Source organism: Carcharodon carcharias, chromosome 3 (genome assembly GCF_017639515.1).
Source record: "Carcharodon carcharias isolate sCarCar2 chromosome 3, sCarCar2.pri, whole genome shotgun sequence".
NCBI lineage: Eukaryota > Metazoa > Chordata > Chondrichthyes > Lamniformes > Lamnidae > Carcharodon > Carcharodon carcharias.
The window spans coordinates 84,460,148-85,036,863 of NC_054469.1; the positions used below are offsets into that span (position 1 = coordinate 84,460,148).

At 44.1% G+C, this 576,716-nt stretch overlaps 1 protein-coding gene across 4 annotated transcripts; it reads right to left on the reverse strand.

Moving 5' to 3' along the window:
• Positions 1-6,023: 6,023 nt before the first annotated feature.
• On the reverse strand, positions 6,024-365,448 carry egfra (epidermal growth factor receptor a (erythroblastic leukemia viral (v-erb-b) oncogene homolog, avian)). Of its 4 annotated transcripts, none has more exons than XM_041183261.1 (29): positions 365,133-365,448; positions 166,734-166,885; positions 162,409-162,595; positions 156,210-156,338; positions 151,028-151,096; positions 144,984-145,102; positions 134,434-134,575; positions 133,295-133,411; positions 121,249-121,375; positions 120,176-120,249; positions 112,814-112,904; positions 112,288-112,487; positions 100,915-101,047; positions 93,979-94,069; positions 87,500-87,657; positions 82,093-82,131; positions 65,196-65,337; positions 56,159-56,281; positions 53,752-53,850; positions 46,425-46,610; positions 29,076-29,231; positions 28,004-28,079; positions 24,870-25,016; positions 22,922-23,019; positions 21,784-21,951; positions 19,498-19,542; positions 11,359-11,467; positions 10,642-10,934; positions 6,024-8,928 (listed from the first exon to the last, which is right to left on the reverse strand). In XM_041183261.1, the coding sequence occupies exons 1-29, from the start codon at positions 365,218-365,220 to the stop codon at positions 8,911-8,913; spliced, it is 3,576 nt and encodes a 1,191-aa protein (XP_041039195.1). In that variant the 5' UTR covers positions 365,221-365,448; the 3' UTR covers positions 6,024-8,910. The 4 variants fall into 4 exon arrangements, with proteins under 4 accessions (XP_041039195.1, XP_041039197.1, XP_041039196.1 ...); XM_041183263.1 differs by lacking the exon at positions 6,024-8,928 and adding an exon at positions 217,691-217,868 and having other exon boundaries at positions 9,657-10,934; positions 365,133-365,245; XM_041183262.1 differs by lacking the exons at positions 6,024-8,928; positions 365,133-365,448 and adding exons at positions 217,691-217,868; positions 221,906-222,018 and having other exon boundaries at positions 9,657-10,934.
• Positions 365,449-576,716: the final 211,268 nt, after the last annotated feature.

A 576,716-nucleotide genomic window follows, 5' to 3' on the forward strand; every position in this document is an offset into this window, starting at 1 on the left:
CCAAAGCGATAGTCCTGTTTCATGCTCACTGGACACATTACTGATGCCTGCACCTCAATGGTGCTTGACATTGCTACCAGAATGTTGTGGGCAGGCGCCACAGAGTTCAGTCATTCTCTCTGTGTGCTCTCAACACCTTTAAGGTGGGGCTGACCCCCATCACTTCAGCCTCTGTGACCAGTGACACTGTGCTCCTGAAGGGCTCAGGTGCTGAAGGCTGACAAAGATCAGATGCTTTTAAAATTTCATGGCTGTGTCTCCATGAAATGACCCTGATTGAAGAGTGCAAGTGAGCTACCATAGGCCAGACAGGAGTCAGACATTCTCAGAGGCAATGTGAAGTTCTATGGAGTGTCCTCACTGCATGACCTCATCATCCTCCTGCAATCGAGTGACTATTAGGGCTTCCACTGTGTTTCCATGACTGGAGCATTATCACAGAGGGTATGTACACTGCCATAAGCCAGTCTGAAGTCAAACTTCACAGATGCAATGTGAGGATCTATGGGGTCACCTCACTGCAAGTCGTCATCATTCTTCACAAATCTAGCAGTTATGAGGGCCTCCCGAGTGCAACAGTCTCATCTGGCCAGTGCGAGGGCCTTATCACCATTGTCGCCTTCGAGGACCTCCTCATCCTCATCACCGTCGACGCCCTCCTCATTGGAGGAGACCTCCAGCTCCTGCATCTCCTCCTTTCCCCATTGCAGCGCCAGGTTGTAAACGGCGCAGCAGACAACGCCGACGATGCATGACATCCTCTATGGACTAAGACACCTGTTGTGGACTGTATTGCGGGGCTCCACCAGACCGGTCCAGGCTCCAGAACCTCATTTTCAGCATCCCGATGGTTTGCTCCACCAAATTGCGAGTTTCAGCATGAGCCTCATTATACCTTCACTCTGCTGCAGTCTGAGGCCGCCACACGAGTGTCATCAACCACGTCCTGTGCGGGCAGCCCTTGTCTCCAAGGAGCCAATCCTGCGGCCGTTGTGGATCATGGAAGGTGTCAGGGATCTGTGACTGACTGAGAATGTAGGAGTCATGGATACTCCCTGGAAACTTTGTGCAGACCTGCAGGATGTGTTTGTGGTGGTTGCATACCAGTTGCACATTGAGCGAACTTGCTGTTGACATAGTTGATCACGTATTGCGATGGAGATCTGAGCACCATGTTAGTGCAGTCAATCACACCCTGCACCTGTGAGAAGCCTGAGATCTCGGCAAATCCAATCGCTCTTGCTTCTTGGCTGTTCTGGTCCCGGGCGAAATGCATAAAGTTGTGTGCCCTCGCAAAGGTGCTATCTGTGACCTCATGGATGCTTTTGGGGGTGGAGACTTGTGAGATCCCACAGAGGTCACCTGTGGAGCCCAGAAAGGCGCCACTGGCGTAAAAATTGAGCACCGTGGTCACTTTCACAGCCACTGGCAGTGGATGACTCCATGTCCCCTTGGTGCCAAATCCTGCAGCAAGTGGCAGATGTGACCGACCAGTTCCCTAGACATATCAGTCTTCAGCAACACTGGTTCCACGTCATCTGCAGGAATGAAAGGCGGCTTTTATAGACCCTGGGTCCAGCCAGACGCCGACCAGCAATGGCTCACCGTGGCTCTTCAGTGGCAATGTATGAGAGGCCTAGCCACCCCTTCTTCCAGAGGGTGTACCTCCTCCTTCTGTGCAGCCAGGTGCCTCTGCTGCTCTCTTCTCCATCATCTCCTCTCGCTATACACCATGTGGCATACAGCCAGTTCACCAGGCTCCATACTCCTGATGTACTCCTCCTGCAGAATGAAAGATGAGAATGCGTGGGTTAGTTTGGGTATACTAAGAACCTCTCTTGGTTAAGTCTGAAGGCCCCTTAATGCATCTTGGACATTGCTGGCCACCAATTGGCTGCCTGAAGTCCCACCTTCCTTCACCCCAGTCCACCTGACTGATTGGCGGCAGCCTTGCCCAATGGACTGCATGCTGTGCTCTCAGCTCAGGTGCAGGCTGCACTATTAGCTTGAACCATGGGGACATTGGTCCAAACTGGGACGATGACTTTGCAAGGGACTGTGAGCACCTCCAGCAGTGACTGCTCCATGGCCAGCTTTAGCAAGGAGATTGTACAATGTTCCCAGTCGCCTAACTGATCTGCAGTCGACTAAAACGCTCATTAGTTTGCAGTCTGTGCCCGAGGGGTGAACAGCTGTGGAGTACTTGGTGGTACTTTCATACCTCTATGTTGCTTGAGCAGACAGATAAGCTACAGGCCCGACTCCAAGCATGTCAATGTGGCTGCATCTGAACTGTCTCAACTGTGGCAGAGTAGTCACTTTATATAAGGTTTCCCTAATGCGTGGCTACTTCCCTCCCCCCATACCCAGCACCTGCTTGTGCTCTATGTTCAACCACAGGGCAGCCCTTGCCCCCGACACCTGCAATACCTCTCAACCTTGAAGTTCAACAGGCAACCCGGATGAGCGCTGTGCAACGTCACTGTGTACTTACCTCCGAGTTCCCCTCGGAGTGCAGCCTGCCAAGGGCACACCTTATATATGCTGTTGTGAAACACGTTGGCTGGGCGGTTGATCCAGTGGGTGGGGGGGGGGGGGGGGGGGGGGGGGGGGTGCTAATGGGAGGGGGTGCGGGAGATGATTTCCGGCAGGCTGGCCTTATAATGATATGCTGATTTATTACAATAAGGTTCTCGACGTCCGATGGTGGGAAACACGGCCTGCCATTGACGGGCTGAGTGGACGATCGCAAACTGGTTTCACAACGTCGTGAAACTGATTTTTGGCCTTCTTGCCGCTCATGCTGCTGAGCACGCCTGACGCCAGAGGGCACGGACGATTCTGCCCTTTGTCTTTTCCAAATCTATCCCACAGATTAACACAATTTAAAAAATTACAGTGGATTAAAAGAAAATATTCTCAAGATTTATATTCCACTGACTAAAGGCTAATTGAATATAAAAGTAAAAAAATGCTTCAAATGAGCATTGGGTTAATCATGTTTATGGCAGGTTTATGGTGTTACAGTTTTCACTGGCATTGATTTTAGAATTTAGTCACAAGCAGTGTTTTTTCTTGGGTGGAGTTTAGTTAGCAGGGGAACTCAGTGCTGGTGAATTGTGCTGGTTTCAAAGCAGATGCAATTCTGAAGCGGTATCTGCAGCTTAACTTAAGCATTTCATTACCATATACAACTATTTGGTGCCACCCAGTGGTTATCTTTTAATTACTTCCAAAAGATACGCCCACAGTGACTGCTTGGGCTGGATTTTCTTTTTTAAGGAAATTCTGGGGATTTTAAATTATAAAATGGCGTGGAAGACCTACCAACTGAAATCTGCCAAGGAAATTTCCTCAAAAGTGCTGCCAGCCCCTTCAATACCAGTTTAGAGATTAAAATAGGGTCAGGTGGCATGGTCCAACATCCACTCCATATCCCCAAACTGACCCTAATTAATACCACCAGGAAATAAAATATAGTATGTGCAGTGCAGCAGTAAAGTGTGATCTAAAGAGGTGAGTGGTTTCCAGTCAACTAGCACTGTTGCTTTCCAGAGCTCCTGTGAATGTTTGAGCTGTAATAACTTAGAATTCACCAACTCTTCAGGTGGACAGACACTAAGGACCAATTAGCAACTCCATAGGAAAGATAGTGGATGATAGAACCTGATGGAATCCATCTAAATAGATAACAAATCTAAACCATAAGCAGACAGAACTTCACTGCTGGGAATGCTCGATTCTCCGAAACCTCCTAAATGGTGTAAAATTCCACCAATCAAACAAAATACTGGGAGCAGGAAGGAAAATGGGTCATTAATTCTCCTATTTTCCTAAAGGGCAGCACAGCCAGAAATAGATTTAAAGGAACATCAGGGAACAACTCAGACTAATCAATTTAGGAAGTGTTGTTGAATAACAATTCAGTGGTCGGCAATGAGAATATTTTAAAACTATGATGCTGATAATGCAAGATAAATATGTTTCCAAAACCAGCGACCTCTTATCAAACATGACCCTAAATAGATTAACAAAATAAGCCTGAGGAAAAGCAGTCCCTCTGCCCAGCGTTTTTCAGTTGGCATGTGGGGGCAGGCCTGACATACCAGTGCATAAAATGACGCGCGATGACATCGGGCGTGCATCCCAACCTCATAGCGCTATCTCGTGATGTTTTGTTCAGTTGGCACATGCCAGAGTCGGCGGTGCGCCCACTGATAACTGATAGACCTATTAAGGCCATTAATGGATTAATTAATGTCAAGTTAACGCTGCCCATCCAACCTTACAGTTGGCGGGCAGGTGAAAAGGCCAAGCGGCCTTTACATTTTTTTTAGAAAACCTCATCCACGAGTGGGATGAGGCTTCCTAAAGCTCTTACGAATGAAATGAGAAGTTTTCCTGAAAAATAAAAACATGTCCCATCTCATGTGACACATTCACATGAGAGGACACATTTCATTAAATTTTTATTGACTTTATTTTCAAAAGCGCTTCAACCTCCCTGAGGCATCTGTGACCCTCAGCGAGATTGAAGCGCATGTGCACGAAAGAGCGTTGGCCCCGACTCTCCCTCCTCCCCACCCCCGTACAGGTAGCACGTTACCGCTCGTGTAGTATGCTGGGTGTGCCTTCAGTGGCCCGCCTGCGTAAAATGGCGGTGCACACCCAATCGCCCACGGCAGTCGGGTTCCTGACTGCCCCCACCCGCTCCCGCTAAGCCCACCTGACGTGGGAAAAATTCTGCCCGATAAATCTTAGAGAGAGCAGGGAGAAGGATCACACCGAGGTGAACACGTGAAAATGCAGAAACATGTTAAAAGGGTGATCAGAAGGCCAAAGAGAAACCTGGAAAAAAACTCACAGAATATAAACTATCAGCTGAGATTAAGTATAACCATAATTTCCCTGTAATATCTGAAAGGTAGGAGGGCAGTCAGTGGAGGGATGAAAATCATAATAGTTGCAAATGGCTTTGAAACTGAGGATTAACATAAGCAAAAATTCTGAATGAATATTTGTTCCAGTGATTTGTAGGGGAAGGCATGGACAAAACTGCCCTTGTCAAACAAAGATATCCCATGTAAAGTAGTTAAATGACATGGAAATCCTGGACAAGCTAGATGGGCTCAAAACAAATAAATTCCCAATGATATATGATATTTATCCCAAAGTACCAATTCATGAGGGGCAAATTGGTGAGGCACTGACAGTCATCTGAGAGAGTAAATGGATACTGGGTAGGTCACCATAGATAGGAAATAGGCTAATGTGATGCCCGTATCCAAAAAAAGGATGATCAGACAGATGACAACAAGCACACGCCCACTTATTCCATTTCCAAAACAATATTTCTTAAAACTCAGAATTTTTAGGTCGGTGTGTGGGCGCATTGGCGGGTCCAGGATAGGCCGGGGAACGGACCGCAGACCACGTTTGGCCCCGGACCGATTAACGGCTAGCCAGTGTGAAGTGGGCGTTGAAATGCTCGGCGCTGCCAGGGTGGGGGTGGAAGGAGGGCGCCGACAGGATGCTAACATAAGTGCGGGCGAGCGCTGAATGAAAGCAGAGAGCTGCCTCAGGGAGCTGAAGACTTGAAAACAATTAAATAAAGTTTTTAAATTCAGGAGAAAAATGTCCAAGTATCGATAAAAATGCTGTTCATAGATTTTTATTTTTTTTAATTTAATATCAGAAACCTCATCCTGCTCTTGAATGAGGTTTCATGAAAAATACAATGTCTGCCTGGCTGATTCGCCTGTCCACCAATTGTAAGGTTGGACGGACCATGAAAAATCAGAGACAATTACAACTTTAATACACTAATTGGCCGACCTAAAGATTCTGCCCATCGTTTTTGCACACTTTTCACCTTAACCTGTCTGTTCCAGTATTAACTGCCCTAGCTTTTTGTTTCAATTATTGCGGTTGACATTAAAAAATAGCTTGAACTGCAGGCAAGAAAAGTGTTACAAAATCAAATAGTAACGAAAAAATCAAATCAAGCCAAGCTGAGTCCATGATGTTTCACAACCCTTTTATTTCATGAGCTAGTGGTTTCATATTTCTGTGGAAAAGAAATAAATCTGGTAAAATATATACATGCAAAAATGAAATTGTCCTGTAAATACAGCATGTAATTGGTTTTTATGCTAAGAGCTTGTATAATGGTAAATACAGGTGATATTGGATTGGCAGTGATCCATGGTGATGCTCACCTACAGAAAGACCAGAATAACCTATTGCTTTAAGTAACTGTGATGAGATTTCTGTTAATTCAAACAGAACCTCAAAGTTAATGTGCTTAAAATCGTAAATGTCTGTCTTGTCTCAAAGAAGCAATCAAAATATTTGACAAGTGATTAAAAATGTTTACACAGTGGCATGCATTTCATTTTTCTTTTGGAGCACAATATACATATAAGCATATAATGTTTTCTATTATCAATACATCATATAAAAAGACGGGATTTTACTTTTATACAAATAGTGCATCACATCAACAATTCTTTTTTTAAATTACTAAATCTCAGCAACATTTGTCTGCAAAAATGTACATAATTTAAAAAAGGTACATATCCATATTGTTAAAACACATTTTTAGTTACCCTCATTTCTATTATCCTTCATCCATATAACTCAGCCGTCTTCCATACTTCAGAAGCAATACCCTATCTTAATCAAATTTATTAACACGTAGAAGTGGTGCATTAATGCATCATTTTAAATTAGTTAGGAATAGCTGAAGATAGAACTGGAAATTAGGAAGGTCACAAAAGAAAGTTCAGCTCTGGGTACTGCATTGGGAATGTTCAACACAGCACCATGGATCAGCGGAAGATAAAGCATTGGACGGGTAGTGGAGGCAGGGGAAATCAGAAGAAAGGGCAGGGACTGGCTCTCAGCAGGCCGCCCTTTTCTCACAATCAGACACAGTGTGCCTGACAATGAGGGACCCTATCTGGGAGTCCATAAGCAAACATGACGGGGTTTGCTTTTTGGTCTCCCAAGTGGCACTACAACACCCACCACAGGCTGGATACCAGCAGTGGTGAGATGCAGCCCTTAAGTGGGCATTAATTGAATCCTTAAAGGCCTCAATTGACGTCAAGGTGGTAAGCCTTGCCTTCCCGCCCCAGATATAATCAGGATGGAGGTGGGAAGGAGGTGGGGTCCCCACCTGACATCCTCCCACCCAATTAAATGGCCCTCTGCCTCCAAACTCGCCTCAGGGGAGCTCAGTAAATTCCACCCATTGATCCCATTCTGCTCAATTCCAACTTGAGCCATGTGACACCCTGCAGCCACAACTGAGAGGTCTGTGGCACTTCCAAGCAGCTGGTTATAAGAAATAGAGGCAGTCGTCTGCATGCTTGCCTTCTCAGCGGCAATGTGATGGAAAATGACCAAGAAAAGTCATTTACAGAGAAGAAAATAAATTTCAGCTTTGAAGTAAACTTGCCGAAATTGGTAAACACAGAGGCTGGATGGGAATTAAGTTTTCTTTACCCATGACCAGAATGTCTTCTGTTGAGATGAAAAAGATTATTTGAAGGATAATGTAGAATGGAGTTGAGGTTTCAGTTAAAGTATAGAGTTTGATGAAGAGAGTATAGGGAAATTTAGATCTGGGAGACAAAATGAATGGGAGGATGTAGATTATTTGTGGGAAAAATGAAAATTAGTGCAGGTTGCTGTGGAACTTGGTAAAAGGAAGAGGCTCCTGAAGGGGTAGATTATTGTGGGAACATGGGGGGAAAAGCTTATTGAGGCCCAAAATTTTGAATTGTTCACATATAAATGTTAAATTTTGACAATTTCCATCCTGGCACTATTATTTGAATATTCTGATGTTATTGAAGATGGGAAGATCATTAGTCTCACTGTTCACAAAGTCATGGAATGATACAGCACAGAAGGAGACCATTTAGCTCATCATGCATGTACCTGTTACTAAGAATCATTTAGCAAGTGCCCATAATTAAAGGAGAATTCCTGCTGCTCATATCAACAAATGCATTTAAAATGGTCTCTTATTTGTCTCCAAGCAACATTCTGCAACAACTGCAGAGTGTTGATATCAGGTGCACAAATCACCTAGATTGGAATGTTTATCTGAGAAGTTAGAGGGCAAAAAAGAGGACGTACATAATTATTGCAATTAGCAACTGGTGCACTTCTGACCTAGGGGGAGAAATGTTCAATTCTGCTCTGCCCCATTCTGTCATTTTGAGCATCCCTGTTTCAGGTGTGTGTCATTTTCATAGGGAAAAACTGCTACATAATCTAGTGATGATAAATACATTGTCTTTAAAAGTTACAGATTTTAAGAAAATGGTACCAGTTAAGTTTGGACCCTCTGTCTCACCAGTGACAGGCCTTAATTCTGGCACTAATGCTAGCCTGTGGTAACAAAGTGGATATGGAATCTTGTCCTTTATTTTAAGTTTTTTGAGGGAAGGTGATCAACAAAGATACTCAAATATGAGGTTGAGAAGGAATGTATCATTGAATTAATGGTAAAATAAATAATGAGTTAGCTTAAAAATAGTTGAAATTTAAACTCTTTACGTTTAGTTCCAATCTAATTTACATCTTACAGATTTGTCGTATTATATTGTAAAAAGGGATACTTATGAAAAAAAGCAGAACACAGCGGAAGTACTCAATAGGACAGGCAGCATCTGTGGAGAGAAGAGGGAAGGAGATAGAGGTTCTGATGAAAGGTCACGAGGTCTGTGAGGTTGGTTAATATTATCTTCCTCTCTACAGATATTGACTGACCTGCAGAATGTTTCCAGCATTTTCTGTTTTTATTTCAGATTTTCAGCAACTGCAGTATTTTGCTTGTTCTGTATGAATAAAATTTGGTTTCATCTCAATGATGATTAACTGCTACATTTCAGAACTTTATCCCCAATCATGACTCTGCAATGTGAAATGGAATATTGGGTTAAGCTAGTGCAGGCTACAAGGATAGTTGTTTTTATTTCTTTCCGAGAGAGAGGAAGGGTGGAGGGGACATACCAAATGAGCGGTAAAACAGGAGAAGATTAATATTGCACTTAATCACAGCTATAGCTAAGATTTGGGTAAAGCAAATTGAATCATTAATAAAATTAAGTTCACCCCATGTTTGATTGAAGGATAAGTAAGAGGGCAAGTAAATTGAAACATTGTAAGGTTTAGGCCAGAATTTTCCTGTCGGCAATTTGGGGGTGGGGCCCGCTTGCCGACGGGAAAATGACACGGGATGGTGTCGGGAGGAACCCCCGACATCACCCCGGTCCATTTAAATTTTTAGGAAGGCGGGTGGACAGCGAAATCAGCTGTTCGCCCGCCAACCTGTCAATGGCCAATTGAGGCCACTGACAGGATCATTAAAAGCTCATTGAAAGACCTGCCTGTCCAACCTTAAGGCTGGCGGGCAGGCCAGGAGCCCCAACGGGCTTCTGAAAACGGATAAAACCTCATCCATTGGCAGGATGAGTTTTTAAAAAGTTTATTAAAGTTTCACTCATATTTATTAACATGTCCCATCTCGTGTGACATTGTCACATGAGGCGGACATGTTCATAGTGTTTTTCTTTTTCTATTTTTAAAGTTTTTTAAACATTCAGCGCTCTCCCCGAGACAGCACTTAGCCTCAGGGAGCAGCGCGCTCTTTCATGTGCATGTGTGAAAGAGCGCACTTTGACAGATGGGGAATCCCACTCCCACCCGCACAGGCAGGCCGCTGGGCAGACCTTAATTGGCCAGCCCACATAAAATGGCAGCCGGCCTCGTTTTGGCAGCAGAGTTTGGCTGCCCACCTGCCCACCAAGGTCAAAATTCTGGCCTTAGTTTCAGTCTGAAGATACAGTCTAAGCAAATCAACAGGAGGAATTACTTATGTAACATTCTGGGAAACACATCACTGGTACTTTGCTCATCTTGCACTTTGACCATCTTTGTTACTTCTCCAAATGATAGCCATTTTACCTGGATATTAAGATTTATATCACATAACCATACATATTGCTTGGTTACTATATTTAATGCTTTCTTTGTCTAAGAAAACAGTTTTTAGAAGCTTTTTTAAATCAGTTTTGAAAAGCCTAAATTACTTATATGTTATAAATATGCAGGTGTTGTGATGAGAAGAATATGTTCAGCTACATGGAGGGGGACATTATGAAACAAAACCTGACAGAATGCGTCAGTATCTGAAATTTGAGCCAAGACTGATTCCACCTAAAATTATACACATTATCTGCACATATCAAAAGTGTAATTTAGTGATAGAAAACAAAACTGGAATGCTACTGAAGAAAAACTACAATCTATTTCATTTCTAGGTTGCTTAAACCTAATTTAAATTGTCAGAGTAAAGTTCCATCACCAGTACTATCTTAATGACTTGCTTTAGTTAGGAGGAAATATTCACATTGTCTCTTCTTCCCAGACCGCTCCATGGAAATATTTGTAACTGTACTTTAGCATAGTTGCACCTAAGAGTCACCATGCAATTGGGTCATCAGCTGGTGTGGAATAGTCTGCCGGCCCATGTCATACTACAGAACTTTTTTGACCTGTGGGTGGCACTGCAACACCAAGGTACTCTGGATTCTCAGCTGCAGTATTAATAATGTGACCATTCACCTTCGTGTGTTTCGGAAAAACGTTCTGCTGGTATTCAGGATTGTCCAGGTTCACATTGTGGGTTATATTCCCGTCCCAGTGATTCAGATGCTCAAGCCCCACTTTGCTACTGGGTTCAGAGGCATTCACATACTCTGGGTTCTTCCCTGCATCAGGGAATGAGTTCAAATAATGAGAATCAGTAGCAGGACTGAGAGGCATAAGAAGGTCTTGGTAGCCTGGGTTTTCCATATCAGAGACTGGGTTTCTCAAGTTATTAGGAAGTGGGTTTCTTTTAATTTGGTTGATGTATTCTATAAAACAAAAAGGAAAACATGTTAACAAAATAAGCCACTGAAAATAACATTCATTTCTTCTTGTTACATAAATGTGAGCAGGTGAGAGGAACATGTCAAATTTTGGGCAGGTTTTCTGATGAATTTTATATCCTATAAACAAGAGACAACAGCTTAAAAACCTACATTGACAAACATATAATTTTTAATAAGATCACATTTTATCCTGATGAATTGTTCAGTTGAGGTGTTTTTATCCTGGTGAGCAACTGTATGAATAGCCTTGATCAAAAATCTAATTGCAGAGTACATCTGGCCACTGCATTTTCCCCAATGTATAAAACGATGGTATGAAACTAGTATAAGTCACAAATTTATTCATTGCTTATAATTTAGTTCAAGCGTCAAAAGAGAACAATATCATAGTATTAGTTGCACAGACCTGGGGCTGGTTGGAAACATCCATTAATATCAACATCATCAAGGGGTATTGTTGGATCAGAACTATAGCGTAAAATTTCACTGTCTTCTCTCTTAGGCATTCCTTGATGCTGCATATTTAACAATAAAAAGGGAAGAAAACATAATGGAATTGTTGATTTGCCTTTCACAACTGAGAATTTTAAATTTCTGGCAGACACTAAGCCATGTTAGAATGAATTGCCACATCACATTTTCAGCTTCTCTTAAGAACAAATGAACGTACAAATTAGGAGCAGGAATAGACCACTCGGCCTGCTCCACCATTCAATAGGATCATGGCTGATCTGATTGTAACCTCAGCTCCACATTCCCGCCTACTCTCAATAATCTCATCCTTTTGCTGAACAAAGATCTATCTATCTGCCTTAAAAGTATTCAAAGGCTCTGTTTCCATCACCTTTTGAGGAAGAGGGTTCATGACCCTCAGAGAAAAAACTTTTCCTCATCTCTGATTTAAATGGAGTTCTAGATTCTCCCACATGAAGAAACATCCTCTCCACACATCCACCCTGTCAAAAGACCCATCAGATCTTATATGTTTCAATCAAGTCATCTCTTCTATATTCCAGTGGATACAAGCCTAGCCTGTCCAGCCTTTCCTCATAAGATAATCCACTCATTCCAGGTATTAGTGTAGTAAACCTTCTCTGAACTGCTTCCAACGCATTTACATGCTTCCTTAAATAAGGAGACCAATACTGTACACAATACTCCAAATGTGGTCTCACCAATAACTGAAGTATAACCTCTCTAATTTTGTACTCAATTCTCCTCGCAATAAATGATAACATTCTATTAGCTTTCCTAACTACTTGCTGTGTCTGCAGACTAACCTTTTGCGCTTCATGCCCTAGGACACCCAGATCCCTCTGCATCTCAGAGCTCTCCAATTTCTTGCCATTTAGATAATGCGTTTTTTATTCTTTCTGCAAAATGGACAATTTCACATTTGCCCACATTGTGCTCCATTCGCTGGATTTTTGCCCACTCACTTAACCTATCTTTATCCCTTTGTAGCCTCCTTTTGTCCGCTTCACAGCTTACTTTCCTACCTATCTTTGTATCATCAGCAAATTTAGCAACCATACCTTCGGTCCCTTCATCCAAGTCATTTACACAAACTGTAAAAAGTTGAGGCCCCATGCTGACTCTGCCTGATTACCTTGAATTTTTCTAAGTGTCCTGCTATAATGTCTTCAATAATAACTTCTAACATTTTCCCTATGACAGATGCATGATACAGCACATCTGATATTAATTTGTACTCAGTTTCAAACAAATTTATTTTCTTTGCTAAGGCGAACAGGTTCTGTATAGCTTTATCTTTAGTCAATAAAATTATTTAGTGTAGTTCAATTATGAACTATATTATTTACTTCTCTTTAAGCACGCACTGCAGTAAAAATGGAAACCTGACTGAGCTGCTCAGAGTCCATTCAAAGGTTTAATTCAGTTTCAAAGCTGTAAAAAATTAATTGGTGGGACTTTCCTTGGTGATTCTCAATCGATGGAAACCTCAGAATAGACATGACAAAAGGTCTGTGCCGATCTGCTGTCGAAGGTAAAGCAGTTGATCAGGAGAACCCTTGAGGTAATTCCTAACGACTGGACCCATGACAAATACTGCAAGTATTTTCTCCAGTAATATTCTCCCTTCCTTTCCTGAAGGCACTGCTTTCGGATGAGGTACAGTCCCACAGTTGTGAGCAGTTTTCCTAGGCACCTCACCCAAATGGTCATTCTTCTTGTACTGTGAATGGTGACAGTCTAATCAATTGTAGCAGGCATGACAGTGCAGCCAGATATCCAGATGTGAGCAGTTTCCAGCTGGGGTAATTGGATTGTGACTGTAAATCAGAGCATTATGCTGGGTCTCTGGATTACTAGTCCAGCGACAATACCACTACGCCATTGCTTCCCCTTAATGTTATGAACAGTATAATTGATTAGCTTCCCTTTGATAAAACTTCATTAATATAGCAACTCAAATATCATAGAAATAGTAACATTGCAGCTCCAAAGTAATAGAGAGTCAGTTTGGATGAGTAACAAATGCTTTGACCAGTTAAATGTTGGAACTAGAAAGGGTTGCTCTTACTTTCCAAAGCTAATTTATAAAAGTTCAAGAACAATGATTTGTAAAAGTCTACCAGTTTGTATTTCATTAAAATAGAAACAAATTAATTCAACACACCTGCAGCACAGAGAAAAAAATACATTTCTGCATTTTTCCCAAAGAGATGCGCCAAGTGTTACAAACTGCTGGATCCTCCATTAATCAGGGAATGAAAGAAATAAGTGGTGTAGTGGTGCTATTTACTTGACGCTAATTAATGTTTCTTTGAAAATTCATTCTAATTTTCTCTGCTTCATTTCTGACTCCATCTTTTCTCTGGCAGCTGAGACATAACCTTGGCCTTGAGATGAACTTCTGACCATACTTTCACACCAGTCCTAACATCATTTCTTTCAGCGGCCACAGTTCCTCTGCTGCCGAAACCCTCATTCATATCTTAGCTACCTCTAGACGTGACTATTCCATTGCACCCCTGAAGGCTCTCGCACATTCCACCCTCCATAAACTGAAGATCATCCAAAACTGTGCCGTCTGTGATCTTACACTCATCAAATCCCCTGCACTCATAACCTCTGTTCTCTCTGACCTACACTGGCTCCTACTTAAGGAATGATTTTAAAATTCTCATCCTTGTTTGCAAATCCCTCCATGGCCTCACCCCTCTCCATTTCTGTAATTTCCCCCAGTCCCACAATCCTCTGAAATATCTGCACTCCTTTAATCTTGGCTTCTTGAACATCCCTATTTTAATTGCTCCACCATTGCTGAATGCGCCTTCAACCGCCAAGGCTCTAATCTGTAGAATTCCCTTCCAAGAACTCGCCGTCTCTCTTTCCTTCTTTAAGACATTCCTTAAAACCTAACTCTTTGACCAATTTTGGCCATCTGCCCTAATATCACCATATATGGCTCAGTATCAAATGTTACTTAGTGAAAGCTCCTGTAAAGTACCCTGGGAACATTTTATTACATTGAAGAGGCCATATAAATAAAAATTGTTGTTGTTGCTGGTGAAAGTCAATGATTTATGATGAGACTATGGATCTGTCTTGGGCACTGCAACCATTGTCATTCTCCTCTCCTCTCTTACTGCCAACAAACCAAACCCCAATGCACAACTTGGACTATCATCTTTCTTGAAACAGAATTAATGTTTCAGATTGATGACCTTTCATCAGGACAGCTTTCTCTCTTCACAGAGACCTGCTGAGCATTTTCTGTTTTTATTTCAGGTTTTCAGCATCTGCAGTATTTTGCTTTTGCCACCACCTTTCTTAGCTAACTTGCCCCACCCTCACTCAAGTTATAACTCATGCAACACCCTGGCTCTTATCCACACAAAGGGTTGAATTTTCCCCGTGGGTGTTGGACACCACCGTTGGGACCAAATGGGGGTCCTGAGCCCACTCAGTGCATCGGCTGGAACAACATTCAACGGCTTACTAACTGGCTGCCTTCGCATTCACTGTCCTTAGGGTCAGGGAAGTGGGAGGCCCAGTAGTAGGGCTTGCAGGAGTGTCTGGGAGTAGACTGATCAAGAGAGGTCCTCTCTCTTCATTGGTGAGAAAGATGGCAAAGTACTGTAAGAAACCCCAGGATGGAGAGCTGACCCTCCAGAAGAGTGCCTACAGTCATTCCTGAGAACTGCGACTGCAGAGAGCTGCCAATTAATTCGAAACTCATAGCCGGCCGACCTTCCAGTGAGTGGCACTTCTGCATCGTTGTCGGTCTTCGAACACACCGGAGGCCTGTGTGACACTGGGAAAGTTGAGGCATTGGATTGGTGCCTTAATTGGCTTCAGTGCCTGCCTGTCTCCATGGAGTGGGCTGCCAATTTCTGTGGTAGCCCGGCCCTGGAAAATCAGCATTGAGGCGGGACAGCGTCGGCCACCAAACTGATGAGTTTTTCTGCTACTTTTCTGGCATTCCCGGCTCCAAACCCATATCCAAGGGAAGGAAATATTCAGCACAAAGTTTTGCATGTTCAACATCTTCATTATCTGCCAGCTTCAATAGGTTCCTCACCACCATAAACTGACTTCAAAATCCTTGTACTAGCTTTCATATTTGTCCATAGTCTAACTCCGCCCTACCTCCTCCTGTCTTAGGTCCCTTGACTTCTCTCCAGTGTTATGACGGGTTCCTGGACGAGGTCCCCTAATTTGCTATGACCCTGAATGAGGTAGCCCATGTTGTTATGCTCCCAGTTAAGGAGGGATGAACTGGCTCTCCTTCTTTATTCAAGCCCCTCGGTTGGTCGCAACAAGGTTAGTTTAAAAAGGATCCATTCCCTTGTGGATACCTCTGATCCCCTACACCACCCCACCCCCCCCCGACCTCTGATACTCCTGACCTCCGACACCCTGCGACATCCAACACCCCCTGACCGCTGACTCTCCCCACCCACACCGAGACCCCGGACCCACACACCCCCATGGACATCTGACCTCCCCGCCCCGATCCTGGCCTTGGAACCCACAAACTGCCCCAGAATTCTGACACCCCGAGCCTCCAACTCCTACCCATCAGGCCCCTGACCCTCCAACTGCCACCCACCAGCCCTCCCGACCCTCAGAAACCACCCCCATAACCCTCCCCCGGACCTCAGACACCCCTGCCTATGAAGCCCCAGACCTTGGACACCCCCTGCTCCCATGACACCTCAGGCCTTGAACCCCCCCCGCCCCCCATGGCGTCCCCAGACCTTGGACTACCTCTCCCCCCTTGACCCTTCTCCCACGACCCCCCTGGAACTGACCTGTCAATCTCCCTGCCACTTTAAATTTATCTGCTTTATGGCAGCAAGTGCTGTAAAAAAGGGGGCGTGGTCTCCTGGAGTCCACTGGAACTAGGCTTTGCTGGGGCCTGCGAGGAGACTTTTGATGCCGACCCAAGCATCTCCAGCGAACAGAAGTGTCAGTGTAAGTTTCAAAGGCAGGTAGGGATGTAGTTATTTCTTCTAATTCCTGCAGGCCAGCACTTTCCAACACTAGTCGGAAGTTATGGCCCAGACACACAGATTAGAAATCAGAAGTGAGTCCAGAAATAAAGGTTAAGAAAAAACTATATGAATCATTCTTTTGGCTTGGCAAAATGCTGCAGCCATTAAGTTAGATGATTCCGGTAGAGCTAACTTTGACAGTTGAGCCGTGGATTTGGAGATTCTTGGCTCTGTAGGTTAGCTGAAAAGAGTTGTCCTGTTTCCTTTTCAACTGTGGAGCTTGTCTAGTTATAGACTGTGTTACCACACAGCCAGGTAAAACGCCAGGCACTTTCTCCCGCAGCTATTCTGTCTCCCTGACCTCAGTGTACTTCTCTGAGACCACTGGGGGTACTATCACCTTTGTTCCTGCAGGTCATTGCCAAAGAGCAGGTTGACTTAGTTCTCAGGCAAACTGGGGACGACGCCCATTGTCACTGGTCCTGATACAAGGTCACACTCCAGATGCACCCAGTATAAGGGAATGGGCATGTACCCTCCTTCAATCCCCTTTACCAACACCTTAGCATTTACTACACTCTAGTGGGGTGGTCATGCCTTTTCCCAGCAGTAGAGTTTGGCTGGCCCCTGTATCCCTCAGTATCACTACAGGCTTACTAGCCTCACCCTGGGGAAATGTGGCCACCCTTCCTGAGGGTAGAAAATCATTGTAAGCCTCAGGAATTTGGTTAACCTCATCCGACACTCAGGAGTGCCTCTATAGGGATTCACAGCCACAGTCAGAGCCATATTCTGGTCTGCTATGCTCTCTGACTGACTCCCATTCTCTGCACTGGGTGTATGTGCCCTGATAAATCCCACTGGTTTGTCCTGTAGCCTCCAGCAATCGACCCAGAGGTGCCCCATCTTTCAGCAGTTAAAACACACAGACTTCTCGGCCTCACTTTTCATCTCAGCACCACCCTTTCTGTCCTGAGGAGGACCCCCAGCATTTCCCTCTCTCCCATGGGTGCTCAGTTTCCTATTGCCCTCTCCACCTCTATGCTTTCCAGTTGACTGGGGGGGGGGGGAAGAAGGATGTCTTCTGGAACAAGGGTTTGTGGATCAGTCCATAATCATCAGCCAGTGTGGCTGCCTGCCTGGTCCCTGTTACCCTCTGTTCCTCTAGGGGCGTTCTTATTGGGAAGTGTATGGAGTTTTTAAACTCCCCAAAGAGAATTATTTCATGGAAGCTTTCATAAGTGGCTTCTGTATTAAGTGCCTGTGCCCACTGGTCAAAAGCCCCTGATGTCGAGCTGTTTTAGCTTAAACTCCATTTCCCAATCTCTGTCCTGAAATTCTCTCTTTTCTCTCCCCTGCCCTTTCCTGTCTTTCCTCTCTCTTGTTCCTGAAATTCTAATTTCCACTGCTCCAATTTTAATCTCTCTACCGCTACTCTATCCGTTTCATCATCCTCAATTTCCACTTGTAGACCGTTGACACCCTTTTTAAGATTTCAGACGAAATTCTAATCCTAAGTGCCTCACTAAATCTTTTAACTGTTTGAGGGACCTAATTCTCCTAGAAAAGCACTGGTGTCAAATGTGGACATTTCTACACTTTAGCAGTACAGACTCAAGAAAGCCTTTTTGCAGTTTTTAAAAATTGGCTTCAAAAGAAGAGTTTGCTTTCCCCACTCTAATTCTTTCATTTCGTCTTTGGCAACAATTCCAGCACCGGTCCGCCAATGTGTTACGACAGGTCCCTGGGTGAGGTTCCTCCAATTTGTTATAATCCTGGATGAGATCCCCCAAATTGTTATGCTCTCAACTGAGGGGGGATGAACTGGCTACCATTTTTTATTCAACCCCCTCGGTTGGTCGCAACAATGTTAGTTTAAAAAGGATCCCTTCCCTCGTGAATACCTTTTCCCAGTCCAAATGTATTTATGTTTTAAAAGGAGCTAATTTAACCAAGCTTTCTTGAGTAAAAAAAAGTGATTTTATTAGTTACTATAATGCGAGAAAAAATAATAAAATAATAATAAATAATAAAAACACACCACACATACACAGAGATAAGCGGTGAGAAGTGAGCGCAGAAATAAAGGTCTTAAAAAAATGCTATATGAATCAGCCTTTTGGCTTGTCTGTGAGGAGTAGGTGGTGAAATGTTGTTTTAACGTTGTGTCCATTAAGTTAGATGATTCCGGTAGAGTTGACTTTGAGAGTTGAGCCATGGATTTGGAGATTCTTAGTTCTGCAGGTTAACTGAAAGGAGTTGTCATGTTTCCTCTTAAACTGTGGCTTTGCTGGCTTGTGACTTGCTTCCAGCAGTTAGGGAGAAAGGAACCAAGGTTTAAATTTCTGGAATCAAGAGGTCGTACAAATACCTAGGGTTGCTCTCCAAATGAAACAGAGCAAACAAAAATGCAGGGCTTTCTGTCAGATTAGGGGCATTGTTTGCTGATTTGGATTCCAAATTGTATCCCTCAAATTTACTATGTGAATTTCAGCAATCTGAGTAGCTTGTTGAGTTAGAAAATTGATACCTGCATCTCAAAGTCTAAATAATCTACATTAATTGATAGGAAGAATATAACTGCCCTGAAATATAAATTTCTCCTCCTACTCTAGAGACTTGAAGGCAAATTAATTAACATGTAAGTTTATCACTTTCCCCCTCACCTTATCCATTAGACTTTATAAACAAAAATCAGTTATTTTTGATGACATTTTTATATTTTATCTCCCCTCATTTTCAATAACTTAAATAGTCCTATAATAAATGATCTTGCATTGAAAGGTTCACAATAAATGACCTTGTAAGATTTGTAAGAATAGAAGTGCTCATCCACTTGCTGATCGAGAAAATAGATTTTCTCATATCTTAAATCTTGTCTGAATTAACTGATTAGGTTGGTGGAGTACAGAAAGCTTGGTTAAGTACTGAATGTTGCTAAACTAATGAAGTCTTGTGTGTGGCTAAATTTTCTATTGATTGAACAAAATGCAACTACTGCTTAACGTGGTTTCCTTATCTACACTGACAATTAATGCAGACATAAGAAATTTGAGGCATGATTTTGCTTTTCTACTTACGCCATTTCTGCTAATTAATGTTGATGAGTTGTTGCTCGTCATACTCTGTTGGCAAAAGTCACAAGTAGAAGATAAGCAAAGGGTAGAAACATTGAAGAAACAGAAATGAAACATACCGTTCGAAGTTCTCATGGCAAGATTCTTTCAATTACTAGATTTTGCTAAATTAGAAAAGGCTTTCTTTTTCATCTCGTGTAAGGTGATGTGATAAAACAGTGATACAGCACTCCGTGATGTGCAGGGCTATCAATATCAGTTTTTTATAGCATAGACCAAGAAACTGAAAGACAATTATATGAACTCACGGGACTGTAATCCATGTTCAGAATTTATTGTCATGAATGAGAATCTCCTAAAGCCAATCTAAGTCACGCTTATCAAATTCTGGCATCAAATGGGCTCATTCTTAGAGCTGAATGTGCCAAGGTTCTAAAGCATAAAAATAAAATATTATTGCCCAAATTGTCACTCCCCTTTTCACATGAAACAAATTACTAGATATCATGGTATTGAGAAGATAATGTCAAGCTGGAAACAGAATCACCCATTCGCATCAGCCTGGAATGGTCTGTTGAGAAAAGAAGAGTAATACAAATATGGCAATAATATGTAAGTATTGTAGCCATAGTATTAAGCCACTGAACCATAAACTTTAAGAAAGGATCCATCACCTGCCAGAATTTCAAGCTGCAACTTGACAATTTAGGCTGGGAACTTACAACAGCTCAACAGGGGATCAAGTTCCAAGTGACAATACATGGATTTTGGCCCAGCTTTTGTGGTAAAAATAACTACAAAGCGATCAGTGCTCACTATTATTAAAGAGTAAACTGGACAGCAACTTCTGACGTCCTCACATGTGCAGTTAAATGCAGAAGTTGCTGTGCTAGCTGCTCTAAGGTTTACTGTACTAATGCCAAGGTAACATGCCAGAAATGTTAGGCTTGTCTATTCAAGTCTAAGTGAGCTTTGAGTGCCATAATAAGTTTTAATTAATGCCAAACTACCTCCTTGGTGCTGAAAATTAACTTTTACAAGTGTGGGAGAGTAATTTCTTCACATTTTAATTATAGTTGGAGATTTTTTAAAAAATAGAAAATTATTTATTTTTACTTTTTTTATTTCTCATATCTCTGACTTAATGTCCGGTTTCTTTCCCTCTTTTTAGTTCCCTTTCCTAACGCACCCTCCCTGTTTAAGAGTACACGGCTCAGTAATGTTCTTCAATCTGATTGGTTAAGGAGATACACCATTGCTTGCCCTACTTACATAGGTCCCAGTTCTCTTGTGCTCAACACAACCCAGGATCAGCACTGTTTTATCTCTACCTTTTAACCTATTTCGATCCCCCCCCCACAACTCCACCCCCACTAGGGCTATCTGTACCTTGCTAGTCCTGCTTTCTACCCTTAATGTCACCTATTAGCACATTTCTGAGCTAATATCACCACCGTCAACACCTCTTTGTCCTTTTGTCTATGACATCTTTTGGCAATCTCCACCTATCACTGGCCCTCTATCCAGCTCTACCTGTGCCACCCCTCTTTAAACCAGCTTATATTTCACCTCTCCTCTATTTTTCCTTGGTTCTGTTGAAGAGTCATACAGACTCGAAATGTTAACTGTCATGACCTGCTGAGTTTTTCCAGGTATTTTTATTTTTGTTTTTGTTCTGGATTTCCAGCACCTGCAGTTTTTTGCTTTTGTCTTAGAGAACGCTGTGTTGTTTTGAAGTTCTAATAGTGGCAAGTTCTATTGCTAAAGCTCATAGTAAGTGTGTGGAACAGTGTAATTATAATGAATGACTGGTGGCGTTTGTTAGTCGCTGACTGCAAAATCAGGGCAATTAACAGCTTTTTATTATATGGAATTGGACAAAGCATCTGCATATTTTTCCCAACAGTTTAGACTAAACCATGAGACTCGAACATGGAAAAGTAGAGATAGTGAAACACAGATTAAGTAAATTGTGACTGGAATTGTCTTTTGTTTCAAAATTGCATGGAATTAAGTTTTAAAAATTTGCAATTAGCATAGAAAATTAATTTACACTTGCTTTAAGAAACAATTAACAGGACTGTAGTGGTTCAAGAAGGCGGCTCAGCACCACCTTTTCAAAGTTAATTAGGGATGAGCAACAAATGTTGGCCTTGCCAGCAATGCTCACATCCCATGAAAGGATAATAAAAAAGAAACAGTTCCTGGCCTTGGCATTAGATTATATGAAATTGTGATATACATGCAAAAAGGATGTTGTGAAATTGATCCACAAATTGAGAAACTCACCATTGATGTACATAAGGGTGTCCTTGACGTGGAAGGACTATTGAAGAATCCTGGATGAGGAACAAGGTATTCGTCGGCATCCACAATATCTTCCATTTCTTCTTCCTCCATTATGGTGCGATAAAATCTCGAGTCAGTTGGACTTGGTAGATGCATACGATCATCACCCTAGCAGAACAATCAGCCTATTAAAACTTCCTTCCTGACCTTTGTGATGCTGTTCCAACCTCAGTATAGTTTGTAAAATAAAAAATAACACTTAATAATCTATGCTATAACAATAATTACTCTTGGAATATTCGCTCTAGAAAACAGCCCAAATAATTATAGATGATGGGCCTGAACTTCCGCAGACTGGCAATCAGAGTCAGATTGCCACTCTGCTCCTAGTTTCTTACTTCAAAATTTGATCCTTTCTCGCCCAACCTTCCAACACAGGCCGGGCGAGGCCTTCTGTCGAGGGCTGCAGAGTCAGAGTCAGCCTTTTTTATGACACTAGCTGCTGGAGATCAGGTAAGTTTAAAGATCCATCCACTTTCAAGCCAGAGAGAGGGTAGGTTTGTGAGCTAAGTGGGTAGGATTTGGGAGGGGGGTGGGGTACAGTTGGGTGGGGGGGGGGCGCTGCAGTTCGCATCTTTGGGTATTCCTAGATATACTGCCCTAGACCCCAGAAGTTACATGCTAATATTTCAAATGATTTCTCTATCTTGTTAGCATGGTCAGGCAATTCACAATTTGTAATCTCAGATTTATAAGGTTCAAGAAATACCTTTGTTTCATTTGGAACATTTTAGAAAGTTTAAAGGGTGCATTATTATTTTACTGGTGCAACTGGCAAATTCTATCCAAGCTATCAAGATATAAAACAGCTTTCCCCGAATACTCTACCTGAAGTGTTTACATATCAAAGCCATCATAAAGAAGCTCCTATACAGAGACCATATGAAGGTTTCCAATGGAATACAAAATGATGGTCAGAACCCACTTGTCACTTTGGTAGCACGTGCACACAGCTCTCACTCTGTTAAACTGTTGTTTGCCACTGGAAATCCGGAAGAAGAATTTGCCTTCAAGGCAACAAGACAATCAATAGTTTTCTCTCATATTGTCAGTGATCTCTGATTTAAAAGTGCCTTACCTGAATTACAAGGTAGCGTGATGGATCTCGGGCCATTCGGGAGAATTCGGAAGTCAGCTCACGGAATCTAGGCCGACTTTCTGCATCAATCATCCAGCCTAACTCACAAAGTTAACAAAGGAGGCATTTCACTCCGACATTACTGATGGAAATGTATAATCTCAAATTTCACTGGATAAAACTCCAAATCAGCAGACAATACTTGTATAATCCCAATTCCAGTAGAACATGCTTAATTATTCACTGCTCAGCACAACAAACCCAGTATTGCAGCACAGGCCAATCTCTTTCCACTAACTATCTACTTGTAAAGAACTAAAACTTACATAATGATTGAGCTTCTTCATTTAGATCCAGCACTTACATGAGTGATTGAAAGCATGAAGGTGCATTGGTGAAAAGCCAAATCCACTTACTTTGACATTAAATTTATTGCATGAATTCACCATTGAACATAAGCACATTGATTCTTGAATGATAATTGTTCGTTTATCAGAATTTATAGTGTACAGATACACAAGGGGATAAAATTTTTCTGGTGAATGTATTTGTATTTTGAATTATTCATTATGTTGAGAAAGGCAGCAGCTGTTTGACTCAAACATCATTAAACCAAAGCTAATTAAATCAAACAATGTAATATAGTTTGCTTTTGTGAGTGTCTGATCATAAACCACATATTTACAGGAACAGATTGTTAAGTTTTTGAATATCATTGTAAATAGCCAAATATACATGGAATAAAAACAGGATTTGTTTTTATATTATTCTTCTCCCCAATTTCCCCTGCTCCTCCTGGACAATGTTTGGCAAAATTCAATTCATGCTGGGGCATGGTTTCTGCCTGCACTGTCACTTCAGCATCCTACTGAAGTAGCGATTCTTCATGTGTGAACTTAGAAAGGGGGTGTCAGCAGATTATCTGGCATTGGAATACATCATTCCTGCACAAATTCACTAGTTAACTGTTGGGAACAAGAATCTTGTGGTACTGAGACTAATTATAGTAACCTTAGCATCACCTCTTAAGATCAGCTAATTCATGGAGCAGAATTTTGTCCTCGGTGGGTGTGCGGGCCCCACTGGCTCGGCGGCAGGCGGACAGCCAACCCCCGCCACCAAAACGGGGCCCGCTGCCATTTTGAGTGGGTGGGCTAATTAAGGCCCACCCAGCGGCCTGCCTGACAGGAAATGCTATGCGCTTCCTGTGGTGGTGGTGGTGGTGGTGGTGGTGGTGGGGTGGGGGGGGGGGGGTGGATTCCCCATCTGTCAAAGTGCGCTCTTTCGCCTGCTGCTCCCTGATGCAAAGTCCTGTCTCAGGGAGATTCGTGACAGGTAAGTAAAGTTTAAAAATAGATACATATTGAAATTATTAATATGTCCCCTTCAAGTGACAATGTCACACAAGATGGGACATGTTAATAATAAACATAAAATTTATTCAACGTTTAAAAAATGGACATGAAACTTCATCTCTCCAGTGGATGAAGTTTCATGAATAATCTGGAGCCCGCTGGGGCTCCTGGTCTGCCCGCCAGCCTTAAGCTTGGACGGGCAGGGTCTATAATTATCTTGATTACTCTGTCAATGGCCTCAATTGGCCATTGACAGGTCAGCGGGCGGACAGCTGATTTTGGTGTCTGCCTGCTTTTCTAAAAATTTAAAGGGACTGGGATGATGTCGGGGGTTCCTCCCGACATCATCCTGCGTCATTTTCCCGTCGGCGAGCGGGCCCTGCCCCCAAATCGCCAACGGTAAAATTCAGGCCATTGAATATCAGGGATAAATTGTGAGACTTCTTGGCCTGTAGGGTATGTTTTCAGAATAGATGGTGCATTTACAAAAGCACCCTTGGGAAACAAAGATTTCTTAACTGTTATATCTGCCTTCTCCCCGACTCCCAAAAAATAGGTTAGATATAACTAAAATATTCCTATAACCGACTTACATTTCACCATGATCATATACACGTCAATTGTACAGATTGGAGGTTGTGGTAACCGTTCGCCCTTCTCCAAGATAGATGGAATTTCACAGGCAGGAATTCCATCATAAGGCTTAGACCCAAATGTCATTAGTTCCCAAACGGTCACACCTAAAGAAAACACATAATGTAGTTCTAAATATGTAATGCTTAATCACTCCAGGATCTCTGGACAGTGAACAGACTAATTGATTTCTTTATCTTCTCAGCTCAGGGACACTGAAAGCAACAATGCATCTCTAACTTCAGTGAAATAGCCAACCATGCAACTAACCATTAGTCCTTCAATTATGGTATAGCACTCTATAGTGATTAAGTGAGGTATCTACCATATCCTTTGGTCTTCTCCAATCAGCCTACCAGCCCGTTATGTTCATGCTAATACACAGTTTTGGCAGGATCAGGTCACCAACTCACAAGTCCTGGAGTCTGCTAATTGGATCAACATACACTAATTTCTAAACAATGAGATCTGCTCTAGCTTGGTGATACATTGGGTATCATCCATCTGAAGAACTTTTGTACATGGCCTGGCCACATGGTTATGCCCTGCTGGGTTCCATACCTCTGCTACAAGGATACCTGAAAGTGAGATATGGGGCAGAATTTTCCTCCTGTTGGGGGGTTGTGCGGGAGTGGGTGCAACCCAATTGGCGCCCCTGATCGGGTCCGCGCTGCCACTTTACGTGGGCGGGCCAATTAAGGGTGACGCGCAGCTGGAAGCACTGAGTGCTCCCTGGGCGGGTGGGGTAATTCCTTGAGAGGGAGATTAGTTTAAGTTTTAAACAGCTAAATAAAAAAATTAAAAACTTTTAAAACATGCCCCCTCATGTGACAGTATCACATGAGCTGGGATGTGTCAATGAATTTTTAAAAAAAATTTTATTGAATTTTTAAACACTTCATGAAACCTTATCCCACCCGTGAATGAGCTTCCATGAAAAATGTGAAGGCTGCCTGGGTTCTTCGCCTGCTCGCTAACCTTAAGCTTTATTTTATTAGTTCAATTAGTTTTTAACAGGCCTTAATAGGTCTTTGACAGTTTGGCGGGCGTGCAGCCAACTCGGCTGTGCGCCCGCTGAACTGAAAATCTAAGTGACGTGCAGTGGCGTTGGGACACCTGCCCGACGTCACCACGTGTCATTTTACGTGTCAGCAAGTGGGCCCTGCCCCTGCTCGCCGACCTGGAAATTCTTCCCATGAAGATGGCGGACATTGACACTGACAATTGGGAGATAGTCGCTGATGGCTGTCACCTCTGGAGGCTGACTATTTGGAAGAGCATTGGAAGAGGTGAGCAGAAACAGCAAATCAGTTGGCTGAGAAGAGGGCCCAGAGAAAAGAGAAGCCAGTGAATCCAGCATCTTCTCAGCCTACTGACTTCCTGTGCAGCAGAGGCTGCCATGCCAGAGTGGTGCTCCTGTGCCGCACCAAGTGACGTTTAACAAAGAGTTGACCACCATTGCACAAACTATTGTCTCACAAGATGGAAGGCTGTCACTCAGAGAGGCACCGCAAGTTTGTACATAAAAGCTTTAAGATACAGTCAGTCCAAACAAGGTTATTATATTATCTTTAGAATGGATTTCTTATGGAGTCAGATAATGTTTCCAGGAAGTAGCCTATTCTAGATGGGCAAAGTAATTCTGATGTCAACCTCACAATTCAACTTTACTAAAAGAATTGAGATAACTGTTATAAATTAGCACTCCGGACACAGAATCTTGTTTGAAAGGAGGACAAATTGGACAATTGTGTGTGGAGGTCAACACCCTAATTAGTGGCCCACCTAATGAAAGTGAAGCTCCATGCTAAGAAAACCAATTTAAGATTTAATTCACTGAGAAAGATATTCAGTGTGTACTTCAGATTGATGGTTTCTGAAAAAAAAACTGTCAATCAAATTCAGAGACACAGGAGGTTTAAGCTTTGGAGAATAATTTGACAAACATATTCCTGGTTTTGCATATCTAAAAAAAAACAAATGTTTAATTTCATTAATATCAAGAATAAAGAGATTCTTGGTTATTTTTAAGACTAGGACATCTTTGATCATATTGTCTCTCACCGCTCACATCCATACCCTTCCAACTCTGATCCTTAAGCGTTAACCCCTCGATTAAACTCTTCCCCAAGTCACAAATGGACTTCTAAACTTCCAATGGCCTAATTTTATTTGCCCTCCATTTACTAAAATATTTCTGCAGCTGTTGGTCTGCTGACCTCCCCCCCGCCACCTCCCCCATCTGTTCCAATATTCACCACCACATTTGATGCCCTTGTTCTCATGAAGACTTTTACTTTTCCCCATTCTGCTCAATCCCTCTGTACAGCCTTTATAATATGTACATTTATCACTAATTTTCTCTTTTCATAACCTCAGGACGTCTCAATCAAGTACCATTGAAATTGAGTCACTGTTGTAATGCAAGGAAACGTAACAGCCAAAATCTAACATCAATGAGATAATTAATCAGACTATGTGTTATAAGGGGCTGGTTAGCTCTGTTAGCTAGATGGTTAGTGTGTAGTCAGAGTAATGCCAGCAGCAAGGGTTCTTTTCCTGTTCTGGCTAAGGCAGAATTGGGGCCTGCCTAGTAATAAATGGAAGGCATTGGCAAACCACCACTGAAAAAAAAACAGCCAAGAAAACAGCTCAGGATGAAGCATCAGCAGACAATGAACTATGGACATGATTTCAGGCAGAGAACATCTCATCATTATTAATCTGTTGTAGCAGTGATGATTGAGGAAGGATTGGTTGGCTAGGACATTGAGAGAAGACCAGGAGGACTCCATTGTTCTCATGGGATTTTTAACCTGAGGGGCTGGACAGGGCATTGCTTTGCTGCATCACCTAAAGGGATATTTCAATGTTGCACTGTGATATCAGCACAGAATTTGTACTCACTTGAGTCAGTTGAGTAGGGCTTGAATCCATAAATTTCTGACTTATAGTCAAATGCTCTCACTGAGGCAAGATTTAAACCTTGGTGAGGATCATAAGCCTCAAAATCAAGAACACTACCATTGAGCCAATGTTGAGAGGTAATGGGATATTTCTTACATTTTAAAAAGTGAGAACTACTATGTCTTACCATAACTCCAGATGTCACTCTGATGGGTAAATGTCCTTTGAAGGATTGATTCTAGTGCCATCCATTTGATGGGTAACTACAGAGATGAGGAAGATTTTTTTTTAATATTCAACAGCAACAATTAAATAGTTAACTTGCAGATCCAATTGTTAAAGGAATTCATAGGTAGATTGAAACTATTTCTCCCAATGAGAGTCCAGAATTAGGGGGCAAACCTTCAAGTTAGACCTAGGCCATTCAGGAGTGAACTTGGGAAACATTTCTTAACACAAAAGGTAGTGTAAAGTTCTCCCCCAAAAAACTGTTAGGTTAAGTCAATTGAAAATTTAAAAACTGAGATTAACAGGTTTTTGCTCAGCAAGGATATTAAGGAACATTGGACTAAGACGTATAAATGGAGTTGAGATATAGATCAGCCTGGAGCTAAATGAAAGGTAGAACAGGCTTTAAGGGCTAAAGACCAAATCATGTTCTTCAAAATTCTTTTAATTTATGGAAACATTTCAAGATCATTATACCATTAATTCAAGGTAGTTTAGGATGAATATTCCACATTATTGAACTGTGATCGTCTATTCAGCTTCAATGCAATTTTAAGCTTGTGGAAGATGCAAGTCAGAAGCACCCCTTACATTGTCAGTTGTGTTTAAGTGTTAAAAATACAACATAGACAAACAGCATATGCCAATAGTGAATTAACTGTAATTGTATTTAATAGTTTGATTTATGGAAAGGGTTCTGATATGAAGCTTCTTTTATTGGCATCGTGGCAAAAGCCATCTATTTTTACAGTCTAAACAAGCTGTACTTTCTGGCTGCGACCAGTGCTCTGCTACTTTGTTCTCCTCCTATTCCTTTGCTAATTTTATGCTGCAAGATTACCCATTCAATTACAAGAGTTTGTGGGACAGATGGTCAACAGCCACATCTTATTTCTAAGTGAATCTGCTACCAATGTTAAATTATTGTAGTGTCTAATTACAGTGGAACACATTGTATCACTATCCATCAATAATTAATCATGACACCTGTGTTCCATTCTAGTCTGTTATTTAGAGATATCAGCTCTTACTTTGCCACCATCTTCATGGTATTCTTTTTCGTCCACATCCAGGAGCCTGGCAAGTCCAAAGTCAGTAATTTTTATGTGATGCGGTGTCTTTACCAGAACATTCCGTGCTGCCAAGTCCCGATGTACCAACCTTCGCTCTTCCAAATAGCTCATTCCCTGTAAAAAGAAATACATGTCTGTAAAATGTTATAAGTTAATTTGAGTTGTTTCCATTAATTCCCCAAACCAAGAAAGATAAAAGAACCCATCATTCCCGCTATTTTTCCTATATTGTCTTCAGACCTACATAGCTTCTGCAGGCAAAATGAAAAGAGACACAACATGATTTTGGAAAGGCTCCTAAACAAATACCGCTCAATGACTGGTAATGACTCCTCCTCTGAATGTTCCTTTCCCCTCTACTCCCACCAAAAAAGGAAGCAGAGCAGATCTGCCGCCCCACAGCAACGAGGCTGAGCGCTAACTCAACATAGCAGGAGGACTGAACCTGCATCCCTTCATTCCATGGCACTGGGTATGGACCAAACAATCCACTGTAGTGTATCAGTAAAGCATTTCTTCCTTATTTTTATAAAATTAACAATTCTAAAATGAATTTAATAGATGCTTGTTTGATACCTAGGGCCTGATTTTCCTTCCATGATCGGGAGCTCTATGTTAGGACCGTTTCTGGATTCGATCCTCCCCCGGGTTTGGGGGAAAGCAGGGGGAAGCAGTTAGGGCCGTCAATTTTCACGGTGACAGACAGCTAATTGGCTGGAGGGTGTGTTGGGTGGCTTATTAGTGGCCATGGGAGTGGGAATAAAGACAGACTGTGCAAGTGCGGGCCCAATTTAAGCATGGCACAGCATTATTCTGGCAGGAATGGATGCAGCAGTGATAGGAGAGGAAAGGCAAAGAGCTGGCAGGTTGGACAGGGCTGCTTGTTGCTTTGCAGAGGCTACCCTGGATGTCCTCTATGACTAAGTGAGGGAGAGGAGGGAGGTCCTCTTTCTAAAGGGCGGCAGGAGAAAGCCACCCTTCCAAACCAAGCAGTCATGGGCCGAGGCTGCTGAGAACATCAGTTGGCTAGGTATCATCAGGAGGAACTGCATCCAATGCCAGTAAATATTCAATGATGTTATTCACTCTGGCAATGTAAGTTCATTGTTAGATCCTCATGACAGGCCTCTGGGTATTCAACCCCCAGCAGAAATTCTAGCTGAGGAGCCTGAAAATTGGAGGAGTGTGTGCCCAGGGTGCTAACTGACCCCTCAAGCAAGTCTCAGAGGCCTAATTCTGTCGAAGACTTACCAGAATGGATACATGTAGCTTCCTTTTTCAATGTGCTGCTGGCATTGGTCACAGAGGCCAGCAAAAGACTGTCTTATCTCTTTCTCTCTTTTGTCCTTGAAAGAGAAAGGGGCTCTTAACACCCGCAAAAGGGCACTTACAGGAGGAGGGGTGCCCCACCTCCATATTGTCACTGCCGTGAGGGAGGGAATGATGGGGATCGCCAGGGTGGCATCCTTGAAGCAAGTCCAGAAAAGCGAGGTGGGTGTTCCTGGTGGAGAAGATGAAAATATATTGCTATCTGTACATCAGCGGTTACTGCTCTCCAAGGCTAGTTCTCATGATCTCTTTATGTATCCCCCACAGGTTCTGATGTCGAGAGGGAAGGACAGAGTTCTGTGCCTGCACCACGGCAAGCGTTTAGAAACACCCCTCCACCAGCTCAGACAGTCAACTTGATGGGTCCTCATGCGTAATTAAATAGGGTGACACTGGGTGATAAGCATGCCATGAGTGAGCAGGAGGAGGTGACAGAGGCAGCAGTGGACAGTCCTGCTCAGAGAATGGAGGGCAGACACAGCCTTGTTCAGCTGGGCTCAGATGCAGGGCCGCAGGAACTACAGGAAAGGAGGTTGTACTTAGGCCAGCAGCAACAGGTGTGTCCCCACATGTTAGAGCTCCCTGGGGCAGAGTAGGGTCATAGGCTGAAGATGGAGGCGTCCAATCAGTTCATGTGCTTGGCCTTGGCTCATGGCTTTCAGTGCAGGGGCTCCTCCATGGAGACAATGGCCAATCTCATGGAGAGCCTTATGCTGGAGCAATTGGAGTGGATGCTGATGATGCAATGGCTCCCCTCCAGCTATCTGGAGCACAAGCCCATGGCTGAGGCAGTCACTATAAAGGGTGCCACCCTTCAAGGGACACTACCATTATCGGCCTCATTGGCCCCTCTGATTGAAGGATCATCAATGCAGTAGGGCCCAGAGCCGGAGGCTGCCCCTGCATTGATGCGAGTGCAGCAGCCTCTGCAGTATGATAAGGCCGACTGCCATTTACATCTCTCTGCAAGCTGAGACAAGCGAGCAGGCTTCCTCCACCTCAACTGAGGCCACAAGGGGAGCACTGTGTAGAAGTGGCCAAGAGTGGATGCCACCAGGGAACTGAGTGGTTCCCTGGGGTTTATTTCGTCCATAACTGCACTTTTTCTCTGATACAACATAATGTAAATGTTGACACATGACTCCAATGGAAGTGTTCTCACAGACAGCTCAAAGTGAGTTCCAGATCATGCCATCCTCCTGGGTTAAGAGTGCTCAGCTAAAACGAGACTGAATCAGGTGATCCTTGATGTTGAGAGCATCCTGACAAGACCCTTGAGTCCTGCACTTGCCCCAGCCACCTCCCTGCACAGCAGAGCCTGCTCTGGGTTCTGCATATTCCTTCTTCTCCTCTTCCATGGGCCGCTCCTCCTCTTGCTCTGATGAGCTGTATCATTCCAGGGTCTTACCCTCTTCAAGGCCTGGGGGGCACAGGGGACTTCCACAAGGACTGCATGGTGCCACCTGAAGTTCCGGGTACCAGAACCGCATCTTCAGAAACCCGTTGGCCTACCGGATGTTGATTCTATTGAATAGATGGCCCTATCTTGGGGTCTTGTTAAGGAGTGAGTAGCCATCTCTTCAAGGGATATCCCTTGGTCTCTAGAATCCATCCACATAATTTGGGGACAGAGGGGGCTACAGCATCCTGGACTGTAGGATGATCAAGGAGTCATGGCAGTTGCCAGGAAAGTGAGTGCACACAACGCAGGAAGCTCTTATTGTTGTCACAGAACAGTTGACGGTAGAGGGAGTGGAAGACCTTCCTGTTGTTGAATCTCACTGGCTGGTCAGTTGATACCTTGATGGCCACATGGGTACAATGAATAATGCCCTGCACCTGGGGGATTCCAACAATGGGAGCGAAACCCACTTCCCTTTGTGCATACGAGACCTGTCTGTCTGGAATTGAATGTACTGTGCAACTGTGCAGGGTACCAGTAACCTGCAAGATGCAATGGCATGCAGACCCTTGCAAGACAGCACCAAGGTCTGCAGTTGATCCTTGGAATGAGCCAGAGGCAAAGAAGTTCAAGGTCACAGTTAATTTAATGGCTACTGGCAGGGCATATCAAGCAGTGCTGCACCGTGTAAGGTCTTCTACAATGAGGGCATAAATCTCTCTATCTGTGTGGAGAGTCACATTCTCCTGCAGCACTGGTTCTCCTTAGCAAGGTATTTGACAAGGTCCCACATAGCAGATTGGTCAGGAAAGTAAAAGCCCATGGTATTCAGGGTGATATGGCAAACTGGATAAAAGGTTGACTTTGTAACAGGAAACAAAGGCTAATGGTTGATGGATGCCCCTGCAAATGGAAAGTTGTCTTAAGTGGTGTTCCACAGGGCTCGGTGTTGGGACCCTTGCTGTTTGTGTTATATATTAATGATCTGGACATGAATGTGGGGGGCATGATTGGGAAATTTGCAGATGACACGAAGATTGGCCGAGTAGTGGATAGTGTAGCGGATAGCCATAATCTCCAAAATGATATAGATGGATTGGAGGAGTGGGCGGTAAAGTGGCAGATGGATTTTAACATAGAGAGGTGTGAGGTCATACATTTAGGGAGGTCAAACAGTTACAGGGATTACAAAATAAATGGGAAATACTAAGAGATGAAGTGAGAGATCTTGGCATACAAGTACACAGGTCCCTGAATGCAGCAGTTCAAGTAGACAAGGTTGTAAAGAAGGCATATGGAATGCTCTCCTTCATTGGCAGAGGTATAGAATATAGAAGTAAGGATATAATGTTGAAATTGTATAAAACACTTGTGAGGCTACAACTGGAGTATTGTGTGCACTTCTGGTCACCACATTACAGGAAGGACGTAATAGCTCTGGAGAGAGTGCAGAGGAAGTTTACAAGAATGTTGCCAGGGTTAGAAAAGTGTAGCTACAAGGAGAGATTGGACATTGGGGTTATTTTCCTTAGAACAAAGAAGACTGAGAGGTGACTTGATTGAGGTGTACAAAATTATGAGGGGAATAGATAGAGTGGACAGGATAAAATTGTTTCCATTGATGGAGAATTCTAGAACCAGAGGACATAGATTCAAGATAAGTGGCAGAAGGTGTAGGTGGGACATGAGGAAGAACTTTTTTACGCAAAGGATAGTGGGTGTCTGGAATTCACTGCCCAAGTTGGTGGTAGAGGCAGAAACTTTAAACTCTTTTAAAAAGTACCTGGATCTGTACCTAAAATGCTGTAAGCTGCAGGGCTATGAGCCGGATGCAGGAAGGTGGGATTAGAAAGGGCACCTGGGTGTCCTCGGGCTGGCATGGACAAAATGGGCCGAATGGCCTCCTTCTGTGCTGTAACTTTTCTATGGTTCTATGTCCAGGTAGTTCCATTTTTGGCAGCAGAAGCTATGCTGTTGGTATGGCCTCCGTTGCCTTCATGCCCCTTGTCCCTCTCTGTTGCCCTCCTCATGGCTGGATTTCTGCCCTTCCTGTGAAGGATGTTGCTTCTACTCGTAACTAGACCCAAAATCTGACAGTCACGCTCCCACTGCCATCTGCTGCCTTACTTGTACTCAGCTGGACTCCCAATAATATCTTGAAGAGTTACCCCCTTCTCTTATGCCCCTGCGATGCCAGGAGTGTGACGACCCCAAGCAAGTACAGATCACTCTCTCTGCAACCCGTGCACACGATGGCATCTGAGTGCCAATACTGAATGTGCCCCCGAACTGTGCTCCCTTTAATTGGCCCACATAACTTGATGGTCCAGCTTGGCTCTTTGCTCAGTCGCCGCCCCCATGCACCTCACCTGGCCCTGACTCAGTGTGACACCTATGTTCGCCACCCCACCCCTCATCCTCTACCCCCCACCAAAATCACAAACTTATCCCCAACGAGCTCTATTAATTAGTTTAATTGGCCTTATTGGTGAATTGGGCAGGCTTCCAGGGCCAGCCTTCCCGTTTGGATGAAACCTGCCTGTGGCGGGAATGGTGACAGGAAGCCACTCGCCTCTGTTCCCACCTGTGCTGTGTCTTAAAAATCCTGTCCCTAGTCTCAGATGACTTCTTCCAGCTAAACATTAAAAGCCTGAAGCCATCATCTTTGGACCCCACCCACAAACTCCATACTCTCATCATGACTCTATATCCTTCCACAGCCACCTCCTTGGGCTAACCCACAGTCATATGATATACTGTAGAAAGCTGAATGTTGATAATGTTCTGTGTTCAAAGACTTCTGAAGTATGCTCAGTTGCTTCGAGTTCATTCATACGATGTGGGTGAAGTCCCATTTCCCAATTGATCTATGCCTGAATGGAGTGCCTTCAATCACATTAAGTTTAATTTCAAAAAGTAATTGTACACCTGAGTGTCAGAAATAGTTTTAAAAACATTATAAATTATCAATAGAATAGACTTTTCTTAAATATAGATGTGTATTAATAGGGATACCACTGTTGATGCATTATCTATTAAAAATTAGAAAGGTGCAATAAATATTTCAGCAAATTTTTAGAAGCAAGTATATTTAAGTAGCCTATTGTAAAAGTATAAATTGTTCATCAGAAGTAATTATAGGACTGGGGCAAGACACAAAAGGCTGACTAGGTTAGACATAGTGGCCAGGGTTTTTGCTCTCAAGTCGGGGGCGCAGAGTTGGAATGTTTCCGAGTGCCGCAAAACTGACCCAGGAGAAAGTGGCCTAGAAGGTTGGATATTCATTCCAGGGTGGATCGGTTCTATGGGATTTGGGCCGAGCAACCAATGCAATGGATGCCAGGTGTAGAGGCGGGCTGAGCAGAAGGCCTGTCACTGTATCGAAGTTTTTTAAAAAAACAAAAATAAACAAAACAGACCTCCAGCCCTCGCTCCTCACAGTCCCAATGCAACCATCTATGTCACCTCATGCCCCCACTCAGCTCCCAATGGTCCCTCATACTTTCCATGCCAATCTATGCTCCATTTACCCCCCCCATGGCCCCTCATGCCCTCCATGCCAACCCATGCCCCTCTGCCCACCTCCATACTCCTTTACAGCCTATATCCCAGTCTAGTGCCAATTCATGCCAATGCATGCCCCACGCACCACACGTTGCCCTTACATCTACCATGCTAACTCACATAGTAACCACTATTCAGCAGACCCATGCTGAGATAAAATAAAGCTCCCAAAATAAAACTCCAATTATCTATTGCAGGCTTATTTTTTTTAAAAAAACCCTCATTCATAAAAACCATTTACTACATTTATATTCCTTCAGTTACATTATCCTGTATAACAACAAACATTTCATTCATAATCCCTTATATAAAACAAGCATTGGAATTCACAGTCCAACCACTTGGAGCTGTCAATCAAACTGTGAAATGGTAGCATTAATCCAATAATGGTAGCCCTAAGGCTGATGTCAACAGATAGAGTGAAATAACAAGCAATCCTTTTTTAAAAACGTTTTTTTCAGAGTTAAAGGGCAGGAGTTTTAAATGCCTTGACAGCTTAACAGCTCTGTTTGGCAGCTCCTCATGGCACTCTTGACAGTTGGTTTTGACAGTTCTTCTTGATAGCTCATTTTGACACTTTTGGCACTTGTTTTTGATAGTTCCAATGAACTTCACATTCCAATGAGTTTATGCACTTTTTAATGCACATTCATGCCCACTTTTAGAATACTAAACGGCATCTTACTTCTCCCAAAAGACACCTGACTCCCCCAAACGGGATACAGGGACCATATCCAAAGGTCTACCTTATCTCTCCAAAAAGGGTACACTGGCTAAAAGTTCAGACCTGCTCCTACCAGGTCTCATCTGCACACGTCAGGTTCCAGGCACCTCTCACACCAAAGTCACATGAGTGGAGGCAGCTGCTGACTTCTATGGGCAGCTGCCACTACGAAACGTGCGTGCATGAAACACAACCCAACCCCATTCCTGCCCCCATGAAAATTGCTGCGTTTGGGGGCAGCACATCTGGGAACTTTTAATCTTAGAGCTGTCTTTCACAGTGAGGTTTTTTTCTCCCCTAGAGATTGTTTCTCTAGCGCAAGCACAGCAAATCTTCCAGCCTTGTTTTAACTCATGAATTTGGTCTTTTCAATCCAAGCCTGATTACCCAGCCGCATTTTTGTATGGTGAACCACAGCATCTTGCTGCCCTCCCCCTCTCCCAGATCCTAGAAGACTAATCTTGAGCTTTTAGAGGTATCTTCAGAAACCCTGTAACCCAATATCACAATGCCTTCCACTGTACCCTTCCCATCTGAAAGCCCATCCCCATGGCGATGTGAATCACATGGACGTTGTATCCAGGTAGAAATGCTGATTTACTATTCTTTACACCCCATCTCTACTCTATCGTGAAATTAAATGAACAGTTTAGAGCACAACTGTTTACAACCTAACATTCTGAACCCATTTTTGGGATTTTGGACACTCTCAGTTTATCTACTGTTGGCACTCAGGCTGCTGCCATTGTCTCCAAGTGTAAACACCTTCCACCTTCTTCCTAGTTAAAACAATGTGGGCCCCCTTTAATCTCTAACCATCAAATCACCCAGTCTTGCAGTCAGGCAGACTTCAGGACGATAAGACCATAAGACATAGGAGCAGAAATTAGGCCATTCGGCCAATCGAGTCTGCTCCGCCATTCAATCATGGCTGATAAGTTTCTCAACCCCATTCTCCCACCTTCTCCCCATAACCTTTGATCCCCTTGCCAATCAAGAACCTATCTAACTCGGTCTTAAATACACTCAATGACCTAGCCTCCACAGCCTTCTGTGGCAATGAATTAAAAACACAGTTCCAAAACATAACCATCTTATAAACCTCATAATTGTAACATTATAATTATACTGAAACAAGCTGACTGTAATAAAACTCACGTTCAAATACCCAACAGCAATGACTGTCTGGATGTCATTTTCAAATTAACCTTTGAAATTAACCTTTATTCTAGATACTATAAAATCAGTTAACAGCAATACTGTATAAATTGTTAGTGTATTGTAGATGAAACCCGCATTTTCTTGCTGCTCGATTTGCCCTGAGGGAAAAAATAATTTGCTTGGACAATCGAGGCTGATGAGGGCAACAAGTTTGAACACGATCACAGCTGAGTTAGGAGAGTTTCAGTTTAGATTTGAAAAGTAAAATTTATACTGACAAAGGGGATACTTGTAGAGGCAGTGTATCAGCAAACATTAGGAGAATATTTCTTGCGCTCCCAACAAAAGGTAAAATATTTGTTCCATACTAGCAGAGAACCACAAAATATCTGCAGTCAAATTAGCTTCTTTATTGCCACAGTGGCCAGGATTTTTCAGTCGACATGTGGGGGCAGGCCCGACACGCCAATGCGTAAAATGATGCGCGATAATGTCAGGCATGCGTCCCGATGTCATCGTGCTGTCTCGTAATGTTTCATTCGGCAGGCGCTCACCGGAGTCAGCTGTGCACCCACCAATAATTACAAAGCCTATTAAGGAATTAATTAATTTCAAATTTACGCTGCCCATCCAACCTAATTGTTGGGAGGCAAGCGAAAAGACCTAACAGCTTTTACATTTTTTAGGGAACCTCATCCACGAGCGGGATAAGGTTTCCTAAAGCTTTAACAAACTGAATGAAAAAGTTTCCTGAAATATAAAAATATGTCCGATCTCATGTGACATGGTCACTTGAGGGGACATTTCATTAAATTTGAATTCCACTTATTTATTTCAAAAGTGCTTTAATCTCCCTGAGGTAGCGCGAAAGAGTGCTGGCCCCGACTCTCCCTCCTCCCACTGCCCACACAGGTAATGCTGAGCGCCACCGCTCGCGTATTATGCTGGGCGGGCCTTAATTGGCCTGCCCATGTAAAATGGTGGTGCGGAGCTGATCGCGGGCAGTGGTCAGCTCCGCAACCACTCCCGCCTGCTCCTGCCGAGCCTGCCTGACGTGGGAAAAATTCAGGCCCAGTATTTCTTTAAATACAGAATTTTGAATTATTCTTTCACCAAATACTTTAACACAGTCAAAACCTCTCACTCTGGAAAAGGCTGCATAAAGCTGTCCATGTATAAAAACAGGCCTAAGAGTATGAAGAGGCTGGCCTTGTAACTTGTGACAGAAATTCTAACTTAATATTATTTGAGGAATAAACACCCTATTTCCGAGAAATCTGCCATTTTTTTAGCATCTATCATCAAAGAAAACAGCATCCAACTACCAATCTTGCTCCATGACCAAGTCCTTGATTAGGATTCAAGCTTCATAGCAACATTATAACTGTTTCTTCCTCGAGTCCAATTGTATGCATTGGCATACCCATTGGAGTCAGACTGTGTTTTTCATTTGTTCATGAGATGTGGGTGTTGCTGGCTAGGTTAGCATATATTGCCCATCACTAATTGCCCTTGAGAAGGGGGCGGTGAGCTGCCTTCTTGAACCTCTGCAGTCCATATGTTATAGGAACACCCACAATGCTGTTAGGGAAGGAGTTTCAGGATTTTGACCCAGAAACAGAGAAGTAGCAGTGAAATTGTTCCAAGTCAAGATGGTGTGTGATTTGGAGGGGAACTTGCAGGCCCTGGTGTTCCCATGCATCTGTTGCCCTTGTCCTTCTCAGTGGTAAAGGTTGTGAGTTTGGAAGGTGCTGTTGAAGGAGCTTGGTGAGTTGCTGCAGTGCATCTTGTACATGGTACAGTGTAGAAAGTCTCGTGCATATAGACTGTTATTACCTTCTTCGTCTATAGAATCAATGCTGATATATTCTTGTAATTCACTTGACGAGTTTTCCTCAAAGCTTTTCATCCAAATCTAGGGATACCTCCTTTTAGCATGAAGAAGAACTTTTGAATAAGAAGTTGTATCAAATAATTGTCCCTGCCATTTTTCCACACTTAATGAATTCCATCATCGCTTCTATCCCTCCCATACCACCCCTCCCATGCTGTCTCCATCCCATTTCTTCCATTTCCCACATGTCAACCCCACCCTGTTTTTGCCATCACCATCCCTCCCATCAATCCCATCCCATCCCTCAGGGAAACAATCTGCCCTGCCAGGGTAACTTTGATGTTGGGTTTCCTTTACCTTCTGCTATTTTTGTTCTCCACCACCCTCCCATCCTGCTCCCACCACCGTCACCAACTATTGGCAGCTGCAAATGCATCACACACTTTGGTCCTATGCGCACTCCACTTACCTCCACATGCGCCAGGCACCACCCCCAAATAAACCAACCGAGGTGTCCCGTAAACTGACCAATTAAAACAGTCTGAACAGACAAAACCGAATATTGTTATAGATTTTGGAAAAATGTATCGTTACTAACAATTTGCTTTTGCTCCATCATCACATTTCTTAAATCTGTTTCTATTATAAAACATAATTGAATTTCACTTATACTAATGAAGTGTACTCTCCAATTAATAATGTGAATTGTATTATGAACAAAATAAAGAACTGTCAAGATAGCTAAGCATCATTATAATCAACTGCACCGATGAGGTATAAGTTGAAATGAATCGTTGCCTGTAATTTAAATGTCCTGAACACCATGTAGATTTACTGGCTGTACCATTTGTAGTGCACAGATTACCTGAATTTTCAAGCAATTTCATGAATATAAGTGTACTGAGTTGCTTGAAACCTATTTATGTTGAAGCTCAATGATTACCGCAGGCTGCCAAAACCTCCTGTCCTCCAAAGTGAGTACTGAAGTCTTATATTAGACTTTTCTCTTTGGATCCCTTTAGAGACAGTGTGGGATAACAGGCTGTATTCAGAATGGGCCCATCCTAAACTTGGTTTCTTCATCCCTTTTGATGCTTCAGGTTGCCCTTATGTGCAATATTCCCTCTAAGCTACACAAATGCGTGGCCAAGCAGCAGCCTAACAGGTACCGTGCAGGCCTTGTTCTTTGGTAAATAATGTGCGTGCATGGTCACACAGACAGTTTTAAGGGACTTCACAGTGAACAAAAATGGGCTACGCATAGCAACTAAACGTTAAAGGCAACATTGCTCATGTGGACTGCAATTTGAAAGCTAATTGCAAAACTATTGCACAGCGCCTACCTTAGAGAGTCCAAGTCGTCTATGAAGCAATACTGATGAATGCCTTTTTGCATGTTGTTAGTAGGATAGCCTGTAACATGCTACAAAAATACCCCTTAATCACAGTATTGGGCCAATTTACCTCTGTCCTTTTCCCAAATACCTTCTGAAAATTAGATGCAAGACAGAGGTAAATTGAACTAATCTTGTGCTCCCATTTTGCTTCTCTATAGCACTGAACATAAACTTCCTTTGTAGCTTTTCTGATGTCTATGCCTGAAGGGGACTTAGCAATGTAATTTTCTTCCAAGTGAATTATAGGGAGCTTTGCATTTAAATGCCCTTTTTCAGAGCTCCTACAGTTCAGCGACAAACTGTTCATAGAAAAACCTGGTACTGCTGAATTCAGAGTTTGTGGACACAACCCTTGTACCATGATATCAAAAATAATAAGATCAGCCTCACACTCAAACCAGTGGTGGTGGTATGTTATAGTTCGTTCAGGGAGTCCAAGTTGCTGTGGCAACATGCACATTTTACATGCATGTTGTCGTCTGGATTTATAAATAATGATGTAAGAGGCTCCAACTTTTTTTCCATCACCAGGAATCTCACCCGCTCTTACTGCCTGCCACTGGTGTGTGTTGGAAGGATTTGCAGGCTCATACTCAACTTGTTTGGCTGTGTTATGAACGCAACTTCTGCAGCCATCAAGCCCTGGGGTGGGAGTCAAACTCAGAGATGCTGGTTCAGAGGCAGGGATGCTAATCACTATACCCCAGACCTCCCTATTCAAACTAGTACCCTCCTCCTATTCTGCTTGCGAAGGCATTCCAATTCATTCCATAGTGGGAGAGAAACTTCAGCTAGTAAGTACAGTACAGTAGTCAACTCCTCACTTAGGGCCTCTCTCTACAACATTATCTAAACACGTACTCCTTGCTTTAAACACTCTGTATGATAACAGTCAATGAAAGACCATATAAAAATACTGCACTTTGGCTGAACCTGATGAGTAAATGTATCCAAAAACTTATGCTTTATAGATACTTCAATGAAAAAATGGCAAAGTTTGAAGAGAAAAGGAAGGAATATTTTAAGCGCAAATACTTGAACAAAGTAATAAAGGATCCAGTTAGAGCTAAATTCTTTCCTGACATGCTATTTTATTTGTCAAGAAATGTGAGCACCTTTCTTAGACAAAACTTTTCAACTATACATAAACAAATTTTAAAACTTAGGAGCAGTTTATTCTTCAGGCAGTAAGAGGTTATTAAATGACCATTTTAAAGTAGTTTAAAAATGCTAAGATAGAGGAGCTGAACTATCAATTTTTATGCATGATATGTCTTGAGGGAAGCAGTGACTATTCACGGAAAGAATATTTGATTCCAATTAAATGATCCTGATTTAGCAGACCTGTTCAGTCCTTTTTACTGATCTAACCCCTAAAAAATGTTAACGGAATAGTTTATTACATGCTATTGCTTTTAACAGTTGAGATTTATTAGTACAGTAACTAATATCAATAGCCAATAGCCATGCTAAAACAAGAAAAATCTGGAAACACTCAGCAGTCTCTCAGCATTTGCGGAGAGAATAAATAAGCTCTTTTAGATTATTAGCATCTGCAGTTTATTTTTGCTTTTTGTCCGTCATGCTAAAAATTTGTTATATGCAGATATATCTTTGATGCAGAGTTGATAACATAACCGGATGATAAAACTTTTATCTCCTCTGAAGCTCATGTATCTGCAGACACAGGGCTAGAAAATCAGCTTCGTAATGACTGGGATTTTGGTGCTACAGATTTTATATCCAAAACGGCGTCTATGTCACACATGTACAATGCTGGTATGGGACAAACATGATGCCACTTTGGTAAAGGCCAAATAACCAGCATCCTTTACCCATGTCAGAAGCAGGTGATAGACCATTAATGTGGATAATAAGGAGCTTAATGCCTGTTTCTGCTCCTGCTTGCAACTTTAGTTTACCTCTTGGAAAAGCAGCATTGAGTAGTATGGAGTGGAAAAAAGGCTAGTGATCACCAAAATCACTGCTGCTTCCAACTTCTTACCTCCTTGCCAACTCTGACCTCCTTGCCACACAACCACCGCTGCCCCCCACCCCACCACCACAACCCCCCCCCCCCCCCCCCCCCCCCCCCCCCCCCCCAGCCTCAATTGTATTCCGAGGCCCTCTAACAATACTGCAAACCTCGGTGGTGTTCTTTTCCAACTTAAGTTCCACCCTCCCATCACATTCTGTGGCTCAACCATCAATGTTACAGACCACTATGATCTTACCCAATCACCTACCTGAATGTGGGCACACAAACTTGTGAGGGCTCCCGTTGCTGATATTGAGGTCTGGGGCCCAAAATCCCAGGCTCCTTAGACCTTCCCATTTGAGTACAGGCCGTTAGCACTCTGCAGGTGAGGAGCCCAAAAAGGGATGCTGTCAAATTTCTAGGTTCTAACTTATAAATGCATAATTGTTGTGAATATGAATGTTAAAAGTGAGAAATACAATACCGTTAAACTGTACGCTTTATTCACTTTAGCGATCAGTAAGGCTTTTGGGTGACATTTTCGAAGACTTTCAAATTATCAAACTAAACACCACTTCGTCCCAACAAACCTCCATGTTTTTGGGATAACCAACAGAATGGTTGATGTGAAATTCTTGCCCACTGAATGAAGCTTGATTGTGAACTAGGTTGAACTAAAATTAAACTGAAACTGAACAGCTTATTAAGCATCTTTAAGCCAAAATAAGTTTCTCAAGCTGATGCATTAATGTTGCGTCATTATCTTCCTCTCAAATATGTTCCAAGGTGTCAGCCATTGACGATAATATCCTATTCCAACACACCTTTTTTTGACTATCTTACTTGCCCAGTTTTAACAGCCTTGGCTCGAATAGGGAAGCCCGAAAAGCCCCAAAGTTTGGGCGTCTGTCCTCATCATAATGTAGACGCTCTGGTAGAACCCTGCCCAGGCAAGTGATTGTGTTGGATCATGAGGAGAAGAGTGGGCCTCAGAGTCTGTGCTCTGAGTTCAATGGGGGATTAGGTAGAAAGGTCACAGGCCTCAGGAGTACTGATGGGGGCTTGGGAGTGATGTCGAGATGGAGAGGAAGGGCTTAGGAGTTTGATGGTGGGAGAGGGAGGAGATGGGGCTGGGGGTAGGCGGGGGTGGGGTGGGGGTGGGTGGTTGCTGGAGTTTGGAGATTCCTGGGCCCCTGGGCCAGAAGCAGCGGTGATTATATTGAGTACTTTCATTATCTTAGGTGGTGTTTCGCATTGTTTTTCCCAGAGACAATCAACACTGGAACTGCTTCAGAGCAAATCAAATTTGTAGCAGGAACCAAATGTAGGTCTTCTGTCCCTTATTTTCACTTGTAAATGGACTAATGCCTGTTTCAGATGTGGATAATGGAAGCCCTGTTAATCATTTACCAAGATGGCATCTTGCATGATACCCAGTAGACATGTGTGTGTGTGTCAGGCACCATTTTGTTTCCCAAATGGCACCTGTAGCGCACAGACAATGGACACTATTGAAATAAGAACAGAAAATGCTGGAAAAACTCAGCAGATCTGGCAGCACCTCTGGTAAGAAAACAGAATTAACATTTCGAGTCTGTATAACTTCTTCAGAGCTGAAGAGAGGGAGAAATGTGATGGATTTTATACTGTTGATTTCTCTGCTACCCTATGTAATTTCTCTGACGCCCTACATCATTTCAACAATTTCCAGTTTACTAACCACCTCCTCTTCACTATGGATGTCCAATCCCTCTAATTGCCACGACCCCCCACCCCCCCAGGATGCTCTGAGGGCCCTCCGCTTCACACTTGAATAAAGGTCTGAATAATTCTCATCTACGACCACTTTCCACCATCTGGCTGAACTTGTTCTCTCACTGAACAATTTCTCCTTAAACCTGTCTCAGTTCCTCCAAATAAAAGGTGTGGCTATGGGTACCTGCATGGGCCCCAGTTATGGCTGTCTCTTTATGGGGTGTGTGGAACATTCCTTGTTCCAGTCCTACTCAGACCCCTCCCACAACTCTTTCTGCTGTGCATCGATGGCTGCTTCGGTGCCGCTTCATGCTCTCATCTGGACCTGGGAAAATTTATCGAATGTTCTTCCAATTTCCACTCCTCTCTCACCTTCATATGGTCCATCTCCGACACTTCTCTTTCCTTCCTTGATGCCTCTGCCTCCATTTCTGGTGATAGACTGTCCACCAATATTCATTACAAGCCGACCGGCTCCCAGAGCTACCTCGACTACAGCTTCTCACACCCAGCTTCCTTTAAGAACTCCATCCCATTCTCCCAGTAGTTCTGCTTCGATTGCAACTGTTCCAATGATGCTACCTTCCAAAACAATGCTCCTGACGTGTCTTTCTTTTTCCTGAGTCAAGGTTAACCCCCCCCCACTGTGGTTGACAGGGCCCTCAACCGTGTCCGACCCATCTCCCGCACTTCTGCCCTCACCTTTTCCCCTCCTTCCCAGAACAATCACAGGGTTCCCCTAGGCCTCACTTTTCATCCCATCTCCCTAAGCATTCATATGATCATCCTCTGCCATTTCCACCAACTCCAGCATGATGCCACCAACAAATACATCTTCCCCTCACCTCGTCTGTCAGCATTCCATAGGGATTGTTCCCTCTGTGACACCCTGGTTCACTACTCCATCACCCCTAACTCCTCATCCCCTTCCCACGGCACCAGGGTTTCTTGGGGTCAGGGACATGGGTTACTTGACTGCATAGCTTGTTGTGCCTGAAGGAAACACTGCTGCTTCTCCTGGACCATATGCAATGCTGTAATGAAACTTACCTTATGGGTTCAGCCTGTCTAGCCTCTTTTCACCTGCTAGGTTTTCCAAGACCAGTGAAATCTGGTTAACAGTAGTTAAAATTAATAACCTTGTTAAGGCACAGGCACTCCTTGAAAATATTTCAACAACTGCTCTATCACCTGAGAGCATATTTGTCACCTGCCCCTCAACTCACCTCTATTAAAACCGGAAGTGGGTGAGTTTGAGGCAGGTTGGAGTCATGTCTGAAATTTCTGACATTTGCAATTCCCACCTGAACCTAACCCACCTGTCACTTTAAAATGACCACCGATGAATTTAAGTGTCTTCTCACAGTCTATGAACATGCATTGATTAGCATTTGAAAGAAACATTGTCTAACCACAAACCAAGCTATTGCTTGAATAATTTCTGAATATAGAAAGTTCCATTAACTACAAAGGTCTCTGCTCAAAACTATAGACATTGCTGAACAACTATTATGGATCATTCTCCTGATGTAGACACAAAGATACTCCTCAGGTACAGTCAGGTGAAACCACTTCTAAATCACATTCAGCATCTTCATTTAAAATACCATAATGAAAAATCACACACACATTTTCTTACTTGATGCTTAGTTTGTCAACACCTTGGACAACTCCAAAGCCCTTGACAGAGTTGGACACTTTGCACCTCTAAATAAGTTACCAAAACGTAGTATATAATAAAAGCTATGTTCATGGGTATTTATTTTCCACTCAAATCACTGCATCTAGGCTGTAGTTCATGGCTTTAATTTTGCTGTTGGCATTGATGTTCATCACAATCTGCCTATTCTTCCCCAAAACCTTAAAACTGTGGGACTCCGTATGTACCCCTAAAACCCAAGGTATCAAGTTGGTACAGTATAATATGTTCTATGCATATGAAGGTGTAGGGAATTGCATTCATCTGATACCTTAAAGTGCTTTAAAATTACTCACTGAAGTGAATAGGAGTGAATATTTTTGTAAAATCTCAATTCAGTTATATTACCAACTTGTTCTCCAGTGTTACAATTGGATTTAGCATAGTTAATTCATAAACACTTTAAATTTTACGCTGATATGTTGATTCCATAGAGAAAAGGAAGAGCTGCTATATAAAACTACCTTTGCTATCTGCACACACCAGTTGAGGAGAAATTGGGAACCAATATGCTCTTTGTTTTCCCGCATATAGTCTAACAGACAGCCATAGGGCATCAGCTGCGTGACGAGTTGTACAGTTGAAGTGAGACAGATTCCCAGAAGTCGGCAAACATGGGGATGGTCGACGCTGGCCATCACATATGCTTCCTGAAAATAAAAAGCAAACAAAAATTGATAACATGGTCTTTGACACATATCCTTGAATTAATTAACCAAGGCTAAGCCATTAAACACTAGAAATAAAATGATGTGGCTTCCAAAACAGTTCAGAGGGTTAAAGGTATATGCAAGATTCCAATTATTTTTTTAAAACCTGGGATTGTCATCTGTATGCTGCTCCTTGGTGACATCATCCAACATACGGATGGCACACAACTCATCTCCCAACCTCTCCACTGTCTCTAAATTGTCAGAATACTCATCTGACATCTGGCGCTGGATGAGCAGAAATTTGATCCAAAATTGGGAACACTGAAGCCATTCTTGGTCCTGAGCTACCCACTCCCTGACATCTAGGTGAAGCTGAACCAGATTTTTTGCAATCTTAAACCCGGATTTTCACGGAGGTGGAAGGGCTCAGAACCATTTAGAAACGACAGGCTGGACAGGATTCTAGGATTCCCTTTCCATTCTTAGCACCCTCAACTTTCACTGACGTGGGATACAAGCCTGCACCCTGTGCACTTGACCTGGCCGGCTCCACCCCACAATTTTCATGGAGTTGGGCCAGCTTCTCCATGACTCATGGTTCACAAATCTCAGAGGAGGTGTGAACCATAGGCTGGATTCAGGAACCTTCTGAAAGCTAAGTTCAAAAGATCTTACACATGCCCCCTCCTATGGTCCCTTATCGTCCCAACATCAACTCATATCATCCCATCCACCCCCAATGGCCACTTATAGCCTCCATGTCAACTCACAGCCCTTCTATTCACCCAGTATATACTATGTGCAGAACAAATGAACGCTACCGTTACAATGGCATATGTGAAACTGCTTACAAAAAAGCCATGCATAATTGAGAAAAAAACTGGCACTCCTACAAGTTTATAAATGTGTCAATTATACAGGCCACTAAAATATCAATAACAGAAGCTGTAAGCACTTCACACCTCTTAATCTTGTGCAAATAAACATTGAGACGTTGACAAAAGGGATCATAGAAAAATATAAATTATAACCACATAAAGGTATCAATCAAGCAAAGTCAACATTTTTCTCCAGTGTGTAAACAACCTCCCATTCTAATAATCTTTTTATGAGTTTTGGCTCTCAGCCAAGCATGCATTATGACATTAAGCTGGCAGGGGGGCATGGAGGTAGTATGTGGGAGTGGCAGGCTGTGAGAGGTGAGGGCTAGAGGGCTTAAAATATAACCAAACAACAAGGACAAAGTCCTAGAACACTGAGACGGGCCTTCTAACCACCTGTGACAGCCTCCAATCTGTTCCTGGGGGGTGGCAGCCTCCATTCCATCTCACGTCCGACCTCGTACCAAAGCGAAGGTCCCATCAATTGGATGCCATTTCAAACTGAAGCAGGTACAGCAAGCTGGGAAAAAGTGGCATTTTTGACCCTGAGCTTCCAACAAACACAAAGAACACTTACTTCCACCTCTGTAACATCGCCCAACTTCACCTCTGCCTCAGCTCGCTATTACTGAAATCTTCATCATGATTTTATTATCTCTGGACATGATTATTCCAAAGCACGTGTCCATGCTCCCACTTTTTGTCTCCACAAGCTTAAACTCATTCACAACTGCTCTCTGTATCCTAATTTGCACCTAGTTCCATTTACCCATCGCCCCTGTGCTTCATGCCCTACAGTGGATGTCAGGTGAACAACGCCTCAGTCTTAAAATTCTTATCTTTGTTTTCAATCCCTCTATGGCCTGGCCCTTCCCTATAAATGCAAGCTCCTCCAACCCTACAATCCTCCAAGGTATCTGAGCTACTCCAATTCTGGCCTTTTGCACATCCCCAATTTTAATCAATTATTGGTGGCTATGCAACAAAAACTAAAATTGCTGGAAAAATTCAGCAAGTCTGACAGCATCTGTGGAGAGAAAGACATTGGTGGCTATACCTTCAGCAGCCGTGGCACCTGAGCTCTAGGATTCCCTCCCTACACTTCCCTGCCTTGCTACTTCACTTCCTCTTTTATTACACTCTGCTTTGGCCAAGCTCTTGGTCACCTGCCCTAATATCTCCTTATGTGACTGGGTACCTGATTGTATTTAGATATGATTTGTCCAGAGTGGACTGGGAGCAGCTACTTTTAGGTAAATCTGCATCAGAGCAGTGGGACTCATTCAAGAAAGAAATAGGGAGAGTACAAGGCCAACATATTCCAGTAAAGGCAAAAGATGGGACCAACAAATCCAGGGAACCTGGGGTGTCGAAGGATATATGGGATTGGATAAAAAGAAAAAGGGAGGCTTAAGGCAGATACCGAGGGCTCAAAACAGCAGAAGCCCTAGGGGAGTATAGAAGGTGCAGGGGGGAACTTAAAAAGGAAATTAGAAGAGCAAAAAGGGGGCATGAAAAAACATTGGCAGGTAAAATGAAGGAAAATCCAAAGTTATTTTACAAGTACATTAAGAGTAAGAGGATAACTATGGAAAGAGTAGGGCTCATTAAGGACCATAGTGGTAATTTGTGTGTGGAGCCAGAAGGCGTAGTTTGGGTTCTAAATGAATACTTTGTGTCAATGTTCACAAGTGAGAGGGATGACATGGATATGGAAATCAGGCAGAAGAACTGTGATATAATTAAGAGAGTAAATAGTCAGAAGCTTTTTCCCAGGGTGGAAGAGTCAATTACTAGGGGACATAGATTTAAGGTGAAAGGAGAAAACTATAGAAGAGATGTGCGGGGCAAATTTTTTACGCAGAGGGTGGTGAGTGTCTGGAATTCGCAGCCAGAGGAGGTGGTGGAAGCAGGTACGATGGTGGTGTTTAAGAGGCAGCTTGACAAATACATGAATAGGATGGGAATAGAGGGATACGGACTCCGGAAGTGCAAAACGTTTTAGTCGATGGGCAATATGATCGGTGCAGGCTTGGGGGGCCGAAGGGCCTGTTCCTGTGCTGTACTTTTCTTTGTTCTTTGTTCTAAAGAAGTTAGCATAGAAAGAGAGGAGGTTCTAAGTGGTCCGGCAGGCTTAAAAGTAGATAAATCTCCAGGCCTGGTGAAACGTATCCCAGGCTGTTGAGTGAAACAAGGGAGGAGATAGCAGGGGCGCTGGCAATAATTTTCAATGCCTCTCTGGCCACTGGAGAGGTGCCAGAGGACTGGAGAACAGCCAATCTAGTACCGTTACTCAAGAAAGGAGGAAGGGATAAACCAGGGAACTACAGGCCAGTGAGTCTATCGACAGTGGTGGGGAAACTATTGGAAGCAATTCTGAGGGACAGAATTAATCTAAACTTGGAGCGGCATGGATTAATCAAGGGCAGTCAGCATGGTTTTGTTCAGGGGAGGTCATGTCTGACCAATTTGATTGAATTTTTCGAAGAAGTGATCAGGTGTGTGGGCAATGCATTTGACGTAGTCTACTTGGACTTCAGCAAGGCTTTTGATAAGGTCCTGTATGGGAGACTGATAACGAAGATAAGAGCCCATGGATCCAAGGCAATTTGGCAAATTGGATCCAGAATTGGTTGAGCGGCAGGGAGCAGAGGGTGATGGTCGAGGGGTGTTTTTGTGACTGGATGCCTATGTCCAGTGAGGTTCCACAGAGAGCAGAGTTGGGTCCCTTGCTGTTTGTGGTATATATAAACGATTTAGGCTTGAATGTAGGAGGGTTGATCATAACTTCGAGGATGACACAAAAATTGGTGGGGTGGTAAATAGTGAGGAAGATAGCCTTAGATTACAGGAGGATATAGATGGGCTGATCAGTGGCAAATGGAATTTAACCCAGATAAGTGTGAGGTGATGCATTTGGGCGAGACAAACGAGGCACGGGAATACACAATGAATGGAAGGACCCTGGGAAGAACCGAGGATCAGAGGGACCTTGGTGTGCATGTCCACCGGTCCCTTAAGGTAGCGGGACAGGTAGATAAGGTGGTTAGGAAAGAATATGGAGTACTTGCCTTTATTAGCCATGGCACAGAATATAAGAGCAGGGACATTATGCTGGAACTGTATAAAAAGCTAGTTAGGCCACAGCTAGAGTATTGCATGCAGTTCTGGAATCCGCATTATAGAAAGGATGTGATTGCACTGGACAGAGTGCTGAGGAGATTTACCAAGATGTTGCCTGGGCTGGAGAGTTTTAGTTATGAGGAGAGATTGGATAGACTTGGGTTATTTTCCCTGGAGCAGAGGAGATTGAGCGGGGACATGATTGAGGTGTATAAAATTGTGAGGGGCATAGATAGAGTAGACAGGAAGGAACTTTTTCCCTTGGTGGAGGGATCAATTACCAGGGAGCATAGATGGGCCGAAGGGCCTTTTTCTGTGCTGTAGACCTCTATGACTCTATAACTCTATTTGCTAATTCTCCAGAAGCGGCTCGGAGTTTTACCATGTTAAAAGCACTATATTAATACAAATTGTTGTTGCGATATATGGGATGTTAACAATTTTTAGCCACAGTCTCAGCATTTCTAAACTGAGGAAAAAAAATCATATAGGTTTCCTGCTCCTGATCATTATTCATAAAGACAGAACTGGGCTAGGCTGTGATACTTGGCCCTCATCATTAAGGCTTACATATGCTTAACTGAGGAAGCAGGGAGCCATCTGTGTTTCTGGAGGCAAACTCTAGCATGGCTATTTAATCATGTTATAAAAGATTTGGACAAAGAGTTAAAATATTAGCTCACCATCTTTCCTTAACAAATGCAACATTTTGCCACAATATGTTAAATGAAGCTTAAATGCTTGAGGTTTTTCACAAATCAATAGATGTTCTAGTCCATGTCAAGCACATAAAGATTGATTAATGTTCCGTTAAATTCTTATTGCTGCCTTTGATAAATCTTTTGTGCTTCTTCTGAAGGTCTCCTCAAATGCTGCTTTCAGGCTATCATTCTGTGCTCATATTTGCTTATCCTGCAATCAGTGCACAATGACCTTGCTGAATTATGCCTGACATTCCTAGAAGCTCTTTTGGGATTTGCTTTGTAGTAATTAATTTTTGGACAAGTCACTGGCAGCAACATGAAGATTACGAGAATGGTTCTGTCTCTTCATCATGATAATACACTTCTCTGCACAGAATTGAATATTAATAACCCAAATAGGTCTCAACCATGGTGTTTCTGATAAATTACTCCTCTTCCGTACCAGCATTTTTACAACATTTCTCCCTATCAGAACTGAAAATGATGAACTTTATAAAATGGCAGCATTGATCTCAAGCAGTGCCATGATTATAATTTCTTGTATAACTCCACATGGGAACATTGTGCACACTGGCCTCCGTGTCCTAATTAATACTAGCACTGTCCTTGTGGATGTTCCTACGTCTTCTATTCTATACCCATGAACCATATCATGCAGGATGGATTAGTTACAATAGATTTTTCTATGTGAAGCTATTTAGGAAAACTACACAATCCAATAGCACTACAAAATAGTGCATAATAGGTTTCATGAGTCAATATGAACCTTCTCCTTTATGGAAGTTAGGGTACTGGATTTTTACCAATTCCTTTTTATTGTGTGTTACTACTATTTTTAATAAAGGTATCGAACATACAGTTTTTCAAATATAGTTAAATCACAATGTAGAATCAATGGATAGAATCACAGAACCACAGTGCAGAAGAGGCCCTTCAGCTCATCTTATCAATGAGTTAACAGTTAGTACCTAACATTCATGTTACAGAATGATAGGGGGGATTTTTAACCAGAGCAGGCAGGAGAAGGGTTAACTCATTAAAAATGCGAACTGCAACACCAACCTGCTACATATGTGGCTACATCTGTATATAAACAGAACGGGTTTGGGTTGAGTAACCCGTTCTGGAGAGGTGAATCAGTGATCATAATACATTAATAAGGCTCTGTTCCTCAGATTTTGGGAACGATTTGAATTTAATGTCTGTGACTTCGGAAACAAGCAGCCAAAGGGAGGCAAGAGCTGCCAGCACCAGCCAGGACTGCTTGTGGGCCAGGTCGAGCAGGAGTGCAGCCCACCTAGCCTGTTTTTTTTGCCATAATCTGTCCCTCCCTCCTCACTGATGCCCTCCATGTCCTCTCACCATGCCCCAATTTTACCACTGGCTTTCCTGCTCAACAGCCAGCCACTCTGGCAAGTATCAGAATGAAAAAAAAGGGTCAATTAGATCCTGCTGTTGAATTCGGCAGGATCTCTGCATTCCTGGAATTGCCCAGTTGCAAAATATGTACCCACCCCCTTTCCTTTCCATAAATATTGGGCACATAGAATTAACATTTGCCATCTCTACTGCTCTTTGATTGGAGCTGTCAGTTCTAATCCAATTTCCTTGCCCATTACTAATCTTTTATATTTCTTCTCTTATATAAACAGTTATCCAATTCCAATTTCTGACTTCAACTGCCAACTGTGATGAAGTATCCCATACTGTGATAAGCAGCTGAAGGTATTGATTCTCATGCTCCCTTTCATTCTCCTCACAACGATCTTGAGTCTATGTCTCTTGTTACTCATTCAATCACCTTCAATAGTAATGCTCTCAACCCTCCTGTTGTACTTTGTAAATTTACAAATGGTGTTTCTAAATGCTGATGTCTCTAATAATCTGAGGCAGTTCAGAGCAATGAATACTGGAGGTTGCCCCATGACAAAAGCTAGAAAACTTTTCATACAATTACCTTACAATTCTTGTGCGCCTGTCTGTGTGGATGTATGAATGAATGGAGAGATAATTCCTCTCAAAAAAACAAAAAAGAAATGCAGGATTTAACAATGAGCATCTGCATACAGTGAAGTGTGCTTATATCTGTCAACTCGAGTCAAAACCACAATCAGACCTATTTGGGATGGTCAACCAGTAAAACTGGTAAGAATAGATGATGCATCCAAGCTTGAAACATAATCAAACAGAACCAAAGCTGAACTTGGGCCCTGGAAAAGAGTGTGCAATAGGAAGATACAGAAATTGGATTTTTCTTATGCAATATGTTACAGGGAGGGAGAACTGTCATTTAATCAGTTTGGATTTAACTGGCAGCAGTAGACTTCTACTCATTTTCCCATATTAAGTACAAGTTGATGAACAAATCCTACTGTTAAAATATAGCATAGATAGCTTGTATTAAAACCAACAACCACAATATCCACTTACATCAAGAATTTCTTTATTAGCTTTCGGGGAGGTTGCTTCTCTTAATACTTTGATGGCAACTGGGATTTTGACATTTTCCCCCTCTGGGTTCCACAAGCCCTGCAGAGGTATTGAAATTTTTTAAAAAAATCAAAAATCTCTTGACTTATTCAAGCATTGTGATTAAGTTTTTCAAGCATACACTGAGCTCAAAATTAAACTGAATTTATTTCTTCTACTGACCATGTAGGTTTGACCAAACCATAAAAAGCAGCTTTTGTGGTAAACGAATTGTGAAAATTTCAATAAGCCTCAAAGCAGTAAAACATGATAAAAATGCATGTATATTTTTTGTCAGTGATTAGATGAAAAGACATTACCCTCAGAGGTATCAAAACAAGTTAAGAATTTAGCGGGCCTTTTAAACTATTTGAACATTGGTCTATTTGGGTTCTGTTTCTATAAATGAAATAAGCAACAAAAATGAAGTGGACAGAAAATATTTCAAATGGATCAGGTTTAGAAATAAAAATCACCGAGTGTTTAAAACTTCAGTTAAATCCATTTGACATCTTTCAAACATGCACTAGAAAGAAGGTCAGACTGTAAAAGCAACTTCACTTGGTGGGAATATCAATTGGGAATTCAGTGCAGGGTCAAGAGGACCTCACAAGATTTTTCAGTACTAAAAATGGATAGAACATCTTGCAGGGCTCACTGATCTCTGCATCAAATGTTTGATGTGTCCTCCAATGGGAAAAGTTATATGCCAGGAGCACGAATCTGCAAAATTTTCCCTGATCTCAAAGTGTATCAGTAGCTTCTATGAAACAGCAGATCATTTCTTTACAGTTTTGAGAAACTGTTTTAGAAATTAATAGTGGACTGTCGAAGGAGATACTGGGTCCTGTTTACATCATAGGAAAATTACAGATGAGGGACACCATCTTACTTCATTCATCCAGAAGGATCCTATAGTTCTTCCCACACTGTCACTCCAATGTGCATTTTTATCTTGAGTGATTCTGGAGTTTTACCATACTACTTTATCAGAAGCAGTGTTCCCTCATCTCACTCCTGCAATTTACTTTGTTTTATTCATTAATGGGATGTGGATATTTCTGGCAATGCCAGCATATGTTATCCATCCCAATTTGCACTTGAGGAGGTGCTGGTGAGCTGCATTCTTCAACTGCTGTACTCCTTGCGCTATAGGTACCCCACGGTGCTGTAAGGTAGGAGTTTTAAGTATTATTCTGGACTTATCTACTTCATATCCTTAACTATCTTGTATACCTCTATTCCTCCTCTTCTCTTCTCATTCACCTTGCTCCAGTCTTTGCCTTGATCCTTGATTACTTTGCTTTTACTCATTCCATCTGTCTGTCACCAGTCCCATCAGTGCTGAGTTTCACCCCCCTGCTCCCTCATCACCCTAGCTACCCAACTCTGAATATTAAACACTCTCTTCTTAACTAATATTCATCATGAATGGCTCCCTATGCCCGAAACTCCATTCCTAAAAAATCTCACTTCATAACAATCTTTCCTCTCCGAGGTCCATAAATGAATTTTGCCACCGAGCTCTGTGCTCATCTCTCATGAGATTCCCACTTTAAATCCCTAGTTTCCACCCTGTCCACAATTGAGACTTCCCTACAGAAAGGTCATTGGTGATATTCTGTGTGATGCAATTTCTTGAAAGTTCGGTTCACCAATGTCCCAAACCTCTTGCACCTTGTCAAAAATGTTGTTACTAGTTGCCTGTCCTGCAGTAAGTCCCATTTGCCCAGTGCCCCCTTCCACACCAACCTGCACTGGCTCCCAATCTCTCAAAAGGCCAAATTTTAGATCACTGTCCTCATTTACAAATTCTTCCATGACCTCACTCCACCCTACAGCTGTAATCTCCTTCGGCTCTATGTCCTAGCTTGTCCCCTACACCCCTCCAACCTTATCTCTCCTATGTCTCTCACTTTGTGGTGCTCCTCCCTCATGGTGCAGCTTTCATTTATACTACTGTCACTAAATTTCTTCACCTTACTATTCCCCCATCTGTTGTCAAGAATCCCCTCAAATTTGCCTTTTCAAATGTACTTTCAGTTAATTCAACTCTTCTTCTACAGCTCTCCCAGGTGAAACTGTTTTGGATGTTTTATCCTGTTAAGCATTCTATACAAATGCAGGCTGTTGGTGGTCTAACCAGAATTAGCTTTCCACCAGTCCGTTCCAACATGATAATTGATAAAAATAATCCATTGCACGCTCTCCCTTTAAAAATGACACGATCAATTGCTCTGCATTCCCAACTACAGTAGAAATTAACAATGATTTTTGTTAGACATCTGGAAAATGTAACATTTGAGTTTTTCTACTATCAACATGATTTTTTTCTTTGTTATACTATTATGTCTGAGAGATAGCTTACCTTGTACACAGTGCCAAATGCTCCAGAGCCAAGCACTTTAATTTTCTTGAATTCCGTCTCTTTAAGGATCCTTAGAAGGGCCTGATTGGGAGCAGCTCCACTAGGGGTTAGAGGCTCAACCAGCTGTGTCAGGAACAAATCCACAGTCAGGAGGGACAAAATATACTCACTCCCTCAAATTTACAAGTCACACTGTGAATTTATTAACCTTTTTACTCACCGTGGGGGAAGAACTGCTCTGAAAGCTATGTATAGTGACTTTATAAACTGTTTGTGTTCTGCAGTCCAGATTGTGGGAGAATGAGTTAAAATGCACAGCTCTCCCATGTTTGATTGTGTGCAGTGTGTTTGGTATTCCTGTTAACTCACTACACTCGAGTTTGAAATTCCATGAACATAAAGACTGGGCTTGAGTTTTCAGTCAGTGTATGCATGACATTATGATGTTACGAATACACACTGCTGCTGCATCAGCAAGTCCTAGGAAAATCATCAGATATGCGGAAAACATTAAAAAAATACTAGTCCACCAGTGCACTGACATGAAAAAAACAATTCACAAATACACCTCTATATTGCTGCTGATTGCACCAGATTCTTTGGGAATCAGAAGCTGAAGAATGATTTAAAAGCAGCTATATATACAGCTACAAGAACAAGTTTATAATGTTAGCAGACAAATCAACATTGATGCTGTGCACACTGCCGTTGCCCATGGAGATTTCTGCGACATGACCCTTTTGCAATTTTTTAGCTAGAACTTCCAATCCCGGCTGAAGGATCGATGGGTCAGTGCAGACATCCATGGGGAAGACCGTTCAGCACAAGAGAAAATGGATGACAACAGGGCATGCCGTATTCAGGTAAGTTTTTAAAGGTCCCAATAGTTCCAGTGAGTAAGTGGGTTAGTGAATGGATAAGTGAGTGAGTGAATGGACGAGTGGGTGAGTAGGTCAGTGGGTGAATAGATGAGTGGATGAATGGGTGAGTGGGTGAATGTGTGAGTGGGTAATTGTGTGAGCGGATGAGTGGGTGAGCGGATGAGTGGGTGAATGGGTGAATGTGTGAGTAGGTGAGTGATCAATGGATGAGTGGATGAATGGATGAGCAGGTGAATGGGTGAGTGGATGAATGGATGAGCGGGTGAATGGACTGAATCAGGTGGAGATGGGAAGGCAGTGGAGTCCCACCCTGAGCTCTCCTGCCTGATTAATGCTCCCTGCCTTCAAATTTGCCCCAGGGGTGCAAAAAATTTCACCCAACAGGTGGGAAAGAGTTTGAGGGGTGGGTGGGAGGGGGATGGAGGGTGACACCCTCCTGTCTGTTGTACATGTACATGTATAAAACTTGGTTCGTCCTCAACACCAAGATGGCACTGGTTCTCTTGGCTTCATGCAATTTTAACCTGACATAACACAGACAATCCTAATGACTGCCCCTCTCCAATTTAATGCCGGGAGCAACATTAATTGCTTTAAATGGGCAAATATGCAAAAGCCCAATCCAATCAGCCATGAATGCACCAATTTCCACTTTAACTGAAGTTGGTCGAGGGGCATCTGAGTAACCCACTCTGGAGAGGTTGGTTCTGATTATAATATGTTAATGAAGTTCCATTCCACAGACTTTGGCTGTCATTTAAAGTTACCACTGGCCAGCCAGATTTCCTCGGTTTTGGAAACTTGCCAGTCAAAGTGAGGCAGGAGAATCCAGATTCAGCAGGTAAGGGCTCTTTACTGCGCTGCTTGTGGGCTAGGAGAAGCAGGAGTGCTTCCCCTGGCCCATCAATCAAATCTTTGCCAGTAATTGCCTCATCAACCCCGCCATCCCTACTAGACTCACACAGCAGGATTTTGGGCTTTGTGTTGGAACCAGGACAGGGCTGGATTTTACAGGGCACCATGATTCCCTCTCGCCCTGGCTAAAATGTCAGTGGGGAGCCTGCCCACAATCTTAATGACTGCCCCTCTGCAATTTAATGCTGGGAGCAGCTTTAATTGCTTTAAGGCGGAACTTCCGCCCATATTTCGGGAGGAAGTCCCATCTTAGACAGCTGCCAATTGAGTGGCTGACAGCTCTGTCGTCCCAGCAGTGCCGAGTTGGGAGCAGTGGCCACTGCTGGGATTACAGGCAGTCCAACCCCACCGAGGAGCCAAAGTAAGTTTGGGGCGGGCTGCCTCAGCAAGAGGGGTAGGGGACAGGGTTCAAGAGGTTTGTGGGGGGGGAGGGTGGTTAAAGGGGAGGTGAACTTTGTGGGAGGAGAGGTCCGATGGGCTCAGGGACCCAAAAAATAGGACCCTCCACTTTCCCGACACCAGCCCATACAGCTAAAGCTGTCAGACTTCCCACATGGTGTGGGCCTCCCCCCCACTGTGGGTAAAATATTGGTGGGGGCAGGATGAGGCCCTTAAGTGGCCATTAATTGGCCAATTAAGGATCGCAAAAGACCCAAGGGTGGGTGGGCCATCCGGTGCCTCCACTGCCCCACGTCAAAATTCAGATAGGTCAGGGGTGGGCAGGTATGCAACAGGAAGGCCACCCACTGTATCTTATGTGCTCCGCCCACCTTCAAACTCAATAGTGAGTGGGAAAAATCCAGCATGCTGTGTGAGAAACTGTCACCCAGCAGTAATTCTCCCTGAATTGACAAATTAGTGACTCTAAATGTTGGAAAGCCAATAGGAGGCCCTCTAGCTCAGAATGAATAGCAGTTTGCTGTTGCAGGTAAGTTGGTAAGCCTCTCAATCTGACTGGCTATCAGACAGGAAAGAGAGTTTTAAAAATATTTTAATGTTGACTGACATTTCTTCTGAGGAATCATTCCCTCAGCCATCACAATAATTCCTCTCATGATATGATTGAATTAAGTTGCACTGTGGTAACTTTTATTTCTACGGTAAGAGTGGTCCTTGTACCAAATGTTGTCAGCAAGTTACCCTACAGCAGATAGTTTAATTCTGGGAAGGAAAGGCAGCAAAAAATCATTTCCTTTGATATCTAAGGATCTATAAACCAAGATCCTGCGGTAGAGATAGGCATTTCTTTCTCTGCAGTTCTTATTCTCCCATCAACTTGTCTTTCTCATCTAAATCATGCAGCACTATCAGATTACTCCAAAGGAATTTTTACACTTAACAGATTTAAAAAAAATATTCATTCACGGGACATGGGCGTTACTGGTTAGGGCAACATTTTTTATTGCCCATCCCAAACTGCCCATGATGGTGGTGGTGAGCTGCCTTCTTGAACCGCTGCAGGTCATATGGTGTAGTTACACCCACAGTGCTGTAAAGGAGGGAGTTCCAGGATTTTCACCCAGCGACTGCAAAGCAATGGCGATATATTTCCAAGTCAGGATGGTCTGTGGCTTCGAGGGGATCTTGCAGGTGGTGGTGTTCCTATGTGTCTGCTGACCTTGGCCTTCTAAGTGGTAGAGATCATGGGTTTGGAAGGTGCTGTTGAAGGAGCCTTGGTGAATTGCTGCAGTGCATCTTGTAGTTGGTACATACTGCTGCCACTGTGGATTGGCAGTGGAGTGAGTGGATGTTCAAGTTGGTGAATGGGGTGCCAATCACGCATGCTGCTTTGTCCTGGATGGTGTCAAGTTTCTTGAGTATTGTTGGAGCTGCACTCATCCAGACAAGTGGAGAGTATTCCATCACACTCCTGACTTGTGCCTTGTAGATGGTGGAGAGACATTGGAGAGTCAGGAGGTGAGTTACTTTTGCAGAATGCCCAGCCTCTGACCAGTTCTTGTAGCCAAAGTATTTATATGGTTAGTCCAGTTCAGTTTCTGGCTGATGGTAACCCCCAGGATGTTGATAGTGGGGGATTCAGCGATGATAATGCCATTGAATGTCAAGGGATGATGGTTAGATTCTGTCTTGGAGATGGTCATTGCCTGGCACTTGTGTGCCACGAATATTACTTGCTACTTATCAGCCCAAGCCTGAATGTGGCCCTGATCTTGCTGCATTTGGACATGGACTGCTTCAGTATCTGAGTTGGTGTGAATGGTGCTGAACATTGTGCAATCATCAGTAAATGTTCCCACTTCTGACCTTATGATTGGGGGGGAAGGTCATTGATGAAGCAGCTGAAGATGGTTGGGCCTAGGAATTCCTGCACTGATGTCCTGGAACTGAGATGATTGACCTTGAACAACCACAGCCATCTTCCTTTGTGCTAGGTATGACTTGAACTGTGTAGATTTTTCTCCCTAATTCCCATTGACTCCAGTTTTGCTAGGGCTCCTTGATGCCACACTCTGTCAAATGCTGGCTTGATGTCAAGCGCAGTCACTCTCACCTCACCTCTTGAGTTCAGCTCTTTTGTCCCTGTTTGGAATATGGTTGTAATGAAGTCAAGAGCTGAGTGGCCCTGGCGGAACCCAAACTGAAAATTAGTGAGCAGGTTATTGCTGACTAAATACCACTTGATGGCACTGTCCACGACCCCTTCCATCACTTTGCTGATGATCGAGAGTAGACTGATGGAGCGGTAATTGGCTGGGTTGGATTTGTCCTGCTTTTTGTGGACAATCCTGGGATATACCTGGGCAATTTTCCACATTGCCAGGTAGATGCTAGTGTTGTAGCTGTACTGGAACAGCTTGGCTAAGAGCATAGCTAGTTATGGAGCACAGGTTTTCAGTACTATTGCTGAAATGTGGTCAGGGGCCATAGCATTTGCAGTCTCCAATGCTTTCAGCTATCTCTTGATATCATGTGGAGTAAATCAAATTAGCTGTAGATTGGCTTGTGATGCTGGGGACCTCTGGAGGAGGTCGAGTTGGATTAACCACTTGGCACATCTGGCTGAAGATTGTTGCAAAGCTTCAGCCTTGTCTTTTGCACTGATGTGCTGGGCTCCTCTGTCATTGAGGATGGGGATATATATGGAGCCTCCTCCTCCAGTGAATTGTTTAATTGTCCACCATCATTCACAACTGGATGTGGCAGGACTGCAAGATTTAGATCTGATCCGTTGGTTGTGGGATTACTAAGCTCTATCTATCATTTGCAGCTTTCGCTGTTTGGCACACAAGTAGTATTCTGTTGTAGCTTCACTAGGTTGTTATTCTTAGTTATACCTGCTGCTGCTTCTGGCTCCTGATTGTGTAAGGTCGATCCCCTGGCTTGATGGTAATGGTAGGATGGGGGATATGCCAGACCATGAGGTTACAGATTGTGCTTGTATACAATTCTGTTGCTGCTGATGACCTGCAGCATCTCTTGGATGCCCAATTTTGAGCAGCTATATCTGTTCAAGTCTGTTCCCATTTAGCATGGTGGTAGCACCATGCAACGTGATGGAGGGTATCCTGAATGTGAAGATGGGATTTCATCGCCACAAGGACTGTGTGGTGGTCATTCCTACTGATACTGTCATGGACAGATGCATCTGCGGCAGGCAGGCTGGTGAGGATGAGATCAAGTAGGTTTTTTCCTCTTGCTGGTTCCCTCACCACCTGCCATATACCCAGTCTAGCAGCTATGTCCTTTAGGACTTGACCAGCTCGGTCAGTAGTGGTGCTGCTGATCCAGCTTTGGTGATGAACATTCAAGTTCCCCAACTAGGGTACATTCTGTGCCCTTACCACCCTCAGTGCTTCCTACAAGTGGTGTTCAACATGTAGGAGTACTGATTCGTCAGCTGACGAGGGCGGGGTTGCTGTAAGTGGCAATCAGCAAGAAGTTTCCTTGCCCATACTTGACCTGATGCCACAAGACTTCATGGGGTCCAGATTTGATATTGAGAACTCCCAGGGCAACTCCCTTCCGACTGTAAAGCACTGTGCCACCAACTCTGGTCGGTCTGTCCTGTCGATGAGATAGGACATGTCCAGGGATGGTGATGATGGTGTCTGGGTCATTCTCTGTAAAGTATAATTCTGTGAGTGTGACTATGTCAAACTATTGCTTGACTAATCTGTGGGACAGCTCTCCTAATTTTGGCACAAGCCCCCAGGCATTAATAAGGGGGATGTTTCAGGGTTGACAGGGCTGTGCTTGCCATTGTTGTTTCCACTTACCACATCAAATGATACTATTTAAATGAAAGCAACAGCCAAGGTAAGCTGATTTGCTAGTTATACCACTGGAAAACTGCAGTAAAGGGCAACTGCAAGGCAAAAAGGAAAAATCAAATACTATAATTCAAACTGATGCCCCTTTGAGATGTTTGCATGAGGAGAGTAGGACACAGGAATTCCAATGTGCCACTGTGGGCAAAACCTCACCCAAAGTCACAAGATATGAAATGGAAGCTCACTTTAGCAATTATGGAAAGATTGATGAGGCTTGTTACATGCATGTTGTCTGGTGTCATTTTGCTCCTAAAGTCTAGGTTGCAAAATGTAGTGCACAGCAAATGAAGTAGGTGAAGTCATGCAGAGTTTATATGCTTCACCCACCATTCCACAGCACATCCCAAAATCAGCTCTTAAAGTCAACCCAATGGGACTGAGAAATCTTTGCTACCTAGCTCAATAGCTGTTTTCACTCTACCAACCAGTGCATCAGTGTTAATGAAATCATTGATGTTATTTTCACTGATGTGGATAATTTCATACCTTAACCCTTATCTTTCTATCCGAGCTGACGTGACATTTTTGTGCATAGCTGTCATTTTGCTGTTTCTTGTAAACAGTATGCCTGTCACAATTGGCATTTTGATCAAGTTGAAGTTGTCTGCACAAGATTAATCTCTGTTTATTGAATTCCCCTCAAATTAGCTGATCTGTGCTCTATTTGACTGTGATTTCCCCGATTCTTGTTCCACTTGTTCAAGGGCTCCCTGAGCTCTGTCCTCTCTGTCACTGACCTCCCACACTGTTTTATTGATGGTTCCACTTTGTATTCATCAGCTTCCTTCAATTCTCACAGTGTTCACAAACTCATAGCTAAAACACTAACTCTTAATTTCCCTGATTCTTTGATGGGGCACTGAAAATCTTTTTCTTATTCCATCATTCAACGTTCTCAGCCTCACTATTTTTTCAGCCCTCAAATGGAATCCCCACATCATCACTACGGTGATTAAAGTGGGGTAAATGGTGGAATATATATCTTTGATGAAGGATTCATTCATTACATCTAATTCAGATTGCTGTCAGTATGAGGATGTCAGTAGATTTGTCCATGATAAGTCATAGGGGACTTTTTAAAAATTTGTAGGTAACACAGAAAATGGAGCATTTATTGCCCCTCGATTGGAGTATCATCCTCAAATGTGATTGTCTTCAGGAATTTGTCATCATCCTCTACCTACTCCATGATGACAGGCAAGCCATGATCCCCACCAATGGAATCATGACAAACCCTATCTCAGTGAAGACTGGGGTCAAACAAGGTTGTCTCATTGAACAAACTCTCTTCTCCATTTCCTTCGCTGCAATACCACCCCTCACCTCCAACAAATTACCCACAGGTCTGGAGATAATCTACACACCATAAGGGAAACTGTTCAATGTACATCGCCTTCAATCCAAAACTAAAATCACTCCAACCTCAGTCATAGGGCTTCAGTATGCAAATGATAGTTGTGTGTGCACTCACTCAGAAATTGAGCCTAGGTCATTGTTGGCTCCTTCTCTAAAACATACGAGAAAATGAGCCTTTCACAAAACGTCGGGAAAACTAAGGTCCTCTTCCGACCAGCTCCCACAGCAAAACACCTGCCCCATTGATTAAGATTGATGGTGAGATTCTGGAAAATGTGGACCATTTTTTGTACCTTGGGAGCCTCCTCTTGACAAAGGCAGACATAGATGGTTAAATTAATCATTGCCTTTCATGTTATAGCTCTGCCTTTGGCAGATTGAAGAAAAGAATATTTGAGGGCCAGGATCTCAAATCTGAGATTAATGTTATGGTTTACTGGGCAGCAGTAATTCTTGTCCTCCTAAAAACTGTGGACACTTGAACAACCTATAGCAGGCACCTCAAAGCACCGGAGAAATACCATCAGTTGTGCCCTTGCAAGATCCTCCAAGGCTGCTGGCCAAGAAAGACAATCCAATAGCTGTACCCTCTTCCAAGACAACAAGGTGCTAATCACTCAAAATGAGCTCCGTTGGGGGGGGACATGTTGTTCATATGCCTGACACTAGATTCCTGAAGCAAATATTCTACTTGGAACTCAGTTGCAGCAAGAGACAGCCAGAAGGACAGAGGAAATGTTTTAGGGGTGTCCTCAAAGCATCCCTGAAGAGATTAAACATCCCTGCTGACTGCTGAAATCCTTGGCTTGTGGCTGACCAAAATGGTGAATGTTCAATTGGGAAGGCACTGAACACATCAAGAGTCTCTGTCAGGAACACACAAACACAAAGTTGAGGCATTGGAGAGGATGCTAAACCTTCAAACACCTCATCGGCTTAAACACCACCTGCCCCACAGGTGGCAAAGTATTCAGATCGCACATTGGACTTAGCAGTCACCTCAGAAGCAATGAAATGGAGTGGAAGCAAGTCATCCTCATTCTTGAGGGACTAACTAAGAGAAGATATATTGCCTCTCCTTTGGTTGTAAGGACATTAAGAGTCCACCATATAGTGTGGAACTGGACATATAGACAAGATCAGGTGGGGTGGTAGGGTCCAATTCCTGAAGAATCCAGGAATTCTGACTCGAAAGGTGTCAAGGAGTATGGGGAGAGCGCAGGAGTACGGTGTTGAGTTAGAAGATCAGCCATGATCATATTGAATGGTGGAGCAGGCTGGAAAGGCTGATTGACCTGCTCCTATTTTCTATGTTTCTATAATTTGGCAGCTTTCAGTGTCATTTTCTGATGTTAATACACAAATGAGCAGGTATTTTTTTAATTACCATTTTGCAACTTGCCATGTTGGAATTTGGTCTGAGTTGCTAGACTGGTACCATAACCAGTAGACCTCCATAACCCCTAACAAACACTAAGGTTTGTTTAACAGTTTTAAAGGATGAAACCTAAAACTAGCTTTTACTTATGAATCCACTAAATCACTATCTCTTTAGGCTTCAGCTTTATGGTAAACAATTTTATAGTTGGTTACCTCCCGCTCCTGCAACAAACGTCGTAACGTACGCTTCTTTCTGACATGTCTTCTCCTCATGCATATTGCAATCAATAGAGCCACCATGACTACACCGAGAAGGCCACCGACAATTCCAGCAGCAATGGATGGGATGCGAGAACTGGAGAAGAAAGAGGATCTGTGAGAAAACTATTTCCATCCAATGTTTTGCAATATTTTGAGTTTTCAACATCTTGTACTCTTATGTCGCCCATTTCAAACATAATTAAATTGAGAAATAATGCAGCCAGTTTCATAGTTAATTGTATACGTGCACTTTAATTAATCACAAAATCTAGTTTATTCCATTTACATGGTTTCTAATTAAAAGTAGAATAATGTAAATAAATTTCTGTCTTTAATATTAGATCGGATTAAGTCATTATTTAACTTGAAGAACTCAATACAAAGCATAGAGTTTTCTTGTAATCTGAAGGGCCTGTTTACCTACTGTGAATAGTTGTCAACTGAGTGGACTCTGAGCAAACAGAAACAGATATGACACAAATTTATCTGCAGATTACTAAAAATGCTGAATATGCATGCATTTCCTATTGTCATAAATTTTTGTAGCAAATTTTTGAGAGATTTATAATGATCAAATGGTGGGTGAACATTTATATTTGCCAAGAAATGATTGCTTGTCACAATGTAGTTGTAGGCTTTAGTCACTCAGTGGCATGCAATTCCCAGCCGCTCCTGCAACAGTTGGTTTATCTTTTCTCCTTTGCTGGGTGTTTGCCTCTATTATTCAAGAGTTTAAAATCCATTTTTTGGATCTGACAGCCAACAGACAGGGTACTTGGGGACCTCTTACCTGATCTCAGGCCTCTCTGATCATCAGCTGCCTGATTACTCCCACTGTCAGGTGCTTTATGCTTATCTATTGATTGCTTCAATCTTAATTTGTGCGTGCTTGAATTTCTTAAGGTTGTGGTGCCCATTTTTTAATAATTTAGTTGTTGTGTACTCACAACTCCAATAATTTATTCATTTTTGGAGTGCCTACCCTTCTATGAACTTATTCACGCACTGGTGCCCACTGCTCGTTGATTTAAATTGTTGCTTCGAAGGAACAAGACATAAAATCAGTTTGGGTGGAAATAAGAAGAGGCAAAGGAAAGAAGTCACTGGTGGGAGTACAAAGAAGAATAAAGAACAAAGAAAAGTACAGCACAGGAACAGGCCCTTCGGTCCTCCAAGCCTGCGCCGATCATATTGCCTGTCAAATAAAACATTTTGCAATTCTGGGGTCCATATCCCTCTATTCCCATCCTATTCATGTATTTATCAAGCTGCCTCTTAAACCACCCTGTCGTACCTGCTTCCACCACCTCCTCTGGCAGCAAATTCCAGACACTCACTACCCTTTGTGTAAAAAACTTGCCCCGCACATCATCTCTATAGTTGTCTCCTCTCACCTTAAATCTATGTCCCCTAGTAATTGACTCTTCCACCCTGGGAAAAAGCTTCTATCTACTCTGTCCATGCCACTCATAATTTTATAAGCTTCTATCAAGTTGCCCCTCAATCTCCGTCACTCTAGTGAGAACAATTCGAGTTTCTCCAACCTCTCCTCATAGTTAATAACCTCCAGACCAGGCAGCATCCTGGTAAACCTCCTCTGCACCCTCTCCAACGCCTCCATATCCTTCTGGTAATGTGGTGATCAGATTGCACGCAATATTTCAAGTGTGGCCTAACCAAAGTTCGAAACAGCTGCAGCATGACTTCCCAGCTTTTATACTCAATACCCCTGCCAATGAAGGCAAGCATGCCATATGCCTTCCTGACTACCTTATCCACTTGCGTTGCCATTTTCAGTGACCTGTGGACCTGTATACCCAGATCCCTCTGCCCGTCGATGCACTTAAGTGTTCTGCCGTTTACTGTATAATTCCTGCCTGTATTAGACCTTCCAAAAGTTTATAAACCCCTGCCAATAGCTCCACTGTAGGACAGAGTTTAAATCAAGAAATAACGGGGGCTTGTGGGAAAGGTATTGCAATAATTGTGAGAGATTTTAATCTTCATATAGATTGGACAAATCAAATTGGCAAAGGTAGGGTGGAGGGTGAGTTCATTTGAGTGTGTTCGGCACAGTTTCTTAGAACAATATGTTCTGAACCAACCAGGGAACAATTTATTTTAGACCTGTGTTATGAATGCAAGGTTTTGTAAGATGATTATTCGTTTCGGGACTGTCTCTTTAATTTTAGGTAAAATGGAATAGTGAAGACATGTGATCTGTTTGACAATAAGCCTGGATGGCTTTGTTACTATGGGGACTCAAAAGCCTCAGGTGAAGCCTACTGGGAACAAAATGTAAAATGTTCACATCTGAAAACTAAGGCAAGAGTAGATGTGCTGACTGTGGAAAGACTTTCAAACTCCAAGATTTCAAATGGAAAGAGAAAGAGAGGAAGAGGGAGGTCTCGCAGAAAGACAAGGGACTGCAGATGGTGTGGTCAGTAAAGAGAATAAGGCTGCGTAGTTTCTGTGAACTACCAAGCAGAAATGCAGGAGAAATGACGGTCTCTAGTCAAAGATGCACGTCCCGTGTTAATCTAATGCATTCAGAACATTCCTCCTGTCATGGCCTGGTGGGGGGAAAGAATCACTGGAGTGGGCCTTGCTATTTATTTGATTCAGATACTCTCTGAAAACTGAGAAAAGTGACTTCTGATGATCAGTCGAGATTACAGCTCGGTGACACGGAGAGGAGAAAATGCTTTAGAAACTGGGAGTGATGTTGAACTGGTTCTTGTGAAAACTGTTATTTTGCAGAGTTCGGGAATAAAGTATACCTGGTGGTGTGGGGTTTTTGGTCATGTTAAAAAGTTAAAGGGGGCATATCTTTTCTGTAGTTTAAAGCATTAGTTTCCTATTAAATAGTTTTTGGTTGATGCTGCTTTTAGTTTGTTTTTTAAATTCATTTATGGGATGTGGGCATTGTTGGCTAGGCCACAATTTATTGCCCATCTTTAATTGCCCTTGAGAAGGTGGTGTTGAGCTGCTTTTTTGGACTGCTGTAGTCCCTACAAATGAACACAAATTAGAAGCAGGAGTAGGCCACTGGGCCTCTCGAGCTTGCTCTGCCATTCAATAAGATCACAGCTGATCTAATTGTAACCTCAACCCCACATTCCTGCCTACCCCCGATAACCTTTCACTCCCTTGTTAACCACGAATCTGTCTAGCTCTGCCTTAAAAATATTCAAAGATCTGCTTCCACCGCCTTTTGAGAAAGAGAGTTCCAAAGACAACCCTCAGAGAAAAGAATTTCTCCTCTCTGTCTTAAATGAGCGACCCCTTATTTTTAAACAGTGACCCCTAGTTCTAGATTCTCCCACAAGAGAAAACATTCTCTCCACATCCACCATGTCAAGCCCCTCAGGATCTTAAAGGTTTCAGTTAAGTCACCTCTTACTCTCCTAAATTCCAGTGGGTACAGGCCTAATCTGTCCAGCCTTTCCTCATAAGACAACACATCCATTCCTGGTATTATTCTAGTAAACCTTAATTGAACTGCTTCTAATGCATTTACGTATTCCGTTAAAAAGGAGACCAGTACTGTACACAATATGCCAGATGTGGTCTCACCAACGCCCTGTAGAACTGAAGCATAATCTCCCTACTTTTGTAATCAATTCCCCGCACAATAAACAGTTACATTCTATTAGCTTTCCTAATTAATTGCTGTACCTGCATTCTAGCCATTTGCGATTTATGCACTGGGACATCCAGATCTGTTTGAATCTCAGAGCTCTGCAAACTCTCACCATTTATATAATATACTTCTTCTTTATTCCTCCTGCCAAAATGGACAATTTTACATTTGCCCACATTATACTCCATTTGCCAGATCTTTGTCCACTCACTTAACCTATCTGTGTCACTTTGCAGCCTCCTTACATCCTTTGAATAATTTACTTTCCTACCTATCTTGGTGTCATCAGCAAATTTTGCCACCATTCCTTCGGTCCCTTCATCCAAGTCATTTATATAAATTGTAAAAAGTTGAGGCCCCAGCACTGATCCCTGTGGCACACCACTTATCACATCCTGCCAACCAGAAAAAGATCCATTTATGCCAGCTCTCTGCTTTCCGTTAGTTAGCCAATTTTCTACCCATGCCAATATGTTAACCCTACACCATGAGCTTTTATTTTCTTCAATGACCTTTGATGTGAAATTATAAAATGCCTTCTGGAAATCTAAGTACAGTACATCCACCAGATCCCCTTTATCTACAACACATGTGAATCCTTCAAAGAACTCCAGTAAATTGGTTAAACATGATTTCCCTTTTACATGTTGGCTCTGCTTGATTGTCTGGAATTTTTCTAAGTGCCCTGCTATAACATCTTTAATCATAGCTTCTAACATTTTCCCCATGACAGATGTTAGACTAATTGGCCAGTAGTTTCCTGCTTTCTGTCTCCCTCCCTGTCTGAATAAAGGAGTTATATTTGCTATTTTCCAATCTAATGGAAATTTGCCTGAATCTAGAATTTTTTGGAAAATTAAAACTAGTGCACCAACTATCTCACTAGCCACATCTTTCAAGACCTTATGGTAAAGTCCATCCAGACCTGGGGATTTGTCAGCCCGCAGCCCCAACAATTTGCTCAATACCTCTTCCCTGGTGGTTGTAATTTTCCCGAGTTCCTCCCTTCCATTTCCTGATTTACAGCTATATCTGGGATATTACTTGTGTTCTTTATAGTGAAGACAGAAGCAAAATGCCTGTTTAATTCACCCACCATCTCCCTTCTTCCCATTATCAAATCCCCAGACGCACTCTCTATAGGACCAATGTTCACTTTGTTAACTCTTTTCTAATGATCCCATTTTATATTACTAGTTAGCTTTCTTTCATACTCTAATTTTTCCTTCCTTATTAATATTTTTGTCATTCTTTGCTGTTCTTTATATTCTTTCCAATCTTCTGACCTGCTTGTGTCTTTGTGTAATTATGGCCAGAAATTTCCCCCATCGGGGGGTTGTGTGGGGATGGGCACGAGCCCGATTGGTGCCACCGATCAGGTCTGCGCCGCCATTTTACGTGAGCGGGCCGATTAAGGCCCGACCATTGAGATGCACGCCTGGAAGCGCTGAGTGCTCCCTGTGCGGGAGATTCCAAATGGTTCCCTGCGTCCTTTTGTGCATGTGCGGAAGAGCGCAGAGATCTCCCTAAGGCACGGAGATGCCTCAGGGAGATTTTTTTCAGTGTTAAACTTTTAAATAAAGGATTTTTAAACTTTTAAAACATGTCCCCTCATGTGACAGTTCGGTGAGGTTTCATGAAAAATGCAAAGGCCGCCTGGGCTCTTCGCTTGCTCGCCAACCTTAAGGTTGTACAGACAGCTCATTAAATTGAGTTAATTAGATTTTAAATGCCTTAATAGGCCTTTGACAGTTTGGTGGCACACCACCCATTTGCTGACGGGAAAATGCTGCCCTATATGTTTTTTCTTTAAGTTTGATACTGTCTTTAACTTTCTTAGTTAACCAAGGATGGTGGGCCCTCCCTTTGGAATTTTTCTTTCTCATTGGAATGTATTTATTCTGCGTATTCTGAAATATCCCTTTAAATGTTTGCCACTGAACTCCTATTGACATATCCCTCAACCTTATTTGCCAGTTCACTTTAGCTAGCTCTGCTTTCATGCCCTCATAATTGCCCATATTTAAGTTTAAAATACTAGTCTTGGAAGCACTCATTTCTCCCTCCAAATTAATGTAAAATTCAATTATATTGTGAGTGCTGCTACCTAGGGATGCCTTCACTAGGAGGTTAACTTCTATTCCTATCTCGTTGCTCAATACCAGGTTGAGTATAGCCTGCTCTCTGGTTGGCTCCAGAACATGCTGTTCTAAGAAACTATATTGAAAATATTCTATCAACTCCTTGTCTATGCTATCCTATCCCATCTGATTTTTCCAGTTTATATGTAGATTAAAATCCCCAATGATTATTGCTGTACCTTTCTGACAAGCTTCCATTATCTATTTTATACTCTGTCCTACTGTGTAGTTACAATTAGGGGGCTTGTACATCACTTCCACAAGTGACTTCTTGCCTTCATCATTCCTCAACTCAACCCAAACTGCTTCTACATCCTAGTTTCCTGAACTTAGGTCATCCCTCTCTAATGTGCTGAACCATCGTGAATTAACAGAGACACTGTCTACCTTTTCCTTTCTTCCCGTCCTTCCTAAATGTCACGTACCCTTCAATATTCAGGTCCCAATCTATGTTATCCTATAGCCATGTCTCTGTAATAGCCATCAGATCGTAGTTATTTGTTTTTATTTGCGCTGTCAGTTCATCTGTTTTGTTTCGAATGCTACATGCGTTTAGATACCGAGCCTTTAGTTTTGTCTTTTTATTATTTTTGTAGCATCCCTCTGGTGTAGATACACCCACTGTGCTGTTAGGGATGGAGTTCCAGGATTTTGACCCAGCAACAGTGAAGGAACGTGATATAGTTCCATGTCAGGATGGTGAGCTCCAGGTGATGATATTCCCATGTATCTGCTGCCCTTGTCCTTCTAGATGATAGTGGTCGTGGGTTTGGAAGGTGCTGCCTAAGGAGCCTTGGTGAGTTTCTGCAGTGCATCTTGTAGATGGTGCACACTGCTGCCACTATTTGTTGGTGATGGAGGGAATGAATGTTTGTGGAAGGGGTGCCAATCAAGCAGGCTGTTTTGTCCTGGACAGTGTCAAGCTTCTTGAGTATTGTTGGAGCTGCACTTATCCAGGCAAGTGGAGAGTATTCCATCACACTCCTGACTTGTGCCTTGTCAATGGTGGACAGGTTTTGGGGAGTCAGGAGGTGAGTTGCTCACTGCAGGATTCCCAGCCTCTGACCTGCCCTTGTAGCCACAGTATTTATGTGGCTGGTCCAGCTCAGTTTCTGGTCAATGGTAAACCCCAGGATGTTGATAGTTGGGGATTCAGCAATGGTAATGCCATTGAATGTCAAGGGACGATGGTTAGATTCTCTCATGTTAGAGATGGTCATTGCCTGGCACAAATGTTACTTGCCATTTGTCAGCCCAAGCCTGGAAATTGCCCAGGTGTTGCTGCATTTGCACATGGACTGCTTCAGTGTCTGAGGAGTCACGAATGGTTCAATCTTTTATCTTAAATTCATTCATGGGATGTGGCATTGCCGGCTAGGCCAGCCCATCCCTAATTTCCCTTGTTCAGAGAGCATTTAAGAGTCAACCATATTGCTGTGGGTCTGGAGTCACATGTAGGCCAGACCAGGTAATGATGGCAGATTTCCTTCCCTAAAGAACATTAGTGAACAGATGGTGTCAAGTTTTTACAACAATTGACAATGGTTTCATGGTCTTAGATTTTCAATTCCAAACTTTTACTGAATTCAAATTCCACTATCTGCTGTGACAGGATTCAAACCTGGGTCCCCAGAGTCTCTGGATAACTAGTCCAATGACAATACCACTATGTCATCACCTCCCCCTGAGCATCCCAACTCTGACCTTATGATGGAAGGAAGGTCAGTGATGAAACAGCTGAAGATGTATGGGCCTAGTACACTATTTTGAGGAATTCCTGCAGTGATGTCCTGGAGCTGAGACTGACCTCCAACAACCACAACCATCTTGGCCACCTCCACAGGCCCCCCAAAATCACAAGCGCTGGCCTTCAGCTGATTCAATTCACTCCATATCATGATATCAAGAAACAGCTGAAGGCAGTGGATATCGCAAAGCCTATTGGCTCTGACAATATTCTGGCAATAGTACTGAAGACTTGTGCTCCAGAACTTGCCATGCCTCTAGCCAAACTGTTCCAGTACAGCTACAACACAAGCATCTAACCGGGAATGTGGAAAATTGCCCAGTTATGTCCTGTACACAAAAAACAGGACAAATCCAACCCAGCCAATTACCACCCCATCAGTCTACTCTCCATCATCAGTAAAGTGATGAAAGGGGTCATCAACAGTGCTACCAAGCTGCACTTGCTTAGCCGTGACCTGCTTACTGTCGCTCAGTTTGTGATCCACCAGGGTCACTCGGCTTCTGACCTCATTACAGCCTCCAGCTTCAAACATGGATAAAAGAGCTGAACTCCAGAGGTGAGGTGAGAGTGACTGCCCTTGACATCAAGGCCACATTTGACCGAGTGTGACATCAAGGAGCTCTAGCAAAACTGGAATCAATGGTAATCCTCTGTGGCGGTAGCAGTCATATCCAACACAAAGGAAGATGGTTTCAACTTTTAATTCCAGATTTTTATTGAATTCAAATTCCACCATCTGCCATGCCAGGATTCAAACCTGGGTCTCCAGAGCATTACCCTGGGTCTCTGGATTACCAGTCCAGTGACATTAACACTACGCTTCCGCCTCCCCAATACAGTAAAAGTCTTAAAACTTGAAATCTTCTTGTGCATTCCTTTCAGTTGGTCATTGTGAATTCAGCTCTCTTGTGTAAAGTTTTTGGTTTCTATGGGGATTGTAACACATGGTAATGTGTAATGAAATAGGATTAAATAATGGCCTCATAGTGAAGGATCCTCTAGCTAAGCGTGACATAACATGATAGAATTTCACATTCAGTTTGAGGCTGAGAAATATGGTTCTGAGCTAGAGCTTTAAATTTCAGTAAAGACAATTTCAAGGTTATGAAGACCGAGTTGACTAAAGTAGACTGGGAAAATAGACGTAAGTTTTGAGTTTGGGAGTCACAGCTCACCCAAAATAGGTGGTTGATAGCTCATAAGTGATTTTAAGTTTATTAAGTTGATCAAGAAGCAACAGTTTAGATACAGTATGTTGCAGAAACTAAATAGATAGATAAAGTATATCATCCGTTACAGGTGAGAGCAGTTTGCTGATCCCATTGTACAAATAGGTGGATAGCACAGAGGGAGTGTTGATCTCTGTAGCTTGTGGCAGCAGTCTCCTGCCCTCCAGCCGAAGTATTAGGAAACTCTTCCCCCCCTTCTTCCTCCACCTTCCCTGGTCTTCCTCCACCTGCAGGAGGAAGACTATCTCCTGCCTCTGACTGCCCATAAACATACTTTATTCCTAAGGAATTTTTTATCCTATGTCAATTATTTGTTTGAATACCTATGGCAATGACCTCAGGACAGGTATCCAAGGTGTTGGGGGAGTCATCCCCCTCTTGTCTATCACTTTAGATCGAGGTCATCTTTGGGAGCCATTTGTTTGCCTTTACTTGATACTTTTATAGATAAGAGGGTACAGGACAGTGTCCTTTTGACTCTAGAATGTCAACATGGAAGCTTGAAACAGCAGTCCTCAACATTTCTAGGGATTGTTTATGTGTTTTTCCAGGAAGAGAAGATAAATAACTTTTCTGCCAGATGTCCTGCTGCAGTGGCTACTAGCTCCATCAGAATTCTATAATATTCTAAAAAAATACCATGGCCAGGATGTTATGGTCCCGCCGCAGTGTGTCTCCCTCTGGTGGATGCGGCAAGCCAATTAAATCTCCATTCAGTTCGGCGGGACTGTAATATCGCACTGGGCGGGAGGGGCCATGAAATTCTGACCTATTCCTTGCATAGGTTGAAAAGTAAAATGGTAGAGAGACAGTGGCGGATATTTAAGATATTTCATAACTCTTAACAAAGATATATTACATTGAGAAAGAAAGACTCTATGAGAAGGATGTACCTCCCATGGCTAACTAATGAAGCTAAGGATGGTATTGAATTGAAAGAAAAGACATACAATGCTGCAAAGATTACTGGTAGCATGGAAGATTGGGAAAACTTTAGAAACCAGAAAAGGACCACCAAAAATAATAAACAGGGAGAAATTAAATATGAGAGAAAACTAACAAGAAATATAAGAACAGGTAGTAAAAGCTTCCACATGTATATAAAAAAAAGTGTAGCTAAAGTGAGCATTGGCACCTTCGAGGACGAGACTGTGGAGTTAACAATAGGAAACAATGAAATGACAGAATCTTTGAACAAGCATTTTGTATCTGTTTTCACATTAGAAGATGCAAAAAACATCCCAAAGGTAGTGGAAAATTAAGAGGTAAAAGAGAGGGAGTAAATTAAAAATCATGATCATGAGAGAAAAAGAACTGGGAGAACCAACTAAAGGCTGACAAGTCCTCTGGGCCTGCTGGGCTGCATTCTAGTATTTAAAAAGAGGTGGCTGCAGAGATAGTGGATGCATTGATTGTAATCTTGCAAAATTCACTGGATTCTGATAAATTGTTAGTGGACTGGAAAAACACAAATGTAACACCACTATTCAAGAAAGGAGGGAGTCAGGAAAGTAAGAGACTATTGGCCAGTTAGCCTAACACCTGTAATTGGGAAAATGCAGGAGTCGATTATTAAGGAAGCAATAGCAGGGCATAATACAATCAGGCATAGTCAACATGTTTTTAAGAAAGGGAAACCATGTTTGAAAAATTTGTTAGAGTTCCTTCAGGATGTAACAAGCAGGGGGGTATAAAGGAGAATCAGTAGATGGAGTGCATTTGGATTTCCAAAAGGCATTCAATAAAGTGCCACATAAAAGGTTACTGCGCATAGGCAGGAAGAGTGACAAGGTCCTGCAGCAGGAGTTCAGGGAGTTAGGGAGAAAGTTAAAAAACAGGACCTCTAGGGTTGTAATCTCAGGATTACTCCCTGTGCCACGTGCCAGTGAGGCCAGAAATAGGAAGATAGTGCAGCTGAACACGTGGCTGAACAGATGGTGTAGGAAGGAGGGTTTCCGATATCTGGATCAGTGGGATCTCTTCCGGAGCAGGTGGGACCTGTACAGGAAGGACAGGTTGCATCTAAACTGGAGGGGCACCAATATCCTGGCTGCGAGGTTTGCTAGTGTCACTCAGGAGGGTTTAAACTAGTATGGCAGGGGGGTGCGAACCAGAGCAATAGGTCAGCAGGTGAAATAAATGACTGGGAACCAGTGAATATGGCCAGTAGGACTAAGAGGAAGGCAGGCAGGGAGAAATTACTGAACACAGTGGGACTGGGGGTCTGAAATGCATTTGTTTCAATGCAAGAAGTATAACAGGCAAGGCAGATGAGCTTAGAGCTTGGATTAGTACTTGGGACTATGATGTTACTGCTATTATAGAGACTTGGTTGAAGGATGGACAGGATTGGCAGATAAACGTTCCAGGATTCAGATGTTTTAGGCAGGATAGAGTGGGATGTAGAAGAGGTGGGGGAGTTGCACTGCTGGTTAAGGGGAATATCACAGCTGTACGACAGGAGGACACCTTGGTGGGCTCACGCAGCAAGGCAATAAGGGTAGAACTCTGAAATAGGAAGGGTGCAGTCACAATGTTGGGGGTTTATTATAGGCCGCCCAATTGCTGGCGGAAACATTTATGTAGGCAGATTTTGGAAAGATGAAAAAGCAATAGGGTTGTTGTGGTGGATGATTTTAACTTTCCCTATATTGACTGGGAATCACTTAGTGCTAGGGGTTTGGATGGTGCAGAATTTATAAGGTGCATCCAGGAGGGCTTCCTGAGACAATATGTAGATAGTCCAACTAGAGAAGGGGCAATACTGGATCTGGTATTAGGGAATGAACCCGGCCAGGTGGTCAAAGTTTCAGTAGCGGAGCATTTCGGGAAAAGTGACCATAATTCAGTAAGTTTCAAGGTACTGATGGATAAGGATAACAGGAGTCCCTGGGTTAAGGTGCTTAATTGGGGGATGGCTAATTATAACAATATTAGGCAGGAACTGAGGAATCTAGACTGGAGGCGGATGTTTGAGGGCAAATCAACAACTGACAAGTGGGGGGGCTTTCAAACGTCAGTTGGTAAAGAATTCAGGGCCAGCATGTTCCTGCTAGGATGAAGGATAAGTATGGCAAGTTTCAGGAACCTTGGATAACGAAGGGTATTGCGAGATTAGTCAAAGAGAAAAGGGAAGCATTCGTAAGGGCTAGAAGGCTGGGAACAGATGAAGCCCGTGGAGAATATAAAGAAAGTAGGAATAAACTTAAGCAAGAAGTCAGGAGGGCTAAAAGGGGTCATGAAGAGTCACTGGTAACCAGGATTAAGGAAACTCCCAAGGCCTTTTATACATATGTAAAAAGCAAGAGGGTAGCCAGGGAAAGGGTAGGCCCACTCAGGGACAGAGGTGTGAATCTGTGTGTGGAGCCGGAATAAATGGGAGAGATACTAAATGAATACTTCTTATCAGTATTCACCAAAGAGAAGGGCTTAGCGGTCAATTTGTCTAGGAAAGAATGTGTAGATAGCCTGGATCATGTTGAAATCAAAAAAGAGGTGTTAGGTGTCTTGAAGAATATTAAGGTGGATAAGTCCCCAGGGCCAGATGGGGTCTACCTCAGAGTACTGAGGGAGGCAAGGGAGGAGATCGCTGGGGCCTTGACAGAAATCTTTGTATGCTCACTGGATACGGGTGAGGTCCCAGAGGACTGGAGAATGGCCAATGTTGTTCCATTGTTTAAGAAAGGTAGCAGGGATAATCCAGGAAATTATAGGCCGGTGAGCCTTACGTCAGTGGTAGGGAAATTATTGGATAAGATTCTTTGTGACAGGATTTACTACCATTTGGAAGCAAATGGGCGTTTTGTGAAGGGGAGGTCGTGTCTCACTAACTTGATCGAGTTTTTCGAGGAAGTGACAAAGAGGATTGACGATGGTAGGGCAGTGGATGTTATATACATGGATTTCAGTAAAGTCTTTGACAAGGTCCCTCATGGCAGACTGGTACAGAAGGTAAAGTTGCACAGGATCAGAGGTGAGCTGGCAAGATGGATGCAGAATTGGCTCGGTCATAGAAGACAGAGGGTAGCAGTAGAAGGGTGTTTTTCTGAATGGAGAGCTGTGACTAGTGGAGTTCCACAGGGATCAGTGCTGGGGCCTTTGCTGTTTGTAGTATACATAAATGATTTGGAGGAAAATGTAACTGGGCTAATTAGTAAGTTGGCAGAGGACACCAAGGTTGGAGGAGTTGCAGATAGTGAAGAGGATTGTCAAAGGATACAACGGGATATAGATCGGTTGGAGACTTGGGCGGAGAAATAGCAGATGGAGTTTAATCCGAACAAATGCAAGGTAATGCATTTTGGAAGGTCTAATACAGGCAGGAATTATACAGTAAATGGCAGAACACTTAAGTGCATCGATGGGCAGAGAGATCTGGGTGTATAGGTCCACAGGTCACAAAGTGGCAACGCAGCTGGATAAGGTAGTCAGAAAGGCATATGGCATGCTTGCCTTCATTGGCAGGGGTATTGAGTATAAAAGCTGGGAAGTCATGCTGCAGCTGTATGGAACCTTGGTTAGGCCACACTTGGAATATTGCGTGCAATGCTGGTTGCCACATTACCAGAAGGATATGGAAGCATTGGAGAGGATGCAGAGGAGGTTTACCAGGATGCTGCCTGGTCTGGAGGTTATTAGCTATGAGTAGAGGTTGGAGAAACCCGGATAGTTCTCACTAGAGTGACGGAGATTGAGGGGCGACTTGATAGAAGTTTACAAAATTATGAGTGGCATGGACAGAGTAGATAGTCAGAAGCTTTTTCCCAGGGTGGAAGAGTCAATTACTGGGGGACATAGATTTAAGGTGAGAGGAGAAAACTATAGAGGAGATGTATGGGGCAAGTTTTTTTATGCAGAGGGTAGTGAGTGTCTGGAATTTGCTGCCAGAGGTGGTGGTGGAAGCAGGTACGGTAGTGGTGTTTAAGAGGCAGCTTGACAAATACATGAATAGGATGGGAATAGAGGGATATGGACCCCGGAAGTGCAAAATGTTTTAGTTGACGGGCAATATGATCGGCACAGGCTTGGAGGGCCGAAGGGCCTGTTCCTGCGCTGTACCTTTCTTTGTTCTTCGTATCTAGATATCTACTAGATCAGAGCTCATGGCCTTTAGGTGATATATTAGCATGGATAGAGGATTGCTAACCAACAGGAAACAGAGTCAGGATAAATTGGTCATTTTCAGATTGACAAACTGCAACTAGTGGTGTCACAGGGATCAGTGGAGGGTCTCAACTATTTACAATCTATATTAATCACTTGGATGAAGGGACTGATTGTATTGTTGCCAAATTTGATGACGATACAAAGATAGGTAGGAAAACAATATGTGAGGAGAATACAAAGAGTGTGCAAAGCGATATGGATAGGTTAAGTGAATTGGCAAAAAATTGGCAGATGGAGTATAATGTGGGAAAATGTGAGGCAAGAAGAATAGAAAAGAAATATTATTTACATGGTGTGAAACTGCAGAATGCTGCAGTATAGAGGGATCTGGGTGTCCATGTATATGTAACCCAGTAAGTAAGCATGAAGGTACAGCAAGTAATTAGGAAGGCAAATGGAAAGTTGACCTTTATTACAAGGGGGATGGACCATAGAAAGTCTTGCGACAACTGTACAGTGCATTGGTGAGACTGTGCCTGGAGTACCATGTGCATTTTTGCTCTTCTTACTTGAGGAGGGATATATTTGCATTGGAAACAGTTCAGAGGATGTTCACCAGGCTGATTCCTGGGATAAAAGGGTGTTTTATGAGAAAAGGTTGAGCAGCTCAGGCCTATACTCATTAGTGTTTAGAAGAATGAGAAGTGATCTTATTGAAGCATATATGATTCTGAGGGGACTTGATAGGGTAAATGCTGGGGGATCTTTCTCCTCATGGGAAAATCTAGAACTGGGGGGACAGTTTAAAATAAATAAGGGGTCTCCCATTTAAAGCAGCGATAAGGAGGAGTTTTTTTCTCTCGGAGGGTCATTAGTCATTGGAATTCTCTTACACAAAGAGCAGTAGAGGACAGGTCATTGCCTAACTCAGCCTTAAATAAATTCAGATGCTTTTAAATCTACAATGGAGTCAGGGGTTATGGGGGCAGACTGGAAGGTGGAATGGAGGGCAGGCAGCAAAGTGGAGTTAAAGCCACAATCATGCCACCATGATTTTAGTGAATGATGGAGCAGGCTCTTTGGGCCAAATGGCCTACTCCTGCTCCTATTTCTTATGATCCTATGATCTAATTTCCCGGTCAATAAATGTATTAATTCTCTGCAACCCACTTCTGTATTTAATTCCCTTATGCTTGTTGCTCTATAAATTTAAGGAAAGATCTTGCAATTATGTAGAGTCTTTCATGAACTTAGAACACTTTAGAGTGTTTTATAGCCAATCACTGTTTGTAGTGTCGTCATTGCTGAAAATAGGAAACACAGCACTCTATATTGAAAAAGCAAGGACGCACAAACAGCATTGAGGTAATGTGCAGATAATGGCCAGAATTTTCCCGTTGGCGATTTGGGGGTGGGGCCCACTTGCCGACTGGAAAATGACACTGGATGACATCAGGAGGAACCCCCGACGTCATCCTGGTCCCTTTAAATTTTCAGCAAGGCAGGCGGACAGCGAAATCAGCTGTCCGCCCGCCGACCTGTCAATAGCCAATTGAGGCCATTGACAGGGTACTTAAAGTAATTAAAGGCCCTACCTGTCCAACCTTAAGACTGGTGGGCAGGCCAGGAGCCCCAATGGGCTTCTGATAATACATGAAACCTCATCCACTGGCAGGATGAGGTTTCATGTTCCTTTTTAAAAACTTCAGTAAATGTAATGATATTTATTAACATGTCCCATCTCGTGTGACATTGTCACACAAGGGGGACATGCTAATAATATTTTTATTTTTCTATTTTTTAAGTTTTGTACACTGTCACTAATTTCTCTGAGACAGCACTTCGTCTCAGGGAGCAGTGCGCTCTTTCGCATGCATGCACGAAAGAGTGCACTTTGACAGCTGGGGATTCCCCCCATCCCCCGGTCCATCCCGCACAGGAAGTGCATAGTGCTTCCTGTCAGGCAGGCCTTAATTGGCCTGCCCACTCAAAATGGCGGTGGGCCCCATTTCTGCGGCGGGTGTTGGCTGTCCGCCCGCCGCCGAGCTGGTGGGGCTCGCACACCCACCAAGGGCAAAATTCTGCCCAATCTGTTTTAGTAATGTTGGTGAGGGATAAACATTGAACAATAGGGAGGATTTCCCTGCTCATCTTCAAAATAGGGCCAAACATTTATGTTACGTCCACCTGAGAAGGTAGATGTGGTCTCAGTGTAATGACTCATTTGAAGGATGGGTTTATTGTTTTAGTGGTGCTGACAGTGTCATAAATTTATTAATTCACTGGTATCTACTTAACTGCACTGTAATATTTATCAGTGTCATCTTGTTGTCAGTGAGCAGAATGTATTTGGTTTAGGATGGTTTGTATTGGTTTTTGTGAGCTTATTTAACCAGCTGTGATTGCATGGTGTAAGGAGCAAACACTTTAATTGTCCAGCTTATTCCAGTATGTTTAAATCTCCGACTGCAGTTGGCACCATTTCTGTTAGCAACTATTATTTTGTGAATTGTTATTACATTCTTTTGAGGATGTGGAGATAAGACTACTCAGCACAATACAGGTCTCAATTCCCAATGTGCAACATCACATATGATCAACTGGTAGAATCATATGTTTAAATACATGGCATTTATCCAATGAATGAAATACAGCTGAAATTTGACTTTCAAAGTGAGGGGCTTAACAGCAGATCTCTGGAACAGCATGACAACTTCTGATCCAAATATGTGGGTTACATCATTATTATACTTGAGAAGAATAGACCACAGAAGTACATCTGCTCTATCACCTAGTGTTAGTACAACCCCTAGAAACAACATCACAGACTGCTCTTATCAGCTGTTTCTTGTCTGAATTGTTGCTGTGCTGATTTTTAAAATGCTAAATTGTGACAATTATAAACTGATGTCAAGCACTAGCAATGATCAACAGAATTAAATAATGTTATTGAAATTATGAATTTGTTGGAATACTTTACCTAGTAGGTTCACAATCTTCAAGCCTCGGTCCTTTACACCTGTTTTGCAATAAACATTGAATTAAACGTAAATAAAAATAAATAAGTATTCAATTACTTAGATCAATTTCAGAGTTTACTACAATTGAATGATTTGATTAATTTTATCTTTAGTAAGACAAACAAAATCAAAATCAATCAAGAACAGGCTCTTGTAGCAATAGCGCTGCATAAAATCCTAAGAACAAGAAAGGCAATTGCTTCAACTAGCTCATTGTGTTATCCACACCCAAGATGTTTTATAGAAACACAGCATTCACAAAATTTAATAAGAAAAATAATTAGAGTCTCTGCATTTGAGAAAAAGGGCTGCAAAGAGTCTAGTTTTTCTGAATAGATGACAGCTGTGGACATATTTTACCTAATGGAGAAGCTACATATATTTAATAGAAAGCGGTCTTTTTTCCAGGTAGTTTAGAGAATCCTTGTCTTCTGTGTAGGTCCAAGAACTGCTACATGGACCAGGTCTGCTCTAGTTGAAGGTTTTATCACCAGATCAGATGCATCCAAAGACATTGAAGGAAGTAAGGGTGTAAATTGTGGAGGCACTGGCCATAATTTTCCAACCTTCCTTGGATATAGGAGTGGTGCCTGAGAACTGGAGAATTGCAAATATTACACTCTACTTCGAAAAAAGGGCTTAAGGAAGTGGTGGGAAAGCTTTTAGAAACAATAATTCAGGACAAAATTAACAGTCACTTGGACAAATGTGGATTAATTAAGGAAAGACAGCATTGATTTGTTACGGACAAATTGTATTTAACTAAGTTGATTGAGTTTTTTTGATGAGTTAAAATGAGAATTTACATTCAGTGAGATGTACTAGATATAACCGACAACAGTTTTGTGTGTGCAGGACATAGGCATGTAATATCAAAGCCTGTAAGCCTCCAACTGTCTCCAACGATCCAAAGTGAAAGGAACCTCATTTTGGATTTTTAAGGTGAAAATGCTTTGCTTGGTGTCTGCTGAAAGTCTATGAGTTGCTGTTGTCTTAATGGAGACTAGTCTGGGAATTTGTTAAAAGTTATGATAGTAATAATTTGTAGCCATATGTATATACTTAACTTGTGTACATTAATAAATGTCTCATGTATTTTGATATAAAACCTCTCAAGAACTGGTGGTCTGATTCCTGAATTTAGAGCTCAAACATACCACTTAAAATATAGGTTATGACAGTTGTTTAAATTTTCCTCCTGGCATTTTTAAAAATAACTCAGCTTTACCAATTGCTGGGTCATAACAGACATCACCACCCATTCTCACACACACACCCTCACATGTCCATCTGGCATCATCTCCTCTGGACACTGCCTCCTCAGTCCTCACCATCTTGAGGCTGCTTGCACAGATCAACATGTGCCCCCACATACATCCTGGACATCCTCCTTCCCCAGTGCAGCTCTCGTCCTGTAGTCTCTTCCCTTGCCTGAGGCCACTTCTCCCTCTTCTCCAAGCAAGGCTTTGCCCTGCAGCATTTCAAAAGCCACCCACATATGACATATCTGGTAGGTAGAGGCCGACCCATGAGCCCCACTAAAAGTAATGTGGTGCTGTCTGTGAAGCCTAGCGCTGATGACTGTGAGTACTGATTGAAGCAAGGTAGGCAAACAAACCACAAAGTCCTGAGTGAAGTGCAGCCTGCCAGGTGCACGTCACTTATGTGCTGTTGTGAAACACATCGGCGTGTTTTCCTGCTGATGTGAGTGGACGATCCAGTGGTTGGGCAGGAGGGGTGGTGGGGGGATGAGTCCGGTGGCCGGTCTTATAATGGTATGCAGATGTAGTCCAATGAGGTTCCCGACACCCGATGGCGGGAAACGTGGCCTGCCAACAGCAGGCTAAACAGACTATCACAAACTGGTTTCACACCATCGTGAACCCGATTGTGTATATTGTCCGCTCACCACCGAGCACACCCAATGCTGGTGGGCATGGAAAATCCCTGCCAATACAAAATAAAGGGTAAAATTTTAAAGGGGTACAGGAGCAGAGGAACCTGGGAGCTATATGTGCACAAGATCATTGACGGTGGCAGGGCTGGTTGAGAAAGTGGCTGATAAAGCATATGGGAAAGTGGGCTTTATAAATAGGAACATACAGTATCAAAGCAAGGAAGTTATGATAACTTATACTGATTCAACCTCAATTGGAGTATTGTGTCCGGTTCTGGAAACCACACTTTAGGAAGGATGTGAAGGTATTAGAGGGTGGAGAAAAGGTTCACATGAATGCTTCTAGGGGTGAGAAACTTGGTAGATAGATTGGAGAAACTGCAGCTGTTCTCCTTGGAGAAGATAAGATTAAGAGGAGATTTTCTAGAATTGTTCAAAACCATGTTTTTTTTTCATAGAATAGACAGGGGGAAAACTGTTTCCATTGGTGGATCAAGAACCAGAGAACACCTATTTAAGGTGGATTAGCAAAAGAAGCAATGGCAACATGAAGAGAAACCTTTTTTAGGCTGTGGGTGGTTAGGATCTGGAATGCACTGCCTGCAAATGCGGTGGAGACAGATTCAACTGTGGCTTTCAAAAAGAGTTGGATAATTATAAGAAGAAAAACATTTTGCATGGCTGCAGGAAAAATACAGGACACTAGGTAAGCAGTTATTGCAGAGTGCTGGCATGGACGCGATGACCTGCATGCCCTCCTTCAGTGCTGCAACTATTGTATGATTCTATCTACTCAGCTGGTGGCCAGGTGTCATACTATGTTGTGACACTCTACACAGAGGGAGTATGCAGAGCCAGGACTCTTTATAGATTGCATTTCGATTCCAGGCTGAGATTTACAGGGATATGATGTCTAGAGGCTAAGTACTTCCATGCCAGGAGAGAATCTTTTTGGATTAAAGAGTTGCTTGGTAGTACAGAACTTGAATATTGCTAAAAGAGAGACATGTTGCTGAAGCTTTTTCTCCTGCACTCATCAGAACAAACACAAGAACGCCAGGTTTCAAATAGTAACAACAATTAATACTACAAGAGGTAAGGGTGCTGTTTGGTTGGCGAGTTGACTGATGGGCTGAGATGTTACCATGGAGAAAGCAACGGTAAACTATAGGCTCTCCAAGTTCCTGGGTAATTCAAAAAAGACACAAGGCTTGAACATATAGTTTTCATTTGCAGAGAACAGGTCTCTGTGTGAGAATATATGTTGCTTCCAACAAGCATAAATGAGCTTGACTGATTATCTTAAATTAGTTGTTAGTGTAGTTATTAGCACACTCAGGATTGTTCAGCAAGTGCTGTCTAATCCACAAAGGTAGATCTAACAGTGGATGCTTTGATTTATGATTTGTAAGTCTATGCTGATTGAGTACGGCCTGGTCTCTGCCTACTACAAATAACTGAAGGAACATATTGTTTGATTCGATCAGCCAATCACTGGGACGCATGGTCTATGTGCCTGGCATTGCACCAGCACTGAAATTCATACACGATGCTGTTCAATTGTGTGGTGGGAAGAACATCTTTTTGGGTTGTAAGTGGAAAATACCACCCCCACAGTCACAGCATAGTAGCAGCATGAAAAATAGATGGTGTAACCATTGGATCCCCAAAGTCCAGCTAACATTTTTGTTGATTTCCAGGAAAAACTCATTTTGATGGAATGAGCCTGACCCTCCTACCACATGCATATTTCCGATACGTAGATGATACATTTGCGATCTTTGAATCTGCAGCCATGGGTAAAGATTTCCTTAATGCTCTACATCCCATGCCCAAATTCAATTTTGAGATGGAGCGGTATAACTCACTCCCTTTCCTCAGCATGCTAGTTGAGAAATCTGCTCATGGGTTCTCCACTACTGCCTACTACAAGCCTACCTTCATCTGTCAATATACATGTTGGGATTCACATAGGTCTTGGGCTTATCAGCAATCTTGTAAATAGGGCCCTAGTTATTTGCTCACTTTGCAAGCTTGGTGCAGAAATAGAGTGTATCAAAGTTATCTTGCGGATCGATGGCTATTCCAATGAGATCATTGTTCATTGTGTATCACACAAACTCACAAATGGGGACCAAAGACTGCTACTTTTAGACCTTAAAAGGTCTACCTCAAATTACCCTGGAAAGGGCAAAGTATCTCAAAAATTTGAACAACAGGTTAATCAAGCTGTTTCATGTTGTCACCATGCAGTGGCTACATGAGTGTATTTTCCACAAAAGGATACTGCCATCAGTGAAAAAAGAAGTTCTGCCTACCACACAACTGAGCAATGTTATGTATGAATGTCAGTGCCAGTGCGATGCCAGGCACATAGGCCTGTACATCCCAGCGATCGAATCAAGCTGTATATTCCTTCAGTTTCTCGCAAAAGGCAGAGCACAGACTGTGCTCACCCAGCCCGAACTTACAAAACCCAAAACGAAACTTTTGCTGTTAGATATGATTCTGTGATTGGACATCAATTGCTGAATAACTCTGACTGCGCTAATAGCGACACTAACACAAATTTAACATAATGAGTCAAGCTCATGATGCAGCTCATGTATGCTTGCCAGAAGTGATATACATTCATACACAGGGTCCTGTTCTCTACCAATCAAAAGGAATATGTTTAAGCCTTGTGCCTTTTTTAAACTACCCAGGAGCTTGGGGAGTCTATAGTTCCCTGTTGCTTTCTTCATGGCAACCCCTCAGCCACTCAGACTCAATTTTCCAACCAATCAGCATCCTTTTCTACTGTAACATAAATTGTTGTGATCATTTGAAATGTGGTATTCTTGCATTTGTCCTGATGAGTGAAAGACAAAAAGCTTCAGCAGCATATTTCTTTTTAGTAATGTTTTTAAGATTTGCATATAAGTCTAAAATGCTTTGAATAATAATCTCATAGGAGAGATTTTCCTGGGTCTGTGCTTGGGGCTTAGTGAACAGCAGAGAATTGAGCAATTTGCCTGATTTTACATTTAAATGGAGAAAAATCATTCGAGTCCCCCTTATGGGCCCGGTGGACCTGGCTCTGTAATATTTTCTCCACCCGGGCAATCCAGAATTATCTGAATGCAGAATCAGGTAAATCTCTCTTTATATTTCCTCAGGAGAAAGGTGTTCCTTTTGCAGAGCCAATGTACATATAAACATAAAAATATGTCAAATGGGCAATCGAGCCTGTCCCATACAATGGTGATGCCTCATCACAATACAGACACTCCCTGTCAACTTGTGGCTATGTAACACTGCTGGGACTGGAAAGAAAGGTAAAAAACCTAAGAACAATGAAGGGGAAAAAATATCCAGAAAATTTCCTTTCAACTCATTTAGGCATTCAAAATTAGTCCTTAAGCTAATTAAGTACTTCAGCATCAATGTAAATAAATGTATAATATTACATAGAACCAAACATTACTTACTGTTGGGTGCAATTTGGGTGACATAGCTGACAATGCTTATCCTCATCAGGATATTTCCAGACCAAAGTATTATTTTCTCCTGAGATTCCAGAGGGACAGCTGCTTACACACCGTGGGCCATCTTTAACATTAGCACATTCTTTACAGTTTTCATTGCTCTAGTTAATGAAATGAACAAATGCAGACAAGTGTTACAGGAGAGAGAAGCAGTATATCATTGCCCAAGAAATCCTGAACATAACTTGTAAGAGGTAAATTGGACATAACTATTCAACAGATTAACAGTGACTTCATAAAAGCAAACAGCACCTTTCACATTATGAATCAAGATTTAGTTTTGTCCTGCACAGGGTTAAATCCATGGTGTTGCAACATGAATGTATCCATTACTTGCTTAGTAAGAACAATGAAAGTAATTTTGCTTAATTTTATTCAATGCTCTGGACTTTACCACAGAGCCTGGTATATCGCCTAGACTCGAAGCTGAAACCAGACTCCCAACTCAATAGACTTTTAATCAAAAAGATGTTAGCCTTATGTGACTGATTTGGTCATGAGTGTTTTAAATCCTTCAGTTTAGTACTGCCCTTCACTTTTCATATACCACCATACCAGAAGAAAAATAAAGAAGTATGAAGTATAGACAAATCATGGTGGGAATTTCACACTTGGTGTGTGCACCAAGTCGGCGGGCCTGGAAACAGATGTACAATCCAGGCGGGATTGCCTTGCCAATGCGATTTCACGCTGGGTGGCCAAGCGTGAAATGTGTTTGCTCAATGGTCGAAAGGGTGGGAGATTTAAAAGCAGCAGAGGCAGCTTCCTGAAGGCTGCCAGGGGAAACTTTGTAGCTTTGGAGTTGTTTGACGAAACATTTTTTTTGAGCTGCAATAGCATCCGCGCCTGCTGGGCATGCCTTGCGGGAGGGCAAGTCCTGTGGACATTCAACAGCCCTGTTCTCAGATGGGTGCCTGGGAATCCTTTGGAGGAGGTCAGTGCCAGGAGGGACATCCTCATCTCCAGGGATGGCAAGAGGAGGCCTCCGCACCTGACCAAGAGAGCATGGACAGGGGTGGCAGCCCAGGTCAGCGGCCATGATGCTGTGCAGTGCACTTGGGTGCCGCAAAAGGTTCAACGATCTGCTGCACCTGTCAAGGGTGCATACCGAGTTGGCATGGATCTGTGTGGAGAAGTGTTATCGGCTGGCTGTCCCCCTGTGGTGCTCAGGGGTGTAAGAGTCTGAGTGCCAACTGTCACTGACACTGGATCTGGCCAATGCGGCGAGCTTTGGCTGCTGGTCTGATTGCTTTGTGGGTTGACGGCCACGACTCAGATGCAAGGTGTTCCTCAGTTGGGGGTTGGCCAGGCTGCAATGGCGCTGCAGGTAGAGGGTGGACTAATCAATGCTCTTCTGTCCTTTCAGAAGAGAAGCCAGAACAACATCGAGAGGTCAAGGACAAGCGGAGGCCCACCAAACTTGCTCATATTGACGAGGTATGAGATGGATGCCTTAGATGTGGCGTGCCGATGCACAGCTGGTTCCATCAGTCGTGAACAAGCAGGTGTTTCTGACAAAGGTAAGATTGCAGTGTACAGATGCGAGTGTCGGGGTGTGTAAACATTGTTGTGTTGTTTCATCTGTATTGGAAAACTCAAACCTAGAGTACCCATTGTTCATTGAAAGATGATGGCACCATGATGCAGATCTCCATTGTCTCACCAGCCCGCCTAGCCTGCAGTGATGGTGTGATGACTAATACTACTGACATGTCGTTTTCCTCCCCTAGAATCGCCATCCAGCCAACAAGTGTAGGACCCCGATAAACTACCCTTGATGCAGAGGATCAGTGGCCGTCAGATGCACTTGCATCACACCCCGTCTCTGCACCAGGCACCAGTGCAAATAAAAACACTTCGGTGGGCATTAGATTATCAGCTGTAATGTCGGTGCACACAGGGAGGGCATGGCACACTCACACAATGAGGAGCAGGTGGAAGCAGAGTGCCCAGGGCATGGACAGTCAGAGGACTGCTGGAGACCAGGACCATGCTGAGTCCGAGGTAGATGATAGGCCTCTGGAGTTGTCTACTAGGCAGCAGATGCTGAATCGCCAGCGGGATGACCAGGAGGATCTGGTGGAGATTCCTGAGGATTTGTGTGCCATGGTCTATGTCATGGAGTCATCCATGCAGACTATGAGCACTGCATTGGCCCTCATGGCCAAGTGCACTGCCTCCTCCATTAAGAGAGTGGCGATTCTCTTGGAGAGTCAGCTCCAGGGACAGAATCAAGGGTTTCTGGGTTGCACTCGGACCTGTAAGCCCTCACACTGGCATTGACTTTAGGAGATCTCTGACAATATGAGAGATGGTGAGGCACCCAGTATCTCTGTTAAGTTCCCGTCCATCAATGGTGAGCAGGGAGGTCCGGACAAACTTCACATTGGTGTACGAGCTGCTTGTTGTCTCTGGGGGTTCCTCTCAGGGCACTCTGTATGATGGTAGCAGCTCCTCTGACCCTCTGCCAGTGACCGTGGCATCTAATGATGGCGTGAGGATTGAGAAGCACCCAGCTTTGGCGCTGGACTCTCCCTACCAGGCGGGGCCAGCACAGGGTCCAGAGGACGACCAACAAGGTCATCAAGGACAACAGGACAGCAAAATCAACAGGCTGTCTCCAATGCCACCAAGACACATCACTCATAAACATAAGTTTAAGGCACCGTGAGAACAAGAGGGACTTTTCACGGGTGATTTTCTGTTCTGTCATGTTGTGTTAATTGTTTACTGGTGTGACCATTAACACCTTATATTGTTATGTTCATTTTTTGTGAGTGTCAACATTATATTAATTTTGCTTTTGTGTTAATGGCCTGAGTGTGCTTTACTTGTTGTGTAGGTGCAGGGCACACCAGTATCTCATGCTGGACGTTTGTGGCTCTAAACGTTACTGCACAGGTACTGAGTGGACTTTGGGTTCAATGGAATGGGTCATTTCAAACATCTGGTAAGGACGCGGCAGCCCTGGCATGAATTGAAAGCAGTGCCTTGGCAGCCTAGCTGAAGGAGCGTTGAATCAAGGCCTCCCTGGTGTCCCTGTCTACCTGAAGGTTCCAGAGGTCTGCCTCCGCATCCTCACTGTGTCCTTTCCCGGGTTCCTCTTCTGATCCACCACTGGCTTGTGCAGCTGCCTCAAGATCTTATTTCTCCAGTGAGTACCCCCTAGCCAGTGCCAGATTGTGGAGAGCACAGCACGCAACTGTTATCAGTAACACCGCTTTGGAGGGTGTTGTAGTGCTCCCCCTGAACGGTCCAGGAACCTTGAACCTCATCTTCAGCAGAACTATGGTCCTCTCAATCACTGCCGTTTTGGAGGCATGACTCCTTGTATACCTCTACTTTGGTTCTGTTCTTGGGTGCTGGAGAGGTGCCTTAAGCCACCTTTTCAATGGGTGGCTATTGTCACTCAGCAGACATCCATCCAGTCAGGCTGGAGCACTGAAGAGCCTTGGCACCTGGGCATGTCTCAGGATGTAGGCATCGTGGGAGCTGCCTGGGTACCTTGTACAGATGTGCAGAATCTGCACCTTGTGGTCACACACTCTCTGCACGTTCATGGAGTGGAAACCCTTCCTGTTGACAAAGGCACCCGGCTCACCCGCTGGTGCCTTGATGGCTACATGTGTACAGTCAATGGCACCCTGGATGCAGGGGAACCAACAATTGCAGAAAAGCCTCTGGCTCACTCAGCCTGGCTGGCCTCGTCCATCGGGAAATGAATAAATGTCATGACTTGCCTGAACAGAACGTCAGTGACCAGCTTTATGCAACTGTGGACAGCTGATTGGGAGACTCCACACAGATCCCCCAATGACCCCTGGAAAGAACCAGAGGCATAGAAGTTGGGGGCTACTGTGACCTTCAGAGCCACGGGCATGTGGTGTCCACCCACACAGCCGGAGCTGACCTCAGGTCCAATCATCTGACAAATGGAGGTCACTGTCTCCTTGGAGAAGCGGCGCCTCCTTCGACATCGCACCTCGGACATATTGAGATAGCTGCATTGCTGCCTGTAAATCTTGGCAGCAGATTAGTGGCGTCTTCTGTGGCCCCTTCCGCCTTGGACCCCCTGCTGGCCCTGCACCCCTGTGCTTGCGCCTTTCCTCCCATAGGTCACTCCCTTGGATGCTGCTCGTGGACACATGGCCTCCTCTCCCTTCTGCCCCTCCCTTCCTCCTCAGAGGAGCTGCAAACAGCGGGGTTCTCAATCCCCAGAGAAACAGAAGGCTGTCTGGTACCTGGAAGGGTCCACATGGTATAAATCATCCAGGGGCCTTGGAGACACTAATGAGTCCAGAAATGAAGACCAGCAATGCAAAGACTGAAGCTCAAAACAGAGACGAAGCTGTCAAGTTTCACTAAGCAACCAGCAGCAAGCTATCCCCTAAGCTCCTCACTACTTATAATGGAAATGCTCCAGACCCTTTTTATCCCACCCTTGAATGATAATTGTTAAAAACGGACTGTCTGCCAGCCCGTTTTGCCCGTGCAATGAGTGCTAAATTGCACAGGCAACATAAGATCATGGACAATAGGCTTTTTAATGGCCTTAATTGGCCCTTTAATTGTCAGCAGGCTTGGTTCCGACTCCGTGTGCCCGCTGACCTGAATATTACTCGCGTGCGCGATGATGTCAGGACGCAGGCCTGGCGTCATTTTGCGCAATTTCACGTGCGGTTGGTGCCTGCTCGATCGACGTAAAATTCTGGCCACAAGGAAACAAAATAATTCTACCTTTGAAACCTCCAGCAGGAATTTGCAATTCAATTTTAGTTCCAAAACTTTATAATTATCAAATCCTAGAGACAAAATAACTCTTGCCATTACGTTTTAAAATTAGTTGTGATAGTAGAAGTCTTTCCAGAAATTGATTTCTGAAGCTGATTAAACATGCTGCCCAATGAACTAAAGGGGCCTTCAATACACATTAATAATTTTAGGGTAGCAGACTGGCACAGCATATCGGAATACCAGCCGATGGCGTTGTAGACTGATGGGAAACAAGTTTGAATCCTAATACAATAAAAAGCAGCCCTGACAGATTGTCTCTCCTCTGGAAAATAAATATACTGGTTAAATTAGTGAGGTTCTGAAAGGAATTGGTGGGAGCCTGGGAATAGTTCAGCCAGAATAGTTCTGTGGTCAATGAAACTAGGGAAAGTAGAGAAAAATAATTTTGGGGGCAAAAAAGTAGCCTCTCAAGAATAGAACCTGTTACATAGCAATTCTGTCCCTTCTTTCTCAGATGACTTTCTGAGGAGAATTCAATACCGCTATCAACATTCAAGGGCCGGATTTTTAAAGCAGGGTTGGGAACCTGACACTTGGAAGGAATCTGGGGTGCGACCCCTTATCCGAGCTGCATCACCTGGGTGACCTGATTTTTAAATGCAAATTGCCTCTTGGCCAGGGGGTGAGTTCGGTGCTCAATTAGAGGTGCTCTGAACTGAACCGCAACTGATATGAAATATGAACACAGGCGTGCAAATGGGGCCTATTTGTTAGAACAATGCAGATTATGGAATGATATGATACAAGTGTTTTGAATTATGAAAAAACGGATTGTTGGAAGCAAAGTACTGTGGGGTCAAGAACAAAGCCATACAACAAGATTAAATGCAAGATATTTGGAACAGAGAAGAGAAGAATCTTTTTTTTTAAAACAGAGAAAAAAACTGGATCCTGATGCCTGTTTATCAGGTGCAGAAGAGAGGCAAAATGTACCAATTTCCTGGTGCGGTCTTGCATGTCTCAAGGGCACCTGAAATATATCCAACGCGATAGTGGGTTGAATGATATTTAGGCATCCATGTTAGAGTAGGCTGGATATGAGAATTCCTTGCCAACCACCACCACCCACCCCCCACCAACAACCCGCCCCCCCCGCCCTCCTCCCCTCCCCCCCGCCCCCCTCACCGGCCCCCAAAATTATTTTTCTCTACTTTCCCCGGTTTCATTGACCACAGAACAATTATGGCTGAACTATTCCCAGGCTCCCACCAATACCTTTCAGAACTTCACTAATTTAACCAGTATATTTATTTTCCAGAGGAGAGACAATCTGTCAGGGCTGCTTTTTATTGTATACAGTCTACAATGCCATCGGCTGGTATTCCGATATGGTATTCTGATATGCTGTGCCAGTCTGCTACCCTAAAATTATTAATGCATATTGAAGGCCCCTTAAAACCCACATCCCCTTCTTAGTGGGTGTTCATACTGATTTCTCACCATCTTAATAGCAACTTGACCCTTAACTTTGTTTTTTGTTTTGAGATGTGGATACAGCATTCCAGTAATTTGAGCTGCTGTTGCATGCAATATTTTAACCTTCAATAGCTAATAGTTTTGTTTTCTCTCATCATGTATTTGAATACTATGTTATTTTTCAATTTTACTGATTCCTAATTTTGACTTACAGGACCAGTGCAGGTTTCGGACCCATTCTGTGGTTTACATTCTGTGTCGCATCGAATGCATTTGGTTTGATCCACGTACTCTCTTAACTCCCTTTGCAGAAAGGAAAAAAACAACAAATTCACAGTTTAAAAGTTAAAATCTGAAGAAATGTGTTAAAAATTGACAATTGAAAAATTTAAAAATAAGCATTTTTACACTGATAACTCCAAAAAAAAAAATCCAATGTAGCACTGGTTAAATATAATGCATTGTGAATCTCCCACCAGTTTAGTCTGGGAATGTGCATATGCCTCTAACTTATCCAAATGACCAGCCTACAGTGAGGATGGATTTTATGTAGGGAAAACCCATCCCCTGTTTACTGCATCCAGAGGTGTTGATCAGCTAGATAAGTAATTCTGGAAGAGTCTGAACACAAAGCAACAAGAAAGTGATGTATTTCTCAATGGTGCCCCATTTGTATGCAGAAATGGGGTGTAAATGCCTGTAAAATAAAGCGTATGCTAGACCCACCCATGTCCTGGCGCTTTTTGCCTGTTGTCTGATTTTCAGGAGTACATGAATTCTGGAGGCTACAACTCCCATATGAAACAAGCAGTGGCCATTATTATTTGCAAACAAGGGTCACATTACGTCATTTATTTCACCCATGCCTCCAGGCTATTGTCACTTCCTGCTCCTACAAAACAAAAACCCTGGGTGGCCATTAATGGAATATTAAAATAGATCCACAGTTGCTCTTGAAAGATGTCTCGAGCTTTTAGAAACATTTTTCTCACATTAGATTCCAAGTGCGTTCACCTTAAAAGATATGAAAGTGCTTTTAGTTGCTTTTTTTAATTCATTCACCGGGTGTGGGCTTCGCTGGTTGGGCCAGCATTTATTGCCCATCCCTAATTGCCCTTGGGAAGGTGATGGTGAGCTGCCTTCTTGAACCGCTGCAGTCCATGTGGTGTAGGTACACCCACACTGCTGTTAGGGAGGGAGTTCCAGGATTTTGACCCAGCGACAGTGAAGGAACAGCAATATATTTCCAAGTCAAGATGGTGAGTGGTTTGGAAGGGACCTTCCAGGTGGTGGTGCTCCCATGTGCCCTTGTCCTTCTAGGTGATAGTGGTCATGGGTTTGGAAGGTGCTGCCTAAGGAGCTTTGGTGAATTCCTGCAGTGCATCTTGTAGATGGTATACACTGCTGCCACTCTGCGTCGGTGGTGGAGGGATTGAATGTTTGTGGATGTGGTGCCAATCAAGGGGGCTGCTTTGTCCTGGATGTTTCATAGTGTTGTGGGAGCTCCACTCATCTAGTCAAATGGGGAGGATTCCATCACACTCCTGACTTAGGCCTTTTCGATGGTGGACAGGCTTTGCAGTGTCAGGAGGTGAGTTACTTGCCGCAGAATTCCTAGCCTCTGACCTGCTCTTGTAGCCACAGTATTTATTTGGCTAGTCCAGCTCAGTTTTCTGGTCAATGATAACCCCCAGGATGTTGATAGTGGGGGATTCAGTGATGTCAATGCCATTGAACATCAAGGGGCGATGGTTAGATTCTGTCATGTTGGAGGTGGTCATTGCCTGGCACAGTGTGGCACCAATGTTACTTGCCACTTGTCACCCCAAGCCTGGATATTGTCCAGGTCTTGCTGCATTTGGGTATAGACTGCTTCTGTAGGTTCTTAAATTAGGTTGGCTGCTGCTTTACATTGCTGCATCATTCTGTTGCATTAAGTTATTGCAGGCCCCTTGAAGAGCATCTACACAATCTGAATCGGCAAGATGACTGTTGCTGACATTTCTCAGCTCGCCCAGGCTACTCTGTATTAATGATGGGTGACCCGCAAAAAATGTATGGATTATCACTCCTCGAAGCGGTTACAATGTTTTCTCCATTACCCAACCCCCATCTCCCTCCTCAACCACCATTACCTCCCCACCATTTACATGTGGAAATCACCTCTCAAAGATACAGAAGAGCATGAAGAGAAAGGAAAATAAACATCAAAAATAAGGTCCAACTTGCTCAGCAAGGTTTAATTTCCCTATTAAGATATTAAAGACAACAGATTTGAGAGAATTATATCTATTATTTGATGTTAGTAACTGGGTGTCTGCAATATGCTATTTTCAGAATATAGCTGGCCATTGGAACAAATCAGCTGCTAGGCCAAAGTGAGAAATATTCTTGCTTTACCATGATATTTTTGCAAGTGGAAAAAGAAAATTAAAAGCAGGTTTAGTGTAGGCTACTCAACCCAACTTAAATCCAAGACATTTTTTTCCACTAATAACTTATTCAATCATCGTAGTTTCAAGAATCAGAGGTTACAGCCGATTTTTCATCTTTCCTTCATCGGCGATTGCAATGGGATGACAACAATTTACACTTTAGTCATAAGGATTTCTTGTTTTCTTCGCTTTACCAAATATTTACAATTTAAAAAATAAACAGCTGTCTATCGCTGTAAACAGTCTGATTCCACTGGCAGAAATATCACAAAAAAGTTTTTACTGCAGGGCATCTTCTTGTCTTATAGCAAAGACATTCACTTTGTTAAAATAGATGAATATCAGACTCCTAAGGGGAGTACATTATTGTCAAACCGACACATGAAAGGAAAGATATCACTTAGGGTTGGTATTCGCACAAGAGCGCAACATAGTTAGTGCATCTACATTTAATTCAAAAGTTATTTAATTCAAGTTCTCACACAATTCAAATTTTTGTCTGAAGTTACTATTTTTCTTTTTTAGTTATATTGTTAAGTTGTATTATGGTATCAAATAAATTTCAGGAGATTGTACCTAATCCAATATCTAGGTTCTCAACTAAAAGAATAGTCCAGCTGGTTATAGGTTCTGCCAGTTGAAGGTGTAGGAAAGGGTTACAAGACATAGGCATGCATCAATGAATCTTTTCAAATTGTCGTACTCAGCCAAGGCATACGTAATGACAATAGCACCTCCCCCCCCCATCCTCATGCTCTATAAGGTTATTTTTAATGGACAGAGGAAGGAAAAAGGGCAAAGTTACAGACTTTGCAGCAAAAGGTACATGTAGCATAGTACTACGTTCCTGGAGTAGTAATCCAGAGACCTGCATTGAAATCTCACCACTGCAACTAGGCACTTTAAATTCAGTTATTTAAATAAATCTGGAATAAAAACCTAGCTTTAGTAATGGTGACCTTGAAATATGACTCCATGAATTCTCATGGCATCAGATGGAGACTGGGCAAGGAAATCCCCTGCGCATTACCACCTACCACCCTCCTTCAGCTGATGATCAGTGCTTCTCCATGTTGAACACCACAAGGAAGAAGCACTGAGGGTAGCAAGAGCACAGAATGTACTCTGAGTGGGGGTATCATTTCCCATCTCCAAGTGTGATAACACAACTACTGACTGAGCTGACTAAGTCCTAAAGGACATTCCTGCCATACTGGGCCTGCAGCCAAGTGGCGAGAGAACCAACTAAAGGGGGACACCAACTTGGTCTTGTCCTCATTAATCTACCTGTTACAGATGAATCTATGACAGTATTTGGTAGAAGTGACCACTGCACAGTGTGTATAAATATACAGTTCTATCTTCACACTGAGGAGACCGTACACTGTGTTATGCGGCACTACCAGTATGTTAAATGGGATAGATACAGAAAAGATCCAGCAGCTCAAAACTGGGCATCCATAAGGTGCTGTGGGCCATCAGTAACAGAAAAATTATATTCAACCACTCTGTAACCTCATAGCCCAGCATATTTTCACTCTACCATTACCATTAAGCCAATGTACCGACCCTGATTCAGTGGAGTGTAGAAGAGCATGCCAGAAGCAGCACCAAGGGAAGAATTTTCCCCCCAATGGGGGGAAGTGCAGGAGCGGGTGTGGGTAGGCACACCTCCGATCAGCGCCTCTGATCGGGGGCACGCTGCCATTTTACGTGGGCGGACCAATTAAGGCCCACCCAGCATGATGTCTGCCAGGAAGCGCTATGCGCTCCCTGTGAGAGTGGGGGGTGGGGGCGGATTCCCTAAGCAGAGAGTGCACTGTTTTGTGCAAAAGAGCGCACTCATCTCCCTGAGGCTGAGTGCTGCCTCGGGGAGATTGGCTCCAAATATAAAAATGGCAAAGGTGCACAAACAAAATTTCCTTGCCGTATCCCCTCATGTGACATTGTCACATGAGTTGGGACATGTCCATCACTTTAAATCAAACATTTATTAAATTTTTAAAAACCCTCATAAAACATCATCCTGCCCATGGATGAGGTTTCATGCTTTTTCTGAAGCCCGCCAGGGCTCCTGGCCTGCCTGCCAACCTTAAGGTTGGACGGGCAGGTCCATTAATGAGGTTAATGACTTTGTCAGTAGCTGATTCGGCTGCGCCCCTGCCAGCCTGAAAATTGAAATGACGCAGGTTAATGTCGGGAGCTCTGCCCGATGTCATCCCACGTCATTTTACGCTCTGGCGAGCGGGCCCCACTGCCCTCTCGCCGACCTCAAGATCCTGTCCCAAGTGTACCTGAAAATGCCAAGCTGGTAAAGCTAAACGCATGACCATGTGCAAGACATGTGCAAGATAAACAATGGAAGCAGCATGCTACAGACAGCTAAGCGATCCCACAATCAATTGATCAGGTCAAAGCTCTACAATTCTGTTGCATCCGTTTGTGCATAGCGTTGGACAATTAAACAACTAAGGGAAGGAAGATGATGGGAGAGCCCAGCACATTAGTCTAAAGGACAAGATTGAAGTGTTTGCAACCATCTTTAGCAAGAAGTGCTGAGCAGATGATCCCCCATCTTGGCCTCCTCCTGAGATACCCACCATTTCAGATTCACTCCATGTGATATCAAGAAATGGCTGATCGCACTGGTACAAGGCTATGGGCTATGATAAAATCTTGACTTGCTCCAGAATTATCAAGCTGTTCCAGTGCACTGGAATCTACCCGACAATGTGGAAAATTGCCCAGGTATGTCATGCATAGAAAAAGGAGGACAAATTCAATCCAGCCAATTATTGCCCAATCTATTCTCAATCATCAGCAGACTAACGGAAGATGTCGTCAATGGTGCTATCAAACGGCACTCACAAATAGCCTGCTAATTGATGTCAGCTTGGGATCCACCAGAGCACTCGGCTCCAGACTACATTACAACCTTGGTCCAAACATGAATAAAATAACTGAATTCAAGAGGTGAGGTGAGTGTGATTGCCCTTGACATAAAGGTGGCATTTGACTGAGAGATCCTTGATGCCATACTAGGAAAAGTGAAGTCAATGGGAATCAGGGGGAAGAATCTCCACTGGTTGGAGTCATACCTAGCACAAAGGAAGATGGTTGTGGTTGTTGAAGGCCAATCATCTCAGTTCCAGGACATCACTACAAGGGCAGTGTCTTAAGTGAAACAATCTTCAGCTACTTCATCAATGACCTTACCTCCTTCATAAGGTGTGAAGTGGGGATGTTTGCTGACGATTATAGTGTTCAGTTTTATTCACAACTTGTCAGATAATGAAGCAGTCCATGCTCCATACAGCAAGACCTGGACAACATTCAGGCTTGGGCTGGTAAGTAGCAAGTAACATTTGTGCCACACAGTTGCCAGACAATCACCATCTCTAATAAAAGAGAGCCTGGCCACCTCCCATTGATATTTTACAGGATTAACATCATTGAAACCCCCACCATCAACATCCTGGGGTTTATTATAACCAGAAACTGAACTGCATGAGTCATATAAATACTATGGCTGCAAGAGCAGGTCAGAGGCTGGGAATTCTGTGGCAAGTGTCTCACTTGTTAAAGCCTTTCTACCATCTACAAGGGACAAGCTCCAACAACATTCAAGAAGCCCATCATTTTCCAGAATAAAGCAGCTCACTTGATTTGACACTTCATCCACTAAATTATATAATAATTTCCGCCACTAGAACAGTGGTAGCAGTGTGTACCATCTACAAGGCGCACTGTAGCAACTTGCTAAGCCTCCTCTGACAGCACTTTCCAAACCCACGATCTCTAACACCTAGAAAGGCAAGGGCAGCAGTCATATTGGAAAATCACCACCTGGCAAGTTCCCTTCCAAGTCACACACCATCCTGGCTTCCAACTATATTGTTGTTTCTTCTTTGGCACTGGATCAAAATCTTGGAACTCCCTCCCCAATAGCACAGTGGGTTTACCTATACCACAAAGACTGCAGCAGTTTCAGAAGGTGTGTTATTATCATCTTCTCAAGGGCAATTAGGGATGGACAATAAATAGTTTTTTGCCAGTGACAACCATGTCACATGAACAAATAAAAAAAAACAGAAAATATATTTTGAGTATCCAAGTACAGTAATGGGCCATTCGGCATTTGAATAGTATATGAATTTGCCAGATAAGATGTTGACCAGAACACTGTGAGAACTCCCCTGCTTATCCTTGAATTGTGTCATTGGATCTTTTGAGTGCATCTCAGAGGATGCCTTGCCTTAACATCCCATCTGATAGTGCAGCACTCCCTCAGTACTGCCCTGAAGAAGCAGCCTGGATTATGTACTTAAGTCTCTGGAGATCAGCACCTCCTGGATATTCGTATTAGCATATAGAATCATAGCATCTTAAACACAGGAACAGGCCATTCGGCCTATCCTCCATATGCCAGTTCTCTGAAAGAGCAACTGATTAGGTCTACTCTTCTGCTCTTTCTACATTGACTTATAAATTTTTCCTCTTCCAAGTATTTATTAAATGCCCTTTTGAAAGTTATGATTGAATTTGCTTCCATCGCTCTTTTGCAACAAATTTGGAAGCTTCCACTGGGGTTGTGACTGGCTGCTGGAAACTTAACACTTTGGGGGCCTGTAATCCCCCAAACCAATGCAAAAGCACCTTTTGAAGTAACTATGGCCTCGTCAATCATTCCAATAAGTCGTATATTGTACTTACCCCTCATAAATGTTACACATCTCAACACACTCTCTTTCACGGACATAATGACGACAGGAGAAGCATTGTGAGGGTCCAGGGCCCCAGCAGCCATTGTCAGAACACAGCCGGTGGCAGACTTTTTTTTCAGCAGCTAGGTAGGTAGAAACAAGAAAGAATTTCCAGATTTGAAACAATGTTACAATTAGATGGTATGCAAGAAATGCATCTTAACTATACAAATGTGACTTGTCATGACTGATAATAAACAAGCTGACTAACTTAAGGTTTCACAACATGAGCAGAAACTGCTGCTAATTGCTGTAATTGTATCCGGGAGATGAGCTTCCCCCAAGATACCAATATATTTTTTAAAAAGAACAAAAATCTGAAATAAACACAGCCAGCATTGTTAATAATAGTTAGAGTAGAAAATTAACACTTGAAAGGAAATATCAATGAAGTGAGAAAAAAGGAGGGGAATAAGATTAGAATAGATAGACCCCACTGGGGGAGTTGGCACCTGAATGGGCACAAAACAGACAAACGTGTGCCTTCTGTATCAGACTTTCTAAAATTCTGAGGAAGTACAGAACTAAGATTATTGATTTAGTCTTTACATCTGACAGAAGGGAGTCATCAAATAATCAAATCCGCCAAAAACTGGCAGAATTTCTGCACAGTTAAATGCTATCCGCTTTGACCAGAAGCACTGGTATTTGAGCTGCTGTGTGAGATACAGCAGCGTGTTTTCCATCTCTTTTTGAGGGATGAAGGGGAGGAAATGGAAATAGCTGGAGAAATATGCTGCAAACCTGGAAGCTACTCCAAGCTGTTACCCTGCCAATTAACAGTCTCACCCGACTAGTGCAGATTGCTGTAGGAAGTTCCATGACATTTTATGCTAGCTTTAAGTATCGGTGTTCCAACTGAACCTAAGAGAAATTCAGTGCACTGTTTAGGGTGGAGGGGAAATGCATGTTTGCATTAAACTTATCAGGTAAAACAATATGTCATTTATCATAGAATTATAGAAACTTACAATACAGGAGGCCATTCAGTCGATTGTACCTGTGCTGGCTCACTGAAAGAGCATCTGTACTTAGACCTACATCTCTGTTTTTTGTCCATAGCCCTGCAAGTACCTCATCCTCAAGTATCTGTCTGAATCTCTTTTATAATGGTCATGAAGTTGGCTTCCACCACCATTCCTGGTTCACTGTTCCAAATCCTGAAAACTCAGTGATAAGTTTCTCCTCATCTCCTTCTCTAGATCTCGTTCTAGTGATTTTAACTCCATGATCTCTAGTTGTTGACCCATTCACCAGATAGAATAGACAGAATTTTTAGGTTGGCAGGCAGGTGCGATTGGTGGGTCCGGGATTGGCCGTGGAAAGGACCGACAACCCTTGATCAGCCCCTGACCGCGATTTCACGAGTGTTGGTCATTAATTGGCCAGCCAGCGTGAAGCACGTGTTGAGATGCTCAGCGCTGCTGGGGTGGGGGTGGAAGGAAGGCGGGCGCTGACAGAAATAAAAACAAAAAAACTGCAGATGCTGGAAATCCAAAACAAAAACAAAAACAGAATTACCTGGAAAAACTCAGCAGGTCTGGCAGCATCGGCGGAGAAGAAAAGAGTTGACGTTTCGAGTCCTCATGACCCTTCGACAGAACTTGAGTTCGAGTCCAAGACAGAGTTGAAATATAAGCTGGTTTAAGGTGTGTGTGTGGGGGGGCGGAGAGAGAGAGAGAGAGAGAGAAGTGGAGTGGGGGTGTGGTTGTAGGGACAAACAAGCAGTGATAGAAGCAGATCATCAAAAGATGTCAACAACAATAATACAAAAGAACACATAGGTGTTAAAGTTAAAGTTGGTGATATTATCTAAACGAATGTGCTAATTAAGAATGGATGGTAGGGCACTCAAGGTATAGCTCTAGTGGGGGTGGGGAGAGCATAAAAGATGTAAAAAAATAAATAAATATTTTTTTTTTCTTTTTCTCTTTTTATAATGGAAATAGGTGGGAAAAGGAAAATCTATATAATTTATTGGAAAAAAAAGAAAAGGAAGGGGGAAACAGAAAGGGGGTGGGGATGGGGGAGGGAGCTCATGACCTAAAGTTGTTGAATTCAATATTCAGTCCGGATGGCTGTAAAGTGCCTAGTCGGAAGATGAGGTGTTGTTCCTCCAATTTGCGTTGTGCTTCACTGGAACAATGCAGCAAGCCAAGGACAGACATGTGGGCAAGAGAGCAGGGTGGAGTGTTAAAATGGCAAGCGACAGGGAGGTTTGGGTCATTCTTGCGGACAGACCGCAGGTGTTCTGCAAAGCGGTCGCCCCAGTTTACGTTTGGTCTCTCCAGTGTAGAGGAGACCACATTGGGAGCAACGAATGCAGTAGACTAAGTTGGGGGAAATGCAAGTGAAATGCTGCTTCACTTGAAAGGAGTGTTTGGGTCCTTGGACGGTGAGGAGAGAGGAAGTGAAGGGGCAGGTATTGCATCTTTTGCGTGGGCATGGGGTGGTGCCATAGGAGGGGGTTGAGGAGTAGGGGGTGATGGAGGAGTGGACCAGGGTGTCCCGGAGGGAGAGATCCCTACGGAATGCCGATAGGGGGGGTGAAGGGAAGATGTGTTTGGTGGTGGCATCATGCTGGAGTTGGCGGAAATGGCGGAGGATGATCCTTTGAATGCGGAGGCTGGTGGGGTGATAAGTGAGGACAAGGGGGATCCTATCATGTTTCTGGGAGGGAGGAGAAGGCATGAGGGCAGATGCGCGGGAGATGGGCCGGACAGGGTTGAGGGCCCTGTCAACGACCGTGGGTGGAAAACCTCGGTTAAGGAAGAAGGAGGACATGTCAGAGGAACTGTTTTTGAAGGTAGCATCATCGGAACAGATGCGATGGAGGCGAAGGAACTGAGAGAATGGGATGGAGTCCTTACAGGAAGCGGGGTGTGAGGAGCTGTAGTCGAGATAGCTGTGGGAGTCAGTGGGTTTGTAATGGATATTGGTGGACAGTCTATCACCAGAGATTGAGACAGAGAGGTCAAGGAAGGGAAGGGAAGTGTCAGAGATGGACCACGTGATAATGATGGAGGGGTGGAGATTGGAAGCAAAATTAATAAATTTTTCCAAGTCCCGACGAGAGCATGAAGCGGCACCGAAGTAATCATCGATGTACCGGAGAAAGAGTTGTGGAAGGGGGCCAGAGTAGGACTGGAACAAGGAATGTTCCACATACCCCATAAAGACACAGGCATAGCTGGGGCCCATGAGGGTACCCATAGCCACACCTTTTATTTGGAGGAAGCGAGAGGAGTTGAAGGAGAAATTGTTCAGCGTGAGAACAAGTTCAGCTAGACGGAGGAGAGTAGTGGTGGATGGGGATTGTTCGGGCCTCTGTTCGAGGAAGAAGCTAAGGGCCCTCAGACCATCCTGGTGGGGGATGGAGGTGTAGAGGGATTGGACGTCCATGGTGAAGAGGAACCGGTTGGGGCCAGGGAACTGGAAATTGTTGAAGTGACGTAAGGTGTCAAAGGAATCACGGATGTAGGTGGGAAGGGACTGGACAAGGGGAGAGAGAAGGGAGTCAAGATAACGAGAAATGAGTTCTGTGGGGCAGGAGCAAGCTGACACGATCGGTCTACCGGGGCAGTTCTGTTTGTGGATTTTGGGTAGGAGATAGAAGCGGGCCGTCCGAGGTTGGGCGGCTATCAGGTTGGAAGCTGTGGGAGGGAGATCCCCAGAGGAGATGAGGTCAGTGACAGTCCTGGAAACAATGGCTTGATGTTCAGTGGTGGGGTCATGGTCCAGGGAGAGGTAGGAGGAAGTGTCTGCGAGTTGACGCTCAGCCTCCGCGAGGTAGAGGTCAGTGCGCCAGACAACAACAGCACCACCCTTGTCAGCGGGTTTGATGACAATGTCAGGGTTGGACCTGAGAGAATGGAGTGCAGTAATTTCAGAGAGAGACAGGTTAGAATGGGTGAGAGGAGCAGAGAAATTGAGACGACTAATGTCGCACCGACAGTTCTCAATGAAAAGATCAAGAGAAAGCAGAAAGCTCCTTGAAGGCAGACTCTGGGAGCTGAAGACTTGAAAACAGTTAAGTAAGGTTTATAAAATCAGGAAAAAAATCCAAGCATCACAGTCACCTGAACAAGTACATGATAAAAATGCTGTCCATAGACTTTTCTTTTTCTTTCATTTGGTAACTGAAACTTTGCCCCGCACTTAGATGAAAGGTTTCATGAAAAATGCAAAGTCCGCCTGGTCGAGTCCCCCGTCCACCAAGATTGGACGGACCAAGAAAAATCAGTGAAAATTGCATCTTTAATAACCTTGATTGGCCTCTAATTGTCAGCAGGTGTGCTTCCGAGTTTAGCACGTGCCCGTCGACCAAAGCTCACCCAATGTCATCTCACGCGATTTTGCGTCCAATCAGGTAGGGCGTGTGCCCGCCCGATCAGCGTAAAATTCTGCCCAATATTTCTTTCCCAATCTACTCCATCAAAACTCTCATTAGCTTGAAAATCTCTATTAGGTCACCTCTTAACCTTCCCTCTCCCAAGGAAAATAGTTCTAACTTCTCTAACCTCTCCTCAGAGTTGAGGTCCCTCATCCCTGGTATCATCTTGTTAAGTCTCCTCTGTACCCTTTCTAATGCTTTTACATCTTTACTGAAACACAGTGCCCAGAATTGCCCATCATACTTCAGCTGAGGCCTAACCAGTAATTTATGTAGTTCCAGTATGATCTCTCTGCTTTTATATTCTATTCATTAACTCAAGTGACCAATTTTCTTGTTTAACTACCTTATCAACTTGCTCTGTGAACACTTCGGATTTCTGTATAAGAACACAAAGGTCTCCCTGCTTATCTTTATTGTACAAAAAAATACCTGCTATAATATACTGTTGTTTCATGTTAGTCCTCCCAAAAAGTTAATCACTTCATTCTTCTCCACACTGAATTCTATTTGCAATGCTTCTATCAACATCATCCTGCATATGTGGAGACAAAGTCCCGTCTTCACACTGAGGATACCCTCCATCGTGTTGTGTGGCACTACCACCATTCTAAATGGGATAGATTGCTAACAGATCTAGCTACTCAAGACTGGATGATTGTGAGGCACTGCGGGACATCAGCAGCAGCAGAATTGTACTCAAACATAATCTGTAACCTCATGGCCCGGCATATGCCCCACTCTACCATTATCACCAAAACAGGGGATCAACCCTGATTCAATGAAGAGTGCAGGAGGGCATATCAGGAAAAGCACCAGGCACACCTAAAAATGAGGTGTCAACCTGATGAAGCTATAACACAAGGCTACTTGTGTGTCAAACAGCAGAAGCTGCAAGTGATAGACAGGGCTAAGCGATTCCACAACCAGCGGGTCAGATCTAAGCTCTATAGTCCTGCCACATCCAGCTGTGAATGGTGCTGGACAATTAAACAACTCACTGGAGGAGGAGGCTCTACAAATAACCTCATCCTCAATGATGGGGGAGCCCAGCAGATCAGTGTGATAAGTAAGGCTGAAGTATTTGCAACAATCTTCAGCCAGAAGTGCCGAGTAGATGATCCATCTCGGCCTTCTCCAGAGGTCCCCAGCATCACAGATGCCAGTTGTCTGCCAATTCAATTCACTCCACATGACATCAAGAAATGGCTGAAGGCATTGAATACTGCAAATGCTATGGGCCCTGTCTATATTCCACAATAGTACTGAAAACTTGTGGTCCAGAAGTTGCCGCGCCTCTAGCCAAACTGTTCCAGTACAGCTACAACACTGGCATCAACCCGACAATGTGGAAAATTGCCCAAGGATGTCCTTTACACAAAAAGCAGCACAAATCCAGCCAGACCAATAATCGCCCCATCAGTCTACTCTCGATTATCTAGGAAGATGGTTGTGGTTGTTGGAGGTCAATCACCTTGATGCCATGGAACTTTGTCCCGTTTAAAATAAAAGCAGAAAGACCCTCCAGCCCTCATGACCCCTCACCCCCAAACACTCCCCATGCCCTATCATTGGCAGAATAGTCTGTGCCCAATGGCATCAGGCGTGATCAGTGGCATGAGTGGACAAAATGGTGTGACGGCATGAAACCAATTCGCGATCATCCACTCAGCCTGACAATGATGGGCCGCGTTTCCAGGCATCGGACATCAGGAACCTCATTGTCATAAATCAGCACATCATTATCAGGTCAGGCCGCCGAATCATTCCGCTGCCCTGCTGGGTTGTCCGTCCACGTTGGCGGAAAAGCATGCTGACATGTTTCACAACAGCACATAAGCAATGTGCACTTGGCGACCTTCACTTTGAGGGGAACTCGGAGGTAAGTACGCAATTACATTGTACAGCGCTCGTCAGGGTCGCCCGTTGGGCTCAAGCTTGAAAGGCACTGGGGGGTTGGGTTAAGCTCAGCCCTGCCGTTGAGGCGACTTGTGCGGGGGGGTGGGCCAAGGGCCTGCTGTTGAACATAGAGCCCAAGCATTCGGGGTGGAGGGGTAGGGTGGGTGTGGGATGTGGTCGCACATTAGGGAAACCTGTATAAAGTCACTATTCCTCTGCAACTCAGACAGATCAGGTGCAGCCACATTGATATGGTTTGAGTCGGGCTTCGAGTTTATCTGCTCATTAAAGCAATGCAGATGCATCAAAGTGCCACAAAGTGCTCAAAAACTTTTCACCTCCCTCCCCTGCCACCCTGGCACAGATTGCAAAGTCATGAGCATTTTAGTCATGGGCAGAACAGTTGGGTGACTGGGCACATTGTACAATCTCCCCGCTAAATCTGGCCATGGAGCAGTCACTGCTGGAGGTGCTCACAGCCCTTTGCAATGTCATCATCCCAGTTTGGACCAGCCTCCCCCATGTTTCAAGCTAACAGTGCAGACTTTCAGCGCAGGTTAGGGGAATGCCTGCGCCTGAACTGAGAGCACAGCATGCAGCCCAATGGGCAAAGCTGCCGCCAATCGCATGTCTAGGGAACTGGTTGGGCACAACTGCTAGCTACAGAAGGATTTAGCACCACGGCATGGATGGCATCCACTGCTAGTGGCTGTGAAAGTGATAGCAGTGCTCAATTTCTACTGCTCCTTTTAGGACTCCACAGGTGACCTCTGCGGGATCCAACTATAAATGCATCCCTGAGGTCACGGATGCCATCTTTGCGAGGGCACACAACTTTCTGCATTTCGCCCAGGACCAGGACAGCCAAGATGCAAGAACGATTGGATTCATGCAGATCTCAGATTTCCCACAGGTTCAGGATGTGATTGACTGCACTCATGTGGCACTCAGATCTCTGTTGCTACACACGGTGGACTACATCAACTGCTGAATGTGCAGTTGGTGTGCGACCACCAGAAACACATCCTGCAGGTGTGCGCACAGTTTCTAGGGAGTGCGCACTATGCCTACCTCCTCAGTCGGTCACTGATCTCTGGAGTCTTCCAGTTCCACAGAAGCTGCAGGGTTGGCTCCTCAGGGACAAGTGCTACCCACAGAGGGCGTGGCTGAAGACACTCGTGCAGCAGCCTCAGGCTGCAGCAGAGCGACACTATAATGAGGTTCATGCTGCAGCTTGCAGCTTGGTGGAGTTAGCCATCGGGATGCTGTAGATGAGGTTCCAGTGCCTGGACAGGTCTGGTGGAGCCCTGCAATACAGTCCACAGAGTGTGTCAAGCATCATCGTTGCCTCCAATGAGGAGGGTGCCGACAGGGGGCTGAGGACATCCTTGGAGGTGAAGATGGCGGGGTTGGGCCTCTCACACTAGCCAGATAAGGCAGGCGCATTCAGCGGGACCTCACAGCTGCTAGATTTGTGGAGGATGATGGCGACATGCAGTGAGGAGACCCCATAGATCCTCACATTGCATCTGTGAACGTTTGACTCCAGTCTGGCTTATGGTGAATACCCTCTGTGATAATGCTCATGTCATGGAGGTGCAATGGAGGCCCTCATAGTCGCTCGACTGCACGAGGATGGTGATGACATGCAGTGAGGACACTCCATAGATCTCCACATAGCTAGACAGGAGTCAATCATTCTCAGAGGCTTAGGGCAGCTTGCTTGTGCTCTGTGATCAGGGTCATATCATAGAGACGCAGCCATGAAACTTTAGAAAGATCTGATCCTTTGTCTGCCTTCAGCACCTGAGCCTTTCAGGAGCTGGAGCACAACATCAGTGGTCACAGATGCTGAAGAGATGGGGCCAGCCCCACCTTAAAGGTGCTGAGAGCATATAGGAAATGAGAGAACTCTGTGACGCCTGCCCATGACATCTGGCAGCAATGACAAGCACTGCTGCAGTGCAGGCATCAGTAATGTGTCCAGGGAGTGTGAGGACGGACCATCACTTTGGACCGAAGGCTGCACAAAGCACAGGGAAGAGGCCCTGGACTGAGACACCTGCCTTTATCTTGTGCAGAAAAGTTTCACATCTGAGTGACAAAAACACTATTCATCAGATCAATGAGCCATAGACAGGGAGACATTCTTGGGAGTTTATTGACAATAGTGAACAGCCTGTAGAAGCGAGTAACGCCTGTACCCAGGCCATGCAACTAATTCTCCTTAACATTCCTAACTCTGCTGCTGGGTCTTGGTGCTCCCCGGACATCCATAGTGGAAGTAGAGGCAGCCTGCTGACCGTGACGCCCCGTCTGTGGTGACTTTGATGGGCGTCCTTTGGAGGGCCAAGACTTGGAGGGCCCCGGCCTGCTTCCGGGGTCCTGCTGCGTGGCACTAGCACCCTACTTGGCCTGTGGAGCTGAAGCTGCTGAGGTCACAGGTAGAGGGGAGTCGGATGTGCTGGGCACTCTCGGAGTCACCTGGATGGATGGGACCGGAGTGTGCACCTGTTGATCCTCCTCCCTATGGGTGCCCAGGGGCCCCAGGCTGACTCCTTGAGGAGCAGGGGTAGCTGGAGTGAGATCGAGCTGCCTGGCACCCCTCTCGCATACACACTTTTGGAAGCCAACAATTGCAGCAGCGATGGAGTTGAGCCCGTGCAGCAGTGCAGGAGTAAAGCCCTGGACAAGGTCTCCATGGCGGCCGCCATCCTACCAGTGTTGACCTCGGTGCGTTGGCATGTCGGTTCTATCACCTTAGAGTGAAGGCAGATGGAGTTCTCTGCCGTGCCTTGCAATCTGAAGACAGCAGCAAGCATTCCTTCCTGATGTTCCCGAGCTTGCCTTTGCAGCTCTAGCAACTGTGGCATGATCTAGTCCAGATGCTCGTCATCTGGCTTGGACTCAGCAAATTTCTGGCCTCCAGCAATCCTCCGAGTGCCAGACGCTAGGGTGGTCCATGCCTCCATCTATGGATCAGACAGTGCAATGTGCTCACCAGGTCGTGATGCCGAGAGTATTCTAAACCTAGGTCCCATCGAGGTGTGTGTCTCTATGCTGGTGGAGGGAGAGGTGAGCGCTGTGATGGGACTACAAGGGGGGTGCCTCCAGATTCCTTTTCAGAGGTTTCTTCGGGGCTTGATTGGAGGCCACTGGTCATGGACTCCATCAGCTGTTTCCCAGATGTGCCTGTGGAAGCAAGCAGAGATAATTAGTGCATGGCAGTGACCTGTGAAACAGGACACATCACTCACAGCATGGTTGTCTGATAGATGTTGCACCGCTGGACCTTCACTTAGTGGAGCACTGCCAATCTCATCGTCAGTACAGAAATGGTCCAGATCCTTGCTGGCAAGCTGGATGGCTCTGTTTTCAAAGTCCGTGAGGACTTGATTTCAGGCATTCTGCCACTGGTCTGTGACCTCTTCCTCTTGTTGTGTGCCAGCTTGTCTTTCATGAATAGAGATGGAGAAAGTGTTATCAGGATGCCTGCCAGGCCAGATGATCAGTATACCTGGCCTGTGTGGGTGGAGAGTGGTCCCATAGACAGAATAAGGACAATGACGGTGAGTGTGAGAGAGTGAATGGTGACGTCCCTTGAGCTGTGGATATTGATGGGTTTGTGAGTGTGTGAGTTGAAAGTGATGAGAAGAGTAACTTAACCTGGTGGAATGGAGCAGATCATTCATCCTCTTGTGGCACTGGGTGGTTGTCCTCTTTTGAAGGACACTACTGCCACCACATCCCAAGCTGGGTTTATGCTGTTGCTGCCCATCCTGTGGCCAGTGCGGGGGTAGAGGGCATTCCGGTGGGCCTCCTTGGCATCCAAAAGGTACTCGAGGAACGCGTTGCTGAACCTGGGGGCTGCAGTCTTCTTCAGTTTGAGGGCCATGTCTTCCGTGCAGAAGTGGTGGTCTGGAAGCACTGAGATGTGTACTTGTGGCTGGACTTTAAATATAGCGCCCGGCATGATGCAGCGGTGGGGTGATGGTGGGCGGGCGAATGAGAGCCCGTCTGGCATGGAAATGGCATGTCTCCTGGGAATGCATAAATAATGTGGCGGGTTTGGGAAGATACGGCTTGAAAACCCACCACCGCGGCCAATGGGTAAAACGTTGGTTTATCTGCCCGCTACCAAACTTAGTGCAAATCTGGGAAAATTCTGCACCATGTCTCCTCATGCCCCCCACCCATCCTCTATGGCCCCTCTTGGGCCCATGCCAATGTATATCCTCCAGACATCTATGGCCTCTCATGCCCCCCCATGTCAAGCTTTGCCCCTCCACCTAACCCCGCATGGCCTCTTCCCCACTTGCTAAGCTATGCAAATCCACTGCCCCCCATGGACCATTCTCCTTATGCCAAGCTATGGCATTTCCATGCCCATTGAACCACCATACACAGTATAGAACCACTGAACTCTATAGTGACAGCAGGGTGTGTAAAAAAATCTTAGTCATTCATTCAGTCATTCACATTATGATAAAATAAACTCCTTTTTAATACAGGAAAATAAAAGTGTCAATCATCCAGACCCTTTAAAGTATGAATAGCAGAAACTTCAAGCACTTGAAACCTCTTAACCTTGTGTAAATAAACACTGCACAATTAACAGCAGAAATCAGCGAGCCAGAGCTATCAATCAAGCCATGTTTTCTCTAGGGTTCAAGGTGGAATTCAATAATTGTTATATTACTAAAGCATTACAATGAGTGAAAACATACGCACACCTGGAATACCCATTTTTTGAAATATTGGTCATCATTCCTCCAAGAAAAGAGTAAAATCTGTGTCTAGTTTTTGTTCAAAAATATATTGGTATATTTAAATTATTGAGAAAAGCTTAGTGTTGTCAAACAAATGGCATCAAGCTTTAGGTTTGAAAAAATATAGAGCAATGCTTTTGACATATTCAAACAAATCAAAACCAGAGTAGTTTCCAGAACTCCAGTGCCAAATAAGATTTGAACGACTTCTAATTGACCACTCAAATATCCCATATAAAAAATTCAAAAGTTATTCACTTACTGCATTCTTTCTTGGGTTTATTTTGTGTTAGTTTCGATGACTGCCTGCTCGATTTGAAAAGCTGCTCCCAGTTTATGGTGTCAGCGTAGCAAAGTTTGAAATTATTGACGATGCTTACTTGGCCGTCACTAATCTCCTTGAGTGAACGCAATCCCAGAGAAGTAATGTTCAGCTTCACCAAAGCGAATGATATACTACTACTAAATATGTACAAAAATAGAAAGACATTAGGTAAAGAAAATTACACCTATATTAACCAGATGGTTGTTTAGGCCCAAGCTCAATGACAATTTATATTCATTGACACAAATGAAATGAATAATCACACATTTTAAAAGTAAATTCATTCCTGAGTGAAGTGCTGCATTCACTGTCTGTGTGTTCTTAGTTCATTGCACTTCCAGTTTTGCAAATCAAAATCAAAATACAATTCAAACTTTGTATTTACAACACAATTAACTTAATAAACGACTTCTCACCATTAATAAATAGTTCCTATTAAACTACAGCTATATAAGCCACTTACCGATGTTGTGTCCGGCCTCGTATAATTTCAAGATTTTCAAAAACCTGAAGATTTTCATAATGGTCTGGCCAACTTTGAATGAACAAATACCCTTATAAAACAGAAGTATGTTAATAAGGAATTACAAAAGGTTTGTGAAACATCATATCGCTAATAGATATTGAAGAAACTCAAGAAATAATGGGCTGCAACTTCCTCGGAGTGACGATCAGAACCAGCCAGTGGAGCTTTCTCCCAAGTCCAGGGTCACATTCCTGCACCAGCAAGTTGAAGGTGGACACGCTGCCTTTTTTACGGCACTAGCTGCTGTAAAGCAGGAAAGTGTAAATGTCTGACAGACCAGGGAGAGGAGAAGCGGATAGGATTTGGCGGAGGGGTTGGCAGTGTTCGGAGGATGGTTGGGATGGGGAGAAGGTTTCAGGCATTCGGAAGAGGGTGGGGATGTCAGACATCAGGAGGGGGTTAGGGGGTGATTGGAATTTTGGGCGGGGTCAGACATTTGGCATGGTGGGGGAGATTGGAATTCCAGGGGGTCGGGGGTGGGGAGTCGGACATGTGGGTGGATGGGGAGTTGGGGTGGTCGGACATAAGAGGATGTGTGTCTGGTTGGACCCCAAGGGTGGGATGGTCTGTTCGGGTTGGAGAAACGAGAATCGAGTCTGTTGAGGTGGGGGATGATTAGGTGAGGAGTCCCATGTAGCTCTGGGGAATCTCCATGGCAGATTGGCCGGTGGGTGGGGAATACTGTGGGGGGGTGTGGTTAGTCAGGGTTGTGGGAGCCCCGGGGGGTGCGGTGTGGTCAGGGATATTGGGGGAGTCCCGTGTGGGGATCGGTCTGGGTCTTTACAATTGTTACCCAGAATTTAGAAGAGGTTTTAATTTTTCTAACTTTTTCTGGGTAACTATTGGTGTGACCCATCCATTGGTCGGAACTATCTGAAGCTTGCATTTTAAATTGCATTTTCGGATGGTTCCCAGGTTGCACAATTGCCCAGAGGAAATGTGCACTTCTGGGCAATTGCCTTTTAAGTGCTTACCCGTGAAGTTCCGAGATGGATTCCCCAGCGCATCTTTTGGGGGGTACTCTGAACCGCCCAAATGCGATGCTGGGGAACGCAGAAGCTATGGCCTATCACTGCACAGATTTAAAGTTTATCACTAATCTATGCTCTTCAGTTGGATCCCCTCCTATCCACATTAGATTGAATTAATAATAAATCAAATGTAGTTATCTTAAAATGAATCAATCAGTAAAGTGGTTCTGTATTCCTAATTTTCAGAGAAATCCAATATGTAACAATGTACTCTAAGAACATAGGAAGAGTGGTTATAATCAAAGCTGATCATCATGGAAGAGGAAACTAGTAGGGTGGGGCCATTGCTATTCCTGCACAGGAGTTACTTGGAAATGGGGAAAGAAACAAATCGCTTCAAGTTTTCAGCTGACACCAAACAGGGATACTGAACAGTCTTGAACAAAAGGTAAACAGTCAATTTAAGTAATGAAGTTGATGGAGGACCTGGCTTGACTGATGAATTGGACTAATGAATGGCATATATTAGTATAGGTTGACAAACGCAAAGTCACAAGATTGGGAAAGGATAATATAAAGTGGCGATATAAACTAATTGATATGGTTGTGAGGAATTAATACAGGAAAGAAATTAAGGGATACATTTTTATACATTATTGAAGCCATCAGCAGAAACGTGGGTGGCAATGAAAACAGCACATGGAATCTTACACTGTTTAGCCACAGTGCAGAACGTAAATCTCCGGGTGTGATTTGAGTTTATAAGGTGTGCTGGGACAGCTGACATTTTTGGTCACTTTGCTAAAGAAAGATTTCTAGGCATTGAAGACAGGACAACATGAGACACTGGTTGAATGGGATTAGGCATCTGATTAGGAGCAGGGCCAAAGCTGAATGTTCAAAGGAAATTTTAAAGAAATACTCAACAATTACAGGTAATACAACATCAAAGTATTTAGAATAGTCACAGATTCTACAAGAGAACATAGTTGAAAAGAAGATAAGGAACAGGAGAAGGAGTAAGTACGCTTGGCCCTTGAGCCTGCTCTGCCATTCAATGAGATCATGTCTCAGCTCCACATTCCCATGATATCCCCATATCCCTCGACTCCTCTAGAATTTAAAAAATTATTGACTTCTGCATTGAATATGCTGCACTAAATGACTGAACATCCATTGCCTCCTAGGTTAGTGAATTCCAAAGATTCACAACCTCAAGTGAAGAAATTTCTCCTAATTTTGGACCTAAAAGGCTGAGACTGTGACTACTGATTATAGATTCCACAGGCACAGGAAATGGCCTCTCAGCATCTTCTCTGTTAAAAATGTTATCTGTTTCAACATGGTCATCTTTCACTCTTCTAAACTCTAGGGAATATAGGCAGAGTCTTCTCGAGGGAATATAGGTCTATTTTCCTAGGCCTCATGCCAATCATCAGTCTAGTGAAATTTTGCTGCACTCCCTCTAGGGCAAATAAGTAAGGAGACCAAAGCTGTACATAGTAGTCCAGGTGTGGTCTCCTCAAAGCCCTATATAACTGCAGTGAGCCTTCTGTACTCATATAATCTAATCCCTTTGTAGTAATAGCTAACATATCATTTGCTTTCCTAATTGCTTGCTGTACTTGCAAGTTAGTTTTTTCTGATTCACAAGGACATCCAAATACCGCTGAATACCAACACTTTCTAGTCACTCACCTTTTTCAAAAAATCTGCTTTTCAATTCTTCTTACCAAATTTGACAATTCTGCACACTATGCTCCAACTGCTACCTTCCTGCCTAGTTATTTAACCGATCTATATCCCTTTGCAGCTTCTCTACATCCTACTCATTCGCACTTTGCTTTGTATTTGTCAGCAAACTAGGATGCATTACACTCGGTCCCCTCACCTAAGACATTAATATAGATTTCCAACAGGTGAGGGTCAACACACAGATCCTTGTATTACCCGACTAGCTAAAGACTGCCACTCCAAAAATGACCCGTTTATTCTTACTCTGTTTTCTGTCCATAACCAAATAACCAATCCAAAATCCATGGTAAAAACAGAAATAGAAATACCTGGAAAAACTCAGCAGGTCTGGCAGCATCGGCGGAGGAGAGCACAGTTGACGTTTCAAGTCCTCATGACCCTTCAACAGAACTAAGTAAAAATAGGAAAGGGGTGAAATATAAGCTGGTTTAAGGGATGAGGGGCAGGGGGGTGTTGTTGGGACAAGCAGCCAGTGATAGGTGGAGATAACCAAAAGCTGTCACAGACAAAAAAACAAAGAGGTGTTGAAGGTGGTGATATTATCTAAAGGAATGTGCTAATTAAGGGTAGAAGACAGGACAGATAAGGTACAGGTAGCTCTAGTGGGGATGGGGGAACACTAAAAGATAGAAATAAACAATAGGTGGAAATACATTTAAAAATAATTGAAATAGGTGGGAAAAGAAAAATCTATATAAATTATTGGAAAAAACAAAAAGGAGAGGGAAGAAACGGGAAGGGGGTGGGGATGGAGGAGAGAGTTCAAGATCTAAAATTGTTGAACTCAATCTTCAGTCCGGAAGGCTATAAAGTGCCTAGTCAGAAGATGAGGTGCTGTTCCTCCAGTTTGCGTTGAGCTTCACTGGAACAATGCAGCAAGCCAAGGACAGACATCTGGGCAAGAGAGCAGGATGGAGTGTTGAAATGGCAAGCGACAGGGAGATCTGGGTCATTCTTACGGACAGACCGAAGGTGTTCTGCAAAGCGGTCACCAAGTCTGCGTTTGGTCTCCCCAATGTAGAGGAAATCGCATTGGGAGCAACGAATGCAGTAGACTAAGTTAAGGGAAGTGCAAGTGAAAAGCTGCTTCGCTTGAAAGGAGTGTTTGGGCCCCTTGATGGTGAGGAGAGAGGAAGTGAAGGGGCAGGTGTTGCATCTTCTGCGGTCGCATGGGAGGATGCCGTGGGAGGGGGTTGAGGAGTAGGGGGTGATGGAGGAGTGGACCAGGGTGTCATGGAGGGAATGATCCCTACGGAATGCCGCCGGGGGGGTGAAGGGAAGATGTGTCTGGTGGTGGCTCATGCTGGAGTTGGCAGAAATGGCGGAGGATGTTCCTTTGAATGCGGAGGCTGGTGGAGTGATAAGTGAGGACAAGGGGGACCCTATCATGTTTCTGGGAGGGAGGAGAAGGCGTGAGGGCAGATGCGTGGGAGATGGGCCAGACACAGTTGAGGGCCCTGTCAACTACCGTGGGTGGAAAAGCTCAAGAACGGAGGTGGTTGACAGGGCCCTCAACCGTGTCTGGCCCATCTCCCTCGCATCCACCATTACGCCTTCTCCTGCCTCCCAGAAACATGATAGGGTCCCCCTTATCCTCACTTATCACTCCACCAGCCTCCGCATTCAAAGGATCATCTTCTGCCATTTCCGCCAACTCCAGCATGATGCCACCACCAAACACATCTTCCCTTCCTCCACCCCCACCCCCCGCGGCATTCCGTAGGGATCGTTCCCTCCGTGACACCCTGGTCCACTCCTCCATCACCCCCTACTCCTCAACCCCCTCCCACGGCACCCTCCCATGCAACCGCAGAAGTTGCAACACCTGCCCCTTCACTTCCTCTCTCCTCACCGTCAAAGGGCCCAAACACTCCTTTCAAGTGAAGCAGCATTTCACTTGCACTTCCCTCAACTTATTCTACTGCATTCGTTGCTCCCAATGCGGTTTCCTCTACATTGGAGAGACCAAACGCAGACGGGGTGACTGCTTTGCAGAACACCTTCGGTCTGTCCGCAAGTATGACCCAGACCTCCCTGTCGCTTGCCATTTCAACACTCCACCCTGCTCTCTTGCCCACATGTCTATCCTTGGCTTGCTGCATTGTTCCAGTGAAGCTCAATGCAAACTGGAGGAACAGCACCTCATCTTCCGACTAGGCACTTTACAGCCTTCCGGACTGAATATTGAGTTCAACAATTTTAGATCTTGAACTCTCTCCTCCATCCCCACCCCCTTCCCGTTTCTTCGCCCTCCTTTTTGTTTTTTTCCAATAATTTATATAGATTTTTCTTTTCCCACCTATTTCCATTATTTTTAAATGTACTTCCACCTATTGTTTATTTCTACCTTTTAGTATTCCCCTCCCACCACTAGGGCTATCTGTACCTTATCTGTCTTGTCTTCTACCCTTAATTAGCACATTCCTTTAGATAATACCACCACCTTCAACACCTCTTTGCTCTTTTGTCTGTGACGGCTTTTGGTTATCTCTACCTATCACTGGCTGCTTGTCCCAACAACCCCTCCCCCCCGCCCCACCCCTTAAACCAGCTTATATTTCACCCCTTTCCTACTTTTACTTAGTTCTGTTGAAGGGTCATGAGGACTCGAAACGTCAACTGTGCTCTCCTCCGCCGATGCTGCCAGACCTGCTGAGATTTTCCAGGTATTTCTGTTTCTGTTTTTGTTTTGGATTTCCAGCATCCGCAATTTTTTGCTTTTATCCCACAATCCATGGTAATATGTTACTCGCAATTCTATGAGCCCTATTTTGGGCTGCATCTTATCGTTGTCTTCTGAAAACTCCAAATACAGTCAATACACTGGTTCTTCTTTATCCACTCTGCTAATCACAAACTCAAAGAATTTTTAACAGATTTGTTAAACACTATTTTTCTTTAATAAATCAATTTCTGCCCAATCATATTATCATCATTTAACTGCCCTGTTATCATGTTCTTATTAATAGCTTCAAGCTTAGCAGAGGAGGGTGAAAGGAAAGATTAAAATTAACTACTTTACGTAGAGGGTGATGAATATATAGAATGGACTAGTAATGAAGACATGTGAGCTGCTTGCATCTGCAAACAGAGATTTGGATAAGTCTCTGAAGAAAAATGTTAGTGGGATCTAATAGTTATTATGGGACATGTTCACAGGACAGTTAAACTGAACCATTTTTTTTGTATTCCTCTTGTGTACATTCCTTTGTTCCTAAAGCACTTAAACAACTGTCTGCTAGTAATTCCAACATAAAAATCATCAGAAATGGCGGTCTCACATTTCATGCCCTATATCCTTTTTCCACAGTGATTCAGTAACTTTCATATGGGAAATTGCAAAACCTCCTATTTATATCACATTTTTAACTTCGAAAAGTGACCTGAGGCTTTTTTGTAAGGGTGTACGAAATAAACAAGCATGCTGCAACATTCTGAAGGTCAAGTACATTTCATCACTACTCTGATCCAAATTAGAGCCTTGGTTCCTTTTGCAGACTAATGATTATAAAATATAAATGATTATAAAAAAGAGTAATGATTAAAATGTATTTTTTCACAGCTTTAATATGTTTTCCAAAATCAAGCATTGTCTTCTTTGAAGAACTTCAAATTTGTTTTGCTTGAGCTGAAAGTCTCAAAATGTTACAGTGAAATACCAAACAAGACTGCAGTGATGTAACAATTAATCGCATATAGAAGAAACATGGGGCAGGATTTTATGGAGTCCTGCATCCTGTCTCACCCCGCCACCCTAAGCCCTGGCTGAAATGTCGATCCTGGCAGATGCCTTGTTGCAATTTAATACCATGATCAGTACTAATTGCTTTAAGGCAAGACTTCTGTCCCTCCATTAGGAGGAAGTCCTGCCTTAGAGAGCTGCTGACCAATCAAATGACAGACAGTAGTCCCAGCTGTACCAGGTGGGAGCAGTGGCAACTGCTGGGACTACAGGTAGTCCCAACAAAGAGGAACCTGGACTCAAAGTCCGGGGTATGGCTGGGGCCAGATTGTCAAGTCCTGGTAAGCGAGGTTGGGGGCTGGGTTTGAGAGGCCAGAGGGAGGATAAATGGGGAAGTATGACCTGCACGAAGGAGTGCCTCTGATGGCCCAGGGGACCCACAAAGGAGGATTCCACCACACCCTCCCCCAATTCCCTTTGCCAGGCAGCAACCAACCCAGCTAAAGCTGCTGGGTTTCCTTACATGGACTGCCCCCAACTGTGGATATAATACCAGTGAAGGCTGGATGAGGCCCTCAAGTGGCCATTAATTGGCCACTTAAGAGCCTAGCTAGGCTCATGGTTGAGCATACCATCCGATACCTCCCCCGCACCCCACCATAAAATTTCAGAGAGGTCAGGGGCAGGTGAGTAAGTGGTGGTAAGGCCACTACTGGATTTTATGTGCTCCCCAGCCTTCAAACCTGCCCATGGGGGAGGATAAACTCCAGCCCATAGTGTTGAGAAAGTGATATATTACATCCTGGATCTCTCCACTAACATAACTTTACAAATAAATTGCATTTTATTTTAACATGGATGGACCTGGAAGCAGTTTTTGAATGAACCAACCTGTTATTTCTTTCACAGTTCTGAAGACTTCTAGTTTCTCTAAAGACAGAGCAGTTGTATTTGTGAAGGGATCACTAGAATAGGAAAGCATGAATTACCATTAATAAAACATTATACACGTACAGGGCAGGAATTTCTGTTAGAGCGTGCTGGTTCTTCTGGCAAAATTTGCCTGAAACCAGTAAAAAAAAGTTGAGAGTTGAAATTACGTCCAGTGCAAATAGAGTATCTGCAATTTTTGCAATAGCTTTTTTCTTTAAAATTCACATCAGGGTGGGGGTTTTGCTGGGAAAGTCAGCATTCATTTTGCATCCCTAGATGCTCTCAAGAAGGTAGTTTTTATCCAATAGTAAGTGGGTCATCTTTAAACTAACGGTTCTGATTGATACAAATTAAAGGAATACCATGCAATAAGATCCACAATTAGGTGTCTCCTCCTTTACAATTTGAGGAAAGAGTCAGAAGGCACATTTTTCAGACAAATAGTCAAAGACAAGACCATTGTAAGATCTTCTCTGGGAAAAGAAAGCTTTAACAAATACTAGATAATTGTTGGCGAATGAACATATGCATTGGGATAGCATCACTCAAACAAGTCGAACTTGCAGTGTGGTAACTTATTATTGATGTTGTACATGTGGGTTTGTAAAATATCTGTTATGGCTTGGGAGGAGATGATTTTTGCTGATAGTCTTGGAATACAACAAAAAATATAATTTATTAGTTATTAAAAATGAACAAGGCAGAAACTAAAATTATAAAGTCAACAAAACTACAAAACAATCACACATAAAATCAACTTCTTGCAGACCAAGTTTTTATGCCTCAGTGAATAGATGGATGGGTAGACAGATGACTGGTTTATTGAAAAATCATGACAGCAGCAGGTACCGAATTATGAGGATGACACAAAATTTACAGATTTAACAAATTTAATGCCGGGTTAACTGATTTCAGAGGGTATGTCACAAGTAATCTTTAGTTCCATCCCTTAAACCAGCAAAGGATCTGCTTGATCATTCACCAGGCATGATGCACGATTAGAACATTATAAGAAAAGAGAAATAATTTACCCTCTGAAAGCCAATTCCATAATGATTACGTTTCCATTAATTTTGGTGCAGTTTTTAAAAGAATCAATGTTTGAAGAATTGATTGACATTGTATTCTTGAATGGTGGTACTCCTAATCCATTGCAATCTGAGAAAAAAAGGATATAAAGACATTATAAACAAGCAAATAGTAAAAAGGTGGCATGTGTATTTTTAAATCAAGAAAGACTTGCACTTATATAATGCTGCTCATGACCACTGGATGTCCCAAAGCTCTTTACCGCTAATACTGTACTTCTGAAGTGTAGTCTCTGTCCTAATATAGGAAACATGGCAGCCAATTTGTGCACAGCATGGTCCTACAGAGAGTAATGAAAAATGACCAGGTAATCAGCTTTAGTAATGGGGCCTGAGGGATAAATATTAACCAGGACATCAGGAAGAACGTCACTGCCCTACTTAAAAATGGTGCCATGGGACCTTTTACATCCATATGAGATGAGATATAATAACTCAACCAAAAGGCAGCACCTACAACAATGCAGCACTCCCTCCATTTTGCACTGGAGTGTCAACTTAAGTCTCTGGAGAGGAGTTTGAACCACTTGTTGTTATGATTTGGAATGTGTTACCTGAAGGGATGGTGGAAGCAGATTCAATCATATCTTTCAAAAGAGTATTTGATAAATATTTGAAGGGCAATAGGAAAGACCAGGAAAGTGGAATAATTGGATAGCCCTTGCAAGGGACTGACATAGGGCTGATGAGATGAATGACTTCCTTCTGTGCTGTATCATTCTATAATTCTAAACACAACCTTCTGACTTGGGTGAGATTGCTACCACTGAGCTACAGCAGACACCATGAATGCCTTATCCCTAAGGAGATAATAATTTACAAGAATGATGGTGTGTAATAGGTTTCTGAGAAATCAATGGGATCTGATTTGATCACATTTGCCATTTAATGAGCAATATGATGTGTTTAGCTACAATTTGCAAGTTCTTTTATATTTACCTCATGTTAATTCTGAATGTTAGAGTATAAGATAGATATTGTAAATTGCTTTACTTTTCTGACTTTGTATAGCAAAGTTTATTTTGTTTATTTAAAAACATTGAACCTTGTGGCTTCATTCTCTTAGTGGGTATCTAGGATTTCAAACTTAGTCTACATTAAACAAACAATTACTGGTCCTTTACAGGATTGTAACACTCTCCTGAATTTTAAGTTACCTCTTGTTAATTCGAAAAGTATACAGCAATTTGGGGAGAAGAGGTATATAGTTGCTTGGAACATCGGATAAGGAGCTGGGAGATTGAGATGCTACAGTGCCACCAGTGGCTGAAGAGTGTAAGCAGAGAGCAACATGTTTATGTAGGCAGTTTCCACTATAAAGGTGGACATTGGAATTCATAATAGCAAATGTTGACACATAAATTTGGTTACTGAAGTAAGGTTTTATAGACAATAAGATTTTTGATATAATGGACCATAACTTCCAAGCTCCAGGGCATGATGTTGTGGTGGAGGGCGGATACCCCAAAGACGCATTGGGGAACCCCCCAAGAAAGCTTTCAGGTAAGGTTTGCATGGCAATTGCCCGGGAAGTGCAAACATCTGATGGACAATTGCCTGTACTGCGAACCATCCAAAAATGTGATTTAAATCACAAGCTTTGGGTGGTTCCGATTGTGTTACAACAATGTTAGAAGAATTAAAATTTCTTCTAGTGTCTGGGTGACTATTGCAGAGACCCATGCCAACCCCCCCCCAAACCCCAGAAGCCCCAAAAGCTCCCCCACCCCTTGAACCCCCAAGGGACTCCCCCCAAACCTGGTCACTCCCCCCCATCATGGGAATCCCCCATCACCCTGACCACCCTTCCAATGGGACTACCCCCAGCCTCAAGGGACTACACCCCCTGAAGGAACTCCCCAATTCATAGGATATCCCCCACCCGCATGGGGACTCTTCCCTCTCCGCGAGACCTCACTCCCACACCCCCGCCATGACAGGCGACATGCCCACTCCCGCTGCAAGGTGGCTGGACCCCACACCCTCCCCAAGGCCTGACCTGGCCCCCTGCCTCCCAATCCTACACACTTACCTTATACGCCTATCTTGTCAAAGCTCTTTAAACCAAGCTGGATCTTTAAACTTAACTGTGTTATGGCAGCTAGTGCTGTAAAAGAAGTGGGGATGGGGCGGGGGGTTGCAGGGTTTATTACTAGCGACTCTACAGCCTTTTGACACTAGGCCCTCTGGATGAGTGCTGCATTACCCAGGTCTCGCCCGGCCTGAGTCGGAAGGTTGGGGGAAGTAGGATCACCTGGGTTTCCAGGTAGGAACTTTCAAGCAGAGGGGCAATCCGACTCAATTGCCACTAAATCGGAAGCAATGGCCCCTTGTCTTTGCTATATGAGGGGATTGACATATGAGGAGAGATTGAGAAAAATAGGTCAACATTCATGATCGTTTATAAGAATGAGAGGTGATCTAATGCTAATGGAAACATAAAAAACTCTTAAAGGGTTTGACAGGATAGATGCTGAGAAAATTATTCTCCTGGTTAGGGATATAGTGACAGTCACAGACTCGGACTACAAGTCAGCCATTTAAGCCTGAAGTGAGGAGAAATTTCTTCACTCAAAGGGTTCTGAACCTTTGGAACTCTCCCGCCCAGATGCCCAATTTCTGGGTACATTCAAGGCAGAGGTTGATCATATGCCTTTTTAATGACCTTCTCAAGCTGCCCTGCCACCTTCAACAATTTGTGCACATATATCCCCAGGTCTCTGTGCCCCTGCATCTCCCTTTAGGATTGGACCCTTTATTTTATACTGCCTCTCCTCATTCTTCCTACCAAAAAGTATTACTTCATACTTCTTTATAGTAAGTTTCATCTGCATGTCTCCAGCCACACCGTGTCTTCTTGAGAGCTATCACTATGTTCCTCGCAGTTCACAAAACTTCCAAATCTTGTTTCAGCTCCAAATTTTGAAATTGTGCCCTGTCACACAAGTCTAGGTCATTAACGTTAACCAAGAGCAGCAGTGGTCTGAATACTGATCCCCAGGGAACCCTACTATATACCTACTCCAACCTCAAAAATAAACGTTCACCACTACCTCTGTTTCCTGTCGCTCAGCCAACTTTGTATCAATGCTGCCACTGTCCTGTTTAAGATCATAAGATCGTAAGAAATAGGAGCAGGAATAAACCATTCAGTCACTCGAGTCTGCTCTGTCATTCAATAAGATCATGGCTGAGGCCTTCTGTGACCAGTGGGTGACGCAGGGGCTGGAGTGCATCATCAGCCCTGGTAGAACCATAGAACCATAGAAAAGTTACAGCACAAAAGGAGGCCATTCGCCCCATCTTGTCCATGCCAGCCCGAGGGCACCCAGGTGCCCTTTCTAATCCCACCTTCCTGCACGCGGCCCACACCCTGCAGCTTACAGCATTTTAGGTGCAGATCCAGGTACTTTTTAAAAGAGTTTGGAGTTTCTGCCTCTACTACCAACTTGGGCAGCGAATTCCAGATACCCACTACCCTCTGCATTAAAAAGTTCTTCCTCATGTTCCCCCTACACCTTCTGCCACATATCTTGAATCGATGTCCTCTGGTTCTAGAATTCTCCATCAAGGGAAACAATTGTATCTTGTCCACTCTATCCAATCCCCTCATTTTAATAATATCTTAATTTCATAAGTTTTCGTCAAAGATTTTGTTTGAAGTTACAGTACCCCTTTGAAGGGGTTGATCATTAGTTAATTTGTTTATTGGGCGTCAAAAGTATATAAGGACAGACTTAAGTGAAAGTACCCCTTTTCAAAGGGTTGATGATTTGATCATTTCATTTGTTTGTTTTGTTTTCAAAACGGTACAAAGAGAGGCTTCCTGGGCAAGGTGGCCATTAACAGGTGCAGGCAGTGGGCTGTTGAGGGGGTCACCCATCTTGACTTCCTGCCTCATTTCTATGGTTACGTCCACACCAGGTGTCCCTGGAGAGGGAGCATGCGATATCCACTGGTGTGCTTGGGCCTTCCATGGCCAGTGGGCACCACAAGGAAGTGACGGGCAGGGGGTGTGATGGAGTGCACAATCACTCCTGGGAATTTAATTTTAATTTGATAAATTTCCTTTGACTTTATTTATGTTACAATAACATTACAATGCCCCTGCCAAAGGGGTTGATTATTTGTTTATTTTCAAAAGAGTACAAAGAGAGACTTGGGGTGGTCTTGTGGCGCAGTGGGTAACAATCCTACCTCTGAGCCAAAAGCTCCAGATTCGAGTCTTACCTCACATATGATGGCCAAGGAAGGTGTGGTCATAACGCAGCCAAAATGGTTGATTATCAATCTGCAGATCCTTCCAACACACACCAATGGTAGGCAGTAAGAGTGGGAGAGATTCTTGGTCAGCCATCTGATAGCAAGAAAGTTGGATCCTCTGGCATCACTATCCTCAGCTCCAGGCTACAACATGCATGTAAAAGTGCACGTTTCCACAGCAATTCGGACTCTGAGTGAACTCTAACACACCACCTGTCACAGTGGGAACATTCTTGTTTCTCTGTGACGCAATCAGTTAGCATGTTTGGCTGTTGGTGGTCTGAGACTACCCAGGGATGAAGAAATTCATTCATTTAATGGGTATCGGTTCACTCAATTGTCTCGAGGACTAGCATGTGGTTCAGCATAACACCAGCAGCATGGGTTTGACTCCCATTCTGTTTGAGGTAGACTTGGGATCTGCCTCCTTGCCTTGTCCCTGAGAGTGGAAGGCAATGGCAAACCACCAATGACAAAAGAAAACTGCCAAGAAAAACAGCTGAGGATGCAGCATCAGCAGACAATGAGCCAAGGACTGACCTTCATGCAGAGCACACATGAATGAGCTCCTAACTCTACAACCCTCCACCAGTGTCCTTAAGTGTCTCTTTAGGGCTGACCATTTATAATAATATCCATCTGGTCTGGGACCCGATCCAGCTTTCCCAGGGGCTTGTCTGTTGGCCATATTCCTTGCCCTTGATCAGGAGAAGACTTGTGATGAGGTAGATCACACGTGGTTATTTGGGATTCTGCAGGCATTCAGGCTCAGGACGCATTTCGTTATCTGGATCAAGCTTCTGTATGCCACTTTGGAGTGTCTAAGGTTTACGTGTCCTTGGTGGCACCCGTCCACTTTGGGAAAGGAATGCCTGTTGTGGAGGTGGTTGATGGGAGTTGCTCTGTGTGAACTGCACTTGGAGCTTGTTCCCCTCAGCTTATGTTCAAGGATCCTGTCAGCCTGCGGAGGATCTGACTGTCAGCAAGTCTATGCCTTGGCATCCTCTGCCAGGATCAACGGGTCAAATGTACTCCTATTTGGTCAGTGGCGGCCAGACTCCCTGCTGGAGAAGCTCAGGTCTTTTGCCTGGAGCACCACCCACCTTCTCTATTTGGGAGTCCATCTTTATCCAGCTGAGGGATCCTAGTTGGCAAACTGGCAAGAGCTGGAGGCCAAAGTCACCACTCACCAAGGGCGCTGCACAGGTCTGCTCCGAGTGCTATCCTACAGGGATCTACTGTTGGTCATAGACAAATAATGGCTGTCATATTGTGGTAGCAGTTGTTTACTTTGGTCCCTCCAGCTGAATTTATAACGAAGTTACAGAAGAAGCTCATTGATGACTTCTGGGACAAAAGGGTATGCTGGGCCGCTGCAGCAGTGCTCAAGTTTCCCACTAAAGGAGGCTGGTCAGGCACTGTTATGCCTGAGCACCCAGGTAGAAGCATTCCACCTTTAGAACCTGCAGAGATACCCTTATGTTGAGCCTCTTCTCAGATGGTGTGCGCTGGCGACATTTTTTCCATCATGTGCACGGCCTCAATTACGATATGCAGCTCCTGTTCACTGACCTGGGAAGTCTCCATGCCTCCTGGCGGGAGCTGCCTGCCTTTTACTAGGGCACTACTCAGGATCCGGAACATGGAGAAGAATTTTCCGGGCCTGCCTGAAGCATGATGAAAGGTGGGAGGAGGGCCTTCATGACGCGGGAAACCAAAATTCAGATTTCTGATGGCGAGTTAAACTTTTGGTATTAATATAGAAGGACGTTTCAGGTGGGTCCATGTTCCCAATGTTGACGGTCAGGAAGCTCTTTTGCATTTATTGGTATGTCTTTAAACCCCAGCCCACTGGGATCACATTCACAGATGCAATCTTGTTAATAATGAGTGAGAAAAATGTGTCTTCAGAAGCCCGATTGCACAAGTGAGATAAACTTCTTCCTGCGAGCTCCAGTGAGTACACGTTACTCCATGCTTCTTATACAGGCTTCTTCATTGCCAGGCAATTATTCAGAACGGGTGGTGCCAGGCCGTTGTTGCACTGAATAAGTTGCCGTCCAAGAGAGGCAGCCTGTCCAGGGCATGGAGCCTCCCCAAGGGAGGCCGGCTCATGGCTGGATCGCTGTCCGGGGCAGGCAGGCAGGGTGCAATGTGAGCCTCAGTGGTGAAGTTAAACATGGGACAGTTAGGGGTATCAGGCAGGGATGGAATGAAAGGGCGTGTTCGGTTGGGTCGGCAGAAGGGTCCCTGGTATCAAACACAGACAACTGGGGAGCCAAGAGGACAATTACAGTGACAGGGGAAAGGGGAACAAACAAGGGTGGGAGTTGAGATCCAGAGTAAGGGTGAATGGGTCCAGAGTGACTGGGGGTGGGGGAGGGTCAAAGGATGACAGAGGGCAGGGTAAAAGAAAATATAAGAACATCTATGGTGATGAGGGAAGTTGGAACGTCACATGGAGAGGATTGAGAGTGAAAGAATCAGAAAAGAAAGTAAGGCGCACCTCTTCAACTCTTCACTATGCAGTCCCTCACTGATACTTTGTAGTAGAGATGGGAGAGGCCTCAGGTCTGGTTCCACAAGTTCCTGGACTACTCACATTTCCAAATGAATGCAAAGCGAAACAGAAACCAGTAAAAGGAAGTGCACTTGCACTCAGTTGGATAATGAACACTGAAATAATGTGCTCGGGACAGCACAAATGTTCCCATGCTCTCATGACATCAAAATCTCAACCAGGTCGGGTGATACATTGAAGTCTGTGCTGAAGGGCAACTTTTACTTTGCAATGGTAGCTGGGCGGTGGGTGGTGGGCCAGACAGAGTTGACAGGGTTGTGATCATTTGCTGTGCCTTTCACAACCTAGCTGAGTGACAGGGTGAGAGACAGATGGGCGAGCCACATGTACCTCAGATGAGGAGGAAGGGGAGGATGACAGAAATGCTGAGGGAGGCGATGGTGATGATGCTGCTGAAGAAGCCAGGACAGTTGTGACACTGGCAGGCAGGCCCATGAGAACCTAAGAGCGTCTAGATTTGAGGCTGAATGAGTTTCCACAAGTGTTTGTGGTCACTCAGAGCTATGAGCCCACAATGGCTGAGAGGCCTTCCTGCCCTTAAGGGAATTGCTAATTTCTAGCTGCATCTCATACTTGTTTAGTCTTTTTCTTTTGGCTTCAATACAAGTAATATTTTTACCCTATCACCAATAGCCTTCTGCTTCTGTTTCTTGGCCAAAGGAACATTCGGGAGCTATACAAGAGTACATGGGGGTAGCACATATATAATTGAATTGTCAAGAGAGATATAAAGAGTGACTTGAGGGGGTCATTGGTCTGACTGCCTGCTACTCTTCCATGCATACATCTGTGTCTGGGTATTCCCTGGAGAGGGAGCATGAGATGTCCACCAGCATGCTGGAAGCCTTTTGCGGCTGCTGGGCACTGGTGATGGGTTGGGGGGGGGGGGGGGTGGGGGGGCGGTGGTGCAGAGGGGTGAGGGGGGTGCTACGATGCATTATCCTTTAAAGATTTTATTTCCGTTACAATGCCCCTTCCACATGGTCCACTCAATTGGTTATTGGTGCCAAAATGAGGTATAAAGAGAGAATTTGAGGACACTGAGGTTTGGTTAGGGAGGAGGCAGACATTTGTAATGTTGCACTGAAATGAGTCTTTGCACCTAGATGAAAATTCAGCCCATTCAGCTCCTGGAATATTTAGTACCCAATCCTTCTCTTTTTGGAGCCAGGTGTTTGTTATCACCACAACATCATATTCCTATAACGCTACTTGCACCTACAGCTCACCCAGTTTATTTACTGTGCTTAGTGCATTTGCATACGTGCACAGTTACCTTACCTTAAACCTTATTGCATTGCCTATTAGTCTGACCCCAACTCATGCCTTACTTTTTCTAACTCTAGTGCAATCTCTCTCACCCCAATTCTTTGTGAACTTTGCTTATCATTTCTAATGTTATATTCTGGTGCCCAGCCCCCTGTTATATTAGTTTAACTTCTCCTCAACAAAACCAACAAACTGCTCCGTGAGGACATTGATGCTGGTGGTGTTGAGGTATAACCTGTCTGGCATGTGTAGGTCTCATCTCCCCCAGAATCAGTCCCAATGTTCCAGGAATCTAAAGCCCTCCTTCCTGAACTTCTTTCCAGCTATGCAGTCATAGCTCAATCCTCCTATTTGTATACTAATCCATGCATAGCACCAGAAGTAATATAGAGATTATAGCTTTGAGGTCCTCCTTGTTAGTCTCCTTCCTATCTCAAATATTATTCCTGATTACAATACAATTCAGTACACAGCTTATATAGAATTTCCATGGAGAAAGAGAATATTCCTTGCTTGTTTTTCAGCATTTGGAGCAAATGTTCTCCATTTTACACATTAAATATTATAATATCATTGTAATATACCTTCGGATTATAGCTCTCTATCCTTACCAGAGCCTGACCTGCTTCTACATGAATCATTAAATATCTGGTAGACCAGAGCAGATTCAAAATAGCTGATCTTGGGGATGTCTTTCTGTACAAGAGAAATGCAACAGAAATGGGAGTAGTTGTTGATCAGCACAAAATTATTTTTCAGATTGTTGGCTTCAACCACTTCTTTGAGGAACTTTTTAAGTTGCTGCAGATGATGACCTTCCAATTGCCCATCCTAATCTAAAAGCCACTAAGTGCCACAGTGTTATTTTGTTTGAAATTTCTTTCTAAGGCTTCTTTGTTAAAGGAATAAAGCTGCTGATAAAAATTGAGCATAGATTGAGAGTAATTTGCTTTATAGATGCTCCAATGCAATATGCATGTATTATTTACAAGTCCAAAAATGGCAAAGTTTGATTACAATAGGGTATAATTCTGCAAGATAACAAAGCCCCTTTTTACGAAGGCCATCGCGTTGCTGTGATCTGCTAGAGTTCCTGTTCTTCCCTCTTCCACAAACAAGTTTATTTTTAGAGAGATCAAAGAAGGAATCAAGGGCCAAAGGAAATCCCTTTCCCACCAAAAATATTTATAAACCAGTGCCTTTTGGACTAAAACAGTCTATGAAAAACAGCACTTGCTTCCTACTCAATGCATTAACATTCACCGGCAAGGACCTACATATGATCCCCATGACAACATTCATCTAGCTCGGTTATCCACTTCTCCAGAGTAAATGGAGATTCTTCTCCATTAATATGCTAACGGGATGTATTGCTTGATAAAGTAATGTGTCTGATTCAATCCTTTGTATTTCTTTTATCAAATCTGGCAAAGTGAACTTCATGTAGAAAGTAGAGCCTGAGGTTTACCCTGAATACCCGGAAGATACTGAATGCTTAATTAAATTGTGCATCTCTTAATTCTCCATATGGAGAGAGAGAAAGTAAACTATTCTTATAGTTAGATAAGGCAAACAAATATCTAAATTGCTGAAGTCTCAGTGATGACTTTTTAGCCTGGTGTCTATTTTTAAATATCAGTCATTACCCATTTTCTACATATTGCCCCCTAAAGAGCATGTTCAAAATACATATGGGTGAGTGAAAAGGAAATTTTTATTTGCCCACTTTTCACTGGGTTGCAATCATATAAGATCCTCACCCTTCTTTGACCCTAATTACACATTCCAATCAGCATTTAATGGCACTCAGAATCTCAGAGATTTCCATCAGCTAGGAATTTCCTCTGCCTTACAAACCCTTGTAGAGCAGTCTATACAAAGTATTCTCTTCTTCCCTTGGATACAGGCTCACACAAAGTCGAAGAAGACATCAGGAAAATCACAAAGTGCCACATGGAAGATTACTGGAGAAGATTAAGGGGTATAGAATTAGGAAGAGAATGGCGAACTAGATTAAAATTATTTAGAAGGGAAAAAATAAAGATTGGGAGTTAAGGACAGTTTTTCAGAATGGTTGGATGTGGATAGCGGTGTCCCATACGGTTGAGTCCTGGTACCACTCCTGTTCACTGTGTTGTGACAAATCCAAAAAGGAAAAGAAAGTAACTTACCTTATCTTGAATCAGAGATTGGGCCTCAGAATTTGGGAACTACAGTTCCCAGAAGGCCCGGCAGTCTCTGTGCATGTGCTGGCCAGAGAATGGCTGCACAGGAGCAGTTTGTGCAGATTCTGGTCTCCAGGCTGATAAACAGCCCTGCCCTGCACACATGCACAGTTCTTTGTTTTTATATATTTAGATGGAAACGGTTCCTGCATGCCCATGCAGAAGGGAAGGTAGAGGAAGAAAGTGAAACAGCATGAGAAGGAGGTCAGGTGACCTCCTGATCGCCACAGAGGAACACCAATCTGCAAAAAATGCTAGCAGAAGCAGGACACAGGAGCTGCAGGGAGCAGGTCCAAAAACAAAGAAAGGTCTCAGAACCAGGTAGGAGGAAAGAAAGGAGGCCCAGAGAGACAGTCAAGTCAAGGGACAAGAACAGGAATCTGAATCAGGTCCTGTTAAGTGGAATTGAAATTAAGGAGCAGAAGAAAAGACTCTGAATTAAAGCGACAGAACTTCAGGGAGCAGACTTAAAGCAAAGTGGGCTTGAGAGAAGCCAGAATATTTGAGAAGGCAGCTGAAGGTTGGTGACTCCTTTACTACAGGCTTTTGGAGCAGTGGTGTTTTGGCTGGCACAGCTGATTATCAGAGAGAGTGCACGTGGAAGGTGAAGCTTGAATGTACGTAGAGAGCCAGGGGAAAGGAACATCGGAAAGAGAGGCTGAAACCCTGGAGGTAGATCCTTGTTGGAGATGTCCAAGAGAAACCGTCATTTGGGAGAGAATTCCAAAACGAATTCTTTGAACTTGGAGATTGGAAACCCTCGTGAGACAGACAGTCTGACCAATTGGCTCATGGCGTGATAAGCGTCTGGGGGGTGGAGTTGATGAGAAATCCATGGAAACTTGGTTTTGGAGTGTGGTGTGTCTGACCACAGTTCGCCAATTAATTTACATAGACTGTGTACCGACTGTGCACACTAGAGTATAAGATGGATTTTGTAACTTATATTACCTTTATGAATTCGTATATATTTGTAAGGTATAGTTGGGATGAAGGAGTAGTGAAATATAATTCATCTTTTCACTAGCCAAGTTCCACTCTGGGATCTGACTTGCCCAGCATTAATATCGCTGGGATCGTAACAGAGAATATCAATGAGTTAGATTTAGGCTTCAAGGAAGTGGTACCATAACTAATAATAGGCAGGGTTAATTCTTTAGAAGTCTGAAGGAAGTTGTGAGGGAAACTGACAAGATAGAGAAATCAGTTAAAAGTGGCAGATGGAGTTCAATAATAATAATAATAATAAAACAGAAAATGCTGGTAAAACTCAGCAGGTCTGGTAGCATCTGTGGAGAGAGAAACAGAGTTAACGTTTTGAGTCCATATGACTCTTCTTCAGAGTTAAAGTCTTAAGGTGGTTTAAATTTCAAACAATGCTTGGCAGTTAACTGTCAGTCACCATGAACTGGTACATTTTCCATGGTAACGCCTCTACCCATCAGAGTCTACTTTCCAACCAATCAGCACTCTCTCCTCATACAGTATAAAGTTGTTGCTTCCCCTGACATTGGTATTCTTGTGATTGTCCTGATGAGTGTAAGATGAAAAGCTTCGACAAAGTATCTTTTTTCAGTCATACACAACATAATTGTTGATCTGCTCCAAGTCATAGTTCGTGTTAAGTAAAGGACAGTTCAGAGATATCTACCTTTTGGACAAGGTCCTTCACATTTTTTACACCTTCTGAGGGTCCCTTCATCTACCTCATATGTGCCAGGGCTGCAGGTTCGTACACAGGAGCCAAGGTCTGTTACCACAAAGTTATCTAAAATATGAAGAATGGAAGTCATCACAATATTCAAAAGAAGATTTAAAATTCAATTAATATTGTTCTGCAAAATTTAACAGGAAAACATTTAATTTCATAGTCAGAGGAATAAATTTTGAGTCAAGTATAAAGCTGCTCAGGTGAAAATAAATGATGTTAATTTTCATACTTAAGTTAATTATATTGGGTGACATAGCGGTGCAGTGGTTAGCGCTGCTGCCTCACAGCTCCAGGGGCCCAGGTTTGATCCTGACCTCGGGTGTCTGTCTGTGTGGAGTTTGCACGTGTTTGTGTGGGCTTCCACTGGGTGCTCCTGCCCAAAGATGTGCTGGTTAGGTGGATTGGCAACAGTAAATTGTCCCCCAGTGTATGTGGGTGTTTGTTCTCTGTGATGGATTAGCATCCCTTCCTAAGTGTACCCTGCCTAGTGCCCATTGCCTGTCAGGATAGGCTCTGACTCCCATGACTCTGAATTGGATGAAGTGGCTCTAGGAAAATGAGTGAGTGAGTTAACTATATCTTTGGGAGAGACAGTGATGTAGTGGTCATATCACTGGGCTAGTAATCTAGAGACCTAGGCACACTCTGATAATGAACCTTGCATAAACATCAGTACTGATCTCAGATACTCTCAATGATGGGCCCATTTTTGTATAATATCCTCCATCAGATATTTTCACCTCAGGATTCTTGGAACCCTGACCCCCTAGAGATCCTGGAACCAGACAGCTCCTACAATTTGGCTTCTCATGCTGCTTGACAGGCAACAAGTAATTCATACAGAGGGGCATACAGAGACTGATAATTTAAACTGTGATTTACATAATAGTTTCAACATAAATTAAAGACAAGTACTGGCAGTATTATCTGCCCCTCACATCTTCCAAAGTGAACCATTACTTGGTTAATTGATGAGACAATGAACATTCAGTATGAGTCTACAGTTAGCCTGCTAGAGAAATCCCTATTAATTTCAGCTACTAATGAAAATGAATATTTCCAGAACTTATACAACATACGAGGACACTTCTTTACACAGGTTCCACCATAACTGTATTTTCCATCTGGATTTGGTATCATTTGAAATTTGCTTGTATCGTAGATTTCCAATCGAGGACATGACTCTTTACAGGTGTTTCCATCACTGAACCTCTGACATGCCTGAGAAAAGAAATAATATTCAGCACATTTAATATACTTGCTTTCTTATCTCACTCTGCTCAATATATCTGGTGCTGACAGTAACATATGCTTTTATTATTACAGTCAGTGCAATAGCATGAAAAGGTGTAAATCCTACTAACATTCCAGGGCAGTTTTGACAGAAAACAAAACTGAGAATTTCATTTCACTTTAGACCCACAGAACCAGCAGACAGAACAAAAGTACAACTACTTGTCTATAATCCATAATGAAACTGGTCACTTAGATCATTATTTTGATTATTGACCTCTGTAAGCCCCACTGTAAAAATTATTTGTTATTGTTGCCTGTCAAGACAGCAAGCAATATGCTTCCTACTGTGGCACCCATGCTTCTTTCTGAGAAAAAAATTAACATGATGAAGCAAGGAAATTATGATGAACCTTTATAAAACACCAGAGCATTGTGTCCAATTCTGCGCACCACACTTTAGGAAGGAATGGAGGCATTGGAGAGGGTGCAGAAAAGACTTACGAGAATAGTTCAGAGGATGAAAGACTTCTTTTACATGGAAGGGTAGGCAAAACTAGAATTGTTCTCCTTACAGAAGAGAAGGTTGAGAGGAGATTTGATAGCGGTGTTCAAAATCATGAGGGGTCTGGGCAGAGTAGACAGGGAGAAACTATTCCCATGGGAGAGACAGTGATGTAGTGGTAATATCACTGGGTTAGTAATCTGGAGACCAAAGCTAACGCTTTGGGGACAGGGTTCAAATCCCATCACAGCAGCTGGTGGAATTTAAATTCAATTCACAAAAAAAAACTAGAATTGAAAGCTAGTCTCGGTAATGGCCACCATGATAACTATCATCAATTGTCGTAAAAACCCATCTGGTTCACTAATGCCTTTTAGGGAAGGAAATCTGCTGTCCTTACCTGGTCTGGTCTACATGTGAGTCCAGACCCACAGTGATGTTATTGACTCTTAAACTCTGAAATGGTTTAGTAAGCCACTCCATTCAAGGACAATTAGGGATGGGCAACAAATCCTGGCCTTGTCAGCGACACTCATATCCCATCAAGGCACACTCTGATAATGAACCTAGCATAAACATCAGTACTGATCTCAGGTACTCTCAGTGATGGGCTCATTTTTGTATAATATCCTCCATCAGGTATTTTCACCTCAGGATCCTTGGCCCCCCGACCCCCAAAACTCCTGGAACCAGACAGAGGATACCGACTTAAAGTGATTGATTCAGGGCGACAAGAGGAAAAAAAAATTTATGCAGTGAATAATTAGACTGTGAAGTGCTGTAGGAGTATGATGGAGGGTCATAAGATCATAAGAAATAGGAGCAGGAGTAGGCCATTTGGCCCCTGGGCCTATTTGGCCATTCAATAATATCGTGGCTCATCTGATTGTGTCTCAACTCCACTTTCCTGCCTGCACCCCCCCCCCAGAACCCGTGGGCTCCCTTGTAGACCAAAAATCTGTCTAAGGCAGGTTCAATTGTGGCTTTCAAAAGGGAATTGCATAATGATGTGAACAGAAAAGAATTACATGGCTATGGGGAAAAGTTGGTGGAGTTGCTCTTGTGGAGAGTCAGCAGGGACGTGGAGAGTCAAATTGCCTCCTTCTCTGCTGTAACTATTCTATGATTCCATGATTCTACAACTGACCTTCCTTGGCTCAGCATACAGGGAGCAAAGGAAAGTCCTCAGATGAAGCTGATATTTGCTATCAAGAAAGAACTGGCAGGCTAGAAGGAGGAGAATGAGCTTGATATCTTCCACGACTCTTCGGCAGGACACAGGGATCAGAGCATCTTATCTCATGTTACTTATGCCAACATTATGGGTTTAGTTAGGAAGATTCTCTATACTTTTCACAGAAACATTAAATGCTTACAGTACAGAAGGAGACCATGCGGCTCATTGTGTCTATGCTGGTTCTCTGCAAGAGCAATTCACCTCGTGCTACTCACCTCCATTTTCCCCAAGCTTTGCAGGCTTTTCTTCCTCAGATAATAATCTAATTCTCTTCTGATCAAATCTGCCTCCACCACACTCTCAGGAAGTGCATTCCAGATCCTAATCACTCATTGCGTAAAGTTTTTTCTCATGTCACCATTGCTTCTTTTGCCAATCACCTCAAATCTGTGCCCTCAGGTTCTAGATCCTTCCATCAATGGGAACAGCTTTTCCCTATCTACTCTGTCCAGAACCCTTCTGATTTTGATCACCTCTATTATATATCCTCTTAAGCTTCTCTTCTCAAAGGAGAACAGACCCAACTTGAACAATTTGCCTACACAACTGATGTTTCTCATTCCTGGAACCATTCTCATGACTCTTTCCTGCACCCTGTCTAACGCCTTCACATTTTTCCTAAAGTGTGGCATCCAGAACTGGACGCAATACTCCAGCTGAGGCCGAACCAGTGTTTTATACAGATTTAACATAATTTCCTTTCTTTTGTATTCTATGCCCCTATTTATAAAGCCCAGGATCTTATTGTTTTATTAAACATGCTCTCCGCCAGTCCTGCTGCCTTCAGTGATTTGTGCACATAGATCCCCAGATCTTTCTGCTCTTGCACTTCTAGAGGGTGTATGGAATCTGGAACAAACTTCCTGAGAGGATGGTGGACGCTTGTCCTATCGCGGTACTGAAAAGGGAATTGGATTGCTACCTGAAAAGAGTGAATGTGCAAGATTACATAGGAAAGGGACTAGGTGGAATGCTTTTTCACAAACTAGTGTAGACTTAACGGGCCGAATGGCCTCCTTCCATACTGTGGGATTATGTGAGTTCAACAGTTGGATGCTGTATTGCAACTTAGATGTATTTTTAATGCAGTGATTGGCTATAGGGCTCTGTCTTGGAAAGGTAAGTTGATCATTACATTGATCAGTATTGTGTCAGTGTTGAGATGTGTTAGAATACTTTTCCCATGGGAAATGCACTCTTATGCATTAAGAACTGAAGTAAACATTGTTTGGGATTGCTAGTGTAATAAGCTGAAGTGATTTAAATGCCCACAGCCCTTTCAAAACATTCAGGAAATGTTTGTTAGACAGAAAAAAAAACAGACACCTTATGCTGGAGTGCATTGTTTTGCATGTCATTTAGTGTTATTTAGGACACATTTAGTCATCTGTTTTTGCAATTTCAATAGACTCCATTGTCTGTGAACTGGAAAGGTTTGTATTAACAGCTAAGCCCATTATGACTGCTTGGCTCAGTTTCAAAAGGTTCAGAACCACTTATCCCAGCAGGAGGCTGTGTCGACATTTTGATTGACAGTTGTAAGAGGTTATTAAAGGATTAGCTGTCTTTGATGTGATTAGTGAAATAGGTTTGTGTTTTTACAGCAGTTTGACCACTAGAGTGGATATAATTTTTTTTGGAATGGCCTTCCTTTTGTAGGAGAGTCTTTTTTTCAGTACGGTGCATTTGAATGCGATTGGATTGTTAGCAGTTTTTTTAATGTTCATTTCGAAGACATCCTGAAGTCTGCCCACAGTGGATGTTGTCTATAGCAGATAGATGGGAAGTATGGGGGTGATAGGGTATATGAGGGGTCATGGAGTATGTGGGAGAAATGGGGGGGGATATGAGGGAGTATGAGGGGGCATGGGGCATAGGGCATATGAGGGGGCATGGGGCATATGAGGGGACATGGGGGGAATTTTAACCCCATATAATGTCTCAACTGCTATCCATTTCACTATGACTTGGGCAGCATCTTCCAAATGCAAAGTACTCATTTGGTACATCAGTCATGCATCCTACCTCCACATGTAAATTCCCTTTTGAGTCCATAATCAGCCCAGTTTCTCCTTTTACAACTTGTTTACTATTTATATGGTTACATAAGACTTTTGGATTCCCTTTTATTTTAGCTGCCTATCTCTTCTCATGCTCTGTGTTTCTCTTATTTGTTTTTTCCCAATACCCTTCTAGAAGGGTCACTTCTATTTTGAATCTGATTATCAATTTTATTTTCTACCACATGTGTCTTCAACAACCTTTTTCTGCTTTATCTTACTCTTTATCTCGTTCATCATTCAGGGAGCTCTGGATTTATTTGCCCTACCTCCCCACTTTGTGGGAATGTACTTTGACTGTACCTGAACTATTCCCTTTTTAAAGGCTGCCCACTGTTCAGTACCAGTTTTGCTTGACAATCTTTGATTCCAATTTATCTGGGCCAGATCCATTCTCATGCCTTTGCAATTTGCTCTCCCCCAGTTAATTATTCGTAGTCCAGGCTGTTCACCGTCCTTTTCTATAGCTAACTTAAACCTTATAAATACAATAATACTGTCGCTTAAATATTCCCCCAATAACACTTGATCCACTTAACCTATTTCATTGTCAAGTACTAGGGTCAGCAATGCCTCCTTTCTCATCGGACTGGTGACATATTGATGTAGAAAATTCTTCTGAACAAACTCTAGGAATTGCCTCTCTGCCCTTTACACTATTATCCTAGTCTTTTTTGGATAAGTAAAGTTCCCCATTATAAAGCCTCTATAATCATTGCACTTCTCTGTAATTTCCTTGCAAATGTGTTCCTCTATATCTTTCCCACAAGTTGGTGACCTATAGACAACACTGAACAATGTAGCGGTACCTTTATTGATTCTTAGCTCTAGCTAAATAGATTCTGTCCTTGAACCTGATCTCTCCAGCACTGTAATATTCTCCTTAATCAAAACTGCTGCCCCTCCTCCTTTCTTTCCTGAAAACCTTTCATCTAGGAATATTTAGCCTTCTTTGAGCCACAACATTATACTTCCATGTGGCTATTTGCACTTGCAGCTTACCAACCTTATTTATTACACTCTATGCATTCACATACATACACAGTAACTCTAATTTAGACTTTATTACATTTTCTCTTACTCTGACTCTAGCTAATAACATTAGAGTAAGTAATAGTATGATATCTGTCTCTCCTAATTCTCTGTGCACCTTGGTGTTCCTCTCTAATATTATTTCCTGGTTCCCACATGACTGCCAAATTGGTTTAGACCCTCCTCAATAGCACTAACAAATTGTTCCACAAGGAAATTGTTCCCAACTCTGTTAGCTATAATCTGCCTGACCTGTACAGTTCCCATCTCCAGGTCCCAGTGTCCCACGAAATTAAAGTCCCCCTTTCCTGCACCATCTCTCCTGCCACTCACTAATCTGCTCTATCCTCACTTGTGTGTAGTACTGGGAGTAATCTGGCGATTACTGCCCTTGAGGTCCTGTTTGCCAGTTTCTTTCCTAGCTCCCTAAACTTTATATGTAGGACCACAACCCTTTCTGTTGTTGGTACGGTTGTGGACTACAACTGTTGACTGTTTACCCTCCCTACTCAAGAGTGTTCTGCAGCCACTTAATGACATCCACGACCCTGGCACCATGGAGGCTACATATCATCTTGGGTTCAGGTCTGCAGCCACAGAACCACATGTCTGTTCCTCTAACTATGCCAACTCCTATCACAATTGTTCTTCCAATCTTCTTTGTGCTCCCTGTACAGTACAGCTGAACCAGATGTGATGCCATTGACTTAGAATATCTGGGGAGTGCAGCCAGAACCATCACTCTCACCAGTATTCAGGACTGAAGCAGAATAGGAGAAGGAGAGAGAGTCCTTTGATGTGAGGCTGAGTTGATTGGGTCTCTACTCCGTGGGGTTTAGAAGAATGAGAGGCAATCCCTTTGAAAACATAGAAGATTCTGAAGGAGTTTGATAGGCTGGACCCTGAGGGGTTATTTCCACTGGTCAGGGAATCTAAAACACAGGGGCACAGTCTCAGGATAAGGGGCCGACCACTTAGGACTGAGATGAGGAGAAATTACTTCACTTAAGGGGCTGTGATTCTTTGGAATTCTCTGTCCCAGAGGGTTGTGGATGCTCCATTGTTGAATAAATATAAGGCTGGTATAGACAGATTTTTGGTCTCCAGGGAATCAAGGGATATGAGGAGTGGGTAGGAAAGTGGAGTTGAGGCCCAAGATCAGCCATGATCATACTCGAGAGGCCATATGGTCTGCCCCTGCTCTTATTTCTTCTGTTCTTCTGTGTTCTTGGAGAGGAAGAAAAAGACTAGCAGCTCTGAGTTGGAGCCATGGCCAGAAGGTGCAGGCCAGAGGTCGAGGTGGAAGCACTAGATATTGTGGCTGGATATAATGAGCATACCAGTGCACCAGGGGCAACTGCTAGGAGGTAGCACATGCCATGTCATGCCAAGGGACCAGTAGGGAGCAAGACACATGGCAGCCAGGACTGCTGCCCACATAAGAATACCTAACGCTATGTGACAGACATATATTACAATCTTGGCAACAGCTACAGATGTAACTGATGCTGCAGGTAAAAGTTAGCACTTTTAAAATATATTTTCCCATTCACAAAGACTAATATCAGAGTTTTCAATGCATTTTGAGACGTTGGGTGGAATCGTCCCAGATTTGCACTAAGTGCGGTAGCGAGTGGAAAAAAACGACGTTTTACCTACCGGCCACAATGGCAGCTTTTCACGCTGTATCATTCCAAACCCACTGCATTAATCGTGCATTCCCAGCAAATACACTGTTCAAAGGCAGGCAGGCTCTCATTTGCCCACCATACCATCACCTCGCTGCTTCATCACGCCAGGTGCCATATTTAAAGGCCAGCTGTACGCACACATCTCAGTGCTTCCAGCCCAGCCCTGCATGGAAGACATGACCCCGAAAGACAAGAAGGCTGCAGCCCCCCACTTTAATGATGCATCCCTTGAGCACCTTTTGGATGCCATGGAGGCTCGCCGTGATGGCCTCTTCCTCTGCTCTGGCTGCGGGATGGGCAGCAACATCACCGATCCGGTTTGGGAGGCAGTGGCAGAGGTGGTCAGCACCAACACCCTGCAAAAGAGGACAGTCACCCAGTGCAGCAAGACAATGAATGATCTCCTCCGTTCTGACAGGGTCAGTCATTCTTCTCATCACTCTCAACTCACACTCACAAACCCATCACACATCCACAGGGATCTCACACCTCAAGGGACAATAGCACTACCTCTCACAGATACCTTCACATCTTCCTCAGACTCATATCCTCTGGAACTTGCATCCCCATCCTATCCATGTCCCTGGTCACCACACAAACATTCCCTGCAGTGCCATGTGTCCTGCTCACTCTCTCCATCTCTTTTCATGCAGGAGAAGCTGGCTCACATCATCAGGGAGAGGTTCCAGCCAGGGGGTGGAGTGGCCCACGTTAGGCCCCTCATTCACTCTTGGGAGCGTGCCATCGTGCTGACTAGTGAAGGTGTGGAGCGTGCCTGCGGTGATGGTGAGGTCGGCGGTGAACACCCTCGTGAGAATCCTGCATCCCATCATCCATCTCTCAACGCAAATGTGAGCACTCTCTCCCCTGCTTTTGACTCTGCTGCCATACACAATTAACTCTGCTTTGGTTCACATGGAGCTCTTACAAGCAGCCAACACCCTCAGCCAGTCAGTCCCTCAGCTCCATCCACATCCTCACCTCCAGTCAAGAGGACCCATCCTCCATTGAAGAGCTGGAAATAAGCAGCCTGGAAAACTTGTCACAGCGCTTACCCACACCCTGCAACAGCGCAGGGACACACACTTGGGTGGCACCTAGATCTAGAGCAGGCTTGGGTTCACAATCTGGTGGTCATCGCACGGACACGTGTCTGCAATAGGAGGACGCAGGTTCAGCCCAGCTGCTCAGTACTTGGAGGCTGCTGGGGAACAAACATCTGTGAGGTCAAGTCAGATGATGAACCGCTGAAGGAGCACCTTGACGTCCTCCCAGGTGCTCCTTCCCCTCAAGGAATCAGGCTGGGCCCCCAAGGTACCCGAAGGAAGGAGGAGCGGCAGCTGGACACCCCTGGGTTATCCACTCAGGAATTTCAGAGGCTGTCCTTTCCCTCCAAGTCTACTTTGCCTGTGACCCCCTCAACCTCATCCTCTGTCACCACAGAGGGAGCAGCTGGTCCAGAGCTGGGACCCCCAAGGCCTCAGATCTCCAGAGGACCAAAGCCAAAGTCGTCAGAGGCAACAGGGCCAATCATTACACAGGCTGTCTCCACCCTTGCTGCAGATGTCAGGGCAGCAACTAGAAGTCTAAGATATTCAAATGTTAAGAAATTCTGATTACAGTTGGATGCATTTGTGAACACATTTTGCCACTTTACAATCTGGCAATATATTCACTTTCACTGAATAACATGTAATGGTGTCTTTCAGCCTTTGTGTGTACTCCAGTGCATCCACCCCCACTAGCATTCAGCTGCACGCAGCCAACCTATGAGGGATTCTGGAGGGAGGCGTGTGTGTGTGTGTGTGTGTGTGTGTGTGTGTGTGTTTTCCTTCCCATGTCACAGTCATCTTAATGCCCTGATCATTTTCAATGCTGCTTGCTGGGGTTTGCTTTCAGTTGTCCATCTGAGCTGCCCTGCATCTCCACCCACCCACTGATCACACTCCCATGCAGCACGTGGTCTCGCCCATCACGACCCTTGTTTCACTTTCAAATTAGCCAGCATGGTGGTAATACAGTTTTTCTTTCACTCCCCTGTCCTTTCCCCTCCCCCAGTCACCCATTTCCTTTCTCCCACCACCTGCATCACCTTCCACTTCCCCTCTGTGACCTACCAGCCACAACCCTTTTCTTTCAGGGATGTCCAAGTGAATGTGCACGTTTGCTTCCTTCCTGAAGGTCCCAACCCCATCCACATTAAACTCCCCTACCTCCTCCCTCCCACCCCCAGCATCTGTATCTGTCTCCCAATCCCCACCAACCACCCTCGTTGTCCCTTCTAATGATACTGTCAACCCTCACCCTCTCATCTTACCAGCTCACTCTACCCTCAGTCATTCTCGCCATTTCCTTGCACCATGCCCATCATCAGTTAGCTCCCCAGGAAGCAGTCATGGACTCATCAAAGCCCGACCCCGCACATTCGTCTGGACATCACCCCTCTGGACTCTGTGTCCCCCTTGGAACTCTTTCCTCCCCCCGGACTGCCCCCACCTTAGCCCTTCCCTCACCCTTATTTCTTCCTCCACACTTAATCCCTCCTCTCTCCACACTCCTTCCTCCCCTCTTACTTCTTCCTCCACCCTCATTCTTCACCTCTCCACACTCCTCCCTCCCCCCGGACTCCCACCTCTCTCTGCACTCCTTCCTCCCACCGGACTCCTTCCTCCCCCTGGACTCCTTCCCCTCTCCGCACACCATCCCCCCTCCAAAGTCTTTTCTTTACACTTTCCACCCCCCCTTACATCCACCTGCTAGTTGCCTTCTCCCCTTTACCCCCCTCCCCATAGTCCCTCCCCCCACAATGTCCCCACCCGACACCTTCATTCCCCTTCCCAACCTCACCCCCCCGACACCCTCCTCCGACAGCTTTGTTCTCCCCCCCCTTAACCTCAGCCCTCCACACCTGATACCTCTGCCTCTCCCAGTCGATCCTAGACCTTGCTCTCCCAGCCCCCGGTACATCTTCCTCTCCCAAATACAGCTGGACCTTCCTCTCCACCCCCGCGACAATTATCCATTGTGAGAAGACCCTCAACAGTGACTTTCCACATTCCATGAGCTGCTTTGCGGCAGAGCCATGCCCATGAGAATCCAACCAGCCTGCCATGGACGTACCTACAGGGTCCCGTTGCTGTCGGGCTCCAGCATCTTCTGCTACTCAGATGTCTGCGATGTGAGCAAGGCCCTGGCGATAGGTCCTGACTTCTTGACATCACAGTTGTCAAGACGTGTTCTCCGCCGGCGTGTTTTCCCGCTGACTTTGGTGGACGATCCAATGGGGCAGGCGGAGGTGGTGGTGGGGGGGGCGGGGTGGCGCTGCGGTGGGGATGATTCTGGTGGGCTGGCCTTATATGCAGATGCATTACAATGAGGTTCCCGACATCGGATGGCGGGAAACACAGTCTGCCATCGACGGGCTAAGAGGACGATAGCAAACTGTTTTCACGATTTCGTGAAACAGATTTTTGGCCTTCTCGCCATATTGTCTGCTCACACCACCAAACCCACCCAATGCCAGCGGGCGTGGAGAATTCTCCCCAGTTTGTTGTGACCAACTCAATATTCTAATATATAACGGACATATATCATGAAATATCCTGGTTTACATTTTCTTCTTTTGAAACAGCAGTAAACAGTATTACATTTTTATACTTCAAGAGAAGTTGGACTTAATAACATTGATACAGATCATTTAAATCCCGCAACAGATAACAAACAACATCATGATTGATAACAGCAGTTAGCTAGTTCTTTGATACACCCATGACATCTTAAATCATCTCAGTCACCCAGGAAGGAGGGAAATAAGAAAACACACTTTCCTCAAATCTATAAATTAATGGTGACAAATCGTTAACTTTCTTACCAGACAATCATATTCTCTAGGTCCAGTGCATCCAGAAGCACACTGATTGTGGCAGCAGTCACTGGGGTTCGGACCTCTACATCGACCTGAACACTGCTGAGCGCAGATTTTCTTTGTAACTGAAAATGTGGCAGAGATTGGTAAAATCATTTTCATTACTTCTGATGGATTAATATAATTCTTATATAAGCCCTTGAAGCTGATGTCCTAACAACCATTGCTGCCATTGGTGACTTCCAGATGGTGCGCTAACTGTTTAACAGCTGCATTCAACAACATTTCTATGCCTTGCATTTATACAGTAGCAGTTCAAGGTTGAATAATGAAAATATGAAAATAAGTGATAATTTTAGAATTATTTTCCCAATACCTTTTGAGAGGTACATTATGCTGAATTTACACTCAGTTGATTTGAATGTGTGAGGTACAGTCCGTGACAGAGTCAATTATATTTCGGGATGTGATGGAAGATGGAGATGAAGGCCGAAAGGGATTTGCTCATTCATATATTATTTATTTATATAATTCCCAGTTAGCATTATTAATAACTTGTACAAGTGCATTTCCTTATTTTAAATTTCATATTTAAGCTATAGATATCTGTTTATTATTACATCTAAATGCTTAGACGGATGAAAATGCTGCAACGTTTATATATCCAGAAAACTGGTTCCGACATACAAAACTAAGATTAGTTATCTAACAGAAAAGCTATTTGCAGCTATTTCAGAGTGTGTTGATTTTATAATTTCCATTAAAACAACAAAAGATCAATCATTTACCCCTTGAAGTTAAGAGCCCTCACACACTATGGGCTGTATATTCAGGATACCCTTGAAGGCAAAAATGGAGCTGGGGTGGGGGCCCCCGAAAATACCAGTGCCAGGCAGCATGTCAATTTCAAAATGTCAGTTCTAATACTGGCAATAATTACTAGCGTGGGGGGGAAGGTGGGACTAGAATCCTGCTCTACTCCTATGTAAAGTGTTAATTATAACACCGTTGAAAAGCTTATTAAGAGCTTGTCAAGGCTGGAACTTTAAAGATACTCATAGTTGCCCCAAGGCATCTCCCCAGCTCCAAAAAGGGGGAATGGACTTTGGTAAGGGAGTACCCTGAACACTGCAGAGGTGCTAGGGGGAGTGGACACTCAGCACCCGTGCACTGGACAGAGTCAGCAACTTGCTGACTAGCTGAAATGAACTGGGATGCTAGGCTAGGGGATGGATTAATAGAGAAGCAGGAGCAGACATTTAAGGGGATATTTTAGAATACTCAGAATAAGTATATTCCCACTATAAAGAAAAATTCTAAGCAGAGGACCCACCATCCATGGTTAGCTGAAGAAGTTAAGGAAATCATCAGCCTTAAGGAAAAACCATACAAATCTGCAAAGAAGAGTGGCAGGATAGATGATTGATCAGAATATAAAGCGAATGACTAAAAGGTTAGTCAGGAGAAAGAAATTAGAGTATGAGAGGAAGCTAGCTAGAAATGTAAAAACAGATAGCAAGAGTTTCTACAGGTATTTAAACAGGAAAAGAGTAAGTAAGGTAAATGTTGGTCCTCTAGAGAGTGACAATGGGGAGTTAATAATAGATAATAAAGAAATGGCAGATGAAATGTATAAATATTTTACTTCTGTCTTCAATACAGGGGATACAAAAAAACATTCCAGTTAAGAGCTATAAATCAGAAGGTGAAAGAGAGGGGAACTTGGTGAAATTACAATAACAAGGGAAATGGTATTGAGCAAACTGATGGAGCTGTGGGCTGACAAGTCTCCCGATCCTGATGGATTTCATCCTAGGGTCTTAAAAGAGGAGGCTAATGAGGTAGTAGATGCGCTGGTGTTAATTTCCCAGGAAAGATTCCATTAGGCTGGAAAGTAGTAAATATAATCCCTCTATTCGAGAAAGGGAGGGAGGAAAAAAACAGGAAACTATAGACCAGTTAGCTTGACATCTGTCATGGGGAAGTTGTCAGAATCGATCATCAAGGCAGTGACTGCTGTGCACTTAGAGAAACACAGGGAAGAATTTTCTCCCTGTCGGGCGGGCGGTTCAGGAGTGGGTGCAGAGCCAATCACGGCGTGCCACCATTTTTTGTTGGTGGGCCAATTAAGGCCCGCCCAGCGTGAAGTGCACCTGGAAGCACTCAACGCTACCTGTGCGGGCTGGGGTGAGGAGGGAGAGCGGGGGCCTGCGCTCTTTCGTACATGTACGTGAAAGAATGTAAAAATCTCCTTGAGAAACTCGGAGCTGCCTCAGGGAGATTAATTTCAGCTCAAAACATGTTTAAAATAAAATAATAAAATTATGCAGACATGTCCCCCCATGTGACAGTGTCACATGAGCTGGGACATGTTTATGAATTTTAATTAAAATTTATATTTAATTAATAAAACCCTTCATGAAACCTCATCCCGCCCGTGGATGAGGTTTCATGAGAAATGTGAAGGCCACCTGGGTTCTTCATCTGCCTGCCAACCTTAAGGTTGGAAGGGCAGCCCAGACAATCAGTTTAATTAGCTACTTAATGGCCTTAACATGCCTTTGAAAGTTCGGCGGATGCGCAGCCGACTCTGGTGCGTACCCATCGAACTGAAGATCAGAATGGCGCGCACTGAGGTTGGGATGCATGCCGACGTCACCGCACGTCATTTTACGCATTGGCATGTGGGGCCCACCCTCGTAAAGCGACCGGAAGATTCTGGCCACAAGGTAATTGGGAAGAGTTAGCATAGTTTTCTGAAAAATCATGTTTAATCAATTTATTGGAGTTCTTTGAAGGAGTAAGATGTGCTGTGGATAAAGGGGAGCCTGTAGATGTGCTGTACTTGGATTTCCAGAAGCTATTTGATAAGGTGCCACATCGAAGTTTCTTGTGGAAAATAAAAGCTCTTGGTGTAGGGGTAACACATTAGCATGGATAGAAGATTGGCTGGGTGGCAGAAAACAGAGAGTATGCATAAATGGGTCCTTTTCTGATTGGCAGGATGTGCCAAGCAGATTCCTGCAGGTGCTGAAGCCTCGAATCTTTACAATTTTTATCAATGACTTAGATGAGGAGAGTGAAGGCATGGTAGCTAAATTTGCAAACAACACAAATATAGGTAGGAAAGTATGTTGTGAAGAGGACGTAAGATGATTGCAGACAGATATTGATAGGTTGAGTGAATGGGAAAAAATCTGGCAGATGGAGTATAACGTAAGAAAATGTGACGTTGTTCATTTTGGCTGGAAGATTAAAAAAGCAGAGTACTACTTAAACTGAGAACGGCTGCAGAATTCTAAGGTGATTAGTGTGCAGGTGCAGCAAATAGTTATGAAAGCGAATGGAATGGTATACTTTATTATAAGAGGAATTGATCATAAAAGTAAGGATGTTATGCTTCAGTTATACAAGGCATTGGTAAGACCACATTTCAAATATTGTGGGCAGTTTTCATCTCCTTATTTAAGGAAGGATGTAAATGTGTTGGAGGCAGTTCAGAGGCAGTTTACTAGATTGATACCTGGAACGAGTGAGTTGTCTTGTGAGGAAAGGTTGGACAGACTGGGCTTGTTTCTACTGGAGTGTAGAAGAGTGAGGGGTGACTTGATTGAAGTATATTAGATCCTGAACGGTATTGACAAGGTGGATGAGGAAAGGATGTTTCCTCTTTTAGGTGAGTCCAGGACTACGAGGCTCTGTTTTAAAATGAAGGGTCGGCCTTTTAGGACAGAGATGAAAAGAATTTTTTTCCCTTAGAGGATTGTGCGACTTTGGAACACTCTGCCTCAGAAGGCGGTGGAGGCAGAGTCACTGAATATTTTTAAGACAGAGGTAGATAGATTCTTGTTAGGCAAGGGAACAGAAGGTTATCGGAGGTAGATGGGGAATGTGGAATTCGAAACACGACAGATCAGCTATGATCTTACTGGATGCAGGCTGGAAGGGCCTACTTCTGCTCCAATTTCATGTGTCTGTATGACATCAAGTGGGCAGAAGAGCACATTCATTTAATGACAGGCACGGGGTCACAAGGACATTGGATTTAGCCACCATTCTGGATTGCTCCCATTGCAGGGACCCATGTAACCATCAAGCCCGGCCAGTGCAAATCAACAGCAGGCTATCCCACTGGTCTGCAATCACAACAAGAGCTTCCTCCCTGCGTGCACCCACTTTCCTGCAGTGACTACTTTATCCTCTAACACTACAGGCTGCCCCAGTTCTTCACTCTAACCCCAAAGTGCATGGATGGATCCCACAGTACAACGGATATCTGTTGACCAGCTGGTTATCTACCCGTCTGCAGGAGCTACGAGACAGAGGCAGCACTACCAATGCCGCCTATTCAACAGGCTATTTTGCTTTACAAGATGTTATTCTGGTGCCTGGACCAGTCTGGTGCTGCCTCCAATACCCTCTTGCAAGGGTCTCAGTCATTGTGGGGGTCCGCTGCGCTCTCCATAAAATGGCACCCCAGAGAGATATGAACCTTGAGGATGGTGAGACTCTGGAAGGAGGAAGCTCGTCTATGGAGGAGCAGGAGATAAGAGAGGAGGAGGAAAGTGAGGCGGAGGGAGATGACACCGAACAGAGAGGTACCCTGCATAACATGGTGGCCTCCTACCACTCTCCGTAACACGACCTCCCTCCTTCCCCTCACATCTTCCAGCTTTAGATTCCGGTTTGTATCGATGAAGCGAGGGTCTGCCCTACCCTGGTTGTCAGGCCCATGGCCCCCCTGTGACATCTCATTTCCGTCTGGTGCAGTGGAAGGTTTTGGCACAAGCTGCAGATCTCTCCTTCAGGACAACCAACAGCCTTAGTGATGGCTGCCATGGGATATATACATGAGTCTCAAACTTCATCTGAGCCAGATAATCAGCTGCATCTCACTGAAGATTTTTTTTTGTGAATTAAGGAACTCAGAAACCTCCAATCTCGCTTTGAGCAAGATGCCCATTCAGCTATTCATTGAAAGAGTTGATCGCAGAGCTTCCAAACTGTGGAAATACTTGCCTCAATCTTTTCCTCCAGTTACAAATCTTCAAGCTTTTAGAACCCAACATCAGTATTAATTAATTTTTGATTACCTTGTCTTCTTTACTTTTTTCAAACTTGGTGGCATTCTGCAATAAGACTCTGTTTGGCCTTTTATCTTGGTTTTACAAAAACTAAACTGAAGTGATATTTCCAGTTAAATTTAAGATAAAGGTGTTTAGTAGTACATTACCCATTCAACATTTTAAAACTAGGATCACATTCCCGGCAAATCTCCTTTCCTCCTCATAACTCAAGCGGCCTAAACCACAACACTGTCTATGTTATCCTTAGTTTTAACCTGGACAAGGCAGCAAGACATCTCAGACTTGAAATAATAGCAGAAAACAAAGTTCTCAGTTTTGCCTCCAATAGAAGCTTCATCCCTCTCCATTATAAGGAATCAATAGTTGTAACATTTTTTATGGAATTTTGCAGTAATCTCTAATTCTCTGTGCTTCATGTTTGTCACATTGACAACTACGAAATATCAGACAGAAATTTATTGGATGACAACTGCCTTAATTATCACAAATAATGACTAAACTCTTCCATTGAAGCTATTTTGCAGCCCAAATCATTGGAGATTTTAGATTACATTTCTGGTACCATTTGAAGTTTTGGTTTAAGCAAAATTGTTTAAAAAGTTACAAATGCATTGGGATCTTGCTAAGAAGATTGCTAGCATGACATGGCAAGATATCCTTCAAAATAGCAAAATCTTGACATAAGAAAGTTTTGATTTCTCAACTGCCTTAGAGCAGATATCTTGTACAATTTTAAGAAATAGCTGACCACTAAAATTGGGGCCTTAGTTTCATTTTTCGAGGGTGAAGGCAGATTATAGAAAGGTCTTGCACGAGTGTCTAAACAGATTAGTGTTTAACAGCTACTAGTTGCATACCCATTGATTCAAGAACAATCTTGTGATAAACCACAGCTTGAATGGTCTAATTTTTAAACATGACATTGCAAACCATCACTTTAGCAGCTGAAAAGTTAACACTTACATTTCTGACAGTTCTCTAAACCTTCACCCCAGCACGCTTCATTTTGACAGTGTGTGTGACATTTTGAACCTGTAAACCAAAGAAATAATGATAAAAGAACTCAACTACAAAACAAAATTAGTCCAAAAGATCAAGAGTAAAATAATCAATTTAAAATAGGTGATTAAAACTTTAATCATTTTGCTCCCAAAATGTTGAATCAGAGTATATGTATTATAATTGAAGATGAAGGAAAAACATTAGATTTAATTATTTTCTGGAAGCGTTTAAGAGGAAAGAAAACAATAGATTTAATATCCTAAAGAATTGCGATCTTCAGGGATTGTTGTCCCCTGAATGTGTTAAAAATTGTGTGAAATTGTTGCAAGCAATAATTTAAACCTTTATATTTAAAAATATACATTTTTAAAATTAATTTTATGGGATGTGGGCGTCGCCAGCCAGGCCAGCATTTATTGCCCATCTCTAATTGCCCATGAGGTGGTGGTGGTGAGCTGCCCTCTTGAACTGCTGCAGTCCCTGCAGTATAGGTACACCCACAGTGCTGTTAGTGAGGAGGGTTCCAGGGTTCTGACCTAGCGACAGTGAAGAAACGGTGATATATTTCCAAGTCAGGAGAGTGAGTGACTTGAAGGGGAGCTTCCAGGTGGTGGTGTTCCCATCTATCTGCAGCCCTTGTCTTTCTAGATGGTAACATTCGTGGGTTTGGAAGATGCTGCCTAAGGAGCTGGTGAGTTTCTGCAGTGCATCTTGTAGATGATACACCTGCTGCTACTGTTTGTCGGTGATGGAGGGAGTGAATGTTTGTGGAACTGGTGCTAACCAAGTGGGCTGCTTTGTCCTGGATGGTGTCAAGCTTCTCGGGTGTTGTGGGAGCTGCACACATCCAGGCAAGTGGGGAGTATTCCGTCACACTCCTGACTTGTGCCTTGTCGATGATGAACAGGTTTTGGGGAGTCAGGAAGTGAGTTATCTACTGCAGGATTCCGAGCCTCTGACCTGCTCTTGTAGCCACAGTATTTATATGGCTAGTTAAGTTCAGTTTCTGGTTAATGGTAATTCCCAGGATGCTGGTAGTGGGGGATTCAGGGATGGTAATGCCATCGAATGTCAAGGGGTGATGGTTAGATTTTCTGCTGTTGGAGATGGTCATTGCCTGGCACTTGTTTGGCGCGAATGTTACTTGCCACTTGCCAGCACAAGCCTGGAAATCATCCAGTTCTTGCTGCATTTGGATATGGACTGCTTCAGTATCTGAGGAGTTGTGAATGCTCAAAATCCCTTTGTCTCTGCCACCAGGCTCTCCCTCCTCAGTATTTCCATTTTGTCGTCTTCCTCCCATTATTCAGAAGCTTCCTATGGATTCAGCTGCTTGGGCGAGATTTTCCAGCCCCACCCAGCACCGGGAGCATCTGGTCCTGCTGAAAGTCAATGGACTTTTGGCTGGGCCACTGAATCTCTCGTGGCGGGTCTCACCAAGACGGGACAGGGATTTTCTGGCCCTTAGTTTTGCCTTCACCCTTTTTTACCAACTGAGAACTCATTGCCAGTGTGGGTCAGCTGGTAGGACTCTTGTCTCTGAGTCACAACATAAGAAAATAAGGATAGGAGCAGGAGTAGGCCATTCGGCCCCTTGACCTGCTCCGCCATTCAATAAGATCATGGCTGATCTAACCTTGGCTTCAATTCCACTTTTCTGCTTGTTCCCCAAAACCCTTGATTCCCCTATAGTTCAAATATTTGTCCAAATCAGCCTTCAATATATTCAACAACTCAGGGCTGAATTTTCACAAAGTCAGGATGACTTGGGAGTCCTTTACAAATGTTGGCAAGTCACAATTACTGGACAGCTGGCCCCATTCCAAGGGCTTCTGATTTTCAGGAGTGCCTTTTAAAAATGCGGGCTGGTTCGGGTCATGAGCCCGCACCTTGCCCGACCAACCTGGCCGGCTCCACTGCAGGGATAGGCATGTCCTGGTCCTCTGCGATTTTCATGTAGTTTAGTCACTTTTTCAGAGTCGTGGTTCACAGCACCTCAGAGCCTACATGAGGCTCAAACCATAGCCAGCACGAGGGAACCTTTTGACAGGCAAGTTCAATGCCCTCCATCCCAAGGAATGGCACTTCCATTCCCATTCACCCATTATACATTGTATTGAGACGATGGGGAGAATTTTCTCCCTGTTGGAGGGGAGGTTGTGCAGCGTCGGGCGCAGGCTGACGCCCCCGACTGGCTGGGCACTGCCATTTTACGTGCGCGGGCCTTAATTGGTCCACCCAGTGTGACGCATGCCCAGAAGTGCTGTGTGCTCCCTGTTTGGGCAGCGGGGTTTGCCTGAGTCGGGGAGTGCGCTCTTTCGCGCATGCACACGAAAGAGTGCAGAAATCTCCCTGAGGCACACAGGTTACTTTCACTTATAAAACATTGAATAAAGGTAAAAAAATATTTTAAGGATGCGTTCCTTCATGTGAAACTGTCACATGAGCTGGGACATGTCCATTAATTTTATTAAAAATTTTTCAAACACTTTAAAAACATTCATGAAACCTCATCCCAACCCTGGATGAGGTGCATGAAAAATGCGAAGGCCGCCTGGGCTCTTCACCTGTCCGCCAACCTTAAGGTTGGACGGGCAGCTCAGCTTATTGCTTTATTGGCTTTTTAAATTGCCTTAATAGGCCTTTGGCTGTTCAGCGGGCATGCAGCCGAGTCGGCTGCATGCCCGCCAAACTGAAAATCTAAATGACGTGCAGTGGCGTTGGGACACACGCCCGATCTCACCGTGCGTCATTTTACGTTTCAGCAAGCGGGCCCCGCTCCCGCTCGCCAAGCTGAAGATTCTGCCCAATGAGCCCAATAATGATAATAGGATGTCTAAAAAAAAACTTTAAAAAAACATTAATTGATAACTTTGCACTTTCTTTAAAAAATTTCCTTTTTACGACAACCCAATAAATGTGTCAACCATACCCTTTAATTTATCAATGGCAGTTGAAACCTCCATCTTGTGAAAATAAATTGTCTGCAATTGATAGCATAGATCAGAGAGACAAAACAATCAATCAAGTAATGTTTTCTCTGGGGGTCAGGCGTTTCAACAAGCTAATGGATTTCTGGGCATTCAGCCGAGCCTCAGCAGTATTCTTGGATGAGATCCCAGGCATCCATTGGAGTACTAATATAGCTCAACCTTCACCACTGATTCGATTGGAAGAATCAGACCAATGTTTTTATGGGAATGGAGAAAGGGAATGCTTTTTAACCTGCATCATCCTGTTTCTGCCCTGTCTCAGCCCAACTGAGGCCATGATTGCCAGAAAATCCTATTTCATGGCAGCCTGGCAATGCAGCCGGATTGTGACAGTGAGATTAGTCCTGTCTCCAGATTCCTGCCTCCGAGATGAAAATACTGCTCAAAACATTTGTTTAAAGTCTCTGCTATTTCCAATATCTCTCAGCCTGTAAGGGACCAACATTTCTTTAGCTGCTCTCTTCTAAAAGTATATAAAAAAGAAGCTTTAACTATCTTTTTTTATATTTCTTCTTTGTTAGTGTCACTCTATTTTCTCCCTCTTTTTTGTTAGTCATCCCAGCTGATTTCTATAATTTTCCCAATCTTCTGGCCTTACCTTTCCTGGTATTGTACATCTTTTATTTCTATTTGATACCAACTATTTTGCTTAGTTAACCATGGATGATACATCCTTCTCTTCAGAGACTTTCTTTCTGAATGGAATATATCTTTGTAGAGAATATGCTGACAGTTGTCTACCATCTACCTGTAAGGTTTTAATCTCTTTCCCCGTTGACTATAGCCAGTTCTAGCCTCATATCTTTATAATTGCCTTTATTTAAGTTTAAGACATTAGTTTCAGACCAAAGTTTCTCACACTTCAACTGAATATGAAATTCTATCATACTACGATGACTCTCACAGAGGATCCTTTATTATGAAGTCATTAATCCTGCATCATTACATATTAGCAGATCTAAAATAGCCTGTCCCTGGTTGGTTCCACAATGTATTGTTCTAAGAAACTGTCCCAGATACAAACTCGTCCTCAAGGCTAGTTTTGCGAATTTGTTTTGTACAATCTGCATGAAGATTAAAGTCACCTGTGATTATTGAAAACTTTTCTTGCAGGCCCCCACTATTTCTTGAGTTATACTCTGTCCTAGAGTGTAGCTACTGTTAGGGGGCCTATTGATTAATCCTGCCATTGATTTCATTCCCCTGTTATTTCTTACTTCCAGCCAAGACAATTCTCCACCTTAATCTTCCAAAGCAAAATAATTTCTCACTACTGTATTGATTTCATGCTTTAACAACAGAGCTAGCCCATCCTCTTTTCCTTTTTGCCTATACTTTCAAAATGTCGAGTATCCCTGAAATATCAGTTCCCAGCTTTGGTCACCTTGCAATCATGTCTCCGTAACCAGGACTTGAGCACTCAAATCAGAGCTGACACTCCAGTATCAGAAGTCCTATCTTTTGGATAAAGCGTTAAGTTCAGGTGCTATATGCCCTCTCAGGTAGCTGTAAAAAATCCTATGACACTATTTCAAAGAGAAACAGGGCCCTTAACCACAGTGTCCTGGACAATATTTATCTCTCAGCCAACTCCATCAAGCAGATTATCTGTTTATCACACTGCTGTTTGTAGAAGCTTCCTGTGCTCAAATTGGCTGCCTTGTTTCCTACTTTACAACAGTGACTACACTATTAATGTACTTAACTGGCTGTAAAGCGCAATGAGACATCCGATGGTCTTTTAAAACATTTTCCCCCCTCCTGCACAATCTCCAGAAGCCTTGCAAAGCACTGAACACAAGGAGCACCAAAAAAATATAAATAACTGTTCCCTGTAATTCTGCAATCCTCCATGAAGAGAAAAGGCTAGTAGACAGAATTTTGAGCAGTCATAAACAATTACAGATGGTTACACAAATGTAATTCATTTCCATATGCAAGACAAAGATATAAACTGAAATTAGTTTAGAAAAGTAAAATATGTCTTTAGTTTGCTCACTGTTGCTCAAGAGGTAATATTATATGTAGCATGGATACAGATTACAAGATGAAATGAAAATGTCACCAAAACAATGAACGATCAGTTTCTTTTCTATTTCAAACTAATTCTCAGTTGCAGAAAAGTAGATGAAAATTAACATTTTGCTTACAATTCCTTGCAGTGAAGCCTACTGACAATTCAGCCATCTGGCTCGTTTCCAAAATGTCATCCCAGTGAATGGATTGCAAGTGACAGAGCTCCGGGTTGGAGGCGATTTTCACAGTGCCTGATAAAATTTCTTAAAGATAAAAATAAACAAGTTATCCAAAGCCACAGGAGCACCCGAAATCACACACAGTTTTCAATCCTCTTCCATCCTCTCGTTTGGTCCTTTTTAACCTGCCCCTCTTCTTTAGTTTAAAGGTAAATCCATACTTAGCCTGTGAATGTTCCTGGCAGAGTTACATTTATTCTCCACCCATGGTTGCCCTGAGGTTTTGGTGGCAGGCACTCTCATTGAGCTTCAGCAAATCAGCTTGATGGAACTGGGTAGCTTGCTAGGCCAATTAAGAGGACAGTTAAGAGCCAACCATGTTAATGTGGGACATAATGTCAGTCACATACGAGCCAGACTGGGCAAGGATAACAAATTTCCTTTCCAAAAGGGCATTAGTGAACCAGTTGCAGTTTTACAACAACTGATTAAACTTCATTGTCACTTCCATTGGCACCAGCTTTTTATTTCCAGATTTTTAAAAACTGAAGTCAATTTCTCAAACTGCCATGGTGATATTCGAACTCTCGTTCTCTTGATTATTAGCCCATTAGTAGCATTACTACTGTACTACCACACTCCCAAATGAAGCATAGTAACTGTCATCCTCTGCTTCCTCTCCCAACGGCTATCCTTTATGTGTAAGCCTGGATAGTAAGTTTTAGAAGGCTAAGTGATTGTGGGGCAACATACCAAAACCTGATTCTATCAAGATATACCATTCCCACATTTTGAGGCTTTACTGGGTAGCATTCAGAAGCAGGAATTTTGGACAATTTTCCTTCCTTTCTTCAGTTCTGAAGAAGAGTCATACGGACTTCAAACATTAACTCTCTATTCCTCTCCACAGATGCTGTCAGACCTGCTGAGCTTTTCCAGGAATTTTTTGCTTTTGTTTCAGGTTTCCAGCATCCGCAGTATTTTGCTTTTATTTTTCCTTCCTGTAACTCAGGAATATTGAGGCCAATCCTGCATCTTTACACATTACTAGATCTAAATTGGCTAATTCTAGTTAATTTAGCAAAGACATGATCAAACTTGTAAACCTCCTGAAATATCCAACTAAGCTACTCAATGGCATAACCGAATAAGCCTCCCTTTCAGAATTCAAGATGCATGGGGACGGTGGGCGAATTTGCCCTCAAAAGCCTGAAAAATTCAATGACGGGGACAACAAATGAGAGTAAGTCGTCCTCTGATATGGGAGAGATAGAATCTGTGAGGAGCTGCTCCTCCAATCACAGGTTTTGTCAAAGACTTTGTCTTTGCTGGCTACTCCAGCTCTTCCAATCATAAGTTCCCTTCTTCACGACCTTGCTGATCCTCAAGAGACAAAATCTATGATTGGAGGAGCAGGAGGAGGGAGGGAGCCTATAATTGGAGGAATTGGATAAATTATTCTGGCTGGTCCCGCTGCTGCTATGGAGGAGACTTTTGGCTGCACTATCAGCAATCGTTGGACATCATCCAGGAGGCCAGGGGACGAATTAGAAAATTAAAGGAAGTGGAAGTCTCCGCTGGTAAAGAGGCCTCAACAGGCCTGGTGGAGCCATCACAGCCTTGAGTGAGGTGAGTGCCCATTTGGGGGGGGGGGGGCATATCTTGGCTGAGGGTGGATTGGTGGGGTTGAATCATGACAGCGATGATGAGTGCCGGGCCTGTGTCTCGGCTGGGGTGGGGGTGGAGGTGGGGGGCTGCACTGTGCATCCCAAATTTTGGCTGCTCAGAGGTGCAGAATGGTTTAAAAGAGGGGCATGAGTGTTACTGATAGGGGAGAGGGGCTGATTACAATATGTGCGTGTGTGTGTGTCTGTGTGCGTGTGTGTGTGTTTGATGGAGGTGGGTGGGAAGAGGGGCTTCACTGAATCTTCCGTCGCTCGGGAATCAGGGAATATGGCTGAAATCTACAAATGTATGAAATAACAATGGGCTGAATAAAACACCGTGGTGGTGCGGGGGGGTGGTGGGGGTGCTGGGCGGATAGCTCGTCCCACACCCCGCCTGCCCCCCACCTCCCCACCCCGGAAACAGTCAGCTCCATGCTGGCCCACCCCAAAACCATAATGTGCTGCTGGCGGGCTTGACAAGGGCTAAGTGGGACTTCTGCCTCCTCATTGGGGAGGACGTCCCATCGCTCTGGAGCTGCTGGCCAACCTGATTGGCCGGCAGCTCCATCAGCCCCGCAGCATCAAGAGCACATTAATGGCCACTGCTGGGACTGCAAGAAGTGTAAGTAGGCCCTGGGAACCGGGAAGTACAGGGTTTTGGGTAGGAAGGGTTTCGGCAGGTCACGGAGGGACAGGGTTAGTGGGAGGGGTTCGGTTTAAGGCTGCAGGGGTTTCGGAAGAAAAGGGGGGTTGGTTTGACCTTGGAGGGGTCACCCGCCGATCTGCAAAGGGCAGCCCCTGAAGATCGAAACCGACCCTCTCCTCCCTTCCCGCTCGTTGAAGGTTTCATTGAAAAAATTGGGCTGACTCCCTCCCGTCTGACTGCCCAAACCAAATGTTTTATGGCATGAGCAGCATTTTATCAGCTCTTTTGAGTACAAACCCATTTCCATCTGTTTCAGATGAAGTTACATTGTTTCATAGTTTGCCATTGTGAGATTTGAACTCTTGATCATGGGGTTACAAACCCAGTACCATAACCACTTGGCTATTTAGGCCAAGCTCAAAACACATTTCCATCTGTTTCAGATGAAGTTACATTGTTTCATAGTTTGCCATTGTGAGAGTTGAACTCTTGATCTTGGGGTTACAAACCCACTACCATAACCACTTGGCTATTTAGGCCAAGCCAAATACTAACCAGGCCTGAGTCTGCTTAGCTTCCGAGATCAGACGAGATCGGGCGTTTTCAGACTAGTATGGCCGTAGGCCAGCATTTTATCAGTGCCAACTGGCTTGGTAACAAGCCTAATTGACCCTGGATTACCTATTTGAATATAGCGGGCGGGCTGCTGATTTGGAGCCTGCCAGCTCCCTCTAATATGTGGGTGAGCTCGGGGATGGGTGGGAGATGGTGGGGTGGGCACCTGCCTTATTTTACATGCCTCATCCCACCCCCACCAGAAACACACCCAGCAGGGGCACATAAAATGCAACCCAATATTTTTACGAAGAACCTCGAAAGCATAGATTTTCTTATTTACCGGCAAAGGGTAGCTTTATGCTATCTTGGAACTATGTTCTATGAGTTCTTTTTGTTTACGATTTCATTAAATATTTATTCTCCCTAACCAGTTCCACTAAGAATAAAACACATGTCTTTTATTTTTAATATGGACATAAAGAACCATAATTAATGTTCCTTTCATTAATCCAATCTATGCATCATTAAAGTGAGGATGATCAAGTGAGAAGATGCATTAGTTTGGAAAAATTACTGAAATGTGAATTAAACCACTCATTATCTGATGGTTGGCTTGGCGTTGCAGAATTAATTTGTGTCTACTCCCCTTGTTGCACAGTTTGACCTTTGGAAGTCAGTATCCTGATGTGTTCGTCAGCATTTTAAATTGGAGTATTGAGGGGAAAGAAACTAACAGAATAAAATCAAAGACTGCTGGAAAGTGTTAATACTTGCAATTAATTTTTAAAAGGTGCTGCAAAACTTGTCTTGTGCCAAGCAGTTCAAATTTTAATTTGGAAACAGAGTACAGGAGATTTATTTATAATAAATGAACAAAACCATCTTATTTTGCATTTATGATATCTTACCTATCCAAAGATGAAAACACTAAAAAAAATTCAACACATACAGAAGGCAATGATATTATGTTACTGCAGCACCTAATAAAGGAATTAGTGAGAATGAAAAAGAAGCCCCTGAAAACTGAGAAGTGGACCCAATTATCAAAAAGTAGCCCTCGAGAAAATCTCACATGGAGCCCTTAAAAAGAAAAAAATGAGCCCTGCTCTCTCTTTCTCATCTAACTCCAGCAGAGGGGCAAAGGCCACTTAGCCTTCTAAAACTTACTGTCCAGGCTTGCTCGTGAAAGATAGTCATTGGGAGAGGAAGCAGAGCATGACTGTTGCTATGCATCATTTGGGAGTGTGGTAATATGGTGATAATGGTACTAACACCATACCTGGACCTGGATTAATAATCTAGAGAATGTGAGTTTGAAACCCACCATGACAGTTTGAGAAGGTAGCAAGGTGGGCAGTTGCAGCTAGTGTTCCTGTTTGTACCATTTTCCTATATTTCTCTGCACCATGCCTTCTATCTTTGAAAGGTTAATTTGCAAGGCAAATTTCAGCAGTAGTGTTCCATATTTAGTAGATGTAAATCATCTAACAAGAATCATTATATACAGGAAGTATATAACGTTTTTCCTAACTCAAAGCTGAAATCAGAAACATGCTATATTGTTCCAAGTTACTCTTTTTGTTTCAGATCCCATGTCTGTGCATGAATCAAAGGTAAATTTGGTATGGAGAACAGCTGGAGCTGAAAGTTACCTGGCAGAAGAATGGGTACAGCTAAACATTTTAGATAAACTGCTGATTCAGGTTTCTTTTAAATACAGCAAGCCAGCTGCCTGTATAAAGTTTCTGTTTCAGGAAACACAGGCTATAACTCCCCTTGACTATCTGGCTGGCAATTCTGTCATGAAGTGATGCCAAACAAAGGGGAGCTACATTCCTGAGTTTGGCAGCAAAGTAAATTTGAACCACCACTGTGCACTTCATAGTAGCTAATAAAAAAGGAGCACTGATTAATATCAGTGAGCAGGTTTGCCGTCTGTACTCTGGCCGAGCTAAACTTGTGTGGCAAGCTGCACACACCGGGAAACTTAAAAGATGAAACTCATTTAAAGGATTGGTAACTATTTGATGTTTAGGAATTGTTTTTGACATATCTTTCCTAATCTCCAATTTTACTTGCAAGATACCATCTCAGAAATAAAACATCTTAACCATCAACAAAAAAAGCAAAGTGCTGCAGATGCTGGAAATCTAAGTAGTGCTGGAAATGCTGAACAGGTCAGGCTCCGGTAAGGAGTTCTGATGAAAGATCATGGAGCTGAAATGTTAAGTCTGTTTCTCTCCACTGCCTAACCCACTGAATTTTTCCAGCATTTTTTGTTTTTATCCAACAACACTGGGCAGGTGAGTTCAAGGTAATACTACAAACATAAGGATAAATGTAATAGTCTACAGGGACTCCAGTAAGTCCCTAAGAAAAACTTATCTTGTTGATTTTATATGTACATCACATAAAAAGCCAATCACTACAATATCTCCTTTTCTTTACTTGGATTCATACATCTTCCCATCACTTGGTTCATTTAGAGCCAAGCCAATATCAGGACTCCACAACAGATCAGCTTTGTGCTCCACAACCGTTTAGACAACGTTATTTTACAGTGATGGTTTATGGTTCTCCAGTATTAGTTGAAAATCCATTTAAATGTTTCTGGAGTATCTTGTGAGATCACTAAATGTACATTCGATGACAAACAAGTTACTGTAGCATGCTATAATTGATCTAAAAATAAAAACATCACACAATCTAAATGATGTGCTACTGCAATGTATATGTCACAACATAGATAACTTAGAGATTATTTTTCTTCCTTCCCACCGGAGTCGCTGCTTGTCAAACATCATTGGTTGGTGGTAGGATGAAGACCTGTTCCCAATGCAGCACAGTAGCCAACTGCTTAGGCGACTGAATTTCCATTTTCCCTTAACCCTTCTTCCCTCTAATCAGTGCTCCCCCTGAATCAGAGCAGAGATCTAGAATTTACCATGTGGATAACTGTAGGTGCAAGCTCGTATTTTTCCAGGTGATAGTAAAAACCTGCCATTTCTACCATCTAGAAGAGCAAGGACCTCATGTGAACACTGCCAGTTGCAGATTCCTTTCCAAGTCACACATCATTCTGACTTGGAATATATCACCCTACCTTCATCAAAACCCTGGAATTCCCAACCTAACAGCACTGTGGCTGTATCTACACTGCATTGATTCAAAAAGGCCATTCACCACCTTCTCAATGGCAATTAGGGGTGGGTAATAATACACATTATGCTTGATTTAAAATGCACTCTGATCATTTTGCATTGATAATACACATCAAACTAACCTGTAAGATTTCTTAAAGGTAACTCATTAAGCCCGATTCTTTCTTCCTGCTTATAGTTTAACAAAATAACAAGAGCAAATTTGTCTTCGTAAAGCTGGTGACCCCGGATGATCCTAAGATTCTCCAGCGGGATCCTTGAAATTTCGTTGAGCCCTATGAGGACGTAACCTGAAACTTCCTGAATACTCTGTAAATCAATAGAAAGCATATAATGTATTATATGCTGGAAAATCATTTATCAGAAGGATCCGGTGATATTGAAGTACCACTGACAATACGAAAGCTACAAACAGCTACAAGAGATATACAAATTATAAACATGGAACGGTCATACACGCATGCAGTTGTCAATTTCTCTCTTTTAATTTCCTGCTCTGTTTTCCTGCAGACAAAGATTCCTTGTGCAGGTACAACACAGTAGGCATCAACACCCTTCAGTACCTCACTTAAGTTCCCAAGATTTTCTTTGTCTTTACTGAAGGCAATGCAGAACGCATCACACGACAAGAGTACAGACTGTAATGTGAAGTTGATAAATGTAGAATGGGATCAAAGGAAAAGCAAACTTGTGGAGCCTCCTCCTCCTGTTAGTTGTTTAATTGTCCAACACCATTTACAACTGGATGTGGCAGGACAGAAGAGCTTGGTCTGATCTGTTAGTTGTGGGGTCGCTTAGCTCTGTCTATCGCATGCTGCTTCCACTGTTTGGCATGCGAGTAGTCCTGTGCTGTAGCTTCACCAGGTTGACACTTCATTTTTAGGTATGCCTGGTGCTGCTCCTGGCATGCCCTCCTGCACCCTTCATTAAACCAAGGTTGATCCTCCGGTTTAATGGTAATGGTAGAGTGAGGAATATGCCAGGTCATGAAGTTACAGATTGTGGTTGTAAACAATTCTGCCGGTGCTGATGGCTCACTAATACTGATACTAGATCATTTCAAGAGGTGACCATCAAAATCAGTCACATCTTCCACACCATATTTAGGGAATTTTTCTACATAGAAATATCACCAAGGTTTGGAGAGCAGCTAGCCTTCCACCAGTTTATAAAGAGGGGCATTACAAAACAGTAAGCTTGACATGAGTTATTAGAGGGCATCCTGAAGCAAAGATTTGATGAAATAAACCTACATGGCTATCGTATGGCATTGCATGAATTTATGGAAGGGAGGCTCTGCTGACAAATTTACTGGAACTGTTTGAAGAAATGATTGACCTTGCAGACAAGGAATGTTCCAAGGATGTGATATATTTAGATTTCACAAAGACTTTTGATGTGTACTCAACCAAATAGGATGGTGTAGAATAGGAGACAAGCTACAGATATGGGCTGAAATTTCAATGTTTGAAATCAAAGCAGCATTTACATGGCAAAAAATCACTAGTGAGGTACGACAGAAATTGCTGCCAACACCACTATTATTTACTTATTTAGATTTAGATCATTTGGTGCTTTAAATTATCCTGTCAAAATTTGCCAATCACCAAATTTAGCAGAAGGGGTTCAAAGAATTGAGGCAAACCAAATAAAATATGCTGAGTGCCCCTGGGAGTTAGGTCAATGAATAGAAAATGTTATTTACTTTGGATAAATGCAATGCCAAGTGAAGGAATTAATTAATAAGAAAATAACTGAAACAGTTCTGTGTTCCAGGATGCAACATGTGAGAAAGATCCAAGGGGTATCATATTTCAGAATTTCTGCCTATTTTCCATAGTAACATTTTGGAGTATTTATTCTAAAATGATATTAAGTTAACTTGGAGGTTAAATCCACTGCACTCAACTATCAGGAAATGTAGATTAAAACAAGACAAGAAAGCTGACAAAGTAATGTCTTCCAAATACAACTTCACTCTGAGATGGTGGAAGTTTATTTAGCCATTCCACACCTAGGATAGAACTGCTAGTGTCTGGAACAGTCCATGGGAGCTACTACGAATGCCAAATCTCAGCAGTGAAAGATTTCATTTAAGTTCAGGTCTAACCAGTTGCAGTCAATTCTCTAGTCTGAAGATTGCATTTTAGTCTGCCAACAGGTACAGGGTAGGATAATTCTTATTTTCTACATTACAGTGCATGTTACAGAACTAAGTTGAAGTGAGGTGAAATTTGCTGTAAGCATTATTCTATTTCTTTATGTATTGTTTGTAGTTAAAGCAATGTGATAAATTATCTTGGCCTCATCCTGCTAAAGTATTAAATAGTACACCTTTAAGAAGACTGGAAAGATACATGTGAGGTGCAAGCTTATTATACCCAGTTACAGAGTTTAATTGTTACAGGAACCAGGTCCTGTAATTGCATGAACAGATATTAGGGAGTAAGGATTAAACCTGAGGATAAAGCAAAAGATGCAGAGATGACAGGTGATGGAGAGTGATGACACAATTTTGGCAGAATATTTCATGCAGAAGGAAGAATGCATGTATATTTATTTAATGTCCTTCACAGCCACAGGTCTCTCAAAAGTTCTTTACAGCCAAGGTAGCACTTTTTGAAGTTCAGTCACTGTTGCAATGTAAGGAACATGGCAGCCAATTTTCACATTCTTTTTCTTTAGTCATGATGGATGAGTGATAGATATTCACCAGGGAATTGGGAGGAATCTCCCCTTTATCAAATAGTGCCAAAGGATCTTTTATGTCCATTTGACAGGACAGAAGAGGTTTCCATTTAAGGACTCATCCAAAAGATGACACCTCTGACATTGCAGCACTTCCTTAGTACTGCACGGAAGTGACTGCCTGGATTGCATGCTCCAGTCTTAAGTGGAGCTCGAACCCACAATCTTCTGACTAAACATGTGAGCGCAGCCACTGAACCAAAATGGCTTTTGAGATTACACACATGGGTTGGAATTTTACAGCCAATTCGCGGTGGGGACAGGATCGTAAAATGCAGCGAGCCATTCTAAACTCTATCGACTTCAACAGGACCGTAAAATTCTGCTGGCGTGAAATTCTATCCATGAGGTAATAATGAGTCTTTGAAAATGAAATAAATAGACCTTTTTTTTACCGGACTACAAGGGACAAATGTACATAGTTTCCAATGTTAACAAATAACACTGGGTTAACTTATCACTTCATAATTTCACTTAATGATTCCTATAAATATTGGTTATATTATGATACCAATTACTTGTTTTGATGATTCAGAACATGGCAGTGAACAGATATCCTCTTGATGAAAACATTCATTTAAAAATAACATCTTTTCAAGCTCTGATTAATTCAACAGACATTCTTCAGGGTTTACATTGATGAACAGGTGGCTGTCACTGGTTTCCTCTTCCCATTGTATTCAGTGTAGCCAACGATGTGCAATTATACAAACAGGCATTGAAAACATACTCTATTTAATAGAAATGTTTATTTAAATTTATAGAAGTTGTTTTAATTTGTTTTTCTATTTGTCTATATATAGATATATAAAAATCAGGGGTTTAAGCTCCACTTCAGAGACTTCAGCAAGTAATTCAGGCTAATACTTCAGTGCAGTGCTGAGGCAGTGCTACATTGATGAAGGTGCCATTTTTCAGATGACACTAGACTCCATTTGTCCTCACAAATAAAAAAGATCCCATGGCACTATAAAAACAGAGCAGAGAAATTCTCCTGCCGTTCAGCCAATATTTATCCTCAACAATTGCTAAAACAGTTTATCTGATCATTAATGTCATTGCAGCTTGTGGCATCTTGTTGTGCACAAATTGGTTGCTGCGTTTCCCTATATTAGGTGACCTCAAAAGTACTTAATTTTTAATAAAATAAAATACTTTGCCTGAATGCTCAGCTTTAGCATAGTTTAGCAACAAGATCTAGTTTTTCTTCAACTTTATATGTATCTGTTTCCACACAATGCCAGTGAGGTGGTGGCATTAAGGCTACATGTTTGAATGTGGTTCATCTTGAGTTTATAAACTACGCTACATAATTTCTAGAGCTTTCCTGCTTTATTTTAACTGAGAATTGACGAAAACGTGGTAAGTGAGTTGTTCATAACTGTAATCATAAATGTAAGGATTTAGGTCCAATAACTCCTATTCCTTTTCTGGAGGGCGCAGCCCAAGCAATACTATACACATTTTTGAAAAGGCTGCACGGTGACTTTAACAGGGCCAATTAAGGGACAATGAGGGAGAAAGAGAAAAGGAGAGAGAGAGAGAAAACAAAGAGATAGAAAAATATATGTATTATGGAACAAGCAAAACCCCAAGGTAACATGACAGGCATTTACACCACTTCTGATGCTGAATTACATGACTGCTCTTAGCCTTGGATGTGAAAAACGTAAATAAAACATAAATATAAAAACATTACCTTAAGGAAGGACACATCATGGTATGGTTGCATGAAGGTTATCTCTAGATTGCCCATCACTACCTCACAGGCACTGTAAGTTCTGCGAAGAATATTGTAATGTTCATCCACAGTTGACAATAAACTTAGTTTGTTTTCAGTGCCCGAACAAACTGCAATAATAAGAGAAAAAAAGTAAGGAAACACATACGTATGCATTTGAACAATTATTAAGCTAAAACAAATTTATTGCTATCCATGCCAATCCATCATAAATTAATCTGGAAAAAGCAACTTACTTCAAGTCATTTGACTTTACTGAAAACAGTTCTTATTTGAGCCCAAATTGTATATAAGTATATGGAAAATAGCACGATATATGAGTGGGTGATTACTGAGTGTGAAATTATTTAGTTATAATATTGACTTTTCAAACCCAGGACCACCAGAAGGACAAGGGCAGCAGATAGATGGGAACACCACCATCTGGAAGTTCCCCTCCAAGTCACTCACCATCCTGACTTGGAAATATATCGCTGTTCCTTCACTGTCGCTGGGTCAAAATCCTGGAACTCCCTCACTAACAGCACTGTGGGTATACCAACATCACATGGGCTGCAGCAGTTCAAGAAGGCAGCTCACCACCACCTTCTCAAAGGCAACTTAGGATGGGCAATAAATGCTGGCCTAGCCAGCAAAGCCCACTTCCCATGTATGAATAAAATAAAGTCTTGCAAACCACACTCAAATATATAGCCTTAATGCCACCACCTCACTGGTATTGTGTGGAAACAGATACTTATAAAGTTGGAGAAAAACTACATCCTGTTGCTATAACTATGCTAAAGCTGAGCATTCAGGCAAAGTATTTTATTTTATAAAAAAATTTAGATTCAACATAATACATGCAATTGTTTAAACAATACAATCCTTAACAGCAAAAACAGGAGAATTAAAACATTATTTAGATCAGTGAACTTTAGATCAGTGGCAACATACGGAATAAAGAAGGTACCACATATTGACTGAAGTACAAAGTCAGAGTTTTTTGACTTTTTAATGGAGAAGGATGCCAAACTGGAATTTTTAGTACACCATTTAGACAATTCCATGGATGCAGCATGGCACATATGTGGTCTAGGAGCAAGGTGGTTGTGCTTTGCGAGACACCACGATTATAACAGAAATATTGGGCAAATCCAGTGACAGCTGAGGCCTGACACCAGAACAAACTGGACCAAGAACCCATGGAGCAGGGTGTTCCACTTCACTTTATAGTCAGTTCAGGTCTTCATACTTGATTAACACTCCAGGTTTAAATAACAGCAACAACAAATTACGTTTATGTAGCACCTTTAATGTAATAAAATATCCAAAGATGCTTCACAGGTGTATGACACTGGGGCACATAAGGCGCTATCAGGTTAGAAAAGCCTGGTCAAAGAGGTAGCTTTTAAGGAGCGTCTTAATGGAGGAGAGCGAGGTGGAAAGGTCAAGAGGTGTAGAGAGGAAATCCCAGAGCTTAGGTCCTAGGCAACTGAAGGCTTGGCCGCCAATGGTGCAACAATCAGAATAACAGGAGGGCAACACAATTTCAGGTTTGCATTAGACTAAATATAGAAAGAGCAAATGCAGCAAGTGGACGCATTTACAATGCAACTAAAGTTCTCAAACCAGTAGCTGCGGTTTGAGTTAGAGCCAAGGAGAACAGCTCCTGCCTATGCTAGAGCTTTTAAGTGCCCTTTAGAAATTTTTGGACATGCCTGTATACGTGCATGCCTGCACATAGATATCTCCTAAAAGTTAGAGACTGAATTTTTTCTTTAGAGAAAAGCGAGGGGTGAATTGTCTTCTCTCTAAAGAACGTCCAACAGCTTTGCAAACCAGGTTTGGTACTGTAGTGCATGTGGTATCAGCTGGAAGTGGTACAAGAGAACCCCGTCCAGGAAATTTCATGCTGCTCAGATGTGGACTCACTTCATGCCAATCTTAAACTGGCAAAGCATCCTAATGTTCAATTACAGCAATTCCTATGCAACACCTTTTTAAAGTCCCTTTCCAGTTTGGAATAGAATAGTGCTGTAACCACCAACTCTTCAGTCTGCAGTTTACTTTGCACTTGCACTTAGGTACACCAGTAATCAAGCCGCAGAGAAACAACCCACCTCAAAATTCTGGAAATTTGCGCGTTATGCACTTAACTACATCTGTCCGTCAAACCTTCAATCTGCACAAATCTCTGCCCATAAAACTGGCCATGCCTCTGACTCTCAATAACTTCCAATTGTGCTTGTTTAGGGGGTTTCAAAATCACAACCAGATTTTCAGGTGTGGCAGGAAATAAAGTCATTCTTCGGGTGTTTTTGTGCAACTTCTGGAACATTTAAAAAAAACAATTCTCCCAAACCTGATTTATAACTTTTGTTTATGGCATATATATAAGGCACATTAAAACATAGTAAAGCTTCCTGGATTGCAGTTTCTTAAACATGCTGTGCCTTATGTGCAGGAATGATGGTTAAATAAATTGTAACTTAACTTTTAAGACTTAAAAGAAGAAATATATTAAATGTGGATTTGATGCTCCATTGTGCACTGTTTGTTTTTGCTGATTTATGCTAACTCTAGGCCTGGGTCTATTCTAAAGAGGTTAGGAGGATATTTGACACTAGAGGCAAAATTGGCAGCACTTTAGTGTGTAACATGGGCAGGCTTTCATCTTTACAACTACACATGCGGACTGCAAAGAATAGGGAACTAAAGCTAACTTAATCACGATATTTTGATGCTAAGTATTTGCAAGTTTAAATTTATAAATATAAAGACTGGAAATCTGAAACAAAAACAAAAAATGCTGAAAGAGCTCAGCAGGTCTGACTGCACCTGTGGAGAGAAAGGCAGAGCTAATGTTTCGAGTCCATATGAGTACGATATACGGACATGAGACGTTAACTCTGCCTTTCTCTCCACAGAAGCTGTCAGACCTGCTGAGTTTCTCCAGCATTTTTGTTTTAGATTTATAAATGTTTGATAAGAAGCCAGTACTGAATAATTATGATTACTTTCTCACAAGGGGCGGAATCGTCCTAGATTTGCACTAATTGCAGTTGTAGGTGGGAGAAACTACTTTTCACCTGCTGGCTGCAAGGGGGGACTTTCACAACGTATTGTCCCAATCCCGCCGCATTAATTATGCATTACTGGGAAACATTCTGTCTTGATGGCAGGCGGACTCTCATACACCGGCCATGCCAACTCCTTGCTGCTCCCACAGGGCGGGTGCCATATTTAAAGTGCAGCCACACGCACACCTCTCAATAACAGGAATGCTGCAAAGATGACATGGCCCTGGAAGGCAAAAAGACTGCAGCCCCCAGGTTCAATAACACATCCCTCAAGCATCTTTTGGATGCCTCAGGCCCGCCGTGATGTCCTTTACCCTCGCTCTGGCCACAGGATGGGCAGCAACATCACCAGTCTGGCTTGGGAGGCAGTGGTGGTCAGCGCCAACACCCTGCAAAAGAGGACAGCCACCCAGTGCCACAAGAGGATGAATGATCTCCTCCGTTCTGCCAGAATAAGACATTATTCTCATCCCTCTCCACTCACACTCACAAACCCATCACACATCCAAAGGGCCCTCACTCTCTGCCAGTTCAAGGGACATCATCATTCACTCTCACACACACACCTTCACACTGGCATCTCCTCCAAGGCCATAAGCATTATGAACCCGTTCGTGAATGAAATTTTGGAGTGCATTGCAGGCGAGGCTTCCTGCCTGGCTCATTACAACAAGCGCAGCACCATCAGTTCGTAGGAGATCCAGACCTCCGTGCGCCTGCTGCTGCCTGGGGAACTGGCCAAGGATGCCATGTCAGAAAGGATACAGGTGGTGATCAAGTACACCAGCTCCAAGTAAAACCAGACAATGGGCTGAAAAACACATTCTATGATATAACCCTGATCACAGAGTGCAAGCAAGCTGCTCTCGGCCAGACAGGAGTCAGACATTCTCAGGGGCTATGTGTGGAACTGTGGAATGTCCTCACTGAATATCATCATCATTCTCCTGGAGTAGAGCGACTATTAAGGCCTCCACTATATCTCCATGACAGGAGCCTTATCACAGAGTGTATGTGCGCTGGCATAAGCCAGACTGGAGTCAAACAGTCGTAGGTGCAATGTGAGGATCTATGGTGTCACCTCACTACATGTTGTCGTCATCCTCCACGAATCCAGCAGATATGACGGCCTCCCGAGTGCGCCTGCCTCATCTGGCCAGTGCGAGGGCCTCATTGCCGTCATTCTTGCCTTTAAGGACCTCCTCACCCTCATCCCCGTCAACCCCCCTCCCTATAGGAGGAGATCTCCAGCTCCTCCACCTCCTCCTCAGCCAGCTTCTTTCCTCCTTGCAGCGCCAGTTTGTAAAGCATGCAGTAGACGACGATGATGTGTGACACCTCCTGTGGACTGTATTGCAGGGCTCCACCAGACCGGTCCAGGCATTGTAAGCTCATTTTCAGAATCCTGACGGTTTTCTCCATCAAGTTGCAAGCTGCAGTATGAGCCTCATTATACCTTTGATCCGCTGCAGACTGAGTATGCCTCACGGGTGTAATCAGCCACGTTCTCTGCGGGTGGCCCTTGTCTGCGAGAAGCCAACCCTGCAGCCTCTGTGGACTCTGGAATTCGTCAGGAATCTGGGACCGACTAAGAATGTAAGCGTTGTGAACACTCCCTGGGAACCATGCGCAGACATGCAGGATGCGCTTGTGGCAGTCACACACCACATGCACATTCAGCAAATGGAATCCATTACGGTTGACATAGTTGACCACTTGTTGCAATAGAGATCTGAGCACCACATGAGTGCAGTCGATGGCACCCTGCACCTATGGGAAACCCGAGATCTGGGTAAATCCAATCGTTCTTGCATCCCAGCTTTCCTGGTCCCGGATGAAATGCATAAAATTGTGTGCCCTCGCAAGAGTGGTGTCCGTGACCTCATGGATGCATTTGTGGATGGAGGCTTGTGATATCCCACAGAGATCACCTGTGGAGACCTGAAAAGGAGCTACTGGCGTAAAATTTGAGCACCACGGTCACTTTCACAGTCACTGACAGTGGATGCTCTCCATGTCCACGTGGCGCCAAATCCTGCAGGGGCAGCTGTGACCGACCAGATCCCTAGACATGCACAGTCTTTGGCGACACTGGTTCTTGGCCATCTGCAGGAATGATAGATGGCTTCTATAGGTCTAGCTAGGCGCCGACCAGAGACTGCTCACTGTGGCTCTACAGCAACATGTGCGGGAACCCCAGCTGCCACTTCTTCCTGAGGTTGCTGCTGCTCCTTATGTGCAGCCAGGCACCTGCGTTGCTCACTTCTCCATCCTTTTCAGTCTCTGTAAGCCACGAGGCATACAGTCTCCATGTTCCTGATGCACTCCTGCAGGATGAAAGAGAGAGATGCGTGGGTTAGCATGGGTGTACTAAGAACTTCTCTTGATTAAGTCTGAAGGCCCCTTATCACATCCTAGAGTGCTGGCCACCACTTGGATGGCTAGAGTTTAGTGCATTTCCCAAAACCCCACTCCACCTGACCAACTGGCAACAGCTTCACCCACCGGACTGCATACTGTGCTCTCAGCTCAGGCACAGGCATTCTCCTAACCCACACTGCAAGTCTGCCCTGTTAACTTGAACCATGGGGGAGACTGGTCCAAACCAGGATGATGATATTGCAAAGGGCTGTGAGCGCCTCCAACAGTGATTGCGCCATGGCCAGCTTTAGCAAGGAGATTGTACAACGTGTCCAGTAGACTAACTGTTCTGCAGTTCATTAAAACGCTCATTAGTTTACAACCTGTGTCCAAGGGGTGAAAAGCTCTTGAGCATTTGGTGACACTTTCATGCCTCTGTATTGCTCTAGTGGGCAGATAAGCTAGAGGCCGGACTCCAAGCATGTCAATGTGGCTGCATCTGAACTCTCTCAGCTGTGAAGGAATGGCCACTTTATACAAGGCATCCCTAATGCGTGGAGGCTTCCCACCCCCGCCACTCTGCATGTGGTTGTGCACTTCCTTCAACCGCAGGGCAGCCCTTGACCCCCACAAACCCCCCCAACCCTGCCCAAGTCGCCTCAACCGGAGGGCAGCCCTTGTCCTCCCCCCAGCACAGACACGCCTCAAACTTGAAGTCCAACAGGCATCCCTTGCGAGCACTGCCCATTACTGTGCACTCACCTCTGAGTTCCATTCAAAGTGCAGCCTGCCAAGTACACATCTTTTATATGCTATTGTGAAACACGTTGGCGTGATTGGGCGGACGATCCAGCAGGCTTGGGGAGTGGGGGGTGGGGGGGATGATTCTGGCAGGCTGGCCTTATAACGATATGCTGATGTGTTACAATGAGGTTCCTGACATCTGATGGTGGGAAACGCAGCCCACCATTGATGAGCTGAGCGGACAATCACGAACTGGTTTCACAATGTTGTGAAACTGAATTTTGGCCTTCTCGCCACATTGTCTGCCCACGCCACTGAACATGCCCGACGTCGGTGGACACTGAAAATTCTGCCCAAAGAATAATTTATTCACAATGAGTCCAGTTATTTTGCAGGCTGGCTTCAGCGCAGTACATCGAATTTTACTATTCAGATGTCAAACCTCCATTAAATTTGAAGAGGGTTTTCCAATTGCCCTCACTGCTGTTAGGGAGAGGAGAGATTGGGAGGAGGGTGAAAAATCAGCCACGGGTCCTGTTCCTGGTTGTTATCTACGAAAGAAATGTATATGAACATCATGTGAAGACAGGATCAGATTCAGCTATGATACACCTGACAGATGACTATTGTTGACACAATATCCATCTGAGCCAATATGATTTGCCCCTGGCTTGAGGTATCCAAGGACTACCAGTGCCTGCGGAACCATTCACCAGTATCGGTCATTAACTTCAGGAAATGGGAGAAGCCGAAAGATAAAGGAAAGGTTCTAAGGTTACCTGCTGTATCACTTTTAAAATTTCTAAAAATTCCTGATACCAATGTTTTATAGCTGGGACATTATGAAATTTTGTCTGAGGGTTACACAAGCTTCACCCACAGCTATTCTTAATATATCACCAGTCTCCCTGGGCAATTTTCCAACAAAACCATATCTGAAAGAGTAGCTATTATTTTTTTTCCAAAAGTACACACTAGATGTCAATCTCCAACAAATTAAACATCTTGTAGCAATTGAAGGGATGCAACAAACACACGCACTGTACTATGTTATTAAATGGGTGTCACACCTTCACATTATCAGGTTTGTAAGCTGAGGAGTGCATAATAGCAGCTTTTCAAGTAATTATATTTGTTCCTTTTAAGTAAAATAAGATTGGTATCTTAGTAGGTATTAGGTTATAGATAGTTCAAAATGAGTCTTATTTGTTCTTACTCCCATTCATAACAATTCTATTCCCAATTTTCTTGAATTTAGAGTGTGGCCTGAGGACTGGAGCATTCCAGTGAGGATTACATACAGACACACATACATCTCCCATAAAAGTGGCTCAATGGATGTCCCCTCCACCACAAGGTCACTATTGTTATGAACAGGGTTAGGAGGGGTGAAATGATTCCTTGCTTTGTTCCAGTCCTGGGGTGATTATAATAGTGTTAATTTAAAAAGGTGATAGTGCCAATTTAATAAATATACTTACTGTGCATAGCTCAAGGTAAGAATTAAGCCTGCCAGGCTCCTTAAGTTAACAAGTAAAGAGTTCATTTTATTGCTAAAACTCACTTAGGCAAATATGCAGAAATTATTAGCAAAAGTTTTAAATTGTGCAAATATGTCCAACTACCCACTAATGCAAAAACAACACACAGAAAACCCTCCCTTCCCCACCCCAAACAAGCATAAAAGAAATAAAACTCTGCAGTGTATCAAATCTTAAAACTTGATCAAGTAAAAATTAAAGTTAGAAAATAATATATTCGTAGATTGTCCAGATGCTTGTTTCCGGCTGAAGGGTCACTTTCCACAGTAGCTGCTGCTACTTGGTTTTCTCACTGGAACAGTTATGGCAGGTTCATTCTCTTTACACTTGGAGACAGTGGTGTTGATTCAGAATCCTTTAAGAACTCTCGGTTTACAGCAATGAGGTTTTCTGGTGGGTTTTCAAATCACAAACAGCTCAGCTTTTAGGAGAAAGTTTTCAAAGAAAGAGTGTGGGGGTAAGACTGTTGTCCCTTCTATCCCTATGGCAGCCTATCTCTGCCTTTTAGTACAAATCCAGTATATTTTATACCTAAGGACTGGGTCATGTGACCTCTCTCTGGTTGCAATCTGACTTATCTTAGCCACTGTCTTTGAGAACTCTGTAGACTCTGTTCCCATAAAGCAGCTTGTGTACTTTGCAAACGCAACATAGCAGCTGCTAAGGCATATATGAATAATCTAATAATTTATATGATTCCTTATGTCTTGTAACAAATTAATCTGACTGGTAGAATAACATATTGCAATTAATCCATTCATGGTGGTGTCACCATTTTCTGGCTCTTACTCCTTGATCAGACTTGGTTGTTATTGGAAGCCAATTTATCCTTGTGGGAAATAAAACATAGCATGAGCTGAGTTCTTAAAGCATTCCCTCCCAGGAATTTAGATTAACAAACCTCCAATACGTTGACCACATGTCCTTTAACATGTAGTTCTGCTTTCATTATAGGCAGTCCTTACGTTTTAAAAGGTTTCACATTGAACTAAGCATTAGCATTGCATAGGGAAGTTTCCAATGGGATAAATGGAATACCCAGTTCCAAAGCCTCTAATTTTTCCACTTTTAACAATTGAAAAGAAAAAAATCACAGTCATGCATGATCAATTACCTCATCATCGTATACACGCCTTTGACATATTTGGTATGGCAGCTGTAAGCTGTCAGGTGACAATGACTTATGAAACAGCTTGTGTCATTTACAATTAATAAATTGGTTTTGAAAATCTGTTAAGTGTACGTAACAGTTCCAGGTAAATAAAAGTGTTTCTACTGGGCTTTTGGTTTAGTGTAATGGTGGGCGTGCGAAACAGTTGCACTCTGCCCTCTTGAAATGTAATCCAACATCCAGTCCTTTCTAACTTTATGCCTGGAGAGACCATTTTGCATTAAAGTACTGCTTGTTCCCGGTGGTAAAGATGGGAAAAATTTGATATGATCTCTAAGAGTATTGCACAATCAACAAATCATGCAGCTTTAAAGCGTATTGGTTGAGGTCCATTTCGTTCTATTTCATACCAAATAGCACCATTCTAAAATCCTGTCAGGTACATTTTTAGCTTATTTTTATATACATCACTCAATTTCTCCAACAAGGTCCCTTTACTAATTAATATGCATCTCAGAGGAGCAATGTCAAACCAGCCAATGTGTACCATCCCATCCAAGTTAATACCATTTGGTTCCTGTCTCCATGTAGACAGACTTCAGAATCAGCAACCCCGTTATTCAATGCATATATGTGGAATCTCATGATGTATACAACTGGTAGATTTGGGGGTTTGATGTTGAGCTGATCCAGTCATTTTGCAGAGGCTTTTATTCTAAGGCAATGACCTTTCCTTTCCAGCTCTCAGTCTGTTGCTGTCCTCCTTTTGGTTCCCATTTTCCAGTTGAACTGGAGGGCAATGAACTGCAGGTGTGGAACAATCAGTGCATGTACAGTGTTCCAGAAACCATTGTGGCTTCCCCATTAATGGAATTTAATGCACAGACTGACCTATCTGTTTAAATCCACCACTTCACATCAACACAGACGGAAACAAAAGTGAGAAACTTGCACTTGACAGACCAAACTCACTCAGCTCCAGATCTCATTACAGCCTTGGTTCAAACATGGACAAAAGAGCTGAACTCAAGAGGTGAGGTGAGAGTGACTGCCCTTGACATCAAGGCAGCATTTAGCCAAGTGTGGCATCAAGGAGCCCTAACAAAACTGTAGCCAATACGGATCAGGGGAAAATTCTCCATTAGTTGGAGTCATATCTAGCACAAAAGAAGATTGTTGTGATTGTTGGAGGTCAATCATCTCAGTTCCAGGACATCACTGCAGGAGTTCCTCAGGGTAGTATCCTAGGCCCAACCATCTTCAGCTGCTTCAACCAAAACCTTCCTTCCATCATAAAGAAGAAGTGGGGATGATCGCACAACGTTCAGCACCATTCACAACTCCTCAGATACTGAAAGCAGTCCATTTCCAAATGCAGCAAGACCTGGACAATATCCAGGTCTGGGCTGACAAGTGGCAAGTGCCAGGCAATGACCAGCTCCAACAAGAGAGAATCTAATAATCGCCCCTTGACATTCAATGGCATTACCATCGCGGGGTTACCATTGACCAGGAACTGAACTGGACTAGCCGTATAAATACTGTGGCTACAAGAGCAGATCAGAGGCTAGGAATCCTGCAGGGAATAACTCACCCCCTGACTCCCCAAAGCCTGTCCACTATCTAAAAGGCACAAGTCAGGAGTGTGATGGAATACTGTCCACTCACCTGGATGAGTGCAACTCCAGCTACATTCAAGAGGCTTGACACCATCCAGGACAAAACAGCCATTTGATTGGCTCCCCATCCACAAATATTCACTCCCTCTACCACCGACGCACAGTGGCAGCAGTGTGTACCATCTACAAGATGCACTGCAGGAACTCACTAGAGCTCCTTAGACAACAACTTCCAAATCCATGACCACTACAATCTAGAAGGACTAGAGCAGCAGATGCATGGGAACATCACCACTGGCAAGTTCCTCTCCAAGACACACATCATCCTGACTTGGAAATATATCGCCGTTCCTTCACTGTCACTGGGTCAAAATCCTGGAACTCCCTCCCTAACAGCACTGTGGGTGTACCTACACCACATGGACTGCAGTGGTTCAAGAAGGCAGCTCACCACCAGCTTCTCAAGGGAAATTAGCGATGGGCAATAAATTCTGGGCTAGCCAGTGACGCCAATGTCCCATGAATGAATTAAAAAAAGACAGGTGTGCAGAACTGAGCCAGAAGTAGTACTAATCACCATATTGGCACATGCACAACTTACCTCCCTCTTACTTTCACTCAACAGTGACACAATTTTCTTGATTTATGCAGTGCTAAAATTGTGACAAGAAGAAAGAGGAATAAACAAGAATATCCGTAAATCTATCAGAAATTGTGCAGGTTACGAGAATCAGGTCAAAAAGCAATTTTACTCTATACATATTCACAATTAAGTTTTTACTTTTACAGTCAATGTAGAGAAAGATATTAAAGCTACATACTCAAAAGTGGTTTCTTGGTTTTCCTGTGAGCAGTATTTGAAATTTCGATATAATTAAAAAACTACTTTAATGATGTAAAAAAGAAGTGTACAGGCTAACCTGACTAGCAGTAAGCACAATGGTTGGTGATTCAATTTACACATCAAAGCAATAGGTGCTTTTATTTTAGAACTAAGGGATTATTTCTGGATTATATACCTCTAAATACAAGTTTCACATTTGGTACTAAACCACAAACTTTAGTTGCAGCTATTGACTGTAAATTAAATTTCGAAAGGAAAACAGTGGAAATAAAGCATCTGATTAACTGAACATGTAACTTGGCAAATACCCGTATAGTCAGATTACACTCACTCCAAGTGACCAATTATTGCAACTTATAAAAGCCACAAAAAGTTACTTCATAATCTTTTTGAGAATTGTAACCGTGCAGGAAAAACATTGCTACAGAAATTCAAACTAAAGTATGTTGACCACTAGGCTTTAAATTGACTGCAATTCTGATAAACATTAATAACCATGATGTATAGGTTTCGTACAGTGGATTGCCAAACGGAACCAAATACTGGGAAAGAGCAGTAACAAAAATAACTCATGATATTCCACACCATTTGCTTTTACAGGGTTTCTTGCACGTGCATTCTGTTTCAATGAATCAAATAAATTAGGACTTCTCATTGAGAGAAACATTACAGCATTTCATGGTGAAAACATATGTTTGTCAAGTTGCAGTTAGCTGTTTTCATTGATCGCTTTGGTTCAATTTTTTAATTCTATGGATTTCAGTGACAACCTCCTGTGGACTATTCAGATACAGAGAAAAAATGAGTTGTACATTGCATGTGTTAGACAGTCATTTCTATTTGTTGGACAGAATAATTTGACTCCTGTAAAAAAAAAAATCAACAAGCTATTTCAGACACAGTCATCAATGTTTAATGAAGAGCTTGTGTAACAAAACATTACACAAATTGGATGAACAGCTTAAACAATGCTAGGTTCAGTTTTAAAAGGTCTGACAGCATTATTTTTACAAGATTAATTGTAGACTTATTAATCAAATTTTGCCAACCAAATTCTCAATTACAGCTTTGAAAAAATATTTCATAAATTGCACCATGAGTAATGGGTATACATTGCTTTTACTAAATCAAAGCCAGTGTACCAAATAAAATTTCCTGAAATATTGCAGTAAAACTTTGTGCGTTTTTCAAATTCAAGTATAAGCCCTATCATTGACATGTATAGGATAGCAAATCAGAAGATTATTCTGTTGAAACAAACATTCAACTTTTAAATCAAACTGCTCCTGCTTAATCAAAATCACACAAAATGGATTAAGATTGATTTTCATTTATATGCTGCCATGCAATTCAACACATCAAATGGTTAAATTTGCCCAGTAAAAGCAAAACCACTTGGAGGAATTCTCAAGGTAGTGCAGTTTTGTAATTTTCTCACCATTTAACCTGTTGCTCAGGTTGACTACAGATACTACTATGAGCTTCATGGAATCATTGAATTTTGAATGGTTACAGCATGGAGGGACACAATTTGACCTGTCAGGTTGGATTTTCAGAGTCAAGATGTCTTGGGAGCCCTTTAAAAGGCCACCCAGCACCTGATTTCGGGATTTTCAACCCCATTCCCAGGGCTTCCAATTTTCAGGAGTGCCTTTTAAGGGTGCAAGCAAAGTCTAATCAAAACTCTGCACCCTCGATCTAGCAGGCTTCATTGTGGGAATAGGCATGTCCCAGACCTCTGCAGTTTTAATGGGGTCGAGTCAGACTTTTTTCAAAGAGTTATGGTTCACGGCGCCTCAAAGGTGTGTGAACCATAGTCTGCATGAGGGACCTTTTGAAAGGTAAGTTCAAAAGGTCTTCCTCATGACCCCATGCCAACCTGTGCCCCCCAAACAACCCCTATGGCCCTTCATGCTCCCCCATTCCAAAATATTCCGGCCAGACAACTCCTATGGCTCTTAACAACCCCCATGCCAAGCCATGCCACCCAAACAACTTCAATGCCCCTCAAGCTCCCCGTGCCAAGTTATACTCCCACGAACCTCCTATGGTCTCCTATATCCCCCATGCCAAGTTATGCCCTCACCAACCTCCAATAGCCCCCCCCACCATGCCAAGCTATGCTCCCCGACCATTCCCTATGGCCCCTCATGCCTCAGTCATTTATTAATAACTTTCCACTATCTTTAAAAAGACTCCTTTTTACTTCAGCCCAATAAAAATGTCAATCATCCAGACCCTTTAAAGTATCAATAGTAGAAATTGCAATCAGTGAAACCTCTTTATATTGAGTAAATAAACATTGTGAAATTGACAGCACAGAGAGAGCCACAGCTGTCAATCAAGCAATGTTTTCTCTGGGGCTCAGATGTTTCAATAGGCTAAAGGATCTTTGGGCTCTCAGCCAAGCTTCATTATGAAAGGAGAAAGGTATCAATAAATGACTTTTTAAAAGTTTTTTTTTAAACACACCCTACCTTCAACATTGGGTTCATTGCTTCTATACAGTGTATAGTGCATGAATGGGCATGGAAGTGCCATAGCTTGGCATGGGGGTATAAGGAGCCCTAGGAGATGTTTGGGGGGTCATAGCTTGGCTTGGGGGATATGAAGGGACATGGGAGGTGGGTGAGTGGTATAAGGTGATACAGATGAGCACGGGGAGTGTGTGTGGGGGTGGAAGGTGGTGAGGGCTGGAGGGCCTCCCTGTTTTTTGTTTTAACTGGGACAAAGTCCCACAGCACTGAGGCAGGCCTTTTAAATAACTTACCTTGGCACCTGGCACCCAGCTATCTCTGTGGCTGCCTCTGAACTTTTTCTCAGGTTGGCTGGTCCAACTCCAGCCTGCACCCACCCCCTGGGAATGGAAATCCTGTCCTTTGCGGGCACTTTCTCCCGAGGTAGGCGGGCTGAACTGGAAATTATCCCAACTGCCTCTGCCCACCTCAAGGGTGAAAATCCAGCCCATCTTGGCTCTTCTGGTTCTCTCTAAGAACAAATCAGCCAGCCCCACTCTCCCACCTTTTCCCCAAAGCCCTACAATTTTGCTTTCTTCACAAGCTAAAATTATTACAAACAAATCCCACATGTTTCCTAGTTAAAATACACTACACTATAGAGAGATCAACTTTTTTTGTCTTTGTAGATCATATAATGTTTACAGTCATGGGTTGCTCAATCCTACTAAATCCTGTTTGAGCTGTAGTCACAACAACACCAAAAACCTGGATTCCAAATCTTCAGGCACAGTAAATTCAAACTATACAGATTGGAAGAGATAAAACATAAGTGGATTAATATTGAGTAACCTGCGCTACCAGATTCGTTGGGAGAAATTTGCAGTTCATGCACTGTAAGTTGGACACCCTTGACTGATACTATCCACTGTTCTATAGAAAAATAAAATATGTCTATAGGAATGAAAATAAAATTCATTATAATTCACTTGAGTGTTACCATGTTTTTTTTCAAAAAGAAAGTGGAAAGTAAATGGAGTATAATGCCATTTAAATGAAAAAAAAATGGTGAAAGAAGGATACTGCACATCCCAAATGGTTGTTGATGAATGCACTGCCAAGAACGATACTCAAACATATTCACCAAGGTGGCCTAGATGGGATTGCTATTCTGTGTTGAATTAGCTAATCTAATTGTACTATTGTTCTCAACATTTTGTGTTTGGGGAAGGAAAAAACTCAGCTAGGATTTCTTATTCCTACCCACTACCTAGAAACATCTGTTGAAAGACAAGATTAGGCTCAGCTATGATATTCCTCCCATTTCATAACAAATCAAATTGGCTGCCAAAACTTATGTTTATACATGGAAACTGGCTACTTGTGTGAGACAGAGAGCAGAACCATTAGCATCATGAGGCAGCAATTTTACGTGTACTAGGGAGAAAACTGGAAATTAAGGGGTGAAATTATGGAATGTTATGAGATAGAAGTAGGCATTCAGTCCAACTATTGATTTTCTTCATATGAGCTACTTCATCTAATCTCATTCACTCATATCCTTTTTTTTAAAGCAGAAAATTTCCTTTGAAAGGAATATAAGAACTCTGCTTCAACTGGTGACTGAGAATTCCATATTCAAATCATCTCCTGTGTAAAGGACTTTTTCAATCTCCCGTTGAATACCTTTTCTGATTATATTAAAATTGTGCCATTTTATCATCTCACCAACCAGTGCAAACAATTAATACACATTAAAAATCTTTTAGACTGAAAAGGAAAATTGCAAAGCATTGTATTTAATCCCTTTTCCATACAGTTTCTACAGTGAGTGACAACACTGTTCATGATCATATCATAACCACAGGATTGTCAGGGACTACAACTGTGGTTAATGGTTCATGCTGACAATGGATGATTAAGCTGAATACATTAGTTAGCTACAGAATTCTATACTTTTAGGTCTACAGGCTGAAGACTATATGATTTTTTATTTGTAAGTAGCTGATGGAACCTTTCATGCCTGTAAAGTACTTCTTGAAATAACCACTGTTGACAAAAACCGAATCATAGCAGCCAGCAAAAGAAAATTAGTAGAAAGCAACTAAGTGACATTTATATAATTAAGCTGTGAATAATTGCAAAATGAAAATTCTTACAGTGCTTACAGTATTATTTTCCCTGTGAATTCATTACAACTGTAACTTAGGAGGGATTTTCTGGCCCCTTGGCAGCAGCAAGCTATTCAAGCATCCACTGACTTCGACACGACTGCTAGTTCAGTTATATTTTCTGACGGCAGAATGCAGGCAACAGTAGGGTGGAACTGTTCTTTTGTCTGGTGTTCATTATACAACAATTCGCAAAGTCAATCGCCAACTACATTTCCCAGAATAATTACTGCTATTGTAGGTGTGCCATCTGCTTTTCTTTCTTTCATAAATGTGATTTAATTTATTAAATGGAATTTTATAATAAATGAAGTAAATTATTTGAGAGATGAATTAAGCTCAAGGACAAAAGCTAGGAACTAATCAAATTCATTACTCTGAAGAAAAGAAACAGGATAGGCCTTGCAAATTATATTTCAACGTTCTATTGAGAATGAATATTTGCTGCACAATAGGGAGTGGCCAATGTAATAATAGCTAATTTCAAGAGAGAAAGAATTAACCTGGCTAATTATAGGCCTGAAGTAGGGAAAATTTGGAGATCTTCTGATGAACTTATGAAATATCTACATGAAGAGAAAATAATTAGAAGCAGCCATTAAAAACAAAATTGTGCTTGATAAATCTTATACCGTTCTTTGATGAGGTGATAGCTATGAAGGATGGAGGACTATGTTGTATTCTTAACTTACTGTGTGTAACGTAATAGGAAATCGATGATTAGCAATAACTATATGGTAATCTGTGAAATTTGATGGTCAGTCAGTAATGCTGTTCCTGACATGCAAGGAACTTTGCTACCTATAAGCTAGACTGAGAACACTGAGGAGACCAAACACAGACTGTGTGACCAATTGCAGAACACCTCTGTTCAGTCCGCAAACATAACCTTGAGTTTCCTTTTGCTTGCCATTTTAATTCTCCACCTTGCTCCCACTCAGACATTTCTATCCACAGCCTGATACAATGTTCCAATGAAGCTCAATGAAAATTCAAGTCTCAGCACTCTGCAACCTTCTGGATGCAATACTGAGTTCAACAACTTTATATCATAACCTCTGCCACTATCTTGTTGTATGCTTTTAAAAAAAATGTATTTCTGCTGGCTTCTTTCTTTCTTTATCCCTTCATGTTGCATTCAGATAGCTGTTATATAGCTATTCACATCTCATCTGGACACAATCTTTATTTCTTTACTATAAGGGGAGACAGTGGTCTGGTGGTATTGTCAGTAGACTAGTAATCCAGAGACCCAGCATAATGCTCTGGGGGCCTAGGTTCAATCCCACCACGTGAATTCAATAAAGTTCCTATTAAATCTGGAACTAAAAGGCTAATGATAACCATGAAACCAAATTTTGTCTTAAAATCTCATCTGGTTCACTAGTGGCCTTGAGAGAAGAAAATCTCTTGTCCTTACCTGGTCTGGCCTACATGTGACTCCAAATCCACAGCAATGTGGTTGACTCTTAACCGCCTTCTGAAGTGGCCCAGCAAGCCATGCAGTTCTCAAGGGCAATTAGGAATGGGCAATAAATGCTGGCCTAGCCAATAACGCCCCTATCCCATGAACGAATAAAACAAAATTACCACTCTCTTGAGTTTTTGCACCATGAAATCTTCTGTTAGTTAATGTCTTTTGCCCTTCACCCTATCACCGAGCTTCCCTTTTGTTCTTCCTGCCCCTTACCCCCCTTCTAACGGCTTAAAAGCTCTTACATTTCTGTCTTTCTTCAGTTCTGATGAAAGTTCATCGACCTGAAACATTAACTCTGTTTCTCTCCACAGCTGCTGCCTGACCACCTGAGTATTTCAGCACTCTTGTTTTTTCTGTCAATAATGATGGCTAGGAAAGCTTTTTCTTTACAGGCACTTTTCTACGGAATTACAAGTTTCAAGTTTACTTAGGTAACACTGATCTGACTTAACAATCTTTACAAATGTAATACAAAATCTATTCCTTTATACTGTTAAAAATGCTCTGCATTACCATAGTAAAACTTTCAACTTCACATCACTAGTTTATCCATTCCAAGTCTAAAGTTTTACTGGCATAGCATCTGAGCCACATAATGCTGCAAGATACCGGGATGCAATAACTCAAAAAACCTGACTATATCATTGGGCATCCAAAATTAATTTGCTTAATTACGCACTAGCACATAGCAACAAAATCTGTTTGTGGAAATATTTTGTTCCAAGCATAATGCTATAACAACAAACATTTATCAGGAACACAGGCACCTGCATTCATAGCCCTGGATTTTCATCCAAGAGGTGGGTAGCAGGAGATGGGAAAATTCATGGCTCAGCCCGCCTGCCTCGGGAGAAAGTGCCAGCAAGAATGGGACTTTTATTGTTGGGTGGGGGGGCGGTGGTACCTGCTGGAGTTGGGCCAGCCAACTTGGGAAAAAGTTTAGAGGCAGCCACAGGAGCTGTTGAATGTGGAGGTGGGCTGTTTAAAAGTCCCGCCTTGGTGCTGTGGAACTTCATTCCAGTTAAAGTAAAAATAGAACAGTCCTCCCAGCCTTCATGTCTCACACCCCCTCACCTCCACCCCACTCACTCCCCATGCCCCCCAACCAGCCCTCATGGTCCAGCATGACCCCCATGTCACTTCATGCCCTCCCACCCACCCCCTATTGCTTCTCATAACCCCCCCCCTTGCCAAGTTATAGCACTTCCATGCCCATTCACCATTATACATGTTCCTGGAACCAATGAACCCACAGTGATAGTAGGATGTGTAAAACAAAATAAGCTGTAGAAATGCCCATTCATTGATAACTTCCCAATTTCTAAAAAAAACTCATTTTTACTACAGCCCAACAAAAGTATCAATCATTCAGAGGAGTTTTTTTTAAGAAAGTGGAAAATTATCAATGAATGACTGTTTTCTAAAGCATTTTTTCCACATTCTACTGTCATTATAGCATCCATTGCTTCTACACAGTGTATAGTGGATAAATGGACATAGAAGTGCCATTGCTTGGCATGGGGGGAATGAGAAGCCATAGAGTCCTGGTGGTGGTGGGGGGAGGGTGCATTCCTTGGCATCGAGGGCATTAGAAGGACCTTCTGAACTTACCTTTTAAAAGATCCCCTTATGCCGACTATGGTCCACGAAACCTCTGAGTTGCCATGACCTACGGCTCCTTGAAAAGCTGGCCCGACTTCATGAAAATTGCAGAGGACTAGGACACACCTATTCCTGCAATGGATCTGGCCAGATCAGGAACACAGGTTGCAGGCTCACAACATGAACCAGCATGCATCTGAAAAGGTACTCCCGAAAATCAGGAACCCCAGGAATGGGTTTGGGAATCCTAGAATTGGATTCTGGCTACCATTTTTAAAGGGTTCCCATGTCATCGTGACTCAGTGAAAATCCAGGCCATAATGGGGATCAGCATCACTGCCCTCTGCTCCAATGCCCAGGAACAAATATAGCAATCCATTTAGCTTCAAAATAACTTCATTTTCAAAAATAATTTCCTTAGTTTGCACCTCAACATTCTAGCATGTTGTCGTCTAGTTTAACTAGGCTATGGCCAGGATTTTGGGGAGGGCGGGCGGGGGAGAACACACTGGCATGTAAAATGACGCTTGCTGCACGCTTGTCGATAATTGAAAGACCTATTAAAGCCATTAACAAAGTAATTAGCTTCAAGTTTACGCTGCCCGTACAACTTTCGGTTGGCGGGCAGGCGAAAAGGCCAAACGGCCTTTATGTTTTTTAGGAAGCCTCATCCACAAGTTTAATGAGGTTTCCTAAAGCTTTTACAACTTAAATAAAAACAGTTTCTGAAAAATAAAAACATGTCCCATCTCATGTGACATAGTAACATGAGGGGATATGTTTCAATCAACTTTTATTGCATGTATTTATTTTTTCAAAAGCACTTCAAACTCCTTGAGGCAGCTCCATGCCTCAGAGAGGTTGAAGCTCTATGTTGTGCGCATGCGCACGATAGAGCGCTGGGCCTGACTCTCCCCCTTCCCTCCGCCTGCACAGGTAGCGCTCAGCGCTACCGCTCACTTATTATGCTGAGCAGGCCTTAATTGGCCCACCCCTGTAAAATGGCGCTGCCGAGCCGATCGTGGGCAGTGGTCAGCTCCGCCCCCACTCCGCCCCCTCCCACTGAGCCCACCCAACATGGGAAAAATTCAGGCCCATGAATTTCTGTTGCCGGAAATATAACAGAAAAAACGTCTCGCTGTTTCTTTTAACTGTAATTGAAGCATTAATTTTGAGCACTGAAGGTATTTGAAGCTTTTCATAATGGAACAGCAACAGCTATTCTGTATATTGTTAATGTGGATTGGTGAAATATTAAATTAAATAGATCGCACATTTTGATTCAAAGATATACAATAAAGTCCTTATAGCTTTTAAAATAGAAATTGTTTTTAAAAAGTAGCAGTGGTAACAGTTTGCAGTAACAACCTTTTCTTGTGGTTTTGCAGGAAAGCAAAACAAAATAAGGATGTTCAAAGGGGCAGAGAGAGAGAGAAAGGAGAGGAGAGCCATGAAGACAATGTGAGGAAAATCAATAATGTGAGTCATGCTTAAAAGTACCATTCACTGACACATCTGTAATAGTTGAAGTTAGAATGAAATATGCATAAATTGAACTAACTTGGTGGCCAGGAAGGCCGGCTAGTCGGTCACCCACCCATTTAAGAGAATGGCGTCAAGTAGCAAGTGGGACTTATGGACAGAATAAGCTGAGAGAAGGGCTAAAGAAAATGGCAGGGAAGCTAGAGAGAAAAATACAGGTTTGGTACACTTCAGACAAATGTATACATTCTGTATTATTGCTTTTATGGTGTTGATCACAGAATGGTATATATTGGAAGATCACAAGAACTAATGATGAACAGAAATATTCATCCAACAACCTTAGAAACTAGTTTAGCAAGACAATCCAGTAGGGAGGCTCCTCCAAAGACATTTGATATGGCACCAAATGCACTGTCTGTTTATTACTGCCATTTAGTGTTTGTATAATTTCTTTTGCAAGATATAAAACACAAAAGCGTCTTTCATACAAGTCGACAATTTATTTTGAACCTATTTGGTTAATTAACATTTATCTCAGAAATATTAATTATACTTTCAATTGTTCAAATTTATAAAATCAGCAGAAAGACATCTCAAAATGATCACGGACGGAAGCGTCCCAGATTTGCACCAAGTGTGCTAGCAGGAAGGAAAAAAGTCGTTTTACCTGCCGACCACAATGTGGGGTTTTTGTGCCATATCATCCCCTTCCCTCCTCATTAATTATGTAGCCACAGAAACACACCATCTCGCTGGTGGATGGCTTCTGATTTGCCAGCCATGCCGTTACCTCAGCACTTCCTCATACAAGGCACTATATTTAAACTGCAGCGGCGTACACACTTCTCAATGTTTGCAGTCCAGGACTGCTCCGGTGAAGACATGGCCCCAAAAGCCAAGAAGAGTGCAGAAGGGATGCCTTCTGGGTGCCATGGGGGCCCATCATGATGTCCTCTACCCTCACCCCCAGGAGATCCATCAGTCTCACCACTCCAGCTTGGGAGGCAGTGACAGAGGTGGTCAATGTCAATGCTGCACACAAGAGGTCAGCCACCCAGAGCAAAAAATGGATGAATGATCTAATCTATTCCATCAGGGTAAAACAACCATCTTAACACTCTAAACTCACACACTCTCAAGGCTATCACACATTCACTGGTACCTCACTCATTGCCAGCTCTAGGGACATCACCACTCACTCTCTCACACACTCCCTCACATCTCCATCTAGCCTCATCTCCTCTGGAGACTGCCTTCTCAGCCCACCATCTTGAGGCCGCTTGCACAGATCAACATGTGCCCCCACACACACACCCTGGGATACCCCTGTTGCCTCACCCTGCAGCCTCTTCCCTTGCCAAAGGCCACTTCTCCCCCTTCCCCAAGCAAGTCCTAGCCCTGCAGCCATTGAAAAGCCACCACCGCCTTACAGCTGTTCTGGTAGGTAGAGACCTGCCCGTGAGCCCCCTAAAAGTGATGTGATGCCGTCTCCGAAGCCTGGTGATGATGACCGTGAGTGCTGCCCAAAGCAAAGTAGGAGAACAAAGCTCAAAGTCCCAAGCAAAGTGCAGCTCGCCAAGTGCACATGTACAGTTGTGAACATGCGCGGATGATCCAGCATGAGGGGATGATTGCGGCGTGCAGGGCTTATAATGAGATGTTAAAGTGTTGAAATTAGGGCCCTGATGAGAAACGCGGCATGCCATTGACGAGTGGAGTGGACAATTGCAACTGGTTTCACAATGGCATGAAACTGATTTTTGGCCTTCTCGCCATATTGTCCCCCCCAGTTCGCCATGGTGCCCAATGCCAACGTGGTTGGAAAATTCTGGCCCACATCTTTTTGATAAAATGGGATGTGCAAGTTAAGGGGAAGAGGCTGTACAGATACAACGGGCCTAATGGCCTGCTTCTGTGCTGTAACCTTTCTGTGAAAGTTTAGTAATGCACAACCTAATCAGGATATTCAACATATGCACTTAATCATCTATACATGGACACAAGCTAATCAATTAAATAGTTTCCCTTAAGGTGTGAGCATTGGTAGATAAAGCGATTAAAAGTTTGAGGAGGGAAGGAGGACTTGCATTTTTTAGCTCATTTTACGACTAACAGATGCTTCAGAGTGCTTTATGGCCAATGAAGCACTGCTCGAAGAACTGGCATCATGTAGGAAGCATGGCTGCCATTATGTGCTCAGTGAACAATCACAAACAGCAATGATTAGGGATAAATATTGGCAAGGATACCAGGGATAACTCCTTTGCTCTTCTTAGTGCCATGGGATCTTTTACATCCACCCGAGCAGATAGATAAGGACTTGGTTTGACATCTCATCTGAAAAAAGCACCTCCGACGGTGCATTGCTCTCTCAGCACTGCACTCGAGCGTCAGCCTTTTTTTAATTTGAGAGACTTGACAATATGGGGCTAATTCCACTGCAGCACAGGAGACTACGAGAAAAATTAATAGAATTGTTTAAAATTATGAAGGGTTTTAATAAAGTGAAAAGGAAAATACATACTTGAAACAGACCCAAGTGGATGGAGCAGACCAGGGTGGGTTGTGCTGGATGGCTCTGGCAATCATAAAGGTCAGACGAAACAGAGTAAATGTCTGCCATCTGTCTTATAGATGTCATCAGTTCCATAGTGAACCTTGTTATGCAAGTTTTGAATTTGCAATTTATAGTTTTACAGACACAGCTATTGAGAGTTCCTTCAGAAATAGCATATTTTTCACAACTTACTAAAATTTGTTCCAATCCTCCATTTTCTCCTCCATTCCCCATTCATTTTAATCATGCAGCTTACAAATTCTCTCTAGCTTGAAATGTAGGTTGAAGAAAGATTGGAACCATCATATTTCTGCTTGCTTTTTGTTGCTGCAATCCACAGCTAACCCCTCAACCTCATTCGCCCCTCAAAACCCTGCATCCTCCATTCTTTCAACCATTTATCTTCCATGAAAAGTAATGGTGCCTGCCTAACCACATCATGTGGAAAAGTATCCCAGACACCCTGAATGAACATATTTCTACATACCCGCCTCCTCACTTTCACTGAGCCTGTATTACGCTCTCACGGTATAACTTCAGCACAGAGTGACAAGCATCCACCCACTTCCCTCCAGCTATCCATACAATCTCTCGAGAAAGCCAAAAAAAACACAGCAAATCTTTGGTCAACTTAAGAGTGCTGGAAAATTCCCCATTCATTTAACTAATGTCAACCAAGTTTCAGGAAATCTCAGTAACTAAGTAATGTGCCCTCCAGTCACCCACCTAACATCCACATAGATTAAGGCAAAAATACTGCAAATGCTGGAAATCTGAAACAAAAACATAAAATGCTGAAAAAACTCGGTAGTTCTGACAGCATCTGTGGAGAGAAAGACTATATGCTTAAATCTCTAGAGTGGTGCTTGAATGAGCTCACATTCAGCTCTCTTTTGAATACTTGCAACAAAGCCATGTTCACTACACGTGATAGCAATTTTTTCCAGAGGTCAATGACCTATGGAAATAATTATCTTCTAGCCTAACTAATTCAATGATTTTGTAATTTAACTCCCCTGATCCTCTCTAACCTACCTAACTCAAACAATGTAAACGCTTAAAACAAGTCATTATTTCAAAGGCCAAAAGCAGATCTCTTTCAGCTTAATGATTTTCTAATTAAATAGGTTATTTCTTTGATAACCTAGCTTGCCACCTTCACTTAACTAATGGTCTTTTCCTGTTCACTATTTTTGTAACAAAAACAAAAACAGAATTACCTGGAAAAACTCAGCAGGTCTGGCAGCAACGGCGGAGAAGAAAATGTTCATCTGTTCACCTATAAATCAGAAGGTCCTTTGTTCAAGCCCCATTGAGGCTGACAATTGAGTGCATTTTCGGATAGCGATACACTGTAAAAGGACCAATCTTAAGGAAGCAATGTTAAACTGAGGAGCAATGTGCCTGTTCAGGTGGTCTTGAAAAATCCCGTGGCACTATTCAAAGCAAAACTGGGAATCCTTGTTGACATTCTTCTCTCAACCAACCTCACCAAGAAACAAGTATTAATTGACCACACATCTTATTGACCTTTTTCCAATCTCACCCCTTCAGGCGTAAACCTTGTTGGGGTGGCCGGTTTTCTTGGGCAGCAGCACAGCCTGGGTGCTGGGCAGGACCCCACCCTGGGCTATGGTGACTCCTCCCAGCAGCTTGTTGAGCTCCTTGTCATTGTGAATGGCGAGCTGCAGGTGGCGGGGGATGATGCGGGTCTTCTTGTTGTCCCGGGCCACGTTGCTGGCCAGCTCAAGGATCTCGGCCGTCAGATACTCGAGGGCGGCAGCCAGCTAGACCTGTGTGCAGCAGTTGGAGGATATGGCCAACAGAGAACTGGAGACCGGCTCTGGAGGAGCGAGTCTTGGCCTTGGCGCGCCCTTTGCCTCCGGTTTTACCGCGACCAGGCATTCTGTTCTCACCCCTATTGAAAGTCTTCACCAATGTTGGATCGTACTGAGGATTTGGTGAGTCAAATGTCAGCTGACTTCATTTAAAGGACATCAACAAACTGACAAAGTAATTCTGACTTGTACATGAAGTACTTTTGTAGTTCTGAGGGACATAGTACGGCATAATGTAAATGCTATTTGGTTTGTTATTCCTTTAAAGATGAGCACAACATAGCACTTTTGCAGAAGAGCAGTACTTACACCACAAGTTTCCCAAATCTAAGTTGGTAGGCCTTGTGAGAATTAATCTTCCAATTCATGACTGCAAATTATTGCTAGGCCATTGCATTCCTGAATCTCCATTTGAAATGTTTTCCTTCCCAATTGCCCACTTCTCCCTCACAATTGAAACAAGTTTTCTCTGCTCAGTGTTCCTCCCCCCGACCCATCTGGGATTGAAACTTCATGATGTGAAGGGAAAGAGAGGCTCCATCTGGCCTCTTCACTGCAAATTTAGCCTGTTTAGATAGTGATGCACTGCTCTGCACCACACTAGCTTATTCAATCTGTTCAGCTTTATGTAGCAGCGTTTTCTCAAGATTGACTACATATATGGACACACTACATCTAAATCGGATGCTTTCAGTAAAAGCCTTTATAGGGTGATCTATTATACCAGCTGGGTGATCTCTTTGGGCAAACTTTTCCCAACATTAACCCTGGCCCAGGTCTTCCGGTCTCTGGGTTGTCGGACTCCGGATGTATGATTCAAGGTGCATGCCAGGATCCCGGGGAAGTCCCGATGTGCTAACCTCCATGAGAATTGCCCAGGAAGGTTGAACATCTGACAAGCAATTCCTCGGGAGCCTCCACAAAAGTCTCTGACTCTGAGCTAGAGACAGAGGCTTTGGACAGTTCTGTGGTACTTACTAAGTAGTTACCCAGGAAATGTTAGACAGAAGGATACTCATCTAACCCCTGGGTAGCTACCCCTCACCTCCCCAAATCTCTCACACTGACTCTCCTGACAACCTCCTCAAAATCCCAGCTACCGCCCCCGAACTCCCCTTTACTCCTGACTACCTCCGACCCCCTAACCAACCCCCCGACCATGCTAACCCCCAGCCATTAGACTACCTGCCCTGACCATCTCCAACGAATCCCCTGACCCGACCCGACTACCCCTACCAACCACTCTACCCCCCACCCCCCCGACTGCCTGACTACTCCCTGACCAGGCCTGATTAGCCCCCAACCTGACCTGACTACCCCCACCACCCAATTGCCCCCACCAACCCGACCTGACTAGTTCCCGACCTGGTCCGGCTATCATCTGCCACCCTACTACCTGTCCGGCCCACCTGATTATCCCTCCCGATATGACACAACTACCCATCTTACATCCAACCTGTCTGCCACCTCATTCCCCCTTCTACCCCACCCGGAAACCAACCTACCCACCTACCACCTCACCCACTCACCACTATACCACTTACCTCACCTACCTAGCCCGTAACCCACTTACCTCGCCCACCTACCCACCCTACCACCCTGCCCATTCATTCATTCATCCATTCACACATTCATTAAATTTCATCCATTCACTAACATTTATGCTGGACATTTAAACTTACTTTACAGCAGCTAGTTTGTATAAAGGGACCGTTACTTTTTTTACCCCTCCCCCCCACATTACAGCCAGCACAGTGATGGGAGTTCTTTGGATAGTTTACCAATGTCAGTCACACAGGTTGCCTTTTGTGACTCTGATAAGAGCTACTTCAGTGTTATATTTAAAAAGTATTTAAAAAGATATTTGAACTTACAGGTTATACCTGAAAAAATGGCACTTCAACATTTCATGTTTGAAAACATTTACTGTAATAAATGACTAACAGGGCTATTGACTAAACACTATTTTCTTTTTATAGGCAACTTATACTTGAAACTAAAGAGAGGAGCATTTCTTTTTTATACTTATCACATATCACTCTTTCCATGGAAGTACAGTTCGTACAGCAAGCAGTTCACAGTTGCTCTAAGCTTCCAATGGGTTCCTGTATCCTTGTTTTACCAATTACTAACTTTGAATGGCCCTCTTTCCTCAGTTTTTGAAGAGTTTCTTAAATCCAGCACCAGCAGTAAAGCTTGTTCCAATGATTCCTCTTCCCCCTTGCCATGCCAGGACTAATCTCTCAGAATCCTTAGATGGCTTCAATTATAGACCTTTGCCCTCACACATCCAGCTGTGTGGTTTGCATAGTCAAGCAGCCTTCTCTCTCTGTTGACCATATGGAACCTCTGCTGTCTGTCTGTGATATTCACTGATTTATAGGGAAGCCTGTAACCTAATCTCAAAAATAGCTTCCTCTGCCCTGTTCCGCATGATAATGTGAAACACATTAGCCTTGTAACCAGGTAGAAATGCTAATTAGTTATTCTTGATCTCAACTCCCTTTCACATTAGAAATAAATGGACAGTTTAAAGGACAAATGTTCACATCCCATCACTCTTAACACTCTTCAAGGACTTTGGAAGCTCTCAGTCTACTCATTGCAAACCCTGAGACTGCTGCCATTATCTCTACAAGTAAATACCTTGCACCCTCTTCTTCTCAGTAAAGTGACCTTTAACAATCAAACCACCCAGACTTATAGTCAGGCAGACTGCAGAACAGCTCACATAACCACCTTCATTTAAGCTAGAGCTCCACAATTTAAAAACCCTTTAAGCCTCAATTGCAACATTTGGCAGAGGTCAAAACCTAATTGGAGGGACTCAAACATGGGAGTTCTGGGAAAGTTGAGCATGGATTTCAGGTATTCAACATACTTATGGACTTTTGAAATAAAGGGTTGGAGCTAGGGTGATCATTTACAATGACGGTGGTTTTTTGAGAAGGGAGTGACGACAACAGATTTAAAGGAAACCGAGAAAGACCGCATCTGAAGAGAGGGAGCCATTCACAACATCAGCTATCATTAGGCCATGCAAGGAAATTGGATGGTCAACATGGGAACCGGGAGGGTTAAAAACTCAGTTACTCTTGATTGAACAAGGCTTAAGTCTTTCATTAGTCTTTAGTGGGTAATTAGTTAAAGTTCATGACGTAACAGTGAATTATATGAAAATTCTGTCAGTGAAGAGTACAACAGTGCCCCTAGTGGAGGAGTGGACTACCTCTCACAGCAACTTTTAGATTTCTGATGCAGACCCCAGAAATTGCTATCAGTTTTATCCAGTAATCATGGAGAACAGTGACAGCTTTATTAGTACAGCAGAACCTACACAAATGTTTCAAACTGCAACATACATGAAAACATTATCTAGTGAATTATTTCCCAAAGAATTTAAATTAGTTGTGGTTGATCCTGTTTATCTCAGTTTAATTATTGTCATTTCTTTCTAAAACAATGGAATATTTATTTATGGAGTTGTACTGTGCGATATATCAGACAATGTTCATACAAGCACTCAGTTACTTGCCAATACAGAACTTGAATGTTTTTGAAAAGAGACATATGTCGAAGCTTTTCATCTTGCACTCATCAGGACAAACATTAGAGTGCCAAATTTCAACTGATCGCAACAATTTATACTACAGGAGAAAAGCGGTGCTGATTGGTTGGCATGTTGACTCTGGTTGGCCGATTCATTGCCATGGAGAAAGCAACAGGGAAATATAGAATCCTCATGCTCCCAGGTAATTCAGAAAAGGCACAAGGCTTGATCATATTCTTTTCCTTTGCAAAGAATGGGTCCTTGCCTATGACTGTGTGTCGCTTCTATCAAGCGTACATGAGTAATGTTAGGAGCTCGACTGATTATCTTAAATCGGTTGTTTGTGTAGTTACTGGTGCACGCAGGATTGTCCAGCAAGTGCTGTCCAATCATGGAATCACATCTAACAGTGGTTGTTTTGTTTTAGATTTGGCTGATTGGTTGAATATGGCTTGTAGTCTGCCTGTAAACGCATTCATAAGGCCCTGTTGTGTAAAACCCTGTTATTAATTCATAAAAGGAGAACTGTCAAAATAATACAGTTGTACGCTTTACCCCACACCCACAGCCTCAGAGATGCTATGATAAACAATCCAACAGTCTGTAAAGGAGCTCACGTACAGGAATGCAGCTTGAGATGCATAATACGTTGTGATCTTTAATTTTGAACTTCCTTTCCATAAAATATTCAAGAATATAGCAAACCTAACATTGACTGGTTTATAAATATAGTGCAACAGTTCGTGAGAAGGTAGTGTATATGTAACATTTGAAAAAAGAAATGCATGTCATATTGTAACTATGTAAGCCCTTTGGTCTGTCTGGAACATTCAGGTCAACACTTCAGTAGAGATGCAGAAGAGCAAATTTCTTATTTAAAAGTAGAAATGATGCATGATCTTTAAACTCATACTACCAGATGAACTGTACAAACATCCTTAGTTTATTATGAAGAGAATGTTATAAAAGTTGGAAGAGCAGAACTTGGAAATTATATACAACTCATTAATTAAAGTACATTTTGACCCATCAGTTCAACTCAGGTTCACAACAAACATATTTTAAACACACATAACCTTAAACAATCTGCAAGAGCCTGATTTCCATTAAAAGTCGCATTGAAACAACAAGGAATTAAAAAGCAATATTTGAAATGTTGCACTAAAGATTATTAGAGTGGATTACAAAAACAAAAAGACTGCTTTTATGGGAAAACGCCACCATAACGGACACTGCAATTGATGTGATTTTTTTTTAAATAGGGGGATAATGACTGGATACAACCAGTACCATTTGCCAAAGTTATCTCCTGCTAATTATTGAGAACACTGTGGGATCTTGAGAAATTGTGCTGGCACAAATTCTGTATGTGGAGTTAAGAAGGCTGGAAATGACTGTTACAAAACAACTATCAAACTGATGGTGATTCTTTAAGGATTTTTAAAATTCTAATTTAGATTATGTCAGCAATACAATTATGTGCAAAAACATTTCAGACTGTGCTTTTAATGTTAATAGAAATGTGTAGGCCTAACGAAAGAAAAGCAATATTAGAGAAAATAAAACAATAGAAATGCTTTGGAAATTTGTAATAGCTGGACAAAATTTAATAAAGGAGAGAAAAAGTACAAACTTATAATTATATGGTATCTTTAATGACCTCAGGATGTTTCAAAGTGCTTCAGAGTACTTTTGACTTGTCACTGTTGTAATGCATATAAATGCATTTACCAATTTGCATAGAGCAAATCCATAACAGCAGTAAAATAATGATCATAATATGTTTTAGTGATGTTGGTTGAGGGATAAATAACTATCAGACCTCCAGCAGAATTTACCTGCTCTTCTTCAACTGGAGCTAGAGGATTGTTTACATCCAACCGAAGGGACAGACAGTTTAAATGTTCCATTTGAAAAATGGCACTACCAACCGTGCCAGACTCCCTTAGCTCTCAGCACTCAAGTCTTAGCCTAGATTACATGCTCAAGTCTCTGGAGTAGGGCTCAAATCCACAATTTTCAGACTTAAAGGCTATCACAGAGGCTGACATCTCCTAACGCATTAAAAACTTTCCAGTTTTATTAGGAAAATATTTCCAAGGTGGAAAATTTGAATACATATTTAATTCAACAGAAGTTCACCATGTATTGAAAAGGGAAAAATAACTGAGTGATTCAGGACTAGAACACTTCACCACTTGTATCTGGTTTCAAACTTACCCAGAGAAATGGAATGAAAATCTCTACGTTGGTCATAAAGGATATATTTTGAAATGAATTCAGCTCAAATCTGCAAAAGTGACACAAAATAGTTAGATCTGCCGAGTTTTTCTAGTTATTTTTGTTTTTGTTTCAAAATAGTTAGTCTCACTGAGAGCGACTGTTAAAAAAAATGGCTGATGTCAGAAATAGAAAAATTGAGATCAGTGCGGGTTCAGATGCTCTCCTGAGCTGGGGTTGGAGAGGAGAATAGATTAGAAAAAGGAGCATTCAAAGGGTAAAACTTTATGTTATGCTATTGTGTAATATTGGATTTGGGACCAAATTATATCAAAAATGTTCCTTTTTCTAGTACCCATGTCTTTTACTTTGAGGAAGGCAAAAACCCAACCATCTACAGTTCATAATTCAGAACATATTTATAGTGAAGTACTTTATTCTAGGTTAAGAGTGTCAACTCCCACAAATGCTTCTGTGAAGAGTGTGACTCAGCTGCTGTCTCACACACAAGTTCTTCCAATAATCAAGACTGACCAAAGTTGTGCATAATATACCAAATGATACTTCATTGATGATCTAATAATCTTCTAATGAGTGGAAAAAGTTTGCTTCATCTTACAGATGTCCTTGACATGCTTCCTAATATTTAGCAACTTTGTTAATGTAATATAAAAAAAATACTGTCTGGATATAAAAAACCTCTGAAGGAATTACAGAAACTTTCCTGCCTTTAAACAAATAGATGGACTCATGTCTGCCCCAAGTCTAACTAATCAGAAACAAAGGGAGTGAACTGGTGAAATATTAATTAGGGTGAGATTTCCATTAAAACAAGAAACACAAGAATGTAGGTTTTTCCTTAAGCTAAATCCTTTGATAGAGTAAATAAGGAGAAACTGATTCCACTGACAGGACAGTGACCAGAGGGCATAGGCTCAAGGTAATTGGGAAAATGAGATTTTTCTCCCCCCGTAGTAAGTTATGATGGTCTTGAACGCACTGCATGCAAGGGTGGACGCAGATTCAATAGCAACCTTCAATTTGAATACATGACTGGAAAACGAATAATTGCAGGCCTATGAGGAAAAAGCAAGGAAATGTGACTAATCGGATAGCTCTACCAAAGAACTGGCAGAGTCAAGCCTGATTCTATCCTCACCTGACATTCACAGATGTAGTTTTGAGAAAGGTTCACGGAATAGAGATTAAGGGCAGAATTTTTAGCTTGATGTGCGGGTGTGCGCCTGACACGATCGGCTGTGAAATTGCATGATACTTTGGTCGCCGGGTGCGCACAAACGTTGGAAGCAAGCCCGCCAACAATTAAGAGGCCAATTGAGATAATTAAAGGCGCAAATGTCTCCAATTTTCCATGGTCCGTCCAACCTTATGGTTGACGATGGATGAATTGGCCAAGCGGACTTTGCATTTTTCATGAAACCTCATCCAGGGGCAGGATCAGGAGCAGAATCTTCTGCCTGTTGGGCGGGTGGAGCAGGAACAGCCGCGGGCGGGCGCAGACCCGATCGGTGCCCGCGATCAGGTCCGCACCACCATTTTGCACGGGTGGGCCAATTAAGGCCCGCCCAGTGCATTTCCGACTCCTGTGAATAGTGGGGGTGTGCGGGGGCTGCAGCGGGCGTGCACAGACCACCGGGTCCAATGGCGACCTGGCAGTCTGTCTAAAGGAAAGCCTGGCAGCCTTTTGTAGGCTGCTCACAATGGCCACATCGAGGTCACACCGCAGGGGGTCTGCTGGAGGGAAGGGCAGAGGAGCAGGGCAGGCTGCAGGGTCTGCCACAGGAGCAGGACAGGCTGCAGTGTAGGCCAGCGGGGGGCCAATTTTGCCTTCAATATCCCCGGCTCCAGAGGAAATAAACCCACTTTATGCTATCTCTCCTCATAACTCCAACTCTCCAGCCCAGCCAGCATCCTGGTCAATCACCTCTGCACTCTCTCCACTCCAATCACATCCCTCCCGTGAAGCGCATATCACAACTGCACACAGAACTATAGCTATAGCCTAGGCAGCATTTTCTGCACTTGCAACCTGACCTTTCTGTTCCTATATTCTATTCTTGGCTAATAAAGGCAAGTATGGCATTTACCTTCTTAAATGCCTTATGTACCTGTCCCGCTACCTTAACGGGCATGTTGACATGCCCTCTGATCCTCCTTACTTTTCACGGTCCTTCCGTTCCTCATGTATTCCCGTACCTTGTTTCTCCTGCCCAAGTGCATCACCTCAGACTTATCCACAAAACATTCCATTTGGCATTCCTTAGGCCATCTGACCAGCCCGTTTGTATCCGCCTGCAATTATTTGCCACACCGCCATATTTGTCTCCATAGGTTCTGGAAGGTTGAGCGCATAATGAGCCAGGGGGAAAGGGGTGAAGCGTGTCACTGTGTGTACGCTAACTGATCCACTGTCCTTGTTGTTCATTTCAGCATCATCAGAGCCTGTCCACCAGGAGCAATTCCAGATGCCCCCTCTCACACTTGAGGGCTCTCAACTGTCACCTGCATCACACCATTTCTGCGAGGCAGGCACCAGCGCAGATACTAGCACCTCGGTGGGCATTGCAACATCGGCTAGTGTCCTGGGGTACAGTGGAGAGGGCACTGGAGGAGCTGGCAGAGACAGAGAGTGTCCATGGCGCCAGCAGTCAGAGGACTGCAGGGGACCAGGCACATTCTCAGTTGGTACCTGATGATGTGCCTCTGGTCTCGTCAGCAATGCAGCAGCTGCAGGAAATGCGGCCAGGTGTGCGGGAGCATCTGGGAATGTTGCATGAGACTATACTTCGCTTGGTGTCCGTGGTGGAGGAGTCCACGCGGAGCATCAGTGATGCAATGAGCCTTATGGCAGAGCATCATGCTTCCTTCATGGACAGAGTGGCAACTCTCGTGGAGAGGGGCTTCCAGGAGAACAAGCAGCTTCTTCTGGGGTTACGCTCGGACCTGCAAGCCCTCACAGCGCCAGTGGCCACAGCTGGTCATTGCTAATGTGGGAGATGGTGTGGGCTTTAAGCTTCCCAGCTCATTGCCCATCCATCGACGGTGAGCAGGGAGTCCGGGACGACTTCACGTCGACGGAGCAGCTGCCTGTCACATCTGCGGGTTCCTCTCACGGGACTCCGGATGAGGGCACCAGCTACTCCACCCCTCTCCCAGTAACCGCTTCATTGGGTGAGGCTGCAGCAACTGGGGAGATGCCAGCTATGGACCTGGCAGATCCCTCCCAGGCGGGGCCAGTACAGGCTTCACGGGCCAGAGGACGGCTGCTGAGGTCATTGAGGTGAACAGGACAGCAGAGTTAACAGGCTGTCTTACAAGCCACTCCGAGCGATGGGGCGGCACCAAGATGTAGCACCCAGAAACGAAAGCATAAGGCACCTTAGGCACACCACGGGTTTCTCACTGGTCCTTTTGTGTTGGATTAGGGAATTACTATTTGTTTATGCTTGAAAAACATTTTGTTTTGACTTTGTGTGATCTTATGATGGTGAAAATTAAAACCAGATGTGTTACCATGGCTGAGGGTGGCTCCTTTGTTCTGCATTTGTATGTTTTACATACATAACATGAGTGTTTGAGGGGACATTGAAGTTTATGTCCAAGGCCCTTAGTTGCAGCTGATGAAGTGGCAGCTTTAGCACTTAAGTGCCGAGTATGGAAGTGCCAGGCAAGGCTGGTCGTCCTGATCCATTTGTGAGAAGCTAGCTGAAGGTCTATTGGATTAAAGTCTCCCGGATGTCCCTGCCTTCTTGGTGTAATCCCGGGTCAGCATTTAGCCCCTCAGCATTCCTGTGCTTCCCCATCCACAGAATCAGTGCTGGACTCATCACGTGCAACTGCATCCACTGCCCTAAGGGTAGGGCCCTAGGTCTGACCTTATTTCACTCCCTGTAGGGGTGCTGTGGTCATGTTATTCATGCATACTGCTACTTAGCTGAGATTAGCTGAATCAGCACAGCTCATTAAATTAAATCCTGCTGGTCTCTATGGTTCAGTGATACACTGTCATTGTTGTCAGCAGTGGTGGTTGTCCCTCGATTTGAGGATATCTATTCAGGATCGCGAGTTTCTGCCATGGGTCTTCATGCGACTAAACAGGCCAATTTTCAACCCAGATATCTTTGGGCACATAGAGCAGGACATCCCATGAGGTAGTGGAATCCGAGTGCAGGATTTGTTTCCTTTTCTGCCGCTGCTTTGCCTCATTGTTAAGACATTGTGACTGAAAATGTAATACAGCTTGATGGACAAGTTGTAGCCACTCTGAACAAATAGCAAGCTCCTCCTACTCAGTAAATGTCACCGCTGCCTTGCTTCAAGGACAGCTTCAGGGTGTCTTTGAAGCATTTTCTTTATCCTCCCCTGGAATGCTGGCCAGCTGAGAGTTGAGAAAACAAAACCTGCCTAGGAAGTGGTTTTCGGCCATCCAGACATAGCACCTAGTTCGTTGAAGTTGATTTTGCGGGGGTTTTGCCTGCATGTTTGTGGAGCTAGTTTCAAGAAGGACGCGAGCGTTTGCCCGCAGGATGCGATGGAAACATTGCTGATGGAATTTCTCAAGGCTATTTAGGACTGAGATGAGGAGAAACTTTTTCACTCAGAGGGTGGTGAACCTGTAGAATTCTCTACCTCAGATGGCCATGGAGGCTAATTCACTGAATATATTTAAGGAGGAAACAGATAGATGTCTGCACTCTAAAGGCGTCAAAGCGTATGGGGAGAGTGGGAGTATGGCACTGAGATAGAGGATCAGCCATGATCATACTGAAAGGCAGAGCAGGCTCGTAGGGCCGAATGACCTGCTCCTATTTCTATTTTCTACATTTGGCGCTCTTATGTGCTGCTAATAAACTTCATTACAATCCTGCAATTGATTCATAATGACATAATGGCAACTGTCTTGAGTGGGAGATCTGAAACAGACACCTTAATCTGGACCGAGGTTAAGCAAGTTTGTGTGATAGCCTCCATACTATTTAAAATCTACTTGACAATGGCAATTCACCTCATCAAAGATCAACTGCTCTCTGGTATCAGTATTAAATCCAATCTAGATGGAAAACTCTAACCTCAGTCACCTCCATGCCAAAACTAAACTGACCACTATAGATATACATGATCTACAGTTTGTGGATGACTCACTCTGCACCAGGTTTGCAAGCCATTCTTGATCTCTTCAATTTTACATCTATGAAACTTGTCCTATCCTTGAATGTTGCAAAAACAAAACTCATTGATCAACCCACACCTGGTCAGTCAAATATCCTGCTCCCCATATATGCAGGCCGGTAAGCCGGAGGGACAGGGAGCAACTCTGCCTTGGCTATTTCTGGAGCCCTGACTTGATTCTGTGCCCATCAGGCAATTAACTGCCTGGCACGAGCCTCCTGTCCCTTTAAGGGCTGAGATCCCAACTCCAAGTGCTGCTGGCCAATCAAAGTGCCAATAGGTCTTCAATCCCAGCAGCATCACCAGGAGCAGTGACACAGATTAATTTAGATTAAAAGGATTACTGCTGGGATTGCACCCATCCAGTGCAGTATCATGAGCTCCGTCCTGGAACCAGGTGAGTGGGGTCGGGCTTGCTGAGAGGCGGAGGGCTGTGGTTGATGGGTGAGAGTTGCTGCTGGGGGAGACCCTAAGTGGGCCCAATCAGGAGGATGCCACCCCCATGTCTGGAAAGAGGCTGCCAGCTTTTGCAGGGGTCTCCTTACAATGGGAAAGGGCACCCCTTGCACTGTCAGAATACCAGCAGCAGCAAGAGGCCTTTAAGTGTCCCTTAACAGGCCTCTTGAAGGCCTCAATTGATCTTTGGGCAGGAAGGCCAACCTTGACTTTTCCCCTTTTCCCGCCCTTGATTTAAATTGGGGGCTAGTCAGGAAGGCAACAAACTTGCCACTGCCTGCCTTTCCTCCCAATTATATGCCTCACAACCTTCTCCTGTGGGCCACAGTCCAGTGATAGTGATGAACTTAAAGAAATTAGTATGAGTAAAAAAATGGTCGTGAAGAAATTAATGAGGCTAAAAGCCAGCAAATCCCCTAGACCTGATGGTCAACATCCTAGAATTTTTAAAGAGGTGGCTACAGATATAGTGGATGCATTGATTCTGATCTTCCAGAATTCACTAGGTTTTAGAATGGTCTCCATGGATTAGTACCACACTGTTCAAGAAAGGAGGGGGAGAGAAACAGGGAACTATAGGCCAGTTAGCCTGACATCAGCAGCAGGGAAAAAGCTGGAATCTATTAGGGACATGGTATCAGGGCACATTGAAAATTAAAATATGTTTAAGTAGAGTCTACATAGATTTATGAAAGTTACCTCAATTAGAACAATCTGTAAGAGCTTCCTGAGATTGTCATTAGATAGGATAGGTAAGGGGAAACCAGTCGTTATAGCGTATTTGGATTTTCAAAAGGGTATCAATGAGCTGACATGCAAGAGGTTATTACAGAAACTCAGGGTTCATTGGATTGAAGGTAAAACATCAGCAAGGATTGAGGGTTGGTTAACGACTGAAGACTGAAGAGAGTAGGAATAAATAATTTATTGTCAGGTTGGCAGGCTGGAACTAGTGGGGTAATGCAAGAATCAGTGCTTAAATCTCAGCTATTTACAATCAGTATCAATGATTTTGATGAAGCGACTAAGTTTAATATATCCAAGTTTGCTGACTATTCAGAGCTAGATTAAAATAATGAGATGTCAGGAGGATAGAAAGATGTTGCAAAGAGATATGGACAGGTTAAGTGAGCAAGCACGAATGTGGCAGATGGAATGTAATGTGGAGAAATGTTAAGTTATCTACTTTGGTAATAAAAATAGAAAAGCAGAATATTTTTAAATGGTAGGAGACTGGGAAATGTTGATATTCAGTGGGATCTGGGTGTCCTTGTGCACTAGTCATAGGATGTTAACACACAGGTATGGCAATTAATTAGGAAAGCAAATGTTATGTTAGCTTTTAATATGAAAGGATTGGAGTATAAGATTACAGAAGTCTTACTGCAGTTACATCAGGACTTAATGGACCATACCTGGAGCACTGTGTACAATTTTGATTTCCTTACCTCTGAAAGAATAGCTGTCTTACAGGGAGTGCAACAGAGGTTCAGCAGATTGACCTCTGGAATGAGGAGTTTGTCCTCTGAGGAACGATTGAATAGGCCTATATTCTCTGGAGTTCTGAAGATCGGGAGATGGTTTCATTGCTGCTGCTAGTAGCTACTCCTGCCAGGAGATCTGCTATCATGGTATGTCACACTCATCTGTCTTGCGCCATCCTCACACATCCACTATAGCTCATAGCTCTGTGAGGTTTGTCATCCAACTACGTCTAGGTCGACCCCTCTTTCTGCTGTCCTCCACTTTGCCCTCTAGAAGAGATCCCTGTAGCTTTTCAGTTCTGATCAAATGGCCGAAATACTGACATTTTCTTTTCTGGATGTCAATTCATAAGAGGCTTGAGAGGGTAGATCCTTGGAGGATATTTCAGCTGGTTGAGTAGTCTAGATCAAATGGTCACCGTCTCAGAATAACAGGTTGGCCATTCAGAACTGTGATGAAGAAATGTTTCTTCACTCAAAAGTTGTGAAGTTTTGGAATTACCTACATTAGAGAGATGTGGATGCTTAGTTGATGAGTATATCCATGACAGAGATCAACAGATTTTTGGGAAGGAAATAAAGGGAAATGGGTATAGTGCGGGAAGGTGGAGTTGACGCAGAAGATCAGCCATGATCTTCTTGAATAACGGAGCAGGCTCGAAGTGCCAAATGGCCTACTCCTGCTCCTAATTCTTACATTCTTATTACACAAAAAGTGTTCCCTTGACCACTTTCATTGAAAAGTACTTCTGAATTATTGAACAGATATGTTTTAAACATTAATGGCTTACTGACTTACATTAATGTTCTAAACTTATTTTGCACAAACATCTCTGAGGCAATAATCTCCTCATAATTTAGTACCACATTTAATTCCTGCTTTACCAATATGAGTTGTGGTTGCAATGATGTGCTGTACCTAAATTATTTTTGGGTGAAACATCTGCAATAATTTTTGATCCAAAAATACATTGTAGAAGTACAATATATTATTTCTTAAAATATGAGTGAAGATGTTTACATTTGACAAAGGTGCATCTCCAAAAAAATCTTAATTCCTCTGTATGCAGTTTGTTTCGGAGGGTTTGAAATTGTTTGTTTACCAACAGATAGAATAAGTCTCTCAATTTTGCACTTGACACAGAATAATCCAGAAAAAAATCATAGTTAAAGCACAGGAGGTTATTCATGCCAGTTCTCTGCAAGAACAACTCAGCTACTCCCACTACCCCACCCTTTTCCCCATAGCCCTGCAAATTCTCTCTCCTCAGGTGCTTGTTCAATTCTGTTTTCAAAGCCACGAATGAATGTGCCTCCACCACAGCCTCAGGCAGAGCATTCCAGATCTTAACCACTTGCTATGTAAAAAGGTTTTTCCTCATCGCCCCATTGATTCTTTTTTGGCAATCACCTTAAATTGGTGTCCTCCAGTTCTTGACTCTTCCACCAGTGGGAACAGTTTTTCTCTATCTCCTCTGCCTAAACCCCTCATGATTTTGAACAATTCTACCAAATCTCCTCACACCTTCTCTTCCATAAGGACAGCAGCCCCAGCTTTCTTTCTATCTAGGCAACTCATCATTGGAGAGGATGTCATATTTGACTCAAAACATTAACTCTGTTCCTCACTCCACAGGCGCTGCCAGACCTGCTGAGTTTTTACAGCACATTTTGTTTTTATTTTCACTCATTCCTGGAATCATTTTTGTAAGTCTTTTCTGCACCCCTCTATAAAGCTTTCACATCTTCTTAATGTTTGGTACCCAGGATTTGAGGTAATAGTCCAGTTGAGGCTCAACCAGGGTTTTATGAAGGTTCATCATAACTTCCTCATTTTTGTACCCCATGCCTCTATTTATAAAGTCTAGGATCCTGCTTGCTTTTTTAACCACTTTCTCAACCTGCCCTGCCAACTTTAATGATTTGTGCACATATACCCAGATCTCTCTGTTCCTTTAGAATTGCATCATTTATTTCCTATTGCCTCTCCTCATTCTGCTGATCAGTTCACACCCTATTAAATTTCATCTGTCTACCCATTCCACCAGCCCGTATCCTCTTGAAGTCTATCACCATCCTTATCAAAGTTCACTGTATTGTTTTGTGTCATCTGGATATGTAAGCTTAGATCGTTAACACACATCAGGAAAAAGAGTGCTCCGAGTACCGACCCTTGGTAAAACTCATTATGTACCTTCCTGCAGTGCAAAAACACAAACCTTCACCACTCTGTGTCCTGTCACTCAGCCAATTTTGCATCCATGCTGCCACTCTCTCTTTCATTTCAAGCCATTATGTGGCACTTCATTGAATGCTTTTTTGGAGGGTCTTAAACATCATACTCAACTATATTACTTTCATCAATCCTCTCTGTTATCTCATCGGAAAATTCATTCAAGTTAGTTAAACACAATTTGCCTTCGGCAAATATGTGCTGGCTTTCCTTAATTAATCCACAGTTGTTCAAGTGGCTGTTTGTTTTGTCCCATGGAAACATAGAAAATAGGAGCAGGAGTAGGCCATTCGGCCCTTCGAGCCTGCTCAGCCATTCATGATGAGCATGGCTGATCAAGCAACTCAATAGCCTGCTCCTGCTTTTTCCCCATATCCTTTGATCCTCTTCACCCGAAGAGCTATATCTAACTCCTTCTTGAAAACATACAATGTTTTGGTCTCAACTACTTCCTGTGGTAGCGAATTCCACAGGCTCACCACTCTCTGGGTGAAGAAATTTCTCCTCATCTCAGTCTTAAATGGTCTACCCTGTATCCTCAGACTTTCTGAATAAAATTAAACCATATTTGCACAGACCATAGCTGCAGTCACCATCAAGAACTTTACCGTAGAAATTACTGAAGTTTGTCTACTAAAAAAAAGGCTCATTTGAGTAGCCAGTCAATTCAACTGAAGAACATTATGGGAGATAACCAATTGCAAACATGTAAAAAATGAAACCTTTGGGGAAAAAAACTTCAGTAAACATTATTGGATCTATTGTAGTGAATGTGTAATGTTCTTGTATATCTGTAACCAGTGTGCTGTACATTCAATATATAAAAGCTGATTTATGGGAAGAGAATAAGTTGTAATTATGTTGATCTAGACAGTCAGCACTAATTTCCTGTACACACAAAATCACAAAAATCAAATATATCTTAAAAATTCTCACAGGAAGAACTCAGGCTAAATTAAAACTGCAGGCTGTTAAGAAGGGTGCTTTATAATAGTGTACACAAGGTTAATTGGATTTGTTTCCATTTTGTAGTCACAATAGAGTACATAACAGTGATCTTGGGCTTTGCTGCTCATGCCACACCAAATGTGAGATGAAGATAAAACTTCATTAACATAGCAAATCAGGAGCTGCTGAATTGGCTCATCAAATGTTGATCAACATGCTAAAATCTTCGACATACTAATTGGTTCAGTGCTCAAAACATCTTCTCTTTCATAAAATTGCTTTCCAGTAATAAATGTTAAGAAATATATTAACAGCTGGCTAATATTGAAACCTCTCGCAAATAGCATGGATCAAACCTGACGCGCACCAGCGTGAAGCTGAGCTATTCTCTTGTCATGATGCAATTGGAAATGTAAGGCCTTCCTGAGCTACAGGAATGTTAATTAAAATGTGTCCTGTAACAGCTATTGTACAGACCTTCCTGATAGCACAGGGGTTGAAGGCTTGTTCTTCAGAATGTGCTGCATTAGCTGATTTATAGGATGTATGGCCCCTGTGAAGGGGTGGTTTTTGGCTGGGTGGGAAAGAGATCAGCTAGGGTTCTTGCCTTTGATAATTATCCAGTAACCTCTGTTGAAAAGGAGGATGTTGGAAAAGGACAGGATAGCAATCAAGTTGATGCCCTCACAGTCAAATGACCTTATTAACCAGCTCCACCAAGAAAAACTCACGTGGACAAAACTCTGGAGAGCTTCCATTCCCCTTTTACCCCTGTGCTCATTGATATTCATTGGCATCTGGTCAAGCAGCATCTTGATTTTGACGTTCTCAGTCTTGTATTCAATTCCCTACACGGCCTTGCCCCTTCTTAACTCTGTAATCTCCTCCAGCCCTGAGATATCTGTGCTCCTCTAATCCGGGCCTCTTGTGCATTCCCAATCATAAATGCTCTGCCACTGGTGACAGTGCCTTCAGTTGCCTAGGCCCCAAGCTCTGGAATTCTCTCCCTACAGCTCTCCACCTTTCATGCTTTCCTCCAAGACACACCTTAAACCTACCCCTTGGACCAAGCTTTTGGTCATCTAACCTAGTACCTCGGTGTCATACTCTGCCTTATAGTGCCCTGTGAAGAATCTTGGGATGTTCCATTACATTAAAGGCACTTTATGAACATAAGTTGTTGTTGTTAGTGCCTGTGGAGTCCGTATGCCATCATGATCAACCACCTTCAGGTTAGAAATACTATTTCTGAAATACTTCTTCATATCCTCCGTTTAAGAACTTGTAATTTCTATTGAATAGCTATAGAATTATGAAATACGTGAGAGTAGGAATAAGCAATGTTCTAGTGAGTGAAGGCTGCCAAAATAACATTCACACATATGGCTAGAGGGTGAGGCACTGTAAAGTCATAACAATGCATTGAACAGGATTACTGGACTTCAATCCAAATTATTTTGACTTCTGAATGGAGTGACAGCATTCCCTACAAGTTATATCATTTACAACTGCAGTTTGTTCCAAAGAAAAAAAATAATCTGGCATTCTTACGTATTTCATACCAAACAATGAAAAACAACTCACAACCACAATGGCTGGGAACAGCACAAATTGGTTGCGTTACTGAAACCAAATCATTATTTTAGCTGGGGTGCTCATATAACCAGACAGATTGAATTTTACTTTTCGTTAATAATTAACTCACTTTTATTCCAGGATTCAACAGAAAGCTTGTAAGAAGCAGCTAAATTTCACTCGTGCTCACTTTTATTGAATGAAACTTCAGCTGAAATTCAGGACTTTTGCAGAACTGTTTTACAGTTAAACACAGAGACCAACGCATGGGATGTATTAATTGTTGGCCTGCACCAGCATTAGAGCTATGTGGAACATGCAGTATATTGCTGACTGGTTAATTCTAAATTGCTCAACACTTCATATTTCTACAGCTTTATCTACATAGGAAGTGACTAATACAAATTCAGCCAAACCGTAAAAGCCACAGTTTTGCCATCATAGTAATCAAAAGAACCAAAGTGTAAAATGAGTCACTTCTACAAGTACTGATTTAACGTTTCTTCCATTTTCAGAAGTGCTTAAACAGCTAGTCCTAATGGTTATCTTTGCATAATGCTAACAAAAGAATTACACTAATACTGCCAATTGTTCTTAGCTGCAAGTTAATTTGAAAGCTCCTGCATCTATTATGGCATTCTGCTCTTTTTCATCATGGTAAAAGGAACCAGACAGTGATTTTAAAAGTGATCGATTTGGTGAATTGAAGTTAATACAGTTTAAATATACTAATCTGCCTCCTTCATGAATTTAAATGTTTTGTCCATTTATTTGGTCACAGGGTCAGAAATCTCTTCTCCCAGACAGCAATTCTGATGAGATCTTTTGCTTTCTTTGGAGGCCAACATTTCTGCAGTATAAGGTCCATTGCATTTTAAATTTTTCATAAACACTATGTAAGTATTGAGATTTTTCAAAATTGCGCTTACTTTTAATTATTGCACTAGAAGTTATCCTGTTACACTCTGTAATCTTGCTTTTCACACTTCTAAGAAAGAAGCCCACCTCTGCAGATAGCCTCGGCAGAGATTAAAAATTTGGACTTTAATCAGAGGGATGTTTAGGTGCATTGGTACAGTGATTAAACTGCTGGAATAGTAATCCAGAGACCTGGACTAATAATTCAGAGAATGAGTTCCACCAGGGTCACTCAGCTCCTGACCTCATTGCAGCCTTGGTTCAAACATGGACAAACAGCTGAACTCCTGAGGTGAGGTGAGAGTGACTGCCCTTGACATCAAGGCAGAATTTGACCGAATGTGGCATCAAGGAACCCTTGCAAAACTGGAGTCAATGGGAATCAGGGGGAGAACTCTCCACTGGTTGGAGTCATACCTAGCACAAAGGAAGATGGTTGTGGTTGTTGGAGGTCAGTCATCTCAGCTCTCAGGACATCACTGCAGGGGTTCCTCAGGGTAGTGTCCTAGGCCCAACCATCTTCAGCTGCTTCATCAATGACCTTCCTTCCATCATAAGGTCAGAAGTGGGGATGTTCGCTGATGATTGCACAATGTTCAGCACCATTCACGACTCCTCAGATACTGAAGCAGTCCATGTCCAAAACAAGACCTGGACAATTCTCAGGCTTGGGTTGACAAGTGGCAAGTAACATTTGTGCCACACAAGTGTCAGACAATGACCATCTCCAACAAGGGAGAATCTAACCATTGCCCCTTTACTTTCAATGGCATTACCATCGCTGAATCCCCCACTATCATCATCCTGGGAGTTACCATTGACCAGGAATTGAACTGGACTAGCCATATAAATACTGTGGCTACAATAAAAGGTCAGAGGATAGAAATCGTGCGATGAGTAACTCACCTTCTGACTCCTCAAAGCCTATGCACCATTTACAGTCAGGAGTGTGATGGAATATTCTCCAATTGCCTGGGTGAGTCCAGCTCCAACAACACTTGAGAAGCTTGACACCATCCAGGGCAAAGCAGCCCACTTGATGGGCACCCTATCCACAAACATTCACTCCCTCCACCACTGATGAACAGTAGCAGCAATGTGTACCATCTACAGGATGTACTGCAGTAGCTCATCAAGGTTTGTTAGGTACCACCTTCCAAACCCATGACCACTACCATCTAGAAGGACAAGGGCAGCAGATACATGGAAACACTGCCACCTGGAAGTTCCCCTCCAAGTCACTCACCATCCTGATTTGGAAATGTATTGCCGTTCCTTCACTGTCATTGGGTCAAAATCCTGGATCTTGCTCCCTAACAGCACTGTGGTTGCACCTACATCACATGGACTGCAGCGGTTGAAGAAGACAGCTCACCTTCTCAAGGGCAATTATCAATGGGCAATAAATGCCGTAAATTAATAAAAAACACCATTGCAGTTTGAGAATTTGAATTCAGCTTAAATCAGGAAAAGTGACCAATCTGGTTCACTAATACCCATTTAAGGAACAAAACCCAGCTTATCTGTGACCAATGTGGTTGACTCTCAACTGCCCTCTGAAATGGTCTAGCAAATCACTGTACAAGGACAACTAGGGACAGATAATAAATGCCAGCCCTGCGAGCCATGCCTACGTCCAGAGAATGAATTAAAATAAGCATCTTACACTCAGCCAATATCTAACAATGTACCACGCCCAGAGGTCAAACAAAAACCTTCATTACAGTACCAATGTATTCAGCTCACTGCTTATGTCATGAGCTCTCTTGTGAACTCCTGGACTTTGGAAAAAAGAACAAATGGAATTCAATATGCGTCTTTCAAAAGCTGAATAACACTCCTATCATACTTGTAATCAAAGACTCCGGAACATATCAGTTTCAGGTCCTATTCCCTGGAATGGTAGCATTGCCCTCCTAATATGAATTGGAGACAAATCCAGTTCTCATTTTATTACAAACACCAACTTGATTAAATTAGCTATCCACAACAAGCAGATAAACAAGGCTTCAACTAACACTTTGGGTTATCAGCATCTTCCTGACCAGAGAGACAGCTCTTTCCTGCGAGTTCCCTAGTGCTGTTACATATTTGGTAGACGTTAGAACTCCTTGATAGCCTCCCTATTGAATATGAGATTGTGAAAGCAGGACCCTTCAGGCATGATTAAGAAATTGTGCCTGATTAATTTATTTTTTCGCAGGATGTGGTCGATGCTGGCAAGCACTGTTGCCCCTCCCTAATGGCCATCCCTAAGCCATTTCAGAGGGCAGTTAACAGTCAACCACATTGCTATGGATCTGGGGTCACATGTAAGTCAGCCCGGTAATGATGGCAGATTTCCTTCCCTAAAAGACATCAGTAAACCACTGAGTTTTTAATGACAATCAATGATAGCTTTCTAGTCACCATTCCAGATTTTATTAATTGAATTTAAATTCCATCAGTTGCCATGGTGGGATTTGAACCCATGACCTTAGAACATTAGCCTGGGTCTCTGGATTGAATAATGTCCAGTGACATTGCCACTACGCCACTATCTCCTGTTGGAGAATAGTTCAGGACTGAAGCAGGTAGGCTATGCTGGAGGATGGAAGTGCCTTCTTCCTTTTTCCTCTTCATTCCTCCTCCTGCTCCCTCTCTGAATTCAGGCAGGCATTAGCAGGCCCAGTGGAATAACCAGAAGCAGTGTTCTTGCAACCAAGGTTGGCAAACAGCAACTGTAAAACTGATGTTGCTGGATGTGAACACTAAAACTGTTCTGACTTGCAAAGAAAAGAAACAACCAGAAGAAAAAATTACAGCAAAATAAAACCAATGATAGAACATCTTTACCACAGCAACTCCCAAGCGGGAAGAAAAATCCAGCTTGATCAAACATATCCGGCAGTCTTAGCTTTGAGAATCACCAATCTATTCTGAACATCATGGATTTCACCCAGCAAACTTTAAACAGTTCTCAGCAATGAATGGCAGCAGACCACAGGAGGTTTGCTTGGGCTCAGTATGCCCAAACCTTTAGCCTGGATTGGTCAGTGATATAGGGTGGAATCGTCCCGCGTTTGCACAAAGTGCGTCATGGGTGGGAAAGAGTTTATTTTATCCGCCAGGCGCAATGGCGGGTTTTTGTGTCATGTCATCCCATTACTGCCAGATTAACCATGCTGTCCCACTGGCGAGCGGTCTCCGATTTGCCCACCACGCCATTACCTCGCCACTTCCTCACACGGATGCCATTTTCAAACTGCAGCTGCTCGCACACTTCTCAATGCTTGCAGCCCAGGACATGGCCCCAAAAGTCAAAAAGAGTGCAGCCTCTCCAATTCAGTGACATATCCCTGGGACACCTTGACGCTGTGGAGGCCCACTGTGGTGTCCTGTACCCCCTCTCTGGCCCCAGGAGGCCCAGCAGTCTCACCACTCTGGCTTGGGAGGTCATGGCAGAGGTAGTCAGTGCCAATGCTGCACAGACGAGGTCAGTCATCCAGTGCAGTAAATTAAACCATAGGAAAGTTACGGAACAGAAGGAGGCCATTCAGCCCATTGAGTCTGCACCGGCCGAATGATTTCATCCGTGCCACTAGGGTAAGGCAACCATCTCATCATTCTAAACTTACACACTCACAAGCACATCACACATTCATTGGCATCTCGTTCACTGCCAGCTCAAGGGATATCACCATTCACTCTCTCACGCATACCCTCACATGCCCATCTGGCCTCATCTCCTCTGGAGACTGCTTCCTCAGCCCTCACCATCTTGAGGCCACTTGCACAGACCAACATGTGCCCCCACACACACCCTAGGATACCCCCCTTCCCCAGTACAGCCCTCGCCCTGCAGCCTTGCCTGAGGCCACTTCTCCCCCTTTCCCATGTAAGCACTGGCCCTGCAGCCATTGAAAAGCCTTACGGCTGGTCTGGTAGGTAGAGACCTGCCTATGAGCCCCCCATAAAAGTGATGTGGTGCTGCCTGCGAAGCCTGGCGCTGATAATGCGAGTGCTGCCCGAAGCCAGGTAGACAAACAAACCTTGAAGTCCTGAGTGAAGTGCAACTCGCCAGATGCACGTCACTTACGTACAGTTGTGAAACACATTGGCGTGACGTGCCTGGATGATCCAGCATTGCGGGGGGCTGATTCCGGCAAGCAAGACTTATAATGAGATGCTAAAGTATTGAAATTAGGTTCTCAATGTGCAGCAGTGGGAAACACTGCACACCCGACGCCAACTGGGCCAAAAATTCCGGCCATAAGCACAAGTGCCATTATAAGTGAGCACATAATCTAGGCTAACATGTTAGTAAAAGGAGTGCAAATTACTTCTTGAAGTCTAATTTCCAGCTCCTGATCAGTTCTTTTTTAAACTTACACTCTCAAATGTAGTTTGAAACATCTTACTTCCTGTACCATGAAATAATAAATATAGCTTAAAAAACGTATGAAAATATTCCAGCCATTTAGACTGATTTCATAGTTTTTTGGGTATATTTAGTATTTCACAGTTTTTGTTAACAAAATTTAATTAACAAATTCTAACTAACTGTTTAGCCTATATTTAGTATTTCATAATTAATCAAAATTTTGTTACTTAAATGCCATTTCTAAAACCACTATTATGCACTGTCTATTGACCCTGAGCTGGAGCATTCACACCCACAGCTGGATGACTAACACATAAGGCAGTGATGGGAAGGGGTCATCTCTATGCAGAACAAACCTTAACCAGTGTTGTACCATGTGCACCCAATCCCTATGATGTTTGGGAGCCTGTGAACAAAATAGTACTCCATTCATGAGATGATGGGGAAAAAATTGTTTGCCACTTGGTGCCGCTTAAAGCATTGGTATCATTGAAGAAACCGGTGTGGGCCATGAAGGTCTTAACCAGCACTGCTGTGTGTCCGCAGGGGGGAGAAACATAGTCTGCATAGAGCTGCTAGAAGCAAAGCTATGTGAACAAATTTCTCCCCATTGTCTTAAGGCATTTGCATTTCTGCCCAAGTATGCTGCAGAGGTCTAAGGACTATAGATAACCAAATAGTTCAAAATGAGTGCTGCTGGATATCTGACAACTTTTTCATCATTACCCATCCAAATGTGCCAGTTGCTTTCCTTCCCTCTGCTCAAGCATTAGAGTACAATAAACTTTATTATATTATTGTTAAATTTAAAAAAATATATAAAACATTTCTATCGAATTATTTCTAGTTTAACATTAAGCACCCGATTTTGGCTACTGAGGTGAGGAGCTCGAGTAGGGAAATTTCCTGACTCAACGAACCCGCCACAGTAAGAAGTGCTTCAAAATGCCATTTTCACTTTGGGGGTAGAGATGCAGGACAGAGTCAGACCTGATGACTCCTGAAGCAAATCATAGAAAGCCACAGGGGGTAGGCAAATGCAGAAGCAGGCAAGTTAGTAGACCATCCTCAGTTTTCTGGAACTTTGTCCCAGTTATGTTAGAAGTTGTAAGGACTTTAGCCCTCATCTCTCAAACTCCCTTACCCACCATTCCATGGCCCCTCATACTCTCCATGCCACCTCCATAGACAATCACCCAGTATCTAGCATGGACAGGCCGCAGGAGCCATGTTAAATAAAAAAAAAACTTCCAACAACCTAATATAGCTCTCACTCCTATACACTTGATGGTGAACAATTGATAGTCATAAAACCCATTCAAAGCTTTTAAATCTCAAGTGGTTAATCTCATATAAAAGCAAACAAACTTCTATACAGACCCTACATCTGAGATACCTAATCTATTAATAGACTTTTTAAACTTTAATAGGTTCTCTAAACCGCCTATCAAACTGTGAATGCCCTGCGAGATAGTCGCAAACTTTGAAACTCAGCCAAGCATTCACAATGAGAACTCTTGGGAAAATGTCAACGAACTCTACTGAAACTGCATACTACTGTTTTTTTTCTAAGCAGATAGTCAGTCAATCAAAGCAATTCAGTAGTGTTTTCTTAATTCTCACAGACAGCTGCAGCCTGTTTCTATTTTAAAGTTTAAAGAACAGATTATGGCCCTTGCAGCAACCAAAATGGGAACTGAGCATGGTGTTCAAATAGCCCTGCTAAATTCAGATTTCTCTCATGTATGTATCATGCCCCTTCCTTTTCTCCTACTGGCAAAAATTAGATCATTTGAACTTATGCATCCAAATCCTGCCTGCCATTTTTAAAGGTTAATGGAGTCTTCCCAACTCTGTGAAAATCCAGCCATAATTGTCTTGCTTATATCATGACAACATCAGAACTTTTAGCCAAGGCTACTATATTTATTGGTCTTAAGCACAATATGTTTCAGTTTAACTGGAAGGACTCAGAACAGCACCTTAAACCAATCAAAACAATACCATTTGTGCTGTGTTGCAGGTGAAATCTTCACAGTTATTTGGGAGGGACTACACTTAATCTAGTTGTTAAAATTAATGGTTGCCAAAATAACAGAATCTAATAAAGCTGTTATTTTGGAACTAGGTACTGGTTTCTTATCATTGTAAATATTGCATGTCAAATGTTTGCACTGTCACAGAGGAGGTTAATTATGTGGAACTTTAGTGTGTTGCAATATGGCCTACTATAATTTCTATATCTTTGCTGTGATTAAAAAAAAAGGTGCATTTGTCATGTTCAACAACAACAACAACTTATTTATACAGCATCTTTAACATAATGAAACATCCCAAGGTTCCCAGGAGCATTGCAAATCAAAGTATGACACTAAGCCACATAAAGAGATATTAGGTCAAATGATCAAAAGCTTGTTCAAAGAAGTAGGTTTTAAGGGTGTCTTAAAGAAAGAAAATAAGTTGGGGTGGTGTAGAGGTATAGGGGCTGTATTTCAGAGCTTGGAGCCTCAGCAACTGAAGGCATGTCCATCAATAGTGCAGCAATTTAAATAGGCCAAAATTAGAGGGGTGATGATCTCTCAGAGGATTGTGGGGCTGGGGGAGATTACTGAGATAGGAAAGGATGTAGCCATGGAGGGTTTTGAAAACAAGGGTGAGGATTTAAAAATCAAGTAGTTGCTTGATTGGGAGCCAGTGTAGATCAGCGGGCACAGGGTGATAGGGGAACGGAACTTGCTGCGGGTTAAGATAGAGACAGATGGATGATCTCAAGTTTACAGAGGGTAGAATGTGAGAGACCAGACAGGAGTGCATTGGAATAATTGAGTCTTGAGGTAGTGGAGGCATGAAAGAGGGTTGCAGCAGCAAATGACTCGAGAAAGGACAAAATCAAGTGATGTTACAGTATGGAGATGGCGGTCTTAGTTGCATGAGATCAGAAGTTTATCAGAGTCATGTGTGATAGCAAAGTTGCAAACAGACTGGCTTAATCTTAGCCAATTGTTGAGGGAGGAATGGAATTGGTAGCGATAGGAAACAGAGTTTGGAACAGGGATAGAAAGCAATGGCTTTAATCTTCCAGTGTTTAATTGGAGGACATTTCTGCTCACCCGGTATCACATGTTGGATAAGCAGTCTGAAAAGTTAGCAACAGTCGAGGAGTCGAGAGAGGTGGGGTAGAGCTGGGTGTCGTCAGCAGCGTACATGTGTAAACAAATGCTGTGCCTTTGGACGATGTCACAAAACGTTTAGCTAACTAGCTGTGGCGTCAAGGTCAATCTTTTGCTTCTGCAGGGATATTCAGTGGGAATAACTTTAATTACAGATTGTGAAAATACTTATCAATTTTGGAATGCTTTATAACTTCTGCAACACATTTGACGATGAAAGTGACATCAATATATTAAATAAAAATATTACAAAAGAATTTGTGTTAAAAAAACAATGATGTGCGAGTTTGAAATTTCCCAATAGGACATTGCAACCCTTCATCCTTGTGTGACTACATTTGTGTATAGGCCACAGCAGTAGATATGAACACAAGATAACTTCTGACCACGCATACATAGATTCACCAAAAACTGAGTAACATTTCATTTTAAATTTAAATGTACATTATAAACAATCATTGCCAACTTGGAGTAATCAAACAATTTAATCAAATCTCTAATTTCCAACAGCTACTATCCTGGTACTCAGGTCTTGCTTTTAGATTAGGAAGCTATTCTTAATTAAATTAATGACCGAAAATTTGCATCTTGCAGGGTGCAAGATTGGTTAGACCTTTTTCCCAGCTTTCAGCTTGATAAATATTTGCACCACAAATTGCTGGAAGTGGGAGTAGATAACAGCGAGGTCAATTGGACATCTGGAGCCGGACTGAATGACGGGACCAAAACACTAAGTCCTTAATTAAAGATTGGAGGATTGAGAAAAAACAGGAGCAATGGAAAAGAAATCTCCACTTCTGTAGGGATTTCTGGACAATTTATACACCAGTAATAATATGCATTAAATGTGCTGTTGTTTTCCAGCAAATTCTGGCCCACCTTTTTTCCCAAATACTTCATATTGTATCCTTAAACAAAAAAAAATTGGTGATTTGAAGATTCAATAGCAATAAATCAACTGCAGTTTTAACTAACAGCCTGAATAACACACATAAACCATAGCTTGTCTAACATGCTGCATACTATTGTAGTCAAACGAGTCAATCCTGAAAATTTGGTATAGCACTTTTGGTGCCAACCAGACTTGTGCCAAATCAACTGAACAAGTCCTGAACTTGCTTTGTTTCTTTTTCATGATAAATGTCACTTTAATTAGCAAATCTATTTTGCGGTCTCGTGAAACACTTAGGCTTCAGGCAAGGTATATGATACAAAATGATCACCTCTTATCAGGACTTCTCCAGCTTGCATCCCATAACAATAGGTGTATCTGAATTAATTTCACTCACTGAAATACTTCTGTTGGAGAGGTTTACATTGATCATATTTGTTGCAGTCTAAGAAATAACTTTAATTTTAGTCTTGTCCCTTTTCTGAAATTGTAGTTTTAGTCCTCCTCAAGAAATCTAGACTTAATTTAGGTTTAACTATTTGAAAGCAATAAATAAATTTACTGAGTTGATGTTTTCTTCTCAACCTTGGCTAAGTGGTAGCATTCACACCTATGAGTCAGAAGGTTGTGGGTTCAATTCCTGCTCAAGGGGCTTGGGACAAAGGAATAATCTAGACAGACAATTCAGTGCAGTACTGACGGATGACACAAATTTTTGGGCCTGAAAATCCTCGAAGTGGCAATCAGCATTGGATTGCCACTCCACTCTTAGTCTTTTAACTGAATTTTTTTCCACCCACCTCACCCAACTTTCCGACTCCAGCCGAGCAAGAGCCAGACAGTGCAGTGTGTCCCCAGGGCCTAGTATCAAGTACAGCTCTGCCAAATGGAAGGAAGACACACCTCTTTTTATATGGTACTAGCCACCGTGAACCAAGTAAGTTTAAAGATCCTTGACAGGCCAGGGAGAATGTAAGTGACTAACAAGTTGGTAGGATTTGAGGAGGGCGGGGTGGGGGAGGGGTCGTGTTGGGTGGTGGTGGATTTTGGTTGGAGGAGCCTGGGGGATTGTCGGGTCGCGTTGGGGGTGGGGGTTGTTGAGTCTTGGGGGCCAGTGGGTGGGTGGGGAGGGGGGGTGGTGGAGGAGTGCCAAGGCAGGGAGGATGTCTGACCAAGTTTGGTTGTTGGGAGGGGGGTTGGGCCAGGCCTTGGGTGTTGTCAGGCTGGGCTGGCTGGGCCCCGAGGCATTGGATCGGTCAGGCCTCAGGGGTTTGGGTCAGTGTGGGTCAGTTAGGCCTCGGTGGGACGGGGGGAGGTCAGGTCAGGTGAAGTCGGCCTTGATGGGAGGAGGGGGTCAGGTTAACTCAGGGGGTGGGGATTATATCTGGTCGAGTTGGGCCTCAGGGGAGAGAGGATTCAGGTCAGGTCGAGCTGTGCCTTGGGTGGGGGTGGGGTGTCGAGTCTGGCCTTGGGGGTGGGGGGGCGGGGCGGGAATCAGGTTGGGCCTTGGGAAGGGCATGGGGATGAGAGGTGTGGGGCAGAGGAAGAGAGCCCTGTGGGGGTGGGGAAATCCCATGGGTTGGGGAGTTCCCATCATGGAGTGTAGGCCCTTGGGGATGGGGAGAGTACCAAGCAGGGAGCGGGGTGGGGGGGGAAGTAGTCATGGCAGGGGTCCCCGATGAATCACCTCCCTGGGCAAGGGGTGAATTCTCCTTGGAGGGATAGTCGTGGGGTGGGGGGAGTCCCCTGCAGGTTCAGGGGGGGCGGGGTGTGGTGAGAGTCCCAGGGGGTTCAGTGTGGTTTATGCAATAATTACCCATAAGTCAGAAATGGTTTTAATTCTACCCTTTTCTGGATAACTATTGGTGTAACCCAGTCAGAACCGTCCGAAGTTTGCGATTTAAATCACATTTTTGGGTAGTTTCCAATGCAGGGCAATTGCCGCAGGGAAGTTTGCACTTCTGGAAATTGCTGTGCAAACCTTACCTGTAAACCTGAGAGGTGCTCCCCAGCGCAGCTTTGGGATCTCCTCCCCCCCCCCCCCCACCCCCCCCCCCCCCCCCCCAATATGATGCACTGTAACTTGGAAGTTACAGCATAATGATATTATAAACGCAGGTGGATGTAAGAGATCTTACGGCACTATTTCCAAGAACAGGGGAAGAAATGGTTGGTATCCTGGCTAATATTTAACCAACATCATTGAACAGATTCTTTGGTCATGATCTCATTGCCGATTATGGTACCCTGCTGTGTGTTGTTTGCTGCCAGATCTCCTACTTTACAACAGTGGCAACATTTCAAACAATGCATAATTGCAAGTAAAGCACTTTGGGGCTGACCCAAGGTCGTGAAGGTGGTATTTAAATGTGAGTCTTTCTTTCTGCATTTTAATCAGCACAAAAGAAAACACTGCTATTCATATCAGCGTATGCAAGATTGAGAGAGTACAAAATGCGGCAAAGGCACAAACCCAATCCCAGCGCAGTGAGCTGCTGTGCTTATGTTATTTGCTTTTGGTATTACAGCTGAAGAGATACGAAAGAAGCAAAGTTCACTATTTTCAAAAGTAAACTTTCTCTAGCTGGTCCAAGAACACAATGTTTCTCTCAAATTACTGAGTCTTTGCTTCTGTTATAGTGATGATACATCAAAAATACTTCACTGGCTGTGAAACACTTTGGAACATTCCAGTTCTACATAAACGCCTGTCCTTCTTTCACTTGAACATTTTGCTCAAATTCCTGTTCAATTGCAATTGGTGTTCTGTGTGCAGAACTTTACGAAGTAAATATCTATCCAAATATTTAATTACTGCCTTTGGTGAAGTTTATTCAAGGCAATCATTTTGTTTTTAACTCTTCCACTGGGCAATGCTATTAATTAACCGGGTGACAGATGTACTGCAATTAAGGTGTTAGCCATGGTACCAGTGCTTACTGGAAGGGATTTCAGCTCGTTCTTCACAAATAATCACTAATTAAAATGTAACCAGACCGAGTGATGAAGGTTGCTTTTTAAAAAAACACAAATGGATTGTAAATCCATCCGTGGGAAAATCGCTTTGGTTCAAACTGACCAGGACTCCGTATCTGTTCTTATTTCAGGTAAGTGAATTGAAACCAACTACAAGAACCAACTACAAGTGACAGTATAAAAGTTATAGCCTTATCTATTCAGACCAGACTCAGCAATTAGACACAAATTACAAGACAGATGATCGAAGACAGTTCTCAGAACAGTGAGTACACATGCATGCATACCTGTTTATCTGGGAGGTGTACGCAACCGGCCAATAGCTTTAAGTATCACTGCAGTACTTGGATTATTTTTTGTTCCTGAGCGTATTTGGTTCTGCCACAGAGTCTAGTTCAGGATTACAACTGGAGCGCACAATCTAAAATCTCTCATTCAGTAAGGTATGACTCATTGGCTCTTCTTCCAAAGTGCAAAGCCTCAGGCCTTGCACCATGGGTGTTTTTATACCTTTAACTTTGGATCTCACATGATTAATTCCTGGCTTTACCTGCAAACCTTACTGTAAAATTCCAACTAATCACAGGAATTTCTTGTGGGGCTTCTACTGATTACATCCTCAAAAAGGATAAAGTTTTGAAGATTGAGTGATAATTTAACATAAAAATATCATAAAGTCTGCTTGCCATCTGTCATTCAGATTTATTTGGCTTAGAAAATCATTCAGGATAAACCATAATTTATTTTAAAAAACAGAAAATAACTACAATTTTAAAATATCTTTTTCTGTATAATTACGTGGTAAAATTCAACCTGAAATGTTTTCTGTTTTATGTTGAATTCTTGGAAAAATATGCACACTGCATGAGGAAAGCATACTGGCTAATTAGATATTCATTTTTGTAGGACACACTTTTTATTGGGCGGAAAATAATAACATTTTATTTAAGTTTACTGTTAACTACCTTGAAGTAAATTTTGTATGCTAATTGTCTAAGGTTTCTATCAGAATATTTTTATAAGTTATAATTTTCTATCAGTATATATCAATTATGTCTTAAATGCAATTTACTGAATTCATAACAAGTTGGTATGAAAATACTTAGGCCTAAATACAGTTGGGACATTTCCAGGCTCTGCAGACACTATCCCAGAGAAAGTGGCCCAGAAATTTGGATTTTTGTTCCGGAATGACAGAGCTCTCTGGGAGTCCACCAGGCGACCCCGGGTGCAGAGATGGGCTGGACAGTAGGCCCACCTCAGTGCTCCAGCAATGTGTTGAAGATTAAAAATAAACAATAAAACATATCACGGCCATAAACCCCCTCCCCACTCCCCATCATCATCCCCCCACACACTCCCCATGCTCCATCCATGTCAACCCACCCATGGCCACTCATACCCTCCATGCCAATAATGCTCATCTGCCCAACCCCAGGGCCCTTTTAGCTCCTATGCCAATTTAGACCCAACCCATGCCTCCCACCCACTGCCCTTTGCCCTTACACCTACCCTGCCAACTGATCCGCTAACCATCATGGGCAAACCTCAGGAGCCATGCTGAGATGAAATAAAATGAAATTCTAAGTGTCCATTGCTGACATTTTTAAGAAAACACTCGTTTATAAAAAGCCATTTACATTCTTTCAACTATATAATTCCGTATAAGAACAAACATTTTATTCAAATGCAAAATCACTTATGAAAACAAGCACTGGAATTCATAGTCCCCATCAAAAGTCAATAATCATTCAGAACTGTCAATCAAACTATGAAATGGCAGGCACCCTACTGTGATAATGAAAGGTTGTGAAATCCAGTAATGATAACCCTCAGGCTTATGTAAACAGACAGAATTAAATAACAAACAATGATTTTTTTAAATACACCTGACATTTTGCTTCAAAGATTTAAAGAGCAGGAGTTTTAAGTGCCTTGACAATTTGACAGTTGCCTTTGACATTTCATTTTCACATTTCTGACATTTTCAATGAGCTTGAAAGTTAATGAGTTAATGCACTTTTTTTTTTACACACATTCATCTCTAATTTTATAAATCATGAGGGGCACCGGACCTGCCCCAATTGGCACAAGATCTCCCTCAAAACTATTCCAGGAACACACAACCCTACATCTCCAAAGTGGTACCCTACCTCTCAAAAGGACTCCACAAAGTTCAGACTTGCACCTCCTAGGTCTAACCTTTGCAGTGTCTCACAGACCTAGGTCACCAAAATTTGACATGAGTAGAGGCAGCTGTTGATCTATATGGGCAGCTACCTCTATGAAACAAACATGCACCAAATACAATCCGCCATCATTCTAGCTTCTGTGAAAATGGCAGGTGCAGTGTTCAGGGTGGGATTTCTGATTTTCGGCTTCTTCTGCCATTTTCACAACGTGAAGATCCAGGTCTTAGCATTTCAGATAGGTCAGAACCACACTGAAAATCAGGGCTTCAATTTCTAGCTGCAAGCACTGGTAGAATTTGCTTGGCTGCTTTTGCTGACCAAGTACTCCGAGTGCTTACCTCTTCTGGATGACAGGTTACATGTTTTATCTCAAAAGTGGAAAGGAAACCAGGCTTAATCCTTGCTCTATAGAACAGCATTTTGTGGCAGTAATTCAAGATGCAGAATTCTTATCCAATGGATAATGAAAGCAGCTTCACAACATTGCAACAATTTAAATAAAAAGTTAACATTGCTCACTCAGACAAATTACAAAATACAGTAGTTAATTTCCTGTATGGTGAAGTATCTCAACAGATGCTGACCAACGATGGAGTGGCTCTTGAATTTTTTTCAAAAATAGTTAGAGCTATGTTGTTTGGAATATTCCATCACATTCATGATTGCGGCAATTTAAATGCCTCAATTTTTCTGGACAGACAACTGGAAAGTCTCATCAACTTATATTCTCCTTACCTGTATGGGAGCATTTGCTTAATGCACAAGCATTCTTTGTTTGTTCCAGACATTTAGGACCACATGTTTCAGTTTAATCTAAAGGGAAAATCTACAAGGAAGCCATTTATTTAAAGTCTACTAAAGTTATTTTTTCAATAGCTTAGTTTACATAGCAATTATTATTCCATTGGCTATATCTACACAATACATCTTAACCAGTGATTCAAGCAAGTTATCATTTACTTTCATCTTAATATCATCTCATTAGTTCTGCATTATCTTATTCCACTTAATCTAAAAGTAATGAAACTTAAATGATCTTATTTGAAGCAGTTTTCATTCTAAATAGAGCTGATAAAAATGAATTCTGTATTAGAGCCCATTTAAGCAGGAAAAACAATTATGGGCTTAGGCAAAACCTTTGTGATTCATGAAATTCCTCTGGATATAAAGAAAATTCCAAGTTATATATTAAGAAAATTAATACTAGGCAACACAGCAGGAGGCCACTAAAGTGCAGTAATAAAATAGTGGGGGCACAAATTCAATCTACAGCACTGCTCAAGTTGTCAGTTCCAACCTTACAGCTGTGGATGAGGATATTCTGCATCTTATTGTCTATCTATCTCTTCACTCCACCCTCTGACACACACCAATTGCCACTTCAATCCTGTCCTGAATACTCAATTACCTCTCCTTGGACCAAAGCTGGGTGCCTGCTCACTTGACCAAACATTGTCCTTTCCCTTCAATATTGTTGTCAGTATCCTCTTCCTTAAAAACATCCATCCCAACAAGTCTATCCTCTCCAACTATTATTTCACTTCCTATCTAAGGGCCCTCAAATGTTTTATGATCACCCAAATTTGCATATCAGTATATTTGAGCCATTTCAGTTTGGCTTTTATCCTGCCCACAGCACCAAAATTAGTGTACAGGAACATACCAATGATATCATCTGTATCAATATTGTAACCATAAAATGTAAAATGAAAAATTCTGAGTCAAGATAAACAAGACTTTACATGTCTGTGGTTAAGACATTTTTTTTCAGAGACGAGCTAAGAAATGAAGTAATTGGCATCACTAAGATATCAGAATAGTTATTAACTAGTATTTTCCCAACAAGGCTGAAGTCATAACTTTTACATGAAGGATATTGTGATAAGTTACATGTGGAACATTTCTTAACCATATACCAGAGGATAAAGTCTGATGTGACTGACTAATAAAGAAGTGTTTTTCTTGGCATGGGCACAACATCACTAAAGATCCAAAAGAAAGAACCCCCCAGCTAATCCCATCCCATCAGATTATTTACAGTTTTTATCTTTTTATATTTTCTCCCGTCTCAAACGTTCACTTGATCACAAATGTTGGATACTGACCACAGAAGGAGAACAAAGGTAAATCAGAATGATCTGAATTGGAGGAGTTGCAGGGAAGGAATGTCAACGCAGCCAAGCCAGATGCCTGTTGGTGGCTTAATAAGCAACAAGGGGAACCTGCTAAGGTTGTTCTCGAGTCCAAGCAAACGGAATTGTTTGTTTAAAAATATCAATATCTATCTGCTAGCTATATCATTTAAGCAAGAGAAACTACTTGCACCGAAGAGAGTAAAAAAAAAGTTAAAGTTTAAAGGACAGATTATAACAACTTTATACAGCATAGTAAAAATGCCCAGAGGTGCTTCAGAAGAGGATTATCAAACAAAATTTGAACTCAAGCCACATAAGGAGAAACTGAGACAGGTAACCAAAAGCTTGGTCAATGTGGTAGGTTTTAAGGAGTAACTAAAAGGAGGAGAGTGGTATAAAGAAGTGGGGATGTTTACAGAATTCAGGATCTTAGAATTGAGGCAGCTGCAAAGACAGCCACCAATAAAGATGTAGAATTCTGTAGTTGGATAAGAAACTTACACAACATACACAGCTGGACATTATATCTAAATTATACTGGGGAAGAACTGCTCTGTTCATTACATGTAGTGACAGCATATCTATTCTCAAAAACAATGTGCTTACATTATTATTACATCGAGCAACTGGAACAGTTCAAGGCTGACACCTTAAATTAAACAAAATTGATAAATTACTGAAATATTCTTTCATGATTTCTCTAACTTTTATATTTCATTTGTGTGATTTGTAATTTCCACTTTTTTTTCTCTTGGATCTTATTCTGGAAGAATAGATGAGCAAGAAACTGGTTGGGATCTGGAACCAGGGAACACAGTCTCAGAATAAGAGGTAGGCCGTTTAGGACTGAGATGAGAAGGAGTTTCTTCAGTCAGAAGGTGGTGAATCTTTGGAATTCTCTACCCCGGAGAGCTGTGGAGACTCAGTCAAGTCTGAATTTTTCGCTCATCTGGCTTGTGTGATTGGCAGGCCCAGGAGTGGATGGGAAATGAGCCCCTGACCGCGATTTCACGCTGACTGGCCAATTAACAGCCAGCCAGTGTGAAACGGGCACTGGGAAAGGCTCAGCACTGCCGGTGGGGGCGGGGAGAGGGCGGGTGCTGACGTCACCAAGGGTGCTGAGCGCTTCCAGTGAACTCTCTGAAGGCAGACAGGGTGGTGGACAGAATATAATTACAATGTAAACAACATACTGAACACCTACTTCACCACAGGGAGCATGGTATGCATGTGCAAAACATTTTAAGCCTTCTCTGCCTGTGTGTAGTACCATGCAGTGTGGAACCCTAAAGTGAGCCTTTCAGATTCTGTGTGCATTGCAAGGGTCTATTTTTTTTAATTCATTTACGGGATGTGGGTCTTGCTGACTAGGCCAGCATTTATTGCCCATCCCTAATTGCCCTGGAAAAAGTGGCGGTGAGCTGCCTTCTTGAACCGCTGCAGATCATGTGGTATAGGTACACCCACAGTGCTGTTAGGAAGGGAGTTCCAGGATTTTGACCCAGCGACAGTGAAGGAACTGCGATATATTTCCAAGTCAGGATGGTGAATAGTTTGGAGGGGAACTTCCAAGTGATGATGTTCCCATATGTTTGCTGCCTTTGTCCTTCTAGATCGTAGTGGTCATGGGTTTGGGTGCTGCCTAAAGCACCTTGGTGAGTTTCTGCAATGCATCTTGTAGATGCTACACATTGCTGCCACTGTTCGCCGGTGGTGGATGGAGTAAATGTTGTGGAAGGGGTGCTAATCAAGTGGGCTGCTTTAGCTTGGATGGTGTCAACCTTCTTGAGTGTTGTTGGAGCTTCACTCATCCAGGCAAGTGGAGAGTATTCCATCACACTCCTGACTTGTGTCTTGATGGTGGACAGGCTTTGGGGAGGCAGGAGGTGAGCTGTTTGTCACAGGATTCCTAGGCTTTGACCTGCTCTTGTAGCCACAGTATTTATATCAGTTTCTGGTCAATGGTAACCCTCAGGATGATGAACATGTGGGATTCAGCAATGGTATTGCCATTGAATGTCAAGGGGCAATGGTTAGACTCTCTCTTGTTGGAGATGGTCATTGTCTGGCACTTGTGTGGCACGAATGTTACATGCCATTTGTAAACCCAAGCCTGGATATCATCCAGGTCTTGCTGCATTTGCACGTAGACTGCTTCAGTATCTGAGGAGTTGTGAATGGTGCTGAACGTTGTGCAATCATCAGCGAACATCCCCACTTCTGACCTTATGATGGAAGGAAGGTCATTAATGAAGCAGCTTGTTTGACCTTGAGATCTGCTGCTAGGGATATTTGTTTTCTACTTATATATTCACTGAATGCTGTTCATAATAAATTTGCTTTACTCTAAAGTGCGTTACATAAACTGCACTGCATTGAAAAATACTTAAAATTCTTTGCAGCATTCTGAATAATAGTTTTCCGTTTCCTCCATAAACTTCCACTTAGATCCCCACCCACATTTCCAGGGTTTCATTTACTCATTGGTCAATTACCGAACTTTGAATGAAAATTCTCTTTGGGTATTTTATTACAGGCCAAGAAGCCAAGTGCAGAGCATTTGGAGAATGTATTGTTTGCAACTTGACTTTTGGCATACACAGTTCTTTAAAGCCATATTTTTATTTATAAAATGGAAATTATTGTATGCCACATGTGGGTCAGCAATATAGGAGAAGTAAATGCTTTACCCTGACAGTACATCTTTATGACTGCAAGGTTTGCAATATGCCTATACAAATCAAGACTAACTTTACTTTCTCCCAAGTCCCCCTCCACCATGCCAGCCAAAAAATACAGGGTTTTTTTTTTGTTTATGAAATGATCACAAACACTTTCCTGTGATGTAACTGATATACATCCTGGTGATGTTGCTGGACCACCCTACCTGTGTCCCAACAGGCATCCCACCATTGAGAACTGGCACCAGACCATTTTCCCACAGGAATACAACATTCATTCCTTTTCAAAAAAACATCTGCATTCAGCCCACACTGCTGAAAGAAATGCATTTAATGATAAAAAATGAAATCTGCAAAAAAATTCATGGGGGCTGTTTGGCTTGATATCTGATTTTTGGCAGTTATGTTTATTTAATATATTACCTCAATGAACCTTAACTCAAAATGCAAATCTCTACATCTGTTAAAATAAGATGTGCCACTTTTGGTCACTGGATTTCACGTCTGAATGCCACAATGTGAGGAGTTAATGGTGAGGGTTGATGCTTCTCAGTCTAGTATAAGATGATCTTTAAGACTGTTCCTTCCAGCAGAAATAATGGCCCAACTGTAATTCTACAGAAATATACAACAGTGACCAACATCCGGGCATTCATTAATTTTTAAAAATTCACTGATCTGGTTCTGAACTGTGACCAAATTCATGTTTTAATCTTCACCTGAAGTTTTTATATTTAAAGATATTTTTAAATTGTAGCTTTGTATTCATCTGCCAAAATATAATCAGATGCAATGCTATTAATTTTACAGGCAAAACAATTAAGAATATTTTGCAAAGCTTTAATTTTCTTCAAATTATTTTTAAAGGTAATTTGCTTCTGTTCAATTAGACATTAATCTTGAAAAAACATAATGATATCATTGCAGTCGTAATTATTTGTCTCACTTACAACAGATTGAGTTCATTACCTTGCATGTTAGCAACTTGTTACGTTGCTGTTTGAAGTAGGTTTTCTGATTTTAGAATATAATTTTCTGTTTCCTATACTTAAAATAGTATGAAGAATCATGAACTTGCCCCTGAAGAAAAAACTTGTTTGGAGAAGACTCCACAATGTCACACAATATGTCCCATGTTTATGCAGCATCTGTTTTAGATATATATTTGGGTCAGCTCATACTGACCTAATTAAATTTTACCAGAACCAAAACAAAACTCTTTCAACAGAATCGCATACTTGAATTTTTGTTTCCTCGGACAATTAAACAATATTCCTTTCAGGATGCATTAAGATCACCACCCAACTTGGAATGGTACCTCTCCCAGTGCCTTTCAAAATAAGTTACACAAAAAGAAAGGTACTGCAGTAAGGCAGCAAAAGTACAGTGTGAAGCAAAACAAATCTCTAAACATAATATGCTAAACCCATTGGATCATCCTGCCAGCAAGGATGCTAAAAACATTGGGTCATCCTGCCATTGATTTAGAAGGGGTCTGTCATACAACAGAGTTGATCACCATTCCAATACAGATTGCTATTTAACATGGGGGGTGGTGTGGGAAGCAACAAATGCTGAAGACATTGGGGAATCTAAAATTAAAACAGAAAATGTTGAAAACATTCAAGACAGGTAGCATCAATGGAAAGAGAAATGTAGGGTGAATATTGGGGGTCAAAGAGCTTGTATTCAAACTTCACTCAAAGTGATTGCAATAAACTTGAATATAAAATAATTAAATATAAACTAATGTTCCAGATAATTTACCACTGCTAATGATCATTAATGTCCTCATCATTCAGTCTGTTGGATGGTTTAAGTCATTTTTTTTAGCTTGAAGCTAATTCACGCTACTTTATTAATGAATAAGATTAATTAGTCTTGGTCACAGGGAATGCATAATTCTTAGTAGATATTTTGAAGGTTGTCCTGCAAAACTGGTACCACAGGAAGTAGTTGAGGCAAACAGCTTAGATGCTTTTAAAAGGAAACAAGACATGTACATGAAAATAAACAGAACATATATGCTGAAAGACTATAAAGTATATAAAATGGAAGAGTGTCTTTAAAGTAATTGTTAGTCCCTTAGAGGATAAGGCTGGTGAATTAATAATAGGAAACTATGGCAGAGAATGTGAACAAGTATTTTGTATCTGCCTTCATGGTAGAAAACACTAAAAGCATCTAATAATAGTTGAAAATCAAGGCACAAAAGGGAGGAAAGAACTTCAAACAAATCATTTGAGAAAAAGTGCAGGAAATCTCAGGGGACTAAAGGCTGAGAAGTCCCTGGGACATGATGGCCTGCAACCTCAGATCTTAAAAGAAATGGCTGCAGAGATAGTGAAAGTATTGGTTGTAATCTTCCAAAATTCCCTAGATTTGGGAAGGTCCCAGTGGATTGGAAAACTGCAATGTAACACCCCAATTCAAGAAAGCAGGGAGCCAGAAATGAAGGAACTATACCTAACATCTGTCATCGGGAAAATGCTGGCATTCACTATTAAGAAAATATTAGGACTTATAGAAAATCATAATAAAATCAAGCAGAGTCAAAATGGTTTTATGGAAGGGAAAGAGTGTTTGACAAATTTATCAGAGTCCTTTGAGGATGTAATAAGCTTTGTGAATAAAAGGGTATTAATAGATATGGTGTATTTAGATTTCCAAAAGGTATTTGTAAGGTGCTTAACATAAAAGTTTATAAGTGGATCATTTTCAGGTTGGTAAAGATGCATCACAGGTACTCACCAAGCCTCCTTAGACAGTACTTTTCAAACCCATGACCACTACCATCTAGAAGGACAAGGGAACACCACCTGGAAGTTCCCCTCCAAACCACTCACCATCCTGACTTGGAAACACATCGCCATTCCTTCACTGTCGCTGAGTCAAAATCCTGGAACTCCCTCCCTAAATCATACACCACATGGACAGCAGCAGTTCAAGATGGCAGCTCACCACCACCTATGCAAGGGCAATTAAGGGTGGGCAATAAATGCTGGCCCAGCCAGTGATGCCACATCCCATGAATGAATTTTAAAAAACAAAAAAACAAACTAGTGAAGTGCCACAAGGATCAGAACTGGGGCCTGAGCTATTTACAATTTACATTAATGACTTGGATGAAGGGGCTGAGAATATTGTAGGCAAATTTGCTGACAACAAATAGGTGGGAAAGCAAGTTGTGAGGAGGACACAGAATTTTCTAGGCCCCAATCGGGGTCAAACAGAGGAAGGTCACTAAAAAAAAGGCTGCAACATCACTCAGCAGGAACTCCCGACTCCACTTTCACCATATTTGATATTTCCCTGATACAGGACATTGGTGAGACTGCATCCTGAATACTGCATGTAGTTTTGGTCTCCTCATTTAAGGGAGGATGTAAATGCTTTGGAGGTGGTTCAGGGAAGATTTACTAGATTGATACCTGGAATGAGTGGGCTGTCTTATGAGGTCAAGTTGGACAGACTGGGCTTATTTCCACTGGGATTTAGAAGAGTGAGGGGTGACTTGTTGAAGTACATAAAATCCTGAATGGTCTTGACAAGGTGGACGTGGAAAGGATGTTTCCTCTTTTGGGCAAGTCCAGAACTAGGGGGCACTGTTTTAAAATTAGAGGTCGCACTTATAGGACAGAGATGAGGAGAATTTTTTTCTCTCAGGAGGTTGTGCGACTTTGAAACTGTCTGCCTCAGAAGGCAATGGAAGTGGTCACTGAATATTTTTAAGGCTGAGGTAGATCGATTCCCTTGCCTAACAAGAATCTAAAGTTAGCAGGGGTAGATGTAAATATAGAACTCAGACATGATCTTATTGAATGCGGAGCAGGCTCAAGGGGCTGAATGGCCTACTTCTGCTTCCATTTTGTATGTTCGTATGTTCCCAAGAGCATGGGAAAACTCTAGCCTTGGAACAGACCTGCACCAATTAAGTCAGCAAGTAACATCATTGAGGGTGCTTTAAAAGCCTGTCTCATAAGTTTTTGAATTTTCCCACAGAGGGCCTGATATTAGCAGCTATATGAATCAGACCAGCTACATGGAAGCAAGAATCATGGGTGAGTTCACAGTGTTCCACTGTCCCTGCCCCCTGATGCCCCCCACCCCCCACCTACCGCCACACCCCACCACCGACCCCCCCCCCCCCCCCCCCCCCCCCAGCTAAAAAGTCAGGGGGGCAGCCCACTAACAACCCAGATAATTGCCCTGCAGCCTTTTGACACAGGGTGCAGTGATAATCAAATGGAGTTAGGACTTCTACCCCTCTCTCATGAGGAAATTCTGCCTTAGAGAGCTGCCAGCCATCTGGATGGCCAGCATCTCTGTAGTCCCAGCAGTGCTAATGGGAGTGGTGGCCACTGTTGGTAATATAAGCAGTTCCACTACACAGATAGAGCCAGGACTGGCAAGTAAGACTGGGGTCTCACTTGGATCAAGTTGACAAGCCCCAGAGAGAGGGTGAGGGCAGTTGTGATATTGCTTTATGAGAGAGTATGCTAATGAGTAAATAGCCAGGTGACTAGTAGACATTGTTCAGAGGAGCTTTCATTTTAGCTAGCAGCATGTGGTGTGAAGAAATTGCAGCTGGACTTTCCTGTTAACATTAACTATTCAACCTTTACTATAAATCTGTCTGCGGAGCAATCCTATACTACATTTTCAAATAAACCAAACCTACATTTAGTTTACCAGTCCTGTGTGAGATTGGTAAGTTTGTATTAAGCAAATGTAGAACTACAACAAGGGGTGGGGGACTAGGAGGGCTGGTAAAGGGGATTCACCCTTGGGGGATGACTCCAATGGAGCCGCAAAGTATGTCCCCTTCCCTTGCCTGGCACCAGCTTGAGTAACTATAAGCTGCCAGACATCCTGACTGGTGTAGACCTCCCCTTGCCATGGGTATAATATTGGCAGTGGTGGGATGAGGCCCTAAAGTGGTTATTAATTAGCCACTAAGGGCTGCAATAGGCCCAGGGATGGGCAAAGGCCTCCCAATGGCTCCCCCATTCCTCGTTTATTTGCGGTGATGGCAGGGGAAGATGAGTAACTGGCGAGCACAGTGCCCGCTGGATTTTGCTTGGCTCTGCACTTTCAAAACTGCCAGTGGGGAGAGCCTATAATCCAACCCCAAGTCTGGGGCAAGTCATAGAGGCAGGAAAAGTTTAGAAATGGGAATAAAAATACTTTATAAAGTTTAAAAGACCTACCCCTTTGAAATTGAAGCCGCAGCTGTCCATTATGGTTCAGAGGAAGAGCCAACATTAAAAACTTTGCCAGTTCTTTGGCTCATCTGGCTCCTTGAACCACATGAGCATCGGAGCATTGGGCATGACTGTTTGGTCTCCACCAGAAAGGCTGCATCCTCAGAAATAGAGGCCATTGGCGATGAAGAACACCAGCCTGCAGAGGAAGGATAGAGCGCCGGGCATAAGGAGGCCAGAAAATGTGCAAAGGGCATGAATGAGGAGACACTACCCTAAGTACAGGATCCACAGGCAGAGGCAAAGAGACCTGAGATGGCTGAGAACCAGTGCCAAAGGAAACTGCAACTCTCTAGGCAGCCGGCCATAGACATTTGTGCCCTCATCAGTGTCGGCGTCTGTGGCATCTCATAGGTGGCTGCACACTAGTGCACCACCCAGGGGACAAATGCCCTCTTTACTGATGTTGGACAACAAACCTGGATCACAACTGATGGGGCATCGCAGACTTAGAAGCCACCTGGTCCAGTGCCTGGTGCAGTGGGTGGTGTGCAGCAGTGATTGTGGTGCCCCTGCTGACAAAGTGACTTCCTCCTGTCACCCTCTGGAAAGAGGGTTTCCCTCCTCTATCGCAAGGTCACCAGACCTCCAACTCCCGTGACATCTCACTTCCCCGTCGTGCAGTGGCAGGCTTTGGCACCAGCTCTCTCCCTAGGAGCAACCAGCAGCCTCCGTGATGGCTGCCTTGGGATCTGAAACCTGCCCCCATTCCTGCTCCCACTAGTGTTAATTGGACAGGAAACCCATCTCCCATATCAATTAAGGGCTCATTCCTGAGAAAATCCAAAACTCAAGTCTGTTTCCCACCAGAGGTACATGTGTGACACAAAAACAGATCCGGCTCCCGTTTCCAGTCTCCACGGGGAAAATCAGACCCAAAGAGGTAAAGGGATATAGATAGGTTAAGTGAGTTGGCAAATATTTGGCAGATGAAGTATAATGTGAGAAAATATGAGATTATCCACTTTGGCAGGAAGAACAGAAAAGCAGAATATTATATAAATAGAGAAATTATGAAATGCTAAAGGATCTGGGTGTCCTTGTATGTGACTCACAAAAAGTCAGCATGCAGGTACAGCAAGTAATTAGGAAGGCAGATGGGATGTTGGGCTTTATTGCAAGAGGGATGGAGTATAAAAGTCTTTTTACAACTGTACAGGATATTGGTGAGACCGCACCTGGAGTATTGTGTACAGTTTTGGTCTGCTTAAGCAGAACTTGTATTGGAGGCAGCTCAGAGAAGGTTCACTAAGCTGATTCCTGGGATGAAGGGGTTGTGTCTAGGAAAGATTGAGCAGGTTGGGCCTATACTCACAAGAGTTTAGAAGAATGAGAGGTGATATTATTGAAACATAAAATTCTGAAGGGGCTTGACAGGGTGGATGCTGAGAGGATGTTTCTTTTTGTGGGGAAGATTAGAACGAGCGGACACAGTTTAAAAATAAAGGGTGTCCCATCTAATATGAAGGTAAGGAAGAATTTTTTTCTCTCAGGGAGTCGTGAATCTTTGGAATTCTTCACCCAGAGAGCAGTCGAGGCTCGGTCATTGATTATATTCAAGACTGAGTTAGACACATGATCGACATGGGCGTTATGGTTATGAGGAGCTGGCAGGAAAGTGGAGCTGAGGCCACGATCAGGTCGGCCATGATCTTATTAAATGGCAGAGCAGGACCGAGGAGCTAAATGGCCTACTCCTGCTCCTATTTCCTATGTTCTGCTGAGGCAGACGGGATGGGAAGAGATAAAAGCAAAAAACTGCAGATGCTGGAAATCCAAAAAAACAAAAATACCTGGAAAACTCAGCAGGTCTGACAGCATCTGCAGAGAGGAATATAGTTAACGTTTTGAGTCCATATGACTCTTCAACAGAACAGGGATGGAAGGACACTTGTGTGGATATAAACACCAGTAGGACTAGCGGCCTGTTTCTCCGCTGTATAATCTATGTAAAAATGAGTCGACTGAGAAGGCCTTCTCTGAGTATATCACTTAATTCCTTAGTTGCAGTTAAGCAAGACATGTGGCCTTACTCCCAGGCGATTGCTCTGATTCCTTTAAAAAGTATTTACCAACTGGTTGTAATTTTAGTTTTGGGAAATGTAGCTTTAAAAATAATCCTGTGTTGTAAAATCACATGATCTGTGTAAACCAGTGTGTAAACAGCACAGGGAACCTCTACTGAGGGAGGAGTTCGATAGTTATGGAGTTTGACACATATGTGTAATTGCTGCTGTCTTGAAAATAAAGTTAAATGTTTTCACTAAGAAAAATTGTCTGAAGATCAACTCTATAAAACCAACTCTACGCAAGAAGAGCAGGATTTTTCTCAGTTGTGGTCCCTCAGCATAATTCCCATGACTGTACCACAGTCGACAGCCTGATGAATCACAATAGGAGATTAGTTACTCAGAGTTCATCCTTATTCTGCAAACCTCCATCAATCAATTAATCTGGCGGTAGGTCATTTTGTTCATACTCCTTGCTTTGGAACAATTGTCAGGCCAACAGGTTAGCTCAGTTGCTGGTCTGTGAACCCTTTTAAATTCTTCTGTGACCCATCTGAGGAACATTTTTTGGTTTTATTATATAAGGAGATAAGTATTAAAAGAAACTCAATAAGTTAATTAAATAATTATCGGCTACATATAAACACTAATTAGGAGGAAGACAACTGATTTCACTGTATCATACATAAACACTGAGGTTAATAGTTTTGTAAAGCTTTAAAAATATAAAATTCCTGTCTCTCACTCGCCTTCTTGCACAACATTCATGGTTAAAAGGGTGAACACGCGACCAACTCTCAAGCTTGTCATTGTTGTGCTATAATAGGGTACTGGTAGTTTCAAAACTTATGTATAGGTTTAGGCTTGGGTGTGGGGAAATATACCTAGAGTCAGTTCACCATTTCCTCCCGATGGCAGAACTAAGGCGGGACCACTCTCTATGGGAGTTCACAAGTGTGAACTGGCATTCTACCACTCAAAAGAAACACTGAGCAGAAATTTTGGTTTGCATTAGAGGTGTGACCAGAGGCATAAGGGCTGGGAAATTCACCTTGGAAAATGGCAGACTGGTTTGCCTGCGTGCTTTGGGCTCTGGGCTGTTTTAAAAATGGATGGCTGGGGGAGGTGGGTGAGAGCTAACCGCCCACAAGCAATAGGTAGACAATTAAGACCCTTAAAGGGCCTATTAGAGGTACCAGAGAGATGCCAACTAGAATTTTGCCCTTGAGCTGAAACATGATGGAGGTTGGGGCCCCCCACCCTCTGCACTCACCAGGACCTTTGAGCTACAGGTGCTGAAACACAGTCAGTGGAGTGGTTGTCCCTCCAAGATAACGACCTGACTGTGGCCTTTTTAACCCTGCAACTTCCTTACCTTCACTTCTGAGAGTCACTCCATTATGAGTGCCTTTCTCTCTCTCTCTCTCTCTCACATGCATACTTTGGTAGCTCCCATATAAACACCGATTTGTCCTTCAGCCTCCAGAGTCCACCACCATGCTTAATTAGACTGTGGATGCACTCCCTGGCCACTAATTGACCATCATTACAAAGACCATGTTGGGCATCTGACGCTGACATGAGGCTGAGACCCAGGAGTTGACGTCAATTTCCTGACCCCAAGACAAAAATGCAGCCCAGCCCAGGTTTGAAAGGTAATTATCAACATTTATTCTTGAAACCAGTGAAAATCATGCTAAACAATTAGGAGTAATTTATTACATCCTTATATTTTAAACTTTAGCTACAACCATCAATTAATATCCATATAGAAAATCTTCTAACTTTATCACACACGGTCATACTGGTAAAAGAGTCACAAGATTTACAGATAGCAATTCTGGTCCGTTATTCCTCTGAATTTAAGTCATTTTAAATAAACTGTAAAAAGGCTAGAAAGCTGAACTCTTTAAGCAAAAGTGCACCAGTTTTGTAAGTTTATTGTATCAGATTTGGCAGGACTTTTCAGATACACACCACTCTGTATGGTAATCAAAAATATGAACAATGGAGCTCTCTCATATTAACAAAAACATTGTCTGGATATGAAATCATGCACATATGCTTCTGTTATTTTTATTTAGCATTCCACCAGTCTTCAATGCTTTCATCACAACTACATTAAAAAAATAAATGGTGTGTGCAATGATTCAGAAAGGAACTAACTAATTTGGGAAGGCAGTCTGATACTCTGATGAGCCCTTAGGGTGGCTCTTTAGATACCGTGCACAGGAAATATTTCCTGTTCATTTTCTTGAGTAATAATACATTGCCAACAATCTAAACGCTGGATTTCCTGAGACTTAGTCCAGCTGCTGTTAATATTACCACTGGGAAGATGATTCGAAGAACATTGTGTTATTAATGTCAGAAAAGTGGAAATGTTTCACTGCTCATGGAACCCAAAACTGATACTGGAAGCCAAATAATAGTAATGACACTCTACATATTATTATAGTCACCTTTTATCTATAGGATTGACAAGTTATTATAGAGCAATAAAATTCTGAGGAGGTAGCTCACTTTACAAATGAGGCTGCAAAATATACCACTTTATGTAAGTTTTGTGAAAAAATAAAATTCATTTGTACTTTAAGCAAAACTGTGGTCAATGCCAGGATCTCTTACAACTATAGTTGGGCTCTATCAAGGCTTACAATATATGTTTGGCTTTAACCGAGTAAGCATCCCCACATGCTTCACAAAGGAAGCAGGAAATAGGAGAGGACAAGAAACAGGCAAAACCAATGTGAGCAAGAGTCAGGACAGAGTGGGAGGCGGTATTAAAGATATGACTGAAAAGTCAGGTTTTGAGGAGATTTCTAAAGTAAGGAGATTTAATACAAAGAGAGGGCTGGGGGGGAGAAGAGCCAGTGATTTCTACGTTTTCTCCTTGGATGGGTGTATAACACGTGCAGTAGTAAAATACTTCTTGTCTTTTATTTTTATGTTTACAAGGGTCCTGGCATACTAAAAACTTTTGTTACTTGTGTGGCATCCTGTTGCAACAGAATGATTGACATATGATTGTATGACGGAAAGATTAAGATGGACTTACTAGCCACTGTACAGATGTAGTGAAATTTCTGAGCAAATAAAGTACAATAAAAATAAGGTGGTGAATATCAAGCTAAACAGCTGCTATGAAAGTGATCTGTAGGGGGGATTCTGGTTTTCAAAAAGATATGATCCGTATGTTCACGATCATCAGAAAATTAGCTGATTGAGCACTTACCTTAGAACTGAATCTGAAATGTGACTGAGTGGATATTGAGTTACTTGTGCAACGTAATAAATCTCACAAGTAACAAGCCAATTTGAGCAATCCTACTATCAATACATTGGCAGATTTTTGGACGAACTAGGCATCATGTTTAAAACTGAATCCTATGATATACTGTCTAGCCAGACTAAACAGTGATTCAATTTAAAAGGAACAGGAAATACTGTTATCCTATCCCAGGAAGCCTCCTGCCTACTCGGCAGCTCTGCAGGCAGTCTGAATGTTCCTCCAGTTACCGGCTAACTAAACATTGGAAGAACAGTAAAGCAAATTTAGGAGATCAACAGCACTCAGACTGCCAAATGTGTCTCAAGGCTGGCAAAGTGCTCTAGCTCTGTTTGTTCAATATTTCTATGACGTTGTTCATGAATTGTACTGAACTGTTATATATAACATTAGAAAGTTTTATTACTTGGCAGAAGGGATAAGATAACACTATTTCCTGCTCCATTCATATGAATCAATCAATTTTTTCCTTATAAATGACAGAAACAAGGCATTATAGTACAACTTTCCAAATTTTTCAGTCTGCTTAACTATTGGAAAATTAAATGCTGCGTAATATATCCCAATATCACGCGATCAGGGCCGGACCGTGATTTCATGCTCAGCGCTCTCTGTGTGCTTGGGGGGAGGGGGGAGTGAAGGGGGAGGAGGGCGAGTGCGAACTTCGCGGATGCGCTGTGTGCATTTGAAAATCTCCCTGAGGCACAGTTTTCAGAATAAAAAATAAAATTCTAAAAAATGTTATGAAACATTTCCGCTCATGTGATTCTGCCACATGAGCAGAGGCACGTTATTAAATGAAGTTTAGATTTTTTATTTTATTTTTATTTGATGTTGGAAATAGCAACCCGCCCGTGGGTGAGGTTTTCAAAAAAATGCAAAGTCCGCTTGGCCTTTTTGCCTGCCCGCCAACTGTAAGGTTGGATGGGCAGCGAAAAATTAATTTTAATTACCTCGTTAATAGCCTTAATAGGCCTTTTAATTGTCGGCAGGCTCACTGCTGAAGCCCGCCATTGGGATGCTTGCCTGATGTCATTGCGCGTCATTTTACGCTCGCTTGGGTTGGGCACGCGCCGGCCGGCTGAGCTAAAACTCAGCCCCATGTCATGTTTGTAACATGGGGTATGAGCTGGCTAGGCCAGGCATTTCTTGTCCATCCCTGCTTGCCCTTGAGAAGGCGGTGGTAAGCCACCTTCTTGAACTGCTGCAGTTCGTGTGGTGTAGGTACACCTGGAGCGTTAGCAGGGAGGGAGTTCCAGGTTTTTGACCTAGTGACACTGAAGGATTGGCAGGGTTATTTCAAGTCTGGTATATGACTTGGAAGGGAAAGTGCAGGTGGAGATGTTCCCATGCATCTGCTGACTTTGTCATTCTAGATGGTTGAGGTGGTGGATTTGGAAGGTACTAGTCTTGGCACAAACTGACCTAAAATACCGATTACACTGCATTTGATAGTGGGATGAAATCTGAAAGCTGCAATCTAATTTTGGCATTCAGATTAAAGTTAAAGTGTAACATAAAATAGTCTACACAGAGCAAATACTTCAGCTGGGGTGAAAATAAAGGTTACAAGTACTGAGGGTGGATAACCATTTCTGTCTGATCATCGTACTAAATTTTTAGTGAATTAACATAAAACACACAAGGGGCAGAATTTCCCACCCCGTTGGGGGGGAAGTTGATGGGCGGGCGCGTGTGGGCATACTTCCGATCGGCACCACCGATCGGAGGCATGGCGCCATTTGACGTGCATGGGCCAATTAAGGCCCGCCCAGCGTGACTTCCACCGGGAAGCACTATGCGCTCCCTGTGCGGGTGGGGGGGAATCCCTAAACCTGAGAGTGCGCTCTTTCACACATGAGCACGAAAGCGCGCACTCATCAGCTCTACCTTCTACTTATATTAATAGAAAAATAAATCCCCTTACATGTCCCCTCATGTGACAATGTCACATGAGTTGGGGCATGTTCATAATTTCCATAACAACTTCATTGAAATTTTTAAAACCTTACATGAAACCTCATCCCGCCAGTGGATGAGGTTTCATGGTTTTTCTAGTTGCCGTCGGGACTCCTGGCCTGTCCGCCAGCTTTAAGGTTGGACGGGCAGGTTCACTAATTACTTTAATTGATCTGTCATTGGCCTCAATTGGCCATTGACAGGTCGGCGGGCACACAGCTGATTTTGCTGCGCCTCCGCCTTCCTGAAAATTTAAATGGGGCGCGGTGACGACGGGAGTTCCGCCTGACGTCACCACGCGTCATTTTATGCGTTGGCGAGCAGGCCCCACCTCTGCTCACCGACGGTAAAATCCTGCCCAAGGTATATCATAAAATATCATTGTAAGCTGCCAGGTAAAATTGGTGGAACAGTGGGGACTAGGTAATGCAATGGCCAAGGCCTAACACTGAATGCAACTAATTGATGCAATGGAAATCACTCTGCCCACTAGTAATAGTAGACTTATGTGAAATGACTCACTTTTTCTGATGAAAGACAATCGGCCTGAAATGTTTGGCTGAATCTTTCCAGCCCTGTGGAGATGAGGTAGGAGAAGGCATAGGCTGGGAAAATAGGGAGAGGCACATTAGAATGGCTCCACGACACATTCTGGTCTCTGGGAGTCTTACCCGAGGCAGCCTGGGAACCAAGTTGACTACCTGGTTGCACAAAGGCCAATTATTCCAATTAAAGCCCACTTAGGGGCTATTTTGCAACAGTGATGATATTTTACCGATGTCAGACCGGTTCACCGCCTTTGTGCAGGACGCCAGCTTGGTCAAGACAGGCTCCTGGTGACAAGCCGGAGGGCCATCGGAGCTGGTGCTGTGGGTGAAAGGCCACAGACCCATCGGTAAAAGTCTGCAGAGGGGTTTTCCTCCAACCCAATGGCCCAACTGACTTCATGCCTCTTTAATTAAGCACTTCATTTTTGGTGAAGACTGTGCCAGTGGAACTCGGTTGTCTAAAATAAAAAAAGGACCAACTTGTATCAGACCTCTCATCTAATTTTAAACATCTGTGATCAGTGCCAACCAGTTGTAGTGATTGAAAACATAATTTGTCCACTCAAAAAATTACAATATAGAGAAAAGACATTGTCATTAACTCAATAATCTATTTGGCTTTACCCATATTGTCTGAATCATTTTATTTAGTTTATAATATCTCTGTAATGTTCAATACATTTTGTATCAAGATGAAGTCCATTAGAATGCAATCCAGAAAGCTGCCATAGTAACTTGGGGCAGGATCTTACGGTTGGCGTGGGGGGGGGCGGGCCCGACACGCCAACGTGTAAAATGACACATGATGACATTGGGCGGGCATCATGACATTATCATGCGCCATCGTGAGATTTCATTCGGCGGGTACGCACCAGAGTTGGCTGCATGCTGCCAAAATGTTAAGGGCCTATTATGGCCATTTAAAAATTAAAGTATTTAGGAATGCTGCCTGTCCAACCTTAAGGTTGGCGGGCAAGCAAAAAGCCCAAGCGGCCTTTGCATTTTTCAGGGGTGGGATGAGGTTTCCTGAAGCTTTTATGAAACAAATAAATACATTTTCCCAACGTAACAAACATGTCCCAACTAATGTGACACTGTCACATGAGGGGACATGTTTAAATAAATTTTTACATAACTTATTAATCTATTTTATTATCCACTCAATCTCCCCGAGGCAGCTCCGTGCCTCAGGGAGATTGCTGCTCTCTTTTACACGCATACGCAAAAGAGCGCAGGCCCCCACTCTCCCTCCTCCCTCTGCCCGCAGAGCTACCAGCCATGAATGATGCTGGGCGGGCCTTAATTGGCCCGCCCGTATTAAATGGCAGCGCTGAGCCGATTGCGGGCGATGATCGGCTCTGCGCCCGCCCCTGCCCGCTCCCGCCCAGCCCTCCTGCCATAGGAAAATTCGTGGCCTTGGTGTTGAGTAGCTATTCAGGGAAAGTCTCAGCTGAGGCAGTACTGGCTTCCATATTGTTTATTTAAGAAAATTCCTATAGCTCTGAAATAATAGGAGGAGTTAACAAAGATCATTCTCATTTAATGTTGATAGGCTGTCATTATAGTTTAATTAAACGGATAGCTTAATATTTACCCACAGTTCTAAGGATAAGCTAATTTGAGCCATAAATGATTGACAAATTGGCAGGTAGAACTCACCTGACTCAAAATACAAGATAACTCTCTCACATACACACACAGGCAGTGCACAAGAGAACCCTACCATCCATTATCAGAAAGCCTAGGCCATCCAGCTATGGAATAGCTCAGCTTGATAGCGTGCCTACCATTTTACACAGTCAGTAAGGATATGTCTTTATTATTTTTTTCATATCCGAGATCTTTCCGTTCCTCCAATTCAGGCCTCTTGTGCATCCTTGCATTTTAAACACTCCAACACTGGAACCTAGGTCTTCAACTGCCTGGGCCTCAAGCTCTGGAACTCCCTTCCGGAACCTCCCCTCCTCTCCTTTAAGGCACTGTTAAAAATCTTTCTCTTTGGTCAAGCTTTATTTGCCCTAATATCTCTGTCTGTGGCTCAGTATCAAATTCTTTTTGATAACACTCCTGTGAAGTGCTTCATTATGTCAAAGAATATGTATAAATTCACACTGCTGTTAACCATGGGAAATTTACTATGCACGTGGAAATATTACATTTGTTTCATTCAGGAAAAAGTAATTTTTTCCAGGAGGGATGCATCACATTTAAACCATCTGGGAGCTGAGACGTTGGCTCAGAACATTGAGAAGCAACATAGAGGGATTTCAACTATTGGAACTGTGTTCACTCTGGTTAACTTGAGTGTAAGCCATTCAGGATAAAGAGCATGAGTAAAGATGTTACTGATTATTAGATCTAAGTTGGAATAAACCACATGAATCAGGGATAAAAAGTCAAGGGGAGTTCACAAGGAGCAAGTAGGCAAAATCATGAACAGGCTTTATGTTAAATGACTTTAGAATAAATAGTTTAGCAATATATATGCAGTTATAGAAGAACTAGTGTTGTCGAAACATGGTTAGAGTGCTTTCTGTGAAAGGATAGGATAATGCAAATTGCAGCAAGTGAAATATTTGCCAAAGGTTCTCCATTACGATCCAGAGACCATAACTCTGTTCATTTAGATATTGGAAAACAAGTGGTGCATTTGCAATCATAGAGAAAGCAAGATCGATTTACAGGCATGAGGAGTAACACTGAGCCAGAGAGAATGTCTTGAGCAAAACCTGAAAATTGTGGAAAATATAAACAAATGGATGTAACTAAACAAGCACAAGTTACTAAAAAAAAATCCAATATACAATTCTGTGTTATCAGAGAACATGGTCAATAAGAACAAGGTCACGCATGTAACCTTGAGGAATTCTAAAGCACCAAACATTTGCTAGAAATATAGATATCAGCATGGATTATTGGGCATCATGGTGCTGTGTTTAACTGAATTAACCGTGGTTAGCGACTCTCATGCCTCCATTATCCAAGGCTGAAACTTATTCAAGGCATAAGAATAAAATTGTGGCAACTTTAATCAATAAGTCAGGTTTTACCAATTGGGAAAAGGGCAATCATCAATTTTTTTTTCATTTTTGAAGTTGTTGGTATAGTTGAACTTACCTTTGAACCAGTTTGAAGTCTGCCAATGGTACTAAGCTTCTACCTTATTATTTTAATATGGTGTCACTGTTTAACTCCAAAACCAGGGGTAGCAGAATTTTGGATATAGGGTTTTTAAAAAAAGCACACAAGTGTACTTGTAAAATTGTTTCTTAAGATTTTCATCAATACAACTGCAGTCTACTGACAATTCAATGCCATTTTTGTACTGAAGTATTTGAATTATCCAATCATTTGAATTCAGCAATGCAATAACGCAGCAAACTGAGAATCTAGTGCAAACAATGTTGAAGTGAGACAAGGAAATCATTTTTATTGCTTAATGGCAGGTAGAGGAAGCTGAAGCACAGAAAAATAAACTGCAATCTAGTTAGATCATAACCAAATTTGCACTTCCAGGCATTCCAGTTTCTATGTAGGTAAAATAATTAAAATTGTTCTTTATTGCAAACTTCTCCATTCATCCTTTCTAACATTCTCAGCCAGAGTTCACAGTACAAGGGTCATATTTATTTCCACATTCTACAGCATAGGGAGTGCTTGCAACTGACACCATGGACAGGACTCTGGGTGTTGGGTTGGGACCTGGATGCCAGGATCAAATATGGGCTTTCACACCTCCACTCCAATTAAGTTTGTGATGGGAAGCCCGTAGATGGCATTCCTGCCCTGCTGCCAGTTGAGGCCTTTAGGTGGGCAATTAATGCCCACTTAAGAGCCTCATCCCACTGCCACTGGTATTAATCCAGCGATGGGTGGGCACAGGGTGACCAACTGTCCTGTATTTTAAGAGATTGATCCTTATTTTGCCTGCTTGTCCTGTGTCCCTTCAGGGTCACCATTTTCCCCTTATTTCTAGGATAGTCTGCGGGAGACTGAATCTGAGAGTCTCCAGGGTGAGTTTGAGTGATTCAAGCAGGACTGCAAATGAGTGAGTTGGCCGGCAGAGGAAGGATAATTTTGTGACTCAACAAGATAAGTTGTAAGTTTTAGTTTATTTTAACCCCCGCCACTCCCCTGTCAGCCTGATCTCATGGTCACCAGCAATCACCTGCAACAGCCCTAACTATCCCTCCCCACCACCCCCACCCCATCCCACCTGGTCGAAGTGTCCCTTATTTTATTTCATAGGAGTTGGGCACCCTGAACAAGCAAACTGGTGTGGCTTTGCTTGCATACTCATGGGGGAAATCGCTTATTCAAAGGCACTCAGTGCCTGGGGGATTACAGTTAATCTCCCCTCCCATCTGTAGCACCTTGGATTGGTGCTTTCTCAGCATGGTACAGCCAAGGTGGGTAATCTCCGGTGTGAATCTGCATCTGCCATTCCACCTCACTGCAGTCAGTGTTTGAATAACCCTTTCCTTACATCAGATTGACACTACAAGTTTGTCTCTGATGGCAAGCGCACCATCAACAACCCAACGGTGCAGACAAGGTGCACCTAACAGTGGTCCACTATTTTGAGTCTGTACCTGAGGAGGTAGAGCACTCTGATCAACCTGGTTTATGATGTGGCCATATTGTATGGACCTCCTCCCAGAATCGAAGATGACCTTGGCCAAATTGCCAAAACTCAGAAAAGGTCATTGCATAATAACTGCAGGTTTAGTACTTGCACAGCTACTTTCAAAGTCACATTATAAAGTCCTCAGCGATAGTGCATATGCAGCTTTCCCTTTTGCTGCTGACTCCTTCCCAGCAGGAATGCCAATTGCCACCAGCTCAGTTTTCAAACCATTTCCTTTAGAAATGCCTCAACAGTGTAAAGACTGATGACATTAACTTGTGTTCAATTACCTTGAATGCACAGGCCTGAATCTTACGTCCGGTGGGCGGGCGCGCGCCCAACCCGATCAGGTGTAAAATTGCATGAGAAGATGTCGGGCAAAGCATCTCGATGTCGCTGCGCATCACGCGATGTTTCGCTTGGCGGGCACACTTAAAAGTCGAAAGCTTGCCCGCCAACAATGGGCAATTAAGCCCATTAGCGGCACAATTGTTTCTGATTTTTCGTGGCCTGTCCAACCTTACGACTGGCGAACGGACGAATCGGCCAGATGGGCCTTTACATTTTTCATCAAATCTCATCCAAGGACGAGATGAAATTTCCATTATGAAATAAAATAAAAACAGATATCTGTGGGCAGCATTTTTATCAGCTTTTTTTTCAGGCGCTTGATTGTGACGCATGGATTTTTTTTGCAGCTTTTTAAACCTTTATTTGTTCATTTTCAGGTCTGCTGCTCCGAGGCAGTTGCCTGCCTTCAGAGAGTTTTCTCGCAGCACTTGCTATGCCCACAGAAGCGTCATCACCCGCCCCCTTCCCGCCCCCATCCTGGCAGCGCTGAGCTTTACAGTGTGTGTTTCATGCTGGCTGGCTGCTAATTGGTGAAATCGTGGTCAGGGGCCCGTCTCCCGACTGCTCCCGGGCCCGCTGATCGCGTGCACCCACAAAAGGTGAAGTTCAGGCCATAGAGTCTGCATACAGAATACAGAAAACATGTCAATAAATCCTCAGTAGAGCATGTCCATCACTACAACTTTTGATAGCACTCAGATTATTTTCTAGTGAAGGATTAATTAACTTGTTTCAATATTTCAATCTTCCTAAGGTGACGTAATATCCTAAACAGTGTCCACTGATCAGTGCAATAGGATGAAACACTTGTACTTGCTGAGCGCATATCAACATAGTGAGCTTCCACATCACTCAATTGATAGCATTCTAACAAATCAACCTGACTTTTAAAACAAGAGCAGGTCTGCCTCGATGCTTAGAAGGCCCATTCATTCTTGTAGGATTCACTACAAAGTAAATGTAATTGGTAAAAAGTCAAAACGCATTTTGAGTTACCTTGTAAGACTAGTTATATTGGTTATGGGTCTCAGACTTTTTGTGCCAATATCAAAATCACTGTCCATATGAACAATTGTCTATGTACACATCCAGAATTTTAGTCCTCAATGCTACAGGAGTGCCTACAAAGAAAACTTGAACCTGTGTTTCTAAAATATGGCTAAAGTTACACTGCACCTAGTTTCCATTGAAAAAAATAGGCCAGAATGACTCAGGTTAGGATCAGACTCAACTACCATAAGGAAAGCTCCTCACATACAGACAAGTGTTTCAAATGCTTTACAATAAAGGAGGAAAACAGATGTAATTAACATTGCATATGGTCGACAGGGCTCGAATAGAGAACTGAAAGTACAGTCAAAGAAGAGGGCTTTGAAAGGATTTTTGGAAACATGAAGAGTAATAGCAATGTGGAGAGAAATAGATGGAGAATTGCAGAGACAGGAGCATGGTGGCTGAACAAATGGTCATTGACTGTGGAGTAGATGGATGCAAAGCAGCAAATTATTGCTAAAGTAGGAGGAAGGTGAAGTCAAGGCATGATTAAGGAACAAGGAGAAGGATTTTGAATTTAACATGTGGGGACATAAAAATCAGTTTGCCCTGTTCTTCAGACTGGGGATTGTGATCTGCAATCTGTCCACGCTGGTTTCATTGGTGGTGGCCAGCACATAAATTCGAAGCTTCCATCTCATTGTCAAGATTATAGTGTCTCCTCTCTTAGTTGGCTCTTGGTACTGCTAGCTGCCTTTGTGCTTAGCAGGGTCTGGTCAGCGTTGTGCTCAAGAGGTGCTGCAGCCTGGAGAATACACCAGTGATGGAGACAGATAACTGCCAAGCATTGTTTGAAATTTAAACCATTGTTTAAAATTCAAGCTTGACCCTGATTGGTTAAGGCATTGCCCTGAGGAATGAGTCAGCGAATGACTATCATTTATTTTGTGTAGCTGAAACAGACATAATGGGCAGAATTTTACCCTTCATGTGCGGGCTTGGCGGGGGCAAGCAGGGGGTGGTCGATAAGCCAACCGCTGCCTGCATTCGGCAGCACACCACGATTTTATGCACGCAGACTAATTAGGGCCTGCCCAGCGTGAGACACAGCCTTTCAATGAGCGCGAAGGGGCAGGCAGGGGCTTAATGTCGGCCAATTCAAAGTCGGCCTCGGCCACCCCTGGAAGGCTGCCACCGAAGGACGTGGATGTCGACAGCATGGATGCCGCAGCGGGTGGATGTGGCAGGTGGGAGGGCAGGTCAGCGAGGCAGTCCGCTTCGCGTTTCTCAGATGAGTGCCTTGCTGCCCTCCTGGAGGAGTTGTCAGCCAGCAGAAAAACACTTATCCCCAGGGGCAGGAGGAGAAGCCCACCCCCACCCCTCACCAAAAAGGCCTGGGAGGAGGTGGCATCCAGGGTCAGCAGCCACAATGTGGTGAGGCCCACATGGGTCCAGTGCCGAAAGCGCTTCAATGATCTCCTGCGATCGGGAAGGGTGAGTACTGTGTCGGCATGGGTCACTTTGCAGAACAAGTAAGAGCTGCCCATCCCCCTGTGGACCTCAGAGGTGTTACAGTGGCAAATGTCAATGAGGCAGGACCAGGCCAAGGGGGTGAACCCTGGCTGCTTGGACTGAGTGCCTTGTGGCTCCAGGGTCACAAATGGCCTAAGCCCTGTGAGGTGTTCCTCAGGCGGGATTGGCCCGGCTGCAATGGTGCTGCAGGTAGAGAGTGGACTAATCAGTGCTCCTCTACCCTTCCAGGAGGAAGCATCCCATAATAATGCAGAGAGGTCGCGGACTGGCGTGGGACCCCAACACCTCATCATCCAGTAGATATGAGCAGGAGGTCCTGGAACTGGAGAGGCACCCTGCACATGGTCAAGCGATTGTGGTGAGGTTGGGTGCCAGAGGGAGGTAAGAGTGCAGTGCACTGAGGTGAGAATGTGGCTTTTTGCAATCATTGCAGTGTAGTCTCTATATTGATGTGAGCCTCGAACCTGGAATCTCCTCCATTGATAATGGAAAGACGAGGGCACCATGATGCAGATCTCTGTCTTATCAGGGTGTCAGGCATGCAGTGACAGTATAATGACTTCAACTAATGACATGTCCTCCTTTTCCCTTTTAGGGTCACCAGCAGCCCCTTGTTGTGAGGAGCCTGAAGGCCCACCCCTGACCCCTGAGGACTAACATGCTGAGCACGCAACAGCATCACACACTCTCTGTCAAGCAGGCACCAGCACAGATACCAGCACCTTGGTGGGCATAAGATTGTCTAGTATCTCGGTGCACATTGGTGAGGGCACTTCACACTCGCTGGAGGTGCAGGCAGAGGCAGGGAGTGCCCAGGGCGCCGGCAGTCATAGGACTGCTGGGGACCAGGAATGTGCTCAGTCGATGGCTGATGATGGACCTCCAGAGTCGTCTCTAAGGAAGCAGCTGCTGGATATCCAGCGGGATATGTGGGACGATTTGATGGAGATACATGAGTGAATGTGTGCCATAGTGTCCACTGTGGAGGAGTCCATACAGAGCATAAGCACTGTGTTGACCCTCACGGCTGAGTGCAATGCCTCCTCCATGGAAAGAATGGCGACTCTCATGGAGAGGCTCCTCCAGGCACTCAAATCAGAGGTTCCTGGAGATGTGCTCGGACCTGCAAGCCCTCATACCGGCAATGACATCAGCTAGTCAGTGTTAGTGTGAGAGATGGATTGGGCACCCAGTATCCCAGTTAAGTACCCATCCATCAATGGTGAGCAGGGAGGTCCAGAGCGACCTGATGTTTGATCAAAGCTTCCCAGGTGTCCCTGCCTCCCTGGAGGTTGCCCAGGCCTGCGTTTATCCCCTCAGCGTTCTCCTGTGTGTGCTCAAACTCGGACTCAAGACTGGACTCATTGTCTGCAGCCAGAGCATCTGCGTCTACATCTTCTTCCTCCACTGCATCCCCCCTTTCCAGTGCCAGATTGTGGAGAGTGCAGCATGCAACCACTATCAGTGACACACGATCTGAGGGGTATTAGAGTGCACCACTGAATGGCCCAGGCATTGAAAGCACATCTTGAGAAGACTGATGGTTCTTTCCACCACAGCCCTTGTGGAGGTATGGCTCCTATCGTACCACTGCTCAGCCTCTGTTCTTGGGTGGCAGAGAGGTGTCATGAGCCACCATTTGAGTGGATAGCCCTTGTCACCCAGCAGCCACCCATCAAGCCGAGCCGGAGCACTGAACAGCCTCAGCACCTGGGAGTGTCTCAGGATGTATGCATCATGGGAGCTGCCAGAGTACCTTACACAGACTTGCAGAATCTGTAGCTTGTGATCACACACTACCTGCACGTTCAAGGAATGGAATCCCTTCCTACTGACGAAGGCACTGGGCTCACCCGCTGGCGCCTTGATGGCCATATGTGTGCAGTCTATTGCACCCTGGATGCGGGGGAAGTCAGCAATCAGTATGAAATCTCTGGCTCACTCTGCCTAGCTGGCCTTGTCCTTAAGGTAATGAATGAAAGTCAATGCACGCCTGAACAGACCATCTGTCACCAGCTTGACACAACCATGGACAGCTGATTGGGAGACTCCGCTCAGAACCCCCAATGAGCCCTGGAAAGAGCCGGAAGCATAGATGTTGAGGGCCACTGTGACATTCAGAGCCACTGGCATGGGGTGCCCACCCACACTGCTGGAGCTGATCAGGGCCGATCCTCCGGCAGATGGAGGTCACTGTCTCCCTTGAGAGACAGAGCCTCCTTCGGCATTGCACCTCAGACATATTGACGTAGCTGCATTGCCGTCTATAAACCCTGGCAGCAGGATAGTAGTGTCTTCTGTGGCCCCTTTCATCTTGGCCATCTGTTGGCCCTGAGCTCTTTGTGCCTGTGCCTCTCCACCCACTGGTTGCTCCCCTGGAAGCTGAATAGGGACACCTGGCCTCCTCCTCCTTCTGACCCTTTCTTCCTCCTCAAGAGGAGGTGCCTCAAGTGGAGACCACAATCCCCAGTACCAGGGTAAGGGAAGGCTGTCTGATACCTGGAAGGCCCCACACGGTGTGAATCCTCAAGGGGCCTGAAAAACAACAGAGTCCCGAACTGAAGCTTCTAAATGATCTGAATGCAGCGCCGAAGCGAAATGAAGCTGTCCTGTTCACAGAAGCAAATGATACCAAAACTACTCACTATTCGTTTTGTGAAGCCCACATTCTTATCCCACCCGTGGATGAGGTTTTGCAAATTGTGGCCTGCCCACCTGCACTTTTTGCCTGTGCGACAGCCTGAAAATTACATGGGCTTCTTAAACTCGGAGTCAATTGGTCTCTCAAGGGCCTTAACTGGCCGCTTAATTAATGGTGGGCACGCCTCCATCTTCATCGCCTGCCTGCCTAGAAATATGTTGCGAGAGTGCGTGTTGACGTCTGGACACTCTTCTGAAGTCAACACGCTTTATTTCATGCACGGGCATGTCGGGCATGCACCCGCATGCTAAGGGTAAAATGTGTATGTGTTCTTTCTGTCTGCATTAATATATGTAGCTTCCTGCATACACAAAAACATCAGACTGCAAGCCCGAGTGACAATATTAAATTGGTTGTCAGCATAATTCTTAGCACACTGAGGATTATTTAGCAAATGTTGTCCAATCACAGAGTCACATCAAGTGTTGGACACTGTGTTTGGAATTTTGCAAGCATGGGCTGGTTGGGTACAGCCTGTACATTGCCTGTTGCAAACAGTGGCTGGGACATGCTGTTTGATACAATTCACCACTCTTTGGGATGTATAGCCTACATACCTATCATCACTCTGGCACTGAAATTCATATACCACATTTCTCGTTTGGATGATAGGCAGAACACCTTTCTGGCTTGACGGCAGCATCCTGTTAGTTTTTTTGAGATATCTTGCCCTTCCAGGATAATCTGGAGTAGACTGGGCACTTTTCAAAGCCGAAGGTGACGGCCTTTGGCCCATTCGTGAGTTTGCATGATATGCAGCATGAAATGATCTGATCAGAGTAGCCATTATTCGCAGAATATCTTTGATGCGCCCTATTTCAGCGTATGATGAGCAAATGGCTCAGGCCTGATTTACAAGGTTGCCAATGAGACCAATTTTATAGCATGTGGAACTGTAAGAATCCCAACGTGTATACTGACCAGTGAAGGTAGGCTTGTGGTAGACCATGCTAGAGAATCCCCTGGCAGATTTCTCAACTAGTATGTCAAGTAAGGAGCGTTCATTTGACTGCTTCATTCCAAAGGTGAGTTTGAGCACAGGATGGAGCCCATTAAGACATGCAAAGAAATTATTACATACAGCTGCAGATTTAAATATAGTGAATGTATCATCCACATATCGGAAATATGTGAGGGTAGGAGGTTAGGTCTCATTCCATCAAAGCCATGTTTCTCATGAAACCCGATAAAGATGTTTGTAAGAGCTGGACCTAGAGGGGATCCCATGGCAACACCATCTATTTGGGTATACATAGTGTCATTAAAACTGAACTCAACTGCACGAGTTGCCAAGTTCATAAGTTCAATTAATACTGATTCACATAATGGTGGCGGGTCTAGATCACCATGATATAGTGCTGCAACGCAAATATCTATGGCTTCCTTAAGTGGAACATTGGTGAACAGGCTGGCAAATGACCACATGGACACAGCATTGCTATCGATGTGCAAGTCCTGTACGGCCTTTGCAAATGTGAAGGAATCCTTCACCATGTATGTGGAAAACTTGGTCAAAACTGGTTGTAACTATTCACCCAACTATTTGGCCAATTCATGTTGTGTAGAACTGGTCAGAGATAAGATAGGGCGTAAATGGACATCACTTTTTTGTGTCTTGGGCAGCCCATGAATACGTGAACACAGCGAGCCAAGGGGACAAACACTGTAATATATGTCACGCGGCAGCTCATCACTCTTACACAAGTTCAGCATGTGTTTTTAATCTTCCTCCGAGCAAGGCTGTCCAGTCATGTTGAGTGGCAGGTCCAATGGATGTGAATTTGGACCCATCATTATGGAGCAGACTCGAGGGGCCGAATGGTCTACTTCTACTCCTTGTTCATATGTTCATCATTAGGAATGGCATGCATTTTGTTGATATAGTCACACTTGTTAAGGATGACTATTCCCGTCCCTTTGTCAGGTTTATTGATGTGTTTGTCTGGGTTGGTCTTAAGGCTTGCAATGCTGTAAGACATTCGCGTTGCAAGTGAAAGTCAGACAGGTTGTTCGGAATCCGCAATGTGCGTGCGCTGAATCAGCCAGGTCCGCTTTCAAGGATTCAGTGCCTCCAGTGGACACTGGTTGGTTTCTCAGCACTGGTCTGTGAAACAATCAATGACCCTTGCACTACTTTTCAGGCAGACTTGAGGAAAACTTGCAGACAGTTGATTTCAGAATGTACATCGACTTTGGAGCAAATTCCATTCACAGTCTGCTTTGGGCTGGGTCTGCAGCTCCAGGAGCTGTGGTGTTCTTTACCCAAGCAGTTGATCTTCCTTTCCGCCCCTCCAAACAAAAACAAAACCAGCTTTTAAACTCAGTTTTCTAGGTATGGTTTTTTTTCAAAGCCATAACCACCATGTAAACAATCCACCGGGGAAAAGAGGTTTCCAGCTTCTTTAAAACTGCTTAATTACCTTTTCTTGTAAAATGCTATCTTTTCCAGGAACAGCAACAACCAGAGTCCTTGCATTAACCCTTTAAGGGCTAGTATCTAGGAAAAAGCACAAATTCTTCCAGAATGTTCTTCATCCTTGAAGTTGAACCATTTTCTGTGATTAAAGCTTTTATGACGTTATTTATGCACAAGCTTTAAGCAATGACACAAGCATCATGTACAAAACTACAATGATCAGATTAATGTACTTACTTTTTAATTTCAAGGCTCACAGCTGGTTATCAGTTAAACATTTTCAGTAATATTATTCAGCAATCAAATCCATATATTAGTTCAGAACAAATACATTTGTAAGGCGGCATTATGATTGATTCCAAATCTCAGTTCAGCATTTTCATTAGGGACATTGGTAGAACTCATTATATAATGCTCTGAAAGAGACTTTTTGGCATCATGAGGCTCTGGTTAACTTCCAGACAAAGGTTTTCCCACTTGCTTATTTGAGTGCAAAACCAGCAGTATGAGGAAGGAAATACTATTCCAACATCCGTTCAAGTCTTTGATAAAGAGAAAAAAATGCATGTTTCCTTAACCCATGCCATGCATTTTCCCTCAAAAGAAGCAACATTTATTGATCTTACATGAGGCTATTTACCTAAATACCTTTTGTGTACAGATTAACCTTTTCACTTGTCAAAGCTCTTATTACAAATACAACATTGAAACAGAGTAAAGTGCCATTTACCCCGCTGATGCCAAATTTTCTTAGCTGCATTTATTGCTTCTTGCTCAGTTTAATTATTCCTCTGGGAACTTACCTAATCAAAAAGCTTCATTCACCACTATAAGGGCTAACACAAGACACTCAAAGCTTGGTATAAAAAGTGAATAAAGCAGCATGTTCCACTATATTTGGAAAATGCAGTCTCATGTCCCCAAAGCAAAGCAATTTAACAAGGCTTCAAAAGCAAAAGCTTTACAGCTACAAGATGTGAAAAATTGGAATTGAAAATAAACTTTTATTTTCGGAGTACTTAAGAAGATGTGGAAGGGTTAAGATATGATTTTAGTGACAGAATAGGAGGACAAAATAATATAGGATTTAGAAGATTATTTTGGAACTTCGTATCATTTACTTTTGAGGTAAGAAGGCAGAGGAAACAAAAACTGAACTTTTCATCCGGAAAATGCTCTATGCTCCAAGTTTGTGCTCCTAAACATGTCCACTTTCCATCAGAAGAAAAGCCCCTTGTTGATCTTTGACCATTGAGACTGGAATGGAGAAACATTCCACTGAACGCTACATCAACATAAATTCTGAACTACGAGGTAATCTTGGTGCACTCCTCACCAACCACTAGCTGCATGGCAGAAAGACCTATCAGTTAAAAGCGTGCAGTACTGTAGAATTTTAACGTGTAAAGAGAACCAGCAACTTGACGAAGATTCAAGAGAATGAACCATTATATGCTAACTTTAGAAACCACACATTATTCCACATCCATTCAGGCTACAGTGTTAGGTAAGTAGTAGACTCAGTGTATTGCAGTAAGAATTTATATCTGACAAAGATTATTGGCTATTATATCTAACCTCTAATTCATTAGTAGCAAATTCAAGTAAACTAATCTTTATTCATTAACAACGTTAGTTGACGCAAAGTACTTATGCCTGTAACTGGGTATGTCTGGTTAGTGTCTACATTTTCTGGATTAATTCTGGATTGTATAGTGGCCAAATTATAAACGCAGCTGACTGAAGGAGAAAGAACAATAACTTTTATAAACACGTACAGGCTTCAAGGATAATCATTGAAGATGTAGGCCCACTTCAAGACAAAGGTGTTACTTCGGAAGTAAAGACTGATACTTAACTTTGTAATTTACAGAGGAAAGTGAAAATTGGACTGGAAAGAGTACCTGAAAAGAATGTGGAAATAGCTCATACTGGAAGTAAATATTTAAAAGTAAACTCTAAAAAGTGTCTGAAAATAGAAAATTCCAGATGGCATACATCCCACAATATTGAAGGAGATAGCAGGAACATTAACCATAATATTTGAGCACCTGAGATATGCCAAGGGTTTAGAGGGTATTAAATGTTAAATTGTGCTCAAGAAAAAGGAAAGCCTCAAGGTAGTAAGGTTTGGATTAATTCATTGTGGATAAACTTTTATAATATGGATTGAAATGAGTGAACTTGCAGAATGATATGGACTAATCAACATAGATTTGTAAAAACCGGATTGTGTTCTAATTTAATTGAATCGTTTCAAGGAAATCAGTGTGCACACATAAACCTTGTGCAGTGGATGCTGTATATGTCAAATTTCTAAAGTCAGAAGACATAAGAACTTATTGCAAAGGAGGCATTGGTATGAAAGGAAATTTAGCTCATTGTCAAAGGCATGGCTAAATGATGGAAAGAGAGATAATTCACCTTTTTCAGGTTGTGGAGGATGGGAATGGAATGTAAAAATCAGAGGGACAGTCAAGTGACTAGCTGTTCTGAACCTCCACATATCCCCTGGCACAGTAGAATTGGGAGAGTACTGTCCAGCTGAACAATAAAGGGCAAGTTTGCATAGGAAGAGGAATAGAACATGATCCTAAAGAAAGGAGGATAAAAGATGAGAAAAATATTTAAGTTGAAGCTTTGGCTTGGTTCGTAACTCCAGAAGGATTGTCCAATGCATGTACAAATTATCACAAATTAGGATTGCACTATACATCCCAGTGATTTTACTTCAGATAAAAATTCCCTAACTTAGGCTGCACAATTTTACCACTTCATCCTTAGCAATGGAAAATTCTTGTCATGCCTGCATGGAAAAATTATCAATTTTAAAACTGCTGTACATAAAACTAACTTACAATATACGCTTTGAAAACCATTTTCTTTATGTTTAGATTTGACAATAAACCATGGATGGCATGTTCATTATATCTGTTTATCAACTTCTTTCTCCCAAAATAGTCAATAGTTTATTGGCATGTTTATGACACTAAGTAATGGTAATTTGCTTGTACTTAAACTGGTCTATGGTTTAAATTTTTATTCAGCATGTAAGCCACATAAAATAAAATAAGTTATTTTTTATTGGTGTTGGATGTTTAGCCTTTCGTGCCTAAATTTGGATGAGAACCAACAGGAAGAGTTACTTTTAGATCTAAAAATACTGGAAGTTTCTATAGCCTAAGCAAACTCTGACTATTAGATAATCACATCATTATTGCGCTGTAGGATTTCCTGAATAACTTGGAACAACACTGAATGCTGCTATTCACTGATGTAGACAACAAAATATTAAAAGGAGCTAAAGAAGTGAGTGGCAGACAGACCTTTAACACATTAGTGGTGTTTCTAGTTGTCCTCCTCAGTCAGGACAAAATTGATTGTGGCTGAACATCCACCTGTTTTACACATCGTCCCAACAAAAGAAATCAAATGCACATGAAATCATTGTGCTGTACTGTATCCTGCATTCCTAACCGTCTCAAATTAAATCCCTAGCAATGCTACGATGCAAAACAAGATTAAACCACAAAGAAATCTGACACTTTGGGAATGAGGAGATTTGCCCAACAAAATACAAGCATTGGATTAGGTTTTGTATTGCAATGGTTTATAGTAACAGCATAGCTATCAAATTTTCCTATAGGAGCAAGCCAATGTTTTCTTTGAACTTGAGAAATTGTTTTTTTTTAAAAAATCACTTAAAATTTGAATGATAATTGCAAAAATATTATTCTGCAGGTTCTCTGCCTGAATATAGTCACTAAAGCTGAAATCCTCCCCAACTGTTATTCTACTGATTGAGACAAAACGAGAACACTGTCAGATTATGAATGGATTTTTGGGTAACAACAGCACAGGGCATTTTGGGTAACAACAGCAGACAGTCAGGACTCATTCAGTTGACCAAAGTGGTTGAACCTATTTTCGACACCTTTCTGCTGAGTTGGGGTTGCCTGGTATGATCATCCCTAATTATTTTACCACAGTTACCACAGGAGTCCAGCTAGACTTCAATGTACCAAGATGTGTTGTACTGTTGTAAAACACAGGTTAATAGCTGCAATCCCATATGGGATTAATTTACCAATCTCAGTTTGACCAGTGTTTTTTGGGGGGAGGTGATGTGGAGAAATGTAGCAGAGAGAGTGCTGGGGTTAATGGGAAATTCTACCCATCAAGAAGGCAGTGGATTAAAAACTGGAATTTGCAGAGTTCTCCCAGGATTATAGAGCTGAAGAACGTTACTGATAAAAGGGCTGGACTGTGAAGAAATTTAAATATGAAAATTATAGATTGGGAACAAAGGGAAACCAGGATCCAATGTACTGGATGATAAGCCATGATCGTATTGAATGGCAGAGCAGGCTCGACGAGCTAAATGGCCTGCTCCTGCTCCTACGTTCCTATGTCCCAATGTAGCTTAAGGGCATAGGAGAGATGAGTGATCAGGACTTGATGCTAGTTATGATTACAGCAATAGAGTTTAGGATGAGCTGAAGTTTATGCGAGTCAGAAGGATGGGATGCCAAACAATTTGATACTCGAGTCTGCGAGATGCAAAATGCACATGAAGGTGCAGATAGGAGTTCAAAAGCTCCCTTCAAGGTCCATTAGGACAGCAAGATTGCAAAGGGTCAGCTTCGACCTGAGACAGAATCTGAGGAGAGGAATAGAATTAGAATTGAGGGAGCCAAAGACAATGGCTTCACTCTTCCCAATGTTTAACAGGAGGAAATTGTGACTCATCCAGATTGGCTGAGTGTTGGACAAATTGCTAACAACAGAGCTCCACTACCATGTGACTCCTGAGTGTTGCCAATTTACATATGAAACAGGGTGCCATAGTTTTGATTTCAAATCTCCCTCTCTAAAATAAATTAGATGGGGTAGCGGGACAGTTAAAATAATACAAATCACCTAAATACCTCCATTCTCACTTCCTTCCCAACATGTCCTGGGATTTACCTATTCTTTTGAGCATGCGAGGAGGATACCTACACGAAATAAGCACGGAGCTACTTTAAATATGCAGATGGAGGCCAATGATGCAATAAGAATCCAATCTACAATTTCAACCTGAAGCCTGAGCTGGTTTGTGTTGGCTCCTCTGTCAGGCAAACCCTGCCCTGAACCTAGCCCCAAAAATACCCAGAAGATAAGTTCTGAAGTTATATTTGGGTTTCCATATGGGCCAGGAGAGGCAAGGGATCTCCACTGCACTATACAAGAAGGCTTCAAACCTCCCTTGTGTAAAGCTATCCTCCCACCCACCTTGTCTACACCCTTCTCCCTTCCCCAATTGCAGCCAGTCGCTCCCACTCTGAGGTTGGTGTTACAAAGAAGAAGAAGCCAAAGATAAATCCTTGTTGGCTCTAGAGGCAGAGGTGTGTTTTTTTTTGGGTGGGGGGGGGGGAAGTGGCAGAGGAAACTATTGCCTCACCCCATCTTAATTCTGTAATATCCTCCAACCCTACAGCCATCCCAAATAGCTGCACTCTCCTAATCTGGCCTCTTGAGCCAATTAAGAGTTTTAATCGCCCCACCAATGGTAGACATGCCTTCAATTACCCAGGCCCCAAGCTCTGGAATTCCCTCCCTAAATTTCTCTGTCTCTCTACTTTCCTTTCCTCCTTTTAAGATATTCCTTAAAACCTACCTCTTTGACTTGCTTTTGGGCATCTCATCCAATATCTATATGTGGTTTGGTGTCATATTTTGTTTAATAATGCTCCCCTGTAGCATCTTTGAATGTTTTATTACATTGAAGATGTTAGATAAATATAGGCTGTTTTTGTTGAGATGCTCTGGCTGGAATGATAAGAATGCAACTAAGAAGGTAGGTCTGTCATCTGCACAATAGGGGAGAGGAGTTGCAGGAGGATGATATGGTCGTTCATGACCATAGTGCACCATAGTCAGAGTGGCATATGATGCTGTGTGGGCTATCACTGTGTGTGACAGGACACAGATTGTAGAGAACCCCTGAGATTTGTGCGCTCCTCCAATTCAGGCCTCTTAAGCATTCCTGATTTTAGTCACTGTATCACAGGTTGCTAAGGCCCTGAGCTCTGGAATTCCTTCCTTAAGCTTTCTGCCCTCCATGAAGATGGTCCTTTAAACCTAACTCTTAGGTCAATTCAGGAAAACTTTGGCCAAATATCTCCTTATGTGACTCAGTGCAAATTTTGTTTCATAAATGCTCATGTGAAGTGCCTTAGGACATTTCACTATCTTAAAGGGGCTATACAAATATAGTTGTTGTTGGATTCAGTATACCAGGAAAGGAGTGAAAATCAATAGGAGTGAAGTCAAAGGCTAACTACCAGTAGATGTTACATTGACAGTCTGAAGCTATGCTCTGATAAACATATTTATTTCAATTTTAAAACTTTCATATCACACAGGGAATTAATCTAATTATGTACTTTCCTTGTAGGAATTCTGCTATTATGAAGACCAGACCACATAGCCCATCTCTGAGCTGGAGTACTTCTGGAATTCCCAAGTTTACCTTAAGTTAAAGGAGATATTTTAAAATGTATAAGAGTGCCTCTTGTGCAATTGCTTTTTGCTGACATTTTGTATTAAATTTGAGGAATGTTACTGAATCTGAGTTTATATTATGACTTTATATTATTCAACATCATATTCTGTACTTAAAAAGGTTTTACATTGCTTTATTGCCTATGAAAAATAGGTTTAGAAGCAGTTTTGTTTAAACTTTTCTAACTTTTTTAAATGAATTATTCAAATTCTTGAAAAAGCACTTACATTCTTGCACTGGATTATGGGATTAAAAGAGAAGAATGAATCTGCTGTATTACCCAGTTTATACTTAAACAGATCGGCAGCTAAAGTAAATCTCCTGTGAATTTAAACAAACGCAAATCAGTGTAGATGTCAAGCAGGTAAATATATTTCCCATACGCAAACTGGCAAAGCAGATTTCACTGCAAAGTCTCAACATGAATGCAGCTTTAAATTAGACAAAAGTATAAATGGAACTTCAGGATAGCACTGTTTCAATGCAATGTTAAGTGGCTGTTAACTACAGAAGCTAAGGAGTAATTTTTTACACTCCAATAAGCAATCAGAGCTCAATTGCCCTGCCACTATACTTTATGAATTAGTTTCCTTCTATTAAATTCTAACTTCAACACTGATAGATGAAGTGACTTAAGTACGTACCTTATTAATATTCAAATTAAAATGCTGTATGCGAATACTACATAGAAATATCTTTCAGGAGCCTCATTCTGGATGGCTTTTAAAAAACCCAATAGCAAATTGCAGATTACCATTTTATATAGAAATTCAGATATTTAAACAAAACTGTTTGTGACTTTTGGAAATTTGCCACAGACAGTTCAAGGCATGCAGTGTAATGACAGCAATCCACTTCGGAAGTCTGGATTAATATCTAACCAGACATTTTTGACATTACTAACTTAAGAGACATGTTTGCAGACATAACTTCCAGTTCAAGTTAAAGGGACTGGAGTTTGTTTGTGAAAGAAAATGCCCAAGTTGTTCTCAATGGAGAGTAAGGGCAGAGTTCCTCCTCTCAACAACATCTCTATGCAAAGCACCAGAAAACAGCTGCCGACCTGAAAGGCCACCCTCACATGCTTGTTTTGCATTAATTCCATGCAGCACTAACAGAGTAGTAGCAACAGCATTAGCAGGTATTGATTCCAGGTAAAGTGTGCTGGCCTGTGAGAAAGGAGAGGTGAAACAGCAGGAAAAAGTAAGCTTTCATTAAACAACTCCAATTGTTTGGACACTTAGAAAGCATCAATTCACTAAATGGAAAAGTCATATTTATAATTCACCACACAAAGACGGGTAAAAGAAACTTATCTATGTCTAGCCCATAAACAATCATCTTAGCAACATAATGACAGATCAGCTTGAGACAGAAAATTAATGTTTATATGGATAGTTTGTTGAAGGAAAAATGTTTAAGATGATATGGAAACAGGATGGGTAATTTTTTTTATATTCGTTCATGAGGTGAGGACATCACTGGCTAGGCCAGCATTTATTGCCCATCCCCTAATTGCCCTTGAGAAGGTGGTTGGGAGCTGCCTTCTTGAACCACTGCAGTCCATGGGAACTAAATTAGTAATAGCAAAGATACAGTTTTTGAGAGGATACAAAACAGAATGATTCTTTTTGTACTTTAATTTGAAGATGTTTGCCAACACTTGAAATTTTAATGCTAAGCAAAGTAAATATTGTTACAAATGCTGGACAACACAAGGAGGTTATATTTTAAAATGTCTCCTTTAACTTAAGGGAAACTTGGGAATTTCAGAGGTACTCCAGCTCAGAGACAGGCCTATGTGGTCTGGTTGCCATGGGGGTGAAACTCAAATACAAACCTATTGAAATCCAGTGACAATTTTCACACCTTTCCACAATGACTCACAGTAAAGGCACAGCTGACTTGTCAGACACAGGGACAGACAGGTTGTAACATGTCTCGACTGCATTAGTAAGGTAAAAGTGCCTTTTTCTTAGTTTGGTTGCCTGTTAATGAATATTTGTTCTTTGTTAATTTTAGTTTATAAAAACCTTCATGGAACCTTTTCCTCTTGTTATTTCCATTGGCTGTTTGGGAAATTCATCTGTTTCAAGGCAGATACTGCTGTGTAAAAGCAGGATGCTTGTAAAGAATTTGTTTTCTGCTCGAGAAGAAGGTAACAGAACAGGTGCGACTTTGAAGATTTAAGGGATGAGGAGTTGCCGAGATGGGTCTTGCTGGTGCAAGTTTGATCTGGGAGACTCCATCTGAGTGGAAGGACTTTTGAAGGACACTAGAAATTGCAACCTGGCGTGCCAGGGAGAAGTGAGCATATAAGGAGAGCTGAGGGCAACACTGGACTTGTCCTTGTAATGCTAGATATCTGCCAGCGAAAGGTTGTAACATGTCTCGACTGCATTAGTTAGTAATGTAAAAGTGCCTTTTTCTTAGTTTGTTTGCCTGTTAATGAATATTTGTTCTATGTGAATTTTAGTTTGTAAAAACCTTCATGGAACCTTTTCCTCTTGTTATTTCCATTGGTTGTTTGGGAAATTCATCTGTTTCAAAAAATTATCAGTCTCTACGGGGATCATAACAATATTTTTACTGCTAATATGCTTGTGGTATGCAGTAACATCCAACTCAGTGGGCAGACAGGGCCTCAGTTTAAAATCTCATATGAAAGATAACACCTCCGACACTCTATTAGTATTGCACTGTAATGTCTGTCTAGAGTATTTACTCAAATCTCTGGATTAGGGTTTGGATCCAGGACCTCTTGACTCTGAGGCAATTGCTACCACTATGATAAAGTGACCCAAGGTGTGTTAGTAGAAAACGAAATAACTTTAATCTTTAATCACAGCTTGACAGAAAAAGGTACTAAAAAATTACGAAAATGGAAAAATAACTAAAAAGACTAAGCTCATGATAGAACTCCTTTACCATGCTGCTTCCCTTAGGTGAACCCAGCATAATCCCATCTGACGCAGAAATAGAATCAGACAGCTCTATTTAAATACAGCTCTGACTCATTTTCAGGTAAATTATACTAAAAGATTAAATTTATTATTAAAATTATGAAAATACCAAACATATGAAACTTAACAGAATTTCTGAACCCCTAACATTTCCTAACTTCCCTAACTTCTCCTGTACTGTCAACCATAGTATCTGGAATAAATACCTTACAGTGTCTTGTATGAATGTTCTATGCCAATGCAACCTAGTAGGGAATATTTCTATTGTGTCATGTGCTTACAGGAGCACCCACTAATCAGGAAGAAGATTAAAATGTTATTTATTCCCAATTCGAGCATGATTGTGGGTTTAATGGGAAAAGCAGTTCGTTGCCTTTTATCTTTCAAGTGGTTGGCTTGGTGGCTAATCGACTAGATAATATTGTTGAAATAATGTCCAAAGGACAAAGCTAACCTAATGGTTTTAGCTCTTAGGTTAAGATGCTCTGGCAAGCTTGTGATTCAAGCAAAGGAAAATCCCAGCTGTTTTTCAATCTTTAGAATGCATTCTTCTAGCAGAAAAGCTATCCTTAGGGCAAACTGAAAGCTCACTGCTATGGTTGAGTTTTGAAATGATTCCAGCTGGGTGTTCTCCAGCTTTACCAGGACTCCCAATTGAACAGCGAGAACAGTAAAGTTTTCTGATTCACGTAGAAAATCAAAATTTCTCCTCCTCATTCTAGGAATAAAGATAAATAGTTGCCACATGTCTCTGCTCTTTAGTGAGCAATGTGCTTTGTGCTCTGTCCATGCTTCGTGTGCATTACCCCAAATACTTGCCGATTCCTGAATACTTTAGTTCATAACAAAGCCCTACACCTTACTTTTTTTTACATTTGTGATGTTTTAGCCTGTGCACAGAAGATAGAACAGTGGAACATGTTAGCTAGTCAGCAAACTGGCTGCTCTGCTTCCCTATATTACAACAGTGAAGACACTTCAAAAGTAATTAATTGGCTATGACCTGCTTTGGGGTTTCATGTAGTCATCAAAGGCACTGTATAAATGAAAAAAAAATCTTTCTGTAATTTCTTTGATGATCACACACTTTGAACTACCTATAGGCATTAAAAGTTCAACTTACAGCCCAATACCAAGTAGGATCCAAAGGATTTTTATAAATACTCGACAGTTTGATAAATTGAAGCCTTTCTTTTGCAAAGTAAATTTTTACACATATACATTGATTCACTGCCCATTTTGAAACCATCTTGCTTCTCTATCACCTATTCATTTGATATGATCAAAAGAAATGCACCTAAAGGTAGCCTGTGCTTTTTAGCTATCGTATCTAATGGTATGATTAATGATGTGACACCATGAATAGAGTGTGTTTGAAATGCAACTGAATAAAGCTAGTTTTCATAAAACATTTCAAATCAAGTGCAAATTAATATTTTCATTGCAGGAGAGTTTCCACCTGTTATGAAATTAATTCCATTGAACTCAAATTACTGAGACAGAAGATAAATGTAATGAAACTTCTGAGGGAATGCAAACTGCAAGAGTTTGATGACAGGTAATGCATCATTGATCCCCTCCAATTACCCTGTCTTAGACTGAAAATAGATGCACAATTTTCAACAGAATAGAGTTCTTATAAGCATCTGCACACAGGACACACAAGACATGCACACACATGCGCACATATCTCTCTCTCACCACATTTGGAACTAGGTTTTGTGATTTCTGCAACAACATAATAGAAAATATTTCCTAGCATCCCTAGGAAATGCCAGATAAAAAAAATAAATTCAAAATTTGCTATGGATAAAAAACAATAGATAAATGAACTGGCCCAGGTACAAAACTAAATCAAAAACAAAAATACCTGGAAAAACTCAGCAGGTCTGGCAGCATCTGTGGCAAGGAGCACAGTTAATGTTTCGAGTCCGCACGACTCTTCAACAGAACTAAGGAAAAATAGAAAAGGGGTGAAATATAAGCTGGTTTAAGGGAGGGGTGGGACAAGAAGAGCTGAATAGAGGGCCAGTGATAGGTGGAGATACCAAAAGATGTCACAGACAAAAGGACAAAGAGGTGTTGAAGGTGGTGATATTATCCCAAGGAATGTGCTAATTAAGGGTAGAAAGCAGGACCAGCAAGGTACAGATAGCCCTAGTGGGGGTGGGGTGGGGTGAAGGAATCGAAAAAAGGCTAAAAGGTAGAGATAAAACAATGGATGGAATACATTTAAAAATAATGGAAATAGGTGGGAAAAGGAAAATCTATATAAATTATTGGAAAAGACAAAAAGGAGCGGGAAAATCAGAAAGGGGTGGGGATGGAGGAGAGAGTTCATGATTTAAAATTGTTGAACTCAATATTCAGTCCGGAAGGCTGTAAAGTGCCTAGTCGGAAGATGAGGTGCTGTTCCTCCAGTTTGCGTTGAGCTTCACTGGAACAATGCAGCAAGCCAAGGATGGACATGTGGGCATGAGAGCAGGGTGGAGTGTTGAAATGACAAGCGACAGGGAGGTCTGGGTAATGCTTGTGGACAGACCGAAGGTGTTCTGCAAAGTGCTCACCCAGTCTGCGATTGGTCTCGCCAATGTAGAGGAAACCACATTGGGAGCAACAAATGCAGTAGACTAAGTTGAGGGAAGTGCAAGTGAAATGCTGCTTCACTTGCAAGGAGTGTTTGGCCCTTGGACGGTGAGGAGAGGGGAAGTAAAGGAGCAGGTGTTGCATCTTCTGCAGTTGCATGGGAAGGTGCCTTGAGAGGGGGGTTGAGGTTTAGGGTGTGATGGAGGAGTGGACCAAGGTGTCCCGAAGGCAACGATCCCTACGGAATGCCGCCGGGAGGGGTGAAGGGAAGATGTGTTTGGTGGTGGCATCATGCTGGAGTTGGCGGAATTGGCGGAGGATGATCCTTTGAATGCGGAGGCTGGTAGGGTGATAAGTGAGGACAAGGGGGACCCTATCATGGTTCTGGGAGGGAGAGGAAGGTGTGAGGGCAGATGCGCGGGAGATGGGTCGGACACGGTTGAGGGCCTTGTCAACAACCGTGGGTGAAAAACCTCGGTTAAGGTAGAAGGCGAACATGTCAGAGGAACTGTTTTTGAAAGTGGCATCATCAGAACAGATGCGACGGAGGCGAAGGAATTGAGAGAATGGGATGGAGTCCTTACAGGAAGCGGGGTGTGAGGAGCTGTAGTTGAGGTAGCTGTGGGAGTTGGTAGGCTTGTAATGGATATTGGTGGACAGTCTATCACCAGAAATTGAGACAGAGAGGTCAAGGAAGGGAAGGGAAGTGTCAGAGATGGACCATGTGAAAATGATGGAGGGGTGGAAATTGGAAGCAAAATTAATAAATTTTTCCAGGTCCAGACAAGAGCATGAAGCAGCACGGAGTAATCATCGATGTACTGGAGAAAGAGTTGTGGGATGGGGCTGGAGTAGGACTGAAACAAGGAATGTTCCACATACCCCATAAAGGGACAGACATAGCTGGGGCCCATGCAGGTACCCATAGCCACACCTTTTATTTGGAGGAAGTGAGAGGAGTTTAAGGAGAAATTGTTCAGTGTGAGATCAAGTTCAGCCAGATGGAGGAGAGTAGTGGTGGATGGGGATGGGGATTTTTGCTTTTACAAAACTAAACTAGACCCAGCACACTTTAAAATTAGATTACCCAGTAAATTCACCTTTTGACAAGCCACAGGTAACTTTTGCAGTTAAACAGCAGTTTAAAAAATTCAATGAATGTGGCAAAAAATGGTAAAAGGTAACTTATTAAAAGGCAGCCTTGGGAGTGTGCGTTGTGCAGCATCTGCAGTTTCTGGTTCCCTAATGTCATGTAGGGAAGGAAATCTGCCATTCTTACCTGGTCTGGCCTACATGTGACTCCAGACTCATAGCAATGTGGTTGACTCTCAGGTGCCCTCTGATAAAGGGGGCAGTTGGGGTTGGGAATAAATGCTGGCCTAGCCAGTGACGCCCACATCCCCAGGAATGAATTTTTTTTAAAAATTGAACCGAGTAAAAATCAATTTGAAAATCTATTTGACAGGATATCAAAATATATCTAAAACAGTGTGGAACTAATTCACACCGGTCATTATTAAGAGGATATATTACACGATTAAATATTTGTCTTTTTAGGAACAGAGGTAACTCCGGGTTTTAAGTAAGATCATAAGAAATTGGAGGAGTAGGTCATTCAGCTCATCAAGCCTGCATCACCATTCAATAACTTTTTTTATTCCTTGATGGGATGTGGGCATTGATGGCATGGCCAGCATTTGCTGCCCATTCCTAATTGTCCTTGAACTTGCTTAGTCATTTCAGATGGCAGTTAAGAGTCAATCACATTGCTGTAAATTTAGAGTCACATGTAGGCCAGGTAAGGACGGCAGATTTCCTTTCCTCAAAGTAGCAGATGGGCTTTTATGACAATCAGTCATAGTTTCATGGTGGGCAGTACTGAAACTAGCTTTAAATTCCAAATTTTTTAAAATTTAAATTCCATCAGCTGCCATGGTGAGATTTGAACACATGCCACCAGAGCATTAGCACTAAGGTTACTAGTCCAGTGACATTACCACTACCCCACCATCTTCCTTGAATGGCTGATCTGATTGTCACTTTAACTTCACTTTTCTCCCTTGGCTCCCTTGTTAATTAAAATATCTGTTTAACTCAGCCTTGAATATCTTCAATGACGCAGCCTCCACAGCTCTCTGTGGAAGAGAATTCCATGAGATCTTTGCCTGTGCAGTAACCTTTTATGTGGCAGCTTAACAAATAACTTTTGGAAATCCAAATACACTACATCTATTTGTTCCCCTTTATCCACTCTGCTCGTTACACCCTCAAGGAACTCTAATAAATTTGTCAAACACAATTTCTCTTTCAAAAAACTATGCTGACCCTGACATAGTATTGTCAGTTTCTAAATGTTCTGCTACTGCCTCCTTAACAATGGATTCTAGCATTTTCTCAATGGCAGATATTAAAACTGGCCTTTGGTTTCCTGTTTTCTATCCCCTTACTTTGTAGGCTCTGTCTCTTCCTGTCACGCTGGTTATCATTACCCACATTGTTACCTTGCACTATTGCCTTGTCCTTTCTCTTTAACTTTTCAAATCTCCCCTAGTTGAACCCAGCCCCCCACTCCCCCACTGTTTATTTTGAAGCCCTCTCTATAGCCCGAGTAAAGGTCACCAAATAAATTTAGTATGGAACAAAAATCAGAATTTTTACATGCAGACTCCAATCATACAAATAATTTGTTTTACATTATTTGCTAGGCTTAGAATGCGGAATAATGTTAAAAGACAAAGTTAAGGGCACTCCACCTGAATGCATGCAGAATTCGCAACAAATTTGATGATTTAAAGGCACAAGTAGAGGTAAATGGGTACGATCTAATCACCATTAAGGAAACATGTTTATAGGGTAACCAAGACTGGGGACTGAACATCCAAGGACATTCGACATTTAGGAAGAACAGGCAAAAAGGAAAAGAAGGCGGTGTTGCGCTGATAATAAGGGATGGGATCAGTACGTGAGAAAGGGACAATCTCAGATCAGAAGAACAAAATGTGAAGAGCTATGAAACAGCAAGAGGCAGCAAACATTGGTATGAGTTGTTTATAGCCACCAAACAGCAGTGGTGGTGTGAAGGCATGGTATTAATCAGAAGATTAGAGAAGCATGTAGTATGGGTAATACAGTAACCATGGGTGACTTCAAGCTGCAAATAGACTGGGTAAATCTAATGAGCACAAATGCAATGGAAGACAAGTTTCTGCAGCGTGTTAGGGACGGTTTTCTAGAGCTGTATGTTGAGGAACTGACTAGAGAACCGGCTATTTTACATCTAGTATTATGTAACGAGAAAGAGCGAATTAATAACCTTGTAAAATAACCTTTAGGGAAAAGTGACCATAATATGATAGGATTTTACATTATGTTCGAAAGTGAGGAAGTTCAATCTGAAGCCAGGGTGTTAAATTTGATCAACGGAAATTATGAAGGTATGGGGGGCAAATTGGTTGAGAAGTATTAGGAAAATCATTAAAAGATCTGACCGTACAAAGGCAAAGGGTAGCCTTTAAAGAATTATTACACACTTTACAGCAATTATACATTCCTTCAAGGCACAAAAACTCAAAAAGAAAAGTCAGTCAACCGTGGCTAACAAAGAAAGCTAAGATTGTATATGATTAAAAGAAAAGGCCTATGAAGGTGCCAGAAATAGTGGTAAACCTGAGGATTGGGAGCAGTTTAGCATACAGCAAAGGAGGGCCATGAAACTGATAAAGAAAGGGAGAATAGAACATGAATGTAAACTAGCAAAAGGGGCAACATTTTTCTCCCATTGGGGGGATGTGCGGGAGTGGGCGTGGGTGGGCAGGTTCCTGATCGGCGCCCCCCAATGGGGGGCACACCACCATTTTACATGGGCGGGCCAATTAAGGCCCGCCCAGTGTGACGTTCACCAGGGAGTGCTGCGCTCCCTGTTCGGGGCAAAGTGCTGCCTCAGGGAGATTGGCTCAAAAGTAAAAAGCTGTTTAAACAACAGAAAAAATGTCACTGCCATGTCCCCTGACAGTATCCCATGAGTTGGGGCATGTCCATAACTTTTATTTTAAAATATTCAGAAATTTTTAAATCCCTCATGAAACCTCATCCCACCTGTGGATGAGGTTTCATGTTTTTTCAGAAGTCTGCCAGGGCTCCCGGCCTGTCAGCCAACCTTAAGGTTGGACGGGCAGGTCCATTAATGATTTTAATTGCTTTTTATTGGCCTTAATGGGCCATTGACAAGTTGGCCGGTGCCCGATGTCAACCCGCGTTGTTTTACACGTCGGCGAGCAGGTCCCGCCCCCACTCACCAACTGGAAGATGCAGCCCATAAAAACAGACAATAAAAACTCCTATAGGTATGTAAGAAGGAAATGTTTGGCTAAGACAAATGTGGGTCCATTACAGGCAGAGTCAAGAGAATTTGTAATGGTTAATAGAGAAAGGCAGAGAAGCTAAATGATTACTTTATGCCTGCCTTCACTGGGGAAGGTACAAGAAATCTCCCAGAATTAGAGATTCGAGAGACTACGGAGAATGTGGTGTTGAAAGAAATTAGTATTAGTAAGAAGGTTATTTTGGAGAAATTCATGGGACTGAAGGTTGGTAAGTCCCCGAGTCCTGATATTCTATAACCCAGAGTGTTGAAAGAAGTAACTATGGAGATAGTGGATGCATTGGTGATCATCTTCCAAAATTCTATAGATTCTGGAACAGTTCCTGCAGATTGGAAGGCAGCAAATGTCACCCTATTTAAGAAGGGTGGGAGAGAGAAAACAGAACTACAGGTCTGTTTGCCTTACATAAGTAGTAAGGAAGAATGTGATAAATGAGCACTTAGATAATAATGATCTGATTTGGCATAGTCAACATGGATTTATGAATGGGAAACTGTATTTGATGAACCTGTTGGAGTATTTTGAGGATGTCACTTACAGAATTGATAAAGGAGAGTCAGTGGACGTGGTGTGCTTGGAGTTTAAGAAGGCTTTTGATAAAGTCCCTCACAGGAGGTTGGTTAACAAAATTAAAGCAGATGGGATAGGAGGCAATATACTGGTATGGATTAAGGATTGGTTAACAGGCAGAAAACAGAGAGAAGGAATAAATGGGTCATTCTCGTGTTATCAGGCTGTGATTAGTGGGGTACTGCAAGGATCAGTACTTGGCCCCAGCTGTTCACAACATATATTAATGATTTGGATTTGGGGACCAAATGTAATATTTCCAAGTTCATGGATGACACAAAGCTCGGTGGGAATGTGTGTTGTGAAGCAAATGCAAAAAGCCTTCAAGGGATTTGGATAGGCTTAGTGGGCTGAATTTTGCCATCAGTGAGCAGGGGGCGGGGCCCGCTCACCAACACGTAAAATGACCCGACATCATCCCGCCCCATTTAAATTTTCAGGAAGGCGGGGGCACAGCCAAATCAGCTGTGGGCCTACCGACCTGTCAATGACCAATTGAGGCCATTGACAGGATCATTGAATCAATTAAAGGACCTGCCCGTCCAACCTTAAGGTTGGTGGACAGACCAGGAGCCCCGGCAGGAAATAGATAAAACATGAAACCTCATCCAGCGGCGGGATGAGGTTTCATGTAGGGATTTAAAAAGTTTAATAGAGTTTTAGTTTAATGAATGAACATGTCCCATCTCATGTGACATTGTCACATGAGGGGGACATGTTAAGGATTTTTTTTTCCTATCTTTAACGTTTTTAAAAGTGTCAGCGATCTCCCTGAGGCATGCACGAAAGAGCACAGTCTTGCTTTTGGGGAAGCCCCCCCATGCCCACACAGGAAGCGCATAGTGCTTCCCGGCGGACATCACGCTGGGCGGGCTTTAATTGGCTCGCCCAGGTAAAATGGCGGCTTCTCCGGCAGGGATTGGCTCCCCGCCCACCAGAGATTGGGTCAAGCCCACTCACCCAACAGGCAGAAAATTCTGCCCAATGATTGGGCAAGATCATGGCAGATGGAATATAACATGGAAAAATGAGAGATTATCCACTTTGGTAGGAGGAACAGATGTGCAGAGTATTTCTTAAATGGTGAGAGATTAGAAAGTGAAGATATACAAAGGGACCTGGGTGTCGTCGTCAATAAGTCACTGAAAGCTAACATGCAGGTACAGCAAGCAATTAGGAAGGCTAATGGTATATTAGCCTTTATCTCAAGAGGATTTGAGCACAGGAGTAGAGAAGTCTTGCTTCAAATTTTAGAAACTTGGTTAGACAGCATCTGGAGTCCTGTGTGCAGTTTTGGTTCCCTTACCTTAGGAAGGATATTTTTGCCATGGAGGGAGTGCAACAAAGGTTCATCAGACTTGTTCCTGGGATGGCAGGACTGAACTATGAAGTGAGATTGGGGAAACTGGGCCTGTATTCTCGAGAGTTTCGAAGAATGAGAGACATTCTCATTGAAACCTACAAAATACTTAAAGGGATAGACAGGGTAGATGCAGCTAAGATGTTTCCCCTGGCTGGGAGTCTAGAACCAAGGGACATAATTTCAAAATAAGGGGGAAGCCAATTAGGACTGAGATAAGGAGAATTTTTTTTACTCAGAGGGTTGTGGATCTTTGGAACTCTCTACCCCAGAAGGCTGTGGAAGCTCAGTCATTGAGTATGTTTAAAGTAGAGATTGACAGATTTCTAACTACCAGTGACATAAAGGGATATGGGGATATGGGGAAAAAGGCACTGAAATGGATGATCAGCCATGATCTTATTGAATGGCAGAGCAGGCTTGATGGGCTGAATGGCCTACTTCTGCTCTTTTGTTCCTATTATGGTCGGAATTTTGTGCTTATCGGGCGCATGCAATCAGCGGGCCCGAGATCAGACGGGAAACCGGCCCCCGGCTGCGATTTCACACTGACTGGTCAATTAACAGCCAGCCAGTGTGAAACATGCCCTGGGAAAGGCTCAGCATTGCCGGTGGGGTGGGAGGAGGGCAGGACCTCCGACGTCATGGTGGGTGCTGGTGAGCGCTTCCACTGGACTCCCTGGAGGCAGACAGCTGCCTCAGGGAACTGCAGACCTCCAAATAATAAAGCCCAAAAACACTGCAAAAAAATGTCCATGCAGCACAATCAAGCACCTGAAAGCATACCTCAGAAAAAAAAGTCCCCAGGTATTTATTTTTAACTTATATACTAACGGAGATTTTATCCTGCCCTTGGACGAGGTTTCATCAAAAATGTAAAGGCCGCCTGGCTGATTGGCCCGTCCGCCAACCATAAGCTTGGATGGGCCACGAAAAATCCCTTACAATTGTGCCATTAATGAGCTTAATTGCCCGCGGGCGCTCTTTTGGCTGCCGCCCATGCTGCCGAGCCTAATATCGCGCGAGTGCACAAAGACATCAGGACACTCGCCCGATGTCATCTCGTGCGATTTTATGCCGATCAGGTTGGGCGGCACCCGGCTGCGGAATGTAAACTCTTACCCTATGATATTTTCTACAGGTTGCTGGTAACAAAATGTCACATTATTTTGAAACAGAAAATTTGTATAAATGTTCCAATCACAAGTTAAACCAAACAATATAAAAAATTTCCAATCCACATACCTGTGGATCCAGCTTGCATCACTTGAATGATCAGCCTCATTAAGACTGGGAAGTGGCACTCCTTGTGGTCATGCTTATGGGTAAGGAGTGCCTGGGGATAACATCATTCCGTTGAAGAATGAAACAAGAAAAAAAATGCAACAACAGAAAAGAGGCAAAACAAGAAGAGAAACTGTACTATTTAGGACTTTTCAGGCATAATTTTCAAACAGCCAATTGTACTTTACTATAAGTCTTCTACATTATAAATTAGATCTTATGATCTAATTTATGGTCTCCAACACTATGCGCTTTATATACAAGGGTGCTGAAGAACAAAACATTTTGAAAATGTGTAAATAATCGAATACTATAGATAGCACCTTTAAATGTAGAAAACAGCCTACAAATTAAAGCAAAATAAACAAGGAATGGATGCTGAGGTATCGTAGGAGCATTTCAGGAGGCGATTGAAAAGTTAGGTTTTTGACATTTTGTTTAGAAAAGCCAGAGCAAGAAATGGCAAGGCAGAAGGACAAGGATTTATAAGTGAATTATAGGTCCACCCTTGAACGGGCAGGGTTGCAGTGGGTCAGGGGAAGGGGGGGAAGGCGGTGACGGTGGCAGTGATAGAGCGGGGTGCCTAAAATGCCAGAGTTGGTCAGTCAAAAGCAATATAAAGCTGGAGATTGTCATGGTGATAGGATGGGACAAGGCCAAAGTGTGACTTAAAGATGGGGATGAATAATTTAAAGCTAGTTGCAACTGTGGAAAACATATACCTGTACCTATACCACAAAATAAAATAAATCAGACACTAGTGTGGCAGTAGCGGACTACTCCCAATTCTAGGGCAAAATGCTGCATCTAGGGATTTTCCATGATTTTATAAATATAGCTGGAATTCTTTTCTATATAAATCAGCTGCTGCAAGATTAGCACACAATTCCATTCAGTGTCATGCCACATCTTTTTGCACTACTTTTAAGGAAGAAAATCACTGAACTAGGTCAATAGATTCAATTAAGGAATTTGAATACAAGTTAACCAAACAGAAAGATTAAATATTTAGAAAGACATGCAGGATTGCCAAAACAAAACTCTAGGTAGAGTGCAAAATTTCACAATTAGTCACATTCCAACAGAATGAAATCACTGGAATTATCAGACTGCCTCACCTCCTTGCTGCTTATCAGCAGGTCTGTATAGGCCTGAACACACTTTCCTGCAGATATCTACCTTTTATGCTAAAACTCCACTTAGCAGCTGACTCTCAATCTTGTACATGGGCCATTTTAATTAAACTGTTGCTTGGTTTTGCAAACTATTGACTCAGCTGACACTGTTTTCTTGAGTAAAAACATATCCTGCATTCTGTACATTGGAGTTTCAGGGACCACACACTGCATTTTAGGACAAGCAATTGCAAATCCATTTCCTCCCTCCTCAAGGTATCCAGCCAATGCCAACAGATTGTCCTTACTGGGTAAGGATGATAGATCAGAAACACCGTTCCTGTCCTTCATCTTTCATATGCCCAACACAGAAGCAGGAAATACTATAGATTGTAAACATTATTCATTAGTGTTAATTAGACTTAAAAATAAAGCTGGTGACCTCCAACTTCTTCCATGGGTAGAATTTTTTGTTCCGCGGGCGGGCATGCACCTGACCCAAACGGGAGTGAAATAGTGCGCGATGACGTTGTGGGTGTCCCGACGTCATCGTGCACTCGTGACCTTTCAGTCGGCAGGCGAGCACGTGAGGCGGCATTCTGCCCGTTGACAATTAAGAGGCCTATTAAGGCCCTTAATCAATTAATTAAGTTGCATTTTTTGCTGCCCACTCAACCGTTCGGTTGGTGGGAAGATGAATAAGCCAGGCAGCCTTTGTATTTTTAATATAACCTCATCAACGGGCAGGATGAGGTTTCCAATGCTCACTAAAAAGCAATCAAAAAATTTTAATGTCCTTTTTTACATGACCCTCTTCATGTGGCTGTGTCACATGTAGGGACATGTTTATATCATATGTAAAAAGTTTATTTTTAATTTTAAAATCCTTCAGCTATCTGCGGCAGCTCTATGGCTTCAGGGAGCTGTCAGTGCGTGCTCCCCCCGCATGCACACACTTTGGTGCTCATGTTCCTCTCGCCACCGCCCCCCACCCCCCCCACCACCCCAGCCCATCAGTGCTGGGGCTCTTAGCGCACCTTTCACAATGGCTGGCCATTAACTGGCCAGCTGGCATGAAATCGCGGTCATAGCCCGATCATGGGCGACGGTCAATTTCGTAGTTGTTCCTGGGCTCGCCCACTGTGCCCAACTGACAAGGGGAAAATCCTCCACCATGGATTTTATTCCCATGTCACTTTGTGGTTGAGTACAATTCTGATGCTGTTGATTGCCCACAGTGCTCTTAATCTATTCCACTTAGCATGGTGGTAATGCCACACAACACATTGGAGAATGTCCTCAGTTTGAAGATAGGACTTGGTCTCCACAAACGTTGTGTGTGATTCATACCAATACTATCTGCAACAGGTAGACTGGTGAATCCTCTAGTGTTGGTTCTCTCACCACCTCCTACAGGTGCAACATGGTGATAATGCCCTTCAGGACGCTGCTAGTTTGATCAGTGAAGGTGTTACTTGTGATGGACTTTCAAGCCCCCCACTCAGAATATAATGCAAGCCCTTTCTAACCTCAGTTTTCTTCCAAGTGGAGTTCTAAACGGAGGAGTATTGATTTAGCTGAGGGAGGGCAGTTGGTGGGAATGAGGAAGAGGATTCCTTGTCCATGTTTAAGCAGAAGCCACAAAGCTTTATGGGGATCTGAATCAATAATGAAGACTCCCAGGCTGGGAATTTCTGGTCCTGCACACCACAGGACCAGAAACTCCCACCCGAGGTCAATGGACCTTTGGCTGGTCCAACAAATTTTCTGGAAAATCCTGGCACCAGGGACTATTCTCACTTCTCATCAGGCTCCAGGAGGACAAACCTCTCATCAGTCTGTCCTGCTGGAGGGACAAATCATAACCAGAGATGACAAGAAGTGGTAATGCTCAGAATAGAGTGCCAAAGAATGCCTGTTGGAGAACAATGCCTATTAGTCAGCACAACAAAAAGTCGACAGTATTCATTAAGGTCACAAGGAGACAAGTGTTCTATCACCAGGAATGCTTTCTTTCAACTTGATGATTAACAAAAAACTATCAACACAACTTTGCAAACAAAATAAAGTATACAGTGAAGAATTAAATCATGGACTAATCATGTACGTATACACCTGAAGGTATATTTATTTATAAGATGACTGATCTTGTGGCTAAGCAACATCTTTCACACTAAGTACATTACTTTCGGCAATGAACATTGCTGACGCATAATAATGCTGGTTGGGAATTTATAAGGTTACAAGTTACAGCATCAATAAACCCACATAGTACCTTTGAAAAAATGTGACCTGCTTACAGAATATTATTTTTTGAGGGCCACTCTCTTGGCTGTTTCTATTCACTTTCGTGGTCTTCCAATGCCATGAACCTCCTGTGGTAAAAGTGGCTACCCAATTCTCAGACCTTCTACCACATGGCAGCATCTCAGTAAATGCAGGAAAGTCAACAGCAAGTTTTCTTTCTTCCTCACCTCCCCCTCAATATGGTGCTATCAATTGCAACACACTGTGCATTCATAACTACTTCATAAAATTCAGATACTGCACTACCACATACTATAGAGGCATTGGACCAGAATTGTTCCTCAAAGATTTAATTTTGCAAAACAAATCATTTGATTAGCAAAATGAAAGGAGCAATCCCACATGAACAGGATTACAAAGAAAACAAGCAACATATTTAGATTCTAAGAATATATTTTTTGCTGCTGACTTTTGGTGTCTTTTCTCTCTGAAGTGCATGAAAAATTTTGAGTTCGGCGTTCGGGCACGTCAGCAGGCCCGGGAGAGGCTGGGAAACGGCCCGCGGCCTCGATTTCACACTGGCTGGCCAATTAACGGCCAAGTTTAGTTGTTTTCTGAAAATCAATCTAGGTGAATAGGAGCGGCTGAAACACTGCCGACTCTCACGTGTGCCAGCCGACCAAAATGCCACGGGAGTGCACAATGACGTTGGGATGCTCGTCCAACGTAATCACGTGCTATTTCGGGCTTGAGAGGGTCGGGCAGGTGCCCGCATGCAGAGTGAAAAATTCTGCCCTGGGTATTAACTCACCTTCCACTCGGACACAGGAAACTTTGACTCTTTTCCTGCCACATCACCTGCAAAATGCCATTATTTGGAGAGAGACTGCAGAATGCTGCGGTACAGAGGGACCCGAGTAATCTTGTACGTGAATCAGAAAAAGCTAACATACAGGTACAGCAAGTAATTTGGAATGCAAATTGAATGTTGACCTTTATTACAAGGGGGAATGAGTATAAAAGTAGTGATGTCTTACTACAACTGTACAGGGCATTGGTGGGACCACACCTAGAGTACTAGGTACAGTTTTGGTCTCCTTATTTAAAGCAGGTATACACTTGCATTGAAAGCAGTTCAGAGAAGGTTCAACAGGTTAATTGCTGGGATGAAGAGTTTGTCTCATGAGGAAAAGTTGAGTAGGTTGTTTAGTTTATGTTTAGTTCTAAAGGATGAGTGGTGATCTCATTCTGAGGAAGCTTGACAGGGTAAATTCTGGAGGATGTTTCCTCTCCTTGGGGAATCTAGAATTAGAGGGCACAGTCTTAAAATAAGGGGTCTCCAATTTCAGATAGAGATGAAGAGGAACTTCTTCTTTCAGGGAGTCGCTAATCTTCAGAATTATCTTCCCCATGGAGCAGTGCAGGCTGGGTCATTGAATTATATTCAAGGCTGAGTTAGACAGAGTTTGAACAAATAAGGAGTCAAGGATTATGGTGGGCAGGCAGGAAAGTGGAGTTAAGGCCCAATCAGATTGGCCACGATATCATTAAATGGTGAAGCAGGCTCGAAGGGCTGAATGGACTACTCCTGTTCCTATTTTTTATGATCTTATGATCAATTCTTTTCACTTTACAAGTAAAACCAAGAAAAATGCTTAGATTAATACACGTTTTTAAAGAGACGCTATAGGCTTCCCTTGTGGCTCAGCAGATTTTCAAAGTGAGAAGGAATCTCTCTTGGTCTATTCCAGTTCTGTTGCACGTTAACAAATCTCAGCCAGAAACTGGCCTCAGCAACACAGGTCAGATTGGAGAGAAAGAAAAGTAATAAAGCCAGAAAAAATGTAGTATGGTGTCCCAGTTCCGCTTCCATCCAGCAGCCCTTGTGGATCCTGAATATTCATGGAAATTATGCAAGGGCCAGACTCAGGCCAACTGACCACAAGGCAAGGGAGATTAACAGTTTACCAATACTATAATTGTCCATTACAGTAGTAATAGGAGGGCTCCCCCCAATCTGTGAAACTGCACCCCAAAAAAGTAACAATGCCTTCAAGAGAGGAGGGGAGATAATTGATGGAGAGAGCAGATGAGACAACAATCAAGTACTAGACTCAAAGATGTTATTGTTTCGAAAAGAAAACTGCAGTCCCTAAATTGGTGACTGTTTAAATATGCAATAGTTAGGACAATAAAATGCTGCCAGCTGATTATAACATGATTAACTAATATAAATGTTGAGATTCAATCAGCAAACAGCTTCCACCCAAATAATTACAAGTCACAAACAGAAAATGGTCATGTCAATGCCTCAAAATAAATGGATTATTGCATTTGGTGTTACCAAAGGCTTGACCAAAAACACTGTTCCAGGCTTATGAAGTAAAAAACAAACTGTTATTTCCTTCCATGACAATAGCCAAACTCCAAACAAAACTTCTGGGTGACTAATTAAGTATTCAGGATTATGCCTAGGAGAGTTCAACTGTTATAATTGCTGTGAATTTTTAATTGGTGGGAGGGGTGATAAAAAATGTTTAATAAAGTCATCTCACTGAATTTAGCTTTTTCAAATGCATACAGTTTTGGCAATTATATGCCTTAAAAGGCATTGTACACTTCAGTGTCGCACAATGCCAGGTGTCCATTAGAACATAATAGCATAAGAAATAAGAGCAGACGACTATTCGGCCCATCAAGCCTGCTCCATCATTCAATACAATCATGGCTGATATTGGACTTCAACTCCATTCTCCTGCACACTCCCCATATCTCTCGATTCCCTGAGATACCAAAAATCTGTCTATCGCAATCCCTTAAACATGTTCAATGATGGTGCAACAATAAACAGCAGGGGTAGAGAACTCTAAAGATTCACAAAGCTTTTGTATGTCAAATCTTAATCTGAAATGTTTGTTGGAAGTGTGAATTTTCAAACAAATTCAAGCACATTTGTCACAGAATGAGTTTGCTTACTTCACTCTACTTCAACAAAGTGTCAGTCAGCAATGTTTGTCCAGTCAACAAATCTGTGCTAGCTACCGTAAACCATTAAGAATAGTAACACGGCATAAAAATATTAATTTGCATAACTCTTGTACTATAACGTCATAGTGATAAAGGAATGGTAGCTAACTAGAAAGGAGAACATTTTTAAACTATTTCCTTTAGATTAGTTTGATAACTTAGACCACATCTGGACTGGAAAAATGCAACTATAAGATCAGTGAGGGTGTAGTAATTAGGGTTTTATCTGATGTGTAATATAACTTTAAGAAGAATGTTATAAAGGAAGATCACATGATCCTAAGATCCAATATGAGAGTAGTGTGGGCTACCTCAGTGCTCTATAGTTAGCAGTGAGCAGTGATAGAGATAGAGTTCGAAGTGAAAGCACATGTTTAGTTGCTGCTGAGTACTTTTGTAAATAAACTAAGAGTTTCCATCCATGAAGGTCTCTGCTGATCAACTCTATTAATTGTACCAACTAGGCCACCACTCACAACAAGTGTGCGAAGATGATCCACAGGATCCAACAGAGTGCATAGCTTAAATGCTTTAAATAGTACATCTTTCTATTAGAAAATAACAAAAGGCAACAGCAGGAAGTCTATAGCCATGTCAACAGAATATGATCAGCTATTTAAAATATATGTATGGACATAAGGTGAAGCCAACATTGGGTTTAACAACGGTGATCCTCAATATCAACTAGCCCGGTAGCACTGAATATCGTAATTCACACAACAGAAACATTGACTGATGAGAAATACTAGAAGGAAGGGAAGAGAAAAACCCAGCATGATAGAAATCTAATCATTTTATTCAAAAGCTTAAACTATTTTTGTTGAAAAATAAAAAATAATAATAGTTTCCGAAATAGTTCTATTGCACAAATGAACAATTAAACTGGTAAACAAGATGGAACTATCTGTGTCCTCAGGCCGGGATTTTCCGTGCCCGATTGGCGTGTTTGGTGACAAGATTGGAGAATCTTGCGGGAAGGCCCTAAGCACGTTTCCCAGCGATGTGAATCCAGGAAGTCATTGTCCTCTCCCCCCATCAATGGCGGGCTGCACTTCCTGCTTTTGAAATTCAGCAACTTAATTTGAATGCATTTGCATTTAATTATTGTGGCCAGACACTGGAATCATTCCCCCCACACCAAATTTAAAGCTCACATCAACGTGATTTTTCGATGACGTGATTTACAACTGCTTTTAAAAGGCGTGCACCTGGCGAACTGAACTTCGAGGGGAACTTGGGGGTGAGTGCACATAACTTTGTGTAGGGCTCGCAATGATCCCAATGCAAGGAAGAGGTTCTGCAGTTCAGAGTTCAGTTGGGGGGGGGGGGGGGAGGGGGGGGGGGGGGGGGGGCATGGGTGGGGGTTGCAGTTCAAAGGCAAGTGGCTTCTTCATGGCTGGACTTGTGGTGCCGGGGCAAGGGTGACAGTGCGGGTGGGGTGGGAGGGGGGCGCAGAGGGGGAAAAGGGAACCTCAGGGCAAGGGCAACAGTTCCAGGGATAAGGGAACCTTGGGGTAAGGGCTATAATGCAAGGGGAATCCATGGCAGCACAGACTGAAGTGTGAATACAAGTATATGTCGGAGGGGGAAGAAAAAAAAGTCAGGCAAATGCCAAAACATGTCAAAGCCACAACTGAGAGCATGTAGCTTGATCTCAATTGACATGCTTGGAGTCAGGCCAGTCAAGTAAATGTGCCCACTCAAGCAGCACTAATTCCTCACAGTGCCAGTGATTTCTCCTCTACTGTTAACTCCTCGCACACACACTACAAACTCGAATGAGTGCTATGGTGCTTCAGAACCATTGGGTGACTGGGCAAACTTGAGGATCCTGTTGGAAAGGTGGCCATCGAACACTGACGGAGGGGTGCAAACCTAGTCCCTTGCATTATGTTTAAGTTGACATTGAAAAGTCATCCTCATGGTCCAAGAAGACCACGAAGCCTTGGAATGCAGAGCTGCAGTTAGGGCAATACCTGCACCTGAGATGAGTGTTCAGGATACAGTCAAGTGGTCGAAGCTGTGGCCACTTGGTCATGTGGTGTGGGGAGGTGCTGGGTGTAGGCATGGTGAACCTTCATGTGCACTAAACACTGGGCACCCATGTGGTGGCCTGGACTCTCCGGCATGCAATAAGGAGCCTTGAGAGACAGCGGCAGGCGATGACTTGAACAACAGTGGTCCTTAGGAGACAATTGTTGACCCTTGCGTCAGTGAGGAGACTATCAGGAAGATGGAGCCTGGTGATCATGCTGTCTTCCTCATTGCTTATTGGCAGGAGAGAAGAAGGAGAAGAATAGAATGGAGGTGCCTGGCTCTTCAAAGAGAGGAGCAGAACCCTGAAGACCAAGGGGCGGTACAGCCTCCTCCACACACAGAGGATGAACCCCACAGAGCCGTCGTTTGTAGGCGCGTCGCTAGACGGTGCTACCTCCAGATGGGCGAGAATCAGTGTCGCTGATGCCTGAACATGTCAAGGGAACTGGTCATGCACATATGCCAGGTTCTGCAGGATTTGGCAGCACGGGGACTCGGAGGACATCCGCTGACGGTGACACTTATAGTTACCGCCGCACTCAATTTCTACGGCAGTGGCTCCTCCCAGGGCTCTACTGGGGACCTTTGCAGGATCTTGCAAATGTATCCAGGAGATCACGGATGCCTTTTTTGCCAAAACTCACACCTTTGTCAACTTAGACAGGGATCAGGCAAATCAGGAAGCAAGAGCCCTGGGATTTACTCAGATTTCTGGATCCTCACAGGTACAGGGTATCATTGACTGCACCCACGTGGCTCTTAAATCTCCCTGGCAACAAGCAGTCCAGCATTTGAACCACAAAGGCTTCCACTCTCTCAATGTTTAGCTGGTCTGAGACCATAACAAATGGATCATGCAGGGTGTGCATGACTCATAAATCCTCAGCAGGTCTCAGATCCTTGACATCCTCCAGGGATCACACAGGATGCAGTGTTGGCTCATCAGAGAAGGGCTACCCACAAAGGATATGGCTGATGAGGCCCATGCGACGGCCTCCTTGAGAGGAAGGGGTTGGCGGAGTGAGCTTAAGATACCCCTCCCTCCCCCCCCCCTCGCATTGACACTGATGGATGCCAACAAGTGCCTCAGCGATGGAATGCAACTCCTACAGCAGTGCAGGACCGATATCCTGGACCAAGGTCTCCATGGCAGCTACCTAGTGTTGAGGTCGGTCCACTGGCAAGTTGGCGCTATCACCTCAGACTGATGGTAGGCAGACTGCTCCATCAAGCCCTGAAATCTGAGGAGAGCAGCGGATATTGCTTCTCGATGTTCCTGCACTTGCCATTGCAACTCCAGCAACTGAGATATGACTGAGTCCAGAGGCTCGTTTTATGACTCAGACCCAGTGGATTTCTGGCCTCCAGCTGTCCGTCGAGTGCTGGAAACCTTGCCTCCGCCTACTGTGGATCAGACAGTGCAATTCGCTCACCAGATTGTGATCCTGAGGCTACTCTAGAACTAGGTCCCACCGAGGTGTGTGCCTCTGCGCTGGTGAAGGGTGTGAGTGAGCGCTGTGACAGGCCTTCAACTTCAGTGTCTGTGGATTCCTATTCCGTGGTGTCCTCGGGGCTGGAGTTGAGGTCCTGCCTCGTGGTCTTCAGAGAAGAGTCATAAGGACTTGAAATGTTAACTCTGTTTTTCTCTCCACAGATGCTGTTAGACCTGCTGAGTGTTTCCAGCATTTTCTGTTTTGGTTTCAGATTTTCAGCATCCACAGTATTTTACTTTTATCTTGGTGATGTCCCTTGAACTGGCAGTGGGTGAGATCCCTGTGGATGTGTGATTGATTTGCAAGTGTGAGAGTTGAGAATGACGAGAAGAGTGACTTACTTTGGCGGGACAGAAGAGATCATTTATCCTCTTTTGGCACTGGGTGGCTTTCCTATTTGAGAGTGTTGGCACTGACCCCCAACGCTTCCCATTTTGGATTTGTCACCTTGGATGAGGTTCTTCACCCAGAGTGGGGGTAGAGGACATCGCAGTGGTCTTCCACTCCGTCCATTAGGCGCTTGAAGGAGGCATCTCTAAATTTGGGGGCGCAAGTTTCCTGCATTTGGCAGCCATCGGTTCCCAGCAGCTCCCTATCCCTTGGAGAATGCTAGCTCTGTGCAGGGGTGGCCTTTGAATATGGCGCCCGGCTTACTGAAGGCCTGAGGCGACGGCATGGCAGGGGAATCAGAGGCCACCCTGCAAGCGATCCGGTGTGAAACCCGTGCCTCTCAATTTTTCAAACAAATTGGCGCACAATAGAGCAGAAAAAGCCACCATTGCTATCAGTAGATTGCACGCCAATTTCCCTGCCTGATGTCAGACCAATTTTGGGATGATTCTGCCCTCAGTTTTCCCTCAGGGAAACAATGCTTTATTTTCTGAAGCAGACCATATGTAACCTTTCATGATCATGCTTTAAATAGTGTTTGTAGCACAAACTGAATCTTTTCTTTACTCTTTCATGGGATGTGGGTATCACCAGAAAGGCCAGCATTTTTGCCCATCCCTAATTATCCTTGAACTTGCTGGCTTGATAGGCCATTGCAGTGGGCAACTAAGAATCAACCACATTGCTGTGGGGTCTGAAGTCACATGTAGGCCAGACGAGGTAAGGAACCAGATGGGTTTTTATAACAATTGATAATAGGCAATCATGGTCACTGTTCCTGAGGCTAGCTACTATTTCAGATTTATTAATTGAATGAACCCAAACTCCAGAGTATTAGCTTGGGCCTCTGGATCACTAGTCCAGTGATATTACCACTACACCATCATCTCCCCGTGAGGTGCCATGTGATATAGCAAACATTCACATCTTCAGCTAACATTAACTTCTAAGGTTAACTAATTTAATAGCTGGCTCTTAGAACAATGACTTTACTTTTGCAACAAAATCACAGACATGTCAATCCAATAAGAATGGAATTTCGGAGCACAGAATCAAATGCCTTCTGCAAGTCCAAAATGTTGCAATGCACTAATGGAATGCTGGAAATGAGTATGAACTAGACAAAGAGCACTCCTTCAACAAGGCAATTCTAACTGCATCAAAGCCAATGTTGCTAATTACTCAAAGTTAATTCACCAAAAGAGTCAACTTGTAAAATATTGGCTGTATTCAATAGCCGGTTATGTAAGGCGGCCAAATACATTGGCCAGGATTTTACAGCCCCTCCTGCCCGTGGGATATTATGGTCCCACTGAACTGAATGGAGATTTAAATGGCTCACGGCATCCACTGGGGAAGACAGGCCATGGCAGGGCCGTAAAATCCTGGCCATTTGGTACTATGTCAGGATGACGTAAAACATTAGGGATGGCTACTGATGAAACATTTTTCTATATAGAAGTTATCTGTTTGCCTCAGACTGGTCATACTTTGAGCATATATACTTATATGCTTTATAAAACCCTGCAAACCTCACTTCACTGTCTTGTTTTGAGTGGTTGTGATTAATTAGTCATTTGGGTTCACAATACTCCCCCTGGGTGGGAGTCTACCAGATTGGGTTATTGGTCAACACAAAAACTGGTGGAGGAAGGGGAGAGAGCAACGCAAATTGAGGGGAGTGGGGACTGGGTAAGCGAGTTCATGTCAGCCTGCAATGCCTGCTGTTGGATAATATATTTTTTCTGGGAATCAGGCAGCTTTGATGCTTCTCCCCAGGCCTGAGTCTCATCTTCCTGTGGCTGGCCCTCAGCAGAGGAATGTATAAGTTGATAAACTGAATTAGGTTTAGTTTCAATTTCAGTTCAATTTACTGGTATAACTTGCTGTCTGGTATAAAAAGTCATAACTATAGTTAGAAGTTACTTAGATCGATGATGTTTTTATTGAATCAGTGGTGCTTCTCACTGTGGTCGATAGTGTGGAAATATCACAGAAGTTGTTTTAATTTAAACATGACTTATTCTTAAATCTTTCTATTCTTTTATGTTCTTTGATTTTATAAATTATTATTTTTTATAGTGAGATGAATAACAAAGTACTATCTTTGGGGGTTGTTGTTATTGAGGCATTTAATTAAGGTGATTTAAAATTGGGCGATTGTTATGCGATCAAATTTCATGTGATTAAGCATCACAAGCGGTGTCATGTGATCAAATGCCACTTGACCAACTGTCACATGATCAAATCTCCAAGACAATTTCAAATTAGAGATGGCAGACCTATTGGTCACAATGATTTTTGTGTGGTTTTTAAATGTTAATATGCTTCTATTAAATTAAATTTAATTCATCATGGATTAAAATCAACAGAGCAGCCAGGTGGTGGAGAATGCAAATTCAATCTAGGTGAAATGGCTAGAGGCATGGTGCTCCCCCTGCTATCACTTCAACTTGAGATGATAAAAATTTATTAAAAATATCCCAGCAAACATTTACACAAGAAAAGTTGGAATCGACCAACTGTTTAAGTTCAGCAACGGTCAGTTTTTAGAAACCATCATGTAGGCAGGTGGTAGCAGGTTTGATGGCAGTTTAGCTGGTCAATTCTTAGGCTCAAATTGCTGGGACAGGATCAGAGATCAAGTGCTTGGTTTCCTGCCTTGGTTTCCTGCCAAGCTATGCACAAAAGAAGCAAACAGCTCAATTTGGAAGATTGAGTAAAAGAGACAAATGGAGTGTGAATGTTCCCTTTAAGCTTCAGACTCAGGAAAATTGCTGGTTAGAAAAGTTATATATTGCCTACTAACAGGAACCAAGTGGTCTGTGTTGTTATTTATGTTGTGAAATAAGCTATCATTCATTGTAATTATAGCTCTGATAGCATTAGAGAAAAACAAATTAGCTTGTTGGTTTATATTTGGCCACGTCTCACTAAAATGCTCATTACACTTTTTTTTCATATAAAAGATGGTAGAAGCAATGTGATGCAGCATGTGGGATTACAGTACCCAGTCACAGAACAAATACTTTAGCATCATAGCTTCTAGCTCATGCTATTCCAGGGCATAGATATTAGCTGTAAAGGTGTACCCCTGTTTTTAAGGGGCACAAGATTTCCTTACAAAAGAGAAAACACTGACACTGAATTAGATGTTTCCTTGGGTTCAGACATCAAAAGATTTGAAATTTCAAAATGATAGGCTGATGATGGCAATGGCAAGAATTATATGCAGATTTTGTATGGTGAAAATCTTGACTGTTGGAATACAAATACTGTGTAATAAGAAAAAAATGTAGCCTGTTGTTTCTGATACCAGACAAATTGCTGTACTCTTGAACTGTTGACAATTAAAAAAAAATCTTTAGTAAAACACATACTTTGCCTTGAAACTTCTTGCCATACCATCTATCTGCTAACATCTTAAATAAGATTTTCCAAAGTACATTTCAAACCCTTAACAGCCATAGATTAGGGTCATTATTATTGAGTCTGTCCCAAGACCTCTAAAAATATTGCCAAGAGGACAAAAAGGTACAGGCTGACCCAAGGTAACTCATCAATTGCCCCCCTATCTTTTGGGAGGCACTACCGCAATTTCTTTCATTGACACCACTTTGATTGGGAGTGGATGCCACACAAAGGATCACAGGCATAAACCAAGGCACCATTGGATTTGATATAAAACAAGTTGATGGTCCAGAAGAGAGATTCAAATCTAAAGGACACTGAGCAATTATTAAGTTAGCTGAAATGTTTACATCCACCATCTAAAATCTTTCTCCAATTATATACCGCTGATTAAAACATTAAAAAAACCTAATCCATTTATTTGGAATGTTCAGTATAAATAAATCATGCACCAGCTAGGCTTTAGCAAACATGAAGAGTAGATATTGCCCCACTATGTCAACATCAGCTAAACTAAATTTCCTACCATCTCTATGAAAGGTCTACAGCAGATTGGCAACTGAAATGGTTTGAAGAATTTGGGGAAAGTGCACTCAGAATTGTAAATATCGCTACTTAAATGGCCACATTTTTGTCCAAATCAACTTCCTTTCAGCAACATAAACATGCTCCTCATGTCCAAAGCTTCACCCCATTTGTTCAAATATTCCTTAGTCTAATTTAGTTTATACCCGTACTAGATTTTTTGGATGGGAAGCGGTCTCCAAGAACATCACCAAAAGTCATCATCTGTCATTACAGTGCAGGATTCAACAATAGGCCATCAAGATGTACCCATTCTCTAATATCCCATAAACATTTCATTCGTTGTTCAAAAATCTGGCAGCCAATCTTTCTTGTTCCTGGCTACATGGGTTCAGAAAACTGTCAATAGGTATGCAAGAGGTAGCTGCTGTAAATTAAACAACAGTTTTCCATCCTTGAAAAACTACTGGTCCAATAATTATTGGCAATTCACCATATCCATCAGCTGCAAGCTAAGTTTCAACATGGAAATAACAACAAACAAAATATGCCTCCTCTGAACAGGTCAAGACTGTATGCTTTCCAGAATCCAAATTCCAGAGTAGTAATTATGGTTTTGTTTTGAGTGTAATGTACCTTTAAGAGTAAGATTTGTTAAGAAAGATCACATGAACTGTAGTAACCAAAATGAGTGTAGCGCCTCTGTAGTTAGTATGTAGTAATCAGCAGCCATAAAGAAATGCAGTTGAAGTTGAGTATATTGTTAATAAACTTAATGTTTCCACCCAAAAAGTGTCTGCGGATCAACTATCTATAGTAACAACTCGGCCACAACTTACAACAAATAGGCATTAAGGATCCGCGGCATCCAACACATAGCACATTACATTAGTAAGAATTGTAGTGGGAACTTTTGTGATTAAGTAGATTAGACAATAGCCATTCGTTTACATGGCTGGAGTCAAATACATCCCAGATGAAACAGCAAAGAGAGGAGATCATAATCTATTTTCCCAACTATAACTTCAAGATATTGCTTCAGTGTTAGAACCATATAAAAGTACTGAAAATAAGACCAAGATAATGGCATTTGTTAGCTCATATTTTTGCTAAGTCAGATAGTCAACAGATGGCACCTAGTTTTGCAAGATGTTAACATGAATCTACTGCGATGCAAGTACAGCTCTGTTATTTTTCTGTCTCTGTCTTAAAATTGACTGTGAATAGATATAATTTAAAAAGAATCCTTTGGGTTTCATTAGGAAGGCAATCTATAACTGTCAAGAGTCCAGATTGGTGTCAGGGATAAGGGGGAGCCAGACAACTGGTATAAGGCATTTCTATTGATGGCCTATATTACAAATCAAGTTTCAAAATCATTTTTTTTCACCTTTTTAATCTAAGTGTTTGAAAAACTTGCAGATGACTTAAATCAACTAGAGTTGCTCTCAAAACTAAGCGATTAGTATGCAAGTCAAGTGTCAAAAGTAAAATGAAGTCAACAGACAAAACGAGGGACTGCTCTTTTCATTCCTTAACTGGAAAGTTCAAATTGATTAGTAACATAATTTCCTTTCTAATGGGAATTTCTTTGCTCTTGTCTATTCCAAACAAAACAGAAAGATTTCTGAGTATTTGTTCTGGTCTCAATGCATTCTTTAGTTTTTGTAAGAGTAGCTATTAGCTTTATCCTGAGCAATATGGTCTGACAATGTGGCACTTTTGGTCTTTTGCAGTAGACATATGGTGAGTAACTTCAATACCATCGTTACTCCTATGGCAAGTTACTTCCTTTGCGGCACAAAATATTACCAGTTTCAGATCACAAGAGATGCAGGTGCGCTAATGGAAACTTCTCTTTTGCCGTGATCCCAAGTAAAGTCTTGGGGAAACATCTGACTTGTTTGTGATATTGGTTGAAGGATAAATATTGGCGAGTGCACAGGAAGCACTCCCTGCTCTACTTTGAATAATACCATGTCCATCTGGAGGCTTAACGTCTCATCAAAAATGCACCTTGGACAGTGCAGCACCCCCTGGAGTTGCACTGGAGTCTCAGCCTAGATTTTGTGCTCAAGTCTCCCCCAAATCTTGGAATTGGGACTTGAACACACAACTGACTCAGAGGTTTGTGTACTACCAACTGAACTATGGCTGACACCTAAGCTGCACAGTTATCTTTCTTACCCTGCACACACAAATGTAATTAAATTGCACCAGGTTTAATTTTGTATAAACTGAATCATCTACTTTAAACTGACAATACAGAAGATTAGAATGTATTCATTTTATATTTCATCATTAGTTTGGCAATCAAACTAAGAGACAAGTGTACACCAGCACATCAATTTAAATTAGCACAAATCTGCCCAGTTCTATTAAAAGGCAGGACTACACCTGGGCTTTGGTCATCAAGATGAAATGCTGTTCCATCATTTTGTCAAGGACCCCAACTCAACAGCCCCCAAAACACTTGGGGGAGAATTTTCTCCTCATTGGCAGGGTTGTGCGGGGGCAGGCACGCAGGCGATTGGCGCCCTTGATTGTCTGGGTGCCGCCATTTTATGTGGGTGGGCCAATTAAGGCCCATCCAGCGTGACGTGTGCCCCTGTGCAGGCGGCGTTGGGGGGGGGGTGGTGGGGGGTGGGGAGTTGGCTGAGTCAGGGAATCGGAAGCACAAAAGAGTGTAGAAATCACCTTGAGATACAGAGCTGCCTCAGGGAGATTAGTTTCACATATAAAACATTGAATAAAGGGAGAAAAAACTTTTAACGACATGTCCCCTCATGTGAAACTGTCACATGAGCTGGGACATGCCCATTAATGTTAATGAAAATTTTCAAACACTAAAACGTTCATGAAACCTCATCCCACCTGTGGATGAGGCTCCACGAAAAATACGAAGGCTGCCTGGGCTCTTCGCCTGCCCACCAACCTTAAGGTTGGACGGGCAGCTCAGGTCAATGATTTAATTGATTGTTAAATGGCCTTAATAGGCCTTTGACAGTTCAGCAGGCGCTCATAGCCACACTGAAAGTCTGAATGATGTGCGGTGACATTGGGACGTATGCCCGATGTCACCTCACATCATTTTACACTTCGGCAAGTGGGCCCCGTTCCCCGCTCACTGAGCCGAAGATTTTACCCTTGGAGCTAAACCAATTTTCACCTGTATGATGGTTTTGACTACCTTGAATATTATTATAATTTCAACTAGCTGTGGTTGAACTAATTTAGAGACCAGCAGCGATCTTCATGCCGTAAAAGGTATATTTGCATTTCAAACAACAGATTAAGATCTCATACCACAAATCATGTGAAAATTATGCAATCACACTCCCATTTGCACCACAAATATCAATTTGGAAGACACAAATAGTCTTCTGTCTACACCACAGCTATAAACCTGGGTTGGATCTCAATTATTCCAGTCAAAGGTCACTGAATTATCTAATATACTAAATCAACAAAAATTTCAGTCGACAAGTCTATCCATATACAGCATTTACTGGTAGTGCATTGACTCTTTGCCTTTACAAGGAATCTTGAAAATGACAAGCAGCTCTTACTTGCTCAGTCACGTTGGGAGCACCATTTTGCCTGGAGTCACTGTACAGCTCCTTGTGCTCCACCCAACTTAAGTTTTCATGAGTCAAGCAATAGGAATTAATTTCCAATCACAGCATATTGTACATCAGTCCATTTGAGTAAACTTACAAAGAGAAAAAGCATGATATCAAAAGGAATAAGGACATCCAGGCTCTCCAGCTTTTTAATACAAAGGTCATTATTCAACTTAAACAGTGTTGATATTGTGGTTTCTTCAATTTATAATTATATTCTCAAGTTTTATTGTTTAAGGGTTTGTTGAGAACAGCTCAAACACAATTTTATTAATCCCTTTCATATGTGGGATTACATAAATAGGATATACGGCACAGAAATAGGCCATTTGGTCCAACCATTCCATGCCGGTGTTTATGTTCCACTCGGTTTCCTCCCACGTTTCCACATCTAAATATATCATCTTAGCCCTTTATTTCCTTCTCCCTGGTATGCTTGTCTAGATTCCCTTAAATGCAATCAAACTATTCGCTTCAGCCACTCCCTGTGGTAGGGAGTTACACATTCTCATCACACTTTTTTGGGGAAGAAGTTTCTTCTGAATTCTTTATTGGATTTCTTGGTAACTATTTTATATTGATGGATCTAGTTGTATTGTTCTCCACAAAAGGAAACATTCTCTCTGAATCCACTCTATCAAAACCTTTCCCAAATTTAAAGATCTCAATTTGTTCACTCTTCAGCCATTTTTCAAGAGAGACCTAGCCTGTCAATCCTTTCCTGATATGTATACCCATGCATTTCTGATATCATCCTCGTAAATCTTCTCTGCACTCTCTCCAGTACCTCTATATCCTTTTTTTATAATATAGTGACCAGAATTACACACAAGTTTGGATAGAAGTTTAGCATAACTTCCCTACTTTTCAATTTTGTCCCTCCAGAAATAAAGCCTGGTTCATTTTCTTATTTTTTAAAATTCAATAATTTTCCATAATTTATGAGAATAGATAAGTTCATTTGCATATGCCAACAGTATGTCAGTTTGGTATCACTGTCACTAGAGCCAGAAGGTTGGAAGTTCAGACCCCATCACCAACTGGAACACACAATTTAGTTTTCGAACAGGGGTTACGAGGTAACAGAGGTTAAACATTCTGAAGGCTTCACTTAGGAGTTTTGATATTGACTTCAAGTCCTGGGAGAAGCTCATCCAGAATAGTTGCAACCAAATAAAAAACAATGTGGCCTTCTTGGAAAGCAAGTGCACATCAAGGCTGAGGGAAAATGCAAGAGAGTAAATCCCAGGCTAGCAATTCATTCAAAACTCAATAATCTGCAGTATCCTGTTCTATTTGCAGCAGAACCTCTGGGCACAGATTGGCCTTAGCAGTCACCTATGTACTCACCGGGACCCTACCAAATGCCCCAGGTGAAGAACATTGTCATCTTTGCCTTATAGGATGAACAAGAGCAAGATGTATGAAATTAAACAGTATGTGTTTGATTCAGCAAATATGTAAGATTAGTCATGAAGTTGCTTAAAACCAACAGAGTAGCGTACAATGTACACTCCAATTGTTTTCTGTAGTATTCAGCTGATTTGTTTAAGTACGTAGGCCTTTTAAGTTTAACGGACCAACTTGTACGTGTCGTATGTGTGGGAACTTTCGACTTGCTCTGTGGCTGCAAGGTTCAGAGGTAACATTGGTGCTGTACTGTATGTAGTTCATACATAAAGGCAGCAGTAATTCTGGGACATCTGTGTCAGTGGGTGGGAGTGACCTCTCAAATGTTGACTTTAGAGAAAGTGAATAAAATAGGGAGCAAGCACTTTTAGAGATTATACACTCGACTCATTTCCAAATGATTTCAAGTTCAAATGCCAGCTTTAAACTTAGGCACACTTTTTTGAACAAAGCATTATGTACGCAGAGGTAATTAATGGATTAAGGGCAATTAGGGATGGGCAATAAATGCTGGCCTAGCCAGCAATGCCCACATCCCATGAATAAATAAAGATAGGTCTCAGCCTTGGAGAGATTTCTCTAGGATGTGGAAGGTTACAAAAGAGCAGCACGTACACAAATCCTAGATTCCATTAACCAGGTTTATATTTCTTGGAGTATAGAAAGTTGGGGGGGTGATTTGTTAGCAGTTTTCAGCAGTTTGAAAGGTATTAATAGGGTGGATGCAGCCAAAGCTTTTGTGGTGGGGGAATCCAGGGCAAGGCCATTCAGGAAAGTGGTTAGGAAAATCTCCTTCATGCAAAGGGTAAAAGTGTTGAAATCTTTCCAATAAAAAGCAATAGATCCCAGCTCAATTAATAATTTTTATTCTGGAATTGATAGGTTTTTGTTTGGCAAGGGTACAGAGCAGAAGCATGCAGATGTAGTTAAGATACAGAGCAGCCACAGTCTCATTAAATGGAAGAACAACCTTAAGGGACTCTATGGGCGGAAACGTCCCGGATTTGCACAAATTGCAGTAGTGGGTGGGAAAAAAGTCATTTTACATATTGACCGCAATGGCGGGTTTTCATGCTGCATCGTCTCATTTCTGCTTCAGTAATTATGCAGCCACCGCAAACATGCTGTCTCACTGGCGGGCAGCCTCCAATTTGTCCGTCACACCATTACCTCACCACTTTCCCAAGCAGGGTGCCATATTTAAACTGCAGCCGTGCACATACTTTCAATGCTTTCAGCCCAGGACTGCTCTGGTGAAGACATGGCCCCCAAAAACCAGGAAGAGTGCAGCCCCCTGATTCAGTGACACATCCCCAGGACATCTTCTGGATGCCATGAAGGCTCGCCGCAATGTCCTCCACCACCGCCCCTCCCCCGCTCTGGCTGCAGGAGGCCCATCAGTCTCACCACTTCAGTTTGGGAGGCGGTGGCAGAGCTGCTCAGTACCAATGCCGCACAGAAGAAGTCGGCCATCCAGTGCAGAAAATGGATGAATGATCTCACCCATGCCGCCGAGTAAGGCAACCATCTTATCATCTAAACTCACACTCTCAAAGCTATCACACATTCACTGGCATCTCACTCATTGCCAGCTCTAGGGACATCACCACTCCCTCTCTCACACACTGCCTCACATCTCCACCTGGCCTCATCTCTTCTGGAGACTGCCTCTTCAGCCCTCACCATCTAGAGGCCACTTGCACAGATCAACATGTGTCCCCACACACACCCTGGGATACACCCCTTCCCTAGTAGAGACCTCACCCTGCAGCCTCTTCCCTTGCCTGAGGCCACTTCTTCTCCCCTTCCCCAAGCAAGTCCTAGCCCTGCAGCCACTGAAAAGCCACCACTGCCTTACGGTTGGTCTGGTGGGTAGGGACCTGCCCATGAGCCCCCCTAAAAGTGATGTGATGCTGTCTGTGAAGCTTGGCGCTGATGACTGTGAGTGCTGCCCGAAGCAAGGTAGGCAAACAAACCTCGACGTCTCAAGCGATGTGCAGCTCACCAGGTGCACGTCGCTTATGTCAGCTGTGAAACATATCGGCGTGCAATCATGCTGATGTGCCCAGATGATCCAGCGTCGAGGGGATGGCTCTGGAGAGCAAGGCTTATAATGAGATGCTAAAATATTGAAATTAGGTCCCCAACATGTGGTGATGGGAAACGCCATTGACAGGTGGAGCAATCGCCAACTGGTTTCACGATGGTGTGAAACCAATTTTTGGCCTTCCCGCCATATTGTCCCCACCGCCTGCCATGACACCCACGGGGCCAGAAAATTCCATCCTATGTCTTACTTCTATTCTTATATTCTGCTAGTCAGAATATATGGAGAAGTCAGCAATCTAGCCAATCTCCTAAGCCCAACAGAAGGTTATTACAGATCAGAACATGCAATGAAAAGTTAATATAAACAATAGTTGTCAAGCAACACTTCATAAGCAAATCAAAATTAGCAAAGGAAATTGTGTGTCATTAAATGAGGAGCTTTCTGGAGTACATTCAAAACTTCACACCTGGTGACAAGAAGTTACTGCCAAGACTGCTACAATGGAAACAATACTGACAAATGGGCGTGTTAATGCAAACCGGCAACTGGCTGGCTGACTTCTGTTGTTCACTGGAACACAGATCTAACGAAAACTTTGATAAGGTTAAAGCACTGAGGCATCTTATAGTTCATTTGAATATTGACGTAAATAAATGATTTAATACTCTGTTGTATGCCAACAAACTGATAGGATCATTGGTTTATTAAGATAGCCAACTGAAGCTCTACATTCTCCGTGCTTTGGCCAACTAATCACAATCATATGAAATTTCCTTTGAACGATTACATGAGGAGCACTTCTTAACCAGGTTCCAATTAAACTTCTGTAAGAAAACATATGCTGCAGTAGTTAATCAGCATTGCTACAGGCAAACTCCAAACCTTTGGCATGATTGTATGATAACTGTTAAAGCACTAATTTTAGAAATTACAAATGATCAAGTTATTAAGAAAGAAATAAATAATGCCTGGTGCAAGAAAAAAACAAAACAAAAGGACTTTAATGTCTGGTCTAAATGCTAATATTTTGCCTGATTTCTGCAGAGTAATCAGCTAATGAAGCAACTGGCAAAAAAGATTTCAGAAAGCTTATACTGAATGAGATTATTTCTCTTTCCCCAATAAAATGCTTAAATGTCAAATTGAAAATTCTTGCAAAATTAAGACATTATTATCAGAATAAATTTTTAAACTAAACAGTCTAAATGAAGGGACAGGTGATTCCTGTTTACCATAGATTGCGGCATACAAGTCAATCCGGCATTTAAGTTGATCCCATTTTTTCAGTGCCAAAATGTATGTTTAAGTCTATACTCAGCATATAACTCAACCCCCATTCTTCAGCTAATAAATGCATGCTTGGGCCGATACTTGTATTAGGAGTTGGTTTCAATTTTTCAGCTCAGAGATACGTTGAGAGTTTACACCTTATAAATTGGCACATGGGATCAAGCAGGCAATATGGGCCAGGTTGTCAAGAAGCTGCGCAGGAGTTTAAGACAAGCTCACACAGAGCAGACCACGCATGGTGATCGACAGACAGAAATGGGTCCTCCTGCACCAACACCAGCAGTTCACATTTTATACTCAGTGTAAAAGTCATTCCCATTTAAAAAACAGATTCTTAGAGGAAACATCAGCTGCATCAAGGCATCTAAAATTGGAATACTATGCATTTCTAAAACAAAACTCATGGAAGTTCACACAAATTACTTTATACAATTACAGCCTTCTATGAATCAGTAAGCTCCCAAAGGATCCCCTGAATTCAGCAGCACTGTAAGAGTTCAGTGACAGAGATTGCCTCTATAAATTCCTTAGATTACAATAGTGACTGCATTTCAAAAGTGACTGTACAGCATTTTGTTCTGGAATCATGAAAGGAGCTATATAAGTGAAGTATTTATTTTTTCTCTTAAAAATGAAGTAATTTGATCTTTTAGATCTTTTAGCATCTATTTGTCACTGTACTATAACTGTAGCACTTCACTTTTACATAGAGATTACATGAAGATTAAAAACATTCTGTAGTGATATTTCATTTCTGCCTATACAAGCTAACCAATTTGTACTTGTGTTTTCTTCAAAAAAAAGGGAAAGCACTTATATCTAAATAGAAGCCATTATCTATGCTTCATTTTCAAGTACTTTACTCCAAGTTATGATAGAAAACTAATGCAAGCGTATTAATTCAAATATAAACAGTGTTTAAATGTTTTTTTATTCGTTCATGGGATGTAGGTGTCACTAGCATTTATTGCCCATCCCTAAATACCCTTGAGAAGGTGGTGGTGAGCTGCCTCCTTCAACTGCTCCAGTCCATGTGGTGTAGGTACATCCACAGTGTTGTTAGGGAGGAGTTCCAGGATTTTGACCCAGCAACAATGAAGGAACAGTGGTATATTTACAAGTCAGGATGGTGAGTGGCTTGGAGGGGAACTTCCAGGTTGTGGTGTTCCCATCTGTCTGCTGGCTTGTCCTTCTAAATGGTAATGGTCATGGGTTTGTAAGGTGCTAAGGAAGCTAAGCAGTGCATCTTGTAGATGGAACACACTGCTGCCATTGTGCATCCGTGGTGGGGGGTGTGAATGTTTGTGGATGTGGTACCAATCAAGTGGGCTGCCTTGTTTTGGACAGTATCAAACTTCTTGAGTGTTGTGGGAGCTGTGCTCATCCAGGCAAGTGGAGAGTATTCCATCACACTCCTGGCTTGTGCCTTGTAAATGGTGGACAGGCTTTGGAGAGTCAGGAGGTGAGTTATTCATCACAGGATTCCTAGCCTCTGACCTGCTCTTGTAGCCACAGTATTTATATGGCTAGTTCAGTTTAGCTTCTGGTCAATGGTAACCCCCAGGATGTTGATAGTGGGGGATTCAGCGATAGTAATGTCATTGGATGTCCAGGGACGATGTTAGATTGTCTCTTGTTGAAGATGGTCATTGCCTGGAACTTGTGTGGCATGAATGTTACTTGCCACTTGTCAGCCCAAGCCTGGATATTGTCCAGGTCTTGCTGCATTTGGACATGGACTGCTTCAGTATCTGAGGAGTCATGAAAAGCTCTGAACATTGTGCAATCATCAGCGAACATCCCCACTTCTGACCTTATGATGGAAGGAAGGTCATTGATGAAACAACTGAAGATAGTTGAGCCGAGGACACTACCCTGAGGAACTCCTGCAGTGACGTCCTGGAACTGAGATGACTGACCTCCAATAACTACAGCCATCTGTCTTTGTGCTAGGTATCACTCCGACCAGTGGAGAATTTTCCCCCTGGTTCCCACTGACCCCAATTTTGCTAGGGCTCCTTGATGCCACATTCGCTCAAATGCTGCCTTGATGTCGAGGGCAGTCACTCTCACCTCATCTCTGGAGTTCAGTTGCTTTAAACCAAGGCTGTAATGAGATCAGGAGCTGAGTGGCCTTGGCAGAACCCAGACTTAGTATCAGTGAGCAGTTTATTGCTAAGCAAATGCAGCTTAATAACACTGTTGATGACCCTTTCCATCACATTATTGATGATCGAGAGTGTACTGATGGGGTGGTGATTAGCCAAGTTGGATTTGACCTTTTTGTGTACAGCACATACCTGGGAAATTTTCCATATTGCCCGGATAGATGCCAGTATTGTAGCGTATAGGAACAGCTTGGCTAGGGATGCAGCAAGTTCTGGAGCACACAACTTCAGTACTGTTACTGAAATATTATCAGGGCCCATGACTTTTCAGTCTCCAGTGCCTTTTGCTGTTTCTTGATCTCATGTGGAGTGAATCGAATTAGCTAAATACCTCTGGAGGAGGCCGAGATGGATCATCCACTTGGCACTTCTGGCAGAAGATTCTTGCAAATGCTTCAGCTTTATCTTTTGCTCTGATGTGCTGGGCTCCCCCATCATTGAGGATGGGGATATTTTTGTGCAGCCTCCTCCTTCAGTGTGTTGTTTAATTGTCCAACGCTATTCATGACTGTATGTGGCAGGACCGCAGAGCTTGGATCTGACCTATTGGTTGTGGAATTGCTTAGCTCTGCCTATCGCTTGTTGCTTAGGACTAATTGTGTGCCAAACAGCATGTGTTGTAGCTTCACCAGGTTGACACCTCATTTATAGGTATGCCTGGTGCTGCTCCCGGCATACCCTCCTGCACTCTTCACTGAACCAGGGTTGATATCCTGGCTTGGTGGTAATGGTAGAGTTTGGGCTATGCCAAGCCATGAGGTTACAGATTGTGGTTGAGTACAATTCTGCTGCTGCTGATGGCCCACAGCACCTCATGGATGTCTTGAGTCTTGAGTTTCTAGATTGGTTCGAAATCTATCCCATTTAGCACGGTGGTAGTGCCACACAACACAATGGTGTGTATCCCGAACATTAACACACCAAAATAGTTTTGCAACAGCAATGTAATTGATACTTCAGCTCTAGGGCATTTTCTAACTTCTATGAATGTTCTGTTAAATTGTAGTAAATAAAGAATTATTGATTTCACTGCAGCACTAAACAACTAGCTGTTATTGTTTAATCAATACTGGAAAATAACAAACTGGACATTGTTATCATGGACTTCACAGATCAAAGTACTCCAGAACTATCGTCCCCAGTTGATTTGCACCATGGAGCCCATTGCCCATTAAAATGCACCAGTCACCATCCCAACTGTTATTGCCATAACTGGATAAGGATTACTTAGTGTAGCCATTGATTTTATGCAGATTTAGAACTAATAACATTTAACCAAAAGCACAAAGTCTAAGGTTCCATCTTCTGCAAAGCCTTGTGTACAATTTACAATGTAAGTTTCTGGTTTCAATGATCTGCAGAACTAGGGCACAACTCAGTAGGATTTCATTCCAGACATTTATAGTATGCCAAGTGCAACCTTTGTATCCGCGTGACTATATACAAGGTTTTAAATGTATTTATATATGAAATTACTATCAGATTAGTTAAGTGTCAGCTTTGTTCCATTAATAATACCCTTACTTCTGACTCAGGAGGTCATGAATTTAAACTCCACTCCAAAACATGAACTCCAACCTAGACTGACATTTCAATGTAGTAACAAGGGAATGCTGCATTATTGGCTAGAAAAGACATTAAGCTGAGATTAAGTCTACATGTTCAGGTGGATGTTAAAGATCCATGCCATCACTTGAAGAGAAGGGAGTGTCCTGACCAACACACCCCCCTCAGCTAACACCACCAAATGATCAATCATCATGCTGTTTATGGAGCCTTGCAAAATGGCTTCTGTATTTATCCAAATAACAAGAGTAATTGCACTATGTAATTATTTGACTTTTAGGTGCATCAGAACATTTCAAAGGCATAATGGATATTACAGAAATCCAAATCACTTAATTTAAATTAACAAGTGGGATATATATATATAGAACTTTTGAGGTAGATAAACAGACCAAAACACTCCAAAGAAGCATAATTAGGCAGAAATCAGCACCAAGCAAAAGGAGAATATTTTAGGAAGAGCAAATGAAAGCTTCATCAGAGGTTGGTTTTAAAGTGGATCTTAAAAGGAAGAGATGGAGGTGGGGTTAGAATGATTTAAGGAGGGATTCCAGAACACAGGGACTAGATGGCTGAAAGCATAGCTGCCAATAGTGTGGCCAAGGAATGGAGGATGCATATAAAAACTGGAGGAGCACAGAGCTCTGAGGATTGTAGGACTGGTGAACATTAAAGAGAAAGGGAAGGGGAGGCCATTAAGCAACTGAAATGCATGGATAACAATTTTAAATTTGAATCAGAGGGGCACAAAGAGCCAATGGTAGTGAGCACAGGGATGATGGTTGAATGGGACTTGGTATGGGATGGGAGATGGGCAGCAGAGTTTGGGACGAACTGCATTTTATGGAGTGTGGAAGGTGGGAGGTCAGCCAACAGAGCATCGGAATGATCGAATCTGGAGGTGACCAAGACATGATTGATGGTTTCAGCACATGGGATCAGGCAGGGGCAAGAGGCAGGTGATATAGAAATAAAGTAGATTTTTTTTTCGATGAAGAAGAGTCTCAGCTTGCAATCAAATTGGACACAAGATTGAAAACAGTCAGTTTCAATGTAACGCAGTGGCTGGAGAGGGAGTGGGAGGAAGAGGTGATATTCAGAGTTTGAGACAGTGGCCGAAGACAATGAAGAAAATTTTTGCAGAATCTGGATTGAATGTTGAACGAGTAAACTGACAAAACAGAAGTAGTAGAGAAAGCTAGTGGAGGGGTAGAGATGGATGCCATTAACATACATGCCAGTCTTTGGACAATGTTGCTAGGGGCAGCATATAGATGAGAAAGAGTAGGGGCCAATAGTAGATTTACAGAAGACTGAAAGTGAAAGAGCGGGAAGGGAGCCCAGAGGAAGCCTCATCTCAATATCTGTCCTCAGTTCCATTCTATTCGTGCTAATGTCATGTGGCAGCATCATGATTAATTAGTGCTCCTTTGTTCTTCTGGTGAGAGTAGGGGGGATTGAGATCACAGACTCTAACATGAGTAAAATGTCAAACTGCCAACTACCTTAGCATTCCACATACTGGAATGCACACACTTTTCCCTCAGCTGTAGGGTCTAGAGCTGTTGCACTTTCCATTAATGTTCCCTTTCTTTTTCCTAATTTGAGAACTAGATAGCAAAAGGAGGATTTGGGGACTGATATTCATTGTCCAGCCACCCAGGGAACGAAGTAAACCCGAGGGAATGAATGAAGCAGGGAATTGAACAAAGGCATTTGCAGCCCTTTAAATAATTTAGTAGTTAAGAAATAAAATACACTTAAATGACATGTCTGACTGCATGTCATTTTTTTAAATATAAGGAACGGAATGACTTGCTACATCCTGAAAACTTAGCGTGCCTTATTGGTCTCCTTATTAAGACATACTATTGAATTCTCTAATTAAAAAGCCGAACAACAATGCATTTTCTTTTCTTCAAAATCCTAGACATAGGCTGGAATCTTCTGCCCCCACAGAAGGCAAGGAAAGAGGCGGGAAGGCCGGGAATTTGGCAGGTTGGTGTTAGGAATGATACCCGACACCTTCCTGCCACCACTGGAAGTAACTCTTTCGAGTACAAACACGTTTCCATCTGTTCCTATTCAGATGAAGTTACATTGTTTCATAGTTTGCCATTGTGAGATTTGAACTCTTGATCTTGGGGTTACAAGCCCAGTACCATAACCACTTGGCTATTTAGGCCAAGCCCACCACTGGAAGTAAATGCAGGATGGAAAGGCTCATTGATGGCCTTCCTGCCCTGCCTCCACAAATCCCTTAGGTGGTCAATTAATTAACACTTAAAGGCCTCTTTCCACCTCCGCTGCAATCTTCCCAGCCCCAGGTGAGCCTGCTGACACGCAGCCAGCACGACTAGTTAAACTGTGCGGGCTGTGTCTCTGCTGGGGCGGTGGGGCGGTGGGGTGGGGGGTGGGTGGGAGTGGGGGCCCCTCAACCTGCACTAATTTGTGATCAAGGGCATGGACATGGGGCACGTGGTTGCTTCGCCCTTGTTGCTGATCCCCATGGCCCCCTCGCCTCTCAACTCTCACACCCCCACCCCGTGAGACCCTGTGAGAACCCTCCCACCCCAAGAGAACTTACCTTTATCCTGAGTTGCTTTGCAACCCTGGAACCCCGGGGGTTGTTATTCCGGCAGCAGCCACAGCCTCCTCCGTGGCACTGCTGAATGCAAGAGTTGCCAGCCTCTGATTGGCCAACAGCTCTTGGTGGGCAGGAAGTGGTTTTCCAGGGTCCTCAGTCTGGAGGAAGGCCTGCCACTGTCCATTTAACTGCCTGAAAGGCTGAAAATACGGCGGGCCTTCCTCCTCAGGGTCAGCACAGGTGTCTTGCTGCTTTTTCAGGCAGTGTGTGAGACACCTGCCAAGAACGGAAGATTCTGCTCATAAACACCACTTGTTTTTGGAATCTGCTTTGCTTTCTGTAAAGCTAGTTACAAATTGCTATGTACCAGGTAGTAGAACGTAATAGCTGCATGCATAATGTGATATGTAAAAAATGGAGAACACAGGCCTGTTGCAATAATTCAAAACAGTTGCTCACACATGGGCAGAATCTTCAGTTTTCAGCAGGTTTCGTATGCTGCCTGAAGAAGCGACAAGACACCTGCATTCACTCTTAGAAGGAAGGCCCACTATATCTTCTGCCCATCAAGTATTTAAGAGGACAGCAGCAGGCCTTCTTCCCGACTGAGGACTCTGGGAGATGATGTCCCACCCACCTAGAGCTGCCAGCCTCTGAACCCATCAGCGCCACAGGGGAGGCCCTGGCTGCTGTCGGAATAACACCTCTCGGATTCCCAGGATCGCAAAGCGACCCAGGAAAATGGTAAATGCTGTTGGAGGAGGGGGGAGGTCTCACGGGGCATGGGTCACAGGTAGAGGGGGGGTCACAGGGGTCAGCAGCAAGGACAGTGGGGTGGTTGTCAGCAGCCACACTACCCAACCCCGCACCTCCCCCACCCCAACTGCCCCATGTCATACCCTCAATCATGCACAGTTTACTGTAGATTGAGGGACCCACTCTTCCAGCTGACATGTAACCGCACAGTTTTACCAGTTGTGCAGGCCACATGTTGACAGGCTCACGTGGAGCTGTGAAAATTGCGGTGGAGGCGGGAAGAGAACTTTCAGTGGCCAATTAACAACCGTTTAAAAGGTCTCATGTGGATGCAAGGCGTGAAGGTCAACCATGGGCCTTCCTGCCCAGAGCTTACTACTGGTGGAAGCGGGAAGGCATTGGGTATTGGTCCTGGAGACAACCCACCAAATTTAAGCCCACTCAACTCCTTCCTCGCCACTTGGTCGGGGGCAGAAGATTCCACTCATTATGCCCAAGTTATTACATGTCATATGGATAAAGGTTTGCTTTTATCCATATGTCCCATGTTTCCACATGAACATGTCCCCTACATTAATTTGTTCTCACATTGTCAACACAGCAGAAATAACAGTAGATGTGAAAGAAAGTTAATGATTTCCAAATGCATTGTTCTAAAATAAGCAAATAACCGAGGGCATAGGAGACGATAGCTTTCCACAACTACCGAGTCAATTTTAATTAAATAAAACTACTCACACAGTCCTGCATTAATGAGTTTGGTCTCATACACTAACTCCTTTGTTGTTTTAAAGCATTCGTAAAAGGTTGTTACAGAATGAACTGTGGTGGCCACTTGCCTTAATGCAATCAATTAAACAAAATCCTGGCATTTCACAGCACAGCAGGAGTGGATGCAACACTGCCAATATCATAATGCCAGGTCGTTCACTCTTCCATCGCAAAGAAAGATAAAAGAAAAGTGAATGTGCTACTTAAATTACTGGCTGATGTAAATTCCCAGTCAATGCTGGCTTTCCCTGAATTCACAAATCATTATTCAGACAATTCAATTACACCCTGCACAGCCAAAAAAAACAGTCAAAGTTGTTAATGTATGTGGAATAGATCTGCTCTATGGCACTCTATGGGAAGTCATCAGAGTGCACTAAACAAATAAAAACAAAAAACTGCGGATCCTGGAAATCCAAAACAAAAACAGAATTACATGGAAAAACTCAGCAGGTCTGGCAGCATCGGCGGAGAAGAAAAGAGTTGACGTTTCGAGTCCTCATGACCCTTCAACAGAACTAAGTGAATCCAAGGAGGGGGATGAAATATAAGCTGGTTTAAGGTGGGGGTGGGGGCGTTGGGTGGGGGGAGAGAAGTGGGGGGGTGTGGTTGTAAGGACAAGCAAGCAGTGATAGGAGCAGATAATCAAAAGATGTCACAGACAAAAGAACAAAAGAACACAGTGATCTTGAAGTTGGTGATATTATCTAAATGAATGTGCTAATTAAGAATGGATGGTAGGGCACTCAAGCTATAGCTCTAGTGGGGGCGGGAGGGCATAAAAGATTTAAAAATAATGGAAATAGGTGGGAAAAGAAAAATCTATATAAGTTATTGGAAAAATCAAAAGGAAGGGGGAAGAAACAGAAAGGGGGTGGGGATGGAGAAGGGAGTTCAAGACATAAAGTTGTTGAATTCAATATTCAGTCCGGAAGGCTGTAAAGTGCCTAGTCGGAAGATGAGGTGCTGTTCCTCCAGTTTGCGTTGGGCTTCACTGGAACAATGCAGCAAGCCAAGGGCAGACATGTGGGCAAGAGAGCAGGATGGAGGGTTGAAATGGCAAGCGACAGGGAGGTTTGGGTCATTCTTGCGAACAGACCGCAGGTATTCTGCAAAGCGGTCGCCCAGTTTACGTTTGGTCTCTCCAATGTAGAGGAGACCGCATTGGGAGCAGCGAATGCAGTAGACTAAGTTGGGGGAAATGCAAGTGAAATGCTGCTTCACTTGAAAGGAGTGTTTGGGCCCTTGGACGGTGAGGAGAGAGGAAGTGAAGGGGCAGGTGTTACATCTTTTGCATGGGCATGGGGAGGTGCCATAGCTGGGGGTTGAGGAGTAGGGGGTGATGGAGGAGTGGATCAGGGTGTCCTGGAGGGAACGATCCCTACGGAATGCCGTTGGGGGGGGGGGGGTGAAGGGAAGATGTGTTTGCTGGTAGCATCATGCTGGAGTTGGCGGAAAATGCGGAGGATGATCCTTTGAATGCGGAGGCTGGTGGGGTAATGAGTGAGGACAAGGGGGACCCTATCATGTTTCTGGGAGGGAGGAGAAGGCGTGAGGGCGGATGCGCGGGAGATGGGCTGGACACGGTTGAGGGCCCTGTCAACGACTGTGGGTGGAAAACCTTGGTTAAGGAAGAAGGAGGACATGTCAGAGGAACTGTTTTTGAAGGTAGCATCATCAGAACAGATGCGACGGAGGCGAAGGAACTGAGAGAATGGGATGGAGTCCTTACAGGAAGCGGGGTGTGAGGAGCTGTAGTCGAGGTAGCTGTGGGAGTCGGTAGGCTAGATATTGATGGACAGTCTATCACCAGAGATTGAGACAGAGAGGTCAAGGAAGGGAAAGGAAGTGTCAGAGATGGACCATGTGAAAATGATGGAGAGGTGGAGAATGGAAGCAAAATTAATAAATTTTTTCAAGTCCCGACGAGAGCATGAAGCAGCACCGAAGTAATTATCGATGGACCGGAGAAAGAGTTGTGGAAGGGGGCCGGAGTAGGACTGGAACAAGGAATGTTCCACATACCCCATAAAGAGACAGGCATAGCTGGGGCCCATGCGGGTACCCATAACCACACCTTTTATTTGGAAGAAGTGAGAGGAGTTGAAGGAGAAGTTGTTCAGTGTGAGAACAAGTTCAGCCAGACAGAGGAGAGTAGTGGTGGATGGGGATTGTTCGGGCCTCTGTTCGCGGAAGAAGCTAAGGGCCCTCAGATGATCCTGGTGGGGGATGGAGGTGTAGAGGGATTGGACGTCCATGGTGAAGAGGAAGCAGTTGGGGCCAGGGAACTGGAAATTGTTGATGTGACGTAAGGTGTCAGAGGAATCACGGATGTAGGTGGGAAGGGACTGGACAATGGGAGAGAGAAGGGAGTTAAGATAACGAGAAATGAGTTCTGTGGGGCAGGAGCAAGCTGACACGATCGGTCTACCGGGACAGTTCTGTTTGTGGATTTTGGGTAGGAGGTAGAAGCGGGCCGTCCGAGTTGGGTGACTGTCAGGTTGGAAGCTGTGGGAGGAAGATCCCCAGAGGAGATGAGGTCAGTGACAGTCCTGGAAACAATGGCTTGATGTTCAGTGGTGGGGTCATGGTCCAGGGAGAGGTAGGAGGAAGTGTCTGTGAGTTTTCTTCTCTGCCGATGCTGCCAGACCTGCTGAGTTTTTCCAGGTAATTCTGTTTTTGTTTTTGTTTTTGCACTAAACAAATGGTGGGTTACTGAAACGGTGCTCTTGATTGGTCCACAAGTGACAAAGCAGCTGTAAACATCATACATGTGCGAACAGCAATTATAACACAATTAAGCGAATCATCCTGATGATTGAAATCCAATGAGAGCGTTGTCTACATGCCAATCATAATATCCAGTTTGAAGGCTGTCATATAGTTTATGGGAGAAGTAGTTGTTGAAATACTTACACTGAATTTGGATTATTTGTATTGAATTTGTTGTTGTTTACAGCTACATGTAGTTTGACTTAAAATAAGTAACATTCGCACCACACAAGTGCCAGGCAATGATTATCACCAACAAGAGAGAACCTAACCATTGCCCGTTGACATTCAACATTCACTATCAACATCCTGGGTGTTACCATTGACCAGAAACTGAACTGGACTAGCCATATAAATACTGTGGCTACAAGAGCAGGTCAGAGGCTAGGAATCCTGCTGTGAGTAACTTACCTCCTAACTCCCCAAAGCCTACAAGGTACAAGTCAGGATTGTGATGGAATACTCGCCATTCGCCTGGATGAGTGAAGCTCCAACAACACTCAGGAAGCTTGACACCATCCAGGACAAAGCAGCCCACTTCGATCAGCACCTCATCCACAAACATCCACTCCCTCCAATGCACAGTAGCAATAGTGTGTACCATCTTCAAGATGCACTGCAGTAACTCACTAACGTTCCTTAGACAGCACCTTGCAAACCCACGACCACTACTATCTAGAAGGACAAGGGCAGCAGAAACATGGGAAAACCACCACTTGGAAGCTCCCCTCCAAGCCACTAACCATCCTGATTTGGAAATATACCATCGTTCCTTCATTGTCGCCAGGTCAAAATCCTGGAACTCCCTCGCTAACAGCACTCTGGCTGTACTTGCACCACAGGGACTGCAGCGGTTCAAGAAGGTGGCTCACCACCACCTTCTCAAGGGCAATTAGGGATGCACAATAAATTCTGGCCTAGCGAGCAACACCCAGATCCTATTAGTAAATAAAAAAACAGTTTTAACCATGCTGAGGTTGTCAGTTTAGTTGAGTTGGTAATACTCTTGCCCTTGAGTCAAAAAAAGGTTAAGGTTTCAAACCCCATTCCGTAGTATCACTTAAGATGACGCTTCAGTGCAGGAGCTGCATTGTTGAATATCTAGGGCAGAATTTTCTGCCTACCGGGCGAGCAGGCCCGACCCAATCTCTGGCAGCGGGGAGCCGATCCCCGCCAGAGAAGCGGGCCCCGTTGCCATTTTAGGTGAGCGGATCAATTAAGGCCCGCCCAGCGTGACGCCCTGCGGGAAGCACTATGCACTTCCTGTGCAGGTGGGCGGGGGACAAGATTCCCCAAATGCGAGAGTGCTGCCTCAGGAAGATCACTGACAGCTGTATAAACTTTAAAAATAGAAAAATAAAAAAATCCTTACTATGTCCCCCTCATGTGACAATGTCACACGGGATGGGACACATTAATAAATTTCACTGAAATTTTAATAAACTTTTTTAAACCCTACATGAAACTTCATCCTGCCGGTGGATGAGGTTTCATGTTTTTTCAGAAGCCCACCGGGGCTCCTGGCCTGCCCACCAACCTTAAGGTTGGACGGGCAGGGCCTTTAATTGTTTTAATTATCATGTCAATGGCCTCAATTGGCCATTGACAGGTTGGTGGACAGACAGCTGATTTTGTTGTGCCTTCCTGAATATTTAAACGGGGTGGGATGACGTTGGGGGTTCCCCCCGATGTCATTCCGCATCAGTTTGCGTGTCAGCGAGCGGGCCCCGCCCCCTGCTTGCTGATGGCAAAATCCAGCCCTTAGTCTTTCAGGTATTAATCAACAAGGAAAGTAAAAGGAAATTTAGATCTTTTTAAAAGCTCCCACAGTACTACTTGAAGAAAAAGCTGAAGATTTTTTCAATGTTTTGTTCAATATTCCTCCCTCAACCAACACCAGTAAAAATAGATTAACTAATCATTAATCTTACTTCCTATTTGTGAAATCTTACTGAGTACTAAACTGACTGCCACAAATCTCTGCAGCACTTCAAATGAATGCATCTTATCCACGTGAAGATCTCTGGGACATCCTGAGGATGTAATAAAGCATTGTGGAAATGCAGCTCCTTCAATTGAATACCAATTTAATTAATTTACACTTTCAGTTGACATAAATGTCAATTGTTGAATTAAATGGCTGTAGGTGTGTTGCAATGATCATTTACAATAAGAACTTACTGTAAAGCATCTTGAGCGCAAAGATCAAGCACCACACTATTTCACTACAAACTGATTAAATCAATTGTAATGTAAGATTATAAAGTGCAAACCTAAAATGATTTAATTATTTTACAGGCGATCAGAAGTACAGTTTTAATAAAGGCTATGAACTTTCACTTGTTAAACCTACACTATTCAAACCTTTTCTAAAAGCACTGACTTATTTCAATGAACTGAAAAATTAAGAAAGTCCTGGACTAAGATGTTATGTGAATCAACTGTAAAAAGGTAAAGGTGAAACCTAACTGAAGATAAATATGCTTTTGCCAATACCAATGTCAAAACCATTCACAATAAAACTTTATTTTCTTCAAGGTCTGCCTGAACATCAAATACAAAAATAATTCTTCCATAAGAAAGCATGCAGGCCTGTTCCCAAATCTCTGCTGCCTTGCGATGTAAAAGCAGAACTGAGACAACCCAAGTTTCGATTTTCCTTCTTCCTCATTTAGGAAAGTTAATCTGCTCAGCAGTTCCCAAAAAGATCTGAATTGGAGAGACGGAGAACAAGGAAACCAAGGGACAAAGGGAGAGCTCAAAGTAAATCATTGCCGGACAGGCAACTCACAGAATCCCCAAACTAATGAGTATGTGCAATTGGCTATGAGCCTTCTAAGTTGTGCAACAAAAGCAGTCTCTGCATATACTGGCAGCACAACTCCCAAATTTCCCACTCAACTCACTGTATGTGTTAATGTTGATTGTTCAGCAAACACTAAAAACTGATTTTGTGAAAATTATTTTTTCAAAATTCGGAAGTGCAGAAATCTAATGCTCTGGTCCAAGCATTACATACAAAATAAATGGCTTAAATCTTATTTAATGACAAAACCTTCAACATGAGAAGCACAAGTCTTCTGACTTTCTTCAGTATTTTAAATCATCACTCACCAATGGTTTACTCTTTTACTCTTTTTAACTTTGCTGGTGTTGTGCACTATGGGCCTTAGACCTTCACCTTGTTATTTCAACAAACAAAAAAAGCTGTAATAAGTAACATTTAACAAAGCTTACAAATTATTCTTTGTAACTGAGGTCATGGGGGAGTGCGACTAGTTGTGCTACTTTTGCAGAGAGCTGGGACAGGCGTGCAGGCCAAATGGCCTCCTTCTGTGATTAAACCATCCAGTGATTCTATGACGATTCCCATCACAGTCATCAACCAAGAGGGCCAGGTTTTGCACTTTAAGTTGAAGTTATCTAATCATTCTTCAGTTTCTCAAGATCCGGAGGACCCGAAATTTAAACAATCCAATAAAAATGCAACTCGAGCTTTAAATCCCAGGGAACTGTTTTCAGGGCAGACATTGTATATATGCATCTTCGAATCATAACCAGGAGTCTCTATCATTGTGATGGCCTATTCTGAACTATATGCCAACTGTTCCCTCCGAATCATCGCTGTGACCCCAGATTTTCTTCTGGGTTGAGGTGGCTGGATAACGACTTCAGTAAAAAAAAGAAACAGCTAACCACAGAACTCAAGGGTTTGCTTTTTAATGAAAGTATTGGGAGAGATTTGCACAAGGTGAATAATAGCGTTTAACATTCTTCTGTAAGAAAACCGTTGTGCTGGATACTAATCCCCTTGCCCATTCATACCAATTATAATCATGAAATGTTTAACTTCCAAAATTAAAAGCAACTCATTGTGATTAATTTTCCACATCCATTCAGAGGAGCTTTGTTTATTTAATTCAACCTACCCTGACCTTCACAGATCTCCAGTCAGGTCCAGCAGCAAATCTATACCCGTCCCCGTAACTCCAGCAAAAGTTGGATTAAGTGGCAAGGAAGCAGGACATCCTGCAGCAGCTCTCCAGTCTGGGATAATTCTAAGGGACGGCACTTTGTAAAATGATAGCTGGAGCAGGCCAAGAACTGCTGGTGCTTAAGACAGAACTCCACATTAACATCAGGAACAGCAGAGCTGCTACAGTTGCACATTGATACTGGCCTGGATTTTGCAGTTAAGATAATAGCAAGGCTCTCAGTGTTCACTGTTATGAAGAAATAAATCAGACAGTCACTTCAGGTGACTGCACTTGTGCAGGTTAAGTGTGGAAATCAGGAAATCACTGTTTAAAGGTGCCTTGCTTCTCCATCAGCTTCACAATAACAGTACCTTATCAAAATGCTTGGAATTCAAATATGTGGAGGGGCATGAATTTGGTATGTTGATAGATACTGACTAAACAGCAGAAAAGGTTGTCTGTTCAGTGGAAGTGAATCTTTAATGGCCAAATAATTCTTAATTCCGGCCAACAGCTCCTATGGCACTGATAATTTACTTTGATAAGTGTAACGTGTCATTCCTTCAGGTTTTATTTTTGTTAGAGATTTGAAAGAATGAACAACTTGACCTCAGAAAGTTACTTTTTCAATCTCTCGTTCTTTCTTCTCTCTTTCTCTCTGCCTCTCTCTCAATCCTATCTTTCATTCCCTCTCTTTATTTTGGTTTCTGTACACGATTTGGCATTGAATTATCTAATCTAACTTACACTTCCTAGTTGAGACCCTGCAGCCTTGATATTTAGTGAGGCGGCTTATATAGGCCTGAGAGATGTTGGTGGTGGGGTGGGGGGGGGGGGTGTAGCATTTTAGATAGGAAACCTACAAGTCTGGGTTTCCCCACATGCAATGTGTGTCTTTTGACTGTGAAAGGTTTTTCACCCTCCCGATGGACATGGAGCACTCCAGGGCAGGCTGCAGGACTGGGTAGGCCTGATCCCTGACTGCAAGATTTTTGTACGAAAGAGGAGGGGTCAATTGATTTCCACGGAGAGCTTAATGGAATGGTGGGGAGGTCACTCCTGCTTTTCCTGACCCATAAGTATTGCTGTTAAGTCACTCATCTTCTCCCTGAAGCTGTCCTCATTGGTTCAAATGCAAGGTCTCCTGAGGCTTGGGAAACCTGGCCACCTATAGTAAATCCAAGGCTGCCAACTTGCTGATTTAATTCTTGCTTGTATCCAATCCTGCATGCACCATCATGCACAAATTCCCCAGTGTGTGTGTTAATGAAAGTTCTTTAATCTGCTCAGTTAAAGAGGCACACGGTTGTCCACACAGGTTGCAAATTCCCTGTAGATGGAGCCACACAATTCTGGATTTCTAAAATAAATTTCTGCACAATTGTAAATTCACCACTGACTGCAAAATTAGGGCCAAACTGTAATAACCCAAAGACTTCACACAGAATATACATATCAAAGTTGTATGTACAACTCTCCAGCCTGTGGAACTTTGCCAAACTCTACTTCACACACACACAAACTCAAGCATAGAATTAACTCTCATGTGTAGAACACGGTTAATTAATTTCTATTAGTTCATGGGAAATTTGTGCAATACCCATTGATCGCCGGTCCTAAAGTATTTAAGTTTATAGCAAACTACCAGGTTAAATTTAGGAGACCTATTCTGGCTAGTTGGCTCTAACTGTACTTGGTTAAAAAAAGCATTTGTTGAATTTTAAAGCACATTCTTTGAGCAATGAGGGTATAATTTAATTGCAAATAATAGATTAACCAGATTACTTGTAAATTTTTGCAGGTTTATATACTATAAGTTCTCAGCTTTATATAGTCTTACAAAGTAGAGCCAAATGGTTTCTATAGGTGTATTTCTTTCATCTAAAATGATAGCAAATGTGTGTCAATGGCTATATTCTGCCTCTCTCCTACCCCCCCACCAAACTTCAGCCTGAGAATATCACCCTGCAGACAATGATCCCTCTAACTTCTGTTTGCTGCTCGCAGCAGGCTTGTTGCATTTCATGGTCCCTTTAAGATTGATGTGCAGCTGCATATACGCAGATCTTAAAGGGACTGGTGCTTGAGTGCAGCCTGGCCATTTCCTGCGTGACACATTTCGGATTGTTGCGCAGCCGCGCGCCTACAAAGCTAAGAGTAAATATTGCTTGTAAATCATTTCTAAACATTTACTACTCACAAATATTCCTTTTTATTTTTATGGAATGTCCCGGATGTAAAAAAAACTGTGAAGGCTGTGTAACATTGCTACTGAAGAACATGCTTATATTGCATCCCACTCTAATTGCCAGTACTTTGAACCAATTTGTCAAAAGTTAGTTATATAAACTGCAAACCTCACAAATAAAAAGCTGCTATAATCGCAATCATTGAAAATATTTTCATGCAACTTCAGCAATTTTCAAACATCATTTCAGACCAGAATTTAGGTTGTATGCTTGAATTTACATTAAAATTCAATATATGTAGAATTAACTAGCTAAACAAATTCCTTATTTTGCTCCCCACATTCACAATATCTACAGCTGCCCAAGTGAGAGGACAATTGGATTTAGTCATAAACTGGTAGAAGCAGAACAACTTGAGATTCAAAAACACCAAATTGTATTCAGAACAGTTTTCTGGAGCAATATGTTCTTGAGCTATCTGCTATTGAGAACAAGCCATCTTAGATTAGTAATGAATAATGAACCTGAATTAATCAACAGTCTAACAGTAATGAAACATTTAGCTAATAGTGACCATAATATGATAGAATTTAATGTTAGGTTTGAGAGGGAGAAGGATGAGCTACAAGGTTTTAAATTTAGCAAAGGACAGCATGGAGGGATGAAGCAGGAGTTTACCACAATAGACTGGGCTGAAGTATCAATGGATAAAGCCACAGATGAACAGTGGGAGGTATTCAAACAAGTATTTATTAGAATGCAAGCTCCTTACATACATTTTAAAGGGTAAGAGTTCTACATGTGTAACTAAAAAATATTGGTGAACATGGAAAGTGAGAGGTACATGAAATGAAAAGAAAGGGCTGACACAAAGGCAAAGAGCAGAAGAAACCTCAGACTTGGAGAGATATGGAGAACAGCAAGAATATACAATGAAAGTGGAAGGAGCTACATAAAAGAAAATACAAGAAAAGACTTGCAAAGGATATCAAAGACAACATTAAAGGTTTTATAGACATATTAAGAGAAAGACGTGGACTAAGAGTATGTGGGCCCTTTAATGACAGACACAGCTGATCCTGCAGTTGGAAATTATGAAATGGCAGCCTTATTAAATTATTGCTTTTGTATCAGTCTTCATAGTAGAGAATGTAGATAAAATACCAGTGATGGGAGGAAAACTATAAATAAATCAAGGGAGGAACTAACTAGATTCAATATAAGTAATAAAAAGAGTGATGGAGCAATTAATGAAATTATAGACAGAGGCTTAAGATCTGATGGTTTCCACCCCAGGTTGTTAAAAGAAGTTGATGAGGAAACTGTTGATGCTTCAGTCATGATTGGTCAAAACTGTCAGAAATTGTCCTCAACGTTTGGAATATGTCACTTCATTGCTTAGGAAAAGTAAGAGAGATAAACTAGGAGATTATAGGCCTATTAGTCTACTATCAGTTGTGCAGAATTTAATAGAATCTGTTACTAGGGACAAAATGACAGGACATTTGGACAAATGAGCTGATCAGAGAGAGCAGTAAAGAATTCGTAAAGGGTAAGTCACATCTAAAGAACATTGCTGAAATTTTTTTGAGCAGATAACTAACATGGTAGAGTCTCTGTATATTAACTGTATGAACATCCAGAAAGCATTCAGCAAGGGTCCACATAAAAAAAACTATTAACAGAAATGAGAGCTGCAGCTTTTCACTATGTTTATAAATGATTTGGATAAAGGAACTAGAGAGCTATATGGCTAGTTTTTTTGACAACGCTCGGTTTGATGGCATAATAAGTACTGTGGATAAGAACCGAAAGTTGAAAAGGGACATCGAAAGATTGAGTAGACAAAACTATGTTGGATGGAGTTCACTGTTGGAAAGCTTAAGGTTATTCACTTTGGACCCAAGGAAGATAGATCAGAACATTTTCTAAATTATGAGAAACTGGGAATTTTGGATGAGCAGCGAGAATTCGGCCCAGATTTTTGCCTCTGAGTCGGCTGCACAATCAGGAGATTTCCTGGCTCTGTGAACGCAACCGTTAAAAATGTCCACCCACAGGTTGGATTTTCAGCTGGGGATGGAGTGGAGCGAGGGGTGTGAGAAATAGGAATTGGGGTGGGCAACCCTGGAACAAGTGTGGAGGCTGCCAGGTGCAGAGGCGGGTTTGGTGGAAGGCCTGCATCTGTGCATCAGCACTGTGTTAACTAAAGATTAAAACAAAAAACAGCCCTTCAGCCCTCATCCCTCACCACCCCCTCACAAACTCCCTATGCCCGATCCATGTCAACCTATGCCAAATAACTCATCCACGACCCCCACCCACCACCCTTTGCTCATACCCCCCTCCATATCAACTCACTTAGTATTCTTGGAAACTTCCTTGACAGCTTTGACATTTCCCTAACAATTCTTTGACATCTGGACAGTTCCTCGGCAGCTGGACAGTTCCTCGGCAGCTGGACAGTTTTGTTTTGACAGCTCGAGAGCTCCCATGAGTTTGTGCATAAAAAAGTGCATAATCATATTTAATTTTAACAGTCCCAAAGGGTGCCTTACCTCACCCAAAAGTTTCCCGGGACCAGATCCAAAGGGGTACCTTATCTTTCCAAAGGGTTGCCCTGGCTATCCAAACAAATCCCACCAACTTCAGACATCCCCTTACCTGGTCTAACCTGCACACTCCAGGTTTCACACTCCTGGCCTTCCAAAATTCCACTTCAGTGGAGGGAGCTTGTGATTTAAATGGCCAGCTGTCTCTGCAAATCGCGTATGCCTGAACCGAAGGCTGACTCCAGTCCCACTCTGCGAAGATGTGAAATTCCATGTTCGGGGGTGGGACTTAGAATTTTCGGCCATTTTTGGGATTTTTGCCACGATGGAGAGCCTCTCCGCCATGGCGGAAATCTGGGCTTTAGGGTTTCAAGCACAGAAATCACTAAACACTGGTCAACAAGACAAAATATTCTCATCACGGCTGGAATACTGAGAGGTGGAAATTTTGTCACAGATGCATAGAACTCTGGTTGGACTCCATATGGAGTACTACATTCAGTTTGGGCACCACACTTCAGGAAAGCTATACTGACCTTGGAGTGGGTGCAGGGTAGGTTCACAAGAATGTTACAAGGCTAAAGGCTTTAAGTCATGAGAACAAGTTGCAAATAAATGAGGCTTGTAATTCCTTGAATACAAATAAAAGGGTGATCTAATGCAGGTGTCTAAGATGGTAAAGCGATTTGATAGGCTAAATAAAGAGAAACTTTTTCCTTTGATGGGAAAGTCTAGAATAAAGGGGCATAACTTTAGAATTAGAACTAGGTAGTTCAGGGGTGATGTTAAGCAGCATTTCTTCATAGAAAGGGTAGTAGAAATCTAGAATTCTCTCCCTCCAAAACGTTGATGAAGCTAGATCAATTAAAATTTCAAAACTGGAATTGATAAGATTTTTGTTAGGCAAGTGTATGAAGGATTATTAAACAAAGATTGATGGATGGAGTTGAGACGAAGATCAGCCATGACTTAATCAAATGTCAGAACAGGCCCACGAGGCCTCCTTCGGTTGCCATGTTCTTAGTTCAGTACTTAATAATGAATTACAGGACAGAGCCAATAGAAGATCAACACTTTATAGCTATTTGTAAAGCAGAGAAACAAAACTAGTGCAAACGTTTCTAAGACTAAACAAGAAGTGGTCATTTGATGTTGGATGTAATGCAAATCATCCCACATCAGTCCAAAGTGAAGCCCATCTTTCTGATGACAGATTTACTTTCCACAAGTTGACACAGAGGCAAAGCTGCAACAGCCTGACATAAATCAGTATGAAATGTAAAGATAACTCTGAAGCTAGGTGAAGTGGCACTTCTTCCTCCATAAAGCCTTGCTCTGCTTCAGTCCAGTATGAGGTCAATCCACAAAGCGAATTTAAATTACATTTACAGCATAAATATGTTGGTGCAAAGCAAAGTCACTTCATGCCAACAATGCAGTTGAAGTGTAAATGCACCCGATTTTGTCTACTCCAATTCTTTAGATAGAAATAAATAATAACAAATAGAGGGCTGCGGGTGTTTTTTATATGTGCATATATTGTTGAAGGTGCCAGGACAGGTTGAGTAAATGATTCAAGAGACATGCAAGATCCTTATAAATGGAGACACAAGGCTAGATTTTCACATCGAGAATCAGGATGGAACAGAGGTGGTTCAGGAGGAAAATGGCCATGACACTGCGTTGGTAGTGCCGCTCTGTTTCTGCCCTCCTCCATTTTCCCGAGGGTCGGGGAGGGAATAGGCCTCGAATCCAACCTGCTCATTTTGGCAAGGCATTTAAGATCATTGTGGGCTCATTAAGAGCCCGTCTCTGTGGTGTACCTACACCACATGGACTGCAGCAGATCAAGAAGGTAGCTCACCACCACCTTTTCAAGGGCAAGGAGGAATGGGCAATAAATGTTGGCCTAGCCAACAACATCCACATCCCATGGGCAGAATTTTATGTCCCACAGGCGGGCATGGACCTGAAAATAGTGTGCAATGACATCGGGTGAGCATCCACCAACAATCAAGAGGCCTATTAAGGCCATTAACCATAGTTATTGGCTGGAATTTTTGCTGCCTGTCCAATGTTACGGTCAGTGGGTGGGTAATTGGCCGGGCGGCCTTTGAATTTTTGAGGAAATCTCATCTAAAAGCAGGATGAAGTTTCCGATATTAATTAAAAAGGAAATTAAAATGTTTGGGCAGAAGTTTTATCATTAATATGTTTAGGTGCATGATTCTTATGGGTGGAAATTTTTTTTGGAATTTCAAATCTTTGGCTTTAAAATTCTTCAGCTCCCTGAGGCAGCTCTCTGCCTTCAGGGGTCTGTCGTTGTTTATTCCCCCCGTGCCCGCACTGACTTCAGCGCTCGCCCTCCTCCCGCCCCCGCCCCAGCAGCACTGAGCCTTTCCGTGCACGTTTCATGCTGACCAGCCATTAATTGGCCAACTAGTGTGAAATTGTGTTCGGGGGCTGATCGCAGGCGGCTGCCCGTTTCCCAGCTGCTCCCGGGCCTGCCCACCATGCCTGCCGGACAACCTGGAAATCCTGCCTCACGAGTGAATAAAAAAAAGTTTTCCAATTTTCAGCAAGGTGGCCGGAGTTCAGCTTTTGTCAGAAATCAGACCAGCTCAATGGAGTCAGCGACAGGGTCAGCTGTAAGCTTACGTGAGAAGTTGCAGTTCAAAGTGGTACTGAAGAAGCTGAGCATGGCAGAGGGGTCTTGCCCCATTATATAAAAATTCACTAATCTTTAAAGCGCATCGCCAGCCTACAACATCCTGGGCTCCATGATTCCTGTTGCACTCTGAAATATGGGGAATTTGAACTTTGGCAGATTTTCTCTTAAACATTAATGTGCAAATGGCAGCCACAGCAATGGCTGCCCATTCAGGCCAGAATGTGGCCTACTTCCCAAGTGGCCCACCCCATTCCCACCTCCTGCAGCCTCTAATTGGGCGGCAGAATTGTGCCTCAGATCTTTAAGACCCCATCCCCATGAAAATCCTGCCTCCCGGTAGATGGCAACGGAGGTGTGAATACCATTTGAGATCAGTCCTGCCTCTCGATTCCTGCCTTAGAGTACAAAAGTAAGGAAGTTATAAAACACCGGTTTAGCCTCAACTGGAGTACTCTGTCCAATTCTAGACATGACACTTCAGGAAGGATGTGAAGATTTCAGAGAGGAGGTAGAAGTGATTTCACGAATGGGTGAAGGGCTGAGAGACTTCAGATGTGTGGTAGATTGGAGAAGCTATGAATGTTCTCCTTAGGGAAGAGACAGTTAAGAGGAGATTTGATATAAGAATCATGAGGGGTCTGAGCAGAGTAGGTAGAGAGAAACTGTTCTCACTGGTATGGTCAAAAACCAATGGACACCAGTTAAGGAGATTGGCAAAAGAACCAATAGTGAGCTAAGGAAAAACCTTTTTGTTCAGCAGTTAGGATCTGGTATGCACTGCCTGAGAGCATAGCAGAGGTAATCGTGACTTTCAAAAGAGAATTGGATAAGCACCCGAAGAAAAAAAGTTACAAAGTTATGGAAAAGGAGCAGGAGAGTGGTACTACCTAAACTACTCTTGCAGAGAGCCGGCACAGACATGATGGGCTGAATGGGCTTCTTCTGTGCTGTATCCATTCTATGATTTTTCAAAATTATGTCACTTTTTGTTCCATCTCAACTGCTAACTTTTGCCAGCTTTCTTTCAGTGATTTCCCTCCTCATTTTCCAGTCCTGTTATAAGTTCAGTAACACATCTGCTTCTGGTGCTTCTAGTATTTTTGTTTGGAAAGGAAACTATATATCTTTTTCTCCTAGAAGCAATCACAAATTAGAAACATGACAACAAATGATGACAAATCTCAACCACTAACATAAATTACAATGGAGGAGGGTAATAAACAACCCTGATGGCTCAGAGAATAAGTGCACCACTCAGACCAAGGCGGCCTCAGGTTAATTCTTTGGTTTAGATCAGTTAGCCGATTCAAGCCAGGGTGGCAATTACAGCTGGCCTCGGCATCCCTGCCTGAGGTTAACAAAAATACCAGCAGAGTTCTTCTATTGATCACTATCCAGAAACTTACTGGAAACAAACATGTGTGGGCAGGTTTGGTTCCACTATGAAATTCTTCGTAGAGGAGCTGGGCTAGTGAGCATTGGAGACTTGCTCGACTTTGAGGAATAGCTCACTGGGTGTGAGAGGGCCAGCGCGGGCAGTGGAACCAATCACTGCATTCAGGAGTTCAAGTGGAGCAGCAAACAAAATAAGCTGGAAAGCAGCAACATGGAACTTATTTTATGTGACTGGCATTATGCTACCAAGTAATATATACATAATATGATTCGCCTCAAACTACTGCCTATGTAACAGCATGAATCATCATTTATTAATTATTGGCATCACGGTTGCTGTTGTATGCAGCTTTATTGCAGATCCTGGCATATTCTCAAAATTATAATGATGTGTAACGTGCAAACACATAGGTTCCAATATTTACAGGGAAGTGGGGACAAGCACAGCTGCAGAGATTCCAGGAATGCAGAGGTCCCACTGGATATTACAGCAGGACCACGTCATTTTTGAAAAAACAATTATGTTTTCTGCCCAACAGCCAGAGAGGTTGGCCGGGAAAAACCACAGCCGAGAACTATTGGGAAATCCAGCTGGCATCCCTACAAGACCTGGTGGTGGTGGTGGTGGTGGGGTGTCAAAACACAGTAATCAGGAGGGAGAGAGACAAAAGATCTGGGCATTGTTGTAGGGAGGAGGAATACAGGAACAGCAATCAGGAGGGATGAGAAGATGCAAACATTAGGTCATGTGGAGTAGAGCTGCAGGGATCATAGGTAGTTTAGTGCATCAAGAAGAGGTCGCGACTAGGGGATGCTTTGCCTAAGAGGCATTCCTGCTCCTCCCGGCCCAGAAGAAGCATTGCTCTAGAAAGTACTTGCCTGCTTGATCTCCATTTAGTCAAGCCATCAGAAACCTGGCAGCCTGTGGGAGCCTGATTTAAATACTATAATAAACGCTAAAGGCATCTGGGGGTATGTGTGCACAAATTATTGAAGTTGGCAAGACAGGTTGAGAGAGCAGTTAATAAGGCACACGGGATTCTGGGCTTTATAAATAGGGGCATAGAGCGCAAAAGCAAGGAAGTTATGATAAAGCTGTAAAAAACACGGGTTCGGCCTCAACTGGAGTTGCGCCTGGTTGCCACGTTTTAGGAAGGACCTGAAGGCATTAGAGAGAGTATAGAAAAGATTTACAAGAATGGTTTCAGGGATGAGGAACTTCAGTTACGTAGATAGATTGGAGAAGTTGGGACTGTTCTCCTTGGAGAAGTTTGAGAGGAGATAGATATTCAACATTTTGAGGGGTCTGGACAAAGTAGATAGGGAGAAACTCTGCCCATTGGTGGAAAGATCGAGAATCAGAGGACACCGATTTAAGGTTATTGGCAAAAAAAAATGGCGACATGAGGAAAAACTTTTTTTTTTATACACACAGTGAATGGTTAGGATTTGGAATGCACAGCCTGAGAATGTGGTGGAGGCAGGTTCAACCAACACTTTCAAAGAGAATTTGATCATGATCTGAAGAGGAAAAATATGTAGGGCCACAGGGAAAAGGTGGAGAAATAGAACTGATGAATTGCTCTTTCAGAGAAACAGTAAGATTCAACGGGCCAAATGCTTCCTTCTGTGCTCAGCCATTCTATGATTCTATGACTCCAAGTGTCCCACCTCTCCAGAGAGGAATACAGACAGGGTTTGCAATCAGCCACTGTAAAAATGGCTGCAGTCTCGTACTCTGCTGATTGGGATCATATTTTGCAGCTTTGAATTTTTAACATTCCCTGGCCCAACCCACCTCCACCCAAAAAAGAGGTGGTGTGTGGGGTGGGGGTGGGGGGTGCTAATATGAACCCCATCCAAAACATCATTAAAAATCACAAGATGTTTCAGTAAACTCCCATTAGCTAACCAGTACCATTATATACTGCTACTGTCAAACAAATGACATAAATAAGGCTGCCTAACACCTCAGGCAAAGAGGAGATAAAAAGCATTGACAGGTTTACTGCAAAAATATGTAGGCATGCACAGACAGAACTCAACTGGTGTTGTTCTTTCAGATCAACAATTAGGCAGTCAGTACGAAACTTCAGTCAAAAAGAGGGAGACAAAAGCACATTTTATCCTAACTCCTCAGAGAAGTACAGGTTTTAAAACATTCACAGTTCTTCATTTCATGAAAGCTTTAAATAGTCATTATTATTACAATCCTTGTTACTGTTTTAACCTGAATAAAAATCATTGTCCAATCATGAACATCTCTGAAATGTCATCTTAAAAATGAGATCACCACTGCTGGCAAACAGTAATGAGCAGAATTGGAGTTGCTTTTATTGAACTTAACCCTACAAGAGCATGAATGGCTGAGCAAGCTCAAGGGGCTGAATGGCCTACTCCTGAAATTCGCATGTATGTGTGTATATTAAAAATACCTTCAGTTTAGAAAAATATATTTAATAATTATGGTTAATAAATTTGGTAACTGTTTTTCTATATTGTTTTCCTTAAATATCAAAAGGTCAACAAATGGAGAAATGAGCTTCTATTTTTTGAAAGTATAAACAAAAAGAAATTTAATCTAATATACTTCAGTCTTCGCTTGAACAGAGGCCAACTTCTTAGGACTATCTATGCTCTATTCAAACATTAGTCAGAAAAAACACATGAACTTCCTTTTTTTAAATTAGCCTGAATTCAGGCTGAATTGTTTGGACTATAGCTATAAGTTCTTTGGTTTTACATTTTTTGTTGAAATACACAATTTGTAGTATCCATGTTTGATATACATTCCCTGTACATTACTTACAAACCATTTTGTTTTGGACTGCTTACATATTGCTTTGTAATAAAGTTCACCATGCTCTGGAACTCTCACACAGGAAGGTAAACTAAAAGAAAAGCTGCTAATAACTAAATAATTAGTTTATATATGATCATGAAGGCAAATTAAATCATTCACTTCCACAAGTGAATTATAGGACCAATGTAAGTTTAAATTAAGCTTTGGATAATAGTTTCAAATGTAGATGCTGTATATGTTAACATTCTCACTATCGTATCTTGACTAAAGATACCTTTTGTTATTATGACCTTATAGGCAGTTTTGAACAAACTGCTTCAAGATAACACATAACTAATGTTGCATTTAGCTTCCTACCTTTATGTGTACACTCAATACATTTTCACATTAAGTAACATTGAAATAAAGAACTTAAAACAAATAGAAGTGTATTTATGCTTCAAATATGTTTTTATAAAGACCATTAAAGCAAAATTGAATTTAAACCAGAGCCAAGAGTGACATGGACCTGTTCAGTAAACACGAGAATATCTCTGAAAGTTGATGCCTGGGTACCCGAACAAATTGAGTAAAATGAATCCAGTATAATGAAATGCTGAATGGCCTAATTTAGTAATCATATGGAATAATCTACAGTAAATTCTCATCCATGTAAAGCGAAAACAGATTCTGCTCATACATAAAAGAGAGATCTATAAATAAATCATGCCAACACAATAATTAGTTTCTTGGTGGTCATTGCTGAACATGAAGCATTTCTACACTGTTCTGTGGGTATATTCACACGCCACAGACATTATATCAACTTAGAGATTTAACCAACAGCTCTACCAAATTAAAAAACAAACCTAAATACAGTAAAACTCTCAAGGAATTCATTTAGTATGAATGAAGGATAAAGCAGTTCATTGAAGGGATATTTCTAATACAGGGTAAACCTTGGGAAAAAATGGATAAGTTTTCACTGGGAAATATTTAAACCAAACTAATTTCTGACCTGAGGCAACCTGTCATCTTGAGTCCTTAGATTCAGTGAGCCAATCAGCTGATATCAGCCAGTGACTCTGTAAACAAGGAGCTTGTAAAGGCAAGTGTTAATCAGTAGTATCCTTTGTTTTCCCAGAAGTCAAATTGGGCAGTGTCCAAGACAGGAAATCAGCACAGGTGAGTATACTATGTGAAGTGATGTTTCCCAGCTCAGACTGCATTCAAATCAACACTGGAATAGACACAAACATCATGGGCTGAATTTTCTGGCTTATGGGGGGTGGGGGAGAGGGCAGAGTGGGAGCGGGCGCAGACCCGATCGCCACCCAATTAAGGCCCGTCTAGCATGAATCGCGGCTCCCGAGGACAGCGGGAGTGGGCAGGCGGCAGCAGGTTTGCAATGACCGCTGGGTCCAATGGCGATCCGGCGGCCTGTTTTATAAAGTTGCTGCTGCCTTTCCAAGGCTGTGAATCATGGCCAGTGGATGGGCTCCCCACAGCACTGCTGGTGAGCAGGCCAGGCAGGAGGGTAGGGCAGGGGAGCGCTGTGCCCCTCATTTTTCCGATGATTGCCTTGCTGCCCTCCTCGAGGAGGTGGCAGCACGGTGGGAGGTCCTGGTGCCCCAGGACAGGAGGAGGAGAAGGCGCCCCCCACATAACCAAACGTTCCTGGGAGGAGGTGGTGGAGGTGGTGAGCTCCCGCAACATGGTGCGGTGCACCTGGATCCAGTGTCACAAGCGCTTCAACGACCTGTTGCGCTCAGGAAGGGAGAGTGCCGTGTTGGCATTGGTCACTTAACCCAGCAGGTAGGCTTTCCGCCCTGGTTCTCCCCCCCCCCCCCCCCCCCCCCCCCCCCAAAAAACACCAAAGTCTGAGTGTGGCGGCTGCATTGAATCATTGATGGCATATGTCCTTTGCTGGGTGGGCCAGCAGATAATGCCCATGCCAAGGTCACCTGAGTGGTTGATTAAGAGATGGGCTCTGCCCCCACAGCATATGGTACACTGAGACCCACATTACTGTTTTGGGGGCAACCTGGAGGAGCTGCACCTAGGCACAGTGCTGGAACTCCAAGACGTGTCAAAGTCAGGGTGATGACATGCTCAGAAGGGAGTTTCAAGGTGGCGTGGCACCGATCGATCTGCTGTCCTCTGCACTCCACGTGCTTGCGCCTCCTTGCTATGGAAGGTTAGACATGTGGTGCCTAGTATGATGTAGGCAGCATTTGACCAAGGGGGTTGCGGGGGTGGGGACAGGCCTAGCATCTTTGTGCGAGTGCTCAGCAGCAGCGGGGTGAGGAGACACTGGAGCCCTGGTTGGGGTGGGCCGTCCGCGAAGAGAGTCCATGTACAATTAGCACTAATCAATGCTCCTCTCTCCTTCTCAGGAGAAGAATGCACATGATGCTGCCGAGCGGGTGAGGACTGGCGGCGAGCTGGTACAGTTAGTGATTCCCAGCCGCTTCGAGCAGGAGGCCCTAGATTTGGAGAGGCGCCACGTGCCCAGGTACACCGGGGACGGTGAGGCTCAGGTGTCATGGGCAGGTATGTTTGCCCAGCAGTGAGGTCATCATTGTTCTCCCAACAGCCATGGCAGCACTGAATGTGCAGTAATTGAAGTTTGCAACATGGCTTGACCATTGCTGATGGAAGGATGAGCGCATAATGATGTGAGGATCAGGGATATACATTGACATTGTCTCCATGTTAACTGATCCAATGTCTTTGTTCTTCCTTTTAGCACCAGTGGAGCAGGGCCGGGAGGAGGAGCAGCAGAGGCCCCCTCTCACACCTGAGGGCCGTGAAGTCTCACCAGCGTCACACCATCTCTGCCAGGCAGGCACCAGCGCAGGTACTAGTACCGCGGTGGAATTAGAACATCGGCTGGCATCCTGGGGGCACAGCAGTGAGGGCACTTCACAGTCACTGGAGGAGCTGGCAGAGACAGAGTGCCCATGGTGCCAGCATGCTCAGTCGGTGCCTGATGATGTGCCTCTGGAGTCATCTGCAACGCAGCAAGCGCAGGAAATGCGACCGGGTATGCGGGAGCATCTGGGGGAGATACATGAGGCTATGCTTGGCTTGGTGTCCGTGGTGGAGGAGTCTACGTGACTATCGCCGAAGCAATGAACCACATGTCTGAGCGCCATGCGTTCTCCACAGAGAGAGTGGCGACTCTCGTGGAGAGGCTCCTCCAGGAGATCTATCAAGGTTTCCTGGGGAAGCGCTCGGACCAGCAAGCCCTCACATCGGCATTGACCTCAGCTGGTCAGTGCCAGTGTGAGAGATGGTCTGGGCACCAAGTTTCCCAGCTCGGTGTCCATCCATCCACGGTGAGCAGGGAGGTCCGAAGCAACCTTACGTCAGCACAGCAGCTGCCTGTCGTCTCTGTGGGCTCCTCTCAGGGTGCTCCGGATGAGGGTGGCAGCTCCTCCGCCCCTCTCCCAGTGACCATTGCATCCGATGAGGCTGTGATGATTGGGGAGATGCCAGCTGTGGAACTGGCAGCTCCCTCCCAGGTGGGGTCAGCACAGGCTCCACGGGCCAGAGGACGACAGCCAAGGTCATCGAGGCCAACAGGACAGCAGAGTCAGCAGGCTGGCTCAGATGCCCCTCCCAGCGAGAGCACCCGAAAACGTAAACATAAGGCACCTTAGGCACACCATGGGTTTATCATTGGTGTTTTTGTGTTGGCCTGCAATGAGGTCCTTATGAGTTGGCATGATTTTTAACACCTTTTTCATTTTGCTTCATTAAGTTTCTTTGGTTGCAATATTAAATTCAGACATGTCACCTTGAAAAGGTTGCCTCTTTTGCTCTGCAGGTGGATGGTTTCCAATAATGTAATGAGTACTTTGTGGGACATTCAGCTTTATTAACGAGGACCTTAGTTAATGTTCCTAACCAGGCAGATTTTGCACTTAGGTCTCGAATATGGAATATACAGCCCAGGTTTGTCCTGGTGGTCCATATGTGGTGTGCTAGCTGAAGGTTCATTGGATTAAAGTCTCCCGGGTGTCCCTGCCTCCCTGGAGTATGCCTGGGTCAGCATCTACCCCCTCAGCATTTCACTGTGCATGTTCATCCTCGGACTCACTGCTGGACTCATCGTGTGCAGCCGCAGCCAATGCGTCTACATCTTCATCTTCCACTGCATCTCCTGTTTCCAGTGCCAGATTGTGGAAGGCGCAGCATGCAACCACTATCACCGAGACACGATCTAGGTGGTGCTGGAGTGCACCCCCTGAATGGTCCAGGCATTGGAAGAACATCTTGAAAAGACTGATGACTCTCTCCACCACAGCCCTTGTGGAGGCGTGGCTCCTATTGTACCGCTGCTCAGCTTCTGTTCTTGGATGGCGGAGAGGCGCCATGAGCCACCTTCTGAGGGGATAGCCCTTGTCATTCAGCAGCCAACCATCAAGCTGGGCCAGAGCACTGAAGAGCCCCGGCAGCTGGGAGTGTCTGAGGATGTAGGCATCGTGAGAGCTGCCTGGGTACCTTGCACAGACTTGCAGAATCTGCATCCTGTGATCACACACTATCTGCACGTTCATGGAGTGGAAGCCCTTCCTGTTGATGAAGGCAATGGGCTCACCTGCTGGTGCCTTGATGGCCACATGTGTACAGTCTATTGCACCCTGGACATGGGGGAAGCCAGCAATGGCTGCGAAGCCTCTGGCTCACTGTGTCTGGCTTGCCTGGTCCCAAAGGTAGAGGATGGAGTTCAATGCACACCTGAATAGAGCATCTATCACCTGCTTGACACAAGTGTGGACAGCTGATTGGGAGACACTGCAAAGATCACCCACTGAGCCCTGGAAGGAGCCAGAGGCATAGAAGTTGAGGGCAGTTGACCTTTAGAACTACTGGCATGGGGTGCCCACCCACACAGCTAGCGGAGATCCCAGGCCCAATCATCTGACAGATGGAGGTGACTATCTCCCTTGAGAGACGGAGCCTTCTTCAGCACTGCACCTCAGTCATGTTGAGGTAGCTGCTTCGCCACCTGTATACCCTCTTAGCAGGATAGCGGCGTCTTCTGCAGCTCCTTCCACCTTGGACTCCCTCTTGGCCCTGCACCCCTTGTGCCTGCGCCTGACCTCGCAATGGTGGTTCCCCTGGAGGCTGAATGTGCACTCCTGGTCTCCCCCAACTTCTAGCCCTCCCTTCCTCCTCAGAGGAGGTGCCTCCAGTGGCGAGTTCAGCTCCCATTCACAGGCTAAGGGAAGGCTTCCTGAAACATGCAGGCCCAAAAAAGATTCCTCACTGCAGAGTGCTGACCTGGAGGTTGTGAGCCCAGATAAAGCAGCTGGTACTGCTTTGAAGTATTGCAGATCACACAGGCAAGTGTCAGTAACTTTGAAACATCAATATTTAACAGAGCACACTCGTGACCCCAGTGTGCCCTCTTATCCCATCCATGGCTAACGTTTATACAAATGTGTCCTACCTGCCTGCCCTTTGTGCCTGTGCGCCAACCCGAGGATTGCACGGGCACTGAAAAATCGCGGACGATTGGCGCCTCAAGGGCCTTAAGTGTCTCGTTAAGTAATGGCGTGCACGCATCGGAAACCATCACGCGCCCGCCCAACAAAATATGGCGATGGTGCACGGTGACTTCAGCACACTTGCCTGACGCCACCACGCGTCATTTTACGCGCGTACATGCAGGCCCGCTCCCGCACACTAATGGGAAAATTCTGCCCCATGTCATTATTTCTGTACTAGATACCGGCAGAGCAGTTTATAGCAGTGAAGGAAAAGGATTAATGCCACAGGTCACAGATTGAGAACAAATCTAGTAAACAATAGGTGAAAGCAGTGTGACAGACACTCTGGCTTCACACTTACGTCTCCTATACATCTGTTTTAAAGTTATGCATGTGGAGGGCAGAACAAGTACACAACTTGAAATAACTTTCTCCACACAATATTTATTCCCAGCAATAAAGAACATGTTTCTCTTTCTCCATCTTTTTAATTTTCTAAATACTCAAATTATTAATTTTTCACTTATATATGGCCACTGGCACCAGGCAGCCTTAGGAAGCATGCACATGTAACCATTCTTAACATATGAGCTTTACCAGCAAGTATTGAAAATCTGTTCAACTGCAGGAGCATCACAGGTGAGCGTGATCCTGTTCTCACTGAACATACATGTATTTTCAGCAGAAGTCACCAGATAATGATCATGCATGTCAATGCTTACTGGTCACCTCTTATCTCACAAACATGCACAGAATCAGCATACTGTGATCACATACTATCTGCACGTTCATGGAGTGGAAGCCCTTCCTGTTGACAAAGGCACTGGGCTCACCTGCCTTGATGGCCACGTGTGCAGTCCATAGCACCCTGGACACGGGGTAAGCCAGCAATTGCTGCAAAACCACTGGCTCACTCAGCCTGGTTGGCCTTGTCTGTACAGAAATGAATAAATGTCATTACCCGCCTGAACAGAGCTTTTGTCACCAGCTTGATGCAACTGTGGACAACTGATTGAGACACTCCACAAAGATCCCCCACTGATCCTGGAAAGAGCTGAAGGCATAGAAGTTGAGGGCCACTGTGACCTTCAGAGCTACTGGCATAGGGTTCCCCCCACACAGTTGGAGGTCAATTCAGGCCCAGTAATCTAACAAATGGAGGTCACTATCTCCCTGGAGAGACGGACCCTCCTTCAGCAATGGACCGCGGACATACTGAGGTAGCTGCATCGCTGCCTGTAAACCCTGGCAGCAGGATAATGGCATCTTCTGCGGCCCTCTATGCCTTGGACTATCTGCTGGCCCTGCGCCCCTTGTGCCTGTGCCTCTCCTCCCACAGGTCGCTCCCCTGGAAGCTGCATTGGGACACATGGCCTCCTCTCCCTTCTGCCCCTCCCTTCCTCCTCAGAGGTGGTGTCTCCAGTGGAGAGCACAATCTCCATTACCACGGTTACAGAAGGCTGTCTTATTCCTGGAAAGATCCACATGGTCAGAATCCTCCGGGGGCCTTGGAGACATCAATGAGTCCCAAAATGAAGCCTGGAAATGCTAAGAATGAAGCTCAGAATGGAGATGAAGTAGTCAAGTTCAAATAAGCAACCAGCAGCAAACTATCTCCTAAACTCCGCACTACTCACACTGGCAATGCTGCTGACCCTTTTTTCCCGCTCTTGGATGAGGTTTTGCAAAATGTGGGCTGCCCGCCTGCCTGTTTTGCCTGTGCGATCGTGAAATTGCACGGGCAACGTAAAATCGGCTTCAGTTGGGTTTTTAAATGGCCTTAGTGGCCTCATAATTGATGGCGGGCGCAGCTCCAACTCCTGCGTGCACCCACCAACTCGAAGATTGAGCACGTGCGGGATGACATCGGGACACTCACCCGACGTCTTCTCGTGCCACTTCACTCCTAATCAGGTCGGGCGCACGCCCACCCACGAGGCATAAAATTCTGCTCCAGGTGAACTGAGCATCAGCATCATGCTGAATTATGATTGTAGTCAACTATTTCACTTCTTCATACTCTCCATTCCCTCCAACAGATTTTCATATCTCCAACAATGAACATATATTCAAATTGGGGAATTAAGAGGGAGCTCCAGACAGTTTCTTTTATGAATATCATATCGTTTTTAAGAGCTGTAGATAATAAATCACTATCAGCCTTAGTTGATTGATAGCTCACATTCCAAAGGTAGAGGTCATGAGTTTAAGCACCAGTCCAGAGACTTGAGCACATCATCCAGGTAGACACTGCAGTGCAGTGCTGAAGGAGTACTGCACTGTTGCAGGAGCCACCTTTTGCTAAGACATTAAACAGAAGCTTTGTCTGTCCTTGGGTGGATCTAAAAGATCCCATGACATTTTTTCAAAAATAAAGAAAAGTGTGCCCTCACCAACAATTCATTTTAATCAACACTTTGAAAACATAATATCTGGCCATTTATCTCATTGCTGTTCATGGGACCTTGCTGTGCGCAAATTGGCCATGACAATTGTCTACATTACACTAGTAAATACACTTCAAAACAATTCATTGGCTACAAAGTACTTTGGGACACCCTATAGAATGTGAAAAGTACCATATAAATGTAAGTTATTTTTCTTAAAATCTATGGTGGCTTTTCCCTGCAGTAGTGAAGTAGTACTGCATGGTCACTAATACAGGTCAGGTACAAAGCCCCATCTCAGTGGAAACTAAAAATCGTGCTGTGCTACTTGAAGAACAACAGGTAGTTCCTGTATCCTGAATACTTCTCTCTCCACTAATACCAATATTGTGGACAGGCATGAGAGAGAACTGAAACCACTGTTCCCATTCCTTACTGTCTGAAACCAATATGTGTTTTGAAAAGGAAGAGATGTGTGTTTTTTAACAATTTGAATAACCAGCAGCAAGGTTAGGTTTTCGTAGGTTTAAATAAAGATTATTATTTATTTTCACATTCACCCTGGAAATTTAACACTCACTGATCTACTCTCACTCAGTCACACACACACCCACATGCACTCTTTCCCAGAAAATATAATTAAAGTGAATTATGCACTATTACAAGTTATAAACAAAAAAATTTGTAATTTATGTTACTGGCTCATCTTGGAAAACATATGGTGCCGGCCTGGTGAAGAGGTTTTTCACTGCTGAAGTGTAGCTAACGTCGAATACCGGCGACATTGCAGGATTCTCTTGAAGAGATGGGCTTTTTGCAAGTCACGAAGTTAGTTACTTGTAGTCTTGCTACCAGGACTTGTTACCAGTTTGCTGTATTGGTGGATTTGAAAAGGAACAGGCTTGGAGATCTTATGATGTTGCAGCCCCACGTCTTAAGGCATAGATGTTGCTGCTCTCTCTGCAAATGCTCTTTTTGCAGATGTTGTCGTTGTGTCATGCAGGCTGAGTTAAAGATTAAAAGGGAGTCCAACATGGCTGCCTTACAGTCTCCTTTTCCAAATATGGTGTTGTGCTTCAGTGGATTAACCACAACCTGGGCTAATATTTGCAGACGTTCACTCTCGCGGGGTCTGGAGATTTGAGACAATTGTTGTCTTAGTTTCAGAGTGACCCATTGAGATCAGGAAACACCTTTTGGATGGTTTCAGAGGATGAGTAGCAACAGTTCTTATTCTGGAATATGTCTTTTCATCCTAGTGTAAGATAGTTAATTTTTCTTGTTTAATAAATGCTTTATTCTTTGTGTTAAAAGTATACTAGCAGACTTTTGTGAATGTGTTCAGTAACTGCCCCCCCGCCCTGGTTTCTTAAAAAAACAAAGTTAGGAACTACCAAGCCAGGTTTCACTTGTCCAACATTAACATTGCCTGGAATCATAACAATAGGAATACAACAATCATTAACAGCTTACAGCAGGAGCTTTTTTTTATTAATAAAGGCTCCAGAAACATTCAGTCACCATAATTTTAGCCTTCTAGACCCATCTTTAGTCTTTGGAGAGACTGTAAAATGGCTCCTATTCCAGGAAAACCAATTGGATTAGTCAAGCCTTAATAGTGCATATGCAGTCCCACTTTCCCTTATCCAATCTCTTCAATACAGCAATGTTGCATTGCAAACAAGTACAACGGGAACCTACCAACTCAACTCATTCAATATTGATTTAAACTGAAGCACTTTCTTTGCCATAGGCAATGCGAGTACAAACCTGAGACATGCGATCATTGTGCATTTACTAGAATTAAAAGAGATTAAATATGCAGTATCTTATATTCTTTTATATACAAAATACCATTAATAAAGGTGGACAAGACAATGTAGGTCTCTCTGCACACAGTTCTTCAATGAGATCTAAGCTGTTACGTGTCAGAAGCCTATATAAATCGTTTGTGATTTGTTCATATTATTAAAAATCACAATCAAGTTAATCACAGCGCTGGTTGGCATAAAAGTCAGCATAGATGCAGCTATAGAAAGCCATAGTGAGGGCACACCTAGATCACATGTTCAGTTCTGGGCACAATACCTTAGAGAAGGATTAGCTACACCCTTGCCTTGGAGGGAGTGCAGCATAGATTTGCAAGAATCATATCTGAACTCCAAGGATTAAATTTTGAGGACAGATTACATAAACTAGCATTGTATTCCTTGGAATTTAGAAGTTTAAAGGGTGATTTGATCAAAGTTTTCAGGACAACTAGGACTACAGGACACAAAATTAGAGCCTGATCTTTTAGAAGTGAAGTTAGGAACATTTCTACATATAAAGGGTGTTGGAAACTTGGAACTCTCTTCGACAAAAGGCTGTGGATGGTGGGTCAATTGTTCATTTTAAAACTGAGACTGATAGATCTTTGTTACCCAGAAGTATTAAAGGCATATGGGGCAAGGGCGGGTATAAGGAGCTCAGTCACGAATTTGCCATGAATGGCGGAACAGGTTTAAGGGACTAAATGGCCTGGCCCTATTCCTAAAGATCTGAGAAGATAAACGCAGTTAGAAAATTTCTAAATTATTATTTTGTAAAATGTAGTTCCCTCAATATGGAAGCTATATACTCCAAGTTCAGACGATGTGGCATAGGAAAAACAATGTTCTAATATAACAAAAGGTCATTAAGGTGAACAATCCTTCCCCCATTTTCTGCCTGATCTTAGCCTTACTGTGCACTTTCTCCTTCAAAAACGTTTTTGCTGAAACGATATCGACATTGTGAAGTTCTTGGGAAAAAACAGAAATATTCAGCAGGATTCAGTAAGGAGCATTCAGAATCAGAACGTGCTGTTAAAACATGCTGGATTTCATGCTTGGCTTGTGCGCAAAGTCGTGGGCCCGGAAGCGGATGTAGAATCAGCTCCTGGGCGAGATCATTTTATCAACACAATTTCACGCTGGGAGGCCAATTAAGGCCCACCCAGTGTGAAATGCCTCTTTTCACTGGCTGGACAACCCGGTGGGGGATTCAAAAGCAGAAGAGGTAGATCCCTGAATGCTGCCTGGGGACACAGAGGGAGCTGTCGAGCTCGAGGAATAATGTTTTGTGAGGAATCGCAATGGCATCTGTACCTGCTGGGCACACCAGGGGGAGGGCAAGTCTGGTGGGCATGTGTCCCCCCAGTTCTCGGATGAGGACCTGGGAATCCTTGTGGAGGAGGTCAGTGCCAGGTGGGACATCTTGATACCCAGGGATGGGTATCACCAAGAAGGCATGGGCAGAGATGGCAGCCTAGGTCAGCGGCTATGATGTTGTGCGGCACACATGGGTGCAGTGCCGTAAAAGGTTCAATGATCTGTGTTCAGCAAAGGTGAGTAGCAAGTTGGCATGGATCTGTGTGGAGAAGTGTTAATGATGGCCATCCCCCCGTGACGTTCAGGGGTGCAAGAGTCCGAGTGCCAACTGTCACTGACATCAGCGCCAGCCAAGGCCTCTGGCTGCTTGGCCTGATTGCTTTGCAGGTTGAGGGCCATGACTCGGATGTGTCATGCAAAGTGTTCCTCAGGCGGGGCTGGTCAGGCTGCAATGATGCTGCAGGTAGAAAGTGGATTAATCAATGCTCCTCGATCCTTTCAGGGGAAGAGAAGCTATAACACCACGAGTGTTCAAGGACAGCTGGTGGCCCCCACCCCCCCGAAACCTGATGATTCTGACAAGGTACGAGGTGGCTGCCCTGAAGATGGAGTGCCGACACCCAGCTTGGTCCACTGGGCGTGGAGAGACAGTGGTCTCTGACGAAGGTAAGTGTGCAGTGCACAGATGCGAGGGTGTTGGAGTGTATAAACATTGTTGGATTGTCTCATCTGTAATAAAAACCTCAAACCTGGAGTCTCCATTGTTCATTGAAAGACAATGGCACTGTGATGCAGATCTCCATTGTCTCATCAGCCTGCCTAGCATGCACAGTGAGGGTGTGATGACTAGTACTAATGTTTTTCTCCCCTAGAATTGCCATCCAGCAAACAATTGCAGGACTCTGTGGAGTCACCCTTGACCCCGGAGGACCCGTGCCTGTCAGATGAACCTGCATCATGCCCCCTCTCTGCACCTTGGTGGGCATTAGATCATCGGCTACAATGTCAGTGCACAGTGGGGAGGGCATGGCACACTCACATGAGGAGCTGGGGGAGGCAGAGAGTGCCCAGAACGCGGGCAGTCAGAGGACTGATGGAGAACAGGACAATGCTGAGTCCGAGGCAGATGATGAGCCTCTGGAGTCATCTATTAGGCGGCAGATTTTTATTTTTTATTGGTACATGGGATGTGGGTATTGCTGGCTAGGCCAGCATTCATTGCACAACTCTAACTGCCCTTGTTCAGAGGGCATGTAAGAGTCAATCACATTGCTGTGGATCTGGAGTCACATGTAGGCCAGACCAGGTAAGGACAACAGATTTCCTTCCCTTAAGGACATTAGTGAACCTGATGGGTTTTTATGACAATTGGCAATGGCTTCATGGTCGTCCTCAGACGTTGACTTCCAGGTTTTTATCGAATTCAAATTCTATCATCTGCCCGGATGGGATTCAAACCCGGATCCCCAGAAAATTACCTTGGGTCTCTGGAATACTAGTCAGTGACAATACAACTATGCCATTGCCTCCCCTGTGGGATGTGCAGTAGGATGTGGCAGAGATTCCTGAGGGTTTGCCTGCCATGGTCCCTGTCACAGAGAAGTCCATGCAAAGCATGAGCACTGCATTGACCCTGAGCACCGAGCGCACTGCCTCCTCCATTGAGGGAGCAGCGACTCTTCTGGAGAGGCAGTTCCAGCAACAGAGTCAGGGGTCTCTGGGGTTGCACTCGGACCTGCAAGCCCTCACACAGGCAATCACCTCAGGAGGTCACTGCCAGTGTGAGAGATGGTAAGGCACTATCTCTGCTAGGTGCCCGTCCATCAATGGCCAGCAGAGAGGTCCAGAGCGACCTTACAATGGCAGATGTGCTTCGTGCTGTCTCTACGGGCTCCTCTCAGGTCGCTTTGGATGGTGACAGCAGCTCCTCTGCCCCTCTGCCAGTGACTGTACCATCTGATGAGGTTGTGACGACTGAGAAATGCCCAGCCATTGTGCTGGATACACCCTCAGGCATGGACACGGCTGTGACTGGGAATCTGCTGTTATTGTCAGTGACAACATGAAGGTGTTTGTCAGCGTGCAAACCTGCAAAGTCAACTCTAATTTCAATCCATGGCCCTGAGAGGTAGTTCAGATATCTTGAGCCATATCTTCTCCATAGTGACCTTTATATGCTTTATTTCTACAACACATTCACTCAATGAATGCAGACTGACAATACAGTTGTTGTGTAGCACAAGGTCATACGTGGTTGTAACAGATAGCTCATTTCAAACACTGTGAAGACCTTGTATGTGAGGGATTTCATTTGTAAACGCTCTCTCGATCACGTCTTTCCAGTTTCATGATTCCATAGCCGTCACACATAGTTGCAACATCTCATTTTGTTTTGTTGCCACTTTGATGTCAGCTAGTTTTAGGAACTTCAGCACTGCCTTTAGGATTATGTAGTTTACATGTTGTTTGGGAACCTTTTCTTCACGACTAGCAGGACTGATTTGTCAGCAAAGAATGTCATGAAAGATAGTCCGCTGGGTTGAGTTTACCTGCCTAATACTCAACATGGAACCTGTACTCATGTATTCAATGCTCTATTCAAGTCACTGGTTTGCAATGTGGATTGTTGATCAAGATGACTTATGGTCTATGATTGGTTATTACTTCAAACTCACTTCCATACAATTAGAGGTGGAAGTGTAAGATACCCCATGTGACTGAGAGTGCTTCTACGGGCATTGGCAATCTGCTTGTCATCACAATGATTGATGGGTTAACTGTTTTGTATTTCTACACAAGAACTGCACCAAAGCCAACCGGGCTTGCATCCAGAACTAGTTGGGTGGTTTTCTCAGGGTCAAAATAGACATTTGTACAACTTGCCGAGAACCGTTGTTTGATCTAGTGTGCAGCTGTTTATGTGACTTTGTCCATTCCCAATTGGTGGTCTCTTTTGTCAGATCATGCACGGAGGCAGATAACATAGCGAGGTCAGGATGAAGTGACTACAGTACGTAGTCCTAGCAGATTCTGGACTTCCTGCACATTTGTTGGAAGTGCAGACTGAATCATGCTCACATACCTCAGCTATTGAATTGACTCCAAAGTCGAGCCTCTTGAATTGAAAAAGTCTGATGTGAGTGGAGAATACGGCAAGAAACTTTGAGTATTCTGCAAGCTCAGTTTGATGGTAGCCTGCATTGAGATCAAGTTGAGCAAAGTGTTTAACACCATTCATTTTCTCTACAATATCATCAATTGTCAGTGTCAGCTGTCTTTCTTGGTTCTGTTGAAGAGTCATACGGACTCGAAACGTTAACTGTGCTCCTCTCCACAGATGCTGCCAGCCCGGCTGAGTTTTTCCAGGTGTTTTTGTTTTGGATTTCCAGCATCCGCAGTTTTCTGCTTTTGTCTTTCTTGGTGTATGGCTTGGTTTGGTGACTGCATATCAACCAGATTCTAATCTGGTTCTTGCTCCTGGGTTTCTTGATTACTTGCATGGATGAGATTAAAGGGGTAGGGTCATCCCCAACTTTCTCAACAATGTCAAGGCCAAGTAAGTGCTGGAATTCCTTTCTCTGCCTACTCTCTAGCCTCTGGTATGAAATAATATTCATCAGCATTGATGCATGACTTGGGGTACATTAGGGTCTACATGCAGCTTGCATGTAACATCTTTTAGTTTGCCGATACCAGTGAAGGAGACATCAAGCAAATGGGAATGTTGTTGTTCTGCATAGGAATTGCATATGTGATAGAATCATGTGAAGACTGTTGTTATGTGGAAACTGATAAGTATCACATTCTCCAGATACCTGGTGTCTTTGAAAGAGACTGGCCTTTCGAAACTCCAGAGAGCTATCAGTGGTTTGTCACTGATCTAAGGGAAAATTTTTGTATTCCTGGTTTGGGGAGAATGGGGCAACCCTGAAGTTTGTTGAATGTTTTGTCTCCCATAACATTGATTGATTCTCCTGTATTGACAAAAGCCAATGGTCACTGTCACACATGGCTGGTTGCTGTCTCTGAAAGAGAGCACAAAAGTATATTCAGAGTCACCTGCCTTGGCACTGGCTATATTCTCTCACCCTTTTGCTGTGATGCATATGCACGGCATCCTTCAGGTAGTATTGGTCTTGGTAGTTGATTTTGCTGTTGAGCGACAAACACAAGCAAAATGGTTGAGCTTTCCAGAGGCTTTTACATTGCTCATCAGAAGTGGGACACTACTGCATAAGCATCGCTACAGCGGAAACATTATTTGGACAAGTCACAACTCTGAGTCTGCTATTGTTGCTTTGCAGGTGGCTTCCTGGAGATGAATGCATTTTATAGGAGTTGAAGTTGGAGTGTGATAGTTACTTTTGGCAGCCTCAGCTTCATTAGCTCTGGACTCTGAAAGTGATCTTGCTAACTCTAGCAGCTCTGATAGATTTCTGTCTATCTTTCTCAAGTGCTTTTCAGCACAGTTGACTGGAGAGACAACCTTTGATTATTTGTGTTTTGATTTCTGTTTCAACATATTCTACATTACCAAAGTCACATTTGGTTGTGAGTTGCCTCAAATGCATTCAACATTGATCAATTGTCTCGTTTGCTTCTTGCTTAATACATCAGATGACAATTGTTTCATAAATTATATTGTTCTTGGATGTGACATAGGTTGTTAGAGCATTTTTTGCTAAGTCGAAGTTGTTTTCATCTTGCGTAGGCGGAAGTGTCTCAAAAAAAAATCTTCCAATTCTTTACCCCCGTAATAGAGAAGTAAGGCCCTTTTTCTTTTGTTACCTGTGATTGTAAAACCTGTCATTGCGCCTTTAAAACATCGCAGCCACTTTTGCCAACATGGGAATACAGATGATGGCTCCAAGGGCAAATCGAAATATGGTGATTGGGCATTGATGATGCTCTTTTGATCAGCAGCACAGCGACAGTGCTTGACCAAGGATCAAGAATTGCGTTTCTTTCAAAGAAAAACTTTCTGTAATGATCCGAGATTATTTTTTTCCTACAGATGGTTATTTTGGTAGGATCAGTGTGTCTGTGTACACTGTGCAGGCTTCCGCATTGCTAATCCCAAAGTGGAGTGTCTCTTTTGTGTCTAACAACAGATTACAGCCTCAATCTCCAACTTAAAATGTAGTCTGTGGAAAGTAGACAAAGACATTCCAAAAGTTTCATGCCTGAAAACAATGTTTCCTATTTCTCACTATTTCCGTCATCAGTTTAAATGTGTTGTGAGGAAAAATTTTTCACCCAGAGGGTGGATGGAGACTGGAACGAACTTCCTGAACGGGTGGTGAAGGCATGTTCAGTCGAGATATTTAAAAGGTAATTGGATTGCTACATGAAAAGAAATAATGTGTAAGATTATGGGGATAAGGTAGGGGAGTGGGACTAGGTGGAATGATCTTTCAGAGAGCCAGTGCAGACTCGATGGGGGGGCTGGGGGGCGGCGGGCAGACTCTTGCCTGACCATTTCAAGAGTCGGCTAGTAGCCAATGAATGGAAAAAATGCCAAACCCCACAGCCATAACATGCTGCATGCAGGCTAAACAGGCCAAGAGTGGGATTCTGCGCCTCACTGGGAGGAAGTCTTGCCCTTGACAGCTTTTGGCCAATCTGATTGGCTGGCAGCTCTAGCAGCCCCAACAATCCCAAAACGTACATGCTGCTGGGACTGCAAGCATGGCGTCTAGGTCCAGGTAAGTCAGGGGTCTTGGATGGGGAGGGATCAGGCACCCCAGGGAAGGATGTTGTGGCAGGGGGGGGCGGGTGGCGACTGTTGTTGGGGGGGGATGAGAGAGCATGTTTTGGACGTCAGGTTGGGTCTGGTGAGGAGGAATAAAGGGTGAGGGGAATAACATCTTGGGGGGGTGCACCCAATGTGCAAAGGACACCCCCCCAAAATGATGTGATGTCCTTTCCTTCCTAACTTTACAAATTTTTTAAAAACACCTGCCCACTCTCCTGCCAACCGTGGCATGGGCAGCATAGTAAATGGGTCAATTTGCTTGTATGCAAGCTCAATTGACCCTTAATTATTTATTTAAAAATGGCAGGCAAACTGCCAATTTCAGCGCCTGTTCACCTACTGTATTTTGGGCGACAGCTCGGGGTAGACGGGAAGGTGCTGGGCTTGCCACCCCTCATATTTATATGCACCCCCCCCCCCCCCCGAAAACACACCCAGTGGGGAGCCATAAAATCCAGCCCCTGAATTCCTTTACTCTCCTTCTCGACACCCTCTGCTGTTATATGTGTATGGTAGCCGTATGGTAGCCTTAAGTGGGCAAAGTGCACAAATGCTCAATACAAACCACAGTCAGCTCCTGAATCTCCTGACTACTACCCTGTTCAATATAATTCCACAGTAGGTTATTTTATATCACCAGGGAAAGTCATTAGGGCAAACATTATTTAACATTCAGAAAAGATGAACAACAAAACTGAAAGTTATAGACTTACTAATCAAACAGGCTATTATACCAGATGCTATCAATATTTATCTGAATACCACAGAAATGAAAAAAGCAGCCAGTATGGGTTCAGCTCACCAAGGTATAAATCAGTCTCTGCAAAGTGGATATGTTGGTTAGTTAGTTATAAAAGTCAGCTGGATGAACATCTGGTTGGAAAAAGATTGAAAGCTACAGGCATGAACATAGGTGAATATCATCAGTCATGATGGTTCCTGTGTAACTACAGACAGTGGCATGGACAAATCATCAACAGAAATAAAGTGACCAACAGTAAAGAATGAGGATTGAGTGTTGAAGTAATGATTGGGACGTTGTTTTTCAAACAGGCAGTATGGGTTAAATGGCTCCCTTCTGTACTGTAAGATTCTACGGGGAGAATTTTCTCCCTGTCAGGCGGGCAGTCCGGGAGCGGGCTTGGAGCTGATCGACTGCAAGCTGCCATTTTGCGGGCTCAGCGCTACCTGTGCGGGCAGGGGGAGGAGGAAGAGTCGGGGCCTGCGCTCTTTCACGCACGCGCGCGAAAGAGTGCAGAAATCCCCCTGAGGCAGCTCCGTGCCTCAGGGAGATTAATTTAAGAACCAAACATTGTAAAAAAGAGAGAAAAAACATTACTCAGACATGTCCCCTGTTGGGACATGTTTAAGTATTTTAATAAAAATTTTTATTTAATTTATAAACTCTTCACGAAAGCTCATCCCGCCCGTGCATGAGGTTTCGTGAGAAATGCGATGGCTGCTTGGGCTCTTCGCCTGCCCACCAACATTAAGGTTGGATGGGCAGCCCAGACAATCAGTTTAATGAGGTGATCATTGGCTTTAAACAGGCCTTTGACAGTTCGGCGGCTGTGCAGCCGACTCCGGTGTACGCCTGCCGAACTGAAGATTGGAATGATGCGTGGTGGCATCAGGACGCACGCCCGATGTCACCACGCATCGTTTTATGTGTCGGCAAGCAAGGCCCGCCCCTGCAGGCCGACCAGAAGATTCAGGCCTATCATTTTATACATGGTCTGTTAAAGAAATTAACTGGATAGGCATACGCCTTTTTTGTTCTACATTTTAAAATATTTTAATCAAAAAATTCATACAGTCTGCAACATGTTTATGAAGCCTGACTTGAGGACACAAGTGAAACTGCCTGTATGCAGTTGATTCAGTTTTGCTGACAGGGCTATGGTGATTGCATAAAACTGCATCTGTTGACTTCAATGAAGTTTGAAGAACCAATGTGCATGTACATACAAATACGACCAGTAGAACTTTAATTTGGCCACATAAATGATGCACCAGTAGGTAGGTATTAACAAAAGGGAGAGGTTGCACTCACAGCAACAGTGTAAAATGTTGAAACTATGATCCAGACAAGAACTAACTGGCTAAAATCAAGATGCAGCATAGGAAACCAGTTTGGAGGGAGGGACAAAAAGGTTAGGATAAGATGACTGAATTGATGGGCTGTGATGATTGGTGTCCCCTTACACTCATTGCAAATGCTCCAGCTTTTCACATTTTCTATATAAGTGGCCCAGATTTAGAAACAGAAGAAAATATACACATTTTCAGATGATACTAAGCTAGGAAGGTAGGAAATTATACAGGAGGGCATAGAAAATTACAAATGAACAGAGAAAAATTATACAAGTGGACAGAAAGATAGTAGGTGCAATTTAATACAATACATTTAATGTGAGACAGTATGTATTTGATGTAAGCATGTTCAATCTAAATGGGGAGTCATGGAGAGATATTTGAATAAAGAAACTCAGGAGTTCAGGTACAGATGTTATCAAATGCAAAAATATGGACAAAATGTTAATTGAATTATGAACTTCATTGTAAGATATACAGAATATAAAGGCATGGAATTGCTGCTGCAATTATGCAGAGCACTAGTTAGACATCAATCTGAGTACTGTATTCAGTTCTGGGCAATCTGCTTGAGAAGGATAAAAGTGCCCCTTGAAAATATCCCATGGGGATTTACCAGAATGACAACAGACTGGTAAACTTGGGCTAAAGTCCCTGCAGAAAAGGTTACCATTTTATCAGGTGTTTAAAATAATAAAGAGAAGGAACAGTTCTATTTCTAATGCTGTATAACAGATCAGGTACTTTGGTCAAAAGTGAGTCAAGGCAAATGGTCTTCACCCAAAAGATTGGGAATGCATTGCCTCTGATGGCTGTAGATGCAGAATCAATTGAGGTATTTAAAAAGGAGATAGGTACTGACTTGGGGAGTCAGGGTATAGAATTTGGGATACAAAGACAGAGCTGCCAATGGCTAACAGATGGGCAGAGCAAGCTCAGTAAACTAAGTGACCTGCTTCTGTTCCTATGTTTGCATGGTCATTTGTGGAATGTTGCATAGCAGAGTTAAGGTGAAGCCAACACAGTTTTGTTCTACAGTTGGCTGCAGGAGTAAATTTAATCAATATAGACTTACTTTGATTAGAGAAGCTCTTTAAGTTGATTTTTTAGTTACACGTACAATTCTGAGAACATGCTAATGATACAAAAATGCCAACATAATGGGGAATTAAATGCAAATATCCAAAAACAGGCAGGGCTTAAAAGTGTATTATAGTGCTCTCACAGCTGCTCAGGAGGTTTACCTAGTGAGTAACTGAGCCATGCAGACGAGGAATTTCCCAAGTCTGATTTTCGTTATGTGCTAAATTAGATCTCAACCAGGCTATCAGTATTGCTACCACAATTTGTTGCATGATACCTGATTGGGGTGGGTGACAAAGCCAGCCTGCAAGCCAACCACTGTAACCCAATGACTTGTGCTGCAAGTGTTAGTTTGTAGCTATCAGATAAAGATAGGAGCAGGCTTGGGGGTGATGCTCACAGCAGTGGACCAGTATGCTGATACTCATTATCCTGACTCATACAAGAATGGTCACTTTGACGAGGTACCTAGCAATTGTAGACTATACCCAAATAAAGAGACAATGTCTTCAGAAGAGGAGGAGAGAAGATGATTGGTGAGAGAAAGAAAATGCTCAATAAATTGATGCACTTAAGACTTTAGCAAAATACCCTTTATCTCTCTTCAGTGGGATTTGTAAACATCTCAAAACAGATCTACTACAATATATGATTATCAGAAACACATGTATTACAGGGAACTAGAAAAGATTAAATTCTCCTGCATTGCCATCTGCCACTTGTATTTATTAGATATTCAAAGTAGATGTGCTAAGTGTAATATTGGAGGTTACAGTATAGTAAGCCTGAACATATTAATTGTCAAATAGTTTATCCCTAGTTTTACAAAGCACTTGCATATTAAACATACTAGACATTGTAGTGATCACTTCCAAGCACCAGCAGGCATGACCAGAGTTTGACAGAGAGCATGGAAAATTGGAACACTTGCACAATACTTAATCATGTGGATATTTTGGGCTTCTAAAATAACCAAGGGGGTTAAAAAAAATTTTAAGTACTATGTTTACACTGAGGTGACAAGTCAATAGGAAAGTAGGAGTGCCATTCCTTTAGGCGCCCTTTAGGACACTGCTTGGCCCAAAGAGCTCTTTCACAATGAAACACCTGAGATAAATGACTCAACAAGCAACTTGTTGCTTTTTTCATCTGTCAGTGCTTAAGGAAACATTTGTCTGCCAAGAAACACCTTTATCAGCTGCATAATCTTACACTGCAATATAAGCATTTTGAAAAATATTTTATTCCACTTCAAACTTCACATAATCTAATTTTGGATTTACGGAACAAGTGTATTCATTATATCATCTTATCATGAACACATTTAAAAGCTGAACAATGCCTATCACAATTCCTCAGACTGTTTACACTACAGATGACTGTCATCTAGGGCATTAAAAAATTCTAGCCCTTGCCAATTAATGTCCACACAAAACAGACAACTGCAAAACAAATGGTACTCAATACCCAATTACAAAAATAAGCAAACAACACAAGTCACATTTGACTCAAAACCTTACTGCTTTTCCCTCCACAGATTCTGCCAGGTGTGCTGAGTATTTCCAGCACTTTCTGTTTTTATAACACAAGTGCTAGTCCTGACCCATGGCATTAGAATGCCTCATTTTCTGTGGAGATTAAAAAGGAGCAAAGTGTCCTCTAAGTTTTATTGTCAGTAAGACAATGTAGGAATTTCTCCTGTACTAGTTTCCTGGTATGGATGTATGATTCTAATGCTCTACATTTTGCTGGTAATTAATGTGTTGTCATAATGACCTTGAAAAAGGGTCATCTGCTTTCTGTCATCTTTTTGGTAGTAGGGTCAGGTAAAATACCTGACTGGTTATTTTACCCAAGTGCCGAAAATACGTTCTACCCAATTGTTTTTGGTGCAGTTTATTATTATAGTTAATGGTAATGGAAACATTGTACACTGACACGTATGCTTGGGACTGTTATCAGACCTTTCTTACTACCTAAAAGAGATGAGCGCAAAATGATCTGGGGGAGTAGTATGCAAATTGACATTGTCTACACTGTAACTAATCAAATGTCCTTTTTCTTCCTTTCAGCATCACCAGAGCATGGCCAGGAGGAGGAGGCAGAGGGACCATGTCTCACACCTGAGGGCCCAGAGGAAATCCACTCACCAGCGTCACACCATCTCTGCCAGGCAGGCACCAGCGCAGATATTTGCACCTCGGTGGGAATTAGATATTCAGCTGGTGTCCCGGGGCATGGCGGTGAAGGCACTTCACAATCACTTGAGGTGCGGGCAGAGGCAGAGTGCTCAGGGCACCGGCAGTCGGAGGACTGCTGGGGACAAGCACATGCTCGGTCAGTGGCTGGTGATGTACCTCTGGAGTCGTCCATGAGGCAGCAAATGCTGGGAGGGTATGCAGGAGGATCTGGTGGGGATACGTGAGACAATGCGTGGCATGGTGCCCCTGCTGGAGAGGTCCACGCAGAGCATCACCGATTCAATAAGCCTCATTGCCGAGCGCTATGTTTCCTCCATGAAGAGGGTGGCAAATCTCGTGGAGAGGCTCCTCCAGGAGAACAATCAGGGCCTCTTGGGATTGCGCTCGGATCTGCAACGCCTCACAGCGGCATTGAGCTCAGCTGGTTTGGGCACCAAGTATCCCAGCTCGGTGCCCATCCATCTTGGGCGAACAGGGAGTTCTGAAGCAACCTCATGTTGGCACAGCAGCTACTGTCATCTCTGTGGGCTCCTCTCAGGGTACTCCGGATGAGGGAGGCAGCTTCTCCGCCCCTCTGCCAGTGACCATGACATTCAATGAGGCTGTGGCGACTGGGGAGAAGCCAGTTGTGGAACTGGCTGCTCCCTCCCAGGCAGGGCCATCAAAGGCTCCACAGGTCAGAGGATGACCGCCAAGGTCATTGAGGTCAACAAGACAGCAGAGTAAGCAGGCTGTCTCAGATTCCAGTGCCAACAAGGGGACAGCACCTAGACGTAGCACCCGTAAGTGTGAATTTAAGGCTCCTTAGGCACACCACAGGTTTCTCACTGGTGCTTTTATGTCAGCCCATAGTAGTTTATTGAAATAAAAGCAAAATACTGTGGATGCTGGAAATCTGAAACAAAAAACAAAAATTGCTGGAAAAACTCAGCAGGTCTGACAGCATCTATGGAGAGGAAAACAGAGTTAACATTTCGAGTCCGTATGACTCTTCATTAGAACGTTTATTGTTTAGTTTATTGAAGACTTGGTGTGATGTGCAACAACTTTTTTTTTGGTTTCTGAAGTTATGTTCGTTATCTCATTAAATTGTGATATGTAAGCATGTCTCAGGGTGATTCCTTACTTCTGCAGGTGGATGGGAACCCATGATGTTGTGAGTGAGTTGTTTGACATTGAGCTTTATTGACAAGGGCCTTAGTCAATGTTACTATCCAGGCAGATTTAGCACTCAGGTATCGGGTATGGAACCTGCAACCCTGGCGTGTGTTGGAGGTCCATCTGTGGTGGGCTAGCTGAAAAGTCTTTGGTTTAAAGCCTCTCGGGTGTCCCTGTTTCCCTGGAGGTTTCCTGGGTCATCATTTACCCTCTCAGCATTTCACTGTGCATGCTCATCCTTGGACTCACTGCTGGACTCATCATGTGCAGCCGGAGCAACTACGTCTACGTCTTCCTCATCCACTGTGTCGCCCCTTTCCAGTGCCAGATTGTCGAGAGTGCAGCATGCAACTACTATTAGCGACACACAATCCAGGGGGTTTTGGAGTGCATCCCCTGAACAGTCCAGGCATTGGAAGCGCATTTTGAAAAGACCGATGGCTCTCTCCACCACAGCCCTTGTGGAGGCATGGCTCCTATTATACTGCTGCTCAGCTTCTGTTCTTAGATGATGGAGAGGCATCATGAGCCACCTACTGAGGGCATAGCCCCTGTTACCCAGCAGTCATCCATCCAGCCAGGCTGGGGCACTGAAGAGTCCCGGCACCTGGGAGTGTCTGGGGATGTAGGCATCATAGGAGCTGCCTGGGTACCTTGCACAGACTTGTAGAATCCGCATCCTGTGATCACACGTTCTGCACGTTCATGGAGTGGAATCCCTTCCTGTTGACAAAGGCACCGGGCTCACTCGTTGGCGCCTTGATGGCCACATGTGTGCAGTCGATTGCACCCTGGACGGGGGGGAAGCCAACAATCGCTGTGAAGCCTCTGGCTCGCTCAGCCTGGCTGGCCTCGTCCCAGCGGTAGTGGATGAAAGTCAATGCACACCTGTTACCTGCTTGGTACAAGCGTGGACAGCTGACTGGGAGACTCCTGGAAAGAGCATAGAAGTTGAAGGCAGCTGTGACCTTTAGCGCCATTGGCATGTGGTGCCCACCCACACAGATAGCGGAGATCTCAGAGCCTATCATCTGACAGATTGAGGTGACAGTCTCCCTTGAGGGACGGAATTTCCTTTGGCACTGCACCTCAGGCATGTTGACGTAGCTGCTTCCCCGCTTGTATACCCTGGCAGCAGGATAGTGGCATCTTCTGCAGCCCCTTCCGCCTTGGACATCCTGTTGGCCCTGTGCCCCATGTGCCTGCACCTCTCCTCCCAAAGGTGGCTCCCCTGGAGGCTGAATGTGGACTCCTGGCTGCCTTCCCCTTTTGGCCTCAGAGAAGGAGCCTCCAGTGGAGAGCACAATCCCCATTCCCAGGCTAAGGGAAGGCTCCCTGAAAGCTGTAGGCCCCAAAAATGATCTTTACTGTAGAATCCTGAACCTGAAGGCTTTTACTCCTGTCCAAGCAGCTGATATGAGTTTTGAAGTATTCCTGCTCACACAGGCAAGTAGCAGTAACTTTCACAATTAAATATCAGACAGATAACACATGCGATCCCACTCACCCCTCTTATCCCGCCCGTGGATGAGATTTATACGAGTATTTCCTACCCACCTGCCCATTGTACCCATGCAACATCATGAAGATCGCATGGGCCCCAAAAAATTGCAGTCAATCGCTGCCTCATGGGCCTTAACTACATGATTAATTAATGGCGGGCATGCATCGGTGAACATCATGTGCCCGCCCACCTAAATATCTCTCACCTGATGTCACCGCGCGTCATTTTATGCGTCGGCATGCGGGGCCCGCCCCTGCACACCAACGGGAAAATTCTGACCCATGTGTGGAAAACTATGATCAGCAGCATTCTATGGTGTACAAACAAGCCATAGAATATAACACAACTACCATTCTAACATTATAAGACTACTTATGGTGGTAACTATCAATCTAGAAACAATGCTAAGACTTTAGTAGTAATGGGGTGGTAGACTGGGTAACACTGCCCAATGCTACCAGGAGAAATATTGTCTTAATGTTTGGGAAGCAAATATTGAACAGAGGAAGAAAGATACACTTGTGAGAAGACAATCTTCATATCCACATTCTGTTCTCCCTCCCAGTTCACTCAAAGAAATTCTGGAGTGGAACTAATTTAGCACAAATGTTAAATGAGCAACACAGTCACTATGCTACTATGTCATCTCATAATACTGCAATTAAAACCACTGTCCCAAAATACAGTAGTAAGCCAACTCTGGAATAGTGACGTTGTGCATCATCATTTGTGCTATGTCCACTTTTACCAGAAGCAGCACTGAAGAAATGCTCTTAAAAAGAAGAGTGGGAGGCCAAGCATAATTGAACAATTTGTTCTGGGCAATATAACCACAGCCATAAAAAGTTTCTCTTGTCAGAACAGTTAAGGCAAAATTTCTCACTTCACCAGTGACTAGTGATAAATTAATTTTGTAAATGTTGTACTTAATGTCTAGGGATGATTTAACCGTACTTGTAAACTGAAAAGGTTTGTGAGTCATCTACACTGTTAGCACAAGCTGACTGAGGAAGCAGAATAAAATGTGAATGTTGGCCGTGGCTTGTCAGAGATTTAAACTCTTAACGATCATTTTGCACATTTTTGTTACACCTTGGAAGTTTCTCTTCTAGAATGAAACACCAAGTGAAATTCCTAAACTGATTGAAAATGCAACAATTTAAAAAAAAATCCCTCTAACAGTCTCTACAGGCCCTGGTTTTGTTAAACTCTAATTATTAGTTCAACTGCAGGTTTGATGGTTTGAAGTTTGCAGTTTACTCAAAGTAACAATATGTAATTGGTGAATCAGATAGTTCTATTCCCTGTTGCGCAATGGTAGAATATTTAGTGAAAGCTGAATGTACATTGAAACTGTGCGCTGCTTGAATAAATAGGCCTGCTGATACCTGCAAGGTTGTCTTTGTACAATACCTGGAAAAAGGAAAATCTCATTCTTTCATGTAACTTTGGCCTACACAGTGCATGTGTTTTTATGTGTTTGCTGGCAGTTCACCATTACTCAACATTGTTTTCTCAAGGAGGCTTGTCTTCTTCCAGCTCCAATAAATTAATCTCCAAATCTACACCAAATAGGCTTCAGTAAAGTTCCAGTTATGCTCACTTTGGAGTTCATAAATACACAAGACAGTACAAAATGCCGCAGGTGGTGCTACAAATGCCTTAACTTCTGTGCTTCTCAATATTTATCTTTGATCAAAGATTTTTGATTAGAAGATAAGGGATTAACACATGTCACTTCTCTCCTAAAAGACAAAACCATTTACACATCCATAGAACTTTCTGTTAACTGAAAATTTAAATGCTAAACCTTTAATGACTAAAAGATGCCGATTATGCACACACTTTACAATTATAATCAGTGATGTTGCTTTGCAGAGAAATTCATGCTTGTATGAAGGGATGTTACATGCACAAAAATAATTTTCCATCAGTTTTAAAGGAATCCAGTCTTAATTACATAGGACCTCCCAAAATAGTAACCGTAAACACCTACAAGGGCAGCAATTTCGATGGAGTAAACAACATCTCCAAGCCATACACTATCCTGACTTGGATATATCGCATCATTCCTTCATTGTCATTTGGTCAAGTTCCTGGCAGTTCCTATCTAACAGGATTGTAGAAGCAGCTTCACCAAAGGGTCTGCAGTGGTCCAAGAAGGTGGCACATTATCATCCGTCAGGGGAACCAAGGATTGGCAATATATTCAGGCCTTGCTAGTGACGTCCACAAATAAAATAAAAATGATAACACAAGCCATTAAGTTTGCCTGTCCCCAAGCCAATTCTAAAAAATTTCAAATATAGTTCACACCCAGAACCTCACACTATATGCATAATGTAGATCACAAAAATTAGCATAAATAAAATTAATTATCAGAGACATGAGGCAGAGAAAAGTATAGGTTCATTTTTTTAAAAAATTGACATTTAATGTCCTCTTAAACCCTCAACTTACTTCTTTTGCCAATAAAAAAATATCACTGACACAGTGGCATCATAGTGAATGTTTGTAAAATCACAGGTCAGCGAAGCAGTTAAATATAAACTGTTGGCTCACACTCCTTTTCTGTGACTTCTGTGTCAAGCAGTTTTTTGAGGTACGGTTGATTTATGCACCTTTTCAATCTTGAAATCCTCATTAAGCTCTCCTAAGTTTTCTTTCCTCTAATGTCAACATTTCAACTTCCTTCAGATGCATGGGAACACCACCACCTGGAAGTTTCCCTCCAAGTCACACACCATTCTGACTTAGAAATATATCATGGTTCCTTCACTGTCACTGGGTCAAAAATCCTGGAATTGCCTCCCTAAAACCACATGGATTGCAGCGGTTCAATGAGGCAGCTCAGATGCCCAATTCCTGGTCTAGCTTTTATTGCCCACATCTGCATCCTCTCCAAAATCCAATATGTCCCCACAGTAACAGTTACCAGAACTGAACAGAATACTCAAATTGCAGCCAAAGCAATAGCTTTAGAACCTCACAATTAATTGATTTCTGTTCTTGATTTTGTTGAATGCTCTGACCATGTTTTTTTTTTTAAATAATATGAAGCTGACAGCGTCAAAGGAAAAGCATTCATTTTCTCTGTTATCAAACAGCCAACGATGGTTCTAATCCCACCTTTGTGTTCTTACACAAATGTTATTTGAACATTTTTGTACCTCCTATTTAACACAATTGCTGGATTTATTAATGTCATTAGAAAACTCAAGTCTCTGAAAGCAGCCTGGAGCAAGATTCCCAATGACTTTCTGACTGAAATTTCTCAGCTTGAAGATCCTCAAATATCAGTCTTGTTGATATATTATTTAACCCACAATGTTTAAAAAAGTCAAAGGCAGGAGTTCCAATTTCAATAAAAAATTAATGAATCCACAGCATGTAAACGTAATGTATAAATGTTTGAAAGCATGAATTAGTAACCAAATAGGGTTAACAGCAGTTAGTTATCCAACTTTTTTCTCTACTAAAATGCTGATAACTGAGCTTTACAGCATGAGTGCCAAAATATTAGAAAAATGTACAAAATTTTGTCCATACGTAAAGTAACAAGATTTAGACTTGGGCATATTCCATTAATCTTAATCTGTTACTTAAAATTTAAATCAAAATCTACCAGTATGTTATGAGATATGATGATATCTGCAAAGTTTTTTGTGGTACAACTGAACTGCATAATGATTGGTAAGAAAGTAGAATCAGGAATTTCTGTTCTTTAACGGTATCTTCCTACAATATTCAGCTCTATTTGATTTAATAAGCAATATAGTTCTCTTTTCCGTTCTGACAGACTTGAGCTAATCACATAGAAATTAGGGGGAGAATTTTCTCCCCGCCAGGTGGACTGGTCGGGAGCGGGTGCAGGCGGGCGCAGAGCCAATCACCTCCCGCGATCGCCTGCGCACCACAATTTTACGTCGGCAGGCCAATGAAGGCCCACCCAGCATGACCAGTGCAGGCAGGGGGAGGAGGGAGAGTCAGGACCTGCGCTCTTTCATGGGCTTGCGCGCGAAAGAGTGCAGAAATCTCCTCAAGGCATGAAGCTGCCTTGGGGAGATTAACTTCAGTTTCAAGGTTGGGGAAAAAAAATGTTATTTAGACATGTCCCCCCATGTGACAGTGTCACATGAGCTGGGAAATGTTTATGAATTTTCATAAAATTTTTAATTTAATTAATAGAGCCTTTATGAAAGCTCATCCCGCCATGGATGAGGTTTCATGAAAAATGCGAAGGCCGCCTGGGCTCTTCGCCTGCCCGCCAACCTTAAGGTTGGATGGGCAGCTTTCTCAATTGGGTTAATTGTTTTATTAATGGCCTTAACAGTTTGGCGTGTGCCCACCGAATAGAAGATCAGAATGACGCGCAGTGATGTCGAGACACATGCCCAACGTCACCACGCATCATTTTACGTGTCAGCGTGGGGGAAGGGGGGTGGGGGGGTGAGCCCCACACGCCGAACAGAAGATTCTGGCCTAGTATTCAGTTATAAATAATAATTTAGCATTATAAACTGAAAATATCACTTTAAGGGCATTGTAAAATTTATTAAAGTCACATTGATGCTCAGATTTTCATTCTTGCCCTTTTCAGGATAGTATTTGCTGACAGCTTGCCTCCCCAGCAGTCCTACACTGAGTTTCCAGCAATCACCGACGGGGTGAAAAATCTTTCACATGAGTAAATGTTAATCCTAATTCAGAATGAATCCACCTTAATCTGTTTTCAATAAAAATCTAAATCTACACATACAGTCAGTGTAATGAATATTGCCTAAAATAAATGGTATCTCAATGCCTCATCAATACCAATCATTTTCAGCACATCAACTCGTCATTATCAGTTCAGGCACATTAACAAATAATATTGGTGGGGTGTGTTGGGGGTGGGGGGGGGGGGGGGGGGGGGGGGGGGGGGGGGTGCAGGGTTGGCAGACAGGTCACCCTCACTCACAAGCACTGTCAGCGTGAAGCATGACTACATGCCCTGCAGCCATAAAGTGCCGCAGGTAAGCTAAACAAGGGGCCAAGTGGGACTTCCACCCCTCACTGATGGAGGAAGCCCGCCCTCTGGAACGGCCAGCCAATCTGATTGGCCCGAAATTCCATTACTCCGGTAGTGCCAAGAGCACATCAGTGACCACTGCCAGGACTGCAGGCGAAGAAGGAAGGCAGCCCATGGATCCCTGGAGCAGGTAAGTCCTGGGTCCTGGCAAGAAGGAGTTGAGTAGGCCAAGGAGGGGGATGGTGGAAAGGAGATGGGTTTAAGGCAGCAGGCGGGTAGGAAGGAAGGCAGCCCCTGATTGGCAAAGGGAGTTCCCCACCCCCGAAGATTGAACACTCCCCCCCAGCCCCGCTTCCTTGCCACCCTTTGAAGAACTTTGGTTGAAAAAAAATCAGGCTGCCCCTATTTTATGTGTCCCCCACCCAAAATATGCTTGGTAGGCCACATAAAATACAGCCCCATATCTTGCATTTATATAGTATCTTTATTATAGTAAATCATGGCAATGGTTCAGTAAAGAAAATCAAGATATACAAGAGGCTAGAATTAGAAGAATGAAGAGATCTCGGAGGGTTGTGGTGCTGGAGGAGATAACAGAAACAGGGAAGGATGAGGCCCTTTGGAGGGATTTGAAAACAAGGGTTAGGATTTTAAAATAAGAGTGCTGCTGTGACCTATGCAGGCCAGCGAGCACAATGTGAAAGATGAATGGGGTTTTCACCACTGACAGTTAAAACACATCTGTAATGCAGGCTGATGATCAAAGTAATGGAAAAACAAAAAATAAAGTTTAAAATCTTATACAATTTGCACATCAACTCAGTCATGTGTGTTGCCTGCTTGGGTATTACTGAGGCTGAGTTCAATTCTTGGAACAATCCAATGCCAAATCCAGTCTGCTGCAGCGATCAAGTATCACTCAGTTTAAACATTCTTTTCTGAAAAGAGTTTTTTTTTTGTTATTACAAACTCCACAGCAAATGATTGGAGGTCACTGTTCATGAACACTAAAATATCAATGTCCACAAACTTAACAGGCTGTTGTAATTCAACTACCCAGACAGCTCTCCTTGAAGAGTAATCACAACCTCTCCCTGTGCACTATCCATCTGAGAAACTGATAAAACAATCTGTCCCTCCACTGTTCCCTGCTTCATTGTACTCTCTTCAATTTAACTACACACTTCACCAACTTATCTTCACTGCACAGATGTGTTCCACAAGCTGTGATCATTTAATCTTGCTTGAAATCATTACTGCAATGTTAAAAAAATCAACACATTCTTAAATACCTACTGCAGTAAATCTATTTACCTATTTGATGCATTACATTATATATCTTGATGAATCTGATTTGAATTACCTAAAAATCTGATTCTATCATCGATTACACATATGTCCGTCATTTTGTACCCATTTATTGTACAGACAAAATTACCATAACTGAACAGCTAATCGCCATGGAAATTGTAAAAATGATTCATGTACAGAGGAGCTAGAGTGGTAAACTCCAGATGCTATGGCAGAAATTAATGACCACATTTCAGTCAAGAAGCCTCATGGGCATTCAACCACTCAATCTATATCACACATTTCTTTTCTGGCGCTATAGGTTGGACATCCCACCGTTATTCTCTATTTTACATGTAGCTTTCAACTAGAACTTGAAACATTTCACAAGAGTAGATAGCAATGTCACTTGGAAGAAATCTGACAAGAATGTATAAACTTGAATTATTCTTCTACCATAAGTCATATTTTAAAATTTGTTCATGAGATGTGGGTATCACTGGCTGGGCCAGCATTTATTGCCAATCCCTTGTTCAGAGGGCATTTTAAGAGTCAACCACATTGCTGTGGGTCTGGAGTCACATATAGGCCAGACCAGGTGAGGACAGCAGATTTCCTTCCCTAAAGGACATTAGTGAACCAGATGGGGTTTTTTTTTGCAACAATCAGCAATTGTTTCATGGTCATCATCAGACTTTTAATTCCAGATTTTTATGCTGGTCTGCACTCATTAATTGGTAGATATAAAAGTCCAGATTTTGATTTTAGTAGGGAAGGAACTGCATTCACTATTCGCTTTACTGATAAACTCTAGGGAAACTTTGTAGTCTTTTGAACATCAAATTCGTCATCAGGCATCTGAGCCAGCACAGTACCCTCTATGCATGGCATCAGTGACATCCGTGAACAGGTCAAGCCTCACGCTCTTCAATTAATCAGTTTGAAGAATCCTCACTGACAGGTGGTTTTTGAACGAGTTAAAATCAGGCCTGCAGAATCTATATTAGGAAGCATAAAGCAGGAATTATAAATTAGATCTCAATTATACATAGAAAATGATACAAAGTTGGGAAATAAAGATGGAATTAGAGAGAGAGGGAGATAAACGAAACAGGCAGAAGAAACAAAATAGAACTTTTAAAAAATAATCTCCACCACTAGTTAAATCTTGAAGGAATAAGCCTTCACATTTGTGAATTCAAATTTTCCAAGTCAGAGAGGCTGTTTGACTATAATTTTGACTGATCATGCCATTACAAATTCTTATACACCTCAATGCACCAGTCTTAAGCTTTACTGGCATTTTTAGTGGGTAATGAGTGAGTTAAATACAGTAACTTCATGCCCTTTCATTGCTTTAGATGGTGTGTCTATCGGTAAGGTACAACACAACTGTGGAGGAGCAAAGTAATTCAGAATGCAACTTCCAGATTTCCACATGTAAGATGATAATTATTTATCTTCTTTAAAAGTAAAATGAGACAGCAGGCTACAGATAATTAGGAATGCCAAGGCATGCACAAAATGGTCTAAATTTGCTGAATATCCTTAGAGTGCATGTTGTTTCAAAATGGTGAATCAAATTTTTACTGTTTTGCACTCCAGTCCAATTGGCAATTTTTATTTTTCCAAATTCCTCTTAAACCATGTCCTAGTAATGACCTTGTTTGAGAAGCAACCAGAATTAAAATTAGAGTGTTTTTCTCGAAATGGAACCAAAGTCACCAGTGCTAACGTGCACCTTTCCACCAAACTGGTGCAGGTCTGCTGCTATCCAAATACTATGGTTTAGGAAGCAGGTCATGAAGCATTGTTTACACCATTTAAATCTGTTTGGTTTCTAGCCAGTTAAAAAGCATCCATGTTGAGAGGTGGGTAGCATTAGCATAAACAAATCTGCTTCATTCCAATGGTATGTTTTTTTTATTTAGAACAGCTGTAGATTGGGAATAAATCTGGTCTTGCAGCTGCTCTGTCAGTTCAGTACCCATGGAGGTCCAATACTCTGAGGGGCTGACTTGCAGCTATCTGCCTGTGGTGTTGCCATCAGTTTTGAACTGATCTTTTGATATGTAAACTTTAGTTCCTGTGTTTGTGAGACCTGAATCCAACATTTCTTCATAAGTAAACCAAATGAATGTTGCCTATTAACACATTCTTGTAAAGTAAGCCCAAGGAATGCTACGCAATAGTTACACTGTCATACTTCGATAAAATGTTCAAGTTTTAGTAAATGGAAATGGGTAAAAAGCAATGTTCCCTCTAAAATGCACGGGTGCACTGCCAACCAGCAATCCAGAATGTGCCACACAGGGACAAACAGCCCATACACAAGCAGCGGCCCCTTTAAGATGTGTGTATGCACTGCCAAGCAGTAATCTTAAAGGGACAATACAATGCAATGAATAGGCCATGCACAGCGAAGGGAAATTAAGGGGAACATTTGTAAAAGGATGACAAGTTTTTGTCTGCATGAGGGTCCTGTCATCTACATAATTTTAAGCTCATTATCAGGATCAGAAAAATGTTTTGTAGCTTAAATAACCTGTTCTACTTTAATCATTTACTTTTCTGAAAAAGAACTGTTTTAAATATTGAAACCATAACACTGTAGAGAATAATGAAGTATCATATAAATTCTAAACCTCTTTATTGCACAGGTCAGGTGTGTTTGGTTGATGTGTCATACCAATATGGTCCTTTTGAACCTCCATTGTGTACCCTGCAAGATTTAAGGTATCCTTTTATCTTAAAAGAAGCTGAAAATCTGAAATTAAAACAGAGTGCTGGAAGTACTCAGCAAGTCTAGCAGCATCTGTGGAGAGAGAAACAGAGTTAATGTCTCGGGTTGAATATGACTCTTCTTCTATGAGCCTTTATCTAACATTGGTTAAAGTGGCTAAAAGTTGGAGCCAGCTGAAAAAAGAATCCTGTTGTTCCATGTTCACTCTTACTGAAAACCCTTGGCATCCGTGCATACGCAGCTGGACATACCAACCAGACAGGCTCCCCCGAAAGGGTGCAAGAGCTTTTGGTTTCTCATGGGAAAAGGAGGACTCAGTAATACAGCTTTATGGAACCATTCTATGGGAGGGGCAGCAGGTTTGGAGCAGAAATTATGGAATTCTCAAATGACCAGTCTACCCAATACCAACAAACACCCAACAGATCTGTTGTATGCACGAGGAGGCCAATTTATCACAGTAAGAACCTTTACAGAAACGTAACAATAGCTTCCAAGGCACTGAGAACATAAGTATGGTCAACTGGCAAAGGCCATTCGACTCAAGGTTTTCCCACCATTCTATCACAGCTTCTAATAGTATTTTTAATAATCTCAATGTTCTTCTCTCCATTTTATTGTTGAGTAAATTATTCTAAACATTTATCATTCTTTGGGTACAGAAGCTTTTCCTAACATCGGTTCTAAATTTACTAATTTCCACTTATATATTCTAGTCCTATTAAACATTGAAGCATCTTACATAAAAATAATCAAAAAAGCTTTTAAATACAATATTAATTACAGAAAACACACAATCTCATGCAATAAAGCAAGTGGGCATAGATAAAAATGTATTTATTTATTTATTTTTGTCAGATATGGTTTACCTGAAGACAGTCGATTTAGAATTCTTTAGCCTATGTGAGAAAGAACATCTAAGAAGTGGGGCATGGAGAAAAGTAAAAAAAGGTACTTATTTTTTAAATGGAAGAAAATACCATTCATTTATTTTGATGTTAACTTTATTATCAGCACATTGACCCTCAAGTAGGATCACCCTCCCTGCTGGGCCATTCCAGCGACATCACTCCAGTGACATGGATTGTCTTGGATTGGTAACTTTAAATTAGCCTGAGTTCTCCGACAAACTGCATGGCCTTGGGAAACTGTGCTACTGGTAAGCTTTTTATACTTGTAACATTTATCCTGGAGACTTATGCACCTGAATGTGCTGCATATAAAGAAGGAAAACAACTGTTTGTATTAGTCCGTTACTAGTACCACTTTTGAGGCACACACCCATCATGTCCTATTTATCTTTTTAATAAAGATTGCAAATGTGAACTGAAATAAGAATACAACCAAAGTGCATGCATGTGTTTTAACATTCTTGCTTTTACTTAATCTTTATTATTTTAATTCACCAACATTAAAACTTTCTCAATCTGATTAATGAACCAAGGAGTGGAACTAAAAGAAACATCCTTTTTGCCATTGCTGTCAAGAGCTTTGTTGGCAGCTCAATTATTGGGTTAGCTTGTAGCTTTTTTCTACCCCTATATCATACAATGCATTGATGGGCTGGTTTTCCAATGGCAAGTTTTATTGTAGTTCACATGCATCAGCACAACAGGATCATTTCAGAGAACTGTTGTTTGTGCTGCCCTGGCTGAATGTGCAGTATTCCCATAGTAGTTGCCACCGCCTCACAGAATCAGTAAATCTTTCGTTACTAATAAAAGAACAAATGTCAAACAATAATGTATTTATTGATTGGTTTGATTAAGAAAAGCCTTTCCTGTAGCTACTTAAAGCTTATTGGGTGTCTATCAAAAATGTAAAGAAAGGTGGCACAAACTTAAATTTATTGAACACATACACCATCAAATACCATTACAGTTCTGATTTAAGGCAAGATCCAGCTTTTATTTTAACAACATTTGAATGAAAAGGCTTCAACCTTTTCACAATTGTATAGAGCATATAGCACATTAACAAGCCATTCAGCCCAACATGGAACGTGACTACAAGAACAGGTCAGAGGCTGGGAATCCTGCAGTGGGTAACTCATCTCCTGACTCCCAAGGCCTATCCACCATTTAGAAGGCACAACTCAGGAATGCAATTGAATGCTCTCCACTTGCCTGGATGAGCGCAGCTCCAACAACACTCAAGATGTTCGACCATTCAGGGCAAAGTAGTCCACTTCGTTGGCACCCCATCCACCAACTTAAACATTTACTCTTTTCAACATCCTCACACAATGGCAGCAGTGTGCACCGTACACAAGATGCACTGCAGCAACTCACCAAGGCTCCTTCGACAACACTGTCCAAACCTGCAACCTCTATCAGAAAGACAAGGGCAGCAGATACATTGGGCACTGCCACCCTCAAGCTCCCCTCCAAGCCACACACCATCCTGATTTGAAATTATATCGCCCTTCCCTCACTGTCACTGGGTAAAAATCCTGGAACGCCCTCCCTAACATCATTATGGATATACCTACACCACATGGACTGCAGCAGTTTAAGGCGGCGGCTCACCACCACCTTCTCAAGGGCAATTAAAAATGGGCAATAAATGCTGGCCTAGCCAGCAACGCCCACATCCCATGAATGAATAAATTAAAAAAGAGATCAATATAAATTAATAATCATCTTCAAGCTAAAAAAAATCATCAAATCTCAGATAAACCTACCAGCGTGCTGAACAATGTGGATATTAAGAATAATTATAAGTGGTAAATTGTCTGGAACGTGGATTTATATTTAGTAGTTTTACATTAAAATTGCCTGCATTCTCATTGAATGTACTTTGAGTGAAAGGTCATCAACCTGAAATATTAACCCTACGTTTCTCTCTCCGCAGATGCTGCTCGATCTGCTGTGTTTCCCCACCATTTTTGGCTTTTAATTTTAGATTCACAACATCTTTAGCATTTGCCCTTCTCTCTCTTCCCTCCCCCTACCATTACATTAAGTGGCTATTAGCCTAATGCACATAATTAAAGTACAGATGCACAAGCCTTCAGTAATATTCCACCAATCGTACTGAAGACCTGTGCTTCAGAACTTGCCGAGCCACTGGCCAAGCTGTTCCAGTACAGCCACAACACAGGTATCTACCCGGCTATGTGGAAAATTGCCCAGGTATGTCCTGCACGCAAAAAGCAGGACAAATCCAACTCGGCCAATTACCACCCCATCAGGCTACTCTCTATCTTCAGTAAAGTAATGGAAGGGGGTGATCAACAGTGCTATCAAGCAGTACTTGCTTAGCAATAACCTGCTCACTGACGCTCAATTTGGGTTCCGCCAGAGTTACTCAGCTTCTGACCCTCATTACAGCCTTGGTTCAAACATGGACAAAAGAGCTGAACTCCAAAGGCGAGATGAAAGTGAGTGCCCTTGACACCAAGGCAGCATTTGACCGAGTGTGGCATCAAGGAGCCCTAGCAAAACTGGAGTCAATGGGTATCAGGGGGGACGCTCTGCTGGTTGGAGTCATACCTAGAACAAAGGAAGATGATTATGATTGTTGGAGGTCAATCATCACAGTGCCATGATGTCACTGCAGGAAATCCTCAGGGTAGTCTCCTAGGCCCAACCATCTTTAGCTGCTTCATCAATGGCCTTCTTTCTATCATAAGGTCAGAAGTGGGGATGTTCACTGATGATTGTGCAATGTTCAGCATCAATTCGCAACTCCTCTGATGCTGAAGCAGTCCACGCCCAAATGCAGCAAGACCTGGAGAATATCCAGACTTGGGCTGACAAGTGGCAAGTAAAATTCACACCATAAAGTGTCAGGCAAAAACTATCTCCAACAAGAGAGAATCCCCTTGATATTTAATGGCATTACCATTGCTGAATCTCCCCCTATCAATATCCTGGGTATTACCAGAAATTGAACTGGACTAGCCATATAAATACTGTGGCTACAAAAGCAGGTCAAAGTCTAGGAATCCTGCAGCAAGTAACTCACCTCCTGTCTCCCCAAAGACTGTTCACCATCTACAAGGCAGAAGCCATGACTGTGAAGGAGTGCTCTATGCTTGCCTGGATGAGTGCAGCTCCCAAAACACTTAAGAAGCTTGATACCATCCAGGACAAAGCAGCTCTCTTGATTGGCACCACATCCACAAACATTCATTCTCTCCACCACCGGCACACTGTGGCAGCAGTGTGTACCATCCACAAGATGCATTGCAGAAACTCACCAAGGCTCCTTAGGCAGCACCTTCCAAACCCATGACTGTTACCATCTATAAGGACAAGAGCACCTGTTACATGGGAAGACCATCACCTGGAATTCCCCTCCAAGCCACTCACCACCCTGACTTGGAAATATATCGCTGCTCCTTCACTGTCACTGGGTCAAAATCCTGGAACTCCCTCCCTTACAGCACTGTGGGTGTGCCTACACCACATGGACTGTAGCAATTCAGGAAGGCAGTTCACAACCATCTTCCCAAGGGCAATTTAGGATGGGCAATAAATGCTAGTCTAGCCAGCAAAGCCCACATCCCGTAATAGAATTTAAAAAACGCAAACTTGCATATATTACTGATATAGCTAAGAGTACCACAAAGTTAAAAAGACATATGCTGAGCACATAACCTGCTTCAAAACTCTCTCAATGTGTGAACAGAGTGATTTCAATAAAGCTTATTTCTAACTAACTCGTTTTGCTAAAAGCTAGCCGTTGTAGTTAAAGAGCAATTAACAGTTTGACCAAGCACTAATTTGTACTTCTTGATTCAGTCTGGTGATGCAGCATTCCAGGTACACGTACCTATAAACCTTGCAGTTTTTATTTACTGTTAGAAAGTCAACTGCTTCCTGAGAAATATCAGATAACCCTCAGATCCCCTAACATAACTGCAATTTGCTGCAGGTTCTGTTACAACGTTCTATGGAAATTGCATTGAAACGATATGGGACCCATTAATGTGTAGAAATAGCATGTGATAAAACTGAAACCTATACCAGAGCGTAGAGATTAAGTGTTTCAATAGATTTGCTGAACAGAGAAAATATGCACATGACTTTAAACAGAATTTGTATCTGAAGCAATTGTGAAGAAAAATGTATTTTTATGGATGATATAACTGGATAGTTCAAACATTAGAAATTCTTCTCTATCACTGTTTGCTTAAGACACCTTGCAGATAATCTCTGTTGTTAATGTGTACAATGCATATGAATGTAAATATGCCACAAATACTGTTGTAAAGTAAGTCACCCTTTGAGATTAAATTTATGAAGAAAGGAGAATTAACAAAAACTGCTCAGTTTGATTGCATTTTATCTTTGAAATGAAACGAAATTAAAGTCCCCGTAGTCCCAGAGGACCATAGGCTGCTCTCTCATTTGAGAGATGACTGGTGGGCAGTTAAACCTGAGAGTCACCGCACCTCAGGTGAGGTTGGGGAGGTGGGACATTCATGGATGACCTCGGCCGGTATGGGAATTCAACGTCACTCTGCATCACAAACCAGCTGGCCAGCCAACTGAGCTAACGGATTCCCAATTTATCCGTAAGGTTCTTCTAAAGTGATGAAGTTAATCATCTACTGCCACACATGACCTTTCCAATGTCTAAACTTATCACCCTTCTGTCAATGTCACACCAAGCTGAATCAAAAATACAAATGTAAAGACAATTCTGTTTCTCTTCTGGGAAGAAAAACACACAAATGAAGGAAAATTAGATGTGTGCACTTGTTAGTTCATTTCACAAACATACATTTATCCAGGAGGAAAAAATTAATGCAGTATTATACTAAACTTAATTTGTCTGACTTTGGATAGAAATTTTAATGCACACAAAATGCTAACCAAACACTGATACTAATTAGTAACATATATTGATGCTAAATTGGTGGTGCACTATTCTTTTCTCTCTGAGTTAGGTTTAATCCAGACCAGGCTGATGTGATGAAAGACTTTTGCTGGCAGTAATGTTCCTACTTTCAATGCACCACCCAGCCAGTTTTACAATGCAATGGTGCAGTACAAAATTAGCATAATTCAGCATTTGAAATATTAAACTCACAATATAATTCAGGGAGGCACAGCTACAAAATGACACAGTGGTAATAGGCAATGATCTCTTGGGCTCATCAATGGAATAGATCATGTTAGTGATTTTACCTATATCCTATGTGAATGTCTGGAAAGATCAAAACAAAAGCACAAGTGATGACTGTGGCAAAGAGAACATATGAACATGAGGACATTCAGTTCCTCCAGCCTGTTCTGCTGTTCGGTGAGATAATTGTTGATCTACATCTTAATCCTTCGTTCTGTCACCCTTAACATTCTTGCTGAACAAAAATCTATGAATTTCCATTTTGGAATTTTCAATTGACCTAGTCTCAGGGGCAAAAAATTCCAGATGTTCACCACCCTTTATGTGAAGAAGTGTTTCCTGACATCATTCCTGAACAGCTTGAATCTAATATAAGTTTAATGCCCACTTATCCTTTTGTTTCCCCAACCAGAAGAAAGTTTCTGTCTATCTACCCTATCAAGTCATTCAGTCATTGTTAACACCTTCATTAGATTACCCTTTAATCTTCTATCCTCAAAGAAATACAAGACTAATCTACACAACCTGCCCTCTTAATTTAATCGCTTCAACCCTGGCATAATTCTGAGGAGAGAGAAGGAAATAGGTTGGAAGTATATAGAAGTTGTCTGTAATTATTTGAGTTATTTTTCAGACACCAAATTACCTGCAAGCTTTCAATGGATTTGAACACTAAATCCTCAAGTAAAATTAATTTAACTGTAAATGTGAACAATCACAATGTTTTCCTTTGTGCCCATTGCAACCCAAATACAGTCCTTACACCTCCATTTTGAAGTAATTTGCTACGAGATTACTGGGACAGACTAGTGGTTTCCATTTTGTATCTAACCTGAACTAGGTGTTTGACATCAACATAGTGTCATGAATGAAAAGTATTTAAACTTTCTAGCGCTATTATTTCCCTCATTCTGATCAGCACAGAAAATAAAAAATAGCTCATTTGCAAATATCTGATTCACTGTATGGGGTAACTCACAAAGTTATCACCTCATTCTTATATTTCCATGGAAATGACACTCCTTTCAACACTGAATAAAAGACGGTTATGTCAATCACACCAGTAAGGAACAGCTATAATCAAAACAGTAAATGCTGGAAATACTCAGCAGGTCAGACAGCATCTGTGGAGAAGGTTAACATTTCATCAACCTCTACATGTTACCTGACCTGCTGAGCATTTCCAGCATTTTCTTTTTTAGTTTCAGACTTCCAGCACCCACAGTATTTTATTTTATTATAAAGAACTCCTTCTTTCAACCAATTTAAAATAGACAATTCAACCTTTTAAACTAACTGGAAGAACAAGTATCCTACAGAGAATGTCACTCAGCAATCAGATATGATTGACAGGTCTTGAAACAAAATCTCAGTACAATGTGATAAAGTATTTGCTCTTGAAGCAGGCTACTCACAACTTCACTACTTCTGGCTTTTATAGTCAACTGCAACTGCAAGGAATATTCATCATGCCGATGAGATACCAATGGACATTTGGGTTGCGTTTAACAGAACTCAGCATTACGAAGCTGCTACCGCAGATGTTACATGTCTAATTCCAAGGGCATTCAGAACTTCAGGTAACTTTTTAAAAAAGTGCAGACTGCTTCACTGAGTGCAACAACTTCGCTTCTTCAGTAGAATGCTAAAGCCTGTGGAACATGGAGCAAGATGATACTGTTGTGCATGATCACAACTGTTGACGGATTATCAAATAAAGACAAAACAATTCACACATTCTGGTGCAGCTAACCAAAAAGGGATCCACAGTATGATTTCATTACAGCCTCTTTACCTGCTGTAATCTACAGTTAGACCTTGAGACCCTTCACGTCTCAGAACACACGTTATCTGCTTCTTATTTTGGAACTGTGCACGCAATTATAAATTGAGATAAGAAAACGAGGAAGGAAATGTCTACGGTCAGCAATGTGGAAGAATATGTGCTTGCTTAGAGAAAAGCGAACTTTCTAACCCTCTCCTGGCAGCAGAAACATCCCACTCCTTAGAGAGTTTCTTACAGGTTAAAGTCCTTGGGCAAAAGAAAAGAAAAGAAGCACTAGAGGGTAATTCAGCGTGAGTTTATTTGCTTCGATTGTCAAAACATTCAAAAGAAACCACCCCAGCTCTCCCGATGAGACAGAAGGGGGGTGACAGCCCAGAGGAACTGACTGTAAGTCCCGGGAACACATTCCCAGACACCGGCTGAGAAAGCAAAGAGACCGAGTGCATTCTTGTATTCGGGAACCTCGCCCCTCCCCTCCTGCAGTCTTTTCCTTCAGACCCTTTGCCCTGAAAGGTTCTTCCAAGGAGGTGTCTCGGAAGCAGGGGGGCGGGAGCAGCAACCACTGCTTTGAAAGTTTCTCTCTCCCTGTGATTCTTACCTTCCCTGGACAGGGACACGCTGTCCACACTCAGGAGGATCAGGAGGTGGACGCAGCCGGGCAGCAGGGAACACAACGAGCCGCTCATGATTCAACTGCTTCACTCTTGACGATATCCCCTGTTGAGTACAGAGCAGAACAGGCAGTAGTGGCGCTGAGTTCGGCTAGCCCAGCCCTGTGTCTGAGAATCTGCGCCTCCCTCCCGATGTCAGCCTGAAACTAGCACTCAGTCTGACGTCAATTCACTGGGAGGAGAGAGAGATATACAGGTGAGACTGACACTCACTGGGTCCTACACTCCCCATACGCAAATGAAACCTCCCCAGATTACTGTTAGCACACTAATCTCGGTGATAGCTCATCAACAGGACGAGACCTGACATAGCAGCTGGGCATCTGTGCACACATATCCTATTAACCCTTCCAGTATCTGATGAGGCTGAGAAGTTAGGACAGCAGAGATAGGACTCACAGAATGCACACTTCTGTGCATGCTGTGATTCCCATGGGGCAGCATAGTGGTATTGTCACTGGACTGGTTTTCCAGAGACCCAGGGTAGTGTTCTGGGGACCTGGGGGCCCGGGTTCAAAATTGAATTCAGAATTTAATATAAATCTGGAATTAAAAGATGATGACCACGAAACATTGCCGATTGTTGTAAAAAACCCATCTGGTTCACTAATGTCCTTTAGGGAAGAAAATCTGCCATCCTTACCTGGTCTGGCCTATATGTGACTCCGGACCCATGGCAATGTGGTTGACTCTTAATTGCTTGCTGAACAAAGGTAATTATGGATGGTCAATAAATGCTGGCTTAGCCAGTGGCGCCCACATCCCAGGAACGAATAAAAAAAATCTCATTCCTCTCTCCTTTCTATGGTTGTTCTTCCAGAACAGACAGCTCTGAAGATGAGAGATGATTCTGACAATGTGCATATAACTGTATATACAAGATGTCAAAATGCTATTAATGGCAGCATTTTGGAGCTAGAGAGGAGGTATATGGCAGAGCTGTATTTGCTTAGACCAATACCCCTCCAAATGGTATCAGTGACAATGGGTGGGAAGGTAAAAACTTATCAAGGCTTCAGCTACCATATGTGAATATGTCCACAAGTACACAGCTAACCTTTCCAGCACTATTAGTGACCTCACCCTTATTCAGAGAAGGGCGTGCAGAGCAAGAAAACATATTCTGGTGAGATTACTCACTGACTCCTAAAGTTCATAAACAATTTAAGCAATGCAAGTGTAAAGCTTCTCTCAACTGGGAAGAAGAATGAAAGAGGTCAAGACAGCCAGCACAAACAGTGACTCAAGGTGTACACTATTAACTCTGTGAGCACTCATTAAACCTTTTCAGCTTTCAAACAAGGTGAATATTTTCTCTAATGCAGAATTGCCAAAAATGATTGTGCATATTTCTAGAGTTAACTATTATGAAGTAGAATTGGAATAATGTGTTGGGGAATAGAAAATACCCTGTCTCAAACTAAAATAACTGAAAGAAATGCAGCTTTTGATTTAGTTATAAAATAAAACTTTAGTCTTTATAAAGAGGAATATGAAGCATTACATATATCTATACCTCAACAGCATCAAAACATTGTTTCAGCTTGTTGTGAAGGGGTAATTTCTGTCATAATATCAGGACACTATAGAAATGCTGATTCATTGCTTTTTGTATGCGATTTTATTTGTTCACGGGATGTGAGCATCACTGGCTAGGCCAGCATTTATTGCCCATCCCTAATTGTCCTTGAGAAGGTGGTGCTGAGTCACCTTCTTGAACCGCAGCAGTCCATGTGGCGTATTTACACCCACAATGCTGTTAGGGAGGGAGTTCCAGGATTTTGGCCCAGTAATATGCCCAAAAATGTTTATTCTTAGTAAAAAAAAAACAAAGCTACACCAGCCACAAATGCATGTGATACTTTTGAATATTTCTAATCATAAAGCTTCATTTCTCTGTATTTGGTTTGAACACATGGCACAATGAGAATCAGCATCATTTTAAAATGACTGCACTTTAGATTTTAGATATCTTTTAGATATAAACTTTCAAATGTCTGAAAAGGTATACTTTTCCACAAGATAATTTGAAGAGAAAAAGCGCTTAGTGTAGAATATAAGAATATGAGACTTAGTTATTCAATTAATCTAAGAGGGCGTGCCTAATGATTTTTGAATATAGTAGGCAATGGTTTGTGGCTACTCTGTTGACAAGGAAAATGCAAATATACCAAACAGAGAAAGAAAGGACATGAAGGATAATCTTACATTTTTTTATACTAATAAAAGGAGCATTTAGTATAAAAAATATATATTGTCAAATACATGAAGCTGTGGAAAATAATGCCCATTAATGCCATTACTGCAGCATAGCTCCTACTGGAAGGTAGACATGACAGTAAGCTCAAAATATACAGGTGTCTAGAAAAAAATCGATTTAGAAAGCAGAGGACTGATATTAACATGCTTCAACAATGTGGATATAAAACAGGAGAGTAGACAGCAAAAGCAATTGGGTATAGATTAGTAATATTAAATTTTATTAAGCGCTCCAAAAGTGAATAAATATATAATCACGAGTTTTTTTATAGTGCTTTTAACGTAAGGAAATGTCCCAAGGCACTTCATAGAGACATGATAATAGAAAATGTGATAGCGAAGCACATAAGGAGTTACTAATGTCAAAGAGGTAGGTTTTTAAGGAGTGTCTTAAAGGAGGAAAGTGAGGTAGAGAGACAGAGGGGTTCAAGGAGGGAATTCTAGAGTTTAGTGCCTCGGCATCTGAAGGCACAGACACCAATGGTGAAATGAATAAAATTGGGGATGCTCAAGAGGCCATAATTAGAGGAGCTCAGATACTTTGGAAGGTTGGAGGGCTGCAAAAGGTTACGGAGATAGGGAATGACCAAGCCATTGAGAGATTTATAAACAAGAATGAGAACTTTAAAATCAAGGTAACCGGAGCCAGTATAAGTCAGTGAGCAGAGGAGTGATAGGTGAATGGGATTTGACATGAGTTAGGACACGGGAGAAAGTTTTGTATAGCCTCAAGTTTATGGAAGGTAGAATGTAGGCTGCCATCCAAGAATGCATTAGAATAGTAACAAAAGCATGAATAAGTGTTTCAGCAGGAGATCAGCTGAGGTAGGAGTCGAGTCGAGCGATGTTACGGAAGTGGAAGTAGGCGGTCTTAATGATGGTGCAGGTACTGCATAAAGCTGTAAACACATCTCAGGGAGCAATATGACACTGAGGTTGAAAACAATTGTCAGGGAGCAGAATAGATTCAGTGGCAAGAAATTAAAGTTAATGGCAGTGGCTGAAACTATGGCTTCAGTCTTCCAAATATTTAATTGGAGGAAATTTCTGCTCATCCAACTGGCATGTCAGATAAGCAGTCTGATAGTTTAGAAACAATGGAGGTGCTGGTAAGGCAAAGCTAAGCAAGTAAGAGGATCACAGGGAATGATGTGATGATCCTTAAGTTTTCAATATCACAGCGCTTAAGGTATATCCACAAAGGAAAGATTTTTAAAAAATCAAGGATTGAATATTTCTTAACTTTGAATGCAAAACAAATGCTACAGCAGGTGCTACATTAGAGTTATAAATTAATAGTCTGCAAAGACTGATTAGTAACTCAGAAATAAGTAAACATTAAAGCTGGGTTTTAACCTAAAATTAGCGATTGGGAAACTATTACCATGTTCCTGCTATGATTGCTTCTGCTGCCATTGGTGCAACAGCATTTTTTGTCAGGGGTGAGCCCCTACCACCACTGCCTGCCCTCAGGCCTTTTGCTGTTTTAGCACCCTCAGAAACCTTTCTCTCATTACCTTTGGTGCTATCATTGTTTGTTTCTTCTGCAAGGAGAAATTATTAGGAAAAAAAAAATGGCAGTGGTTTCAGCAGCCTCTCAGAAGCCACCAGTTGTGATGTTTTGCTTGTAGAAGGCTATACTTAGCATAAAGGATCTATCTGAAGAGAAATGCTTCAGGAGGCTATACTTCTCCAGGAAGACAACCACAGACTTCTGCTGTCTCATGCAATAGGATCTGATGCCTACTGCACCAGGATGCCATGCTTTTGCCAATAGTTCACTACAACCCCTAGCATTTTTGCCGATGGCTCCTTCCAATCTTTTACAGGGAATTTCACCTTTACCTCCCAGTTTGGAGCACACAGCAGTTTTAACGAGGTCACCAATGCTCCTTGCCAGGCCAGACCAGTACATTACCTTGCCCGTTAGCCATAACAACAGATTAGCTATAGTAGCCAGCTTCCTCACTATCCAGGGCATCATTAACTGCACACAAATTGACATCAGGGCATCAAAATATCAGTCAGCAATATTCATTGATAGAAAATAATGTTACTTAAAGCATAGCTAGTATCATCAGAGATCATAGAAACATGATTATGTAAAAGCAATGTACCCAAGCATCTATCATAATGGACTTATCCTGGAATATCTTAATATTTGAGCCTCTCAAAACATGACAGGGTGGCTGCAGTGTTGTTGCCCCAAACAATACATATATAATCAAAGCCATATAAATCCCAGGATGATTATTGAACACATCATAGGAATACTGAAGCAGGGGTTCAGGTGTCTCGACAAGTTTGGGAACTTCTTACTACATGCCCTGTGAAGAGTCTGCCACATAGCAGTTGTATATTGAACACTACATAACCCCAGCCTATGGCGTGATCTCTCTTGGGCTGACCATTCCACCAGTACATATTGTTGTCTCCTCGCATTTCTATCTCTCCACATGGCCATCCCTCCATCTGGGAGTGCCAATATCTGAGCTGGGTGCCTGAGAGGTTTTGAGCACTTGCAGATGCATCATCAGGAGGGTGTATGCTCTCTAAATTTACTGGAGGGGGAAGGTTTGCTGCTGTTAAAACCTAGTGGCAAGAGAAAAGTGACAAGAATTTAGACAGAAGATAAAGGATGGACAGAAGCATTTTGCAGCCCTAAGAATGTGTCTTAATGCAGTGAAGCTTACTGCATATTTGTTGAAGTGACTGAGGGTTACAAGTAATGTGCAGGCACCCTACTCTGGAATGTTGCCAGCCTCACCTTTCCAATGCTTATGGTTCTGTCTGGGCCACTGCTCTCCAAGGTGTGCTGCTCTGCTTTGACAATGGCAGTGATGCTTAGAACAAGCCCCCTTTCTTGTTCCTTCTCGCCTTTGCACTATGGATTGTTTCATCCTGCAGAAAGAGGTGAAAGCTAGTGAGTATTGCACAGGGAAGTGGGAACGTGCAAGGATTGTGCACATCAAGGACGTGTTGAGAAGTGGAGAATTATATAAAAGCACGTGGTTCAAATAAGCTAAACTCTAAAACCTCCATAGAATGAGGATGAGCAAGTGATGTGTGTAAAGGAAAGTGTGTATGATGTGATATGGAAAACAAGTAGTGGGAGAGGTTATGGTGGTTGTGCAAGTGGTTTCATTTGAGAAGAGAATGTTGTTAATCTGTGTTAGAAAGAGTGCAAAGGAGGAGTGCGTGTGTCTGTAGTGAGAGAGAGAAATGTGTTGCAGTGACCCTGGCAACAGGGACTTCAAGGGCAGAATTTTACACCTGTGGGATTTTACGGTCCCACCAAAGTCAATGGACTTTTGACCGGCCTGCCGCATTTTACAGCTCCACCCCTGCTGTGACGGGGCCATAAAATTCCACCCCAAGGATTTTTTAAATTCATTCATGGGATGTGGGCATTGCTGATTAGGCCAGCATTTATTGTCCATCACTAGTTGCCCTTGGGAAGGTGGTGGTAAGTTGCCTTCTTGAACTGCTGCAGTCCATGTGGTGTAGGTACACCCACAGTGCTGTTAGGAACGGATTTCCAAGATTTTGACCCAGTAACAGTGAAGGAACTGCGATATATTTCCAAGTCATCATGGAGAGTAGCTTGGAGGGGAACTTCCAGGTAGTGGTGTTCCCGTCTATCTGCTGCCCTTGTTCTTCTAGGTGGGAGTGACCGTGGATTTGGAAGGTGCTGTCTAAGGAGCCTTGGTGAATTCCTGCAGTGCATCTTGTAGATGATGCAAACTGCTGCTACTGTGCGTCGGTGGTGGAGGGAGGAATGTTTGTGGATGTGGTGCCAATCAAGTGGGCTACTTTGAGCTGGGTGATGTCAAGCTTCTTGAGTGTTATTGGAGCTGCACTCATCCAGGCCAATGGAGAGTATTCCATTCCACTTCTGACTTGTGCCTTGTAGATGATGGACAGGCTTTGGGGAGTCAGGAGGTAAGTTACTCACAGCACGATTCCTAGGCCTGAATTTTCTGGTTGCATTGCAGGGGCCCTGCTTGTTGACGTGAAAAATGACACTCGGTGACGTGGGGGTGGGGGGGGGTGACTTTGGTAGGAAGAATGGAGTCATAGACTATTTTCTAAATGGGGAGAGAATTCAGAAATCTGGAGTGCAAAGGGACTTGGGAGTCCTAGTCCAGGCTTCTCTTAAGGTTAACTTGCAGGTTGAGTCGGTAGTTAGGAAGGCAAATGCAATGTTGGCATTTATTTCGAGAGGACTAGAATATAAAAGCAGGGATGTGCTGCTGAGGCTTTATAAGGCTCTGGTCAGACCACATTTAGAATATTGTGAGCAATTTTGGACCCCGTATCTCAGGAAGGATGAAAGGGTCCAGAGGAGGTTCACAAGAACGATCCCAGGAATGAAAGGCATAACATATGAGGAACTATACTGGGTCTATACTCGATGGAGTTTAGAAGGATGAGGAGGGACCTGATTGAAACTTACAGAATACTGAAAGGCCTGGATAGAGTGGACGTGGGGAAGATGTTTCCATTAGTAGGAGAGACTATGACCTGAGGGCACAACCTCAGAGTAAAGGGAAGACCTTTTAGAACACAGATGAGGAGAAACTTCTTTAGCCAGAGAGTGGTGACTCTATGGAATTCACTGCCACAGAAGGCTGTGGAGGCCAGGTCACTGAATGTATTTAAGATCGAGATAGATAGGTTCTTGATTGGTAAGGGGATCAAAGGTTACGGGGAGAAGGTGAGAGAATGGGGTTGAGAAACTTATTAGCCATGATTGAATGGCGGACAGACTCAATGAGCTGAATGGCCTAATTTCTGCTCCTGTGTCTTATGGTCTTTTGGGGGTGTCCTGATATCACCGCGCATCATTCAGGGCCTCAGGGAAATTTCTGCGCTTTTTTGCGTGCATGTGTGCTCCCAGGTGCCCTTCATGCTGGGCGGACCTTAATTGGCCCGCCCACGTAAAATGGCTGTGTGCCCACCCACGCTGGCTCAGCCTCCCCAACAGGGAGAAAATTCTCCCCCTAGCCCCTGACCTGCTCTTCAACCACAGTATTTATATGGCTAGTCCAGTTCAATTTCTGGTCAATTGTAACCTCCAGGATGTTAATAGTAGGGGGATTCAGCGATGGCAATGCCATTGAACATCAAGGTGTGTGATTGAAGGGAGAGAAATGGCAAGAATAATGGGATGAAAGGAGTGCTGTGATGTCTGCTGAGAGAGATGAAGAGATGCATTGAGCTTTGCTGCTCTCGTGAAGTCATGGAACTTCTTCTGAGGATGATACTTCCCACCTGCCCAGTACCCCACCCACCCTGAATACACCCCCAGTTAAAATTTGGGCTTGAATTCCAATGATCAAAGTAATATTAGGTTTGATATTATGATAAAGGTAAGAGAAAAAAAATGCAAAATTTTAGAAAAAAATGGAGTTAAGGGAGGAGCTCTAGAGGAGTAAGTGAAATTAAATGATTACACTATATTCAACACCAGAGAACAAGTATATTCCATGAATTTAGAGAAAAAATATTGTGAAACATATTGACCTCAGTAGTTGAATAAAGTCAAAAAAGATACTGGTAATGTTCAAATACATTAAATCGCACATGATAACAAAAAAGTAGTGAGATCTGAGAGATGCGTAAAATTTGAGTCAGGGTAACCAATATAGATATTAGAAAAGGTTACCAGATCTCATCAAAACTGAAGAATGTGGACAGTCTTCTGGATCCGCTCATTTTAGCTCAGCGATTTATTGCAAAAGTTGAGGTCAGTAAACCAAATTCTGTGAAGAAACTTTAAGCATTTTACAGAAGCACCTGGTTCAAATGGGTTAAACTCTAAAATCCTGAAGGAATTTGGCAACTTCTGGTTAATGTTTCAGGGAGTCCAAATATACAATATCTGTACCTAATGAGTGGAGGAAAATAAATGTATTGATATTCAGCAAAGGAGGGGGAGCATGAAACTGGAAATTATAGCCCAGCCAACTATATGGTGTTTAAGTGCTGACATCATTTTATGGGTTGCAATAATGTTTCTCTAAAATACACAGAAGCCATAAGCAATGGCTGCCATAGATTTAGAGGCAACAGATCATACATCACAAATCTATCTTAATTCTTTGACTAAGTAACTAAATTACTAAATGAGTTGCTTGTAACATAATTTATTCACATTTTGAAAGGCATTTGATAATGTTATACAGAAGATGTTTTCAAGGGAGGTCATAGAATTAGGAACATAAAAACAGGACTAGGTCATTCAGCCATCGAGCCTGCTCCACCATCAATGCAAACATGGCTGAACATCCACTCCAATACCCTTTTCCCACATTATCCCCATATCCCTTTATCTCATTGGTATTTAGAAATTAACAGCAAATTAGCTAGGTAGGTTAAAAACTGATAGCTAGAGGGAGCAGAGCTAATGATTAATGGAAAAGGTTGTGTCTTAAGGACAGTGACTGATGACATTTTTGTTGAGGTTTCTTCAGAATCACCTCCTGTTCAAACTTCATAAACATAAACATATGCCTTGTAACACACTTCACTGATAATACTTAGCTATGTGGCTGGGTGTTGAATATAATGGAGATAAGTATCATTCAGAGGTTTCCAATTAATCTGAAGGTATTATAAGAGAGACCACTAGTATTAGGATACAGCTTGAAGGCATTTGACAATAAATTGAAAAGATTTGTTCCAGCTTTGCCTAGATTGTTGTTCAAGTCATCTTTACATTATTATGCACAGTTGTTAGTATCATTGAAAAGGAAGTCGATGTTTTGGAAAGTGTTAAAAAAGACCATAGGAATGATTCATGAAGTGACTTACAGAGATGAGTGTATTTTCATTTCATTGAGAAAGATTAAGTAAAGACATGAACTAAGTGACCAAAATGCTGAGAGGTATACATAACATCCCCATGATCTGACAGTTTAATTTGGACAAGAGCTGAAAAACTGAAAGATATAAATATAAAATGAACAAGCCTAAAGTGCAGATTGTTGGCTATATGAAATATATGAAATGAAACTCTTGATTAACCACTTTAAAAATGATTCACCAATGTCTCAATTAGGTAAATATTCTAGAGCTTTACTTGATTTGCTTTGGGAGAACAGGCAAGGTTTTTCCCTCAGGATATTGTATGGGTGGGTTACTGTTAATAAGGTAGACTAGGTGGTCTCTGAAAAGCTAAATAACTTATTGTTCCATATTTTTTTATAATGCAAGAGTGCTCACTTAAGCTCCATTGTTTCTGAAGGTTGCTTTCTGTACATTTCTTCTAAATGTATTTTGTTTGATTTTATTTCTGACATTATTTGTTAAACATTTCAAAAATGGGCTAATTTTGAAACGTTGCATCATAATATACCATTTGACACTAATAAATATCTGATATAAATTAATTAAAAGATCTTACAGATAAAGATACTAACTTAAATTTGTGCTATTGAGCAGGGCTGGGATTCTCTTTTCTGAACAAGAGAAGACTGTTAGGAGACCTTGTAGAAGCTTTTCAAATTATGAAGGTGCCCAGTAGGGTAGATGTGGAGAAACTATTTCAATTTATGGATGAGACCAGAACAATGAATCATAAGTATATGATAACCATTAACAGGTCATATAAAGAATTTAGGAGGAATGAATTTGCACAGGGAGTGGTGGAAATGTGGAAGAGGTTGAAGCAGGTAGAATGGATGACTTTAAAGTGAAGCCTGTTGCATACAAGAGATAAGGAAACAGATGGAGAAGTGGGGCAGAACATAAAAAATAGGAGCAGAGGTAGGCTATGCCATCCCTCGAGCTGCTCCAGTAATCAATAAGATCATGGCTGAACTTCCACATTAACTTCACTTTCCTGCTCTATCTCCATCTCGAAGCAGTAATTAGAATGGGAGAATGATTGTGCGGAGTAAAAACACTGGTATAGACCAGTTGGACTGAATGACCTATTTTTGTGCTGTAGATTCTATGGCCAGGATTTTACATTCGGTGTGCAGGCTTGGCGAGAGTGGGTGCAGGCGGTCGGGAAGCCGACTGCTGCCCGCGATCGGCTACTCACCGCCTTTTTACGTGGGCAGGCCAATTAAGAGCCACCCAGCATAAGACGTGACAGCGGCAACAGGGAGAAGGGGTGGGAGCTCAATGTCTGTCAGGTCCAATGGTGACCCGGCAGCCATGCGATGGCTGCCAGTGAATCAGAGGAACCTCGGCATGGAGCACTTAAGTGCTGAACACGGCAGACGGGAGGGCAGGTTGGCGGGGCAGTCGGCCCTATGGTTTTCCGATGAGAGTCTCGCTGCCCTCCTGGAGGAGGCGGTAGCATGCAGAGATATGCTTGTCCCCAGGGATGGGAGGAGGAGGCCCCCCTCCTCACCAAAAATGCCAGGGAGGAGGTGGCATCCAGGGTCAGCTCCATGATGTGGTGAGGTGCAGATGGGTGCAGTGCTACAAGCGCTTCAATGATCTCCTGTGATCAGGAAGGGTGAGTACTGTGTTGGCATGGGTCACTTAGCACAGCAGCAGTTAGGAATGCCCCCTTCACCACCAACCCCCAGCCCTCAGAGTTCTTAGAATGTGAGTGGCAAATGTCAATGAGGCAGGATCCGGCCAAGGGGGTGATCCCTGGCTGCTTGGACTGAGTGCCTTGTGGTTCCAGGGTCACGAATGGGCTGAGCCCTGCGAGGTGGTCCTCAGGTGGGGTTGGCCAGGCGGCAATGGCAATGCAGGTACAGGGCGGACTAATCAATGCTCCTCTGCCCCGTCAGGAGATGACACCCTATAACAGTGCAGGGAGGTTGCAGACTGGTGGAGAACTGCCCAACTTTCTAATCCTGAGTAGATATAAGCAGGAGACACTGGAGTTGGAGAGGCACCATGCACCTAGGTCAACCGGCCGTGGTGAGGTTGGAGCGACACAAGGAGGTAAGAGTGCAGTGCACTGAGATCAGAATGTCTGTCATAGCAACCATTCTACTGTTGTCTCTATATTGATGTGAGCCTCAAACATGGAATCCCCGTTGATAATGGAAAGACAAGGGCACCCTGATCCAGGTGCCAGGCCTGCACAGCAACAGTGTAATGACTTCAACTAATGACATGTCCTTGTTGTTCCTTTCAGGCTCACCAGAAGCCCATCGGGGTGAGGAACCTGAAGGCCCACCACTGACCCCAGTGGACACCAACCATGGAAAAGTGCCTGTTTCACACCCTCTCTGCCAGGCAGGCACCAGTGCAGATACCAGCACCTCGGTGGGCATTAGATCAGCGGATTGTATCTCAGTGCACAGCGGTGAGGGCACTTCACACTTGCTTGAGGTGCAGGTGGAGGTAGAGAGTGCTCAGGGCACCGGCAGTCAGAGGACTGTTGGGGACCAGGAACATGCTCAGTCGGTGGCAGATGATGGGCCTCTGGCGTCGTCCCTGAGGCAGCAGATGCTGGAAGTCCAGCAGGGTGTGTGGGCGTATCTGAAGGAGATACGTGAGGGAGTGCTTGCCAGGCCTACATTGTGGAAGAGTCAATGTGGTAATGCAATGAGTAATGCAATAATCCACATGGCCAAGCGCACTGCCTCCTCCATGGAGACAGCAGCGACTCTCATGGAGAGGCTCCTCCAGGAGCTGAATCAGGGGTTACTGGGGATGCGTTTGGGCCTGCAAGCCCTCACACCGGCAATGACCTCAGGTGGTCACTGTCAGTGTGGGAGAATGGATTGGGCACCCAGTATCCCAGCTAGATGCCCATCCATCAATGGAGAGCAGGGAGATCCAAAGCGACCTCACGTTGGCACAGCAGCTGCCTGTCGTCTCTGTGAGCTTCTCTCAGGGTGCTCCGGATGATGGCAGCAGGTCCTCCGCCCCCCCTACCAGTGACAGTGGCATCTGATGAGGCTGCGGCTACTGGGGAGATGGCAGCCATGACACTAGCTGCTCCCTCCCAGGCAGGACCAGCACAGGCTCCACAGCCCAGAGGATGCCCACCAAAATCATCAAGGCCAACAGAACAGCAGAGTGAGCGGGCTGTCTCCAATGCCAGTGCCAGCTGGGGGGGGGGGTGGGGGGGAGCACCTAGACACACAAACGAAAACTTAAAGCACCTTAAGCACAAGACGAGCTTATTACTGGTGACACTTTTATCCCCCACTTTTACACTAATTATTATGAGGTCTGATGGATAACACCTTTCAATTTAATTTGTATTATGTATGCTAGACAACACAGCATTAAAAGCGTTTGTGTTCAACAAGCCTCTGGGTGCTCTATTAGTTCTGCAGGTGCAGGGTAACCCATGATGTCATGAGTGACTTGTTTGTCATTGAGCTTTATTGAAATGGTACATAGTGAATGTTATTCACCAAGCAAATGTTCCTGTCAGGTATTGAGTATGGAGCCTGCAGCCCTGGCATGTAGTGGTAGTTCTTTGGTAGGCTAGCTGAAGAAGTGTTGGAGCAAAGCCTACTGGGGTCCCTGCCTCCCTGGAGGTTGCTCAGATCAGCATCTATCCCTTCAGCGTTCTCCTGACCATGCTCGTCAGACTCACTATTGGGCTCATCGTCTGCTGCCAGAGCATCATCTGCTTCCTCCACTGGGTCCCCCCTTTCCAGTGCCAGATTGTGGAGAGCGCAGCCTGCAAACACTATCAGTGACAAATGATCTGGGGGGCACTGGAGTGCGCCCCTGAACAGTCCAGGCATTGGAACCGCATCTTGAAAAGACCTATGGCTCTCTCTACCACAGCCCTTGTGGGTGTGTGGCTCCTTTTGAATCACTGCTCAGCTTCTGTTCTTGGATGGCAGAGAGGCGTCACAAATTACCTTTTGAGGAGATAGCCCTCGTCGCCCAGCAGCCATCTATCCAGCTGGGCTGGAGCACTGAAGAGCCCCGGCACCTGGAAGTGTTTGAGGATGTAAACGTCATTGGAGCTGCCTGGGTACCTTGCAGAATCTGCATTCTATGGTCACACACTATCTGCACGTTCATGGAGTGGAAGCCCTTCCTGTTGACAAAGGCACCGGGCTCACCTGCTGGCACCTTGATGGCCACATGTGTGCAGTCGATTGCACCCTGGATGCGGGGGAAGCCAGCAATGGCGGCAAAGCCTCTGGCTCGCTGTGCCTGAACGGCCTTGTCCTTGCGGTAGTGAATGAAAGTCAGTGCATGCCTGAACACAATATCTGTCACCAGCTTGACACAACTGTGGACAGCTGATTGGGATTCTCCACACAGATCACTCACCGACCCCTGAAAAGAGCCGGAGGCATAGAAGTTGAGGGACACTGTGACCTTCAGCGCCACTGGCATAGGGTGTCCACCCACAGAGTCAGAGCTGATCTCAGGGCCAATCATATGATGTAGGTCACTGTCTCCCTTGAGAGACAGAGCTTCCTTCGGCATTGCACCTCGGACATATTGAGGTAGCTGCCTTGCTGCCTGTAAACCCTGGCAGCAGGATAGTGGCATCTTCTGCAGCCCCTTCCGCCTTGGCCTTCCTGTTGGCCCTGTGCCCCTTGTGCCTGTGCCTCTCCTTCCACAGTTTGCTCCCCTGGAGGCTGAAAAAGGACACCTGGCCTCCTCCCTCTTCTGGCCCTCTCTTCCTCCTCAGAGGAGGTGCCTCCAGCGGAGACTATAATCCCCATTCCCAGGGTAAGGGAAGGCTGTCTGATACCTGGAAGCCCCCCAAGTGTTATGATTCCTCCGGAGTCCTGAACTGAGGCTTCTTATTTCTGTCAAAGCAGCTCTGAAGGGAAATGAAGTTTTCCTGTTCACACGAGCAAGCAGCAGTAAGTTATAAGCTAAAATACAAACAATTCGCATTAGCGAGCCCACTCACTCTTCTTATCCCATCCGTGGATGAGGTTTTTGAAAATGTGGCCTGCCTGTTGCGCCCGTGCGATGCCCTGAAAATCACACGGGCTTCGTAAAATCACAGACAATTGGTGCCTCAAGGGCCTTAACTGGCCTGTTTATTAATCTTGGGCATGCCTCTGTCCTCACCACACGCCCACCTAGCAAAATATTACGACAATGCATGTGACGTTGGGATGCACACCTGACATCATTGTACGTTCTGGTGTGTCGGGCACACGCCCGTAAGCCGAATGTAAAATTCTGGCCTATGTAATTCTATATGTGATTTTATGTAGTTTGCTAAACAAAAAAACTGATGCAAATATGCCTTGAAAATGACATCAAAATATGAAAATGAATAGAAATATTAATATTTCACACATTTCTAATAATTGTACAAAAACCCACTATTAAAGCATAAGTGACAACTGATTTATATATATAGAATACATACAAATATCGACTACATTTGAGAGCTATTGTAATATTGCATTTTCCAGATGATAACAGAAGTGACAGAGTGTGTTTTAAACCCTGAAGTGTTTGACTTTGAGCAGTATAACTGAAGATGCCTCCATATACCAAAACCAGAATAGTCCATTGCGTGTCTTATCTTAAAAGGCAATCAATACTGTGGTTTGATTTATTGTCCTGTAATGTTTATGCATGCACATAATTCATGTGTGAGCAAGGACGATTAGAGTTCAGGAAAACTAAAATGCCTACAACAAAATTTGGTACCACAGTTTTGACAGATGTATGGAAAGGTAGATTAGGTTCCCTGTTTCTACTTACATATGTAAACAATTATCAATCTTATCACAGGAGTCGTAGGTAATTGAAGACAACAATTTTTGATACTAATCACTGGTTTTAAGCAGGGTTAACATTGACTGTAGAGGAATTTTGAAGGTCATCAACAAGGCTGAATAGAGATTTTTTTTAACATTCAAATTATAGCTCAGTCAGATAGATTTGGACCTGAAGTTCAATGTCAGCACTCATTGCTCATTATTTCACTTGTGTGTAATTGATTAAAATTCAAGAAAACTGTCATCCATCTCTGTGTGCTTAGAAGGAGAAGCTGGATGAATACATGGAAATCCTTTGAGGAAAATAATATGGTGTAGAGACTGAGGGGTAGTTAAGAAAACTGAGACAGCAAGATAACCAATCTTGCTTATCAACTTCTTTACTAACCAAATTTAATAAGATTAATAGAGACATACATACAAACTCATTAACCAGCTGCCCTGGTGCACAAAAACTCATAGGCATAAGCTTGGTACAACAATTTTGGAAGGATGAGTGACTTTTAAATTTCCATTTGCATCTTTGCATTACCCTTTAATTATAGATTAAAATTGTGGTACATGTGGGAAGTGCACGTTTTGGGCACTATGCCCTTGCCCATGATCTTCATGGTACAGCAGATATCACGTCGAGTCATTGGGGTCATTTGTACCTTCACCTTTTGAACAGAATGCTTGTGGAATGGATTGCCTATCTGTTACAGAACTCACCTGAGTTTCATTGAAAACCAGTTAAGTTCTATAACTGGGAGCAGTCCATGTTTCTGGAAATGTCAACTCTTTTCTTTTCCACAGATGCTGCCAGACCTGCTGAGTTTTTCCAGGTAATTCTGTTTTTGTTTTGGATTTCCAGCATCCGCAGTTTTTTGTTTTTATTTCTGGTCTCCTACCTCAGCAGAGAATGGGAAAATTATCCGCAAGTATACCTGAGCTCATTTGAGTAGAGCTAACAATTTAAACTAAGTAGCATTACAGTAGATTATTAATTATAGAAAGCGTAATGTTGTTCAATGTAAGAACACTAATATTTGTGAACCAATTAATCTTATGAGGGAACACCCTCAATTGCACCATAAAGCCAATTCCTGATGTAAATAGGAAATAGGCTTTGCCTTCACGGTAGAGAGAAGTAAATACAGATTTCCTGTGATACTTACTTCAAAATGGGTATAAATTTATACCCAGAATTTTAAGCACACAGGGGGTCATAGTTGCTTTACCCTGACAGAAATCAAGAGCTCCAGAAAGTATTCAAGCATTCTCATGCTGTGCATTCTCACATTCATTTCCCAGTTTGCTTTTATTACATACTGTTCTGTTGGCATTACTACTCCTTGCTGTTACAATGGAAGAAGAAGAGAAGGATGAGAAGTAGAAATAGAAGGCCCAGAGAGGAAAGTAGCATGAGGAAAGATGCCAGCCATACCTAAGTATCCGCCCCGATAGTGCAAAGGCTGAGATTGTCATATGAGGAAATGTTGAAGTGGTTGAGTGTCCAACAGCTGTAATTTACTAAGGAAACCATTGGGCCAACTCTACAACTTGCTCTGCAATGCTCCCCAGCTCCCCAGCTGTACATCCTGAGCTGTGGGATTGGAGGTGTGGGGTATTATGTATATGAATGAGGCATTGCTTTGAGAAGGCATGGTGATCAGAAGACAGGATATGAGGGAGATCTTCACTGACTGAGCAAGATACGAATGTGAGAGTCACATTTAAGTGTAAGTTTGAGTACAACTGTTTTATCATAACTTTAGAATATTTAACAATTATTTACAACTTCACTTCTTAAAAATTACTGGGCACTGCATCAAAGTTTAAAACAGTTGCTTGGTAGTACAGAACTTGAATATTAATGAAAAGAGATGTGTTGTATCTTTTCATCTTGCACTCGTCAGGACAAATGCAAGAATACCAAATTTCAAACAATGACTGAGCTATGTGACTCAGATACGCTTGCTAGAAGTGACATACATTCATAAGCAGGTACCCATTCTCTGCAAATAAATAAGTATGGTCAAGTCTTGCACCCTTTTTGAATTACTTGGGAGCTTGGGGAGCCTACAGTTCCCAGTTGCTTTATGTATGACAATGCCTCAGACAATTAGAGTTGGCTTGCCAACCAATTGGCACCCTTTTCTCCTATAGTTTAAATTGTTGTGATTGTTGAAAATTTGCCATTCGTGCATTTGTCCTGATGTGTGCAAGACAAAAAGCTTCAGCAAAAAGCCTCTATTTTCAGCAATATTCGTATCAAAGTTAATTTTAAAGATTGCCAAAAATAAAACATTTTCTGTTGACGCCCATAGCAGTTTGAAGGCTGCAATAGTATTTTTGTAATAATCTGTAATTTTATAACCAAAGCAAATGGCATCATTGCAGAAAATAGATAAGAAGAGGTAATTATTTGACGACATGACTCATGTGTGGTCAGTATCCTAGTTAAAAAAAACATCTACTTCTATACTGGTTTGGTTAATATTGATCCTGGAGGTTGTAATATCTAAGTCCAGAAAAAAAAACACAAAAATGAGAGGTGAATAGTGAACATCAGAGATCTCATAGTTCCATCCGTTCAAAGGGGAAAATGCATGAGAATATGTTTTCAGGCAGTACCTATTTGGGCTGTGGTGCTCCTCCTACTGGTTGCTTTGCAGAATAGGATTAAGTGCAAATCTTACCGCAAATGATCTTGGTTTAAGTTACCTTTATATTGGTGTTCACCCCAATCACAGCGAGGTTGTGTAAGGTGGTGTCTTCCAGCACTGATCTGGTTGTAACAGGGTCAGTGGGACGGCATCTCATTTACATTGGATTGGAAAGAAGATGTCAGGATAAGGCTGAATTTTACCAAACAAACCGTCCCAATGCCAAGGTCATTTGCAGTGATGAGTGGGAGCGAGTGCTGGCTGATAGTTTGATGGCACCATGGGCAAAGGTCAGTCTGCAGTTTTCAGGCATTGAGGACAGAGGACGGGGTGCAGTAGAGAGAACTTGTGGAACAATGGCTGCTGTGAGAGTTGGGTGACCACATGTTTCAGTAATGCCTTCCTGGAGTTGTTCCTGCAGGTGGAAAGGCTCTTTTCCCAGTGGACGGAAGAAAGAGGCCAGCAAGCCTGAAGAAGAAGGCATGGCTGGAGGTGGCTGAGGAATCAGCAACCACTTGGTGATCTCAAGAATATGGGTGCAGTGCTTTTTTTTTAATTCATTCACGGGATGTGGGCATTGCTGGCTGGGCCAGCATTTATTGCTCATCCCTAATTCAGAGGGCATTTAAGAGCCAACCACATTGCTGTGGGTCTGCAGTCAAATAAAGGCCAGACCAGGTAAGGATGGCAGATTTCTTTCCCTAAAGGACATTAGTGAACCAGATGGGTTTTTACAACAATCAACAATGGTTTTGTGGTTATCATTAGATTTTTAATTCCAGATTTTTATTGAATTCAAATTCCACCATTTGCCATGGCAGAATTTAAACCCGGGTCCCCAGGGCATTACCCTGGGACTCTGCATTACTAGTCCAGCGACAATACTACCATGCCATTGCCTCCCCCCTGCTGGAAGAGATTAAATTACCTTGTGGGATCTGGAAGGTGAGTGGCATGCATGATGCCAAGATGGCAGCACCCCTGAGATGTGAGGCAATGTAGCTGACCCATGCACAGCGAACGGCTAAGGACCACTGTGCACAGTGAGCTGCAGAATTGCCTCAGTAAGGCGGACCATGGTCAGGTCAATGTGCTTGCTGCAGTGACAAGGGTGGATAGCCGAGTGTAGCTGGCCTCTGAGTGGTGAAATGGCAGACATTTAAAGTGGCACAGTTTAGCAATAACAGCTGGGCCATGAGACAAGTGTGATACTGTGTATTTCTATTGTTGCAGGAGAAGCAAGATCCTTATGCCAAGAAGCAGAGATGCATGAGAGGTGCTGTGCCCTTCGTTGCTGTAGTCACAGAAATGGAGGTGGAAAGAATGCAAATTGGATGGCTGCAGCAGACCAGCCTGTTTCAAAGAGTGAGGCGTGTGAGCAGCCCATTGATAATGAGAGAAGTGATGGTAGCAGGCACCAAACCGCCTGATGAATATTGAGAGAGTGGTGTCCTTCATGAAAAGCCTTTTGCAGCAGATCACTAAGTGGGGTTAGGAGCTATGCACTGACATCCACAATATGGTCTCATTCAGGTAAGCAGGGGAATGCATGTGGGCTTGAAACACTTGGGAACAGACATCTGAAGCCTATGGGGTTCTCATTAAGGCAGTCCTTGCGTTGAAAGTGGATCCTCGGCCCCTTTGATGATGATATAAATGCTGCTTGCAACTCTGAGGACAGAGGCTGTCCCAGCACGGATGCAGGTGGCACAGCCTGTCAGGGGGCCTTCTAGGGCTTTGCAACCCAGAGGCCTTCAGCACAGGCATCTCACGCACTGGAGTAGCAATGCCAGCAACCTGCTTTCACATCAGCTACTGTCACTGGGAGAGCACAAAGTAGCAGCACCAGAGGCTTTCATGTAAAGGCACTTGGAGCATTGCTGGGGATATTCATTTGCTGAATGCCACTGAGTTATTGCTTTGTACACCTTAAAATTTTGTTAAATGCATACATAAAAGGGTTTTCTATTTATATCTTCCCCAGTAGGTCATGATAAGATGTTGAGGCTTTGAGATAGAGAGCATGAAATGGTGTAAGCTGAGTGTAGGTTGATGGTGAGTGTTGGACTTCAAATGGTCTCATGATGGGGTCAGTGACATGATTAGGGTAGGCCACCATGGCTACCACAGAGAGATGCCTAAACCATGTTCACTGGCATGGGAATCTCAAGAGAATGATGTACAGATAAGGGAGACATATGTCTCCCTTACATGCAGGTCAATGGCTGTGGCCGTCAACCCCGCAGGTGCATAGTTATTGGTAACCAAGTCTCAGTGTGTATCCCCCTCATCCTTCTCCTCAGAGAAGGTGATGTGTTCAGTGTCATTGTGTATCTCCAATGCTACTCCACTCTGGTAATCTAGAGTGTGCAGAACACAGCAGACCATCACAATTCGGGAGATCCTTGATGGGACATAATACAGAGCTCCCCAGATCTGTCGAAACATCAGAACCAGATTTTCAGAAGCCCAATTGCCTGCTCAAATGGTCGTCCTGTTTATAATTCATTCATGGGACCTGGGTGTTACTGGCTAGGCCAGCATTTATTACCCATTCCTAATTACCCTTGAGAAGGTGGTGGTGAGCTAGCTTCTTGAACTACTTCAGCCCATGTGCTAGGAACACCCACAGTGCTGTTAGGGAGGGAGTTCCAGGATTTTGACCCAGTGACAGCGAATATAGTTCCAAGTCAGGATGGTGTGTGGCTTGGAGGGGAACTTGCAGGTGGTGGTCTTCCCATGCATCTGCTGCCCTTGTCCTTCTTGGTGGCAGTGGTCACTTGTTTGGAAAGTGCTGTTGAAGGAGAGCTTGGTGAGTTCCTGCAGTGCATCTTGTAGATGATACACACTGCTGCAAATGTGCGCTGGTGGTGGAGGGAGTGAATGTTTGTGGATGGGGTGCCAATTATGCAGACTGCTTTGTCTTGGATGGTGTCAAGCTTCTTGAGTGTTGTGGGAGCTGCACTCATCCAGGCAAGTGGAGAGTATTCCATCACATCCCTGACTTGTAGATGTTGGACAGGCTTTGGGGAGTCAGGAGGTGAGTTACTCAATGCAGGATCCCTAGCCTCTGACCTGCTCTTGTAGCCGCAGTATTTATATGGCCAGACAAGTTCAGTTTCTGGTCAATGATAACCCCCAGGATGTCGATACAGATGTTCCATACAACTGTAGGCAGCCATGTCTTTAGTGCATACATATTATCACCTAAGTATCCATCCATGACGGCATTCAGATATGAGGGATTGTCTCTGGATGCACAAGTCCTGGCAACCTCCTGATAACCTTACATACATTTGGAGGATTCTTGGCCAGTGGTCGCGGACTAACTGAACATTGAATGTGTAAAATCTCTTCCTGTTTGCACCCAGCTGCTCTGAGGCCACATAAAGCTTATAAACAACTCAAGCTGAGGAAATACTGTCATGGTGTAAATCAGATCGCCCTTTAGGCTGACTGGACTGACTGGTGCCAAACCTGATGTATTCCTCAGTCTCCGGAATGAGACATCTGTCACCAATTTGATGCAGTGATGAGCCGCTGACTGAGAGATTCCACAAATGTTTCCAAATAATTCTGGGAATGAGCCTAATGTGAAAAAGCTGAACACCACAATGCCCATTACCACAGGCAATGGGTGTCCTCAACGTCCCAATGGCCACAACTCCTCCTCCAACATTTTCATAAGTCAGTGATCACCTGCCTTGACCGACACAGTCTTCAGAGAAATTGTTTCTCCGACATCTCCAGGAAGCTAAGCCTTTGTTTGTATACCTTTTCAGCTGGTTAAAGCTTTCTTTGAACATTAGTCTGCCTTATTTATTGATGTGCCCCCCTCATCTGCATCCCATTGTAGCCTCACGCCATTGATTCTCTCCAGTTACTGATACATCTCACTCTCTCCCCCACCCCACTCTCCTCCTCACCAGAGGAACCAAACTCCAAGAACAGGGCACCCATTTAGCTTTGGAACCTTCCTGGCACAATGGCTCTAGATCCCACTTTGCATTGCCAGCACTTGCTGCAGCAAGACCTGAGAGATACCCTTCCACTAACAGCCCTCTGCTTTGGCCTTACATTGTCTAAACCATCTAATGGTTCCAACCTTCAATTTTCTGAATTGTGCCTATCTGGTTTAAATGCAATAAACTCTATGGCTGCTACTTTCAGCCAATACTCACCCGCCTTTGAGTTTGCGCCTCCTGTCAGCAGATGAGCTACTGATGCACCATGAAATCTGTGCATCCCATTGAAAATGGTAAAAACTCCATGCAATTGTGATCAATTGAGTGCTTAGCAGGTTCAACTGCCGGTGCCCTGTTGGCCAGCACGGCTCCAATCAGCTACCCGACCACCTCTGGGAAATATAGCTGGTGGCAGGAAGATGTCGGGGGATCTGCTCCAACATGTTCCACCACCTTTTTACCAGCCTCACCACCACGGAGCTGGTAAAATTCCACACATCATCTCAGCCTCATCTCAGTGTCCAGCTGTCTTCTGTGTATCTCTCCAAGGGAAGAGAATTGCTTAAGTTCCCTCCCTCCATTTCTGCCATGGTCCCCTCCTCTCCCTCAGCAAGTGGCCAACCTGAAAACAACGCATTCAAATAATATATTGTTTCTTAGGAGCACAATCTCTTTGCCTTTCTTGGGTCTCACTGGTGACTCCACACAATAGGCACACTGGCATTTACTGATACAATGCATCAGAGACGTAGGAACTTACAGTATTGCGAATCCCCATCTCCTTGCCTATCACTTGCTTTTTAAGGGATGGATCAAGCACTGCTTCTTATAAGGCAGCCAGAAAGCTCACAGAAACTTTCTCCTCAATCCCCACCCCCTTTCCGATCCCCCTTTTTCCAATAATTTATGATTTAAAAAAAATATATTTTTCTTTTCCCACCTACTTCTATTGTTTTTAAATTTATTTCCATCCATTGTTTTATCTCCAACTTTTAGCCCATTTCGATCCCTTCCCCCTACCCCACCCCCACTAGGGCCATCTGTCACTTGCTCGTCCTGCTTTCTACTCTTAATGTCACCATTAGCACATTCCTTGGCTAATATCACCACTGTCAACACCCCTTTGTCCTTTTGTCTATGACTTCTTTGGCAATCTCTTCTTTGCCTCCACATATCACTGGCCCTCTATCCAGCTCTACCTGTCCCACCCTCCTTAAACAGCTTATATTTCACCTCATTTCTATTTTTCTTTAGTTCTGATGAAGAATCATACGGACTCGAAATGTTAACTGTATTCCTCTCTGCAGATGATGTCAGACCTGCTGAGTTTTTCAGCTATTTTTGTTTTTTTTCAGATTTCCAGCATCCACAGTATTTTGCTTTTATTTTGCTTTTAAGCTCACAGAAATATTGGAGACTGGGCTCAATTGGGGTATAATCAGTTTTGTGGGGAATTTGAGGAGGATGAAAAGGAAAAAAAAAGGACCTACATTTAGATAGCACCTTTGACAACCTCAGCAGGTCCCAAAGGGCTTAACAGCCAACCAAGGTCTTTTGAAATGTAGTCACTACTGTAAAGTAGGAAATGCAGCAGCCAATCTGCACACATCAAATACCCACAAGCAGCAATATGATGATGACAGGATAATCTGTTTTTGTGATGTTGATTGAAGGATGAATATTGGTCAGGAAACAAAGAATAACTCCCCTGATCCTCTTCAAAACTGCCTACAGCATCTTTACCTCTAACTGAGAGAGTAAACTGGGCCTCAGTTTAGCACCTCATCCCCCAGTACTGCACTAGAGTGTCAGTTTAGATTGTGGTGTTCAAGACTCTGGAGGGGAACGTGGATCCATAACTTTCCTGATACAAAAACAAAAGTGCTACCTACTGAACCGTGGCTGAGACAACTTATAATGATGACATTTGTTTGTTTTATTCATTCATGGGATGTGGGCTTCACTGGCTGGGACAGCATTTATTGCCCATCCCGAGTCACCCTTGAGAAGCTGATGGTGAGCTGCCTTCTTGAACCACTGCAGTCCATGTGGTGTAGGTATACCCACGGTGCTGTTAGGGAGGGAGTTCTAGGATTTTGACTAGTCTGTGAGACAGCTCTCCCAATTTTGTCACTAGCCCACTCATGGCCCAGCATATCCCCCACTCTACAATTACCATCAACCCTGGATCAATGAAGAGTGCAGGAGGGCATGCCAGCAGCAGCATCAGGCATACCCCTGGTGAAGCTATAACGCTACTTGCATGACAAACAGCAAGTGATAGATAGAGCTAAGCGATCCCACAGCCAACGGATCAGATCTAAGCTCTGCAGTCCTGCCACATCCAGCTGTGAATGGTGGTGGACAATTAAACAACTCACTGGAGGAGGAGACTATTTAGTAAAGAGGACTTTGCAGATTCGGCAGGGCTGAGATTATTATTGTCATTTCCAATGCCTAGGTCAATGCCAGGTGGTCTATCCAGTATCATTCCTTTGTTGTAGTGGTTTGTTACAACTGAGTGACTTGCTAGGGCATTTCAGAGTCAACCACATTGCTGTGGTTTTGGAGTCACATGCAGGCCAGGCCAGGTAAGGATGACAGATTTCCTTCCCTCAAGGGCATTAGTGAACCAGATGGGTTTTTACAATAATCAACAATGGTTTCACGGTCATCATTAGACTTTTAATTCCAGATGTTTATTGGATTCAAATTCCATCATCTGCCATGGTGGGATTTGAACCTATATTCCCATCGCATTACCCTGGGTTTCTGGATCACTAGTCCAGTGACAATACCACTAAGCCATCACCTCCCTCACAGACTAATTTGAAAGTCAGTGCACTTGTGTGGGCAATGTCTACAACATGATCTGCTGTTCTAGGTAGGTCTGGCAAAAAAGGGATGTGTCCTCCTCAAAAATAGAATATTTTCAATCTCAAGGTATGCTGTTTTCTATTGTGAAACTGGTCTGTAGACCACTCAAGAAATGACAAGCCTTTAGGTCATGTGGACTAAATTAAAATCTACAGATTTGCAAAATGCAGAGTGATTGATGCTATCCATCTATGTTTTAGGTCCACGCCTGGAGAAACTGAACATCATCCTCCTGATCAGACTGTTTAGTTGCCCAGGAATTACCATTTGTTTTAGATATCCTGAAATGTCTTACTGATACTTTGAGGTTTCTCTGAAATCAACTGGCTGATGAATGAAATTGATTCAAAAGGTACAATCAACAACATAGGATAAGACTATAGATCTAGGCAGAACCAAAGACAATATTACTATAAATTTCATCAATACCAATTAATTTTCCAGAGTTAAAGATGCAAAACTGCAGGTGTCAAGGTCTGAGATCTCAATTATTGTGGTGCTGCGACTCTTTTCATATATCAATGGAAGACATCAGTATTTTTAGCACTGGCTGTAATTCCAGTATTATTTGAGGAACCATCAGTGCCAGTGCTGGATGGTTGATACCAATCGATTTCTTTGAGCCAATGGATAGCCAAATGCTCCTATTCATTTTCAATTAATTGATTTACAGGGCTAAATATAGTTATCATAGTAAATTCTGTAAACGGTATGTTCCACCATTATTCTTTAGTCAAATAGTCTTCATGATGTATCTGTGCACTGAATAAACTCAATCTACAATGTAAAGCTTCTGATCAGTGAGATTTGGATTCCAATTAAATAAGTTAATACCTAAGTCAACATAGAAATGAGATAAATGTAATGCTTTAAGATCTTATACATGGCTTTGCCAAACAGAAAAAATTAAGAATACAACTAATGTATATTAAAAAATTATAATTTGATTCAAAATGATGGTTTCAACCAAGATAGTCTCAACTGTACTTTTTATGTTCCTGAAAATTGATATAGATTAAATGATAATGGCAAACACATTTAATTCATTTAAATTGCATAGCAGCTTATTTGCACCCCATTCAGCAAAAAGATTGTTGATAGCTTCATTGTGAAGTGCAATGTGCTAGTCATGAAAGTTAGAAGCTATTACTTCATTATTTTGGAAATGCTTCTGAAACCAGTTGATACATGACCTGCTACAATCATGAATAATTGTATTCCAACCAAGTTTTAAAAGGCTATATGTTGAATTTTATGTAAGTGACCATAATTCATATTGTTTCTTTTCAGTTGAGAAGAACAAGTAAAACATTCAGCATGAGTGTTATGCCTTGCAAGTAGGTCTCATACAATTTTTTATTCAAGGAAAATTAGTTTTATACTTTTTAAATACTGAATAAAAGATGCTTTTTTTATTCGTAAAATCACTTATTTGAATCCATAAAGACTAGTAACAGAAACACAGATTTTACAAGATACTATCTGGAATGCTCCAACACAACAATAATGCTTATCAATTTGGATCAGTAGTGGCCCTTTGACTTTTCAGGGTTCAAGATGTGCTCCAGATCTTGAGCTCATAATCTGAACTTTCACTCATACAGTTCTGAGGGAATGCGTCATTGTGAGATTGTCAGATGAGATGTTAAACTGAGACCCCATTTGCCTGTTTGAGTGGATATAAAAGATTCCATGGCACTATTCGAAAAAGAGGAGGAGTGACCCCTGAATGTCCTGGCGAGCATTTGTCCTTCAACCAACCAACAACACCAAAAACAGATTAATTGATCATTATCACAATGTTGTTTATGGCACATTGGCTGTCATTTATGTCACCGCAACAATGATGGCACTTCAGTAGTAACTAATTGGCTGCAAAGTGCTTTAGAAAGCCCCAAAGGATGCGAAAAACACAGCAGAAATGCATTTTCCTTCTTTTTAAACTTAGCAGCATACATTCAGTCCCATCACCTGTTATTCAATCATGGTCAGCATTTATTAAGTGACAAGTCATAATAAAAGGATTCCTTATCAGAAAGTTATTTACTAACATAATCAGACTCAGGCTAACCGCTAAACACCAAAGGAAGAAATAGTGCGCTTAATCTCATCACCCTGGTGGGTACAGAGCAGGATGGGTACCATGCCCATCCAGTAGCAACAGGAAGGGTAGACAATTTTAATGGCTGCACCACATTAGCGTGCGACCTGTTGCCTTTTCAATCAAAAGGTTTATGATATCAAAAAGTAAAGAAAGACTTGCAGCTAAACAGCAGCTTTTACAATGACTGGATGTCCCAAAGCACTTTTACAGCCAATTAAGTACTTTTGAAGTGTAGCCATGGTATTAATATGGAACATAGCAGCCAATTTGCACACAGAAAGCTCCCTTAAAAAATAAATGAGCTGCTAATTTAATTTTGTGATATGGATTGAGGAATAACTCCACTGCTTTTCTTCTAAATAGTACCACGGGATCTTTTACAGCTACTTGAGAGGGCACACAGGGTCTTGCTTTAATGTCTCATCCAAAAGACAATGCCTCTAAAAGCAAAGCATTAAAATATCAGCCTTCAGTTTTGTGCTCAGGTACTGGATGAGACTTAAACATAGAACCTTCTGATTCAGAGGCACAACTGCTAGAAATTGCACCACAGCTGACACATACTGAGAGCGAGCTGCCCAGTTGTTAAAATCTCATTGCTCAAACTCTGTAGCAGAAGGTAAGTGGTTGCAAGGGCTTGGGGAAGGGAATATGAAACTGCAGTTGGTCAGTCAGGGCAGAGGCAGTTTGAGCAAATCTCTTGCCCTGTTTTAACTGCCTCCCCACTTGGTTTCCTCCAGGCTGTGAGGCTAAAATCCCCCTCAGACTTTTATCTCAGTGTACTCCTGAGCAGGGGTGTAGTGCCAAATTTTGAGGCTCAGGAGCTCTAAGAAAATGCATTTGTCATTTCATTTCTAAATCTACTATTACGTTGTTTTCCTATGTATTAATCATTTGAGTCTCCAACCATCAATGAAACAATATATTTTATTTTGAACCATGTTGTATTTTGAATCATTAGTCTTTAGCATGGCTAGAATTTCATTATGCAACAGTTTAATTATTTAATTCAAGTCTATTAAAAACATGAATTACAGGAGTCTTTATTTACTTCTGACTGGGAGATGGTATATGACGGGGGGGTCACTGCTTTTTTTGATTTATATTAATAACCTAGGCCTGGGGGTACAGGTCACAATTTCAAAAACTGAAGATGATGCAAGACTCAGAAGTTTTGTGAACTTTGAGGAGGATAGTAATAGACTTCAAAAGGATATAGACAGGCTGTTGGAATGGGCAGACATGTGGCAGATTAAACTTAATGTAGAGAAGTGTGAAGTGCTAAATTTTGGTTAGAAGAAGGAGGAGAGGTGACAATAAAGGGTACAACTCTGAAGGAAATGCAGGAGCAGAGAGACCTGGGTGTATGTCTGTATAAATCATTGAAGATGGCAGGACAGGTTGAGAAAGCAGTTAATACGTTATACTGAATCCTGGGTATTGTAAATAGGGGTATAGAGTACAAAAGCAAATAAGTTATGAACCTCCATTCAATACTGGTTCAGTATCAATGGGAAGGATGTGAAGGTTTTAGAAAGGGTGCAGAAAAGATTTGCAAGAATGGTTCCGAGGATGAGAGACTTACGCTATGTGGATAGATTGCTGAAGCTGGGGCTGTTCTTCTTGGAGAAGAGAATGTTGAGAGGAGATTTGTTAGACTTATTCAAAATCATGAGGGATCTGGCTAGAGTAAATCGGGAGAAACCGTTTCTATCGGCAGAAGGTCAAGGACCCTAAGGTGATTAACAAAAGAACCAGAGGCAACATGAGGAGAAACTTCTTTATGCAGCACATGGTTTGGATCTGGAATGCACTGCCTGAGCCTCTGGTGGAGACAGATTCAATTGCGGTTTTCAAAAGGGAACTGGATAATTATCTGAAGAAGGGTGGGAGGAGTCTTGTGTGGAACATTAACACCAACATAGATGAGGTGGGCCAAATGGCCTGTTTCTGTACTGTAAATTCCATGTAAAGCTGCAAGCAGGGAATACAAGTAGTGTTTCACATCCTCAGGTCATCACAGCCAAGGAATTAATTTTCAGTAGGCAAACACAGCAGGGTGTTTGAGGATATTGATGCTGCTTCAGATCCTGGGAACTTTGTGCATCAAAGACTCAGAAATGCCTGTTTATGAGAAAGCTGTGTTCAGGAAGTTGTAAGGTCTGTTTTTTTTTACAGTCAGGGAGCTGTACATGAGGGTTACTACTGTTGTTGCTGCAGCACATCGCTTTATAGAGACATTCAGCAGCAGCAGCATGAAGCCTGGGACCCCGAGCCCAACATTCCCTCCACCACCACTTAACCTCCCCAGACTCCAGATACACAGACACACTGCAAACTCAGGACATTCCAGTCAACTCTTACCATCTGGCCTGAACTCAAACTTGCCCTTATGCCCCACAAAATAACACAGGTAGAAATCACTCGATATCGTCCCCACGTCAGTGGTGTGCTCCAGCAGCGCTACACTCCTGTTCCCATGTGCTTAATTATAAGACATAATTGTAAGACATCCTGGGGAATGGTTGCTGGGGCAGAAGACCTACAAAAACTGAAATAAAACAAGTTCAAAGGTGGGAAATGTATTTCCTTGAAGTCTGTCTACTGTCAGTATGCATCATCTGGATCCCATATAGTTATATGCATAAAATGCATGATCTACGCACACACTGTAAATGTCACGGCCTGCTGTAGAATGGTACTCTGGTGCAAAGATTGTCATTATCTCTGACCAGGAACAAAGAAGTTGATCAATGAAACTCACTGCATATGGAACTTAATTATCAGTCATAAACATAGCTTGAATCAAAAGCTTCAGGAGTATCAATGTGGCTGTGCAGTAAGCTGCATCACTTTGCCATTTTTAATACCCACATTTCACAATGTTTTGGTGCAGAATAAGCAGCTTTATATTCTTTGCGCATCCATAAACTTGCTCTTTCCACAAGATATCCTCAGGGGCTACAAAAGTGATTCCTTGAACATTTGCATCTCTTGGCTATTCATAACATGCAGCATTATGGAAATACTATGCTATTATTGTTGAGATTTTGCTGACTACTGACATTGCATATGTTAATGGAGACTATGCTGAATACTGATGCCAAAAGAATGGTCATGCTGTGAGGTTTTCAATTTATTGACCACAACTTACAAGAAGTAAAAATGTAAACCCTTATACGAGAGAAACTTAATTCATTCATTGATTTCCATTGGGTAAAGTCAAATCTTATCAATAGGTGAATATTTTTAAAGCTATAAAATACATTTTTTTTCATTATTAATTCACAGGATGTGCGTGTTGCTGGCTAGGTCAGCATTTATTGCCCATCCCTAATTGCCCTTGAGAAAGTGGTGGTGAGCTGCCTTCTTGAGCCACTGCAGTCCCTGTGGTGTAGGTACACGCACAGTGCTGATAGGGAGAGAGTTCCAGGATTTTTACCCAGCGACAGTGAAGGGACGGTGATATATTTCCAAGTCAGGATGGTGAGTGGCTTGGAGAGGAACTTCCAGGTGGTGGTGTTTGCATCTATCTTTGTCTTTGTCCTTCTCAGTGCTAGAGGTTGTGGGTTGGAAGGTGTTGTCGAAGGAGGCTGAGTGAGTTCCTGCAATGCATCTTGTAGATGGCACACACTGCTGTCACTGTGCATTGCTGGTGGAAGGAATGAATGTATGTGGATGGGGTGCCAAGCAAGTGGGCTGCTTTGTCCTGGATGGTGTCAAGCATCTTCAGTGTTGTTGGAGCTGCATTCATCCAGGCAAGTGGAGAGTATTCCATCACACTCCAGCCTTGTGCCTTGTTAATAGTGGACAGGCTTTGGGGAGCCAGGAGGTGAGTCACTTGCTGCAGGATTCCTAGCCTTTGACTTGCTTTTGTAGCTATAGCATTTATGACTAGTTCAGTTCAGTTTCTGGTGAATGGTGACCCCCAGAATGCTGACAGTGGGAGATTCAGCGATGATAATGCCATTGAATGTCTAGGGCAGTCACTCTCACCTCACCTCTGGAGCTCAGTTCTTTTGTCCATGTTGAACCAAGGCTATAATGAGATCAGCAGTTGAGTGGCCCTGGTAGAACCCAAACTGAGCATCAGTGAGCAGGTTATTGCTAAGCAAATACCACTTGATTGTACTATTGATGACCCCTTCCATCACTTTACTAATGATCAAGAGTAGACTGATGGGGCAGTAATTGGCCATGTTGGATTTGTCCTGCTTTTTGTGTATAGGACGTAACTGGGCAAATTTCCACATTGCTGGGTAGATGCCAGTGTTGTAGCTGTACAACAGTTTGAACAGCTTGACTAGGGGTGCAGTAAGGTCTGCAGCACAAGTCTTCTATAATATTGCCGGAATGTTGTCAGGGCCTGTAGCCTTTGCAGTCTCTAGTGCCTTCAGCAATTTCTTGATATCATGCGCAGTGAATCGAATTAGCTGAATACTGGCATCTGTGATGCTGGGGACATCTGGAAGACGCCGAGATGGACCATCCAGTTGGTACTTCTGGCTGAAGATTCTTGCAAATGTTTCAGCTTTATCTTCTACAATGATATACTGGGCTCCCCTGTTATTGAGGATGGGGATATTTGTGGAGCCTCATCCTCCAGTTAGTTGTTCAATTGTCCACACCATTCACGACTGGATATGGCAGGACTGCAGAGCTTAGATCTGATCCATTGGTTGTGGAATTGCTTAACTCTATCACTTGCTTGGCACACAAGATATCCTGTGTTTTAGCTTCACTAGGTTTACACCAAAAGGTTCATTTCCAAAAGGTTAAAGAATTTTGCAGCAACTGTTGCAATGGAAAGTTAATAATTAGTGTGAAATATATTGTTTGTTTCCATGTTAGAACAATCCATTGGTCTTAACCAGATATTGTGAGTGTGCTTCAGCTTGCAAGAGTGTCAACCTAGCTCAGTGATCATAACCCTTGCCTTCATTTAAGCCCCATTCCAAGACTTCAGTGTATATCCCAGGCTGACACTTGGAATGCAGTACTGAGGGAGTGCTATATTGCCAGTTTTCAGATAAATAGTTAAACTGAATATCCATCGTTCTGTTCAGGTGGATGTAAAAGTTTACATGGCACTTTTCTTTTACACAGTGAGTTGTGATGACCCGGACAGAACTTCCTGAATGGGTGGTGGAAGCAGGTTAAACAGCAGCTTCCAAAGGGAATTGTTTGTAAACTTGAAAAGTAGATAATTACAGAGCTATTATCAAAGAACTGGCACAAATTCAATGGCCAGGATTTCCCAGTTGGCGAGTGCTGGGTGGGGGGGCGCTTGCCGACGCGTAAAATGACGCGAGATGATGTTAGGTGGAAATCAATTTTCAGGTCGGTGGGAGCTCAGCCAAATCAGCTGTGCGCACCTCCGACCTGTCAATGGCCTCAAAGTAATTAGTAATTAAAAGTGATGGACATGTCCCAACTCATGTGACAGAGTCACATAAGGGAACATGTCAGGGAAATTTTTCTTTTCTGTTTTTAAGATTTTTTATTGTGGAGCTGATCTCCCTGAGGCAGCACTTAGCCTTAGGGAGATGATTGCGCTCTTTCATGCACATACATGAAAGAGCGTACTCTTGGCTCAGGGAATCCCCCTCCACCCGCACAGGGATTGTGTAGCACTTCCATGCTGGGCGGGCCTTAATTGGCCCGTCCATGTAAAATGGCGGCGCGCCCCCAATTGGGGGCGCCAATCGGAGGCGCACCCGCTGCTGAACTTCCCCCCCCAACAGGGGGAAATTCTACTCAATGGGTTAATTGTCCTACTCCAGTGCTGTATGATTTAATGATTCTAAGAGCAGAGCACCATGTCTTTCCCATATTCACCAAAGCAGATTAACATTTGCTGTTTCATTTGCTTCATTTGCTGTTTGTAGTACTAACTTGTGATCACTGTGCCATTGCTTATATAATGACCGTCATTACACTTTATTCATTGGCTGAGAAATGTATGTGACATCCTGTGGATGTGAAAAACATTGTGTAAGTGCAAGTTATGTCTTTAGAATAAAAGAAAATAGAAAATTTCATCATTTCAATTTTTTTTTGTATTTTTCACCCTTGTGGGCAAAGGTAGAAGAAAATTATCAAAAGAACATAGAAAAGTAGAAAGCTTTGATCACAGACATTGACATAAGGGGAATAATTAATCTTCCATCTATAGCCTGGTCTTTGACACAAATAGCAATCACTGCAGTGTTATCTATTGCTGGTAGCATTATTTTAAGGATCCTAGAATAGCAACATAAAAGTAAGAATTTAATTTCAGTACCTGGCTTTTTAACAACTATGAGGCAGTCAACCTGTACAATATAAGAACTTCATTTTGGAATTGAAAACATTAATGTTTAATGAACACAGTCACTCAATGCTAATTGTGTGGTCAACAGTGAGGCTTCTAGCTTCCTGGGATATTCATATTGCTCATCTGTTTTGGCTAACATCTTGATTTGGAGGTTTTCCATATAAGAGGACAAAGTTGTGGTTAGTGGGTGAGTATCAGTCTTCTTTCTTTTTATAACGTGTGAGATAGAAAGAATTACTTAGTTTTCCTTTCACATTTGGGAATTGGGTTTAAAATCCTGCTCACACTGATGATATAACATCACTTTCTGCTGACCATAAGAGAAATACATTTGGATGGTGTCAACATGCTTCCTGTTGGATGAAGGTCCAGAACTCTAAAAGATTCACAAGTTAATATTAGCTTGCATTCAGTTTGCCATCTCATTCAGATAGCTGACAGAGGACACAGAGGAAAAAATGAACACGCAGGTAGCATGCTATTGTCTTCTGCAGTTTACATTAAAGAACATTTGACACAAAAAGTGCAGAAAGCTTGATTCAGCTTGATAGTCATTCTAAATTTGACCTGTGGCTCCACTCATGGCTCACATGATAAATTCATCGCCCTGTGTGATAATGCTAAAACAACCGATCCCTACAAGGGTTGCAAATGCAGAAAGCTAGCTAACCACATGAGGGTGAAAGGAATTAATGTATGCTGATAAGAGTTAGTTGAAGTAGGGTGGGAGAAGATTCATGCGGACCATAAATATTGACATAGGCCAGTTGGATAGAATAGCTTAATATTATGCTATAAATTTTGTGAAAGTAGTCACAAAAATTAACTTTATCATCAGAGAGAAGAGCAAAATTAACCAGGATTTCCACTACTGATTGCCATCCAGTGAGTTCTGTTGTAAAGTGAGTGTTCATGATGCCTCGTGATAAACTTGTATAGTGACTAGGATCTAACATGATAAATGAGCACTTGGGTGAAATATCAGAAGGTAGACTTGCACCCTGGTGTAAGTCAACACCTTCTGAGTAGGACAGGAGAAAATCCAAGGGATTTTCCAAGAACTAAAGTTGATCTGTGAATGCTTCATATTTACAAAGGTTTTACAGCAAGATTGACAGTGTAAAAATGGTGGTTTTCATCATTTCACTGTTCAGCTATTGCATTCTAGAGGAAACCTTAACAGTGCACCCTCTTGAGCAGCTTAGACTCACTGACAGCGACTTCTGAATTTCTGTATTCTTTTGCTCATGTGTGGACTCCCAAAGTTACTGTTAATTTCAATGGAGTATAGCCAGCAAATGCTGACGGTTTCACCATCATTACCACCTCAGGATGATATTTAATTCCCGAGCAACAACTTACATTTATATAGCACCTTTAATGTAATGAAATGTCCCAAGGCACTTCACAGGAGCATTCCATAAACAAAGTATGACACCAAGCCACATAATGAGTTATTAGGTCAGATAACCAAAAGTTTGGTTAAAAAAAGTCAAAGGAGTGTTTTAAAGCAGAGAAGTGAGGAGTGGTGTAGGGAGGGAATTCCAGAGCTTGAGGCTGAGGCAATGTAAGGCACGGCCACCAATGGTGGAGCAATTATACTTGGGAATGCATAAGAGGCTAGAATTAGAGGAGTGCAGATTTCTCGGAGGGTTGTAGGGCTGGAGGAGATTATAGTGATAGGGACAGGTGAGAATATGGCGGGATTTGAAAATAGGGATGAGAATTTTAAAGCATTGGTATACATTAATGAGAACAAGAAAGCAAAAAATATACATGAAAGAAAGAGGAAATAGTAGATTCCACAGTTAGCCAACAGTCAGTGCAGATTCATATAGAGAATGATTGAAGGAAAAAATGCCTGTTATTATCAGTTTCTTTTGCTTGCAGAGAAGACACTGGAAACCTTACTTGCTTGTGTTTTTTTTTCTATTTGGACTTCATTTTCTACAGAGCTTGTATTGGAGTGCTAAATAGGAATTTTCTTTCTCCCAAAATTATCTTTATTCCTTTATACAAGGAATTTACACTCTCAGCCCATGGCTTGATACAGTGACATATTAGTTTACAAACCTTACACTACTTCCAGATACAGACATCAAGAGTCATATATAATTACACAAGAGGGGTTGTCAATGCTGAGTCGAAAGTGATCTTTTAGAGAGGGGAACTGGTGGTTCACAGAGGGAGTGTGAAGAGTTTCATTAGACTTTTGGCTGGGACAACAATCCATTCCAGTGGAAGTTGGCAAGTCACTGAGGGGTGTCTCTTCAACAATTAATTTGGGGGTGAATCCAATTTTGGGCACAGATGGGTGATAGGTCTACAGAAATGCTCCAAAAACTCTTGACGCTACTGGTCACTGCACTCATGGCCAGTGTATTACTTGCTCTGATTGCCAAATTTCCCTCTTGTTTACATATTTGTTGTAGGCATGTGCAGCTATACCACTGCAGAGAAAACATCTTCTTACTGCCAAGAATGAGATCTGCTCAAGCCCATGACAGATGAGATTCCATACCCTGCTAGAAGAAGACAGAATATATATGTTATGAGGATGACTACTTCAGCTGTAGCTTTAATGATCCCTGGGAGTTTCATGCTGAAAGTCTGGATCCAATCTAAAGTGTATTATTTTGCCTGCACTTCCACCAGCACTCATCAGGCAAACTATTTTATTTTTGTTCAGGGTGGGGTTTTCTGAGATGATCAGCTTTCATTAAACTGTTGGTTAAGGTCATCAGGGCTAGTTTCAGGGTCTTCATCCAGCTGTCCTGTGAAAATGGGTGATTCACTTCATGAAGTCAAGCACCAGAGAAGTTTTCTCAATGGTCTGGTGTAAAGATAGATGCTACTGAGTAGAGATCTAAGAGATGTTAAACACAGCCAATTCTAATGGGGTGAATTTGCATTTTAGATTAAAAATATGACAGAATCTTGCAGCAATTGCCAGGTACAACAGCAATATTTTGAGGGTGTGGGGACTGAGGTGGAAATATGCCTTCATTATGATAGAAAGAATATGGAGGTCAGAAACATAACTCAGAGCAGATCAGGATGGTGAGCTTGAGAACAACCTGGTTGAACTAAGACGATGATTGTGAAAGAGGATGGAGGTGATGGCGAGCGTTTGGAGATTTTTCTGGCAGTTAAAGATTAAAGCTTCATGCTCCCCAGTGTTTAGCTGGAGGAAATTACAACTGATGTGCATAACACCCCAATCCCTTCACTCTATCTTCTTAAACCTAATCCAGCACATTCCTCACACCAGTTTACCTTACAGGTGCAGCAATCCCTCTCTGTCTATCCTTTACTCAAGTCCCCATCTAACCACCCCCACTTACAATCATCCTGATGAAATGTCATGCCTATCCCTCATAGTCACTCAACTTTCCCATGAACACACCCCATGGCCAAGTCTGCCACTGCACATGTGCAGGTGGAGCGGGTCTTAGCATGACCCTCCTTGGCTCCAAAACGCAGAGGACAAAGTCAAATAGCAACTCAGCAGTCAGAGCAAGAATCTGAGCAGCCTGTCTCTAGCTCTCCTGAAGCCACAGGGATCAAGTTTTTTTTTAATTCATTCATGGGATGTGGGCTTTGCTGGCTGGGCCAACATTTATTGCCAATCCCTAGTTGCTCTTGAGAGGTAGTGGTGAGTTGCCTTCTTGAACTGCTGCAGTCCATGTGGTGTAGGTACACCCACAATGCTGTTGGGAAGGGAGTTCCAGGATTTTGACCCAGCAACAGTGAAGGAACGGTGATATATTTCCAAGTCAGGATGGTGAGTGACTTGGAGTGCAACTTCCAGGTGGTGGTGTTTCCATCTATCTGCTGTCCTTGTCCTTCTATGTAGAACTGCTGGGAAAATGAAGAGTAACGATTTGTCTTTGCACAAAAGTATGCACATGGGTATGTGACACATTGTTAGATTCTTAAGTTTCTATTATCTATTTGAAACACATAATTATTTTTTGCACCATGTTCCTGTCTTATCCATTCTTGGTTGCTGTTGACAAGTGACTTTTTCAATTGATGATGAATGGGAAGACGTGAATTAATGCTGAGCATTAGGGGGCTGTAAGAGATGGCTTTGTTGTTTGCAGGACTGCCTTTCTATTAGTGACATTGGGTGGGTTGGGGTAGGTATGTGCATGGTGCAGTGGGCAAATAAGCTTTTGCATATGTTTGGTAGATGGGTGCATTGATAGAACCTAAGTGAACTTCACAGTAATGAGGGCATCCTGGTTAGTAATGTGCAGAGCTGGTGGCGCATTGCCAGCAGCACCTCCCTCCTCCTCCTCTTTCTCCTCCTCACCTTCTTCATTTTTTTTTCTCTTTCCTTTCATGGGATGTTGGCATCATTGACAAGGCCAGCATTTGTTTCCCATCCCTGTTTGCCCTTGAATTGAGTGGCTTGCCATACCTTTCAAAGGGCAGTTAAGAGTCAACCACATTGTCCCACCTCCTCCTCGGAATTTGCTGAAGAGTTCTTGTGTTCTGGGCCTTGTTCCTCTTGCAGGTCCAAAGTTTGCTGTTGTGCAGAGTGCAGAAAATCACAGCCATTCTGGAAACCCTGGCTGTTGCATACTGAAGGGTGCCTCCAGACCTGCCTGGGCACCTGAAGCACATCCTTTGCGTGTGGATGGCTTGTTGGCACACACATCAGGCAGTCATATGGCATTTGGTATAGCATCGCTGGCTTCATTCCTCAGGTTCATGAGAGGTGTCATCAGCCATGTTTTAAGTAGGTACCTCTTGTTGCCAAACAGTCAGTCAGTATCTCTCCTTTCAGGTCCAAAGAGATCAGGGAGGTTGGATTGCCGCAGGACAACAGCATCGTGGCAGCTGCCTGGGAATCTTACACACGCCTACATAAAGATCTTTTTGTGGTTACACAGCAGTTGCACATCGACGGTGTAGAAGCCCTTGTGGTTGATGAATGGTCCTGGGTGACCTGGGGGTGTTTAATTGCCATATGTCTCTAGTCGATAATGCCCTGAACCTATGGAGGTCAGAGCCTTAAACTTGAGCGCCTGCTCATTTTACCTGGTTTCATCCCATGAAAAGTGCAAAGTACCTGCCCAGTAAGACAAGGCAACAGTTACCTGTCTTATGCATTAATGGACCATGACTGCAGCATCCTGCAAATGTCTCCGGCAGAGCACTGGAAGGATCCAGAGGCAAAGCAGCTAAAAGCAGTGGTGACCTTGACAGCCACTGGTTAAGGGTGGTCACCAGGTTCACTTGGTGGAAGGTTTTGTTTCAGCAGGCGGCAAATGTCTGAGACCAACTAAAGTGACACTGTGAACCGCCTGATACACTGATGTTCCAGCATTTCCAGAAAGCTAATTCTTTGCCTGTAGATCCTGTGTGCCGGTACAGCCTCTGGGGAACTGCACTTCACTGCTGATCTCCTCCCTTCTATAGAGATGCAGGTCTATAAGTAGCAGGCTTTTGCGGATGCTGGTTTGAAGCTGTTGTTACTGCTGGAGGTGTTTCTGCTGGTTACCTGGATCCTCCTCTAAAGTCGAACAGCAGAATCAGCATATCTATGCTGATCTAATAGATTATAGCTACTCAAAGAGACTTTCAAAGCACCAAAGTTGTGAAATACTTTTCAAATTTTAAACTTTAACTGCTAAAGTATGTCAAGTTATCTTGCAACATAAGTATTGGGAACAAACTTTTTCATACAAGCAGATAACAAAGCAGCTGAGTACAGAGTTGTTATTGACACTTCTCTATTATGGGTTCAGCTTCTTCAATTGCCACTGTCTCCTCTTCCTTACTATCACCGGTGAGTTCTAGGAAGACTGGGTAATCTGTGAATTCACAATTAATGTGTAAAACCCATGTCAATATGTCTCTAATTGATCAATTAACATTGGTCGATTGACAACCCTCTTCTCCCAATGCGCATTCAGCTGAATGCACTGGAATGAGATGTAGAAGTTAAAAAGTTGGAGCCAGCTTCACAATGCAGTTGTATTTTTGCCAGATATAACTTCCCACCCACTCCCAACACCCAATACTGCTCCAGTTTAAAATCCACCCCCAGCCCCATGTCTCTGCTACAATGCTGATTTTTTGTTCATATTGTTTTAGTGCAATTCAACAGAATCTGTGCTACAGATATGCACAAAATTAAAATAAAACATTGTGAAAACATCTGCCAAATGCTGAGCAGAATTAAATTGTGCTGAAGAACATGCACAACCTTGATGTCTGTAATAAGGTTCAGTGCTACAGTCACACTTTAGTGTTCTTCCAATGTTAACTGACCCTTTGTGCAGGAGAGCAATTACACTTCCTGCAGTGCTGCCGTGTAGGCGAGGTATTTCCTGAATTCAGATAACATCATATTGAACACCAATAGTGAAACTCCCTTCAGAATGGACAATGAGATTCAGCTGCATTGCTGATCATTAGTTTCATTTTATATTCTAATGATAATGCAGCTTTTTTTTCTGACATTGTGGCAGGAAGAAATAGATTCAAGGTCATCTAATGTGATTTGGTCAGTAGACTGGAGTAGACATTCAGCTGGCCAGAGGCCCCGGCTGGCATCAAAGGAAAGGCTTGCTGGCAAGCAGGTAAATCACAAAATGGAATTTCGGGAAGTTCTCACGGGAAAGAAGGGTGGAGTCCATGCCAGGAATGGCTGCAACTTTTCTTTTGAGGGCCAGAGGAAGCCTACAAAAACAAAATTTTAAACTTACCTTGGCCAGCTTCTTTGTCCTCCCGACAGTGATGGGAAAACCCCTAGCGACACCAAGCTGAGGCCTAGGTCGAAATGCAAACAGGGGTTGATTGGTATTATGTGACCCCCGATTTGAATGAACTCATGAGGTCCCTATTTGAATCTGCCAGGGAACTCATCAACCACCAAACCAAAGCTTTCAAAATCTAAAATTGGTGGGTGTGGGTGTGGGGGTGGCTGCTCCATTTTCACTTTTCACCCATCCACCACCCTCCCCCAGCAATGGACCCAAAACTCTGTGTAATGAGGTGCTCTAGGTTTGTCCTGAAGTGCCCCAAGTTATGGCAACTGACGTTTTATAAAGCAGAAGCTACCATAATTTTGTGGGGCAGCTCATTCACATTTCCGTTGGCGAATCCAGTGGCATGTAAAATGGAGTTAAAGTGTGGGGCTGCTTGTGAATGACGGTGTAGCCTTTAAAGATACAAGGGTTATGAATTCCCTCGGAGCTGCTGTTATTCCAGTACTGCAACTTCGTCCAGCTCTCAGAGGAGTTGCAGCCACAGTGTGAGAATTGGTGCCCTGAGAAACCCACATACAACCATTAAATTTAAACCACAGCCTGATTAAAATATTTTAATGAGGAACCTGCCTTTGCAAAGTGGGCTGCCCTCCACCCCGTGTTTGCCTACATTAAAACAGAAAGTGAGTGCATTGGAAGCAATGGCAAGAGTTTCCGATTTTTGAATTTTTAACCCCACTCCTGCCCCTCTCCCACCTATCTTGGGGTTTAAAATTCCCTTCATAGAGTGTACATGCTATAGAGGATACAAGTCAATAAAAGTAATGACACAGGTCAATAAAACCATTAAAAATAGCAAATCAAGCATTAGGGTTCTTTTTAAAGGGATAGAATTCAAAAGCAGGGAAGTCATGCTGAACTTGTATAGAGCCTTGATTTGACTACACTTGGAATATGGCTGACTTCCCACAGGTACAGTGGATCATTGAATGTATATATGTAGCAATTTGGCACACCCAAATCACCAAGGAGTATTCATCACCTGCAAGGGCTTCCGCTCTGTCAATCTGCAGCTGGTGTAGAAACACACGAAAATATTTCTGCACACGTGCAAGAGATTTCCAGGGAGCTGCCATGATGCTTTCATCCTGTGGAAATCCAAACTCCCTGACATTTTCAGACCTGAAGAACACTTAAAGGGTAACTGCTAGGAGACCAGGGATATCCAGTTCAAACTTGTCTGATAACACCCAGCAGAAATTCCAACACCGAATTCAAAAAGCCCCACAATGAATGTCATGCCTGATGTGTGACGGAGCAAACCATTGGCATGCTGAAGTTGGACTTCAGGTGCCTGGACAGATCTGGATGTTTGCTTCAGCCAGGATGTCCAGGATAGCCATGGTTTGCTGTGCAGAAGCAAGATTTTGATCTGCAGGAAGAACAAAGTGAAGAGCATCGATCCTTCTTGTACAATTCAGAGGGGGAGGAGGAGGAAGATGGGAAAGAGAAATATGATGAAGGCAATGTACCTTCAGCTACTCACATTGCTGTTCAGTATGCCAGCAATGCCTTTATTAATGTAAGGTTCACTTAGGTTGCATCAGTGAACCTATGTCATTAGCAGATGCAAATGTTGCTCTTCCTGCCCAGCTCCCCCAGTGACTTTGACACAAAGCAATCTTGCAAACAACCAACTCTGGAACATCCCCTCATTGGTCTCCATCAATTCATTTCATCAAACAAGTTAACAAGCAACTTGCCACCCAGCACCCAAGAATGGACAAGGCAGGAGAAGGTGCAAACGAATAATATGCATGTGACCTAGCTAAACAACAGAAAAGTGACAACGCAAAATTTTCTCATACACCCAATGTTCATAACCTTGTGAACTACTAAGCTAACTGTTCATTTTCCTACAACTTCTACGTGGTGCAACAACTGTGAGTTGAGCAAAGGTGGACACAGGCTGCTCTGATATCTACTTTGGCTGCTGAGATGCTCTTGAGGCACATCCTGTGGGTTTTGGAGCCCTGCATGATGACTGCTCCACCTGTACCTGTGCAGGGACAGATGGCCATTGGAAGATGAGAGTTACTGACTGGGAGTGCAGTCAATAGGAAAGAAATGAAGGCACCTTGAGTGGAGTCCCTGCTTCCATGTCCCCTTTCTCCATTAGCACTCTCATGGCCCAGTTGTGTTTCACTGAGACCACTCTGTTGGAGAATTCTTTATTCTCATCAGTACCATGCTATAACACCAAGGCTGAGGTATCTATAATTCTAATTAAGGTGGCAAATGTATTGGCATTTAGAGTCTGCATGGCCATAATCAAGTGTGCATGGACTCAGTTGATTGGAGCATAAGATTGCCAATGGCACTAGCTAATCTATCCATGGAAAAAAAGCATCAGCCAGATGTTTGTGGAATTAGGCCGAGTCAGGAGTCTTTTAAAAATGGTGGGCAGGACCCAATTCTGGAATTCTCATCCCCGTTCCTGCAATTTTTGTTAGTGCAGGATAAGGGTATGGGTAGCGAGCCTTCATGCAGCACTCCCGCCCTTGCCAGCTTCATTTTTGGAATGGGCGTCTCATTTCCTGGCAGCTTCGATGGTGTCAGGTCCGTTCTGTTGTGAAACATGGTTTGCAACTTCTCAGAGGAATGGTGAACCATAGGGTGTCCTAGTCCTGAGTAGGGAACCCAAGAAAAACAGCCATTCAACATTACCATTGAAATACATTGCCCCTTTATCTGCTCATAAAGCTGTCAGTCAATCACAGTCATTCATAGTATCAAATGTCAAAAAGCCACTTCATACCTCTTAATCTTATGTAAATACACACACAAACACAGAAAAAGCTGTTCAAAAAAGAATGGCTTATTATAAGGTAAGAAAAATGTCACTCAAACAAAGCTTGCATTTTTCTCTGCAGCTGTGCCAACATTGCCTGCTGAGATAAATACATTAGTTATCCTTGGAGCTCAATCAAGCATTCATAATGAGGCCAGCTGGACAAACAGATGTCCGGCCATCTGTTCTAACCGCTTCTGCCAGTTGCCAGTTGGCTGCAAAAATGTCCTTTTGAGTACCTTTAGTTTCTGGTAAACGCTGTTGTGTTTTCCATAATTAACACCTGCGTTGTCAGCTGAATACATGGAAAATCTCCTTAAGATGAAATCAAAGGCATTGGATTTGGATAGTATTTCTGCTGTGATTGCTTCCAAGGTTTTCTGACTATCACTAAGGATACCCAACAGTAAATGCTGGATAAACGCAAAATACTGTGGATGCTGGAAATCTGAAAGTAAAATAGAAAATGCTGGAAAAAGCTCAGCAGGTCTGACAACATCTGTGGAGAGAGAAACAGAGTTAACGTTTTGAGTCTGAATGACCCTTCTTCAGAGATGAAAAGTCACGCAGATTTGAAATGTTAACTCTGTTTCTCTCCACAGACGCTGTTAGAACTGAATTTTTCCAGCATTTTCTGTTGGTAAATGCTGGGCCTCCTTCTCAATATTGAAATATCTTAAAACTAAGGGAAACGCTTTGTTGTACCCTTGTTTGAAGCATCAGTTGCTAAAGAAAGAAAAGGTAATTTTCTTTGATATAATCCAATAGATTCTGTATTGAATATGGCATTAGAATTTTCTTGCTCAGTATTTTCACCTTTGTTTTCCCACTTATTAGGTCTCTTGCCATGGACGAGTCATTGTAGATTTCATTATCAACTGCTACACTGCAGTCGATACTTCTTTAATACTGGTGGTGCCTCAAGGCATGGTAGACCAGATGTGCATTGATTTCTCAGAAGAGTGCAAAGGCATGTACTCAGAGTTCCTGTGGTTAAAAAAACACGTTTGAATTCTGCCAGGGATGAACAAAGTACAAAATCTATTAGTCATTCCCAGTGTGGATATATTGGCTTTAAATTGTTGGTATGGTAATTAGTTATTATACTATATATATAGGTTATTATATTATGTACTAGTTATTTTTACAATTATTATTGGTAACTATTACTAAAAATTAATCAATTAAGTGATCCTGTGTGTGCCCATTTTGCGAGTGACAGGCCTTATGCTCATTTTTGTATGTTAACAAATGCAGGGGTTGACAGGACGGGGTAGTGGTGTGGGGGTTGTGTGGGTGCGGTGGCATGCGTGGTCTGTATCAGATATTCTTGGCCCACAACAGTGGCCACTTGAATCAAATCTCACCTTAACTTTCTCTGCTTTAAGGAGAGTAGCACCAGTTTCCCTAGTCTCCCCATGAAACTGAGATGTTTTGGCCATATTTCCATCCTAGTAAATTTCCCCTTCACCCTCTCCAAGGCCTTAACAGCCGTATCAAGAATCAGCTGGAGTAATCCAGTTAAGGCCAAACCAGTATTTTTAAAACACTTAATATAACTTGCTTTTGTATTCTATACCATTTTTTATAATGCCACAGATCCTGTCTGCCTTTTAAATAGCCTTCTCAACTTGTTCTGCCACCTTTAAGGATTAGTGTATGTGCAATCCATAAAACCATAAGACGTAAGAACAGAAGTAGGCCATTCGGCCCATCAAGTGTGCTCCACCATTCAATGAGATCATGGCTGATCTTGGCTCAACTCCACTTTTCTGCCTTTTCCCCATAACCCTTGATTCCCTTACAGATTAAAAATCTGTCTATCTCAGCCTTGAATATACTTAAGGACCAGACCCTACAGCCATCTGTAGTAAAGTATTCCACAGATTCACTATCCTCTGAGAGAAGTAATTCCTCTTCATCTCTTAAATGGGTGACCCCCTTACTCTGAGATTATGACCTCTGGTTCTAGACTCTCTCAAAAGGGGAGACAACCTCTCAGCATCTACCCAGTCAAGTCTCCTAAGAATCTTATATGTTTCAATAAGGTCGCCTCTCATTCTTCTAAACTCCAGTGAGTACAGGTTCAACCTCTCCTCATAAGGAAATCCCTCCATCCCTAGGATCAACCTAGTGAACCTTCTCTGTACTGCCTCCAGTGCCAGTATATCTTTCCTTAGATAAGGGGACCAAAATTGTTCACAATATTCTAGATGTGGTCTAACTGGTGCATTGTTATAGTTTTAGCAAGACTTCCCTCAATTTAGTCTACTGCATTCGTTGTTCCCAATGCGGTCTCCTCTACATTGGAGAGAACAAACACAGGCTGGGTGACCGCTTTGTGGAACACCTTCGGTCTGTCCGCAAGTATTACCCAGACCTCCCTGTCACTTGCCATTTCAACACTCCACCCTGATCTCATGCCCACATGTCTGTCCTTGGCCTGCTGCAATGTTCCAGTGAAACTCAACGCAAACTGGAGGGAACAGCACCTCATCTGACTAGGCATTTTACAGCCTTCCAGACTGAATATTGAGTTCAACAGCTTCAGATCATGAACTCTCTCCTCCATCCCACCCCCTTTCCGATCCCCCTTTTTCCAATAATTTATAATTTTAAAAAATATATATTTTCCTTTTCCCACCTATTTCCATTATTTTTAAATGCATTTCCATCCGTTGTTTTATCTCTACCTTTTAGCCTATTTCGATCCCTTTCCCCCACCCCATCCACACTAGGGCTATCTGTCACTTGCTTGTCCTGCTTTCTACCTTTAATGTCACCATTAGCACATTGCTTAGCTAATATCACCACCGTTAACACCCCTTTGTCCTTTTGTCTATGCCATCTTTGACAATCTCTTCTTTGCCTCCACCTATCACTGGCCCTCTATCCACCTCTACCTGTCCCACCCCCCTTCAATCAGCTTATATTTCACCTCATTTCTATATTTCCCTTGTTCTGTTGAAGAGTCATACAGACTCGAAACGTTAACTGTATTCCTCTCCGCAGATGCTGTCAGACCTGCTGAGTTTTCCCAGCAATTTTTGTTTTTTTTTTCAGATTTCCAGCATCCACAACATTTTGCTTTTATCTTTTCCCTATTTTTATATGTCATTCCCTTTGAAATAACGCTAACATTCCATTTGCTAGCTTTTTGGGATTCATGCATGAGGGCCCCCAAATCCCTCTGTGTTGCAGTTTTCTGCAGTCTTTCTCTGTTTAAATAATATTCAGCTATTCTATTCTTCCTACCAAAGTGCATAACCTCACATTTTCCAACATTAAGTTCCATCTGCCAAGTTTTTGCCCACTCACTTGACCTGTCTATATCCATCTGTAGATTCTTTGTGTCATTCTTACCAGTTGCTTCCCAACTATTTTTGTGTCATCTGCAAACTTGGTGATAGTACATTCACTTCCCTCATCTAAGTCATTAATATACATTAATATATATTGTAAATAATTGAGGCCCCAGGACTGATCCCTGTGGCACTCCACAAGTTACAGGTTGTCATCCTGAAAATGCTCCCATTATCCCAACTCTCTGTCTCCTATTAGTTAGCCAATCCTCTATCCATGCTAATATACTACCCCCAAAATCATGGGTTCTTATCTTATTAAGTAGCTTTAAGGGCGGTACCTTATTAAAAGCCTTTTGGAAATCCAATATATTACATCTATTGGTTCTCCTTTATCTAACCTGCTTGTTACCTCCTCAAAGAATTCAAATAAATTTGTCAGGCATGATTTCCCCTTCATGAAGCCATGCTGACAGGGGGCATAGATTTAGAAAGGAGTTGAGGAGAATTTTTTTCACCTCATGACTATCTTATGCATCTCTCAATGCTTTGCTATTTCATCCTTTATAATAGACTCTAACATTTTCCCAATAATGGATGTTAAGCTAACTGGCCTATAGATACCTGTTTTTTGTCTCCCTACCTTTTTGAATAAGGGTGTTACATTGGCAGTTTTCCAAACCTCTGGAGCTTTTCCAGAATCTAACGATTCTTGGAAGATTACTACCAGTGCATCCATTATGCCTGTAGGTACTTCCTTTAATATTTTAGGATGCAAACCCAACAGGTCCAGGGGACTTAACGGCCTTTTAGCACCATTAGTTTCCCTAGTGTTTTTTCTCTAGTGATAGACTCATAGACTCATAGGTGTCTACAGCACAGAAAGAGGCCACTTGGTCCATTGTGTCTGTGCCAGTCAACAAAGATCTGACTACACTAATCTCATTTTCCAGCATTTGGCCCACAGCCCTGGAGGCTATGGCAATTCAAGTGAATATCTAAATGCTTCTTAAATGTTACGAGAGTTTCTGACTCAACCATCCTTTCAGGCAGTGAGTTCCAGATTCCCACCACCCTCTGGGTGAAAAAAATTCTCCTCAACTCCCGTCTAAATCTATGCCCCCTGGTTATTGAGCCCTCTGCTAATGGAAAACATGCCTTCCTATCCACCCTATCTATGCCCCTCATAATCTTATACTCCTCTATCAGGTCCCCTCTCAACCTTCATTGCCCCAAGGAAAGCAACCCCAGCCTATTCAATCTTTCCTCATAGCTCAGACCCTCCAGCCCAGGCAACTTCCTGGTAAATCTCCTCTGCACCCTCTCCAGTGCAATCACATCCTTCCTATAATGTGGTGACCAGAACTGCATGCAGTACTCCAGTTGTGGCCTAACCAGTGTTTTATACAGTTCCAGCATAACCTCCCTGCTCTTGTATTCTATGCCTCGGCTAATAAAGGCAAGTATCCCCTATGCTTTCTTAACCACCTTATCAACCTGCCCTGCCACCTTCATGGGTCGATGGATATGCACATCGATGTCCCTCTGATCTTCTGTACTTTCCTGGGTCCTACCATTCATTGTGCAATCCCTTGCCTTGTTAATCCTCCCCAAGCCCAATACCTCACACTTTTCTGGGTTGAATTCTATTTGTCACTGTTTTGCCCACCTGACCAGTCCATTGATACCCCCCTGCAGTTTATGGCTATCCTCCTCACTATTTACCACCCTACCAATTTTCGTGTCATTTGCGAACTTCTTGATCATACCCCCTACATTTAAGTCCAAATCATTTATGTACACCACAAACAGCAAGGGTCCCAGAACCAAACCCTGCAGAACCCCACTGGAAACAGACTTCCAGTTACAGAAACATCCCTCCACCATCATTCTCTGCTTCCTGTCTCTCAGCCAATTTTGGGTCTAACGTGCCACTTTGCCTTGGATCCCATGGGCTCTTACTTTCTTGACCAGTCTCCCATGAGGGACCTTGTCAAAAGCCTTGCTAAAATCCATGTAGACCGCATCAAATGCATTACCCTCATTAACATTCCTGGTTACCTCTTCATAAATGCAACCATATTTGTCAAACATGACCTTCCCTTAACAAATCGATGCTGACTATCCCTGATTAATCCATGTCTCTCAAAGTGCAGATATATTCTGTCCTTCAGAATTCTTTCTAGTATCTTCCCCACCACCGAGTTTAGACTGACTGGCCTTCAATTTCCTGGCCTATCCCTTCCTCCCTTTTTTAATAATGTGACAACATTAACAGTCCTCCAGTCCTCTGGCACCTCGCTTGTGTCAGAGAGGATTTGAAAATTACTGCCAGTGCCCCTGATATCTCTTCCCTTGCCTCCCTCATCAGCCTGGGATATATCTGTTATAAGACAGTCTTGCGGTAAAGCTGAGTTATTTAAATATCCCAGAGGGAAACTTTAAACAACTGTCATAATCTATATCTTTAAGTGGTTATATTTAAGATGCAACTCTAAATTCAGGAATCAGACCACCAGTTCTTGAGAGGATTTATATTAAACTAAATTAAACATTTTATTAATTCACACAAATTAAGTATATTCAAATGGCTATAAATTACTAATATCATAACTTTTAACAAATTCACCAACTCATCTCCATTGAGGCAACAGCAATCCATAGACTTAACCAGACACCAGGCAAAACATTTTCACTTTATGAATTCAAAATGAGGTTCCTTTCATTTTGATTCCGATGGAGAGAGTTGTAGGTTTACAGCTACTTTGATCTTACTTTGCCCCTGCTCTGCGCACACGAAAACTGCTGAAGTTACACCTAGCACAGCTCATTGAATGTAAGTTCTTATTGTATCACTAGACTCTTTGAGCTCTGCCTCTTCTAACAATAAAACCAATAGTACCAATTTTATTAGTAATATAAACATACTGCTTGGTCTCTGCTACCTAGGTGTCAGGTTTCACTCATTCTCTTAAATTCTCTATTCAAAACATGCAAATGCACTCTACCTCTCTGTGGGCTCCTCTCAGGGCACTCCAGATATCACCAGCAGCTCTTCTGCCCCTTTGCCAGTGATCATGGCATCTGATGAGGCTGCGGTAACTGGGAGATGCCAGCCGTTGAATTGGCCGCTCCTTCACAGGCTCCATGGGCCAGAAGATGACTGCCAAGGTCATCAAGACAAACAAGACAGCAGAGTCAGCAGGCTGTCTCCAATGCTGGTGACAGTGAAGTGGGAGCATCTAGACGTAGCACCCACAAACATAAATGTAAAGCACCTTAAGCACAAGACAGCCTTATCATGTGTAATGTTTTGTTTCCCCATTTTGCTTTAACTTTTTCAATGGGGTGATTAAGAACACAGATTTATGTTCAGTTCAGCTATGTTTCACATACACAATTAAATGAGATTTTATTTTGTGCTATTTGTCCTCTGTATACTTCATTTGTTTAGCAGGTGCAGGTAATGGTGGACATGTGTCTCCTGAAACTTTAATTCACATGCACAGAATGTATGTTGACAGCCAAGCAAATGGTCCTGTCAGGGATCGGGTATGGAGCCTGCAGCCCCGCATGTGGCGGTGGTTCTTATTTGGTAGGCTAAATGAAGGAGCGTAGGATCAAAGGGTCCCAGGTGTCCCTGCCTCCCTGGAGGTTACCCAGGTCAGCATCCATGCCATCAGTGTTCTCTTCACACTGCTCTTCCTTGGACTCACTGATGCATTCATCACCTAAAAGAGTGAGGGGGCGGGTGGGTGGGTGAAAGAGTGAGGGGGTGGGTGGGTGGGTGAAAGAGTGAGGGGGTGGGTGGGTGGGTGAAAGAATGTGCAGGTGGGTGGGTGGGTGAAAGAGTGAGGGGGTGGGTGGGTGGCTGTGTCAACATCCTCATCCTCCACAGGGTCCCTCCTTTGCCAGTGCCAGATTGGGCAGAGCACAGCATGCAACCACTATCAGTGACACTCGCTCTGGGGGTATTGCAGTGCGCCCCTTGAACGGTTCAGGCATTGGAAGCGCATCTTGAGAAGACCGATCGTTCTCTCTATCACAGCCCTTGTGGAGGCGTGGCTACCATTGTACCACTGCTCAGCCTCTGTTCTTGGGTGGCAGAGAGGTGACATGAGTCACATTTTCAGGGGATAGCCCTTTTCACCCAGCAGCCATCCATCCAGTTGGGCTGGAGCACTGAGGAGCTTTGGCATCTGGGGGCATCTCAGGATGTAAGCGTCATTGGAGCTGCCAGGGTATCTTGCACAGACTTGTAGAATCTGCATCCTGTGATTACACACTGTCTGCATGTTCATGGAGTGGAAGCTCTTCCTGTTGAAAAAGGCACCCGGCTCACCTGCTGGCGCTATGGTGGCAACATGTCTGCAGTCGATGGCACCCTGCTCGCGGGGGAACCAAGTAATTGCTGCAAAGCCTCTGACTTGCTCGTCCTGGCTGGCCTTGTCCGTATGGTAATGAAGGAAAGTTAATACCCGCCTGAACAGAGCTTCTGTCACCAGCTTGACGCAACTGTGGACAGCTGATTGGGAGGCTCCACACAGATCCCCCACTGACGCCTGGAAAGAGCTGGAGGCATAGAAGATGAGGGCCACTGTGACCTTCAGACCACCTGGAATGGGCTGTCCACCCATACACTTAGAGCTGATCTCAGGGTCGATCCTCAGACAAATGAAGGTCACTGTCTCCTTGAGAGATGGAGCCTCCTTTGGCATTGCACCTCAGACATATTTAGGTAGCTGCATCATTGCCTGTAAACTCTGGCAGCAGGATCGCGGTGTCTTCTGTGGCCCCTTCTGCCTTAGACTGCCAGCTGGCCCTGCCCCACTTGTGCTTGTGCCTCTCCTGCCAAAGGTCTCTCCCCTGGAAGCTGCATTGGGACACCTCGCCTCCTCTGCCATCTGCCCTTCTCTTGCTCCTCAGAGGAGGTGCCACCAGCGGAGAGCACAATCCCCATTACCAGGGTTATCTGATAGGCTGGTACCTGGAAGGGCCCACATGGTCTGAATCCTCCAGGGGCCTGCATGACACCAATGAGTCCTGAAATGAAGACCAGAAATGCTCAGAAAGCAGTTCTGAAGTGAGATGAAGCTATCCAGTTCACAAAATCAACCAGCCACACACGATCTCCAAAACTCCTCACTACTCACATTGACAATACTACTGACCCTTCTTATCCTACCTGTGGATGAGCTTTTGGAAATTGGGGCCTGCCTGACCATTTTGCCTGTGCGACGGCTGAAAATTTGCACGGGCTATGCAAATTCGGAGACAATTGGTGTGTCAAGGGCCTTAAGTGGTCTCTTAATTAATGGCAGGCATGCCTCTACCTCCCTCGCGTGCCCGACTAGCGAAATATCACTAGAGCGCATGTTGACGTTGGCACGCTCAGCTGATGTCAAAGCACGTCATTTCATGCTTGAGTGGGGTGGGCATATGCCCGCCCGCCGAGTAAAAAATTTTTCCCTGTAAGATCTTGATGTTTCTTCACTTCTCCTTTTTGGAATTCAAACCAAGAATGCCACAGCTTTCTAGAATTCAATTTTATTTCTCCTCAGTGTTCTATCTATTCTTTGAGGTATAACATTTTATGGGGATTCTTCCATTAGCTTTTTGCTAAATGACTCTCCAACTTTCCTTCAAAACTTAACAATGGGCATCTCCACTGAAGCTTATGAAAATACATACATACAAACATACGAACAAGAAGCAGGAGTAGGCAATTCAGCCCCTCAAGCTTGCTTTGCCATTTAATAAGATTATGGCTGATCTGATGGTAACCTGAAATTTGCATCTCAGATACCCCCGATAACCTATTACCCCCTTGCTTACCAAGAATCTATCCATCTCTGCCTTAAAAATATTCAAAGGCTCTACTTCCACCACTTTTTCAGGAAGAGTGTTCCAAAGACTCAGGACCGAGAAAATATTTTGCCTCATCTCTGCTTTAAGTGGGTGACCCCTTATTTCTAAATAATGACCCCTAGTTCTAGATTCTTCCACAAGAGGAAACATCCTCTCCACATCTCCACATCTGAGGGGTAAAGACCCCTCAGAATCTTATATGTTTCAATCAATTTGCATTTGTGCTCAGTGATTTAAGGTCAGGAACACCTCAGTTCTGAATGGCCATTATGCTCCTTTATGGCTCTTGTACAGCACATAGTTCTACAGTTACCTTACAACTTCTAGCAGATTTCTCCCTTTACCCTTAAACTCCAACCAGGCTGACTGCTGACTCTCTGTTTTCACTATGAGTGTTACTGTAGATTTTTCCCTCTTGCTCCAAGCTAGGCAAATCTTCCAGCCTCTTTTTCCCTCATGAACTCTGTCTCTAAACTGAGTCCACCAAACTTGCATAGTGAATGATAAAATTAGTATATTCTTTCCTTAAAGTGAAGGCCTATCTTGCATTTTTGACTTTTGGTCCTGCGCCTCTTATTTAGCTGTGAACTGCACAGGACTAAAGCTGAAGCAATCTCTGTCTGTTTCCAGGCTGAACTGCTTGATTTCTGCAAAAAAATCACATAAAATAAACAACACAAAAGGGTACCTCCCCTGTGTGATGACTGTCACTTTAAGATCAGTTCAACTGAGTAGGGGTCACGTGATTTGTTCAACCAATGTGTGGCTAGAGCGGGACAATAAATTCTAGGGAAGGGTTTTCTAGAAAAAAAATGGCTGTACGAGGGGCTGGTTGGATACAAGCAGCCACAGAATCACTCGTGCATATAAAGTCTGTTTTGTTTGACTAAGAAACCTCCCAGAATGTGTCTCTCCACCCTGTTTAACTTATCTCCACAGCAATGTGGCACATTGGATGTTCCCAAACAGAAATGTAAATCAATTGCCTTTTACCTTTAAAACAATTATTTGATTCTGTGAACTGCATGAATAATTTATCTCTCTAGTGGAGTTAATGACCCTCTCTCCAAACTTGCTTGTTCCACCAAGAAACCCCCTTGTTTGCAAAAGTGCTTTTAGTGTCTTTAATCTGGGAACTACATGAATACTTCAAATCCCTTACTGAAATAACTATAGATCTCCTGAAAGTTCAGGGATGGGTTGGTCATTAAGTTTTCTCACCCCTCTAACTCTGACCTTATTAACCAAACACAGGTTACCCTTTTGAATTCTAATTGCCACAAGTCTGTTTACCAGTTTCTCAACCAATGATTTCAATCTATCTACATTTAAGTTCAATTCCTAAACTAAAAGTTATTTTCTGAAATATATGAATTCTGAAGTCACACGTTCACCACAGTATAATGATTAACAAGAAACATAAGCAACCTCGAAACAAGAAGAGGCTATTTGGCCCATTAACCCTACCCATTCACAGACCAGAAACAATCAATTTATTATGGCTTTGAAATAAAAGCAAAATGCTGAGTGTGTTGGAACCCTGAAATAAAATAAACAGAAAACGCTGGAAACACTCAGAAGGTCAGGCAGCCTCTGTGGAGATAGTGTTATAATTCCTGTAAAGACTGAAAAATTGGAGAGACACCCTATTGCTCCAATACAGGGAGCCTGAGAGAATAGGTAAATATTTCTTGTAATTCCTCAAGAGGAACCCAGGGCCTACATTCAAAGGGATCAACTACCCTTTAACACCTTCAGGGTCTTTTTGATGTCACAATGGAACCCATGCCTACTTTCAGCATCTTTGGGATGTGAAGGGACTAAGAGGAGTGAGTAAGGGGTCAGAACCCGAATGGCAACTGAGCATGTCAGCCTTGGTTCAGATGCCTCTGAGTCTGAAGGCTATCAAATGAAGCTCCACAGGTGAGACTTGAGCTGACCTGTACCACCTAAAAGAATATAGGCAGCAAGAACATGGGAACACCATCACCTGCAAGTTCCACCTTCCTGACTTGGAACTATATCACTGTCCCTTCACTGTTGCTGGATCAAAATCCTGGAAATCTCTCCGTAACAGCATTCTAGGTGTATCAACATCACAAGGGCTGCAGATCCAAGGAGGTGGCACACAACTACATTCTCAAGGACAATTACGGAAGGACAATAAGTGTTGGCCTTGCCAGCGATGCTCACATTCCATGGATGAATAAAAAATATCTAGGCTGACAATTTAGTGCAGTACTGAAGGAGTGCTGCACTGATTAAGGTGCGATCTTTTGGATGTTAGACTGAGGCTTTGTCTGCCCTCTCAAGTAGATGTAAGAGATCTCATGCTGCAAATTGAAGAAGAGTGACAGTGTTCTCCTGGTGAGCTGGATGACATTTATTCCTTAAGCAATGCCTCCGATAACAATAGTATCTGGTTATTTATCTTATATTATAATTGACAATACACTTCAAAAGTACATTATTGACTATAAAGCTGTTTGAGATGTCCTAAAGTCATGAAACAAATTATATGACTGTAAATCTTTCTTTATTACTATTTGTTGGACATCACTGTGGGCAAATTCTATGTGTGATTCCCTAGATAACAGTGATTACATGTCAAAGTATTTAATTAGCTATGAAGCCATTTGGGACATCCAGGAGATGAATCATGATATATAAATGCAAGTGCTTTCTTAGCCTGCAACCAGAAGCAAGCACATCTTCTAAGGGCTATTGGGATTTAGGTTTTAGGGGCAGAAGGCATGTGTAGTAATTATGGTTTTATTTAGTATGTAATGTACCTTTAAGAATAATATTTGTTAGGGAAGATCGCAGGATCCGTCATAACCAATAGGAGAGTAGCACAGGCTACTTCAGTGTAGAGATAGAGTTAGAGTTGAAAGCACACTTGTAGTTGCTGCTGAGTATAATGTAAATAAACTTAATATTTCCACACAAGAAGTGTTTTCAGTTCAATTCTATCACTAATAGTACAACTCAGCCACCCTACAACAAACTGGCGATGAGGATAAAACACAACTGAACAGAAGAAATCAAGTTAAAAAGAAATCGGCACTGTACCTTGCCAAGTGATTGTAAGAAGCAAGCTCCGTTAGAACTGAAGAAGTTATCCCTTCTGGAAATGCCACAATTTGGGATCCTTTTGAACCAGGCACAGATGATTGGTCTTAACACATAGAACGCTTCACATTCTTTTTTTCAAGCGAACAAGATTATGGGGAAAGAGAAGAGGCAAGCAATTCTCTTGAGTACTTGTGGGACCAAAACCTATGGTTTGATTCAGGGTTTGATGGTAACTAGTGCCCCAGATTCAAAGAACTTTGATGAATTGGTGGACCTCGTGAAGTGTCACTTTCAAGCCAAGCCCTCAGTCATGATGCAGAGGTTCAGGTTCAATTCATGAAATAGAGCCCTGGGTAAGAGAATTGCATGCTATGTGGTAATTTTGAAGAAGCTAACAGAACAATGTGAGTTTGGTATGACTTTGAACGACATGCTCAGAGATTGTTTAGTGTGTGGTGTGAAACAGGACACTTTTCAGAAAAGATTATTGTCCGAAGTGAATCTTGCTTTCAAGAAGGCACTAGAGATAGTGCTGGCTATGGAAAGCACTGCAAGAGATTCACAAGTAATGCAGGGTACGCAAAATGGCGTTGTTCTCGACATTGGGCATGAAACCTCAGCCAAAAGTGATGCTAAAAAGCAAGACTCTACTGAGAAATGGGAAACAGCTCCCACTAGATGAAGAATAAAGAAGAATAACTTAGCAGCAAAATTGAAGAATAATTTTAATAGAGGTGGCAACAAGCAGTCTATTAGCAATTGGCAGTTTAATAAAAAATCGAGTGCTACTATTGTCACAGAAATGGACATATAATGAAGCAGTGCAAGGAAAGATTCAGCAGCCTTGTAAACAAAAGAAGAAGCCCAATGAAATCTGCAATGTCGAAGAGCCTGAAACAACAAATTCAGACGTTTACTCGTTGTTTAATCTGAAAGTTGAAAAGACAGAACCAATAATTCTCACAGTGAAAGTAAATGGCAAACCTGCTAAAATGGAAGTACACACGGGAGCTTCAACTACAGTAATTGGTGATGGTTTAGTGGTATTGTCGCTGGACTAATGATCCAGGGACCCAGTGTAATGCTCTGGGGACCTGGGTTTTAATCCCACCATAGCACATAGTGGAATTTGAATTCAATAAAAAACTCAAATTAAAAGTCTAACAATGACCATGAAACTATTGTTGATTGTTGTAAAAACCCATCTAGTTCACTAATACCCTTTAGGGAAAGAAATCTGTCTATCATCCTTACATGGTCGAGAACCCACAGCAAATGTGGTTGACTCTTACATGCCCTCTGAAATGGCCTAACAAGCCCACTCAGCTGTAACAAACAGCTACAGAGTCATGAAACTGGACGGACCACCCGGCAAATGACACCGGCAATATCAGCCCTGTTGACCCGGCCAAGTCCTCCTTATTATACTAACATTTGGGGGGTGCGCGCCAAAAGTGGGAGAGCTGTATCACAGAGTAGTCAAGCAATAGCCTGACATAGTCATCCTCATGGAATCATACCTTACAGATAATGTCCCAGACACCACCATCACCATCCCTGGGTATGTCCTGTCCCACAAGCAGGACAGACGCAGCACAGTGGTGTACAGTCAGGAGGAGGGAGTTACCCTGGGAGTCCTCAACATCGACTCCAGACCCCATGAAGTCTCATGGCATCAGGTGAAACATGGGCAAGGAAACCTCCTGCTGATTACCATGTTCCGCCTCCTTCAGCTGATGAATCAATGCTCCTCCATGTTGAGAAGCACTGAGGGTGGCATGGGTGCAGAATGTACGCTGGATGGGGGACTTCAAAGTCCATCACCAAGAGTGGCTTGGTAGCACCACTACTGACCAAGCTGGCCAAGTCCTAAAGGACAAAGCTGCTAGACTGGGTCTGCGTCAGGTGGTGAGGGAACCAAGAAGAGGGAAAAACATACTTGATCTCATCCTCATCAAGCTGCCTGCCGCAGATGCACCTGTCCATGACAGTATCAGTAGGAGTGACCACCACACAGTCATTGTGGAGACGAAGTCCCTCGTTCACATTGAGGATACCCTCCACCGTGTTGTGTGGCACTACCACCATGCTAAATGGGATAGATTTTGAACAGATCCAGCAAGTCAACACTGGTCATCCATGAGGTGCTGTGGGCCATCAGTAGAAGCAGAATTATACTTGAATACAATCTGTAACCTATGGCCCAGCATATACCCCATTCTACCATTACCATCAAGCCAGGGGATCAACCCTGGTTCAATGAAGAGTCCCCATGCTGGCTGACCTGTACTGGCACCTGGTTACTGCAAAAGTTGTGGGCCCTGACAACATTCCGGCAATAGTACTGAAGACGTGTGCTCCAGAACTTGCCACATCCCTAGCCAAGCTGTCCCAGTACAGCTACAACACTGGCATCTGCCTGACTATGTGGAAAATTGCCCAGGCGTGTCCTGTACGCAAAAAGCAGGACAAATCCAACCTAGCCAATTACCGCCCCATTAGTCTACTCACCATCATCAATAAAGTAATGGAAGGGGTCATCAACAGTGCTATCAAACGGCACTTGCTTAGCAATAACCTGCTTACTGACGCCCAGTTTGGGTTCCACAAGGGCCACTCAGCTCCTGGCCTCATTACAGCCTTGGTTCAAACATGGACAGAAGATCTGAACTCCTGAGGTGAGGTGAGAGGGACTGTCCTTGACATCAAGGCAGCATCCAACAGAGTGTGGCATCAATGAGCCCTAACAAAACTGGAGTCAATGGGAATCAGGGGGAAAACTCTCTGCTGGTTGGAGTCATACCTAGCACAAAGGAAGATGATTGCGGTTGATGGAGGTCAGTTATCTCAGCTCCAGGACATTGGCCCAACCATCTTCAGCTGCTTCATTAATGAACTTCCTTCCAACATAAGGTCAGAAGTGGGGATGTTTGCTGATGATTGCATGATGTTCAGCACCATTCGCGACTCCTCAGATACTGAAGCAGTCTATGCCCAAATGCAGCAAGACCTGGACAATATCAATGCTTGGGCTGACAAGTGTGAAGTGACATTCACACCACACAAGTGTTATGAAATGACCATCTCCAACAAGAGAGAATCCAACTATCACCCTTTGATGTTCAATGGCATTACTATCACTGAATTCCCCACTGTCAACAAGCTGGGGGTTACCATTGACCAGAAACTGAACTGGACTAGCCATATAAATACTGTGGCTACAAGAGCAGGTCAGCGGTTAGGAATAGTGCGACAAGGAACCCACCTCCTGACTCCCCAAAGCCTGTCCAACATCTACAAGGCACAAGTCAGGACATGAGTGCAACTTCCACAATACTCAAGAAGCTTGACACCGTCCAGGACAAAGCAGCCCGTTTGATTGGCACCACTCCACAAACATTTACTCCCTCCACCACTGATGCAAGGTAGCAGCAGTGTGTACCATTTACAAGATGCGCTGCAGGAATTCACCAAGGCTTTTTCGGCAGCACCTTCCAAATCCATGACCACTACCATCTAGAAGGACAAGGGCAGCAGATAGATGGGAACACCAACACCTAGAAGTTCCCCTCCAAGTCAATAACCATCCTGACTTGGGCATATATAGCCATTCCTTCACTGTCGCTGGGTCAAAATCCTGGAACTCCCTTCCTAACAGCACTGTGATGTACCCACACCACATGGACTGCAACGGTTCAAGAAGGCAGCTCATCAACACCTTCACAAGGTCAAATAGGGATGCGCAATAAATGCTGGCCCAATCAATGAAGCCCATATCCCATGAATGAATAAAAAAAAGTAACTAGCATACTTTCTTTTTCATTACAGGACTACCCCTCACACACAAGACCTGTGGAGTTATTGTTGAAACGCTGTCTCAGGACGAGATTGAGCTTAATATTGCCAAATTTAGAGGGGAAGGTGGAAAGGAGTGAGGGAAGCCAAAAAACTAGACATGATTGGCATAGTCGCAAGAGGAAATTTACTGTGGGAGAGCTGGTATACATGAAAACTTTGGAGAAGAACCAAAGTGGTTACTGGGTGAAATAAGTACAATGACTGGACCTCTATTTTACCACATGGAGGTGAGCAACTGGACCTTTTAAGAACAAGGGAGACAATCATCGAGATTTGGTTCCACCAGTGACAATGACCGCACTTGCATTTCCTGTTGAAGATACGCAACCCAGGACTGACATTTCTGATGTTCCTATAACAGTTGAAGACACACTACTGCAAGTGCCCACCTGATATTCAGGTAATTCTGGAAAAGGATGCTCCTGACAAAGAATTTGAAGTTGTGGAGCTATGATGTTCCACACATACCAGGAAACCACCTGAAAGACTGAACTTGTAAATTCAAGACCCAGTGTAAATATTATGTTGTCTTGAAAAATATGTACTTGTAAATATAATATGTATAACCGAGTTAAAGGGGGAGGAATGTAGTTTTTATGGTTTTATTTAGTGTGTAATGTACCTTTAAGAATAATATTTGTTAGGGAAGATCACATGATCTATAGTAACCAATAGGACAGTAGTGTGGGCTAACTCAGCAGTCAGTGCAGAGATAGGGTTAGAGTTGAAAGCACATATGCAATTGCTGCTGAGTATATTATAAATAATCTTAATGTTTCCACCTAAGAAGTGTCTGCAGTTGAGCTCTATCACTAATAGTACAAACTCGGCCACCTTAAAGCAGTATGCTTACTCTATTATGCTGTATCAAAAGTTCTGACATAGTGTAATAGGGCAGGTAACCTCATCAAATTCTGGCTCTCCATCCAGGAATTTTGGGTCCCATGATTTAACTGTGTCCTAAACAGTGATTAGCATTCCCTTTTGTTATGTAGACTTGTCTAGCTCTCTCTTTTCAAGATGTTTATATTCAATTTCCTAAATCTCCTTTCTCTTCCACTCCTTTTAAGGTTTTACCATTTAGTATAAATTTATTCTCCTTATTCTTCCTCCCCCAAAATGCAGTTGATTGTTTAAATAAGCACCATTTCCTATTATAGGACATATTCTTCTTGAAAAAAAACTACATGCCTAACTTTGTCCAAGTTAAAAGAAGGCAATAAGTTGTGCAATATTTCTGTTATAATGACGTTGAGTCAAAGTGACACGGTGATGCATTTCTTCACTATTTAAAATATCTGTTTCCAAACAAATGGCAAAAGTTTTGATATACTTGATGAAGACTTTGTCTTGCATTGAAAAAATATGCAGTATGGAAGTCCTTTTTTATGGACGTATTTTGTCTCTAGTTGTGTCATATTGCTAGCACTGGTAATATAAACTATTGTGTGATCCCATGGCATGTCATTCTGGAGAAGAACAGCACGCTAACAAAAATTATCATAAATGCCCTTAGCCAAAATGAAGGGAATTGTAGCATAGTGATCACTTAATGATCTGAAGACACAATTCAAATTTCACTGATGTAGCTGTGAATTTAGATTCAGTTACTAAATAAATATGGAATGAAAAGCTAGACTCAGTAATTATAACCATGAGCAGAATTTTGCCCTTGTCAGGAGGGCTCGGTGGGGGCAAGCGTGAGTGGGGGGGTCAGGAAGCCGTCCACCACCCATGATTGGGGCCGGACCATGCTTTCACACTGGTGGGCCAATTAAGTCCTGCTCAGTGTGAAACGTGCGCTGCGGCGCTACCTGTGTGGGGGGTGGGTGTGAGGAGGGTGATAGCACAAGTTCACGCATGTGTGCAGATGTGCACAGGAAAAGTTCCCTGACGCACAGAGCTGCCTCAGGAAGCTGAAAATATAAGAAAATCAGAAATGAAGAATGGATAACTGTTAAAGAACATGACCCCTCATGTGACTCTGTCACACGAGCAGGGACATGTAATTAATGAAACATAAAAATTTGTTATTTTATTTTTAATTGCTGTTGGAAACATCATCCTGTTCATGGATGAGGTTTCATAAAAAGTGCAAAGGCCGCTTGGCCTTTTCACCTGCCCACCAACTGTAAGGCTGGACAGGCAGCGGAAATTTACATTTAATTGGTGCTTTAATGGCCTTAATAGGCCTGTTAATTGTCGGTGGGCGCACTGCCGACTCCTGCGTGTGTCTGCAGAGTGAAATATCTCAAGAGTGCGCGATGATGTCGGCTTGCTCACCCGATGTCATCCTGTACCATTTTACCCTCATTTGGGTTGGGCACACAGCCGCCCGATGAGGCAAAGTTTCTGGCCAATGAAACCACCGGATTGTCCCAAAACCCGTCTGGTTCTCTATCATTCTTTCGGGAAGGTAATCTGCTATGTTTACCCAGCCTGGCCTATATGTGACTCCAGACCACACCAATGTGGTTGACGTTCACCTTCATTGTAATCTAGAAGGTGGCCCACCGCCATCTTCTTAAAGGTAATTAGGGATGGGCAACAAATGCTGGCCTTGCCAGTGATGCCCACATCCTGTGAATGAATAAAATCATACTTTCCACGGAAAAATAGTTTCAGGGTATAGCATTATAAGCAATGAAAGTGTCATTTAGAGACAGACTGTTTTCAATGAAAAAAAGAGCGTTGTTTGTGCATCACAATAAGGACTGTGATTAACCATAAGGAGGCCTGTAAACAATTTCAGGAGAATATGGATATTCTCGACAGGGAAATTTCAGATAAAAATGTGAGTTTATATATTTTGGGGGAAGAATAACATGAGGAAGTCTACACTATTTAATAAAACTTCAAAAAGGAGTACGAAAGAAAAGACACCTCAGATGTTTAAGTATAAAAATCCAATGACCAATTGATTGTTGTACTGGACTCAAACATGCCTGGGACTTTATTATGTGTAATGGTAGCTCAAATAATTAAGTAAATTGTTTGAGATATTTACTGGTGTCATACCAACTTACAGACATGTAAATAATGGAGGCCGTATATAAAAATCTATAACGCTGTCTTAGAACAATTCCTTTCTTATAGTGGGGGAGGGGGTGGCGGCGTAGGAGGGCAAACACGGACAAAAGCTCCCTCAAGGCACAGAGCTGTCTCAGGGAGCTGAAGGTTTTTGAAAACATAAATAAAGACTTTAAAAATGGTAAAAACATGTCCCCTCATGTGACTCTGTCCCAAGAGCAGAGACACGTTACAAATAAAATTTCAACGTTTCTATTTTATTTTCAATTGCTGTTGGAAACCTCATCTGCCCATGGGTGAAGTTTCATAAAAAATCCAAAGACCTTTTTGCCCACCTGCCAACCGAACAGTTCGACAGGCAGCGAAAAATCAGATTTGATTAATTGATTAAGGGCCTTAATAGGCCTCTTAATTGTCAGCGGGCATGCTGCTGAGTCTCGTGTACTGCCGCTGAGCGAAATATCGCGAGAATATGCGATGATGTCAGGATGCTCGCCTGACCTCATTGCGTACTATTTTTTTCTCGTTTGGGTTGGGCACATGCTTGTCCGATGAGAGAAAAATTCTGCCCACAGAGTAGACATTTTAAAGCACTTTGGACAGAATTTTATGCCTTGTGGGCGGGCGTACGCCTGAATCGGTTGGGCATGAAATCATGTGAGATGATGCTGGGCGAGTGTCCTGATGTCATCCTGCATGCGTGCAACCTTAAGGTTGGCGGGCACCCGTGGGTGTCATAGCCGCGCCCGCCAGCAATTAAAAAGCCACCTAAGGCCACTAAAAAGCCAATTGATCCCAATTTTATGTTGCACATGTGTTTTCGTGCTTGTCGCACAAGTAAAAGAGGCAGGCAGGCAGCCCACATTTTGCAAAACTTCATCCAAGGGTGGGATAAAAAGGGTCAGCAGTATACAGTGAGTATTGAGGAGTTTAGGAGATAGTTTGCTGCTAGTTGTTTATTTGAACTTCATCTCTGTTCTGAACTTCATTTCAGGGCTCATTGGTGTCTCCAAAGCCCCTGGAGAACTTTGACCATGTGGACCCTTCCAGGTATAAGACAACCTTCTGTCACCTTGGTTATGGGGATTGAGGTGTCCACTGGAGGCGCTTCCTCTGGGGAGGAAGAGGGGGCTGAAGGAAGAGGAGGCCAGGTGTCTCAATGCAGCTTCCAGGGGAGGAGAGGTGCAGGCACAAGTGGCACAGGGCCAGCAGGTAGCCCAAGGAGCTGCAGAAGATGCCACTATCCTGCTGCCAGGGTTTACAGGCGGCAATGCGGCTACCTCATATGTCTGAGGTGCAATGCCAAAGGGGGCTCCACCTCTCAAGGGAGACAGTGACTCCATTTGTCAAATAATAGGGCCTGAGATCAGCTCCATGTGGGTGGACACCCCATGCCAGTGGCTCTGAAGGTCACAGTGGCTGTCAGCTTCTATGCCTCCAGCTCTTTCCAGGGGTCAATGGGGGATCTTTGTGGAATCTCCCAATCAGCTGTCTACAGTTGCGTCAAGCTGGTGACAAGCTCTGTTCAGGCGGATAATGACATTTTTTCATTTCCATATAGATGAAATTAGCCATGCTGAGTGAGCCAGAGGGTTTTCAGTGATTGCTGGCTTCCCCCACGTCGAGGGTACAATCGACTGCACACATGTGGCCACCAAGGCGCCAGCGGGTCAGCCCAGTGCCTTCGTCAACAGGAAGAGTTTCCACTCGAAGAACGTCCGGATAGTGTGTGACCACAAGATACAGATTCTGCAAGTTTGTGCAAGGTACCCTGGCAACTCCCATGATGCTTATATCCTCAGAGACTCCCAGGTGCCGAGGCTTCAGCGCTCCAGCCCGTCTGGATGCGTGGCTGCTGGGTGACAAGGGCTATCTGTTGAAAAGGAGGCAGAGCAGCGTTATAATAGGAATCATGCCTCCACAAGGGCAGTGATAGGTCTTCTGAAGATGCGGCTTCTGATGCCTGGACCGTTCAGGGGGAGCACTGCAGTTCCCCCCAGAGTGGGTGTCACTGATAGCGGTTGCATGCTGCGCTCTCCATAATCTGGCACTGACAAGGGGGGACTCACTGGAGAAAGAGGATCTTGAAGCAGTTCCACAGGCCACAGAGGATGAATCCAGTAGTGAGTCAGGAGAGGAGCATGGTAAGGTGAACAATGAGGGCATGGAGGCAGACCAGTGTACTCGTCAGGGAGGAGGGACACCAGGGACGCCTTGATCCAATGGTCCTTCAGCTGGGCTGCCAAAGATCTGCTTCCACCTCATGCCAGGGCTGCGGCCTCCATCCTGGATGTCTGAAATGACCCTTTCATTTGAACCCAAAATCCACTCAGTGCATGTGCAATAAAGTTTAGAGCCACTCACATCCAGCATTACATTTTGGCGTACCCTGCATCAAAAAAAAAGTGAAGCATACTCAGGCCATTAAGACAAAAGCAAAATTTATGTAATTTTGTCACTAAAAACATTACCATATCTGATGTTCATACCCACACCAGTAAACATATAAACAAAACATTACAGAACAGAAGATCACCTGTGACCAGTCCCTCTTGTGCTCATGGTGCCTTAAACTTAAGTTCCCGAGTGCTGCATCTTGGTGCTCCCCCGACCTCCTCACAATAGCCCGCTGACCCTGCTGTCCAGTTGGCCTTGATGATCTTGGTGGTTCTCCTCTGGCCCGTGGAGCCTGTGCTGGCCCCGCCTGGGAGGGAGTGGCCAGTGCCACAACTGGCATCTCCCCAGTCTTTGCAGCCTCAGCAGATGCCACAGTCACTGGCAGAGGGGCGGAAGAGTTGCTGACAACATCTGGAGTGCCCTGAGAGGAGCCCATAGAGATGACGGCAGCTCATGTGAGGATGCTTTGGACCTCCCTGCTCATCACTGATGGACGGGCACCTAGCTGGCATACTGGGTGCCCAATCCATCTCCCACACTGACACTTACCAGCTGAGGTCATTGCCGCTGCGAGGGCTTTCAGGTCTGTGTGCAACCGCAGAAACCCCTGATTCTGTTCCTGGAGTTGCCTCTCCATAAGAGTTGCCACTCTCTCAATGGAGGAGGCAGTGCACTTGGTGTTGAGGGTCAACACAGTGCTTATGCCCTGCATGGACTCCTCCACAACAGCAACCATCGCACGCATTCCCTCATGGATCCCTGTCAGATTCTCCAACACATTCCGCTGGACATCCAGCATCTGCCACCTAATGGACGACTCCAGAGGCTCATCATTTGCCTTCGACTCAACGTTGTCCTGGTCTCCAGCAGCCCTCCAACTGCCAGTGCCCTAGGCACTCTCTGCCCCCGCCTGCTCCTCAAGTGAGTGTGAAATGCCCTCACCACTGTGCACTGACATTCAAGCCATTGACTTAATGCCCACTAAGGCACTGGCACCTGCATTGGTTCCTGGTTCAGAGAGCAGGTGCGATGCAGGTGCATCTGAAGCCCGGCAGTCGCCTGGCATCAGGGGTGGCTCTTCAAGGTCTTGCAAACAAGTGCCTGCTGGTGAATTTAAGGGAGAACAAGGAGATGTCATTAGTTCAAGTCATCACACTGTCACTGTGCATGCCAGGCACCCCGGTAGGACAATGGAAATCTGCATCATGATGCCATCGTCTTTCAATGATCAATGGGGACTCCAGTTTCGAGGTTTCCATTAATGAAGAGACTACAGAAGAATGCTTGCGCAATCTGAAACTCTCACCTCTTACTCTTACCTTCATCAGAGACCCCTGCCTCTCCATGACCAGCTGAATGAGGTGTGTGGTGGCACTCCAGCTCCAAGGCATCCAGTTCAAACTTCGTCAATATTAGGAGGTATGGGGGTCCTCCACCTGTCCTTGACCTCTCTATGTTGTTATAGCTCCTCTCCTGAAAGGACAGAGGAGCATTGATCAGTCTAGTCTCTACCTGCAGCGCCATTACAGCCTGGCTAACCCTACCTGAGGTACATTTTGCAGGGCACATCTAAGTCATGGCCGATGAGCCGCAAGGCACTCAGTCCAAGCAGCCAGGGCTCACCCCCTTTGCCAGCTCCAGCGTCTTTGGCAGTTGGCACTCAGACTCTAACACCCCTGAACTCCACAGGGCGATGGCCAATTCTTAACACTTCTCCATGCAATGCCATGCCAACACGGTACTCACCCTTGCCAAGCACAGTAGGTCATTGAACCTTTTGCAGCACTTTACCCATGTGTGAGGGGGTACATGAGTGTGAAGGGCAACTGTTAATGATGCCGGAGCTGGCCAAAGGGTGAGCCCTGGCTGCATGGACTGAGTGCCTTGGGGCTCAAGGGCCACAAATCAGCTGAGCCCTGCCAGGTATTCCTCAGGTGGGATTGGCCAGACTGCAATGGTGTTGCAGGTAGCAAGTGGACTAATCAATGTTCCTCTATCCTTTCAGGAGAAGACATCCCATAACAATATTGAGAGGTCGTGGACTGTTGGGGGACCCCAACAGCTTCTAATCCTGTTACGCCATAAGCAACAGGCACTGGAGCGCGAGAGGTGGAATGCACCTCAGTCAACTGGCTGCAGTGAGGTTGGGCTGCCAGGCGAAGGTAAGAGTGCAGTATGCCGAGGCGAGAATAATGGCTGTTGCAACCATTCTAGTGTTGTCTCTGTAACAATGTGAGCCTTGAAGCTGGAGTCCCCATTGATAGTCGAAAGACGTGGGCACCATGATGCAGATATCAGTATTCTCACCAGTGTGCCAGGCATGCACAATGACAATGTCATGACTTAAACTAATGACATGTCCTTCTTTTCCTTTTCAGGCTCACCAGCAGGTACTCGCCATGGGGACCCTGAAGGGCTGCCCTGACCCTGGAGGACCACCATGCTCAGCACGCATCTGCGTCACACCTTCTCTGTCAAGCAGGCACCCACGCAGATACCAGCACCTTGGTGGGCATAGGATCGCTGTCTTGTATCTCGGTGCACATTGGTGAGGGCACTTCACACTCACTTGAGGTGCAGGCAGAGGCAGAGAGTGCCCAGGGCGCCAGCAGTCGGAGGGCTGCTAGAGACCAGGACAATGCTCAGTTGATGGCTGATGATTAGCCTCTGGAGTCATCCATTGGGCAGCAGATGCTGGAAGTCCAGTATCTGGTGGAGGTACATGAGGGAATGTGTGCTGTAGTGTCCACTTGGGAGGAGTGCCTGCGGAGCTTGACCACTGCGTTGACCCTCATAGCCGAGCACAATGCCTCCTCCATGGAGAGAGTGGCGACTCTCATGGAGAGGCTACTCCAGGGACACAATCAGGGGTTCCTGGGGATGTACTCGGACTTGTAAGCCCTCACAATGGCAATGACATCAGGTGGTCAGTGCCAGTGTGGGAGATGGATTGGGCACCTGGTATCCTAGCTGGGTGCCCATCCATCAATGGTGAGCAGGGAGGTCCAAAGCGGCCTCACATTGACACATGAGCTGCCTGTCATCTCTGCGGGCTCCCCTCAGGGCACTCCAGATGACGGCAGCATCCTTTCCACCCCTCTGCCAGTGACCGTGGCATCTGATGAGACTGCAGCAACTGGAGAAATGCCAGGCATTGCACTAGCCACTCCCTCTCAGGTGGGGCCTTCACAGGCTCCACGGACCAAGGGATGACCACCAATGTCATCAAGGCCAACAAGACAGCAGAGTCAGCAGGCTGTCTCCACTGCCAGTGCCAGTGAGAGGGGAGCATCTAGACGTAACACCCGCAAACATAAATGTAAAGCACCTTAAGCACAAGACAGCTTTATCATGTGTAATATTTTGTTCCCCCGTTTTGCTTAAACTTTTTTAATGGTGTGATTAAGAACACCGGTTTATGTTCATTTCAGCTCTGTTTCACATACACAATTAAATGAGATTTCATTTTGTGCTATTTGTCCTCTGTATTCTTCATTTGTTCAGCAGGTGCAGGGTAAGCCATTATGTAATGGTAGACATGTGTCTCCTGAAACTTTATTACACAAGCACAGAATGTATGTTGGTGGCCAAAGAAATGGTCCTGTTAGGTTCACTGTCAGGTGGTGGTTCTTATTTGATAGACTAGCTGATAGACTAGGAGCATTTGATCAAAGTGTCCCAGGTGTCCCTGCCTCCCTGGAGGTTACCCAGGTCAGCGTCCATGCCCTCAGCATTCAACTCACTGTGCTCATCCTCAGACCCACTACTGGACATATCATCTGTGGCCTGTGCAGCTGTGTCAACATCCCCTTCATCCACTGGGTGCCCCCCTTGCCAATGCCAGATTGGGCAGAGCACAGCATGCAACCACTATCAGTGACACTCGCTCCGGGGGGGTATTGCAGTGTCGCCCTTGAATGGTCCAGGCATCAGAAGTGCATCTTGAGAAGACCTATGGGTCCCTCTACCACAGCCCTTGTGGAGTTGTGGCTCCTATTGTACCGCTGCTCTGCCTCTGTTCTTGGGTGGCGGAGAGGCGTCATGAACCACATTTTCAGGGGATAGCCCTTGTCATTCAGCTGCCATCCATCCAGTCGGGCTGGAGCACTGAAGAGCCCCGGCACCTGGGAGTGTCTCAGGATGTAAGTGTCATGGGAGCTTCCAGGGTATCCTGCGCAGACTTGCAAAATCTACATTTTGTGATCACACACTATCTGCACATTCATGGAGTAGAATTCCTTCCTGTCGACAAAGGCACTCGGCTGACCCGCTAGCGCCTTGATGGCCGCATGTGTGCAGCCAATAGCACCCTGGATGCGGGGGAACCCAGCAATTGCCACGGACCCTCTGGCTCGCTCTGCCTGGCTGGCCTTGTTCGTAAGGAAATGAATTAAAGTCAATACCTGCCTGTACAGAGCATCTGTCACCAGCTTGACGCAACTGTGGACAGCTGATTGGAAGACTACACACAGATCCTGCACCGACACCTGGAAAGAGCCAGAGGCATAGAAGTTGAGGGCTACTGTGACCTTCAGAGTCACTGCATGGGGTGTCCACCCACACAGTCGGAGCTGATCTCAGACCTGATCCTCTGACAGATGGAGATCACTGTCTCCCTTGAAAGATGAAGCCTCTTTTAGCATTGCACTTCAGACATATTGAGGCAGCTGCATCGCTGCCTGTAAGCCCTAGCAGCATCTTTTGTGGTCTCTTCTGCCTTGGAATGCCAGCTGGCCCTGCGCCCCTTGTGCCTGCACCTCTCCTCCCACAGGGCCCTCCCCTGGAAGCTGCATGAGGACACATGGCCTCCTCTCCCTTCTGCCCTTCTCTTCCTCCTCAGAGGAGGTGCCAGCAGCGGAGACTACAATTCCCATTACCAGGTTAAGGGAAGGCTGCCTGATACCTGGAAAGGCCCACACGGTCTGAATCCTCCGGGGGCCTGGAAGACAACAATGAGTTCAGAAATGAAGTCTAAAAATGCTCCGAACGCAGATCTGAAGCTGTCCAGTTCACACAATCAACCAGCAGCACACGATCTCCAAAACTTCTCACAACTCATATTGACAATGCTGTTGACCCTTGTTATCCAGCCTGTGGATGAGATTTTGCAAATTGTGGCCAGCCTACCCATGTGACAAATGAAAATTTGCACGGGCTACGTAAACCCGGAGACCATTGGTTTGTCCAGGGTCCTAACTGTCCTCTTAATTAACGGCGGGTGCACCTCTGTCTCCCTCATGCGCCCGTCTAGCGAAATATTGCAAAAGTGCGCATTGATGTCGGCAGGCTTGGCCGATGTCAGTGGGCGTCATTGCACCCTCGAGGGTTATCGTTCTCAAGCCTCATTATCAAGTAACTGTGGATGGTAAAATTACTTTCCAGATTATAAGGCACACATATTGAAATGATGACTGAAGTTAAACTCCAGAGAACATTTAGGAAATTTGAAGCACTAAATGTTTTTACACTTGAGTCAGTACTGTTATTCTTCTCTGTACATATGGTGAACAAAACTGAACTCGGTATTCTAAGTGTGATCTGACTCATATGTTGTAAAACTTTGGCTTATAAATTGATTTGTAATCTATGATCCCAGATGAACAGCCTAGCCTTTCATTAGTTTTTTAAATGGTTGGCATGGAATCTTTGCCAGTGGAAGTGCAGATTGGAAGAATCAGGCATGGAGAGGCCAATGGATTTGTTTGCAGTACTCCCAGTTTCCTGACCGTTATAGCTGACCTCCATGCCCAATTCACTGAGTCATGCTGCTGTAAAATGAGACTTCTCAGGGCCTCTGAAATTTCATTACTTTCTACAAATGTTAAAAATGAATTGTCAGGTCTCTTTATAATCTCTTTGCAGCAATTTGTTTTTATTAATACAACACCTGTCTCATTGTTTTATATACTTATTCTTAGACTGTGGGCAATGCTGGAAAGGGCGCATTTATTCTCTATCCTGAGTTAATCATTATGATTGTTCTTGTTCATTTAGATTGCTTCTTATTTATTATACTTTCCATTCTCTCTTGTCTCAGTGAAATGGGTGGTATTTAATGCCCTCTCCTAAGGTGAGTTTGGTATTTGAAGGTAGCATTTAATAGGGTGGGAGGGTGGATGGTGGGGACACCGCCACCCTCCCACCACTGCCCTGATAAATGCCAACTTAAGGGTGGGGGCTCACCATGTGGAAGGCCTGAAAAAGAAACCCTGTCATGGTTGCTTGTGGGCTTCTGTTGGTTGGAGGTGGGGGTTGTTGGGGGGTGATGCTAAGAGCCAACCCCTGCTTTGACTCAGTGAAGATAGCCCTGGCCTGGCTAAGCATATCACCTGGCCCACTGGGACAACTCAGACTGAGGCCTGGATCCTTGACAATTTCCCTATGAAGTATTTTTTAAAGCATTATAGTCATTCTCATCCATAACGACACTGATTGTGAACTTTAATAGAGTCAGTGTCAAGTGTCAGCAGCAGGGCTATCTCAGCAGTTGCACTGAAATGAGCTCTGTTGCAGATTTTGAGGATGTAATGTTTTCTGTTGCCATCTCAATTACTTTACAGATTTTTACGTTAAAAGTCCATCTGGTTATCTCCTTAGTTGATTGAAATCCCTTTAGCTGTTAACTTATGGTATACTGGAACGTAGCATTGTGTCATCAGCAAATTTTGGAATATTATACTGGAAATACCCTCATCCATGTATTTGATGAATAATGAGAAAAGGAAAAATGAAATCTCTTGTGGAACTTCAGTAGTCACTTTCCCTATAGAGGACTTTTCCATTTATCATCATAGAATTGTTGATTGAAACATTTCAGAAGGATACCATTCAGCCTCTTGGCATTTTGAAATTTGAAACCCTGCAACCATTCCACTTCAAGTGTCTATCCATTTTTTTTTTGAAAGTTATCATTGAATCAGCTTCCAATCCCTCCAACACTCCTGGCCTCTCAAATTCCAGGCAGCGCATTTCAGATCATAACAATGCTTTGCCTAAAATAATTTCTTCTCATCATGACTTTTTACAAAGAACCTTAAATGAAATATTCTGTTTCCTGTTGTTAATCTATATGCATTTTCCCATTAATTCCATAAACCTCAATTATCCTTAAAAGCCTCATGCTTGACATTTGATTAAATGCTTTCTGTAAATTATATCTACCACAAAGCTCTTGCTAGCTAATTTGCCTACATTTTAAATTAAAGTTTTCAGAAGTTTAAATGCCTTTGTACATTTCACATTTTACCCATTTTTATCAAAGCTGATCTGTAGGAATAAAGTGATGCTCCCAGTAGGCCCACTCAGAGCTAATTTTGCCAATTTCCTGCTTGTCCAAGTTGCCCATCCCACTGTTGACACCATGGACTCTGTCAGTGAAGCTTTGACTATTCTCTATGTACCTCTCTCCAGGATTTTCTGTTCACTTGTGAGCAAAACCCTTTCCACCCATAGACATATTGTTGATGATTGCATCAAAATCATGGCCTTGATAGAAACCTGGCTGAGGGGTGATGTCACCTTTCCCCTTAATGAAGCCTACCTGTCAGATTATATCTTCCACCACTTACCACATCAGCACCATCATGGTGGTGATGTGGCGCTTATCACGATCACACCTTGGCCTGAGCCCCTCCTCTTCTAGCAATTTCTCCTCCTTTGAGCATCTCACCTTATTCCATCCCTCTCTTCTCTCATTCATATTTATCATCCTCTACCATCCTTTCAAGTACATTAAAACTTTACTCACTGAGATATCTTCATTGTTTTTCTTCCTCAGCCTCTGCACAAAACAAACTCTCATCCTCGGTGATTTCAATCTCAATCTTAACTCATCATGTTCTCTGTCCTAGATTCACCGCCCTCTTATCTTCCCTAAACTTCTCTCTCCATGTAAATGCCCCAATCCGCTTTAACCTTGCTATCTCACGTGGTCTTGCTCGTCCCAAAGCATCAATCACAGATAAGGCATCTCTGATCACTTCCTTATATCACTCATCATTCACATCATCCTTCCATGTCCAACCCTACATCCTTCTGAATCCACTCCAGGAGAAAACTATCCCCCAATTCAAACATTTTCAAAATCCTGACTAGTCTTTGGCCCTCTGTTTGCCGCACCATTTCCGTAGCCACTGATTTGTTCAAATGCGCCCTCACCTCTCTCTTCGATGTTTGCCAATAAAACCATTACACTCTCTCAGCCTGGCTGTTCCCCAGTATGGCACTCATCTTGGCTTCCTTACCTACAAGGGCTGCAGATTTCAAAGGGTGTGGCGGACAACTGGTTTAGCCATTCACCGCCAGGTTGGACTGGACCACATAAAGCACTATCGAATTCTGCTCTGGTTTGCTGTGACCACTCACTACTCCTGGAGCACTCTGGAATGCAAAGAAAACCCCGGATTCTTTTCTCTACACCAAAGGATCTTATCAAACAGCTTGCACCTTGTCCCTTCACTCTTATCTCCAACAATAAGTTTGATAAGCTCCTGGATTTCTTTGTCACTGAGAATAAGATCATTTGAACAGCTGTCTCTGCCACATACCTCCCTTCCACCAGCCTGGCCGAATTTCCTCCCTGCCCAAACCCCTGAACTCACATCTTTCCCTAATTTCTTTCCTATCTTCCCTCATGCCCTCTCTGAGTTCATCTTAACTGATGAGACCCACCTCTAGCTCCCTTGAACCTATTTCCACTAAACTGCTGATCACCCCCCTGGCCCTCTTGTTAGCCACGATTGTTCGCTCACTTCAGGTGTTGTCCCTCTCTCCTATAAATCTGTTCTTATCACCCCTATCCTCAAAAAACCAACCCTTGACCACTCCATCCTTGCAGACTACTGTCCTACCTCCAACTTCCCTTACTTCTCCAAAATCCTTGAACTTGTTGTCACCTCCCAAATCCATGCACATCTTTCCTGGAATTCCATGTTTGAATCTCTCCATTCAGGTTTCTGCCCCTGCCATAGCACCAAAACACCTCTTATCAAAGTCACAAATGACATCCGATAAGAGGGTGACAGAAGTATATGATCCCTCCTAATCCTTTTTGATCTGACTGCAGCTTTTGAAATTGTTGACTACGTCAACCTGCTGCAACACCTTACCACAGTGGTCCAAGTGGTTGGGACTGCTTTCACCTAGTTCCATCTTTATCTATCTAATTGCAGCCAGAGAATCACTGGCAATGGCTTCTCTTTCTGTTCCTGCACCATTACTTCTGGTGTCCCCCAAGGATCTATCCTCGGCCCCTCCTATTTCTCATCTATGCCCTGCTCCTCAGTGGCATCATCTGAAGGCACGGCATTAGTTTTTGCATGTATGCTGACAACACCCACCTCAATATCACCATCATCTCTCTCAACACCTCCAGCTGCTGCTAAGTTATCAGATTGCTCATCCGACATCCAGTACTGGAAGAACAGAAATTTCCTCCAAGGAAATATTGAAAAGACTGAAACCATTGTTTTTGGTCCATGCCTCAAACTATTCTCCATGGCTATCGACTTCATCCCTCTCCCTGGCAACAATCTGAGATTAAGGCATTTTGTTTGCAACTCTGGTTTGGCATTTGACCCTGGGATGAGTTTCCGACCTCATATTTGAGCCATTACTGAGACATTAGTAACACCACCTTGTATTAGCTGCTGCAATCCTCACCCATGCCTTTGTTACCTCTATATTTGACTATTCCAATGTACTCCTGGCTGGCCTTCAACATTCCACCCTCCATAAACTTGAGGTCATGCAAAGCTCTGCTGCCTGTGTCTTAATTTGCACCATGTCCCGTTAATCTATCACTCCTGTGCTCGCTGATGCTCCTGGTCGAGCAATGTCTTTATAAAATTCTCACCCTCATTTCAAATTTCTTCATGGCCTTTCCCCTCCCTATCTCTGTAATCTCCTTCTGCCTCGCAACCTCCTGAGATATCTACACTCACCTAATTCTGGCCTCTTGAACATCCTGATTTTAATCACTCCACCATTGATGGGCATGCCTTCAGTTGCATAGGCCTCAAATTCTTGAATACCCTCCCTACACCTCTCTGACTTTCTACCTTGCTTTCCTCTTTTAACACACTCCTTAAAACTTACCTCTTTGGCCAAGCCTTTGATTGCCAGACCTAATATCATCATGTGTTGCTCTGTATCATATTTTCTTTTACAATATTCATGTGAAGGTCCTTGGGAAGTTTTATTACATTAAGGATGCTATATAAATATGAGCCATTGTTGCTGACTGGTAATAACATTACCTGAACAATTGTTTCTTTGCGTCCTCCTCTTTGAAACAAAATAAGCCAGCACACAATGTGTATTATGTTGGCAGCATTACTTTATTGAGTTAATTGAAATATTTCTAAGGGTAACAGATGGGAATAACATGACAGTTTATTTTATTAAGTGTTGAAAACATTTTAACAAATCTTTTGGAGCTTAGAGAATCAAAACAGCATTACTTTAAAGCCAGAGGTAGCTTATTAAAAATCAATAGGCTAATGACTGGCGAATAAGTAGCACAATTGGAAAATTCAGGCCTGTGCATGCTGCTTATTGACAGTCCAATTTGATTTCCCACACCTAGTTCAAGTGATTGTAAAACCAATTGCTGATTCATTAACAGCAAAGTTGTTTTCATTTGAGAGATAAATATGATATCCAGTTTATACTGGGTTAGTTTCAGTTACATTGATCCAAATCAATATTCCCAGTGCTGTGCTGCGTATCTGCCCTGGCCTAGGGCATATGTCAGGCAGTATCAAATCGACGGTTGGATTTACTACAGACTGCTTGCATCTGACTGACTCGAATCAATTTGCTTTGGAGCTGCTTAAAAAGACATCTTGAGAAGCAAGTTTTGAATCTAACACAAATAGCCACTTCCATTCAGGTCAGTCGTAAATCCATAGCGGTACGTTAGCATACAGCTGTGTGTAATGAAATGAGTGCAATGGCTATCATCAGAAAAGCTGAATGAGCAGAATGATGCTGTATCACCAAGTTACATCTTTTCCATTGAACTTTATTATTCCCAGTGATAACAAAAATTCTCCTGAACACATTTTTGGTGCTCATTTTTTCCACCACTTTAGAAGTAGAAGAAGATTAAACTCCATGTTGCTTTTATTGTACATCTTGGAAAAAATACTTTCTGATTTTGTTTCTTACCACACAGCCTCTGCAGCTGGAGTGCTTCCAGCAAGTGTGATAGAATTTGGCAGCATAACAAACTTCTTTAAAAAAATACTGAAAGACATCTGGAGGGATTGCGTAGGCATTGCCATTAGCTCCTTCATTAATCCAAACCACAGGGTTCTTATTGCCTTCCATGCTTAAGCACTTAATAGAAAAAAAAATATTGCGGGCTATTTTTTTTGTCTATCACCTTTGCCTTTATGAGGGTTTATTCGTGTCAATACAAGCAAAAGCAGAAAGCACACTTCCAAATAAGCCTGTAATCCATTTCCCATAAAGAAGCTGTAACCTCTTTGCGAAATGATACATTTTATCTTTTAAAAAGGATGTGGTAATCAAAACTGGATCTCAGCCCCACCACCCCAACCCCACCCTGCCATTCCCTCCTCTTCCCTCTGTCTTCTGCTCAGTCTAAGTAAGCTCAGTGTCAGAAGAGTATAGATTGACATTTACGTATCTCCTTGTAGCAGCGAGCAAATCTGTGCTTATTACGCTGTTATGTTCAGTTTATTTTCCTGTAATAATTTTGCAACATACACAATGGTTGCCCACATTTTATCTTCAGTTTATAAAATTTATCTTTCTACTTTGTTAATGATTTGTTATAAAATTTAGCAGTCTTATGTAAGGTATGTACTTTGTCAGAGTGAGGGGGTTGTGCCATCCCAACTATTTCTTCAGCAAATGTTGCACTTTTACACTAGTTACCTCATTGAGAATCAGCCTCTCCCTCTGTTTATTACTGACATAAGGAATTTAAAGGATCCCTTTTCCAAGAATCTAATCCTGGCATTTAAACCCATGGTGAGTGTGATTAGATTTTAAAATTGTGCCTATAGATCCATGTGCATGAAGAGCCAATATGCTGCTCTTAGTGGAGAAGGGATTTCAGGCTTTGGGGGAAATTTTATCGCAGTTCAGGTGGAGTATGATAAGAAGCTTGAAAAATTATACACATCATCATCTGCTGCATTTTACAACTCCAATATTCGTCTCAGTGAAAACTGGGCTACCTTATTTCCTTGCAAAGGGGATAGAAAGGGGCAGGCGTGTTACGCCAAGTGTCCAATGCCTTTATATTGCCGATGGCTTTCTGGGACTTCCTCAGGAAGGCACTCTGGGCCTGCTCCTCATGGAACGGGGTATGCTAGTTCCCAGCTATTAGAGTGTCAGGTATTTTGCTACACCATCACTTGACCACAGAAGCTAGTTCACACTTCCAAGTTGCATTGGATTTCCTTACAAGTCATTTCCCCTTGGTACTTTTTTGTCCCTCTGTCTCACCCTCAGACACCACACCCACCTCCAACCCCCACTTCACAGGCCCTCCAGCTTTGGCAAAGGCTGGGAAATATTTCAAATCTATTTTGAATCTTTGTGAAGATTGGAACAGTGTTTGTTCACACATGCAGCCGCAAACCTTTAAGCATGCACACATTTGTAAGCTTGTGCAATTGTAATAATAACTGAATAGTTTTATTTGCAGATATGCATGCAAAACAGGCAAAAATGCTCAGTTGTACCTAGTTAGCTGGCCTATCAGCAAAGTAAATGAGACAGCTTTGCTACCATGCTTCTCTGCATGAGAGAATACCCAATTAAAAAAATTAAGGGCGTGATTTTGCTGCAAATCACACAGGAAATCAGCAGAAAGATTGAGAAATGAAACTGTGTCCCATTCCCAATCTGGAATTTTGTTCCTCTGCTGCTGCTAAACTAACATTGGTGTTCCTTCCCTGCCCGCCACACAAAAACGTTTACATAATGGTGGGATAAAAACAAAAAAACGTCGGATGCTGGAAATCCAAAACAAAAACAGAATTACCTGGAACCAGCTTATATTTCAACTCTTTCTTGGACTCGAACTCAAGTTCTGTCGAAGGGTCATGAGGACTCGAAACGTCAACTCTTTTCTTCTCTGCCGATGCTGCCAGACCTGCTGAGTTTTTCCAGGTAATTCTGTTTTTGTTTTACATAATGGTGGGACCTGGCCTACCTGGGGATAGTCCTTTTGTATTCCCTTCTTACTGCTGTTTTCAGGGAGCTCCTGGTGAATGGTGCTGGTAGGCCTGGGCTGGCAGCAGTAATGGCCTCGGAGTCTTCTGATGGGACAGGGCAAAGCAGGATGGCTGACACCTGTTCCTCTGTACCTGAAAGGTTTCCCGTGCCTTCAAATAGAGGTTTTGGTTTTGGCAGAGGCTTGATAAAACTACATCCAATGAGTTCTTCTGGGCTTTTCTAGACTTTTCGATGACTTGTTTGAGGTGTCCCTGATGTGGCACCACCCAATTTTCTGACCTGCAGCGACAGGCTATGGCCTGGCAGCATGATCCTACCTGCAGTTTGACCTGTATTTCCTTAGTAAGCCTAACCCAAGAAAATTAGCTGGGGTTACAGTGTGATTGGAGAGGTGGGTGGAAGTCCCATCCTGCTGCTCAACAGGAATAAAAAAGGTAGCTCTGCCCTGGACCTTAGCATGAATTACAATTGCTCTTAGAAAATAATTCCTACCAATTTAAGAAAAAAACAAATGCTTCTTTGTATCATTGTCCATCCTCACCCCTAATTCAACCCTTCTGACACTGAAACCCTCATCCATTTGTAACTTGGCCCCAATATTTAAAGGAAGACAAGGAACAAAGAGGGATTTCTGTTAGCCATGGGGAAATCCGAGGGGAATGCAGAGGCCTGTCAAATTAGAATTTTGGTTAATCATTTACCAATTGATGGCCTGCCAGATTGCTTCATGGGAGAACCTAAACACATTAGGGGCAGTGCCCGTCAATCAAGAAGTTTGGGCATTAGTGATGGAGCTGAGAGTGTGACAGAGAGGAGGAAAGGAGGGATAAATCAGTTCCCTGGGTGGGGAAGAGGCAGATTGGGTGGGTTAGAGAGATCTGTCAACAGATTGCGGGGCTGAGATTTGATTACGGGGGGAGCAGGGGGTCATGATGAGGTGAGGTGCCCCAGTTTGGGAACACAGATCACAAATGGCTTCCTTGAGGGGCTGGATGAAACATCTTTGGTCCTCCTGATCCAAAGCAGTGCTGGAAAAGTCCTTCCCTGTTGGATCTGAGAGCTCATGTCTCCCTTTGCATGTTGGATTTTCCAAGCCCTGGGAAACCCAGCCAGCAGCGTTAACAGCCTCAACAGTCTAAGTTGCTGATCAAATCTGATATATGGAGCTTTAATTAAAATCATAATTACTGATCCACCTCTTGAGCAGAATACATGTCCAACCACAAACCTGAATGCTTAAACTGGAAGTAAGCATGTTCGTGCTGGGTTGGGGTCAGGCTCTCAGTTTTATAAATTTAACTCTCACCCCCAACATTGTCCCAATCATCTTAGGTGGTAGAGGGTTTAAAATTGCCCCCATTATAACCAATGCTCACGAATCCCCCATAAAGTCCAGCTCATTTAAAAGCTTTGCTCTCCATCCCAGCTCCTTCTCATCCACCCCTCCTGCCTTTACTGACCTACATTGGCTCCTGGTTTCTCAATGTCACAATTTTTAAAAAAAATTACACTATTTATTTACACTGGAATGCTGCACACCTGCATTTCATTTCAGGCTGCACACTAGTGGTTCTAAGGACGATGCCAAGTCCCCTGTGAAGGAAAAAAATAAATTCCCCTTCAGCTTCTTTTTTGTGTAGGTCAAAATACCTGAACAAAATGACCAGTCTTCGAGGATCTAGGCCATGAGCCAAACTGGACTCCCAGGTGATGTCCATTTCTGCTGGGCTGCCTTGTTTCCCCAAATGAACTGGCCACCAATGATCCAATTAACTAAGGGGAGGACAGAGACACAGGAGCTCCAACCTCCTAGCCATTTATCTACATAAATGGCCTTATTTGGAGAGTGCAAAGACCCCACCGCATCCAACCCCCAGTAACCCCCACACCCAAGGCTAAAGGGAATCCTAAAAGGAAACAGCATCTCTTGGTCTATTGTGGCCCCAGGCCAATTTGCAGCTCTTCTTCTGCAGCCTGTTGACATTTTGCAGCAGTGTGCTAGATGGGATGTTTGGCCCACATATCTCATGGTGTTGACCTAACCATTCAGTTTTTAAGAGTAACTAAGAAAGGACTCAAAGAAAGATACTGATGATAGAGATATTTAGCATATCCTTTCATATCTATGGTCTCCCTTATTTAGCTTTGCGTGAAGAAGTACTTCACCCGTTTTAGAGCCAGTTAATTTTTGTGTACCCTTGTACTGCAGTCGAGATTGATCTTGGAGGGAAAAGAGTCTGAAGCCCTGAAATTCCTGGCTTGTTTCTGTTTAAATTCCTCTCCTTTGTGCTCAGATTGCATGATTACTGTGTTCCGAATGTATAATTATTTCAGGTCTTGAGCTTTGAATTTTAATGGGATATATATGCGCATGTACTGGATCTTAGACAGTGGAATTTGACTTCGTTTATCATGGTTAACAAATACCTGAAAAAAACATCTTTGGTTCTCTTTTCCTGAGGAAGGTTTAAGTCCCAGACATAGAAGACTTTGTGAAGTAATTGAAGACTTGTCATACCCAGTTATCCGCATAATTTGTAGGACTGATGATAACTGTGAAGAATTAGAAAATAAATGTTTAGCAAGCCCAGTGTAATTCCCAATGGACAAATTCACAACTTCAAACTGCCTTCCAATTTAACAGCAATTTGCACTAGTTTGTCAGATATATGCACAAGGCTGAAGTGGGAAATTGGAATGTCACGCACACGGAAGAAAGTCTTTTTTTCTCATAGGTTGTAATGACTGGCTGCTATGCAAAACTAATTCAAATAACAAAAAGGCTGTTGGCAAAGTTTAAAAGATAATGGGTTTCAAACACAAAATGTGATAATATAAATTGTGTCTAAACCTAAGTCATTTAATTGAAATGTAATTTTTGCAAAAATTGGTTGTGGTTTTGTTGCTCCTTTAATCTGCTATATTCACTTTAAAGTAATCTCAATTTATATAAACAACAAGGCCTCAAGTTGACCGGCTGTTTTTGACAGTTCTGCAGCATAAATTTGTTTTAAATTCATTCACAGGACTTGAGCATCACTGAGCTGGGCCAGCATTTTTTGCCCAAATCTAATTGCCCTTGAGAAGGTGGCAGTGAGCTGCCTCCTTGAACCTCTGCAGCCCCTGTGGCATAGGCACACCCACAGTGTTGTTAGGGAGGGAGTTCCAAGATTTTGACCCAGCGACTCTGAAAGAACGGTGATACATTTCCAAATCAAGATGGTGTGTGGTTTGGAGGGGAACTTCCAGGTGGTGGTGTTCCCATGCATCTGCGTCTGCTGCCCTTGTCCTTTTAGATGGTAGCGTTTGTGGGTTTGGAAGGTGCTGTCTAAGGAGCCTTTGTGAGTTCCTACAATGCATATTGCAGCTGGTACACACTGTTCCCACTGTGTGTCGATGGTGGAGGGACTAGATGTTTGTGGATGGGGTGCCAATCAAACAGACTGCTTTGCCCTGGATGGTGTTGAGCTTCTTAAGTTCTTGTTGTGGGAGCTGCACTCATCCAGGCAAGTGGAGATTATTCCATCACACTCCTGACTTGTGCTGTGTACATGGTGGGCAGGCTTTGGGGAGTCAGGAGGTGAGTTACTCATCACAGACTAAGAGCTGGATTTTCCCCTCCATGGACCAAGTATGTTGGCAGACGGCAAGGCGGTGCTTTTCACGCCAACTGTGATGGCAGCTTTCCGCACCAGATCATCCGTGTTTAACCTCATTATATATGGATCAGCAGGAAGGATGTCAGATCTCGTGGTGGGGCAGGCTATGATTCACCCGCTCCATCCTGACCTCATCGGATCATCTTTCTGGGCACCACATTTAAACCACACCCGTGTGGAACCTTTGCTGTCTGGAGCCCAGGTCTGCTGGAAGAGAGGGCAGTATTGGGTTGAACAGGTCATCATGGAGTGGTAAGTGAGGTGCAGCACGGATGGTTTCAATCAATGTGCCACATAATACTAAACCATTAAATCAAGGTCTAGGCTTGATTTTGATGTTGATTTAGCTGATCTTAGCATGTGATAGCAGTATCACCAAAGGCATGAGCCCCCAAAGTGAAGAAAAGTGGTGCCCCAAAGTTTAGTGACAGTGTGTTGGGGCTACTTCTGGACACCATGGAGAAATGCCAGGATGTCCTCTACCCCCATGATGGGAGAAGGAGGTCCACAAACTTCACCACAGCACTTGGGAGCAGGTGGCCAGTGCAGCCAGTGCCAACTCAAAGATGAATTATCTCATCTATTCTGCCAGGGTAAGTCAACCTTCTCCACACTCTCCACTCACCCTCACAAGCCCTCCAGGCATTCGCAGCCTGACAGTCCACAGGGACCTCACACACTGTCAGCACAAGGGGCATCACCAGTTACTCTCTCACACACCTTGACATTTCCATCTGGCCTCATTTCATGTGCAGCTCACGTCTTCAGCCCTTACATAGGTTCATTCAGCACCTTCACAAGGCAGGCATCCTTATCATCTGCCTTAGCATCCTCCCCTCTCACAGTCTCATCTGTCTTCATGCAGAACAAGCTTGCCCACAACAAAAGGGAGATATCCCAGACAGGTGGGGTGGGGAGTGCCGGAGCTCAAGGCCCTCGCTCCATATGAGGAGCGTGCTGTTGAGCTGAGTGGAAAGGACCAGGATGGTGCATGTGTCAATGGTGAGGCCAAGTGAGGACCCTGCACCAACTTTTCATTCAGTCAATGATACTGCGAGTGCATTGTAATGTTGTTGAATGTGCAGCTATTGACTAATTATCTCTTACCTCTTTGACAGGCACCAAAGTGAAACACAGCAGGGATAATGGGAACCAACCCCTCAGCTCCAGGCCGCACATGGCCTCAGATGAGGATCCTGAGGACACACCAGTTGAAGACAGAGTTGAACACAGCTGAACACCCGAGACAGTTCACCAACAACCTCCACCAGCACAGACACACACCTCAGTGGGACCTCACTCTGGATCAAACTTGGGGTCACAATCTGGTGAGCACAGCACAGATTCTGGTCCACAGCAGACAGAGGCAGGGACATCCAAGGTCACTGCCACTTGGAGGACTGCTGAAGGCGAGGATTCTGCTGGGCCCCTGTCAGATAACCATCATCTGGGCTCAGCCCTAACACAGATGTTGCAGCTGCAGCGACAGACACCAGAATGTCAGGTAGGGTTATCAGATGCAGCCAACAGATTGCAACAAATGATGGAAGTGTCCGTCCTCATTCAGTCTGAAGTCATAGCGCCAACATGCCAGCACACCAAGGTCAACACTGGTAGGATGGTGGTGAACATGGAGGCTTTTGCACAGGACATAGGGCCTGCTGTGCTCTAGGAGTTGCACTCCATCACTGTAGGCATTGGTGGCATCCATCAATGGCTAAGTGAGAGGTGTCAGGACAACTCAATCTCACTCCAGATGCCCCTTCTCCTCAAGGATGCATCCAAGGATTCTCAGGCACCCATAAGGATGAGGATTAGGAGCTGGACACCCAGATCTTTCCACCCAGGTGACTCTGGGAGTGTCCAGCCAATCCTAATCCCCTCTGCCTGTGACCCCATCAGCTGCAGCTCCACAGGCTGAGGTGGGTGCATCAGCCCCACAGCAGGGGACCCAAAGCAGGCCAGAGGCTTCCAGTTCTCGATCCACCAGAGGACGTCTGACAAAGTCATCACAGAGAACATGACATAGCAGTCAGCGGGCTGCCTCCACCTCTGCTGTGTTTGACAGGGATGCATGAAGATATAATGATAGGGCTAGAAAGATCAGGAAATACTTGGGGCACAAAGGTTGCATGGGTGTTCACAAGATGTACATCATTTCCACTAATGTAAATAGATTTGCACCCATTCCACTTATCCTGTTGTGTATGCCTCTTCTGTCGTGTGAGCTGTTTTTCTGAGATCAATCAAGTGTCACAGAATGTTTACCAGCCCTGCCCACTTTTCTCAAAAGTCACATCATGTGCCTCTGCTCGATGTTGCATGCAACCATGTCATAACTGTGAGCGCCTTCTCTCTGCTCAGTGCCGACATCAGTGATGTGGCAGCCTCAAGGAACAGTGTGGTTGCGTAAGGCATCTCTGAGACATGCTTTGCAGTTTCCAGTGATGTTCAGTCTTGACTGTATAATATGAAGGCTCATGTAGTCACCCAACGTGTATGCATTGTGGAATGATCAATGTGTGATATAAACACAGAAATGTAGATGCACTTGAAGACAGGGCATCTTTCATTGACCTCCATGTACGCTCTATCAGCTGTGAGGGTGGCCTATTTATCAGCCTAAAGTCAGAGCACATTTGTGCTCCTGTCTGCCTTTAGTGTTTTCTAATCTCTGAGTGGAAATCTGCACAGCACCCCAGTAATATAGCCCACCTTCCCACCTTGATGGCCAGGATTTTTCGAGTCCCCACCCTCCCGGTGGGATATTAAAGCCCCGTCAAACTAAATAGAGATTTAAATGGCTCACCCCTTCCTCCGGGGGGAGACATGCTGCGGCAGGGCCATAAAATCCTGGCCCATGTTTCTGAGCTCTGGAACTCACCGACACATGTTTGTCCTGACTTTTCCTGCTCAAAGCTGGTAGGTTAGCCACCTTGGAGTTGTGTGCATTCTACCCACAAGGTTGTCGTGATTATGGGAGGATGCAGTGCAGGGCCATAACTTCCAGTTAGCGTCCCCTGACCTCTGCGAGCTCTGAGATGCTTATTCCAAATGGTTATGTGGAACACATAGTGGCATCTTTGTGCCTGTTTTCCATGTTCATATGTCAGGCAGGGGATGAAAATGTGTCAACCTGAAATGCGCTAACAGCAAGGATGCAATACAACTGATGTGTATTCTTTATTATCAATGATTTGTAACCTTGAGGGCTACGTGCTGTGTCTGCATTTTTAGGATCAGATATGCTGGGCATTAGGAGAGAATGAGAGATTCCAAATGGAGACATGTTCATGACAGGCAGGCAGCTATTAGAGTATTGTAATCCTGAAGTGTTCGATGTCCGTTGTAAGTTCAGGGTAACTGCAGCCCCGCATCCTTCTCTGAAAGTTTTGGATGACTGTGCCCTGACGATTTTTGTGACACTGAGGACTGAGCACTATGAAGAGGCATCAACACTTCTATTGCTTGATCAGCTGACTTAGACCAAATATTGCCTTGTACTATCACCATCACAAAAGGTGATGTCCCCTAAGTGGACACTGACCTCTTTGCAGCACCTTGTCTGAATGCAAGCATACTGCCACAACTAAACTGAGGATTGCAGTAGTGCTCCTGCCTCTTGTCGGCTGCCGTAGTGAGTGGGATGTTGGAGAAATGCTTGAAGAAGCTGTATCACCTGAGATGTGCTGACAAAAGACCCTTCTACAGTTAGGAGCACCTTTCAGAAAGGTCACTTACTCCCAAGGCTTCACAGGATGAGGACATGGTGATGCTAGAGTGAAACTACTCATTCACAGGTTGAAATGAGAAAGAAATCAATGCAGGTAGTAAGGTGGGCCCAGCATGGAGGGCACTAGGCAGAGAGGATCATAATAGATAGTCATCACCATCCTCCTGGAATTTGGTGCCAATTAGCATTTCTTGTGCACAGTTGCTTCTCCTGGCCAGTGCAATGGCCTCTTCCCCTGCTCCCTCAGCTTCTTCGCCATTAGTGCTGTCAGCCAACTCAATGTCCTGCTCATCAGAGGAGACATGCATCTCTTCCATCTTGCCATCTGGCAGGACATCCTGTCATTTGGAGTGCCAGGTTGTGTAGAATGCAGCAAGCCACAGTAATGTATGAGACCCTTTGGGGAGTGTATTGTAGAGCGCTACCTAACCTGTCGGGACATCGGAATCGCAGCCTCATGATGCCAATGGTCTGTTCTATCATTGATTTTGTTGCAGCATGAACAGCATTATATCCTTTCTCAGAGGCAGTTTCTGGACACAGGATGGGAGTCATCAACTATGTCTTTTGTCTTTGTCCCTGAGGATTCAACCCTGGATATGCTGAGGTCCCTCGAAGATTTGCAGGATCTGCGATTGACTTGGGGGTTGAAAGGTTCCCAACTCTGAACCTGCCAGCTGCAAGGTTTAGACATTCTGTGGACAATAGGGATCTGCAGTTTGTCTCCCTATTGGGTCGTGCTTCAAATGTGAAATCCCCACTAATGGGACAAATATGTTATTGCAAGGAAATGGATTGATGGAACGAATTATCATTAGTCTTGCGTGAATGTACTATAACAGTTAAGGTTCCTGCTTCCCTCCACTGTTATTGAAATGCTCCCAACATGTCTCAGCTGTGTCTTTCTCTTCAGGGGGGAATACAGATTTCAGTTGGGTGCCCTTTCAATCAGCCCAAAAGTGTACCCCGCCCACAAGCCCTGAGAACCCTCCCCTGCAGAGTTTTTTAATACTTTCTTTTTCAACTGTGACATGGTTTCAGGTTGGAAAATGGTGGTGCTGAGGTTCTACTACCAGACCAGCTTCGACCCTCCCTGTGTGGCTGTGGAAATCCCACCCATCATGCTGGAGGAGCATAGTGTTCAGGTTACCCTCCCCCAAGTCACTCTCAGTCTTCCCCCTCTAATCCTTGATCCCATTGCCATGGTGGATAGCCCTGTCTTGCATCCTGAACCCTTTGATGTTGACTTACCAGTGCCCTGTGTAGACCTGATGCCTCCCAACCTTAAAGACTTTTGCACAGTCACATACAAGCCAGTATTTTTCAGATGGTAGGGTCTTGCTTGCCGCCATCTGAAGAGTCCCTGCCAGTTCCAAGGGCCGCACAGTCAATTCATGCTCGAATGAGCATTAAGTGGCTGCAGGTGAGACTTCCGCCTCTCACTCAGGAGGGACTCCTGCCTTAGAGAGCTGTCAGCTAATCTCATTGGATGGCAGCTCTTCAGTCCATGCAGCAACAGTGATGCAATGGACAGAAGAAGAACTGCAGGATATCAGAGCCTAAGTCCGGGCACCCGAGTCCCAGGTAAGTTCAAGGGGTCCCAGGGTAGGGAAGGCCTGGGGAGGGGGGAATGCAAAGGAGGTGATTGGGGCCTTGGGAGAGTTACTGAAGGGGGAGGGAGGTCTCTGGGCCACAGAGCTTATGGGGCAGGCATGCGTGACTTCAGAAGGGGGCTTTTGGTGGAGGCACCCCTCCGCCCCATTCCTGCCCAAGATGAAACTCTGTTCTTTTACATTCTTCCCCCATGGAAGTTTAATCCTCCTGCCAGCTTAAAAATTGAGGCTGGGCAGGAAATGGCCCAATGGCCACTTAAGGGCTTCAACTGGAGCAAGGGTGGGCTTCCCATCTGAGACTTTGCTCACCCCAGCATAAAATCATTGTCTGGTTGTGGCAGACGGGAACCTGGAGGGAATCCCACCCCTTAACTTTCATGGTCCCCCTCCCCAGCACAAACTTCTGGCCATATAGACCATCAAGTGCCCACCCGTACATTATCTGTTCCTGATCTACAGGCTGTAGATGCCTACCCGGCCCAGTATTATGCCAGCACCCACCCCGGACAGACAGACACACACCATGCTGACCATGACTGACACAGGCTCTCCCCCTCCCTGTACTGGCTCAATGACAGTCTTTCCGTGGTCAATAATCTAATTTGTGGCACTTTTGCAGTGGACAGTTTTTCCATTCTGGCCCTGAGGATGTTCCCCCACCTCCACCCACCCACCTTCAATCATGTGTTTGTATGCATCCTTCCCAATCTTCCCCCCTGCCAGTATGTGCCTGTGTGCACCCTTCCCCAGTCTTCCCCCCTGCCAGTATGTGTCCCACTTAAGAAATTAGAGTGTAAAATTAAAGTGCGTGGGATTGGGGGTAGTATATTGAGATGGATAGAAAACTGGTTGGCAGACAGGAAACAAAGAGTAGGAATAAATGGGTCTTTTGCCGAATGGCAGGCAGTGACTAGTGGGGTACTGGAGGGATCGGTGCTGGGACTCCAGCTATTCACAATATATATTAATGATTTAGATGAGGGAGCTAAACGTAATATCTCCAAATTTGCAGATGACACAAATCTGGATGGGAGGGTAAGCTGTGAGGAGGATGCAGAGATGCTTCAGTGTAATTTGGACAAGCTGAGTGAGTGGGCAAATGCATGGCAGATGCAGTATAATGTGAATAAATGTGAGGTTATCCACTTTGGTAGCAAAAACAGGAAGGCAAATTGTTACCTGAATGGCTATAAATTGAGTGAGGGGAATGTGCAATGAGACCTGGGTGGATTCGTATACCACTCGTTGAAGGTAAGCATGCAAGTGCAGCAGGCGGTAAAGAAGGCAAGAGGCATGTTGGCCTTTATAGCCAGAGGATTCAAGTACAGGAGCAGGGATGTCTTGCTGCAATTATACAGGGCATTGGTGAGACCACACTTGGAATATTGTGTGCTGTTTTGGTCTCCTTATCTGAGGAAGGATGTTCTTGCTACAGAGGGAGTGCAGCGAAGGTTTACCCGACTGATTCCTGGGATGGTGGGACTGACATATGAGAAGAGATTGAGTTGGTTAGGATTATATTCGCTGGAGTTCAGAAGAATGAGGGGGGATTTCATAGAAACCTATAAAGTTCTAACAGCACTAGACAGGATAGATGCAGGAAGGATGTTCCCAATGGTGGGGGAGTCCAGAACCAGGGGTCACAGTCTGTGGATATGGGGTAGACCATTTAGGACTGATATAAGGAGAAACTTCTTCACCCAGAGAGTGGTGAACCTGTAGAATTTGCTACCACAGAAAGTAGTTGAGGCTAAAACATTGTATGTTTTCAAGAAGGAGTTAGATATAGCTCTTGGGGTGAAAGGGATCAATGGATATGGGGAGAAAGCGGGAGCAGGTTATTGTGTTGGATGATCAGCCATGATCATAATGAATGGCGGAGTAGGCTCGAAGGGCCGAATGGCCTACTCCTGCTCCTAGTTTCTATGTTTCTATGTCTGTGTGCACCCTTCCCTAGCCTTCCTGACCCATCATGGATCTGTGTGCACCTTCCCCATTCTTCACACCCCCAGAAAAGCCTTTGCCCTGCAGCCCCCTCCCCTGCATATCCTGAGATACACATCACCCCAGACAAGGCTTTGATCTCCAGCCACTTTTCATACCAGCCGCACCCCCCCCCACCCCCAAACCTTACTGCAAATCTGGTATGCAGACCCTTGACTCTGAAACCCCACCTTGAGTTCCCTCTGCTGTTGCCTATGCAACCTGACACAGAGTCAGAGGAGCCACGAACGCAGCGAGATGAAAGGCAGGCGAGCACACCTTGAAGTCACAAATGAAGTGCAGTTTGCCAGGCGCATGTCACTTATGTCTGATCATGAATGACACCGGTCTAATTTGATGCCAGCATGGCCTTTTGATTAGAAGGTGTGATTCTGGCAAGCTGTCTTCATAATGAGCATTCATGATATTTAAATGTATTCAAATGCCGTCCCTGACATAGTATGGTGGGAGACGTGTGTTGCCATTAAAGCTGGGAGTGGGCAATCGTGATGTCTTTTTACATTGCCGTAAAACAGATTTTGGAAGTTCCTCCATATTTTTTGGCCCCACCCGCCATTATGTCTGCTGCTGACGGGTCTGGAAAATCCCGCTCTGAATGTGTGACTTAGGCTCACAACAAAGGTGGTTACCCTAATTTGTATCACTGCACTCTCCATATTGCCACCCACTGAAATGGAGACGCTGCATCTGCAAAGACCTATCAAGGACAATGGCCTCAGGAGAATATGAATGTGCCATATATCCTGTGCCCATTCACATGACATCAAGATAATTAGGATATTCAATAGAGGCTTCCCACACATGAACAGATCAGGTTACAAAGGTAAATAAACTAGTCACATGTTTGGGTGACAGTCATGTGATAGGCCCAGGCTTTGTGTAAACTTCTGCTTTCTCTGCAGTAAGAGGACAAGCAGCTGAGGGCACTGACATAAAAGACACGAGTAGGGTCCCTTTTTCCTCTCTTTCTCTCCAACCCACCTTGCAAGCTTCAAACCCTGTTTTCTGACTGTTACCATCCAGGGATACCCCTGCTACAGACAGAGGCTTCTCTCGAAATTCAACCCAGCTCTACCATGAGAATTGCCAGATCAGCCGCCTACATATTTAAATTGGAAGCATTGGGGCCACCAAGGAAAAGTCATAAGGCCTAAAAATTCAGCCTGAAGCTGGCCAAGTGACCAAACTGCAGGTTGTAGATTCCTTTTATTTTTATGGACTCAAATTTGACCAACCTATCCTTCCCCACTCTGTATTGTATTCGAGTGTTTATGTGTGTGAAAGTCAGAGCGTATTTTATTATTTTACTTAGGTTGATTTAAGTATAATAAAGCTAAACTCTTTCTTTGTTAAACTCAATAAAACCTGCCCAGTTGGTTCTTATATGATCACAGCACATAAACAGTTAAGTACTCACTAAGTTGGCAAGTATACCCTTTTAAACAAAAAAATCTGTTGTGGTCAAATGAGGACAGGAAAAAGATGGGAGCCATTGGACTCCTCCTCAATTGATCGTAACACTGTGCACAGTTCACCCCAGAGGAGGTAGAGCAGTCACAGGGATGCTCTGCTGGGCAGAGTCTGCTGTCTTACTCCACACAACTGAATTTATCTAAACACCTCAGTGACCCAATTAGTGAACTAACCAAGTTGATGGTCCTGCGCTCTTGGATACTCCTGTGCAGCGTTCCCCTTGTTTCCTTGGAGGAGGTGGAGGCAGGCTGCTCACTTCCCTGGCTATATGCTTGTGAGAATCGCGGTGGGGACAGTCTTGTCATGCTTCCCTGTGACTGCACTAGCTGCACCTCTGCAGGGGCAGCTGTCCTTGCTTAGAGGTAGCTAGAAGATGGTGCATCTGGCTGAGGTGCTGAGAAATGAAAGGAGGGTGAGGTTCTCTCAACAGACTTGTGTAAAGCTAAATAAAAACATTTGTCTTTGTAACATATGAAAAATTTACAATATATTTACATAATATTGGACTTTCCATGCAGTCAAGAGTCTTTTAATGTCTCACCTGGCACCTGAGCACTGCATCCAGTTGGCCTTCATCAATCCTCATATGTGTTTGCTAGAAAGATGCCTCTAATGCCCTTTCCTTTGTGTCTTAAATGCCTTTCTCTGCCTTCCAGGTTAGCCTTTGCAGTCACGGAAGGTTTCCATCATGTGAGGCTTTGCTGTATCAGATGGTCTCTGGCCACAATGGCATGCCGCATGGACTCCTCATAGCCTCTGCAGTGACACCACCTCTCTCATCTCTGGGGTCCTTTCCCTTGGCTTTCATCATTAATTTCCTTCTTCACGTGGAATTCTTCTTCCTCCTCCTCCTGCTGGTTCGTATCTGTGGAGAGAGTCCCTTCCTCGGTCTCCTCCGGGTCCAGCACGAAACCCCTTCTTCAGTGCCAAGTGCCGCAGACCACAATGATTCAGGATACTCTGTGACATGTATGCTGCAGTGTCCCCTTTGAGTGATTAAGGCACTTGAACTTCATCTTTAGAAGGCCAATGGCCTGTTCAATTAGTGTCCTTGTGTGAAGGTGGCTCTCGTTGTACCTTTCTCTGTTGTTGGGTTTGTGGTTGGTGGGGGCGATGACACGTCACACTTTCAGGGGATAACCATTATCTCCACGTATCCATACACCTGGGGGGGGGGAAGGGGGTGTTGGAAAGAAACATTCGTGGCAACCTAGATTCTCTAAAGGTGAATGAATCATGGCAACTGCAAGGGTAGCAGACGTCAACATGCAGTAACCTCTTGTGATGGTTACAGAGGAGCTGGGCATTATTATGAATGACACAGCAGTTGGTAAAGGATGAGTTATTTAAAATCCCAGAGGGAAACTTTAAACAACTGTCATAACCTATATTTTCAATTGGTATGTTTGAGATGCAACTCTGAATTCAGAAATAAAAACCTTGAGAGGCATTTTTTATATAAGTTAAATTAAACATTTATTAATTTAACAAAGATTTAAACATATACACATCTACAAATTACTATCATAATAACTTTTAAACAAATCCCCAAATTAGTCACTCCCAGGTAATCTTCCCCAAGGCACCAATAACCCATAGACTTAGACAGACACCAGACAAAGTACATTTTATCTTACAAATTCAAAATGAGGTTCTTTTCAATTTAGGTCCTTCACAGACAGTTGTAGGCTTACAGGCAGAATACTTCTGACTTCCACACACAAAACTCTTCTGTATATGCCTAGCCTTCCCTTTGAATGTAAATTCTCATTGTATCACCAGGCCCTATGAACTCCACCTCTTCTAGCAATAAAACCCCTTTCATAGTATCAATTGTATTAGTAATATAAATTATATTGCTTGGTGTCTCCTAGCTAGGTGCAAGATTTCACCCCCAGTCTTTGAATGGTTTATTCAACAAAATACAAATGTCCCCTCCACATTACTGTTTACATCCCAAAACTACTATTCACCAAAGCACCCAGACTAGCTGGCTTTAATCCAATTAAGCCACAGACAGACACACACACAGACACAGACCCTACTACAAGTCCAATTTAAAATTATTTCCAATAACATCATACACTTTAATATCTTCATGACAGCATTTAAAGAACTTTACCCTATTCGGCTAATGTACCTCTCCAAATTCTGCATGGGTTCCCTTATTGCCATGTCAACTACACGCTGCACCTAAGGCAAATCCTCTCATCCTCTGTGCCTGTGATGCAGCATTTGTTGCAAACAAGATAATTGGTATAAAGGGCATTGGGGACTTGATGGATGCACGCGTATGCTCCTGACTGTGAAATTCCACAGAGGTTGGCTGCTGAGCCTTGGAATGATCCACTAGTGAGAAAATTGAGGGGCACAGTCATCTTCAAGGTCCCAGGGTGGAGGGGGGGAGAGGGGTGGGAGGGGGTGGCGGTATGCCTCTGGCACCCTTTTGCTACAGATTGTCTTGCAGAATGATGTAAAGATCAGCCACCACCTCTGAGATAGACGCAACCTCCTTTGATATTGCCTCGCAGCCATGTTCAGGTAAATTAACCTGTTCCTGTATCCCCTTTTGGATGGGTGATCAGCCACTGTCTCATCATTTAATGCCTCCTCCTTGCAGGCATTTGGTGTCTTGGTTCCTCCCACCCTTGGATTCACGCATGTGGAAAACGAGACATTTGAGGCTGCTGTGCCTGTTCCTCTATGTTCTGAAGGTGGCCTGGTGCTGTACACATGACAAAATGAAGATTTGTAAAGGGGGGACCTGACTTCTGAAGACTCTGAGGCTGCAGTAGAAACCTGTTGCTGGCCGGTCTGCAGCTGTTCTGGGTGTGGCCTGTAAAGCCTCCTCCTTGGACTTCCCCATCCCTGGCAGAGAATCCTGGCAGGCAGGCTTGGCAGTTTTAAAAATTGAGAAAGGCACTGGAAGAAAGTTGCTCCATTCCAATACCACACTTTTCTCAACCTGGCAGAAGTGGTCATGCCTTGAATGAGGAGATGTGTTTTTTTAACGATTCGTAAAATGCACAGCAGGAAAATGGCTTGCATTAGGAAAACCAGTTTCCCTCCACCTTTTATTATGGTGACCCCAATATCATTGGGGGATGTGGACACATTTTGCATATGAGTCCTTCCTGACCCATGAAAGGGCCACACAAAAATGACGCTGGGGCGGGAAGGCACAGGGAAAATGGAAAAACAATTATGTTTTGCATTTTGTGAGCCAATTCCCACCTTGATGAAGAGACAAAAATCTGGCCCACTGTCTTACCCTTATTATAAACTTAGACTGCAGTATTCAAAATTCAGCAGTATAGCTGTAAGTATTCATATCATAAAAGGCAAAAACTGTGACTAGGATTTATTTCACGTTTTGTATGGGTAAACTGAATGTGCAATGAATTGCTGACATGATCAAAAATTCCTTGAAAGGTAAGTTCCATCAAGTTATGAGTAAATTCAACAATGAAGTGAAGTACCCTACAATTTTCTGCAGTAACATTTAGATTATCATATAAGGCTGGCTTGCTGTTTGACATCCTTTAGTATTTAAAATTTATAAAGGAATTTATCTTTTTACGCATCTTCTTATTATCCTGCATCTTTTAGACATAGATTCATTCTTTTCCATATCTGTGAAATTTGTAATTATGTCACTGCGTATTTTGAAATTATGGGCAGAATTTTCCATTTGACGTGTGGGGGATGGGCCTCGCACGTCTGCGCGTAAAATGACGCGTGGTGATGTTGGGTGAGTGTCCCAATGTCACCGCGCGGGCGCAAGATGAAGCCTGACGCTCGCCCGCCATTTATTAACGGCCCACTTAAGGCCCTTTAGTGTTTAATCGCCGCCGATTTGTGGGCGCCCGTGCAATCTTTGGGTCGCCGCATGAGTGCAACGGGCAGATGGGTAGGAGACATTTGTATTAACCTCATCCACAGGCGGGATAAGAGGGCTCAGTGGGTTTGTGAATCTGCTCTGTGAAGTATTTATTGGTGAAAGTTTTTCAAACTTGCTTGTGTGATCTGCAGTACTTCAGAACACATCCCAGCTGCTTTATCTGGATGCTTAACCTTCAGGTCAGCACTCCGCAATGAGGAATCTTTTCTGGCCCTGCAGGATTCAGGAAGCTTTCCCTTAGCCTGGGTTTGGGAGCTGATCTCTCTACTGGAGGCAGCTCCTCTGAGGAGGAAGGAGGCCAGGAGTGCACATTCAGCCTCCAGGGGAGCCACCTTTGGGAGGACAGGCGCAGGCACAAGGGGCACAGGGCCATGAGGTAGTCCAAGGTGGAAGGGGCTGCAGAAGATGCCACTATCCTGCTGCCAGGGTTTACAGGCTGTGAAGCAGTTACCTCAATATGACTGAGGTGCAGTGCTGAAGGAGGCTCCGTCTCTCAAGGGAGACAGTCAACTATATCTGTCAGATGATTGGGCCTGCGATCGCCCCTAACTGTGTGGTTGGCCACCCCATGCCAGTGGCTCTGAAGGTCACAGCTGCCCTCAACTTCTATGCTTCTGGCTCCTTCCAGGGCTTGATGGCTGATCCTTGAGGTGTCTTCAAATCAGATGTCCACACTTATGTCAAGCAGGTTACAGACACTCTTTTCAGGCCTGCATTAACTTTCATCCACTTCCGTTGGGACCAGACACAGCGAGCCAGAGGCTTTGCGGCCATTGCTGGCTTCCCCCATGTCCAAGGTGCAATGGACTGTACACATGTGGCCATCAAGGTGCCAGTAGGTGAGCCCGGTGCCTTCGTCAACAGGAAGGGTTTCCACTCCATGAACGTGCAGATAGTGTGTGATCACAGGATGCAGATTCTACAAGTCTGTGCCAGGTACCAGGCAGCTCCCACAACGCCTACATCCTCAGACACTCCTAGGTGCCGGGGCTCTTCAGTGCTCCAGCTCAGCTGGATGGATGGCTGCTGGGTGACAAGGGCTATCCCCTCAGAGGTGGCTCATGATGCCTCTCCGCCTTCCAAGAACAAAAGCTGAGCAGCGGTACAATAGGAGCCATGGCACTACAAGGGCTGTGGTGGAGAGAACCATCGGTCTTCTCAAGATGCGCTTCCGACACCTGGACCGTTCAGGGGACGCAGTCCAGTACCCCCCAGATCCTGTCTCGGTGAAAGTGGTTGCATGCTGTGCTCTCCACAATCTTGCACTGGAAAGGAAGGATGCAGTGGACAATGAAGACATCAACGCATTATCTGTGGCTGCACAAGATGAATCCAGCAGTGATCCCATGCACAGGGAAATGCTAAGGGGGTAGACGCTGACCTGGGACTACTCCAGGAAGGCAGGGGCATCCAGGATACTTTAATCCAACGAACCTTCAGCTAGCACAACACAGATGGGTCACCAGGACAAGCCTAGGCTACCGCCTCGATACTCGACCCCTAAGTGCAAAAGCTGCCAGGTCAGCAGCACTAATTATGGGCCTTGTACATAAAGCTGAATGCCCAACAAATCACTCATTACACTTTTCTTAAACAAACACCTGCAGAAGAAACAAGATACCCTCAGCCATCGTCACACATCTGGCATTTAATGTGTGAAGCAGAAGTTATCATAAATAGAAAACAATTGTGTAAACAATCAAAAGAAACCAAAAGGATCTAATCTCGGGCTAACACAAAAGCATGAGTGAAAAACCCATGCTGTGCCTCAGGTGCCTTATGCTTTCGTTTACGGGTGCTACATCTTGGTGCTGCCCCATCGCTCGGAGTGGCATCTGAGACAGCCTGCTGACTCTGCTGTCCTGTTGGCCTTGATGACCTTGGTTGTTGTCCTCTGGCCCATGGAGACTGTGCTGCCTGGGAGGGAGCTGCATTTTCCTCAGTTGGCATCTCCCCAGTCGTCGCATCCTCACCGGATGTAACTGTCACTGGGAAAGGGGCAGAGGAGCTGCCGCCCTCATCTGGAGCGCCCTGAGAGGAGCCTGCAGAGATGACAGGCAGCTGCTGCGCCGACGAGAGGTCATTTCGGACCTCCCTGCTCACTGTGGAGGGATGTGCAAAGAACTGGGAAGCTTGATGCCCACATCATCTCCCGCACTGGCACTGAGCAGCTGAGGTCATTGCCAATGTGAGGGCTTGCTGGTCAAAGCGCATCCCCAGGAAGCCCTGATGGGTCATACTAAGAGAAAAGCAAAATACTGCGGATGCTGGAAATCCGAAACAAAAACAAAAATACCTGGAAAATCTCAGCAGGTCTGACAGCATCTGCGGAGAGGAACACAGTTAATGTTTTGAGTCCGAATGACTCTTCATCAGAACTAAGAAATATAGAAATGAGGTGAAATATAAACTGGTTGAAGAGGGGTGGGACAGGTAGAGCTGGATAGAGGGCCAGTGATAGATGGAGGCAAAGAAGAGATTGCCAAAGATGTCATAGACAAAAGAACAAAGGGATGTTGATGGTGGTGATATTAGCTGAAGAATGTGCTAATGATGACATTAAGGCTAGAAAGCAGGACGAGCAAGATAGCCCTGGTGGGGGTGGGGTGGGGGGAAGGGATCGAAATAAGCTAAAAGGTGGAGATAAAACAATGGATGGAAATACATTTAAATACATTTAAAAATAATGGAAGTAGGTGGGAAAAGAAAAATATATATTAAAAAAATATATAAAAATTATAAATTATTGGGAAAAGGGGGTTCGGAAAGGGGGTGGGGATGGAGGAGAGAGTTCACGATCTAAAGTTGTTGAACTCAATATTAAGTCCTGAAGGCTGTAAAGTGCCTGGTAGGTAGATGAGGTGCTGTTCCTCCAGTTTGCGTTGAGCTTCACTGGAACGTTGCAGCAGGCCAAGGACAGACATGTGGGCATGAGAGCAGGGTGGTGTGTTGAAATGGCAAGCGACAGAGAGGTCTGGGTCATGCTTGCGAACAGAACTAAGGTATTCCGCAAAGCGGTCACCCAGTCTGCGTTTGGTCTCTCTAATGTAGAGGAGACCGCTTTGGGAGCAGTGAATGCAGTAGACTAAATTGAGGGAAGTGCAAGTGAAATGCTGCTTCACTTGAAAGGAGTGTTTGGGCCCTTGGATGGTGAGGAGGGGGGAAGGAAAGGGGCAGGTGTTGCACCTTCTGCGGTTGCATGGAAAGGTGCCGTGGGAGGGGGTTGAGGTGTAGGGGGTGATGGAGGAGTGGACCAGGGTGTCCCAGAGGGGACAATCCCTGTGGAATGCTGCTGGTGAAGGGAAGATGTGTTTGGTGGTGGCATCATGCTGGAGTTGGCGAAATGGCGGAGGATGATCCTTTGAATGCGGAGGCTGGTGGGGTGATAAGTGAGGACAAGGGGGACCCTATCAGGTTCTGGGAGGGAGAGCAAGGTGTAGATGTGCGGGAGATGGGCCGGACACGGCTGAGGGCCCTGTCAACCACAGTGGGTGGGAAACCTCGGTTACGGAAGAAGGAGAACATGTCAGAGGAACTGTTTTTGAAAGTGGCATCATCAGAAAGATGCGATGGAGGCGAAGGAACTGAGAGAATGGGATGGAGTCCTCACAGGAAGCAGGGTGTGAGGAGCTGTAGTCGAGGTAGCTGTGGGAGTCGGGAGGCTTGTAATGAATATTGGTGGACAGTCTATCACCAGAAATTGAGACAGAGAGGTCAAGGAAGGGAAGGGAAGTGTCAGAGATGGACCATGTGAAAATGATGGAGGGGTGGAAATTGGAAGCAAAATTAATACATTTTTCCAGGTCCAGATGAGAGCATGAAGCAGCACTGAAGCAGTAATTGATGTACTGGAGAAAGAGTTGTGGGAGGGGGCCTGTGTAGGACTGGAACACGGAATGTTCAAAATACCCCATAAAGAGACAGGCATAGCTGGGGCCCATGCGGGTACCCATAGCCACACCTTTTATTTGGAGGAAATGAGATGAGTTTAAGGAGAAATTGTTCAGTGAGAGAACAAGTTCAGCCAGATGGAGGAGAGTAGAGGTGGATGGGGATCGTTCGGGCCTCTGCTCGAGGAAGAAGCGGAGAGCCCTCAGACCATCCCGGTGGGGGATGGAGGTGTAGAGGGATTGGACATCCATGGTGAAGAGGAGGCTGTTGGGGCCAGGGAACTGGAAATTGTTGATATGATGTCAGAGGAATTGCGGATGTAGGTGGGAAGAGACTGGACAAGGGGAGAGAAAAGGGAGTCAAGATAGCAAGAAATGAGTTCCGTGGGGCAGGAACAGGCTGACATGATCAGTCTGCCGGGACAGTCCTGTTTGTGGATTTTGGGTAGGAGGTAGAAGTGGGCAGTCCGAGGTTGGGAGACTATGAGTTTGGAAGCTGTGGAAGGAAGATCTCCAGAGGAGATGAGGTCAGTAACAGTCCTGGAAACAATGGCTTGATGTTCAGTGGTGGGGTCATGGTCCAATGAGAGGGAGGAGGAAGTGTCTGTGAGTTGACGCTCAGCCTCTGCGAGGTAGAGGTCAGTGCACCAGACAACAACAGCACCACCCTTGTCAGCGGGTTTGATGACATAATAAGGGTTGGACCTGAGAGAATGGAGTGCGGCAAGTTCAGAAAGAGACAGGTTAGAGTAGGCGAGAGGCACAGAGAAATTGAGACAACTGATGTCACGCTGACAGTTCTCAATGAAAAGATCAAGAGTAGGTAAGAATCCGAAGGGAGGGGTCCAGGTGGAGGGAGAATATTGGAGGTGGGTAAAAGGATCTGTTCAACGGGGAGAGGACTCCTGGCCAAAGAAGTGAGCACAGAGACGAAGGCGGCGGAAGAAGAGTTCAGCATCGAGCCGAGCCTGAAATTCACTGAGATGAGGGCATAAGGGTATGAAACTGAGTCCTTTGCTGAGTGCTGAAATTTCAGCATCAAAGAGGGGAAGGTCAGGGGAGCCCTGATGGGTCTCCTGGAGGAGCCTCTCCACGAGAGTCGCCACTCTATCCATGGAGGACACTTGGCGCCTGGACATGAAGCTCATTGCCAAACATAGCCTTATGTATCTCCCCCAGATGGTCCCACACACCCGGCCGTATTTCCTGCACCTGCTGCGTTGCAGACTACTCCCGAGGCACATCATCAGGCACCGACTGAGCATGTGCCTGGTCCCCTGCAGTCCTCCGACTGTTGGCGCTATGGGCACTCTCTGTCTCTGCCAGTTCCTCCACTGACTGTGAAGTGCCGTCACCACTGTGCTCTGGGACACTAGCCATTGTTCTAATTCCCACCGAGGTGCTAATATGTACGCTGATGCCTGCCTCACAGAAAGGGTGTGATACCTCAGGCCCCTCAGGTGTGAGAGGGGGCATTTGCTGCTCCTCCTTCTGGCTGTGCTCTGATGGTGCTGAAAGGAAGAACAAGGACAGTGGATCAGTTAGCATGAAGACAATGACAAAGTTCATCACTGTCCCCTCCCAGCTGATTACGTGCTCAACCTTCCATAACCAATGGCCCAGCAATGTTGCAACAGTAACTAATTTGACAATCATCAGTGGTATGGCTGTTGGGAGGACAATGCGGACCTCATGCTGGCCTTAAATACCTGGCCGTGGCACCCCAGCCTCACTGACACCAGTAGACCTGGGTGCATGCCGCCTCTCCAGTTCAAGGGCCTCCTGCTTGAAGCGACTTAGTATGGAGAGCTGTGCCTGGCCACCTGCAGTCCTCACACACTCGGCTGCGTTCTGCGCATTCTTCTCCTGATAAAGAGAGTTGAGCATTGATTAGGGCAAATTGCACATGGACTCTGTTCGCGCACAGCCCACACCTACCAGAGTGGGACATATCAGCCTCCAGTGCCTCCTCACCCCGCGGCTGCCGATCACTCAGACAAAAATGCAAGGCCTGCTCCCCATTCCCCCACTGCCCCCTTGGCCACATGCTGTCTACATCACATTAGGAACCACATGATATTTCCTCTCATAGCAAGGAGGCACAAGCACGTGCAGCGTAGAGGGAAAAAGATGGTTCGTTGCCACGCCACCTTGAGGCTCCCCTTCCACCATATCATCTCCCTGACTACGACATGTCCTGGAGTTCTGAATCTGCGCCTAGGTGCAGCTCCACCAGGTTGCCCCCAAACCAGTCATGTGGGACTCAGATCAACACATGCTGCGGGGGCAAAACACATCTCTTCATCACCCTCTCAAACTGACCTCAGCATGGGCAATATCTGCTTGTCCACCCAGCAAAAGAAAATTACCCTCAATGATTCAATGCAGCCACGACACTGAGACTTGTGGGGGTGGGGCGGTGGGGGGGTGGTGGCGCAGAAGGTAAGGTTACCTGCTGGGTTAAATGCCCAATGCCAACATGATACTCACCCTGCCAGAGTGCAACAAATCATTGAAGCGCTTGTGACACTGAATCCAGGTGCACTGCACCATGTCGCGGGAGCTCACCACCTCCACCACCTCCTCCCAGGCAAGTTTCATCATGTGGGGGTGGGGGGCCTCCTCCTCCTATCTTGGGGGCCCAACACCTTCCACTGTGCTTCCACCTCCTCGAGGAGGGCAGCAAGGTCATCAGAAAAACGAGTGGCGTTGGCCTACCCACCAGCCTGGCCTGCTCACCTGAACCCCTCTGCTGTGGCCTGGCACTGGCCATTGTGAGCAGCCTACAGGAGGCTGCCAGGTCTTCTTTTAAATAGACTGCCGGGTTGCCATTGAACCTGGTGGCCAGTGCACACCCACCACTGCCCACACACTCCCACTATCCTCGGGAGTCAGGAAATATGCTGGGTGGGCTTTAATTGGCTCGCCCGAGTAAAAATAATTGCAGCACAACTGGGCAGTTTTGCTGAACAGTTAGAAAAGAAATTTGGGTGACCTATGTGTCATTACTGCCTGGTTTTATATGTCTTTAATTGATTGCTCAAATGTGTAAAACAGAATGTCATGTGTGCGTTTTGAAACTTTGATCCATAGCCTGTAAAGTCCAATCTTCATCACTGCCCTTTGGTATTAAAAAATTCATGAGAAAAGGAGATCTTTTCATTTTGTGCACCTCCATTGTTTTCTGACAATCCATATCTCACAGACCTAGATCAGTTCAAAGAAAATATCAGGAGAAAGCAGGGGACGAGTGTATATTTTAAAGTGGTAAGTCGATAATAATTATCCATTCAGCTGAATTAATGTAACGTGCTTAAATATGCATTAAGCAGTTACTTTGAGTGAAAGTGCTAGCTTAAAACTGTATGTCTCTGCAATTTTTATTTAATTAAAACAAAAAGTTTCACAAAATACTAATTTTGTTTTGATAATGATAGGTTTTAATGTAATAAACACAATCTTTGTATTCTTTAATCAACGTCAATGGGGAAGGCAAAAGATGTTTTCAGGTGTTAGTAAACTCTACCCAATTTCCAGCAGTTAGAGTTAGAGATTTAATGGAAGCTTTTTTTGTGGTCATTTTGCAGCTTTGCACTCATTTAGATGGAACATGTTGGGATCATGTCTAAAATCAGCAGTTAATATATTTATTAGGAAAACAGCCAATAAAATGCAGGCACAATGGCTATTTCCAAAAGCAGTAAAATTCTGTCAGGTGCAGATTTTAGAGCCAATTAGAACAGGTTTCAGAATCACACAGAGGATTTGCCTGCTTTCTAACTAATTGAGAAAGTATCTTCTGTTGGTAGACTTGTAATGACTTGCCCCCTTAGAGGAACAGCATGAGAAAGAAAACATCCAAACCTGGACAGGATTAATTAAGCAATTAAAGGACCTGCCTTAAGGTTGGCGGGCAGGCTAGGAGCCCCAGCGGCAACTAGAAAAATCATGAAACCTCATCCACCGGCGGGATGAGGTTTCATGAAGGGTTTTAGAAATTTTAATAAAGTTGTTATGGAAATTATGAACATGCCCCAACTCATGTGACATTGTCACATGAGGGGACATGTAAGGGAATTTTTTTTCTCTATTTTTAATATTGTTGAAAGTAGAGCTGATCTCCTTGAGGTAGCACTTAGCCTCAGGGAGATGAGTGTGCTCTTTCGTGCGCATGCGTGAAAGAGCACACTCTTGGCTCAGGAAATTCCCCCCTGCCCGCACAGGGGGGAATAGCGCTTCCTGGTGGATGTCACGCTGGGTGGGCCTTAATTGGCCAGCCCACATAAAATGGCGCCACACCTCCGATCGGGGTGCCGATTGGAAGCACGCCGGCACGCGCCCTCCCATCAACTTCCACCCCCAGTGGGAGTAAATTCAGCCCCTGGAGTTTGTAATGAGAAACACTGTAAAAGAAGCTTCAGACCAAGGGGCAGGGGGAACTTGTCACAGAAAATGTGAGATAATTGGTTACACTATAGATGCTGATTCTGTAAATTTTACTGCTCTTCCTGTGGTAATGAAAATTATTACAACTCTAACTTTGTTTTTTACATTAAGGTCCCCTGGAATTCATGGGGAGATTATGTAGGTACTTCATAAAGCATAATGTTAAATTCAATGCAAGTTGAAGATATGATAATGCGGTCATCGTCCTATTCTAAAGAGCAAAACAACACCTGTTAGGCAGCAGAAATTTTACATAATGACTCAAATTCTCAAGGTGTTGGGTACGGTTGAATTCACAAAGATTGAGATACAAAAACCACTAAAAATCCAATGATGAACATCAACCACAAAGCTATAAGTCCACATGTTCCAGCATTATTGAAACAGGACAATTAACTGCAAGGATGTCTGTTCAGGGACTAAGAACACATATTAAAATGTGTCTCATGAACCTGAAACTCAGTGTAATTATAATGCACATAAAATTAGAAGGTCAGATATTGAGTTCACTTTTAGGCTTCAGAAACAAAGAAAAAAGTGATGTCGTGATGGTTCGGGTGAAGCCTTATTGAATGACCCAATAAAGATGCATAGAACATTTGCATCTTGCTTCATGCTGCATACGGATCTTGCTATTCATATGAGACTGCAACTGAATATCAAAGAGGAACATAAGATTACGATAAAAATGAAGCAACAATATCTTCAACATACCAGGCATATTGAAGATTCACTGGTTGAATTCTTGCTTTTCATGTTCAAAGTCCAGTTTTGGTTCCTGCTTAATTTTCTGCACATTCAGTAGAAGGATGCCAGGCCTTAAAGGGTTTATTATGAGAACAGGTTGCATAAGCTTGGTCTGTGTTCCTTTAAGTTTAGAAAGATGAGCTGTGATCTAACTGAGGTCGTGAGATAGGGTAAATACAAAGAAACGTTTTTTTTTGGTGGGTAAATCCAGACCAAGTGGGCATAATTTTCAAATTAGAACCAGGCCATTTAGGAGTGAAATCAGGAAGCACTTTTTCACATGAAAAGGGTAGTGGAAATCTGGAACTCCCTGGATGCTGAGTTCAGTTGACATTTTCAAGATTACAATCTAAAATATTTTGTTAGGAAAGGGTATCAAGGGATCTGGGGCAATGTTGAGTAAAAGGAGTTGTATAGATCAGCATGATCCAATTGAATGGTGGAAAGGCTTGCCAGGCTGAATGGCTTACACCTGTTCCTTTGTAACGGTTTGTTTCAAAGAAGATGACCTGGCCTTGCAGAAAACCACTTCTGTTTAGTGAAATTGAGGAAAATTTATTTTTGCGGTGTATCTTGACACAGTTGAGTACCATTTTATATAATGATGTTAGGTAATGATAGTTTCTAATATGTTTGTCGTGAATTATATGAAATTGCTACATCAAAGTGTAAAAAATACAAATCAAGTGCTTCCAGGGTGGGATAAATGTGCAGTAGGTCATCTACCTGCACACCGACCATTCCTGCAGTCTTGTATTGACCCTAATTATGTGTATGTGGCGAGCTCTTGCCCACACAATGTGCTGTCCCTGGGAATTCACTTACATGAAGGCAGGAATACAATGTTCCCTTTATCATAATGTGCTGACAGCTGCTATGTAATTAGTATGAAATATAATTGTACTGAATCCATGATGGTGTGCCCATAAACCACTCCCAGGCATGGCATTCCACAAGTAGACCTCATTATCAGATCTCCTGTCTCTGCATCTATGGGATCCTCATTAAAGGCCAAATCATCCACTCTTCCATGTTAACATCTAGGTGAACAAGTTGAAAATAACCTGTGATGCATTTGTGACTTGTTTAATTGTATGTCTGCCTGTCTAATATTAATGATCTGGAACAAATGTGCAGTAAGTTCAGGATCTTTGGAACTTTAGGAGTCAAGGACAGCTTGGTGCCTGCGCTTGAAGGCACCTATCATGCAGATTGTACAACAGGAACACAAGAAATAGAAGCAGGGATAGACCACACAGCCTATCGAGCCTGCTCCATCATTCAATGTGATCATGGCTGATCTTGGGCTTCAACTCCACTTTCCCAACCACTTCCCAGGGACAGCACATTGTGTGGGCAAGAACTCTCCACATACATATAATTAGGGTCAATACAAGACTGCAGGAATGGTCGGAGTGCATTTATCTCACCCTGGAAGCACCTGATTTGTATTTTTTACACTATGATGTAGCAATTTCATGTAATTAACGACAAACATATTAGAAACTATCATTACCTAACATCATTACATAAAATGGTATTCAACTGTGTCAAGATACACCGCAAAAATAAATTTTTTCCATTTCCTTAATTCCCTGAGAGACCAAAAAATCTGCCAATCCCAGCCTTAAGTATATTCGACGTTGGATATCCACAACCCTCTGGGGTAGACATTTCCAAAGATTCACAACTTTTTGAGTGAAGAAGTTTTTCCTCATCTCAGTCCTAAATGATCGGCCTTTTATCCTGAGGCTGTGCCTCCATGTTTTAGATTCCACAACCAGCAGAAACAATCTCTCAGTATCTGCCCTATCAAAACCCTTCAGCATTTTGTAGATTTCAATGAGATCAGCTCTCATTTTTCAAAACTCCAGAGAATATAAACCCATTTTACTCAGCCTCTGATCATAGGGCAACCCCCTCATTCCAGGAATTGATCCAGTGAACCTTCGCTGTACCACCTCCAATGCAAGTATACCCTTTCTGAAATATGGGGCTGAATTTCACACTGAACGGGTGGGCTTGTGTGATATTTCAGTCAGCGGGCACGAGCAAAAGTTGGAAGCGTGCCCGCCGATAATTAAGAGGGTAATTAAGCCCATTAACGGCACAGTTGCCGTTTTACGTAGGATGTCCAACCTCGTGGTCAGGCGGCCTTTACATTTTTCATGAAACCTCATCCAAGGGCGGGATGAGGTTTCTGAGGTTTCTGTTATTCAATAAAATAAAAATAGAAATCTGTGGACAACATTCTTACAATCTATATGCTCATGTGCCTGACAGTAATGCTTGGACATTTTTTTCCTGATTTTAAAAATGCATTTCCTGGGTTTTGGGTCTTCAGCTCTCTGAGGCAGCTCTCTGCCTTCAGGTATCTTTCTGTTAGCACTCACCTGCACCTGTGTTGACATCATTGCCCAACCTCCTCCCACCAAGCACCACCCCCCAAACCTCCAACCCCACCCCCTGGAGCGCTGAGCTTTTTGGCATGCGCTTCATACAGGCTGCTGGTTAATTGGCTAACCAGCATGAAATTACAGTCGGAGGCCGATCGCATTCAAGTGGTCCATGTCCCAACTGCTCCCGGGCCCTCCGATTGCACCTGCCCACCGAGCTGAAAATTCAGGCCATGGAAACCAAAATTGCACACAGTACTCCAGATGCAGTCTCATCAAAATCCTGTACAACTTCCTTTGTGACAGCTTGTTTCAAAGGGAGATGACCTGGCCCTGCAGAGAACCACTTCTGTTGAGTGCAATCGAGAAAAACTTCATTTTGTGGTGTATCTTGACACAGCTGGATGCCATTTTATGTGATGATGTTAGGTAATGATAGTTCCTAACATGCTTATTTTGAATGATATGAAATTGCTACACCAGATGCGGTCTCATCAAAATTCTGTACAACTGTAGCAACTCTTCTTTATTCTTGTACTCCAGTCTCCTTACAATAAAGGCCTGCAAGCTAGATGCCTTCCTTATTGCTTGCTGCACCTGAATGCTATCTTTCTGCATCCCTTGTGCAAGAACACCCAAGTCTCTTTGAACGTCAACACTTGCAAGTTTCTCACCTTTTAAAAAATATTCTACTTTTTTATTCTTATGACCAAAGTGAATAACTTCACATTTCACTACCTTATATTCCATCTGCCATCTTGATGCCCACTCACCTAACTTGTCTATATCTATTTGCAAACTCTCTGTGTCCTCCCGACATCTTACCTTTCCACCTAGCTTGATATCATCAGCAGACTTAGATACATTATTCTCCATCTCTTCATCTAAGTCACTAAAAAGCTGAGGTACTGATCCTTGAGGCACTCCACTAAACAGCACCTGCCAACTTGAAAAAACCCTAACAAAAACAAAAAACAAAAAATGCTGGAAAAACTCAGCAGGCCTGACAGCATCTGTGTAGAGAAAGACAGAGTTAACGTTTCGCGTCCATATGACTCTTCTTCAGAGCTAAAGAGAAGTAAAAATGTGGTGAAATATATACTGTTTAAGAGGGGTGAAACAGGTGAAGCTGGATAGAAGGCAGTGGAGGCAAAGGAGAGATTGCAAAAGATGTCATAAACAAAAGGTCAAAGGGGTGTTGATGGTGGCAGTACTGGCTAAAGGCGATGTTGATGGTGACGTTAAGAATGGAAAGCAGAATGTGATAATAGCCGGACAAGGGTAAGCAGTCTGAAAAGAGCAACATGAACAAGTGACAGATGGTCCTAGTGAGGGTGGGATGGGGGAGGGGACCGTGGTGGAAAAAAAGATCGAAAATAGGCTAAAAGGTGGGGATAAAACAATGAATAAAAATGGAAGTAAATTTAATTTTAAATAATAATAATAAAAGGAATAAATAAATAAATAAAAATTAAGAATATAAATAATTATTGAAAAAATGGGATCAAAAAGGGGAGAGGATGGAAGAAAGAATTCATGGTCTGAAGTTGTTGAACTCAATGTTAAGTTTAGAAGGCTTTAAAGTACCTAGTCGGAAGATGAGGTGCTGTTCCTCCAGTTTGCATTGAGCTTCACTGGAACATTGCAGCAGGCCAAAGACGGACATGTGGGCATGAGAGCAGGGTGGTGTGTTGAAATGGCAAGCGACAGGGGGGTCTGGGTCATGCTTGCGGACAGACTGGAAGTGTTCTACAAAGCTAACTCTCAACTCTCTCTTTCTCTCCATAGATGCTGTCAGACCTGTTGAGTTTTTCCAGCGCTTTTTGTTTTTTGCTTTTGTTTCAGATTTCAAGCATCTGCAGTATTTTGCCTTGAAAAAATCCCATTCATGCCCATTCTCTGCGTTCTATCCATTCTAACCAATCCTCAATCCATACTAATATATTACCCCCAACTCCAAGAGCCTTTATTTTGTGCATTAACTTTTTGTGAGGCACCTTATCGAATGCCTTTTGGAAATCCAGGTTTGCTAATCTACTGGTTCCCTTTAATTTGCCCTACTAGTTATATCCTCATCAACTCTAAAAAATTTGTTAAATAGGATTTCCCTTTAGTAAAACCATGTTGACTTGTTTTCTAAGTGCATTGTTAAGACTTCCTTAATAATAGGTCCTCACATTTTCCCAACAACTGTTATGAGGCTAACTGGCCTGTAGTTCCCTTTTTTCTCTATCCCTCCATTCTTAAATGTGGCATGATATTTGCCAACGTCTAGGACAGAATTTTATGTCCCGCGGGCGGGTGCGTGCCTGACCCTATCAAGCGTAAAATTGCACTCAATGACGTCGGATGAACGTCCCTAACGTTATTGCGCACTCGCGCAATATTTCGGCTGGCCTGCGGGGGCACTATAGCCATGCCCGCCATTAATTAAGAGGCGACTTAAGGCCCCTAACAGTTCATTGGCGGTGATTTTTCATTGCTTGTGCAATTTTGCGCTTGTCGCACGGGCAAAATGAGCAGGCGGCCAGCTGATGTTTACAAAAACCTCATCCAAAGTTGGGATAAAGAGGTTTAGCAGCATTGCCAGTGTGAGCAGTGAGGAGTTTTGGAGATAGTTTGCTGCTGGTTTCTTTTGGTACTTGCCAGACACATCTCTGTTCGGGGCTTCATTCGTAGCATTTCCAAGCTTCATCTCAGGACTCATTGCTGTCTGCAAGGCCCCTGGAGGATTCACACTGTGTGGACCCTTCCAGGTATCAGACAGCCTTCCGTTACCCTGCTAAAGGAGATTGTGGTCTCCGCTAGAGGCATCTCCTCTGAGGAGGAAGAGAGGGGCAGAAAGGAGGGGAGGCCAGGTGTCCCAGTTCAGCTTCTGGGGGAGGGACCTATGGGAGGACATGTGCAGGCACAAGGGGCGCAGGGCCAACAGAAAGTCCAAGGCGAAAGGGGCCGCAGAAGACGCCACTATCCTGCTTTACAGGCAGCGATACAGCTACCTCAATATGTCTGAGATGCAATGCTGAAGGAGGCTCTGCCTCTCAAGGAAGACCGTGATCTCCTTTTGCTAGATGATTGGGCCTGAGAACAGCTCCGACTTTGTGGGTGGACACCCCATGCCATGGCTCTGAAGGTCACAGTGGTGCTCAAATTGTATGCGTTCAGCTCTTTCCAGGGTCAATGGGGGATCTGTGGGCTACCTTGATCCAACACTCCTTCAACTAGGCTAACAAAAGATCAACTTCAACCATATGCCAGGGCTGCCACCTCCACCCCTTTCCTTTGAACACAAAGAACACTCAGTGCCTGCACAATAAAGTTTAGAGCCACTTATGTCCAGCATTGTGTACTGGTGTACCCTGCACCAATAAAATAAAAAGCTGAAGCGTGCTCAGGCCATGACGACAAAAACAACATTTATCTCATTTTGACAGTTCCAAACTATTTACATAAACTTGTCTGGTCTTCAAAAACAGCATGTGAGGAGGGAGCAGATAAAATAGTGTGAGAGCGGCAGAGCAGATAAAACAGCACGAGAGCTGTGGAACAGATAAAACAGTGCGAGAGGAGGGAGCAGATAAAACAATGTGAGTGGCAGAGCAGATAAAACAGCACGAGAGCTGTGGAACCGATAAAAAAGTGCAAGAGGAGGGAGCAGATGAAACAGTGTGAGAGCGGCAGAGCAGATAAAACAGCATGAGAGCTATGGAGCAGATAAAACAGCATGAGAGGTGGGAGCACATAAAACAGCACGAGAGGAGGGAGCAGGTGAAACAGCACAAGTAGAGGGAGCAGATAAAACAGCACAAGAGGAGAGAGCAGGTAAAACAGCACGAGAGGAGAGAGCAGGTAAAACAGCAGGTGCCCCCTCAGAGCAGGATCAGGAGGCAGCGTAAAAGGAGCAGTGGCCTTGGTGAGATCTAAAGGGAGAACGAACCGAGAGTCAAAGCAGAGATTTAAAAAGAGCAGGAGCTAAAAGTCAGAGCAGAGATTTAAAAAGAGTGGGGGCTGAACTCGGGGCTGAAAGTGGCACGAGGACAGGACAAGAGTTTGGGGAGACTTGGGGCTGAAAGCAGTGCGAGGACATCACCATTCAAAAAGTGACATGGTGCAGGGGAGGCAGATTGGTAAGTAGCATCAAGTGAGTACTTCCACTTTTTCTACTAATTAAATTGCTGTCCATTAGCTTAAACAAAATAAGGTGAGGACTTTGGACTGTAGTTGGGAGTGTTTGGAGCGGAATAAGGCCTCTAGTGTTGTTAGTAATCTTTAAAGGGAGCAACTAACTTAATCTAAAGGGAAGTCATGACAGCAGAGCTTGCACCCGTGATATGCTCCTCCTGCGCTATGTGAGAAGACATGAATATTTCCAATGTCCCTGGCGATCGCGTGCAGAAAGTGTGTCCAGCTGCAGCTACTGGCTAACCACATTTTGGAGCTGGATCTGTGGATGGATTCATTGTGGAGCATCCGTGATGCTGAGATTATCATGGACAGCACATTCAGTGAGGTGGTCACACTGCAGATAAAGACTGAACAGGCGGAAAGGGGACGGGTGACCAATAGGCAGAGTAGAGGAAGGCAGGTAGTACAGGAGTTCTCTGTGTCCGCCCCACTCTCTACTGTTTTGCATACTGTTGGGGGAGACGACTTCTCAAGGGAAAAGAGCAGGAGCCAAGTCCATGGCATCACAGGTGGCTGTGCTACACAAAAAGGGAGGAAGAAGAGTGGCAGGGCTATAGCGATAGGAGATTCAATAGTAAGGGGAACAGACAGGCATTTCTGTGGCCGTAAAAGAGACTCCAGGATGGTATGTTGCCTCCCTGCTGCCAGGGTCAAGGATATCATGGAGAAGCTGCAGGGCATTCTGAAGGGGGGGTTGGAGGGTGAACAGCCAGTGGTTGTGGTACATATTGGTACCAACAATATCGGTAAAAAAAGGGATGAGGTCCTACAAGCTGAAAATAGGGAGTTAGGACGTAAACTAATAAATAGGACCTCAAAGGTGGTAATCTCAGGATCACTACCAGTGCCACGTGCTAGCAAGAGTAGAAATAACAGGAAAGATCAAATGAATATGTGACTGAAGAAATGGTGTAGGGGGGAGGGATTCATATTCCTGGGACATTGGGACCAGCCCTTGGGAATGTGGGACCAGTACAAATAGGATGGGTTGCATCTGGACAGGACAGGGACCAATGTCCTCGGAGGTGTGGGGTGGTGGGGGGGTTGGGGGAGGGGGGGGGCGGGGGCGCAGATGTGGTGTTTGCTAGTGCTGCCGGGGAAGGTTTAAACTAGAATGGCAGGAGGATGGGAACCTGAGCAGGGAGGCAGAGGAGGGGGAAACAAGGGTAGAAACACAAGGCAGAAAATTAAGAAGCAAAAGTGGAAGGCAGTAAAAACAAAGGTGAAAAACAAATGGGGTCATAGTGCAAAATAGGGGAGGTGGTGGCTTAGTGGTATTGTCACTGGACTAGTAATCCAGAGACCCAGGATAATCTAGGGACCCACGTTCAAATCCTGCCACAGCAGATGGTGAAATTTGAATTCGATAAAAATCTGTAATTAAAAGTCTGATGATGACCATGAAGCCGTTGTCAAATGTTGCAAAAACCCATCCAGATCACTAATGCCCTTTAGGGAATGAAATCTGCCTTACCTGGTCTGGCCTACATGTCACTGCAGATCCACAGCAATATGTTTGACGCTTAAGTGCCCTCTGAAATGACCTAGCAAGCCACTCAGTTGTATCAAACTACTACAAATTCACAAAAAAATGAATGAAACTGGACAGACCACCTGACATCGGAAATGACAATGGCAATCACAGCCCTGTTGACCCTGCAAAGTCCTCCTTACTAACATCTGGGGGCTAGTGCTAAAATTGGGAGAGCTGTCTCACAGACAAGCCAAACAACAGCCTGACATAATCATTCTCATGGAAACATAACTAACAGATAATGCCCCAGACACCACCATCATGTCCTGTTCCATCGGCAGGACAGACCCAGCAGAGGTGGGGGCAGAGTGGTATACAGTCAGGAGGGAGTTGCCCTGGGAGTCCTCAACATCAACTCTGGACCCCATAAGTCTCATGGCATCAGATCAAACATGGGCAAGGAAACCTTCTGCTGATTACCACGTACTGCCCTCCCTCAGCTGATGAATCAGCTCCTCCATGTTGAACATCACTTGGAGGAAGCACTGAGGGTGGCAAGGGCACAGAATGTACTCTCGGTGGGGGACTCCAATATTCGTCACCAAGAATGGCTTGGTAGCACCACTACTGACCGGTTTGGCCAAGTCCTAAAGGACATAGCTGCTAGAATGGGTCTCCGGCAAGTGGTGAGGGAACCAACAAGAGGGAAAAACATACTTGACCACATGCTTACCAACCTGCCTGCCGCAGATGCATCTACCCATGACAGTATCGGTAGGAGTGACTATTGCACAGTTGTTGTGGAGACAAAGTCCCACCTTCATATTGAGGATACCCTCCATCATGTTGTGTGTCACTATCACTGTACTAAATGGGATAGATTTTGAACAGATCTAGCAACTCAAGACTGGGCATCCATGAGGTGCTGTGGGTTATCAGCAGCAGAATTGTACTCAAACACATTGGTAGCCTCATGGCCCAGCATATCCTCTACTCTACCATTACCATTAAGCCAGGGGATCAACCCTGGTTCAATGAAAAGTGCAGGAGGACATGTCAGGAGCAGCACCAGGCATATCTAAAAATGAGGTGTCAACCTGGTGAAGGCAGGATTACATTTCATGCATTACAAGCAGCATAAGCATCAAGTGATAGTCACAACTAAGCGATCCCACAACCAACGGCTCAGATCAAAGCTCTGCAGTCCTGCCACATCCAGTCATGAACAGTGGACAGTTGAACATCTCGCAGGCGGAAGAGCTCCACAAATATCCCCATTCTCAATGATAGAGGATCCCAGCACAGCAGCGCAAAAGATAAGGCTGAAGCATTCGCTACAATATTCAGCCAAAAGTGCCGAGTGGATGATCCATCTCGGCCTCCTCCGGGGGTTCCCAGCATTCCGGATGCCAGTCTTCGGCCAATTCGATTCAATCCACGTGATATCAAGAAACAGCTGAAGACACTGGATACTGCAAAGGCTATGGTCCCTGACAATGTTCCGGCAATAGCACTGAAGACATGTGCTCCAGTACTTGCTGACTCCCTAGCCAAGCTGTTCCAGTACAGCTACAAAACTGGCATCTACTCAGCAATGTAGAAAATTGCCCAGGTATGACCTGTACACAAAAAGCAGGATAATTCTAACCCAGCCAATTACCGCCCTATCAGTCTACTCTCAATCATCGGTAAAGTAATGGAAGGGGTCATCAAAAGTGCTATCAAGTGGCACTTGTTTAAGAATAACCTGCTCACTGATGCCCAGTTTGGGTTCTGCCAGGGCCACTCAGCTCCTGACCTCATTACAGCTTTGGTTCAAACATGAACAAAAGAGGTGAACTTCCGAGGTGAGGTGAGAGTGACTGCCCTTGATATCAAGGCAGTATTTGACCGAGTTTGGTATCAAGGAGCCCTAGCAAAACCAGAGTCAATGGGAATCAGGGGGAAAATTCTCCGCTGGTTGGAGTCATACCTAACACAAAGGAAAGTGGTTGCGGTTGTTGGAAGTCAGCCATCTCAGGTCCAGGACATCACTGCAGAAGTTCTTCAGGATAGTGTCCAAGGCCCAACTTAGTCATAGTCATAGATAGAGTCATAGATGTCTACAGCACAGAAAAGGCCCTTTGGCCCGTCTAGTCTGTGCCAGTCAAACAAGTACCTAACTACTCTATTCCCATTTTCCAGCACTAGGCCCAAAGCCTTGTATGACATGGCATCGCAAGTGCACATCCAAATACTTCTTAAATGTTATGAGGGTTTCTGCCTCTACCACCCTTTCAGGCAATGAGTTCCAGATTCCCACCATCCTCTGAGTGAAAAACTTCTTCCTCATATCCCCTCTAAACCTCCTGCCCCTTACCTTAAATCCATTCCCCCTGGTTATTGATCCCTCCACTAAGGGGAAAAGTTCCTTCCTGTCTACCCTATCTATGCAGCTCATAATTTTATACATCTCAATCATGTCCCCCCTCCTCAATCTCCTCTGCTCCAGGGAAAATAACGCCAGTCTATCCAATCTCTCCTCATAACTAAAACTCTCCAGCCCAGGCAATCACATCCTTCCTATAATGTGGATTCCAGAACTGCACACAAAACTCTAGCTGTGGCCTAACCAGAGTTTTATACAGTTCCCACATGGTTATGGGAGGTTTCCCTGCTCTTATATTCTATGCCTCGGCTAATAAAGGCAAGTATCCCATATGCCTTCTTACCCACCTTATCTACCTGTCCTGCTACCTTAAGGGACTGGTGGACATGCATTCTGAGGTACCTCTGACCATTGTTACTTCCCAGGGTCCTCCTATTCATTGTGTGTTCCCATGCCTTGTTTGTCCTGCCCAAGTGCATCAACTCACACTTATCCAGATTAAATTCCATTTGCCCACCTGACCAGCCCGTCTATATCCTCCTGTAATCTAAGGCTATCCTGCTCACTACTTACCACCCCATCAATTTTGGTGTCATCCGCGAACTTACTGATCAACCCTCCTACATTCAATCTAAATCGTTTACATATACCACAAACAGCAAGGGACCCAATACCAGTCCCTGTGGAACCCCACTGGACACAGGCACAAAAACACTCCTCGACCATCACCCTCTGCTTCCTGTCACTCTGCCAGTTCTGGATCCAATTTGCCAAATTGCCTTGGATCCCATGGGATCTTACCTTCGTTATCAGTCTCCCTTGCGGGACCTTATCAAAAGCCTTGCTGAAGTCTAAGCAGACTACATCAATACTCATTGACACTCCTGGTCACCACTTTGAAAAATTCAAATTGGTCAGACATGACCTCCCCTTAGCAAAACCATGCTGACTGTCCTTGATTCATCCCTGCCTCTCCAAGTGTAGATTAATTCTGTCCCTCAGAATTGCTTCCAATTGTGTCCCTACCACTGAGGTTAGACTGACTGGCCTGTAGTTCTCTGGTTTATCCCTTCCACCCTTCTTGAATAACTTTACCACATTAGCTGTCCTCCAGTCCTCTGGCACCTCTCCTGTGGCCAGAGAAGTATTGAAAATTATTGGCAACGCCCCTGCTATCTCCTCCCTTGCCTCACTCAACAGCCTGGGATACATTTCATCTGGGCCTGGAGATTTATCTATTTTTAAGTCTGCCAGATTACTTAGAACCTCCTCCTTAATTTCTTTAATTATATCACAGTCCTTCTGCCTGATTTCCATACCCAACTCATCCCTCTCACTTGTGAATACCGACACAAAATATCCATTTAGGACACTACCTATGTCTTCCGGTTCCACACACAAATTACCACTACGGTCCTGAATGGGCCCCTCTCATTCCCTAGTTATCCTCTTACTCTTAATGTATTTGTAAAATAACTTTGGATTTTCTTTCATTTTACTTGCCAATGTTTTTTCATGCCCCCGTTTTGCTCTCCTAATTTCCTTTTGAATTTCCCCCCTACACATTCTATACTCCTTTAGGGCTTCTGCTGTTTTGAGTCCTCAGTATCTGCCATAAGCCTCCCTTTTTCTCTTCATCCAATCCTGTATATCCCTCGACATCCAGGGTTCCCTGGATTTGTTGCTCCCACCCTTTGTCCTTACTGGAATATGTTGGCCGTGTATTCTTCCTATTTGCTTCTTGAATGAGTCCCACTGCTCTGATGCAGATTTACCTAAAAGTAGCTGCTCTCAATCCACTCTGGCCAAATTATATCTGATCTTATTAAAATCAGCCTTCCCCCAATTTAGAAATCTGATTTCTGGCCCGTCCTTGTCCTATTCCATAACAACCTTCAATTTAATGGAGTTATGATCACTATCTGCAAAATGCTCCCCCACTGATTACTTTACCACTTGCCTGGCTTCATTCCCTGAAATTAAGTCCAGGACCTTGTAGGACCTTCTATGTACTGGCTTAAAAAGCTCTCCTGGATACATTTTAAGAATTTCACTCCCTCTAAACCTATCACATTATGACTAACCCAGTTAATGTTGGGGAAGTTGAAATACCCCACTATTACTAGCCTATTATTTTTATACTTCTCTGAAATTTGCCTACGTATCTGCTCTTCTATTTCTCTCTGATTGTTTGCCAATAGTACACTCCCAGCAATGTGATTGCTCATTTTCTGTTTTTAAGTTCTATCCATATGGCTTCATTTGAGGAGCCTTCTAAGATGTCATCCCTCCTTACTGCTGTAATTGATTCCTTGATCAATATTGTGATACCCCCACCTCTTTTACTTCCATCTTTGTCTTGACTGAAGACCCTATATCCTGAAATATTGAGCTGCCAATCCTGCCCCTCTCTCAACCATGTCTCTGTGACAGCAATGACATAATACTCCCATGTGTTAATTTGTGCCCTCAACTCATCTGCCTTATTTGTCACACTTATTGCATTAAAATAAATACCATCCAACCTTGCCAAACTCCCTTGTGCCTTAACTGGCCTATAATTCCTATGCCTTCCAGACTCACTTGCTCTCTCTTCTAATTTTGGCTGTGCATCTCCCCCTGTTGAACCTCCTCTCAGGATCCCATCTCCCTGCCAAGTTAGTTTAAACCCTCCCCAACAGCACTGGCAAACCTCTCCGCAAGGATGTTGGTCCCATTCTGATTCAGGTGCAAACCCTCTGCCTTGTACAGGTCCCACTGCCCCCAGAAATGGTCCCAATATCCCAGAAATCTAAAGCCCTCCCTTCTGCACCATCTCTCCGGCCACCCATTCATCTGGACTAACTTTCTATTTCTTTACTCACTAGCACGTGGCACCGGAAGTCATTGTTTTTTAATCTGCTTCCTAGCGCCATAAATTCTGCTTGCAGGACCTCATCCCCCTTTCTACATATCTCTGTCTGTTTGCCCTCCCCCTTTAGAATGCCTGCAGCTGTTCAGTGACTTCCTTGACTCTGGCACGAGGGAGGCAATGTACCACCCTGGAGTCACGTCTATGGCTGCAGAAATGCCTGCCTGTTCCCCTTACTATCGAGTCTCCTACCACTATTGCTCTTCCCCTCTTTGTCCTCTCCCCCTGTGCTGCTGAGCCACTCACAGTGCCATGAGCGTGGCTGCACTCCCCAGGAGATCCATCACTCTTACCGTTTTCCAACACAGAAAAACGGTTCTCAAGAGAGATGCACCCTGGGGATTTCCTGACTACCTGTCTGACACCTTTCTCGTGACTGATGGTCACCATTCCTTCTCTGTCTGAACTTCCGTAAGTGGTGGGGTGTCCACGTCTAACAACGTGCTATTCAAGAAACTCTCAGCCCTGCGGATGCACCTCAGTGCCTCCAGCTGCCACTCAAGCTCCGAAACCTGGGGCTCAAGTAGCTGCAGCTGGTGGCATTTCTTGCACACGTGTTTGGTCAGAGCACAAGGAGTGTCTAGGATTTCCCACATGTTGCAGGCAGTACATAACACGAGAGTGAGCTGCCTGGCCATGCCTCTAGTTGAAAAAACCCCTTACTTTAAGTTAAATACAGTAAAAAAATTAAATTATTTATGTAATTTAAATAAAAACTGGAACTCTTACATTCCCTTAGCTTAATCTATTTTAAACTGGAGAAAAACTGCAGAAAAACACTTACCCACTACTCACCAATCAGCTCTCACCTTTGTGCTGATGTCACTTTTTGAAGCTTCCCACACTCATGCTGGTTCGGATCTCTCCGCTGGTCTCTCGCACTGTCTTGTGATGTTACTCTTGTTATTTTCAACAAGAGCTGACTGGAGAACACTCTTCCCAGAGTCTTCTACTGCTTCATCATTGACCTTCCATCCATCACAAGGTTAGAAGCGGGGATGTTCACTGATGTTTGCACAATGTTCAGCACCACTCGCGACTCCTCAGATACTGAAACAGTTCATGTCTAAATGCAGCAAGACCTGGACAATATCCTGGCTTGGGCTCACAAGTGGCAAGTAACATTCGCACCAGAAAAGTGTCAGGCAATGACCATCTCCAACAAGAGAGAATGCAATCATCACCCCTTGATATTCAATGGCTTTAACATCATTGAATCCTCCACTATAAACATCCTGGGACTTACCATTGACCAGAAACTAAACTGGACAAACCATATAAATACTGTGACTACAAGAGCAGGTCAAATGCTAGGAATCGTGCAACGAGTAACTCACCTCCTGACACCCCAAAGCCTGTCCACCATCTACAAGGCACAAGTCAGGAGTGTGATGGAATACTCCCCACTTGCCTCGATGAGTGCAGCTCCCACAATAGTAAAGGAGCTTGACACCGTCCAGGACAAAGTAGCCCACTTGATTAGCATGACATCCACAAGCATTCACTCCCTCCACCACCGATGCAGAATAGCAGCAGTGTGTACCATCTACAAGATGCACTGCAGGAATTCACCAAGGCTCCTTAGACAGCACCTTCCAAACCCACACCGCTGCCACCTAGAATGACAACTGCAGCAGACACATGGCAACACCACCACCTGGAAGATTCCCCCCCCCCCAAGTAATGCACCACCCAGACTTGGAAATATATTGCCGTTCCTTCACTGTTGCTAGGTCAAAATCCTGGAACTCCCTCTCTACCTACACCACATGGAGTGCAGCGGTTCAAGAAGGCAGCTAGCCACCATCTTCTCAAGGACAACAAGGGATGGGCAATAATATCTGGCCCAGCCAGAAATGCCCACATTCCGTGAATAAATAAAAAAAACAATAAAGCTAAAATGACTATCAAGCTTAAAAATGCAAGTCTAAAGGCATTGTATCTTCATGTGCGGAAGATTCACAATAAGATAGACAAATTAACAGTGCAAATAGAGATAAACAGTAATGATATCATTGCAATTACGGAGATATGGCTGTGGGGTGACCAAGGATGGGAACTGAACTTCCTGGGGTATTCAATATTTAGGAAGGACAGATAAATAGGGAAAGGAGGTGGGGTAGCATTGTTTGTAAAGGATGAAATCAATGAGGAAGGATATTGGCTCAGAAAATCATGGCGTGGAATCTGTTTGAGTGGAGATGAGAAACACCAAGGGGCAGAAAACATTGGTGGGGGTTGTCTATATGCCCCCAAACAACAATGGAGATATAAGGGAAGGCATTAAGCAGGAAATTAGAGACACATGCAATAAGGGTACAACTGTAATCATGGATGGCTTTAATCTATATATAGATTGATCAAACCAAACTAGCAATAATACTGTGCAGGAAGATTTCCTCGAGTGTGTACATGATGGTTTTTTAGACCAATACATTGAGAAACCAACTAGAGAGCAGGCTATCCTAGGCTGGGTGTTGGGCAATAAGAAAGGATTAATTAACAATCTTGAAACAATCTCTTGGGGAAGAGCAACCATAAAATAATAGAATTGTTCATTAGGATGGAGAGTAAAGAAGTTGAATCCGAAACTAGGTCCTGAATTTAAATAAAGGGAACTATGAGGGTATGAGGCACGAGTTGGCAATGATGGATTGAGGACCCTTACTAAAACGGTTGATGGTGGATAAGCAATGGCTAATATCTAAGGAATGTATGCATGAATTACAACAATTATTCATTCCTGTCTGGTACAAAAGTAAAACAGGAAGGATGTTTCAACCACAGTTTACAAAAGAAATTCTGGATAGTATTAGATCCAAATAGAAGACATATAAACTTGCCAGAAAAAGCAGCAAGCCTGAGGATAGGGAGCAGTTTAGAATTCAGCAAAAGTGGACAAAAAGATAGATCAAAAATGGAAAAATTGAGTATGAGGGTAAACTTGCAAAAAACATGAAAACTGACTGTAAAAGCTTCTATAAATATGTGAAGAGAAGAAAATTAGCGAAGACAAATGTATGTCCCTTACAGTCAGAAACGGGGGCAATTATAAAGGAAAACAAAGAAATGGCAGAAGAATTGATATTTTGGTTCTGTCTTCACAAAAGAGGACACAAATAATTCCCCAGAAATATTACAGAACCAAGGGTCTAGTAAAAGGGACGAATTGAAGAAAATAAGTATTAGTAAAAAAATAGTGCTAGAGAAATTAATGGGGTTAAAGGCTGAAAAATCTCCAGGGCCTGATAATCTACATGCCAGAGTACACAAGGATGTGGCACGGGAAATATTGGCTGCATTGGTGGCCATCTTCCAAAATTCTATAGACTCTGAAGCAGTTCCTACATATTGGAGGGTGGCAAATGTAACTCCACTATTTAAAAAAGGAGTGAGAGAAAAAACAGAGAATTGCAGACCAGTTAGCCTGATATTAGTAGTGAGGAAAATGCTAGAGTCTATTGTATAAGATGTGTCAACAGAACATTTAGAAAGCATTAATGGGATTAGACAAAGTCAACATGGGTTTATGAAAGGGAAATCATGCTTAACCAATATACTGGAGTTTTTTGAGGATGTAACTAGTAGGATAGATAAGGGAGAACCAGTGGATGTGGTGTATTTGGATTTCAGGAAGGCTTTTGATAAGGCCCCACATAAGAGGATTGTTGGCAAAATTAAAGCACATAGGATTGGGGGTAATATACTGCCATGGATTGAGAATTGGTTGACAGACAGGAAACAGAGAATGGGAATAAAGTGAGTCTTTTTCCGGGAGGAAGGTGTTGACTAGTGGTGTACTGCACGGATCAGTGCTTGGGCCCCAGCTATTCATGGTATGTATAAATGACTTGGATGAGGGAAGAATGCAATATTTCCAAGTTTGCTGATGACACAAAACTGGGCAGGGTTGTGAGTTGTGAGGAGGGTGCAATGAGGCTTTAGGGTGATTTAGACAAATTGTGTGAGTGTGCAAACACATGGCAGATGCAGTATAACGTGGATAAATGTGAAGTTATATGCTTCGGTGTGAAAAACAGAAAGGCAGAGCACTATTTAAATAGTGATAAAATGGGACAAGTGGATGTACAAAGGGTTCTGACTGTCCTTGTACACCAGTCAATGAAAGCAAATAAGTAGGTGTAGCAAGCAATTAGGAAGGCAAATGGTATGTTGGCCTTCATTGCAAGAAAATTTGAGTTAAAAAGTAGGGATGTCTTCCTGCAGTTATACAAGGCCTTGGTGAGACCACACCTGGAGTATTGTGTGCAGTTTTGGTCTTCCTACTTAAGAAAGGATATACCTGCCATGGAGGGAGTGCAGCAAAGGTACACTAGGCTGATACTGGGGATGGCAGGACTGTCGTATGAGCAGAGATTGGTTTGACTGGGCCTGTACTAGAGTTTAGAAGAATGAGAGGGATCTGATTGAAATGTATAAAATTCTAACAGGGCTAGACAGACTAGGTGTAGGATGGATGTTTCCCCTGTTTGGGGAGTCTAGAACCAAGGGCCACAGTCACAGGATATGGGGCAGGCCATTTAGGACTAAGATGAGGAAAAATTTCTTCACTTAGAGGGTGGTCAACCTGTGGAATTCTCCACCACAGAAAGGTGTGGAGGCCGGGACAAAAAAGTTAAAAAAAAATTTCACAGAATCACAGAATCAAACAGCGCAGAAGAGGCCCTTCAGCCCATCGAGTCTGCACCGACATGTGAGAAACGCCTGACCTACCTACCTAATCCTATTTACCAACACTTGGCCCATAGCTTTGAATGTTATGATGTGCCAAGTGCTCATGCAGGTACTTTTTAAAGGATGTGAGGCAACCCGCCTCCACCACCCTCCCAGGCAGTGCATTCCAGACCATCACCACCCTCTGGGTAAAAATGTTTTTCCTCACATCCCCCTAACCTCCTGCCCCTCACCTTGAACTTATGTCCCCTTGTGACTGACCCTTCAACTAAGGGGAACAGCTGCTCCTTATCCACCCTGTCCATGCCCCTCATAATTTTGTACACTTCAATCAGGTCACCCCTCAGTCTTCTCTGCTCCAACAAAAACAACCCAAGTCTATCCAACCTCTCTTCATAACTTAAATGTTTCATCCCAGGCAACATCCTGGTGAATCTCCTCTGCACCCTCTCCAGTGCAATCACATCCTTCCTATAATGTGGTGACCAGAACTACACACAGTACTCCAGCTGTGGCCTCACCAAGGTTCTACACAACTCCAACATGACTTCTCTACTTTTGTAATCAGTGCCTCGATTGATAAAGGCAAGTGTCGCATGTGCTTTTTTCACCACCCCACTAACAAGAAGAAATTGATAATTTTTTGTATATTAGGGGCATCAAGGGGTATGGAGAAATAGAGTATCAGCCATGATCATAATGAATAGTGGAGCAGGTTTGAAGGGCCAAATGGCCTACTCCTACTCCTAGTTTCTATGTTTTATTCCCAGACCAGTGTAGATAAAGTAAACATAATTGAATATAAAATCACCCTATACTTATCCCTTTTGTGCTCATGGTGCCCTTAACTTACACTTGTGAGTGCTATGCCTTGGTGACCCTGCCCCCTCGCTGGCACCGCCATTAAATTCAGCCTGCTGACTCTGCTGTCTTGTTGGCCTTGATGACCTCAGCCAGTGGAGCCTGTACTGGACCCGCCTGGGATGGGAACGGCCAGTGCCATGGCTGGCATCGCTCCGGTCATTGCAGCCTCATCAGATGCCACGGTCACTGGCAGAGGGACGGAGGAGCTTCTACCATCATCCAGAGTACTCTGGGGTGGTCAGTGTCCATATGGGAGATGGATGATGTACCCAGCATCCTCGCTAGGTGCCCGTCCATCAATGGTGAGCAGGGAGGTCCAGAGCGACCTCAAGTTGGCTTACGAGCTTCCTGTTGTCTCTATGGGCTCCTTTCAGGGTGCTCTGGATGATGGCAGCAGCTTCACTGCCCCTTTGCCAGTGACCATGTCATCTGGTGAGGCTGTGATGAATTGGGAGATGCCAGCCTAGGCACTGGCTGCTCCAAACAGGGCTAGCTCAGGTTCCATTGGCCAAAGGATGACCACCGAGGTCATCAAGGCCAACAAGATATCGTAGTTACAGGCTATCTCCAATGTCAGTGCCAGTGAGAGGGGAGCACCAAGACAGCACTCACAAACGTAGGTTAAGGGCACCATGAGTACAAGAGGGATAGATCCATTTTATGTCCATTTATGTTGCATTTATGTATACTGGTCTGGGGTTGAAGACTATAAATGTTTATATAAATATTATTGAACTGTCAGTATGAGATAAATTGTGTTTTTGTCATCATAGCCTGTGTATGCTTCATCTTTTTATTTAATTGTTGTGGGGACGCCACTATGTAATGCTGGACGTAAGTGGCTTTGAACTTTATTGCACAGGCACTGAGTGTTCTTTGTGTTCAAATGAAACTGTCCTTTCAGACATCTGGGATGGAGGTGACAGTCCTGGCATGTGGTTGAAACTGATCTTTGGTAGCCTAGCTGAAGGAGCGTTGGATCAAGGCGTCCCTGGTATCCCTGCCTCCCTGCAGGTTACTGAGGTCAATCTTCGCACACTCAGTGTTCTCCTCACCATGCTCATCTTCGGACTCACTACTGCACTCATCATCTGTGGCCTGTACAGCTGCATCAAGACCCTCTTCCTCCAATGGGTAACCCCTTGCCAATGCAAGATTGTGGAGAGTGCAGCTTGCAACCACTAACAGTAACACCCGCTCTGGGGGTGTATTGAGGTGCACCCCCTGAATAGCCCACCATCAGAAGCGCATCTTGAAAAGACCTATGGTCCTCTTTACCACTGCACTTGTGGAGGCATGACTCGTATTGTAACACTTCTCTGCCTCTGTTCTTGGATGGCAGAGAGGTGTCATGGCCACCCCTTCAATGTATAGCCTTTGGCACCCAGCAGCCATCTATCCAGTCAGACTGGAGCACTGAAGAGCCTCAGCACCTGGGAGTGTCTCAGGATGTAAGCGTCATGGGAGCTCCCTGTGTACCTTGCACAGACTTGCAGAATCTGCATCCTGTGATCACACACTATCTGCACGTTCATGGAGTGGAATCCCTTCCTGTTGACGAAGGCACCGGGCTGACTTGTTGGTGCCTTGTTGGCCACATGTGTGCAGTCTAAGGCACCCTGGGCTTGGGGGAAGCCAGCAATCCCTGCAAAGCCTTTGCTCAATCAGCCTGGCTGGCCTCATCTCTACGGTAAAGAATAAAGGTCAGAACCAGCCTGAACAGAGCTTCTGTCACCAGCTTGACACAACTGTGGACAACTGATCGGGAGACTTCGCACAGATCACCCACTGAGCCCTGGAAGGAGCCAGAGGCATAGAAGTTGAGGGCTGCTGTGAACTTCAGAGCCACTGGCATGGGGTGTCCACCCATATAGTCGGAGCTGATCTCAGGCCCAATTATCTGAGAAATGGAGGTCACGGTCTCCCTTGAGAGGCAGAGCCTCCTTTTGCGTTGCACTTTAGGCATATTGAGGTAGCTGCATTGCCGCCTGTAAACACTGGCAGCAGGATAGTGGCTGCTTCTACAATCCCTTTCTCCTTAGACTTCCTGCTGTCCCTGCGCCCCTTGTGCCTGCGCCTGTCCTCCCACAGCTCCCTCCATGGAAGCTGCATTGGGACACCTGGCCTCCTCTCCCTTCTACCCCTCCCTTCCTCCTCAGAGGGGGTGTCCCCAGCGGAGACCACAATCCCCATTACCAGGGTAACGGAAGATTGTCAATTACCTGGAAGGGAGCACACAATCTGAATTTTCCAGGGGACTTGCAGACACCAATGAGTCCAGAAATGAAGCCTGCAAATGCTAAGAATAATGCCCTGAATAGAGATGAAGCTGCCAAGTACCAATAAGTCACCAGCAGCAAACTATCTACCAAACTCCTCACTATTAGCACTGACAATGCTGCTGACCATTTTTATCCCACCCTTGATGAGGTTTTTGTAAATGTCGGCTGGCCGCCTGCCCATTTTGCCCATGTGATGAACGCGAAATTGAATGAGCAATGTAAAATCGCTGGTAATTGGACTGTTAATGGCCTTAAGTGGCCTGTTAATTAATGGCGGGCATGGCTCTGGCAACCGCATGGCCCGCCAAGCGAAATATTGTGCGCTATTTTGGGCCCAATTGGATCGGGCATGTGCCCGCCCACGGGGTGTAAAATTCTGTCCCACGTTTCTATGTTGATGATTAGATCTAAATGATTTACCTCTATTTGTACCACTAGTTTATCTACTTTATTGCAGATGTTATGTGCATTTAGAGAAAGAACCTTTAATTTCATTTTTTTACTTATTTTCCCTGCTGGTGCTTATTTGCTGGTGCTCATTCTTTGTTAAACTCTCTGTCCCTACTGGTCCCACTCTACTTGTCTTTACCTACAACACTATACTGTTCTGATACCTCAATGTTTCTCTTTGGGTTCCTAAGTCTCCCTTCATCCGAACCCTCCCCCCCCTTAGTTTAATGATACCATGTGGCATAAATCAGCAGTGGCTACTTTAGCGAAACACAGCCTGAGAAGTATATCTTCCAGGTGAACTGGTGTAGGACTGTTTCTACTTGCATATTATGGTGCAGAAATACCTGTGGGTATGCGGTGTGTGTCTCCCTTGTTGCCTAAACAGCCTGGCAACTTTTTATTGCCTCTTTATTTTTTCTTCCTAAAAGCAAAATAACAGAAGAATCCTGATTGGGAAATCTGTTGAGCCTGTTTGAAATGATGAAGGGGAAATAGTAACCCCACAGAAATTTAAGAATATGAAAACAAAAGATTGGAAAATACCAGATCATCCATTATGCCAGTTCCATACTGTTAGGGTTTAATTCATGTACACAATGACCATCCCCTCTCACCAACCAGTCACCTAATCTCCACATAAGGCAAAACAACAAAGGAAAAGTTCTGTGCCAATTTAAGGAAAAATAAACACAGGAAAATGCCTCTCAGATCCTATAAAGTGATTGTGAAGTTCACTTTCCAGTCACTAGAAACCATGGTGGCCAGGAGGCCCATCCCCCATTGTCCATCTATCTAATAATCGTGACATCAGCTCTAGTCAGAAACCATCAAGCCTGCTTTTGAACCGCTACAGAAAATTCCCATTTTCTGGAGATTCTGATAAAGATTCTGAGCACTGCTGAGCCAATTTGCACTGCAACACTCAATCATCTACTAAGATAAAAGCAAAATACTGTGGATGCTGGCAATCTGAAAGAAAAACAGAAAATACTGGAAAAACTCAGCAGGTCTGACAGCACCTGAAAATCAGAGTTGACAGCCTCTGTGGAGAGAAAAACGGAGTTGATGTTTCGAGTCCGTATGACTCTTCTTCTTGGCTAAGAGTCATAAGGACACAAAACGTCAACTCTGTCTTTCTTTCCACAGATGCTGTCAGACCTGCTGAGTTTTTCCAGCTTTTTCTCTTTTTCACTCAATTATCTAATTCAGTATCTGCCATGCCAAGACACAAAGAATAAACCATCATTTTTATCCCTCCCAGTCTTCTGCATCCGAGCTACTGCATCTGGCAACAGCCTGTTTGCAACCTTGGTGTCATGTTTGATCTCATGGTGAGCTTTCAATCAAATGTTCTCACCATTATTAAAATGGCTTATTTCCACCACAATATCATCACCAAATTTCACCCTTATTCATGCCTCTGTTATCTCTAAACTTGACTATTCCAACAGTCTTCTGGCTGGTCTCCCGTATTCTACCCTCCATAAACTTATGGTCATCCAAAACTCTGCTGCTCATGTCTTAACTTGCACCAAGTCCTGTTCATCTATCACCCCTTTGCTAGCTGACCTACATTGGCTCCCAGTCAAGCAACACCTTAATTCTAAAATTCTCATCCTTGTTTTCAAATCCTTATGACCTCACTCCTCTCTATCTCTATAATCTCCACAAGCCCCACAACCCTCCAAAATACCTGTGCTCATCTAATTCTGCCCCCGTGTGCTTCTCTGATTCTAACCATTCTACCATTGAAAGCGTTTGTGCTTTCAGCTGTCTAGGCCCTATGCCTGAAATATCCTCCCTATAGTTCTTCACCTTTAACTCACTTCCCTCTTTTAAATTCCTTTTCAAACATATCTCTTTGAACAAGTCTTTGGTCATCTGACCTAGGCCTGGATCCCAGTCCCAGTTCTGACAGATCCCATTTTCACTGGTAGGAGAAAGGGACGGGCCATGATTCATACATGAAAGAAACCTGAACTCAGCAGGGATATTTGAACTCAGCGCTGAATTCAAACAGACCCCCTTTCCCTGTAGCAAGGGCCTTACCTGGCAGTGTGGCAACTACAAATTTTTTAGAGTTGTTGTAAATTATCTTGAATGGTGGATAGGTTCTGTAGAACTGTCAAGCTGTGAAGTTATTTAAATCCCCAGCGCTTAATTTTTTTTAAAAAAGCAGCATGCCTGTGTCAGTGAGATACAAAATGCAAGCTGTGAAGTTATTTAAATGCCTAGCCCTTTATTTCTTTTTTCAAAAAAATAGGCTGTGTCATTGAGAGTTTAAAAAATCCGTTCTAGTAGCTACAATAACTATTTGTTATCATTACCCCAAGGGCTATCATTATGCCATTATTAGTGCTTTGCTGCTTTACACAATTTGTCATTACCTCAGTAGGGGATCCTAAGTTCACAGTTTGATTGAGAGCTTAAAGGGGTTTGGAAAGGATTAGGTCTTTGATATGGGGTTATGAATACAAGTATGCTTTCATAAGGAATTAAGTACTTAAGGGGTTTTAGAGGTTTTGAACAGACTTTCATGAATGGGAATGGATTTTCCCTAGTGAGAACTATAATAGATATTTAGGCCTTTAATTTATTTTATCTCAACATGACTCCTGAGGTCTACCCGTGGTGGATATCAGGTGAGTTGGCATGGAGGGTTTAGGGCAAAGGGGTGGTGGGTGGGTTGGCATGAGTTGGCAAGGGGCTATAAGAGGTGAGGGGTGAAGATGGGGGAATGGGTTGGCATTAAGTTGATATGGAGGTGATATGGGGGGGGTGGTGATGGTGTGAGGGGTGAGGGCTAGGGGGAGTAAAGTTTAAGAAAACAAGCGGGATGAAGTCCCAGAGAACCAAGATGGGCCTTTTGAACAGCCTGCCTCAGCACTCAGCAGCCCCTGTGGCTGACTCTTATCTGTGCCCAGGACTGCAGGCCCGACTCCATCCCACACCCACTTCCCCCCACCCCACTCACCTTGGGAGGGAAAGTCCAGGCCCCAATATCTCCTTAACTAGCTTGGCATGCTATTTAGTTTTATAATACCCTTGTGAAGTACCCAGGGATGTTTTATTACATTAAAGGTGAAATATAAATGCAAGTTGTTGTAGTTCTGGCTAGTTCCTTTGGAAAAAGAACATTGGCTAGTTTGCTCTGTTCATACCTTTGCTGAGATGTAGCTCTTTGAGCTATTTCATTCTTCAAAGGAGTGCTTCCTTCATTGTGCAGCAGAGAAGACTTTGATACATGAAAGATCTGACCATTTTATCAAATAAAGCAATAAATAATTAATAAGAAATGGCCTGAAAGATTGAGCCCAGTTTCATCTTAAACCCATCTACTGTTTTGGAATAAGGATGCAACATCACCCCACTATTAGTGATCAGATTGTTGATCTGCTGCTTTCCATTATTGATCTATAGTGCAATGGTCTTTGGATAAGACTGCATGGAAAGGTTATATTAATATATCAGGCTAATGCTGAAATTGGTAAAGAGAATGTAAGAGACTTGGGAAAGAGAGCAGCCCAGATTATCAAAGGTTGCAGAGACACAGCGAAAGAACTTTATTGGTATTCCTAGATTAATCTATTAGTTCTTTAGCTGGAGCTTTATCTTTCGCTGTGTCTCTGCAACCTTTGATAATCTGGGCTGTTCTCTTTCCCAGGTCTCTTACATTCTCTTTACCAATTTCAGCATTAGCCTGATATATTAATATACTTTTCCATCCAGTCCTATCCACAGACCACTGCTGGAATTTTCTTGGAACTTTCACCCTCTGAGGAGCTTAACAGGTTAGATGCTGAGAGGATGTTTCCCCCTCATGGAGGAATCTAGAACCGGGGGCACAGTTTCAAAATAAGGTGCTCCCATTTAAGACAGAGATGAGGGGGGAATTTCTTCTCTCCAAGGGTCATTAATCCTTGGAAAACAATGAAGGCTGGGTCATTGAATATATTCAAAGCTGAGTTAGACAGCTTTTTAAACTACAAGGGAGTCGAGAATTGTGGGGGGCAGGCAGGAAAGTGGAGTTAAGGCCACAATCAGATCAGCCACGATCTTATTGAATAGTGAAGCTGGCTCATGAGGCTAAATGGCCCATTCCTGCTCCTATTTTTATGTTTCTATGCTCTGCCTACATAGGGTTGCTACCAGATCTTTATCAATGCTACAGTAGCAAATTGGAATAATCTTTGAGGAAATTCCTGATGCAATTCTCTAAAGGCAGTGCTTTTATTTACCTTTCACCTCCACAGGACGTCTCAAACAGACTCGCTGCCAATAAATGGGGCTTGATTCTCCCTCAGCGGGTAGAAGACAGCGGTGAGGACTTTTTCCAGGTGCCAATTCTACCTCCACGTGGAAATAGTCACTTACTGAATTTTAATGAGGGTTTTCCAACCCATTAAGGATGGTGGACAGGCTTTTGAAGCTGGAGGGCTAATCAGAGGTCTTCCAGCTTGAGAGAAGCAGCAGGCTATAATGGAAGTAAGTAAGAGAGAGGGCACTTCAAGACGGAGGTACCCTCTCTCCAACTTTTTAAATATTAAATTGAAGAAAAATAGATTCAGCAGCCAGGCCATCACTGTAACAGGGAACAGGCAGTGGGTGTTGTGATAATCTGATGTGTAATATATCTTTAAGAAGAATGTTATAACGGAAGATCACATGGTCTTTGTATCCAATAGCAGAGTAGCGCAGGCTGCCTTTGTAGTTAGTGGTCTGTAGTCAGTAGTTAATACCAGCAGTGGTGTAGAGATAGAGTTTGAAGCATTAGCACATGTTTAGTTGTTGCTGAGTACCTTTGTAAATAAAGAGTTTTTACCTATGAAGTGTCTGTTACTCAACCAACTCTATCATTAGTATGAAATCGGACACCCCTTACACCAAGCGTGCAAACAGGATCCAACAAACTGGTGACTAGGATCCAATAAACTGGTGATGAGGATTAAACAAGTTAAACAGAAACAAGCAAGAGAAACAAAATTGACACTGTACTTCGCACAGCAATTGTAAGTAGAAGTTCTATTCAAATCATTGAAGTAATCCCCTCACAGCATGCTGCAATACAGAAGAATTGATCCTTTCAATCCACCAGTGGACGATTAGTCCTACTATATTGAGCATCTCTCGTTGTTTTTCCAAGCAAATGAGATTTTGGGGGAAGAGAAGAGACGGGCAATCCTCTTAAGCACATGGAGTAATTTGACAAGGAAGTATTTAATGAACGGCATGACATTAGGAAGTTTTGAGGAACAAAGGGACTTTGGCGAGTGTGTCCACAGATCTCTGAAGCCTGAGGGGCATGTTGGTGGGGTGGTGAAAAAGGCATACCAGACACTTGCCTTTATCAATCGAGGCATTGATTACAAAAGTAGGCAGGTCATGTTGGAGTTGCATAGAACGTTGGTGAGGCCACAGCTGGAGTACTGTGTATAGTTCTGGTCGCCACATTATAGGAAAGATGTGATTGCACCTGGTTGGGGGTGGAGGGGGTGTGTGCAGGGGAGATTCACCAGGATGTTGCCTGGCATGAAACAGTTAAGTTATGAAGAGAGGTTGGATAGACTTGGGTTGTTGTTGCTGGGCGATCTGATTGAGGTGTACAAGATTTTGAGGGGCATGGACAAGGTGGATAGGGAGCAGCTGTTCCCCTTAGTTGAAGGGTCTGTCACAAGGGGACATAAGTTCAAGGTGAGGGGCAGGAGGTTTAGGGGGGATGTGAGGAAAATCTTTTTTACCCAGGGAGTGATAGTCTGGAATGCATTGCCTGGGAGGGCAGTGAAGGCAGGTTGCCTCACATCCTTTAAAAAGTACCTGGATGAGCACTTGGCACATCGTAACATTCAAGGCGATGGGCCAAATGTTGGTAAATGGGATTAGGTCGGCAGGTCAGGTATTTCTCACATGTCGGTGCAGACTCAATGGGCCAAAGGGCCTCTTCTGCACTGTGTGATTCTGTGATTCTGTGAATAAGACTAATAGCTGGATTTGAAGTTTGACGGCACTCAGTGCTCCAGACTTGAGAAATTTTGATGAATTAGTGAACCTGGTGAAGGGCCATTACCAACCAATGCCCTCAGTAATGATGCAAAGATTCAAGTTTAATTCAAGAATTAGAGCCCCGGGGGAGACAGTTGCAAGCTATATGGCAAGCTTGAAGCAATTAATGGAGCAATGTGAGTTTGGTACATCCTTAAACAATATGCTTAGAGATCGTTCAGTAAACGGTGTGAATGAGGACATGATTCAGAAGCAATTGTTATCCAAAACAAGTTTGGATCTCAAGAAGGCACTAGAGGTTGCACTGGCAATAGGAACTGCAGTTAGAGATTATTACAAGCAGCACAAAATGGTGCCATCGTCCGCACTGGGTGGGAAGTCCCAGCCAAAAATGGCGTGAAAATGCAAGACTCTAATGAGAGGCAGGAAAGAACACCCACGAGCAGGAAAATGAGAAAAAATGACTCAGCAGCAAAAACAATGAGTAATATCAATGGAGATGGAAATAAACAATCTTTAACGATTGGCACTTTAAAAAAATAGAATGTTTTTATCATCAAAAAATGGTCACATAATGAGACACCGCCAGCAAAGAATCAAGCAAACTTTTAAACAAAAAAAAACAGTGACATCTACAATGTAGAAGAGCCTGAAGCAACAGATTCAGATATTTATTCATTCCATAACTTCAAGGTTGGAAGAACCAACTAATCTATGTAACAGTGAAAGTGAATGGTAGGCTGGTTCGAATGGAAGTGGACACAAGAGCTTCCACTACAGTAATTGGGGAACAGACCTTCAAGTACCTGAGTAATGTGAACATTAACTAAATTTGGAAGAAACAACTGCCCAATGAAAAACATACATGGGTGAAGACATCCAAGTCAAAGGCATAAGTAGTGTAACTGTTAATTATGGGAGCCAATCGGTAAAGCCACCCTTGATAGTAGTAGCAGGTGAGGGGCCAAGCCTCCTAGGGCAAAACTGGTTAAAAGAGATCAAGTTGGAATGGGCTGAAATTTTCCAATTGAAAGTAGCTGCATTACCAGAGCAACTACAGAAGTACGCCATAGTCTTCAGGGACAAACTTGGAAGATCCAGGGCTGCAGGCAAAAATTCATGTGGAACCAGAGGCCCCCCCTGTTCATGAAGGCCAGACCAGAACCTTATGCATTGAGGAAAAAGGTCGATACCGAATTGGACAGACTAGAAAAGCTGGGTGTTATACAAACTGTGCAGTTATCGGAATGGCCAGCACCCATAGTCCCCATCCTTAAACCTGACCAGAGTGTCCCTATTTATGGAGACTACAAATTGACAGTTAATAAAGTAGTTAAGCAAGACACACACCCATACCAAAAATTGAAGACCTGTATGCCAAGCTGGAAGGTGGAACCACCTACAGAACCTTGATATGAATCATGCTTATCAACAATTAGAATTAGATAATGACTCCTGGGTATTTGTCACAACTAATATCCACAAAGGGTGGTACCAGTACACTCGATTACCTTTCAGCATCCCCTCAGCTTGTGCCATCTTTCAGAGAACAATGGGAAGTTTACCACAGGGACTGCCCCAGGTTGTATTCTATTTAGATGATGATTTGGTGACAGGGTTCACTGAAAAAGAGCACATGGGAAACTTAGAAAAAGCCTTAAAATGTTTCTTTAGGCTGGAGTGTGTTTAGAAAAAGAAAAGTTCACACTCCAAGCAAGGGGAAGTAATCTATTTGTGTCACTGGGTAGATTCACAGGGCCACCCAGTTGAAGAGAAAGTGAGAGGCATAAGAGAGGCACCTGTGTCAAAGAATACCTCAGAACTCAAATCATCCCTAGGAATGATCAATTATTACAGACAGTTATTACCAAATTTGTCTACAGAACTAGCACCCCTACCATATCTAATCAAAAAGAACCAATGTTTGTCTTGGGAGGTGCCCCAGAAAGAAGCTTTCAAGAAGGTCAAACAACTGTTGCAATCATTCAATCTATTTGTACATTATGACCAGAGGAAAGAGTTAATGTTGATTTGTGATGCATCCCCAACGAAGTGGAAGCAGCGCTCTCCCATCAGATGTATGATGGCACGGAACGGCCTACTGGTTACTTATCAAGAACACTTACCAAAACAAAAAAGGGTTACTCGCAGATAGAAAAAGAAGGCTTATCAATCATCTTTGGTGTTAAGAAATTTCACCAGTACGTACATGGCCGCCATTTTACTATCCTTTCAGAGCGCAAGACATTGCTAGGAATGTTCAGCAAAAACAGGACTATACCTCCATAGACTTGGCAAGAACGCAATGATGGACTTTAATCCTGGCAGCATACAAGTATACCTTAGTATATAGGCCTGGTAGTCAAATTGCAAACTCCGATTCACGTAGTCTTTTGCCTTTATAAGAAAAGGATGTGGAAGTCCCAGTTCCACAAGAAATTATTTTGTTGTTACATTTCTTAGATTCATCACTGGTAAGCGCTCAACAGATCAGAGACTGGACAAGTAGGGATCCAGGAATATCCCGAATGAAGACCATGGCATGCAGCTACCTATGGTAGCCTGGGATGGATGGAGAAATAGAGAGTTTGGTGAAGAATTGTGTGCAATGTCAGCAACTGCAAAAGTTACCTTCATCAGCTCCATTGCACCCTTGGGTATTGCCAGCAAGACCATGGGTGCAATTACACATTGACGACACCTTCATGGGAACAATGTTTCTGCTCTTTGTTGATGCCCATCAAAGTGGATATGAGGTGAAATCACCAACATCTTCTGCTGCAATTGAGAAGTTATGTCAAAGTTTTGCCATTAATAGACTACCAGAAGTAGTCATTTCTGATAACAGCACGGCATTTAAGAGTGCTGAGTTTCAACGGTTTATCAGCCTCGATGGTATCACTCATGTAAAAACTTCACTGTATCACCCTTCCTCAAATGGACTGTCCGAAAGGGCGCTTCAGACATTCAAGGCTGGCATGAAGAAATTAACTGGAGATTCTTTAACAACCAAGCTAGCATGCTTTCCTTTCCATTATAGGACCACCACCACCCCCCCCAACCACACAACAACAGGTGTCACACCTGCAGAATTATTGATTAAACGCCATGTCAGGGCGAGGTTGAGCTTAATAATGCCAAATTTAAGTGGGAAGTTGGAAAGGAGTCAGGGAAGTCAGAAAACTAGACACGACTGGCATAGTATTGAGAGGAAATTTACTATGGGAGAATTGTGAAGAACTTTGGAGAAGGACCAAAGCGGTTACCGGGTGAAATAAGTGCAGTGACTAAACCTCTATCTTCCCAAGTGGAGGTGGAAGGCCAAGTTATACGGAGACGTGTGGGTCATCTAAGGAAGAGAGAAACTATGCACCAAGAAATGATTCCACCACTGTTCAAGACAGGGTCAGTGTTTCCTGTTGAGAGAACTCAATCCAGTTCAGACACATCTGTTGTTCCTTCAAGAGTGGAGGATACAGATCCTCAGGAAGCCATCGAAGCACCTGATGTTCAGGCAACTCCAGAAAAGGAGGTTCCTGACAAGTTATCGGAGGTTGCAAAGCTGAGATGTTCTACACACAAAAGGAAACCCTGAGAACAACTGAATTTATAAATTACTAATCAGTGTAAAATTTTGCTATTTTGAGAAGATTGTAATTGTAAATATAAAATGTATTTCTGAGTAAAGCGGGGTGGGGTGGACGGGGGGGTGGTTGGAATCTGGTAATCTGATGTGTAATATACCTTTAAGAAGAAAGTTATTCAGGAAGATCACATGATGTTTGTATCCAATAGCAGAATAGTGTGGGCTACCTCTGTAGTTAGTAATCTGTAGTCAGTAGTTAGTAGTAGCAGTAGTCTAGACACATAAGTTTGAAGTGTTAGCACATGTTTAGTTGCTGCTGAGTACCTTTGTAAATAGAGTTTCTACCTATGAAGTGTTTGCTACTCAACTCCATCATTAGTGCCAAATCGGCCAACCCTTACACCAAGCGAGCAAACAGGGTCCAACAAACTGGTGACTAATATTCAACAGGTATGGTGTGGGGAGAACTCCTCTCTTTACAGGGTGACTGGGACTGCTTCTGAACCCAGGCAGGCAGGGTTGGTCTCCAGGCTCACTTGGAACGCTGGTCCCTCTGTCCTGCTGCTGGGTGCCCACGTCTAGGCACAAGTCAGGAGTCTGATGGAATACTCTCCACTTGTCTGGATGAATGCAGCTCCAACTAAACTCAAGAGGCTTCTTTTGACGATTTCAAACTTGCAATCTACTTGACTACAAAAAGTAATCACACACAGGCCCAACTATACTTACCCCCATAAACCTACTTCACAATAAACCAGAAAAATATTATGAAAACTATTATACTTTCATCACACAGACATTAAGAGGTAGCTAGGTGCAATGGCACAGCAATAGCTAAGGGCTCTGACATTTTTATGGTGAAGTCCTGTGCAACAGACCTAGCTGTTCCCCAATCAAAGCATAATTACCATACAGGGACCTGACCAAAATAAAGGAAGATTGCTTATGTATGTACCGTTCATAAAGAATAGATAATTGAACCTGTCCACTAATTGTTCTACATCACTGGCATTTACTCAACTGCGTGGAAGATTGCCCATGTATATGCTATCCAAAAGAAAAGCATTAATTTACCGTGTCCAGTTACCATCTTATTACACAGGCCTCAGTACAATATTGACCAGGTATATGTCATGCATAAAAATTTTATTAATCTACCTTGTCTGATTATCATACTATCAGCCTCTTCTTGATCATCAGTAAAGTGATAGAAGCAGTTACAAATCGTGCCTTCCAGTGGCAACCAATTACCAATGACCTAATTACCAATGTTCAATTTAGGATCCACCAGAACCACTTGGCTTGGACGGAGTTGTGCTTTTTGAGTGTTGTTGGAGCTGCGCTCCTCCAGGCAAGTGGCTTCACTATCTCTCTTCAGAATCACAGAATTTTTACAGTACAAAAGCAGGCTATTCGGCCCATTGTGTCTGCAGCATCTCTCCGAATGAGCAATTCACCACTGCCTTCTCTCCATAACTCTGCACATTCTTCTTTTTGAGATAACAGCCTCGATCACAGTCTCAGGCAGTGCATTCCAGATTCTAACTACTTGCTGCATTAGAAAGTATTTCCTCATGTCGTTTTGCTTCTTTTGCCAAATACTTCAAATCTGTGCCCCCTCATGTTTAATCCTTTCAGGAGTGCAAACAGTTTCTTCCTATCTACTCTGTCCTGACCTTCACGATTTTGAACACCTCTATCAAATCTCCTCTTAGCCTTCTCTTCTACAAGGAAAACAGTCCCAGCTGCTCCAATCTATCTTCGTAACTGAAGTTCCTCATCCTTGGAATCAATCTCCTGAATCTTTCCTGCACTCTCTCCAATGCCTTCACATCTTTCCTAAAGTGTGATGCCCAGAACTGGACCCAATAATCTATCTGAAGTCAAACAAGTGTCTTATACAAGTTCAACATAACCTCCTTGCTCTTGTACCATATGCCCCTAAAAATAAAGCCTAGGATGCTGTATGATTTATTAAGTACTCTCTAAACTTGTGCTGCCACATTCAATGACTTATGCACATTTACATCCAGGTCCCTCTGCTCCTGCACCCACTTTAGAATTATAACCTTTATTTTATATTATCTATCCATGTTCTTTCTGCCAAAATTAATCACCTTCACATTAAACTTTATTTGCCACTTTCCACCCATTCCACCAACTTATCTACATCCTTTTGAAGTTCCACACTATCCTCCTCACAGTTCACAATGCTTCCAAGTTTCTTGTATCAAATTTTTAAATTATGCCCTGTACAGTAAGGTCAAGGCCATTATAATATATCAGGAAGAGCAAGGGTCTCAACAGTGACCCCTGGGGAACTCCACTACAAATCTTCCTCCAGCCTGAAAAACATCCATTAACCATTACTCTCTGTTTCCTGTCACTCAGCTAATTTAATATCCACACTGCTATGGTGACTTATATTCCTTGAGCTATAACTTTGTTCACAAGTTTGTTGTATGGCACTGTACCAAATGCCTTTTAGAAATCCGTGTATACCACATCAACAGTGTTGCCCTTATCAGCCCTTTGTGTTATCTCATCAAAATCCAAAGCAGGTTAGTTAAACACAATTTTCCCTTAAACAAATCCATGCTGGCCTTTCCTTAATTAACCCACAATTGTCCATCTGACTACAAATTTTTCCCTAAATTATTATTTCTAGAATTCTCCTCACTGCTGAAGTTAAGATGGCTAGCCTATAGTTGCAGCACTTAGCTTTACACCCTTTTTTGAACTAGGGTGTAACATTTGCCATTGGCACCGTCCCTGAGTCTAAGGATGACTGCAAACTTATGGCCAGAGCCTCTACAATTTCCACTCTCACTTCCCTCATTTTCTTTGAATGCATCTCAACCAGTCGTGGTGCTTTATCAACTTTAAATATATTCAGCCTATCTAATATTTCCTCCTTATCAGTTTTAGTCCTATTAGTGTATTAATTACCTCCTCTTTCACGACAACAAGGGTAGCACCTTCTTCCTTGGTACAGATAGATGCAAAATATTCATTTAATACCTCATCTAATACATCCTGCCTCTATGTGCAATTCTCCTTTTTGGTCCCTAATTGGCCATACAGCTCCTTTTACCAGCCTTTACAATTTATATGCCTAGAGAAGACTTTGGGATTCCCTTAGCTGCCAGTCTCTTTTCACCCTCCCGCTTTGCTTCTCTTGTTTGTTTTTTCACTTCCCTTCTGAACCTTGAATATTCAGCCTGGTTCTCAATTATATTATCTACTTGACATCTGCCACAAGCACACTTCCCTCTTCATCATCTTAATCTCTATCTCTTTTGTTATCCAGGGAGTCTGGATTTGTTTGCCAAAACTTTCCCCTTCAAGAGAATACACTTTGACTGTGTCCAAACTATCTCCTCTTTGAAGGTAGCCCATTGTTCAGCTACCATTTTTCTTGCCAACCTTTGATTCCAGTTTATTCAGCCCAAATTCATTCTTACCCCATTGAAGTTGGCTTTCCCCAGTTCTCTAACTGCCTTTAATATGCCCAGATGCAATCCAGGGTTTTTATCCTCCCTAAGTTTGATTAGCTTATCAATTTTCTCCTTTCTTTCCATCAAAATGCCTTTATATATTTTTTGATCACAATAAATTTGTTGGTTTCCCTTGTAAATATTGCAAAGGAAATATTGGCTGGGATTTCTGGTTCCACCTGTGGCTGGAATCATTCGGACGGGATGAAAATTTGATGGACCAGTCAAAGATCCATTGACTTTGGGCAGGAAAAGCCCAGCCATTGATTCTGTTATTTTGTTTTCATTATTTGTGAGTTTATTTTGTGCAATCTAATTTTTTTCTGTTATTTATATATTTGTAGAATACATTCCTATTTCTTTTAATATGCCTGGATAATTTTATATTGCGGATCCTGTTTACTTTTCCAATGTTTTATTTTACTTCTTCCCTCTCCGGCCTGGGAGGCAGTCATGCAGCAGCTCAGTGGGGCTAGCAACCGTTCCCAAAATGCCACCCAGTGCAGGAAGAGGGTGAATGATCTCATCTGCTCCACCAGCGTAGTTATCCTTCAACTTCTTCCAATATCAAATTCCTATCATGGCATTTTGCACTCAAATGGCTACTGTCTTCAGGGATCTCACACAACTATTAGCGGGGGACACATATCAACATTCATTCTCTCATCGAGACTTTCACACCTCCACCATTCCACCTGTCATGCTGGTCACACTCCATCTCTGGCCCATCTGGGATGGGTTCACCACACACAGGGAACATGCATCTCACCTGACCTCTGCTCCATCCTTTCTCATCACATGCCTTTCTTTCTTCTTCATACAGGCCAAGCTGAAGCATAACAGGAGAAAGAGTGCAGACCGGGGAGGGACGGCCGATATCATCACCCTCACTGAGTTTGAGGGGGCTGCAGCCAAGCTAGCTGGGGAGGACAGGGATCGCTCTTGTGGGGAAGGGGAGATCAGCCTCTCCCACCAACACAGTACAGATCATAACTCCATCACTTCACCAAATCCTGACATTCACAGTGAGCCATGTGCAGTCTCATCTAGCTCATGCTTATTAACTTAAACTCTATTTTCTATTTTCTAGGCACCAGCAGATTGAGGCCCCCAAGCCAGTCCAGCACCACCAGTGCCAGCCCCCAGACCTCATCCGAGGAGGAAGCTCCAGAAGAACCATCATGGCGCTCACACGCACCCTCATCAGCTCAGCGACGCACATCAGTGGGGCACAGCTGTAGATTAGGCTCAGGCTCACTTTCTGGAGAACACCTCACTGACACATCCCCACAGCAGTCAGAGACAGGGACAGCCCTGATTTCCCACACTTGGTGAGTTTCTGGAGACCATCCACCCGCTTGATCCGAGTCAGATGATGAGCCTTAGAAGCGGCTGTCAAATCTATACTGGAGATGCAACGACAGGTGGAGGAACATTAGGCAGAGATTCAGCAGTCACTCAGCAGACTAGAGCGAACAATGGAGGAGTCCATCCATGTTCTGTCTGATGCCTTGGCTCTGATGTGCGGGCATCTAGAGGTCACCATGGGAAGGGTGATGACCACAATGGAGACCTTGGTCCAGCAGATTTTGCCAGATTAGTGCTCAGCCCTGCACTCCATGGTCACAAACCCTGGTGGGCACCATCAAGATGTAGGTAACATGGGGACATGGCACCTTGACCTCCCTCCAGGTGCACCGTCTCCTGCAGGAATCAGGGCAGGGCCCTTGGGCACCCACAGGGAGGATGAGCATTAGCCGGACATTCTGGTGGCCTCCTCCTAGGACACTCCAAGTGTGTGCATCCATTAATAGCCCCCACTGCCTTGACCCTATCCACTCTAGCTTCTCAGGCCACCGAGGGCGTTTCTGATCCTGAGCTGGTGACCCTTATCAGGCCGGGGCCCTCCAGATTTCAGGTCATCAGGGGACGTCGGCCTAAGTCATCACAGACATCAGGGTGTAGCAGTCAGCAGGCTGTCTCCACCTCTGCTGTGGGTGTCATGCTTGCATCCAAGCATAGCGGCAGAGTTAGGAAAGTTAAGAAAAATTGATGTCATTTTTGGGTCACAGGTATGCTAGACATGTAACCTTTGATGCTATGTGAATGTTCTTGTCAACCGAAGGCGTTGTGATTTTTTACTTTGGAATCCTCTTATTTCGAGGTTTAGCCGTGCTCCCACTCAGTGATAGTGTCCCACTGTGGGATTAACATTCCTGTGATGTCAACCTCAGTTGAACTAGTCTCCGTACCCTGGTGTGATGTCAGGGAAATGTGTTTAAATCTTTATTGGAAATGTGTGATGTAAGCGTTTCTAACCCTTCTTCTCAAGGAACATCACTGAACGAGGGCAGCTCATCAGCATTGATATTCTCCCGGCATTTGTGTCTCCTCAGTGGTAGCGGCAGAATAAAAGACAGGCACAGGAGGAGGAGATACTAAGGCATGTCCACGAGCGGAATCATCCGTGCCCGCTGGCATCAGGCATGTTCAGTGGCATGAGTGGACAATATGGTGAGAAGGCTAAAAATTGGTTCCATGACGTCGTGAAACCAGTTCGTGATTGTCCGCTCTGCTCGTCGATGGCGGGCCGCCTTTCCTACCATCAGACATTGGGAACCTCATTGTAATACATCAGCATATCATTATAAGGCCAGCCCACCGGGCTCATCACCCCCGCATTGGATCATCATCCCATGTCGGCGTGATTGTACACAGATGTGTTTCACAACAGCATATAAAAGTTGTGCATTTGGTGGGCTGCACTTTGAGGTGAACTCAGAGATGAGTGCACAGTAACATTGTAGAGCACTGTTGAGAGATGCCCGCTGGACTTCAAGGTTGGGGTGTGATGTTGGTGGGGGGGGTCAAAGGCTGTCCTGTGGTTGAGGTGACACTGGGGGGAGGGCAAAGGCTGCCTGAAGTTGAAGGTAACACACAAGCACATGTTGGGGGTGGGGGGCGGTGGTTGGGCAAAGGAAGCCGCCACGCATGAGGGAAACCTTGTATAAAGTGACCATTCCCCTGTAGCTAATACAGCTCAGGCGCAGCCACATTGACATGATTGGAGTCGGGCCTCTAGCTTATCTGCCCACTCAAGCAATACAGAGGCATGAAAGTACCACCAAGTGCTCCAGAGCTTTTCACACTCGGTCACAGGCTGCAAACTAATGAACATTTTAGTGGACTGCAGCACAGTTGGATGACTGAGCACATTGTACAATCTCCTTGCTAAATCTGGCCATGGAACAGTCACTGTTGGAGGCGCTCATAGCCCCTTGCAATGTCATCATCCCGCTTTGAACCAGCCTCCCTCATGGTTCAAGCTAACAGTGCAGCCTTGCAGTGTGGGTCAGGAGAATGTCTACGCCTGAGCTGAGAGCACAGCGTGCAGTCCAATGGACAAAGCTGCCTCTAATCGGTCAGGTGGAATGGGGCGGAGGAAGGTGGGGTTTCGGGCAGCCATGCAGCGCACTAATCTCTGGCCATCCAAATAGTGGCCAACACTCTCTGGGTTGTGTTAAGGGGCCTTCAGACTTTACCAAAACAGGTTCTTAGTACACCCATGTTAACCCACACGTCTCTCTCTTTCATCCTGCAGGAGGAGTACATCAGGAGCATGAAGCCTGGTGAATTAGCGGTAAGCCTCGTGGCATATAGAGAGCGAAGACAACAGAGAAGAGAGCGACTGATGCCCCTGGCTGCGCAGGGGGAGGAGCAGCAACCTCAGGAAGAAGGGGTGGCTGGGGCTCCCGCACACACTGCTGAAGGGTCACAGCGAGCCATCACTGGTTGGCGTCTGGCTAGACCCAGGGTCTATAGAAGCCACCTTTCATTCCTGCAAATGACCAAGAACCAGTGTCGCCGAAGGCTGTGCATGTCTAGGGAATTGGTCGGTCACATCTGCCAGCTACTGCAGGATTTGGTGCCACATGGACATGGAGGGCATCCACTGCCAGTGGTCGTGAAAGTGAAAGTGGTGCTCAATTTCTATGCCAGTGGCTCCTTTCAGAGTTCCACAGGTGATCGCTATGGGATATCACAAAGCTCCACCCACAAATGTATCCATGAGGTCACAGTCATCTTTGTGAGGACATACAACTTTGTGCATTTCACCCAGGACCAGGACAGCCAGGATGCAAGAGCGATTGGATTTGCTCAGCTCTTGGGTTCCCCCAGGTGCAGGGTGCCATCGACTGCTCTTACATGGTGCTCAAGTTTTGGTTGCAACACATGGTCATCTATGTCAACCGCAAGGGATTCTTTTCGTTGAATGTGCAGCTGGTGTGTAACCACCATAAATGCATCCTGCAGGTCTGCGCACATTTCCAGGGAGTGTGCATTACTCCTACATTCTCAGTCGGTCACAGATCCCTGGCATCTTCCAGGGGATGCAGAGATGGCTCCTCGGGGACAAGAGCTACCCACAGGGGACGTAGCTGATGACTCCTGTGCGGCGGCCTCAGACTGCAGCAGAGTGATGGTATAATGAGGCTCATGCTGCAGCTCCCAACTTGGTGGAACAACCATCAGGATGCTGAAAATGAGGTTCCGGTGCCTGGACCAGTCTGGTGGAGCCCTTCAATACAATCCACAGAGGGTGTAATGCATCATTGTTGCCTGCTGCACCCTTTACAACCTGGCACTGCAACAGGGAAAGGAACTGGCTGAGGAGGGGATGGAGGAGCTGGATGTCTCCTCCGATGTGGAGGATGAGGGTGAGGAGGTCCTTGAAGGCGATGATGATGGCGATGAGGCCCTTGCACCGGCCAGGCGAGGCAGGCATGCTTGGGAGGCCCTCATAGCTGCTAGGTTTGTGGGGGATGATGACATCCATAGATCGCTGAAAATATCTAGCTCCTGTCTGCCCAAGGGCAGCGCACATGCAGTCTGTGATCGGGGCATATCGTAGAGATGCAGCCATGAAATTTTAAAAGGATCTGATCCTTCAGCACCTGAGCCCTTCAGGAACACAGCATCACTGGTCATGGATGCTGAAGAGATGGGAGCCAGCCCCACCTTAAAGGTGCTGAGAGCACACAGAGAGAATGAGGGAACTCTGTGGCACCTGTCCACGATATTCTGATAGCAATCACAAGCACTGTTAAGGTGTAGGAATCAGTAATGTGTCCAGGGAGTGTGAGGCTGGACCATCACTTTGGTCTGAAGGCTGCACAAAGGACAGAGAAGATGCCCTAGACTGAGACAACTGCCTTTATCTTGTGCAGGCAGGTTTCACAACTGAGTGACATGAACACTGCTCATCAGAATAAGGAGCCATAGGCAGGGGCACATTCTTGGGAGTTTATTGACAATAGTGAATATTATGTACAAGTGATTAACACCCAAGTCCAGGCTGTGCAACTGCAACTTCTTAACATTCCTAAACCTGCCGCTATAATTTGGTGCTCTCTGGACATCCACAGTGGAGGTGGAGGCAGCCTGATGACTGCTACGCCCTGTCTGTGTTGAACTTGACTGGCATCCTCTGGAGGACTGAGGCCTGGAGGGCCCTGACCTGCTTTCGGGGTCCTGCTGTGTGGCAGTGGCACCCTCCTTGGCCTGTGGAGCTGGAGCTGCTGGGGTCATAGGAAGAAGGTGGGCTGGACACACTCAGAGTCACCTGGATGGATGGGCCCAGAGTGTGCACCTGCTGATCCTCCTCCCTATGGGTGTCCAAAGGCCCCTGGCTGACCCCTTGAGGAGAAGGGGTAGCTAGAGTGAGTCTGAGCTACCCCCTGCCCCCTCGCATACACACTGTTGGAGGCCAACAATGGCATCAGCAATGGAGTTCAGCCCACGCAGGAGTACAGGAGCGATGACCTGGACCAAGGTCTCCACGACAGCTGCCATCTTACCAGTGTTGATCTTGGTGCATCAGCATGTCAGTGCTATCACCTCAGAGTGAAGGCAGACAGTCTCCTCCATTGTGCTTTGCAATCTGAGGAGTGCAGCGGACATCTCTTCCTGATGTTCCTGAGCTTGCCTTCGCAGCTCCAGCAGCTGTGACATGACCCAGTCCAGAAACTCGTCATCTGACTCAGACTCAGCAATCTTTTGGCTTCCAGCAGTCCTCTGAGTGCCAGGGACCTGGAAAGTCCCTGCTACTGCCTGCTGTGGATCAGAAAGTGCGATATGCTCACCAGATTGTGATTCCGAGGTTATTCTAAAGTTAGGCCCTACAGCGGTGTGTGTCTCTGCACTGGTGGAGGGTGCTGGTGAGCGTTATGACAGGACGTCAGTAGGGTGTCTTCAGATTCCTCTGCCGAGGTTTCTTCAGGGCTTGATTGGAGGGCCTGGGTCATGGACTCTGTTGGCTGTTTGACAGATGTGCCTGCGGAAGCAAAGGAGAGATAATTATTGCATGTCAGTGGCCTGTGAATCAGGACACATCACTCACAGTATGGCTGTCTGATGGATGTTGCACTGCTTGATTCTCATTTAGAAGAGCAAAGCCAACCTCACCATCAGCACAGGAATGGTCCAGATCGCCTTGCCAGCCAGCTGGGTGGCTCTGTTTTCAAAGTCCGTGAGGACCTTGATTTTAACCATTCCTCCACCAGCCTGTGACCTCTCCTTTTGTCGTGTGCCAGCTTGACCTGCAGAAATAGAAATGGAGAGTGTAAGCAGGATGCCTGTCGGGCCAGATGATAAGTGAACCTGGCATGTGTGGGTGGTGAGTGTTCCCATGGTCGGGATGAGGACAATGAATTTGTGTGTGAGAGGGTGAATGGTGATGTCCCTTGAGCTGGCAGTGAGTGAAGACCCTGTGGATGTGTGATGGGTTTGTGAGTGTGTGAATTGAGAGTGATGAGAGGAGTGACTTAACTTGGCGGAATGGAGGAGATCATTCATCTTCTTGCGGTACTGGTTGGCTGTCCTGTTTTGCAGGCCATTGGCGCTGACCACTGTTGCCACCTCCTCCCAAGCTGGGATAGTGAAGTTGCTGCCCATCCTGTGTCCAGAGTAGGGGTAGAGGACATCATGGTGGGCCTCCACTGCGTCCAAAAGATGCTCAAGGGACGCATCATTGAACCTGGGGGCTGCAGTCTTATTGCCTTTCAGGCCCAGGTCTTCTTTGCAGCAGTTGTGGGCTGGAAGCACTGAAAGGTGTGCGCATGGCTGTACTTTAAATATCGCGCCCGGTGTGATGAAGCAGTGAGATGATGGCATGACAGGCAAATGCATAATTAATGTGATGGGTTTGGGATGATATGATGTGAAAAGCCGCCATTGCAGCCAGCAGTTAAAATATCATTTTACTCACCTGCTACAGCACTTAGTACAAATCTGGGATGATTCTGCCCCACATCTCAGTCGCAGCAGTGTTTGCATTATTAGGTGACGGTGAAGGCTTCAAGTCTTCAGTTGCATCGCTCTTGTTTTTAAGTGAACTCTCAATTCCCAGGATGAGCTCACTTACAGGGCCCCACAGGCCAAAGCAAAGATTATGGCCTGGCGCTTCTCGAGGTCAGCATGCGCAAGTGTGAATGTGGACTCATTCTCGCTGCAAGTGGGTGGACCTCCCCGGAGATGAAAGACAATGGCATTGAAGGCTAGGAGAGATGTGGCCATAATCCCTCAATTGACTTTACTCTTCCTGGAACCTGTCAGCAACTAACGTATCAAGGGCATGTCTCCCACGTCTTCCTTCCTCCATGGCGTGATCGCGCTCATACTGACCCTCAGCAGCCTCCTGAGGTTCCTGGGCCTCTGGATATTCATCCTCCAATGTGCTTGAGCTCTCCTCCAGGTCATCCTTTGGCAGGGGGTCACCTCTTTACATTGTCAGATTGTGAAGGCTGCAAAACACTGCGATGATGCAGGAAACCCTGTCAGGAGTGTATTGTAGTGAGTCACCTGATGGTCCAAGCATCTGAAACATATCTTCAGAACCCCTATGGTCTGCTCTATAAGGGAATATGTGGAGCTGTGAGCAGTGTTGTACCTCACTTTGGAACGACTCTGAGGGCAACACATCAGCCAGCATTTCAGTGGGTACCCCTTATCCCCAAGCAGCCACCCCTGCTGACGTAATGGCCCCTCAAAGATCTCAGGCACTGGGAGTGACTCAGGATGTAGGAGTCATGGTAACTCCCAGGATACCATGTAAAAATGTGCAGTATATGCTTCTGTTGATCACACACCAGTTGTACATTGATGGAATGATAGCCCTCATGGTTTATAAACATTAGGGGCTGCTGCCATGGAGCCTGTATAGCCACATGGGTGCAGTCTATTGCACCCTGCACTCTAGGGAAGCCTGAGATTGCGGCGAAGCAGGTGAATCTCACAGCCTGGCTGTCTTTGTCCAGAGTAAACCTGACATAGCGATGGTCCTTCTTGTAAAGGGCATCTGTGACCTCCTTTATGCATCAATGTGTTGCGGACTGAGAGATGCTGCACAGGTCTCCTGTTGGTCCTTGGAAAGAACCAGAGGCCAAGAAATTGAGTGCAGCGGTCACCTTCAAAGCCACTGGCAGGGGATACTCTCCAACTCCACATGGCGTCAGGTCTTCATGAAAAATGTGGTATATGTGATGTACCAGAGCTCAGGACAAATGCAGACGTGCATGGCGTTGCCTCTCACTCATTTATAAATAGGAGACTCTTCCATGATAAACCCTAGATCTGGCAATTTGCCCCGGTTGTCTGGGTCTCTCCTCCTCAACCCCCTATTCATGGTCTGTGAAAAGGTTGACATTCAATTAGCTGGATCTGTTTTTGAAAAGATTGTACAGAAGAATGAAGTGAAAGTGTTCAGTTCAGTTAAATTGGTAGAGTTACAACAGAAGGATTCACAAATAAATAAATTATGTCAGGCAGCTTATTTGGAAGCAGATGCAGAATGTATTCCAGAATGTTATTACCTTAAAGGTAACATGATAATGAGGAAGTGGAGACTGTTTCATGTTTCAGCAGATAAATGGGAGGTAGTACATCAAATAATTATACCATTTGGATACAGAAATGAGATATTGAGAGTAGCACATGAATTTCCAATAGTGGGGCATTTAGGAATTAGAAAAACTCAGGTGAAAATGTAAAAATATTTTTATTGGCCTGGATTGCATAAAGATGTAATTAAATTCTGTAGATTATGTCACACATGTCAAGTGACAGGAAAACCTCAAGCAGTGACTAAACTGCCTTTACTTCTGATTCAAGCATTTGAGGTACCTTTTACCCGGGATCTGATTGATAGTTTAGGGCCCCTCCCTAAGACTAAAAGTGGAAATCAGTACTTGCTGACAATTATGGATTTGTCTACAAGGTTCCTGGAAGTGATACATTTATGAAATATTACAGCAAAGAGAATTGTAGAGGAGTTGACTAAATTTTTACAAGGTATGAGCTACCGCAAGAAATAAGTTGGATCAGGGTTCGAATTTCATGTCACAGCTGTTTAAGGAAGTAATGAACAGCCTGGGGATGAAGCAGTTTAAGTCATCAGCTTACCATCCTGAATCACAAGGGACTTTAGAGAGATGGCATCAAACTTTGAAAACCATGATGAGGGCTTATAGTCAAGACTATCCACAGGATTAGGATTAGGGGATTCCATTCTTGTTATTTGCCCCTAATGAATCAACAGGATTTAGTCCTTTTGAATTAGTCTATGGTCATGAAATAAGGGGACCACATAAGTAGATTCAGTGGAAGTAAGTGTGTCAGAATTTGGAAATTACTATCCTGGATTATGTAACAAACTTCACAGAAAGATTGAACAGGGCTTGTGAGTTAGCTAGAGAACATTTAAAGATATCACAGCAGGTGATGAAGGCGAAGGCAGATAAGAGAGTCAAAGCTCAGACTTCTGTTGCTGGCGAAAAGTGTTAGTTTTGTTACCCATGTTAGGCGAACCATTAAAGGCAAGATATAGTGGGCCTTACAGGATTGAATAAAAACTGAAGTAATTTATTTAATAAATACTCCAGAGAGAGGAAAGAAGCAGACGGTGTGTCATGTAAATATGCTTAAAAATTACTTTGATAGGGAGGATAACCAAACGGATGTATTAGTGGTGGTAGATAAGGAGGAAGAGGTAGAAATGAAAAATTATGAAATTGATTTTCCTGTAATGAAATTAGACAATGAGGGGGTACTTAAAATTTTAAATGTAATCTGGAGTTACCTTCCAGACAAGTGTCAAAGTGATTTGGAAAAGCTTTGCAGATACACAAAGCTATTTGTAGGAATAAGCTGGGAAGGACAAATTTAGCTACAGATGATGTAGATGTGGGCAATTCAGTTTCAATAAAGCAATAAAGGTTAAATCCAGTGAAATTATCTCAAATACAGGAAGGAATCGAATTCATGGTTCCAGATGGCATCATAGAACCTAACTGGAGTTCACGTATTGTGATGGTACTGAAGTCGGATGGAACACAAAGACGGTATGGACTATCTAAATGTAAATGCAATGACAAAAGGGGATTTATATCCTATACCATGGTTGGAAGATTTTATTGAGAAAGTGGAACAATCAGAGTTTATCACAAAGATTGACTTGCAGCGAGGATATTGGCAAGTACCGTTATCAGAGAAAGCAAAAGAGATATTGGCTTTTGTGACACCAGATGGACCATATCAGTTTAAAATTATGCCATTTAGTATGAAGAATGTACCAGCAACATTTCAAAGACCGACAAACGAAGTAATTGCAGGGCTGAGCAATTATGCTGTTTTTATTGATGACTTGGCAGTTTTCAGTCAAACATGGGAGCAGTATTTACAACATCTGAAAGAACTGTTTGATTGACTGCAAGAAGCTAACTTGGTGGTGAACTTGGCTAAAAGTAAATTTGCAAAAGCGCAAGTTACATATTTAGGCCATGCCATTAAGCATGGTAAGGTGGCTCCGAGAGATGTGAAAGTAAAAGCCATCATGCATTTTCCCATGCCTACAACAAAATGAGAATAAAAATATTTTACGTTGTCAATATGGAATTTTCCTTTTGGAAAAAATAAATGTAATAACCTTGCACGTTTATTCTGTCAGTTGTAAAACTTTATGATGTTTCTTTGAAAACCAAACAGCTCTCCACTTATCTTAAAATTTGAGATTTCTGGGGATGAGTGGATTTCACCGGAAGTTTGTAACCAATCTTAGTAGTGTGGTTGCTCCATTGACTGAATTACTAAAAAAGAACAAGAAGTTTCAATGAACTCAGGAGTGTCAGAAGGCGTTTGACAGTTTAAAACCTGTGTTGACTACGAAGCAGTCTAATGCAAAGCAGTTTAAGCTGCGGTGGATGCAAGTGATTCGGGTATTGGTGCTGTATTGGTACAAGAAGATGCAATTGGAATTGAGAAGCCAACAGGATATTTTTCACAGAAGCTGAATATACATCAGAGAAGATACTCAACCATCGAAAAGGAGACTCTAGTGTAAAAAGGGCATTTGAAATGTGAATGAGTGAACTAGGGTAAAGGCAGTAGATAGGGTATGAATGAAATTTGTATTTTAAGATAAGTGGAGAGCTGTTTGGTTTTCAAAGAAACATCATGAAGTTTTACAACTGACAGAATAAATGTGCAAGGTTATTACATTTATTTTTTCCAAAAGGAAAATTCCATATTGACAACGTAAAATATTTTTATATTATGAGAAGTAATTTCGAAAGACATATAGGAACAATGGGATTTACAGATTAGAGAGGAAGAAATATATTTAAGGAAGGATGGAAGGTTGTATCAGGGTTGGCCGTGTATGGTCTAAAAGATACACCATGTGAAACAGACTTGGAGGAGGCAGTCTCTAGCCCTTAGCAGAAGTCCGCTGTTCTTGTAACCAAAGTTGCTTTAAAAGACTTTGGAATTCCACTGTTCAGTGGGGGCTGAGGTAACCTTGCTGGATTGGCTATCTAAATTTAAAATCTATTTTGGACTTAAAGGGGGTGTGAAATTGTGAGTCAGGTTAATTATGAATTTCAGATTTGTTATAATATTAAGTAACTGTAATCTTGTGTATGCGTTTAATTCTTTGCTTGTGTTAATGTTTTAATTTCATTTTTAAAATCTCTCAAGGTGTTAGTGGACTCATTGCTTCTGAATTCAGTGCACAAACCTTCTTGTAATAAATATAAAGTACAAAACCGTGGTGATAGCATGGCCAAGTTTCCCTTGTGGATTTGGTCAGCCTGGCAAATAACACCTGCTGTATTATAACATCTGGCTCAGCTTGACCATGTCCCTCCTGCTGGAGCTGCATATGGAGTTGCTTCTCCCTCCTTCACCTCTTCCATTGCATTAGGACCCTGACAAAGGCAGCATGGAGACCCGGATCCATATGTGCTTTTGCCTTCTCTCTGAAAGGAAACATTGAAGATATTAATGAATCAAGGGGCAAGAAAGTGAAGCTCAGAAGATGTCACATTTGGAAACTGTAAGGGTCCATAGTTTTTCCTGCTCTACTTGCATGATGGCTTATTCCACCTTGTCCCTGAGACACTAGTGCACACATCGAGGTGACCAAGATGGCATCGCGGATTTGTAACATCTTGAGCCTTGTGTGGGATGCTAAAGTTTCAGTGAGATGTGTGATCCCAAACTAGCTCTGTGCTCCAATCTCCGATGTGGCATACTAATGACCAATCAGGCTCATGGTCAATGAATGGATGCCCATTGGCCCATTAGTATGGTGTAAAATATGGTGAACACATGACAGGCCTTCACTGATAGAATGCCACATATGATACAGTTGTGCCTCCTTCACTATTGCCTGCATTCGCAAATTCTACATTCCTTTGTGTTATACTTGAGATGCAGTGACTGTGGTGTGAAGCCACTGAGTTCTGAGTAGCTTTTTAACAGTGCTAATGAAGCCATTGGCTTTCAGTGGCTTTCATCACAAGGAGCTCCTTTCTTCCTAAGCAGACCCTTCACTCCTGCGGCAACAAGAGGTTAGAGGGTGACCCCAGAAAGGCCCCCTCGTGTTTGCTCTTCCCCCCCACTGCCATTCCACAGCCTTCCCTCCCCGTTGCTCCCCTCATGTTTGCTCTTCCCCCTCAATGCCACTCCACAGCCATCTGTCCTCTTGCCACCATTGTGTTCATCAACCCGACCCTCACCTCATAGCCCACCCCTGGTTGAAATGCTAGTTTCTGAAAGTGGCTGCTTGCATGAGTACCACAATACAGTGATGTTCTTCGAGACAATGTTGGCAAGGAGCAGGAGCAGTCCAACCCTACAGCCCCAGCAGTTTGGCATTATCGCAACAAGACTGGTGCAGTGCTATGGCAGGAAGGCTGTGTATGTTCCACTCATGTCAAAGTTACCAGTGAACTGATGTCCCACAGGTGCATGCCACCTCTTTTCAAAAGGATTTGAGGCCAACATAATTTCCTTTTGGCATGACGCCTGGCAGGATTCTGGCAAGCAGTTGTTTTAACCAGCATTCATAATGCTAATGAATGCAAATGGAATTTGCACCACTAGTTGATGGTATAATTGACCCACCATAAAAATATCATTGGGAAAATTGCAACCTACTTTTTGGACAGCAGGTTTGCAACTTTTTGCCTGCCGCTGGATTCTCCACTCCTGCCTGCCAAGAAACCCACTGCTAGTGGAATGGGAAAATTCTACCCTTAGTCTTTCTCTTCATATTATTATAATGGAGAGAGATTGCAGAACTCTGAAGTAAAGAGGGATCTGCTGTCCTGGCACACGAATCACAAAAAGTTAGTATGCAAGTGCAGCAAGTGATTAGGAAGGCAAATGGAAAGTTGTTGTTTACAGAAAGCGGAATGGAATATAAAAGTAGGGATGTTTTGCTACAGTTGTATAGGGCATTGGTGAGACCACATCTGGAGTACTGCGTACAGTTTTGATCTCTGTATTTAAGAAAGGATATAATCATGCTAGAAGTAGTTCAGAGAAGGCTCACTTGTCTGACACCTTGGAATGGGGGGGGCGGGGTTTATGTTATGAGGAAAGGTTGGACAGGCTAGGCCTGTATCCATTGCAGTTTGGAAGATTGAGAGGTGATATTATTGAAACATATATGATCCTGAGCGAGCTTGATAGGGTGGATGTTGAAAGTATGTTTGTCCTTGTGGGAGAGACTAGAACTAGGGGGCACATTTAAGCTGAGATTAGAAAATTATTTTTCTCTCAGAGAGTTGTGAACCTTTAGAACTCTCTTCACAGAGAGTGGTGGAGACAGGGTCAATGAATATTTTTAAGGCAGTAGTCTATAGGTTCTTGACTAACAAGGGAGTCAAAGGTTATCGGGGATTGGTGGAGTGTGGAGATGAGGCCAAAATCAGATCAGCCATGATCTTATTTAATGGCGGAGGGATCTTTAGGGGCTGAATGGCCTACTGCTCCTCCTAATTCATATGTTTGTATGTTCGTTTGTATGTATGTTTGTTGGTATGTTCGCATGTTCTTCCATCTCAATTTTACCCCTATCCATATTCATTCATGATGTTTCATTGTTTTTCATTATTGACTAGGTTATCCTTGTATTTCTCCCTAACTCTATTGATCACAATTTTAAATAGTTCCTGCCACTGTTTTTTCTTTGTCATCTTTTTTCCAGTCTACCTACCCCTCATTCCATTCTTATCCCCTCAAAACTAGCTTTGTTCCAATGTATTACTTTGACATTTGACTTACTCTGTCTCCCTAAATGATTATTTTAAATTTAATTATGTAATGGTCACTATTGTTTGATTGTTCCCCTAGGCTAATTCCTCCATATTGGGTTTCCCTTTCCTTAATTTTTGCTTTATCTCCCTCTTTCCCTTTTCAGCCATAACGAAACTTGCTAAAGGGTTGGAATACATTTGTTGCCTTTTTCCACCCCATAATGGCCAGCAACCTATGAATAATCAGATTACTTTCAATTTAAGCAGGAGCCGGAGTTTAAATTCTTGTCTTCCAGAGTTAGGCTTCCTGATCAAGGCCTAATCTGCACAGAGAACTATGAACATCTATGCAAAGGAGATTACAATAGAAAGCTGCAGGCAAACTGCTCTGTGTGCAGTAAGTCAACAGCCAGACATTTCTACCTGTATTTAGCCAACGCTACAAAATCAGCCCTCAAATTCCTTTCACACTAGTAACTGATGTCTGTCTGGTACCATGGAAGGAATCAAAACTGACTTATATCCACATCTTGTGGTCAATCATTTGAGAAGTGATTTGTATATGATCTCCTAACTATTTCACCTGTTTTGCATAGGAGTCCTGCTTACAGCTGGTTTCTACAGTGACATCAAGCCTGAATTTCGTGTCTGGCATGTGTGCCAAAACAGCGGGCCTGGAAGAAGATGTGAAATGCGCTTCCGCCCGTGGTTGACCCCCGAACGTAATTTCACCCCTTCCTTGGATTCACTTAGTTCTGTTGAAGGGTCATGAGGACTCGAAACGTCAACTCTTTTCTTCTCTGCCGATGCCGCCAGACCTGCTGAGTTTTTCCAGGTAATTCTGTTTTTGTAGCGTGAAACGTACCCTGGGAAAGCCTCAGCACTGCCGGGGAGCGAGAAGAGGGCGGGCGCCGACAAAAGTGAGAGTGCGGTTGGGCGTTTCTAGTGAGGTCCCTGAAGGCAGGCAGCTGATGCGGAGCTGTCTCAGGGAGCTGCGGACCTGGTTAGATTTAATGACAAAAAAAATGCACCAAACTGTGTCTCAACTGCACATTCAAACACCTGAATGCAGAACTCAAAAAACATCAGTCCCCAGGTATCATTTTTTATATTATTTTTCACCCCGGACATTTCATCCCGCCCTTGGATGAGATTTTGTTAAAAAGGGGTTGCCTGCCTGCCCGCTTTGTCTGTGCGGCGATTGTGAAATCGCACGGGCAATGTAAAATCGTGGACAATAAGTTTTTATTGGCCATAATTGGCCCTTTAAATTGTCGGCGGGCGTGGTTCTGATTCCCGTGCACTCCTGTCGACCTCAATAATGCTCAGGTGCACAATGATGTCCGGATGCACACCCGACATCATTTTGCACAATTTCACGTGCATTCTGGTTGGCCATGCACCTAACCGATTAATGTAAAATTTTGGCCCTGGTCGCATGCAAAGGCAATATATTTTGATGCTTTGCAGCACTGAAGCTCAGTATTAGAAATTGTTCACTTCTGAGAGTAAGGGACTATATTTTTTTCTTGAATATGGCTGCTGAACCACATTACAGTGACCTGATTTTCACTGGTATTTGTTTTATGCAGTAGCCCATTGGAGCTCAGCTCCCATGCCAGCAACATCTATTATTCAGTGAAGTTTTTTTTTAACAAGTCATGCTGTAATGTATGAAAGTAATAAATATTGATACTCCAGCCCTTGTGACACTACAGTTAATGTGAATGTTCCTATTTTATTTATGTAGAAACTTTACCAATAGGTTTGAACAGAAACTTCAACTTCTTCATCACCCCTTCCAACTTCAACATGACTTTACTCCAGGGCAGTACTTTATAAATGTTACTGTATGGACACCCCTGTAAATATTGACACACTCCTGGGGAGCCACATTATAACTTACTAAAAATGTTATAAGCAACTTTTATTAATACAGATTGACAGGAATAGCACACCAGGAAGTCAACAAATACAGGAAAAAAACAGACGCAGATATTACACAGTGGCAGGAGAATAGTGGCTTCAAGTTGCTGAAATAAATGGGGCAAAGTCTTAACTAAAATAGAGGGGAGAAGAATTTTGGGTGAATTCATAATTTATAGTATGTTTTCATGGCTATAAAATGGAGAATTGGCGAGACACGAGGGCTGATAATGCAGTGTGCTGCACCTGAAATACTGTTGTGCTTCACAAATTGCAGCATTATCAGACATGGAGGCAGACTGCATGTTTGATGCCCTGAGCACAGACATTTGTGTTTGCAGCTTGTTTACCAATTTCACAACTGGCTCAGCAAAGTCTCAAAACCGACAGAAATTAGAGGCCCTCTCCATAACCTGGCTGGAGTACCTGCTGTGCAACTACTGATTTGCCCTGCAAACACATGCCCTGACCAGGTAGAGTGCAATTTGACAAGAACTGGAAGGAGGCATGTCACCTAATTTCTCTCTTTAATCCCAGCAGGGTATCCAGAATAGGTGAGCTTCTGCATTCAGTGTCTTCCTGATTGGAGAGGGGCATGCAGTGAAGACACAAAGACACTTTTTTCTCCAGGAGATAGGTATTGGTGTTGGAAGCATTCAGGGTTGTGTAACACAGTAACTAGAATGTCCTAACATTGTCAAGCATTCCCACTGCACCAGCAGCGAGACTCTATAAAACAGCATGAGAGGAGAGACTGAACAGCAAGACACCATAAAAGAGCACAAGAGAAGGTCGGGACACCATTTAAACAGTGCAGGAGGAAAGTGGGAGACCATTTGAAACAGTACAAGAGGAGAGCGCGAGACCATTTAAAACAGCACCAGAGGAGATCAGGACACCTTCAAAGTAGGACAGCAGGAGATTGGGACATCATTTGAAGCAGTGCAAGAGGAGATTGGGACATCATTTAAGACAGCACAAGTATAGTGCTGGACAGAATTTAAAACAGCTTGAGAAGAGAGCTGTGCACTATTTAATAAAACGTGTCCCACTGAGATGACACGAAGCAGAAATTTTTAAAAGTTGTTTCTCTTCCATATTCTCTTGTTTATATTTTTTTTAATGACAAATGGCTAGACTGCAAAAAGGCCACCACTGTCCTCACAATGTTTGTTCTCAAAGTTCCTTGCAGTTTAAAAATGGATGTGGGCTAACACGTCAAACCCCTGGAATGTAATACGCTTTGCATTGTACAAATATTCCAGCCAAGCCAACACAAGGGATAGTAGACAAGGCGTCTGCACCAAGCAGCTAAGAACAAAGGCAGAGCTATTTGTGACTCCTCATCTTCCACATTGTGCTAATGGTTCTACAGTTATCTGCTCAAAGCAAAATGGGTTTTAACAAGGGGGCCTCATTAGCTAAATAGCTTGACCTGAAACCACCCTGTCACACAACCAAGACTTGAGCTGTTTGATTTGCTTTAATTAAACTGCTTTTGGGTTTTATCTTCAGTCACTGTTTATACTCAGAAGAAAAGCAGGTCTCCAGGCCAGCAGCTTGCCCCTGTCTATCATTTACCACTTAACAGGTAGCAACAGAAAGAGCTGCCTAGTTTTTAATTGCCTGGCCCTCATCTATACTGTGTATGTCTGGAACACCTGAATTTCTATATCTGTGCCAATAAGGCTAATTAATCTCTAAATGCCTTCTCCCATCATGAAAGACATCATTTCTGGAAAAGCAGATCACACTGCAACAGTTTTGGCCTGCTGACCCCTGAAAGAATGCACCACTGGACTTCTTGATACCAGAGCCTGGACTCACATGAAACCATAATTCTTATTTTTATCTGTAGTCTTGGCCCTGAACCCCTTTCTTTTCCTTATCCCTCACTTAGTGTATGAATGCAAAAATGGGGGATGTTGCGAATCTGCTTCCTGTGTTTTTCAGTGCAAAATAAACTAACACTCTAATTTTACTCTGTCTCAAGTTTTCTGTGGGGTTATTAATAGAGGATTGGGTCTCTTAAAACCTGAAGGATTGGCGAAAATACATCACCACTTATGCGAGGGGAAATCAAAAATAAACAACTTTCTGTTTACAGACGGGTAGTGAGAGAAGAAATCAGGGCTGTTTTAAATTAAACCCTATCTTGTCCATAAAAAGCATGAGGGCAGAGCAGCACACCATTTAGAACAGTGTGAGAGAGAGCAGGACACCATTTAAAATAGCGCGAGAGAAGAGTGGGACACCATTTAAAACAGCAGGGGAGGAGAGCAGGACACCATTTAAAATAGTGCGAGAAGGGAGCAGGACACCATTCAAAACAGGGCAAGAGGAGAGATGAACACCATTTAAAGCAGCACGAGAAGAGAGTGGGAAAATATTTAAAAAAAGGAGAGAGGAGAGGGGACACCATTTAAAAAAGGGCGAGGGGAGAGGGCGACACCATTTAAAACATGCGAGAGGAAAGCGGGACACCATTTAAAACAACGCAAGAGGAAAGTGGGACATCATTTAAAGCAATGCAAGAGGAAAGTGGGACACCATTTAAAACAGCGCAAGAAAAGAACGGGACAATACTTAAAACTGACTGAGAGGAGAGTGGTACACTGTTTAAAACAGTGCGGGGTGGGGGGGGCGGGAAATAATGTTAAGCAGTGCGAGAGTGTAGTCATTATGGTTTTATTTAGTGAGTAATATACCTTTCAGAAAAGTACTTGTGAAGGAAGGTCACATGATTTGTAGCAATCGATAGGAGAGTAGCACGGGCTACCTCAGCAGAGTAGGGATAAAGCTGGAGTTGAAAGCACACATGTGGTTGCCGCTGAGTATAATGTACGTAAACTTGAAGTTTCCACCCAAGAAGTGTCTCCAGATCAACTCTATCACTAATAGTACAACTCAGCCACTCTACAATAAACTGGTGATGAGGATGGGATAGGATTGAACAGAAGAAATCAAGTTAAAATGAATTCGGCACGATACCTCGCCCAACGATTGTAAGTAGAAAACTCTGTTAGAATTGAAGAAGTTATCCTCTCTGAAAATGCCACAATTTGGGAGAATTGACCCTTTTGAACTTGCCACAGATGATTGGTCTCAATACATAGAACGTCTCAGGTTCTTTTTTCAAGCCAACGAGATTATGGGGGAAAGAGAAGAGGCGAGCAATCCTCTTGACTACTTGTGGGAGCAAAACCTACAGTATGATTCATGGTTTGACAACACCCGGTACTCCAGATTCAAAGAATTTCAATGAATTGGTGGACCTTGTGAAGGGTCACTTTCAACTAACACCCTCAGTCGTGATGCAGATGTTCAGGTTTAATTTGCTAAATAGAGACCCAGGTGAGACAATTGCATGCTACGTGGCAAATTTGAAGCAGCTAATGGAACATTTTGAGTTCAGTATGACTCTGAACAATGTGCTTAGAGATCATTTAGTGTGTGGTGTGAAAGGGGACACTATACAGAAAAGATTATTGCCCAAAGTGAATCTGGATTTCAAGAAAGCTTTAAAGATAGCGCTGGCCATGGAAAGTGTAGTAAGAGATTCAAAAGCAATACAGAGTCCGCAAACTGGCACCATCCTTCACATTGGGTGGGAAACATCAACCAAAAGAGGCACAAAAAAGCGAGACTCCACTGAAAAGTGGGAAACAACTCCTGCTAGCCAAAGAGCAAAGAAAAATAATTTAGCAGTGAAATCGAAGAATAATTTTAATAGAGATGGAAACAGTCTTTTAGTGATTGGCAGTTTAAAAAAATGGAATGCTTCTACTATTACAGAAATGGACATATGATGAGGCAGTGAAAGGAAAGACTCCAGCAGGATTGTAAACAAAAGAAGAAGCCCAATGAAATCTACAATGTAGAAGAGCCTGAAACAACAAATTCAGACATTTACTCGTTTAGTTTGAAAGTTGGAAAGACAGAACCAATATTTGTCACAGTAAAAGTAAATGGCAAACCTTTTAAGATGTAAGTAGACACAGGATATTCCACTACATTAATTAGAGAACATACCTTCAGGTATTGGAATAATGTAATAATTCGCACTTGAACACAATCTGTAACCTCATAGCTCGGCATATCCCCCACTCTACCACCACCATCAATTCGGGGATCAATCTTGGTTCAATGAAGACTGCAGGAGGGCATGCCTGGAGCAGCACCAAGCATACCTAAAAATGAGGTGTCAACCTGGTGAAACTACAACAAAGGACTACTTGTTTACCAAACAGTATAAGCAGCAAGTGATAGACAGGGCTAAATGATCTCACAATCAACGGGTCATATCTAAATTCTGCAGTCCTGCCACATCCAGCCATGAATGGTGGTGGACAATTAAACAACTTACTAGAGAAGGAGGTTCCACAAATATTACCATCCTCGATGATTGGAGAGCCCAGCACATCAGTGTGAAAGCTAAGGCTGAAGCACTTGCAACAATCTTCAGCCAGAAGTGCCGAATGGATGATTCAACTCGGCCTCCTCCATCATCACAGATGCCAGTCTTCAGCCAATTCAATTCATTCCACATGATATCAAGGAACGGCTGAAGGCATTGAATACTGCAAAGGCTATGGGCCCTGACAACATTCCGGCAATAGTACTGAAGACTCAAGCTCCAGAACTTGCTACGCCCCTAGCCAAGCTGTTCAAGTACAACTACAACACTGGCATCTATGCAGATATGTGGAAAATTGCCCAGATATGTCCTGTACACAACCTGGCCAACTACCGCCCCATCAGTCTACTCTCCATCATCAATAAAGTTATGCAAGGGGTCTTCAGCTGTGCTATCAAGCAAAAGTTGCTTTGCAATAACCTGCTCAATGACGCTCATTTTGGGTTCCGCCAGGGCCACTCATCTCCTGACCTCATTACAGCCTTGGTTCAAACATGGACAAAAGAGCTGAACTCCCGAGGTGAGGTGAGAGTGACTGCCCTTGATATCGAGGCAGCATTTGACCGAGTGTGTTTTCAAAGAGCCCTAGCAAAATTGCAGGAAATGGGAATCAGGGGGAAAACTGATTGGAGTCATACCTAGATCAAAGAAAGATGGTTGCAGATGTTGGAGGTCAGTCGTCTCAGCTCCAGGACATCACTGCAGGGGTTCCTCAGGGTAATGTCTTCGGCCCAACCATCTTCAGCTGTTTCATCAATGACCTTCCTTCCACCATAAGGTCAGAAGTGGGGATGTTCACTGATGATTGCACAATGTTCAGCATCATTCATGACTTCTCAGATACTGAAGCAGTCCAAATGCAACAAGATCTGGACAATACCCAGGCTTGGGCTGACAAGTGGCAAGTAACATTCGCACCACACAAGTGTCAGGCAATGACCTTCTCTAACAAGACAGAATCCAATCATCGCCCCTTGATGTTCAATGGCATTACCATCACTGAATCCTGCACTATCAACATTCTGGGGGCTTACCATTGACCAGAAATTGAACTGGACTAGCCTTATAAATACTATGGCTACAGGAGCAGGTCACAGGCCAGGAATCCTGCAACACATAACTCAACTCCTGACTCCCCAAAGCCTGTCCACCATCTACAAAGCACAAGTCAGGAGTGTGATGGAATACTTCCCACTTGCCTGGATGAGTGCAGCTCTAACAGCACTCAAGAGGCTTGACACCATCCAGGACAAAGCAGTCAGCTTAATTAGCACCATATCCACAAACATTCACTCCCTCCACCACTGACACACAGTGGCAGCAGTGGGTACCATCTACAAAATGCACTGCAGGAATTCACCAAGGCTACTTCAATAGCACCTTCCAGACCCACGACCACTACCACCAAGAAGGACAAGGGCAGCAGATAGATGGGAACAGCACCACCTGGAATTTTCCCTCCAAGTCACTCACCAATCTGACTTGGAAATATATCGTCGTTCCTTCACTGTTGTTGGGTCCAAATCCTGGAACTCCATCCCTAACAGCACTGTGGGTGTACCTACACCACATGGACTGCAGTGGTTCATGAAGGCAGCTCACCACCACCTTCTCAAGGGCAATTAGGGATGGGCAATAAATCCTGGCCCAGCCAGCGAACACCACATCCTGTGAATTAGGAATGAAAAAATTAATGGTGAACATCAATTAAGTTTAGAAGAAACAGTCACCAAGCTAAAAGCATATACAGGTGAAGACATTCAAATAAAAGGCAAAAGCAGATCGGCAAAACTACCAGTGTTAATATTGAGAAGCAGAGGACTGAGCCTTCTAGGGCCAAATTGGCTAAGGGAAGTCAACCTTGATTGGCCATTGAGATTCAAAAAGGAAGCTGGAAGCATTCTTGATTTGAAAAAGGAGTGTGTGAGGACTAAACAACATGAAGAAATGCAGGCTATCTTAAGCCAAATCCTGGAAGAACAGCAGAAGAAATTTGAAGAGACCTCGCTTGATGACAGAGTTTGAGACGAGGTGAGCAACCTTCGAAGGGAGAAAAAACCTGCTAAAAGACCTTCACACACTATAAGATTCCCTCAGGTCAAAGTTTGTACCTCTGGAAAAGCATGAAGAGAAACAGAAAGAATTCAGTACCTCTCTGAACAAATTGAAGAATGAGTTGGCAGAGAAGACACAACAATGTTCAATTTTCCAGGAGGCAGCAAACAAATACAAAAAAGAGACAGGAGAGCTGAAGCATCAGCTAAATGAAGTCAAAGAGGCTTTGGAAACAAAAGTCACAGAATTTTCCAAGAAGGAGACAAATAATGAAATTTTGGGAGACTCAGCCACTGAGCTCAGACAAGTTGAGATTGAATCTGAGAGAAGTCTGGCCAACAGTGAAGTCAAAAAGAAGGCCAAGATTAAAGTCTGCGCTCAGAAGAAGAAGGCAGGTAGAAAGAAGATACAGAAATACTAATATGGTTTTAATTCTGGCAACTTATGAATACACTTTTGTACATAGGCCGGACAATCATATTGCAAACGCCGATGCCCTTAGTCATTTGCCTTCACAAGGAAATGATGAGCACGTCCCAGTTCCACAGGAACTTGTTTTATTGTTAAATTTCTTAGATTCCTCGCTGGTATGTGCTCAACAGAACAGAGACTGGACAAGTTGGGACCCAGTCCTATCTCAAGTATGAGAAAAGTGCTACATGTTTAGTCACAGAAGCTCGTATCTGATGAAATGAAATCATGCTTTAATAGAAGACATGAAATAACCAGCCAGGAAGGCATCTTATTGTGGGGACCACGAGTGATAGCGCCTCCAAAAGGGAGGGAGCCACTTATAATTGAACTACACAGTGCCCATCCAGGAATTTCCTGAATGAAGACCTACCTACCACCATGGTGGCCTGGGATGGATGGTGAAATAGAGAGTTTAGTAAAGCACTGTGTGCAATATCAGCAACTGCAAAAGTTGCCAGTGACAGCTCCATTACACCCATGAGAGTGGCCAGGTAGACCCTGGGTGCAGTTACATATTGAATATGTTGGATCTTTCCTGGGAACAATGTTTCTGCTCATTGTCGATGCCCATTCAAAATGGTTGGACATATATGAGGTGAAGTCACCAAGGTCAAGCGCTACAATTGAGAAACCACGTTAGAGTTTTGCCATTCACGGACTACAAGAAGCAGTCGTTTCTGATAACGGCACACCATTTACGAGTGCTGAGTTTCAATGGTTTAGCAGCCTCAACGGTATCACTCATCTGAAAACTGCATCGTAACCACCTTCCTCAAATGGACTGGCCGAAAGGATGGTTCGAAAGTTCAAAGCAGGCATGTAAAAGCTAACTGCTGATTCCTTAGCAACCAAGATAGCATGCTTTCTTTTTCATTACAGGACTACCTCTCACACAACAATAGGTGTCACACCTGCTGAGTTATTGTTGAAATGCCGCCCCAGGACAAGATTGAGCTTAATAATACTGAACTTAGGGGGGAAGGTGGAAAGGAGTCAGGGTGGCCAAAAAACTAGAACCGGTATGCGTGAAGAATTTCGGGAAGGACCAAAGTGATTACTGGTGAAATAAGGAGGTGATGGCGTAGTGGTAATGCTGCTGGACTAGTAACCCAGAGACCCAGGGTAATGCTTTGGGGCCCTGGGTTTGAATCCCACCACAGCAGATGGTGGAACTTGAATTCAATAAAAATCTTGAGTTAAAAGTCTGATGATGACCATGAAACCATTGTCGATTGCTATAAAAACCTATCTGGTTCACTGATGCCCTTTCGGGAAGGAAATCTGTCATCCTTACATGGTCTGGCCTACACATCAGACCCACAGCAATGTGGTTGACTCTTAAATGCCCTCTGAAATGGCCTAGCAAGCCACTCAATTGTAACAAATTGCTTCAAAGTCACAAAAAAGGAATGAAACCGGGTGGACAAGTACTGACCGAGCTGGCTGAGTCCTAAATGACATAGCTGCTAGACTGGGTCTGCGGCAGGTGGTGAGGGAACCAAGAAGAGGGAAAAACATACTTGACCTCATCCTCACCAACTTACCTGCTGCAGATGCATCTGTCCATGACAGTATTAGTAGGAGTGAGCAACCCACAGTTGTTGTAGAGACGATGTCCCAGCTTCACATCGAGGATAACCTCTATTGCGTTGTGTGGCATTACCACCATGCTAAATGGGATAGATTTTGAACAGTTCTAGCAACTCAAGACTGGGCATCCATGATGCGCTGTGGGCCATCAGCAGCAGCTGAACTGTGCTGAATTGTAACCTCATGGCCCGGCATATCCCCCACTCTACCGTGACCATCAAGCTAAGGGATCACCTTGGTTCAATGAAGAGTACAGGAGGAAATGCCAGGAGCAACACCAGGCATAGCTAAGAATGAGGTGTCAACCTGGTGAAGCAATAACATGGGACTACTTGCGTGCCAAACAGCATAAGCAGTAGTGATAGACAGGGCTATGCGATCCCACAACCGGCGAATCAATCTGAGCTCTGCAGAACTGCCATCTCCAGTCATGAATGGTGGTGGACAATTAAACAACTCACTGGGGGAGAAGGGTCCACAAATACTGTCATCCTTGATGATGGAGGAGCACAGCACTTCAGTGCAAAAGATAAGGCTGAATCTTTTGCTACATTCTTCAGCCAGAAGTGAAGAGTGGATGATCCATCTCCGACTCCTCCGGAGGTCCCCACCATCATAGATGCTAGGCTTCAGCCAATTCAATTCCCTCCACGGGATATCAATAAACAGCTGAAGGCACTGGATACTGCAAAGTCTATGGGCCCTGACAATATTCCGGCAATAGTACTGAAGACCTGTGTGCCAGAACTTGCCACATCCCTAGACAAGCTGTTCCAGTACAGCTACAACACTGGCATCTACCCAGCTGTGTAGAAAACTGCCTAGGTATGTCCTGTACACAAAAAGCAGGACAAATCCAACCCGGCCAATTACCACCCCATCAGTCTACTCTTGATCATCAGTAAAGTAATGGAAGGGGTCATCAACAGTGCTATCAACCGGCATTTGCTTAACAATAACCTGCTCATCGATGCCCAGTTTGGATTCCGCCATGGCCACTCAGCTCCTAACCTCATTGCAGCCTTGGTTCAAACATGGACAAAAAAGCTGAACTCCTGAGGTGAGGTGAGAGTGACTGCCTTTGACATCAAGGCAGCTTTTGATAGAGTGTGGCATCAAGGAGCCCTAGCAAAACTGGAGTCGATGGGAATCAGGGGGAAAACTCTCCGCTGGTTGGAGTCATACTTAGCACAAAGGATGATGGTTGTGTTTGTTGGAGGTCATTCATTTCAGCTCCAGGACATCACTGTAGGAGTTCCTCACGGCAGTGTCCTCGGCCCAACTATCTCCAGTTGCTTCATCAATGACCTTCTTTCCATCATAAGATCAGAAGTGGGGATGTTCGCTGATGATTGCAGGATGTTCAGCAGGATTTCTCAGATACTGAAGCAGTCCATGTCCAAACGCAGCAAGATCTGAACAATATCCAGGCTTGGACTGATTTCTGGCAAGTAATATTCACACTACACAAGTGTCAGGCAATGACCATTTCCAACAAGAGAGAATCCAACCATCGCTTCTTGATGCTCAATGGCAAAGAAAAGAAAAAGTGCAGTGACTGGGCCCCTATCTTACCATGTGGAGGTGGAAGACCAGATCATCTGTAAACTTGTGGACATCATTTTGTTGTGTCACATGACATTTTCTGTTCTGGAATTACAAACCAGCTTTCAAGATTGGGAACAGACGATTTTAGAAATTCACAATATGTTCTATTTAAATCTGTCTTGAATGTATCAGAAAAACAAGCTTGAGTTTTGATCTAATTTTACTTCTTAAAAGGAAGAGAGAGACAGATCAACAAGACGTGGTTCCACCAGTGATTGTGGCCGGGCCTATGTTTCCTGTTGAGGATACTCAACCCAAGGACTAACATATCTGATGTTCCTATATGAGTAGGAGAGTAGCATGGGCTATCTGAGCACTCAGTGTAGAGATAGAGTTGGATTGAAAGCACATGTGTAGTTGCTGTTGAGTATATTGTGAATAAATGTAATGTTTCCATTCAAGAAGTGTCAGCTGATCAACTCTATCATTACTAGTACAACTCGGCCACCTTACAACAGTCATCTGATTTGGTCAGTGATTAGGGGCAGGAGCGTATGACTGTAAGTGAGGCAGGTATGAGGATTGAGAAGGTAGAAGTAGAGAAGCCTCATCTCTTGCAATTATCTAACAGGTTCGAAGTTTTTGAAGCTTGTATGGATGAGAGTGGAGGGCTACAAGATGGATGAGCAATTGACCATGGCACCATGGTACAAGAGGGTCATTCAAGTGGGGGAAATAAATAGGAACTAAGTCATAGCATGTGATAGCATAGTCAGAGGGGTAGACACAGTTCTCTGCAGCTGACAGCAAGAGTCCAGATGACTGTGTTATTTCCAGATTTTAAATTCTGTCTTTATTGATTTTAAATTCGTCAGCTCCCTGAGGCAGCTCTCTGCCTTCGGGGAGCTTTCCTTCTGCACTCCCCTACATCTGTTCTGACTTCAGCGCTCGCCCTCCTCCCATCCTCACCCCTGCAGTGCTGAGCCGTTAATTGGCCAGCCTGTATGAAATTGCGGCCGGGGGCCAACCACGGGTGGTGGACCTCCCCGGGCTCTCTCCTGGCCGCACTGGGCCCACCAATCGAGGCTGCCTGCCGACCTGAAAATTCTACTCCTGATTACAAGGTGACCAAGGCTGGGACATGAATATTGAAGAGTATTTGTCATTTCAAAAGGCAGGAAGCAAGGAAATGGTGGTGGGGTAACTCTGCTAATTAAGGATGTCAATAGTACAGTGGTAAGAGACAATCTCAGTTCAAAAAAGCAAGGTGTAGAATCAGTTTGGGTAGAGATAAGAAATAGGAAAGGTAGGAGATCACTTGTGGGAATAGTTTACAGCCCCGCTAACAATAGTTACACTAGGACCGAGTATAAGGAAGGAATAAATATGGTGTTTAAGAAAGGATCTGCAATAATCATAGATGACTTTAATCTACATGTATATTGGGCAAATCAGATTGGAAAAGGTAGCCTGGACAATTTCTTAGAGAAGTACGTCCTGGAGCCAATCAGGAGTAGGCCGCTCTAGACCTGGTAATGTGCAATGAAACAGGGTTAATCGATAACCTTATGGTAAAGGAACCTCTAAGTGACAGCAATCATAATATGATAAATTTCATGTTCAGTTTGAAGGGGAGAAACTTGGGTCTAAGACTTGTGTTTTAAACCTGATAAAATGTAATTATAAGGGTATGAAGGCAGAGATAGCAAATATGAACTGGGGAGCTAGGTTAAAAGGTAGGACAGCAAAGGTGCAGTGGCAGACTTTTAAGGAGTATTAATAACTCTCAGCAAAGATTTTTTCCAGTGAGAAAGAAAGACTATTTGAGAAGGTTGCATCATCCACTGCTAAATTAGGAAGTTAAGGATAGTACCACATTGAAAGAAACACTAACATCTGCAAAGATTTGTGGTAGGTCAGAAGAATGGTCAAATTTTAAGAACCAGCAAAGGATGCTTAGAAAAAAGTTTAGAAAAAGCTAGCTAGTAATGTAAAAGCAGATAATGAGAGTTTCTACAAGTATTTAAATAGGAAAAGAGTAACTAAAGCTAGTGCTTACCCTAAGACTTAGGCTGGAATTTTCCACTCCCGTTGACGTCGGGCATTATGGCGGGCGGAGGTCGGGGGGCAGTGGGGAGGGGCGTGAGGGAACAATATATCGAGAGGGGCAAAAATTGGTTTTACACCATCATAAAACCAGCTTGCGATAATCTGCTCCACTCATCAATAACGGTCCACGTTTCTCGCTGCTGCACATCAGGAACCCAATTTCAATACTTTAGCATCTCATTATAAGCTCTGCTCACTGGAATTATCCCCCCACACCAAATTTACCACCCGCGTTGGCATGAATTCAGGATGATGTGCATCTGACGATCTGAACTTTGAGGCGAACCTAGAGATGATTGCACACAATCTTGCACAGTGCTCACGAGTATTGCCCATAGGACATCAAGAAAGAATGCCATGCATTCCTGGGAGGCCCAGGCAAGTCGCTTTTTCTTGGCTGCTTTTAGTATGGTGCTGGGGCATGAGATCCAGTGCGGGTCACGCTATGGGCTGGGGTGGGGGCAAGGCAGCACAGACTGAATGAAATACGCAAGAACATGCCGAGGTGATGGGGGTTGGGATGGTGAGGGAAATGGCCACGTACTTGGAAAGCTTGTCAAAAGTGAGCATTCTTCCGCAGTTGAGACTGTTTAGCTGCAGCTCCATTGACATGTTTGGAAATGGGCCTCTGAAGCCTTTCTGCCCAATCAAGCAATGCAAAAGCATGAAAGTGCTACCAAATGCTCTAGAACATTCCACCCCTTGGGTGCAGACTGCAAATTCATGGAGCAGAGAAGAAGAAGAAATTGGCAGAGGCGCCTGGCTCGGCAAAAGGAGGAGAGCCTCCCTCAAGATGAAGGTGCAAAAGGGCCTGCTGGGTAGGCAGCTGAAGATCCATAGAGAGCTGTCACCTGTAGGCGCTTCGCTAGACACAGGGTCTATAGACAGGGCTTGTCATTCCTGCAGATGACTGAGAGCCAGTTTCGCCGAACACTTTGCGTGTCTAGGGACATGCCATATGCCACCTGCTGCAGGATTTGGTGCCAGGGGGGTATGGAGGGCATCCACTGCCAGTGGCCATGAAAGTGACTCCGGCACTCAATTTAATGCCAGTGGCTCCTTCCAGGGCTCCACAGGTGACCTGTGCGGGGTCTAGCAAGCCTCCACCAAGTGTATCCAGCAGGTCATGGATACCATCTTCGTGAAGGCACAGATTTTCATGCAGTTCGCCCAGGATCAGGAAAGCCAAGAAGCAAGAGTGCTGGTATTTGCGCAGATCTCAGTTTTCCCACAGGTGCAGGGTGCCATCAACTGCACTCACCTGGCGCTTAGGTCTCCATGGGAACAAACCGTTAACTATGCCAACCGCAAGGGCTTCCACTTGTTGAACTATTAAGCTGATGTGCTTCCACCAAAAAAGCATTCTACAGGTCTGCGCACAATTCCCAGGGAGCATCCATGACTCCCACATCCTCAGCAGGCCTCAGATCCCTGACATCTTCCAGGGTCCACAGAGGGTTGGTTCCTCGGGGACAAGGGCTACCCGCAGAGGACGTGGCTGATGACGCCCGTGCAGCAGCCTCAGTCTGAAGCAGAGCGAGGGTATAATGAGGCTCATGCCGCGACCTGGACTTTGGTGGAGCAAACAATAGGCACTTTGAAAATTAGATTCCATTGCCTTAACAGGTCTGGTGGAGCATTGTAATACAGCCCACTGAGGGTGTCACACATCATTGTCACTTGCTGCACGCTACACAACCTGGCCATAATACCTTAGCATTTTACATTATGTGATGCGGCTCACTCTGAAGCAAGGGTGATAAAGTTGAATAAAGGAAATTATGAAGCCATGAGGGACAAATTGGCTGAGGTGGATTGGGAAAATACATTAAAAAGTATGACTGTACATAGGCAATGGATAGTCCTCCAAGAACTATTACATAGCTTACAGAACCTAAACATTCATTCAAGTTGCAAAAAAGTCAATCACCCGTGGCTGACAAAGGAAGTTAAGGATTGTATAAGATACAAAGAAAAGGCTTATAAAGTTGCCAGAAGTAGTAGTAAACCTGAGGATTGGGAGGTTTTTAGAACACAGCAAAGGAAGAGCAAGAAACTGAGAAAGAAAGGGAGAATAGAATATGAATGCAATCTAGCAAAAAACATAAAAATGGACTGTAAAAGCTTCCATAGGTATGTGAAAAAGGAAGCATTTGGCTAAGACAGATGTGGGTCCATTGCAGGCAGAGTCAGGATAATCCATAACGGGGAATAGAGAAATGACAGAGAAGCTAAGTGATTACTTTGTGTGTGGTTTCACTAGGAAGATACAGGGAATCTCCCAGATTTTGTGATCCAATGGACTAGGGCAAAAGAGGAGTTGAAGGAAATTAGTATATGCAAGAAGGTTGCATTGGAGAAATTAATGGGACTGAAAGTTGACAAGTCCCCAGGAACTGATATCTTGCATTCTAAAGTGTTGAAAGAGGTTGCTATAGAGATAGTGGATGCATTGGTGACCATTTTCCAATATTCTATAGATTCTGGAATGGTTCTTAAAGACTGAAAGGTAACAAATGTCATCCCACTATTTAAGGAGGGAGAGAGAGAGAAAATAGGAAACTACAGACCTGTTAGTCTTATATCAGCAGTAGGAAAAATGCGAGAATCTATTATAAAGGGTTTGATAAATGGATACTTGGATAATCATGATCTGATTGGGCATAGGCAGCATGGATTTGCAAATGGGAAATCATATTTGACAAAGTTGTTGGAGTTTTTGAGGATGTTGCGAACAAAATTGATAAAGGAGAGTTGAAGGGCGTAGTATACTTGGATCTTCAGAAGGCTTTTGATAAAGTCCACCACAGGAGGTTGATTAGCAAAATAAAAGTACATGGGATAGGAGGTGATATATTGGCTTAAGGATTGGCTAACAGGCAGAAAATAGGGAGTAGGAATAAGTGGGTCATTCTGACATTGGCAGGCTGTGACGACTGGGGTACTGCAAGGATCAGTACTTGGGCTCCAACAGTTCACAACATATATCAATGATTTGGATGTGGGGACCAAATGTAATATTTCCAAGCTCATGGATGATATAAGGCTAGGCGGGAATGTGTGCTGTGAGGAAGATGTGAAGCAGCTATGAGGAATTGACAGATTTAGTGAGTGGGAAAGAACATGGCAGGTGGAATATAATGTGGGAAAATGTGGGGTTATCTGCTTTGGTAAAAGGAGCAGATGTTCAGAGTATTTCCTAAATGGTAAGAGATTAGAAAATGCAGACATACAAAGGGACCTGTGTGTCCTCGTCCATAAGTCACTGAAGGCTAATATGCAGGTGCAGCAGGCTATTAGGAAGGCTAATGAAATTTTAGCCTTTAGCTCAAGAGGATTTGAGTACAGGAGTAGTGAAGTCTTGCTTCAATTGTATAGATGCTTGGTTAGACCACATCTGGACTACTGAGTGCAGTTTTGGCCCCCTTACCTCACAAAGGATATTATTGCCATAGAGGGAGTGCAACGAAGATTCACCAGACTTGTTCTGGGGAAGGCTGGACTGTCTTTTGAAGAGGCATTGGGCAAACTGGACCTGTATTCTCTAAAGTTTCGAAGAATGAAAGTTGAGCTCATTGAAACCTACAAAATACTTAAAGGAATAGACAGGGTAGATGCAGGTATTTTGTTCCCCCTAGTTGGGGAGTCTAGAACCAGGGGACACAATTCAAAGCAAGGGGTAAGCCACTTAGGACCAAGATGAGGAGAAATTTCTTTACTCAGAGGTTTGTGAATCTTTGGAATTGTCTACCCCAGCAGTCTGTGGAAGGTCAGTCATGAGTATGTTTAAAGTAGAGATTGATAAATTTCTGGTTAACAGTAGCATGAAGGATTGTGGGGACAATGTAGGTAAAAGGCACTGAAGTGTTCGATCAGACATGATCGTATTGAATGGCAAAGCAGGCTTGACAAGCTGAATAGCTTTTGGTCCTGCAACCGGGGGGTGGGAGGGTTGGGGGGGGTGGGGGGGGGGGGGGTTGGTGGGGGGTGGGGGGGTGGGGGGGGGCGCGTTTGGGGGGTTTGGGGGGGAAGGCCAGCTGAGGAAGAGATGGAACAGCTGCACGACTCCTCAGTGAGGAGGACATCGAAGGAGATGATGGTGATGAGGTCCTCGAAGGCGAGAATGATGGTGATGGAGCCTTCACACTGGCCAGACAAGGCAGGTGCACTTGGGAGGCCCTCATTGCCGCTAGATTAATGGAGGATGATGATGAGGTGCAGTGAGGACAGTCCTGACATCCTCACCTTGCATCTGTGAATATATGACTCTTGTGTGATTGATGGCAGCGTACATACCCTCACTGCTCAGGCACATATCATGGATACCGAGGGGAAGCCCTAATAGTTGCATGATTCCAGGAGGATGATGATGACATGCAGTGGGGTCACTCCACAGGCCTTCACATAGCTTCTGTGATTATCAGACGCCTGTCTGGCCGAGGGCAGCTCACTTGCGCTCTGTGATCAGGGTCATATCATAAAGATGCAACCGTGAACCTTTAAATGCACCTGATCCTCTGTCAGCCTTCAGCAGCTGACCCCTTCAGGGGCACACCATCACTGGTCACGGATGCTGAAGAGATGGGAGAGCCAGCCTTACCTTAAAGGTGCTGAGAGCACACAGAGAGAATGACGGAACTCTGTGACGCCTGCCCACATTCTGGCAGCAACTACAAACACCATCGAGGTGCAGGCATCAGTAATGTGTCCAGGGAGTGTGAAGCTGGACCCTCACTTTGGTTTGAAGGCTACACACTGCAGAGGGAAGAGGCTCTGGGCTGAGATAGCTGCCTTTATCTTGTGTAGGAACCAAGGTTTCACATCTGAGTGACAAGAACACTGCTCATCAGAACAAGGAGCCACATGCAAGGAGACACTCTTGGGAGTTTACTTATGATAGTGAACATCGTGTACAAGTGATTAACACCCATGCCCAGCCTGTGCAATTACATCTTCGTAATATGGTTGGCCTAAATAGCCAAGTGGTTATGGTACTGGGTTTGGAACCCCAAGATCAAGAGTTCAAATCTCACAATGGCAAACTATGAAACAATGTAACTTCATCTGAAACAGATGGAAATGGGTTTGTACTCGAAAGAGTTACATCTTAAAAGCTTGGCCTAAATAGCCAAGTGGTTATGGTACTGGGTTTATAACCCTAAGATCAAGAGTTCAAATCTCACAATGGCAAACTATGAATCAAGAGTTCAAATCTCACAGTGGCAAACTATGAAACAATGTAACTTCATCTGAATAGGAACAGATGGAAACGTGTTTGTACTCGAAAGAGTTACATCTTCGTAATATGGTTGGCCTAAATAGCCAAGTGGTTATGGTACTGGGCTTGTAACCCCAAGGTTAAGAGTTCAAATCTCACAATGACAAACAATGTAACTTCATCTGAATAGGAACAGATGGAAATGAGTTTGTACTCAAAAGAGTTACATGCTATCTCTCTGTTAATGCTTGGCTTAAATAGCCAAGTGGTTATGGTACTGGGTTTGTAACCCCAAGATCAAGAGTTCAAATCCCACAATGGCAAACTATGAAACAATGTAACTTCATCTGAAACAGATGGAAACGGGTTTGTACTCGAAAGAGTTACTACCATCCACGCTGAAACCATTTATTCATTGTTAGCTTGGCCTAAATAGCCAAGTGGTTATGGTACTGGGCTTGTAACCCCCAGATCAAGAGTTCATTTTCCTAACGATCTCGTGGAGGTAATTGTGGATTCAGTTGGTTTCCTGGTACTGAGGAGAGAAGGTGTGTGGTGTTGGTGTTGCTGCTCCTCAGTGTTTCAACTGTTTCTGCTGCTGCCTTTGGGGTTGTTGCTTCTGCTGTGTGCTGCTGCTGCTTCTGTTGCTGCTCCTCCAGTGCTGCTGCTGCTGCCTTGCCCCTGTGCTGCTAAAGGAGAGAGAGGGAGAGAAGAGAACAGTTGCTACTGTTGCTACAGGACAGGAAGGCCAGGAGGCCAGGACTGAGTTGGAAAACAACATCCTAGGTGGGTGTCTGAACTGTGTATTTTTTGTTTAAGGTGGGGGCAATTAAGGACTGTGTTTTGTAGGGGGAGGCAAGAAGACTGCCAGAGGAGTTGGGGAAGGAAGAGCGGGAGGGTGTGTGTGTGTGCTGAAACCATCTTTCTGCCACCCCTCCCCCCCAACCCAGCCCTTTTCCCGGTAAGGCCAGCAATAGCTGGTGAAGACATCGCCTCCCCCTGCCTGAAGAACATCAGGCCCCCACCCACCGTCCATCCACCAACGAGGACACCCACCTGGACATTTACCTCTTTCCCTCCTGTGCCTCCCTGTCTTTTACTCCTCTCCCTCCTCTCCTCTCCTGCCTAAAAGAGGGGAGGTTGTTTCTACCTCTCTCCCCCACCCCCTTTCCTCCCTATATATATATAAAAAAAAAGAAAAAAACCAAAATGGCCAATCCTTCCCGGGGTGGGCGTGGCTCTGGCCCTAAGGCCAATTCACCATCGCCTGTGGCCGGGCCCTCGAGGGCTAATGTGGAGGCGGTTTTGTCACTGGTGGCAGGACCTCAAAAAAAGAAAACTTATGCGGGGGTGGTTGCTTCTGCGGCTCCAGCTGCTCCCGCTGCCCTGTCACCTTTCCGCCTCCTGACCAGGGCCCTTGGGGTAAAGAGCTATGCTCACCCTGAAATGACAATAGAGGCCTGCGTAAAGGCTATGGCTGGGGTCGTCGGCCCCTCAGCCATTGTCGCGGCCTCTAAAATGTATGGGAAGGCCATATTCTTCTTGAGGTCCGAGCGGGCGGTGCACCTCGCCCTGCAAAAAGGACTCACTGTGGGCGGGACTTTTCTGGCGGTGGACCCCCTTGAGGCCACCGCCCAGAGAATTATTATTTCGAACATCCCGCCTTTTCTATCCAGTGAGCTCCTCCTCCCCCACCTTAATAAATTGGGGGAGGTCAGGTCGGGGGTTGCACCAATCCCGCTCGGCCTCAAAGACTCGGCCCTCCGCCATGTGTACTCCTTCCGGCGCCAGGTATTTGTCCGCTTGGCCCAGGAGGAGTGCCTGGAGGGGGCCTTTGTTATCAATTTTGAGGGGACCGCCTATCGGGTCTTCTGGACCATGGAGGGCGTGCGGTGCCATGCTTGTAAGGAGGCGGGGCACGTGAGGAAGAACTGCCCCGCCTCCAAGGCTACGAGCCCCACCCAAGCAGCCACGGCTGGCACCGCCCCTCCAACCCCCGCCACCACTCCATCTCCCTCCCCGCAAGGGGAAGCGACGCCGGCGGCCACTGCCATCTCGGCTGCCGGTGAGGCGGGGGGAGAACCCCCGCGCCGTAAGAAGGCGCGGAGGAAGACCCGCAACCTGGAGGCGGCCCCTGAAACGCCCCAAAACCCCCAAACACCTGCAAGCACCGGCTCGGGGGAAAAGACATCATCCGGCCCCGGCGTCGTGTCCGCGTGTGCTCCCGGGCCCGTGGGTGCTAAGGCGCCGAGTGCTGGGCCCGGCGTCGTTTCTGCGCGTGCTCCCGGGGCCAGCGGGGAAAAGACGCGGGACCCCGAGCCGGGGTATCTGACACCCAAAACCCAGAGGGTGGAGTGTCCGGGAGGGCTGGACAAGGAGGAGGGGGCCTCGGAAATGGAGGTCTCCCTAGCCCCCAGCCTGACCCGGAAGAGACGTCACGCTTCGGAGGAGGAGGTGGGTGATGCCCAAACTGAAGAAGTTGGGTGTGTCCCTTCCCCCGATGAAGAGGTGGTGGCGTCTCCGCCAAGTAAAATCTCACCCTGTCCTCTGGGGGAACTCAAAACACCTGCAACGACTCCCAGCACTGTTACCCCTGTCAACCTGCTGCAGTCCCCTGAACAGGGCCCCTCGGGGGTCACTGAAGGCACCTCCCTTGAGGTGGTGCCCGACTCAGAGACCCTCGATACCCCCGAGGTACCTTCTGGCTCATCGGGGGACTGTAACTTGCAAAATTTAAAAAATGTCAACGGGTCATTGGGTGGCGGCAAAAAGGAAGGCCTTCCCGCTCCCTCCCAAACCTTAGCACCGGGCGTCCTAGTTTTGGGTCAGGAGCTTGTCCTGAGCTCCCCGGACGACCCGGTGCTGGGAGGAGAGCGGGCATCAGAACTGCCGCTGCCCTCTGACCCAAAACGTTTAGAGGAGACCAGAGAGGACTCCTCTGGCCTTGATCCTGGGGGTGGGATCGAGGTACAGGTGGGGCCAGCTGGCAGCTCCGAATCAGCCCCCGTACTCAATGCGGGGTAGGGGTCGGAAGCTGGAGGCGACGACCTGGAGGAGGACGGGGTGTCCGTGGTGAGCGCTGGAGATTACGCTGAGTCGCTCTCAAGCGAGGCGGTGGATCCCCTGGTGCCCTCCACCGACTCCCCCCTCATCCCCCCAAGGGAACTCCGGGACTTTTTGGCGAGTCATCGCGGTCGCCGAGACAGGGTTCAGTTGGCCTTGGACCGGTGGCATTCTTTTCCGCTGGTGTTCTGGTCCACTCGCGAGGCTCTCAAGTCTCCTGAGTTGGATAGGAACGCGCGGCGGAGGGTCCAAACGTTTCTCGCTGGGCTCCTGAAGGAGAGGAAGGACTAAAAAGTCTTCTTCTTCTTTTTAATGACTTAAGGTGAATGTTTGATGTACCTTTGACAATGAAGACGACTATAGCCAGCCTCAACATCCGCGGCAGCAGGGCCGCACAGCGCAGGTTCCAGAACTTCTCGGTCCTCAGGGACGGGAAGTACGCGTTGTGCTTCCTGCAAGAAACCCATACCGTTCCGGGAGACGAAGCCACGTGGCTCCTGGAGTGGCGAGGGGGGGTCTACATGAGTCACCTAGCCTCCAATTCTGGCGGGGTGGCTATCTTGTTGGCCCCGCATTTTCAGCCGGAGATCTTGGGGGTCAAGGAGCCGGTGCCAGGCCGGTTGCTGCACCTGACTGTGCGTCTGGGGGGGGCGGTGCTTCATTTTGTGAATGTGTACGCTCCCCTGGGCACGCAGCAGCAAGCGAGCTTCTTTGAAGAAGTGTCCACTCATCTCGGCTCCATCGACGCTGGCGAGTGCATCGTCCTCGGGGGGGATTTCAATTGCACCCTCGGGGTCCGGGACCGTCACGGTACCCCGCACTGCACGCGAGGTGTGAGTAAGTTGCGGGACCTGGTCAGGTCCTTCGACTTAGTGGACGTCTGGCGAAATCTCCATCCTGACTCCAGCGTGTTCACCTTTGTGTCACCTGGAGTCGGAGCGTCCAGACTCGACCGCCTTTACGTTTCGAAGGCGTACGTGTCCTGCGTTCCGGCTGCTTCTATACAGCAGGTTCCGTGCACGGACCACCGTCTGGTGTGGGCGGAGCTCACTTCGTTCTGCGCTCGGATGGGGTCCGCGTACTGGCATTTTAATAACCTGTTGTTGGAAGACCAGCGGTTCCTGGACTCGTTCCGTCGCTTCTGGGCCGGCTGGAGAAGGAAGCGGGGAGGCTTCCCCTCCTTGAGGCTATGGTGGGACGTGGGCAAGACTCACGTCCGAGTTTTCTGTCAAGAGTACGCGAAGGGGTCGACAAAGAGACGCAAATCCAGGGTCGAGGAGTTGGAGAAGGAGGTGCTCGACCTGGAGGCACGTCTCCGTCAGCCCGACGCGGACCCGGCCCTGCGGTCGGTGTACGATGAGAAGAAGGGCGCGCTGCGGGACCTGCAACTGGTCGGGTCTCGGGGCGCGTTCGTGAGGTCGCGGATCTGTTTCCTTAAGGAGATGGACCGTGGCTCTCCCTTCTTCTACTCACTGGAAAAAAGGCACGGGGTCCGTAAGCAGCTCTTTACGCTGCTGGCCGACGACGGATCACTTGTCTCGGATCCGGAGGGCATCAGGGCCATTGCCCGAGATTACTACACTGCCCTTTTCTCTCCGGATCCGTCCAGTGAGGAAGCTTGGAGAGTTTTGTGGGAGGACCTGCCGCAGGTCGGCCCGGAGTGCGCCGGAAAGCTCGACTCCCCTATAAGTCTGGGGGAGCTGACCGGCGCACTCGACGGTCTTTCTAGGGGCAAAACCCCGGGACTAGACGGGCTGACCGTGGAGTTCTTCAGGGCGTTCTGGGACGTCTTGGGGAGCGACTTCGCGGGGGTCCTGGGGGAGAGCATTGCTACCGGGGAGATGCCCCTTTCGTGGCGCAGGGCCGTGATTGCCCTGCTACCGAAGAAGGGGGATCTCCGCCTTCTTCAAAACTGGCGCCCGGTCTCCCTCCTCAGCACGGACTACAAAATCTTCGCCCGAGCCATGTCTTCTCGGCTCGGCACCGTGCTGGACCACATGATCCACCCTGACCAGTCCTACACCGTCCCGGACCGAAGCATTTATGATAACATCCATCTGGTCCGGGACATCATCCACCATTCCCAGAGGGCTGGTCTGTCGAGCGCCTTCCTGTCTCTCGATCAGGAGAAGGCGTTCGACAGGGTGGATCACGAATACTTACTCGGAACTCTGCGAGCTTTCGGGTTCGGGACGCATTTTGTCGCCCGGATCCGACTTCTGTACACTGCCGCGGAGTGTCTAGTGAAGGTTAACGGGTCCCTGACGGCGCCCCTTCGCTTTGGGAGAGGGGTACGTCAGGGCTGCCCCCTGTCTGGCCAGTTGTATTCTATTTGCGTGGAGCCTTTCCTGCGCCTCTTGCGGAGGAGGTTGTCGGGATTGGTTCTGCGCGGGCCGGGCATCGGGGTGGTCCTTTCGGCTTACGCCGATGACGTGCTCCTTATGTTTAGTGACCCGGCTGACCTGCGGAGGATGCGCGAGTGCCAGGAGGTCTACTCTGCCGCTTCTTCTGCCAGGATCAACTGGGGTAAGTGTTCTGGACTCCTGGTCGGTCAGTGGCAGATGGATCCCCTACCCGAGGAGCTCAGGCCTTTCACCTGGAGCAGGACCAGCCTCCTCTACCTGGGGGTCCATCTCTGCCCCGCTGAGGAATCCTGGCCGGCAAACTGGCAGGAACTGGAGACGAAAGTCACCGCTCGCCTGCGGCGCTGGACAGGACTGCTCCGAGTGCTATCTTACCGGGGTCGAGTTCTGGTCATAAACCAGCTGATCGCCGCCATGTTGTGGTATCGGCTGGTCACTTTGACCCCTCCCCCGGACTTTGTCACAAGAATCCAGAGATTGTTAGTCGACTTCTTCTGGGACAAAAGATTGCACTGGGTCGCTGCCGAGGTTCTGAGTCTCCCGCTTAGGGAGGGTGGTCAGGCGCTAGTGTGCCTACGCACACAGGTGTCGACTTTCCGCCTTCAGACCCTGCAGCGATACCTCTACGTTGAGCCTCCTCCTAGATGGTGTGCCCTGATGACGTATTTCTTCCGTCAGGTGCACGGCCTGAATTATGACGTGCAGCTCCTGTTTATAGAACAGCTGGGCCTCGGTGGCTCCTTGCAGGCGTTGTCCGTCTTTTACCAGGACCTGATCAAAGTCTGGAAAGTGGTCGCCTCGCGACGCAGCTCTCCCCCGTCAGGAGTAGCGGCTATCGTCAGAGAGCCGCTGCTCAGGAATCCGCCCCTCCGTCCTTTTCAGTGGTTGGCGGAGAGGAGGGCTGTGGCCGCAGGGGTGACCAGGATCGGGGACGTGCTGGGTGGCGGAGGACTGGGCTGGATGCTCCCGCAGGAGTTGGCGCGACGCGCGTCTGTGAGTGTCCAGGTCGCAGCCGATGCCATCCAAGACCTGAGAACGGTCGTGCTCGGACCCGACGTTATTTTGGGTCTTGAGGTGGCCCAGGTGCGCGGTGGTCTTCCGTCTGAGCGTTCCCCTGTTCGGACGGAATTCCACATTGGCCCCAAGCCCCGAACCCTCCCTCGGGTGCTGGTGCCCCGCAATATGAGCCGCCTCGGGGACATGCCCTCTGTGCCTTTTGGCACGGCAAAGAGGGGCTTTTTGTATGGACTGCTGCTGCACACCTTCCATTTTCTCGCCCTTGTCCGTCGACCGGACACGCCCTGGCGTGCCTTGTTGCCGTCCGGCGGCGGAGGCCCTCGATGGGAGGCCCTCTACGGAGGTGTCCTCCCCCTTTCTATCGGAGACCTGGGTTGGAGGGTGTTGCATGCAGCAGTCCCTTATAATAAGAGGATGCATTGGTTCGCGGACTCTCAGGACACGTGCCCTTTTTGCGGTCTTGTGGAGTCCGTGGACCATGTATACATAGGGTGTTGTAGGCTGCACTCCCTTTTTAGTTATTTGAAAAACCTTTTATTGATGTTTTGTTTGCACTTCAGCCCCACGCTCCTGATCTATGGGCACCCGGTGCGGAAGGGGGTCGGGAAGGAGGAGGACCTCCTCGTGAACCTGCTCCTGGGCCTGGCCAAGTTGGCCATTAACAGGTCCAGGCAGCGGGCGATCGACGGGGGAGTCCCGCCCGATTGTTTGTCCCTCTTCCGCGGCTACGTTCGCTGCCGGATGTCCCTGGAGAAGGAGCACGCGGTGTCTGCTGGCACTCTCGAGGCTTTCCGTGCTCGGTGGGCACCGCGGGGACTGGGGTGTTTTGTTGACCCCTTTAATCACATTTTGATTTAAAGTTTGTAAGTTTCCTTTAAAACTTTGTTCTTGGTTTTACAGCTGACCTGAATTAGGGGCTGTGCCTGATTTATCCCAATTTTGTTGATTTGGTTTTCATTTAAAAGATTATCAAGAGTTCAAATCTCACAATGGCAAACTATGAAACATGTAACTTCATCTGAAACAGATGGAAACAGGTTTGTACTCGAAAGAGTATCAAGAGTTCATTTTCTTAACGATCTCGTGGAGGTAATTGTGGATTCAGTTGGTTTCCTGATACTGAGGAGAGAAGGTGTGTGGTGTTGGTATTGCTGCTCCTCAGTGTTTCAACTGTTTCTGCTGCTGCCTTTGGGGTTGTTGCTTCTGCTGTGTGCTACTGCTGCTTCTGCTGCTGCTCCTCCAGTGCTGCCTAAGGAGAGAGAGAGAGGAACAACTGCTGCTGCTTTGGGGTTGTTGCTTCTGCTGTGTGCTGCTGCTGCTCCTCCAGTGCTGCTGCTGCTGCCTTGCCCCTGTGGTGCCAAAGGAGAGAGAGGAAGAGAGGAACAACTGCTGCTGCTTTGGTGTTGTTGCTTCTGCTGTGTGCTGCTGCTGCTCCTCCAGTGCTGCTGCTGCTGCCTTGCCCCTGTGGTGCCAAAGGAGAGAGAGGGAGAGAAGAGAACAGTTGCTGCTGTTGCTACAGGACAGGAAGGCCAGGAGGCCAGGACTGAGTTGAAAAACAACATCCTAGGTGGGTGTCTGAACTGTGTATTTTTGTTTAAGGTGGGGGCAATTAAGGACTGTGTTTTGTAGGGGGAGGCAAGAAGACTGCCAGAGGAGTTGGGGAAGGAAGAGAGGGAGGGTGAGTGTGTGTGCTGAAACCATCTTTCTGCCGCCCCTCCCTCAACCCAGCCCTTTTCCCCGGTAAGGCCAGCAATAGCTGGTGAAGACATCACCTCCCCCTGCCTGAAGAACATCAGACCCCCACCCACCGTCCATCCACCATCGAGGACACCCACCTGGACATTTACCTCTTTCCCTCCTGTGCCTCCCTGTCTTTTACTCCTCTCCCTCCTCTCCTCTCCTGCCTAAAAGAGGGGAGGTTGTTTCTACCTCTCTCCCCCACCCCCTTTCCTCCCTATATATATAAAAAAAATATAAAAAGAAAAAAAACAAAATGGCCAATCATTCCCGGGGTGGGCGTGGCTCTGGCCCTAAGGCCAATTCACCATCGCCTGTGGCCGGGCCCTCAAGGGCTAATGTGGAGGCGGTTTTGTCACCGGTGGCAGGGCCTCAAAAAAGAAAACTTATGCGGGGGTGCTTGCTTCTGCGGGTCCAGCTGCTCCTGCTGCACTGTCACCATTCCGCCTCCTCACCAGGGCCCTTGGGGTAAAGAGCTATGCTCACCCTGAAATGACAATAGAGGCCTGCGTAAAGGCTATGGCTGGGGTCGTCGGCCCCTCAGCCATTGTCGCGGCCTCTAAAATGTATGGGAAGGCCATATTCTTCTTGAGGTCCGAGCGGGCGGTGCACCTCGCCCTGCAAAAAGGACTCACTGTGGGCGGGACTTTTCTGGCGGTGGACCCCCTTGAGGCCACCGCCCAGAGAATTATTATTTCGAACGTCCCACCTATTCTATCCAGTGAGCTCCTCCTCCCCCACCTTAATAAATTGGGGGAGGTCAGGTCGGGGGTTGCACCAATCCCGCTCGGCCTCAAAGACTCGGCCCTCCGCCATGTGTACTCCTTCCGGCGCCAGGTATTTGTCCGCTTGGCCCAGGAGGAGTGCCTGGAGGGGGCCTTCGTTATCAATTTTGAGGGGACCGCCTATCGGGTCTTCTGGACCATGGAGGGCGTGCGGTGCCATGCTTGTAAGGAGGCGGGGCACGTGAGGAAGAACTGCCCCGCCTCCAAGGCCCCGAGCCCCACCCAAGCGGCCACGGCTGGTACCGCCCCTCCTCCCCCCGCCACCACTCCATCTCCCTCCCCGCAAGGGGAAGCGACGCCGGCGGCCACTGCCATCTCGGCTGCCGGTGAGGTGGGGGGAGAGCCCCCGCGCCGTAAGAAGGCACGGAGGAAGACCCGCAACCTGGAGGTGGGCCCTGAAACGCCCCAAAACCCCCAAACACCTACAAGCACCAGCTCGGGGGAAAAGACATCATCCGGCCCCGGCGTCGTGTCCGCGTGTGCTCCCGGGCCCGTGGGTGCTAAGGCGCCGAGTGCTGGGCCCGACGTCGTTTCTGCGCATGCTCCCGGGGCCGGCGGGGAAAAGACACGGGACCCCGAGCCGGGGTATCTAACACCCAAAACCCAGAGGGTGGAGTGTCCGGGAGGGCTGGACAAGGAGGAGGGGGCCTCGGAAATGGAGGTCTCCCTAGTCCCCAGCCTGACCCGGAAGAGACGTCACGCTTCGGAGGAGGAGGTGGGTGATGCCCAAACTGAAGAAGTTGGGTGTGTCCCTTCCCCCGATGAAGAGGTGGTGGCGTCTCCGCCAAGTAAAATCTCACCCTGTCCTCTGGGGGAACTCAAAACCCCTGCACCGACTCCCACCACTGTTACCCCCGTCAACCTGCTGCAGTCCCCTGAACAGGGCCCCTCGGGGGTCACTGAAGGCACCTCCCTTGAGGTGGTGCCCGACTCAGAGACCATCGATACCCCCGAGGTACCTTCTGGCTCGTCGGGGGACTGTAACTTTCAAAATTTAAAAAATGTTAATGGGTCATTGGGTGGCGGCGAAAAGGAAGGCCTTCCCGCTCCCTCCCAAACCTTCGCACCGGGCGTCCTAGTTTTGGGTCAGGAGCTTGTCCTGAGCTCCCCGGACGACCCGGTGCCGGGAGGAGAGCGGGCATCAGAACTGCCGCTGCCCTCTGACCCAAAACGTTTAGAGGAGAACATGGAGGACCCCTCTGGCCTTGATCCTGGGGGTGGGATCGAGGTACAGGTGGGGCCAGCTGGCAGCTCCGAATCAGCCCCCGTACTCAATGCGGGGGAGGGGTCGGAAGCTGGAGGCGACGACCTGGAGGAGGACGGGGTGTCCGTGGTGAGCGCTGGAGATTACGCTGAGTCGCTCTCAAGCGAGGCTGTGGATCCCCTGGTGCCCTCCACCGACTCCCCCCTCATCCCCCCAAGGGAACTCCGGGACTTTTTGGCGAGTCATCGCAGTCGCCAAGACAGGGTTCAGTTGGCCTTGGACCGGTGGCATTCTTTTCCGCTGGTGTTCTGGTCCACTCGCGAGGCTCTCAAGTCTCCTGAGTTGGATAGGAACGCGCGGCGGAGGGTCCAAACGTTTCTCGCTGGGCTCCTGAAGGAGAGGAAGGACTAAAAAGTCCTCTTCTTCTTTTTAATGACTTAAGGTGAAGGTTTGATGTACCTTTGACAATGAAGACGACTATAGCCAGCCTCAACATCCGCGGCAGCAGGGCTGCACAGCGCAGGTTCCAGAACTTCTCGGTCCTCAGGGACGGGAAGTATGCGTTGTGCTTCCTGCAAGAAACCCATACCGTTCCGGGAGACGAAGCCACGTGGCTCCTGGAGTGGCGAGGGGGGGCCAAAATGAGTCACCTAGCCTCCAATTCTGGCGGGGTGGCTATCTTGTTGGCCCCGCATTTTCAGCTGGAGATCTTGGGGGTCAAGGAGCCGGTGCCAGGCCGGTTGCTGCACCTGACTGTGCGTCTGTGGGGGGCGGTGCTTTACTTTGTGAATGTGTACGCTCCCCTGGGCACGCAGCAGCAAGCGAGCTTCTTTGAAGAAGTGTCCACTCATCTCGGCTCCATCGACGCTGGCGAGTGCATCGTCCTCGGGGGGGATTTCAATTGCACCCTCGGGGTCCGAGACCGTCACGGTACCCCGCACTGAACGCGAGGTGTGAGTAAGTTGCGGGACCTGGTCAGGTCCTTCGACTTAGTGGACGTCTGGCGAAATCTCCATCCTGACTCCTTTGTGTCACCTGGAGTCGGAGCGTCCAGACTCGACCGCCTTTACGTTTCGAAGGCGTACGTGTCCTGCGTTCCGGCTGCTTCTATACAGCAGGTTTCGTGCACGGACCACCGTCTGGTATGGGCGGAGCTCACTTCGTTCTGCGCTCGGACGGGGTCCGCGTACTGGCATTTTAATAACCTGTTGTTGGAAGACCAGCGGTTCCTGGACTCGTTCCGTCGCTTCTGGGCCGGCTGGAGAAGGAAGCGGGGAGGCTTCCCCTCCTTGAGGCTATGGTGGGACGTGGGCAAGACTCACGTCCGAGTTTTCTGTCAAGAGTACGCAAAGGGGTCGACAAAGAGACGCAAATCCAGGGTCGAGGAGTTGGAGAAGGAGGTGCTCGACCTGGAGGCACGTCTCCGTCAGCCCGACGCAGACCCGGCCCTGCGGTCGGTGTATGATGAGAAGAAGGGCGCGCTGCGGGACCTGCAACTGGTCGGGTCTCGGGCCACGTTCGTGAGGTCGCGGATCTGTTTCCTTAAGGAGATGGACCGTGGCTCTCCCTTCTTCTACTCACTGGAAAAAAGGCACGGGGTCCGTAAGCAGCTCTTTACGCTGCTGGCCGACGACGGATCCCTTGTCTCGGATCCGGAGGGCATCAGGGCCATTGCCCGAGATTACTACACTGCCCTGTTCTCTCCGGATCCGTCCAGTGAGGAAGCTTGCAGAGTTTTGTGGGAGGGCCTGCCGCAGGTAGGCCCGGAGTACGCCGGAAAGCTCGGCTCCCCTATAAGTCTGGGGGAGCTGACCGCCGCACTCGACGGTCTTTCTAGGGGCAAAACCCCGGGACTAGACGGGCTGACCGTGGAGTTCTTCAGTGCGTTCTGGGACGTCTTGGGGAGCGACTTCGCGGGGGTCCTGGGGGAGAGCATTGCTACCGGGGAGATGCCCCTTTCGTGGCGCAGGGCCGTGATTGCCCTGCTGCCGAAGTAGGGGGATCTCCGCCTTCTTAAAAACTGGCGCCCGGTCTCCCTCCTCAGCACGGACTACAAAATCTTCGCCCGAGCCATGTCTTCTCGGCTCGGCACCGTGCTGGACCACATGATCCACCCTGACCAGTCCTACACCGTCCCGGACCGAACCATTTATGATAACATCCATCTGGTCCGGGACATCATCCACCATTCCTAGAGGGCTGGTCTGTCGAGCGCCTTCCTGTCTCTCGATCAGGAGAAGGCGTTCGACAGGGTGGATCACGAATACTTACTCGGAACTCTGCGAGCTTTCGGGTTCAGGACGCATTTTGTCGCCCGGATCCGACTTCTGTACAGCGCCGCGGAGTGTCTAGTGAAGGTTAACGGGTCCCTGACGGCGCCCCTTCGCTTTGGGAGAGGGGTACGTCAGGGCTGCCCCCTGTCTGGCCAGTTATATTCTATTTGCGTGGAGCCTTTCCTGCGCCTCTTGCGGAGGAGGTTGTCGGGATTGGTTCTGCGCGGGCCGGGCATCGGGGTGGTCCTTTCGGCTTACGCCGATGACGTGCTCCTTATGTTTAGTGACCTGGCTGACCTGCGGAGGATGCGCGAGTGCCAGGAGGTCTACTCTGCCGCTTCTTCTGCCAGGATCAACTGGGGTAAGTGTTCTGGACTCCTGGTCGGTCAGTGGCAGATGGATCCCCTACCCGAGGAGCTCAGGCCTTTCACCTGGAGCAGGACCAGCCTCCTCTACCTGGGGGTCCATCTCTGCCCCGCTGAGGAATCCTGGCCGGCAAACTGGCAGGAACTGGAGACGAAAGTCACCGCTCGCCTGCGGCGCTGGACAGGACTGCTCCGAGTGCTATCTTACCGAGGTCGAGTTCTGGTCATAAACCAGCTGATCGCCGCCATGTTGTGGTATCGGCTGGTCACTTTGACCCCTCCCCCGGACTTTGTCACAAGAATCCAGAGATTGTTAGTCGACTTCTTCTGGGACAAAAGATTGCACTGGGTCGCTGCCGAGGTTCTGAGTCTCCCGCTTAGGGAGGGTGGTCAGGCGCTAGTGTGCCTACGCACACAGGTGGCGACTTTCCGCCTTCAGACCCTGCAGCGATACCTCTACTTCGAGCCTCCTCCTAGATGGTGTGCCCTGATGACATATTTCTTCCGTCAGGTGCACGGCCTGAATTATGACGTGCAGCTCCTGTTTATAGAACAGCTGGGCCTCGGTGGCTCCTTGCAGGCGTTGCCCGTCTTTTACCAGGACCTGATCAAAGTCTGGAAAGTGGTCGCCTCGCAACGCAGCTCTCCCCCGTCAGGAGTAGCGGACATCGTCAGAGAGCCGCTGCTCAGGAATCCGCCCCTCCGTCCTTTTCAGTGGTTGGCGGAGAGGAGGGCTGTGGCCGCAGGGGTGACCAGGATCGGGGACGTGCTGGGTGGCGGAGGACTGGGCTGGATGCTCCCGCAGGAGTTGGCGCAACGCGCGTCTGTGAGTGTCCAGGTCGCAGCCGATGCCATCCAAGACCTGAGAACGGTCGTGCTCGGACCCGACGTTATTTTGGGTCTTGAGGTGGCCCAGGTGCGAGGTGGTCTTCCGTCTGAGCGTTCCCCTGTTCGGACGGAATTCCACATTGGCCCCAAGCCCCGAACCCTCCCTCGGGTGCTGGTGCCCCGCAATATGAGCCGCCTCGGGGACATGCCCTCTGTGCCTCTTGGCACGGCAAAGAGGAGCTTTTTGTATGGACTGCTGCTGCACACCTTCCATTTTCTCGCCCTTGTCCGTCGACCGGACACGCCCTGGCGAGCCTTGTTGCCGTCCGGCGGCGGAGGCCCCCGATGGGAGGCCCTCTACGGAGGTGTCCTCCCCCTTTCTATCGGGGACCTGGGTTGGAGGGTGTTGCATGCAGCAGTCCCTTATAATAAGAGGATGCATTAGTTCACGGACTCTCAGGACACGTGCCCTTTTTGTGGTCTTGTGGAGTCCATGGACCATGTATACATAGGGTGTTGTAGGCTGCACTCCCTTTTTAGTTATTTGAAAAACCTTTTATTGATGTTTTGTTTGCACTTCAGCCCCACGCTCCTGATCTATGGGCACCCGGTGCGGAAGGGGGTCGGGAAGGAGGAGGACCTCCTCGTGAACCTGCTCCTGGGCCTGGCCAAGTTGGCCATTAACAGGTCCAGGCAGCGGGCGATCGACGGGGGAGTCCCGCCCGATTGTTTGTCCCTCTTCCGCGGCTACGTTCGCTGCCGGATGTCCCTGGAGAAGGAGCACGCGGTGTCTGCTGGCACTCTCGAGGCCTTTCGTGCTCGTTGGGCACCGCGGGGACTGGGGTGTTTTGTTGACCCCTTTAATCACATTTTGATTTAAAGTTTGTAAGTTTCCTTTAAACTTTGTTCTTGGTTTTACAGCTGACCTGAATTAGGGGCTGTGCCTGATTTATCCCAATTTTGTTAATTTGGTTTTCATTTAAAAGATTATCAAGAGTTCATTTTCTTAACGATCTTGTGGAGGCAATTGTGGATTCAGTTGGTTCCCTGATACTGAGGAGAGAAGGTGTGTGGTGTTGGTCTTGCTGCTCCTCAGTGTTTCAACTGTTTCTGCTGCTGCCTTTGGGGTTGTTGCTTCTGCTGTGTGCTGCTGCTGGACCTGCACTCGAGGGTGTTTGCTGCTGCTGCTGCTCCTGCACTCGAGGGTGTTTGTTGCTGCTGCTGCCCTGCACTCGAGGGTGTTTGCTGCTGCTGCTGGACCTGCACTCGAGGGTGTTTGCTGCTGCTGCTGCTGCTGCTGCTGCTGGACCTGCCCGTGTGGAGCAAAAGGAGAGAGAGGGAGAGAAGAAGAACAGCTTCTGTTGTTACAGGACAGGAAGGCCAGGACTGTGTCTAAAAACAACATCCTAGGTGGGTGTCCAATGTTATTGTTTGTGTAAGGTGGGGGCAATAAAGGACTGTGTTTTGTAGGGGGATGCAAGAAGACTGCCAGAGGGTTTGGGGAAGGAAGATAGGGAGGGTGTGTGTGTGTGCTGAAACCATCTTTCTGCCGCCCCTCCCTCAACCCAGCCCTTTTCCCCGGTAAGGCCAGCAATAGCTGGTGAAGACATCACCTCCCCCTGCCTGAAGAACATCAGGCCCCCACCCACCGTCCATCCACCATCGAGGACACCCACCAGGACATTTACCTCTTTCCCTCCTGTGCCTCCCTGTCTTTTACTCCTCTCCCTCCTCTCCTCTCCTGCCTAAAAGAGGGGAGGTTGTTTCTACCTCTCTCCCCCACCCCCTTTCCTCCCTATATATATATAAAAAAAAAATATAAAAAAAACCAAAATGGCCAATCCTTCCCGGGGTGGGCGTGGCTCTGGCCCTAAGGCCAATTCACCATCGCCTGTGGCCGGGCCCTCAAGGGCTAATGTGGAGGCGGTTTTGTCACCGGTGGCAGGGCCTCAAAAAAAGAAAACCTATGCGGGGGTGGTTGCTTCTGCGGCTCCAGCTGCTCCTGCTGCACTGTCACCATTCCGCCTCCTCACCAGGGCCCTTGGGGTAAAGAGCTATGCTCACCCTGAAATGACAATAGAGGCCTGCGTAAAGGCTATGGCTGGGGTCGTCGGCCCCTCAGCCATTGTCGCGGCCTCTAAAATGTATGGGAAGGCCATATTCTTCTTGAGGTCCGAGCGGGCGGTGCACCTCGCCCTGCAAAAAGGACTCACTGTGGGCGGGACTTTTCTGGCGGTGGACCCCCTTGAGGCCACCGCCCAGAGAATTATTATTTCGAACGTCCCACCTATTCTATCCAGTGAGCTCCTCCTCCCCCACCTTAATAAACTGGGGGAGGTCAGGTCGGGGGTTGCACCAATCCCGCTCGGCCTCAAAGACTCGGCCCTCCGCCACGTGTACTCCTTCCGGCGCCAGGTATTTGTCCGCTTGGCCCGGGCGGAGTGCCTGGAGGGGGCCTTCACTATCAATTTTGAGGGGACCGCCTATCGGGTCTTCTGGACCATGGAGGGCGTGCGGTGCCATGCTTGTAAGGAGGCGGGGCACATGTGGAAGAACTGCCCCTCCTCCAAGGTCACGAGCCCCACCCAAGCGGCCACGGCTGGCACCGCCCCTCCTCCCCCCGCCACCACTCCATCTCCCTCCCCGCAAGGGGAAGCGACGCCGGCGGCCACTGCCATCTCGGCTGCCGGTGAAGCGGGGAGAGAGCCCCCGCGCCGTAAGAAGGCGCGGAGGAAGACCCGCAACCTGGAGGCGGTCCCTGAAACGCCCCAAAACCCCCAAACACCTGCAAGCACCGGCTCAGGGGAAAAGACATCATCCGGCCCCGGCGTCGTGTCCGCGTGTGCTCCCGGGCCCGTGGGTGCTAAGGCGCCGAGTGCTGGGCCCGGCGTCGTCCCTGCGCGTGCTCCTGGGGCCGGCGGGGAAAAGACACGGGACCCCGAGCCGGGGAATCTAACATCCAAAACCCAGAGGGTGGAGTGTCCGGGAGGGCTGGACAAGGAGGAGGGGGCCTCGGAAATGCAGGTCTCCCTAGCCCCCAGCCTGACCCGGAAGAGACGTCACGCTTCGGAGGAGGAGGTGGGTGATGCCCAAACTGAAGAAGTTGGGTGTGTCCCTTCCCCCGATGAAGAGGTAGTGGCGTCTCCACCAAGTAAAATCTCGCCCTGTCCTCTGGGGGAACTCAAAACCCCTGCACCGACTCCCACCACTGTTACCCCCGTCAACCTGCTGCAGTCCCCTGAACAGGGCCCCTCGGGGGTCACTGAAGGCACCTCCCTTGAGGTGGTGCCCGACTCAGGAACCCTCGATACCCCCGAGGTACCTTCTGGCTCGTCGGGGGACTGTAGCTTTCAAAATTTAAAAAATGTTAATGGGTCATTGGGTGGCGGCGAAAAGGAAGGCCTTCCCGCTCCCTCCCAAACCTTAGCACCGGGCGTCCTAGTTTTGGGTCAGGAGCTTGTCCTGAGCTCCCCGGACGACCCGGTGCCGGGAGGAGAGCGGGCATCAGAACTGCCGCTGCCCTCTGACCCAAAACGTTTAGAGGAGACCAGAGAGGACCCTTCTGGCCTTGATCCTGGGGGTGGGATCGAGGTACAGGTGGGGCCAGCTGGCAGCTCCGAATCAGCCCCCGTACTCAATGCGGGGGAGGGGTCGGAAGCTGGAGGCGATGACCTGGAGGAGGACGGGGTGTCCGTGGTGAGCGCTGGAGATTACGCTGAGTCGCTCTCAAGCGAGGCGGTGGATCCCCTGGTGCCCTCCACTGACACCCCCCTCATCCCCCCAAGGGAACTCCGGGACTTTTTGGCGAGTCATCGCAGTCGCCGAGACAGGGTTCAGTTGGCATTGGACCAGTGGCGTTCTTTTCCGCTGGTGTTCTGGTCCACTCGCGAGGCTCTCAAGTCTTCTGAGTTGGATAGGAACGCGCGGCGGAGGGTCCAAACGTTTCTCGCTGGGCTCCTGAAGGAGAGGAAGGACTAAAAAGTCCTCTTCTTCTTTTTAATGACTTAAGGTGAAGGTTTGATGTACCTTTGACAATGAAGACGACTATAGCCAGCCTCAACATCCGCGGCAGCAGGGACGCACAGCGCAGGTTCCAGAACTTCTCGGTCCTCAGGGACGGGAAGTATGCGTTGTGCTTCCTGCAAGAAACCCGTACCGTTCCGGGAGACGAACCCACGTGGTTCCTGAAGTGGTGAGGGGGGGTCTACATGAGTCACCTAGCCTCCAATTCGGGCGGGGTGCCTATCTTGTTGGCCCCGCATTTTCAGTCGGAGATCTTGGGGGTCAAGGAGCCGGTGCCAGGCCGGTTGCTGCACCTGACTGTGCGTCTGGGGGGGGCGGTGCTTCACTTTGTGAATGTGCACGCTCCCCTGGGCACGCAGCAGCAAGCGAGCTTCTTTGAAGAAGTGTCCACTCATCTCGGCTCCATCGACGCTGGCGAGTGCATCGTCCTCGGGGGGGATTTCAATTGCACCCTCGGGGTCCGAGACTGTCACGGTACCCCGCACTGCACGCGAGGTGTGAGTAAGTTGCGGGACCTGGTCAGGTACTTCGACTTAGTGGACGTCTGGCGAAATCTCCATCCTGACTCCAGCGTGTTCACCTTTGTGTCACCTGGAGTCGGAGCGTCCAGACTCGACCGCCTTTACGTTTCGAAGGCGTACGTGTCCTGCGTTCCGGCTGCTTCTATACAGCAGGTTCCGTGCACGGACCACCGTCTGGTGTGGGCGGAGCTCACTTCGTTCTGTGCTCGGACGGCGTCCGCGTACTGGCATTTTAATAACCTGTTGTTTGAAGACCAGCGGTTCCTGGACTCGTTCCGTCGCTTCTGGGCCGGCTGGAGAAGGAAGCGGGGAGGCTTCCCCTCCTTGAGGCTATGGTGGGACGTGGGCAAGACTCACGTCCGAGTTTTCTGTCAAGAGTACGCGAAGGGGTCGACAAAGAGACGCAAATCCAGGGTCGAGGAGTTGGAGAAGGATGTGCTCGACCTGGAGGCACGTCTCCGTCAGCCCGACGCGGACCCGGCCCTGCGGTCAGTGTACGATGAGAAGAAGGGCGCGCTGCGGGACCTGCAACTGGTCGGGTCTCGGGGCGCGTTCGTGAGGTCGCGGATCCAGTTCGTCAAGGAGATGGACCGCGGCTCCCCCTTCTTCTACTCGCTTGAATAAAGGCACGGGGTCCGTAAGCAGCTCTTTACGCTGCTGGCCGACGACGGATCCCTTGTCTCGGATCCGGAGGGCATCAGGGCCATTGCCCGAGATTACTACACTGCCCTGTTCTCTCCGGATCCGTCCAGTGAGGAAGCTTGCAGAGTTTTGTGGGAGGACCTGCCGCAGGTCGGCCCGGAGTGCGTCGGAAAGCTTGACTCCCCTATAAGTCTGGGGGAGCTGACCGGCGCACTCGACGGTCTTTCTAGGGGCAAAACCCCGGGATTAGACGGCTGACCGTGGAGTTCTTCAGGGCGTTCTGGGACGTCTTGGGGAGCGACTTCGCGGGGGTCCTGGGGGAGAGCATTGCTACCGGGGAGATGCCCCTTTCGTGGCGCAGGGCCGTGATTGCCCTGCTGCCGAAGAAGGGGGATCTCCGCCTTCTTAAAAACTGGTGCCCGGTCTCCCTCCTCAGCATGGACTACAAAATCTTCGCCCGAGCCATGTTTTCTCGGCTCGGCACCGTGCTGGACCACATGATCCACCCTGACCAGTCCTACACCGTCCCGGACCGAACCATTTATGCTAACATCCATCTGGTCCGGGACATCATCCACCATTCCCAGAGGGCTGGTCTGTCGAGCGCCTTCCTGTCTCTCGATCAGGAGAAGGCGTTTGACAGGGTGGATCACGAATACTTACTCGGAACTCTGCGAGCTTTCGGGTTCGGGATGCATTTTGTCGCCCGGATCCGACTTCTGTACACCGCCGCGGAGTGTCTAGTGAAGGTTAACGGGTTCTTGACGGCGCCCCTTCGCTTTGGGAGAGGGGTACGTCAGGGCTGCCCCCTGTCTGGCCAGTTGTATTCTATTTGCATGGAGCCTTTCCTGCGCCTCTTGCGGAGGAGGTTGTCGGGATTGGTTCTGCGCGGGCCGGGCATCGGGGTAGTCCTTTCGGCTTACGCCGATGACGTGCTCCTTATGTTTAGTGACCCGGCTGACCTGCGGAGGATGCGCGAGTGCCAGGAGGTCTACTCTGCCGCTTCTTCTGCCAGGATCAACTGGGGTAAATGTTCTGGTCTCCTGGTCGGTCAGTGGCAGATGGATCCCCTACCTGTGGAGCTCAGGCCTTTCACCTGGAGCAGGACCAGCCTCCTCTACCTGGGGGTCCATCTTTGCCCCGCTGAGGAATCCTGGCCGGCAAACTGGCAGGAACTGGAGACGAAAGTCACCGCTCGCCTGCGGCGCTGGACAGGAATGCTCCGAGTGCTATCTTACCGAGGTCGAGTTTTGGTCATAAACCAGCTGATCGCCGCCATGTTGTGGTATCGGCTGGTCACTTTGACCCCTCCCCCGGACTTTGTCACAAGAATCCAGAGATTGTTAGTCGACTTCTTCTGGGACAAAAGATTGCACTGGGTCGCTGCCGAGGTTCTGAGTCTCCCGCTTAGGGAGGGTGGTCAGGCGCTAGTGTGCCTACGTACACAGGTGGCGACTTTCCGCCTTCAGACCCTGCAGCGATACCTCTACTTCGAGCCTCCTCCTAGATGGTGTGCCCTGATGACGTATTTCTTCCGTCAGGTGCACGGCCTGAATTATGACGTGCAGCTCCTGTTTATAGAACAGCTGGGCCTCGGTGGCTCCTTGCAGGCGTTGCCCGTCTTTTACCAGGACCTGATCAAAGTCTGGAAAGTGGTCGCCTCGCGACGCAGCTCTCCCCCGTCAGGAGTAGCGGACATCGTCAGAGAGCCGCTGCTCAGGAATCCGCCCCTCCGTCCTTTTCAGTGGTTGGCGGAGAGGAGGGCTGTGGCCGCAGGGGTGACCAGGATCGGGGACGTGCTGGGAGGCGGAGGACTGGGCTGGATGCTCCCACAGGAGTTGGCACGACGCGCGTCTGTGAGTGTCCAGGTCGCAGCCGATGCCATCCAAGACCTGAGAACGGTCTTGCTCGGACCCGACGATATTTTGGGTCTTGAGGTGGCCCAGGTGCGCGGTGGTCTTCCGTCTGAACGTTCCCCTGTTCGGATGGAATTCCACTTTGGCCCCAAGCCCCGAACCCTCCCTCGGGTGCTGGTGCCCCGCAATATGAGCCGCCTCGGGGACATGCCCTCTGTGCCTTTTGGCATGGCAAAGAGGGGCTTTTTGTACGGACTGCTGCTGCACACCTTCCATTTTCTCGCCCTTGTCCGTCGACCGGACATGCCCTGGCGTGCCTTGTTGCCGTCCGGCGGCAGAGGCCCCCGATGGGAGGCCCTCTACGGAGGTGTCCTCCCCCTTTCTATCGGGGACCTGGGTTGGAGGGTGTTGCATGCATGCATAAGAGGATGCATAGGTTCACGGACTCTCAGGACACGTGCCCTTTTTGCGGTCTTTTGGAGTCCGTGGACCATGTATACATAGGGTGTTGTAGGCTGCACTCCCTTTTTAGTTATTTGAAAAACCTTTTATTGATGTTTTGTTTGCACTTCAGCCCCATGCTCCTGATCTACGGGCACCCGGTGTGGAAGGGGGTCGGGAAGGAGGAGGACCTCCTCGTGAACCTGCTCCTGGGCCTGGCCAAGTTGGCCATTAACAGGTCCAGGCAGCGGGCGATCGACGGGGGAGTTCCGCCCGATTGTTTGTCCCTCTTCCGTGGCTACGTTCGCTGCCGGATGTCCCTGGAGAAGGAGCACGCGGTGTCTGCTGGCACTCTCGAGGCCTTCCGTGCTCAGTGGGCACTCTGGGGACTGGGGTGTTTTGTTGACCCCTTTAATCACATTTTGATTTAAAGTTTGTAAGTTTCCTTTAAACTTTGTTCTTGGTTTTACAGCTGACCTGGATTAGGGGCTGTGCTTGATTTATCCCAATTTTGTTGATTTGGTTTTCATTTAAAAGATTATCAAGAGTTCAAATCTCACAATGGCAAACTATGAAACAACGTAACAATCTGAAACAGATGGAAGCGGGTTTGTACTCGAAAGCGTTACATCTTCTTAACCTTCCTAACCCTGTCGCTATGTCTTAGTGCTCCCCAGACATCCAAAATAGAGGTTGAAGCAGCCTGCTGTCTGCTACGACCTGACTGTGATGTCCTTGGCGGACGCCCTCTGGAAGACCGAGACCTGGAGGGCCCCAGCCTGCTTTGATGGTGATGAGGCCCTCAAAGGCAAGGGTGCCATTGCACTGTCCAGACAAGGCAGGTGCATGTGGCAGTGGCACCCTCCTCAGCCTGTTGAGCTGGAACTGCGGGGGTCACATGAAGAGGGGATTTGGGTTGGCCAGGCATTCCCGGAATGATGGCCCCAGTGTGTTGAGCTGATGGTCCTCCTCCTTATGGGTACCCAAGGGCCCTCGGCTGACTCCTTGAGGAGAAGGAGAAGCTGGAGTGAGATCGAGCTACCCCGCACCCCTCTTGCGTTTACACTGTTGCAGGCAAATTATGGCATCAGCAACGGAGTTCAGCCCATGCAGCAATGCAGGACCGATGTCCTGGACCAAGGTCTCCATGGCGGCCGCTATCCAACCAGTGTTGACCTTGGTGCATTGGTATGCTAGCACTATCACCTCAGATTGAAGGTGGATGGATTCCTGCTGTGCCTTGCAACCTGAGGAGTGCAGCAGATATCCCTTCCTGATGTTCTCAAACTTGCCTTTGCAGCTCCAGCAAGTGGATATGACCGAGTCTAGAGGCTCGTCATCTGAATCGGACTTGGTAGATTTCAGGCATCCAGCAGTCCTCCGAGTGCTGGAAACTTGGGAAGTCCCTGTCGCTGCCTGCTGAGTTGAGGGCCTGGCTCATGGACCTCCTCGACTGCTTCCCAGATGTGCCTGCAAAAGCAAGGAGAAATTAGCACATGGCAGGGGACTGCGGAACAGGGGAACTCACCACAGCATGTTTGTCTTTATGGATATTACATTGATGGATCCTCACTTGGCTGATCACCACCGACCTCACCATCAGCACAGGAAAGGCCCAGATCATCACCAGCCAACTGGATGATTCTATTTTCAAAGTCTGTGAGGATCTTGAAGTCAGGCATTCCTCCACCTGTCTGCAACTTCTCCCTTTTGTTGTGTGCCAGCTTGTCCTGCATGAATACACATGGAGAGGGTGTGACCAGGATATCTGCCAGGCCAGATGAGGAGGATGCCTGGCATGTGGGGTGGTGAGCGGTGCCATGGATGGGATGAGGACATGATCTGCAGGGTGAATGAAGATGCACGTGAGACAGTGAATGGTGATGTCCCTTGAATTGGCAGTGTGTGAGGTCCTTGTGGATGTGTGATGGGTTTGAGATTGTGCGAGTTGAGAGTAATGAGTGTTATGGCACAGTAGTTGGTAAAGGCTGAGTTGTTAAAAGCTCAGAGGGAAACTTGAACAATTGTCATAAACTATATTTTCAACTGCAATGTTTGAGATGCAGCTCTGAATTCAGGAATAAGACCACCGAGCCTCAAGAGGTTTCTTTATATAAAACTAAATTAAACATTTATTAATTTAACAACAAATTAAACACATACACACATCTACAAATTACTACCATAATAACTTTGAAACAAATCCCCAAATTAATCACTCCCAAGTAAATCTTCACCAAGGCAACCCATAGACTTTAAACAGACTCTCGGCAAAGCACATTTGAACTTACGAATTCAAAATGAGGTTCCTTTCAATTTGGTTCCTTTGCAGACACAGTTGTAGGCTTACAGGCTGGTTAGATCTTAAATGCCTGACTTAAACACAATCTTCTTTCCCTCTTTATTCCTAGCTTCCCCTTTGAATGTAAATTTTCCATGATATCCTAGGTTTTTAACATCACATCTTCTAACAATAACACATATAAACACACTGCTTGGTGCCTCCCAGCTAGGTGCAAGATTTTACTTCCACTCTTGAATGCTTTATTCAACAAATGCAAATTTACACTTTATCTATTCACCTTATGTTTATCGAATCAACATCTCAAAACTATTATACATAAAAGCACCCAGGCTAGCTAGTTTTAATCTAATTAAGACACACACAGCCAAACACATAGATATAGACCCCTCTACAATTCTATTTTAAAAATCATTTCCAATAACATTATAGACATCAATATCTCTTCATGACATGAGAAGGGTGACTTACCCTAGTGGAATGGAAGAATTCATTCACCCTCTTTTGGCAGTGGGTGGCTTTTGCAGGGCATTGGTGCTGACCACCACTTCTACCGCTTTCATGCTGGATCAGAGACCTTGCTTGCTGGTCTTCGTCCAGAGCGAGGGTAGAGGGCTTCACCATGGTCCTCCATTGCATCAAGTAGGTGCCCAAAGGAGGCATTGCTAAATTTGGATGCAGCATGTTTCCTCTCTTTGGCAGCCATGACTTTCCAGCCCTCTTGGTCCCTTAGACAGTGTTGGCTCTGTGCAGGGGTCCCTTTAACCATTGTGGCTAGCAGGTGAAACAACCTTTTTCACACCCGCTCCCGCACTTGTGCAAATCTGGGATGATTCCACCCTTAGAAAACTTCCCAGAGATACTTGAAAATCAAGAGGTGAATGGGAGGAAGAACTTAAAACAATCATTATCACCAGAGAAAAGGTGCTGGGAAAACTATTGGAGCTAAAGGGCCGCAGGAGCAGATAGCCTGCATCCTACGGTCTTAAAAGAAGTGATAGTAGAGGCATTGGTTATTATCTTTCAAAATTCTTTTGATTCAGAAACCCTTAGAAGGGTCCCAGCAAATCGGATGATAACAAATGTAAAACCTTTATTCAAAAAAGGAGGGAGACTACAGGCCAGTTAGCCTAACATCAGTCATAGGGAAATTGCTAGAATCCATTATTAAGGAGATTATAACAGATACTTAGAAAATCATAATGAGATCAGGCAGAGTCAACATGGTTTTGTGAAAGGGAAGTCATGTTTAACTAATTTATTGGAGTTTATTGATGAAGCAACAAGCTAGGTAGATAAAGGGGAATCTGTAGATGTGATATACTTATATTTCTAAAAGGCATTTGATAAGGTGCCACTACACAAGATAAGAGCAAATGGTGTAGGGTGTAACATAATAGCATGGATAATGGATTGATTAGCTAACAGGAAGCAGAGAGTAATAATAAATGGGTCTTTTTCAGGTTGGCAGTCTGTAACTAGTGGACTGCCACAGCGATTCTTGCTAAGGTCTCAATATTTACAATCTGTATCAATGATTTGGATGAAGGGACTGAATGTATGGTAGCTAAATTTCCCAACGACACCAAGATAGGTAGGAAAGTACTTTTGTCAAGAGCAGGTAAAGGGTCTACAAAGGGATATTGATAGGTTAAATGAGTGGGCAAAAAATAGGCAGATGGAGTATAATGTGGGAAAATGTGACCTTGTCCACTTTGGCAGGAAGAATTAAAAAACAGTATAGCATTTAAATGGAGAGAGCTTGAAGAACTCAGTGGAATTCTCCTCCCCAGAAAGCAGTGGCTAGGGTATTGAATTTATTCAGTGCTGACTTAGATAGATTTTTGATAGACAAGGGAGTCAAGGGTAATGGAGGGCAGGCAGAAAGTGGAGTTGAGGCCACAACCGGATCAGCCATATCTTATGAAATGGCAGAACAGGCTTGAAGGGCCGAACGGCCTACTCCTGCTCCCAAATCCTCTGTTTCTAAGGGCAGAATTTTCTTGTTGGCGTGCAGGGGTGGACCCTGCACGTCCGCACGTAAAATTATGCATGGTAACATCGGGCGAGCATCAAGCTCAATGACAAAGAAGTCACTCATAATATCATGGGTTTCCGTGCACCTGCAGAAGTAAGGAAACACCCTGAGCCATGTTAACAACTAAAGCATTTATTGATTTCACAAAACAAAACAGAAAAGTAAGTTCATTCAAAGGTGTTGAGCTGCACACCGAATTATAATAACCTAACTGGGGCAATGGAAAGCCACCATTGAGAAGCCCGTGGTGTGCCAAAGGTGCTTTAATCTTACGTTTTCTGATGCTATGTCTAGGTGCTCCCCCCATGTTGAAACTGGCATTCAAGACAGCCTGCTCACTCTGCTGTCCTGTTGGCCTTGATGACCTAGGTGGGTGTCCTCTGGCTCGTGAAATGTGTGATGGCCCTTCCTGGGAGGGAGCAACCAGTGAGCATCTCACCAGTTGCCGCAGACTCATCAGATCCCATGGTCACTGGCAGAAGGGTGGAGGAGCTGCTGCCCTCATCCGGAGCGCCCTGAGAGGAGCCCGCAGAGATGACAGGCAGCTTGTGTGTCAAGGTGAGGTTGCTTCGGACCTCCCTGCTCGCCATTGATGGACAGGCACCTATCTGGGATATTGGTTGCCCAATCCATCTCCCATGCTGACACTGGCCAACTGAGGTCAATGTGAGGGCTTGCATGTCCGAGCACATCTTCAGGAAGCCCTGTTTATTCTCCATGAGAGTTGCCATTCTCTCCATGGAGGAAGCATTGTGCTCAGCCATGAGGTTCAATGCATTGCTGATGCTCCACATAGGCTCCTTCATCATGGAGACCTTGCCACCATTCCCTCATGTATCTCCGCCAGATCCTCCCACAGGCCCTGCTGCACTTCCAGCGTTTGCTGCCTCAGGGACAATTCCAGAGGCACATCATCAGCCACCGACTGAGCATGTTCCTGGTCCCCTGAAGTCCCCTAACTGCCAGCGCCATGGGCACCCTCTGTCTCCACCTGCATTTCAAACGTGTATGAAGTGCACTCACTGCTGTGCACTAGCCGACAATCTAATCCCCACTGAGGGGCTGGTATCTGTGCTGGTGCCTGCCTGGCAGAGATGGTGTGACGCTGGTGAGTCAATTTCCTCTGGGCCTTCAGGTGTGAGAGGTGGCCCCTCTGCCTCCTCGTTCCGGGCCTGCTCTGGTGAGGCTGAAAGGAAGAACAAGGATATTTGATCAGTTAAAGTCATGTCACTGTTAATGTGCATGCCTGGCCCCCGGATCAGGATGATCTCTTCCTTCCATTATCAATGGGAAACCCATGTTAGAAGCTGAATTCACTAAACAGTCGGCAGTGGAATGGCTGCAAGGACAGACATTGTGACCTCAGTGCACGGCACTCTTACCTCCCCCGGCACCCCAGCCTCACCGCCACCGGTGTACCTGGGCACATGGCACCTCTCCAGCTCCATCGCCTCCTGCTCGTATCTGGTTATAATCGCCAACTGTTCCTGGCCTCCGCCAGTCCACATCTGCTCTGCGTTATTGTGTGCGGTTTCCTCCTGAAAAGGAGAGAAGAGCATTGATTAGTCCACCCTGGATTGCCATTGCATCCCTGTCACCCCCACCTTAGTGAAAACACTGCAGGGCTCCTGTGATTCATGACTCTGGAGCTGCCGTACACTCACTCCAAGCCGCCAGGGCTGATCCCCTTGCCCAGATGCTGCCTCCATCACATTTGCCACCCACACTGTATGACCTTCAAAATCAAGGAAGCACAACAATGTGGAACGCCAAGGGCAGCAGATGGATGGATGCCCCGCCACCTGGAAGTTCCCCCCCCACCCCAGTCAGTCAGCATCCTGACTTTGAAGTGTTTCACAGTTCCAGCACTGTGCCTAGTTACAGATCCTTGAGCTCGCCCCCAAAACATGACTGTGGGTGTAAGTGTGCCACATGCAGCAGGTACAGAACCCAGCTCAACACAACCCTCTCAGGGTGAACTAGGCAAGGGCAATAAGTGCTGGCCCACCCAGCAAAGGCCACATGCCATGAATGATTCAATGCAGCAACTACATTCAGAGTTGGGTGGGGGGTGCCAACCTAACTGCTGTATTAAGTGACCCATGCCAACACGGTACTCACCCTTCTCGATCGCAACACATCATTGAAGTGCTTGCAGAGCTGAACCCAGATACGTCGTTCGTCATGTTGGGGGGCCTCCACCTCCCGTCCCTTGGCACGAGGATTTCATGCCATGCTGCCACCTCCTCAAGGAGGATAGCAAGGCACTCATCCGAGAATCTTGGAGCACAATGCCCTGATGACCTGCACTCCTGCCTGGCCTGATCTCCGAGAGCACTCTCGGGGACCCTTCTGGTCACCAACATTGCCAGCCTTTGGAAGGCTGCCTCCGCGGTCTTTAAACAGGCTGCCGGATCGCCCTTGGACCTGCCAGTCATTGCAGTCCCACCTCTGCCTGCCCCCTCCCGCTGTCCCCGGGAGCCGTGATTCACGCTGGGTGGACCTTAATTGGCTCCGCACTCACCCGTGCCTGTGCCCACTCCCGACCAGCCCGCCCAACATGCAGAAAACTCCCCCCAATATAATTCACTTCACTTGGTACTTAGAAAATCTCAGATTGTTAAATGTGACCAATATTCAAGGCTGCACAGTGGCAGCGAGCGGGTTCACCAACGGGGACAGACCCAGGCCAGGATGACAGGGCAGGGCCACTGTGCTGAGCGGCTGTTGTGCTGTGGACTCAGTTCATACACTGAACACTTCTGTGTTCTGTAAATGGTGTTAAGATGGAGCGCGCAGCTTTTGAGGTGTGTACTGTAAGTATGGGCACAAGATAAAACAGTTAACTATCAAGAGTTCAAACACATCTCAGTTCGAGTAGGTATGTCAGAGGTGGGAGAGGCAGACGGAGCTTTCTGTATCCATGTTCAAGTCTGTCTACCAGTTAAGGGTGCTGGTTAAATTATTCATATTACTGAATTGGGATGGAAGAGGACTTTTATAAAGTTTAGCATCACATCAGTTGCAATTGTTGCCAGATTTGATACACGGTGCTGACTGAGGTAATAGTGCAAGTGTTGTTTTATTTGCTTTCTTCTAATCTTGGGACATTGTACACAACTCGTGTTGGAAGCCAAATTTAAAGTCCCCAAAGTGGTTGTTGAGGGGAAGAGAAAGGAGAAACTGGAAAGAGAAATAAATGTCAAAAAACTGAATCTGGGACAGCAGCCAAGGGAGGTGGGGTGAGATGTTGGGCGGATGGGAAATTGGACCAGTGAATAAATTCACCCGCTTGTGCCACGCTGCCAGTTTTCCATGGGACCTCTTTAGCTGATGTCTCCCAGAATGTGTCCAGCACGAGTTGGCAAACCTATGTTATGATGACCTAATAATCAATTTTAGTGATGATTGTTGAAAGAAAAAGATTTGCCAGGAAAACTTACCTGCTTTTCTTTGAGATAGTGCTATGGGATCTTTTACATTTGGGAGTGGTTCCAAATATAATTACTGAGGAAATGCTTTCCTCAAGATTCTAATGGTTATGGAAGGGACATTTAGTCAAACAATACAAAGCACAATAGTTCTGATTATGTGAGATGAGTAAAATTGAGGCTTCATTTGGCCATAACAGAGATATTTCTATGCTGGAAGCAAGAGAATTAGCTTCAATAAACTCTGAGAGAAATAGGGGTCCTGGTTTAAAAATAAGGGGTCGCGCATTTAAGACAGAGATGAGGAGAATTCTTTTCTCTCTGACGGTCATGACTCTTTGGAACTCTCTTCAAAAGGCGGTGGAAGAAGAGTCTTTGAATATTTTTAAGGCAGAGTTAGATAGATTCTTGATTAACAAGGGGGTAAAAGGTTATTAGGGATAGGCATAAAATGTAGCTACGATCAGAGCAGCCATGATCTTTTTGAATGCCAGATCAGGCTTGAAGGGCTGAGTGGACTGCTCCTGCTCCTAGTTCATATGTTTGTCCCTATGTTCGTATTGTAATAGGCTCCCAGTACAGGCCAAAAGGGTGAAGGAGTTTGACCAAAATGTCATTGGGCATTATTTAATGAAGACAACAGGGATCTTGTCCACCAATGGGTAAGGCCCGCCATATTAGGTATCAATGAGGTATGTAACAGGCCAGTGATGGGCCTTCCCCGGAACCAAGGACCCCAGGGGCACAAGGCCCGCTTGCTGAGAGCTGCCAGCCAATCAGAGGTTAGCAGCTGTTCATTGCTTGGCAGTACCACAGGGCAGCTGGTGGTGGCTGATCTATTCAGATACTACACCCTTTCAAGGTCCAGATTCGAGAATGTGTCTAGGCAGAGGTGAGTGATTGGGGGTTGAGGGGGCAGAGTGGGGGGGAAGGGAGGTGTGGGGACCACTGAAGAGGGGGGAGACATTGATAACAACAGCAGGGGTTAGCTGTCAGTGTGCTCCCCTACTGGGTCCTTGATTAGACACTGAGTGCCTTTGAACAAGAGACCGCTCCCTCCACCAGAAGGCAGCAAACAACCCTGACAGGGTTTGCTTTCTGGGCTGCCCACATGACAATGAATGATTAATTAATTAATCACCCACTTAAGGGCCTCAATTGGCATTGGGGCAGGAAAGCTAATCATAGACCTTCACACCACAGATGCAATCGTAGCAGAGGTGAGAACGTGGTGGGGTCCCCACCTGCCATCTTCCCACCTGATTAAATGGCATCAGCCACCAAACTTGCTATGGAGGAGGACATTAAATTCCACCCATTGGTTGGGAGGTTTGGAAATTGTTAAAACAACAGCTATTAAAGGGCTACAGTTCAACGTTAAATGACAGAGAGTTTACACTGTCTTAACACTGTCTTTTGTCACAGCAAACTTAAAGGTTCCTGTTCAAACTTTTGTCTGAAAGGAAGTATATAAGACATATTCCTCTTTTGGCAGAGGGAATATTGGAAGGTTGCTCCAGGAACTGTAGCAAAGGTAGGTAGCCATCATTGGAGCTAAGGTTCCAGCTCATGGATAAATGCAACATTTGAGAAAATGGAGTCACCCAAATCAGTAGCATCTTTAACAAATTGAGAAGGAATGTGCTGGTGTCAGGGGAATGCCAAAGTTAGTGTTCCTATTGTAACATACATATTTATTACCAAAGGAAAGAAGACATGATACAAATATATCTGGTGAGCTAAAATAATCTCCAGGACAAAGCGACCAAAATAGACATAACCATTCTGCTTTACGCAACATTCTTTTATTGCACAAAAGGATTAGGATGCACTTCTAGTGGAGCACACCTAGTAGCCTACCTCCAAACGTATCAATGTTCAAAGTTGTGATCTGAATAGCCTATCACCAAGAAACAGTAAGCAGGTTGCACTGCAATGTGCTCGTACATGCGGGCTGAAATTGGGTGCTGTCTATTAATTGCCTGCCAGGCTCCAGGCTCATCGATCTTGGCAAGAGTGTCACATTGGAAATACCTGTGAACTCACCACTGTAAAAGTTAGGAATGAATTTTCCCTGGTAAACTTATCATCTGCTTTATACAAGTATGAACAGCAGACTGATTAATTTGGCAGATTTTCCAGTGGTGGTCTGGCAAGATCAGACAGAACAGACGTTTACTGTATTGCTGACCTTCCAGGTCACAGGAAAAGCCATCCCAGTTCTTGGAAGTTTGTCTTGAGGTCAGTGTGAAGAGAATTGCAAGGCTCTGTTACAGCCTATCTAATGAGGCATAAGTGGTGAAGACATCTGCCGAGGTATGAATGTCGGGATATATAATTATGCAATTCTGATGGGTGTGAACATACCTTTGATATGTTGTCACTCCAGCATGTCATCTCTCCCATGTGAAATTCCACTCTTTATCTGAATTGTGTAGTACAACAAGCACACCCAAGGGGATTCCCATTCTCAGCACTTTGCTCTTGTCCTGTAATTTGCAGCTAACAAAGAAAAATAACCGAGGGATGTCTTAGATGCAAATCAAAGAGTTTTTGCAAAAGTAGCAAAACAAATAGGCAAAGAGAAAAATTGAAATAAAAGTGTATTGACAGTGAAAGTCAAAGGCAAAATAACTCAAATTATCCAAACTTTTAAGAAGACAATTTTAAATCCAGCTTTAAGAAAGCAATGGGCAGAACCTTTTCAGTACATGGAGGTGGGGTTGGAGGTAAGAGTGGGAGTAAAATTTGAAGATAATGTGTCAGGTTGGCTCCCCAACATGTCCCTGCCTCCTTTCTTGGGGCAGGGACAATCTGCCAGTGGCTATTTACCCAGCAGTTTAGGGACTAAACAAGACATGTTTATGGTGCCACAAGGATCTTTCTGGTAGTGGATGGGCCCCTGGTGAGTCTAAAGCCTAGCAGGTAAATAAAGGTGGCCTCCCAGCAGCAGGTTGTGAGGCCATTGGCACCTCTTCTTCATCATCCTAGTACGGAGCTGCTGGGATGGGAAGGACGCAGCTATGGCCACAATCTATCCAGTGGAGGAGTTCAGAATGACGGCCTGAAAGACCTTTACATTTTCAGATGCTGCTGAGAGCTCCTCCATTTTGAGGTACTGTTACAGTCTCCTGCCCTCCTCAGTAGCCTCCACCTCTCCCTGTGGCGCTGATGATCATCCAGAGCTTTAGCCCTCTGATTGGGTTTCCTGCCATGGGAATCCACCTCTTAATTGACCACCTCCTGTAAGGGCGTGACTCTGTGAAGCCAATTGACATCATCCACTTTCTGTTTTGCACTAAGTCCTGCATGCCTAGCACTTCCATTCCCTCTGACCTACATTGGCTCCCATCTCCCCAAATCAAATCTAAAATCTTTGTCTTTGAGGACAAATTACTCGATGCCCTAATCTTACTCTATATTTGTAATCTCTTCCAACTTTATGTCCATTTAATTTAGTGTCAAGAAGGCAACTACCACTTAACTACAAAATGAGAGGCACAACCAAGTCAAAACCAATTCACAACAATGAATAATAAACAAGGAAATGAGAGTTACACAAGACCAAGGCAACAATGTTGCACAACAAAACAACATAGCTCTACCTTGGCACCCCGCCACCCACCGCCTCAAACGTTCACTCCCTCCCAACATCATTACATTGTGGCAGCAATGTGTATCATCTACATGGTGCACTTGCTAACAAAGCCATAACCTCTACCATCTAGATAGACAAGTGCAAGAGGAACGCCACTCTCTGCAAGTTCCCCTCCGAGTCACACCACAGCCCAACTTGGAAATATAGTGCAATTCCTTCATCATCAAAAACCTGGAAATTGTTTCCTAACAGGACTGTGGGTGTCCCTTTACCACACAGACTGCAATGTTTCAAGATGACAGCTCTTTATCAATGTCTGAAGGGGAATTAAGGATGAGCAATAAATTCTGGCTGTGCCATCGATGGCCACATTGTATGAACAAATTAAAAATAGCACTGAACAATATCATAGCACAACATAGGTTGGTAATCCAGCAGTTAATGTCCTTGCTTTGTCTTGATCATAGATTTGATGCCCAGCATCAACTGCCTTCAATCTGCTTGCACTGAAATTGGCAGCCCGCCTGCTATATTTAAATAAATAATCAAGGGTCAAATGAGTTTGTTAACAAGCCTAATGGCCCCAATAATACACTGCCTATGCCATAAAATGTTTGACATGGGAAATCGGGCGGGAGTGGGCAGCCTGCTTATTAAAAGAAAGTTGTCAAAAAGAGGAAAGGAAAGGAGGTGCTATCTTCAAGGGCTGCTATTTGCAGATTAAGGTGTGTTCCCCCTAAGATAGAATCCATCCCTTCCTACCTGCCTGCTGCATTAAGCATACCACCCGCAATCGCATCCCTCGCTAACCTGCCAAACCCTCCCTGCCCAAGGCCTTGGACTTACTTGGATCCAGGATCCACTGGGCCTTCTTTTTCTCTCTCTTGTTGCAGTCCCAGCAGCGCCCACTTAAAGTGCTCTTGGGGCTGCTGGGGCTGATGGAGCTGCCAGCCAATTGGATTGGCTTGCAGATCTCAAGGGCAGGACTTCCTATCCAGTGATGGGGCAGAAGTCCCACACTTCCTCAGTTTAGCCCATGCGGAGAGCAGGTTGGATACACACCAGCTTGGCTTCTGTGGTTGGGTGAGGTGGGAAGGGGGGTGGGTGATGGTGGTGAGTGGGGTGATTCATCCACTTCCCTGTAATATTCTGCCCATAACTGCACTTGAGGTATGAGGAATCAAGGGATCAGTCTATTCCTACTCCTATGGTTGCAACTGGGTAAGCAAGTTAAAAAAGTTATCAGTAAAACCCACAACTTTTCCTTTTAAGTTAACCATTACTGACTCCTTAAATTGAGACCAAATTACTGCAGTGAGAATGAGTTAGTAGCTGTTTTGTGTGAAACGGCTAGATCTCTCTGCTGTACCTTTTTATAGCCTTAAACCAAAACCAATAATGAAGAAAATGCACAATTATAGAGAGCTGAGAGTGAGCAATGTCTACAGTTTACATGAGGGACTCAATGAAGTAAACCACGAGCAATATTTAAAATGCTTCGAGGTGCATTTTCTGACTGTGACATGAAATGACAGTCTTATTACTCATTTTCTGTCACTTGTAATTATTTATAATATACCCTCAGTAAAATGTAGATAGTGCATATGGCAGCCATAAGTAGATATGAATATGAATTAAAGATTGTGAGAGGTGACTTTGATTTTATCACTGCAGAATAGTCCAACCATGTGATCTTGTAAATTTGGCACACTGTCCAAATAGCAGGATGTTCCTCCACATCACCACTGCTGTGTTTGGCTGCAGGATAGAGTTCCAGCTGGAGAGTGGTGACTGAAGGAGTATAAGAGTTAAATTCTATTGAAAGTCTAGTCTTTTTTTAATTTAGCAGTTAATTAAAAGCCGCTGTTAAGGTTGGAAGAAGGTGAATTTTCCACCAGAGAAGAGAGGCCAGTGAGAGCGGTATAAAAGGATGCATAAAACAGAGGCTGAGACTGGAGAGGAGAGGTTTACCCTCAGGAGTTTGAAGTGACATCATGATTCAAAAAGTGATGCAACGCAGGGAAGGCAGCTGATTGGTAAGTAGAGTCAGGTGAGTACTTCTACTTCTACTTTGTCTACTAATTAAACGGTTGCTGTCCATTAGCTTAAACAAAATAAGGTGAAGACTTTGGACTGTAGTGGGAGTGTTTGGAGTGGAATTAGGCCCCTAGTGTAGTAAGTATTCTTTAAAGGGAGTAACTAACGAACTTAATCTAAAAGGAAGTCATGGCAGCAGAGCTCACACCCATGATATGTTCCTCCTGTGCTATGCGGGAAGTCATGGACCATTGCAGTATCCTTGGCAACCACGTGTCCAGGTGTCCCTTGTGGCTGTCCCCCTCTCTAACAGATATACCATTTTGGATACTGTTGGGGGAGATGGCTTCACAGGGGAAAGCAGCAGGAGCCAAGTGCATGGCACCATGGGTGGCTCCACTCCGCAGCACAAGAGGAGAGGAAAAAGAGTGACAGGGCTTTAGTTATAGGGGATTCAATAGTAAGGAGAGCAGAGAGGCATTTCTGGGGCCGCAAAAGAGACTCCAGGATGGTATGTTGCCTTCCTGGTGCCAGGATGTCTCGGTGAGACTGCAGGGCATTCTGAAATGGGAGGGCGAATAGCCAGTGGTCGGTGGTACATATTGGTACCAATGACATAGGTAAAAAAAGGGTTGAGGTCTTACAAGCTGAATGTATGGAGTTAGGACGTAAACCAAAAAGTAGGACCTCAAAGGTATTCATCTCAGGATTACTACCAGTGCCACATGCTAGCGAGAGTAGAAATAACAGGATGTATTGGCTGAATACATGGCTGAAGAAATGGTGTAGAGAGGAGGGATTCAGATTCCTGGGAAATTGGGACCAGTTCTGGAGAAGATGGGACCAGTACAAATAGGACGGGTTGCATCTGCGCAGGTCTGGGACCAATGTTCTCGGGGGGTGTGTTTGCTAGTGCTGGCAGGGAGGGTTTAAACTAGTATGACAGAGGTTAGGAACCTGAGCAGGAAGACAGAGGAGGGGGAAACAAGGATAGAAATGAAAGACAAAAAAGTAAGAAGCAAAAGTGGAAGGCAGAAAAAATAAGGGCGCTAGACAATGGGGTCATAGTGCAAAGTAAAGCTAAGATGACTAACAAGGTTAAAAAAGCAAGTCTAAAGGCATTGTATCTTAATGAGCGGAGCATTCGCAATAAGGTAGATGAACTAACAGTGCAAATAGATATAAACGGTTATGATACAGTTGCAATTATAGGGACATGGCTGCAGGGTGACCAAGGACGGGAACTGAACATCCAGGAGTATTCAATATTTAGGAAGGATAGACAAATAGGGAATTGAGATAGGGTAGCACTGTTAGTAAAGGAGGAAATCAATGCAATAGTGAGGAAGGATTTTGACTCAAAAAATCATGATGAGGAATCTGTTTGGGTGGAGATAAGAAACACCAAGGGGCAGAAAATCTTGGTGGGGGTTGTCTCTAGGCTCCTAAACAGTAATGGAGATGTAAGGGAAGGCATTAAGCAGAAAATTAGAGTTCTAATTTAAATAAAGGGAACTATGAGGGTACGAGGTACAAGTTGGCAATGATGGATTGGGGAATCTTAGTAAAAGGGTTGATAGTGGATAGGCGATGTCTAATATTTAAGGAATATATGCATGAATTAGAACAACTATTCATTCCTGTCTGGTGCAAAATTAAAACAGGAAAGGTAGCTCAACCATGGATTACAAAAAAAAAATAAGGAATAATATTAGATCCAAAGGGGAGACATATAAAATTAACAGAAAAAGCAGCAAGCCCGAGGATTAGGAACAGTTTAGAATTCAGCAAAAGTGGATTACAGGATTGGTCAAGAAGGGGAAAATGGAGTATGAGAGTAAACTTTTAGGGAACATAAAAATTGACTGTAAAAGCTTCTATAAATATGTGACAGAAAAAGATCAGCAAAGACAAATATAGGCGCCTTACAGTCAGAAACAGGGGAAATTATAATGAGGAACAAAGAAATAGAAGAATTAAACACATATTTTAGTTCTGTCTTCACAAAAGAGGACACAAATAATTTCCCAGAAATTTTAGGGAACCAAGGGTCCAGTGAGAGGGAGGGATTGAAGAAAATCAGTATTAGTAAAAAAAATAGTGCTAGAGAAATTAATAGGATTAAAGGTTGATAAGCTACATCCCAGTGTACTAAAGGAAGTGGCCCTAAAATATTGGATGTATTGGTGGTCATCTTCCAAAATTCCAAAGACTCTGGAGCAGTTCCTACAAATTGGATGGTGGCAAATGTAACCCCACTGTTTAAAAAAGGATGGAGAGAAAAAACAGACAATTATGGAACAGTTAGCCTAACATCAGTCATGGGGAAAATGCTAGAGTCTATTATAAAAGATGTGGTAACAGAACACTTGGAAAGTCTTAACAGGATTAGACAAAGTCAGCATGGGTTTATGAAAGGGAAATCACGCTTAACTAATTTATTGAAGTTTTTTGAGGATGTAACTAATGGAATAGATAAAGTAGAACCAGTGGATGTGGTGTATTTGGATTTCAAGAAGGCTTTTGATAAGGTCCCATATAAGAGGCTAATGGGCAAAATTAAAGCACATAGGATTGGGGGTAACACACTGGCATGGACTGAGAATTAGTTGACAGATCAGAAACAGAAGGTGGGATTTTCTCCTCCCGCCTGCTGCCAGGATCTTCCGGTCCCACCGCAAGTCAATGGACTTCTGGCTGGGGCGCCACCTCTCCCACAGTGGGTCCCGCCCATGACGGGGCCGGGAAATCCCAGCCAGAGAATAGGAATAAATGGATCTCTTTCCGGGTGGCAGGCGGTGACCAATTGTGTACCGCAGGGATCAGAGCTTGGGCCCCAACTATTCACGATATACATAAATGACGTGGATGAGGAAACCAAATGCAATATTTCCAAGTTTGCTAATGACACAAAACTGGGCAGGGTTGTGAGTTGTGAGCAGGATGCAAGGAGGCCTCAGGGTGATTTAGACAAGTTGTTTGTGGGCAAACACATGGCAGATGCAGTATAACGTGGATAAATGTGAAGTTATATGCTTTGGTGTGAAAAACAGGAAGGCAGAGTACTATTTAAATGGTGATATATTGGGAAGTGTGATGTACAAAAGGATCTGGGTGTCCCTGTACACCAGTCAATGAAAGTAAATAGGCTGGTTCAGCAAGCAATTAGGAAGGCAAATGGTATGTTGGCCTTCAAAACAAGAGGATTTGAGTTCATAAGTAGGGATGTCTTACTACAGTTATACAAGGCCTTGGTGAGACCACACCTGGAGTATTGCAGGCAGTTTTGGTCTCCCTCCCTAAGAAAGGATATAATTGCCATAGAGGGAGTGCAGTGAAGGTTCACTAGGCTGATACGGGGATGGCAGGACTGTTGTATGAGGAGAGGTTGGTTCGACTGGGCCTATATTCATTAGAGTTTAGAAGAATGAGAGGGGATCTGACTGAAACATATAAAATTCTAACAGGGCTAGACTGACTGGATGCAGGGAGGAAGTTTCCCCTGGTTGGGGAGTCTAGGACCAGGGGCCACAGTCTTAGGATATGGGGCAGGCCACTTAGGACTGAGAAGAGGAAAAACCTCTTCACTCAGAGTGTGGTCAACCTGTGGAATTCTATACCACAGGAGGCTGGGGCAGGGTAGGGGGGGTGGGGGGGGGGGGGGGGGGGGGGGGGGGGGGGGGCAGGTGGGGGGCAGGTTGCTGAGTAGATTCAAGAAAGAAGTTGATAATTTTTTGGATATTAGAGGCATCAAGGGATATGGAGAGAAAGCAGGAATATAGCGTTGAGATAGAGGATCAGCTATGATCATATTGAATGGTGGAGCAGGTTCGAAGGGCCGAATGACCTACTCCTGCTCCTAGTTTCTATGTTTCTACGCTGTATTAATGGATTTTTAAATATTAAGGTTTAATTACTTAAAAAGTTAAGTAATCAGTCTGAAGACTCCAGAAGCTAGTAGCATGGTGTTGTTTTTGTTCATGAATACTGTAACAAGGATAATAATATACACGATCTGGCATTTGGATTGCCACTTCTCTGATAAAGATTGAGCTAAAATTAAGATGGATTGTAATTGGGTGTAATTCAATTGTAATTCAATAGATTAAAAATACTTACATCACAATTATATGTAAGTAATCTTAAGTGTTCTTGTCACACACTACTCAATAATAGGCATGCACTAAGGTATTCTGCATCAGACAAAGACTGACCAGTTTTATTCCCAATTTATAACACACAACTGCTTTTGAAATTAACTCTCTACATTTAGGGATGCCCATCTAATAAAACGACTCTACAAATTTGCAGACCTTCTGATGAAATCCCACTGTAAATCAGACAGGAGCAAGAGAGAAACCCCATAGATTAGGCTGGGACTCAGATACGCTGGCAGGTTCCTCTTAAGCCTATCACCAGTGATGCCAATTATTTTATCACTTGCTTGCATAGTTTAACTATACTATCTCCCACTTTTGCCTCATCTTTTTCTTATCATGTTCCCATACATATTTTACATGACAATTAAGGATGCAGAATTATGTGGTGTCCTTAATCCTTGGGCAAATAAAATGCTCAGCCTCTCATGGTATGACCCTGGTCTTTCACCATGGTGTTGGACGTGTGATGACAGCTTTGGGTTACATATTTTACTCCAATTGTCACCAATTGTATTCAAGGATTAATTAATTTTTATTCCAGAAATTCTTAATTCTGATATTAACACAAAAGCAAAAATACTGTGGATGCTGGAAGCACTGTCCTCGGCCTGTTAGCGTTCCAATGCAAACTCGAGGAACAATATCTTATCTTTTGACTTGGCACTCTGGACTCAACACTGAGTTCAACAACATTGAATCATAACTTCTTCCTACATCTTGTTCTAGGTGCTCGTCTCCCCCCCTTTTTTTTTTGTTTTACTGAACCGGTCTTGGTCTTGTTTCTTTCTTTATTCCTTCATGTTGCATTCAGGTGGTTTTTATTGAACAATTCACACCTCATTTGGACTCCAACCTTGTTTCTTTACTATAATCATTGCCATTCTCTTTGGCTGTTGCATCGTGAAATCTTTTGCTATTTAACGTCCCCTGCCCTTCACCCTACCACACCTTCTCCTTTGTTCTTCCTGCCTCCTACCCCCTTCCATGAGCCTAAAAACATCTTACATTTCTATCCCTCTGCAATCCTGATGAAAGGCCATGGATCTGAAACACAAACTCTATTTCTCTCCACCGATGCTGCCTGGCCTTTTGAGATTTTCCAGCTTTTTTTGTCCTTGTTTAAATTCATCAAATTAGCAGATTAGGTTCTTGCAGTAACTTTGCCAGAGCTCCTGAGGACCTCAATTTCTCCCTTGCTGATTGTCCTCAATCTGTAGACCCTGGTAATATCGCTGGGAGATAGCCATGGTATGACTCAGGATTTAATATTACCTATGTCTCCAACAAAAGAAATACAGGCTTGCAGCAACATTTGGAGGAGTGGATTCAAATGTTCAAACATGCCCACCTGATGAATGTCTCTTTAATCTTTTAGGATCTGCTTCCTGCTTCTGACATTGAATGACTAATTCCAATTACCAGTATGTGTGTTTCTATGAGACTATTGACAACTGTTTGAAGAGACCTCAAACTGCTTAGGTCATTCCTGTGGTGTAGTCTGGGAGTGGCCAGGTTGCATGCAATTAGTCCTGAAGTTGCCAATCGGGGTTTCAATGATTTTGTTCTGATCTATAAAAGT

Bases quoted from the DNA above. Each gene is read 5' to 3' on its own strand.
- egfra (XM_041183260.1), bottom strand. From the start codon at position 365,220: ATGAGCGGCTCGTTGTGTTCCCTGCTGCCCGGCTGCGTCCACCTCCTG. The intron at 25,017-28,003 runs GTAAGACATAGT...TGTTTTCTTTAG, and splicing joins GAGTGACATCTGGAGTTATG to GTGTGACCGTTTGGGAACTA. The intron at 21,952-22,921 runs GTAAGGCACTTT...TTGTTCTGCTAG, and splicing joins CACGCTACCTTGTAATTCAG to GGTGATGATCGTATGCATCT.